We start from the raw sequence: 576716 nt of genomic DNA, 5'->3' as shown, positions 1-576716 counted from the left end.
AACTGGTCCCTCAAATCCATCCTTCACCCTCAAATGATTCATAAAGAACAAAAATCAGACCCTGTTATTCTGCTTCTGTGGGTCCTTTCACATACCCTCAGACTGAAGAGCAAACTCCTTCCCAAGGGATACAAAAGCCCTCTGTGCCCCCCCATCTAGTCTCCTATGTGGCTACTTCCTGCTTCAAACTTCTGTTCAAGAGGCATAAAAGTGCTGGCCACCACCCCATCCTCCAAGCCCATATACTTCATGTATTTCTTACCTCCATTTTTACTCATGCTGATTGGTTCTTTTGTCTGAACTGGCCACATATCTTTTAAGAATCAGTTTATCACCTCCTCCAGAAAGCCTTCTGGAAGACCTCCCTCTCCCAAACTGCAAGACCTCCCTCTCAAAACTCTGTGTACTACCTCCTTATTTTGCACTTATTATGCTATTTTTTTAATCATCAGAACAGCAACATAAAGTAGATGTTAAAGCACAGACTAACCAGACTGCCTGGGTTCAAATTCTGGCTCTGCCTCTTATTAGGTGTGTGAACTTGAGCAGGTTGCATCCAATCTGTGCCTCAGTTCTCTCATCTGAGAATGGAGACTGTAATCCTTCCTAGGGTTTAGTTACTGTAAGACAGTGTGTCACGGAGCAAGTGCTAAATAAGAATCAGCTACCACAATTATGTATATGTTGGTCTCCCCACTAGATTATGAGCAATTTGAAGGCCAATATTTTGGCTTCTTCGATTCTCTGCAACACAGTGTGTGTACTCAGTAAATGTTGCTGCATGAAAACTGGTAAGGCAAGGGGATATGGGGATATATGTATACATATAGCTGATTCACTTTGTTGTATAGCAGAAACTAACACAACATTGTAAAGCAATTATACTCCAATAAAGATATATATATATAAAAGAAAACTGGTGGGCTTCCCTGGTGGTGCAGTGGTTGAGAGTCTGCCTGCCGATGCAGGGGACACGGCTTCGTGCCCCGGTCTGGGAAGATCCCACATGCCGCGGGGTGGCTGGGCCCATGAGCCATGGCCGCTGAGCCTGCACGTCCGGAGCCTGTGCTCCGCAACGGGAGAGGCCACAACAGTGAGAGGCCCGCATACCGCAAAAAAAAAAAAAAGAAAAAAAGAAAAAAAAGAAAACTGGTGAGGCAGCTCTAAGATGATGGGAGGGACTACCCAGTTTCCTTCTTTCAGCAAGGCCACACATAATATTTTTTTTTTTTTTTTTTTTTTTTATTTTTATTTTTATTTTTTGTGATACGCGGGCCTCTCACTGTTGTGGCCTCTCCCATTGCGGAGCACAGGCTCCGGACGCGCAGGCTCAACGGCCATGGCTCACGGGCCCAGCCGCTCCGCGGCATGTGGGATCCTCCCGGACCGGGGCACGAACCCGCGTCCCGTGCATTGGCAGGCGGACTCTCAACCACTGCGCCACCAGGGAAGCCCCACACATAATATTTTTTAACTGTACTGTTTCCAATCGTGTAGCTCCAAGTGCTACATTTTTAATTCTAACCCAAATCCTGAAAATTTCACCCTTATCTAATTAAGTCACTGAAACCAATAAAAAGAGTATCATAAAAAGTATGTTCATGCTAAGAAGTTTAACTCCATTTTTAAGTCTTAAATCTATTTAACATTTAAGATTTCCCCTCATCCCAAAGCAACTAACAGTAAAAGCCTTCATGCTTTCATACATGCTATTCCCTTTGCTTAGAGCCTTTTCAACGTCCAGCTCACTCTCTTCAGGATGTTCTTTCTGATTCCAGGGTAAGGTAGATGCCCCTTCTGTGCTTCCAAAACAGCCTATACCTACAACTATAGGGTGACAAATAATGTATCATCCAAACTAGGATGCTATGTCTATCATCACACTCACGGCAGGGATTATGATATGGTTCCCCTGCTTTGCTGTAAGCTGCTTGAGATCACGGCACTGTCTTAGTCATCGCTGTATCCCCTGAGCCTCTAACAGTTGCCTGACATTTAGTTGATATTTGATCAGTTTTTGAATGAATAAGTGTTGAAGAAGGCAAGTTTTATTTTGCTTATCAATTTTTTGCATTATTTCAATTATGGCAACGTTTATACAGTAGCCAAAAATCTACAAGGTGATTTTCCATACATTATACAACTGATCCTTACAACAACCCCGAGGTAGGTATCTTTATTATCCTCATTTTGTGAATGAGGAAACAGGTTCAGTGGTTGGTACTCAAGCGCTCATCTTGTAAGATGGGACTCAAACTCTGACCCATTTGATTCAGAGCCCTAAGTTTCTGTTTTTGTAAACCAGAAAACACTCTTTCTGGCAATGACTATTAACTGAAGTGTCTCCTTGGACATTCTAGCCTCCCAGAGTCACCCCATTCTCATAAAGCCCCATATTGCAGGCAGAATGCCCTGCGCTCCCCATCTCCGCTTCCATCTTCTGCCTCCCGTGGCCCATCAGAGGAAGCCCTCCCCTAATACAAAAGAGTTAAAGTGAGGATGGAGCTCTTCAGTTATCTCTAAAAAGGATCGCATGCATCTCACACTGACAACAAACAGAAAATCTGGTTGGCAATTTAATTCTTTCTTTAATTTGCCAATTTTATTTTGCAAATGATTTGTTTCCAACACTCTCAAATAACAAATGCTGTGATTTAACTTCTATGTACTATTTTGGGGATTTGCTTTCAGAACATCAACTACTTCACAGCTTACTCTTCTTGAATATACCAGGCTAAGGAATAAGTGATTCTGTACTCTGACTAAGACTTCTTATACAGATAACTAACTATACATGACACAATATAAGTATACTTAGAAATCTATCTTAAATATGTACCATCTCCTTCTAGGCCACATCTGAAAACCACAGTCATTAATCCCCTTCTTTCCTCTAATTTCCTTTCCTTGATGTTTTGTATGCTATCTCTGGATATAGATCAAGAGGGACCCCTCATCCCGTAACAGCACAGGGATTATCTTGGCAGTGGCCTTAAGGGCAAGTATACCCACTCCTTCCCAACTATAGATTATGAAACTCTTTACAAATGTGAGGGTTTTGTTTTGTTTTGTTTTAATGAGTTTGGCAAGTATAAATCAACCCATCAAAGGCTTGACACCAACATAAACATTAAAAGTGTGAGAACTAGCCCACCAAGCTACAGTAAGTACTTTATAAGGACAAACCTACAATAGCAGCCCTGTTGTATTTAAGCTCTCACGTCTGTTACTTAATCAGTCCAATGCAAAACATTCCCTTTCCTCTACCTGGCCAATTCTCACCAACCTGAGCAGTGAATAGAGAACATGAGCCCATGAATCATCACGGCCATCCCTAGCCAGGGTGAGGCACACACAGCAGCACAGTGTGACCAAATGTGCTTTCTCTCAAACAAGGAATTGACTGTTAACAGAGATTACCTCTGGGGAGTGGGAGTCAGAAATGACTTTCATTTTTGTTTTTTATGTACTTCGGTATAGGCTGAATTTTTACAAAGAGCATGAATTTTATATAAAAGCATTTCCATTCTGAGAAAAAAAGAGGCACTAATCACTTTTAATTTGGTTCCCATAAGAATATAAGAATAATGTCAATATTTTATGGTAAGAGATACCAGCACAAGAAGAAAAAATCAGGAGAAAAAAATCCTATAGACACCAAAATGACCTCTCAAGCAAATATATCTCAATTTTTTTCAAATACATCTCAATTCTTTTTTGGAAGACAACAGATGGTGGCTTAAAAGTAAAAATCTATGGAAAATTTTCTGCATTTTTATCCCAAATGGTTTCCTCCCCTTTGGGCCAGAAGCTTAATAGCAAAGGCTTAGCACTTTTCCTGGATGGAAGAGAGGCCTGAAAGCAGGCACTTCTTTTCTCTTGCACATTAGAATGGCTGTCCTGCAAGGAACACAGAGATACCCTTAAAAAGCTCCATGGACTATACCTTTCCCAGAGCCTGGCAAAAGAGGAGAATGAGGAAACAGTACAAAAATTTAGCTGTGTTAAAGCGAAATCAAACACAAGGTCAAGAGCAAGTGGCTGAGACTGTGCTCTGCCCTGCTAAGGTCCTGGTTAAATACGGTTTCTCTTTTCTCTGACAATGATGCACCAGGGCTCCCCACTGCCTCCAATTTAGGCCGCGTTGGGAGAAGAATAGAAAGGCTTCAGGTAAGATTGCTCAACGTGGGTTATTTTTCTATACCATGAAAATTTGGTCGTAATGGGGAAATCTGCTTTTAAAATGAATGTAAGATGCTGATTGAAAGCTCTACTTGCAGACTGTCATCATTTTATCAATCTTTGGGAAAGCATTTTACCTCCACTATGCTTCATTTTTCTCTGTTTAAGATGAGGAAGCCCCATCTAGCTTCCAAATACGTTCAGTTATTATTGAGACTTTATTAGATATCCAGCAAGTGATTCAAAAGGAAAGTTCTGAGGTTCTGATGGCCAGGCATCATTCAAGCTTCATCGTTTTGTATTCCAAGTGTCCTCATCATATCCATTTGCAATGACAAAATTTCATAATTTCAAAGGAGCGGGTGGTGATTGCTTTGGAGTTGTCATGAGACTGATCAAGAGACTGATTCTAAGTCTCAGAAAGCCTGGGACCACTACTTGGGATCGAGTGTCAAAGGGAAAATTGTTCCTGGCATAGTTTTCCTGCCGTGATACTTACTGCATGGAAATATACTTAGGCCAATAAATAAACTGCGTGTACCTACCACGTTGAAGCTTGATTTAGGAATATTATTACACACAGACAAATTCCATACTGTCCCTAGAAAACATCAAGGACTTTCATCAACATCTCCCTGACGCTCCCAATTTGGAAAATGTCATGTCAACCTTTCAGATCACGCAGACGCGCTGCTTAGGTAGGAAGGGAGACTGGGAGGGTGGCTGAGCTCAGACCCAAACCTACATATTTTAGTGGTAACAACTCCTGATCTACATCCAACACATTTACCGAACACTAACAGAACTTCTAGCAAGCGCCCACCACTGGAAGCGAAAGCACGCTCTTCCCAAGAAACAGATCTTTCCACTGAAAATCCCCAAACCCGAGACCTACCACTTTTTACTGAACAAAAAGCTTGTGTGCCGGGAGGAGGGAGTGGGAAAAAGCGTGGCAAGAATTTGCACGGCTCTTACGCCTCCTCCCTCGGAGCGCGCCCAAGTCTGCGGCCTCGGGCTCCGGGACACTTCCCCTCCCACCCGCCAAGGAGCCGCGGCTGTAAGTTGAGAGAAGCGGGCTCTGGGCACGTCAATCAACCGGGTCCTCCCGCCTCCCGTCTACACCTCCCCTCCCCCCTCAAAAAAATAAAGGCAGAGAAAGAAAGGAAAAAGAAGGTAACTAATTTGGGAACTAGTCTCCGTGGGGGCTTCGCCTCCGACCCAGGGAGGCCACACGTCCCCGACCAGGCGCGCCGGCGGGCGGCGGGATCAAGCAGGCGGCCCAGCAGCCACCCGTGGCCGGGTCCTCGCCGCGCGCCCGCCGCGCTCCGGCTCCCCGCACTGGTCGGCGCCGCTCCGGCCCCGCACTCCGCCAAGCCCGCTACCCGCCGCCTTCCGGCCCGGGCCAAAGTTGCGCAAATAGCCCCACAACTGGCAAATACTCACCGGCCGCAGCAGGAACCGGGGCTGCGGAGATTTTAGGGAGTTTAAGGCAAATCGGCCACGGGAAAGGCGGGCGGAGGCAGAGGGGCCGAGAGCTGCAGTGGTGGCGGCGCGCGGCGCTCGGGCTGGGCTGCGCGGAGAGGCTCTGGCTCTGCCAGGGACTGTGCTGCAACAAAGGACTTCCGCTGCCGCACAGCCGCGCCTGCCGCACCGCACTGAGCCGGCCCCGCTTACGCGGCGACTCCGGGTCTGCCCACCAGTTCGCTGCGGCGTCCGCCAGCCTTCCCCTCCCTCTCGACCGCCCACCCACTCCGCCGCTGGCTGCTAGGGGCACCCGCGGTCTCCTGTTTGTTGCAACAAGTTTCTGCGTCGGGCTCCGAGGAGGCTGGCGCAACCCGCACCGCGGGGGCCAGCGCGGCGGCGGCCTGACCACCCCTCTCGCCCCTTTCCCAAGGGTAGGCTTGGGACCTCCTCCTCCTCCTGTTTGCACAGCTGGATGGGACTGGGCTCCTCCCGACTCCCCAAGGGCAGGATGCTGCTTTCCCACTCCGTCCAGATGTCAGACCCCGGCCCCAAAGGGCTTAGCAGCTAGGCCTTCCCTCACAGTACGTCCCTGGCGTTCTGGGGGCGCCGGCACCCTTGCCCTGACCTGTGCGCGGCCAGTCGATTCAGGATCGCCCATTCCCCGCGCCTCCCCCACCCTTGCTTTCCGTGGGCCTGTCCGCCTCTGGCCTTGAGTCACTTCCCCCGCCATGCCCCACCCCGCCCAGGCGGCCTCCCCTCCCAGGCCCCCGTGGCTCAGCTTCCCTGGCCCCGCGCCCTCACCCCTCTTCCCGCGAACACGCGGGAGCATCCTTCCCCGCCCCCATCTCCTAACTGAGGGGGTGCCTGTGCTTTTGCACACCCTGGGGAAAGTCCCCGGGTCACGCGGTTGTGTGTGGGGAGCCTGACGCTCAGGCTCGTCTCCACGCTTCCGCCTACAGAGTCGCGACTAGCGACCGTGGCAAAGCCACCCGGAGCGCGGGCCGACCCCCCGCCCGGCCACTTGAGCGGGCGGGCGGGCGCGCACCTACGCACGCACGCACGCATACACGCACACCGACCCTCTCCCCGCCCCTCTGGTGCGCCAGCTACGAGGCGCGCGATCACGTGGGCCCATCCCGGGACGGCTGGCGCGAGAAGCCGCGCGAGAGCGGGCCGCGGGGTGCGTGAGCCGGCGCCGCCGCGTGACGTACGCGGCGCGGGAGCCGCCCCTCCCGCACGGAGGAGTCAGGCGGCCGCCCGCCGCGGCGGCCTCTGGGTAAGTGATGAGGCCCGGCCCCTGTGGGCTGCCCCGGGCTCAGTCCCTCCCGTCGCGAGCCGCCTGGGGCGGTGGCCTGCAGCTGCGTTGGTCGCGGGACAGATGCAAGTAGCTGGGGAGGGGGGTGTTTTTGGTCCGTTTGAGATGTCAGTCAGGGCAGTGGAGGAAAATGGCAACCGCGAGTGAGAACTGGGCCGAGGAGGTCCAGAGCTGCCCTTCGCTGCCCGCACCAGGCGGCTGCCGGGGCCTGACGCAGGCCCGGAGAGGGCGCGGGGGCGCATTAAAGGCACGGAGTCCTTCCGGCTGCCAGTCCGGGTGCGAGTGGCGCGGGAAGCCCCGACGGGCCTGAGGCATTCCCCATGCAGCCGCACCCCCGACCCCTCTCGCCAATGGGCGGGTCTCCAGGTGTCACCTGCGGGGCGCTGCAGCCACTGTCCTCCCTTCCCCACCCCCGTTTGTGATTACCCCGTCTCTAGGGCAGGAAGTCCCCACCATCCCCATAATTAATTTTTCTTTTTTCAGATTATATTAATCTCTTTCTGAGCAAAGTTAGTTTTTCTTTTTAAAGCTTGCTCCATCTATCACTGCCTTCTCTAGCACTCATTATTTGAAGAAAGCAAGCAAGCTGTTGTCAAGCTGCTCTAAGCTGTACCTGGAAATTGACAGCAGCTATCATGTTTCATAAATTAACGCCCGTTTCCCCCCAATGGCATGCATTCTCTTGAGACTAAAGTCTTTTTGGCAAAGCTGTTGATTCTCAAAGGATGTTGTGAAGTGTGTAAAGTACACTTTGTAATCACAATTTTTTTTTTTTTTTTTTTTTTGTGGTACGCGGGCCTCTCACTGTTGTGGCCCCTCCCGTTGCGGAGCACAGGCTCCGGACGCGCAGGCTCAGCCGCCGTGGCTCACGGGCCCAGCCGCTCCGGGGCATGTGGGCTCCTCCCGGTCCGGGGCACGAACCCATGTCCCCTGCATCGGCAGTCGAACTCTCAACCACTGGGCCACCGGGGAAGCCCTGTAATCACAAATTTTAAAGCTGAAAGGGGCCTTATAGAAAATGCAGTTCATCCCTCTCATTTTACAGATGAGGACACTAGGCCGAAAGACGGTGTAGCTTGATCGAAGTCCCATACCTCTTCACTAACTGGACTCCAAGGCTCTAGATGCCTTGGTCGTTACGCTCCTCGCCACAGCTGGAGTGCGGTGCCAGTTTAACCCACGCACTGTAGAGACTGTCTGCCAGAGGTGATTATGTTTGACTTGATTCCGGTTATTGAGAAATCAGACTTGGCTAGTGTGATGCCTCTGGTATCCTAAGGAATGCGGTTGACTATTTCTAGGTGGAATAAGCTGCCTATTAATGTACTTTGGGATCAAAGCTTGTCGCCCCCCCCCCCCCCCCAAAATTCAGCCCTATTCTATGCAAGAGTAACCAAGGTTTACAGCATTGGTTGCTTCCTTAGGTAAAGGCATCAAAGACCTCTTTAGCAATATGCATGTGCTTTAATTAAGTGTAAATTATTAATCCATTATCAAACATCAGCTCCTTAATAGGGAACAAAACACCGATGGGATAGGAAGCAGAATAGATGAGTTCTGATGGCTGGGAGATTATCAGGAAGCAGTGGAGCATCACAGGGATGGTCAGCAAGAAAAGAGGAGGGGGCCTCACATGACTTGCTACACCTTTTTGCCCAGCCCTGTTCTGAATGTCTTGGAGATAGTAGAGGGATTCTGCTCAGGTGTGGTCACTGTTTATTGAGTACCTGCAGTGGCTAGCTGCTTTCATAGATGAATTTTGAATACTTAGCAAAAAGGAGGTAGTATTGTCTCCATCTTACAAGTGAGGAAAGAGTCTCAGAGATTACCTGGCTTCGATGATGCAGTCATTTGCAGTAGAGTTCAAGCCTAAATCACTTTATCTCCCAAGTCTGGTCAGTGCTCTTTTGCATTAGATCTTGCTACCACTTCTAGCCAGGGAGGGGATGAGAGAATCGCCTGTGGCTGATTTATTGGCGCCTGTGGTTGCCCAGAGAGGCTGAGCAGGACTTTCAGCTGCCCTCTGTGCCTTAGAAAGTGGAGCTGTGTGCTTCCACCCTATCTCCTGAGGGGAATGCGAAGGAGCCAGGCTGTCTAGCTGGGGAGGAGGGGCCCAAGTGCCTTGGCCATAAATTACCCTGGCCAGGGCTGTGCTGGGAAGTGTTGCATAATGCCCTCCTCACCACTGAACCAAAGTGATTTATTTACTATGGTCCATAGATGGTGCTTGACCATCTTGTTAAAGAAAAACTTCTCCATTTTAGTAATAACAGGGCCAGAAAAGCGTTGAGGGTTTTTTTTTCCCCTTGTCTTAAAAAGCAGCACAGGTGCTCTTATCTTGATAAATTATAAAGTATTTCTGCACCACTTCCTGTGCCCCCTTTCTGCTTATTTATTCCAAATTGCATGTGAACTTCAGTCTTTTGAGAGAAGAATGTTAAGAAAAATACTGTTCCAGTTTGTAGTTACCAGCACAGGCTATGGAGTCAGACGTAGCTTTTGATCCCCACTTTATACTGTTTGCTAGTTGTGTGTCCTAAGCCTAGGTTTTTTCCTCATCTGTAAAATGGAAATAAAAATAATACATATAGCCATGGTGAGGATTAAAAGAGATAATGTGCATAGAGCATTTAGCACAAGGCCTTGCACATACTATTTATTCTGTATAATAATAGCTATTGATAGCAACTAAACAGTATTTCCTCTAGGATAGAAAAGATATTGCTACTTGAACTTGCTTAGGGAAAGTGGAGGAAGAGGAAAGAAAGTAACAAACATCAGTTTCAGGATTATTGGTTGAATTTATTAACACTTCTACTTTCCCTTTGCTAGTAGGAATTTTTTTTTCTTTCTTTTTTTTTTTTTTTAACCTTACCTGGAGAAAAAGTGTTTATAGTGTTAAGTTAGTTATTTTTGAAAATTTTCGAATTCATTTCTTCCCTGGTTACAAATCAGTCATACAACGACTTTTTGTTCCCCCTGAAAAACCCTAGGCACTTTAAGCAAAGGGTTTCATTAGCCCATGTGGATAACGTGTTTGTGGAACATTCCATGGCAAAGGAAGTAGTGGTTCACCTATATTCAGAAGTTATAATCATTCTTGTTTATACCGTATTCTAGGTGTGTACTAGCATTGTTGTTTTCCAGCTTTCTCCTGTCCTGTGAGTAGCTTATTCTTCTTTCAGAAATGCAGAGTTTATTTTTTTTAGCAGACTAAGAAGAATCTTTTCCTTTCCTTTACGGGGTTCTGGTATTTTTAAAGTCCAGTAGCAATTTGCCCTCACTGGTGTTAGCATTCTTGTTTGCCTGGTGTTGCGGCTTTATCAGGCATCCCACATGTTGGTTAGATGGGGGTAGAGATGTAGTAGGCTGGCTGTGACTGCCAACAGGCAGGAGGCCCCAAACTAACGTTTCCCTGTTCCGTTAAAGGTTTCTAGAGCATGACTGCTTTTCCTGTGTCATCTACCATGTCTGCTTCTTACCCTCTTCTCTTATACTCTCAGTGATTTTCATAAGCAAATGCCTAGAATTACTGCAGGTTTTACCTCACACAATAATTTTCAGATTTGGAATTTCCATGTCATTTTCAGCTATTATGAAAATAGGTGTAATGGTGTATGAGAGAGTTAAATACACCTCTTTTTCCTAAGTACTTTTTAAAAAGTTTGAAAATGTTGTGTTCTTCGTCCGCCCACAATACCCATCCTGTTAGTTTGGGAATATTTTTGTTTCTTAATCTGGCTAATATTTTAGTTTAAAGTTAAAATTAGAATTACAGTAGTTGATTTTTGTTCATTTATTTTATTTATTTATTTTTTTTGCGGTACGCGGGCCTCTCACTGCTGTGGCCTCTCCCGTTGCGGAGCACAGGCTCCGGACGTGCCCGCTCAGCGGCCATGGCTCACGGGCCTAGCCGCTTTGCGGCGTGTGGGATCTTCTCGGACCGGGGCACGAACCCGCGTTCCCTGTATCGGCAGGCGGACTCTCAACCTCTGCGCCACCAGGGAAGCCCGATTTTTGTTCATTTAATGTAACTGGTATAATTCCCACATTTTGAGCACATCTTGTGAAACTGCGTTTTTTTCTCTGTAACTTTAGTTTGTGAAATAGTCTCTAGGGTTTCCTTTGTCCCTTGTTCTTTTAATGCAGTGGTTCTTCATTGAGGCATTATATTAGAATCACCTGAGGAGCTTAAAAAAAGGATCTGTGCCTTACCCTCAGCAGTTCTGTTTGGGTTCATCTGGAGTAAGACTCAGGCATCAGTACAACTCTACATGGAAGGTTTTACAATGCAGTCAGCAGTTAGAGCCACTATTCTGGGGTAAAATGATTTCTGCAAACATTCTCTTGGTTATAAAACGTTACACCACCACAATCATGTGAAAGTACATTAAAAAGTTAAAATCCTTGTATAAAGTCTTATTATGTAGCACTTTGGATATTTCTGCTTTTACCTTTGTATTTATAGCCATGAGTAAGTATCTCAAAAAAGCTGTGCACATTCCTGGGCCAACTTTCCTGTCTCCATGTCTTAACAATAATTAATAATAAAGTCACAGTGGTGAGAACCACAAAGAAAATATCTAAGACTTTGTTTTCCAGAGAAACAGATGTCTTACTCCTTTTGTTTCTTCTTAAAAGATTCTTATAGCCTGCAAGAATGAAAAGCTGTGTATTCTAGGACATCACTCTGGCTACCATAGATCTGAGAGTTCAGTCTAACTATTATAATAGATTTTTTAAAATAAATAAAAATCAAAGATGTTGGATATCAAGCTAACTTTGAATTCAGCTAACATAGATACTAGTATTAAGCTGTTCTAGCTTACTTAGTTTGAGCTAACCCAGAGTTATTGCAGTCTAGTAAGTAAACAAGGTTTTTGTAGTCTCTTAAATATCAGTGCCATTATTATAAATACCACTTTGATAACAGATAAAGCATTTTAAGATGTAGGACTGTTACATTTGGCTATAGTATTTGTAAATATAATGATAGGTTATTTTTTTGCAACTTCTCTTACATTTTGAATTTCCACCAAAAATTCTCACATGTGACTTCTAAGATGTTTCTGTATACATAGGAAACTTTGGCTATCCCACATACTAAAGAAAATAAAATGAGTGGTCAAAAAATGATGAGCAAAGGCTATATAAAAAGCCTAGCTAATAATCTGCAAAGTAAGTTACATTAGAAAAATGTTCTGAATAACTTTGTGATGTATTGGCTCTATTAACATGAGGTAAAATCTGGTTGTGCTGCCTTAACACATGAAAGGTCTATTATGCAAACAAATTTAGATGAACTTACATATATGTGTGTGTGTGTGTGTGTGTGTGTATGACTTCTTTTTTTTTTTTTTTAACAGATTTGAGTTTGTTTCATGTTATAAACTTGGAACATTTACCCCCTTATTTGATTCAATATATTTGCAAAGTCTTCCATCAGTATATATGTTGAAAGTTCTAGATGGGAATTTTGAAGAAAGGGCACTGGATTTGAAGTCAGACTTGAACTGAAGTTCTACCAGCACCATTTAACAGCTAGTTGTCTGACTTTGGGTACCTTTCCTGCCTTCTCTGAGCCTGTGGTTTCTTAAGCAGAAAATGGAAGTAATACAGTACCTGCTTCACTACCTCATAGGATCAAAAAAAGATAGTGTAGGGCAGAGGTTCTCAAAGTGTGGTCCAAGGACCCCTTGAAGGTTCCTGAAACCCTTTCAGTAGGTTTACAAGTATCTCTCTTTTGCCAAGGCCAAATTCTCTTAATACATTTGAACCAAAACAACATGTGGCAACAGATTGATTGCAGAAACAGAGAAAAGAACCCAGCTGTATTTTTTAAAGCCAGGTATTAAAGATGATTGCAAACTATAAAGCAATGCCACCCTTCTCACTTAAAAAAAATTATTTTTTAGAATAAATGTGTTACTTATATTAATATGTAATGGGTTTATTGTTATTTCAAATATATTAAAATTTAAAAAAATTCTCTTAATTCTGCATATGGTAAATATTGATTAATATAATCCACATAAACAGCAGTTCTTAACCGCCCTTAATACTTTTCTTAAGAGTGTAAATGGATCTTGAGACCAAAACTTTTGAGAACTGCTGATAAAGCGTGACAGCTGAGTTCCTATCAGGACAATTCTGCAAATAAAAATTATAAACTTGGAAAAAAATTTTAAAAACGACCAGATGGCATTCGAGAGTGACAAAAAGCAAGCAGAAACTGGAATGAGGTCTATGCTTGGAAGAATGGAACAGCTGTGAATAATTTTCCATTTTTATGGCTTTTAGCCTGAGAGAAGGCCCCAGTTGGGGACATGAGGGGATGGCTAAAACTGTGATAATAACCCGTAGTCTTACTTGCTTGAAGAAAAGAGGACAGAGTTCAGAGTGACCACACAGGTAGAAAGTAAGGAGGAAAATCCTAGAAAGGTTGTTGGGGGGAGAACCCAAATCCTGTATCTAAACTCAGCTTGGATCTCTTACCAGCCCCTAAACGTATACTTGTGTTGATCAGCCTCCAAACAGCACACCTAGCACTAAAAAAAACCACCTCCTAGAGAAATGGAAATAAAAACAAAAACAGATGGGACCTAATGAAACTTAAAAGCTTTTGCACAGCAAAGGAAACCATAAACAAGACCAAAAGACAACCCTCAGAATGGGAGAAAATATTTGCAAATGAAGCAACTGACAAAGGATTAATCTCCAAAATTTACAAGCAGCTCATGCAGCTCAATAACAAAAAAACAAACAACCCAATCCAAATATGGGCAGAAGACCTAAATAGACATTTCTCCAAAGAAGATATACAGAATGGCAATAAACACATGAAAGAATGCTCAACATGATTAATCATTAGAGAAATGCAAATCAAAACTACAATGAGATATCATCTCACACCGGGCAGAATGGCCATCATCAAAAAATCTAGAAACAATAAATGCTGGAGAGGATGTGGAGAAAAGGGAACACTCTTGCACTGCTGGTGGGAATGTAAATTGATACAGCCACTATGGAGAACAGTATGGATGTTCCTTAAAAAACTAAAAATAGAACTACCATATGACTCAGCAATCCCCCTACTGGGCATGTACTCTGAGAAAGCCATAATTCATAGAGTCATGTGCCAGAATGTTTATTGCAGCTCTATTTACAATAGCCAGGACATGGAAGCATCCTAAGTGTCCATCAACAGATTAATGGATAAAGAAGATGTGGCACATATGTACAATGGAATATTACTCAGCCATAAGAAGAAACGAAATTGAGTTATTTGTAGTGAGGTGGATGGACCTAGAGTCTGTCATACAGAGTGAAGAAAGAAAGAGAAAAACAAATACCATATGCTAACACATATATATGGAATCTAAGAAAAAGAAAAGAAAAAAAAGGTCATGAAGAACCTAGGGGTAAGACGAGAATAAAGACACAGACCTACTAGAGAATGGACTTGAGGATATGGGGAGGGGGAAGGGTAAGCTGTGACAAAGTGAGAGAGTAGTATGGACATATATACACTACCAAACGTAAAATAGATAGCTAGTGGGAAGCAGCTGCATAGCACAGGGAGATCAGCTCTGTGCTTTGTGACCACCTAGAGGGGTGGGATAGGGAGGGTGGGAGGGAGGGAGATGCAAGAGGAAAGAGATATGGGAACATATGTATATGTATAACTGATTCACTTTGTTATAAAGCAGAAACTAACACCATTGTAAAGCAATTATACTCCAATAAAGATGTTAAAAACAAAAAACAAAAATACTAAACCACAGGGAGGCAGAACTTGGAGTTTAAGTTCAGCCTAGTTAATTTGCAAAAAACAAAAACATCAGTATGCTTTAGAAGAATATTACAGTACCTAGAGTCTTTAGTAATCACAGTGTCTAAGATATTATCCACAATGACTAGACATATGAAGAAACAGGAAACTGTCACCCGAATTAGTGGAGATTGACCCCAAGATGACCCAGAGGTTGGATTTAGCTGAGAAGATTTAAAACAGCTACTATAACTATGCTCAAGGATGTAAAGCAAAATAAGGTTGTAATGTGTGAACAGACTGGAAATCTTAGCAGAGAAGTAGATACTAAGAATGACATGAAAATTTTAGTCCTGAAAATATATCTGAAATAAAGAATGGGTTAGATTAGGAATGACGGTGAACTTGAAGATAAGTAAATAGAAATGATCTCATCTGAAGCAGAAGGAGAAATAAATTATTGTGTGTGAAAGTTCTCTATAAACTTCAACACTCTATATTAGCATCAGGGATTAATAGGTTTCTTTCAAGGCCTAAACTCACCTCTTCCCTCTGCATATGGACTGACTTCATAGTTTGTAAAATCAGTGCCATCTAAGAGTACATTCATATTCTCTCTCCTTACCTCAACCATCTGCTTTCCACCATCAGAAAAAGAGATTGCTTTTTTCTCCATGGCTACCTGCTACACCTATACTTTTTTAATTAATTAATTAATTAATTTTTGTCTGTGTTGGGTCTTTGTTCCTGCGCGTGGGCTTTCTCTAGTTGCGGCGAGTGGGGGCTCCTCTTCGTTGCAGAGCGTGGGCTTCTCATTGTGGTGGCTTCTCTTGTTGCGGAGCACAGGCTCTAGGTGTGCAGGCTTCAGTAGTTGTGGCATGCGGGCTCAGTAGTTGTGGCTTGCGGGCTCTAGAGCTCAGGCTCAGTAGTTGTGACACACGGGCTTAGTTGCTTTGTGGCATGTGGGATCTTCCCGGACCAGGACTCAAACCTGTATCCCCTGCATCAGCAGGCGGATTCTTAACCACTGCGCCACCAGGCAAGTTCCTACCCTTACACTTTTGATTGCATTCTTTCCGGCTTCTAGAGATTATACCCCTCTTCAGCCTGAAAGTCTTTGATCTGCAGTTCCCTCAATGTCCTGTTCTGTCTGTACCTACCCTTTATGACCTCTGCTTTCTGACATTCCCCTGCAGTCAGATAGTTTGCTCTTGCTGCTTTCCCAGACTGTTGTCAGAGGTCACCAGAAACCTCTTGGTCAGCACACTTGGGGGTGTTTGTAATAGGCCTCATCCTGTGTTTCTCTGCAGCATTTTATACCATTGCCACCTCCTCCCACCAAGGTTCTTGCCTTTTCTTTATCTCTCTCAATGACAATATATTTTCTTATTTCTCTTCTTCTGTCTAGTTGTACTATTCTTGTCTTTCAAGGATTCATTCTTAGCTTTTTTCCCATCTTATTTCACTCAGTAGTCCCATCTAATCCTGGTGACTTGAGCCTTGTTATTGCAGAGGATCTTCTTTCCAGTGCTGCCTGTTGTCTCCACTGGTAACTAAACATTTCTACTCAGATGTCCTAGAGTGGACACATCAAACTCACTGTGTCCAAAATGAAACTTCTCTCTTACCAAGCCAGTTTCTGTGCCTCTCCTCTGGCGTTCTGCTATGCTACTTTTGTATCAACCTAGCACATGGCAGTTACTCTGCAAATAGGACCCAAAGCAATGAATGAATTCTTCCAGTTACCCAACCTGGAATTCTGAGCCTCACTTTTGACTTGCTCTTCTCTGTGGCTGACCACATCCAGTCCTCTGCCAAGTCATGTCAGTCTCCATCTGGTATATCTTCCTGTATTCCTTTCTTCATTCCCACTGCTGTTGTTTGGATATTGCAGAAGGCTACTTTGCTGGTCTTTATTTCTCCGTGCCTTTCCCTTGCTAATCTTTTGTGTATGTTGCTACTAGAGCAGTTTTGATTCCCAGGCCTAATGATGGTGATTTTACTCATTCTATTTTTTTTTTTTTTTTTGCGCGGTACGCGGGTCTTTCACTGTTGTGGCCTCTCCCGTTGCGGAGCACAGGCTCCGGACGCACAGGCTCAGCGGCCATGGCTCACGGGCCCAGCCACTCCACGGCATGTGGGATCTTCCCGGACTGGGGCACGAACCCGCATCCCCTGCATCGGCAGGTGGACTCTCAACCACTGCGCCACCAGGGAAGCCCTACTCATTCTATTTTTTTCTGCCTAGAATGCTATGTTCACCTTCTGCCTGTTCATCGAAATCCAGTTCAAATGGATTATTTTTCATTGGGTTTCCTGTCATTTATCTCCCCCTCATAGTGTGTTCTCCAACTGCTGTTATTGGCCCTTACCACTTTTACTTCATGTCATAGTTACTGTGTTTTATGTTTTGTCTCCCCTGTTAGCCTATAATCTTGATTGCAACATCATTGTAATTTTTTTCTGTCCCCATGCCTTGTACAAGGCATGCTTTCGAATATTTTCTCTTTGTTAAATTTCTCTTCACAAAATACTTGTTCGATAAATGAATTTAACTGTTACTCATAGAACATTAACCACAGATTTTTGTATATGTGGCTTTTTAGTGTGCTATTTTCATTTCCACATGGTTCAACAGTTCACTATACTAATGCACTATATGTATAAATATATATGTATATATGGAACTGTTGAGAACATTTATGATCTGAGGGGGGTTTTTTGGGACAGTTTGTAAGACTGGTTTAAGGCACTTCAATTTGAACCATTTTATTGAATCTAAGACATGTTTTCACATATTGAAATCTCCAATATGGAATTTTATTTTGGTTTTTTAATCTCCTTATAAATTGGTGGTACTTTAGAATCAGGAAAATGTGGTAAATACAATAAATATTGACTTTTGGTTAAATGGCCTTTTGGAACAATACCCACAACCTGAATTTTCGTTTATATTCTTAGAAAATAGACTCAGGTCTTTGTACGTTCTGTTATCTTATTTCTTATTTCATTGCTGCTTAAAAGCTTTTAAGATGAGATGGTATGGGAGAGTTTTGTTTTGTATTTTTACTCGGGGGGAGGAGTAAGGGAAACTACTATGTTTGAATTAGTAGGATTTTTAAAAGTAATGATGCCGAAAGCTCAGTTTCTCTGTACACTGGTGCAGAATTGAATCTTGGAGACAAGAGTTTTGTGTGAAGTAGAAAAGGATAGCTTTATTACTTTGCCAGGCAAAGGGGGACACAGTGGGCTCCTGCCTCTAAAAACTATGTGTCCCAACTTGGAGAGGATACTGAGAAGTTTTATAGTAATGGTTCCAAGAGGGCATGATCAGCTCATGGACATTCTTCTGATGGGTTGGTGGTGAGGTAAGTAGGAGTCAGCAACATCAACCTTCAGGTTCCAGCTGGTCTGGGGTCTGCATGCTTGTGGGCAGCATACCATCGTTAATCTTAACTTCTCCCACCTGGAGGGGGTTTCAGTATCTCCAAAACAGCTCAAAGATATTGTTGTGTGTATCCCTTGATGGGGAACCAAGACCTTGCACAAAGGCTGCACTATTGTTTCTATGACTGTTTATTTCTCTCTGGTCTAGCATCCCCTCGTTTCCCGAATTAACAACTGCTTTAATCTGCCTGTTGGAATTCACGGAAGGTCATGGAGGCTGAATGAAACCTATGTCCTGTAATCAAAGAAATGGGGGACACAGAAAGCCTTTGTGCCCAGGAGCCCCACAGGGCCCTGCTCAGTATCATAATGTATGAATGTAGAGTTGAAAGAAGCAAGTTGCAGGATTCCTAAAGTATAATATTATTTGTATACAATTTTAAAACATGCAAAACAATACCAAACGTTCTTAAGGAATCTGAACACATGCAGTAAGAATGTGATAATGTACAGGAGAGTCATAAACACCAAAATCAAGATGGTGGTCACCTTTGTAGGCAAGGTGGGTGCGGGGGTAGAGTGTGGGAGAGATGCCAGGGTGTCTCTACCCTGTTTATAATGTTTACTTTTTGTGCCCAGGGGTGGGTGCTTGTTACCTTGTTCTCTTTACCTACTGTCTGTCTGAAATATTTCAACATTTTCAAACAGTATAGTTCCCCCCACCCTTAACTCTCTGCTCCCTAGTTTCCCTCCCAGAAGCAAAATTGGTTTCTTTGAACCTTTCCAGACGTGTATATAAACAAAAATATATTTATGTGTAAATTCCCCCACCTTTAAAAATAAAATAACCACTACCACTTTTACATAAATAGTAGTCTTCTCTACACAGTTTTACATTTTGCTTTTTTTACTTACTATGTCTTGGAGATTATTCCATATTAGTACATTATATATGTAGTTTTAATAAAAATAGATTTAACTGGGCTTCCCTGGTGGCGCAGTGGTTGAGAGTCTGCCTGCCGATGCAGGGGACACGGGTTCGTGCCCCGGTCTGGGAAGATCCCACATGCCGCGGAGCGGCTGGGCCCGTGAGCCATGGCCGCTGAGCCTGCGTGTCCGGAGCCTGTGATCTGCAGCGGGAGAGGCCACAACAGTGAGAGGCCCGCGTACAGAAAAAAAAAAAAAAAAAAATAGATTTAACCTTTTATCAATAATAATTGCCTTTATCTTTACCAGTTATAATCTAGACTTTATCCACTAATAAGTATAAATGTTTGTTTTGCTGTGTTACATTTGCTTAAGCAGTAGGAAATCTGGGTTTCTCCCTGATTCTTTGCAGGCTTCCCAGGGTGCTTGTGTAGACTGTTCCCTAGGCTCCTTCAGTTGATGAGTCGTGTTTTTTTGTGGGAGGTAGAGAGGGAGGACCTTGGGGCTCTGGAGTCCAGTGCCTGGGTTTGAATCCCCTGCTTTGCAACATAGGAGCAGTGTGATCTTGGGTCAGTTAACTCTCTGTGCTGATTGTTTCTTCATCTGTAAGATGCATGGAGTATTTCCTTTCTCATAGAGTTGAACTGAAAATTAAATGAGTGAAAAATGCCTGACATACAGGAAACAGTATAAACCGTTGACTATTTTTATTATATTATCCACCACTCAGCATTTTGCTGCCCAAGCTCCTGCTAGTCTCCAGACAGCTAAACCCACACTCTCATCACTGACCTCCTTAAGACTTTGGTCTCTCTGGTTAGTAGGAAAACTTCATTTCTTTTTTTAGGACCTGCTTTTTTAGAGGAGGTTCTCCCAGCACCCCAGGGATGCCCTTTATACCACAGCTGCCTTCTCTCTGCACAGTTGAGGTGGAGAGGGTGGAGGAAGGAGAAGGTGGCACAGCCTCCCACCTCCCAGGGCCCTCATGAATGTTCTTGCTGCTCTGCTCACACTAGACTTCTCTGCCAGAATTCTTTTGCATGTTCTTCCTCATGCGTGATTTTTTCCCCTGAGACCAGTGGTCCCATCCTTCATTCTACTTCATCGGGAACCTCCATGCTTGTATGTGTCTGAGTCTAGTTAAGGTCGGGCTTAGGTTCTTTCCCATCGGGCTTCAGGCCCCATGTGAATCTGGGGATGTGGCTTGACATCTATTTTAAGGGCTCCTGTGACTGATAAGTTACCCAAACATTATATGATAGTTAGGAGGCCAGTGTCCCCTGAGCATAACAGAGGATCCCTAAGGAACAGTGACAGCTCTAGCCCAGGCTGGATACATTGTAAAGTTATTAACATTTATAGTCAACATTTGAATAGTGGTTTCCATTACAAGGTGCTTTTCACATAACTTATCTCATTTGGCCCTGAGGTAAGGATCAGTACCTCATTCCCATTTTTGCCAGTGAGGAAACTGAGGACTAGAAACTGTGGTTGCATAGATAAAAAGGGACAGATTTCCTTTCATGTCTTTGTCACCACACCAAGCCACCTTCTTACCAGATTTTAAAAAGGCCACATTTTATCATTTCAGCAGGGTTGAAATCAATTGTCATAATGGGGTATTTAATGTTAGCTAAGTTTGGGGTAAAATTAACAGTATTGAAAACTGTTGAATAATTTCATTTAAATTTAGGTCTCCTTGTATTCTGTAGGTTTGTGTGATCTATAGCCAACCTTGTAAAAAAATAAATCTATATTATCCTTTTTCTCAGGGCCACAATGGACACAGCTAGCCATAGCCTTGTCCTTCTGCAGCAGCTGAACATGCAGCGAGAATTTGGTTTTCTGTGTGATTGCACAGTTGCTATTGGAGATGTCTACTTCAAAGCCCACAGAGCAGTGCTTGCTGCTTTTTCTAACTATTTCAAGATGATATTTATTCACCAAACAAGGTAAGGATGTGCTTTTGTAAATCAGAAGAATTTTTGATACTGTGATAGAGCTAAGCCTTATTATAATCTCATTTTGGGGATTCTTTGTTACGGGATCACCTTAGGAAATAATAAAAATTTATAATTTTTTAACACATCTGTCATTAAACTCTGTGTAGGGTCCATGGTAGAAGATAAGAATGAAAACAATAATGGCTAAAATCTATTGAAGGCTTATACCATAAACAAGCACTAAGCATTTATCTAATGTAAATTCTGTTATCCATACTTTGTTAGAGAAAAAGAAACTGTAACTGAGTTGTTAAGTAACTTGTCCATCTAGGATTATACAGCTAATATATTAAACTCAAGTGCAAATCAGTGCTCTTAATCACTAAGTCATTAATTTCTCTTCCATAACACTTTCATAGCAAGGTTTCAGTGTCATAACTCTGCCCACTTCATATTCCGTATTACAGTTCAAATGTCGTTTGTTTCAAATATTTTTTCAAAAAAATTTTTTTTAATTTAGATTGCCCCAGCATGGGGTATTAAGGAGGGGGCTATAAAGTGGTATCCAGATTCTGAGCTCTTGGAAAAAAATAGCTTTAATGCCTCCTAGGTTAAAAGTGATGCAACACTGTATGATTTTTTAAAAGACCTTACATGGTGGGACTTCTCTGGCGGTCCAGTGGTCAAGACTCTGCGTAAAAAAAAAAAAAAAAAAAAAAAGACTCTTTGCTTCCAGTACAGGGGCCGTGGAGCAGCCCCCCCCCCCAAAAAAAAAGTTTATAGTCTAAGAGAGAGGTAATGCATGTAAAGAAAATAATTGCAGTGTAATTGATCTCTTTGCGCCTCAGTTTCCTTCTCTGTAAAACACTAGAATAATATACCCACCCCATGGTATTGAGAAGATTAAATGGATTAATAATATTAAAATGCTTAGAACAGAGCTTTGCACTGTTAGCTGCTGCTATTAATAGTTACTGTGATGTCTATAATAGAAGTGCTGCACAAGGTAGAGCGGAGTGTCAGCAGCCTTATTTTGAGAAGGTTGGAATAGGTTTTACAGAGGCTCTGAATGTTGTAGGATCAGGAGGAGTTTCAGATGTTGTAGAGGAACGCAAAAAGTTACAGTTGCAGGCAAAGGGGGAAAGTGCATGAAAACATATGCAGATATGAACCAGGCTAGCACATTCAGAAAATGGAGTAGATCAGAATGATTGGAATATATGACACAAAGGGGAGAGGAGGTTAGAGTCGGGGACAGGTCATGGGTAGTCTTTTCTGCCACGCAAAAGAGTTTCCTCTCCGACTTAAGTGTCAGTGTAGAAACTAGATTAGAAACACTACCTTCACATAAGCCTCATCTGAGACCGGTGAGTTGGTTCAGCTCTTAAAGCACCTGTTGTGTACCAGGCACCATGCTAAACTAAACGCAGGGGATACAGAGGTAGCAGGCCTACTTTGTGGTATCTCTGTTGAGCAACTAAAAATCCTCAGTTAAAAGAGCTCTGTGCTGATATAAAAAACCCCTGCCACAGACCATGGCAGTGAGGTAAGAGTCACAGGTAAGAGTGAAACCCAAGAGGGAATCCTAAAATGTCAGGACTAAAGAAATGGATTGCCGGCGTACTGACACTTGCTTTCTGATGTATTGACACAAACTTTTGCTTCAGGGAAGGTAAGTCCATCAACTGATTCCATTGTGCCTTGTCATCCAGCATTTCCCTCAGGTTGTTTTTATCCTAATTTTGCAGGGTGTTTCCTGATTTCTTGTTACACAGTTATTTCCATCTAGTTTCTGAATTCTAGATTCATATGTGAAAATTGGGCTTGAGATTAATTTAAACCTTTTCAAAGTTACACTTGTATTCATTTGCGATTTAAAGAGTAGATATATTAATACAGTTTGGAAGCCAAAATAAGGTTAGTGTGATTTAAAATTCTAAATAGTACCAATTCCAATAGACCCTTTTAAATTTTTAATTTTTTTTTATTATGGTACAATATATGTAAACATAAAATTTGCCATTTTAACCATTTCTGTTTGTACAGTTCAGGGGCATTAATCACATTCACAGTGTTGTGCAACCATCACCAGTATCTATTTCTAAAACTTTTTATCACCCCAGAAAGAAACTGTAACCATTAAATAGTAACTCCCCATTCTCTCCACCTGCAAGCTCCTGGTAACCTCTAATCTATTTTCTGTGTCTATGAATTTTCCTAATCTAGATGTTTCTTATAAGTGGCATCATATAAAATTTGTCCCGTTGTGTCTGGCTTATTTCACTCAGCATGTTTTCAGGGTTCATCCATTTTGTAACGTATATCAGAACTTCATTCCTTTTTATGGCTGAATAACATTCCATTGTATGTATATACTGCATTTTGTTTATCCATTCATCTGCTGATGGACACTTGGGTTGTTTCTAGCTTTTGGCTAATGTGAATAATGCTGTAATGAACATTGGTCTATAGGTATCTACTTGAGTTCCCGATTTCAGTTCTTTTGGTTACATACCCAATAGACTGTTAAGTTCCTTAAGAGCAGGGTACCTATTTTATTCATCATTTTTCTACCCCCTGGCATGCAGTTTAAGTGCATGTCACTTAGGAGTCACTAATTAAATGTTGAACTAATCAGAATATCTGTGTTTCTTAACTTTAGGCAGTAGATTGAATACATGAAGACTTGTTGCTGCACCATAAAACTGGTATACAATGAAAATTTAAGCTTTTGTTGCTGAGTTTCATCAAGGCAGATTGCTAAGTTAGAACTTCTTAGGAAGAAACTGCTTTAGCCTAAGACTGTGTACTGTTAACTAAAAGGCCAACCGGGTTGTTTCATTCTGTGTGGGTCTGTTTTTTTGTTTTTAACAGTGAATGCATAAAAATACAACCAACTGACATCCAACCTGACATATTCAGCTATTTGTTGCACATTATGTACACGGGGAAAGGGCCAAAGCAGATTGTGGATCATAGTCGTTTGGAGGAAGGGATTCGATTTCTTCACGCCGACTACCTTTCTCACATTGCGACTGAAATGAATCAAGTGTTCTCACCAGAGACTGTGCAGTCCTCAAATTTATATGGCATTCAGATCTCAACGACCCAAAAAACAGCTGTCAAACAAGGGCTGGAGGTCAAGGAAGCTCCTTCCAATAACAATGGAAATAGAGCTGCTGTCCAGGGTGACCACCCCCAGTTGCAGCTCTCTCTTGCTATTGGGCTGGATGATGGCACTGCAGACCAGCAGAGGGCCCATCCTGCTGCCCAGGCCTTGGAGGAGCACCAGAAGCCCCCCGTGTCCATCAAGCAGGAGAGATGTGACCCCGAATCTGTGATTTCCCAGAGCCATCCCTCACCCTCTTCAGAGGTGACAGGCCCTACTTCCACCGAAAGCGGTATCAAAATACACCTATGCCATTACTGTGGGGAACGTTTTGATTCCCGTAGTAATCTAAGACAACATCTCCATACCCACGTGTCTGGATCCCTCCCATTTGGTGTCCCTGCTTCCATTCTGGAAAGTAACGACCTTGGTGAAGTGCATCCACTTAATGAAAATAGCGAGGCTCTTGAATGCCGCAGGCTTAGCTCCTTCATTGTCAAGGATAATGAGCAGCAGCCTGACCACTCACACCGGAGTACCACAGAGCCTTTGCACATCAGTCAAGTGTCTTTGATCTCCAAAGACACGGAGCCAGTAGAATTAAACTGTAATTTTTCTTTTTCAAGGAAAAGAAAAATCAGCTGTACTATCTGTGGTCATAAATTTCTCCGAAAGAGCCAATTACTGGAGCACATGTATACACACAAAGGTAAATCTTACAGATATAACCGATGCCAAAGGTTTGGTAATACATTAGCCCAGAGATTTCAGCCATATTGTGACAGCTGGTCTGACGTCCCCTTGAAAAGTTCTCGCTTGTCGCAAGAACAGTTAGACTCATCTTGTGCCTTAGAGTCAGAACTCACACAAGAAAATGTGGATACTATCCTGGTTGAGTAGCAGTTTCTCCTTCAGGATTTTTGTATCAGTTCTGAAAAAGAAAACTCACATGCATTTTTTTTTTTTTTTTCTTTTTGCGGTACGCGGGCCTCTCACTGTTGTGGCCTCTCCCGTTGCGGAGCACAGGCTCCGGACGCGCAAGCTCAGCGGCCACGGCTCATGGGCCTAGCCGTTCCACGGCATGTGGGATCCTCCCAGACCGGGGCATGAACCCGTGTCCCCTGCATCGGCAGGCGCACTCTCAACCACTGCGCCACCAGGGAAGCCCTCACATGCATTTTTTAATTCATAAATTATTTTTCTCCTCAAGTTCTATTGACTTTTTCTTTACCATTTATCCATAGTTTTAAAGTTGTATGTATTAGACAGATCTTCTTATTGTAAGATATATTGATACATAGCTACTAAAATGTAACCTTCAATTAGGGCTGTGAACTTTTCATAAATTAAATCACAATTTAGAAATCAGAAATCAATAAAGAAGTATGGAAGTTTTTCCAGGTTGTAGAATCTGTAAAATCAAATTGAATATGAAATAAGTGAAATCTTTTTTGAAGAATATTCTAGACTATCACTTTTGGTTAATGTTCCACATGAATTAAGCCCTTATGAGGATTATTTTAAAATATTTTCTGCCATATAGGGAATTAATAGTTTTTAGTGCATAACTATATGTTATAATGTATAAAACATTTGTTTTAAGGCATAGCTATACCAAATCATGAGTAGTTTTAAATTACTTTTTACTTACTAGCTCTGCAACATCTTATGTGGCTTTATTTATTTTTTTTAACACTGAGCATACCTCATTTTCAATAAAAAATATTTAAGAGAGAGAAGGGGAGAAGAGTCAGAAACACACACAAAAACTTAAAGAAACAGTAAGATACATACACATAGATAAGCATAGAAGCCCCTGGTGTTAGAGACAGAAATTCAGATAGATCTGTGTTGACTGACACCCTAGTGTTGTTATCTGAATCTAGAGTGTTTTCTTAAAGACCTTAAGGGAGTTTGAGATTTTTATGACCAGAGGTTTACATGAGCTTATGAGGTAAATGATAAAATACAAATTATCTTTCTACCCACAGTATCAGAAGATTTTCTAGGCTACCTGGGTTGACATTAATTTTCTAATAATCACCTGAAAAGGTAATTTTTCGGTGGCACAATTTTAACTTTTTTCTGGTCCATAAAACCAGTAGAGTAGATACAGTCAGTGTCCTAGAACTATGTTTAAAATCCATGACAGCCTTCCCTCTGTGAATCAACTTAACTCCCTTTTATATTGGTGAAACTTACAAAGCTAAAATTCCAGGAAAATTAAAATTGGTGGACTGAATGATAGATTCTCCTGCTCTGTGTAGCTGGGAAATAGCTGGTTAAACTTCAGCACAGAGGATAGACGTAAATTGTTTCTGAGATGTTTAAATTTAAAATACTAGATGGTCAAGGATAACAAAAGAGAAAGGCTTCAGAACAGCCTTATCTTTTTTTGTATGCTGCCCTGCTAAATTCTAAACCTCACAGGTATTTTAGTAAATTTAATAAATTTGGTTTGTGAAGATTAGAATTAAACTACATACAGAAACTGTTTGATCTCCTTCCTGACTGCTCACTTCTGCGGTTATTTCCTGACATCAGAGTTCCTCAACAGTATCCGAGTTCAGTCAGGAGGTAGCTCAAAGAGAAATCCAGCTCATTCTAAGGGCACAAAGGTTTTCTCTGGGTTATCAGTGAGTTTAGGTGAATTATGAACTGATAAGTTTTTCTTAAGGAGTGAATGAAGAAAACCAGTGGACATTGTCTAAGGTGGTTGAGTTTCTGTCCTAGACATGGATGGGAAGCCTTGTGGGGCCCGGGTTGATATGTGTTAAGAGCAAAATCTAAGTAGCTGTTGATACAGAGTCAGTTGTATTGGGAGTAGTTAAAACAAATGTATTGCTCTTTAGTGTCAGAACTGCATCTAATCTTATACGTAAATCATTTAAGTAATTATTCAAACTCATACTGTCCTCAAAGACTTCATCTCATAGGATGAACACAAATATTAACATTGATTTCATGTATCTTAGGCTATTCTAGATATATTCCCTAGCCTTTTTCAAGTAAAGTTTTATTTTTCTCATTTAGATAAAAATTTTCCTGATTTTTCTCTTCTGTTTTCTTTCCTACTTGCTCAGTCATTAGTCGTTGACACAAAAAAGTGTGTATAGCTAAAGGGTGGAAGTAAGTGTGCATATGAATTGTGGTGTAGGGCAGCAGTTCAGGGCAGAGTCTGGATGTGGCAAAAGTTTGCTTTTGGCTGACTGTCCATGATAGACAACATTAACTTAAAGCAGAGATATATCTACTTTTGTTGGTTGTTAAGAAAAGAGTGCTTAACTGTATTTTTATTCTTATTCGTAAAGTTCCTTTTAATATTAGGAATTCAAAACAAATGTTCTTTCCTTCATCTTCACAGTATTCTGTCTGTATTAGAAAGTGGGAAAATGATTACTCCATTTTATAGGGAAAAATCCCAAAACCTGGGTTCCAGAGAGCCAGTGAATAGTGGTGTGGGGAATGACCCCAGTTTTATCGTTTTCATTCATTCAACAGGAATATTTTTAAAATAGCTATTTTATGACTAACACTGTGCCCTGAGTGTATTTTTTTAAGACATGATTCCTCACTAAGAAAAATCTGCTTTGTATAAAAAAAGTCCTTCCAGCAAAACCCTTTAGTTTTGACTACATCATTTGTAAAATGGAGCTATTATCTTAGCCATATAGTATGGTTTGCATGATGATTACCAAACTCTTAAAACTGGAAATGCTGTGTACACCTTAATGTATTGGGCAAGTACTAGACAGACATTTTCCCTTTGGATCAGCTTAGAATTTTCCCTTCTTTCTAGATCCCACATATAATTGTTCTCTGGAGGAAAACAGACTGTTTCAGTATTTGTCCTTATTAGCCTATTGTCAGAACTCAGTATCTGATAAGTGCAGTCTGCCTTATAAGAAAACCAAAATTTCTTGATTTATCTCCTGAGATTATTCTCTCTTTCTCTGGTTTTCTGACTTCCCATCTGTAAAGTGTCTGTAAGCAATCCCTACCTCACAGGGGTGTTGTGAGGATTTGTATTAAAACTGTGTTAGGCTCTATCAGTATTATTGGTAAAAACCAACCATATAAAGAAAACTACATTCTACATGTTTTCTGCAGCTAAACCTATTAACTTTAGTATTCGAACTCATAAATTCTAGAATGTCTTAAAAGCAGTCATGTACTACTTAATACTCAATAATTAATTGGCAGAATTCTTTTTTTTTTTTTTTTTTACAAATACTCTAGAAACAGCAGTGTTGCTAGAATTCCTATTCTACCTACCATAGTTTAACCATCAGTATTTCTCTTCAGCCTTTAACAAGGAGGATATTAATTCTTTGGTGTTATTGGGAATGAAACCTTGCCAAGTTCAACTTTATTTAAAGTTCCCCCAAACGTATTGTTTACATATAGGAAAAGGGACAAAAAAGCAATGGAGAGAATACCATTTTCATTTCTCTGATGTAGGTCATCTAAAAAGTAGATGGAGACCAGAAATGGAGCAGGGCAAATAACCGAGTAATTCATTATGTTTTGTCAAAATAGTAAGGCTTCACTTAAAACTGAAGGAAATACATATTAATCGTGGAAGAAGATAGTCTGGAAAATGTATAATTCCACTGATGTTTATTTGCACAGGCAAATTCTTGATGTTGTAACTGAGATCCTTGAGAAGTATCCATTTTTTTGTAGTAATTGAGGTAAAAATAGGCCATGTGGAGAATTTTTATAATGTAACTTGTATCTTTGTATGTTTTAAACTAAATGTAGCTCTGTGGTATTTTATTATAATTAATTTTTGAATTCCTAAGAATGAAATCTGTACATTTTTATTCTTTGCTGTACTTCTGTGTTTGTATGGTTGGACTTTTTTGAAAACTGGTAAGATTATACAATCCTATGCCTGGTCGTCTTAAATATAAGGAATTACAAACTGTGATTTTTGTCTTCAAGACCTGGAAGAATCCTTTGTGCTTCAGTGTATATCTGTGCCACACTTGATTAATTAGTAGATATTGCTCCAATGCAACTGATGTTCACTGTCATCAACTCTTCTATTTTGTGCCAAATAAAGTCATTTAATCAGATTAAATAAAATATCAACTTTAAATACTTTCAAAGAAACTTGGATTTCAAAAACCTGTAGCGAAAAAAGAAGGCAAAAAGGAATTCCCTGGCGGTACAGTGGTTAGGAGTCCACACTTTCACTGCCGAAGGCCTGGGTTTGATCCCTGGTCGGGGAGTTAAGATCCCACAAGCTGCACAGCACGGCCAAAAAAAAAAAAGAAAAAAAAGAAAAAACTTGTACAATGAAAAAGGGCCCCTGAAGAAATCTTCAAAGTACTAGTAATAGTAACACATAATACAGGAGACTGAAATCAATAATATATTGTATGGTTAAACTCTTCCACCTAATGTATTGTGAGTTTGCTTCAGAAACATTATTTCAGAAAGTTTCGTATTCTCCATTTGGAATGAAAACTGTGAATTTCATGTATTTTATCATGACAAATTAATGTGACTTGATCCTAAACAAAACCTTCTATTAGCTCAGCTTATAGAATGTGTTCTTATTTTACAGCAGTGTCTGCCAAATGTTGTCTTCCTAGTGTTGATGTAAGTAGTCTCTGTACCAGGTAACATTTTGGATGTGTGATGCAAAAATGCATCAGTGAGTCCAATTCTTACCAACCATAATCTGTGTTAATAGAATAGTGGTGTCCTAATCAAGTGCTTTCCAACTGCCATCTCTGGAAAGAAAGGTAGTATGTAGTCATTTCCCAGAAGTTTCTTGCTTTGCTCCTTCCTTTCTTCCCTATTTTCTCTCTATCTCCTCCAGTAGCGTAATCTGCAACAGTGGTTCTTAGCCAGGACATATTAGTCAGGTTCTCCAGAGAAACAGAACCACACTGTGTGTGTGTGTGTGTGTGTGTGTGTGTGAGAGAGAGAGAGAGAGAGAGAGAGAGAGAGAGAGAGAGAAAGATTGATTGATTGATTGATTATAAAGAATTGGCTCATGCAGATATGGAGGCCAAGTCCCAAGATCTACAGTTGGTAAGCTGGAAACCCAAGGAAGCTGATGGTGTAGTTCCAGTCCAAACTTTGCAGTTTGAGAATCACAAAGGCAGGAAAAGACCAATGTCCCAACTTAATAGGCAGAAGTTACCCTTACTCTCAGGAGGGTCAGCTTTTTCTATTCAGGCGTTCAACTGGTTGGACAAGGGCCACTCACATTAGAGAGGGTAGTCTTCTTTACTCAGTCTACTGATTCAAATGTTAATCTCATCCAGAAACACAGACACATCCAGAATAATGTTTGACCAAATATCTGGGTATCCCATGGCCCAGTCAAGTTAGACACATAAATTTAACTATCACACGGGGTGGTCCCCTTGCACCATGGTGAAATTTGGCAATGTGGAGGTGTTTTGGGTTATCACAACTGGGTGGGGGTAGGGGAAGGTTGCTGCTGGCCTCTAGTGGGTAGAGGGACCAGGGTTGCTCTAAACATCTCACTGTGTAGAGTATAGGCCCCACAACAAAGAGTTTTCCAGCCCAAAATGTCACTAGTGCCGAGATAGGCTACTCCTGGTCTAAAAGGGCGAAGTAAGTTTTGTGAGGATTGTCAAGAGCTAAAGGATACAAAACTTAAATTTAGCGATTTTTGTCCCAGTCACCTTTGAAGTTAATACAGTTCTTATGGAGTATGAGATGTGTTTGTTCAGAATTAAATTTCTATTTGTATTCACTTTTATGCCATCTTTTCAAAGGTACAAAATGTGATTATTAAAAATCATAGATGTATTAAGCAACAAGACAGTTTTAAGTCTGTTCACAGAACCTTTGAACTAAACAATTGTGTCTCTAATAAGGTCTCTCTGAAATTAAAATGTGATCAGTTTGTAATTTGTGTAAATATTTAATCTGGCCAAAAGGTGGCACCAGTGTACCTTTTAAAAGTCTATTTTACATTATGCTCAAATTTGGCATCACTGTTTGCTTAATTCACATTTATTTAATACTTAGCTATTCCTGGGTCTTGCTTCACTTTATAGAGTCATGACTAATGAGAATCTTCCTTGAATCCCATAATATATTAGGTACTCAAATATATTGACATTCCTCTTTGATCAAGATGCTTCAATTTACCTGTATAGCAGCAGATAACTTTTTAAAATATCACATTTAGTGTGCTTGTTATATCAAGCATTTCTGAGGATTCTTTTAAGTCTTTAACATTAAGGCTTCTGAATTTTAGTCTCAATCACATTTGTTCTTATAATCAGACAGCAAACTCAGTTTTTAGTGTTCTGCCTGGTCAAGAGATAAATCCAGGGACATTTGAGTAAATACTCCCTAGTTTCTTACCTCTTGCTTCTTTTCTTCATAGCCACAACCTGTGAGTTTGGCCTGTATATTATTTTCTGAAATTTACTTTCTCTTTCAACTGTGATTCAACAACTGGCTTTCTAAGCTGCTGTTCTTTATCCCTTTCTTCCCTCACTTCCTTCCACCAGTTTCATTCTCCGAGATGGTTGAGACATTCTCTAATAGAGTTCTTGTACCTTCCAATACTGAGTGAATACAGGCTTCCCTTTCCTCCCCATAATTTCTGCTTGCAATTTACTATTAATATTATCCTAGGACTTTGTACCTCATCACCAAATGCTTCTCTTAAATTTATTTTACAACTGATTAGCCAACTTGGGAGAATGAACCTGCTTCCTCCCAGATAAATTCTCTTCCAGTATTTATATAATGTTGAAACTTTCTTCATTGAAACAACTTGGTGATATTGTATCAAAATAATGGAAATAAAGGATCTTCCCTTAAGCTATTAGAAAACCTTGGTGTCCTTTTATGTCAGAAATCTGAAGGAATAGCAGTGCTCTGGGAGAGCTTCTCTGCACAACTGAACTGGTCCTTGCTCTCTTGGGAGCTGGGGGAGAGGCTTGTGCAGGAAGGAGGCCTGGGAAGGAGGCCTTCATCAGCTGCAGTTGTTACCCATTGTCTGATCTATGCTATTACTGAATTTCAGGAAGGTTCATGTTAGATTTTTGTGGACCAAACAGGCCTTTGAGGAATGAGATCTTGTGAATTTAGCTCTGCCACATTCTTCTGTAGTGGAAGCCATATGGTACTTAGTCCAAACCATATGTAGGAAAGTACCTAATTTAAAAAAAAAACTTTTTTTTGGTTTCTGGCATTTGTACTAAGTGCCTTGTAGGGAGGAAAATCTAAAAAACCTATGGTGGTTCTATAGGAAAAGGATACAACATTTGCAAAGATACGGGAAAAGGTTTTAAAATGCAGACCAAAGATTCCAGTGGAGTGAATCTCAAAGGATTTTTTTTACTGGACCAGTTCTCATTTCCCAACATTGCCCTTCTTTCACATATGTGCATAGTCTGTTCTGTGAGCTCGGTGGTACCTGTCCTCTCTATCACAACATTTTAAAGTGTGGGAGGAGAGGCATATAAATGGAAGGCTCCTTTTTAAAATTTTAAACATTTCCTGTTTCACTGTTAACATCACCAGTTTTGCAGATCTCTCAAACTGGTGGTTATGTTCAGACCCACCACGTAGAGCCATGCAAATTATGCACAATAAACGCTAGGGGGCGCCCCTCACCAAATGCGTGCTTCTGGAGTTGGGCTGTATGGTTTGAATAGCTGTGCAAGGCAGCCCCGCCTTTCCTTATCCTGGTTTAAATGTTGAGTCTAAGAAGCCCTTATTTTGAATTTCTGCAGCAAGTAGCAGTTTTCACTGATGCAGCCAGGAAATTATATTAAAATACACAGGTGGTATAAAGAACAATGAAATCAGAATAAGAAAAAATGAATACTCCCTATAGGTGACACAACTGTGTGTTTGTCAAAATGTGTAGGACTGTACACTACAAAGGGTGTATTTTACTGTATGTAAATTGTACCTTAATGAAAAAAAGGTTAAGACCACCCAGATAAATATAGAGTCTTGGAGCTTAATGAGCCATGATGATTATCATTCACTATTTCCTTCCATAGGTCAGAAAAAAACACCAGCCAGATATTGAGTATAGAGAAGAAAACCCATGAAACTAAAAAGGTAATTCTGAAATTCACTCTGAAATAAGCCAAATTACTGATAAGGCTGTTTGTGGCACATCTGGATAAAAGATCTGAAAGGTTGACTTTTTTTCACCTGAATTGAATAGTGAGTGACCAATTATTTTGGCATTCTGTGCATGTTAGCCTTCACAGAGTACAAGAAGAGTTCTAACTAGTTATTTTGATCAGGGGGATAGAAATACTCTAGTTAAGTTTTGGGTTTTTTAAAATAAATTAATTTTATTTATTTTTGGCAGCGTTGGGTCTTCGTTGCTGCACGGGGGCTTTCTCTAGTTGCAGCGAGGGCTACTCGTTGCAGTGCACGTGCTTCTCATTGCGGTGGCTTCTCTTGTGGAGCACCGGCTCTAGGTGTGCAGGCTTCAGTAGTTGTGGCACGAGGGCTTCAGTAGTTGTGGCACGAGGGCTCAGTAGTTGTGGCACGAGGGCTCAGTAGTTGTGGCTCGCGGGTTCTAGAGCGCAGGCTTAGCAGTTGTGGCACACGGGCTTAGTTGCTCTGTGGCATGTGGGATCTTCCCGGACCAGGGATCGCACCCATGTCCCCTGCATTGGCAAGCAGATTCTTAACCACTGCGCCACCAGGGAAGTCCTCTAGTTAAGTTTTTATACCACAAATGGCTATTCCACACGGAACCTCTGCATTGTAATTTATATATAAGGATATTTGATTGGTTTGAGCATGCATGCCTGTAGCTGCATTACTCTTACCTGTGACTGATCACAGATGTGGTCCAGAGACCCACTTGTAGCTATACTGACTGGACCTTCCTGTGATCTGAAGGTACAGATGTCAGAGTAGGGATTTGGGAATAAAAGGTTTGAGTACAAGTGTACAAATGACTGCATCTGCTTTTGTGTCACCCTGTGTTCCCTATCTCCCAGGAGTATGGAATTGGAAGGCCTGTTTTTTATGGCAACAAGTATAGCTGTGAAAAGTGTAGGAAAGGCTTAATCTCTGCCCCATAATTGCACTGTCATAAATATCAAGATAAGGCCAGAAGTCCTATTTGAGTCTAGCCACGAAAGAAATTGTGAGGAAAGTGCATCTCGTCTTGCTAACATGCAGAAACTGCTGGACACCACTACCGTTGCTATTACGATAGTTTGGAATTTACAGAGACAATTTTAAGTTTGGGAGTTTCCCAACCTAGGAGCCACCATCCTCCCCTCACGTAGGTTTTCCTTAACTGTTCGTGGTGTCTGTGCCCAGCTTTGCTGAGGATTTTCTGTGAATGTATAGTGTGCTCATGTACATATATACATATACTTGCTTTTTTCCCTAAGTTCAGGAACTTAGCCTCCAGTGAGCTCAAGCTTCAGGGAAAAAAATAAAGGTATGTACTTCTCCAAGGGATTGGGAACTCCAGAATTCAGGGTTAAGGGCAGAATTGCCTGTCAGGACAAGTGTTGCAAAAGGTTATGTACTTTTCTCTTAAATTAGAAAGATGTGATTTAATAAACTTTTTAAATTCTGCAGTGTGAAATATTAAATACCCTTTGTACAGTGTACCTTAACAAGACGTTTTATTTTGGAACAAACTTTAGTTTTAGGACTTTTAAGACGCTATCAAGTTTAAATTGGTCCCAAGATTTGGAAAGCACGTTCTTTCATAGTGCTATTTACTGTCATTAGGCTGCGCTTAAGAAAAGAACAGGGTTGCTGATGTTAAGGGAAGAAAATCAGTGTCTTAATAAACACAGAACTTTTGAAACACCCAGCTTTAGCAGGCACCATCTGCACAAGCATTTCCACATAAAGATCACTTAGTAATTTGGAAAACCATACAGATTATTAACAATTTATAGGTTAATACAGAAAAGACAACTAGTGACAATAGCAAGAGACGATGAAAACAAGTACACTTCTGTCAAGTTCATAGATGGCATCAAACTCAGAATTGCCCTTTAGATGGAATTATCTCAGTGAAATTGAATTCAAGTTCGAGATGTTTCTCTTTGCTGGAGATGGGCTCTTCTAGGCATGTCTCGTAAAGTCTGGCCAACACTCAGGAGCATAGAACTGCTGGTGGTGCTAACTCAGTAGTTTCAATCAGTGTGATCTTTATGGTTTTAGGAAATTAATGTACTATACCACGTTTCTCTTAAAAGATTTGGATAAATAAACATGAGCCAATATAACATTTATTTTGTATTAACAGTACATATATTAATTCAGGTTGAAACCTTTTTTCTACAGAGTACTATTTAATATTTGCATCTGATCCACAATAATATAGTACTAGTTTTAATGAGAAATACAAATTGGAACTTCTGCTTTCGTAATAGCTCATCCACTTAACATTTTTACAAAGAACTACTATAAATATGTAACATTATGCAGGCTTTTTTCTGCACCTGTTCACAAATCAGAAGGAATATACTTTTAAGCTATTTAGCAACCGAATGCTATCAAACTGCCCCTGTATTTATATGACCATCTCCCCATACCAGACAAAATGAATCTTTCTCTTTAGTCTCCATGCACTCACGATGCTGCATTACTGTGCTTCTTTGCCTTAACCCCTGTCCAAGTTTCAGTTGCTGCGGCTCCCTAGGTTGACCTCTTCGAGGGCAGGGAGCCTGTCCCCTTTATCAGTGTTTGGCATGTGTCATACCCAACACATGTTGAATAAATTGAATTTAATCTAAATTTAAGTAGTTTCTTTCTGTTAAATTTTTGTAACTAAGTAAGGATTACAAAAAAAAACTTTTCAAAAATGTGCCATAAAATGTACTATATATTGAAATTTTGAATTCTGTATAATGAGAAACTTCATGTTTGTGAAGCAATAAAACATCATAGGAATTTGAAACTAAGAAACGCTAGACCTTAAATGAGGATGTTTAAAAATGCAGAAAGGGCAGGCAGAAAAGTCCACCCCTAATGTACTGAGTATCAGGTGAAATTAGAAAGCAGACTTCACACATTTGAATAAAGTTGACATTAAAGGGGTATTTTCAAACAATGGGATTCTAAAGCCTAATAATTATGTTAATTCTGCTGTAAATCCCCCCAAATTAATTATTAACTATAAAAAATAAGGCAACTTGGAGTTAGAAACTTATGGATGGAGTTAACTCTGGATTTTTTGCAGAAGCCAGATTCGACTGGTGCCCTCTCATGATCCATTATTTCTAAAAGCCTTTAGCTGGAAGGCTATTCACACATATTGGTGAAATAACGTAATCTCTCAGAAATTAATCAGTTTTTAAGACTTCATTAAATAGTAGACCAATTAAGATCACAAACTTCGTGCTGTCAAATGGATTACCTTCAAAGAAAATTATGTTGACAGCTTTTCTGAAGAACTCCATTTATGCCAAATGCTTATTGTTCCTTGAGGTGGAGGAGGTGGCAGGGAACATGATTCCTCTTTGAATGTTCTTCTGTTTTCTGCTACCTTTACTTAAATATGACCAGGGACTATTTTTATATCCTATAAAGTACTTTGAGAAAATGTTAAGTGAATAGTGCTACACAAAATAGAGGAGGATTTTTGTATTCGCTTGTTGTAAAGCAAACTGAGTAATACTTGAATCTTAAAAGGGGGAAGATAATGTGCTGAAGAAGTTATCCGATAAACCAACCAGCCTTGTAAAATTATGAGTTCAAAGAGAAACTGAATCCCAGCCACTTAATAAATGTTCACTAAAAGCAGCATTTATACCACAGCAAATTTAAAGGAAAGTTAATGTGGTGTTATTAAATTGCCTTTTAAGTGATATTTTAATATTGTCAAATGGATGTGAATTGAATAAGAACCTATTTATATTCATTTGATGTCTTGCGTATAAGGCCAAATTGCTTAAAATAAATACCATTAAAATAAAAAAAATATTTTATGAGAAACTTCTAAGTCATCTGATTCCTAATTATTTCTATAACAACAAAACAATTTAGACCACCTTACAATTCATAGTAGTAGGATTTGGCCATTGTAGCAGATATAATCAGATTGAGACCAATTAATTTCTGGAATCCTTTTTCAAACTGGATCCTACTTATTTAATTCACCAGATATTCTTAATAGAAAAGACTAAGGAGAAACCACTTAAGAATGAATGCAAATAGAGTACACATTTCATCACAAAAACAATCAATTATAATACATTCTAACCAAATATGTACCACACCACAGTGGAAAAAAAATAGAAACCTAGGACTACTTAGATAAAATGTTACTTTCTTAGAAGAATTTCATTACACATATTTACCTCACATGTTTTTAAAACTCCCAAATAAATATACCTACACATTTCAGAATATTTTCAATAACTGGTAAATGCTATACTTTTTGCTCATTCATGAGAAATTACTAAAAATTTACAATGAAAGTATATGGCTTGAGCCATCCTTGCAGTAAATGAAGGCAGGATTCTTCGAAACACTGTTAAACGCACCAACTTTAACCAGTCTTTTTAAATTGCTCACTTTTAAATATGTAGTTGCTGGTAGCTGTCCAAGTCCATTAGCACCACATATAGTGAATTAAAAAGAGTTTTTAGGGAGGATGACTTAGCAGTCTTTTTTAAAAAAATGTTTAAAAATTATACAACGAAGTGAAATTGATTTCTTGGGTCATGTTTTGAAAGATTCACTTTTCATCTTGTGAAACAAGGATTTTGGTAGTTTCCCTCTTCCTCCCCCCCCCACCCGCCAAGGTTATAAGCATGAAGGTAGGAAAATCTGGGGGAATACAGGGAATACATTTACACTTCAGCAAATAATCTTGCTAATAATATCCATTATCTGGTTCAGTTCCAAAGTCAGATTAGGTTCTTCTGCCAGAGGTCTCAGTATGTACTTACAGGAAGAAACAAAGATTCTATGGGACAAATTAGCACATACTTTCTGTATGCAATCCATAAATAATGCAGGAAGTCACCAGATCATTTGAAATCATCTAATGTACATTCTTTTCTCCAAGAGTGTATAAATACCTTACAACTCAAGCAAAAGCTCTTCATCTACTTTCAGAGTGACACTGTCACTCAGTTTAGACAGTGGAGGACTGTACAATAGGAATCCTGACCTGTGAGGTAGGGAAGTGTGTTGCAGTATTAGGGCCATTTCACGCAAGGAAAGGTTGAAACAATTACTTATGTTTTCAAAAAATATGACAATCATTGAGATCGATGATTTAAATAACCGAATAAAATGCAAACAAGCCCTTATTGTTATATTAAGTTCATTTTTTTTCTTTTGTAAGGGACTAGCTGGACTAAAAGTACTGATGAAAAAGTTTATTTTCAATATCCGTGTAAAATTTTTACTGGTGTCTCTCAACACAGGCACAATGAAAGATGTATTTGGCTCATTCTTAGCCAAGCATGAATATTTTCACTAAATTATTATTCCTATGACTTTTACTGCCAGGTTTGCTTTGAGTCCACTCTCCCCTTTTTTTTTTTTTTTTTTTTTTTTTTTTTTTTTGCGGTATGTGGGCCTCTCACTGTTGTGGCCTCTCCCGCTGCGGAGCACAGGCTCCGGACACGCAGGCTCAACGGCCATGGCTCACGGGCCAAGCCGCTCCGCGGCACGCGGGATCCTCCCAGACCGGGGCACGAACCCGCGTCCCCTGCATCGGCAGGCGGACTCTCAACCACTGCGCCACCAGGGAAGCCCCCACTCTCCCCTTTGAGGAGAGATTGATGAATACAGTCTCCAGAGATTTAATCTTGCAAGATGAATCGTGTGTTATATGTGATAATTTATTACTTGGGAAGTTTGTCTTCTCCTGGATGGAAAATAATCCACTTTTTGTTGTTTTAATTTTTAAAAATTCCTTATTTTTTGGTTGAGTTGGGTCTTTGTTGCTGCATGTGGGGTTTCTCTAGTTGCGGCGAGCGAGGGCTACTCTTTGTTGCAGTGCACGGGCTTCTCATTGCAGTGGCTTCTCTTGTTGCGGAACACGGGCTCTAGCCACGCAGGCTTCAGTAGTTGTGGCACGCGGGCTCGGTACTTGTGGCTCATGGGCTCTAGAGCACAGGCTCAGTAGTTGTGGTACACTGGCTTAGTTGCTCTGTGGCACGGGGGATCTTACCTGGACCAGGACTCGAACCCATGTCCCCTGCATTGGCAGGCGGATTCTTAACCACTGCGCCACCAGGGAAGCCTTGTTGTTTTTGTTTTTGTTTTTGTTTTTAGCTTTTCAGCAGATGATCCCATGCGCAAGTGGATTTTTTTTTTTTTTTTTTTGCGGTACGCGGGCCTCTCACTGTTGTGGCCTCTCCCGTTGCAGAGCACAGGCTCCGGACGCGCAGGCTCAGCGGCCATGGCTCACTGGCCCAGCCGCTCCGCGGCATGTGGGATTTTCCCGGACCGGGGCACGAACCTGTGTCCCCTGCATTGGCAGGCGGACTCTCAACCACTGTGCCACCAGGGAAGCCCGCATGCGCAAGTGGATTTTTATACAGGTCTGCTTGGGGCAGAAGAAAGATGGAGATGGAAAGTGCACTCCCTGTTTCCACACCTTTGCACTTGCTAATTATTTGCCTGTTTGAAGTAATTTGTGAATGGCTTTTGTAAGGAACTTGAGCAAGACTAGAAAACCACTCATGTTTAATCAAACTATTATTTTTTTGGTTTGCAGTATTTTTCTTTTTTTTTTGGCGGTACGCAGGCCTCTCACTGTTGTGGCCTCTCCCGTTGTGGAGCACAGGCTCCGGACGCGCAGGCTCAGTGGCCATGGCTCACGGGCCCAGCCACTCCGCGGCATGTGGGATCTTCCCGGACCGGGGCACGAACCCGCGTCCCCTGCTTCGGCAGGCGGACCCTCAACCACTGTGCCACCAGGGAAGCCCTGCAGTATTTTTTTGAGGTAAGACTACTACCTAGGAGTATAACAGCTATAAGTCACACATTCACAAAAAATAGCTCACCTTATTCACCATTTTATACAACATAAAAGTGCACTGTAAAAAAAAAGTTGTTGAAAACAGAATGCGATGTTAACCTATACACAGTGTTGAACTTTTAAAAGGAAACCAGGCTTTGTGACATCAGAGGACATTAAAGAGCTTATGGCATACTGCAAGTGCTCAATAAATACACCTTGCTTCTCCCAGGCAGTCTAATCTCCACAAACCATTTTAGCAATTTCCTGGATATTACTTTTCATTGCAATCTGTACTGACTTCCTCCAATCCAGAAGTGGCTACATTTCAGTGATAAGGGAGGGTTTTATAACTTAATTCTTTAGCACTTCTGGGTTGGAATTGTACCTTTAAATTCTACAGATGTTAAATCTCTCATTTGTTACTGAATAAGAAATGCCACAAATATGTAAAATAATTTACCATTAAGCATTTTCTCCCTCCCATGATGTGGAAATTAAGTCACTGTAGAAGATTGCTTTTTGCATTATCATCAGAGGCCATTTCATTAACCAGCTGTTCTATAGATAACTGGATAGCATTCTTGACAAGAGAAGAAGCTGTTTCTATTAAGAGTGTTTCATATTGTTCTGAAGTTCTACTCTCAAAACCACTATCATTAGCAAAAACTCCCACTTGCTCATTTTCGATTGAAATTAAGAATTTCTTAGGGACATTTTTAGATTTCTTAACATCAAATTCACTGATTTCAGTGTCTGTGATAATAATAGCAATTGGCTCCATTCTTTTGCTTTCTTCTGGTTTGGGTTTTTCTGCAGTGATTTCATTTACTTGAAAATCTGATTGCTGGCTCAGTTCAGTATCTTTCGGCTTACTCTCCTGAGCGACAGTCTCTTTACTTTCACGGTCTCTCCAGTCTGGTCCACTTTCTAGGATACTGTGTCTGGCTTCTTCCAGAATTTGTTGACCTGGGACTGAAGGTGAGGGAGGAACATCAGAAACCACTGGGAGCTCGTGTTCTGTGTCTGAAGTTTCCAGTGGGCTTGCTTGCTGAGGTTGAATGCTTTGTTTTTCCTCAAGCGTTTCAATATCTTTTTCAAGGATTAGAGTTCCTGTTTGAATAGCAGAATGCCCTGTATCTAACTCAAGTTCTACTGAAATCACTTTCTCTCCAGGAGAAGTTATGCTGTTGTTCACATTTGATTCACAGACCTCATCACTCCCTTTCTGTGAGACATCTTCCCTTACGTCCTGCTTCGACTTGGTCTTTGCTGCCTGGTCATCTGATTGGGTGAGAGTTTTTGTATCCAAACTTCCAGTCTCTTGTTGGACTTTGATACTGCAGTCTGAGTCTTCTATAATTTTGGAATGATTACTTCTTTTCTCCCCTTTTGAGAATTTTATACAGGGAATCTTGAGTCTGGATTTTGCCTTTTTTTTAGAATTGTCATCCTCAGCACTGATTTCAGGTTGCACTTTGGCCTCAAAGGGCTTTTGCTGCTTTGAAGAATCTGACCTTTTGCTGCGCGTTACAAGGCGTTTGATGGAGGCCCAGGCCCCCCTGGGGGGCTCTGGCTGATCAGAAGCTCCTGCTTCTGGGGGACACTTCCTTGCTGCATCAGCAGCTTCAGAGCCAGCTTTGGGCTTCATTGCTTTGGCTGCTTTCTTTCTTCTCTTGAAGCAAAGCGTCGATGCTTTTTTCTCCTGCCTCTCATTCTGAGGACTAACTTCTGCTGATCTCTTCTCATCCTTGCTTTCTACTTGTATTTCAGGAACTGTGATCTCCATTTTTATATTACACTCTTTCTTTCTCTAGAAAACTATATCCTCTCTTCCTTAGCAGCCTTTTATGACAAAAAAGTAGGCAAAAATATCACACTAAGTAAAATTTCTTCCCGATGCAATCACTCCTTTCGTCTTACTCCATACAGTTGTTTTAGGTGGTTTTTCCAGTTATAAAAATGCCTTGTTTCTCTATTACTTGTAATTTCTCTCTTTAATTTCTTCATGAAAGCCCTTTTACTGGATAATTTTTGTTTTATTTAAGGGTCAACCTGATAAGAGAAAAGAGAGTGGTATTTTATTTCACCATCAGCCTACTGTTTTCTATAGAGACTATTTCAGTTGAATGCATATGGTTCTACTGGGCATGTTTCCCATATAGTAACTTACTAAAATGACTGGAGAATAAAAATTGGGGTTTACTTTTGCCCTATCCAAAAGATTTCAGTGTGAATTTATTTTGCTGTCTTTTGTTTGTTAAAACTTCATTTTGGATTACTCTGCAAATCTGATATTATTTTATCAGTTCTGGAGTTGTGCTGTCTTTACGAATTGCTTATGACTCTGAATTGCAAGTTAACAAAAACCACCACCACCACCATGAACAACAAAAAACAATGAAGGGCAGGGTGTAATTTTTATTAATGCAATAAAGAGCTCTGAAGTTGCAAAGGATCTTAGAGATTATTTGAGATTATTCAAGTCGAGCCAGATGAAGAAACTGAGCTTCAGAGTGGGCAGCTGGCCTGCTAAAAGCCACACAGTTAGATGAGGTCATAGCCAGAGTTAGAACTGAAGACTTTGACTCTCTAATGTTCTTTCCATTATACCATAAGGTTTCTGTTCTAAAAATGTATGTTCCATGAAGGAGGTGCTACTTTTCATACATGCTCTTGGGAAATTTTTAACATTACTGTCATTCTCCACTCTTAAATCTGTTTGTGTAATTTTGACTTTTTTTCTAAGTATCTGCAGTTCAGACATTTTCCATAACGAGCACATAGCTGAAGGTCAGAGTGAATGGTAATAATAGTTGACATTTATTGAGCAACTCCTGTCTATCAGGAAGTGCTAATAAGCACTTTTACCTACATCTCTAATCTTCCCACAACATTACAGAGTAGGTGGTGGTATCACCATCTACAGATGAAGAAACTGAGGCCTAGAGAGGTTAAGTAACTTGCTCTAGATTATACAGCTAATCGATAACAGAGCTCAGATTCAACCCAAGATTGCCTGTTTCTAAAGCCCGTCCTCTGGAACTGGGTTTTAAGAGTTTCATCAGAAAAATGAATTGTTTGGAGATGCTAATCTGCACTAGACTCGCTAGTCAAAAAATTTAAAAATTGCTTAAATGGTTGTGTTACCATAATGGAGCCCATCAACTGATAACTGAACCAAGACTAGACTGAGTTCTTGCTATTTTAAAATTTAAGCTTTTGCAATTCTTTATATTTTATTTTCTTGGTTCTGGAACTAATTTGAAAGCCAGAAATAAGTTGATGAGATATGCAATTGGCAAACTGATTAGTTACATGTAAATATAAAGGTATATTTTAAATCAATCCACAGAATGGTATGAGGGTACCAATGAATAGAGACGTGAGGTGATCACCTAACAAAAATCCTATGAATTTTAGTTGATGGATGTCCTAAAATAAGCAAAGGGACTCTATCTTTGTACTGTTTTTTATTTTTATTTTTGTAAATCCTTCACTGTTGAAGGTTTATTTGGGTAGCTCTTGATTCTGTGAACCACAGAAGGAATTGGAACTCTGAAACAGTTCATGATCTAAGTAAATATCCTCTTAGGTTGAGTGTTACATACTCCATGCCCCTGAGAGAAAGGCAAAGTCATCCTAGAACAATGATGGAACTAAAATACGAACATTTTACAGTGTCCCTCCTCATATGTTTCCATAAGCACAAGAACCACGGCTGATTATAGCTCCTTAAGTCTCGTCACCTCTTGTGGGTTCTCAGTGCCTGAGAGTTTTTATTAACCAGAGGCTGTATAGCTAATAGAAATATTGAAATCGGATCATGTTTAGGAATGTATCATTTGAAACTAACCTGGATTGCCCAAAGACAAACTGCTTGAGAAGCTCACTTAAATGTATATCATGATGCAGAAATAAATACCCAAACAAAACCTAACTGAAATGGGGAAAATGCAGCCTGTAGATACTAAAACTTTGCAGGACGTTAGACTGCAAATGATTCACCCTTAACCTGCACAAATAGTTTTATCGCCTGGGCAATCTTAAAGTCCCTGTTTTAATTTCCTGATAGAATCGCAAGTCTACTGCCACAAAAAATACCCCGTCCCCTTTCCCCGTGAGCAGAGAAGCACGGAGGCAAACAGCAGCCACTCCCTGGGGAAAGCAGTGAATCTCCCAGCGCCAGGTGTGGACCACGAAGCTTTCTCCTGGAGGAGGGCGTCTCTCCTTCGGCTTGAATCGCCTTATGGCAGGAGCTAGAGCGCAGCAGAAAGTACTCAAAAAGGAAAGTGCTGGGGCGGGCGTGGAAGACATAACCCAGCTTCAAGCTATCTGCACAACTATAATGGTCAGGAACCCGGCACTCTATTTCCCCCCAAAAGGGCAAAGAAGGAAAAAAGCTACCAGCAACACGAGCTGTAACGCGCAGAGGATAGGTGTGGGCAGAGCTTTTGAGGGTCGCGCTGGCTGGAGATTTCTGCAGACAAACGACCTTCCCGATTCTCACTCCGGCCACCTCGGGCGGCCCGGATTCCCGGTGTCCAGCGGGCACCTCCCGCCCACTTTGCCGCGCAGGCGGTCAGCGGACCGGGCACCGGTCCGCACCCTTTACCCGCAACCTACTCGCCCTCTTCACTTACTGCTGGCGCTGGGGTCCCTGGCCGACGCTGTCGCCGAGGTCGCGGGGGCGCTCGCTGGGCTGGGCGCACGGGTAGGCGGGAAGCCACGGTCGTACCCGGAGCAAGCAGCCCTCTGCAGAGACCGCAGCCCCGCGGCGCCCCCTCCCCCAGAGGGCGGGGACTGACAGCCGGCTGCACCAATGCGCGCGGAGGGTGCGGGCGCGGGACGGGGCCGGGCTAGGGGCGGTGGGCGCGGGGGAGGGGGGAGGGGGTGATCGGGAGGTCTTTCCGAGAGCAGTTCGCCCAGCCACGGGCGCTCCCAGACTGGCGCGAATCCCCGGCGCGCGACCACATCGGGGGCCACCGAGAGAGGGCTGGCAGATGGGGAGGGGACCAGGGTCATAAGCCTCCCATTTTCTCAGGCGCAAAGTAGCAAAATCCAATTTTAAATTATAGGCACTCCCATTATAAATCGCCCCACTGAATATTTAAGTCACAGCAGATATCACATTTTAAAAGTAGGATTGAAAACTGTGCAGAGTGAATCTCGTTTGGCGAGAAAATTACATGAACTGAGAGAGAAAAACCCCATTACACCCAAACCCACTCCTGGAAAAGTTTTGGTTATCAAAGGGTTCATTGCCAAATCCTCTTAGAGGCCCAAGACACAGACCCGTGTCTTCCTAAGTATCTAGAAGGCAGGTAGGGATGATGCAACCTGTGTGCCATCGAGGTCAGAACACAGGAACCGAGCCCCATCCATCTTTTATACCTTATATATATTTCCAAGAATAAGTAGCTTACAAGTTATCCATGTTTCCCTTTAGGATATTCCTAGGTGCCTGCTTAAGCTTGTTCCTCTCAAGTGGGGCGTGGAGAACAGGAGACAGCTTTCCTCACAATTCCAGTCCTGATCAGAGCAAAGGGCACAGGCAATATCTACCCTCCTGCCTGACTAGGTAGGCTGTGTATTTTCACACATTTTGAGTCTTAAAACAAGTTCCTAGCCTTAGTGAAAAGCACCATAAGCATTTATTTGTACACATAATCCATTGTGTACAATGCATTAACACTAATGAAAGGTGTTACAATGAGAGTGGGCTTAATATTACCTACAACGGCATTCCTGGGAGCTCCAGAGGTGAGGTCCTGTGGGATGCACAATTCCTGCCTTCTCTGGCCCCTCCCAGGCAGATGAAGAATCCATTAAGATGGAGGGAAGAACTACTGAGAAGTAGTTGTACTTAACTCTTTTCTTCAATAGGATCATGATCTTTGAGAGTAAACCTCAGTTACCCATTTTTGGATGTTTTTCCAGGAATATATTTTACCTCTGTAAGTACTTATTAAGCAAAGAACTATTAGGACACAACAGCAAAGCTGAACCTAAGCTGTCAAGATCTTAGAGACAAGAGCTGTAAAACAGGAAAATCCATAAGCATCTAATTTATAGTAGTTATAATTAATAATTCAATTTATCTTTGTTCATTCATTGAATACCAGTCTGTGAAGATGTTTTATATCCCCAGATGAGTTACTAACCCTGCTTACTGTCAGTTTTGAACTTTAAACAAGCCAAAAGAAATCCATGCCACTCATAACCAACTGAAATGGAATTACTTATTGAGATCCAAGTTTTCTCAAATCTAGGAGATCTGGGAGTTTGCAACAATTTCAGGCAAAAATGAGCTTATGTAGATGAAGACAGGGTAGAATAGCTGTCTTATTAGGAAGTAACTGGAAATGAAATCAGCGATAGGTTAAAAGCAATAAAGGCCATCTTAATGACTTGTAAGATCTTATCCCACTTGTTCTTCTTAAAAAAAAAACCCAACTACTGAAAGGGAACTGAAGAGTGGTTTGAGGTAAGAGGTGAATTGATTTTGTATTTGAAGGGCAGATTTCTGTAAGGTGTATTACATATAACTCATCTCCAACCTCCAACACACACACTCACAGAGTACAGAACTATAAATAAAATACTGCACTGTCGTTTTTCTTTAGAATATAACTAGAACCCGATGCCATATCTGAGTTTGAAAAAAATGTATCCAGTATCTCATACATGAAAGAAACCTGTCATCCTTGAACTCACTTAAGTGACAGTTAGTAAGTTATTACCCATATCATTGTCTGCTACTCAGTTAGTAGCTTTTCATTATATAATGAGAAACAGGCTCTAAATATATCTCCAATCTGATGAGAAATTATCCTACCTACAGCTTATCTTAACATCACCAGATACAGCGTGCCAATAAAATCACTTGCTTATTTATCTGATCTCTACTGATCATACTGTTTCTCCCATCCTGGTCCCTATCCACCCACAGGCTGGGCCTGTAGCTACCAAACCATGAAACAACGGTTAAGTGTCCATCAGAAGGACTGTTTAAATACTCCACAGCCACAAGAAACAAGATGAATCCCAAACTGCTGATGGAGCAAGACCTCCAAGGTATATTGCCAAGTGGAAAAAGCAAACTGTACCATTTGAATTTTTACTGAAGGCATATTTTACTTCTAGGAAAATTCTTGCATTAGTCCATTCACTCCAAGCAACACCTGGTAGAAACGATTTGGCTTATTTATTGTATTAGGGCTGTTTATAATTTTTGCCTTATAAACCTCCACTTACCCTCTCCCACCAACTGTGTTCACTACTTCTATCAATATTAAAGATTTAAACCCACACAGCAGGGACTTCCCTGGTGGTCCAGTGGTTAAGACTCCGGGTTTCCAATGCAGGGGGTGCAGTCGGGGAACTAAGATCCCACATGCTGTGGGGTGCGGCCAAAAATTTTTTTTAATTAAATAAATAAATAAACCCACATGGCTTTTGGTGATATGAGGAAGCCTAAATTCCTTAAGGTGATCTTTAAGTCACCACGTCTGACAATAGACTGCTTTCTTCCCCTGTTTACAAATTGAATTCCCAGCAAGTCCCATCTAGATGAGGTTTTATAGGACATTTTAAAAAACACTAGAAACAATGAACTCCATGCAGACAGACATCACTGAGTGTGTACAATGTGCCAGGCAGTATACAAAGCATGGTGGGGCTGGGGGTCCGTGCCCATGGCCCCTTTGCCATATGCCCTCCGAAGCACTGTCATCATTTCTTTAAACTGCAAAACCGACACTATTACAATCACACCTAGGGGATTAAAAATAATAAAACCAAGGACACCAGGAAAAACACTGCCCTGCCCATGCTAGCAGTCTTTTAGCACTGGCACCGGTGGGGATGCAACATCTTCTGGAAGGATCCAATGCAGGAAGAAAAAGGGGGAAAGGGAGGAAAGATGGGAGAGGAAGAACAGAGATAGAAGATAAAGAACAAGAAGAGAAGGGAAAACATGTGAGGGAAAAAACATCCTGTAGGGAGGGAGAGAGAACTCAGGCACAGGGTAGAAGCTCAATAAATATGTGCTGAACCAACAGAGCAGAAAGAGCTACCCTACAGTTAATGTTGTATGACCATCCTTCCTGAGGACTTATTAAAAATAAATGGTGCTGGGCTTCCCTGGTGGCACAGTGGTTAAGAATCTGTCTGCCAATGCATGGGACACAGGTTCGAGCCCTGGCCCGGGAAGATCCCACACGCTGCGGAGCAACTAAGCCCGTGTGTCACAACTACTAAGCCTGCGCTCTACAGCCTGAGAGCCACAACTACTGAAGCCCGCTTGCCTAGAGCCCGTGCTCTGCAACAAGAGAAGCCATCGCAGTGAGAAGCCCGTGCACCGCAACGAACAGCAGCCCCTGCTCTCCGCCACTAGAGAAAGCCCGCACGCAGCAACGGAGACCCAATGCAGCCAAAAATAAATATAAATAAAATAAATTTTTAAAAAATGGTGCTAAAGCTGTGACAGAAACGGGAATTCTAAGGAAATTCAGGACAAAAACCTGTGTAAGCAATACTTTCTCGGCATAAAAAAAAAAAAGAATACAGAAAAGTATATGACAAAAAGGCACGTCCTCCAGACTCTACTTCTCCCTCAGCCCTCTCAGGAGGCCTCCTGTCCTCCCAGAAACACACAAGCCATGCACCTTTCCCCCTTTAAACACAATGTATCACATAGTACACACTACAACTTGCTTCTTCAGTCCCAGGGGTCTCCCGGATCACACAGGACAAGAGAGCTAGGGCAGCAGTCTGTTAATGCTACAATTTATATTTGAACACCAAGATTGCAAAATTATTTACTTTTATTCTAGGGATTCAGTAAAGTAATGAGGCATGTGCATGAATGATTTGTGTTGACTTATACACGATGGTGGGAATTAATACTGAAGAAAGGCTTCTGGGGAAACTCCCACTACTTATTTTTCAGAAAATCTCTGGGGCCAGGACTGACTTCTCTCAACTTCCACACACTTCCTGATAGGAGGCCCGAATAAACACTGGCCAAACTTTCAAAGTTGCTTCTTGAAGATGGACAATCTGGAAGGAAAATGAAACATGAAATAGTTTTCTCTAAGCGCTGAAACATCTCCTCTTCCCTTCCACACAGCACCATCACCCTCTCTCACTGTCAAAGTTGTCAACATTTACCTCCCGTCCCACTGCCAGCTCTTCTGGGGTCTGTCCATAGACTTGAAGACAATGCACAGCATTTACATTATGGCTGTGTGAATACTGTTCAAGGGCAGACCAAGCATGAGCCAGGATGACATTTCTGTGTGCTCCCCCAGCATCTAGCACACGGTCTCTGCTGTGTAAGCAGAGGTGCTTCTATGAGCAACCACCCTTACAGTTGCCCAGATGATGGCCACGGTTTGCTTCCACCTGGACCTTTACATTCTTAAACAATGTTAGAGCTTTTCTTTTGCATAATTACCCTTTTGACACCCTTGTCTTTCTAGCTCTCTCTACTCTTTCTCAATTCCTCCCTCCTCCTGTTCCATGTGGGATTTGTAACTCTGGGTCACCTGCAGTTGTCAGGACTCCCCTTCTTTACAGTCCAGACCAGGCTTTGTTTTCCTGAAAACCGGGTCTCCCTTTTCTTTGTTTGGTCTTCGCTGTGCTGCAGTACACTGCTAAATCCCTTCCTAGGAAGAGGCGTCGGGGTGCCAAACTGTGCGTGTCTGAAAACCTCTGAATAGATTTGGTGGGTGTAAATACAGGTGGAAAGTCATCTTTCCCCGTAGACTTGGAGGGCATTCCTCCACTGTCTAGGAGCCTTTTACTGCTAAGAAGACAGGGGTTCAGGCTAATTCTCATTTTTTTTTTTCATAGGCAAGCCATTTCTTCTTCTTTGGAGAGGATTTTTAGGATTTTCCTCTTTGATGTTTCTGAAATTTCACTTGGATATGTCCAGGGGTGGCTCATTCATTGTGATGAGTCCTTGGGGGCCCTTCACTTAAGACCCAAGAACTCCTGGACTGGTCCTGCTTCCTTCTCTTTTCTACTTTCTGGGACATTTACTCACTCTTGTGTGCCAACTGTCTATTCAGAGTATACAGACCTTCAGCTGCTCCTGCCCTCCAATGTGCCATCAGCTCCAAGCCCGGAGCCTCCTGGGGCTCCACAGAGGAGGTCTAACCTACACTGGGGTCCCTCCTTAGTTCACTGGATGGCACCTTTCCACCCTACACTGACAAACTGTGATGAACCCTGCTCTTCTTCCAAAAATGTTGAAATATAAGTATTTCATTCATTGGTTACTGCCAACCCTCACTACTGCCCCCTCTCCTGTCACTGATGTCTGGAAAGAAAACTTTTGAAAGCACTGAATTTGCGCTTTCATAGCTTTAGCTGGAGTCCTATAATTCATAAACATGCCTCATAAGGAAAAAAGCAGAACTTTCACCAGAAACAACTTACCTGTTTAGAACAGCCCATTCACCTGCTCAGTTTCAGGGTCCAAATCAATATCATAGAAACAGGGCCGGGTAGGGAGTCCAGGCATGGTGCTCATCTAGGAGATGCAAAATAGCATTAAAAACAAACTTAATATGATGTTTTTTTTCACCTTCCCTTCAGCTAGAAAGCTCAAGGCACAAAGACAGAGTATTATTTTATAGTTAACCATAAAATGGCACGCTTCATGTTACATATTAAAAACCAAGTCACTGATCCTGTTATGATCTTAGAGAGAAACCCTCGAGTCCTCCAGCAAACCAAACACCAGGCTTCCTCATGGGCTCCCACACAGACTGGTGCAACAAGAGGCTGAGGAGGTGCCTCCACCTTCGTCCCACAATGGCAGGTGCTGGGGGTGCTGAGGAGTCAGTTATTCACCCCCTCGGTCCTCACATCACAAAATCAAAATGAGGTGCAGGGCTTGTCTGCTGTTTAATTTTGTTTTAATGAGTCTTGTGTAGATACCCATATTATTTTTGCTTCAGCAACACAACATTAGGAATCAGTATCCTTTAACTTGGGCCAAGACATTTCTGTACCTAATCTAGATGGTTTTACAATCACTGTTCTTACTGGTCCAATTTGGCCTTCTAAACCTGAACTTGCAATGCTCATGGATTTTATTTACACTTGCTTCTTTTTCTAAAGAGTTGGCTTTGACAAACATCTACTTAGATATAAATCTGTAAGACTTGTAAGTGGAAAACTCAGTACATTTTTAACCTGAAACAATGTCCTTTATAATGAATACATACATACAAGTTTCAAATCAGATCTAGACAGGAAAAGAGTTAAAGTGGAACTTCTACAACTTAACTATAAAAATGTCATAGAAAAGGATGAGTCACCTTACATAACACAAAACACTTATACTTTAAAAAACCTGGTTCTGACATCTGAGTGCCAATCAATACTTCCTAGAACGTACTACAGGTAGCTGACATCGGTCTCTGTTCTCACATTCTGTAAGAGATACGCGACTGCTGAGTGTGGGGACAAGGAGGAAAAAGGAAGGGACTGGTCCTCCGCCCTAGCCTAAGAGCCTGAAGATGATACTAAAGATGAAGGACAGGGCTTTCCTGGTGGCGCAGTGGTTGGGAATCTGCCTGTCAACGCAGGGGACACGGGTTCAAGCCCTGGTCTGGGAAGATCCCACATGCCGCGGAGCAACTAGGCCCGTGAGCCACAACTACTGAGCCTGCACATCTGGAGCCTGTGCTCTGCAACAAGAGAGGCCACGATAGTGAGAGGCCCGCGCACCGCGATGAAGAGTGGCACCCGCTTGCCGCAACCAGAGAAAGCCCTCGCACAGAAACGAAGACCCAACGCAGCCCCAAAAAAAAAAAAAAAAAGATGAAGGACAGGTGCCCACTGATGTAGACACGCACATGGGCAGAAAATTCTGAAGATAATCCCCAAAATAGCGATTAGTAGAATTATCAGTACTACTCTTTCCCAAAGAGGACTTTTTTCCCCTTAAACATTGGTCATGTTGATAATCAGAAAATTTTTTTAAATGAAAAGAGTATGTATACATACATATAGGAACTTAGATATAAAACTCCAAAAAGAAGCCACCACACCTTGAATTAGTACATAAAATGCTCAAGTCCTCTGAACCCTGTTCAGGCCCCAACAGCAATCAGAAACCCTGAAGAACAGTAACTGTTAAGGTGTCTAGATTATGTGCGGAAATGTCTTGGTCCAGATGGGCTTCTAAGGTGAGAGTCTGTTCTGGATGAGAAAGTCCCAGCCTGACACTTTCAGCTTTGCCTTCGTCTCTACAGCCACCCCTCTGCACCCACACATCAAAGTAGCAGCGACAATACTGCTCCTTCAGCTACCAGGTTCTGACAATTTCTCTGGAAACACACATTCTGCAATATTCAAGGTGCTGGGGAAATGGTTTAACGTTCCTACTGAAAGGGAATTTCTACAAACCCCAGGCACTGATGAACCTCGGAGCAGAGCGACGCACGCCTCGTGCCTCTGGAGGGAGGGGCTGAGGGGCACTGGTGCACACGCCCTGTCTGACCACCACTGTGACGCATGATGCTGCCCCACAGAGAGCTGACAAGAGCAGGGCTCACACCTTTAATAACCTGACCAAGGCCAAAAGCAGCTGGGGTGAAAGTGGATTCAGTTTTAATGTTCTGTACTTTCAACTATCATATCACCTCCTACTGCTTTCTTACTATACTGAAAGAAGCTCCAAAAGGAGGTCAATCGGTTTCTTTTACTTGTGTATTGGCTTAGTTTACTATTTCGATCCTGTATTGCAGTAAGAACAATCTGCAGATGTAGGATACTGGGCGGATCTGTGGGGGAACCTGGGCACAGGATCAATGCAGACTCTGGGACAAAGTTAGTCCAAACTGCAAGTATGTCCTTAAGCTTTCCTCTACCTCCCTATTAGTAATTTTCCTCCTTAAACATGCATGAAACCTGTAAGATAAGATTTGATAATCAAATCATCTCAAAGTGTAAATAAACCCCCTCACCTTTCATATCTACAGGGTTCACTCACATTTTAAGGGGGAAATTCTTTACTCAAAAATGATGCATTCCCTGAATTTCAGGCATAAGCTCCAGGCCTGTCAAGAAGAACTGGGAGGTGCAGAGCCTCAAAAGGGCTGTTGGGAGGACCGAGTCAGTCTGTGAAAGGTGCCCAAAAAAGTCAGTTGTGATTATATATAAGCACCACCACAGCCTATGAATCAGGCCCATCCTGGATTCAGTCAAGGTCATACTGCCACTGGGAAACAGAATTATTATTCAGTACAAGCAGTCATAGCATCATCCTTGAACTGAGACCAAGATGGTCCATAGCAAGACGATTCATCGTAACGGGCCCAACTCCAGCTTTCTCCTCAGCAATGAACTCTGCTAATTCGGCATTTGCGTGATGGCTTCAGTAATCAATTTAAGAAGCACGGGTGAACAAGCAACGCGCTCTGCTTGCAGCACTCACTCACCGTTCCCACCAGGGGGTACAGAAAGCCAGCCCCAACGCTGGCGCGGATGTCGCGAATGGGGAGGACAAAGCCCGTGGGCACGCCTTTTTGCTCTGGGTTGTGAGACAAGGACAAGTGTGTCTTGGCCATGCAGATGGGCAGATTCCCAAAGCCCTGGGGAAAGACAGGAACAGAAGTGGGACAAATGAAAGGCTGGCAACGCAACGAAGAACATCCGGGCACTGTGCTGATATGGCTTCTGCAATTTATTTGAAACATCCAACTCCCTTTACATACATCTCTACATCACTGCCCTCCTCCAGCTTAGTTATTCTTGATTTAAAAAAAAACAAAAAACTTTGTTGGGTGAAGGAGGTAAGCACTCACAACCATATCCCACAAGTGAATATTTCACTTTCATTTATATAACCAATTAAAAACGATAGCTTGGGGCTTCCCTGGTGGCGCAGTGGTTGGGAGTCCTCCTGCCGATGCAGGGGACACGGGTTCGCGCCCCGGTCCGGGAAGATCCCACATGCCGCGGAGCGGCTGGGCCCGTGAGCCATGGCCGCTGAGCCTGCGCGTCCGGAGCCTGTGCTCCGCAATGGGAGAGACCACAACAGTGAGAGGCCCATGTACCGCAAAACAAAACAAACAAACAAACAAAAAACGATAGCTTGGAGCAGACATGAAGGTACGACTAAAGGCTCTCAATAAAGACACCCCATATTTCCTCATGGCTTTCCCACACTCACATACCACCTCTGGGTAGATAAAGAACTTGGGACCGGACCACCTAATCCACGCTCAGTATTTAAGAGGGGAGAAGGCTGCCGCCCAGAGGAGGGAAGCAATGCCTGGTGGGCTGGAAGAATGCAGGTATTCTGACCCCAAGGCCTGCTGGATAAAGAGCTGAAAGAACCAACCAAACATCTACCTGCTTTGTATAGACTTCAGCTTTGTGCTGTGCTTCGGGGAGCAATTCAATGTCATCTGCCCCATAGATCTTCTGTGCAATGATCCTGATTTTATCCTCAACTGGGAGCTAACAGACAGGAAAGAGAGGGGAGACCATGACTAGACACCCATGAGGACACGAACCTTTACTTACAGCCATGTTCCAGGTCAGAGTCCCCAAAAGGGCCAGAGAAGTTTTTATACACATACACAAATAGGCAAATAGTTTGAGGTTTATTGGATTAGAACTTTTTTTTTTTTTACTACCAAGCCCCAGATTTTATACGTGGAAAATGTCTCACAGGTGTAAAATTACTGTGTGTGTGTGTGTGTATTTAAGACCTCACTATCATAAACAATACTGCTCACTACTCAAGAATAACTATTTCTTCATAAATAAAATATAATGCTCCAATAACGAAGATCAGTCTCCTGTCAAAGCAGACCTGGGATACTGTTTATGAACTAAGGCAACTGATATCCATTCACAGAACCCCTGGTGTGTACAGGAGAGGCAGATGCTATCTTTAACACAACATACCGATCGTTAATCGCTGTTACTTAGAAATAGTTATAAAAACAAGATCATCTACATATTTAAACAACCTAGTGACTTACACAATCAACATGCAATGGGTATGGTGGGAAAGGATATGCTTTCCATGGCACCTGTGCAAACAGTGCAGCAGAGGGAGGCCAGTGGTCCAACCAGTGACCTCTAGGTCTAACAAGGAAGCCCAGGGCTGCTTGCTCCAGGGCAAAGCTTTCGGATGTGGGGCTTGGCCTCTTAAATGCTGCTGCAGCCTAGCTCAAGGCACTAGGATTCAGAGTAAACAGCACAGGGAGAAACTACCCGAAGGAAATGGGAAGGACAGCTACTCACAGGTAACCTGGGTGAGCAAATCACTGAAATTAGGCAATATCAGACTCTATGGTCCCTAGCAACTAAGGCTAAGAGAATACTGAGTTTTGTTTTGTGAAAGAAATAATTATCTTAAATAATGAAAATAAACATTTTCTTTTGAACTAAACAGTGATCATTTATGAAGGGGCTTTGTATATGGATATAAATAAATATAATTGTCTATTCAATTACAGCTTTATAAAGATCCAATAGGAACTACTTTCATATGCCTCTTATAATTGGAGCTCTATAAATGCCAAGACATATTCAGGACTTCTGAAGCAAAAGTACTTTCGTTGAGGAGTGATTTAAGACCAACAGATGCTTAAGAGAAAAAGTGGCAGCCTCCTGTTTGTCAGAACAGAGAAAAGTTCCAAGTAGAAATGGGTTATAAAGTCCTCATTACCCCACTTCTTCAGGCCTCCTGCTTGCCTTCAAGGACTGGGTTTCCTAATTCAGGTACTGTGGATGGGGGCTTAGAAAGGGTGCCTGTAAATGCTTTGTGTTTGTTGCAAACTTGTGTTTAGGGCATTTCCTAAAAAGATGGTTGGTTGAACAGGTTTTCAAACCAGTCTATAAAACTAAAGCTCAACAGGAAAATGTCCATGTCAGTAGGAGAATGTTAATTAATTGTAACTAAGATATAAGAGTATTATACATGCAAGGGCCAAAGAAAACAAGAGATTGTTAAAATTCAAGAGTAATAGGGTTTCTTCCGTGTACCTTTTTATGGCTATTTTTGAAAGTTTATGATTATCTTCTAAAAACCAAGCCAAAAAGCAGCCTAGATAATACAAGCAGAACTAGCTTCAACATTCATTTCATGTTCCTAACAGTTTCCAATTATCGTGGGCATACTACTAATGTCTAATCACAACCTGAAATACACAGAGAACTGAAAACAAAATACAACGCTATAATAACAACACTTTTGTGAACTGTCTTTACTGCATCCCAGAATAAGCAGTGCTTCTGCCTGAGCCAGATGTACCGTAATTTACTCAGTGGTGGAAAGAATGCTGAAGCCTGCCAAGGTGCTTTGGTTTTGCACCTGAGTGCTTCTCTGAACTTGAGGCAGCGTCCGTACCAGGAAGTGCACTTCGGACCACACTGCTTTCCCCTATATTGGGGAAAATGTTTCTGAGTTTGATGTAGCCCCTTGCCAATTTGCCATGACTCTTGCTTCTATATGTAACCCTCTCTCCTGCCAGCAAAGGGACTGTACTGTGAGTCTTTTCAAAGTTAGGATGTGAGCCAACCTCCCGGGATGTTCTTGCCTGGACGCCCTCCTCTGCCCGTAAGCAGCAACGTGCGTTGGTAAGAAAGCTGTCTGGAGTTGAGAGTCCAGGCTGTGGTCGTGTAACTCACCTACAGGGGAATCAAACCCACAGGATGAAGCTGCTAAACATAGGCTCTAAGCAGAAGCAGCCACACAGAAACTGCATTGTGCTTTTTGTTTTTTTGCATACAGCAGGTAGCCCACCTTGAGGTCATAGAGGAGCTGGAAGCTGCTGGGTGCCTGAGCTGCCCTCTGGACGGCCTGAGCCAGCACCAGGGCACCCTTGCCTCCTTCTGCCCAGTGAGTGCACTTCACAGCATCAAAAGCCCCATGTTCTTTGGCGAGGCGGGTGATGAGGTCCAGCTCCGCCTCCGTATCTGTCCTGTAAAGGCAGTGCTTCATGTTAAAGCATTGACGATGGCTGGAGAGGACAGAATCTGTCACGTTTTTGCCATTAAAACCCATGTGAATTACCCACTGATAAACAGACACTAATCAAGTAATACTGCCTGGGTTTGAACCCTGGCTCCACAATTTACTAGCTGGGTGACTTTCAGCCAGTTACTTAAACTTTATGTGCCTTGGTGTCCACATGGGTAAAATGGGCATAATCACAGCACTTATTTCATTGGGATGTTATGAGGCTTAGACGGTAAATACATGCAAAGTACTTAAAACATTCTAGGCACATCATAAGGAATCGATAAATACTAGCTTTTCAAAAATGCTGCTTCCTATTTTGCTGTGGTTAGACCATCAGAACAAGACCAAAACCAGCATTACGATAACTAAACAACCCACACAAGTTCTCTTACAGGAACACTTCCAGCTCAATACGTTTAACAAATTGTCAAGACAATATCCTACCAGACCTGGTGAACTAATGGAACTGTGTAGGGCTATGACCGTCTCTTAGCACAAAAGGCCTTTAAAGACCAAAAAGAACGGTTAACTTCTGGCCTGTGTGTTACCCACTTCACCTGGTGGAGAAGGGCACCCAGAGGAGCCAAATCTGACTCTGGACCCTCAGCAAGTGAGGTGATGAGTCCCCTGTGACATACGCGGTGCCTGTCATATGGCAGGCTCTCATCAACAGCTCCCAAAGCACAGGCTTAATAACCAACAGCAGTAACTGAAGAGAACAAAGATAAAAGCTGGGCTGCACAATCAGCACCAGGAGATGTTTGCTGGCCGTTTTCCACAGTCCCCCTGGACTCTTACACTTTATACTTACTTGAAGGCGTTCACGGCCACTACCACTGGAACTCCAAACATCCTGGCATTTTCAATTTGTTTCTTCAAGTTATTGAAGCCTTTTTCAACCAGCTCCAGGTTCTGCAGAAACAACAGTGGAAGGTCTGTGAGGTCAGAGAGCAGAACTGAAAACAGTTGCAGGTTCTTCTTAAAAGAGAAACTGTCTCCTTGACCCAGAAGCCACTCACTGGCAGGACAAGCCAACAGAGACACGCTGGAGCCTGCAGCCCTAGAGTGAGCTGTGCTGCTGTCCTGGCTGCCCTGAAAGGGTGAGATTTGCTGGTGCATCTGCCCTCATCGTTCTGTATCTTAATAGCTTATTTGCTGTTTAAACAGAATCAGCTGCCTTTAAATAAATTATATTTACGACCCCTGTTTTATAGATTGTATGTATTTATATGGTACAGCAGTACAAACCGACTCTGTTCAGCATGGCACAGACCCTGCCATCAGAAGACAGGGCCTAGCACACATAGTGTGTGGCATTTGTCAGAAAACATGGAGTCATCAGTGATGCTTTCATCAGTGATGAACTCAACCACAAACCTTTTTTTTTTTTTTTTATTGGTATACAGTTGCTTTACAATGTTGTGTTAGAACCATAAACCTTCTTGTGTCAGAAATGAGATAAATACCATTTTTAAGAACCAAATACTATGAAATTTAAAGGAAAGTAATTAAGGAAACACATTTTAAAATATTTTAAAATATGCTTCCTGGAGCACTGCTTGCAGCATGGGAAAACTGCAAACAACACAAAGCTCCTTCAGTAGGGGACTGAGCCAGTGAATCATGATATACACACTCGATAAATATGTATCAGGTACATGTTATGAAAAGTGAGAAAATCTGTATTAGCATGGAACCTCTCGAAGATGTACTGAGATGGCAAAACTATGAAGAGATTAATTAATCCCATTGTTGGACAAATACAAAAATACATGTGCATATTCATGGAATTTTTTTAAATGTTGAGATATACGCACCAACTGTTAACAGGGGACTCAAATCATATATATATTATATTCTTGTATTATTTAATTTTTTTTTACAAAGGGTATATTAATATATAAGCTTAAAATAAAGTATTTTAAAAATGAAAATATCATAGTCTTATATAAAAATAAATACACTAGATCATGAGTAAAACCCAGCAGTAATAGCGCTTGGTTTGTGGATTCCATAAAACAGCAGAAAAAAGGTAAGATATAGAAAACAACTGAGATAATTATAAACATGATTTATGCTTTTTCCCCCTTTAATAACTGAAAACTGAGATTAGAATTTAGTTGACATTCTAAAGAGCACAGCTAATTCCTTACCTCTAGTCACATGAAAACCAATTAATACGTAAGATTGATTGAGAATAGTTTTAAATAAGTAGAATTTCTTAAATGAAGACACCAGCTGGGCCAGTGAGGGGCAGTTGCTCTAATTAGATGCAGGAAAGGCTGCTGGGTGGCAGGAGGGCCAGAACTGTGAATTCCCCTCCTACGCATGAATCAGACAAATGACCATAAAAGGCAAATCATAACTCAGAAGACAGGCAAACTGAAGGCACCAGCAATTCTTTGCTAGCTGCGTTTGAATTACTTCATTTGGGGGCTGAAAAGTGACCCTGTACTGCCTGACAATTTAAAAGCCTCCAAAAAAGGCAGAAAACTTGAATCAACAGTGATAGCAGCCGAACTTACCATCTCATTTGGGGGCCTAATCTCTCACATGATAACCCCAAACTGGTGCTAGAGATGTTTCTTTGATGGTTACCGATATAAATATGAAAAGGTTTGAGCTCACAATTCCTTGAGCTCCTTGTTAATGCCATAAACCAAATCAGTTTATGAAAACTGCCTAGAAAAATAACCAGGATGCTGACCCTATCTGGGCCCCTTAATATGGATTTAAGTCTGCAGAGGAAAAAGCATTTCAAAAAAGGCCCCTACTTGCTTCTGATATGAACGGCATTTGAGAATCAACGAGCTAATGCAGGGAAGAAAAGGAAGCTTCCATGAGATTAGTGCAGGGTTTCTCAATCTCAGCACTACTGACATTTTGGGCTGAATATTTCTTTATGGTGGAGAGTGTCCTATGCATTGTAGCATCCCTGGCCTCTACCCACTGAATGCCAGTAGCACTCCCCACCTCAGGTTGCAACAATCAAAAATGTCTCTAGGGATTCCCTGGTGGCGCAGTGGTTGAGAGTCCGCCTGCCGATGCAGGGGACGCGGGTTCGTGCCCCGATCCTGGAAGATCCCACATGCCGCGGAGCGGCTGGGCCCGCGAGCCATGGCCATGGAGCCTGTGTGTCCGGAGCCTGTGCTCCGTAACGGGAGAGGCCACGGCAGTGAGAGGCCCGCGTACAGCAAAAAAAAAAAAAAAAAAAAAATGTCTCTAGACATTGCGAAGTGTCCTGGGGTGAGGGTTGGGATGGGGGGAATTGCTCCTGGTTGAGAACCAACCACTGGTCTAGGGGAGCGGTTTTACTGACATCCTATGCGGGCAATTGCTTTATGAGAATTTTCTTCCCTGTTTCATTTAGTACAGTTCTTCAGCACACTGCAGGCCTGTTAGCACACCCTGCTCCCAAGAGCAACCCTGGGTCATAGCGACAGCCCAGTCATTTCTAAATGGGCCAGGTTGAGAAATGCTGATTCAGAATGTGGTGCTGGGCCTCCCTGGTGGCGCAGTGGTTGAGAGTCCGCCTGCCGATGCAGGGGATGCGGGTTCGTGCCCCGGTCTGGGAGGATCCCATGTGCCGCGGAGCGGCTGGGCCCGTGAGCCATGGCCGCTGGGCCTGCGCGTCCGGAGCCTGTGCTCCGCAGCGGGAGAGACCACAACAGTGAGAGGCCCGCGTACCGCAAAAAAAAAAAAAAAAAAAAAAAAAAAACAGAATGTGGTGCTTTGTAGGCCAAGTAATTAGAAGTGACTGAAGTTACCTCCTCTATGTAAGCCTTGGGCAGAGGAAGTCCAGCAGTAACCTGGAAGGAAAAGAAGCAAAGTCAGAGGCATTTTCTACTTACAATTAGAGTTCAGCTTCAAACAGTGCTTTGCCATGTGTTAAAGGCCAGAAGCTGCATGCTTGGGGGATACACAGCAGTAAAAGGTTGTTTTCTGCCCTAAGGATTTAGAGCTATGACCAATACTACGGCACAGAACAAAAATGACTGCTTTGAGCAGAGTGGGAGACCTTCGTGGCCTGAACTGAAGAGGTAAGAAGGGATGAATCTATGAAGGCAGGTGAGGGAAGGGATGTGTCCTTGGCAGGGGCAATAACCCCAGCGAGTGAAGCACACAGCAGTGGGGGTGGAGGTAAAGCTGAGTGTAGAGAACAAGGCAGCTGTGAGCCCTGCAAAAGCCACCCCGAGACATCTGCCGTGAAGTCAGACGCCCTGCGACGGGTCCGTGAGCTGGTCCATGGAGCCAGCCCACTCCCTTGCGGGGCTGAATGGGGCACGTGAGCAACAGGAACCAGAGGGAAACGACACACAAGGATTTTCTTCCTCTGTGAGTGCTCACTGTTCCAGAGGTACCTGGTGGGTCAGCCCTGATACATCCACAGGGAAGTGCAACAGGGGTGAAGGCGCCAGTTCCGGGGACCCCACTGGGCAATGGACAGTGATTAAGAAGCCTTCAGCTTGCTCTGCTCCCTTTCCTCAGAGACACCATGGTGCTCCAACTCCAAAGGGGCCTCGGAGAGGCGGGGCACGAGGCAGGGGCCTGAGCCCACGGTCCGGGCCGCACGTGGCTCCAGCAGGTAACAGGAGCAGCAGGCGAGGGTCCCGGCAGAGCTGTGCGCAAAGCTCTCCTCTCAGTGCTGCCAGCTTACGCGCCCCCAGAGTTTTCCAGACATGAGATCAGGAGAGGAGGTGCAAAGGCGTGAGGGTGAGTGAGGGGGGGCAAGAGAGAGAAATGTTGGTTATGATCAGGAAGGAAAAGGGAGTCCGTCCTGCACGCCCGGCACAGAGGGGCATCCTGGGTGAGGAGCGCCTCGGGGACCAGTACGACTGCAGAGGTGGGCTGGGGCTGTGACAGCAGTGGCTCTCCCCTTAGTGGGGACCTAATCCTTTCATGGGGTCCAAGAGTTCAAGACTATTTTCATAATTCTAAGACATTATGGCTCTTTGCACTCTCATTATTTCCTGAGTATACAATGGACTTTTCCAAAGATTATGTGACATGTGATATCACAACAGATCAAATGCCAAAGATGAGAATCCATCGGTCTTTGATTAAGCCAGATACTGAAGAGATCTGAAAAGCGTACAATGCCTAAATGTTGTTTTGGAAAATATAGTCACTTTTCACTTAAAAAAACGATATTTATGTTAATATTTATGTCAATATTTAATTTCTAATATAGTAAATATCACCTGAACAAAGCTCTTTTAGGCCCTTAATAATTTTTAAGAGTGTAAGGAAGTTCTGAGACCAACATGCTTGAGAACTGCTGTAACAGGAAAACCCCTGATCACTACACTAAGAAACAGTGATTTTCTTCTGTAGGTGAGGGAGGTCTTATTTATCAAGTTACTAGACCAGATCCCGGAGGACAGGAATTTAATACTTCAACTAATTTCTGAAAATGAGCACCATGTCTTCACATGCAGGTGCTGAAGAAAAAGTGTTAAAATAATAGAGCAGAAAGTACTATTTCTAAGCAGTATGAATTCAGGAAAACACAAAGTTCAGGTCGGAGCTGAAGATAAACCATGCTCACCTGTTTCTCCCCATCACCTGGAGGCAGTCTGGAGCTCCTTCTCCCCCGACTCCAAGCTGTTAGCGGTCCTGCCCAGCACCCACCTCCCAATAAGGGGCTGACCTCGATCTCAGCTAAATGGTTTGGTTGGCTGGCCGCCAGCATCACCATTAGAGGGAAAAGGAACAGTCTGAACATAAAGGAGTTTTTTGTAAATATAGCCAAGCACATGTCCTTGGAGGGGTTTTGATATTATCAGGTGTTTTGCTCCGAAAGGTAGGCCATGAAGACAACCTCGGCCCTCTTAAAATGCCAAGAGCTGGCACTGCCTAGGAGTGATAAGGCGGCCAGCACAAGAGCCGTCTGAACATCCCCTGCTTCTGGCAACCCATTAGTCATGAGGACAAGAGCAGCTTAATGAAGAAACTGGCACAAGTCATCCAGTTTCCCTTTAGCCTTCAGAACGTTTCTGAGAATCAGACTCTTCCAACTCCTGATCCTCACCGTGGGGCCACCTCCGTGCATTTTCAGAGCCCTGACAGTGGCAACAAGCACCACCACATGCGGGCGGAGACCAGAATACCGGCATTTGATGTTAAAGAACTTTTCCATTCCAATGTCTGCTCCGAATCCTGCTTCAGTCACTGTCACGAGAAAAGCAACTGTAAAAATGCCATCCCAACTCCCTTGATGTTAAAAGAAAGAACAGTCTATCACTGATTTTGCAAAAGCACTCGCCTACAAACCCTTCGGGACCAACAAGCTTGAGTGCAATCCGGTCTGCAATGATGGAGGAATTCCCGTGTGCGATGTTGGCAAATGGTCCTGCATGAACAAATACTGGAGTGCCCTGTGGAAATCAAGACATCATGAGCGAAGCTGCCCATCCTGCTTCAAAAGGGACCACTTGGTAAGGGGACCAAAATTAGCTGGAATCCAAAAGAAAAAGACTTCCCAAGGGAAAGTATGAAGCCGCCTCTTTCAGATTTCAGTAAAGTCCCAGTCACAACTATGAGAAAGAATGGGAAGAAAGAGATGACCAGGGAGAGAAGGTCTCTGACTCCCCAGGATCAATCTGCTTTACAACCAGTCCAGGAAGGCAGGAGTCACTCTGCTCACCTCTAATGTCTGCATGAGATTGGGCTTGATGGCGTCCTTCATGAGTACTGTCAATGCCCCGCTCACTCCCTGCAAAACAAAGGCATGAAGGGTTGTTTCCCACCAGCCAAAAACCTACCTTTTGAAGCCAAAATTCAACATTCTTAGGTCTTCCTTTTTTAGCCATCTTGGACCAATGAGTACTGTTACCTAAACTAGACCACCCATTCATTTGTCTATTTATTTTTCAGGATATACAATAAAGTTGCCAATTATCTTAAGGGAGAAGAGAGAATGAAAATGACATCCATATGTAAATTCTGGAAAAATACATAACCCTGGAAACAAGCATCTCAGTGAAGCTCTGTTGCTGATCGATGTGGAGAATCCATTTTAGACTCATTTACGGTATGGAAATGCTATTTCCTAAGAATACTGAATTATAGGTAACTTTGGTGTCTGGGCAGAATGGCTCTAAACCTGATTTAATATGTGTCTCCTGTACCTTAAACTGAAAATTTACCCAGGAGTTCAACACCAACTCTTATATATCAGGTCCCTCTTTCTAAGCCATCCAACCACAGATGAACAAACCGGTATCACTGTAAGATAAAGCTATGGATCCCACTTATATCAGTTTTAATGAGTTTCTAAGTTCCTGGCTTGGTGTAAAAATTTAAAACAATTTCTGTTCTTATACACATTAACTGTTGAAAACAGGAAATTAATATTTCCCCCCTTTTCCAGATTCATCTGACAGACCGCTAATCATAGGCCAACCATTTTGGTGTATGTGAACACAAACAGGCTTTTAAAAAAGTAATCTAGGGGACTTCCCTGATGGCGCAGTGGTTAGGAATCTGCCTGCCAATGCAGGGGATACGGGTTTGATTCCTGGTCCGGGAAGATCCCACGTCACAGAGCAACTAAGCCCGTGAGCCACAACTACTGAGCCTGCGCTCTAGAGCCTGTGCTCCGCAACAAGAGCAGCCACCGCAATGAGAAGCCCGCGCACTGCAATGAAGAGTAGCCCCCGCGCGCCCCAACTAGAGAAAGCCCACGCACAGCTACGAAGACCCAACGCAGCCAAAAAAAAAAAAAAAAAAGTAATCTATCAGATTATCTCATTTCAAACTCCATAATACCATGTAGATAGTTCAGAAATAATCCTGATGTGGAAAATGAGTATAGCAGGATCATTAGAAGAACTGGCTGAGCTGTTCCCAATGTGGTCATCAGCGTGGATATGGTGCCGAGCCTCATGATGAGCGGCCTCTGTGCAGGGAGGCCTGTCATGGGGAGAGTCCAGGGGGTGACTCAAAGCTCAGCTCTAAGGGCCTCACATGGACTCCTGATGCTCTCTGAAACCGAAGTCAGACACCCTCTCTTGGAAATACTCACAGGCTGAAGATATTGCTCAAACCACCCGTGGTCTATTATTGGAGCATACCATCTATCACTCACTATGAAGTACTTTTTATAAACTTCATAATTATCTAGTAAGTAGCAAGATCATATGAATTTATTAGTTAACTGCAGCATCTTAAGTACGCCAGAGTTTTTGTCAGTGGTAACTGCTGAGACATGCTGGGACAACAGAAACAGATGGATTGCCAAGTCTGGAGTGCCTGGGTACCCACCAGATCTTCTGCACTAATGGGCTCCCCTTTCCTGCTGGATGCCACCACCATTTTGCTCAGTCTCTCTCTCATGTCTTCTAGAGAACTGGTGAGAGCCAGGACTGCCATGATTTCACTGGCCACGGAGATATCAAACTGGGCCTGTTGGCAGGGAAAAGACGCATCAGGGAAAACTGTGTTAAACAGAAGCGTGGATTGCAAAAGTAATCCTTGTTTGCATCCCAGGCTTAAACAAATAGCTTAAAAGGACAGAATAAAAGAACAGTACAAAAAGAACTTAATGAAAATAACCTTCCAACAGCAAAAATTTGTAATAAATTATTCTAAGACCTTGAGTAGTCGATTTTTACAGATAAATGTTCTAGTAGGACCAACAATCCCTGTGAAGGCAGCTTGTAATCATATGATCATGGTTTCCCTAACATACAAGGGACTAACTCAGAAGCTCTTTCACCGAAGAGACATACTGCAAAATGGCCACAAAAAAGAAGCAATTTTAATCAATTCATGTACAAGGATATTCATTTGGGGCACTCCACCTCCAGGAAAAAATACTGGGGGAAAAATACACAGGTGACACATGGGATTTACTGCAAAACCTGTCAGGAGTGCTCAATACCACACACCTACTCGCTCTCATTTTACAAGGGAGAAGGCAGAATACCACCTGGCAGTATCAGCTGATCAGGAGGGGACGGAGGAGGATAGAAGCAGCAAGGATCTAGTGCTCATGAGCTAATTTACTTAGAAAGGAACAGGCAGTTACCGTCCGTGTGTGCCCCTTCTCCGTCGGAGCCTGTCCAATTGTGATCTTCCTCAGGAATCTGTCATTGGTATCCAGCACTACGGTAGAAAAGGAAGATACAGTAGAGAGGGAAAATACAGCAGATATAGTAGAGACGGAAAAGGACCATAAAGTCAAAGGAACCAGCAGAATTTTAAGCAACAAATCTAACTTAATGACTATAATATTTGATTTCAAAATTTACGGTAAAGCTAGAATATGGGTCCAAGTTTAGAAATGATGTTTGCATACCATTAATGTGCAGGAATTAGAGACAAGACTGTAGAGTGGCTTGGTTTATTCTTCCTAGAGAATTCAAACAATTAACTAGAAATCTGGAATCTGTTTCAAAGCATATTCCACACTCCACAAAAAAACAGAGCAGGCCAGTTTTTCAAAAGGCCGAGATTTATGTTGTCCTGTGGGATGACTCACTGATCTTACATAACCCTGAGACACACAAGGCCCATAAACACAGGGCAAAGGCAATGCCTTTTGAAGCAGGCTGGGTAACAGACCTGCTCTTTCCTTTAGCACACCTAGAAGAAGTAATTTCCATTCTGATGACAGAACATCTTTCCAATTGCATACCCTTAAAAACATGGCAAAGATTAACCTACTAACTAATCTTAATCCCACCTCCTAGGTCTAACTACGGTGAACATTTTAGTATATTCCCAATTTTGTTTTTTGTATGACATACCAAAAATAACAAAACACAAAATGAAAAACAGCAGCAAACCAGTTCACACTCTTTTAGGGTGGGTCAAAGAGGAGAGGCACTTTCAAGGTACTTGATAACATGCCAAATTATTTTCCTTAAAGACTGTAATAATTTAAACACTAAAAGCAGTGTCTTGTGCAGCACTTGGAGAAACACACACACCACCCCATTTGATAAGTGAAGGATGTAATGAGTTGTTGGAGTTTATCCTTATTTTTTTTTTTTTAAATGGTGTCTAGTTCCTTGCATCTAATTTCTGTGTATAAAACAGCCAGTCAGTGGGTATGATCCATGTTTTCCCTTGTCTGCTTCTACTTTCTTAGAAAGCATGAATTACATATAAAACAAAGGAAAAATGATTGCGATAATAAATTTTCAAAATGGATCTTTAGCTTATTCCTCATAAAATATTATACCATATGTCTAAAGCTATTGAAGCAAAGGAAGAGAAATATCAGTGTGGTTTTAGATATTAGGAGAGTTGCCTTAAAAATGCCATTAGCTAGCACAGTTACTGAGCCAATGACAGTCACAAAAACAGTCAATAAATTGCCTGTTAGCTGCATTCTGTGCATCTAGATGAAAATTTCTTCTCAGCAGTGACAGAGTTTAGATGCATACACTGTTGGTACAAAATAAAACTCTAAGCCATGCTAGTTGACACAGAGAAAAGCAACATCTGGCAGTGAAACCAGGCAACTCACTCACCAATCTGCTGGATGTTTAAACCTTGAAGGCTACCTACTTTGTTACAAGAGAGTTTAAGAAAATGAGGTAAAAGTGAGTAGGCAAGCTCCAGACATACAAGAAAAATCAAGTCACTTATGCCAGACAAGAGTTCTAAGAATAAAGGGCAACCTGATTTAAGAAGTGATTAAACATCTCTTCTCTACTTAATGACACCAAAACTTTCTGCATAAAATGAAAGTTGCAAAATGTTATTTTTGGTTTATGTATGAACTTCCTTAAAACCCTCCTCATGCCAATGAACACTGAAGAGCCAGAAAAATGTCCAGCTAACCGAACAAAAGGAGGTTTGATTACAGCTAATAAGGAGGGAGATTGATGGAGGTGGCCAGGAAAACGAGTGAGTCGCCATCTTAGTCAGGCCTTAACCATGAAAATACCAATATACAAGCTATGGACCTCCCATTTTACCAACTCTAAGGGAGGGCATGGGGCGTGCAGTATAACCAAACCAATGGGGTGTACACCCTGCTCTGGTACCTCTTTGCCAAGTTATAGTTTCTGGATCAATGTCCAATCTTGCAAATCTGTTTATCTCTTCATCTGTCAGTGTGGTAGGGTCAGTCTTTTCGATGCCTAGTCTCTGGAGAGGTAGGAAAATTAAAACAAAAATAAAACAAACCAAACAAAAGCAGATATTATTTTTAAAAAAAATTTTTTATCCCTATCTCCAGATAGGGGAAATATAAACCATATTAAATTCAGAAGGGAAAACTATGACCCCTTTGGCTAAATCTTTATTTCCCATTCACACATTACAAAGGTATTATTAACATGTTTGTCCCTATCACTGAGCACCAGAGGCATTTCCCTAAACCGAAGCCCTATGTAAACACAGTGACCAAAAAGTGTTGTACCTAACTCACCATATGCAAACATATTGAAAGGAAAAGCTTTTTCAATCAGTTGAGAAGCCCAAGTCAAATGCAAAATTAGAAGGGCAAAAACAAACATCAATCAATAAAAATCAATGTAAATCACTTTTAATGCCTTTTAAAAAACTAATACGCTAACCTTTTGAATATATTTAAAGGGATAAATAGTCCTTTCAATGCAGAAGAAAAGAACAGACATTGCTCTAGCACAGTACATGCTTTTTAAGTAGTACTATCCTTTCACTGCCTTCTTACTATTCCAAAAGGCACAAGAAGGGTTTGTTTCTTCCTCCTCACAGAACTTGGAAATTTATTTACTTACGTGTACCATGGTCAAATACTGAAATGGAAAATGCCTTTAAAATGTACTCTCTTTTTCTCTTAACTCATGGTAGATCCGAGTGGCCCCAGCAAACCCTACTCTTCCCATAGTTCCCTTCCTGTGTTACGAGGACTTTGTTTTAAAACCTCAGGTGTGTTTTCAGAGCTGGTGCTCACTGGCTTGTCAAATAGCGTCACAAGCCTGGAACGTGACATTGTTTACAGAAGTCAGCAAAACCCTCAGTCACTAAGCTGAGAATTTGCTGCTGAGAACCCTTCTTGACTGAGTACCTGGTGGGTAGACCGTGATAACACAGCACAAGAGAGGATGCCTGGGGACCAGGAAACAGAAGATCAACGTTCTAGTTCCAACCTGGTGAGGGGTGCTGTGGCCATGGACAAGTCCTTTGATCTCAAATCCTAGAGCTTTTTAAAGGATCATTTAAACGTTGAGTCCAGCCCCTCCCCACACCTGACAGAAAGTTCCATCAGCAAAGGTAAGATTAGAAGTTGCCTGCTCTTCTACAGTACTTGCTGCCTTGCAGAACACAATTCTTTTACATAACAAGGTAATAGCTGACTTACCTTATGCAAGGATTTTTTGTAGGGTGTGAGAACAAGAGAAGCTAAAAAATATCAAACTGTGTAAAAGTCACTTTTTCTCAAGTCCAGAGAAAAATGCATATATATAAATAGTGACAGACTGTAAAGCAAGTAGGGCAAAATGTAAATCATTACTGCATCTGGAGCTTGTGTACTATTCTTACAGCATTAAAATATAAAGTTGCAAAAAATTAAAAATAAGATGAGTGTAACTACTATTGATAACAAGGTAGCACATACCATTTATTGAACGCTTATATGTGTCAGGCAGTCTAAAGAATATTTACAGATATATAACATTTCTTTCATATGTAAAAGTAACACAAGAATATATTTTGAATTTTATTTTGAAAATTCCCTTGTGCTACCCCTTTATAGCCACACCTTTCCCCGACCCATAACTCCTGGCACCCACTGATCTATTTTCCATCACTATAGCTTTGTCTTTTGAGAACGTCATATAAATGGAAGCATACGGTATGCAACCATTTGCGGCTAGCTTCTTTCAAGCAACATAATGCCTTTGAGATTCATTCAAGTTGTTGTGTGTATCAACAGTTCATTCCTTTTTACTGTATGGATGTACCAGTTTGTTTATCCATTTATTACAGAAGCATATTTAGGTTGTTTGTAGACTTTGTTTCTATATGAATACAAGTTTGCATTTCTTTTGAGTAAATACCTAGGAGTAGAATTTCTGGGTCATATGGCACAGTGTATGTTTAATAACTATATATTTGTAATAGAAGTTCAAATAAAATACAGAAGTAACCACTCTTGCTTAAGGCCCTGATGCTGCAAAGAGCAGGTATTCAAACTCTAGAAGCTGCTATGCTGCCACGCTGGCATCCTGACTCCTATATCCATGCTATAAAGAAGTGTCTTTCTTCTTAGTTGAGAGCAGGTCATCAGTGCTCTATTGACTCTGGGACTAACCACTAAAAATTCAAAGATAAGTGAGAAACAACCTCTGCCACCCATTTTTATGTATATCATAACCTTATGACTATGGTTATGGACGAACTTGTCCAAAATAGGCTACTCTAAGGAGATTATAACCTCCTTATCGATCACCTAATTTCACACAATATCAAAAATGAACAACGGAAAAGCTTACCCGTAACCTCCGGATTTGGATATCAGAGAACTTTCTCACTCCATTTACTGAGGGTACCAAACGATTAAAGAGAGCCTTAGAGAAAAGGAGGAAGAGGGCTTTTAAGAGAGAGGAACGCCACTGTCTTGCTACCCGCATTATTGGTACCCAAGGGTCCAACATTAATTCGAGTGCTTCAAACCTTTTGAAAGTGCCTGTGGGGGTCTCAGCAGCCTACCTTGTCTGTCTGGGTCTGTTCGTGGAACATCCGGGCATCGATGGCCGCAGCCACAAGGTTATTAGCCGCAGTGATGGCATGGATGTCACCAGTGAGGTGGAGATTAAACTACAAAAGGGTAGAAGCCACATCAGTCTTCCAACTTCTCTGCATCTTTTCACATTCATTCTATTGCAACCAAACCAGTCCCTATGTTAAAGCCAATGGAAAACTGATGGCAGCACAGCTAGTGGACAACGCCAACACAGCTATCTCTTGAAAACAAACTGCTACCTGTCCTCAGAAGGAACACTGATTTTCCCTAAGAGACATGGCCAATAATCATAAACGCCACACTCCTGGGATCAACAGCAACACTGGATTAGTAAGAACACGCTCACGTCCTTTAAACAGTGAGCGAGAAGTACACTGGAGCGACCCAACTCCACGCCTATATGCTGCTCCCACTTCTGTGGTTATTACTTTTAATTCACTTCATGTTTGTTCTTCCCTATCTCATGCTTCGTTTAATCACTTGCTTATTATTTTCACTGCAAGCCAGGCTTTGAAGTCCTTGTCATGTCAAAAAAGTAAACTGTTTAAAAGTTGGCAAATTAAGATGTTTTTCTCTGAAGTACTGCTTCTGTTGAGCAAACAAGTAATTTGCCTACTAAGATCTCTAAAATAAACTTTAATCCCAGGAAGGAAAAACTATAAGAAAAGGTCTGATCCAACCAAATCCCAGACCACATTACCTCTTCCATAGGAATGACCTGTGAGTAGCCGCCGCCTGCAGCACCACCTGGAGGAGAGGTCAAGGTTGAAGACTCATGTTAAGCATGTTTCACCATGACTTGCAAATCAAATGAAAGCAAATCGGTTTTTGTAACTGCTCCGCATATTATTTACTTTTTACAACCATTTTGACAGATTTGATCAAGTGCTTTCTAATTTTCTTGACCAAACTAAACCGCTTGATCTTGTTCACCCTGAGTAGTCTCTCAACTGAGATCTGAATCTCACTGACAAAACCATAAACACATAACATACCTCTTCATTATCTTCAGAAACAGGTTCCCCTTGATTCCTAACATTTGTTTAAAAAAAAACCAGCCTACAGTTACATAAAGGCAAACCTGTTCAATTTCCTACCCTCATAAATGCTATTCTGGCATTTTAAAAAAGGAATATTTAAAATAAACACAGCAACACAAACACAGAGACTGCAATTCTTCCTAAATAGGACACATATGGTAGAAAACAGCTTAACTGCTAGATTTTTGCTGGCCCATTTGGATTACTAACCAAAATCCAGTTAAAAATGTCCAGGTTATCAGGTTAACAGTGAGATAAATGTCAATCTGAGGTAGAGGTTTTGTGTGGGTTTTTTTTGTGGGGCAGAGATCACGCAATGAAAACGGGGCAATTTGTGATAAGAGGAAAAGGAGCATACTGGGTTCAATAAGGGGGAAAAGGCTCATTGTGAAATAAAAGGGGGTTATTAAGCTCAAAAGCAGAACTGAGTTAACGCACTTATATCAAAACAATAGGCTGAAGAAGAACAAAGGCGTACCCCGTGTCAACATTTGTAGTAATTGTTAGAACAAGCAGGATATGATACCCTATCGCCAAGCAAATGATGAAGCTAACTCTGAGAACTTATTTTAATTAAATGAACATGTCTGCAGTACTGTTGGTATCAAAAACTGAAGGTGAAGTACAGTTATTGATGTTGTGTTTTCATCTAATCAGAAGAAACGCTGGGTTGATGGTATTATCTTAGAGCTTGAAGTAGACGTGGGGACTCACCTTGGTACTTGATAACACTGCCTTGAATTCAAGCTACCTCTGAATCCCAGTTGCTGCTATTTTAAGTGGTGATAATACTAACCATCTTAGAAGATAAAGTAATAGGCATAAACTGCTTAGCACAAAACCTGGCACGAAGCCTATACTCAATAAGCATATGCTTTTCTTATTCCCTGTGTGAAACATCTGTAGGGTTTGTCTTTGTCTCTAGAAAGTCAGCATGGTGATCAGCAGCTGTGATTACCTTTACTGTTACTATGAGGGTCGACTATCGGTCATATAAAAGCACCCCTGGCTACATATTACCCATCCCAGGGAATCCCTGTGCAGTGTCAGACAGTGACAGCAGGAGTTGGGGTGATCCAATGAAAGCCTTCACCAAAAGCACCATGATGCTTTTCTGGGAGGTGATGAAGCTGTTCCTAGTGTCTAAATGAGCTGAAGACCCCGCAAACATTCATGGGCCAAGTGGGCCAGGAGGAATGAAGGAGGTGCAGGCGCCCTCTGGCCACCCAGGTCTGGTCTCACTAATACCTTTTATTCCGAAGGTGGGGCCCTGAGAAGGCTGTCGCACACACGCGAAGACGTTCTGATGGAGATGGGCACTGAGGCCCTGCACCAGCCCAATCGTGGTTGTGCTTTTCCCCTCTCCCAGGGGTGTTGGAGTTATTCTTCAAGATGAAAGCAAAATAGGAAAATTACGTTTATGTAAATTAAATTCATGTGTATCACGAAGTCAGCTCTGATCCTAGAGAGTGACTCTTAATCTGAATAACCAGAAAGATGAAAGACATGAAAGGGATCTTTTCCAAGGGTCTTAGTTGTAACTTCCCCCCAGTTTTAAATTAAAAAAGACTTCTGCATTTTAGCTCTTCTGGCAGTTAGGGGCAAATATACTCTACTTTGTAAGAGACACTGCTATACTTTTAATTTCTCAATTTAGTGTCAAAAACTAGCTTTTAACTCAGCCAAACAAAAAAATAGATGAATGCTCAACAGATCTACAGAATTAATGATCTGGGGTTAAAAAAAGGCAATTCCATCTGAAGATCAGATTTTAAGATTCAAACTCTTCCACCTACTAGATGAATAACCTTGACAAATTTTCTCATCTCTATAGAGTTATCTACTCTTCCTCACAGGGTCGCTGTAAGGATCAAATTAGATAAAATACATATGAAAATGCTAAAACCTGGGCTTCCCTGGTGGCGCAGTGGTTGAGAGTCTGCCTGCCGACGCAGGGGACACGGGTTCGTGCCCCGGTCCGGGAAGATCCCACGTGCCGCAGAGCGGCTGGGCCTGTGAGCCATGGCCGCTGAGCCTGCGCGTCCAGAGCCTGTGCTCCACAACGGGAGAGGCCACAACAGTGAGAGGCCAGCGTACCGCAAAAAAAAAAAAAAAAAAAAAAAAGCTAAAACCAAATTAAAGGAACCTCCACGTATACATGGCTAAGCACAAATGCAACCCCTGGTAATAATAATCAGGATTAATATTAAGATTCAACTGGCAAATGGACAAAAACCATACCCGGTCACCACCACGTATTTCCCGTCGGGCTGGTGCTTCAGGCGTTCCAGTACTGACAGCAGGACTTTGGCCTTGGTTTCACCATACAATTCTACCTCTTCAGAGCTCAGACCAATTTCTCGAGCCAGCTTACCAATGGGTTTTGGCTTGCAAGACCGTGATATATCAATGTCACTTAGGAGAAATATAGAAAATACGTATCAACCTTTATTCATGGGACTCAATCAATGCCGTCCTAGTAATGACCCACCTCAACCACGTTCGGAGGGGGCATACACATAAACATGGTATCCATCAGCTAAAACCCCACCATCCACAGTGTGAAAACAGCAAAAGCTTCTTTTTACCTTGGCACGGGTGTCTTCAGGTTAAGTTTGTTATACTGAATGATCCACTTCCCTGGCTTAAATTTCTCCAGGAAATGCTTTGCACTCTCTACTGTGCTCTAAACAAAATGACACAAATGGAACTGAGAAGAGCTGATGATTTTAGCCTCCACCTCAGTTCCTAGTCCTGGTGACTCAAGTTCAATCACAAAATGAACAGCTTCAGGATCCGCCTGTTAACATGCTTCAATTTGAGGCCGGAGTCTACAGGCAGCAGGATGCCCTGGGCTGCGCGCCTCACCCCCACCAGCTGGTGTGTGTTACAAACGGCAAGAAGCCAAAACATACTGAGTGAAGCCAGGCTGCTCGCACTTTTTTCCCCTTAAGTTATCACATTCCAGAGTAAATCAGAATCATGCTACCCCTACTTCCCTCTATTAATACGACTGATTCTACTTCTCTCTACTTCCATTTCCTTTTTTTCTTCAGAAGATTCACATCCTTGCTTAGATTCTGAGTAGGTTCTATGACATTTCTACTTCGGGAGAAATGCAGTACCTGGAATTCTATCAGCTTCGTAGAACTATTACAGAAACGTCCATTCACACTTACCTGCATTAGCATCACCACTGTCATTGGCCCGACGCCACCAGGGACAGGAGTAATGAAGCTTGCCTTCTCCTTGGCCTCCTTGTATGCCACATCACCCACAATTTTCCTCCCACTTGGTTTTGTATCATCTGGTCAAAGAGGTAAAAAAATCAAAGCACAGTCTCAGAATCACAATCCTGGTGCTTATTTCTAAGTTAGGTGATCAATTACAACAGCTTGTTCCAAAAACTAAGTCGAGTTTAGGGTGTGTAGTCCCATCTGGTTCAAGTGCCTACTTTACTTAAAAGCTGTGGGATGCGATAAAAGCTCCCCATTTATGATAAAAACTCTCCAGAAAGTAGGCATAGAGGGAACTTACCTCAACATAATGAAGGCCAAATGTGACAAACCCACAACCAACACTGTTCTCAATGGTGAAAAACTGAAACCATTCCCACTAAGATCAGGAACAAGATAAGGTTGCCCACTCTCACCACTATTCTTCAACAGAGTTTTGGAAGTTTTAGCCACAGCAATCAGAGAAGAAAAAGAAATAACAGGAATCCAAATTGGAAAAGAAGAAGTAAAACTGTCACTGTTTGCAGATGACATGATATTATACACAGAGAATCCTAAAGATGGTACCAGAAAACTACTAGAGCTAATCAATGAATTTGGTAAAGTAGCAGGATACAAAATTAATGCACAGAAATCTCTTGCATTCCTATACACTAATGATGAAAAATCTGAAAGGGAAACTAAGGAAACACTCCCATTTACCACTGAAACAAAAAGAATAACATACCTAGGAATAAACCTACCTAAGGAGACAAAAGACCTGTATGCAGAAAACTATAAGACACTGATGAAAGAAATTAAAGATGATACAAACCAATGGAGAGATATACCATGTCCTTGGATTAGAAGAATCAACACTGTGAAAATGACTATACTACCCAGGGCAATCTACAGATTCAGTGCAATCCCTATCAAACTACCAATGGCATTTTTCACAGAACTAGAACAAAAAATTGCACAATTGTATGGAAACACAAAAGACCCCGAATAGCCAAAGCAATCTTGAGAAAGAAAAATGGAGCTGAAGGAATCAGTTTCCCTGACTTCCAACTATACTACAAAGATACAGTAATCAAGGCAGTATGGTACTAAAAACAACAACAACAAAAAACAGTATGGTACTGGCACAAAAACAGAAATATAGATTAATGGAACAGGATAGAAAGCCCAGAGATAAACCCACACACATATGGTCACCTTATTTTTGATAAAGGAGGCAAGAATATACAATGGAGAAAAGACAGTCTCTTCAATAAGTGGTGCTGGGAAAACTGGACAGGTACATGTAAAAAAAATGAAATTAGAACACTCCCTAACACCATACACAAAAATAGACTCAAAATGGATTAAAGACCTAAATGTAAGGCCAGACACTATAAAACTCTTAGAGGAAAACACAGGCAGAACGCTCTATCACATAAATCACAGCAAGATCATTTTTGACCCACCTCCTAGAGAAATGGAAATAAAAACAAAAATAAACAAATGGGACCTAATGAAACTTAAAAGCTTTTGCACAGCAAAGGAAACCATAAATGAGACGAAAAGACGACTCTCAGAATGGGAGAAAATATGTGCAAATGAAGCAACTGACAAGAGGATAATCTCCAAAATATACAAGCAGCTCATGCAGCTCAAAAAAAAAAAAAAACAAACCAACAACCCAATCCAAAAATGGGCAGAAGACCTAAATAGACATTTCTCTAAAAAAGATATAGATTGCCAACAAACACATGAAAGAATGCTCAACATCACTAATCATTAGAGAAATGCAAATCAAAACTACAATGAGGTATCACCTCACACCGGGCAGAATGGCCATTATAAAAAATCTACAAACAATAAATGTTGGAGATGGTGTGGAAAAAAGGGAACCCTCTTGCACTGTTGGTGGGAATGTAAATTGATACAGCCACTATGGAGAACAGTATGGAGGTTCCTTAAAAAACTAAAAACAGAACTACCATATGACCCAGCAATCCCACTACTGGGCATATACCCTGAGAAAACCATAATTCAAAAAGAGTCATGTACCACACTGTTCACTGCAGCACTATTTACAATAGCCAGGACATGGAAGCAACCTAAGGGTCCATTGATAGATGAATGGATAAAGAAGATGTGGCACATATATACAGTGGAATATTACTCAGTCATTAAAAAAACAAAATTGAGTTATTTGTAGTGAGGTGGATGGACCTAGAGTCAGTCACACAGAGTGAAGTAAGTTAGAAAGAGAAAAACAAATACTGAACACTAACACATATATATGGAATCTAAAAAAAAAAAAAATGGTTCTGATGAACCCAGGGGCAGGACAGGAATAAAGACACAGACAGAGAGAATGGACTTGAGGACACGGGGAAGGGGGAGGGTAAGCTGGGACGAAGTGAGAGAGTGGCATTGACATATATACACTACCAAACGTAAAACAGATAGCTAGTGGGAAGCAGCCGCATAGCACAGGGAGATCAGCTCAGTGCTTTGTGACCACCTAGAGGAGTGGGAGGGAGACGCAGGAGGGATGGGATATGGGGATATATGTATATGTATAGCTGATTCACTTCGTTGTACAGCAGAAACTAACACAACAATGCAAAGCAATTATACTCCAATAAAGATGTTTAAAAAAAAAAAAGCTGTGGGATGACAGGTGTTTGCTATCTCCTAGTGAGAAACTTACTTTACCTGCAAAATTCCACAAGATGCTTAAGTGGTTTTTCAGAACCAGGAGAATCCTTTTGTCTTCTGTCAGGTTGGCAAATAAAATACCAACTGTTTTTTATTCTTAAAGCCAACCACCAAGTATACAATGAGCACCTTTTAAAATGTTAATTTGCCAAGGCCTTCAAAGGAATTTTTTGGGTGCACAAAGCTCCAGCTATATCACAGCTGCCAGATACGGTTTCTACAGCAACTGTCAGCATTTTGTAAGCTCCAGGCATGAGCTGGAGGAACAATTCAACATCCAGTTCCAAAGACGAGCAGCTACTTAAATGTATGCAAAAAGGCAAAGAATATAATTACACTCCCGTTAAAAGGATACAAGAACAACTACAAATCTTAGCAGCAAAGAATAGCTATTCAAGAGAACAAAACCCCATGATGCATCACTGCTCACTCACTCCTACACTTGGCTTCAGTGTACTTCCAGGAGGGGCTGGGGACAGGGCTAGACCTTGTGGTTGGTTCTAAGGCAGGACCTGGTAAGATCTTAGCCATTTCACCTCTTTGATCAGATTGCCACAACTAAGAAAGGAAGCCTCAGGATTCAGCCCAAAAGCCAGAATTAAGCGACTTCGGCTCTAGGATCGGCTCTTTCACTAACCTCGAGTCTCCAGTCCCTGTGGGCTCCTTACTGATCAGAAGTCCAAAGGGGCAAAGAAGGATGAACACTACCTATTTCACAAGCTTGAGGAGAATCAAGTAAGAAATTGTGTGTATTTCTTGAGATTGAAAAAACACTCTCCGGGCTTCCCTGGTGGCACAGTTGTTAAGAATCTGCCTGCCAATGCAGGGGACACGGGTTCGAGCCCTGGTCCGGGAAGATCCCACATGCCGCGGAGAAACTAAGCCCGTGCGCCACAACTACTGAGCCTGAGCTCTAGAGCCCGCAAGCCACAGCTACTAAAGCCCACACACCTAGAGCCCGTGCCCCGCAACAAGAGAAGCCACTGCAATGGGAAGCCTGCGAACCGCAACGAAGAGTAGCCCCCGCTCGCCGCAACTAGAGAAAGCCTGCGCGCAGCAACAAAGACCCAACACAGCCAAAAATAAATAAATTAATTTAAAAGAAAAAACACTCTCCAAACATAAGGGTTTCTCTTCCTACCCTAGATACATTAGATATTTTCTATATGTACTCTCAGGAGCTGGTGAACACAACCCCTTGTGATGGTTTCAGGCTTCTAGATTATAAGGCAGCAAGCTACGGCAATGGCAGAACATTTCCTCTCATAATCACTAAGGTCGTTTCAAAATGCCAGGGAAATAAGGATCGAGGGTTGCCCTTGTATGGGTTTCAATTGTCTAACACTGAAGTTAGCTAAAAATACCCCCGTACCTCCTTCTATTTATGAATGTTAGTCACTTTCTCCGTGTGTTTCTGCATATATAGGAGACACGTCAATTACTGCACAACCTAACGCTGCACTGGGTGAGCTCAGCTCTGCTCCTTAATCAAACGCTATCAGGGCTGGCTTCAGTGCCCTCTGATGTACGTACAGGGTTCCACGGAAGGTGTGATGTGGTCAGTGGAAAAGTGACCCCGTCTCTAAGCACGTGGCTTCAGTAACCAACAAACATTTTGCTTATCTATCCCAGCCCTAGAATTTCTCTTTCATCTGGAACTATTAGTGCAAAACTACTTAAGATCCAGCTAAGGGACTTCCCTGGCGGTCCAATGTTAGGACTTTGCGCTTCCACTCCAGGGGGCATGGGTTTATAATCCCTGGTCGGGGAACTAAGATCCTGCAAGCTGCACGGTAGAGGGAAAAAAAAACCCAATCCAGCTGAGCCTTGAGTCCTTCACATGTAATTTGTGGGCCCCAATAACAGGGTCCAGTATAGGAGCCACTACGCCGGATAGGTTGAGACTGGATTGAGGGGGGTTAGGAATCTTTCCCCCCTTTTATAACCCTTCCAAATAAAACACTATTAATCCAGCCCTTTTCAAATTATCTTTAATAAACCACCAGGAAGAACACTTTTACATGTTTCTCTGGCCAATACTTTCTGCTCTGTACATGAATCTTAAAAAAATATTCCTCAAAAAAAAAAAAACACAACAAAACAAAAACCCGTAACAAAACAACAACAACAACAAAAAACTACGTACCTTAATTCATCCTTAATTTGGAAAATAACTTAAGATGTTATCCCTGAAAGGACCAAGCAAATGATTTAAGTAATCAAAATGTGAACCAAGAAGTGGCCCAGTTGTGGAAAGTGGTGTTTCAAGAATGAACATTTGAACCCTCCTACACTGTTGGTGGGAATGTAAATTGGTACAGTCACTATAGAGAACAGTATGGAGGCTCCTTAAAAAAACCAAAAATAGAGCTACCATATGATCCAGCAATCCCACTCCTGTGCATATATCCAGAGAAAACCATAATTCAAAAAGATACATGCACTCCAATGTTCACTGCAGCCCTGTTTACGACAGCCAGGACATGGAAGCAACCTAAATGCCCATCAACAGAGGAATGGATAAAGAAGATGTGGTACATATATACAATGAAATACTACACAGCCATAAAAAAGAACGAAATAATGCCATTTGCAGCAACATGGATGGACCCAGAGATTGTCATACTGAGTGAAGTAAGTCAGAGAAAGACAAATATCATGATATCACTTATATGTGGAATCTAAAAAAAAGGGTACAAATGAACTTACCTACAAAACAGAAATAGAGTTACAGATGTAGAAAACAAACTTTGGGTTACCAGGGGGTAAAAGGGGACGTGATAAATTGGGAGACTGGGATTGACACATTCACACTATTATATATAAAATAGATAACTAATAAGGACCTACTGTATAGCACAGGGAACTCTACTCAATACTCTGTAATGGCCTATATGGGAAAAGAACCTAAAAAAGAGTGGATATATATATATATATGTATACCTGATTCACTTTGCTGTGCACCTGAAACTAACATAACATTGTAAATCAACTGTACATCAATAACAATAAAAAAAAAAAAAGGAATGAACACTTGCAAAGAGCAGTCTTTAGGTCCTCCTGCTCACCCTCGGGTCTGTAACAGTGATCCTGCCTTCCTTGGCCAACAGTAACGATACTTATTCACCTATATCCCCAGGATCAGAAAAAGTACAGCTGACCAGGAGGAAAGATACTGCTCTGACCTTATTCATATTTTACCTTCTACATGAGGAATAAATGTGAATAGGAGGTTAAGTTTCATGTGTAAGTCAACATTTCATTTCATACGAGACTCAAGAGCCCTACCCAGGTTTTTCTTCTTCCCTCTCTCAAATCCAGCCTAAAACAAAAAAAGTCAAAAGCAGAAATATGATAGAGAAGATGCAAGGTTTTAAACAGAATGAGCTTGAATGTCACATTGCAAGTACTGAAAGTGAGGAGTTGTAGGAGATTTCTTTATCACCCATCAGATAATTATACTACAAGAAAATGAGTGATCAATTATGAGCTACTGTCTTAAAAACATGGTACGGAGAGTGGGAGGGAGGTTAAAAACGGTGAAGGCTTGACAGTGACTCATGTTCCTGGCAGCTTAGTGTCTATATTTCAAACTTGAGATGGGAGGGGAGGAAAAAGAATATTCTTGCTATAACTCTTTTTAACATTCCAACAGATATGGGTGCCAGCAGTCAGAAGGCACAAGCTGGACACGGCACCTATAGGCAGACTAGTGGAGGAGAGGCACAGGACACCAGGCATGAGAGACACACAGTGAGAGAAACACCAAGTTCTGCAGGAAGGGAGGGAGGGAGAGAAGGATTTTCAAAGAAGGAGAGATCATCTCTTGCTGAAGGCAAATCAGACAAGGTTTGGAAGGAAGAATGGACATTTTGGACAGAGAGGAGGTGGGGAGGAAGTCATTGAAAGGGAAGATCACGGTTGAGCTTTATTCAGTTGTGTAGCCCAAGGCCTGGAGTGGTGCCTGATGCACAGAAACAGTCACTTGATTAAACATTGTTCCTTTTTTGAACCCACGAGGTATGTATACAAGTATTCACTGAATTGTCCTTTCAGATTTTACGTTTGAAAACTTCATGAGCAAAGAACAGCCTGCCCCACTAAAGATGCAGGCAGAGGAGCAGCAAAGTACAAACAGGCATGTGCGGGAGAGCATGTGGTCCATTTTACAACAGTTTAAGACAGGTATTCACAAAGTGTGTGTGAGAAAGAAGGCCACAGAGGTGGCTGAAAGTAGTATGGGGCTAAGGAGTCTGGCAGGTAACATGGAAGAAAGAGGCTCACAGGTCCACATCAAGACCCGTAAACATGGCAAGAGCGCACAGATGGATCTGAGTGGGAATCAGCTGGCGGTAGGGAGACCAGGGAGAAATTTATAGCAGTGCATCCAACAGAGAGGGTGACCCTCAGTGGTGACACTGAGAACAGAGAAGAAAGGGAAAAAAACTCATAAGATTTAAAAACGGATCCATACATGGAACGATTGGGAGGGAAACTAAAAGGTTTCAGACTTGTGGGAAGGAAGAATGGTGATGATATCACTAACCAAACAGTGCAGTGAGGGGTAACTTAGGGACGAGGATGCAAGGACAGTTTTGGACATGACTATAATGTTGGCTTTATCCTTGGCCTAGAAACAGCCCAGGCCAAACATCTTTGCAAAGCCCTAACTAGAGGACTCTTGACACAATGTGTCCCTCTCCTGGAGTCTCACAGCACTTTGCAAAGATCACACTATATTTTAACCATCCTTTGTTAAAAGCCATCTCTACGTGATGATAAAGCAAGAAATCATCTTGCCTCCTCTCCCACCCTCTCCCTGGACAAGGTCATCTTGGACTGCACGGCACGGCACAGTGGCTAAAATCACAGGCTCTTCCTGCAAGGGGCAACTGTGCCGTCTACTAACTTCATGCCCCCATGGGTAGGCTGATCACTCTAAACCTTAGCACTTCAAGCCTAAAATGGGACAAGGGGTTCTTGCTTGGGCTTCATCTTCCTCTGCCCAGCCCGCCTCCAGAAACCACCTTCTTCCCCCAGCAACACTCACCTGGGACATAATTGATTCCACAGTCGATGACTATTGCCCCCGGTTTGATCCATTCCCCTTTCACCATTTCAGGCTGACCAGTTGCAACTACCAGGATGTCACCTTTACTTATCTAGGGAAAGACAGTTCTGACTTCAGAAACTAAACAGTGAAACATAAAAAAAATCTAGAAGTGGAAAGGACATCCCTAAGCTTTGTATGAAATTCTTCATTGTCGTCAGTTATTTTATGCAGGCCACACACTGTCTCTGACAGCTCTTCATATACTGTGCTCATTCCTACACACGCCAAAACCTCCCCTTTCACTAGATATTTTACTGAATGGGGAACCTGATGAGAACCTTTGAGACAGGGAGGAGTACAGGCTTGGAGCCACAGGCCTGGGACAACGTCCCTGAATTACATGACACCTGGAGACTGCCCCCTCTTCCCCCGAATGTGAGGACCACCACCTTCAGCAGAGCATTGCTTGGGGAGGATTAAAGAGGTGCTAGGCCTCTCTCCTGGTCTCTCCCCACACTTAACAGACTGCACTGTCAATTGGATGTGTCCATGTGAGAATTTCTGGGCTCAGGAATCTGATGCAGGGGTCAAGAACAAGCTGTGACTGAGGTCACAAGACCACTGTCCATAACCCGCTCTGGACACCTCCACCTCTGAGACCACCCACTGTCGCATATGTGGGATCTGGCTGCCATGGGTCAACCCCAGTTCCTATACTGCTAACCCCTATCTACCACGAGACGGACTGGCACAGAAAGAATACAGTCCAAACAAAAATCTGCATAGACTTGGACAAGTTTTAAATTTGAATTTATTTCTTCATCTTGTAAAGCAGACAAGAATCACAGAATTGTTAGAGGGGTTAAACGCGGTAATGAGGTAATAAAGTACATGGCAGCTTCTGGCACTTAAATATGAACCATCCCCATTAGGCAAGAACCCCCGCCACACGCGGGAACAGGCATGCAAACGCGCGTGCACGACCCCTTACCTCCTCGCCTAGGTGGGCAGTCTTGGAGTGGCAGGTGGTCACTGTGGCGTGGCTCCACAGAAGCAGGTCATGCATTGGGGCACCAACTATTTTACTGCGCCCGACCACCACAGCGTGCCTTCCAGCGATCTGCACCCCTGAAAGAAAAGCCAGCGTGCATCAGAGAACTGGGGGAAGCTGCCCTCCTTCGCATGCCACCTAAATGGGAGAACTCAGGACAAGTGCACAAAAGCAGGTTCTTAGCATCAAAAAGCAATCTTCCTAAAACCATCCCTTCTTTGGCTACCCAGGGTTTCAGCTACAAGTTGGGACTTGTACATCTGTCCTTCTTGCTGTGGGTTTTTGAGAGGAGCTTAAGCCAAGATCCATTCATTGAGTCATAGGAGAGTGGGGAGAAAACCTACACTCAAATCAGAAAGAAACCCTGACATACAGCTAAACAGCCATAGGGAAGAAGAGGACATATTACATTACATGGGAAAAACAGTTATAAGAAACAGGGTGAATGTAATGGGGTGGAGGGAAGGTAGATTAGTATCAGTAACTCTTTAGTTCCTCATCCAAATTTCTCTTTTGGCTTAGGGCCTGAGCCACAGGGTTATTTGCAGGGAAGTGATAAAGGGGAACTTAACTGTAGCAAAAAATTTTCTTTTTGTTTACTGAGCACCCATTCTTCTGGCATTATCCCAATGTCCTTTTCAGGACTGACATACTCTCCTCAGTAGAGATGGTGTGGGTGAACACCCAAGAGTGAACAAGTGACCATATTTCATCCCCTGGACAATGAGATCCATCCCATGACTCTTAGGCACAAGGATGCAACAGGCTGGAGCTGCTCGGGGCCACCAAGTAGAGCTCAGAACGAGCCACCACGCAAAGGGGAGCAGAAATAAGGTCCTGAGGACTCTACTGAGCCCTTCTACCCAGCCCCACTGAAGCAAACTCTTCCTTAAGGCAGTTTGTGTTTAAATCGTGCTTCTTGTGTAACATTAACTCTATCCAAAAAAGTTAAGTTTCTATAAAACGCTAACATCATGAACATCTAGAAGTAAAGCCTTCAAAGTGTGAAGTGTTTACAAGGTAACTTTCTATACTTTTTAGGGTACAGTAAAGGACCTGAAGCTGCATTAGGGCAAATGGTCGCTTCAATATCAACAAGTGGAGGTGGGGAGCCTACAGCTGCCACGGCTCATGGGATTTTTTTCTATCAAGTTGGAACACACTGTGTGCTAAACATGCCATAGAGTATAAATTTTGCTGTAGGACTGAACAATAATAGCTGTCCCAAGGCTTACAGATTGACCTTTCCTTGCCAGCCACAGAAAATTTTAACTTACGTTAGCTAACACTTTCCCCTTGAAATTTCTGATCCACTTCCTTTAAACAGGGCGCACTTCCTTGTGAAAAATAACCTCTGCTAAAAAGTATTCACGATGAAATTAAAATACCAAGAGGCTGACTAGGTAATTGGGTAATACGGCCAATTATCCAAGGAATCCATTTCCTAGATCTACAACGGTGACTCGGGGCCCATTCTGGGATTCAGACTTTTCACCATGCACCCTACGGACTATCTGAATCTTTATTATCATATAGGTTACTTTTTCACACAAAATAAATTGCTTTGTACTCAAATAACTCTGAGTTCAAATCTTGGCTCTGCTGCCTCTTGGACAAATTACTCAATCTCTCTGAGAATGTCTTCTCAGCTATTAAACAATACTTACCTACTTCATAGGGTTGTTGAGAAAATTGAGAATTTAGGTAAAGAAGCCCCTAGCACACAGGTCCTTGTGCCAATCAAGCCCACTTATTTAGGGCTCACAGTGTATCTCCCCTATACCTCTGAAGGTCAAGATCAGGCTCCATGAAATGGTCCTTTGTTTTTGTCTGGTTGTTTTTACCTGTCTTCTTGATGAGTTCCAAGCATCCTTTGGGTGTACAAGGGATGAAACAGTCATTTAGGTTACCTCTAGCAAGTTTTCCAGCACTGATGCTAGTCAATCTGAAACAAGGAAAGTGATAGGTGTCTTTACTCTTTAGAACCAAAATGATGTGTTCCTGAAGTAGAAATATATTATAGTCACAATCATGCAATGTGGTACAGAAAGCCAAGTCACACTTACCCGTCCACATCCTTTTCGGGTGCAATAGCATTGACCAACGCTTCAGTGTTAATGGGATTCTCTGAATCTAAAGGTAGCTGCACTATGAAACCATGCACATTGAGGTCTTCATTCAAAGATGTAATGCACTTTAACACCTAAAAATAATACCACATATAACTTATATACCACACAGAAATCAACAGGGTGGAGAAACACTTTCCAAGTCAGAAGTCCCATTTTCCTCCCGAGAGTTTAACTGCAGTCCATCTCAGAATGTACCTTGCCTTGGATCCTGAGAGCAACTCTACCTTAACATGGAATGTAACCTTCAGGTGTTTTGCAAGAAATCCAACAAACAAAAGAGCTAAGAACTTTAATAAACTATTACTGCAACAGTAAAATCCATGGTACCATCACCCAAATCAAGATTTCTGTGATGATAGAAATGTTCTGTAATTTGTACCTTACAAGTGGCTACTAAAATACTAGAAATGTGGCTTAGTTCAACTGAGGAACGGAATTTTAAACTTTATTTCATCTTAATTAAATGACCACATGGGGTTAGTGGCCATCCTGCTGGACAGTGCAGATGTAGAACATTTCCACGACCTCAGGAAGTCCCTTTTCCCTCCTGCCGCTTCCCAGTTAATCCCCCACAGTTCTGACTTTACTCACCCATGATCTGTTCTGCCTATTCTTGAACATCATAGAAATGAAATATACATTTCATTTTTCAAGTGCAGGTAACAACAGGCCAATGATCAGTTTTCAATGAACATCGCAGGTGATTTGCAAACAAATGATGCAGCAATCACATTGGGAGTACCAAACATTCATACCTAGCACTGCCCCATGTACTCTGTGGGTATTTTCAAAGATTTCCTGAAGGCTGAGTCTGTGAAGAAAGAATTACCTGGAGGTCTCTTGTATGCTGAATGCATCAGTCCCTAAAGTTCCACTGAACTAAAACCAGAGAGGAAAGCACTTCAGCTGCCCTCTTAATAGTTGATTCTTAACAGCTCACCTCAGATTCTGTGGCCGTTCGTGGTAACTTAATGTGCGTGGCTTTGATCCCGATCTGCAAGAATGAACATTTAAAACAGGTACATGGCAAAAGGACTCGAGACATGGGCCCATTTCTTCTACAGATGTGACTAAGACAAACCAGGAGGTGGCAGGCATCATTTCACCCTCATATATCCTGAAGAATGAGTCTCTCACTTTGACCCATCCATCGTTTACTTGTTAACTGTCACCACGGCACTTAAGCAGTTTTATGTCCACTATTCCTGCTCTTTAGAAGCAAGCGGATCACTGATTAGAAAACATTCCAGGGCAAACCAGAGGCTGAAGCTCTGTCAGCCATTTCTAACTTGCGAAATACAGAAACTGAAGTCTGCTGTGGGCGATAAAAGTTTTTGTCGGGGGAGCACAAAGGGGAAGGGGTGGCAGACAGGACCTGGGGAGGGGGAGGGGTAAGAGTGGAGGGGGGGCGTTGGCGCCGCTGTTCTGGGCTTCACCTCTTCAGCAGCCTTCAGCTTCACGTTTATATAAAGATTAGAATCATCTCTGTTGCCGACCTAGAATAATAAAGACATGCAAATCAGACGATTAGGGAAAGGCAAAGTGTATGGAAAAGCTTCTAAAATTTTAGTTTTGATAAAAGGAATATTTAATCGTGAGACTCCTGTTAGGGTGGACCTAATCCTAGCTCACACGGAACAGACGCCCACGCCAGGCAAACGGCAGTCTGCTGCCCTCAAGACAGAGGAGGAAGCACGCAGAAGCCAAGTCCCCTGCCCCACCATGCTAGGTTTCACTATGTTCCCTGTTTCTTTAATCACGGACATATTTAGTTTTCCACTGTAATCATTTATCTAAAATTTTCCTTTACAAATATTTTTCCATGTTTCGGTGGTTGACATTTGTCCTTTTCAAAGTTGAAACGTCCTCTCGGGGTGATATGCCACAATAAGTTTGGTTTCTCCCAAAACTGCAGAGGGAAAAACGGTACGTCCTTGACACCAAAGGTAACTGATGCATGGTCGCTTTAAACAGGACAACCGTGGAGAAAGAAGCTGGCCCTAGGAACAGAGTATCTCCAGGTCTGGTCACGCTGATGCTGTTACTGGAAGCTCCCCTCAGGCTCACAGAACACAGCCTTACTCTTAGCTGCAGGTGTCCTTTATAGAGAAGTCTCAGTTTTGCCAGTGCTAATTTGAATTTCAAGAGCCAGATGAATGCTGTGAGGGGAATTTGATTTTTCTATGGGTTATTTGCACCTAAGTGCATTAGGTGCTTCCTGTGGGGCTTCCCTAGAATTTTAGAGCCTCTCATGTTTTGTTTTCGTCATTTTATATATATGATCTTTGCCTCTATCATCCAACCTTCATTGATTCAGTTACCAGATTTAATACACTCTGGGATTTTTAGATCAAAGTAGGAAATAGAGTACTGTTTTTTCATTTTTATTAATATTGTAAACAAAGAATTTTGCCTGCCATTTCAGTTCTATAAGGATCAAGTCATTAGCCCCTGCAGTTGCTGACCTGCAAGTACACCCTGAAAGGAATTCAAGGTGAAGCATTCCATGTTTTGGAATATATGGGCCCCTTAGATAGTTCAAATGCATGTCTTAGGAAGAATTTCAATGACCCCAGATTCTTGCATCTTCCCACACATAGAAAAGCCCTAAAAGTATTAACCGAGGGGACTTCCCTGGTGGTGCAGTGGTTAAGAATCCACCTGCCAATGCAGGGGACATGGGTTTGGGCCCTGGTCTGGGAAGATCCCACATGTGGCAGAGCAGCTAAGCCCGTGAGCCACAACTACTGAGCCTGCGCTCTAGAGCCAGCGAGCCACAACTACTAAGCCCGTGTGCCACAACTACTGAAGCCCACGCACCTAGAGCCAGTGCTCCACAACAAGAGAAGCCACTGCAATGAGAAGCCCGTGCACCGCAACGAAGAGTTGCCCCTGCTCACCACAACTAGAGAAAGCCCGCGTGCAGCAGCGAAGACCCAATGCAGCCAAAATTTAAACAAATGAATAAATAAATTTATTTTTTTAAAAAAGTATTAACTGAGATAGCTGATCCTGTGACCAGCAGTAGCCTTTCACTGAGATCTTGACTGCCTGTATCCCCCAGCCCAAATTCACACACACACACATATCTATATACTGGCTCCTCCCCTACCTCTTTGGAACAGTTTCTCTGAGCAATTAGAGACTGTCACTGTCTCCTAGGCTATAGCACTCAGTAAGACATTGAATAAACTCAACTCACAGCTCTCACGTGGTACGTTTTTTAAGTTGACAATATTTATAACTACAATTAGTTATTTCGACTTAACTAGGAGATTAAATGGTTTTATCAGTCACTGCCGAGTTTTTTTCTTTTTTTATAAATTACAACTTCTCTGTTCTATACTTTATCTTCACTTCTCATGTAGCTAAATGCAACTGTTAAGTCACTTTTCCAGGAAAGGTGTGTGGGCATTTTCCTGAGTCTGTGTGCACCTGAAAATATTTCTCTGCTGTCTTTGCACTTGAAGGCACGTTTGGCTGAGTTTGGAGTCATGACATTTTCCTTCAGAGCTGCTGTCTTTGGCATCTAGTGTGACAGAAGTCTGAAGTCTTTTGTTGTTGTTCCTTTATAGGTAAATTTTCTGTCTGAATGTTTCTGAAGGAATTTTTCTGAAACTCCAAAACTACCACCAGTTTTTTTAACAGAAAGCTTAACAGTTATGAGCATATGTCAAAATCTTACTGTAATCCTAATGCAAAGAAAAAGACCTCTTAAGATCCAGTTCAAATATTCTCATATAGGCATTTCATAGGGGAAAATGGTTATATAATCATTGATAGACTGGATGCAAAAAGAATGTTTAGTTGAAGAACAGTAGATTCTTGACTGACAGGCAAGTGGGTGGATGGCCTACTGGTTTCCCAGAACAAATCTTAATCCCATTATAGTTTATTAAAAAAAAAATCACTTAAGCATTTTATCAGAAATACCAATTTCTTCCTTGAAGGAGGTGAATTACATCATCCAAAAAACGTCCTATTGAGACAGAAAAGGAAGTGGGCAGGGCACAACCATTCCAAGAATGACACAACCATTAAGAACAGGATACCACAAAGATCGGTTAGAACACATTAGGTCCAAGATGGAGCAAGAGTCTACTTCCAGTGGACCTTGAGCCTCATTATACACTCATTGTAATACATTAGCATATGCTAAATGACACACCCATGGGTGCCATGGCAGTTCTGAGGCTGACCATAAAAGGCCCAAAAGCAGCACGGTGGCCCAATTCCTGGAAGTCCCTGCCCCTCCTCCAAAATACCTGGACTAATCCTCCCACTTGTTAGCCTGTGAAATTACCCAGCCCATAAAAACTAGCCACCCCCACACCACGGAACCAATCTCTCCTTTTAAGATGGCCTACGCTGTCTATGGAATGTGTACTTCTCTAAATAAACTTGCTTTCACTTCACTATGACTCACCCTTGAATTCTTTCCTATGCAAAGCCAAGGACCCTCACCTGGCGGCCTGTCTGAGGGACTCACCCAAGACCTGGGATATGACCATCCTCTTGTGCCCCATTTTTCCTACAACACTATCTTGGAACAAGTTAGGGATTTTTTTTTTTTTTTTTTTTTAACACAGGAATCTACAAACTGTTTCTGTAAAGGGCCAGGCAGCATATATTTTAGGTTTTTCAGGCCACATACTCTGTCATACCTTCTTTTTTAACCATTTACAACCTGAGCAGTTTTGGACATGGGCCACAGTTTACCAATCCCTGTTTTACACCATAAAATATCTTGGGTATTGGTCTACTGATTAATTTTTCTTCTGCTCCAGGAGCTTTTGTAAACATTCAGGCCAATTGAGTTTATTTTTTTTTTTTTTTGTCCATGTCTTTTGTGAGGACTGAATAAGTTACTATATATAAAGCACTTTAGGGCTTCCCTGGTGGTGCAGTGGTTAAGAATCCGCCCGCCAATGCAGGGGACACGGGTTCAAGCCCTGGTCCAGGAAGATCCCACATGCTGTGGAGCAACTAAGGCCGTGTGCCACAACTACTGAGCCTGCGCTCTACAGACTGCAAGCCACAACTACTGAGCCTGCATGCCTAGAGCCTGTGCTCTGCAACAAGAGAAGCCACCGCAATTGTACACCACAAGGAAGAGTAGCCCCTGCTTGCTGCAACTAGAGAAAAGCCCATGCGCAGCAACGAAGACCCAACACAGCCAAAAATAAAATAAATAAATTTATAAAAAGCACTTTAAATAATACCTGGTAGGAAGCAAGTGTTATTATCTTATTAATAACTATTTTATGGAAGTACAGCCTCATTTGTATCTCTTTTTTAATTTTTATTTATTTTTTGACTGCGTTGGGTCTTCGTTGCTGTGCGCGGGCTTCCTCTAGTTGCAGCGTGCGGGGGCTACTCTTCGTTGTGGTGCGTGGGCTTCTCATTGTGGTGGCTTCTCTTGTTGCGGAGCATGGGCTCTAGGTGTGTGGCCTTCAATAGTTGTGGCTCGTGGGCTCCGGAGCACAGGCTCAGTAGTTGTGGCACACGGGCTTAGTTGCTCCGCGGCATGTAGGATCTTCCCAGACCAGGGCTCAAACCCATGTCCCCTGCATTGGCAGGCGGATTCTTAACCACTGCGCCACCAGGGAAGTCCATCATTTGTATCTCTTGTGATGAAAAGCCAAGTCTTAATTTCCGTTAAATATTTAACTATTTGTAAGTTATCAGTCTGCTGTTTTAAAAGAAATTCCAACTTGTAGGTATATATGCCTGGACCAGATCCTGAATATCCTTAATACATGCTAATGAATTAGAAAAACGAATGGGAAAAGCAAATTGATTTTGGAGACAGATAGAGCTGGGTTCATATCCAGACTCAGTAGCTTCATGTCTGTGGCTTTGGGCAAGCTACCCAAGATCTTTGACCACCAGTTACTGTTACTGAACACAAGTTAGGGTGCTCCAGGCACAGTGAGGCCAAACAAACTGAAACGTTCGGAGTTTGGAGCAAAGAAAGGTTTATTGCAGGGCCAAGCAAGGAGAATGGGTGGCTCGTACTCTAAAACCCCAAAGTCCCTGATGGTTTTGAGGGAAATGTTTTTATAGGCAAAATTTGGGTTGAGGGCTACAGGGTATGTGACTTTCTTTTGATTGGTTGATGGTGAGGTAACAGGGCGGTATTCCAGGAATCTTGTGCTCAGCCTGAAGTTGCCATCCTCCACCTGGGGGTCTCAGTTCTGCAGAACTCAAAGATATTGTTATGTATATTCCCTGAGGAGGAACTAGGACCTTGCCCCAAGGCTGTGCTACACCATTGTTTCTAGACTGTTCCTCCCATGTGTCTGCATCCCCTCCCTTCCCTGATTAGCAACTGTTTGAATCTGTCCTATGGAACTCAGGGAAGGTCAAGGAGGCTGAATGAAGCCTATTTCCAACAAACAAGATATGGGGGACACAGGAAGGATTTGTACCAGGGAGGGCCCCATAGGGTCCTGCTCGGTTTCATACAGCTCCCATCTTGTAGGGGTAGTATAAAAATCAGAACAACTAGTAATATATACAAATCATTTGAACTACAGGAGTCGCTCTACATAAGCAGTACTGTTGTTCCTTCTGTAAAGGATGGGGAGAGTGGGTGTAGCTGGATGGATTGTGATCAGATTTGCATTTTGACAAGGGCTACATTTGCAGTTAAAAGGACTGGAAGTATCCAGATCAGAAGGCTGTAAGCAGTTGACTAGTGGCCCAGAGGGTGGGAGCAGTAGAAATCAAAAGGAGGGAAGATATCCCAAGAGCTTATGAGAGGCATTACCAATAGTACCTTAGTCCCTAAGGGGATGCAGAGAGCAGGGAGATGCCCAAAAGAGACAGCTCAGGTTTCTAGTTTGAGCGTGTGGGAAAATGGTGGTGCACCAGGATGGAAAAAAAACAAGAGGTCTGAGGTGGCACAGATGTGATTACAACATAATCTGTGAGCCTTGCATCATAGAAAGATGTTGATTCTGGTGCTAAAGTACAAGATTAAAATATTCTACCACTGTTTTATTGCAAGGACATAAGAGACAAGCTGCAGAACAGTGTTTATGTAACAAAAACACTTTGCAATCAATAAATTTAAAATAGGAGTTTGGAAGTTAATTTTAAAAAAGCAGGAAAAAAAACCCCTCGATATTGCTACAAAAAGGTTTACAGAAACAGATATCTTGTCTACGACATTTACTCTTCCTACAACAAACAATTCACAAGAATAAGCCAAGAAATAACTGGTCCCACAAAAGTACCAAGTGGACACCCACAACATATACCTTCGATTCTTAGTAATTTGCAAAAATGGAAAATCCACCACAGCACAGGACATACCAGGCAGAATGACAGGCCTTCTGTGCTTTTCTTCTCAACTAAGGCCTCTCAGATAATGAATAGCAATGGGGGAAAATATTTAAGTACTATTCACTCTTAAATTCTTGATGAACATGGAACAGAAACTTAGCAAGGGATTAAATGATATACATGGAGACATACATACAGAGAGAAATGTGAAGTGAGGAAGCAGGTGTTTCTGAAGGGAATTTCAAATGCAAGCTATCAGTTTCCTGTCATCCCAATCAACCCTTCAAACATTCATTTGTACATCTGGCCACATGACACATATTTATTAAATACCTCCTGCCTATTTATCGAAGGCCTCTTACTGGATGAATCTGGAGCTCTTGAAAGAAACCTCAGATAGAAAGTATTCTCCCATGTAGCTATGGGACTGGGGAAGCTCACTTAGGGAAAAAATAAGGTAGAAAAGAAATCTGAGGGCTGAGCGTTGAGGTATTTGAGTGGTCTAGGTATCAGGAAGGTATCAGGAACAACAAGCAAAAAAGATTAGAGAAGGAGTGATGTCCTAGAAGCCAAGAGCCTAGAACCAGAAGAGATGCAGGTTTACAAGTTCCTGACCTACAGCTGATACCTGGGGTCAGATAAAACTGCATAAGGCAATGGTTCCCAAAGTGCAGTTCACACACTCTTGCGGGAACCCCAACACCCTTTCAGAAGGTTTGCGAGTGCCATAATACTATGATGTCATTTGCCTTTTTCACTGTATTGATATCTGTTTTGAGGCTGCACAAGTTAGGCTGTGTAAGACTGCTGATGACTTAGCACTAAATCAAGACAATGGCACCAACCTGTACTAGTCACACAGTCTCAGTAAAAAAAAAAAAAGACACCAATTTCACTTAGAAGTGCTCTTGATGAAGCAGTAAAAATTATTATTAAACGTTGACCCTTGAGTACATGTCTTTTTAATATTCTGCATAAAGAATGGGGAAGCAATCACAAAGCACTTCTGCCGCATACAGAAGTGGTTGTCACCAGGAAAAGCACTTGAGCTTTCTTGCCTTGCAAGCAGAACTAGCAGATTTTTAAATGGAAAACCATCTTTACTTAAACGAACAACTGACAAATAATGATTATTTGGGCTTGAATATTTGGCAAATATTTTCTCAAAATTGGATAAAGTGAGCCTGTTACTTCAAGGAAAATAAGTAATAGTATTAATTACCAATGACAAAATTTGAGCTTTCAAGCAAAAATTGGTATTTACGTACTCCTGTGAGCTTGACAACTTCTCAACAAAGACTTTTCTGATAAGTTTGTTGGTGATATTAATGATTATGATTTTTAAAATATTGCATAATGAAAGGTGTTAACATTTGGAAGACCTGCATAATTCAGTGAACCATTATTTTCCAAATGGGGAATGAAGGACATAACAAAACCAGACACAGGTAAATAGCCATTCAAACTGCAACATAAAACAAGATTTTGATTTAACAAAGTATGAAAGTTCACTGATGACAGTTTCAGAGTCCCCACTGCAACTACCTTTTAAAAACTTTACTTACTGAGTCCTTATAGTATTAAAGAAAAATATCCACAACTATCTGGGAAGACTACTAAAAGAACTCTTCCTTTTACAACCATACGTCTGTATAAGGTCAGATGTTCTCCATATATTTCAATCAAACCAGCATAGCAAGAGATTGAATATAGAAGTAGATGGGAATCCAGCTGTCTTCGATTAAGCCAGACAGTACAGGGTTTTGCAAATATGTAAAACAATGCCCCTCTTCTCACTCAATTTTGTTTCTAAAAGTTACTTTGTCATAAAAATGTTACTTATGCTAACACACAGTGAGCTTACTCTTGGCATTTTTAAATATACAAATGTCTTTAAAACTCGTAGTTTTAATTTCTAAATAGTATATATCAATGGATAAATCCATATAAACGAAAGTTTACGGGTGTAAAGGGTCCTAAGACCAAAGGTCAAGAGATACTGGATTAGGGAAAGGTACCCACAGAGAACAGCAGAGGGCCAGGACAGGCCAACACATAGAAGTTGAGCTGAAGAGGAGGAGACTGCAAAGAGAAACTGAAAAGGTCTGAGGTTTCACAGAAGCCAAAAAAAAAGAGGAAGAGCTTTGATATGCCTCTTGTCTTAAATGCTATCCAGAGATTGAGAAAGGAAGAAAGATATTAGTAGAAATACACTATCACAATACCTGTAAAATTGCCAGGCCTGGTGTGAAATCAGGTGCTTGCTCCTTCATCTGAATGACTTGGTTCTTCAGTCTCTCCCTTATTTGCCTAGAGAAACAGGAAAAAATTGGAGTTAACATTTAATGTTTCAAGCCACAAATAAGCCATGTGTATTACTGGATGTATTTCTCTTTTAAATTAAAAACACCTTAATTAACAGACATTATCTGATATAATATGTAGTACCTTGTACCACCCATCAATTTTCCAGGCCTCAAGTAGACATGGATCTTTTCTCTTATTGACACTGACTGGGCCATGGGGCATGGGCCAGTTTAAAACATACTAGTTGAATATATAAAATAGACAATCAACAAGGACCTAATGTATAATATAGGGAACTCTACTCAATATTCTGTAATAACCTAAATGGGAAAAGAATCTGAAGAATAGATACACGTATATGTATAACTGAATCACTCTGCTGTACACCTAAAACTGAAACATTGTAAATCAACTAACTCCAATATAAAATTAAAAATAATTAATAAAAATACTAGTTGATGGCATTCAAAATCATACAGTGAACAAATAAAAACTTGGACCAACACTTCTGGAAGGCTGCTAATCCTCATCTTTTTCAGCCTTTCCACTCTTTTTTTTTTTTTTTTTTTTGCGGTATGCGGGCCTCTCACTGTTGTGGCCTCTCCCGTTGCGGAGCACAGGCTCCGGACGCGCAGGCCCAGCGGCCATGGCTCACGGGCCCAGCCACTCTGCGGCATATGGGATCCTCCCAGACCGGGGCACGAACCCGTATCCCCTGCATCAGCAGGCGGACTCTCAACCACTGCGCCACCAGGGAGGCCCAGCCTTTCCACTCTTCAGGTGCTATAGGAAAAAAGTTTGCAGGAAAAAACTCAAGCTCACACCTTCTGCTCAACCTACCCTATCTAGTAAGATGATCACAGGGTATCCACATAGGCTGAATGATAAATCAATGAATCCCACTCTGAATTCAATATGAATTTACAAATTATATCCTAATTCACAAAAGAATTTCCTTACTCAAGGTTGAAAGTATAACCTCTTGTGAAACAAAGATACATCAATTTACTAACACACAACTCTCAACAATACAATAAGACATCAAATAAATTACATTACATCTATAAGTAAACATTCAAAGTAGTCCAACCTTGTCCAGTTACGATACAGTTATTAACTTGAACAGGATCTGTCTCTCCTGAAGAACCAGTTTTGTCATTTATCTTTTTTCATCTTAACCACACTTGACAAACAAATATACCCGGACATTAGCAAGCATCTCTTCCCTCATCCTAATTTGGTTACTCCCTTCCCCAGTTCTCCACACTTGACAAATATCTGGCATAAAAAGGCACAGGAGTCACAAAAATAGATTATGTGTATTAGCCTAGTAAATGGTAAGAATGTTGAACGATACAAGAAGTCATACCGAAGGCTTCAAAATCTTCTAAGCTAATAGCCTTGTTTTTTCAAATCAGTATTCTATAAATCGTATCATTCAAAAGAAGTATTAATGGACGGGTGGATTTCCTTTTACTGGGATTTGACCTGAACAGAGGCCACAATTCTGCTCTGACACAAGATAACAGGAGATACTATAGCTGCCAAGTTTTCCCTAGGCTGCCACTGAAACTCCCCAGCAGTTCCAGCCACAGCTGCTTCTCCTGCATGATGATCAGAAGTGCTGCCCGGGGAGCTGCAGAAGGTCTCTCCCAGGGGCCAAGTTTCCAGACTCCACTCTCTCCTCTCCCCTTCCTTCCCCCAACCACTGAATGAACACAAAGTGCTAAGCAAAGGTTTCCACTGCTTCTCCTTAACCCTCTCGACCCAAACAAAACCCACGGTTTGGGGTGGGGGTGGGGGTGGGGGTGGGGGTAAAGAGCCCGCCATTCCTGGCACAATGTGAGACAGTAAGGAGACAGAACAGTGAGAAGAAGTGAACACATCTGAGACTCTCAATAACCCTCTGAAGTATGCGAGGGAGAAAAAGCTTTCTTATTCCTGCTCACAGATGTGGACACAGGCTCTAAGCAGTCAGGTCCGGTGGCTTTCCCAGGGCCAATTTACAGAAAGAACAGCAAGTGCAAAGGCCCTGAGTGGGTAATTGAGGCCCAAGGGGAAGCCGTAATCAAATGAGGTATACAGTCATTTATTCGGAATGTGATGGGAAGCCATTAGAGGGTTTTCAACAGGGCTGACATGATTGGACTTACATTTTTTTTTTTTTGCATTCTTTTTTTTTTATTAGTTTCTGCTTTATGGACTTACATTTTTTAAAAAATAGATCTTTATTGGAGTATAATTGCTTCACAATACTGTGTTAGTTTCTGTTGCGCAACAAAGCGAATCAGCCATATGCATACACATGTCCCCATATCCCCTCCCTCTTGAGCCTCCCTCCCACCCTCCCTATCCCACCCCTCTAGGTCATCGCAAAGCACGAGCCGATCTCCCCGTGCTATGCTGCTGCTTCCCACCACCCATGTATTTCACATTTGGTACTGTATGTATGTCGATGCTACTCACTTCACCCCAGCTTCACCCTCCCACCCCATGTCCTCAAGTCCATTCTCTATGTCTACCTCTTTATTCCTGCCCTGCAACTAGGTTCATCAGCACCAAAAATATGGAACACTTCATGAATTTGCATGTCATCCTTGCACAGGTGCCATGCTAATCTTCTCTGTATTGTTCCAATTTTAGTATATGTGCTGCCAAAGTGAGCACCGGACTTAACATTTTTAAAGGAATATTCTGGCTGCTGAATTGGGAACAGACCCGAGAGGGAACGGTGAGAATCAGGGACAGCAGCAAGAAGTCAGTGCAATTGGAAAATCCAGGCCAGAGGTGATGGTGGCTTGGATTAAGGTATCAGTGGTAAGCTGGCAAGAAGCAGATGTATTCTAGATATACTAAACATGAAACACAGAGGAAATGCCAGGGCTACAGATGACTCTCAGGTTTTGGGGGTTGTGAAATGGAGCTGGGAAGACGGACAACTACAAATACTTTAAGAACAGAGCAGATTTCATACTGATACAGTGAATTTATTTACCAAATCTTATAAGGATTGTAGAATAAGTAAGCATTTGAGACCCAAGGAAGGAATCTAGGGACAAATGAAAATAATACTTATACCCAGCAGGTAGCAAGCTACAGGAACCCAGTACTACAAGGTGGTATAGGTGGAAAATGTTGTTTCAGCCCAGTAGGTTAAGAGCAAAGAATAAAATGTTCTGTATTTTCTATGCTATAATTTAAATGGGCCTAAGTACGCACTTTTTTTCCCTAAAAAAGATTATAGCTTGAGATCAGTTGTACTGACTCCCTTAAACTTTTTCTAAGAAGCAGGGCTGTTTTAAAAGTTGCATTAGCGGGGATATTCTTCCAACTACAAAGATTTGTTTAAAAGCTAACACTTGGGCCTCTGAGACATGACCAGAATAGCAATGAGACATTTTTAAGTGCACATAAACCACAATCAGCAAGAACTAGACAGCCCAGAACACTAAAGCAACCAGTGGAAAATTTTCTGCCCTGGTGAGGAAAAAAGAAAAAAAATCAAGACAATTGTAATTACGTCTCTGTTAAGTCCCTTAAAATTTTTTTCCTGCCTGGTTTTCTTGGTTGGCCACTAACCGAAGCACCTTAAAACGAAAAGTGGAATAACAAAAGCCAAGTGTCAGGTGTGTCTGAAGTTGAAGAAACTACAGAAGAAGAACATGGAGAGAAAAATTAATACTCCCCCCCTCGTCTATGTTTATTTTAGGGTCATACAGCTGTGATGAATTAAATGGTGGGAACCCCTTTAATTTTTATAGCTCATTTCCAGAAAGTATAAATGCTATAATGGAACAACTTTCAAATCACTGAAACCTCCTAAATAAACAGAAACTTCCTTGAATTGCAGGTGCCTCCCATTTCTATCCTCAGCCCCATGAGTTATACCATCCTGGTAAAGATTCTGGGGGCAAAGTGAGGCAGAAGTGGGCATGTGGGGAAACACCCGTGATCCCTGAATAGAACTACACATGCCAGTCACACCATCTTCCATCAACATTCTCTAAAATCTAAGGGAAGACATATCTCAATCTTGATGTAGGAGAAATCAGTACTAGAGTGCCAATGAAGGTAGCAGGACCAAGTAGCAGTAAAGTTTCTGGTCCACTGAAGTCTCTCTGGTCCTGATGGACAGATACTAGTAAAACAGTCATAGCTAATTAAACATGAACAGACACAGATGCAGTTTTAACTAAGTTACTACTGGTATCTAGTGGGTAGAGGCTAGGGATACAACTACATATCCTACAATGCACGGGACAAAGAACAACCAAGAATTATCCAGCCCAAATGTTAACAGTGCCCAAGGACGAGAAGCCCTGCTACTGGCCAATAAAATGCAATCTTTGGGGTTATCTTTTCTAAGGTGCAAAAATCACAGTGGAAATCATTTATAGCTCAACCTGTCAAAATTTGTTTGAATCTCTATGGATAAGAGTTACTTGCGTGACTATCAGTTTTCTCCAAGTAGACTTCTCCCACATATAGCTGTCAAAGAGCCTAGTCAGCAAAAGTCAAAGGTGTACATCCCTTCAGAATCGCATCACCCTTGAAGAGTCCTAGTCAGAGCCTAATATCTCTAAGTCACCCAGATCTCGTGCCTCAAGTCTTGTACAATTATTCCTGAAAAAGTCCATTATGAATTCCAACTCATTCTGTTTTACATAATGGCCTATTTTCAAATTTTGGACATTTTATGACTGAGAAAAAAAAGCATTGCTGAAATATAACGTAACAAGGACATTTCAACAGAAGGCACAGGTAGGAAAAGGAGGCGGTAAAGGGTATTTAGCTACATGGCTAAGAAATCTACATGATGGGAAAAAAGCTGCCCAGTCAACAAACACTGAAATGTAGCACGCGCTTAGAGGAATTTGCAAATGATCTTCAAAAGGTCCACAGAGGGGACTTCCTTGGTGGCACAGTGGTTAAGAATCCACCTGCCATTGTGGGGGACACGGGTTCGAGCCCTGATCCGGGAAGATCCCACATGCCGCGGAGCAACTAAGCCCGTGTGCCACAACTACTGAGCCTGTGCTTTAGAGCCTGCGTGCCACAACTGCTGAGGCGCGCACGCCTAGAGCGTGTGCTCCACAACAACAGAAGCCACTGCAATGAGAGGCCAGTGCACCGCAACGAAGAGTAGCCCCCGCTCAGTGCAACTAGAGAAAGCCCACGTACAGCAACGAAGACCCAATGCAGCCAATTAATTAATTAATTTAAAAAAAAAAAGGTCCACAGAATAGGCCTTTAGTAACTAATCAGAGAAAAATCAAGAACATTCATCTTCAATATGCAGGGTTATTCTAAACAAGGACATACATTTCTCACCCTCCCCCATCCCCACAAGGAGACTGTTGTTATAAGATTTTACAATGCAGTACAACACAAATGTCTGATTTCATTTGCTTTACTGTCATTTTGTTCATTTGCTGTTTTATGTTTCATTACAACTGTTACACTGCTAAAAAATTCTTCAAATTTTCTGAAAAACTTAACATGTAGTTCCTTGTAAAAACAATTGAGGCCATCTAGTGTTCCAAGAAAGGCATATATTTCAAATTCCTAGTTAGTTAAGTCAAATTAAAAGATTAATTACCTCCTTGTTGAAGAACATATTTGCAAATGATGCAACCAGCAAGGGCTTAATTTCCAAAATATACAAACAACTCACATAACTCAATAACAAAAAAACAAGCAACCCAATCAAAAAACCGCTCAGAAGACCTAAATAGACATTTCTCCAAAGAAGACATGCAGATGACCAACAGGCACATGAAAAGATGCTCAACATGACTAATTAGAGAAATGCAAATCAAAACTACAATGAGGAATCACCTCACACTAGTTAAAATGGCCATCATCAAAAAATCTACAAACAATAAGTGCTGGAGAGGGTGTGGAGAAAAGGGAACCCTCCTACATTGTTGGTGGGAATGTAAATTGGTGCAGCCACTATGGAAAACAGCATGGAGCTTCCTCAAAAAACTAAAAATAGAGTTGGCAAATGATCCAGCAATCCCACTCCTGGGCATATACCTGGACAAAACTATAATTCAAAAAGATACATGCACCCTTATGTTCATAGCAGCACTATTTACAATAGCAACACACCCAATAGCCTGGCTGGGTGGCCTCGTTAAGACCCAGCAGAAGGTCCCACTCTCAGGAACTCTCACTTGCTCTCCTGCACAGGCTCCCAGAGTGAAGCCAGCTTTGACAGTCAAGGTACCATGGACCTTCAGAAAGGCCCACACTTTGGAGCTCATTACAGGCAAATCTTTTTAAGCACAAAAAGGCCTTCAAGTACTTTATCTACAGGACAAAATGAAAAGCTTATCAACTTCACTGTGGTGAGCAAACTCTTTTTACAGAAAATAGTTCTTCTAGCCCTGTAGCTAAACATATAGTCATGGTTCCATTTTTATCTTTGAACAATAGGATACATTCTAATTTTAAGGCTCAAGATAATAAGCCAGCTGCCGCAGATAAAGCTTGGATAAACACAAACATCACTTGCTTATTCAACAGGTGCTCTCTAAGTACCAATTTATTAAAACTTAACTATGTGCCAGAGACTGCTCTAAATGCTTTACAAGCCATGACTCATTTAATTTTAACAACCTTATGAATTAGGTGGCCAACATATAGATGAGGAAGCTAAGGCACAAGTAGGTAAACTAAGTCACCCAGTGATTCTGGAGGAGGGAGCAGCACTGTGACTAGCTCTGGGGATACCACCCACAGGGAGCTGTGTTACAAACACACCAACCCGCTCTGCTCAACCCACACCTCAGAGCACCTTCTCTCAGTGGCCTCACAAGTGGCAAACCATCTGTCTCTTCAGTCTTTCTAAGACTTAAGAAAAATGCCACCGATGGAGGGAGCAGGCTCAACTATAGCAAACAAACAGAAGGAAAGGTCAAACAAATCATACAGCACTTAGTAGGCCCCACTCTGAAAAGCACACGTATGTAAGAACTGTGGTTTCTGGTCTAAAAGCCAAATCAGGGCGGTTCTTCTGACACTATTTTCCACCCCCCCTTTGTATAATCTCTTTAGGAGCTCCTCCCTTAAGCCAGGGTAGGCTCTCACCACCATCAGTGCTCTTTCTCTCAGCCCCTCTACTCACCTTCAGCTTTTCGGAGGCCATCACTGCTGACCCCAAAGCAGTCATTTAATAACTGGTGAGGTCAAAGGTCCATGGCACAGGCCGTGTTTTTGGTCAGGAACCCTCTTACATTGGCAGGCTCATGGCCCCGCCTCCTTCAAATCTTTGCCCAGAAGTTCCTTTCACAATGAGTATGAGCTTAATTCCCATATTTAAAATTATAACCCCCATGCCTCAGAAATCTGTCCCTCTTCCCTGCTCTGGTTTTCTCTTTGGCATTTCTCACTACCTGTTTTACCAATTTTACCATCTGTCTCTACGTATCAGGACAGAGACTCCACGAGGGTAGGGATGTGGGCTGTTTTGTTGACTGTTATAGTCTTGTGGCTTTGAAGAGTGCCTGGCATATAGGAGGCACACAGATATTTATTAAGTGAATAAATATCCAAAAACAGGTATTTGTCCCTAACCCTCAGATCTCCACCAATTTTCAAATCCAGGCTATAATCTTGGAACTCCCCTAAGGAAGAAATGGAAGTGTTCCTTCCAAAGGGACACAACTGGCAACTAGATCCAGGTTTCCCACAGGCAGAGAAGGAATCTGGAATGATGAATTTTGTCCAGTCCTGGCTACCAGAAAGATATAAAGGGAGAATAAATAAAAGTAGAGAAAAGTCAGGGATGGCCTTCTCAGCAGAATGGGAAGCATGGCAACAAGAGGAAGACTGCTATAAAGAAAAAAAAATTAGTTTATGAAATTCCTTTTAGCAAAAGTAGTAAGTGCCTGACAAAGTAAGAAGCACCATGTACTGGGTGAAGACCTTGGTTCTAATTGAGCCTCTGCCATTAACCAGCCGAGTAACCTTTGGCCAGATGACATCACTTTTCTTGCCTCAACTATTTCCTCAGCTTGCAGGATAGGATGGGCAGTGAACTAGATTTTGGAGAAATTCTGACTGTGGAATTCTTGACTTGCCCCATCCTTCCTCCCTCAAGGAAGAAATTTTACAATTCAAATACTACATCAGAGAAGAAACTGCCCAGGGAGCTTGAAGGCTTGCAAATTGGTCCCCAGAGAGGCCCAACAGTCGTGGTAAACAAGGAAGCTGACCTACAAATCTGGGGAATGAGGGACCCTTCCCTTTGACTCCAGGATCCCTGGCTGCAATGCAAGAAGTTCACTTACCTTTCCTCTCAAGAGTGTCCCTGGCCTAGTAAAAGAGGAAGGTAGGGACACCCTGCCCAGACCTTCTACCTGCAGTCCAACCTGCTCAAGCTCTAAGAACCACCTTCTTGTTCAGGATTCCCCCAGGGCCATGGCCAAGGGTCAGCTGCCTGCTGCGGCCTCAGCATGGGGAGCTGAGAGACTGCACTACTTCATGAACCAAGCAGGCTGTCCCCCGTTCCAGAGCTCCTCTTCTCTGAGGAATTGTGAGCTCTACCTGCTCCTGGAGTCAAGCTCTCCATGAAGGTCAAGGTGCCAAGCTGTGGCAGCATCTGAAAGAGCCATTTTATAAGCACATTAAAGAAAAATCTTCTGTAAGCACAACATCCTTAGTCTTAGTGCTTGTTTATGAATTGTGTTAGTAGGAACTGGTATCAATTAGTTCAACTGATTGCTCAACCATGGGGCACTGTAAAAGGTTAGCTATGTTACTTCTGAGCCAACAAGGGAAAGGAACAGTACCTGGAACAGTCATTTCCAGAGAATGCTTTCAGTATCTGCCACCAAATCACTGCCCTATTCCTCCTCATTGATGAAACTTGGACTTAAGCATTAAGGCTTTAGGGACTTCCCTGGTGGCACAGTGGTTGAGATTCCATGGCCCCAATGCAGGAGGCCTGGGTTCAATCCCTGGTCAGGGAACTAGATGCCGCATGCATGCCACAACTAAGTTCGCATGCCACAGCTGAGGAGCCCGTGTGCCGCAACTAAGACCCAGCGCAACCAAATAAATAAAAAAAAATATTTTAAAAAAAGAGTTAATACCAAACGTAAGGTAGATAGATAGTGGGAAGCAGCCGCAGAGCACAGGGAGATCAGCTCGGTGCTTTGTGACCGCCTGGAGGGGTGGGATGGGGAGGGTGGGAGGGAGGGAGATGCATGAGGGAAGGGATGTGGGAACAGATGTATATGTATGACTGATTCACTTTGTTATAAAGCAGAAACTAATTAAAAAAATTAAAAAAAAGAGTTAAGGCTTTAGATAAGTGGTTCTCAATCTTCAAGATGCATTAGAATCAAAGGATGAGCTTTTAAAAGATTTTTAAAATACTGAGTCCAGTGGCTTATTGCTAGCAATTCCAATTAAATCAATCTGTGTGGGTACCAAGCATTGAAGCTTCCTATGAATATAATTTAGTAAAACTACCTTGGAAAAGATTGGCAATTTCTACTTATATAAAACTGCTCATATATATGTCCTATTACTCCACAATTCTACTCTTAGGGATGTAACCAACAGAAAGGTATATATTATATGTTCCATGAAAAGACATATGAAAGAATGCTCATAGCACTATTCATAATCACCCAAAACTAGAAACCAGAATGTCCATGGATAAGCAAATAGTGGCATATTCACATAGAATACAAAACAGCTATGAGAGTAAATGAACTACAACTACCTGCAACATGAAATAATTTAAGAAACACAACATTGACTGAAAGAAGCCAGACACAGAAGACTTTATGCTGTATGATGTCATTTATATAAAGTTCAAAACCAGGCAATACTAATCTGCAGTGTTGGAAGTCAGGATAGTGATTACCTTTGTTGGGGATGGTGATGGGATGGGAGTGAGAGAGGGGCTTCTGGAATGCCAACAATGTCATTTCTTACTGGGTGCTACTCAAGTTCAGTAATGAAAAACTCACTGAGCTGTACACTGATGACAGGTGCACTTTTCTGTATGTATTCATATGTAAATAAAAAGAAATATCAAAAACAAAAAGCTCCCAAGGTGATTTTAATCTGTAGCTAATGTTGAGAACCATTGAAATAGATCTCAAGGCCAGACTTCCCTGGTGGTCCAGTGGCTAGGACTCCATGCTCCCAATGCAGGGGACCTGGGTTTGATCCCTTGTCAGGGAACTAGGTCCCACATGCTGCAACTAAAGATCCTGCGTGCCGCAATGAAGACCCCGCAGGCGGCAATGAAGATCCTGGCACAGCCAAATAAATAAATAAATATTAAAAAAAAAAAAAAAAGGAATGAATCTCAAGGCAACTATCACTGTCAAAGAGATAATGAATCAATCATCTCTGTATACATTAACTAATTTCTAATCGTTAACAGCTAACTTGTACTGAACACTTATTATGTACCAGAAACAATTCTAAATGCTCTTCAGTTAGGAACTCATTTAATTCTCCTCACAATTCAATGGCCTAGATATTATCTTTATTTTACATTTGAGAAAATTTTGGCACAGAGGTTAGCTAATTTGCTTAATGCCACAAAACTAGTAAGGAGTGAAAGAAGGTTTCTAGGTGTTTTGGATATAGACACAAATAAGACAATGCATGTATTTGCCCTTATGGAGCTTACAAGTATATTTAACTTGCTCTCCACTCAACCAAAACATATCCAGTAAGCACCTATTCTCAGTAGCCCGCCAAGAAGTAAACCTAAATTATCTCTTCACAACCAGTCTTTCTAAAAAGAGGATTTTTATCAAGAAAAGCCACTGATTAAGGGACTGGTTTTGAAATACAAGCAAACAAAAAACGAAGGTCAAGCACAAACAATGCAGTTTAGCAAACCACATGCAGAAAAGCACTCAGATGTACGTATTGTGATTTCTAATGTAAACGTTTGGGGCTCCTCCTCACCAATGTGAAAGGTTCACCACCATCTAATTTACATCTCACCTTCTTTATCCACCATCTCTATCTTCCAGGAAACTCAAGGTGGGTTTCACTGCCAATGACTATAATTCGCTCAAAAACCTCTGCTCACAAAATTAGGGCTTCATGGGGCAATTATTGTTGCCAGGTACAGTTGTTACTAAATAACTGGTAAGGTCCAAGGTCCCAAGAGCAACCTCCAGGTGGATCACACAAAATATATCCTTTCCCCTTCTACTTTCATCTTTCCCCACCAGTCACCTCCCAGACAAAAAACAGCCAGGTGTTACTCCCTGGGAATTAAGTCTGGCAATCATATACACTAGCGAAGCATTCGGATTTCCCATAGGGTAGAAATGGCAGAGGTCAAAAGGAATAGAAAATACTGTCAGGACTCAAGAGCCAAACTAGAAAGTAAATCTAGGATCAGGACACAGGAGATAGTTGTTAGAGGGGCATGAAATTGACGGAAAAAGAAAACGTTTAGTGGGTTCTACTTAGCAAATGATGACTCTGGTGCAGTGGGTAAAGCTACGGTCTGGAAGGAGACTCTCTGCCACTAATCAGCCTTGTAACCTTGTTACCTCACTAATCTCAGTCTCCTCACCTCCAAATTACAGGGCAAGGGAATTAACTGGATTTCTGAGTTCTGACTGGGATGCTGCAGGCAACCCAAACCACTCTCTCGTCTGGCAGCTGCACTTCTGGGAGCATAGTCGTCGGGGTGCGTAAGAGGACTTGTCCCAGAAGGATAGGAGCCAGCGGGCACAGCCACCCTTTCTTTGGTTGTAGGGAACCGGTCTTCAGGTGTGAAGGGCTCAGGACAATGTCCTCCCTCCCCACCCAGCTGGCCAGGCTCTTAGGCTACAAGTCTCCCTCCCGCAAAAAAAAAAGGGGTCCTTAGGGACCTGCACACGCTGCTCACAGCCCTCGCCAGCAGCCCAACAAGCCCTAACAACCATGACATGTCCTTACGCAGAGATGACCTTCCCGTTCAGGATTTCCGCCGGCGCCATGACCTCTATAAGTCCGCTGCCCACAATGGACACCGACAAAACCAAGGCTCGACTCTCTCCACTGCAGCGCGGGACTGCCCAGCACACGCGCTTGCCGACCCTGCTACTGCGCGTGCGCCCCCCTGGACATGGATGCGCGCGTGCGCGGTCCAGACGTACGTAGGCCCCTTAGACCGCGAAAAGCTCAGGAGTAGAGGGTCTGAAATGCCACGGGAAGATGAGGGAACTCTGTGGAATACTGGATGGAGGAAATGATTGGCTGGTGGAAGGACCCTTTCCAGAATGCGCCATCGTGTGGGCAGGGAAGCAGTTGAAGAGGGAATCACCCCCCTATTCCAGCCTTTCGGTGGCGGGGCAGTGGGCGGAGCCAAGGGGCGGTCTCGCGGGAGACCAGTTTGGCGGGCGCCGGAGGCCTGCGTGGGCTGAGGGGGCGGGGCTTCTGCTGGAGTGTTGTGGCCCGGCTTCCGCGTGGGGAGCTTAGGTGGGCCCCGGGCTGGCCGGCAGGGGCTAGACCTGCGGAGTGTGGGGCGGCGTCCGGCGTTCTCGCTCCCCGGCTCCGTCACACTGGTGTCGGGGCCCCCACCCCGAAACTGAATCGGACAGTCTGGGTGGCGCCTCTGTTTTTAAAATCTCCTCAGGTGAAGCTGATGCTCCGCCATGGTTGAAACCCAGCCCGCTGTTTCAGGCCGGTGGAGCTGGAGCGCCGCGTGGCTCCCTCAGGGTGTGTATAACCCCAGGTTGGCCAGTACGGGGAGGGTCGTCAGCTCTGCGAGTCTAGATTTTGCTAGATTCCCCCACGCAGATCTGGGGTTGGAGCAAGGACCCCGGCCTTACATAAACTGGATGCCTAGTGACTGACAGGGGCAGACACTCCTCCCTCTTGGAAGGCAGCCGGGGTGTTTGCAAGGACTGGGCCTGCAAGTTTCTGATTGGTTCCAGGACCGACACACAGATAATAAAATCCTCAAATGCTGAAGTCCGTTATAAACAATGGCGTAGTTTTTACATATAACCTAAGCACATACTCCCATGCATACTCCTGAGATTACTCTAGATCAGTAATCTCTAGATGACTGATGCAAGGTAAATGCTATATAAATAGGTGCTGGTATGCTGCAAATTCAAGTTTTGGTTTTTGGAATTTTCTGGAACTTTTTTTCTTTAAATAATTTTTGACCCAGGATTGGTTGAATCTGAGGATGTGGGACCCAAAAATACTGAGGGCCAACTGTGTAATAACTTTAAAATGTTAAGGACTTCTGAATACATACCGTCACATTATGTTATACCTGGACAACTGAAATTAAGACGAAAATTGAAACATGTTCCTGGAAAATTACAGGTAGTGAAACTTTTGTGATTGTAATACTAAATAGATATTGACTACAGCTTCTTGTTTGCTGAGGAAGATGACATAAACCCCGATTTACAGATGGAGAAATAGACTTTGAAGGATAACTTAGTCAAAGATACATAGCTGTGCCTAGAATTAGGACCAAAACTGGATGTTTCAAATATGTTGCCTTTGCACCTTAACGGCCTGGTTTTCAACTATAATATCTCTATGTGACCTGTACAGTTCATTCATTCATTCACTGAGCAGATAGTTATTGAGTAGCTACTGTGTCAACAACACAAGACACTGCTCTAGGTGCTAGAGATACCACGGTGAACCAATAAAGTTGCCCCCCCCACATCAGCTAATGATCAATTAAAGAAATATGTACTCATTTTAGATATTGAGACCTAGCATTTTTTTAAAATAGGCAAGCTAAGAGGATAGGGAATGGTGGTGGGAGGCAGGAGAGTGCTGTTTTAGAAGTGTGCTAAGAGAGGCTTCTCTGGGGAATCTGACTTGAGCAGAAACCTCAATAAAGAGAGGAAGGTAGGGTGTAAGAAAAAAAAAAAGCAAGGGATTGGTTTGAGCAACTGGTAGATGGAGTTGCCATTACAGAGATGAAATAAGTTTTTAGATGTTTTTAGATGCCTCTTAGACATCCAGATGTCTTAGTGATATTCATATAAACGAGAGATACGATAGTTAAATCCATGAGATTGGATGAGCGCCCAGGAAGAGAAAGAGTGTAGGTAGAGAGAGGACCTAGGACTGATGCCTATGACACTTCAATGTTTAGAATTCAAAGAGATGAGGAGGAGCCAGGAAGGAAGATTGAAGAGTCCAGCGTGTTATGAGAAAAAACTCCGAGAGCATGCAGCCTTAGATGACAAGTGAAGAAGAGTTTCACAGGAGTAAGAGGTAACTAATTCAGCCGAGTATATTGCAGATTGGTCAAATAAGGTAAAGACTGAGAACCGATCATTTCACAGAGAATAGAAAGATAAAATATTTTTATTCAAATCCTGTTAATGGCAGTTGCTTGAAAAAAGGTGTATCCTTTCTGCAGAAGTTCCATTTTTACAAATTTTTGAGGGTTATTTGATAATATCTATCAAAACTTTAATGTGTGCTTTCTTTGATCTTGTAATTCCACTTCTAGGAATTCATCCTAGAGTAATAATTACACGTATATACAAACATATGTATAAAATGTTCCTCACAGCATCAATTTACATAGTAAAAAACAATAAAATCTCCATCAGGATAGATGAAGTTGTTAAAGGAACAATGGATATATACTATAGATGCACTGTAAGACAACTTTCACAAATTGTTAAATGATGAAGGCAGGTTATCCAGTAAAATGTATAATATGATTTATGTTAATATATTCAAAGCAGGCCTTCTTTGATTACATGATAAAAAACTGCCCTCTCACTTACCTCCTCGTTACTATCACATTAGCCTATTTTATTCAGAGCACTGAACACTATCTAAAATGATTTTATTTATTCATATACTTGTTTACTATCTTTTTCTTTTTCCACCAGAATTTCAGCTTTATAAGAAAGTTCCCGTCTTGTTCATAGTTATGTTTCTGCTGCTTGGGGATGTAATTTTTAAAATCTAGTTTTAGAGGGAAAAAACAGATATTTCTTATTTTCCTGGTTTAGTTATTAAACTATTACTCTCATTCCTATTAATACTGATTTTATCCCTGTCTCATTTTTATCATATGTAAATGAAGATAAGGGGATAGTTGTTCTCAACCCTAAAGTCACACTAGAATTACCTGTGTAGATTTATTTATTTTTTTTTTGCGGTACGCGGGCCTCTCACTGTTGTGACCTCTCCCATTGTGGAGCACAGGCTCCGGACGCTCAGGCTCAGTGGCCGCGGCTCACGGGCCCAGCCGCTCTGCGGCATGTGGGATCCTCCCGGACCGGGGCATGAACCCGTGTCCCCTGCATCGGCAGGCAGACTTTCAACCACTGCGCCACCAGGGAAGCCCACCTGGGTAGGTTTTAAAAAATATTTGTGCTTAGTCTCTCCACTGCAGACCAATTAAGTCAGAACTTGGGGTAGTGTCAGAGTATCAGTATTTTTTTTTTTTTTTTTTGGCTGCGTTGGGTCTTCGTTGCTGCACGCAGGCTTTCTCTAGTTGCGGCAAGCGGGGGCTACTCTTCGTTGCAGTGAGTGCGCTTCTCATTGCGGTGGCTTCTCTCGTTGTGGAGCACGGGCTCTAGGCACGTGGGCTTCAGTAGTTGCAGTACCTGGGCTTAGTAGTTGTGGCTCACGGACTCTAGAGCACAGGCTCAGTAGTTGTGGCACACGGGCTTAGTTGCTCTGCGGCATGTGGAATCTTCCCGGACCAGGGATCGAATCCGTGTCCTCTGCATTGGCAGGCATATTCTCAACCACTGCGCCACCAGGGAAGCCCAGTATCAGTATTTTTTGAAGTTATCTTTGAGATTCTAATGGGTGGGCAGGGTTGAGAACCACTAGATTAGATAATATTTGAAGTGTAATTCTAGTGATTCTGGTATCAAGAATACATAATAGGGACATAATTTCTAAGAATTAGAATACCAGTTTTTCAGACAAATCATCTTTTACTTTAGGAATTGTAGATGGAATCATCATTTTCTCCTTTCAAAATACTTCTTTCTTGATAAGGTGTAGGTATTGAAGTACAAAAATTTGATCTATTCCAAGAATTTCACAAAAGAAAGCCCCAAAATATAAGTTTTACCTTTGCTAGAATGTTTACTTTCAGTGGGATCACTTTTCTAAGAGTTGTTAAGTTCGCTCATGCTTGATGAAGCCACTTTATGTTTTCACTTAATTAATTAGGGAAATAAAGACATACAGGCCTTACTTTATCACTTTAGGAGGTCTCTTTGCCCTTCCCTGGACCTCTGTGATGCGTTCACCTAGCAACAGCTCCTTTGATGTGCAAACATTCTTTTGGTAAATAGTGCAGGGCAGCCACTCATACTGGACAATTCAGTTTTCTTCTAGAATTGACCTTGGATTTGGAATTTTCTCTTGTGCCTGATATGGTAAAAAATTATGGTTTTTACTTTCCACTAAATGAAGCATAGCATACTGTATCTTTCTAATGTGAGTATTGATAAATCTTATGACTGTGTAAAAAATAAAGTTATGTACAAACCTAAATTCACAGAATAATTGTGTCACATTGCTGTATTTTATTTTTTACTTCAGACTCCTATTATATTTTTATTATATTTCTATAATGTAAGTTTGGGAGAACAGTACTATCACCTATATAAGTTAACTTTGTATATGTATATAAGGGTGGTTTATTGAAAGAACTTGTTGGGTTCTTTAGTTGTTCAATCTGTAGTATTTGTTCCTCGTATGGGATGATAGAGGTAAACCAGAAATAGATTCTGCTCTTAATGTACCTTTAATTTAGTAGGAGACATAAGATTTTTACATAATACAATATATTTTTTAAAAATAAATTTATTTATTTATTTATTTTTGGCTGCGTTGGTACTTCGTTGCTGGGCGTGGGCTTTCTCTAGTTGCAGTGAGCGGGGGTCTACTCTTCGCTGTGGTGTGCGGGCTTCTCATTGCAGTGGTCTCTCCTGTTGTGGAGCACAGGCTCTAGGCACACAGGCTCCAGCAGCTGTGGTGCGCGGGCTCAGTAGTTGTGGTACATGGGCTTAGTTGTTCCACAGTATGCAGGATCCTCCTGGACCAGGGCTTGAACCTGTGTCCCCTGCATTGGCAGGCGGACTCTCAACCACTGTGCCACCAGAGAAGTCCCCATGATACAATATTGAATGAGATAACAATCAAAGGAAAACTATAGATCGTATACTATAAGAGTCAGGAGGAGAGAGAGATTACCCTCACCTTGCATGAATCAAGGAAGGAGGTGGTACTTGAGATACTGCAGGATCAGTTCATGCTTCTGGGGATATATTTTGGCCCACATAGTAGCTTTTTTCTTAGAGGCAATATGAGTGAAACTAATAAGTTGTTTTTAATAGAGCATAAGATTCATAAAATGGTAAGGAAATAAAAATAAAAGCAGAGGATAGGATTCTTAAGAAGATCTTTGTCTCCAGTATGATTCTTGTTCCAGGACTGAGGAGCAGTTCATTCTCCCTTTTCAATTCACCAAAATTTTAGTTGTTCTTTTAAGTCTCTTCTCTGGTTCTTAGAAAAGGAATTGATATAGTAATGATTTTAAGTATCAAATAATTAAAATGAGGATGAGACTAAAGTTTCATTAAAGATAATTGTTCTTTAATAAGTGTCTTCAGTATCAATAAATCTAGAATAAATTAATAGAGGAATTTCAAAACCGATTTCAGGGTTAGTAAAGAAACCAGGGCTTCATACTTCTGTTCCATGTTCTTCAAATCACACCCACCTGATTTTTTTTTTCTCTTCTTATAAAAATTCCTCTCATTCTGGGGCTGTTCCATTTCCTGGGAGATACCACCAGCAAAGGAAACTCATACCCCACTTACTTCCAGCCCTTCCAGTGCACAGTTTCTAAATGCCACTTTTTTCCCACTAGAGTACATTCTCTGATCTTAAAAAAGAAATCTTAATCTTTTCACTTAATAAAATACATGGGTATTAATTTGGAAGATGTCTTTCTTCTATTTCTTTTATTTTCACTTTAGAAAAGAAAGATAATATTTGGAATTGAAATGGATAGGGAAAATGGATTTAAGGCAGTATTGAGTTCTTGGGAGATTGAATTTATAAAAATCATTCTTAATGTGAGGTTACATTTTTTGTTCCTCTGGGACAGAAAGAGCACTATAAGTTATCACATGCTATATTATTAACTCATTTTAGATGTTATCTTTTAGCTGAATCTTGAGAGATATAGTTAGCATTTCTGATTCAGAACTTGAAAATGAAGGAAAAGTGTCTAAAGATATGATTCACAAGTAGCATTTAAGTATGATACTATAAGTGCATATATGTATATCAGCAGGCTGTTTTCAACCAGTTATAATTTAAACAGTGTTTTGCTACTATCTTTAGAAACTAGATTTGTCATGTGTCCAAGCAACAGGTTCAGTGGGCACCTCCTTTTGAGATCTGGCTAAACTGTAATGATCTGAAGTGGAACCTTCCCGAAGACTTCGTTGACTCCGGGCAGACCTCAGCATCTCTTCCTGACTATTCTCTGCAAATTCTTCTTGGAAGCACTGTAGTTCACCATTACTAGATCTCTTTCATTCTTCTTTTATCAGCATGTCAAGCCCTCTCCAGTTTTTAAACCGCTCAAATCCAGGGAGGCTTGCTACTGCCCAAAGCAAAGGGCCCCACAAGGCTAAGCCATTGGACCTGAGACATCTATCAGCTTACACATCTCGGAAAAATAGCCCAGGGGTGAGCTGTACTCTGGCATTTATTTTTTTCCCCCATTTTCAGGAGGAAGAGGTAAATCTCTTGCACAAGTGAGAGCTAAAAGAAAAGAAAGTTCAGTTCTGTTTTCCCACTTGCCTGTGCTAGCACCCTTTGCTAATGAATGATGCAAGACATGAGGTCAAATGATTTCTCACTTCTTTTGATTCCTGGCTTGACTCTAGAACAAGAAGCAATGAAACATCTGAATCTAATAGAACCTCAAAGTGGATTTTACTTATTTTTGATTTTTTTGGTGGTTCTGATATTTCACCAAGGCCCACAATCCCAAAATAATATAAAAATACACTGTAAAGGGCCTCTGAGTTAATTTGATCCAACCCCATCATTTTGCAGATTAGCAAACTGAACACTGGAGAGGGGCCACAGTGATTTAGGGGCAGAACTGAGTAGTCTGACTCCCTTCACCTTTCTATTATCCCATATTACCCCTTTGGTATACAGCTTAATTAGGGCCACATCCTAATGAGACTCTGGAAATTAAATACCCTCTTGGATCAGATGAGATCTCTTTCGTTGATATTTTTAAGACCAGTGGACAGATCCATCTATTCTTTAGCTTGTAACTCCTAGGAGATGAAGTTTGAGCTGGGGGGTGAAGATGGAGGCTTAGCGGGGTGGTTTATTTCCATCCCCTATTGGCTTTAAATGAGAATGACAAGCCTAGTTTCTTTCTTAGGAAAGGAAATGTATTATGTTAAAATAAGTCAATAGATGAATGGATAAAGAAAATGTGATATACGTATTCTTTAAAAACAATATCATTCAGCCTTTGAAAAAGAAGGAAATCCTGCCCTCTTCAACAACATAGATGAACCTGGAGGACATTCTACTAATTGAAATAAGCCAGACAAAGAAAGACAAGTACTACGTGATCTCACTTATATGTAAAATATAAAACAGTCAAACTTAACAGAAGCAGAGAGTGGAATGGTGATTTCCAGAGCTAGAGGGAAAAGGGAAATGGGAAGATCTTGGTCAAAGGGTACAAAGTTTTAGTTATGCAAGATGAATAAGTTCTGGAGATCTCATATTCACCAGTGTGACTATAGTTAATAATACTATATTGTATACTTGAAACTTGCTAAGAGGGTAGATCTTAAATGTTCTCACCACAAAAAAAAGAAAAAATGGTAGCTGTGTGAGGCGATAGATATGTTAATTAGCTTGATTGTGAAGATTATTTCACAATGTATACATATATCAAAACGTTGTCACATACTTTAAATATATATATAATTTTAATTTTCAACTATACCTCTATAAAAATGGGGAAAAGAAGTAACTGATACAATGCAAAAGGACAGTATTCCACAACCTTTAACTTCTTTCAAGTACATAAATGCTCATGAATCCCTCTAGGACTTTAAAAACTTATTTTACCATTTTTCATGAAATATGATAACACCATAAAAATATATTTAAATATTAGTACATTATAAAATTATAAAGTTTATATTAATAAAGTAATTATCTTATTTTCAACATGTCCTCATTTAACTATGAACTTTAATTTAAATCAATTATAAGACAGAAAGCTTGAGTTTGCAACAGGTAAATTTAAAAATAATATCTTATGTTTTCTTTGGGACTAATATATATTAAAATCTAAATTGAATTATAACTATAATATAGTACCATAAAATTTTTCTTATCCTCTGATAATGTCCTTATAGTTTGTGATTTTAAAAGTCAGTTGGATTATGTTTGTAAATTTTAGTTTTTTTGTGTTTAATTTCAAGCATACAGAAAAGTGCAGAGACTAATACAACACCACGTACCTACCACACAGATTTAAATTTGACATTTCTCTCCAAATTTGCTTCACTTGTTCTTTTAAGAAATAAAACGTCACTGACAAAATTGAAGACCATTTTGTAACCTCCGATCCCATTCTTCACTCTTGGGATGGATGATATAAATAAATTTTACAGTAGGATCAGACATCAACCAGTAAGAATCTTTGCCACTCCTAGCACTGGGGCAGGCCCTGGGGCCTCTGCTGCTGAGCATTAGTCATCTTGGTTACTGGATTGTAAGGGAAGTGAATGGACCCAGGGTCTGGGGTGGTGAGAGATGAGGGTGTTAGGGCAGCTGCTATTACAAGTCTATGTGAAAGTACTACTGGACCATCCTGGACCATTTTTTTTCCTTTTCAGAGATAACTTCTGAACTAAGTGTATAGCCTTTAATGTCCATGTTTTTAGATATATGTGAATGCTTCTTATGTTGTTTTGGGGATTTTAAAAATTACATAAATGATATTCTACTAGACATAACTTTCTACCTTGCTATTTGCACTCAATCTTATGTTTTTGAGAGCAGTTCTTTTTTTTTTTTTTTTTTTGCCGTGCGCGGGCCTCTCACTGTTGTGGCCTCTCCCGTTGCGGAGCACAGGCTCCGGACGCGCAGGCTCAGCGGCCATGGCTCATGGGCCTAGCCGCTCCGCAACATGTGGGATCTTCCCGGACCGGGGCACGAACCCATGTCCCCTGCATCGGCAGGCGGACTCTCAACCACTGCGCCACCAAGGAAGCCCCCAAGTACTTTTTAAAAGCAATTTTCTACATGTACATAAAGCATTTGGTACCTATACATATTTTTCATCTATTTGTCAAAAGAGATATCTAAAAGGCTCTACCAGGTCTCATTTTGACTTGATTTTAGATACTATATACATTAAAAAGTATTCCATAGCTCATATTGGCATTTTCTGAATTTAATAAAAATTAGTGACAGTTTAACTGTGTCAAACTTATTTTAAAAAAAAAGTCTAGTGATTTCAGTAGAGTACCTTCAGCATGAGCCATCTTTCTCTTTTCCAATAACCTATTATTTAATCCTACAGGAACACAATTGTCTTGATGAGACAGTTTTTCTCTTCACTGCATACATTTAAATCTTTTGTTATAATTAACTTTATCTCTTTGTGGGACATACAAAAATAATTATCATGTGTTTCTGTCCAATAATGGAGAAACAGGTGCAAGAGAGCTATATTTAGGAAAAGCCAGGTATAGAAGGGATAAATATTAAAGTATTCAGTTGGTGATTGTGTTGTCTAGTTTAGGCAATATGATATTGAGCTCAAACTCTTGCATAGTGCTAGGTGGGCTGCTGTAGTAGTAAAAGTTAAACAGGGAATTCCCTGGTGGTCCAGTGATTAGGACTTGGCACTTCCACTGAAGGGGGCCCGGGTTTGATCCCTGGTTGGGGAACTAAGATCCCACAAGCCATGAGGCATGGCCAAGAAAAAATTAAAAAAAAAAAAAGTTAAACAACTTGTAAAAAAAATTACTGATAATATGTATAATAAGGCCTAGTGTCTTAAACTGAAGATAAATTTAATGTGTTTTGCCAGTATTTTTAATTTGATTTTCATGGAAACTTTTATTTGTGAGGGCAATATGACTGTTTTTTGCAGATAAGATGTTTTCTTCCCTTAGTGTAGTAAAAAGGCAAATAGTAGAAAGCTGGTAGATGCAGCCAGCTCTGGAGGGACAAATGGAGGCAATATAAATTTTGCAGCTAAAGAAAAATATATGAGAACCAGTTATTATTAATTTTAATTGAAATTTTTATTGAGGTAATTGTAGATTCATTTGCAGTTTTAAGAAATAATACAGAGAGATCCACTGTAAATTTTGCAAAACTATGGTATAATGTAACAGCCTAAATATTGACATTGATACAATACAATCCACCAGTATTATTCAGGTTCCCTCAGTTTTACTTGTACTCATTTTTGTGTTTGTATGTATCAAATTCTAAACAGTCAAACAAAATACTGAACATTTTTTTTTTTTTTTTGCGGTACGCGGGCCTCTCACTGCTGTGGCCTCTTCCGCCGCGGAGCACAGGCTCTGGACGCGCAGGCTCAGCAGCCATGGCTCACGGGCCCAGCCGCTCTGCGGCTTGCGGGATCCTCCCAGACCGGGGCACGAACCCGTGTCCCCTGCGTCGGCAGGCAGACCCTCAACCACTGCGCCACCAGGGAAGCCCTGAACAATTCGTTTTAACAGCACAAAGATCCTTCCCATTGCCATTTGATATCCACACCCACTTCCTTCCCATCCCCAACTCCTGGCAACCACTAATCTCTTCTCCATTTCTAAAATGTTGTCATTTCAAAAATGTTATATACTGAAAAAAAAAGTCATATACTCCAAAAGCTAAACATAGAGTTATCATATGACCCAACATTCCCACTCCTGCATAGATAGACAAGAGAATTAGAAATATATTCACATAAAAACTTGTAAGTGAATGTTCACTGTAGCATTTTTCATAAAGCCAAAAAGTGGACACAACCCAAATATCCATCAGCTGATGAGTAGATATGCAATACGTGGTATATCCATATAGTAGAATGTTATTTAGCCATAAAAAGGAATGAAGTCCTGATTCATGCTCCAGCATGGATGAACCTTGAAAACATTATGCTAAATGAAAAGAAGCCAGTCACAAGAGGCAACATATTGTACAATTCCATTTATATAAAATGTACAGAACAGGCAAATCCATAGAAACAAAGAACAGATTAGTGGTTGCCAGGAGCTAGGAGGAGGGGGGAATGGGGAGTGACTACTAACAGGTATGGGGTTTCTTTAGGGGATAATGAAAATGTTCTGGAATTAGATCATGGTGATGGTTGCACAACTGCAAATATACTAAAAACTGAATTAAACACTTTAAAGGGTGAATTTTATGGTATGTGGATTATATCTCAATTTAAAAAGTAAAAAATTGTTCAATATGGCTGTACAAGTCTATGAATATACTAAAAACCACTCAACTGTATACTTTAAATGGATGAATCCATGAAATATATCCTAATAAAGCTGTTTTTAAAATGTTATACAAAAGAATCATGCATATGTTACCGTTTGAGATTGGCTTTTTCATTCAGCATAATTTCCTGGAGATTTCTTCAAGCTCTTGTATCAATACTTTGGTCCTTTTTATTGCTGAGATTGTGGTATGTATATACCACAGTTTGTTTAACCATTCACTTGTTGACTTGTTGGTTTTTTAGCTATCACAGATAAAATTGCTATGAACATGCATGTACAGGATTTTGTGTGAACATAATTTTTCATTTCTCTGGGAAAAGTGCCCCAAAATGCAATAGCTGGGTCAGATGGTATTTGCATATTTAGTTTTAAAAGCAACTGCCAAGCTATTTTCTACAGTAGCTGGACCATTGTATCTTCCTACCAGCAACATATGAGTGATCTGGTTTCTCTGCATCCTCACCAGCATTTGGTGTTGTCATTATTTTGTATTTTAGATATTTTAATATATGTGTATTGGTATCAAATTGTGGCTTTAATTTGCATATCCTTAATGGCTGGTGATGTTGAACCTATTTTTTAAAACTATCTATCTATTTATTTATTTATTTAGGCTGGGCCGGGTCTTAGCTGTGACATGTGGGATCTTTTTTTTTAGTTGCATCATGAGGACTTCTTAGTTACGGCATGCATGTGGGATCTAGTTCCCCGACCAGGGATCGAAACCAGGCCCCCTGCATTGGGAGCACAGAGTCTTACCCACTGGACCACCAGGGAAGTCCCTGAACCTATTTTTATGTGCTTATTTGCCATCCACATATCCTTTCCGGTAAAGTTTCTGTTCAAGTCTTTTGCCCATTTTTTAATCAGATTGTTTTCTGAGAGTTTAGAGTCCTTTATATATTCTAGACATAAGTCCTTTGTTGACAATTTTTATCAACAAGCTGTATCTGAGTTTGGAGGTTACCTAAATTTAGCTAAGTTCTGAATATATTTCTGGTTCATTGTGTCCAAATCCAACATCAAACTATTCAAAAATTTGGATTCTTTAATATAAAAGATAACAGGCATACCTCTTTTATTGTGTTTCACTTTATCACACTTCGCTGATATTGTGTTTTTCACAAATTGAAGGTCTGTGGCAGCCCTGCTTTGAGAAAGTCTCTTGGCACTATTTTTCCAACAGCATCTGCTCACTTCATGCCTCTGTGTCACATTTTGGTAGCTTTCACAATATTTTAGACTTTTTCATTATTATATTTGTTGTGGTGATCAGTGATCTTTGATGTTACTAATGTAATTGTTTTGGGGACCACAAACTGTGCCCATATAAGATAGCGAGCTTAATTGATAAATGTTGTGAGTTCTGACTACTCCATCTACTGCCGTTCCCCATCTCTCTCCCTCTCCTCAGGCCTCTCTATTCCCTGAGACACAACAATATTAAAATTAGGCCAATTGCTAACTCGACAATGACCTCTAAGTGTTAAAGTGGAAGAATGAGTTGCACATCTCTTGCTTTAAATCCAAAGCTAGGAATGATTAAGCTTAGTGAGGAAGGCATATCAAAAGCTGAGATAGGCTGAAAGCTAGGCCTTTTGCCCCAAACTGTTAGCCAAGTTGTGAAAGCAAAGGAAAAGTTCTTGAAAGAAATTAAAAGTGCTACTCCAGTGAACACACAAGTGATAAGAAAGTGAAACAGCCTTATTGCTGATACGGAGAAAAGTTCTTGTGGTCTGGATAGAGATCAAACCAGCCACAGCATTCCCTTAAGCCAAAGCCTAATCCAGAGCAAAGCCCTAACTCTCTTCAATTCTAGGAAGGCTGAGAGAGGTGAGAAAGCTGCAGGAAAAAGTTTGAGGCTAGTAGAGGTTGGGTCATGAAGTTTGAGGAAAAAGCTGTTTCCATAACATAAAAGGTGAAGCAGCAAATGCTGATGTAGAAGCTGCAGCAAGTTATCCAGAAGAACTAGCTAAGATCAAGATGAAGGTGGCCACACTAACCAACAAATTTTCAATGCAGCCTCCTATTGGAAGAAGGTGCCATCTAGGACTTTCATAGCTAGAAAGAAGTCAATGCCTGGCTTCAGAGCTTCCAAGGACAGGCTGACTCTCTTGCTAGAGGCTAATGCAGCTGATGACTTTCAGCTGAAGCCAGTGGTCATTTACCATTCCCCAAGTCCTAGAGCCCTTGAGAATTATGCTAAATCTATTTTGCCTGTGCTCTGTAAACTGAACAACAAAGCCTGGATGGCAGCCCGTTTGTTTACAACATGGTTTACTGAGTCTTTTAAACTTGCTGTTGAGGCCTACTGCTCAGAAAAAAAGATTTCTTTCCAAATATTACTGCTCTTGGTCACCCAAGAGCTCTGATGGAGATATACAATGAGGTTAATGTTATTTTCATGCCTCCTAATACAACATCCATTCTGCAGCCCATGGATCAGGTAGTAATTTCAACATTTTTTCTAAGATTTTATTTATTTATTTATTTATTTATTTTGGCTGCTCCGGGTCTTAGTTGCAACACACGGGATCTTTTAGTTGCAGCATGTGGACTTCTTAGTTGCATCATGTGGACTCTTGCTTGCAGCATGCATGCGGGATCTAGTTCCCCGACAAGGGATAGAACCCGGGTCCCCCACATTGGGAGTGCAGAGTCTTACCTACTGGACCACCAGGGAAGTCCCTAATTTCGACTTTCAAGTCTTATTATTTATGAAATACATTTCATAAGGCTATTGTTGCCATAGTGATTCCTCTGATGCATCTGGGCAAAGGAAATAGAAAAACTTCTGGAAAGGATTCATCATTCTAGATGCCATTAAGAACATTTGTAATTCATGGAAAGAGTTCAAAATATCAACATTAACAGAAACTTGTAAGAAGTTGATTCTAACCCTCATGGATGGCTTTGAGGGGTTCAAGACTTCAGCGGAGGAAGTCCCTGCAGATGTGGTGGAAATAGCAAGAGAACTAGAATTAGAAGTGGAGCCTGAAGATGTGACTGAATTGCTGCTATCTCATGATAAAACTTGAACAGATGAGGAGTTGCTTCTTATGGATGAGCAAATAAAGTGGTTTCTTGAGATAGAATCTACTCCTGGTGAAGATGCTATGAAGATTGTTGAAAGGACAGCAAAGGATTTAGAATATTACATAAACTTAGTTGATAAAGCAGGGACAGGGTTTGAGAGGATTTACTCCAATTTTTAAAAAGATTTCTGTGGGTAAAACTCTTTCAAAAAGTATTACATGCTGAGAGAAATTGTTTGTGAAAGGAAGAGTCAACTGATGCGGCAAACTTCATTGTTGTCTTATTTTAGGAAATTGCCTCAGCCATCCTAACCTTCAGCAACCACCACCTGCTTAAGTCAGCAGTCATCAGCATGGAGGCAATTTCAATTGCCTCCGTCAGCAAAAAGATTATGACTCACTGAAGGCTCAGATGATGGTTAGCATTTTTTAGCAATGAAGTATTTTTAAATTATGGTACGTACATTGTTTTTTTTAGAGATAATGCTATTGCACATTTTATAGTATAGTGTAAACATAACTTTTATATGCACTGAGAAACCAAAAAATTCATGTGGTTCGCTTTATTGTGATATTTGCTTTATTGCAGTGGTCTGCAGTATCTCTGAAGTATGCCTGTAATGCAAAAGTGGTGGTTTTTGTTGTTGTTGTTGTTGTTTTTTGGGTTTTTTTGGTAATTCATAAAGTCATGACTTTTTAATCACAATAAAATATTGCTCGATGCCAGTTTTTTGTTATATAAGCTGTAATTTTTTGGACTTTCCTAAATATTCCACTACATGTGTCAGACTATTTTTTTAAAATTTTTATTGGAGTATAGTTGATTTACAACGTTGTGTTAGTTTCAGGTGTACAGCAAAGTGAATCAGTTATACATATATGGATATCCATTCTTTTTTAGATTCTTTTCCCACATAGGTCATTACGGAGTATTGAGTAGAGTTCCCTGCGCTATACAGCAGGGCCTTATTAGTTATCTATTTTATATATAGCAGTGTGTATATGTCAATCCCAATCTCCCAATTTATTCCTCTCCCCCTTACCCCCTGGTAATTGTAAATTTGTTTTCTACATCTGTAACTCGATTTCTGTTTTGTAGATAAGTTCATTTGTACCCTTTTTTAAGATTCCACATATATGTGTTATCATATGATATTTGTCTTTCTCATGAAGGAGTGTTTTTAAATCTTAGAGTTTGCAAATTACTGCTTATCTGGAGGAAGTAAAAACTAGAACTGTCAAGTCCTCTGGAGGACTAATTGACAAAGTTTGGTCATGAAAAGGAAAATTAAACTAGATCTAGAATCAATGTTGTGTGAGTCTGAGACTCATGCTACCTTAAGTACTTTTCAAGAAACCTGTTACCTAACATTATCTTAAAAATACCCTAACAATAAGATAACTAAAAATAAGATCTTAAAACATAGTTCTTATATCCTAGTACAGGGAAATGGGGCCACTGCATTACACAGCTCCAGGGGACATTCATTATTTACATTGTATCGCTGAACCACTGCAGTTCAGAGAACCCCCTGACTTACTGGTTAAAATAATGAAGATAATGCTGACACACTTGAGCAATTATTGTGATTACTGGAAATTGGGATCATTTGATAGGAATCAAATTTCAGCATAGCATTTGTTGAGGTTCTGCCATGTAAAAATTACTAAAATAAGGCACTTGGGAGGTGAGGATATAAAAATAAATTAACCATGATTCTCATCCACAAAAAAATTAGAAGGTGGGGAGATAGGCATATACAATGAAAGGAAATACCAGGTAAACTCTGAGCATAGGCTTCTTGGAGGTAGGAGCAGTTAAGGTGAAACTTGAAGGGCATAGAGGTTGAAGATAGGGGTGTAGGAGGACTCCTCTGGTGGTCCAGTGGTTGAGACTCTGTACTTCCACTTCAGGGGGCATAGGTTCAGTCCCCAGTTGGGGAACTAGGATCCCACATGCCGTGCGACATGGCCAAAAATAAAATAAAATAAATAACTGAAGATAGGGGTGTAGAACTGTAAAAGTAGGTTGGAGTCAATGAAGTAGCCAGAATAACATGCTATAATGAGTTTGAAGTTGATGGGGAATCATCACAGTGTTTTGTTGTGTTTTTTAAAATTAATTAATTATTTTATTTTATTTTTTAATTTTTGGCTGCACTGGGTCTTCGTTGTTGCACGCGGGCTTTTCTCTAGTTGTGGTGAGCAGGGGCCACTCTTTGTTGCGGTGTGTGGGCTTATTTCTGTGGCTTCTCTTGTTGTGGAGCACGGGCTCCAGGCGCGCAGGCTGCAGCAGTTGTGGCACGCGGGCTCAGTAGCTGTGGTGCCTGGGCCTAGTTGCTCTGCAGCATGTGGGATCCTCCAGGGCCAGGGATCGAACCCATGTCCCCTGCAGGCGGATTCTTAACCACTGCGCCACCAGCGAAGTCCCCAACACAGGGTTTTGAGGAGAAATGATATTATACAATCTGAAACAGCTAAGGGCAGAATTGATATTCTTTGCTTGTGTTCTTGGAACATTCTGTTCATACCACTGTTATTGCACCTGTTATGGTATATTCTAGTTGTTTCCAAATTGGTCTCCCTAGTGAGCTGGGAAATTTTTGAGAGTTCTTAATCTTCTCAGGATCCCCAGAGCCTAGCACATGCCTGGAACACAGAAGACACTAAAGCCTTGTTTGTTGAATAAAGAATGGCTCAGAGGGTTGCTAGATTGGAGGTGGGAAGACCAAGTACGGTGTCTTACAACAAACCGTGCATGAGATGGACAGTGAATCCCTGAAACAAGACAAAGACAATTGGGAAGAAAGGGATAGATATGAAAGACATGTTAGAAGTACAATGAACAGACTAAATGACTTGAGGGGGAGAGTTAAAAACAAAAGGGTGAGTAAAAATGACTCTGATCTAATTAACATGTTTTTAAATGAATGAATTTACATCTAAATGAATTTTTAACTTTTTTTTTTTTCCCACACTGCATTGTTTGCAGGATCTCAGTTCCCTGACCAGGGATTGAACCCGGGCCACAGCAGTGAAAGCTCAGAATCCTAACCACTCGGCCACCAGGGGGCTCCCACTTTCCATTTTTTAAACATTTGATCTTGCTATTAAGAGGTATTTTCTAAATAGACCTTTCATAGAATATTTAACCCATTATTCTAAGTAAATTAATTTATGATTAAATAAATAGGTCTTAAGACAGGATCTGATTTGTAATACATAGACTCAGAGGTGAAGCAAATCACATATTTTGATAATAAATAGAAACTGACAAATGAATGAAGATTAGAAGTGCTCAAGAAATGCCATAAAAGAATAATTCCTTTACACAAGGAGTAAAAGTTTCACTTGTGTGAAAAGTAAGAAGGGGGTAAAAAATCTGATCCTAGAATTTAGTACAAGGTAAAAAGATTTAAAACATTTCGTTATCAACCAGTGACGCTGAGTTCTCTTAACTAGTGACTTCACTCTTTTTCTCTAGGGAGAATTTGCTAAATTTATTTCACTAATGATTCTATTCTATTCTAAGAACTTTTAGTTTAATAATGCTATAATTTTTTAAGGACTCCTGTCCTCACTACTTTATACTGCAAAACCAATTTCTCTTTAGAATTTTGCCAGAATATCCTAAAAACCCAACTTTAGACTATAAGCCATTTCCATTTCCTCTATGGTAGGAAGGTTATATTTATTCTATGAGGATTGCTCAAGGATCAAAACTATAGAACATCTTTTAATATGCATATTTTGGGGGAAATGGAACAATGTTTTATAAAGAAGATTGGTCATGTGCTGGAAATGGCATTAAAAAGCAATCTAAATGATGAAGTCAGTGCAACCCTGGAGGCTATGGTGCTGACCATGAAGAGTTTATTGAATTCTGAAGATTCTTCTTCACGCTGAGAAACTTTATCTGGCTTCTAAATTGTAAAATTCATTAAAAAAAATTTACCTCTCTTATGGTCATTTAAAGGAAAACAAAACACAACATAGGATTTGTCACATCCAGGTTTGCATTGTTCTTTGATACTGGCACTAATGGAAAGAAAATCAGGGAGGGAGATAAAAAGGAGACAGATGGTTTCATGAAAGCCAAGGATCAGTCATGGAGTCACTGCAGAAAACAGAAACCACTTTGACTTTTCCAAAAAAAATTATTTAATACCGAGAATTACATGTATACAAAATGATTGGAAAGTCTTTGTGTGGGAGCTGGGGCCAGCGTTGGATGAATGTGTTCAAAGACACACTACTGTAGGTGAGATCCGAAGGTCCAGAAGTTGCTGCTACTGCCATTGAGCATTTCTTGCACAGCCACAGCTGCCTCTCAACTTCCACAAAACTGGTAAATAGGTAATGGAATGTTTTTTCTGTCCATTCTCCAAGGAGAATGTTTTTTCTCCTTGAACTTGCTTACCAGCAGAAATAGCAGTGGGAAGATGGTCTTTTCTCCTTTAATTTAAATTTAATGAGAATGCATCTCTCTTTGGTGCAGCTCAGTTTACCTAAAGCATGAGTCTCAAAGTGTAGTTCTCCAGATCAGCAACATTAACATCACCTGGAAGCTTGGTAAAAATACAAATTCTTGGGCTTCCCTGGTGGCGCAGTGGTTGAGAGTCTGCCTGCCGATTCAGGGGACACGGGTTTGTGCCCCGGTCCGGGAAGATCCCACATGCCGCAAAGTGGCTGGGCCCATGAGCCATGGCCACTGAGCCTGCGCGTCCAGAGCCTGTGCTCCGCAACGGGAGAGGCCACAACAGTGAGAGGCCCGTGTACTGCAAAACAAAAACAACAACAACAACAACAAAAACAAATTCTTAGTCTCAGGCCAAACTAGAAACTCTGGGGGTAGGTCTAGCAATCTGTTTTTAAAGAAGACTTCCAGGTCACTCTGAAGCATGCTAAAGTCTGAGAACCATTGGCCTAGAGAATCCCAGCCTCCAAAAACGAGTCTGGAAAATAACAGTTTTATTTCTAGTTCTATGGAACAAAGAAGACATCAGGAACGGGAATGGATACCAAGTGCCAATGACTGTACCCAGCAAAAGAGCATGGCCAATGGTGTCAAAAGCTTCAGCGACATGTGGAATATGATGACAACTGAAAAGAAGTGTTGAATCTGACACAAGAGAAGAGTTTCCATGGTGAGGCATAAAGGATGAGAGATGGAATGATATAAAAATTGATTTATAGTAGATAAAGAGCACAGAGGGTTCTTACCGTCAGTGTGGCTGGACAATGAAGAGGAGAAATGGGTTTTAGCCTGAGCTCAGATCTCTCACTTCATCTTCACAACCTTGTTTGAGCACCACCGTGCTCCATTTCAGATACTTTAGTTGCTTCTGCAGCTAATTAGCAAAGTTTGTGGAGTGCTTTTTGGATGACTTAATTTCAAGTTCCAAGGGAGCACAAACTGCAATTTAGTGTACAGCTGCAATTTAGCATACGCTTATAATTTAGTGTATAGTTATATTCTAATATGTGCCAGACACTATGCTAGGCCCTTGATATATGTTATTTTTATTTCTTACAACCAGAATGTAAGGCGGGTAAGAAAATTTAACTTATTTGTCTTGGCCACAGTCTGTCTTGTTCCTCCAGATTTTGAGGTCTTTCCACTCTTCCATATTTTCTTTCTCTATAAATTACTGGCTTCACAGGCGTGTGTTTTTTAAATAGCAGTATGATTAGAAAATACATAAAGGTATGTTTTGAGAACATATAAGGTTTATTTCATTGTTTGAACTCCACAGAATGTTTTAGGCACCGATGTATACACATACTGTATTAAAAATGTAGTTTTATTTTATTTTATTTTTGCAGTTAGGAAGTTTATGGTTTAATTCTTTCCTTCTAATGAGCATTTAAATCAAAATTGTTATTATGTTATTTTTAACTGTGCTTTTAATTTGCAGAGATTAGCTGGCAAATTTGCCCAAAGTACAGTATATTGCCTGTTTGCAGATCTGACTGAGAGCCGGGTTATTACTAATTACAAAGAAATAAAGAGTTTTCTGGCCAATTAGTAGGAATAAATCTGTAAAGGTTCAAAATTCAAGTGAAGATCAGGAATCTGGAACATAATAAGATTTCCATTAATATCCCTTATATATAACTAAATGTTACCAGTTAAACCTACTTGTGGATGCTTGCAGTGATCCTATATAAATACCAAATTCTCTCCATTCAAAAGCTTTTTTAGGGGCTTCCCTGGTGGCACAGTGGTTGAGAGCCCACCTGCCGATGCAGGGGACGTGGGTTCATGCCCCGGTCCAGGGGGATCCCACATGCCACGGAGCGGCTGGACCCGTGGCCCGTGACCACTGAGCCTGCGTGTCCGGAGCCTGTGCTCTGCAACGGGAGAGGCGACGGCAGTGGGAGGCCAGAGTTGGGATCAGAGTTGCCATCTGCTTCAGTCCTCTTGTCCGGAGAGGCCTGGTCATAGAATTCGTCCTGTGGCTGAACCAGAGGAAGAGGGTGTGAGATCATGGTTCCACTACCCACCGGCTCGTGGTCTCCTAGACCACTGTCACTGCAGCTTTCCTGGGAGCCATCAGGGAGATGAAAGGTAACCCGGCGCTGCGACCCTATGTTCTTCATGACATTTTTTTTTTCTTAAATTCCATATATATGTGTCAGCATACAGTATTTGTCTTTCTCTTTCTGACTTACTTCACTCTGTATGACAGACTCTAGGTCCATCCACCTCATTACAAATAGCTCAATTTCATTTCTTTTTATGGCTGAGTAATATTCCATTGTATATATGTGCCACATCTTCTTTACCCATTCATCCGATGATGGACACTTAGGTTGTTTCCATCTCCGGGCTATTGTAAATAGGGCTGCTATGAACTTTTTGGTACATGTCTCTTTTTGAATTATGGTTTTCTCAGGGTATATGCCCAGTAGTGGGATTGCTGGGTCATATGGTAGTTCTATTTTTAGTTTTTCAAGGAACCTCCATACCGTTCTCCATAGTGGCTGTACCAATTCACATTCCCACCAGCAGTGCAAGAGTGTTCCCTTTTCTCCACACCCTCTCCAGCATTTATTGTTTCTAGATTTTTTGATGATGGCCATTCTGACTGGTGTGAGGTGATATCTCATTGTAGTTTTGATTTGCATTTCTCTAATGAGTAAAGATGTTGAGCATCCTTTCATGTGTTTGTTGGCAGTCTGTATATCTTCTGTGGAGAAATGTCTATTTAGGTCTTCTGCCCATTTTTGGATTGGGTTGTTTGTTTTTTTGTTATTGAGCTGCATGAGCTGCTTATAAATTTTGGAGATTAATCCTTTGTCAGTTGCTTCATTTGCAAATATTTTCTCCCATTCTGAGGGTTGTCTTTTGGTCTTGTTTATGGTTTCCTTTGCTGTGCAAAAGCTTTGAAGTTTCATTAGGTCCCATTTGTTTATTTTTGTCTTTATTTCCATTTCTCTAGGAGGTGGGTCAAAAAGGATCTTGCTGTGATTTATGTCATAGAGTGTTCTGCCTATGTTTTCCTCTAAGAGTTTGATAGTGTCTGGCCTTACATTTAGTTCTTTAATCCATTTTGAGCTTATTTTTGTGTATGGTGTTAGGGAGTGATCTAATCTCATACTTTTACATGTCCCTGTCCAGTTTTCCCAGCACCACTTATTGAAGAGACTGTCCTTTCTCCACTGTACATTCCTGCCTCCTTTATCAAAGATAAGGTGACCATATGTCCGTGGGTTTATCTCTGGGCTTTCTATCCTGTTCCATTGATCTATCTTTCTGTTTTTGTGCCAGTACCATACTGTCTTGATTACTGTAGCTTTGTAGTATAGTCTGAAGTCAGGGACCCTGATTCCTTCAGCTCCATTTTTCGTTCTCAAGATTGCTTTGGCTATTCGGGGTCTTTTGTGTTTCCATACAAATTGTGAAATTTTTTGTTCTAGTTCTGTGAAAAATGCCAGTGGTAGTTTGATAGGGATTGCATTGAATCTGTAGATTGCTTTGGGTAGTAGAGTCATTTTCACAATGTTGATTCTTCCAATCCAAGAACATGGTACATCTCTCCATCTATTTGTATCATCTTTAATTTCTTTCATCAGTGTCTTATAATTTTCTGCATACAGGTCTTTTGGCTCCTTAGGTAGGTTTATTCCTAGATATTTTATTCTTTTTGTTGCAATGGTAAATGGGAGTGTTTCCTTGATTTCACTTTCAGATTTTTCATCATTAGTATATAGGAATGCCAGAGATTTCTGTGCATTAATTTTGTATCCTGCAACTTTACCAAATTCATTGATTAGCTCTAGTAGTTTTCTGGTAGCATCTTTAGGATTCTCTATGTATAGTATCATGTCATCTGCAAAGAGTGACAGCTTTACTTCTTCTTTTCCGATTTGGATTCCTTTTCTTCTCTGATTGCTGTGGCTAAAACTTCCAAAACTATGTTGAATAAGAGTGGTGAGAGTGGGCAACCTTGTCTTGTTCCTGATCTTAGTGGAAATGGTTTCAGTTTTTCACCATTGAGGACGATGCTGGCTGTGGGTTTGTCATATATGGCCTTTATTATGTTGAGGAAAGTTCCCTCTATGCCTACTTTCTGCAGGGTTTTTATCATAAATGGGTGTTGAATTTTGTCGAAAGCTTTCTCTGCATCTATTGAGATGATCATATGGTTTTTCTCCTTCAATTTGTTAATATGGTGTATCACATTGATTGATTTGCGTATATTGAAGAATCCTTGCATTCCTGAAATAAACCCCACTTGATCATGGTGTATGATCCTTTTAATGTGCTGTTGGATTCTGTTTGCTAGTATTTTGTTGAGGATTTTTGCATCTATGTTCATCAGTGATATTGGCCTGTAGTTTTCTTTCTTTGTGACATCCTTGTCTGGTTTTGGTATCAAGGTGATGGTGGCCTCGTAGAATGAGTTTGGGAGTGTTCCTCCCTCTGCTATATTTTGGAAGAGTTTGAGAAGGATAGGTGTTAGCTCTTCTCTAAATGCTTGATAGAATTCGCCTGTGAAGCCATCTGGTCCTGGGCTTTTGTTTGTTGGAAGATTTTTTATCACAGTTTCAATTTCAGTGCTTGTGATTGGTCTGTTCATATTTTCTATTTCTTCCTGATTCAGTCTTGGCAGGTCGTGCATTTCTAAGAATTTGTCCATTTCTTCCAGGTTGTCCATTTTATTGGCATAGAGTTGCTTATAGTAATCTCTCATGATCTTTTGTATTTCTGCAGTGTCAGTTGTTACTTCTCCTTTTTCATTTCTAATTCTATTGATTTGAGTCTTCTCCCTTTTTTTCTTGATGAGTCTGGCTAATGGTTTATCAATTTTGTTTATCTTCTCAAAGAACCAGCTTTTAGTTTTATTGATCTTTGCTATCGTTTCCTTCATTTCTTTTTCATTTATTTCTGATCTGATTTTTATGATTTCTTTCCTTCTGCTAACTTTGGGATGTTTTTGTTCTTCTTTCTCTAATTGCTTTAGGTGCAAGGTTAGGTTGTTTATTCGAGATGTTTCCTGTTTCTTAAGGTGGGATTGTATTGCTATAAACTTCCCTCTTAGAACTGCTTTTGCTGCATCCCATAGGTTTTGGGTCGTCATGTCTCCATTGTCATTTGTTTCTAGGTATTTTTTAATTTCCTCTTTGATTTGTTCAGTGATCATTTCATTATTAAGTAGTGTATTGTTTAGCCTCCATGTGTTTGTATTTTTTACAGCTCTTTTCCTGTAATTGATGTCTAGTCTCATAGCCTTGTGGTCGGAAAAGATACTTGATACATTTTCAATTTTCTTAAATTTACCAAGGCTTGATTTGTGACCCAAGATATGATCTATCCTGGAGAATGTTCCATGAGCACTTGAGAAAAATGTGTATTCTGTTGTTTTTGGATGGAATGTCCTATAAATATCAATTAAGTCCATCTTGTTTAATGTATCATTTAAAGCTTGTGTTTCCTTATTTATTTTCATTTTGGATGATCTGTCCATTGGTGAAAGTGGTGTGTTAAAGTCCCCTACTATGATTGTGTTACTGTCGATTTCTCCTTTTATGGCTGTTAGTATTTGCCTTATGTATTGAGGTGCTCCTATGTTTGGTGCATAAATATTTACAATTGTTGTATCTTCTTCTTGGATCGATCCCTTGATCATTATGTAGTGTCCTTCTTTGTCTCTTCTAGTAGCCTTTATTTTAAAGTCTATTTTGTCTGATATGAGAATTGCTACTCCAGCCTTCTTTTGGTTTCCATTTGCATGGAATATCTTTTTCCATCCCCTTACTTTCAGTCTGTATGTGTCTCTAGGTCTGAAGTGGGTCTCTTGTAGACAGCATATATATGGGTCTTGTTTTTGTATCCATTCAGCCAATCTGTGTCTTTTGGTCGGAGCATTTAGTCCATTTACATTTAAGGTAATTATCGATATGTATGTTCCTATTCCCATTTTCTTAATTGTTTTTGGTTCGTTATTGTAGGTCTTTTCCTTCTCTTGTGTTTCTTGCCTAGAGAAGTTCCTTTAGCATTTGTTGTAAAGCTGGTTTGGTGGTGCTGAACTCTCTCAGCTTTTGCTTGTCTGTAAAGGTTTTAATTTCTCCATCAAATCTGAATGAGATCCTTGCTGGGTAGAGTAATCTTGGTTGCAGGTTTTTCTCCTTCATCACTTTAATTATGTCCTGCCACTCCCTTCTGGCTTGTAGAGTTTCTGCTGAGAGATCAGCTGTTATCCTGATGGGGATTCCCTTGTGTGTTATTTGTTTTTTTTGCCTTGCTGCTTTTTTTTTTTTTTTTTTTTTTTTTTTTTTTTTGCGGTATGCGGGCCTCTCACTGTTGTGGCCTCTCCCGTTGCAGAGCACAGGCTCCGGACCCGCAGGCTCAGCGGCCATGGTTCACAGGCCCAGCCGCTCCGCGGCATGTGGGATCCTCCCGGACCGGGGCACGAACCCGTGTCCCCTGCATCGGCAGGCGGACTCTCAACCACTGCGCCACCAGGGAAGCCCCTGCCTTGCTGCTTTTAATATGATTTCTTTGTGTTTAATTTTTGTCAGTTTGATTAATATGTGTCTTGGCGTATTTCTCCTTGGATTTATTCTGTATGGGACTCTCTGTGCCTCCTGGACTTGATTAACTATTTCCTTTCCCATATTAGGGAAGTTTTCAACTATAATCTCTTCAAATATTTTCTCAGTCCCTTTCTTTTTCTCTTCTTCTTCTGGAACCCCTATAATTCGAATGTTGGTGCATTTAATGTTGTCCCAGAGGTCTCTGAGACTGTCCTCTGTTCTTTTCATTCTTTCTTCTTTATTTTGCTCTGCATCAGTTATTTCCACGATTTTATCTTCCACCTCACTTATCCGTTCTTCTGCCTCAGTTATTCTGCTATTGATCCCATCTAGAGTATTTTTTATTTCGTTTATTGTGTTTTTAATCGATGCTTGATTCATCTTTAGTTCTTCTAGGTCCTTGTTAACTGTTTCTTGCATTTTGTCTATTCTATTTCCAAGATTTTGGATCTGGGAAATAGAATCTTGGATCATCTTTACCATCATTATTCTGAATTCTTTTTCAGGTAGACTGCCTATTACCTCTTCATTTGTTAGGTCTGGTGGGTTTTTATCTTGCTCCTTCTCCTGCTGTGTGTTTTTCTGTCTTCTCATTTTCCTTATGTTACTGTGTTTGGGATCTCCTTTTTGCAGGCTGCAGGTTCGTAGTTCCTGTTGTTTTTGGTGTCTGTCCCCAGTGGCTAAGGTTGTTTTAGTGGGTTGTGTAGGCTTCCTGGTGGAGGGGACTAGTGCCTGTGTTCTGGTGGATGAGGCTGGATCTTGTCTTTCTGGTGGGCAGGTCCACGTCTGGTGGTGTGTTTTGGGGTGTCTGCGGACTTTTTATGATTTTAGGCCACCTCTCTGCTAATGGGTGGCGTTGTGTTCCTGTGTTGCTAGTTGTTTGGCATAGGGTGTCCAGCACTCTAGCTTGCTGGTCGTTGAGTGAAGCTGGGTGCTGGTGTTGAGATGGAGATCTCTGGAAGATTTTCGCCGTTCGATATTATGTGGAGCTGGGAGGTCTCTTGTGGACCAGTGTCCTGAAGTTGGCTCTCCCACCTCAGAGGCACAGCACTGACTCCTGGCTCCTCAATTTGGGATGATTTGTTGTCTATTCATGTATTCCACAGATGCAGGGTACATCAAGTTGATTGTGGAGCTTTAATCCGCTGCTTCTGAGGCTGCTGGGAGAGGTTTCCCTTTCTCTTCTTTGTTCTCACAGCTCCTGGGTCTCAGCTTTGGATTTGGCCCCGCCTCTGCATGTAGGTCGCCGCAGGGCGTCTGTTCTTCGCTCAGACAGGACAGGGTTAAAGGAGCAGCCTCTTCGGGGACTCTGGCTCACTCAGGCCGGGCGGGAGGGAGGGGCACGGAGTGCGGGGCGAGCCTGCAGCGGCAGAGGTCGGCGTGACGTTGCACCAGCCCGAGGCGCGCCGTTCGTTCTCCCAGGGAAGCCGCCCCTGGATCCCGGGACCCCGGCAGTGGCGGGCTGCACGGGCTCCCGGAAGGGCGGTGTGGACAGTGACCTGCGCTCACACACAGGCCTCTTGGCGGCGGCAGCAGCAGCCCCAGCGTCCCACGCCCGTCTCTGGGCTCCGCGCTTTCAGTCGCGACTCGCGCCCGTCTGTGGAGCCCCTTTAAGCAGCGCTCTTAATCCCCTCTCCTCGCGCACCAGGAAACCAAGAGGGAAGAAAAAGTCTCTTGCCTCTTCGGCAGCTCCAGAGTTTTCCCGGACTCCCTCCCGGCTAGCTGTGGCACATTAGCCCCCTTCAGGCTGAGTTCTCGCCGCCAGCCCCAGTCCTCTCCCTGCGCTCTGACCGAAGCCCGAGCCTCAGCTTCCAGCGCCGCCCGCCCCGGCGGGCGAGCAGACAAGCCTCTCGGGCTGGTGAGTGCCGCTCGGCACCGCTCCTCTGTGCGGGAATCTCTCCGCTTTGCCCTACCCAGGTATGTGGGGAGTTTCTTGCCTTTTGGGAGGTCTGGGGTCTTCTGCCAGCGTTCAGTAGGTGTTCTGTAGGAGTTGTTCCACGTGTAGCTGTATTTCTGGTGTATCCGTGGGGAGGAAGGTGATCTCCGTGTCTTACTCTTCCGCCATCTTACCCGGAAGTCGTCCAAAAATGTAGTTTTAAATGCTTGATCTTCGTACCTCCTTTGCTGCTGGGAATTATAGCATTTCTAATTAATGTAATTTTATTCAGTAACAGAGTATTCCTGAACTTTTTTCTTGTTATAAAGCATATGCTCTTTTACTAAGTCAAATGAAAGCATTTCCTCTAAAATCAGGAACAAGACAAGGGTGCCCACTCTTGCCACTATTATTCAACATAGTTTTGGAAGTCCTAGCCATGGCAATCAAAGAAAAAGAAATAAAAGGAATCCAAACTGGCAAAGAAGAAGTAAAACTGAAACTGTTCACAGATGACATGATACTATACATAGAAAATCCTAAAGATGCCACCAGAAAACTACTAGAGCTAAACAATGAATTTAGTAAAGTTGCAGGATACAGAATTAATACACAGAAATCTCTTGCATTCCTATACACTAACAAAGAAAGATCAGAAGGAGAAATTAAGGAAACAATCCCATTTACCATTGCAACAAAAGGAATAAAATACCTAGGAACAAGCCTGAAGAGGCAGAAGACCTGTACGCAGAAAACTATGAGACTCTGATGAAAGAAATCAAAGATGACACAAACAGATAGAGAGATATGTCATGTTCTTGGATTGGAAGAATCAATATTGTGAAAATGATTATAGTACCCAAAGCAATCTACAGATTCAGTGCAATCCCTATCAAATTACCAATGACATTTTTCACAACACTAGAACAAAAAATTTTACAATTTGTATGAAAACACAGAAGACCTCAAATAGCAAAAGCAATCTTGAGGAAAAAAAAAACGGAGCTGGAAGAATCAGGCTCCCTGACTTTATACTACAGGGCTACAGTAATCAAGACAGAATGGTACTGGCACAAAAACAGAAATATAGATCAATGGAACAAGATAGAAAGCCCAGAGATAAACCCACGCACCTATGGTCAACTAATCTATGACAAAGGAGGCCAAAATATACAATGGAGCAAAGACAGCCTCTTCAATAGTGGTGCTACATGTGGACATTAGTGGACTATTAGTCCAATAGTGGACAGCTACATGTAAAAGAATGAAATTAGAACATTCCCTAACACCATACACAAAAATAAACCCAAAATGGATTAAAGACCTAAATGTAAGGCCAGACACTATAAAACTCTTAGAGGAAAACATAGGCAGAACACTCTAGCCACCTCCTAGAGTAATTAGAATAAAAACAGAACTAAACAAATAGGACCTAATTAAACTTAAAAGCTTTTGCACAGCAAAGGAAACCATAAACAAGATGAAAAGACAACCCTCATCTTGGGAGAAAATGTTTGCAAATGAAGTAACTGACAAAAGATTAATCTCCAAAATATACAAACAGCTCATGCAGCTCAATATCAAAAAAACAAACAACCCAATCAAAAAATAGGCGGAAAGCCTAAATAGACATTTGTCCGAAGAAGATATACAGATGGCCAACAAACACATGAAAAAATGCTCAATATCACTAATTATTAGAGAAATGCAAATCAAAATCAAAATGCAAATCAAAACTACAATGAGATATCACCTCACACCGGTCAGAATGGCCATCATCAAAAAATCTACAAACAATAAATGCTGGGGATGGTGTGGAAAAAGGGGAATACTCTTGCACTGTTGGTGGGAATGTAAATTGATACAGCCACTGTGGAGAACAGTATGGAGGTTCCTTAAAAAAACTAAAAATAGAAGTACCATGTGAACAAGCAATCCCATTACTGGGCATATACCCAGAGAAAATCATAATTCAAAAAGACACATGAAGGCTTCCCTGGTGGCGCAGTGGTTAAGAATCCGCCTGCCAGTGCAAGGGACATGGGTTCGAGCCCTGGTCTGGGAAGATGCCACATGCCGCGGAGCAACTAAGCCTGTGCGCCACAACTACTGAGCCTGTGCTCTAGAGCCTGTGAGCCACAACTGCTGAGCCTGCATGCCACAACTACTGAAGCCTGCGCTCCTAGGGCCCGTGCTCTGCAACAAGAAAAGCCACTGCAACGAAAAGCCCACACCACAAAGAAGAGTAAGTAGCCTCCACTTGCCACAACTAGATAAAAAGCCTGCGTGCAGCAATGAAGACCCAACACAGCCAAAAATAAATAAATAAATTTATATTAAAAAAAAAAAACACATGCACCCCAATGTTCATTGCAGCACTATTTACAGTAGCCAGGACATGGAAACAATCTAAATGTCCATCAACAGAGGAATGGATAAAGAAGATGTTGTACATATATACAATGGAATATTATTCAGCCATAAAAAAGAACAAAATTGAGTCTTTTGTGGAGACGTGGATGGACCTAAATGCTGTCATACAGAGTGAAGTAAAGTCAGAAAGAGAAAAACAAATATTGTCTATTAACGCATATATGTGGGATCTGAAAAAATTGGTATAGATGATCTTATTTACAAAGCAGAAATAGAGACACAGATGGTAGAGAACAAATGTATGGGTACCAAGGGGGAAGGGGGGGTGGGATTAATTGGGAGATTGGGATTGACATATATACACTACTCATATTATGTATAAAATAGATAACTAATGAGGACCTACTGTACAGCACAGGGAACTCTCCTCAGTGCTCTGTGGTGAACTAAATGGGAAGGAAATCCAAAAAAGAGGGGATATATGTATACGTATAGCTGATTCACTTTGCTATACAGCAGAAATTAACACAACATTGTAAATCAACTATACTCCAATAAAATTTTTTTAAAATAACAATAAAAAGAAGAAATTTGGCTTTACTTTCTTACTAGTTCATCAGGTTTACACACAGCCTATTAAGAAATTTGAACAAATTAGATTAAATTAAAAGATAATTGACCCTTGAATGTCAGCAGTGCCTCAATTTTCTTCATCTAGTGAACTTTCTTCACTTATCAGATAGAAGAGCAGAGATTTTTTACATGCTACCAAGAGATAAATAACTTACAGCAGCTGCACCCCTTGCCTCTCCAATCCTTTTTGGACTCTTCCCCCAGTGGCAGCCATTGGTGGCTCTTTTATGTCATGTGATGTCTCATATCATTCTTGGTTCTCTTTATAGCTTTATGATCTCTTCTTTCCTTTAGTTGCCTTAAAATATATATATATAATCAATTTAAGCCTGGCTCTTTCTCTTGACTCTTCCCTCTACCCATTTCTCTGATCAGCACAAATAAGGCCAGGAACCAAGTGGTATAAACATAGGCTGCTCTTTAGAAGAGCGGCCTGTGACCACATTCCCTTTTACAACCCATCATAAAACAAAACATCCACGGCCAAAGCATCAAGTATTTTCTGCTAGAAATTATAAAATTCATTATTTGTCTAATTTACTTTTATAACAAGATTTAAACAAAGTTAATGTTAATGAGAATAAAATCACTTATTCCAAACCCTATGTGTCAATTTGACATGATTTTCAAAATGTATTTAACATTGGAATCTACTGTTAAGAGATTCAGAAGTCTTCATTTTATTGTATAATAATGTATAATTTAAATACTCATAATGATCCCACTACTGGACATATACCCTGAGAAAACCATAATTCAAAAAGAGTCATGTACCAAAATGTTCATTGCAGCTCTATTTACAATAGTCAGGACATGGAAGCAACCTAAGTGTCCATCAACAAATGAATGGATAAAGAAGATGTGGCACATATATACAATGGAATATTACTCAGCCATAAAACAAAATGAAATTGAGTTATTTGTAGTGAGGTGGATGGACCTAGAGTCTGTCATACAGAGTGAAGAAAGTCAGAAAGAGAAAAACAAATACCGTATGCTAACACATATATATGGAATCTAAAAAAAAAAAAAAAGGTCATGAAGAACCTAGGGGCAAGACGGGAATAAAGACGCAGACCTACTAGAGAATGGACTTGAGGCTACGGGGAAGGGGAAGGGTAAGCTGTGACAGAGTGAGAGAGTGGCATGGACATAATACACTACCAAACGTAAAATAGTTGGCTAGTGGGAAGAAGCCGCATAGCACAGGGAGATCAGCTCGGTGCTTTGTGACCACCTAGAGGGGTGGGATAGGGAGGGTGGGAGGGAGGCAGATGCAAGAGGGAGGGGATATGGGGACATATGTATATGTATAACTAATTCACTTTGTTATAAAGCAGAAACTAACACACACACACACACAAATACTCATAATGATTTAAAATCATGAAGTTTCTAAAACCAAATTTATAAATGATTTTTAAATAACACTTTCCCTTTCTCATTAGCTAAGAAATCTTCGAAACAAACTTTTCATAAAAGAAACTTCATTGCAAGAGATGAAGAATGAGGTAGAAAGTTACAAAGAAAATAATGTGCAACAGTCATTCCACATAATGTCCCTGAAAGATGATATCAAGGACCTAGAAGAACTTATTGCTTCTCTATCCAGAATTAAATCTTTGAAAAACACCAATATTCAGAGTCTTGAAAGAGGCAACTGGGATCTAACTAGAAGAATTATAGAACTAGAAAACCTTCTAAGGTAGGGAATTTTCTAGTTTGTTTTTAAAAATGTCATTTGTCATAAGCTTGCAAATAGTATATGAACCTCATATCCTGATTGATCACAGAATTTAAATCTAATGGAATTTTACATACAGACCCAAAATTATATTTTTAAAAAACATTTTTTACTGAGATATAATTTTCATTTCATTAAAATTCACCCTTTTGCAATATACAGTTCAGTAGTTTTTAGTATATTCACAAGGTTGTACAAGCATCACCACTCTCTAATTTCAGAATGTTTCCATCAACCCCTAAAGAAACCCCATGTCTGTTAGGAGTTACTCCTCATTCCACTCTCTACAGTCTCTGGCAATCTACTTTCTTTCTCTGTGGGCTTGCCTTTTCTGGACATTTCATATGAATGAAATGATACATACAATATACGGCCTCTGTGTCTGACTTCTTTCATTTAGCGCAATGATTTCAAGATTCATCACTGTTTAGCATGAATCAGTACTTCATTTTTTTTATTGCTGAAAAATATTCCATCATAAGGATACACCACATTTTATTTATCCATTCATCAGTTGATGAACATTGGGTTGTTTCCTTTGCAGGGGACTTTATGAATAAGCTGCTATGAACATTCTTATATGAGCTTTTATATGACTGTATGTTTTATTTCTCTTAGGTATATGCCTTAGGAGTAGAATTGGTCGTAAAGTAACTCTATGTTTAACTTCTTGAGGCTACTTCTGAGCAACTTCCAGGCTGGTTTCCAAAATCTTTTAATTTTGATGAAGTTTATCTTTTCTTTTTTTTTGTCATTTGTGTCTTTGGTGTTATATCAAAGAAACCATTGCCTAATCCAGTATCACAAAGATTTACACGTATGTTTTCTTTTAATAGTTATTGTTTTAGTACTTAAATTTTTGTCTTTGATCCATTTTGACCAATTAAAAAATTTTTATTTTATTGAAGTATAGTTGATTTACAATGTTGTGTTAATTTTTCTGGACAGCAAATTAAGTTATACGTATACATACATTCTTTTTAATATACTTTTCTATTATGGTTTATCACAGGATATTGAATATAGTTCCCTGTGCTATACAGTAGGGCCTTGTTTATCCATTCTATACATAATAGTTTGCATCTGCTAATCAAAAACTCCCAATCCATTCCTCCCCCACACTCCCTTCCCCTTGGCAACCACAAGTCTCTTCTCTATGTCTGTGAATCTGTTTCTGTTTTGTAGATAAGTTCATTTGTACCGTTTTTTTAGATTCTACATATAAGTGATATCATATGGTATTTGACTTTCTCTTTCTGACTTACTTAGTATGACAATCTCTAGGTCCATCCATGTTGCTACAAATGGCATTCTTTCATTCTTTTTTATAGTTTTGTCCAGATATATGCCCAGGAGTGGGATTGCTGGATCATATGGGCAACTCTATTTTTAGTTTTTTGAGGAACCTCCATACTGTTTTTCTTAGTGGCTGCACCAATTTACATTCTCACCAACAGTGTAGGAGGGTTCCCTTTTCTCTACACCCTCTCCAGCATTTGTTATTTGTAGACTTTTTTTTAAACTTTTTATTGGAGACAAATATACATGTAATAGTTTTTCATATCGTAAGTGTAAATCCTAATGAATTGTGGACTTTTTAATGATGGCCATTCTGAGCCGTGTGAGATGATACCTCATTGTAGTTTTGATTTGCATTTCTCTAATAATTAGTGATGTTGAGCATATTTTCACGTGCTTTTTGGCCATCTATATGTCTTTGGAGAGATGTCTATTTAGGTCTTCTGCCCATTTTTCGATTGGATTGTTTGTTTTTTTGTTGTTGAGCTCTGTGAGCTGTTTGTATATTTTGGAAATTAAGCCCTTGTTGGTCGCATCATTTACAAATATTTTTCTCCCATTCTGTAGGTTGTCTTTTCATTTTGTTTATGGTTTCCCTTGCTGTACGAAAGCTTGTAAGTTTGATCAGGTCCCATTTGTTTATTTTTGCTTTTATTTTTATTGCTGTGGGAGTCTGACCTAAGAAAACATTGGTACTATTTATGCATTTTGACTAATTTTTCTATAGGTGTGAGTTAGGAGTCCCAATTCATTCTTTTTTAAAAAAAATTTTATTGGAATATAGTTGATTTACAATGTTGTGTTAGTTTCTGCTGTACAGCAAAGTGAATCAGTTACACATATACACATATACACACTTTTTTAGATTCTTTTCCCATATAGGTCATTACAGAGTATTGAGTAGAGTTCCCTGTGTTATACAGTAAGTCCTTATTAGTTATCTATTTTATATATAGTAGTCAAATTCATTCTTTTTCACATGAAGATCCACTTGTTGCCCCAGCAGCACATGTTGAAAAGATTATTCTTTCTCCCATTGAGTTGTCTTGACAATTTTGCAAAAAAAATCAATTGACCATAACTGTATTCATTTAATTCTGGACTCTCAATTCTATTTCACTGGTCTATATGTCTATTCTCATAGCAGTACCACACTGTCCTAATTACTGTAGCTTTGTAGTAAGTTTTGAAATGTGAGTCCTCAAACTTTTTCTTTTTTTTTTTCAAGACTGTTTTGGCTACTCTGGGTCCCTTACTTTTCTATATGAATTTTAAGATTGGCTTGTTGGTTTCTGTAAAAAAGGGAGCTAGGATTCTAATAGGGATTGTGTTGAATCTGTAGATCAATTTGGGGAATACTGCCATATTAAGCCTTCAATCCATGAATATGGGGCATCTTTCCATTTATTTAGGTCTTTAATTTCTTTCAAAAATATTTTGCAGGTTTTAGTGAATGTCCTACATTTCTTTTGTTAAATTTATTTCTTTATTTCTAAGTATTTTATTCTTATTTATGCATTGGAAAGAGAACTGTTTCCTTAATTTTGTTTTTGGATTGTTCATTTTCAGAGAATAGAAATATAGTGGATTTTTCTATATCAATCTTGTGTCCTGCTAACCTTGCTGAACTTGTTTATTAGCTCCTATAGGTTTTTCTGTGTGTGTGTGTTTGTGTGTGTATTCTGTAAGCTTTTCTCTATACAAGACCATGTTATCGGCAAAGAGATTTACTTCTTCCTTTCTATTTATTTATTTATTGTATAGTTGAATTACAATGTTGTATTAGTTTCAGGTGTACAGCAAAGTGATATATAGATATAGATATAGATATAGGTATATATATATTCTTTTTCAGATTCTTTTCCCATATAGGTTATTACAAAATATTACTATAGTTCCCTGTACTATACAGTAGGTCCTTGTTGTTTATTTTATATACAGTAGTGTGCATCAGTTAATCCCAAACTCATAATTAATCCCCCCCCCTCCACCCTTTGGTAACCATAAGTTTGTTTTCTATGGCTGTGCGTTTTTTAAATAAGTTCATTTGTATCATTTTTTTAGATTCCACATATAAGTGATATCATATGGCATTTGTCTTTTTCTTTCCGACTTAGTTCACTTGGCATGATAATCTCTATGTCCATCCATGTTGCTGCAAATGGCATTATTTCATTCTTTTTTATGGCTGAGTAATATTCCACTGTATATATATACCACATCTTCTTTATCCATTCATCTGTTGATGGATGTTTAAGTTGTCCATGTCCTAGCTATTGTAAATAGTGCTGCTATGAACATTGGGGTGCATGTATCTCTTCCAATTAGAGTTTTCATCTTTTCCAGTTATATGCCCAGGAGTGGGATTGCTGGATCATTAGGTAACTTTATTTTCAGTTTTTTTTTGTTTGTTTGTTTTGTTTTTGCGGTACACAGGCCTCTCACTGTTGTGGCCTCTCCCGATGAGGAGCACAGGCTCCAGACGCGCAGGCTCAGGGGCCATGGCTCACGGGTCCAGCCGCTCTGTGGCATGTGGGATCTTCCCGGACCAGGGCACAAACCCGTGTCCCCTGCATCGGCAGGCGAACTCTCAACCACTGCGCCACCAGGAAAGCCCTATTTTCAGTTTTTTAAAGAGCCTCCATACTGTTCTCCATAGTGGCTGCACCAATTTACTTTCCCACAGTGTAGGAGGTTTCCTTTTTCTCCACACCCTCTCCAGCATTTATAATTTGTAGACTTTTTGATGATGGCCATTCTAACCTGTGAGAGGTGATACCTCTCTGTAGTTTTGGTTTGCATTTCTCTAATAATTAGAGACATTGAGCACCTTTTCATGTGCCTATTGACCATCTGTATGTCTTCTTTGGAGAAATGTCTATTTAGGTCTTCTGCCCATTTTTTTATTGGGTTTTTTGTTTTTTTGATATTGAGCTATATGAGCTGTTTGTATATTTTGGAAATTAAACCCTTGTCAGTCACATCATTTGCAAATACTTTTTCCCAGTCTGTAGGTTGTCTTTTTGTTTTGTTTGTGGTTTCCTTTGCTGTGCAAAAGATTTTAAGTTTAATTAGATACCATTTGCTTATTTTTGCTTTATTTCCATTACTGTAGGAGACCCATCCAAAAAATTATTGCTGTGATTTATGACAGCATTCTGCCTATCTTTTCCTGTAGGAATTTTATGGTATCTGGTGTTATATTTAGGTCTTCCATCCATTTTGAGTTTATTTTTATATATGGTATTAGAGGATGTTCTAATTTCATTCTTTTACCTGTAGCTGTCCAGTTTTCCCAGCACCACTTGTTGAAGAGACTGTCTTTTCTCCATTGTATATTCTTTCCTCCTTTGTAGTAGATTAATAGACCATAAGTGCATGGGTTTATTTCTGGGCTTGCTATCCTATTCCATTGGTCTACATGTCTGTTTTTGTGCCAGTACCATACTGTTTGGATTACTGTAGCTTTGTAGTATAGTCTGAAGTCAGGGCACATGATTCCTCCAGCTCTGTCCTTCTTTCTTAAGATCGTTTTGGCTATTCGGGGTCTTTTGTGTTTACATACAAATTTAAAAATTATTTGTTCTAGTTCTGTGAATAATGCCATTAGTAATTTGATAGAGATTGCATTGAATCTGTAGACTGCCTTGGTTAATACACTCATGTTAAATAATGTTAATTCTTTTGATCCAAGAACATGGGATATCTTTCCATCTGTTGTGTTATCTTCAATTTCTTTCATCGGTGTCTCATAATTTTTGGTAGGTTTATTTCTAGGCACTTTTTTCTTTTTTCTTTTTTTTTTTGGTATGCGGGCCTCTCACTGTTGTGGCCTCTCCCGTTGTGGAGCACAGGCTCCTGATGCACAGGCTCAGTGGCCATGGCTCACGGGCCCAGCTGCTCCGCGGCATGTGGGATCTTCTCGGACTGGGGCACGAACCCGTGTCCCCTGCATCGGCAGGTGGACTCTCAACCACTGAGCCACCAGGGGAGCCCACTTTTTTCTTTTTGATGTGGTGGTAATGGGATTGTTTCCTTAATTTCTCTTTCTGTTAGTTTATTTAGTGTATAGAAATGCAACAGGTTTCTTTAATTTTTATCTTACATCTTTACCAAATTCATTGATGAGCTCTAGTAGTTTTCTGGTGGTGTTTTTAGGATTTTGTATGTATAGTATCATGTCATCTGCAAACAGTGACAGTTTTATTTCTTCCTTTTGAATTTGGATTCCTTTTATTTCTTTATCTTCTCTGATTTCTGTGCCTAGGACTTCCAAGCCTATGTTGAATAAAAGTGGCAAGAGTGGGCATACTTATCTTGTTCCTGATCTTAGAAGGAATGCTTTCAGCTTTTCACCATTGAGTATGATGTTGTGTGTAGCTGTGGGTTTGTCATATACAGCCTTTATTATGTTGAGGTATTACTTCTTCCTTTCTAATCTGGATGCTTTTAAATTATTTTTCTTGTCTATTGCCTTGACTCAAACTTCCAGTGCAGTATTGAAAGAAAGTCGTGAGAAACAGACATCCTTCTTTTGTTCTTGATCTTAGGTGGTGGTGGTGGGGGGGTTCAGTCTTTTACCATTAAGTATGCTGTTAGCTATGGTTTTTTTGTAGATGTCCTTTATCAGGTTGAGGAAATTCCCTTCTACGTTTGTTGAGTGTTTTTATCATTAAAATATGTTGGATTTTGTCAAATGATTTTTCTGCATTTATTGGGATGATTGTGTGGTTTTGTCCTTTATACAATGTGTTATTCTTAGACCCGTGGTTACTTAATTGGTTTACAGACAGAGGAGATATTTGATCATGTGCCCTTGGTTGATAGGAGGAGAAACAAAGTCATTAATTTTCCCTCTTATAATATGAATAATATTTAAGTAAGTCATACAATATGAAAAGCTGTTGTATTCTGATGTGAAGCTGTTTCTATTCTACATTAGTTAGTATATATTGCCTCAATGAATAGGTTGAAGTTTCTTCTGGGTCTTGCATTTCCAAAATCAATTTAAAAAAATATATATATATAGGATCTTAAAACTAAGTGATAAAACAAACCTTTACTCAGGCTGAGAAATTATTAAAATTAAAGACTAGCAAGAGGGAGAGTAGGATTTCCTTTTTTTCTGGTTGTGCGGTGTATGAAAAAGAAGACTGACAAAGTTCAAATGAAGAACTGTTTAAAAGAAATTCATCATTCGAATAATTATCTTCTCAGTGATAAGCTACCACCTGAAGTTGGTCTATAGTTTAACTCCTAACAGCTGACCAAGCATTGCAGGCTCTTCAGCACAATTTTTAATATGGCTTTAGAGTGAGTCACTCTGGACTTTTTGTTTTCTCTTTGATGCCAACAAGGAAGATGGCTATGTGGCATACCATACACTTTTCTTTTCATATTTATGTTCATGTTGAAGAGGGAGAGAATTGGAAGCTGTTCCTATGGAGTGAACTCTGGAGGAAACTTGGGACAAAAGATTGTTCTTAGGCTGTATCCGGTCCTCAGCCTCTTTAGCTGTCCTCTCTTTGCATTTAGTGCAGTTGGGAATAAATTTTCAGACCCAGCACATTTTGCTTTTGTTCTATTGGTTACTGAAAGAGGTATGTTGAAATCTCCAATTATGATTGTGGATTTGTGTCTCTCACTTTTAGTTCAACTTTTGCTTTATGTATTTTGAAACTATTTGCATTCTAATATAGGATGTCTATATCTTTCTGTTGAATTGTAACTTTTATTATTATAAAATGTCCCTTTTATTTATTTGTTTATTTATTTATTTATTTATTTGTATCTATCCTGCTTAGGATTTGCAGAACTTACTGCATCTATCAATTGATGTCTTTCATCAGGTTTCAAAAATTCTTGGGAATTTTTTTTTTTTTTTAAATATTGTTTCTGGGGCTTCCCTGGTGGCGCAGTGGTTGAGAGTCCGCCTGCCGATGCAGGGGACACGGGTTCGTGCCCCGGTCCGGGAAGATCCCACATGCCGCGGAGCGGCTGGGCCCGTGAGCCATGGCCGCTGAGCCTGCGTGTCCGGAGCCTGTGCTCCACAACGGGAGAGGCCACAACAGTGAGAGGCCCACGTACCGCAAAAAAAAAAAAAAAAAAAATATTGTTTCTGTCCCATTCTGTGTCTACTCTCATTCTCAGACTACAGTTGCAGGTGTTAGACCTTTTGAGTGTGACCTACATGTTTCTAATATAATTTTTTTTAATTAAAATTTTCTCTTTAGATAATTCAGATAGTTTCTTTGATCTGACTCAAATTCACTAATTCTGTAGGATGCAAATCTTAGATAGAAGAGAACATAAAAAACATGGAAGATGGACTGAAACTTTGACCTAGCCTCAAGGTAGAAAATGTTACCAATACCCACCAATGGTTAATCAAAACAAGAACCAAATAATTAACTGTTTGTATATTTGATAATAAAACAAGTTTTTACATATTCTATTCTCTATTGCTGTATTATTATTTCTAATTCCTTTACCCCTCGTGCAACCCCATTCAGGGATTCAGTTGAAGAACCCATGCAAGTGTTATTAAAATGGGAGTACATTTGTCCCTCATCCTTTGTCCCTCTGTGTCTACAGGGGATCGTTCCAGGACCCCTGAGGGTACCAAAATCTGCAGATGCTAAATCCCTTATATAAAATAGTATAGTATTTGCATATAACCTATGAACATCTCCTGTGTACTTTAAATCATCTCTAGATTACTTCTAATACCTAATACTATGTAAATGCTATGTAAATGGTTGCTGGTGTGAGGCAAATTTAAGTTTTGCTTTTTGGAACCTTCTGAAAGGAATCTTTTTGAATATTTTCAATCCATGGTTGGTTGAATCCATGGATGTGGAACCCTCGAATACAGAGGCCCACTGTGCTTGTACACATGTGGAACCTCCTGATCATCACAATATTACCATAGTAGCAGACAGATATTCATACTCAAATTTCCTCTTGCAAAGGATGGTTTCAAAATTGACCTCCCCCAGGGGAACTACTACAGGACTTAACACTGGATTGTTGTTCTCTTCATTTCTCTACCATTTCTTGTCTCTCCCTAGAAATAGTTGGGTAACTGCACAGCTCTTTTCATAAGAAATACATTTTTACTTGATACACATGTTTAATATACTTTAAATGGAGGATATTTCTTTTTATTATTTTAATTGAAGTTTGAAAATTGGTTTCAAGATATCATTACCTGCCAGTATCTTTCACAGAGTACATCTGATTGAAAGAAAAAAAGCAGAGCCAAAAGTAGACCTTTTGGAGAAAAAGTTAGCAGGTGTTAACAGATTCACCCCTTATATGAGTATGAAAGAACAAGAAGACAGTTTCATGACGAAGGTGAGAACAAATTTTGATTGATTTTTGAAGAAACAGGATTTTTTATTACCTTGTGTTACTCCAGGCGATAATTGGCAAATGTTGAGTGGTTTATTGGTCCTCTTCTTATAGAGGATAAAAGGAAGCAGTACAGCATGGCTGACTGCAAGAGTTTCTGAGGTATGGAGAAAAAGTGCAAGGCAGATCTGAAGGTCTCTGTGATACTAAAGAAAAGGTTAGAGGGAATAGAGCTTTGAGAGAAATGGGAGGAGGTGGTGGTTAGAGAGTGAAATATTCAAGTTTTAAATTTCTTGTATGGGTTAGTTCCTGCTGCTGACAACATCTGGGTTTTTGGATTTGGGTGTAAGGATTGAATAGGGGTGTAGGTGAAAGTCATTGAAACTGAAGCACAGGAGTCACAAAACTAAATTGGTGGATCATCTACACTGGACATTGAAATCTAGAATTATGGCAGGAGTTGGGTTTAGAAGGAAGAGGTTATCCTGGTCCCTAGTAGATAGCAATTCACAGGATGAATGGAAGTTTTATGGAAGAATGTTGGAGGAGGATGGGAGATGGACTACTGTCAAGGAAGTGGTAAAAGTTTATTTTGAAATCCATGGACCCAAACTGTTTATTATATATTCTGAATGTAAAATAAGGCCCATCATGATCCCCTTAATGTGAGGAGTTCCACTTAAAAAAAATTCATCAAAGGGCTTCCCTGGTGGCACAGTGGTTGAGAATCCGCCTGCCGATGCAGGGGACACGGGTTCGTGCCCCGGTCCGGGAAGATTCCACATGCCGCGGAGCGGCTGGGCTCGTGAGCCATGGCCCCTGAGCCTGCGCGTCCGGAGCCTGTGCTCCACAATGGGAGAGGCCACAACAGTGAGAGGCCCGCGTACCGCAAAAAAAAAAAAAAAAAAAAAAAAAAAAAAAAAATTCAGCAACTACTTTCAGAGTTTAAAATAATTCCAATTTTTAATCACCTCTTTCAAGTAATTCACAGTAACACTTTCCATGATTTTGACTTCTCTGACTTATCTGTCACATCTCCGAAAAACTGCCCCACACCGGAGTCCATGTACCTCTGACCTTTTCTTCCACTGCTCTTTTATTCTACCTCTTTTTTCTGGGCTTTTAGTGAGACAAACCCATCATTACTTCAACAACTCTAGCTCCCCTTCTATTTCCCAGTTTCACATGACAAAAAGCCCAGAAACTAAACTTGTTTACTCAGTTTTCAGAATAGAAGGTGGCAAGAGGTGAAAAGAAGACTAGAATTTATAAAGGCAGAATATTCCTGGGAGAAGTGGGGAGAAGGAGAAGTACAAGCATTATCTTTTATTTTTTTCCTGTTTACAGTGGAAACAGGGTGCTTAAAAGGGAAAGGTTGGGGGAAAGAAATGTGAGTTATTTATGCTTTTACATTATCAAAGCTGTTACTATTAAATGATGTTCTATAATCATAATTAAGTCTTTATGAAAATATCCATTTCCCTGCCAACTTTTCACTTAATAGTCTTAGCATTCATTGACAATCCTTGCCTGAATCAGTTATTTTGTTAGGAGAAGTAAAATGCTGAGTTTTAAAATTCTATCATTATTCCTACATTTATTAGCTCAAAATATTCTGTAAACAGTTCCTCCATAAACTGGAGCAGTTCGGTTAGCTGCTTCTCTAAGCTAAATTTCCTATGTTCTCAAAGTAGTTTCTCTATAACATCATTTTTTTTTGCCCTCCCCACCTGCCCCCACATCATATTTTAATACCTCTTTATGTTCTAGTTTACTCTTTTGAGTGCGTTCTTGTCTCTCTTATGAATCTGTAACTCTTTATTTCTATTGAGAGCCTTTTCTCCTGAAGTTTTGTATTATGACTATACTTATATTTCAAAAGGAGGGAAGTAGATGTCTCAATATTAAATTCCATATGGGAAGTTTAACACGTGTGTCGGCATATTTAGGACAAGGATGAAGCTATCCTGGTCAAGAACTTTGAGAGAGACAACATTTTTCACTCTGAAGGACCAAAAGATGGACAGAAAACTTGGGATAAATGTCAACAAGATTTGATCCATAAGGAAAAACAATAACCTGAGTTAGACAGACCTCTGTATTCATTCAGCTGGGAAACTAAAACTGTGCCATCCCTCTATCAGAAATTCCTCAGTCACTTGTCTACTCTTCCCAGCAAGTGTTGAACCCATACCAGCCACAGAGGAAGGTGTGAAAGAGAGCATTCAGGAGACTGGTGCAAATGAGCAATCTTGGAAGTCCGTAAGTGTATTTACAGATGAGTTACTCTTTCAAATTTGTTTTAAGATGTGGGTTTTGATATTAGCCGATTTAATAAACTCTGTGGCTCTGAGTTTATTTTTATTACTACGTGATAAAAGGGAAGAGGATGTCCATTATCACAGTAGAGGTAGTACAGTGTGTTTGTTAAGAGCTGAGAGGCCTGGTATGAATCCCAGCTCTGCCATTAGCAACTGTGTCCTCTTGGGCAGGTTACTTATGCTCTCTGTGCCTCAGTTTCATTTGTAAATTTTGGCAGAAGTTGGGGTAGGGTTGGGGTAGGTTTAGTTCCTGTCCCACAGAATGGTTGTAAGGATTAAATGGATTAATACATGATAAATGCTTCAGTTCAGTAAGCTCAATGAATGCTAGCTTAAAAATAGTGGTGTGGTGAGGATAATGTTTCCATCATGATGAAACACTGGTCAGTTCAGTCAGTGCAGTAAAATAAATGATCAAGTCAGTCATTTGTTTGAATTTACTGGTCAAGTCTATCAAAAGATTGATCCAGCAAGTTTAAGTGGATATATCTCCTTGTTATGTCCAAATCATTTTAGTAAAATTTCATGACTCTTCACCCTAAAATTCAGATGAAAATAGGTATTGCTTAAATTCAATGTGTTAGTAAAACCTACTACACAGTAGTCTGATTATTGTACAGTTACAAATTTTTTTACGCTGTGCTCTCTTAAAATTCATTATACAGTTTTATTTCTCAGTACTCACTAAAATGTCTTATTTTTATATATTAAACCTTTCTTTTTTAAAAACTAGCTTATACATGTCAAATCTTCTTAAATGTCTTCCCCATTCATCTATTTTAGTAACTTAATGTTACTACAATGTCAGCATAAGTAGAACTTGCAAATAGTTTTGAAAAATACAAATCATGGACCATCAGGATGTTTTATCTATTTTTTTCTTCCTGCAGAGAGCTGAAGGCCTCCAGCAGGAAGTTCAGATGCTCACTAAGCAATTGGAGAAACAGTATTATCACTGTGAAGAAACTGCTGGAGAATCATCTGACACTGAGGAAAAGTATAAGGAACAAAAAAGACCCTTGAAACGTCTGGAAGGAAAAATTGCTATTAATGATCTTTTTCCAGGGAGATTAGACTTGGACACGAACAAAGTAAGAATTTCCTGACATATAAGACATTTCTTTGACAATGAAAATGATCATCTTTTATTATACTATCTAATGTTCAAAGCTGTTAATGCTCTTTGTAATTTTCTTAATATTAGGAAAGGGAGGAAAATTTGCTACAAACTTTTGAACATTCTGATTGTATCAAAAGCCTTTCCTTACTCCATATCTCCCATTTCTCTACTGTACATATTTGATATTTATTGTAAGCATTGTTAACATATTTCTTAATGTACTTTTTTTTTTTTTTTTTGTGATACGCGGGCCTCTCACTGTTGCGGCCTCTCCTGTTGCGGAGCACAGGCTCTGGACGCACAGGCTCAGCGGCCATGTCTCACGGGCCCACCGCTCCGTGGCATGTGGGATCTTCCCGGACCGGGGCACGAACCCGTGTCCCCTGCATTGGCAGGTGGACTCTCAACCACTGCGCCACCAGGGAAGCCCCAAGTATAATTTTTGTTTTTGTTTTTTAATTTATTTTTGGCTGCACTGGGTCTTCATAGCTGTGCGTGGGCTTTCTCTAGTTGCAGCGAGCAGGGACTACTCTTCATTGAGGTGATCGGGCTTCTCACTGCAGTGGCTTCTCTTGTTTTGGAGCATGGGCTCTAGGTGCTCGGGTTACAGTAGTTGCAGCATGTGGGCTCAGTAGTTGCAGCTCACAGGCTCTAGAGCATGGGCTCAGTAGTTGTGGCACACGGGCTTAGTTGCTCCGCAGCATGTGGGATCTTCCCAGACTAGGGCTCAAACCCATATCCCTTGCATTGGCAGGTAGATTCTTAACAACTGGACCACCAGGGAAGTCCTCCAAGTATAATTTTTGATTCATCCATTTGTCTGTGCTGTTCTATCATTTTTTGTTTTATAGATTACTGGAGCATATGCGCTTACGATGATTTTGCTATCCTATTCTTTTAAGCACTATAAAACATTCTCTTATTTGTCCTTTATAAAATATTGCCTTAAATTCTGTTTTCAGAAATTATGATTACTAATGCAATTTTTTGGGGGTTCATGGTTGCATGATATATCTTTTATTTGGTTTCTTTTACTTGGTCCTAATTTTTTAGACAACCACCACATTACACCATCGTGTTTGATTACTCTTAGTTGCATATTTCTTGAAGCCTCCTCCTGTATTTTTCTCCTAATTTGAGTATTTCCATAAGAGAGTTTTAAAAAATTGGATCTTTGTGTGGCAAACTTTCTGACACTACAGTGCCTGATAACACTTTTAGTATGCCCTCATATTTGAATGACAATTTGGCTGGGTATAAACTTCTAGGTTCAAAGCTCCTTCATTAAATTCTTTAAAATTATCTCCTTGCATCCTCTGTTACTGTTGAAAAGTCTAACAACAATGTGATTCTTATTCCTTTGTAGGTGATCTGTTCTTTCTCTCAGGAAACCTTAAAATTTTTCTCATTTGCTTTAATGTTCTTAAATTTCACTATAATGTCCTTAGGTATATTGTTTTACCTTATCTCTCTTTTTTGGCACTCCATGAATTTTTAAATCTAAGTCTTTCATCTGTCAATTTTACCATTATTTATTTAAACGTTTTCCTCTGTTTATTTTCTTTTGATTTATTTCTTTTGTTTTTTTTTGTTTTTACTTTTCTTCTTTTTCTACTCTTTCTCCTTCTGTGACTCTTAACAGAACATTGGCAATTCTAATTCTATCCTTCATTTCTTTGCATGATGGTTAATTTTATGTGTCAACTTGACCAAGCTATGGTGCCCTGATGCTTGATCAAACATCAGTCTAGATGTTGCATGTTAGATATGATTAACATAACAAGAAGGCTTTGAGTAAAGCAGATTACTCTCCATACTGTGAGTGAGCCTCATCCAAGCAGTTGAAGCCCTTAAGAGAAAAGACTGAGGTCCCCTGAGGAGGAGGAATTCTACCTCTAGATTGCCTTCAGACTTGAGCTGCAACATCAGCTCTTCCCTGGGCCTCCAACCTGCCAGCCTGCCCTGAAGATTTTGGGCTTGCCAGACCCCACAGTTGTGTTAGCCAAATCTTTCTCTCTTTATACAGACACACACGCACACACACACACACCCCCCCCCTATTGATACTGCCTTTCTTGCCACCTTCTCAGAGAGTTTCTCAGTCTGATTTTCCAACTCACTCAATTTGTTCTTAGCTTTATCTATCCTATTTATCTCATCTATTGTGTTGTTCATTTCAGCTATTATATTTGTCATGTCTAATATTTCTATTTGGTTGTTTTTACTTTATAATTTCTTGACCTTTCATTGTAAAGGTATCTTTTAGTAAAGGTAATGTTATAATTTTTACATTAAACTGAAAGTGATCAGGAAAAACATGGCCTTGCCCTAAGTTTCAGTTAATGGCAAATGAAATTAGCTCCACAGAATACATTTAAAGGAACAACAGAGGACAAAAATAAAGTAGGTTAATGATTACACTGTATGAGTTGAATGTTCAATATAAATTTTATACCTGTCAAAGTAGCAATTTGTAAATATTGTTTGTAGTTTACTCAGTTGGCTTTGTAATGATATGATTTTTGAAAATTGATAATTTTTGATAATTTGGTACATGTCCTCCTTCCCTTTAGCAGATCTTATTTTATGTACTGTAATAGGATTTTATAATGTTCTTTCATATAAGTCCTATAAAAGTCCTTCATGTAATTTTTTCTTGTAAAATTTACTCCTAGGTCTCTTATAGATTTCCTGCCCATTATGAGTGACATATTTTCCCTATTTCTATTTGAAATGATTATTACTAACATAGATAAAAGCCTTTGATGTGTTTATATCTTTAAAAATTATCTACCACCTTACTGAATTTACTTATTAAGTCTAATAGTTTTCTTTACTAGAGTTCTTGGATTTTCTGGACAAAGTTGAATATTATATTGTTTTCTAGGAAACAATGTATTTCTTTTAGGTTTTCAACTTGTTGCCACTGAGTTACAAAGTAGTATTTAGAATTATTTTCATCTTTTCTATATCTATGCATTCTGTATGTTTCTCCTTTCTAATATTTTACTTTTTCTCTTTCTTCCTTAACCAGGCTTGCCTGGGGCATCTATTTTATCTTTCCAGAGAACTAATGGTTCTTTTTCCTATACATTTTACCAGTTTCTTTATTTTTTTAAATTTATTATTATTATTTTTTGCATTACACGGGCCTCTCACTGATGTGGCCTCTCCCATTGTGGAGCACAGGCTCCGGACGCACAGGCCTAGCGGCCATGGCTCACGGGCCTATCCGCTCCGTGGCATGTGGGATCTTCCCGGATCGGGGCATGAACCCGTGTCCCCTGCATCGGCAGGCAGACTCTCAACCACTGTGCCACCAGGGAAGCCCTCAGTTTATTTTTTATGTATAAGTAATGAAAATATATGGTATCTTTATTAAATCTACACCCCTAATTTCTTTTTCTTTATGTAAATATGCTTTTTTTTGGTCCCTTGTTTTAAATCATAAAAACAGCAAAGGCTATAAATATTCCTCTGTGGCTTGTCCAATAAATTTTAATAAGAAGTGTCCTTTTACTATGTTTTATATGTTTATAATTTTACTATTGGTTTCCCTTTCTTCTTTGAGCTGAAGTTATTTAAGAGATTTTTTTTTACCTTTTACACTTATATGTATATATTATACATATGTACATTAAAAAAAATTAAATATACCAAGAGTCTTCTATTGAAAAGCAGCAGCCCACTTCTGTACCTCCACCTATCCTATTTCCCAGAGGGAACTACTTTTAACCCCTTTAGCTGTTGCTTCTGGTAGTAAATTCCATTTTTTTTTTATTAGTTTCTGCTTTATAACAAAGTGAATCAGTCATACATATATATCTGTTCCCACATCCCTTCCCTCATGCATCTCCCTCCCTCATGCATCTCCCTCCCTCCCACCCTCCCCATCCCACCCCTCCAGGCGGTCACAAAGCACCGAGCTGAAATAATTTGCTTATATTGCTATATCTTGAGTTATTTATTTTAGACATTATCTGTTGACTTCCTATTATAAGACAGATGAAGGTTTATCTTTTTCCCAACTCCCCCTTCCATCTTCCCAGTATTGTTATATCAATATTTTTAGCTAAATCCATAATCAGCATTTACTTCACTATGACACTAAATAGTGTTTACAAAATGCCAAGTATTATACTCTTGTGACCTTTCCTTTCTTGTACTGCATGTTATTTTTCCTAGAGTTAATACTTTTCTTGTGTTTTCATATGTATAATTTTCAACATTCACTTATTAATTTTTTCCCCCAATACTGCATCGGATGATCTTCTAATCTATAAAAATCTCCCATTCTTTCTCATCCAAGTCCTTAATTCTCTTGTGTTGGTCTGGACTGTTTGCTCTGTCGGCCTGGGCACAGCTATAATCCTGTGACTTTTCTTCTCCAATCTCCTGGTTAGGTTGCACTGTTTCATGAATCTCTTGTCTTCCTCTCTTTTGGTTTACTTTCTTATTTTGCTGGGGTATATCCTCTAATAGATTCCTAAGAAATGGTGTCTTGGAGAGAAAAAAATTTTTGAATCCTTGCGTAAATGACACTTTTTTTTTTTAAACTTCAGGCTCAATTGATAGTTGAATTTAGACTTTATTTTCACACAGAGATTTGAAGGCATTACTCCATTGTCTTCTAATTTCCAGTGTGTTATTGAGAAAAATGGTGCCATTCTCATTCGTGTTCCTTAATATGTTACTTGTTTTATTTCTTTTAATGGATTAAGACATTTGTAATAATATTTTAAATAACTTTTTTCTCTTAATAAAATTAATTTATGTATATTAGTTCTGTATATATCTCCTTCCTAATACTGTGTATTTTCACTTTCTCTTCCTTCTTTAACCAGTCTTGCCTGGAGTATCTGTTTTCTTTTTTGAAAGAACTAATGGTTCTTTTCAATATATTTTACTAATTTTTAGTTTGTATATAATGAAAATATGTGGTATCTTTATTAAATCTACACCTCTTCTCTCTCTCTCTCTCTCTCTCTTTTTCTGGTAGTAACTTTATAAAGTACAGAATAGTAGAAAGAATACAATTAAAACAACCAGTATTTCTACCACTTTGAGATAACCAGTGTTAACATATAGGTATATCTTCCTATGATTATTTTCCAAGAATATTTTAACATAATTGAGATAGCATATTTTTTCTTCATCCTGCTTCTGTCATTTAACTATATCATTAGTACTTTCTCTTAGTAAATATTTTTGAAAACTTTATTTATAATGAATGTATAATCAATCACATGTAATTTAACTATTTTTTGACATTTGCATTGTTTTTATTTCTTCATGTTATGAATAATGTTGTATAGAATATCTTTGTGCTTGAGTCTTTATCTAAATATTTTATTATTTCTTTATAATACATTCTTAGAAAAGTTGAACTAATCTCTACTATCACTTGGTGTTTATATCATTGTCTACTTAACTGTACCCTTGTTAGCCTTAAGCCATCACTTTTATTGTCATATTTTATTTTCTGGATTATTTTAATAATGCATATTTATGGTGAAAACTATTCTACTTATGTAAGAATTAAGTCTACAATTTGTCAGTCTAGAGTAGACCTGGTATGCTAGTGTAGAACACCATCTTAAGGCGTAACTTCTTTATTCTAATACTGTTGATTTCTGTAAAGGAAAACTCCCAGACTAAGATTTCCCAGATGGAGCATGACAAAACATTCAAGCAGCTAGAGAAAGACAACAAGCAAGAAACATTACTGATTATTCAGCAGAATTTGAAGGTTGTTACAACTCAAAGATTAGAGGAGAAAATTCATAAACTTCAGAAACAGCTCAGTGACTTGAAATTGTCAAATAAAAATATGAAAACTAAACTGACAAGAGTAAATGTCCTTAAAGTAAGTAAAAGAAATGAGGCTTTCAAAAATTCACTTAAGCTTTGGTCTGTTTCTATTTTTGCTGCATGTTTCTCATTGAACTTTAAAAATTAACATTAAAATTATTTTACATACATATAAAAGAATATATATATATAATATTAAAGCATATAGAATAATAAAATTAGATGCTGTAAATCTACCACTCATGTTAAGAAACAAGAGTATTATCAATCTCACTGAAGCCCCCAGGTATCCTCCTCGAAGGTAACTGGTATTCTAAATGTTAGGTATCTAGATCCCTTGCTTTTTGTTTGTCATACTTTTGTCTTTCTTATTGGGTTAATGGTTAAAAGTTTTAGTGATTTTGGGGGGGATGCTCTTTGGATCTTCTCTATATCAAGCTTCAGTTGTAGTCTTTCAAACATACATTTTATGCCTGAAACCAAATATACACTAGATACTTACTGATCAACTGTATTTTTTGCCAGTTGATTATCAAGAATATTTCTCTTATTGCAGCCAGTTATTTTCTCTATTTCTGTGTTTGATTAGCACAGACTGTAAGACTTTTGAGGATATGGAACATGTGTTAAACCTCTTTAAATCCCAAGTGCCTAGTTTATAAAAGTGCTCAGTTAACTGTTGGTTATTGATGAGCATCATGGTGGAGAAATGTCCTCTTAATTCATAAATTGTGGAATTTTCTTTCTTTTCCATTATCTAGCTCTTCCAAAAAAAAAGAAGGAAAGAAAAAAGAAAAAGAAGAAAAAAAAAAGCATGAGTTATTATGTATCATGCCTGTTATTTAGAGGAGTTTTAATCACAGTCATTTCCCTTTCCCCCAACCTTATACCCTCACAGGACAAAACAATTGAGAAGCTCAGGCAATCTTTGACAAAAGTTGAAGCAATGAAAGGGAAGGCAGTTATGGAAACAGACTTGAAAACTACAGTAGACTCTGCTGAGCAAAATGCAAGGTGGGACAAAGAGAGGGCCCATCAAATGTTAGAAACTGTCACTCCTGAGCTCTGCACAGAAAAGAGCACACTTGAAGAAGTACTGGGACAACAAGAAGAGATTTTTTTTTTCTTTTTTAATTACTATATTAAGATTATTTAAGTTGAAGTGATAAACATCCACCTCAATTTAGACTGTACCTTAGACAAAAGAGAATTGATTGGCTTGTGGAATCAAAGGCAGCTAAACAACCAGAGCTCTGAGAAGGCAGGGATGCACCTGGGCCACGGATTAGCACCTGGAATTTTCAAGGCCTTTCTCACGTTCTTCTTGGCAGCTCTCTGTCAACTTGTCTGTCTGACTGACAGCCACAGAGTTTTACAGTTAGATTTTCTGTGACAGGAGAGAGAATTCCAAGAATGGGTCTTACAAGCCCAGCTTAGGTCAAATGCCTATCCTTAGTGAATTCACAGTGGCAAGGGATGGGATATATGATTATCATAGCTTAGATTTGTGTACACATCCTCTGACTAACAAAAGACAAGGAGGGTAGGGATGAGAGAAAATGAAAGTTCAGAGGAAACCATTTTTTGGGGGCTGGATCACTTTCTTGGACAAGAGGGTAGTGCTTCTAAACTTGCTTAGATTCTCACTAGATTTATAAAGCAGATATTTTAAGAGAATTTTCTAAAGCCGAAATGATAATTTGGGGCTATTGTGGGATTACATGTCATACCTCCAAACATGTTTCTTAAGAAACATGAAACTTTAACGAATTTCCTTAAGAGATTCTTAAAACCAAAAGTCATGATATTACCATTTTCTTTTTTAACTTCTGCATATTCGTTTTCTTAATTGTTTTTATTCTTCTCTCAGTGTCCCTCCCTTATTATATTTTCATTCTGATCTCTTCTTTGGGCATTCTGTAGTTTACTCTTCATTTCTGAGATGTCTTGTTCTTGCTTGTGTTTAATCATCACATCTTTCTTATCCATTAGGCATCTAGATATTTTTTTTTCCATTTCTATTCCAAATTATTGCTTTTTTTTGGGCTGCGGCAGCATGCTGGATCTTAGTTCCCCGACCAGGGATCGAACCCTTGTCCCCTGCAGTGGAAGTGCAGAGTCTTAACCACTAGACAGCCAGGGAAGTCCCTCCAAATTATTGCCCTCCAAATTATTATCCCTCCAAATTTCTGATTCAAAAGGTGTTTTTTTCCCCATGTCTGCAAATCCTTGTTTAATTGATATTTAATTCATATCAGGTGTTATCAAGCATGTTGCCTCTGCTTCATGGTAGTTTTTCTGGGGGGAGTATTTTCACCACCTGAACAGTTTGGATGATACTGCTTTTCTGTTTTCTTCTCATAACAATTTAAAATGGATATTTGTCAGAGGAAAACATAGGCAGAACACTCTATGACATAAATCACAGCAAGATCCTTTTTGACCCACCTCCTAGAGAAATGGAAATAAAGACAAAAATAAACAAATGGGACCTAATGAAACTTCAAAGCTTTTGCACAGCAAAGGAAACCATAAACAAGACCAAAAGACAACCCTCAGAATGGGAGAAAATATTTGCAAATGAAGTAACTGACAAAGGATTAATCTCCAAAATTTATAAGCAGCTCATGCAGCTCAATAACAAAAAAACAAACAACCCAATCCAAAAATGGGCAGAAGACCTAAATAGATATTTCTCCACAGAAGATATACAGACTGCCAACAAACACATGAAAGGATGCTCAACATCTTTACTCATTAGAGAAATGCAAATCAAAACTACAATGAGATATCATCTCACACCAGTCAGAATGGCCATCATCAAAAAATCTAGAAACAATAAATGCTGGAGAGGGTGTGGAGAAAAGGGAACACTCTTGCACTGCTGGTGGGAATGTGAATTGGTACAGCCACTATGGAGAACAGTATGGAGGTTCCTTAAAAAACTAAAAATAGAACTACCATATGACCCAGCAATCCCACTACTGGGCATATACCCTGAGAAAACCATAATTCAAAAAGAGACATGTACCAAAATGTTCATAGCAGCCCTATTTACAATAGCCCGGAGATGGAAACAACCTAAGTGTCCATCATCGGATGAATGGGTAAAGAAGATGTGGCACATATATACAATGGAATATTACTCAGCCATAAAAAGAAATGAAATTGAGCTATTTGTAATGAGGTGGATGGACCTAGAGTCTGTCATACAGAGTGAAGTAAGTCAGAAAGAGAAAGACAAATACTGTATGCTGACACATATATATGGAATTTAAGAGAAAAAAATGTCATGAAGAACATAGGGGTAAGACAGGAATAAAGACACAGACCTACTAGAGAATGGACTTGAGGATATGGGGAGGGGGAAGGGTAAACTGTGACAAAGTGAAAGAGTGGCATGGACATATATACACTACCAAACGTAAGGTAGATAGCTAGTGGGAAGCAGCTGCATAGCACAGGGAGATCAGCTCGGTGCTTTTTGACCGCCTGGAGGGGTGGGATAGGGAGGGTGGGAGGGAGACGCAAAAGGGAGGGGATATGGGAACATATGTGTATGTATAACTGATTAAATTTGTTATAAAGCAAAAAATAAAAAAAAATGGATATTTGCCATTTATCTATTCACTTTAAAAATCCCTTTGATTGCCCTGCCCTCTCAATTTCAGGTGTTTCTACCTCAGGGTACTTAGCGGGCAGGGTATACTTACTAGGCTTCTTAACTCAGTACCACCCTCTTCTGTTGACACGGTGAGCGCAGTTGCTAAAGTTTACTTAGGAAGTAAAGCCTTTTATTTTGGGGTGGGGGTTTATGTGATAAGTTTTTGCAATACTCTCTTATTTATATAGGTGCCTTAATTTCCAGTGCTTGCTTTTTTTCTTTTCCCTTGTCACGAAGCCTCTAGGGAACACCTCACCCTTCCAAGTAGCTCCCTCTCTGCTCAGAATCCTTGCCCTCTAGATCGGCCATTGCTGTCTCACATGCTTCTAAGCCCCTTTCTTTTCCTTCCCCAGTTGCCAATATTCTGATTCATCAGGTCTCAGACTTGTTCTTCGTATTTCCCCCTTTATGAACTGTCCCTTTTCCGGGACACCAGAGGAAACTAACTGCATACTCCAGCGTGGGCTCTGGAGCTGCCTCTGTTGGTTTAGAATATTTATTTCCCCACTTATATGAAAACTGAAGTCTGTGGTATTCTTTACTTGCACTTTAGGCATGATTTATGGAGAGTTTTATCTACTCTCCTTGTTGATCACTATAGTTTTTAGAGAATGGGTGGAGAGATATGTATTTAGGGGACGGCTATTACCTACAGCAAATCAGAAGTCCAAAAAATAATTACCTCATGGATGAAAAACAAGCAGCAATAAAATTAGGTTTAGTCTATAAGATTGTAAAAATAAAAACAAATCTTAAAATGCAAAGGTAATTTTAGATTTCTTGTACTTTTTTTTGCTTAAAAATACATTTGAACATAGAATAATGTATACTTCATAAATAAATGTTTAATAAAACTAAATTTCTAATAACAATTTCATTGTACATAGTTAAGTAGGTGAGCAAAACTAATGACATGTCTGATTTTTGTGGTTCTTTGTAGCTTGTTGACTTTCGAGAAACTATTATGAAGATGTTGGGATTTAACATGAAAACAGCAGACAAGAAAATCGTCCATCACCTAAGGCTTATTATACAAGTATATGAAGCATCTGACAAATCAAAGATTGCTTCTGCGTGTGAGACTGGGTAGGATAACGAATAAAGAATTTCTGCCAACCAGAACTCAGCAGACATGGACACTTCCTCCAGCATCTTGAATATGGCTACGTTATGAATAAAACACATTTGAAAATTTTCACTTAAATCTCTTCTCTCCTTTGATATTTGGCAATTAACTTTTCTTTGTTGTAATCTTGCTTTGTACATTTATTTGTGGTCTAGTCTGGATTGTTAATTGTAATATATAGTATCTAATTATATTTATTAACTGTATTTTAAGCAGGATATTAATCAAAACTTGTTCTTAGTTGGAATATTTATATCTATAGTTAATGGCCTATTTCTAGAATGAGTGGTTTTTTGGGTATACCCCCTTATGAATCTAGGTAAAGTTATATTCTATAATTTGAATCTATCTTATCTATTTGATTAACTGAGAGTTTGAAAATCAGATATGAAATGTTGAAGGGTAGAAAAGTCATTAAGAATTCTTAAAAATGTGCAATAGACTATATTGTGTTTTTAATTTTCTTAGTATTTAATAGTGTCTGCCAGTTTTCCTAGATGTAGGCTGATATATGTTAATGGACTGTTTTTAAATATATAATCTCCAATTTTTTTCATTTAGAATAGGAAACTGCTCATCTTCCAAGGTAGTTTTAGATTTATCCAAGAAGTCCTCTGTAGGAACAGGTCAGAATCTAAACAGGCCAGAGTGGACACTCAGCGCCTGCTGTGGTCATTTGAAAAGGACTCCTGTGGGGCTTAGTTTTAGAGGGATCTTCAGGGTGGAAGGTGTGAAGTTACACTGGACCTTATAAAAGTAACACTTTGGAAGAAAATGGTTATCTTGAATACTCATTCAAGGAAAAGATGAGAACAACTTCTAAAATGACAGCCATCGGTCTCAAATGTGTGCCAAGGCACTCTGGAGCTCAGCATGCCATGGAGTATTTCAAATTTTAAAGGGAAACAGTGACATTTGACACTAGTCAGGAAAGTGCTTGAACTGTTAGCTCCTACTAGTTTATAGTTTGAACACTGGCTCACTCTTCATTCCTTTTGATGACATATATATATTTAACATCTTTATTGGAGTATAATTGCTTTACAATGTTGTGTTAGGTTCTGCTGTATAACAAAGTGAATATATCCCCATATCTCCTCCCTCTTGCGTCTCCCGCCCACCCTCCCTATCCCACCCCTCTAGGTGGTCACAAAGCACCGAGATGATCTCCCTGTGCTATGCAGCTGCTTCCCACTAGCTATCTATTTTACGTTTGGTAGTGTATATATGTCCATGCCACTCTCTCACTTCATCCCAGCTTACCCTTCCCCCTCCCCGTGTCCTCAAGTCCATTCTCTACATCTGCGTCTTTATTCCTGTCCTGCCTAGGTTCTTCATAACCTTTTTTTGTTTTTTTAGATTCCATATATATGTGTTAGCATATGGTACTTGTTTTTCTCTTTCTGACTTACTTCACTCTGTGTGACAGACTCTAAGTCCATCCACCTCACTACAAATAACTCAATTTCGTTTCTTTTTAGATGACATATTTTTAATGAAAACTGCCCAGGGCTTCTCAGGACTTTTGAATTTCTTGCCAAGGGGGGCCCAGCAGTTGGTGGTATCACTACCAAGTAAGTTGACTCCAGGATCCCTGGATGCAATGTACGAAGTTCACTTACCTTTCTTCTGAAGAATGTCCTTGAGGAAATGAAGGGACACCCTGTCCAGAGTCTCCACCTGCAGCCCAACCTCTAAGAAAACCACCTTCTTGTTCAGGATTCCCCCAGGGTCATGGCCCAAGGGTCAGCTGCCTGCTGTAGCCTCAGCACAAAGAGCTGGAAGGATTGCACAACTCAACCAGCCAGGCTAGCTGTTTCCCCACTTCTCCAACTCCTTCTTTCTGAGGAATTGCAAGTACTATCAGCTCTTGGGGTCAAGTTCTCCATGAAGGTGAACGTGCCAAGATGCGGCAGTGTCTCAAGGAGCCACTTCATAAGCATGTTAAAAAAAAAATCTTCTGCAAGTACAGAGTCCTTAGTCTTAATGCTCCTTTATGAATTGTATTAGTAGAAACTGATTGTTCAACGAGTTAACTGTAAAAGATTAGCTATGTTAACTCTGAGCAGACAAGGGAGAGGAACCCTTCCACTTCCTGGAACAAATCTTTTCTAGAACTGCTTTTATCTTGTGGCCAAGTCGCTGCCACTCTGTTCTTCAATGATGAGAAATGAATTTAGATTTAAGGATTTAGACAAATAGTTCTCAACCTTCAAGATGCAGTAGATACAAAAAGAGACGTGTACCAAAATGTTCATTGCAGCTGTATTCACAATAGCCCGGAGATGGAAACAACCTAAGTGCCCATCATCGGATGAATGGATAAAGAAGATGTGGCATATATATACAATGGAATATTACTCAGCCATAAAAAGAAACGAAACTGAGCTATTTGTAATGAGGTGGATAGACCTAGAGTCTGTCATACAGAGTGAAGTAAGTCAGAAAGAGAAAGACAAATACCGTATGCTAACACATATATATGGAATTTAAGGGAAAAAAATGTCATGAAGAACCTAGGGGTAAAACAGGAATAAAGACACAGACCTACTTGAGAATGGACTTGAGGATATGGGGAGGGGGAAGGGTAAGCTGTGACAAAGCGAAAGAGAGGCATGGACATATATACAGTACCAAACGTAAGGTAGATAGATAGTGGGAAGCAGCTGCATAGCACAGGGAGATCATCTCGGTGCTTTGTGACCGCCTGGAGGGGTGGGATAGGGAGGATGGGAGGGAGGGAGACGCAAGAGGGAGGGGATGTGGGAACAGATGTATGTGTATGACTGATTCACTTTGTTATAAAGCAGAAACTAATAAAAAAAATAAAATAAAAATAAATGTTCTAGTGATAAAAAAAAAAAAGATGCAGCAGAATCACCTAATTAAAAAAAACATTTTTTTTCTGGGCTTATCCAGAGATTCCAGTTCAGTGAGTGTGGTGTGAGGGTAAAGTATGGACATTTTTTTCAAAGCTCTCAAAGTGTATGAATTGATAAAATTACTTTGGAAAAGTTTGGCAGTGTTATCAGTTTCCTGCTGCTGTAACAAATTATCACAAACTTTGTGGCTGAAACAAATATTTATTATCCTACATTTCTGGAGGTCTCAGAGCTAAGTTCCTTCTGGGGAGGGGAGAATCCATTTCCTTGTCTTTTCCATCTTCTAGAAGATGCCCACTTTCTTGGCTCATCGCCTCCTTCTTCCATCTTCAAAGCCAGGGTCATGAAGTCCTCCCAGTCTTTTTCATACGACTATTTCTGTTTTTCTCCCCTCCTGCCTCCCTCCTCTTTTAAGGATCCTTGTGATTACATCAGGCCCACTTGGACAATCCAGAATAATCTCCCTATTTTAAGGTCAGCTGATTAGCAACCTTAATTCTCTTTTGCCATGTAGCCCAATATACTCACAGGTTCTGGAGATTAGGACAAGCACACTTTTAGGGAGCCATTATTCTAGAAACCTCCCACAGTTCACATCTAAAATTGAACACATGCATGCCTTATGAACCAGCAACTCCACTCCTACATATATAGGTAACAGAAATATGTATATATATTCTACAAAAAGACATTTACAAAATTATTCATGGCAGCATTGTTCATAATTGCCCCAAACTGGAAACTAGCCAAATGACCAAAAGTAAACATGACAACCAGCTCCACTAGTTTAAGCATTTAGATCTCCTTCAGGTGTGGGACAGGGAGAGGTAAACTGGAATGCTGAATTTTCTTAGGGGCCATATAAGAAACTGACCCTAGGTCCAAGACTGGGGAGACGACAATATGGAGGGCAGCAAGAGTTTGAGGAGAAATGGTAAATTTATGGAGCTCCATTTAGCATGTGTTCCACTCAGCACGGTGGAAAATAGCAATGGCATGCAAGAAAACTTTAGTTCTTGTTGAACACCTGTCTCTAACCAGCCATGTAACCCTTGATCAGGTCCTGGGCTGAACTCGAATTTTCTTAGAGGAAATAAGGTTTGGGTTTCTGAGTTCGACTCTAGATTCCAGGCATCCCCAACTATCCTGGCAGAAACATTTTCGGGTCAGATTAATGGAGCTTGCTACCACAGAAGTACAGGAGCCCGCAGGCAGCCACCAGGTACTTTCTTGCCCGGGGACCCTTTCCTCAGCTGCAAGGCCCCTGTGTGCAGGTCTGACAGGCTGGGAACAACCCCTCCTTCCCAGTCTACCAGACTCGGAACCTCCAACTACAGACGTCTCCTTCCGCGAAACAAAGGTTATTAGGGCCCCTTCCCTACTCTGAACCTTTGCCTGCGCTCCAACACACCCTAGTGCAGCTGCAGAGGCGAACTCCACCTTCCTGTGCAGCACTCCTACTCAAGCTTCCACTGCGGACTTAGCCAAACTGGCAGAGCCACTCCCTCCGCAGACGCGCGGAACCATCCATTCCTCTTCCTTACAGCCGTTCGCAAGTTTGCGCCTGCGCTCCGCTAACGCAACCCACTGAGGCGGGAACGCGGGTAACCCTTAGCTGTAGGGTGAGTGCCGTGTGACACTGCGGACGGAAGAGGGCGAAGGAGATTTGGAGGAACTGGTGGTGACTGGCTGACGGAAATGATTGGCTGGTGGAAAGAGCCGTTCCATATCTCGCCTTCGTGTGGGCGGGGAACCAGCTGAAGAGGGAATCGGCCCTTCGGTGGCGGGGCAGTGGGCGGAGCCGAGGGGCGGTCTGGCGGGAGACAGTTTTGGCGGGCGCGGGAAGCCAGCGCGCGTGGAGGGCGCAGGACCTGTGCTGGAGCGTTCTGGCCCGGCTCCCGCGTGGGGATCTTGGCGGGCGTCGGGCTGGCCGGCAGGGGGTAGAGCTGCAGAGTGTGGGGCGGCGTCCGGCGTTGTTGCTCCCCGGCTCCGTCAGACTGGTGTCAGGGCCCCTACCCCGAAACTGAATCGGAGCGACAGGGTGATAACCCCTGACAGTTTTGAAAGCCTTCTCAGGCGAATCTGATGCTCGGCCAAGGTTGAAGCCCAGCCCGCGTGGTTCCCTCAGCGTCCGGGGTAACCCCAGGTTGGCCAGTGCGGGGAGGGTCGTCAGCTTTGCGAGTCTAGGCTTTGTCCAATCCCCCACTCACATCTGGGGTTAGATGCCAAGTGACCAAAGAGGGCGGACACTCCTCGTAGATGTCCACTCTGGAGAAGTGAGATTGGGCGTTTGCTTGGGTAGCGGGACTGCAGGACTGGGGAGCAGTCCTCTGGTCCTGTAAGTTGAGTCCGTTGAGTGCTGTCTGTGCTCGAGGAATTTGGCTGGTTGTTAGACTCTCAGCTTACAAATAGTTATCCCGATGCAGTTCTCTAATTTATCTGTTACTCAAGTAGCACCAAATATCTGGGTTTCTTTTACAGACCATTTCTTGGGATGGTGAAGTCAATGGCAGAGCTCATATATTGAACTTTATTCATTTTCTGTTTTGGGGTTTTGGTAGATGGCTTTTACCTTATTCTTAAATTCTGATGATATCTTACGGGAGCCACATATATGGAATTAGAGAATCTCTAATTTTCTTATTAACAGTTTTCTTGAGATGTAATTTACATACCATGAAATTAACCTGTTTTGAGTGTACAATTCAATGATTTTTAACATATTTAAAGAGCTCTGCAACCATCACCATAATGGAATTAGGCGATTTTTTTCCCCTGGTAATTGCCTTTACAAGTCTCAAAAGATTGTCTAAGTGGACATTTTGGAAATACAACCTAAGAGCCTCTGAAAATCTACGCTCAAGTCGTGTTATACCTGAGCAGGTGAAATTAAGAGGAGAATTGAAGCAAATTTTCGTAGAAGTTGCAGGTAGTGAAACTTTTGTGTATTGTAATACCAAGTAGATAGTGACCATTCCAAGTGTCTTTGTTTTCTGAAGAATATGGCATAAACCCCATTTTACAGATGAAAAAAGACTTTGAAGTATAAGCTGCTTAAAGCTCCACATTTGTGCCTAGGCTAGGCCCCAACCTTGGATGCTTTATCTGCCTTTGCCACCTCATCGGCCTGGTTTCCAATTATATTATCTATGTATTACCTGTACAATTCATTCATTTATTGAGCAAATAATTATATAGAGTGGCCACTATGCCAACAACAACCAAAAACACTGCTCTAAGTGCTGGAGATACCATAGAGAACCAGCTAAGTTTCTACCTTCAGCTAATATTCTGATGAGGAGACAATGATCCATTGAAGAAATATATACTCTAATTTTACATATTGAGACATGCTTTTTTTGTTGTTGTTGTTTTGGCCGCATCACGCGTCTTGCAGGATCTTAGTTCCCGGACAAGGGACTGAACCTGGGCCCTCTGCAGTGGAAGCGTGAATCCCTAACCACCAGCCTGCCAGGGAATTCCCAAGACATGCTATTTAAAAAAAAATAGGTAAATTAAGAATGTAGGGAATGGTGATGGGAGGCAGGATCTGATTTGAGCAGAAATCTGAAAGAAGAGAGGAAGTTGGGCCATAAGAAAAAGAAAACAAAGATTTGGCTTAAGCAACTGGAAAGATGGAGTTGCCATTTACTGAGTTGAAATATATTAGGTGACACTGTGGAAGGACCAGGTTTTAGGGTTAAGATGATGAATTCAGCTTTAGATATATTTAGATGCCTCTTAGTCATCCAAGTGGAGATGTGGTATTTAAATCCATGAGATTGGATGTGATCTGACCAAGGGAGTGGGTGTAGGTAGAGAGAAGACTGAGAACTGATCCCTATGACTCTTCAATGTCTAGAATTCAAGGAGATGAGGAGGAACCAGGAAGGAAGATCGAAAAGATGAGTCCATTGCGTTAGGAGGAAAACAGGTGAGGATTCAGCCTTAGAAGACAAGTGAAGAAAGTGTTTTGTAGAAGAAAGGGTAATTAACTATGTCACATGTTACATATTTATCAAATAAAATGAAGACCAAGAATGACCCATTTGTAAGAGAGATAAGTAAAATCTTTTGATGTAAATGTTCACACTAGCAGTAACTACAGAAGCTCTTTCTTCCATTTTGAGGAGGTGTACATTTTTACAACCTTTTTGAAGGGCAGTTTGATATTATCTAAAATTTAAATATGTGTTTACTTTGACCAAATAATTTCACTTCTAGGAGTTCATCCTACAGAAATATTTATACATGTACACAAGGATATATGTATACAGGTGTTTATCACAGCATTATTTACAATTGTAAAAAAAAAGGATACACATTTCCTTCAAGATGGATGTAGTTTTAAAGGAAAGATTAAAATGTATAGATATGAAAGATAGCTGCTATAGACTGAATTTTTAATTTTTATTTTTATTGGAGTATAGTTGATTTACAATGTTGTGTTAGTTCCAGGTGTACAGCAAAGTGAATCAGCTATACACATACATACAACCACTCTTATTTAGATTCTTTTCCCATATAGGCCATTACAGAGTATTGAGTAGAGTTTCCTGTGCTATACAGTAGGTTCTTATTAGTTATCTATTTTATATATAGTAGTATGTATATTAGACTGAATTTTGTCTGCCCCAAGTTCATATATTGAAGCCCTAACTAACCCTCAATGTGATGTTATTTGAAGGTGAACCTTTGGGAGATAATTAGGTTTAGATGATGTCATGAGAGTGGGGCCCTATGTTGGGATTATTGTTCTTACAGGAAGAAGAAAAGAGATCTGAGTGAAGACACTGCAAGCAAAGAAGTGGGGGCTTACCAGGAACTGAGTTGACTGGTACCTTGATCTTGGACTTCCCAGTCTCCAGAACTGTGAGAAATAAATGTTTGTTGTTTAAGTCATCCAATCTATGGTATTTTGTTAGCAGCCCTCGCCTCGTTAGATGATAAAGTCAGATTTTCTAATAGAATGTATAGTATGATCTGTTATATTAATATATCCATAGGAGGCCTGTCTAATCACACTATCAAGAGTTACTTCCTCATTTCCCTTCCCTGATCACTGTTACATTATTCTTTTCTATCTGCAGCACTTATCACTATTTAAAAGTATTTTATTAATTTTTATACTTATTTACTGTCCTTCTTGTCATAGGAGGTAAGTTCTATAAGGTTTTTGCCTCTGTCACTTTTCTTTGTATCCCCAGTGCAGGAGTATATAATTTTTAAATATATTGTTTTACGTGAAAAACCCAAACAGACAGTATTCCTATAGTGGTTTTAAAATGAGACCACAAATTCTTTGATACTCTTTCCTTCAAAGCGTGGTGGCTAATTCCCCTCCTTTTGAGTGTGGGCTGGATTTAGTACCTAGCTTCTAATGAGTAGAATATGGCAGCAGTGGAGGCATGTCTGTAGGTCATAAAAGGCATCATGACTTCCTCCTTGCTCCCTCTCTTGGATCATTCATTCTGGTAAACCAGCTGCCCTATCCTGAGGACGTATCAAACAGTGCTTTGGAGAGGCCCTTGTGGCAAGAAACTGAGGCCTACTCCCAATAGCCAGGGAAGAACTGAAACATCCTGCCAACAGTCATGTGAATGAGCTACCTTAGAAGCATTTTTTTCCAGCCCCAGTCATACCTTCAGATGTTTGCATCTCCACGTGACAACTTGACAGCAATGTCACAGGAGACCCCCGAACCAGATCACTCAAGTAAGCCACTCTCAAAATCCTGTTAGATAATACATTTTTGTTATTTTAAGGCACTATGTTTTGGGGGTAGTATCGTTATCACCAATAAATAACTAATAATAATTTTTGATAAATATTATATTCTATTGTTTTAGTTAATACTTATTAGTTCTGTTCCTGAGAAAGTCAATTTCTCCCTGCCTTAGTTTTATCATATATAAAAGAAAATATAAATAGTTGGACAGTTCTTCTCTATCATCACATTAGAATTATCTGGGCAGCTTTTATAATATATATGCCTAGTCTCCATCCTAGATCAGTTAAGATCAATCAGAACTCATGGTAGGGCCCAGGCATACATATTTTTTAAACTTCTCTTTGAGATTCTAATATGTCATCTGGGTTGAGAACTTCTAGGTGATCTCTGAGCTTTCTCCTATTGATTCTGTTATGACTAATACATAATTGGGATATACTTTCACTGCTGTAAGAGCATTTCCCTGTAATTAGAGTCCCAATTTTTGAGATAACTAATCTTTGTTTTAGGAATAGACAATGGAATTATTATTTATGCTTCTTCCCTGAAGGGGTAAGTATGTATTGAAGAACAAAAATTTGGGCTATTTTAAGAATTTCACAGAAGAATTACCCAAAATTTGATTTTCACATTTTGGAATTTTTGCTTTTGGTGAAGCATTTTCTTTTTCTTTCTTTCTTTTTTTTTTTTTTTTTAACATCTTGTTGGAGTATAATTGCTTTACAATGTTGTGTTAGTTTCTGCTGTATAACAAAGTGAATCAGCTATACGTATACATATATCCCCATATCCCCTCCCTCTTGCGTCTCCCTCCCACCCTCCCTACCCCACCCCTCTAGGTGGTCACAAAGCACCAAGCTGATCTCCCTGTGCTATGCGGCTGCTTCCCACTAGCTATCTGTTTTACATTTGGTAGTGTATATATGTCCATGCCACTCTCTCACTTCATCCCAGCTTACCCTTCCCCCTCTCCGTGTCCTCAAGTCCATTCTCTACGTCTGCATGGTGAAGCATTTTCTTAATGCTTTTCTGGTGCTTGATGAAATCCCCTTTGTTTTTTTATTTTATTAATCAGAAAAGTAAAGAGTTACACTACTGTTTTTCCATTTTTACTTCAGGGTGCCAAATAATTTTCATTTTACTTTTATAAAGTTCGTTTGGGAGAAGAGTACTGTCATCATCTATAAGAATGACAAGCTGATTGTAAAATTCATATGCAAATGCAAAGGACCTAGAATAGCCAAACACCGTTGAAATTCTCTGAAAAAGAGTAGCAAAGTTGAAGGGTTAACACTATCTGATTTCAAGATTTATTTAAAAAAACATTTATTTAAAGGTACAATAATCAGTACAGTGTGATATTAGTATAAAGATAAATAAAAAGATAAATGGGATGAATAGAAAGTTCAGAGAGAACCACACATATATGGACATTTGTTGTTGTTGTGTTGTTGTTTTAAATAAAGATAGAGGGACAATTTAGTGATGAAAGGGGAGTCTTTTCAACAAATGATTCTGGAACAATTGGATCCATATGCCAAAAAGAAAAAAAAGAAAGAAAAAGAGAGAGAGCAAGCAAAAACTTTGATTCATGTCTTGTGCCATATACAAAAATGAACTGAAAATGAATCATAGACCCAAATATAAGAGCTAACATTTGGGGCATACAATTATATTTGAATCCAGGCATGGGTTCAGATATAATTGACATTCATGTTTGCAAGAGTGAATGGAGGAGAGCTTGTGTATTGGTTCCTGTTGCTGCTCTAACAGATTACCACAGGGACTTCCCTGGTGGTCCAGTGGGTAGGACTCCACGCTCCCAAAGCAGGGGCCCTGGGTTTGATTCCTGGTCAGGGAACTAGATCCCGCATGCATGCCGCAACTAAGAGTTTGCATACTGCAGCTAAGAGTCCACATGCCGCAACTAAGAAACCTGCATGCCGCAACTAAGACACCTACTTGCCACAAGTAAGAGTCCACATGCCACAACTAAGAGATCCCGCATGCGACAACGAAGCTCCCATGTGCCGCAACTAAGACCCAGCAAAGCCTAAATAAATAAATAAATTACCACAAACCCAGTGCTTAAAACAACACACATGTATTATCTTACAGTTGTGTAGGTTAGAAGTCCTACACAGGTCCACCAAACTAAAATCAAGGTAGTGGCAGAGGTGCATTCCTTCTGGAGGTTCTAGGGGATAATGTGTTTGCCTTTTCCAGCTTCTACATGATGCCATGGTATCTTCTTGTCCTTTCATATTCACATAGGGCCTGGTTTCTTTTTACTCTGACTTTTCTCTTTCTTTTCACTCTGGAATGGTCTCTTCACTCTGCCTTTTCTCTTTCAACCAAATGTACCCTGTGTCAGTAGACTAAAAGAATTCAAAGAATTTTCAAATGTCAATTAAAATAATAAAAAGAAACATATCCTTGTATATATATAATATTAAATATTCTGTTTCTCATCAAACTTTCCTCCATGTATCTATTTCCTACCATCATTACTTCTGTATTACTGGCATTCTGCTGCAAGGAAGAGCTTTCTCCTTTCTGAATTTAACTTTAGAAATTGTCTCTTGGGGGCTTCCCTGGTGGCACAGTGGTTGAGAGTCCGCCTGCCGATGCAGGGGACACGGGTTCGTGCCCCGGTCCGGGAAGATCCCACATGCCGCAGAGCGGCTAGGTCCGTGAGCCATGGCCGCTGAGCCTGTGCGTCCGGAGCCTGTGCTCCGCAACGGGAGAGGCCACAACAGTGAGAGGCCCGCGTAACCGCAAAAAAAAAAAAAAAAAAAAAAAAAATTGTCTCTTGACTTCCACCTATGGCGGAAGATTTAGATAACTGGCACTAGCTCTTCATTGCCTTTCTCTCATCTTCACAGTAGAATTATATATTTTTAGTTCCTCCATAGGTGATCTTTGTGATTTAAATAATATACGGACACTTTTTTTCTTGTTGTTTCAACTCTTTATGATACCTCTTGATCTTTAGTTTAGTAAAGTGAAGATTTTTGTTGTCCTTGCTCTTTCCTTTCATTCTCTCTCCCTGTTCTACTTCCTGACTTCTCTCACTTAAACTTTTACTTTTATACCATTGAGGTTGTTATTTACATGATGTCTTGTAACCATTATTAAGTCACTGTGAGATTATCTAGTTTCCCATCAATTTTTCACTTAATGGCTTTAGTGCTCATTGATGAGCCTTACCTGAATTAATTATTTCACTAGGAATGACAAAATATTGATATTTTAAAATATAGTATTTTTGCTATACAGTACATCCTTATTATCTATTTTATATAGTAGTAGTATATGAATATAGTAGTGTGTAGATAGTAGTGTGTATATGTATATAGTAGTGTGTATATGTAGTAGTGTGTATATGTCAATCCCAGTCTCCCAATTTATCCCTCACCCCCACCTTACCCCCTGGTAACCATAAGTTTGTAATGACCTATATGGGGAAAGAATCTAAAAAAAGAGTTGATATATGTGTATGTATAATTGACTCACTTTGCTGTGCAGCAGAAACTAACACAACACTGTAAATCAACTGTACTCCAATAAAAGTTTTTAAAAAATTGTAGTATTTGTTCTGCATTTATTAGCTGCCGGACTCTGTTATTCTAACCATCCTAATTGTTGTAAAGTACAGCTTCAGTGTTTCCACTCATGCTTTTAATACTTTCCCATTGACTCAGAAATTAAATTCCAATGCTTCTGTGTTATATCTAGGCCTTTTCTATATTTTCCACCCTTATTTATCTCCCTTACTCCTCTAGATACTATGATCCTGGAAAGAGTTCTTGTGTTCCTCAAAATTTCCCCCCTTCCCCTTGCTTCTCCATCTTTGTTCTTGCTTTTCCCTCTACCTAGATTACACTCACTCCTGTGGAAATTTTATCCAAAGTCTTTACAATGGCCTCAGACTGGCCTACAAGGTCTTACCACAGTAGAGTTCCTATCTCCTTGGACCTTATCCACCTCTGCTTTCTCTCTCTCTCATTCTAGTTGCACTGATCCTCAAACACACCATTCTCACTTCCACATCAAGCCTTCGCATTTACTCTTCCTACTTCCTATAGCTCTCCCTCCTGATATCTGCAGAGCTCACTCTGTCATCAGCTCTTTCATGTATTTGCTCAAATATCACCTTCTTGGTGAGGCCTTCCCTGACCACTCACTCTGCAATTGCAACACCTCCCTCACCTTCCTACACTGTCCCCCTTCCCTATTTTATCTTTCTCCATAGTACTTATCTCTGTCGAATATATATGATTTATTGGTTTAACTTATTTTCTCTTTCACCCTTACTCCCTGCTGGGTATAAGTTCTTTGAGGACAGAGATTTTTATCTATTTTGTTCACTGCTGAATACTTACAGTGTTTGAAATTTAGCAGAATTCAATAAGTATGTCTAAAATACTTAAACTTATGGAATGAATCAATGACCAAACCTGCAACGTGGTGAAATTTTTGGTTGTTGAATGAATGAATCCACTTCTCAAGAACCATCTCAAATACCATCTCTTTTTGGAAATTTATTTTTGTTCCTTGGGTCATCTCTATTCCAGATGATCTCTTTATTCTCCAGTTCACATAGAAAATATTTATACTTTGTTATGGCACTTATATTTTGTCTTATTATTGTACTTATTAATGTAGTGAGTAGATACTATCTAATTTATTTCTGTCCTCAGGAATATGTAGCACTACGTTATGTATACAGAGCACACCAAAAAAGTATATGTGAAATTAAAATACAAATATAATGATAAATTCTTTTGCTTTGTTCATTTTTATTCTTTGGACATTTCCTCTCATACCCTGTTCTTGCTTTAGAGAACTTTTATTCCCCTCTCACTTATTCACTTAATACAGACCTGAAAAACCCTTTTGCTTCCTTGGCACACTTTTGCTAAGCTACATGACATTCATCAAACTCTGGTTCAGAGCATTATGTCAGGATTTAGAAGTCTTAGTCAGGATGAGTATTCTAATCCTCAACTCTGTCATGAACTGTGATTGTGATCCTGAACTTGTATTTTTTTTTCATCTGTAGCACAGAAATACAAAATCTTAGAAGTGGATGCAATATTAAAGTTCATATACCAAGTTTTCAGTCAACATTCTTTACAGGTATTTATCTACTTCTATTTCAATATTTCCAGTGACAAGGACTTACTGCCCACCCCCTCCAAAAGCCATTACATTTTCAGACAGCCCTAATTTTAAGAAAATTCTTATTTTTTTAAGCTAAAACCTACTGTCTTCTAACTTTCATCTTTTTGATCTCCTTGAAAATTTTCCTTCTCTATGCTCAGTTACTGAATTCTAGAAATGATTTCCCAGTACCATCATTTCAACCCCTGTTAACCATTCTCATTTGATGACTCATAAGTCTTTCTTTCTATATGGGGTTTTCTGTCCTAAGGTTTCATACTATGACTGTATTTATATTTCAAAAGGAGGGAAATAGATGTCTTGATATTAAATTCTAAATGGGAGTTTAACATGTGTGTCAGTATATTTAGGATAAAGATGAAGCTATCCTGGCCAAGAACTTTGAAAGATAACAACATTTTTCACTTTGAAGGACCAAAAGATGGGCAGAAAATTTGGGATAAATGTCGACAAGATTTGATCCATAAGGAAAAACAGACACACCTCTGTGTTCATTCCAATGGAAAACTAAAACTGTGATCGCACTATCAGAAATTCCTTAGTCAGTTGTTTACTCTTCCCAGCAACAGTTTGTCCCCATACCAGCCATGGAGGAAGCTGTCAAAGAGAGGATTCAGGAAACTGGTGCAAATGAGCCATCTTGTAAGTCTGTAAGTATATTGACAGATAGATGAGTTACTCTTTCAAATTTGTTTCTTTTTAAAAATCTAGATTTTGATATTAGCCAATTTGGTAAACTCTGTGGTTCTGAATATTAATTTTGATTTTGTCACTATAAACATAACTGATAACTATCAGGAAGTGTTTTTTTCTTTTGCTGTAGAGAAAGGAAGATCTTCATAGGAAATTCAGATGCTCACTCAGCAAATAGAGCAGCTGCCCATCTTTATGAATAAAGTGTTTATGAATTATCCCAGGCTGAAAAAAGTATAGGGAACAATAAAGACCCTTGATATATCTGAATGGAAAAATTGCTTTCCATGAGTTTTTTTCAAGAAAGATTTGCCTTAGATTAAAAAAAGACTTTCCTGAATGATAGATGTAATTTGGGCAAAGAAAATGATCATATATTATTGTAATATTAATAACTTTAATTTTGTTTATTGTAGAAAACTGATAAAACTTTATATTTCATCTATGGTTGAAAAAGTGAAGAAAAACAGTTATAAATCCTTAAAGTGATGCTTCTCTCTTTACCAAAAAGCCTTCCCTTTTTCATATCTTGTGCTTTTTCATTGTGTACATATTTGGTATTTGTTGTGAGAGCATTTATATATAATTGTTAACGTACTTATAGGAAGACTCTAGGAAAAGGAACTCAAAAGAATGACTCTCTAATAGTGGAATTTCAGGCACTGTGGTACCTAGATATGGTGGGTATTGGGTGGGGGGTCTTTGATGATATCCCTTAATAATGACCATGTAGATCATTGTTTTTCTACTTTTTCTTTCCTTGCATCTGTAAAGACAAGGTCATTGCTCAAACAGGATAGGAAGTAGGATGTGCTATCATTTGTTTTTAGGAGATCGTGATACTGTTTCACTACCTCCTTAGAAAACCACATGCCTTACTCAAACCTATGTTTTACTGTTTTGACAATTGCTATGCAGTGTCATTTCATGTTCACTCACTAATTTGCTGTCTATATTATCTATTAGTACATAACAGATGACCCTAAAACTCAGCGGCTTAGAATAAGAAACATTTATGATCTCATGCAGTTTCTAAGGTTGGGAATTCAGGAGTAGCTTAGTTGGGCTGGATGGTTCTGGCTGAGGTTTTCTTGTGAGGTTGCAGTTAATAAGTTGGCTGGGGAGGCAATCATCTGGATGCCTGACTGGGCTGCCCCTAGACCTCTCCATAGGGCTGCTCACACCATGCCAGCTAGCTTTCTTTAGATCAAGCAACCATACTCATTTGTTTTGCTCCTCACTGGCTGATTTATTCATTCATTTGATATTTATTGAGTCACCAGTTTTTAAACATTTACAGCACTTTCCTTGTGAAAGACAAGGATGTCCACTTTTGCCACTTCTATTCAACATAGTACTGGAAGTTCTAGCCAGAGCAGTTAGGCAAGGAAAAGAAATTTTAAAAAGCATCCAAATTTGAAAGGAAGAAGTAAAATCATATTTGTTTACATATGGCATGATCTGTTTTGTAGAAAGCCCTAAAGGTTTCTCCCCCAAACCTGTTAGAACCAATGAATGAATTCACTAAAGTAGTAGGCTACAAAGTTAACATGAAAAAATTAGTTGCCTTCCTGTACACTAACTGTACAGTCTGAAAGGAAACAATTACATGAAATTATGAAAACAATTTACAATAGCATTAAAAAAATAAAGTACTGGGACTTCCCTGGTGGCACAGTGGTTAAGAATCCACCTGCCAATGCAAGGGACACGGGTTCAAGCCCTGGGCCAGGAAGATCCCACATGCTGCGCAGCAACTAAGCCCGTGCGCCACAACTACTGAGCCTGCGCTCTAGAGCTCACGAGCGACAGCTACTGAGCTCGCGAGCCACAACTACTAAAGCCCGCATGCCTAGGCCTGTGCTCTGCAACAAGAGAAGCCACCCCAATGAGAATCCCCTGCACCGCAATGAAGAGTAGCTCCTGCTCGCCGCAACTAGAGAGAGCCCGCATGCAGCAACAAAGACCCAACACAGCCAAAAATAAATAAATAAATAAATAAATAAATAAATAAATTTAAAAAATAAACATTAAAAAATACTTAGGAGTTAACCAAAGATTAACTTATAAAATTATAAGTTATATAATTAATTTATACAATGAAAACCACAAAACATTGCTGAAAGAAATTAGAGAAGACACGAATAAATGGAAATACAAACCAAGTTCATGGATTGGAAGACTTAATATTGTTAAGATATCAATACTTCCCAAAGTGACCCACAGATTAAATATAATCCCTATAAAAATCCAAATGCCATTTTTTGGCAGAAAGAGAAAAACTGTTCCTAAAATTCATATGGAATCTCAAGGGCCTCTGAATAGCTAGAACAATCTTGAAAAATAACAGAGCTGAAGGACTCACACTTGTTGATTTCAAAACTTACTGCAAAGCTACAGTAATCAGAACAGTGTGGTACTGACATAAAGACAGACATAGACCCATTAAACCAAATAGAGAACCCAGAAGTAAACCCTCAAATGTATGGTCAAATGATTTTTGACAAGAGTGACAAGACCATTCCATGGGAAAAGAACAATCTTCTCAAGAAATGGTGCTGGGAAAACTGGATATCTACATGTAAAAGAATGAAGTTAGACCCTTACCTAACACTGTGTACAAAAATTAACTAAAAATGGATCAAAGACCTAAATATATGACCTAAAACTATAAAATTCTTGGTGCAGAAGTTTGAATTAAACTCCTTAGTTCGTGTCTCATCATTTGAGCCTCAGAAGGTATATCTGTTGTTTCATTTGTTTACTCTTTTTTTGCTTTATTCCCTGCACCCATAATCAGTTGAATGTATTTAATGACTAACCTTTTATTTACGTTTTTTTTTAAAACAGCTCCATTCAGTTTTAATTTACATGTCATAATATTCACTCATTTGAAAATATATAATTCAATGATTTTTAGCAAATTTATCGAGCTGTGCAAACACCACCACAATCTAGTTTTAGAACATTTCCATCACCCTCAAAGGATCCCTTTTGCCCATATGCAGTCAGTGCCCCTCCTATTACTAGTGCCAGGCAATCACTATTCTGCTTTCTGTCTATAGATTTGCCTTTTCTGGACATTTTATAGAAATAAATGACTGCAATATGTAGACCTTTGCATTTAGTTTCTTTTATTCAGGGTTATGTTTCTGAAGTTCACCCATGTTGTAGCATTTATCAATATTTTGGGCTTTTAAAAATTACTTTATAGTAGCCCATTGTATGGATATACCACACTTTAAAAAATTGATAGGCTATTTTTTTGAGCAGTTTTAGGTTTACAGAAAAAATTAGAGTTCCCATATACTCCCACCCTACACACACCAGTTTATTCTATTAATAACATCTTGTTTTAGTGTGGTATATTTGTTACAATTGATGAGTCAATTTTGATACATTGTTACTAACTACAGTTCTTTTTTCGTTTGTTTGTTTTGTTTTTTGCAGTACACGGGCCTCTCACTGTTGTGCCCTCTCCCGTTGCGGAGCACAGGCTCCAGATGCACAGACTCAGGGGCCCTGGCTCATGGGCCCAGCCGCTCCGTGGCATGTGGGATATCCCCGGACCGGGGCACGAACCCATGTCCCCTGCATCGGCAGGCGGACTCTCAACCACTGCGCCACCAGGGAAGCCCCACATAGCTTTTATGGCAGTGTTTTCATAAAAAATGCATTGTCATACACCTAGAATTGGTATATATGTTTCACGGCACAGGTGTGAGACTTCTTGAAGCCCCCAACGTTAATCATCACTAATTGTATCATTGTGCAATGGTTAGTAGAGAATATAGAGGCTAGGAAAAAATGCAGGCTTTAAAATATAAGCAAAAGTGTTCTACTAGTTGGGAATGTCAAGAGGCCCAAATATGAATTTAAGTTAGAGTTTTATGAAGTAATATAAGTTCTCCTCTTAATGCCTTTTCATATAATTTTCTTTAGTATCCCTTAACACCCTCTAAGCCAGTAGTGCTCCATAATTATTTTAAAGTCAATGTCCTTTCTCTGTAATTTTAGCAGCCTCCAGTCTCCTAAGTACAGCTGCAAGTTGAAATGATTTTGGAGAACTGTGAGCAAAAATCTAATACTAAAAGAAAAAAAAAAGCTTCATTTTGTGGAGAAGGGTGAACTAGGTAATTGACAGAGAATGACCAGGAACATGGACGTAGGAGTAGGTCGAACAGATTGAATTAAGTATTTTGAATGCACTGTAAATGAGATTTTGAAATCAATATGCCATTTTTGTTGTATCTGATATGGACTTTTAAAGGACAGAGGCAGGATGGAAAGGTGTAATACTGCTTTGTTTAGCCCTGCTAACACAAAGGGAAGTGCTGTGTGTAAAAGTTCCCCAGAATCTCTTGAAAAAGGCAAGCTGTACTCATATGATTTTGCCTTTAGAACCAGATGTTTATAATTGTATATGAAATAATTATACATTATGTACTATTGCAATATACATGTTGCCAATTTTCATCTTGTAATATCTACTGTCTTTTTTTTTTTTTTTTCGTGGCACACGGGCCTCTCACTGTTGTGGCCTCTCCCATTTTGGAGTACAGGCTCCGGATGCGCAGGCCCAGCGGCCATGGCTCACGGGCCCAGCCGCTCCGCGGCATGCGGAATCCTCCTGGACCGGGGCACGAACCCGCGTCCCCTGCATCGGCAGGCAGACTCTCAACCACTGCGCCACCAGGGAAACCCTACTGTCTTTTTATTATTATTGTTTTGGGGTTTTCCTTAACAGCTCTTGGCTGGACACAAACTTACTGAGGTGACTCCATCCTTTATTATGCTGCATTCAAATGCAGGGATTCTAAGCAGCCCTGACTAGATCTCAAGGAACTGGTATTCCAAGTGTAGCAGATAGTTTTGGTTCCACACCCAATAGCCATTTCCTTTTTTTTTTTTTTTTTGCGGTATGTGGGCCTCGCGCTATTGTGGCCTCTCCCGTTGCGGAGCACAGGCTCTGGACGTGCAGGCTCAACGGCCATGGCTCATGGGCCCAGCCGCTCTGCGGCATGTGGGATCTTCCCGGACCGGGGCACGAACCTGTGTCCCCTGCATCGGCAGGCGGGCTCTCAACCACTGCGCCACCAGGGAAGCCCAGCCATTTCCTTTTTGTTTGCTTCTAGAGCCCCATATATGTTAGGGTTCCACCCTTTCTTTGCAGTCCTGTGCTCAGAGAAGGGATGAATCCTAGCAGGTATAAGCTAGTCAAAATGGCCCTTTCCCTTAGCCAGTGATTGGTTTAGAGGTGTGAGTATGAACCAGTTTGGTCAAGGAATCATGAGAAATATGCTAGAGAAACTCAACTTTTCCTTGCTCTCAAAAAAAGACAGAGGGAGGAGATAATCCTTTTTTCTACTGAATGTCATGCCTTAATGTGACCCTTGAGCTGCTGCTGCTGTCTAGAATTGTGGATGGGCTGACCTGAGGGCAAAGTGGGGTGCACCAAGGATGGCAGAGCAGAAGATGGAAAGAACAGACCCAATGACAATGTTGAGTCTCTGATTTAGAATGAAAGTTAGAGCTGCCCTACACCTAGGCTTGTTAAGTGATGTTACATGTCCCTCTGTTTAGTCATTCAGTCAAGATTCTCTATTACTTGAAACTGAAATGGTCCTGTGAAGATAATGTTATACCACCCTTGGCTTATGTAACATCTTCCACTTAGAAAACATACTTTTTAAAGCAGTAATGGATATCAGTCATGGGGTCTCTCCTTGTGTTCTTTAGGGAGTCTAGACATGCTAAATAATTCCACTTTTACACCACTGTGGGGAAAGAAAGAACTTGGCAATAATAGTTACTATTCACTGAATCCTGTACATTGAGCACTGTGCCAGATACTTTAAATTCTCACAAAATGCTTAGGTATTATTTCCACCATTTTTTTCCCCCCACAAATAAGGAAACTGAAGCTCAGGAAGTTTAAACCACTTGCCCAATGTAAAAAGCTAGTAAGAGGTAGTAAAGAACTGAGCAGAAGTCTCTTTTTAATAAAACTTGTACTCCTAATTTTGCTGATTCCATTTTATTGAGCATGATATACTGGTTATTAAGGATAAAAAGAGATAAAGTCAAAGTTGTTTTATAGCTTTAAAAAATCCTCAGGACTTTCACCCAAAAGAAAAAAGTTCATGCCAAAGAACTATAGAAAGCAGGCCTTTAAGGATGTGGTTGCAGTTGTTTCCAGATTACATGTGATGGTGCAGAGGAGAGGTAACTGTGATGGGAGAAGTCACACAGGTTGATGGTTAAAGAGCCTGAGCTCTGGGCCAGCCTGCTTGAGTGAGCATCATTAAGCTCTTTTACAGTGTATGGGCCATCAGGTTGGAGAACAAGGATAAATGACTATTGTATCTAGTGCTGCTAAGAACATTGTGGTGCGTGTATCTTTCTGAATTAGAGTTTTCTCCGGATATATGCCCAGCAGTGGGGATGCAGGATCATATGGTAACTCTATTTTTAGTTTTTTAAGGAACTTCCATATTGTTCTCCATAGTGGCTGCACCAATTTACATTCCCATCAACAGTGTAGGAAGGTTCCTTTTTGTCCACACCTTCTCCAGCATTTATTATTTGTAGACTTTTTGATGATGGCCATTCTAATCAGAGTGAGGTAATACCTCATCGTAGTTTTGATTTGCATTTCTCTAATAATTAGCAATGTTGAGCATCTTTTTAAAAAATTTTTATTTATTTATTTATTTATTTTGGGCTGTGTTGGGTGTTCATTGCTGAACGTGGGCTGCTTTCTCTAGTTGCAGCGAGTGGGGGCTACTCTTCGTGGTGGTGTGTGGGCTTCTCATTGTGGTGGCTTCTCTTGTTGCAGAGCACGGGCTCTAGGCACACGGGCTTCAGTAGTTGTGGCATGCGGGCTCAGTAGTTGTGGCTCATGGGCTTAGTTGCTCCGTGGCATGTGGAATCTTCCTGGACCAGGGCTTGAACCCATGTCCCCTGCATTGGCAGGCAGATTCTTAACCACTGCACCACCAGGGAAGTCCCTGTTGAGCATCTTTTCATGTGCCTGTTGGCCATCTGTATGTCTACTTGGGAAAAATGTCTATTTAGATCTTCTGCCCATTTTTTGATTGGGGTGTTTATTTATTTTGATATTGAGCTGTATGAGCTGTTTGTATATTTTGGAAATTAATCCCTTGTAGGTCACATCATTTGCAAACATTTTCTCCCATTCTGTAGATCTTTTCGTTTTGTTTATGGTTTCCTTTGCTGTGCAGAAGCTTTGAAGTTTAATTAGGTTCCATTTGTTTATTTTTGCTTTTATTTCCTTTGTTTTAGGAGACAGATCCAAAAAAATATTTCTGCAATTTATGTCAAAGAGTGTTCTGCCTATGCTTTCCTCTAGGGGTTTTATAGTATCCAGTCTTACATTTAGGTCTTTAATCCATTTTGAGTTTATTTTTGTATATGGTGTTAGAGGATGTTCTAATTTCATTCTTTTTCATGTAGCTGTCCAGTTTTCCCTGCACCGCTTATTGAAGAGACTGCCTTTTCTCCATTGTATATTCTTGCCTCCTTTGTCTTAGATTAATTGAACATAATTTTGTGGATTTATTTCTGGGCTTTCTATCCTGTTCCACTGATCTATATGTCTGTTTTTGTGTCAGTACCATACTGTCTTGATTACTGTAGCTTTGTGGTATAGTCTGAAGTCAGGGAGCATGATACTGTTACCAATTTCTAGCTCATATGCTCACCACATGACAGGCAAATAAATCGAGAGATGAGTTGTTGGGGCAAGGAATAGTGACTTTATTTGGAAAGCCCGCAAACTGAGAAGATGGTGGACTAGTGTCCCAAAGAACCATCTTTCTTGAGTTAGGATTCAGGCTTCTTTCTTTCTTTCTTTTTTTTTTTTTTTTTGCTGTACGTGGGCCTCTCACTGCCGTGGCCTCTCCCATTGCGGAGCACAGGCTCCGGACGCGCAGGCCTAGCGGCCACGGCTCACAAGCTCAACCACTCCGCGGCACGCGGAATCCTCCCGGACCGGGGCACAAACCCACGTCCCCTGCATCGGCAGGTGGACTCCCAACCACTGCGCCACCAGGGAAGCCCCAGGCTTCTTTTATACTAAAAGGGGAAGGGGTAAAGTCAAACATTTCCTGGTTCCGGTCAGACTTTGGAGGAGATGTGTTCATTTCTTCCTTCCTGTAGCCATTCACAGGTGGACCTGGTCAGGATGTTTTCTGTGAGCTAAACAAAGGTATTTTACCTTAACACTCACTACGTGGGAGTCAGGGTTCCCAGAGATGGACCATTTTGTATAATTTAAGCTTATAGGCAACATACCTTTAGTGATTAACTTGTAGCAAAAGCAATAGAATACAAATGTTAAAGTAAAAGAAACAGATCCAATATGGAGTCAGATTTGTTCTTCCCTATTACAATACCTCCAGCTTTGTTCTTTTTTCTTAACACATTATTGACCAGAGATGTACTAATGTCTTTTGTTACCTGAACGTTATTGACTGGAGACATTTCAGTATTCATTTACATAACAAATCGCCAGCCACAGGCATTAGTTTCTGCAAAAATCCCCTGGTCAATAATGAGTTAAGGTTACTTTGGCTGTTTGGAGTGTTCTATGGTTCTAAATAGGAATTTTAGGATTATTTGTTTAGTTCTATGAAAAATGACATGGGTATTTTAATAGGGATTACATTAAATCTGTAGATTGCTTCGGGTAGTACAGACTTTTTTTTTTTTTTTTTTTTTTTTTTTGTGGTACGTGGGCCTCTCACTGTTGTGGCCTCTCCTGTTGAGGAGCACAGCCTCCGGACGCGCAGGCCCAGTGGCCATGGCTCACAGGCCTAGCCGTTCCGCAGCATGTGGGATCTTCCCAGACTGGGGCACGAACCCGTATCCCCTGTATCGGCAGGCGGACTCTCAACCACTGCGCCACCAGGGAAGCCTGGTAGTACAGACATTTTAACAATACTAATTTTTCCAGTCCATGGACATGGGATATCTTTCCATTTCTTTGTATCATCTTCAACTTCCTTCATCAGTGTTTTATAGTTTTCAGAGTATAGGTCTTTCACCTCCTTGGTTAAGTTTATTTCTAGGTATTTTATTTTTTGATGTGATTTTAAATGGAATTGTTTTCTTGCTTTCTCTTTATCTCAGTTCATTATTAGTGTATAGAAAAGCAACAGATTTCTGTATATTAATCTCATACCTGCAACTTTACTGAATTAATTTATCAGTTATAATAGCTTTCTGATAGAAATTTTAGGGTTTTCCATATATAGTATCACATCATCTGCAAATAGTGACAGTTTTACTTCTTTTTTTCGAATTTAGATGCCTTTTATATATTTTTCTTGTCTGATTGCTGTGGCTAAGACTTATAATACTATGTTGAATAAAAGTGGTGAGAGTGGGCATCCTTGTCATGTTCCTGATTTTAGAAGAAAAGCGTTCAGCTTTTCATCATTGAGTATGATGTTAGCTGTGGGTTTGTCATCTGTGGTCTTTATTATGTTGAGATATGTTCCCTCTATACCAATTTGGGGTTTTTTTTGCATTTTTTTAAACATCTTTATTGGAGTATAATTGCTTTACAATGGTGTGTTAGTTTCTGCTGTATAACAAAGTGAATCAGCTATACATATACATATATCCCCATATCTCCTCCCTCTGTGTCTCCCTCCCACCCTCCCTATCCCACCCCTCTAGGTGGACACACAGCACCAAGCTGATCTCCCTGTGCTATGTGGCTGCTTCCCACTAGCTCTCTATTTTACATTTGGTAGTGTATATATGTCTATGCCACTCTCTCACTTCGTCCCAGCTTACCCTCCCCCCTCCCCGTGTCCTCAAGTCCATTCTCTACGTCTGTGTCTTTATTCCTGTCCTGGTTCTTCATAACCATTTTTTTTTTAATTCCATATATATGTGTTAGCATACGGTATTTGTTTTTCTCTTTCTGACTTCACTCTGTATGATGGTCTCTAGGTCCATCCACCTCACTACAAATAACTCAATTTTGTTTCTTTTTATGGCTGAGTAATATTCCATTGTATATATGTGCCACATCTTTATCCATTCATCTGTTGATGGACACTTAGGTTGCTTCCATGTCCTGGCTATTATAAATAGAGCTGCAATGAACATTGTGGTACATGACTGTTTTTTAATTATGGTTTTCTCAGGGTATATGCCCAGTAGTGGGATTGCTGGGTCATATGGTAGTTCTGTTTTTAGTTTTTTAAGGAACCTCCATACCGTTCTCCATAGTGGCTGTATCAATTTACATTCCCACCAACAGTGCAAGAGGGTTCCCTTTTCTCCACACCCTCTCCAGCATTTATTGTTTGTAGATTTGTTGATGATGGCCATTCTGACCAGTGTGAGGTGATATCTCATTGTAGTTTTGATTTGCATTTCTCTAATGATGAGTGATGTTGAGCATTCTTTCATGTGTTTGTTGGCATTCTGTATATCTTCTTTAGAGAAATGTCTATTTAGATCTTCTGCCCATTTTTGGACTGGGCTGTTTGTCTTTTTGATATTGAGCTGCGTGAGCTGCCTGTATATTTTGGAGATTAATCCTTTGTCAATTATCAATTAATTATCAATTATCAATTAATCCTTTGATAATTGCTTTGTTTGCAAATATTTTCTCCCATTCTAAGGGCTGTCTTTTCGTCTTGTTTATGGTTTCCTTTGCTGTGCAAAAGCTTTTAAGTTTCATTAGGTCCCATTTGGTTATTTTTGTTTTTATTTCCATTTCTCTAGGAGGTGGGTCAAAAAGGATCTTGCTGTGATTTATGTCATAGAGTGTTCTGCCTGTGTTTTCCTCTAAGTTTTATAGTGTCTGGCCTTACATTTAGGTGTTTAATCCATTTTTGAGTTTACTTTTGTGTATGGTGTTAGGGAGTGTTCTAATTTCTTTCTTTTACATGTAGCTGTCCAGTTTTCCCAGCACCACTTATTGAAGAGGCTGTCTTTTTTCCATTGTATATCTTGCCTCCTTTATCAAAAATAAGGTGACCATATGTGTGTGGGTTTATCTCTGGGCTTTCTATCCTGTTCCATTGATCTATATTTCTGTTTTTGGGCCAGTACCATACTGTCTTGATTACTGTAGCTTTGTAGTATAGTCTGAAGTCTGGGAAACTGATTTCTTCAGCCCCACTTTTCTTTCTCAAGACTGCTTTGGCTATTCGGGGTCTTTTGTGTTTCCATAAAAATTATGCAATTTTTTGTTCTAGTTCTGTGAAAAATGCCATTGGTAGTTTGATAGAGATTGCACTGAATCTGTAGATTCTTTTGGGTAGTACAGTCATTTTCACAATGTTGATTCTTCCAATCTGAGAACATGGTATATCTCTCCATCTGTTTGTAACATCTTTAATTTCTTTTATCAGTGTCTTATAGTTTTCTGCATACAGGTTTTTTGTCTCCTTAGGTAGGTTTATTCCTACATATGTTATTCTTTTTGTTTCAGTGGTAAATGGGAGTGTTTCCTTAATTTCTCTTTCACATTTATCATCATTGGTGTATAGGAATGCAAGAGATTTCTGTGCATTAATTTTATATCCTGCTACTTTACCAAATTCATTGATTCACTCTAGTAGTTTTCTGGTAGCATCTTTGGGATTCTATATGCTCTATACCAGTTTGGATAAGAGTTTTTTTTTTTTATCATGAATGGATGTTGAATTTTGTCAAATACTTTTTCTGTGTCTATCGAGATGATCATGTGATTTGATAATGTGGTCTATCACATTGATTAATTTGCAGGTATTGAACTATCCTTGCATCCCTGCAATAAATCCCACTTGATCATGGTGTATGATTCTTTCTATATGTTGTTGAATTCAGTTTGCTAATATTTTCTTGAGGATTTTTACATCTATATTCATCAGAGATATTGGGCTGTAATGTTCTTTTTTAGTCATATCTTTGGTTTTGGTATCAGGGTAGTGGTGGCCTCATTGAATGAATTTGAGAGTGTTTCCTTCTCTTCAATTTTTTTGGAATAGTTTGAGAAGGATAGGTATTAGCTCTTCTTTATATGTTTGGTAGAATTCCTCTGTGAAGCCATCTAGTCACAAACTTTTGTTTGCTGGCAGTTTTTTGATTACTAATTCATTTTTTAAAAAATTGAATTCTATAACTAATTTAATTCTATTATTAATTGAATTACTAATTCAAGTAATCCCTTGAATTATTGATTGGTCTGTTCAGATTGTCTATCTCTTTCTGATTCAGTTTGGAAGATTGTATATTTCCTGGAAATTATCTGTTTCTTCTAGGTTTTCCAAGTTTTTCATAGTATTCTAGTATTATTTTTTGTATCTCTGTGATATCAGTTATAATTTCTCTTCTTTCATTGCTTATTTTGTTTGAGTTCTCTCTCTTTTTTCTTAATGAGCCTGGCTAAAGGTGTATCAGTTTTGTATATCTTTTCAAAATACAGCTCTTAATTTCCTTTATCTTTTCTATCATTTTTTTGTCTCTATTTTATCTCCTCTTTGATTTATATTATTTTCTTCCCTCTGCTGACTTTGGACCTTGTTTGTTCTCCTTCTTCTCATTCCTTTAGATGATAGGTTAGGTTATTTATTTGAGATTTTTCTTGTTTCTTGAGGTAGGCCTGTATCGCTGTGAACTTTTCTCTTAAAACTGTTTTTATTGCATCCCGTAGATTTTGGAAAGCTGCGTTTTTATTTTCATTTGGCTTGAGGTTTTCTGACTTCCTCTTTGATTTCTCTGGACAGCTCCCAATCCACTGCCTCTGTGAGTGCCAGTAATGGCCACCCTCACCCCCTTCACATGCAGTACCAGGTCCAAGCCTGCTCTGGCTGCCACAGATGAGCACTCTCCATGGCACTGGCAGCCTTTAGCCTTCACCCTAATGGGGAAATGCACTGGAATAAGAGGTGTCAGGGTGGGCGCTCAACATGGGCTGGGACATGCACTGGGGTGGTCATGGGAAACTGGCCAGAGCCCTGGGCAGTCTCAACCTGCCTCCTCCGCCTTGTTACTGGGAGTAAGCAGGCATATGTCCATTTGTCACGAGCTGAATCTAGGTTTCTTACAGCCCTCCTGTTAGTCCCATTGTTTTTCAAACCAGCTAAGGGGACTGACTCCTCTTCCTGGTGCCCGATCCCAGGGCTACAGTGCCCAAAATGTGGTAAAATTGCTCATGCCCCAGGGAGAATCTTGAAGCCCATCTAATCCCCCTCCTCTTCTGTGTCCCCTCCTAGGGGCACAGGTCCCTCCCCGATCTATTCTCTTCCCTTCCTCCCTGACTCTGTGTGCATGTTTCTATACAGCCTTGGTTGTATAATAGTCTTTCTGCCAGTCTCCAGTTTGTTTTCAGTCCTCACTGTAGATGTACTCTTGATGTGTTTGTGGGGGGAGGTGAACTCAGCATCCTCCTGCTCTGCCATCTTGAGCTTCTCCCCAAATTAACTTTTAAATTTGTATATAGGTAGGTCTAGACATAACATGCATGCTTCTTTACTGCATCAGCCAGATAGACATTGAGTTATGATTTATTTTTATAAAATATTTCATATGATGTAATTAATTTTAAATTAAGTTAAAATAATTTTAATTTAAAATCTTGATATTTTTAAATTGCCTTGTATTTTGCCTGTTAATTTTCATAAGCAGTTTTTAAAAGTAATTTAGAAGAAAATAGCTCTTTTGAAAGCATTTAAAAACAATTTTAACTTTTCTATTTTAATATTTTAATTTACTTTTTTGGGTAAATATATATCCATATTTTGTTCCATTTGAAGTTACAATTTTAAAAATAATTATACTATATTTTTTATTTTTTAGATAAAACACAAATTATATAAAAATTCAATTATAGCAAAATAATTGGTGGATTTCTGAAACAAAGGCAAGAAATATAACTGCTATGGTCTAAATGTTTGTGTCCCCCCCTCTCAAATTCATGTTGAAACCTAATGCCCAAGGTGATGGTTTTAGGAATTGAGGCCCTTGGGAGGTGATTGATCTTGAGGGTAGAGCCCTCAAGAGTGTGATTAGCACCCTTATAAAAAAAGACCGCAGAGAGCTATCTCCCCTCTTCCACCTTGTGAGGACACAGTGAGAAGTCAGCAGTCTGCAGGCCAAAGGAGGGCTGTCACCAAAACCTGACCATGCTGCACCGTGATCTTGGATTTCCAGCCTCCAGGATGTGAGAATAAATTTCTGTTGTTTATAAGCTACCCAGTCTGTGGTGTTTTGTTATAGTAGCCCAAAAGGACTAAAATCACAACTTTTAGGAAGTAATTGTGAATTATGTATGTTTTCACGTTATTACTAATTCAAGTGTTTTTATTCATCCAATCATTGTTGCCCTGTCAACAGAACCTAAACATGCACGATAATAATTAAATTTAGTCATGTTTGATATTTTGCTAACCTTCAGTCCTAGCAAACCTTACCTTTACACATAATTTTCAGTTTTGTTATTTCAAAGGTATATTTGCAAAATATATTTATTCAATAAAATACATTTTATTTAACAATTTATTAGCTTATTTATGTTTAAAAATTTAAACTGTGGCATGTGAGCTTTCATTTGTATGCTTGTCTGAGGTCCTGAAGATGTTAGGGACAGCCTGAAGGAGGGACTTTTTCAGGTCTTGAAGCTGCTTCTGTGGTCGCTGTGGAAACACCTGATCTGAGCCAACCTTGGCTAGTCTCCTTCCTTTTCTCCCTCTTGTTTTTGTTGTTGAAAACTGGGCAAGGAGGAGAAAGAATCTCCTGGAGATCAGTCTGTATGCTTTCTCTTCCCAAGAAAGACTCACAGGGGGTGAGGAGCCTCTGGAGTGGCAAAAGAGGCACTTGGGAAGACCTTCCTGTATGCATCGAACTGGAAGGGAACCGGCTGACTTCCTAGTCCCCATCCAGTTCTCCTCAGTGCTGGAGGATGCATAAAATTCCACTCCTAGAACTTTATCTTCAATTTCAATTATTCTCTATCTTTTAGCATTTTGGTTCTTCCTGCGAACAAGTTTGATTTTGGAAAAGAAGCAGAGAGGATCTGTGTTTCCAGGGCAACAGGGAAAAAGAACCACAGAGTATAGTGGAGCTGAGATAGAGAATGAGGGGAGATGTGATGGAGATAGTGGAGTTGGAAGGAGGTGAGAGGAGGTGGATGGAGATGAAGGGAGCGGGGGTAGAGTTGGGAAAGGAGATGAGAAGGAGAAAGTCCAACTGCCCTTTCAGCTATTTCACCTAGGACTGAAAGGAAGGGGAGTATTTTGGAAGTCAGGTTTTGGCAGTGAGAGGGAGCTAGGCATTCTGTTGAACAGCTAAGAGGGGACCTTGTGTATGCTGATACTTGAAAACATGGACTTCTGAATCAGACAGATGGGCTCAAATCCATCTGACAGTTTTTAGCTATCTGACCTTGGGCAAGTTGATTAACCTACTTGGGTCTCAGTCTTCTCATCTGTAAAATTTAGCAGAATAATTAGGACCTATTTCATAGGATTATTGTGAGGACTAATGAGGTGTCATTTGAGAAGTATTTGCTAGTGTGCCTAGCACACTCTAAGTAAATTACAGTTATTGGATAATTTACTCTCTTCTCCAGACCAAGTCATCTGACTAAAGATTCCACAAATCATCTTTAACCTGGGCTCAACCAAGCCTATTTCTGTTGTTACCCCGAGGCATTCTGACCCTAGATAACAGGTCTTCAAAGCAGGAAAATTACCAAAAGGGGTCAGACTCTACCTTGCTCTAGTATAGACTTCCTTGAATCTTCCCCTCAACATTGCCACTAGAATGATCCTTTAAAATGTGAACCTACTTGTTACTTTCCTGCTAAAGTCTTTGAATGGCTTGTTGCCTCCAGAACAGAGTGAAAACTCTTTAGCTTGGCATAGAAGGTCCTCCTTGACCTGGCCTCTGATGACCTTTCCTCTGTTGTATGTGTATGTGAATTTCCTCCCAAGTAACTGAACACAGGACTTGCCTCATTCATTTCTGTCTTACTAATTTTCAATGTTTGTTTGGTTTTGATTAGGACATATCTTTACATGGTTCACAATTTTAAATATATGAAAGGAATACAGTGAAAACTCTTTCTTGACTTTATTTTCTAGATACAGTGTTACCTTTCTAGGAGGGAACCAAGTAATATTAATAGTTTTAAAAATATATTTTGGGAGATATTTCATGTGAGAGAGAGAGTGTGTGTGTGTGTGTATTCTTTCTTCTCCCTTTATAAACAAATGGTAGCATATTATTCATACCATCCTGTACTCTGAATTTTTCTCCTTAATATATCTTGGCAATCTTTCTATCTCAGTATATAGTGAGTATTCTCAATCTTTTTTTGCCACTGCATGGTGTTATTCATATCTTTATACCTTAACATCTGGCACATAGTTAAATAAATGATAAGTATTGAGTGAATGAAAACAAAAGGACACTTTTGTGCTGCTTTTAGACATTAGCTGAATAAGCTACTATATGTTGTTCCAACACATGTTCACATATCACACATGACATAGACAAATCATACAAAGTCTGATGTAACAACACATAGAAATCTGACTTGTCTTATTCTTTCCTATCCATTAGAGGGAGACATGAACCTGTTGTGTAAAACCAACAATTAGATTCTCTAACTAGAAAATCTGAACCAACGCTACAGCACGTGGTCCTTTGTAGAATTTGAGCCCTTAATAAAGCTATCCAGGACTGCAGGATCTGGGATGATAAAGGAAATTAATTGCAGGAGGAGAAAGCGGAAGACTAGGAGTGAGGACACAGTTGAACTCTGCTCAGTTACTAATAGCAAGACAAATTCATCACCTTTGCTTGGTGCTGTGCTAGTAAACCAGCTCTCAAAAAAAAATCCTGCTTGCTTGTCACTGTGCTGCAAATCTTTATAGCCTTTACAATACGGACTTCTGGGTATATGTTATACTGATTTTACTCTTTGCTTTTATCCTTTGGAGACTGGGAGACTCCCCATAAAGGTAAATGCTAACAAGAGTAGAACTTGGTAGCTGTAGATTAGTTACGTTTAAAACGCCTACTTGCAAGTCTTGCTTCTTTGGGATATCAAAATGTATTTTGTGATGTACTAAGGATACTGGTCCCGAGGTCTACCAAATATTATAGTGCATTTTAGCCTAATTCATTATCTGTATGAAGTTATAATAGAAGCTGTAGATGACTAGGAATTATGTCATCTGTTTTAAACCCAGATCTATTTCTGAGTATGTGGTTCATGCTGTTGTGAAAAATGTTTTACCTTTTACCTTTGTCAGTTTGTAACGAGAGGATTTCCTTTACCCTTTGTAGCTCAGAGAGCACCTGATGTATCATCTCAAACACAATAAACATGCTCCTGAAAAAAACAAAAAAATCCTGCTTGTTTATAGTGTTTACAGATTCCCTAGAGAAAAAGATAATACTCAAAGTAAGCCATGAGCCCAAAACCAGAGAACAGTCAAGAAGTGTTCATCAGTCAAGTACTGTGTTGTTCTGAAGGAAACAGACCTGAGCACCCCTAAGCGCCTTTCTGACCAAGGGACATAGTGTAACTACTCACCGGGCTGATTTCAAGCTGTGTTTGGCTTAACAACTGAATTGCAAATTCCTTGGGTAATTAACAATCAGCTCTCCTGAGTGTGACCAGGCTCCAGCATACTGCTGTGCCTTCTTGGGCTGTAGTTACCTTACCTGTAAAATAGGGACAATAAATCACCCATTATGCAGATTCCATTATACAGTGGACACTTTAGCACTTTGAACACTTTAAAGCAATATTCCCCAAACATCCGAATTATAAAATCACCCAGTGGCTTGTGGAAAATGCACATTTCCAGGATCTGTCCCAGAGCTCCTGGTTCAGAGCCTGCTGGGGAGGAGGGACCTGTGAATCTGTATTTTATTTTAATTTATTCTAATTTTTAATTGAGTTATAATTAACAAACAATATTGTATTAGTTTCAGGTATATAACATAGTGGTTTGATATTTATATACATTTATTTATATACATTTATATACATTATGAAATGATCACCACAATAAGTCTACTTACCATTTGTCACCATACAGAGTTGCCACAATGTTATTGACTAAATATTCATTATGTGTATATTACATCTGCATGACATTTATTTTATAGTGGGAACTTTGTACCTTTTAATCCCCTTCACCGATTTCATCTGTCCCCCAAAACCCCATCCTTATGGCAACCACCAGTTTGTTCTCTGTATCTATGAGTCTATTTCAGTTTTGTTTGTTCATTTATTTTATTTTTTAGATTCCACATGTAAGTGAGGTCATACTGTATTTGTTTTTCTCTAACTTACTTACTTCACTTAGTATGATATCCTCCAGGACAATCCATGTTGCTGTACATGGCAAGATTTCATTCTTTTTTATGGCTAATATTCTATTGTTTACCCACATCTTCTTTATCCACTCATCTATCAATGGACATTTCAGTTGCTTCCATATCTTTGCTATTGTTAATAGTGCTGCAATGAACATAGGGGTACATGTAACTTTTCGAATCAATGTTTTCATTTTCTTTGGATAAATACTCAAAAGTGGAATTGCTGAATCATTTGGTACTTCTATTTTTCGTTTTTTGAGGAACCTCTATACTGTTTTTCATAGTGGCTGCACCAGTTTGCCTTCCCACCAGCAGTACATGAGGGTTCCCTTTTCTCTACATCCTTGTCAACACTTGTTGCTTTTTGTCTTATTGATAATAGTCATTTTGACAGGTGTGAGGTGGTTTTTCATTGTGTTTTTTTTTTTTTTCCTTAGGCTGTGCCCCATGGCCTGTGGGATCTTAGTTCCCCGACCAGGGATTGAACCCATGCCCCTGTGGTGGAAGGGCAGAATCTTAACCACTGGACTGCCAGGGAAGTCCCTCTTATTGTGGTTTTAATTTACATTTCCCTGATGATTAGTGATGTTGAGCACCTTTTCATGTGGCTGTTGGCCATCTGTATGTCTTCTTTGGAAAAAATGTCTATTCAGGTGCTCTGCCCATTTTTTAAATGAGTTGTTTGTTTTTTTGATATTGAGTTGTATGAGATCTTTATATATTTTGGACATTGACCCCTTATTGGATATATCATTTGCAAATATCTTCTCCCATTCAGTAGGCTGCCTTGTTGTTTTGTTGGAAGTTTCCTTCACCGTGCAAAATCTTTTTAGTTTGATGCAGTCCCATATTTTTACTTTTGTTGCCCTTGCCTGAGAAGACATATCCAAAGAAAATATTGCTAAGATGGATGTCAAAGAGGTTACTGCCTACTTTTTCTTCTAGGAGTTTTATGGTTGCAGGTCTTCAATCCATTTTTAGTTTATTTTTGTATTTTGGTATAAGAAAGTGGTCCAGTTTCATTCTTTTGCATGTAGCTGTCTGGTTTTCCTGACACCATTTATTGAAGAGATTGTCTTTTCCCCATTGTATTTTCTTGCCTTTTTTTGTCATAGATTAATTGACCATATGAGTATTGGTTTATTTCTGGGCTCTCAATTCTGTTCCAGTACCATACAGTCTTGATTACTATAGCTTTGTAGTATAGTTTCAAGTCTGGGAGGGTGATATATCCACTTTATTCTTCTTTCTCAATATTGCTTTGGCAATCAGGGTCTTCTGTGGTTCCATACAAATTTTAGGATTATTTGTTCTAGTTTTTAAAAAAATGCCATGGATATTTTGATAGAGGTTGCACTGAATCAATAGATTGCTTTGGGTAGTATGGACATTTAAATGGTATTGATTCTTCTAATCCATGAGCACAGTATATCTTTCCATTTATTTGTGTTGTCTTCAATTTCTTTCCTCAATATCTTATAGTTTTCATTGTACAGGGCTTTCACCTTCTTGGTTAAATTTATTCTTAGGTATTTTATTATTTTTGATGCAGTTGTAAATGGAATTGTTTTCTTTACTTCTCTTTCTGATAGTTTGTTATTAGTGTATAGAAATGCAAGAGATTCCTGTGTATTAATTTTGTATCCTGCAATTTTACTGAATTCATTTATTAGTTTGAATTGTTTTTTTTTTTTGGTGGAATCTTTGGGGTTTTCTCTATATATTGCAGTATTATATCATCTACAAATATAAATAGTAACAGTTTTACTTCGTCTTTTCCAATTTGGATAAATTTTATTTGCTTTTCTTGCCTAAGTGCTGTGGCTAGGACTTCCAATACTATGTTGAATAAAAGTGGTGAGAATAGGCATCCTTGTCTTGTTCCTGATTTTAGAGGAAATGATTTCAATTTTTCACCATTGAGCATAATGTTAGCTGTGGGTTTGTCATACATGGCCTTTATTATGTTGAGGTATGTCCCCTCTATACCCACTTTGTTGAGAATTTTTATCATAAGTGGATGTTGAATTTTGTCCCATGCTTTTTCTACATCTATTGAGGTAATCATAAGATTTTTACCCTTCATTTTGTTAATGTGATGTATCATGTTGATTGATTATGGATTTTAAACCATCCTTACATCCCTGGAATGAATCCCACTTGATCATGTGTATGATTCTTTTAATGTATTATTGAATTCAGTTTGTTAATCTTTTTTTTTTTTTTTTGCGGTACACGGACCTCTCACTGTTGTGGCCTCTCCCGTTGCAGAGCACAGGCTCCGGATGCGCAGGCTCAGCAGCCATGGCTCACGGGCCCAGCTGCTCTGCAGCATGTGGGATCTTCCTGGACCAGGGCATGAACCCGTGTCCCCTGCATCGGCAGGTGGACTCTCAACCACTGTGCCACCAGGGAAGCCCTGTTAATCTTTTGTTGGTTTTTTTTTCATCTATGTTCATCAGTGATATTGGCCTGTAATTTTCATTTTTGTGTATGGTGTCTTTGTCTGGTTTTGGTATCAGGGTAATGTCAGCCTTGTAAAATGTGTTTGGAAGTGTTCTTTCTTCTTCAATTTTTTGGACTAATTTGAGAAAAATAGATATTAACTCTTCTTTAAATGCTTGGTAGAATTCACCTGTGAAGCCATCTGGACCCAGACTTTTGGGGGAATTTTTAAAATTACTGATTCCATTTCATTACTAGTAATTGGTCTATTCAGATTTTCTATTTCTTCATCATTCAGTCTTGGAAGATTATATGTTCTGATGCATTTAGCCATTTCTTATAGGTTTTCTAATTTGTTGGCATATAATTGTTCATAATATTCACTTATGATCATTTGTATTTCTGTGGTATTGGTTGTAATATTTCCTCTTTCATTTCCAATTTTATTTATTTGGGCCCTCTCTTTTTCTTGATGAGTCTGGCTAAAGGTTTGTCAATTTTGTGTATTTTTCAATTTTCAAAGAACCAACTCTTAGTTTCACTGATCTTCTATTGTTTTATTTTAGTCTCTATTTCATTTATTCCTACCCTGCTCTTTATGATTTCCTTCCTTCTACCAACTTTGGACTTTGTTTTTTCTTTTTCTAATTTCTTTAAATGTGAATTTAGATTGTTTATTTGAGATTTTTCCTGTTTATTGAGGTAGGCCCCTATCACTGTGAACTTCCTTCTCAGAACTGTTTTTTTTGCTGTGTCCCATAGATTTTTGGAAAGTTGTGTTTCCACTTTCATTTGTCTCCAGGTATTTTTTCATTTCCTCTTTGATTTCTTCAGTGGCCCACTGATTGTTTAATAGCATGTTGTTTAGTCTCCACATGTTTGTGTTTTTTCCAGTTTTCTTCTTATAATTGATTTATAATTTCATACTGTTATGGTCATAAAAGATGCTGGATATGATTTCAATCTTCTTAAAATTATTGAAATTTGTTTTGTGACCTAATATGTGATCTATCCATGCACATTTAAAAAGATTGTGTATTCTGCTGCTTTTGGGTGGAATGTTCTGTGTATATCTATTAAGTTCATCTGGTTTAATGTGTCATTTAAGGCCAGTGTTTTCTTTTCTTAACCATTTTTAAGAATTGAAGTCTAATTAATTTACAATGTTAGATTAGTTTGAGGTGTACAGCAGATTCAGTTATACATATACATATATATTCTTTTTCAGATTCTTTTCCATTATAGGTTATTATAAGATATTGAATATAGTTCCCTGTGCTATATAGTAGGACCTTATTGTTTATCTATTTTATATAGTGTGTATGTGTTAATACCAAACTCCTAACTTATCTCCCCCCACCCACTATCACCTTTGGTAACCATAAGTTTGTTTTGGAATTCTGTGAGTCTATTTCTGTTCTGTAAATAAGTTCATTTGTATCATTTTTTTAGATTCCACATATAAGTGATATCATATGATATTTGTCTTTTTGCTGACTTACTTCACTTAGTATGATAATCTCTAGGTCCAACCATGTTGCTGCAAATGGCATTATTTCATTCTTTTTATGGCTGAGTAATATTCCATTGTATATAGGTACCACATCTTCTTTATCCATTCCTCTGCCAATGGATATTTAGGTTGCTTCCAGTCTTAGCTATTGTAAATAGTGCTGCAATAAACATTAGGGTGCATGTATCTTTTCAAATTAGAGTTTTGTCCAGATACATGCCTACAAATGGGGTTTCAGGATCATATGATAACTCTACTTTTCGTTTTTTAAAGAAGCTCTATACTGTTTTCCATAGTGGCTGTACCAGCTTACATTCTCACCAGCAGTGGAAGAGGGTTCCTTTTTTCTCCACACCCTCTCCAGCATTTATTATTTTCCAACTTTTTAATGATGGCCATTCTGACTGATGCGAGGTAATACCTCATTGCAGTTTTGATTTGCATTTCTCTAATAATTAGCAATGATGAGCATCTTTTCATGTGCCTATTGCAATCTGTATTTCTTCTTTGGAGAAATGTCTGTGTAGATATTCTGCCCATTTTTTGTTTGGAGTGTTTATTTGTTTGATATTAAGCTGTATGAGCTGTTTGTATATTTTGGAAATTAATTCCCTGTTGGTAGCATTGTTTGCAAATACTTTCTCCCAGTTTGTAGATTGTCTTTTCATTTTGTTTATGGTTTCCTTTGCTATGCAAAAGTTTTAAAGTTTAATTAGGTCCCATTTGTTTATTTTTGTTTTTATTTCCATTCCTTTAGGAGATAGATCCAAAAAAAGATTGCTGTGATTTATGTCAAAGAGTGTTCTGCCTATGTTTTCCTCTAGGAGTTTTATGGTTTCCAGTCTTATATTTAGGTCTTTAATCCACTTTGAGTTTATTTTTGTATATGGTGTTAGAGAATGTTCTAATTTCATTCTTTTACATGTAGCTGTCCATTTTTCCCAGCACCACTTATTGAGGAGACTGTCTTTCCTCCATTGTATATTCTTTTATTTTTTTTTCAGAGCTGAGCTCATCTCCTCCCAGGGACATGCAAAATCTACACCTACATACACAGTAATTCCTCCTGAAGAAGACCTGAGGGCTGGTTAAACATTTGCACATAGAAGAACCTCACAGTAACCTGTAGAAAAGATGGAGAAACATTCTCCATGGGAACACCCCCCTCACATGGAAACCTGCAGTAAGGAGGGATATTGCTGAGGGGCCCAAGTGCAAGCTTGCCAACCCTGTGACCCAGCAAAAAAACAGCAATTTAAAGGGTACCTAGATGATACTGGAAGGAAATTCATTTACTAACCCTAGAGCTTCTGCTAAACAGGCAGGGAACTGCTGGAGCCCTCTCTGGGGTCAGAGGCACTGGCAAGTGCCACTGTTTAAGTTCCCCCAGGACCCCCTCATGCCTGTTCCAGCTCCAGATGTCCTACTAAGGCAGCCTTGGGTGCAGTGCACCCCAGGACAGCCCCAGGTCTGCACTCACTCCAGCTCCAGATGTCTCCCTAAGCTGGCCTCAGTGCAGTGCTCCCCAGGGAATTCCCTGGGTTGCATCCACTCTAGCTCCAGCTGGTCTGCTAAAGCCACCAGATACAAGCAGTCTATACAGGGACGCTCTTACACAAGGCCACTCCTTCAAGTTAATACAAAAGAACCAACTTCCATAACAGAAACACAGTCACAGATTGAGAAATCATACTTACGGCTACCAGAGGGGAAAGTCAGCGGGAGAGGCATCAACCTGGAGTTTGAAATTGGCATACCTACCCTTACGTACAGAAAATGATTAATGAATAAGGACCTGCTTTTAGCACCTAGAACTTGACTCAACACACTGTAATACACGAAGAAGAATATGTAAGCTTGCTAGCAATCCACACAAAAATACAGAAACATCTCTGCATAAGGGAAGCAAATAGGAGTTCACCAGAAAGGAAAACAACACTTAACTCATAGAAACAAAAAAGTCAAACAAAAGGAAGAGATAGAGGAATATGTTCCAAATGGAAGTACAAAATAAAACCCCAGCCAGGGGCGGGGTGGGGGGGGGTAGGAAGCCCTAATGAAGTGGAGATAAGTAGCTTACCTGTTAAGAGTTAGAAGAAATAGTCATAAAGATGCTCACCAAACTTGGGAGAAGAATGGGGAAACCCAGTAAAAACTTCGACAAAGACATAGAAAATATCTAGGAAAGAGCCAATCAGAGCTGAAGAATACAATAACTGAAATTTAAAATATGCTGGAGGGAATCAACAGCAGATTAGATAATTCAGAAGAACAGACAGGCAAAATGGAAGACAGAATAGTAGAAATCACTCAATCAGAAAGGCAAAAAGAAAAAAAATTAAATGACGAGAATTTAAAGGACCTCTGGAACAACATCAAGCATACTAAATTCACATTATAGGGGTCCCAGAAGAAGAGAAAGAGAAAGGGACAGAAATTTTATTTGAAGAAATAATGCCTGAAAACTTCCGTAACCTGGGGAAGGAAACAGATATTCAGGTCTAGGAATCACAGAGAGTCCCAAGCAGGAGTCCCAAACAAAATGGTGTGGATCTCCCAAAGAGATCCACACCAAGACATATTATAATTAAAATGGCAAAAGTTAAAGATAAAGAGAGAATCTTAAAAGAAGCAAGAGAAAAACAACCAATCACATACAAGGGAAACCCATAAGACTATTAGCTGCTTTTTCAACATAAACTTTACAGTCCAGAAAGAAGTGGCAGGATATATTTATGTGATTGGCTCAGAGTCTTCCTAGCTGATATCTCAGACCTCTGCTGGGGATCTGTATTTTAAACAAGTGACCCAGGTAACTCTTATGATCCAGGAATGTGGGGAAACACTGCTCTAAATTAGTCTTACAATTTGGTCACCTGTCAGTAGGTCTTTCTCTGACTTACTTTACAACTGGGTTTGCCTGAAGAGATGTATTCAGAGTTCTAGGACTAACTCCAGGCAGGGCATATAATTTCTCTACTACCCCTCCACCCTCTGATCCCAAACATATCAGAAAACTGGCTCCTTGCCCTTTCCTAGGCCAAGTCTTCCTTATATCTGTGAAGCCCTTTGTTCCAAGGACTGCTGTGTTGTTTTATTTTTTTTTTCTTAAATTAAAAAAAAAGTTATTTATTTATTTAGGTCTTAGTTGGGTCTCAGTTGTGGCACGCGGGATCTTTGTTGTGGCATGCGGGATCTTGTAGTTGTGGCACACGGGCTTCTTAGATGCGGCATGCGAACTCTTAGTTGCTGCATGCATGTGGGATCTAGTTCCCCGACCAGGAATCGAACCCAGGCCCTCTGCATTGGGAGCTTTACTAGCTTTACATACTTTACTAGCTATGCGATATTGGGCAAGTTACTTAAACTTTCTGAGCCTTAGTCTTCTCATTTGTTAAATGGAAACTTAAGTTGTACCTACCTTGTGAGATTGTTTTGAGGTTTAAATGAATTAGTGCAGATAGAGGGTTTACAAGCAGTTGTTGAATGAATGGAAGTCATAGACTCCTCCATCTCCTCCATCCTCCTCCTCATCATCTGTGAGTAGACACCTTCATATGCTTTTGTGTTTCAGGTAGGCACTTAAAGCATTATTGTTTTTTAGCGTTAATGGGGCATTTTCACAAAGATGTAAATGCATAACATCAAGAAGCACTCTCAGAAAAAGAGTGTTTTATGAAAGAATAAATGTAATGTCGAGTGTCAGAATAATTTTAAGGTGAAAAAACACTAAAGAAGCTGTCAGTAATGTTCTCCCTTGAATGGTATTTTAGACTGACATAGGGTGGGAAGGGTAGAGGGAAGGGATGGGGTCAGGCTGACATAAGCCTAGGGATACCAGCAGTAACATTATGAAGGACATTCCGAGACCCCAGTGCTTGGAATGCAGGAAATGAATCTGTCGAGGGGAGGCATGTATGGATCTACATGACGTGTCAGATGACCTGGGTTCCTGTAATTGTAAGCCTGGAGAATTCACTTAAGTTTCTTTATCTGCAAAATGGGGATAAAATCATTGTCACAGAGTTGGTGTGAAAATGAAGCATTACATGGCCATGTAAGTGATCTGTTAACTGTAAAAGTCAATGTTCACCTAGGGTGGCAGTTCTTAGTAAGCTGTGGCGGGTGGGTGGGAGCAAGCTGAGGGAGCCTGTGGCCTGGACATGGGCAGAACCATGAAGGAGAGATTAGTGAGCAAAACTGCCTGGACGGATAGGAAAAAAAATGTAGATCTGTACAAAGAAGGGAAAAATGCAGGAGTACTAGTACGTTAGACAACACTGGCGATACCTCGGAGGCTTTATGAACTATCTGGAGAAGTTTATTTCCTGGCTGTAATTCCCAGCAAAGGAGGGGATTGAATACTGCAGAAGACCATTTATTTCTCCAGTTAGGCTCATCAGTTCAAGTAGTAACATATGTGAAAGAAGCACCTCTCTGTACACAAAAGACAGGGTCTATATATATATATATATATATATATATATTTTTTTTTTTTTTTTTTTTTTTTTTTTTGCGGTTCACGGGCCTCTCACTGTTGTGGCCTCTCCCGTTGCGGAGCACAGGCTCCGGACGCACAGGCTCAGCGGCCATGGCTCACGGGCCCAACCGCTCCACGGCATGTGGGATCTTCGCGGACCGGGGAACGAACCCGTGTCCCCTGCGTCAGCCGGTGGACTCGCAACCACTGCACCACCAGGGAAGCCCAGGGTCTATATTTTTTATAAAAACTACTAATGCACTTTGTTATACAGCAGAAACTAACACACCATTGTAAAGCAATTATATTCCAATAAAGATGTTAATAAAAAAGCCACTAATTGCAATGTGCGTCACTGGAGTGTTAGTTGATGTGGGTCTAAAGGACAATGTGAGACATTTCTAGTAACTTTCCACGATATGAACAAAGAACTTGAAAATGTCAAATACATTTACAAGTAAAAAAAAATTAGTTTTTTTGAATTCTAAACTCTTTGGAATCAGACAGTCTTATTAGAATCTGTGGTCCCTTAAGCCATGTATGTCTATACCCTATCTCCTTTTTGACCTTATTTCTGGGAATATTACACTGTCTGACCTGTTATTAATATTATATTATTCTGTGCCAGAATAGGTAAGGAAGCTGCATTTCTAGAATTGCATTTGAGTCATTTGTGAAATTGCATATTACAATTTCCCACCATTTCTAACAGTTCTTTAACATTTTCTTTCTCAACAGGGTATTCAAATTCACATCAGTGACCTCTAGGGGCTAGTTGCTTCTCTAGCTCAAGAGAGAATTTCTTAAATCAGAGTTGGGGCTGAGGACAGGAACGTATATTCTTCACACCGTTCAGTTTCAGTGGATAGAAAATTAGAAACTCAAGGTATGTGAGAGATCTGTGCGGAATTTAAGTACTTTCAAGGATCAGTAGAAGGAAAAAAAGTTATTTTACCTGTATGTTTGCAAATGTCAAAGACCAAGACTGAAAAAAATAAGGATGACTTATAAGGAGTTGGCTGCACTTGCTGGCTGCCCAGGTGGTTCATTTCAACTGAGGGTCAGAATAACCTTGTCCTGTGGTCTGGGTGCCCAAGTATCAGGTTAGGTCTACCTTGCTGCTCATGTCCTTGGTCACCTTACTAGAGGCTCCAGTCAAACACATGTCAGTAAAGAATAAAGTTATGTAAATATGCACACAGGTGGTCAGACCTAGACAAGAACTTGGCAAAAATTCATTCAGCAATAACCAGGTTCTACAGGACAAATATGCCTCAGATTACATAACAAATAAGAAAAACATCACAGGATAACAGCAGAGAAAGCAAAGGATTAGCAGGTAGACAGATGACACTGAGTTGGAACTTTCACTCTGCCACATGCACATTCTCTGTGCCTCATTTTCCCAATCTATAAAGCAGAGATGGCCACAGGGTTGTTATGAGGATTAAATGAATAAAATGAACCAATCTGTGCAGGCCTGCCTATTGTGGTACTGGGGCCAGAAAGATTGCATAAATATTAGGTTCATTTTTATTTCTACAAAAGACATGATCCTGAAGAGCTCTACCCAAATTCAAATATCAAATTCTATTTTACGAACCCTGATTCATGAGTAGCTGAGATAACCTCTAATACATTGCATTAGTAATACCACCTTCCCAATTCATCAACATCAAATAAATGTGCTATTGCAGGTGCAATCAATCTTTCCCTTCTCTTTTATTAATTCCATAACTTTAGGGTTTTATCTCTCAGATCCTCTTAAAACAGCAATTTATACCCACATAATATGAAGAAGGATCCTGATCTTGTTATACTTTTGAGCGGGTAGGAGCATCCCAGGACCTAAATCCTCCCACTTGGCCTCAGCCTGAGAAGAGGAAGAGTGATAGTCCCAAGCCATCCTATACCATGACACTCTTCTAGTCATTTGTAAGACTCCTTCACTTATATACTTTTGCACATCAGCTTTTGCTTTCTTGTCTTCAACAGGATTTTATTTATTTAGCCTCTTGCTAGTTTCTTTGCTACAGAAAATCCTTCCCCTTTCCCTCTGATCTCTCCAAGTTGAAGCCTTCAGCAGATATTTGTTGAATGCCTGAGTTGTATTAGGTGGGTGCTATGGGCACCATGCTACCACGGGGGTACTAGAGACACAAGACGTGCACGGTGCAATCACAGTGCAGGCGGTGTTGACAGGCAGGCTGACCACTGTGTGGGGAGGCAGTGTACACGTTCTGCTGGGCTGTCACGGTCTTCACTTTACTTAGGCTCTTGGCTTCTCAAGACAGAAAAGGGGTGGGATAAAAAGATGAGGAAGGCACACCCCAATGGAGATGCTTTCCTTTCTCCTACAGCAAAATGTGCCTTTCTTATTCTGACTTCCTTTGATTTCCCAGGTGACATTTAGCTCATCTTGCAAGCTCATCTCATGAGTGTAATTATAAATGCTAGTAAATTAATATTACCCATCATATATAACATAACTGAATTTTAACAATCCAATGCTTTAACCCCGAAGGATGACTGAATGGTGACGACTTCAGTCCTTGTTGTAGGATATTTGGGGGAGAGGAAAGCCTTTCAATGTCATACCATGTGGGTGCTTCCTTAGGCAGGTCATGAGTGAGGTGGAAGTGAGGCTGGGACCCTGCTGAACAGAGGCACATTCTCAACACTAGATTTCAGGTGCTTTTAGGCCTAGCTAATGGTACTTAACTGTTTCAGGAATCCCTTCTTAGTTTTCGTCTTGGTTTGAGGGTGTTGGAATAGTCACCCTCTCCACTCTCTGCATTCAACCTGGCAAAATTTCCATCCCTAAGGTGCCATTATCTTTCTCGATCCACAGGGTGAGTCAGAAGGAAATGTACTCACTCCCATTCATTCTCTTTGCTTAATATTTCCTGCAATGAGGTTTCCTTGTGTAACAAACAGCTTCTGTGGGTGTTTGAGGGTCTTTAAAAAGAGAACATGCTGTTCCTGTGAGTGGAATGACTTCTGAAGGAAGCACTACAGCAAACAGGGAGCTCTAGTTCCAGGGTTGAGCAGAAGCTTTTCTCACAGGTGGCAGGAGGCTTTAAAGTGGGGCTTGTCTGCAGGAGATATAATGACCTGACATTCAAGCCATCTTCATTTCCAACTGATTGCAGCTGCGGTATGGAAGAAAACAGAGTCTTGGGCTCTGGCCTAGGTTCAAGTTCTTCTCAGTCACTGACTGGCCATTTTCTCAATCATAAAATGGGGTTAATTAATAGCAGAATTGACTCAGAGGCTTGTTGTGTATAAAATGAGATAATATGTAGAAAGTGGAGCATGGCTAAATGCCCAATAAGTGGTAGCTGTTTATGAAAGCATTGTTGCTACTGGGTTCTTTCCTCCCTATGCATGGCTTCAGGTAGCTGATATAAGCTCTGTGAGCCTCAGTTTCCTCATCTGAGAAGTGGGGTCAATGAGGATTAAATGAGATGCTGTGCAAGCACTTAGCACACTCTCTGGCATGATGCAGATACTTAATAGATGTCGGTTTTCTTAACCCTCACATCATCTTTGTCTGCTTGTTGGCTCATGACTGAAATTCCTTCATAATAATTTCCATTGCAGAGGTATTTTGTTGACAAGTACTACCAAATGGAACTGATTTTTAAAAACCATCCTTTAAAGTTTTCTCCTTAAGGTGGAAAGAAGGAAAAAGGATACGGGTATTGGGCACCTGGAGAAAAACCCAGGAAAGGGAACAGGGGAGCAGAGATTGGCAAAGATAATCATCTTGTCTTCTACCATCCTCCACAGGGTGGATCTTGTCAGCTCAACACCCTCCTGTCCAAACTTCTCAGCCTCAAGGATCAGGAAACCCTGCCCTACAACTTGTAAGAATCCAGGAGTCCAAGCTTTAATGAACCTTGGAGGTGGGGAGGATACAAATTTTTGATAACCATTGTTTATAAGGTAGGTGGCTCTCCACATTTGGAGACTGTCTCCGCTACCTGTGGACTTCACTCTTACAAACCCAGAGCACACTAGCGTCCCTCTAGGCTATTTTGGTTGAACCCCAACACTTAACGCTGTAAAAGTTTCCCTCCATATGCCCCTTTGGTCTTCCTGCGTCAGAGATCTGGAGTCACAACCGCATCAAGCACCGTAGTTTGATGATTAATTAGGCACAAATGTGGCACTAGGGTCTCACAATGCCCTGTGGGACAGCTGCTACGTTCTTTTCGGTTTTTGCCATCAAGATGCCAGTTGCTTCTTAGTGACTATCAAATAGTCTTATTAGTCCTCACTCTGGGCGCCACTGCTGGGTGGGGTGGGTGAGGAGAGCTTAGGGACCGTGCAGACCTGGGGAACAGGAGCTGCCACCAGGGGGCGCTCGCCGGCGGAGAGAGTTTGACGGAGGCGGAGCCAGGGAAGAGGGGCGCCTCCGCAGAGAAGCACGGAACCACCTCCCCTCCCTCGTCCTTCACCCACGCGCTTCCTTGCAGTAGGTGAGTTTGAGGAGGTTCCTCGGATCTTTGCTCTAGGGCGAAAGGCCTTCCCCGCCAGCCCTTGAAAGATGAGAACCCACACCCTCCACCTCCCGACCATGCCGCGCGGCTTTGCCTCTCCCTCGGCTCGAGGCTGCGCTTGCCGCTGGGGATTGGGCAAATAGTTTCACCTGTAGATGCTTAGTCAGACTTCTGTATTTAATGACGCCAAAGCACCCAGCTCCTCTCAGACTCACGTGGCTCAGGGTCTGGGGAGCCGACCCTCAAAGCGTGGCCCCCAGCCCGGCAGCATCAGTTTCAGCATCACCCCGGACCTGGTTAGGAATGCACATTCTCAGGCCCCGCCCCAGATCTCCCAAATCCAAGACCGGGGGAGGGGCGCCGTCTGTGTTTTGCTGCTCCTGCGGGTGACTGTGAGGCGCTCGACGGTGACAGCCCCTACCCTGGGGCTTCCTACGTCGCTCAGGTGAGTATGGATCGCGAGGCGGGTAGTCCGCCTCCTCCAGAGATCTCCCGGCCACTGGCTAGGTGGTCACGTGGGCTCTGGGCTTCTTTCCCCACTCCCCCTCCCGCCCCTCGCGTCTTTAAAAGGGAGAGGCTCCTCGTTACGTCGTTTGTGCTCTTTGCAGTGTCTCCGGCTACTGGACCTTCTGACACCCACTCCCTCGCCCCTGCTGCTAGGCCGCCGGGAGGGCGGAGGCTGCGACAGACGCCTCTGGAAACTTGCAGGGCAGAGAAGAGGCGGCGGGAGCTGGACCAGAGCGGGACCGTCCAGGGCTGCGACTGGCATCCGGTGCTGCGTTTGGGATCTGGGCTGCGCGAGGTGCGCTCACTCTCCGCAGCTGGTGCCGCAGCCGGGTGCGGGGAACAGAACTAGTCCGGGAAAAGCAAGTGCCGCGTTTCAGTGATTGCTAGGCGGGTGTGTACAAGTAGGGTAAGTGCCCCTTAAGTCAAGGTGCGATTTGTCTGATTTAATGTTTGAAATCCAGCGATGGGAAAACAGTAATATTGAGAACAATAAAAGACACCCCCCAACCCCCCAACAAATCCACCAGTCTGGAAAACTACTGGAAACAGAAATTTCATGTTTTGACTAAATATTTTCACTCAAGACGCTGGCAAGTTAACTAATTAGTTTGTGCCTGTAAGCTCCGGGTTGACTGTGCTAATAAACATGTTTTTTTAAAGGCAAAACTCCTCTGTATTTTCTACGGATTTCCCAACAGTGGACGAAACGGTGACAGTAGGAAAGTTGACCAGGGCACTTCATGCTTGAGTTTTGTGGGCCTGGGAAGATGTACATGTATCAGGCAGGTGACTAGTATTTTTAAATGTATTAACTGGCAAACCTTAATCATATCAGAAAGCGGAGTTACTTCTTTCCTGGGCGGATTGAGTAAGATTGAGATCATCTGGGCTGTTTTATTTGCTGAAGAGGAACCCCAGCCGCTGTTCTCTTAACCTGTTGTTTTCCCGTTCCTGCCTAATTAATACTGGATATAAAATTAAGTCAAGGGAATCTGTATATATATATATATATATATAGTGTGTGTGTGTGTGAAAAGCAAAACTTTGGATTCGGGTGAATTTCTATTTAGGAAAATAAGATTGACTCAATTTTACTAGCTTTTTAAAAAGCAACTTTGTGCTTTGGTGTGGTACACAACACTTTTGAGGAAAGATTTTGTTTTGTTAGATTTCTAGTATTTACATGGGCATTCCATTAGGAATTTTTATTTTTGTTCTAAGTTTCTAAACTCACAGTGGCTGTTTTTCTTTGTGTGTGGAGAAGGATGTTTGTTATTTAAAAAGTGAACGTGTGGAAAGAAAGATTTGTGCTGTGAGTATTGTGAAAAGTAAATGTACTCTGACTATGAAAAGAACCTTGCACACTTATTCTTTGGCTCTTTTTTTTTTCTGCAGAAAATCTATGTTTTTGCATACATTCTAGAAGAGGGGGAAAGGTTATGATCTGTTTATCAGCAGGTGTTAAAGCATAAACCTTAGGATTCCATTTTATGTTCAAGCATTTTTTTTCAGTTGAATTACTGAAACATTCTTATTTCAGAAGTTGCCAGTCTCCTGTAACATTTAAGTCCTATAAGTCTCTGAAGTCAATTAAAAACACATTTAGGACATCTTTCATAGTGGTTCTGAGGGATGTGAATGAATCTAATCATCATTTACATTTCTCAGTTTATTTATAATATGGAATAGGTAAGATTTAGTAGTCAATTCAACCCTTAAAAATATAATTAGCATTTAATAGATATTGATATGTCCATTTTAAAGAATATTACATGTAGTTTTCTATATATGTGTATCCAACAGGTAATGATTCAAAATACATCTTGTAATAATGTTAATTCATGTTTTGAATCATTTTATAATATCTATAAATAATAAAATAATTATATAGAATGCTGAAGGCTGAACTTGAACCATTTACTGGTGAGTTTTTTGATAATTATGTCTAGAGCCCTTGAGAAATGTATACTTGAATTTAGGCTTCATTCAGTGCCTAGCACACTGTTTTAGACATAATAACATTTTTGAAAAGTCAAGCTTATTGCAGTGTAATTTACATAGAGTAAAATCTAGCCTCTTTAGGTGTATCACTCTGTGAATTCTGAGAGTTGCACACAGCGGTATACTCAGTCACCTCCATGATCAAGACATGGAACAGTTCCATCACCCCCATAAGTCCCCTTTGTAGTCAGCCCTCTCCACTCAACCTCACCCCCTGGAAATCACTGTCTGTTTGTTGATTATATAGTTTTGCTCTTCAGTATATTCTTACTTAGAAATAATTGTCTTCCTTCCCTTTTCTCAAAAGAAAACCTCAGTTCCCTTCCTTTTTTGGGATGAGCCAGGTTCTGATATTTTTGTTTTAATCCTATACTCTTTGGGGTAAATTGAAGAAAAGACAAAACTATTTTGCATATGGGAAACCAGAGGCTTGGAATACGTGTTAGATTCATATTGGGCTAATAGATTTAATTTTTAGCAAATTTGGGTCCCATTGTGGTATAAGCCTTTGGTTATGGTGTGCATCATTAGTTATCCCAAACTGAAATACAAGGGCATTTAAAAAAATATTTGTTATTTATGTAATATGAGTAGAATATGTGGTTCCTTTATAATCTTGGCATTTAAGAGATACTTTTATTATATTTGAGATTAAGAAAGCTACCTGAGGGCTTCCCTGGTGGTGCAGTGGTTGGGGGTCCGCCTGCCGATGCAGGGGACATGGGTTCGTGCCCCGGTCCGGGAGGATCCCACAGGCCGCAGAGCGGCTGGGCCGGTGGGCCATGGCCGCTGAGCCTGCGCGTCCTGAGCCTGTGCTCCGCAACGGGAGAGGCCACAACAGTGAGAGGCCCGCGTACGGCAAAAAAAAAAAAAAAAAAAAAAAAAGAAAGCTACCTGAAATTACATATTATCAAATAGTGAGAAGCCTAGGAACGATTGAAAATGACAATTTGTAGACATTTAAAATGAAATATAGAGTGATTGTGGCTACTTAAGTTAAAATACTCTCTTTAATAGGAGCTAAAGTCTGTGCCCAATTTATTTGTAGATGTCAGTTTTTTTCATTCCTGTGCCCATGTTTTGAAATCTAGATTTTCCTGTAGGACATAGATGTAAAATCTTTTATAAACCAATATTTTTTTTTTTTTTTACTGTTTAATACATTATTCAATTCAGTAAACACTTAGGAGCCTGTTATTGCTAGGCACTCCTAATGAAGATATGTCAGATTGATGTCGTTTGCCTTTTTCCTTTGGGCTATGAAAAACAAGAGCCTGTCTTTTACATACATACACAACGTACCTTTCAGAGAACTACAGTGGCAGTAACTAGGATATGCAGAGTGGCAAGTTTATGAGGCACCAGCAAACTGGATAGCTGGCATTTCCAACTGGAACGGTTACAGCTCTTGATAATAATTAAGGGCTTTAGGAAGGGAATCTTTGTGCAGGTGTACTTGAGAGAGGACAGAAGAATGAGGGTCACCTGGAAAGACAAATTACTGGACTCATATATATTTCCTCAAAGCAGGACTGCAAAGTTTTGTTAGTGAATGTTTTGTGTTCACTGTCAAACCCCAGACTGGCTGGCAAGTTGAATGTATTCCGTTTAACTTCTGCATTGGTCATGTCCTTTTGAATCTCTTCACCCACAACTCTCCCTCACCCTGCCCCAAATGAATATTTGAATATGGTTCTGTTTCCTAAAAGTGGAGCATTGTCACTGACGTGGTGTTGGGAAGGAGCAGAGACTTGCTGATGAAAGAGAAGATTGATGGGCTTTCCCTCCACACTGCTGCCTCAGAGTGTGATAACCCTGAGGCTGAGGCTTTATCCTCTTCCCATATTCAAGCCCTCAAAATTCTGTTTCCTAACCAGCTCAGTAGGCTATTAGGGGAGTTAGTTTTCTCATTTTGGAAAATACATGTACATGTTCTTAAGAGTTGTATGTGAGTCAATTATTAACGATCAGTTCTGTGATGATTTTGGAGTGTTTTTTCTTTATTTCTAATTAATATTAAACTGATTGAGACTCTTAATATTTTTCTTAATATTTAAGGCTAGTGATTGTCAAATAGCCACTTATACACATCAAGGACGCTTGACACCTAAGACATATTTTTTATCTTTTCCATGAAATTCCTTCTATTGTCTGCTTTGTGAATGTGAATTTATGACTTCTGAGGGGCACACAGGTGTGGGGTGTTCGAACTGAATGCTTGGGGAAGTGTGATGGGCAGGCTTAAGAATACAGCATAAGAGAATGTGGCATTTTGTGTTCCACATAGGCTACTAGCAGCTCAGCTTTTTGGACAGTGGTGATGGATTGTTAAGAAGAAGTTAAGAGAGTAAAATTAGGAGGCAAAAATCTTCAGGGTGGCCATAAAGGTGTCTTAACCTAAATTGTCTGGAAATCCTGCCTAGCACTCTAAGCATATTCAGTGGCATGCCGATAGACTGACTTCATCCTCTTGCATGTGTAATGATACCTTGCAGAATGTACATGTACATCATTTCACTTCATCCTTAAACACTGTGAGAAAGGGGAACCCATATTAGGTCCCCGTTTCTCCTGAAGGAGATGTAGGAACTCAGGGAGTTTACCTGATTTGTCTAAGATCACCTGGCCTTCAGGCAGAGCTGGGCCTGGGACCTGGTGTCCTGCTCTGTCCACTGGGCAAGAATATACATAAAAACAGGCCTGGTGGTGACTGCCTTCTGATTTTTTAAAACTAGATTTGATAGGCACTTTGATAAAATCAGTCTATTCTTTCTAGAATGTCTTTCTGCCATTTCTAGGGCATGCCTTTTTCTTCAAGGAATCACTGTCAATATTTGGAATTTTAAAAACGTTTTCATTTTTTAGTTTAAGAGCTGTAACGTATTTCCCAGCCAGTACATTAGAACACTACGTATAATCCCATGTGTACAAAAAGCTTTCCCACTGGACATAGATGTGACCCAAGAGGGCTCCACACAGGTGTGTGTGCTGGGGGAGTGTGAGAGAGACATCTTTGGGCAGAAGACAAGGGCTGTTCATCATGAAGGATACAGGCCAACTATTTTAGGCTCTGATGAGTAATTAAAGAAAATTGGCATGCAAAGAAATGATTAATTCTTAGAATCAGGATGTCTGGGTACATGTTCTTTTGTTGGCCAGGTGAAATTCCATGCCTTCCATGCCCAACAATTAAATTGTTCAGAGACTCTTTTTCCCTGTTATACCAGAGATTGTGGTCATAGCGGCAACGCTTGGGTGTTCAAACGAATGTGTGGGAAAATCTGTAGTACAGTGCTGGAGAAATATATTCTTGGAATTCTTTCCTTCAATCAGTTTATATCACTGTTTTAGAGCAGAACTACTTAAATGACCACAGGTTGTTTATTCACTTTTCTAGACCTCCAGTGGAGAAGACTTTCCTTTTGCTACATATTCTCTTGTCTCCCAGGTCTACTGCAATGACTTAAGTTCATTACTCCTTGTTGTATCTTTGCTTAAGAAGGAAAAAGCCTTTGCATTGGCTACCAACTTATTAGTTACCCAAGACTCCACTGACAAATAGTTGTCATGTGAACCTGGATAATTTAAAAGATACCCAACCAAAAAACAGTATATCCTCTTAATCACTGTCCAGCAACCAGTTCTCTCACTTTAATTATCATGGTACTGGGGATGTGTGGAAATTCTAGAGAAGTTGGTATATATGTGTGAAATGCATATTTTTTAAGCAAAGTCACTGTGGTACCTGATTTATTGCCTGGATGAATCCTGGCATTTGCCATTTGGTGGTATATGTCTGACAGGTCATTTCAGCATTTCTGGGCCGAGAATGAACATTTCAGTTGTAGGTGAAAATGAGTGATGGGATTGATTCTCTGCTCCTGAGAGAGAGAGATGATCTTCATTTTAAATGGTGTTTTCCCTTTCCAACTGGATAATGGGGAGTGTTATTTCAAGTTCATGAATTTCCATGCTACTATTCATTACTTTGTGTCCGTAGAAGCTTTACGTTTTTAAGAGGCCTAATGAAAGGAAAAGATAGTGGTGGTTTTCTGATAGTTTGGTGTGTTGGCTTTTCTACTGATACTTAAGCCGAAACGCCAAATACATTTCTTTTGGGCAATGTAAAGTTGAGACAACATGAAATTCAGTAAAACCTTGATTGGTCAAAATGTTCAGAGAATGATTTTTTGTTTAAACAATTCAATTGATTTTTAAAAATTGATTATTAAGTTGAAGTCTCTTGTTCAAATTCTTATTCTAAAATCCACTGCTTTCCTGCTTCTTAATTTCCTGAATATAATTTAATCTTCATTTGATGATTGAGAGTGTAGAGTTTATCCTTATGTAAGTTTACCTTGAGCAGTGCTCTGTATAAGAACGTTGGGATACTCACCATGGTGATTACACTAACATTTGGTATGCTTTTTATTTATTAAATTGGATAAGCCATCTTGTTTTCCTTTTTTAAGTTCAAGAAATATAAAATTTAATACTGTAAATCAACTATACTTCAATTAAAAAAAGAAATATAAAATTTATTACCTCCAGGTTACATTATGCATAAATACAATTTGTTATGCATGTAACCTTAAGTATTTTGTTCTCAATTTTTACATACTCTTTAAGTTGTGCTGTTAAAGTACTTTAAATGTCTTTTGATTAAATATTTGGCTACATAAGATATGCTCAGATCATTTAGCAAAAATAATGCACTAAAATCCAATCACCAAGGTACAATATTGAAAGCATAAGCACAGTGAACAGGTGTATGTGTAGGTGGATTGAAATAGGAGAGGTGTTTTCAGGACAGATTGAGGGACAAAAGCCTTCTAATAATCCTGCCAGTTCTCGAGCTGACGTCTAAAGGTTACTGATGACCTAATTACCAACTCCTGTATTCAACCACTTGCTCTAACTTTGATCATTTCCATGGTTCTGTAAATGTTTTCAAGCATCTGTATTTAAACCCTTCCTTGATAGACAAAATGTGGTGTATACATACAAGAGAATATTATTTAGCCTTAAAAAGGAAAGAAATTCCAATACATGTGACAACATGGGTAAGCCTTGAGGACATTATGCTAGATGAAATAAGCCAGTCACAAAAGAACAGATACTGTATGATTCTACTTATATGAGGTACTCAATAGTCAAGTCTGTAGAGACAGAAGTAGAATGGTGGTTGCCAGGAGCTGGGGGAGGGAGGAATCGGGGAGCTGTTTTTAACAGGTGTAGAATCTTAGTTTTGCAAGATGAAAAGAGTTCTGGAGATTGGTTGCACTACAGTGAAAATGTATTTAACACTACTGAACTGTACATGGTTGATATGGTAAACTTTATTATGTGTATTTTACTACAACTTTTTAAAAAAGTTTGGAAATTGCTAGTTAGCATTATATGCTTTATCCTGCATATTTTCTATTAGGAATCAGGGATTGTATATATTGATTGGGAATAAGTAGTTGAAATATGGAATCCTGTCCTCATGATTAATAAATGCATATTTTTTTTGAAACTTCCTTGATCTTATATTCGTCTCCAGCTACCATTCTCTCTCCTGTCCCTTGTGGCCAACCAATGTTGATTGGAAGTGGTAGCACCTTTGTATTCATTCCTTGTTATTTTACCTGGTGTGCCTGCCTCATTTACTGGGCATAGTGGCTCCCTGAAGGCAGAGTGCATGTCTTGAAACTCCTTTAGATCCCCTGTCTCAGCTCAGTACCATGGCTACTGCAAGTGATCCATCTTTGATTCATACTCTATACTGGATGAAATCATATATTTTCAACACACTTCTCCATATTCTTTTCTTACAACAAATATTTATTGCATTGTAGTGGAAGGTGAATAAAATACAGTGTGTGCCTTCAGGAGCTTAAAATCTAATTGTACTTACTTCTTACTCTCCCACCCCACCTTTACCATTTCCAAAAAGAATTTGGTGTAGTTCTCTTCTAATAAGGAGGGTTACATTTCTATGTAAGTAACTATAGGGGTGCTAGAGTGAAAAAAGTGATAAGGCATGAAATGCCAACTGCTTCACAATGCACTTTGCATATTTCTTATGAACATGGCAGGTTTTCTGTAGGAAAATATCAGGAGATTAGAGTGGAATGATGAGTTGGAACAACATAGTGGAATGCCTTGAATGTTAAAAGAGCATGACTTATTAAGAGGCTGGTGGGAAGCAGGGGGCTGCTCAGAGCTGTTTTTTTTTTTTTTTTTTTTTTTTGCTGTATGCGGGCCTCTCACTGCTGTGGCCTCTCCCGCTGCGGAGCACAGGCTCCGGACGCGCAGGCTCAGCGGCCATGGCTCACGGGCCCAGCCGCTCCGTGGCATGTGGGATCTTCCCGGACCGGGGCATGAACCTGCGTCCCCTGCACCGGCAGGTGGACTCCCAACCACTGCGCCACCAGGGAAGCCCTCAGAGCTGGGTTTTTAAGAATGTTAATCTGGCTGCTCTGTGGCCCTGGAGGAAGAGCTAACTGGAGGCAAGGAGCAGTAAGGAGACTATTTAAGGTGCACAGATAAGAAGTAACAAGAGCTTGCTCCAAGGTTGGCGAAAGACATAACCATGGGGAAAGGCACCATGGAGAGAAAAACCCAATGTGCCTTGGTGATGAAAGGTAGCTGGATGAAGGAGAGAAGTCAGAGATAACTGTAATAGGCTTCATCATTAACACAAATAGGAAATGAGTGGTTTGGGGGAGGAAAATGATGAATTTTGCCTTGGATATTATATTAATTATCTAGTGCTCTGTAACAAATTGTCATAGAATTTAGCAGCTTAAAACAACAAACATTATCTCACACAGTTTCTGAGAGGAATCCAGAAGCAGCTTAGCTTAGATGTTGGCCAGGGCTACAGTCATCTGAAAACTCAACTGGGGCTGGAGGATCTGCTTCCAAAATCTCTCTTTCACTGTAGTTCCTTGCTGGCTGCTGGCAGGAGGCCACCGTAGGGCTACTTGAGTGTCCTCACAATATGGCAGCTGGCTTTCCCCAGAGTGAGTGATCCAAGAGAGCAAGCCAGGAAGAGGCTGCAATGCCTTTTATAACCTAGTCATGGAAGTATATGCCATCCCTCTGCCATAATTTATTCATTAGAAGGGAGTCACTATATCTAGCCCATATTCAAGGGGGAGGTTAGGCACCACCTTTTGAAGGGAGGAGTATTGAAGAATTTATGGACATTTTAAAAAACCGTCATAGATATATTGTGTTTTGAGGACAAATGGAATGAGCATTCAAAGGAAAATGTCAGGAGAAAGGAATTGGGAGCTTTAGAGAGCCAAGTTGCTTACACATGGAAGTAGGTGACAGCTGGAGCAGAAAATATTGAAGATGGAGAACTTCTCCAGGCTAGATTCTTAATGATCTCTATCAACCAGTCTCATTATTAATGGTCATTGTTCCCTTCCCCAAATTATATTATTCCATATATTTTAACTTTTTAAAAAAAGGTTTCCATTTTTAATTTCTTATTTTGTTTGTTTTCTTTCAAAGCTTCTTATCAGGAAAAATTTCAAAGCTGCAGAAAAGTTGAAAGAATAATGTCCATATGTTTACCATCTAGATTCAGTAATTGCTGACAATTTGACTTATTTGCTCTACCTATGTATCTATGTATGTATCTACCTATCTGTCTATCCATCTGAATATTTTTCTGAACTATTTATTAAGTGTCATTCTTTGGTAAAGAAGGGTTTTCCCTCTACATTGGGATAAACTACAGGTTCTCTTAAAAAGGCAGAGTACAGGTTTAATTCTTTTCCCCTAATTACTAATTTCCAGAGTGAGGAACTGATACAGTGGTAGCAGATGATTCTTTTTCTTTTCCTCTTTTTTTTTTGGAACATCACTATGGACTCATAGTCCAAAGGGTAAAAAGCATATGTAATTTTGCTATTTATTGCCAAATACCCATGGAAGTTGTGCCATTTTGCACTCTCACCAGCAATGTAGGAGCAAGTTCATGTTTTTTCCATAACCTTTCCAAGAGAGTCTGTTGTCAAACATTTGAATTTTTGGCAAACATAAGTGAGAAATGGTATCTTGGTGCAGTTTAATTTGTATCTCTTAATTGAACAAGGTTCAAATACTTTTATGTGTTTTAAGAGCCATTTGCCTTCCTTTTCCTGTTTGTGTTTTTTGCCTATTTTTCTAATGAATATTTGGGGTTCTTTTTCCATCTTAATTTAAGAGTTCTCGCTATATACCAGAGAAATTAGCCCTTTGTTTCTAATATAAGTTGGGAGTATTTTTTTTCCAATTTGTCATTACTCTTTTGACTTATGGTGTTTTTATGATATGCAGATATTTACTTTCATGAGTTTATGTACTTTTATGTACATTTTAAAATTGCATCTGGATTTTGAGTCATAGTTAAGAAGACTGTCCCCACACCCATGTTATAATGGGACTTATCTACATTTGCTTCTAGTACCTGTGCAGCCCCTGTTCCTCCCCCATTCCTGTCTTACCCCTTCTCCTCTCCTTTTCCCTCTCCTTCCTCTTTCCAGTTCTCTCAACATTCAGGTCTTTAACATTTGGAGTTTATTCTGGCATACAATCTTTTTACAGTGATAATTCTGTTGTCCAATGTTTTCCTAGTGATTTGAGATACCACCTTTACCCTATGACAAATTTCCGAAAACTTTTGACTTTTTTAAATATTTATTTATTATTATTTTTGGCTCTGTCAGGTCTTAGTTGCGGCATGCGGGATCTTTCATTGTGGTGTACAGGCTTCTCTCTAGTTGTGGCGAGTGGGCTCCAGAGCGCACGGTCTCAGTCGTTGTGGCACATGGGCTTAGTTGCCCCGCAGCATGTGGGATCTTACTTCCCCGACTAGGGATTGAACCTGCATTCCCTGCATTGGAAGGCAGATTCTTTTTTTTTTTTTTTTTTTTTTTTTTTTTTTGGGTACGTGGGCCTCTCACTGTTGTGGCCTCTCCCGTTGCGGAGCACAGGCTCCGGACGCACAGGCTCAGCAGCCATGGCTCACGGGCCCAACTGCTCCGCGGCATGTGGGATCTTCCCGGACCAGGGCACAAACCCGTGTCCCCTGCATCGGCAGGTGGACTCTCAACCACTGCGCCACCAGGGAAGCCCTGGAAGGCAGATTCTTAACCACTGGACCACCAGGGGAATCCCTTGAGTTTTTGAATTTGCTGTTTTGGGATTTTCTGTTCTATTGCATAGCAGTCTGGGTCCAATCAGGAGATAGAAACTACACAGTAGGTTCAACAGGGGAAGTCTAATGTAAGAATTACCAACTATGATGAGAGATTAAGTGTAACATATAAGAAACTCTACATGGAGCTGAGGTAGACTACCCAAAGATGGACAAACTTGGGGGATTCAGACCTCCTTGGAAAAAAATGGTTTGGCCACTAATTAGCAGAAATGTTAACAGGTGTAGCTGGACAAAAGTGGTCTGGAGTTGCAGGTGGGGAGTGGGCGATCAGCAGCTGGTGGTGTGGGCGTGCCCTGGGAGTCCAGGTGCCTGTGGGGGCAGAAGACCTTCAGAGTGGGCATGTGCTGGTGATGAAACTTGCACAAGGAACAGCTTCTGTATAACTCCTCAGGCCATAGTCTGAACAGGTGATTGCAGAAAGGTTCTCGCCGTGCCAGGGCTACAAGTTTGCAGTGGGACCTCATTCTGGACTTATGGCTGGCACAGGCTCCACTGGATGTTCTCACACCCACACTGCCAGCCTCTGCCCCTGCCAGAAATCACTGTGGCTTCTTCCTCCTGCAGTGTCCCTGCAGCGCCTCAACTGCGAAAGCTTAGCACTGGGCTCAGTTTAAATGCTTAAGGAATTCCATTGCTATAGAACATATACTGAAGAGTGTATTAGGTGAAAGGCAATAAATTGATCATTGATACAGGTACATTGGCCTGTCTATTCCTTTTTTATTATTGGCTATTCATAGTGTGTTTGAAGATCTGTTATTGCGAGTCCTGCTCATTGATCTGCTCTTTCAGGGTTTTCCTGGTTATTTTTCTGTAAGAATTTAAAAATGAACTTATCTTGTTCAAAAAAAAAAAAAGAAAGAAAGAAAAAGAAAACTGGTTGGCATGGCATTTTGATTTAATCCTGTTTTTTAATTTAATTTTTATTTTTAATTTTTATTTATTTATTTTTTGCCGTGCCATGTGGCTTGTGGGATCTCAGTTCCTAGGGATTGAACCCAGGCCACAGCAGTTAATGTCCAGAATTCTAACCACTGGGCCACCATGGAACTCCCTGTGTTTTTTAAGTTTTAAAAGCACTTTATATTAAATTCTCATGGTAAAAAAATTATCATGGTTAACAAGAAAAGCATTATGGAAGTGAATGAAGTAGAAAATGAGTTCCATGCCTTACCTTCCTACCCCTCTGAGGTTAATATTTTTGTGTATATTTTTCAGGATGTATTTCTAGGCCCGTGTGTGTGTGTGTGTGTGTGTGTGTGTGTGTGTGTTTAATAAAAATATGTCAACCTTTTAAATAGTATGCTTGTATCTGTAACTTAGAAATGTCTTTTTTTTTCTTCACAGCCATACCTGTCTATGATTCTTTGAGAACATTATAATGTCCCTTTGTGCCTCTTCTCACAAGGAGTTTTCCTAGCTGTTACCTATTCAAGACATGGATATCAAAAACTCACCATCTAGCCTTAACTCTCCTGGCTCCTACAACTGCAGTCAATCCATCCTACCCCTGGAGCCAGGCCCCATATATATACCTTCCTCCTATGTAGAGAGCCACCATGAATATTCAGCCATGACATTCTATAGCCCTGCTGTGATGAATTACAGTATTCCCAATAACTCGGAATGTGGGCCTGGTCGACATACCACAAGCCCAAATGTATTGTGGCCAACTCCTGGGCACCTCTCTCCTTTAGCCATCCATTGCCAGTCGTCACTGCTGTATGCAGAACCTCAAAAGAGTCCTTGGTGTGAAACGAGAGCATTAGAACACACCTTACCTGGGAACAGGTAAATCTAGTCTTCATTCTGAATTGTACTTCATGGCCATTATTCAGATTGCTTTACGATTTAGTGAAAAGAAAGATATATGTTATACAAGGTCTTCATTATTACATAGATCAAATAGAGCACCTAAAACACCTGATATTCTGAATTCTAGAATTCTGAATTCTAGAATATCTAATCTGATATTCTAGTTCTTACTAAAAAGTTGAGCTTACAGATCTGTGTTTTGGGGGAGAATTCACTATCATGACTACTGTCTTTAGAAAATAAAGAATTTAACTTAAATCACTTTCTTCTTGATGAAGTGATTTGGGTTTGAAAAAGAAATTTTTACTTTCTTTTTTTTTTTTTTTTTTTTTTTGTGGTACGCGGGCCTCTCACTGTTGTGGCCTCTCCCGTTGCGGAGCACAGGCTCCGGATGCACAGGCTCAGCAGCCATGGCTCACGGGCCCAGCCACTCCGTGGCATATGGGATCCTCCCAGACCGGGGCACGAACCCGTATCCCCTGCATCAGCAGGCGGACTCTCAACCACTGCGCCACCAGGGAGGCCCTACTTTACTTTCAAGTTAGATCCTTCTTATCTTGCAGTGAAATCACAATTTAGTGTTCATGACAAATTGTGTCCAAGATAAAAGTAACTGTCAGTATTACAACTTAATGAAATACTAGACAGGTGAAGCCTGAAAAGACAGACAAACATTGGTACAAGCTTTTAAACAATGAACTAAAATAATAACATTTTATAAAGATTGATGGGAAACTATTTAAATGTGGACTTTAGTTGAACTTTCTTAAACTCTAAGTGCAAAGTAATATAATGGGTTATTTCCATTCAATTTGTAATTTTTTTTTTTTTTGGCTTCTCTGCGTGGCTTGTGGGATCTTAGTTCCCTGACCAGGGATCAAACCCAGATCTTTTTAATGATAATTATGGCTACGGAGAGCAGAGGTAGTATAGGGAGAAGCATGAAGGGGAGATAAATTTCCAAAATAACCAAAGTACTAAGTTACAGCATATTTGATATTGAAATGTGTTACTTTCAGATATCGTAAAACCTTGAGAAAGCCGTATTACACAGTAATTTTATTTTTCTCCTTTAAAAAAATACTTCTTGTTTGTTGGTAAAAGAGAATATGAAAATTGTAGATAACTTTTTAAAAGTAATGTTTTCTCATTCAGTGTTTAAAGGAAGAAATATTTTGTTTCTGAGCACAAGTTCTAATCAGAGTTCTGCTAATATTTGGGTAAATTAAACCATAGTATAATTACCTTAATTTATAAATAATCATACTTCTACTATTTCCTTTCCAAAAGAAACATGCCGTAGCAAAATTAGGAACTAACCGGGTGTTTCTGGTGCCTGTTGGTGCTCCCTTGTGGGCTGTCCCTTCCTCTGTGGAAGCCCTGGCCCTCCCTCTACCCAGCATTGAACACCTTCCTCCAAAGCCTTCTCAAAGGACAGGTACATGTTCACGCTCTCCCCTTCTCTTCTCTCTTCTTCCTCTCTCCCCTTTTCTTCTCCCCACCATTTCCACCCAGACTGGATCTGGTCACTTATTTTATTTTATTTTTTTCTGGTCACTTATTACACTCAAAGTTGTACACCCTGATGGCTACAGCTGGCCATCCATGGTACTGGTGCTCATCAGCACTGCATGGATGGGCGTAAACTTGCTTAACCACTGTTAAGCATCAGTCATCCCAACAGGGTGACTCTTCATAGATCTGATATCAGTAACAAAGGTTTTGCTTGATCAGATTTCTTGGAATATATTTATCATGAACCCTTGAGGGCAAAGAGATAAATTAGGCAATGTTCATGCTGTTCGTTTTCCTAGAAAGGCCCTGTTTTACCTTTAATGCTCTTTTACAATGAATGTTTTCTTTGCCCCTAGAGAGACATTGAAAAGGAAGGCTAGTGGAAGCAGTTGTGCCAGCCCTGTTACTAGTCCGAGTTCAAAGAGGGATGCCCACTTCTGTGCGGTCTGCAGCGATTATGCATCGGGATATCACTATGGAGTCTGGTCGTGTGAAGGATGTAAGGCCTTTTTTAAAAGAAGCATTCAAGGTACAAGAGTATTGTTAGCTGCTTCTTTAGTTTTCCACTTTTGCTTTTAAACAGGTTTTCAGATGACCTGGCAGAAATTTCACCTTTGGCCTGCTTTGTACACAGAGTACTTGATGAGCAATTCAGAGGATCATGTGTGTTTGCGGGTGGGGTGGATTGTTTCAAGTGTAGAGTACTTTATCTTTCACTGCAGATCTCTACCCCAGAACCCAAATGGGTCTCACCCCATCATCACCCATCACCGTCTTCTTGGGAGAAGACATCTACCTACAACCCTTGTAAAGATAAAGCTTGCAAAAAAATGTGTGCTCATTAGGAACTGCAAAGATTGTTTCTTCCCTTGTCTTATGTTTAATATCTGGCATAAGTAACAGTCATGATGGTGGGCTGGCTCCCAAGGAAGAGAGAATAAACATGTTTTACAGAAATGATCAGAAGTCAGTAGTTCAACTCCAGTGGTCTTTGAGAATTTATCTAGAATTTATCTATCTTGCCCTGAACTAGTGGAACCTCCTTCACAATCCCGTTTCCTGGTCTGGGTTTAGACTATTTCCCTACCCTTCTCCAAATTTCTGCTGGGCTGGGTTTTTGTTTGTTTGTTTGTTTGTTTTAGTGGCCTTTTTAATCAATTTCAAACTGTGCACACCTGGTTTCAAGGCCAGTCAGCCCCTTACCACACATGTCCTTGCTGACCCTAATTTGCTGAAGGCACTTTCCTGCTTACTCGTGTTCTTGGCTGTCTCTCTGCCCCTTAACCCCTCCCTCACCAGCCCTACTCCCAGACAATGTCCTATGTTCCCATCTCAGAGCTCCCTTCCCTTTTCTGCCAAGGCCTCAGTGCCCTGTTCTTATCCGGTTAAGGAAAGCAACCTTAAAGCAATTCATAGTGTGCAAGTGGCAAATGGTAATTTACTGAGTTAATTCACCCAATGATAACTCTAGATTAAGAGAGCATTTTCCCTCGAGCAGAGAAGCTGATGTAATCCAGAGGGAGGTGAGGGGTAGAATGTTGGTAGATAAGGAATCACCTTCCTCTGAGTCCCCTGAAATTCACCCTTCCTAGATGACCACCTGTTTATCCTGGACCCTCCACTTAGTAGCTCTGTGGCTTTACTTCCCAGCCTGTTTGCTCATCTGTGAAATGGAGATACAGAGTTGTTCTAAAAAGGAAATGAGGTTGCTTATGTGAAAATATTTGGTCAGTTATAAACAACCTGCAAATTCAAGTTATTCTAGTTTTTCTTTTAACTCTGCTGTTTTCAGTTCAGGTATCAACGTCTTTTCTCTCCCTTGTATTTCTCTTCTAATCCTAATCTCATTTAAACCCTCCTCCTCCAAAATCTTCATAGTCAGGTGGATGAGGGCCCTCTGCCATTTCCAAACTTTTCTTACCAAAAGGAAAAACAGCACAGATAAAGGAAGCTGATGTCATCAAATATTATCAAAACATAAATCACGGTTGCTTATTTTTGCTTTTACATACACATAGCTTTTCATTCTATGTTTAATATATTCAGTCCTTAAAATTTTTTGTTTATGATCATTGTACTAGTAGATTATAAGGCCAGGTCCAGTTTCCTGCGATATCTGATAAAAACAATTCAGATTTCCTGAAATTCAGAACGAAACTCTTGATATGATGACAATTCTCTATCTTGTTGAGGTTCTAGAATTTTATCTCCTAAGGAAATTTTGACCCCAAACAACTAACTACATCCTTAAAAAAGAGAATTCTTATTTGCTGTTTGGGATAAATCTCTGCATGGAATATCTTTCATGATACTTCATGAACCCTGAGACTGTAGCTGAAAACAATAAAAAGTAAGTTTCCTATGCTTTCCCCATGTCATTCTTTCCTACTGCATCAGCAGAGGAGCTGCTGAGAAAGGGAAAAGGAGTGTCATATCCTAAAAGTGCAAATGGGAAAGAGTTAGTGCTCTTACAATTGCTTCATGCCTAAATGATGATTTCTTTGGACTCTTCATATTTTTGGTGCCCTCTGGTATAAATGCATTGCAATAACTGAAAGTGGCTACCCAATTTTTTGGTATGTTGAATGAAATAAGAATCAAATATATTTTCATAAATTGTCAATTTTATCCACATTGTTTTATTGAATAAATCCATTTTCATTGGTTTTTTTGAATATAGGAGCTTAATTTTATGTTTGAGATATAATTTATATACAGTAAAATTCCCCTATTTTATTTTTATAGTTTTATGAATTTTGAAAATACATGTAGTCATGTAACCACCACCATAATTAAGATATGGAGCATTACTATAACCGCAAAATATTCCTTCATGCCCATTGTAGCCAATTTCACCTCAACCTCCCAGGCTCTGGTGACTCTTGATCTATTTTCTGTCCCTATAGTTTTGCCTTTTCTAGAATGTCATATAATTGAATCATAAAGTATGTAACCACTTATGTATTGTTTCTTTCACTTATCATGATGCTTTTAAGATTTATCTGTGTTGTTGGATGCATTAGTAGTTCATTCCTTTTTGTTACTAATATTCCAGTAGGTGTGCCCCATTTTGTTTATTTGTTCCTTTGAGTTGTTTCTAGTTTTGTGCTATTTTAAGTAAAACTGCTATGAACATTTATGCATATCTCTCAGTGTAGACATCTTTTTGTTTCTTTTGGGTAAATATCTATGAGTAAAATGGCTGGTTGTATGATAAGCTAATGTATGTTTAGTTTTATAAGAAACTAACAAACTGTTTTCCAAAGTGGTCGAACAATTTTGTATTTTCAACAGCAATGTATGAGAGTTCCAGTTGCTCCATGTTCTTATCAAAACTTGATATTGTCAGTCTTTTAAAGTTTAGCCATTCCATTTATATTGGTATGTAGTTCTATCTCACTGTGGTTTTATTTTGCATTTTCTGATTACTGACGATTTTGAGTACCTTTTCTTGTGTTCATCAATTTTTTTCTATGTGTATGATATATATTAAGTTCTATATATACTAGTGTTTAGTCTGACTGTTCTGTTGATCTATCTCTTCATTCTTGTATAAGTACCACATTATTTTAAGTATTATAGTTTTATAATGAATTTTAATACACGCCAGTATAAATTCCTCCTATTTTAAAAATGTCCTGGCTATTTTCTCATGTTTATTTGTCCACAGGAACATTATAATAATTTTATTAAGTGGCCTCCCATCCTTAATGTTAAGAAAAGTGGATATTTTATTAAACCTAAGAATTATTTTGAAAGGAAGCTCTGTAATAGTCTTCACATAAAGAAACATGTTGACTCCATTTATTTAGGTCTTTTACACCTCTTATAAAATTTTGGGGTTTTTTTGATATGTATTTGGCCCATTTCTTCATGTTATTTCCATAAAATTCATCCTTCTGGCTATTTTATATCCACATATAATAGTAATGATACTACTATACTCTACTATGCACTTTCATTTTGGTATTTATAATAACCTTTTATCATTGTCATTTGAAAGTTAAAATCCATTTGACTGCTGCTCATGAATCGTCAACTCTTTGTTTCTTAAGACATTATAGGCTAAGCTTTAAATGGGAAGCTGTAGCAGCCCATAGGTTGTGTAAAAGATTCTTACCTTCAAGGCATATATTCCATTACTTGAGATTTATTTGGTCTTGAACTCAAGAACGATATCCTGAGGGAAGAAACCACAAGGTAGATGCTTGCTATTGAAGTATAAGAGTGCCAGAGAGGGTATGGGTAATAATTGCTCTGTTTTTTTCTTTTTTTTTAAGAGCTACATTATTTTATTTTTTTAATGTATTTGTTTATTGGCTGCATTGGGTCTTTGTTGCTGTGTGCGGGCTTTCTCTAGTTGCGAGGAGTGGGGGCTGCTCTTTGTTGTGGTGCATGGGCTTCTCATTGCTGTGGCTTCTCTCTGTTGCGGATCACAGGGCTCTAGGCACACGGGCTTCAGCAGTTGTGGCATGTGGGCTCAGTAGTTGTGGTGCACGGGCTTAGTTGCTCCACGGCATGTGAGATCTTCCTGGACCAGGGCTCGAACCTGTGTTCTCTGCATTGGCAGGCAGATTCTTAACTGCTGTGCCACTAGGGAAGTCCCTAATTGCTCTGTTTTTAAAATAAGAAAACCGGAAGGCTGAGCTGATATTAAACTCAGGTCTTCTGATTTCAAATCCAGTGCTGTCTCTTCCCTCCATGCAGTTGGATATGAATGATAATACATATTCAGACAGTCTCAATAATTTTGCAGAGAACAAAGATAACCTTTTATGTTTTGTATTATAAAACGCATATTTTCCTATAAAGTTTTATATCTTTATTTTTTTTGCTTTATAACAAATTTAATCAGTTATACATATACATATGTTCCCATATCCCCTCCCTTTTGCGTCTCCCTCCCACCCTCCCTATCCCACCCCTCCAGGCGGTCACAAAGCACCGAGCTGATCTCCCTGTGCTATGCGGCTGCTTCCCACTAGCTATCTACCTTACGTTTGGTAGTGTATATATGTCCATGCCGCTCTTTCACTTTGTCACAGCTTACCCTTCCCCCTCCCCATATCCTCAAGTCCATTCTCTAGTAGGTCTGTGTCTTTATTCCTGTCTTACCCCTATGTTCTTCATGACATTTTTTTCTTAAATTCCATATATATGTGTCAGCATACAGTATTTGTCTCTCTTTCTGACTTACTTCACTCTGTATGACAGACTCTAGGTCCATCCACCTCATTACAAATAGCTCAATTTCATTTCTTTTTATGGCTGAGTAATATTCCATTGTATATATGTGCCACATCTTCTTTACCCATTCATCCGATGATGGACACTTAGGTTGTTTCCATCTCCGGGCTATTGTAAATAGGGCTGCTATGAATATTTTGGTACGTGACTCTTTTTGAATTATGGTTTTCTCAGGATATATGCCCAGTAGTGGGATTGCTGGGTCATATGGTAGTTCTATTTGTAGTTTTTTAAGGAACCTCCATACCGTTCTCCATAGTGGCTGTACCAATTCACATTCCCACCAGCAGTGCAAGAGTGTTCCCTTTTCTCCACACCCTCTCCAGCATTTATTGTTTCTAGATTTTTTGATGATGGCCATTCTGACTGGTGTGAGATGATATCTCATTGTAGTTTTGATTTGCATTTCTCTAATGAGTAAAGATGTTGAGCATCCTTTCATGTGTTTGTTGGCAGTCTGTATATCTTCTGTGGAGAAATGTCTATTTAGGTCTTCTGCCCATTTTTGGATTGGGTTGCTAGTTTTTTTGTTATTGAGCTGCATGAGCTGCTTATAAATTTTGGAGATTAATCCTTTGTCAGTTGCTTCATTTGCAAATATTTTCTCCCATTCTGAGGGTTGTCTTTTGGTCTTGTTTATGGTTTCCCTTGCTGTGCAAAAGCTTTGAAGTTTCATTAGGTCCCATTTGTTTATTTTTGTCTTTATTTCCATTTCTCTAGGAGGTGGGTCAAAAAGGATCTTGCTGTGATTTACGTCATAGAGTGTTCTGCCTATGTTTTCCTCTAAGAGTTTGATAGTGTCTGGCCTTACATTTAGGTCTTTAATCCATTTTGAGCTTATTTTTGTGTATGGTGTTAGGGAGTGATCTAATCTCATACTTTTACATGTCCCTGTCCAGTTTTCCCAGCACCACTTATTGAAGAGACTGTCCTTTCTCCACTGTACATTCCTGCCTCCTTTATCAAAGATAAGGTGACCATATGTCTGTGGGTTTATCTCTGGGCTTTCTATCCTGTTCCATTGATCTTTCTGTTTTTGTGCCAGTACCATACTGTCTTGATTACTGTAGCTTTGTAGTATAGTCTGAAGTCAGGGAGCCTGATTCCTCCAGCTCCATTTTTCGTTCTCAAGATTGCTTTGGCTATTCGGGGTCTTTTGTGTTTCCATACGAATTGTGAAATTTTTTGTTCTAGTTCTGTGAAAAATGCCAGTGGTAGTTTGATAGGGATTGCATTGAATCTGTAGATTGCTTTGGGTAGTAGAGTCATTTTCACAATGTTGATTCTTCCAATCCAAGAACATGGTACATCTCTCCATCTATTTGTATCATCTTTAATTTCTTTCATCAGTGTCTTATAATTTTCTTCATACAGGTCTTTTGTCTCCTTAGGTAGGTTTATTCCTAGATATTTTATTCTTTTTGTTGCAATGGTAAATGGGAGTGTTTCCTTGATTTCACTTTCAGATTTTTCATCATCAGTATATAGGAATGCACGAGATTTCTGTGCATTAATTTTGTATCCTGCAACTTTACCAAATTCATTGATTAGCTCTAGTAGTTTTCTGGTAGCATCTTTAGGATTCTCTAGGTATAGTATCATGTCATCTGCAAAGAGTGACAGCTTTACTTCTTCTTTTCCGATTTGGATTCCTTTTATTTCCTTTTCTTCTCTGATTGCTGTGGCTAAAACTTCCAAAACTATGTTGAATAAGAGTGGTGAGAGTGGGCAACCTTGTCTTGTTCCTGATCTTAGTGGAAATGGTTTCAGTTTTTCACCATTGAGGACGATGCTGGCTGTGGGTTTGTCATATATGGCCTTTATTATGTTGAGGAAAGTTCCCTCTATGCCTACTTTCTGCAGGGTTTTTATCATAAATGGGTGTTGAATTTTGTCGAAAGCTTTCTCTGCATCTATTGAGATGATCATATGGTTTTTCTCCTTCAATTTGTTAATATGGTGTATCACATTGATTGATTTGCGTATATTGAAGAATCCTTGCATTCCTGGAATAAACCCCACTTGATCATGGTGTATGATCCTTTTAATGTGCTGTTGGATTCTGTTTGCTAGTATTTTCTTGAGGATTTTTGCATCTATGTTCATCAGTGATATTGGCCTGTAGTTTTCTTTCTTTGTGACATCCTTGTCTGGTTTTGGTATCAAGGTGATGGTGGCCTCGTAGAATGAGTTTGGGAGTGTTCCTCCCTCTGCTATCTTTTGGAAGAGTTTGAGAAGGATAGGTGTTAGCTCTTCTCTAAATGCTTGATAGAATTCGCCTGTGAAGCCATCTGGTCCTGGGCTTTTGTTTGTTGGAAGATTTTTTATCACAGTTTCAATTTCAGTGCTTGTGATTGGTCTGTTCATATTTTCTATTTCTTCCTGATTCAGTCTTGGCAGGTTGTGCATTTCTAAGAATTTGTCCATTTCTTCCAGGTTGTCCATTTTATTGGCATAGAGTTGCTTATAGTAATCTCTCATGATCTTTTGTATTTCTGCAGTGTCAGTTGTTACTTCTCCTTTTTCATTTCTAATTCTATTGATTTGAGTCTTCTCCGTTTTTTTCTTGATGAGTCTGGTTAATGGTTTATCAATTTGGTTTATCTTCTCAAAGAACCAGCTTTTAGTTTTATTGATCTTTGCTATCGTTTCCTTCATTTCTTTTTCATTTATTTCTGATCTGATTTTTATGATTTCTTTCCTTCTGCTAACTTTGGGATGTTTTTGTTCTTCTTTAATTGCTTTAGGTGCAAGGTTAGGTTGTTTATTTGAGATGTTTCCTGTTTCTTAAGGTAGGATTGTATTGCTATAAACTTCCCTCTTGGAACTGCTTTTGCTGCATCCCATAGGTTTTGGGTCATCGTGTCTCCATTGTCATTTGTTTCTAGGTATTTTTTAATTTCCTCTTTGATTTCTTCAGTGGTCACTTCGTTATTAAGTAGTGTATTGTTTAGCCTCCATGTGTTTGTATTTTTTACAGCTCTTTTCCTGTAATTGATATCTAGTCTCATAGCATTGTGGTCGGAAAAGATACTTGATACAATTTCAATTTTCTTAAATTTACCAAGGCTTGATTTGTGACCCAAGATATGATCTATCCTGGAGAATGTTCCATGAGCACTTGAGAAAAATGTGTATTCTGTTGTTTTTGGATGGAATGTCCTATAAATATCAATTAAGTCCATCTTGTTTAATGTATCATTTAAAGCTTCTGTTTCCTTATTTATTTTGCATGATCTGTCCATTGGTGAAAGTGGTGTGTTAAAGTCCCCTACTATGATTGTGTTACTGTCGATTTCTCCTTTTATGGCTGTTAGTATTTGCCTTATGTATTGAGGTGCTCCTATGTTGGGTGCATAAATATTTACAATTGTTATATCTTCTTCTTGGATCGACCCCTTGATCATTATGTAGTGTCCTTCTTTGTCTCTTCTAGTAGTCTTTATTTTAAAGTCTATTTTGTCTGATATGAGAATTGCTACTCCAGCTTTCTTTTGGTTTCCATTTGCATGGAATATCTTTTTCCATCCCCTTACTTTCAGTCTGTATGTGTCTCTAGGTCTGAAGTGGGTCTCTTCTAGACAGCATATATATGGGTCTTGTTTTTCTATCCATTCAGCCAATCTGTGTCTTTTGGTGGGAGCATTTAGTCCATTTACATTTAAGGTAATTATCGATACGTATGTTCCTATTCCCATTTTCTTAATTGTTTTGGGTTTGTTATTGTAGGTCTTTTCCTTCTCTTGTGTTTCTTGCCTAGAGAAGTTTCTTTAGCATTTGTCGTAAAGGTGGTTTGGTGGTGCTGAACTCTCTCAGCTTTTGCTTGTCTGTAAATGTTTTAATTTCTCCATCAAATCTGAATGAGATCCTTGCTGGGTAGAGTAATCTTGGTTGCAGGTTTTTCTCCTTCATCACTTTAATTATGTCCTGCCACTCCCTTCTGGCTTGTGGAGTTTCTGCTGAGAGATCAGCTGTTATCCTGATGGGGATTCCCTTGTGTGTTATTTGTTGTTTTTGCCTTGCTGCTTTTAATATGATTTCTTTGTGTTTAATTTTTGACAGTTTGATTAATATGTGTCTTGGCGTATTTCTCCTTGGATTTATTCTGTATGGGACTCTCTGTGCCTCCTGGACTTGATTAACTATTTCCTTTCCCATATTAGGGAAGTTTTCAACTATAATCTCTTTAAATATTTTCTCAGTCCCTTTCTTTTTCTCTTCTTCTTCTGGAACCCCTATAATTCGAATGTTGGTGCGTTTAATGTTGTCCCAGAGGTCTCTGAGACTGTCCTCTGTTCTTTTCATTATTTTTTCTTTATTTTGCTCTGCATCAGTTATTTCCACTATTTTATCTTCCACCTCACTTATCCATTCTTCTGCCTGTTATTCTGCTATTGATCCCATCTAGAGTATTTTTCATTTCATTTATTGTGTTTTTAATCGATGCTTGACTTATCTTTAGTTCTTCTAGGTCCTTGTTAACTGTTTCTTGCATTTTGTCTATTCTATTTCCAAGATTTTGGATCTTGGAAATAGAATCTTGGATTATCTTTACTATCATTATTCTGAATTCTTTTTCAGGTAGACTGCCTATTACCTCTTCATTTGTTAGGTCTGGTAGGTTTTCATCTTGCTCCTTCTCCTGCTGTGTGTTTTTCTGTCTTCTCATTTTGCTTATGTTACTGTGTTTGGGGTCTCTTTTTTGCAGGCTGCAGGTTCGTAGTTCCCGTTGTTTTTGGTGTCTGTCCCCAGTGGCTAAGGTTGGTTTAGTGGGTTGTGTAGGCTTCCTGGTGGAGGGGACTAGTGCCTGTGTTCTGGTGGATGAGGCTGTATCTTGTCTTTCTGGTGGGCAGGTCCACATCTGGTGGTGTGTTTTGGGGTGTCTGCGGACTTTTTATGATTTTAGGCAGCCTCTCTGCTAATGGGCGGCGTTGTGTTCCTGTCTTGCTAGTTGTTTGGCATAAGGTGTCCTAGTTGTTTGGCATAGGGTGTCCAGCATTGTAGCTTGCTGGTCGTTGAGTGAAGCTGGGTGCTGGTGTTGAGATGGAGATCTCTGGAAGATTTTCGCCCTTTGATATTATGTGGAGCTGGGAGGTCTCTTGTGGACCAGTGTCCTGAAGTTGGCTCTCCCACCTCAGAGGCACAGCACTGACTCCTGGCTCCTTAATTTGGGAGGATTTGTTGTCTATTCATGTATTCCACAGATGCAGGGTACATCAAGTTGATTGTGGAGCTTTAATCCGCTGCTTCTGAGGCTGCTGGGAGAGATTTCCCTTTCTCTTCTTTGTTCTCACAGCTCCCGGGTCTCAGCTTTGGATTTGGCCCCGCCTCTGCATGTAGGTCGCTGGAGGGCGTCTGTTCTTCACTCAGACAGGACAGGGTTAAAGGAGCAGCCGCTTCGGGGACTCTGGCTCACTCAGGCCGGGGGGGAGGGAGGGGCACGGAGTGCGGGGCGAGCCTGCAGCGGCAGAGGCCGGCGTGACGTTGCACCAGCCCGAGGCGTGCCGTGCGTTCTCCCAGGGAAGCCGTCCCTGGATCCCGGGACCCCGGCAGTGACAGGCTGCACGGGCTCCCGGAAGGGCGGCGTGGACAGTGACCTGCGCTCGCACACAGGCCTCTTGGCGGCGGCAGCAGCAGCCCCAGTGTCCCACGCCCGTCTCTGGGCTCCGCGCTTTCAGCCGCAGCTCGCGCCCGTCTGTGGGGCTCCTTTAAGCAGCGCTCTTAATCCCCTCTCCTCGAGCACCAGGAAACCAAGAGGGAAGAAAAAGTCTCTTGCCTCTTCAGCAGCTCCAGAGTTTTCCCGGACTCCTTCCTGCCTAGCTGTGGCGCATTAGCCCCCTTCAGGCTGAGTTCTCGTCGCCAGCCCCAGTCCTCTCCCTGCGCTCTGACTGAAGCCCGAGCCTCAGCTTCCAGCGCCGCCCGCCCCGGTGGGCGAGCAGACAAGCCTCTCGGGCTGGTGAGTGCCGGTCGGCACCGATCCTCTGTGCGGGAATCTCTCCGCTTTGCCCTACCCAGGTATGTGGGGAGTTTCTTGCCTTTTGGGAGGTCTGGGGTCTTCTGCCAGCGTTCAGTAGGTGTTCTGTAGGAGTTGTTCCACATGTAGCTGTATTTCTGGTGTATCTGTGGGGACAAGGTGATCTCCGCGTCTTACTCTTCCGCCATCTTCCCCGGAAGTCTCCGCCATCTTCCCCGGAAGTCCAATATCTTAACTAAAAGAATTAGCTGCATATTTTGCCTTTAATTTTGCTTTGAATTTTTTTCTTAGTTCTGTTAGTGTGGAGTAGCAGACTGTTGCATGGAACAAGAAGGCCATTTTAATACATGGGGCGTTTGGTGCAGTTCAAAGAGGACTTCTTTCTTTTTGCCAGAAATGAAGTGAATTACCATGACCTTCTTGCATAAGACATTTTCCAGGCTATTTTATTGAGTGTGTTCATATTATTGTGCTTTCTGATCCTTTTTTAAAAGTAAAATGATATTTTACAGTAAACTCTTAGAGAAAAATAAAAGCCAACCTCTACTTGTCCCTTAAATGCTTATTGTTATGAACCTGCTTATAAAACCAATAAGGATGACATCATGTATAGTTCTTAGAGGTTTTAGAAGATACTTAAAAGATTGCTTCTGCTACGGAAAGTACTGTGGGATTACATTTATCTTCTAAGTATAAAGCATTATATTCTAAAGTACAATAGAAAGTTTCTGATTAGAAATATATTTTGGCTTTTAAAATTTATTTTTGAATATTATAAGTGAGGATAAAAGCAATAACAAGATAATTATCTGTTCCTTTAAATTTTTTTTATAGCACACCTTATATTACCACCTATTCTTGAGTGTGTATGGAAACTGTAAATATGATGACAGAGTCGCTCCCTTGGTTAGGTTACATTTTATGGCAAATGGTGTTGGGATAGTCTCTTGTGATTAGTCTTGTGATTATGCTGTGATTATATAAGACTCCATCATAGCAGACTGGGGAGAGACTGGAAGTCAGAGAGATGTGCTCCTCCTGGCCTGGAAGGAAGCAGACATCATGTTGTGAACTGCTTCTGGGCAAGGAACTGCAGGTGCCTCTAGGATCTGAGAGCAGTGTCCAGCCTATAACTAGCAAGAAAATGGGAATCTCGCTCCTACAACTGCAAGGAATTGATTCTGTCAACAACTTAGATGAGCTTGAAAGAGGACCCTGAGCTTCAGATGAGACCACAGCCCAGTCAATACGTTGGTTGCAGCCTTGTTGGGACCCTGAGTAGAGTAAGCTGCGTCTGTACTCTTTATTTGCAGAAACTATGAGATAATAAATTGGTTTGATTTTAAGCTTTTAAGTTTGTAGAAATTTATTATGTGGCATGGAAAACTAAAACAATAACTTTAAGGAGATTATTGAACTGAGCTTAAGTACAAATTTTCATTTGTAAAATGGGGATTATAACTCTTTATAAGGGAAGTTATAGGACTAAATGAAATGCTGATGAAAACTACCCAGAAATCAGTAGGACATCAGGAATGTTGGTGTGTCAGGCTAGGAAGACATTGCTTCCTGTATATGGCCAGGATGGAGGGTCACTTGAGAGAGTGGTTTTTGCATCTCTAGGGCACCTTTGCTGGTACCCAGGCTGATGCAGAGTGTGATGGTAGAGCCACAAACAACTGAATTTCAATTTGTGTTTTGTTGAACAGATGTTACTGGAATCTATCTAAAAGGGGAGAGGATTATAAAATTTAATTATGGTTCAATCATGGAACCATAGCTTTTTGAAGTGTTCTTTAAAATCTGGTGAGTTGGAAAAAGGAAAGTTAATTTCACAGCTTAAAACATTAACATTTGAAATATAGATAAATTTTAATTTATCTGTATTTGCATATTTATTTGTATGTGTCTATATTTGTGTGAATTAGTTTATTGTTTGAGTAGCTAACAGAGCATTTTTAAAATGAGTCTTCAACTTACAGAAAATGTGCATATACAATATAAAGAACCTTTTTTCCTGAAATCATGAGTTGCCAACATTATGCCCCATCACCTCCGAACACTTAACATGTATTCCGGGAGAGCCACAAGGGTCAAATTGGGAAATTAGCATTGATACATTATTACCATCTAATGTTTAGACTTGATCCAGTTTTCCCAGTTGTCCTAACAGTGCCCTCTACAGCAAAAGGATCCAGTTTAGAATGACACTCTGCATTTAGTTGTTAGGTCTTTAGCCTTTCTCTCTCTGTCCCGAACAGTTCCTCAGTTGTTCCTTGGTTTTCATGATCTTGACAGTTTGGAACCTTATAGGCCAGTTATTTTGCAGAATGCTCCTCACTGTGGGTTTGTGTGATGGTTCCTCATCATTAGATTCAGCTTACACGTTATTGGCCTATTGGAATATCACAGAAATGATGCTATGTTCTTCTGACTGGCTCCTTTCATGTAGTGCCTGATTTCAATTTGTCCCAATACTAGTGATGTACACTTTGAATATTTGGTTAAGGTGATGTCTGTGAGGCTAGTGATGTCCCCACTCCCATGCTGTCTCGGGGGATAGAGTTAGGGAATATATTTATTCCGGTATATATAATTATTTATTTGGGTGTCCAAATTATCCCAGATTTGGCCAGTAGTGTTCCCTTAAACTGGCTTCTGTATCTTTTTTGACATGTGCCCCTAACTCTTTAGACACTTCTTTACTTCCTGGCACAACAAGATGTTTCAGGCTTATCTTGTACTTTCCCTGCCCCAGTGGGATAAGCTGGAATAAGCTGTTTCTCCAAGGTTCCCAGTTTCCTATGAATGGAGAATGATATTCATAAACCCAGATCTGGGTGTTAGTTTACTCATTGCTGTTGGGATATCTCTGCTTCCAGTCTGTCTCAGAGGATAGAGTATTTATTCTAGTATATATATTATATATATATATATATATATAATATATACACACACACACCCATATATAAAAGATATATAATGTATAAAATATATAAAATTTCATATTTATATTCAGTTTAGAAAAGAAGTATAGAGCAACCTCCTGTGTGACTAGTGCTCAGGCCATGAAATAGGATATCTCTAGAAACCCGCTGGGTGGTCCTTTCAGTTACAGCATCTTCTCCCCCTACAGAGGTAAGACAGTTCTAACTTCTGCCTTCCTTGCCATGTTTTTACTGCCTACGCATGTAACCCTAAACAATATAGTTTTTTCTATTTTTGAACTTTATATAAATGGAATCCTCTCCTTTATGTTCTTTTGTGACTTCTTTTATGACTTGCTCGTTTAATTTATCATTGAGATTCATCCATTTTCCACATTGAAATTATGGGCCATTATAGGTTTTATCGTAAGAAGTTCAGGCCCTATTGAAAGACTCCATTAAGAGATAAAGGCACCATAATACCCTGTTCACTTCCACTTTTTATATATTTTAATTTCTGTTCCTTAAATCTCTCAGGTCTCTGTATTTATCTTCATCCCCCCTACCATTACCAATCCAGGCAGGCCGCCTCCTTTCTGGTTTGCACAGCAACAGTGGGTTCTTGCTTGGTCTTCTGGCCTTCATCAGTTTTGCTGCCTCTAATCTATTTTCCATACAGCATGTGAAGTAATGCTTTTGGTGTTTTTATTTTTTGTTTTTCTTCGGCTGCGTTGGATCTTCATTGCTGCACATGGGCTTTCTTTAGTTGTGGCCAGCAGGGGCTGCTCTTCGTTGCAGTGCGCGGGCTTCCCATTCCGGCTGCTTCTCTTGTTGCGAAGCATGGGCTCTAGGCTCATGGGCTTCAGTAGTTGCGGCACGTGGGCTCAGTAGTTGTGGTGTGTGGGCTTAGTTGCTCTGCAGCATGTGGGATCTTCCCAGACTAGGGATCGAACCTGGCATTGGCAGGCAGATTCTTAACCACTGCTCCACCAGGGAAGTCCCAGTGCTGCTTTTTGAAATGGAAATTTTCTTGTTTCTTCTTTACATAATAGAAGTACCATTGTCTTAGTCAGATATTGCTATACAACTCTATTTAGGCTGTAGGTTACTACAGTGAGCATTATTTTTTTAGTTATGGGTCTATGAGTTGTTTAGGGTGGCTCTACTTCATAAGGCTTGGCTCTGGGCTTTGGGTTGAGTTCTGGTCTGCACCACACGTCTCCACATTCTCCTTGGACCAGTGGCTACCCTAGGCATTTTCTTCTCATGGGCACTCAAGAGGCCAAGCCAAACTTTTGGAGTATCACATCTACTTCCATACTATTGGCAAGTCCCACGGCCAAGCCCGACGTGAGTTGGTGAGGAGGTGTACTCTGCCTGCTGTAATACACTGTAACGTCACAGGCCGAGGGAGGGAGTGAAGAATTAAAAACAATAATTTAACCCACCACGACCATTATCAAGTGGCAGTTCTTTCTGTCCTTGTTTTGTTTGATGATTTCTATATTCTCTTATTGACCAGTTTAGTTCTCTTATGTAGCTATGAATTCCTATTAAAATGTCATGTTAAATACCACAGAGGAATGTATGTAAAAGAGTACAAGCAGTTGAATTTGGTGACCTGATACAAGTGTTACTCTCAAGGAGTCCTGTGACTTGGAGCAAATCAATTTCAGGTGACTGTCTCACTTTCCATGTCTAGAGGAGACTATTTCTAAATGTATCTCTTGAGAATTCTAAGAACATGCAGAGAATAACCTATTCAAAAAGGGTTGGATATTGAAATATTCTTAGGTTTCCTTTACTCACAAACAAGGCACTGATGAGGCTGAACTTGGTTTTTATACCTGTACCTGTGGTTAAGAAGATGTCTCCTATCTCTCAGCTGGGTAGCGTTAGTTGTGTTGTTGACCAGGAAGAGATTTAGCCAAAATATTATAACAATAAACTTCCTTTTTTTGTTGTTTTTTTGTTTTTTTGCTCTGCTGTAGGACATAATGATTATATTTGTCCAGCTACAAATCAGTGTACAATAGACAAGAACCGGCGTAAAAGCTGCCAGGCCTGCCGACTTCGGAAGTGCTATGAAGTCGGGATGGTGAAGTGTGGTGAGTGTTCCCTTCCCCTTCTGTGATATGTGGGACATGCTGAGAGCCATGTCAAACTGGGGATAGTTTGAGGACCTGGAGACATGTAGCCTGGATGAGAGGAGATTTAGAACATGGTAATTATCTTCAGGTGTGTGTATGCTGTCCCATTGCAGGGGTGTTGACTTATTCTCTAAAGCTGCAGAGGACAGAGCTGGGGTGAACAGGAGCAAGTTGTAAGAGGCAGATTTTGGCCCAATGTAGGGAAGAACTTTCTACAGTTCAAGTGGTCTGACCACAGAATAGGCTGCTGCATGAATTAGAGATCTCTAGCCACTGAGGTGCTCAAATGGGCTGGATGACCATCCACCTGAGGCCTTGAAAAGTCTAAGGATGAAGTTCAGGTAAATGTTCACGGTTAAAGCTCTGACAAGAAAGTTGACTATCTTGTGGGCTACTTGGGATGACTTGTGCCTATCCCTCCATTAACTGTCTAGAAGTGGAAAAAATATGCATAGGAGTCAGAAACATGATAGACCTGTGGAAAGCACATCGAGTATGGATTTTGTTCTAAGACAGTATGTGTGCATATATATGTGAACACACACATATACATACATGAAAAAACAAAGAGAAATGAGAACATTAGTATAACAACTGACGATGATGCTTACACTACACTCTCTCCACCTGGCTAACTTGATTCACTTGTTGTACATACTTGCTTGTTTATATACAGTCATATCAGCTCTGCCTGTGTTTTTCTTATTCTTCTGCCAGCCAGTATTTTAGCAGTGGTTTGTTGTTATTTCTCTTTGTAACTATTTGAAAAAAAAAAAACAACCCTCTCTCTTTTCTCCCTGACAGTCTCTTAGTAGCTCTGCCCCTTGAACATTCTCTGTTCCCTCCCCTAGTTCAGAATTAGAGCAGAAGTTCTCTTAATTTAATCACAGTTCTCTGGCTTCCTAAAATCACTTGTGTTCTCTATTTCCTCTGTAAAATATCCTGCCTATGCCCATGACCTCCCAGTGGGTATTGGTTACTTTCATAAACGCCACTTCAGTTATATCCTTATCAGTAACCAATGGGCTTTTTCCCAACCTGTTTCTACTCATTGTAATTGTTAAATCATATAATTTAATTAAAGTTTATGCAAACATATGAAATATGAGTAGGAAAAGATAGTTGTTCCTGTGAAAGCTTTGAATAAAACTGTAAAGGACTAATAGCTATTGGGTTAGGTATGGGTGAGATTGGGGCAAAACCATTATACACCTATAAAGAGTTTACATTCAGATTGCTTTAGGAGTGCCTAAGTTCTTGCTCTGTTTTAAAGAAGCGGAAACTGAAAATCCAGAGACAGGGTAACTTGTGATTAAATTGGCAGAGGTGCTTAAAGAGAAATCCTTGGCCCTCTGACCAAAGACTTCAAATAAATATATCATGTTTTAAGTAAAACAATATTTTAAATTGTATACTTAAAAAAAAAAAGATTTCCAATTTAGCCTTAGGTTAGAAACGCTTTTAATGTACTAGAGTCTGTTAGTGGCTGTGGTTCTCCTGGTTTGGGACCAGGGCAGTAGCACATACACTCCAGCTGTAGGGGACAGTGTATGCGGTGAGAAGAACAGGAGGACTGGACCACCGCCCCCCCCCCCACATAGATGGAATCTCATTTTTTTGTCTCATTACTTCTTGCTAACGGTGACTATGCTTAAACGACCTAACCTATCTGGCCCTCGGTTTCCTTATCTCTGAAACAGAGGTATCTGCTTCATTGAGTTTTGTGAGGAATAAAGACCTAACACAGTGCCTGGCGTTAAATTTTGCTTTTCCTTCCTTTCTCCCTTGTTGAAAGGCTCATATAAGTTAGGAGTTTCGATACAATACAGTTTCAGAAAGCAGAGTTCAGAGATGTTCCTGAATTTTTCCTGGAAAAGGTCATTGAATTTGACCAAAAAGTCACTGTATAGGGCTAAGAAAAAATATGTCATTATCTTAGATTACAGAAGTAATGAGATGGATTGATGTGCAAACAGATGGATATTTTGGCCCTTTACTGACCATGGGAAAAGAGGATTAGGAGTGAATTTTCTTAACTGTGCCTCCCTCCTTTCCCAGCCCTCTTCTTGTCTGCCCTCCTGAGAAAACCCTTGATCTAGATTCTTCCTTCTATCCAATCTTAGAGGATTAGGGATTCTCCCTGCATTCTGGATCCTCCTGCATAATTCCACTTCCCCGTTTTATTCAGAAATCCTGTCCCTTTTGTCATCACCTTTTTCTTCTGCATTTCCAATCCTTTCTGCTGAGGTATTAATATGGTTGTTTAAATGGTAGGAGGGTACCCTCCCAGACTAGCTTCAGGGACAAGGCTTCATTATAAGAATACACTGAAATGCAAATAGGCAGGAAACCGATCTGAATAACTGTATACCTGATCTAGATCCCTGTGTTGGGACAATAGCTCGGCATCCTTCGGATGCCATCTCTTTATTCACCTGCTGTATAGACACTTGAAAGTGATTTGATAGGGAGGTGATATAAAATTGTTGTTAAAAGCACCAGCTCTGGATTCAGACCACTGATTGGTTTTAGATACTGCTTCTGCTATTTTCTAGCTTTTCTACCTTGGGCAAGTTACTTGAGCTCTCTTGTGCCTGGATCCTCCCCTGTATGTTGGAGATAGTAATAGCACCTTTTCTCTAGGGTGGTTGTCAGGATGGGATAATCTATATACAATAATACACAGTGTCTGGCATACAGAAGCTTCCAGTAGATATTAGCTCTCACGATCATCATTTACCATTGTTGTTGTTCTCATCATCTTTTCGCTGGGGCACTTTCTAATATGGAGCACTCCTATTTGGTACTTTCTCATTAAGCTCACTCAGAGGCACACTGAGTGACTGCTTGGATTACGGTGTCAAAGCCATAACACTAGGAATGTCCTTGGTAGAAAAATGTGAGTTCTTTGTCAATGACTTTATTTTTTGACCTTCTCAATTTCATTTTATTCCAGTGTATAGAATACAACTTGATTTACCAGTTAAAACTAGGAACTCTATCAATAGATTCTAGGGGCTTTATTTTATTGATCCTAACTTAGAATAGGGTCTAGTACATAGAACTTTGTTGGGGAAATTTGGTCAAATAAATTTGAATGTGTGGAATCAAAACCTTTTACTTTGTATGGAAATCTATTTTGTAAACTCCTTATCCTCATATACTCCACAAAAGAGAAATGTGTGATCAGAAAGATACTTTCTTAACCATACATTTTGTCCCATTTTACCCTGGAGGTATAATCGACCTTTAATAATATAATAATAATATTATATATAGTGTAAATAATAATAGCACTTTATCTGATTACTAATAAAATGAATTATATTTTAGGCTTTTAATTCTTTTCATGAAAATTTTGATTCAGTTATCCCTAGATGAATAGAGCCCTTTCTTCTACTGCAGTTAGCCAAGGATAAGGGAAATTCAGATAAATTTTCTTGGAAGCAAATAATTTAAATTTGCTCATACCTCCTAACTAATATTTCTTTGTATAAATGTGGACAATTGAATTTCATGAACAAACACAATGGTGGGAGTATAGAAACTAGGCATTCTAATTTTAACTTTTAGTTTTTTTTAGGGAAGATTCATATAAATGTTGTGCCCATGCTAACAACATCTTGACTTACGTCTTTTTTTTTTTTTTTTTTTTTTTTGCGGTACACGGGCCTCTCACTGTTGTGACCTCTCCCATTGTGGAGCACAGGCTCTGGACACACAGGCTGAGCAGCCATGGCTCACAGGCCCAGCTGCTCCGCGGCATGTGGGATCCTCCTGGACCGGGGCACGAACCCATGTCCCCTGCATTGGCAGGCGGACTCTCAACCTCTGCGCCACCAGGGAAGCCCGACTTATGTCTTTTTAAATTCCATCTTACATTTTTGTCTTTAACCAATGAATATTTAGAAATATTTTTGTGCTCATAGGACTTTGGAAGTTATATTTTTGTTACTGATTTCTATTTTTATTGTGGTCAGATAATATGTTCTATATGATATCAGTTTTGGTTAAAGTTTTATTAATGGCTTGTTATGTGATAATTTTTGCAAATTCCATGAGTTTTTATAGCTCAGGCTTCTTAATTGTGCAGTTCAAATGTTCTATATTCTTTTTCCCCATCTATTTTGTTAGTTGCTGAGAGAGATACATCAAAACATCCCATTATATTGATAATAGTGTATTTGTCAATTTCTCTTTTTCTTTCAATCACTTTTTGGTGTTTTGTTTGTAGGCTGTGTTTTCTTGTTGTTGCTTAGATATATATGAGCTTAGAATTATTTACCTTCCTTTTATAATCTACTTATGAGACCTTAATAATGATTTTTGCCTTAAAGTTTATTTTGTCTGATATTGATAGTAACTCCAATTTATTTGGTTAATTTTTGCCTGTTGTATCTTCTTTACTTTCAGTTTTTCTGCACGTTAGATGTATTCCTTATAATCAGTCTATGTCTAGATTAAAAAATATGTCTGATCTCAGAGTTGCTCTTAATTGATTAATTTAGTCTGTTTATGTTTATTGTGATCGTTAGTATTTGGGTTCATTTCTATCATCTTATTTTGTTCTTTAAAAAAAATTAATCACATATTTTCTACTTTTTTTCCTTTTTGGAGTTGATCATATTTTCCTGGTTTCTTTTTTCTCTTCTGCCAGTTTTGAAATAATACATTCTGTTTTAATTCTTTTAGTGACACTATTTCTATTTTTAGCATGCATTCCTGATGAATTTTAGAATCAAGCCACTCTCTCTAATAGATATCTCTTTTCCTAAATAAAAATTTTTCGAATGTTCTAGTCAAAATTATTCCTCTCTCATCTTATATGTTATTGTCTGGTATTTTGGTTCTACCTTGTTTCTGTACCTCGAAAAATTATTATTATTTTATTCAGTGTTTTTCAGATTTACTCACATATTTACCAGCTTATTTTCTTACCACTGCTTCTTGACTTTCTTTGCTTCCTTCAGGTTCATTTTTCTCCATCCCAAAGAACATAGTATTTATTTCAAAGGGGCTGTGAGTGATATATGTTCCCAATCTTTTTAAACTGAAAATGCCTTTAATTTATCCTCACTCTTGAATGATAGGTTAGCTGGGAATATAATTCTGAATTGAAAGCTTCTTTCTTTTTTTCTTTTAAATTTATTTATTTTAAGTAATTTATTTTTGGCTAGTTGGGTCTTTGTTGCTGCGCGCGGGCTTTCTCTAATTGTGGCGAGCGGGGGCTACTCTTCGTTGCGGTGCCTGGGCTTCTCATTGTGGTGGCTTCTCTTGTTGTGGAGCATGGGCTCTAGGCACATGGGCTTCAGTAGTTGTGGCTCACGGGCTCAGTAGTTGTGGCTCACAGGCTCAGTAGTTGTGGCTCACAGGCATCAGTAGTTGTGGCTCATGGGCTCTAGAGCGCAGGCCCAGTAGTTGTGGCACATGGGCTTAGTTGCTCTTCAGCACGTGGGATCTTCCCAGACTAGGGCTTGAACCTGTGTCCCCTGCATTGGTAGGTGGATTCTTAACCACTGAGCCACCAGGAAAGTCCGAAAGCTTCTTTCTTAAAGACATTATCCCACTGTGTTCTGCTGTATAAACTTACATAACTGAAACGTTTTGGTACCAGCACAGGAATAGAAAAATAGATCTATGAAAAAGAGTAGAAAATCTGGAAGAAGATACTTTTATACACAATTATTTATTAAATGACAAGGCATTTTATAAAAATCAATGGGAAAAGCTTATTTAATAAATGGTACGTGGAAAGTTGTACATCCATTTGGAAAAGCATAAAATGAAATATCAGTATGACATAATAGAAACATACATAAAATTTCAAATAGGTTTGAACCACAAAAGTGTTTAAAAAAGATATAGGAGAATATTTGTGTAATCTTTATGTGAAACAAAAAGACAGATGTGACTATGTACTAAATCTTCTTATGACAGAAGACACCATGAGCAGAGTTAAAAGATATATTAACAACTAAGACAAATATTGAATACAACAAAAGTTATCATTCCTATATAAAGAGCCTTTGTAGGTAATTAAGGAGATAAAGAGCAAAAGAAGCAAATAGGCAATACACAAGTAAGAGAAAATGAAGGGCAAACATTTTAGTCAACCTTGCTAGTAATTGAAAAGATACAAAGTAAAATGAGATTGTTTAGTCACTTGCCAGATTAGCAAAGATTAAAAATGATTTTTAATGTCCAACGGTGTTATAAGAAAATAGGTAGCCCTTAAAGTATTATTTAGATTATAAATTTTAAAATAGTTTTGAAGGGCAATCTATCAATACGTATCAAAATTTTAAATTTTAATTTAAACGAGCAACTTGGTTCAGCAGCTTGACTTCTTTCTCTTTATTATAAGGGAGTAATTGGATACAGGTACAAAGATGCATTTTCATTGTAATGTGTAATATAGTAGCAAAGAAATTGGAACCAACCTAGAGTTCCATCAACAGGGGACACTTTAAACAAGTGTTGCTATCCTCAGAACAGAATGCTATACAGATTTTTTAATTGTTATAAAATGATACATTTTTAATAAAAAAAGAAAAGGGAGGTTATACAATTATATATATATACACACATATATAAAGTTGTGTACAAAATATGGAAAAGTATAAAAGCATTAAAAGAAAACTGACTTTGGGGCTTCCCTGGTGGCGCAGTGGTTGAGAGTCCGCCTGCCGATGCAGGGGACACGGATTCGTGCCCCAGTCTGGGAGGATCCCACGTGCCGCGGAGCGGCTGGGCCCGTGAGCCATGGCCGCTGAGCCTGCGCGTCCGGAGCCTGTGCTCCGCAACGGGGGAGGCCACAACAGTCAGAGGCCCGCGTACCGCAAAAAAAAAAAAAAAAAAAAGAAAACTGACTTTAAGCCAAAATTTGTGCTCGTCTATATTTTCCAGATTTTTTCAATTACTTTATTGTTTGAAATAAACTTATTTGTGTTAAGTATGTAAAAAGAATACACAGACACACACACACACATGCAAAAGAATTTAAGGATGTATTATTAAAAGTGCATTATTTATATTCAGTTCCTAACTTTTCCTTATCTTCTTCCTGAAGAAGATTCCTAATTTCATGGTTTGGAAACTGAGGTATACCAGCACTCTTTAAAAGAGAAATGGATTTAGATTTAGAAATAGAATAGATGACCTTGAAATGGAAACCTAAAGATCATTTGGGCTATTGTCCCTAAAAAGTCATTACTGATTTTGCCAGTACAGTCAGTCACAAATATACTAATCTTTAATATGTGCCCCACAAGCTCCAGAAATAAAAGTCAGGCTCCTGTTCTAAGGCACATTCTGTGAATAGACTCAGGTCTTCCAGTGATATCACTGCTTCATTTTTACCCTGGCGACTGGGGGAACTTGACTGCTGGGTTGGAGAAGAGACGGGAAAGCAGTGTGTTATCATCTGCTCTCTGCTTTAGGCTCCCGGAGAGAAAGGTGTGGGTACCGCGTAGTTCGAAGGCAGAGAAATTCTGATGAGCAGCTGCACTGCCTGAGCAAAGCCAAGAAAAATGGTGGGCACGTGACCCGTGTGAAGGAGCTGCTACTGAGTGCCCTGAGCCCAGAGCAGCTGGTGCTCACACTCCTCGATGCCGAGCCGCCCCACGTGCTCATGAGCCGCCCCAGCACGCCCTTCACCGAGGCCTCCATGATGATGTCCCTGACCAAGCTGGCTGACAAGGAACTGGTACACATGATCGGCTGGGCCAAGAAAATTCCGGGTAGGGCTTTCTGGGTCTTAGCTTTAAATTTATTTGTGGAAAGGGCCGCCTCTAACATTTATGGGGCAAGAATACAAAATGGAGGTCCACATTGTGTCTTGGGTATTTAGCAGTTTGAGAGCTTGATTTATAACCTTTAAATGAAATATGTTCTTTCTTCCTATTTTGACATGTGTGCCTTCAACACGTCCTGGAAGGCCAGGTTCCAGTTTAGAATTCTTGAATTCTTCTGAGTTCTGTATCAGACAAGGCAGTGCAGAAAGAGTTGTATATGGTGGACCCCTTCTCTTCCTGACTCTCTGCCTTCTTCTCCCACTCCTGGATCCATCCCACACCACCTTGCACACACCCCATTCTACCTGTCCACATCTCCTACAGACACTAGCCTGTTGGCCACATCTCATGCCTAGATCTGGTCTGGGATGATGGACCCAGGGAGGAGACCCACCCAGGCTCTGGAAGTGGATATGAGGCCATTTAGGCAGGAAATTCTAGGGTCCTGGGACCCGGAACATGGTCTAAAAGGAAGGGATCTGGGCTCCACCTTAACCCATCTCTTGGCTGTGGACTTCTCACTTTGGGAGGAGGGGTGGGGCTCAGTATGACCAGTATGAAAGTGAAACGTTTCTCAGATGCTAAATGGGAATTGTAAAATTTTGTTCCAATAGAGAAAGAATCAGTAGTATGTACATATATGTGGATAAATAGAGTAAATCAGCTGTAGAAGTAACATGAATCATCAATAAACCTGGAATGCTTTTTAACTTGATAGAGTTAAAAATGGGTTTGGTTATTCATAAATTGTCATTTAGAACATTCATTTTCTATCCTATAATGTGTCCACTTTCCAAGACCAGTTTGTAACAAATACTGCATTGTCACCATCTAATTATTATTTGAGTTGGTGTTTCTGTGAAAGAATGAATCAAGGATTCTAACATAGAATGACAGCAACCCACCATTCCCCTGAAAGGGCTTCACCACGTACGTCTATACATTTGTCTAAGAAATGAGGTCTCTCTCCAAGTTCTAAGCCACTAGGGACAATTTCTGTGGCCTGGAGGTCAGCAACTGCATTAAGCACATTTTAAAGATTGAGAAGGGGGCATGAAGCTGGGTGAAGAGCAGCTGGGTGTAAGAGCCTCAGGTAATAGTATCCATAGGGGGTCATTTGTTTGCTTCTGAGCTTTCTGAGAATTTCCGGGTTTCCCACTATGGTTTTGATAGTCTAGCATCTTCACCTTTGCCAGAATGCTGTTTTTTTTCTCAGCTCTTTCCCATAGGAGACAATACTGACGCAATTTCCTCTAGCTTTTGCTCTACGTGTATTCCAAGCCTAGTTTTCAAGATCCCACGTGGAGAGTAGTGGCGAAATTAATTACTCCTGAGAGCTGTGCAGCTTCTTTGTGCCAAAACAAAACCAGACTCTTAAGCTGCATTAGTCCCTCTTCAAGCCTGGTATTTTGGAAAATTTTCAGAAAGCTTAGGCATAGTCTGAAGCTGTGGGATGTTCCCCCCCTTTCTCAGCTAATATAGTCATTGTCTAAACCAAAAAAAAATTGGAATATCACCTAGCCTTGGTTTTGTTGAATATCTACAAGTATGAAAAGCTTGATCTCCTTTGGGTAGGCTTATTGTCTATAACTGTGGGTGAGATTGAAACGTGTACACATATCAGGAACCGGAATTGAGTGTAGGATGTGGCTTTGGAAAGGATTTATCCATCTTTCCATTCATTACTCTATTAAATTCTCCTTTGTGCAGATTTGTGTTATAATTGTTCAAAGATTTGAGCCATGTGTGTTCTCTGTGCCATGGTTTCCTCATCTGTGAAATGAGGATGATGAGAGATCCTAGCTGTAGGAAATTCTCAGAGATAGGCCTTGTTGCCCCCATTTTTCCTGTAAGAAAACAAAGACTTAATAAGAGATTAAGTAACTAGCTGAGATGAGGCCGAGCAGGGTTCTAAGCAGAATGCATTGCACTCCAAAGCCATTTGTTTATATTTACTATATTTATATTATACTGCCTCCTCCTCTTACGGTGGCTTATGGAGGAAACACCGGCGATCTCTGCTTCTGAAGTGCTCACCTCCCTTAGGGACCTGTTTCGGTTGTTACCTATCCTCTTCAGCGTAGAGTAGCTTAGAGACAGCACACCTACTCAGAAGAATGATTCTAACGCTAAATGGGAAATGTTAAGCAATGGAAGAAACTCTTTCAGCTGGAGCTCTGACTTTCTGCAGGGGTTGGCCCTGCTCTCTCTGCAAGCCTCCCATCCGCCACCCCCGCTATCCCATCCCCCCACTCCTCCTAGCCCCAGTCATGGGCTGGGCCAGATTGGCAGCCCCTCTGACTGGCAGCTGAGCTCTGTCTTTCTCAGTAGTGCAGAGGGATTATTAGGATATAACCAACAAAGGTCAGGGCCAGCTTCCTGTTCTTCCCTAGCATCTGTCTGGGGAGCTGTATAAGCCCAGGTGACAGTCCTTTAGAAATTCTGAATGAAGTACATTTCTCTCTAGAAGGGGTTTGAGACTAGAAAATAGTGAGTACTCACTTTGAGTTCAAGATTTTCTCACTTGTCAGCATTTAGCAATGTCTTTAAAATATTGACTTTTCTCCCCTGTATGATTTGTGTTTTCGTAGCTTTTCAAAACTTGCTCTTCTGTTTTTATGGAACGGGGGAGCTGAGGAGGAGGGTGGGGTGTGCTCACGGCCTCTTGCTTTCCCCAGGCTTCGTGGAGCTCAGCCTGTACGACCAAGTGCGGCTCTTGGAGAGCTGCTGGTTGGAGGTGCTCATGGTGGGGCTGATGTGGCGCTCCATCAACCACCCCGGCAAGCTCATCTTTGCTCCAGACCTCGTTCTGGACAGGTGAGAAAAAAATACTTCGTGTTTCTTCTCCGACTGGTTTGAGTGAGGCGCTGAGTGAAGTGGGAACAAAGTCCTGGGTTCTGCAATTAAAACCTTACTCCTGAGAGGGCAGGTAAGAGGAGGATGATATCATGAGTTCCTTCACTGGGTCAGGAACCCAAGAAGAAGAGCATGGGCACAATGATTAAGTGTCCTGTGACTCATTCTTACCTATTCTTTCAGTGTGGCCGCATTCACTGGCCAGATCACAACAGGGGCCTGTGTCCTGCAGGGTATGTGGCCACTAAGTGTACACGTCAACTTAGATTTTTCTGCACTAAAAAACTCCATTTTCAGGTTATCATTTTAAGCTGTCCTGCTGTTTTTTCCACTGGTAGGGACCCTGTACATCTCCAGCTATTTGGACAGGTGATGAAATTCTTACAAATCTACCAAGTTTATTTTAACATGCTTTAACTCACTCTAACTACATGTACTATATAGCATTTTTGGCAATAGCCGTGGAATGAATGGCTATTAAAACCAGATGAAAGTTAACGGAAACTGGGGAACGATAGTGTTAATGTGATAACTTGGTTGCATTTGGTTTTCTTTTAAAGATGGTGCAGAAAAGGAACCAATTTTTAATTGACTTAGGTGAACTGTTCGTGGAGGGAAAGCTGGGATGTACAACACTCAGGCTTTTTAGGAGAAAAGTAGAATGCTTTCTTGGGGTAAATTTGAACAGTTTGAAACTCTCCGTGGAAATTGATGTCCACATTCCTTATATTGAAAAAAGTGCTAGTGTTGAATATTCAGTCACATTTGACTCTGCACAAAGAAGGATGCCTAGTGTTATGAATGGAAAGGATCTGCCCCTTGGCATTGCCTCTTTAGATCATCAGAAGATCCCCATGCACACCTTACTCAGGTGAAAAGTAATAGCCCAGGGAATTAGCACCCATTCTGTCTGTTCTCTTGGATGACAGCATTGACAAAGAACACTGTTCTAAGTAACAGAGGTGAGTTGGTGCAGAACAGGGCCGTTGGGAAGAGCTGGAGCGTGGGCTGTGGCTCCAGTAGGACCAAGCCCAGAGGGAGGTTCTGGAAGCCCAGACCCTTCAGTAGCAATCAAAATAGCTAACTTATTGGCTTCCAGGCACCATCTTAAGCACTGATATGTGTTAAGTCATTTCATCTTCACAACAGCCCTTTATGGGTAAGCACCATTATTGTCCCTGTCCTTCAGATATGGAAACAGGAGGTAGGTAATTTACCTGCAGTTAGCAAGTGATGGAGCTGGGCACAGGGGCTGGCTGTGAAGTTCACACTCTTACCTACAACAGTACATGCCTCCCAGTGGGATAGAGAACTGGAAGAGGAAAGAGGAGGAGGCCAAAAGGCAAAGTAACTTTCTACTTTATTCTTTTATCTTAGAACAAGTCTGTTTTACTCTCTGTGCACCTCAGAAGCCTGCTCCTCCTCCTCTCATCTCAGGGTACCATGTTGCAAGGCAGGCTGCAGGGCCAAGCACCCAGCCAAGCCATCAGTCTCATTCATTCATTCATTCATTCACTCATTATATTCCACTTGGCATTTAAATAAAGGCACACACACACACAAATATACACATAAAATTCCCTAGAAGTTAGTGCTAGGAAGAAGTTCTATTCTTTGGTGAACCAATAAATTTGCAGACTTTGGGACTGGGTTATTTTATTTTTTGTCTTGATCTCTAAATTGATGCCACATTTAGTGTTTTTTTTCAATGACTATTTCATTCCTGGTTTTTAGTACAACTAACTTACCTCTTTGTGTGGGTTCTTTAACTCCCGTGTGTATATAAATTACTGTATATTGACACCAATCCCAGATAAATTTTAGGCTTACCTGTTGGTTAAGTAATAGAAGAAAAAAAAAAGTAATTTTTCTTATATGTTATTTTAATAGACTCACATTACTTTATAAATTTTTGGATGTCTTATTTTTTACAACGTAGAAATTGAGTATATTTGAGGATAAAAGAGGAGTTCTTGGGAATTGTAAATGCATTCACGTTGAACAGGCATGTTTTTGGAGTGCCTACTAGTGGTTATTTTTTGTTGCAGTCCCTACTTGATTTGAGCACTCTGTAAAGTATAGAATTTCAAGTCCGAGACTCTTAGTGCATCTGTTATACAGATAAATACATTTTAATGTAATGGGTATGTTTCTGGAGGAGTTGCTTATTCAAAAAATGTTCAAAATGTGACTTATTCCAAAAGTCAGGGATCATGCACCATAAAAGTGTTCTACTGTGAATCTTTTTTGCAATGTGAATAAATAATTTTCACACTACATGAAAATAATTGTCTTTTGGTAGATTGTCCTGTCAGAGTTCCTTTAAGTGGTGGTATGACCATGTAAGCAGTGAATACAATTAAATTAGCCTATTTATTTGTGGAGACTGAGACTATAATTTGTTTCCCTTTATTCTTGTTGAGGCTTCTGCAGCGAGAAAACTTGAACCTACTGAGGATGAGAGGAAAATCCGGGTATCTCAGCTTATTTCTAACAAGGTAGTTCTTTTAGTAATCACTAGAATCCCAATTCATGTGAAGATCTACCACAGAATCTGAACTTCTACTTGCTCAAAAAATCATATATGCTAAGACATTATGTGTCCTTAGCATCAATAGGAAACTGTCAAATGTTATTAAAAAGTCAGAGGAAGTGGATGTTTATGGAGTTCTGTGGACTCACAAGTGTAAATGTACTGAGTTTGCATTCACCTCAGGTATTTGTATATTGAATTTTCTTCAAGAGACTGGCAGAATTTTCACTTTTGAATTTGTATTTCCCTTTTGTACTCAGATCATTTCACCTGAGTTCAATATTTAAGTCCTTCCCATGTGCTAAGCTCTCCCAACCCTATTGCCACCCACACAAAGATAGACAAACTGTGGTCCATTAGCCACATGTGTGCTGCCAGCAGATATATATATTGTCAGTACAAAACAGTGAACCCCAAAGGGAAGCCCACTCTTTCAACACATTGTCCTTGGTATCAAACAGAATATTTTTCTTTTATAAAGGGAGTGATTATCAAATATAAGGTAGTCCACATGGAACTACTACTTTTATTTTTATTTAGCTCTGGTTTATGGGGAAATGGAGTGTAAAAGTAAATTTCCATGAGTAGTTTGGTTTGATTGATATATTGTTTCAGTATTTTAACATCCAACTCATATACCCACTAGGTTAAATTCAGATCTTTTAAACCTGTCTTAAGTTCTTACTCGTAATTCAGTGTCAATCATAGTTACTTACAGAATAAATGAAATAGGTCTCATTGATTGTAAAGTCCTTCCTCACTCTGTTCTATATAACTCATTGTAAAGTAGAACTCTATTAAGGTGTCCTTTATAAGATATTGTACCTTATTGCCCCTATATTTCTCATTTACTTTCTAGAAATGTATTTGTTTTCTACAGCCTGTGAAGTGAATAAAAATATTCTAACCTTGCCACCCCTTGAATGAGATGGTTGGCTCTCACACCTGCTGGAGAAAGCAATCAGACCTAGCTCTTTACAGCTGGTTGAGAAATTCACTTTTTCCATGCGGTACATATGTTCTGATTACTTTGAGCTACAGCATTTATCAAGGCCTAAGATACCCTAAAATATAAACTCTACCTCCATTAAAAAAAAAAAATTTAGTTATTTATTTTGGCTGCACCGGGTCTTAGTTGTGGCATGCGGACTCTTAGTTGTGGCATGCGGGATCTAGTTCCCCTGACCAGGGATGGAATCCGGGCCCCCTGACTTACCCACTGGACCACCAGGGAAGTCCCTCTACCTCCATTTTTGAAATATGAATTTACATTTTAAATGGTATGTATTTCGATGAGGAAATGGTGCTAACTTCAGTATTTAGAGATGTGTTTTTAGGCACAGGTGGCAGCTTCTGCAAAATAGGATTGATTTCAAATGAGTCCCCTTGTCATACTACTTGGGGAGGTGTGTGTGTGTGCGTGCCTGTGTGTGTGTGTGTGTGCGTGCGTGCATGCATGTGTGTGCATGCACACATGTGCCCGTGACCCCACCTCTGAGTCTCACAAAAGAGTAAAGAGCCAAACTATTAAATTGTCAATGCAGGACTTGTTGGATTTTTTGTTTTTGCCCCCAGAGATATTTTAAAACTAGCTTTTCTCAGTATCAGATGTCCTTAAACCCACCAATTACAGTTTCCAATAATTAATTGTCCTAGGCTGAGTGATTTGATGATTGGCTTGAGGGGCATTCAAGTGAATAAGTGAATAAGTGTTTCTTGTGCCTCTGCTGTGTTCACGGCTTGCATGTCCTTACTGGACACTAGCAGCAGGCTGCCTGGAAAAGCCCAGAGCAGGGGAGGTGGGTGGATGGCATATGGAGGGCTGGGGCTTTCCTATAGATTTTGGCACCCTTTGCCCAGGGCTCTGATTCTCCAAGGTGGCCTTTCCCTTAGGAGTGACTTCTAGGGGGCACTGACATTTTATCACTTAACCTGTGCGCTTTCAGAAAGTCTAAACTGGTTTCCAAAGTTACCGCGCTTGTTTGCCAGTGAGCGCAGTTTGCATACTTGTAGCTTTGTGTAGTGAGCTTGTGGGAGTGTGAACGCTGTGGACTGCAGGATCCTGGTAAGCGGGCATCCAAGCATAGCACCAAATAGGAAAGGCTTTAGCAGGTTTGGTAGTACCCACTGGTGTCAGTTCATTTGAACTCTACAGAGGCCCTTTCTCCAGCTACTACCATCACTGGAAATGTCCTGGCTTGGGGTTGGGAGAAGGAGGAGGGACCAGCCAGTTCTTTGAAGATCTCAGGTCCCCTTCAGGGGCTGCTACAGAGACTGAAAATGAAACTTGCAGAAACTCATGGCCACCATAGCTGCCCTTTGCTGTGTACTGCAGGCTTTTAGAAGCAAATGAATGTTTCGTGGCGAAATCATCTAACTGCTTGCTTGTCAAGGACTTCCAGTAGCTCTATGACTGATGATAATGGAAGTTGTTTTGGGAGCAGTGAGGTGGAATAATGTGTGTCTGGCTGGAGTGAATTGAAGCTGGTATTTTCTAGGTACAGTTCAAGTAATTTACTTCAAAAGTATGCTTAAACATTCATTTCCGTAAGGAGTGCTCAAAAGAATCTCGATTACATGGTCCAAAGTTTGTCTAAAATTTTGCTTAAAAATAATCTTTGGCACATCAAAATTACCATGTCTCCATTTCTACCTTCCTTTCCTGATTCTAATCCATCTTCTGTAATTGTGATTTCTTTGTATGTCATATTAGCTTTTCTTCAAAGTGCATTTAAATGTCTCTTAGTTGCCCCACCAGTTTCTAGTTGACCACCAGGATGTGAGAGTTAAGCCCTAGATATAAAGTAATATTTCTTCTTGGGATATTTGCTTCTGTAATGTTCAGTCTTTCCTCATTAATACTTCAGAGTTTTTTGATGAGAACATGGACTGTATCATTTTAGTAATATGTGTCATATTGAGGTCTGGTTGGCTGACATAGTTTAGATCAAAAATAATGAACAGAAATGGTATTCCTTTAAGAAAACATTTGGTGAATAGGTAGGAGGAAAATGTACTTCCAGTGCACACTGTTGCCTAAAGAGTATATATTCAGATGTTTGCTTTATGGACTTTTAGGAAATGCCCTGTCTTCCTTATATAAAAATAATTCTAGTAATTTCACATTTCTGGGTGTGGTCTCATCACTATCTTGTTATAGTTAAAGGGTGTACAAGATGAAACTTGAGATTAAAAAGAAAATACTCCTTATTGCTTTTGATGGTTACCGGAAGCTGTATGTTCCTTACATTTCTAAATGGACTTTTGTAGGGATGAAGGGAAATGTGTAGAAGGAATTCTGGAAATCTTTGACATGCTCCTGGCAACGACTTCAAGGTTTCGTGAGTTAAAACTCCAACACAAAGAATATCTCTGTGTCAAGGCCATGATCCTCCTCAACTCCAGTAAGTAACCACACAGCTGGGCCATGTTTTATGGGGGAGAGATGCTGTTTCTAGAGCTGGCATGGTGTTGAGGAATACTGAATTTCTTTCTTTTTTTTTTTTCTGAATTTCTTATTTTATTTAAAAAGGGGAAAATGGCTTTCTTTCGGACTTTTCTGTTTCATTTTATAGGGATTTAAACTGTAGTTAACTTTTGGTAATTTGAATATAAATTATTTGTTGGGTGAATTACTGGTAGTAATTTTAAAAGTAGCTGAAACCACTCTACTGGAAAAGGAAAAAGCGAACTTCAAAATGTTTACCTGTCATCCTTTCTTCTTTTTTTGACATTTTAATTTATTTCATTGTGATGTAATTGACATATAACACTGTATTAGTTTCAGGTGTACAACATAAGTGATTTGAATTTTTTTATAAATTTATTTTTATTTATTTATTTTTGGCTGCGTTGGGTCTTCGTTGCTGCATGCGGGCTTTCTCTAGTTGCAGCAAGCGAGGGCTACTCTTCGTTGTGGTGCGCGGCTTCTCATTGTGGTGGCTTCCCTTGCTGCGGAGCATGGGCTCTAGGCACGCAGGCTTCAGTAGTTGTGGCACACGGGCTCCAGTAGTTGTGACTCGCGGGTTCTAGAGCTCAGGCTCAGTCGTTGTGGTGCACGGGCTTAGTTGCTCCGTGTCATGTGGGATCTTTGCAGACCAGGGCTCGAACCTGTGTCCCCTGCGTTGGCAGGTGGACTCTTAACCACTGCGCCACCAGGGAAGTCCCAGATGATTTGAATTTTGTGTATATTGAGAAATGATCACAAAAAGTCAACACCCATCACCATACATAGTTAACAAAACTTTTTTCTTGTGATGAGAACTTTTAAGATCTGCTTTCTTAGCAACTTTCAAATATGCAATACAGCATTATTAACTGTTGTCACCATGCTGTACATTATATCCCCGTGACTCATGTATTTTATAACTGGACTTTCAGCCCCTTTTCGGTGTTTATACGGACCTTTTACATGGTTAATATGCATTTATATTTACTATTTTGGGTTCTGCTTTTACAAGTTCATTTATTCATTCATTTCATTCATTCATTCACTAAAGATGTTGAGGATGTATATATTCCTGCCCTCCCATGGCTCATAGGGAGAGAGAGAAAACAAATTCGTTAAAAAGAATGATCTCAGTGCTATCACAAAGTGTGTACAGAGCACTGAGTGCTCTGGGAAGACAGGAGGAGAAGTGCTGAAGTGGTTGCAGAAGGGAACATGTTTGGGTGTTGAATGAGTTGATGGGCAGGTGGGAGGGGTAGGCAGGGAAGAATGAAAGGACGGGGGTAAGCCAGGAGCTGCAAGGCATGCAGTGGAAGAGCAGGGGGAGGTGGACAAGGTTGTAAAATGCAGTGTTGAAGATTACTGAGTGTAACTCCCGTTGAGAATTGTTGCCTGGGGCATTGAGCAGCCCTAGAAGAGGGTCAGGCAGGGAAGTATCATGGACAGATAGGCATTCTTTTTTTTTTTTTTTTTTTCTGCGGTACACGGGCCTCTGACTGTTGTGGCCTCTCCCGTTGCGGAGCACAGGCTCCGGACGCGCAGGCTCAGCGGCCATGGCTCAAGGGCCCAGCCGCTCCGCGGCATGTGGGATCTTCCCAGACCGGAGCACGAACCCGCATTCCCTGCATCAGCAGGCGGACTCTCAACCACTGCGCCACCACGGAAGCCCCAGATAGGCATTCTTGAAAGGTCACTCTGGCTTCCGTGTGGAGGACTGACTGGAGAGGGGAGAGACTGAGGCAAGGGGCCTAACAGGAGTTATTAGGAACCATGAGAGCCAGAACTAAGTTGGTGTGGAGGGGCCTGGGAGGAAGGGACCTGACTTGAGGGAAATATATGGGTTAGAGGTGGGAAATGAGGAAAGCATCTAAGATGTGTGTATGTTGTAGCTTTGCTGTTTTTTCTTATTATATAAATAATACCTGGTTATTATAAACATTCAAACAAAAAAACATACAAGGAAGAAAATAAAAATCACTAGGAATCCCCCCTCTCTGCCCTAGATAACCACCATATCTTTGGTGACTGTTCTTTAACAGCTCTTGATAGAGAGATAGAGATAGATATGTACACATATGCTCATATATAAAATTTTACATAAGCAGCATAGCATCTTATATTAAAAGTTAATGGAAACTTTGAAGCAGGCTTGCTTTGATCCCATTTTTTCTTGATCCTTCCACCCAGACACCAAGTAGCTAATCTTAACAACCAGAGGGTAACCTTTATACCTTCTTCCATCCTCTAATAATCATTTAAAATAATACCTCACCTCCAGTATATACACAGATAGACCTTTTTTCCCCCATTTAAAAAACTTGGGACACTACATACAAATACTTCTTTGCATCTTGCTTTTTTCCTTTTCAGAATGCTGTGAAATCCCTTCAGGACAGTGAGGAGAGATCTAACTCAGTCTTTGAAGCAAGGGCATTGTCTACATCGTTCAGCCTTTTCTCTATTGATGGGCCTTTGTTTAATATACATTTTCTATTTTTTTTTACCATTATAAACATTGCTACAATTAATAGAGACGTATTATTTTGCACACATTTCTAAGTTTCTGTGTAGTTTTTATCCTGTTCAGTTTGCTGTCTACCTGGTGGTGTTCAATCCAGCTGCTGTACCAGGTATTGATTGCTTTGCTTAGCTGTTTACTCTTGTTGGGCCTTTAGGTTATTGTTTTTTTTTTTCTTTCTTTCTCAAATAATATGTATGTCCAGGTTTTAATTCTCAAGCGATGACTTACAGACTTCATTTGGGCAATGTATGGGGCTTTATTACCTAGATTTTATCCAATTTTAGAGCTTAGTGTTTGAAACAGCAGAAATCTGTGAGATGGTATTATGCTACTTTATTCTAAATCAGACCAAGCAGCAGTTCCTGAAGCCAAAACTCAGTGCAGAACCTGTGGCCACATGGGTCACAGGCTGTCTCCTGATGTGGGGTCACAGGCTGTCCTGATGTGGGAGCAGCTGACCTCTCCCCCTCCAGCCTATATTCATTTCCTCTCTAATAGGTACTCTTGGACATTGGCACTAGTTTTGACGAAAGGGAAACACATAGAGCAGTGCTTCTCAAACTATCTATGGTGAAGCACCAGGTTTCTTTTTCTTTTATAATTTCCAAATTGTTATAGATAGTTACTTTATTTTTATTTTTATTAGAGTATAGTTGATTTACAGTGTTGTGTTAGTTTCTGCTGTACAGCAAAGTGAATCAGTTATACATATATCCACTCTTTATTTATTTATTTATTTATTTTTGCGGTACACGGGCCTCTCACCGTTGTGGCCTCTCCCGTTGCAGAGCACAGGCTCCGGACACGCAGGCCTAGCAGCCATGGCTCACGGGCTCAGCCGCTCCGCAGCATGTGGGATCCTCCCGGACCGGGGCATGAACCCGTGTCCCCCGCATCGGCAGGCGGACTCTCAACCACTGCGCCACCAGAGAAGCCCCTCTTTTTTATTTTTTTAACACTTAAATATTTATTATTTGTCTGCACCAGGTCTTAGTTGCGGCATGGGGGATCTTCGTTGCTGCGTGTGGGATCTTTGTTGCGGCGTGCGGGATCTATTTCCCTGACCAGGGATCGAACCTGGGCCCCCTGCATTGGGAGCATGGAGTCTTAACCACTGGACTATCAGGGCAATCCCTATTCGCTCTTTTTTTAGATTCTTGTCCCATATAGGTCATTACAGAGTATTGAGTAGAGTTCCCTGTGCTATACAGTAGGTCCTTATTAGTTATCTGTTTTATATATAGTAGTGTGTATATGTCAATCCCGATCTCTTAATTTATCCCTCCTCCCCTCCTCCCTGGTAACCATAAGTTTGTTTTCTACATCTGTAACTCTACTTCTGTTTTGTAAATAAGTTCATTTGTATCATTTTTTTAGATTCCTCATGTAAACGATATCATATGATGTTTGTCTTTCTCCATCTGACTTACTTCACTTAGTATGATAATCTCTGGGTCCATCCATGTTGCTGCAAATGGCATTATTTCACTCTTTTTTATGACTGAGTAATATTCCATTGTATATATATACCACATCTTTATCCATTCATCTGTAGATGGACAATTAGGTTGCTTCCATGTCTTGGCTTTTGTAAATAGAGCTGCTATGAACATTGGGGTGCATGTATCTTTTCAAATTATGGTTTTCTCCAGATATATGCCCAGGAGTGGGACTGCTGGATCATATGGTAGTTCTATTTTTAGTTTTTTAAGGAACCTCCATACTGTTCTCCATAATGTTGTACCAATTTACATTCCCACCAACAGTGTAGGAGGGTTTCCTTTTCTCCACACCCTCTCCAATATTTATTGTTTGTAGACTTTTTGATGATGGCCATTCTGACTGGTGTGAGGTGATACCTCATTGTAGTTTTGATTTGCATTTCTCTAATAATTAGTGATGTTGAGCACCTTTTCATGTGCTTTTTGGCCATCTGTATGTCTTCTTTGGAGAAATATCTATTTAGATCTTCTGCCCATTTTTGGATTGGGTTGTTGGTTTTTTTGACATAGAGCTGCATGAGCTGTTTGTATATTTTGGAGATTAATCCCTAGTCAGTTGCTTGCAAATATTTTCTCCCATTCTGAGGGTTGTCTTTTTGTTTTGTTTATGGTTTCCTTTGCTGTGTGGAAGCTTTTAAGTTTAATTAGGTCCATATGTTTATTTTTTGTTTTTATTTTCATTACTCTAGGGGGTGGATCAAAAAAGATATTGCTGTGATTTATGTCAAAGAGTGTTCTGCTTATGTTTTCCTCTAAGAGTTTCATAGTGTTGGCCTTACATTTAGATCTTTGATCCATTTCGAGTTTATTTTTGTGTATGGTGTTAGGGAGTATTCTAATTTCATTTTTTTACATGTAGCTGTCCAGTTTTCCCTGCACCACTTATTGAAGAGGCTGTCTTTTCTCCATTGTATATTCTTGCCTCCTTTGTCATAGATTAGTTGACCACAGGTGTGTGAATTTATTTCTGGGCTTTCTGTCCTGTTCCATAGATCTATATTTCTGTTTTTGTACTAGTACCATACTGTTTTGATTACTGTAGCTTTGTAGTATAGTCTGAAGTCAGGGAGTCTGATTTCCTCCAGCTTCAATTTTCTTTCTCAGGATTGCTTTGACTATTTGGGGTCTTTTGTGTATCCGTTTAAATTTTAGAATTTTGTTCTAGTTCTGTGAAAAATGCCATTGGTAATTTGATAAGGATTGCATTGAATCTATAGATTGCCTTGGGTAGTATAGTCATTTTGACAATATTGATTCCTCTAATACAAGAACATGGTATATCCTTCCATATAGATAGTTACTTTTGTAAAATAAAAAAGTACTAGAAAAAGAAAAGTGCAAAATACAAGCCCTAGTATTTTGTTGTTACATTCAACTGATCTAAACTTACTCTATCAATTACTGTAAAAGTTTCTGAATGCTTACCCTCAATTTCTTCTTCTCTCTTTGTGAACTGGTAACAGATGATACTTTGAGTAACCCTGGTATAGAGCATGGAGAGCTGTCCGGGAAATAGCTGGATCAGGAGGTGGGGGTGGGGGGAGGAAGTTAGGTCTTGAAGGAGAAGAGAGGGAGAATGAAGAAGGAATTTGAAGGTCATGTGAGACTCGGAGACCCTGAAGACAACCTTTGGGTACTTCCTGGTTGGATCTCAATCTGGCCTTACTTGCCTGGCAGGACATTTACCCCACACCCAGTACACTCCCTACCCCAGTTCTAGAAAGCAGACCTTTGTGAGTAGAAATGGTAAGTTGTTGGACAAATGAAAATTGTAGGGAAAGCCAAGAAGACTCCTAAATGCTTTGGAGCTTCTGGCACCTTCTTGACATTGATTGTTACCATTCACCTTCTATAAAATAATATGAGGGCCCAGCTTACATCAGTGATTAAGTTGATGTGCATATAGGAAATGTCCAGGTGGGACATTTGAAGCTGATTGTGGAAGAAAATCAACGTTTTCTGACCTTCTCTTTGAATCTACCTGCAGACGTTACCTCAGATTTTTGCTGTCATTTGTCTTTGTTAAAGGAAAGATTTCCCTGGAAAGTTCATTCCCACCTTGGTACAGGAGGATCATCAAATGCCAGATTATGGGGCTTCTCTTACTTGCAGAAATAATTTAGAACTCTTTTCTGTGTAGCAAAGTGCTCCTTGGAAAGCAGTTTGCTTCTTGTTACACCACTTTGCAGTGTAAAGCCTTATGTTTGGCACGGCTCCTCACAGTCATTTTAGCCTCTGGACGTCATATTGTGTTGTTGGGAAACTAGAAACATCTGTGCAAATGGGAAAGCCTAAGGCTATGGCATTCCTCCTGCAGCATCTGACAGAACTGCCATGTAGAGAGAATTACAGAGGGTGAGGTAGGCATGTGATGTAATTACCACTTGGGACAGTAAGTGAGTAGGATTTGTTTACAGTAAATCCAAATTTAAGAAATCTTTTCTTAAGAAATTTTTTTGGCTTGGTAGTCATAATGGCATTCAAAATGAATTTATTCTGTTCAGCATTGCTGTTAGGAAAATGGGGTTCTGTTTCTGTTGGAAAATTTCCACTGCCAGGAGAGGTGAGTCTTTTCCATGCTAGATTTTAAGCATCTCAAGTTACAGGCTTTTTTCTTTTTGATTATTTATAGCATTAACTTGAAAACAAACACAGGGACAGAATCCACTTAGCCACCTTGAATTTAAACAACCCTACAGAATATGTAAAACAGACATTGGACATTGGACAATGACTCCCAAGAGAATAGACACAAGGTGATCCCTTTGACCAGTTTACTGCCTGGAGCTAGTTTCCAGGTTGCAATACAGGGAGAAGTAACACAGGTAGACACCAGTGGTCTCCCTGAAATGAGGGAGCAGAGTTGTGAATTTGGGGAGGCTAGGATTTTCAGGGGAGAGAACTGGAGAGGAATGAGCCGGACAGAGAGGCTTTAGAGACCCGCAGAGGATCCCCTTCAGGTGTTCAGCTGAGCATTAATTTCATGCTTATGATACTAACTGAGGACAGGGAAAGAACCACCAGAAAGGAGCAGGCAGAACAACACTTGGAAGTTCACACAGGGCCAGGAATAGTTCATGTTCTCACCAGCCACAGGGGAAAAACCTTCTACTCTACTGGATGTTGGTTGTAGTACTCAGAAAGGTATTGCCTCAGTAGTGAGGTAACATAAGCCCTAGACTAAAGGCTGCCCTGGTCCTACCAAATGAGACTTAAAAAGCAAGTCTGGGGGCTTCCCTGGTGGCGCAGTGGTTGGGAGTCTGCCTGCCGATGCAGGGAGCACGGGTTCGTGCCCTGGTCCGGGGGGATCCTGCATGCCGCAGAGCGGCTGGGCCTGTGGGCCATGGCCACTGGGCCTGCGCGTCTGGAGCTGTGCTCTGCAATGGGAGAGGCCGCAGCGGTGAGAGGCCCGCGTACCGCAAAAAAAAAAAAACAGAAAAAAAGCAAGTCTGAAGGATCAAACTATTGCCAAGTAACTTAACTGCATCTTAACTGCATAAAGCTCAAGACTATCTAAAGGAATGGAAGAATATCCAGCACTTAACAGGGTAAACCAATCACATGTTAGCAAGCATGGAAAGAAGCAGAAAATATGACCTATTATGAGAAAAATGACAATAATTGGAGAAGACACCAGGTGATGTAGATGATAGAATTAGTAGACAAGGGCATTAAAGCAATTACTGTAACTGTATTCCATATGTCCAAGGAGTAGAGGAAAGCATGAACAGGTTAAGGAGAGACATGGAAAATATGAAACACACACAAATTAAATTTCTAAATGTGAAATTAAAAAAAATGAACAGAGTATTAAGCTGGAGTGGCTACATTAATATCAGAAAAAGTAAATTTTAGAGCAAAGAATATTTCTAGGAATAAAGAAGGTAATTTCACAATGATAAATGAGTCAATTTGTCAAGAAGACATAACAATCCTAAACATTTATGCACCAAATAAGAGAACCTCAAATCTTATGAAGTAAAATCTGATAAAACTGCAGGGAGAAATGGACAAACCCCTTATTATAGTGGGATATTTTAATACCCCCCTCTCAATAATTGATAGAATAAGTAGACAGAAAATCAGTAAATATAGAGAAGACTTGAATAACACTGCCAGCCAACTTTACCTAATTGGCATTTTAAAAACCCTCAACCCCAAAACAGCAGAAGACACATTCTTTTCAAGTATTCATTGAATATTTACCAGGATAGACCATATCCTGGACCATGAAACAAGTCTGAATACATTTAAAAGAATTTAATTCATACAAAGTATTTTCTTTGACACAATGGAACTAAATTAGAAACCAATATTAGAAAGATCTTGGAGAATTTCCAAACATTTGGAAACCAAATAACATATATCTAAATAATCCATGGATCACAGAAAAATAATCAAAATTAAAATTAGAAAGCATTCTGAACTAACTGAAAATGAAAGTAGAACACAGCAAAATGTTGGGGTTGCAGCTAAAGCAGTAGCTTGAGTGAGGGCTTCCCTGGTGGTGCAGTGGTTGGGAATCCGCCTGCCAGTGCAGGGGACTCAGGTTCAAGCCCTGGGCCGGGAGGATCCCACATACTGCGGAGCAGCTAAGCCCGTGCACCACAACTACTGAGCCTGCGCTCTAGAGCCGGCGAGCCACAACTACTGTAGCCCGTGTGCCTAGAGCCTGTGCTCTGCGACAAGAGAGGCCACTGCAATGAGAAGCCCGTGCACCACAACAAAGAGTGGCCCCAGCTCGCCACAACTAGAGAAAGCCCATGCACAGCAACGAAGACCCAACACAGCCAAAGATAAATAAATAAATTAATTAAAAAAAATAGTTTGAGGGAAATTTATAGCATTCAAGGCCCATATTCCAATAAAAGGAATAGCTCAAGATTTTTCTTGAGGTAGGCTTGTATTGCTACAAACTTCCCTCTTAGAGCTGCTTTTGCTGCATCCCATAGATTTCAGATCATGTGTTTCCATTTTCATTTGTCTCCAGGTATATATTTATTTTCTCTTTGATTTCTTCAGTGACCCATTGATTTTTTTCGTAGTATGCTATGTGTTTGTGTTTTTCGCAGTTTTTCACACTGTTGTAGTCAGAAAAGATGCTTGATGTGATTTTAACCTTCTTAAATTTATTAAGACTTGTTTTGTAGCTTAGCATGTGATCTATACTGGAGAATGCTCCATGTGCACTTTAAAAGTGTATTCTGGTGTACATGTACACCAATGTTCACTGCAGCATTATTTACAATAGCCAAGATATGGAAGCAACCTAAGTGTCTGTCAATAGATGAGTGGATAAAGAAGATGTGGGGTGTGTGTGTGTGTGTGTGTGTGTGTGTGTGTGTATGCACACATACAATGGAATATTACTAAGCTCTTAAAAAAGTGAAATCCTGCCATTTACAACAACATGGAAGGATCTAAAGGGTATTATGCGAAGTGAAGTAAGTCAGAGAAAGGCATATACTGTATGATCTCACTTATTTGTGGAATTAAAAAAACAAAACAGACAAAACAAAAATAGACTAATGAATACAGAGAACAAACTACAGAGAACAAACAGGTGGTTGCTGGAGGGGAGAGAGAGTGCATGAAGTAACTGAAGGGAATTAAGAGATACAAACTCCAGTTATAAAATAAGCCATGGAGATGTAATATATAACATTAGGAATATGGTCAAAAATATTGTAATACCTTTGTGTGGAGACAGATGGTTACTCGACTTATTGTGGTGATCATTTCATAATGTATGCAAATGTCAAATCACTATGTAGTACACCCAAAACTGATTTAGAATTGTATGTCAACTACATTTCAATTAAAAAAGCCAGGTCTGAAATTAAGGACCTCAGCTTTCAACCTTAAAGAAACTTGGGAAAAGAAGAGAAAATGAAACCCCAAATAATCAGAAGAAAAGAAATAATAAAGGATAGAGTGGAAAACAATGGAACAGAAAAAAAGAAAATAGTAGATGAAAAGCAAGAAAGTCAAAAACTGATTATTTGAGATCAATGAAATTGATGAGCCTCTGGCCAGACTGATCAGAATAAAGGAAAGAAGATACAGATTACCAGTATCAGTAGTGGGACAGGTGACGTTATTTTTCTGCAGATATTAAAAAGAATAATAAGGTAATATTATAAACAACTTTATGCCAGTTTGCTTGAATATTAGATGAAATGGACAAATTCTTTGAAAGACACAAATTACTGAAACTCAATCAAAAAGAAACTTAAAAATTCTGAACAGCTATATATCTATCAAAGACATTGAATTTGTAGTTAAAAACTTTCCCACAAAGAAAACTTCAGGCCCACATGGCTTTTCTGCAAGAATTCTACCAAACATTTAAGGAATAAGTAATGCCAAGCTTATACGTATTATTGCAGAAAACTGAGGAGCTGGCAATACTTTCCAACTCATTACTCTGATAGGAAACCCAGACCAACATATTGGAAGAAAAGAAGACAGCAGACCAGTATCTCTCATGCATACAGATGCAAAAATTCTCAAATTTTTTAGAAATAGAATCCAATAATATATTGTGAACAAGTGTGATTTTCCCAGGAATACAAGGTTCTTTAACTTTTGAAAATCAATCAACAGGGACTTCCTTGGTGGGCCAGTGGTAAAGAATCCGCCTTCCAATACAGCAGACGCGGGTTCAATCCCTGGTCGGCGAACTAAGATCCCACATGCCACAGGGCAACTAAGCCCAAGCGCTACAACTACTGGGCTTGCACACCTCAACTAGCCCGTGTGCCACAAACTACAGAGCCCCTGTGCTCTGGAGCCTGTGCGCCACAACTAGAGAGAAGCCTGTGTGCCACAACGAAAGATCCCACGTGCTGCAACTAAGACCTGATGCAGTCAATAAATAAATAAATAAATAAGAAAAATAAAACCATGTCATATTCATTAAAAAAAAGAAAATCAACATAATTTACCATATTAAAAGAATAATAATGAAAAACCATATGATTATTCCAATATGTGCAGAAAAAGCATTTGACAAAATCTAATGCCCATTCCTTCTAAAAACTCTCAACAAACTAGTAACGGAAGGAAACTTCCTTTACCTAATCAGGGGCATTAATGAATAATCTACAGCTAATGGTGTACTTGCTTGTTATCAGGAGTAAGGCAAGTATGTCCGCTCTCATGAATTTTATTCAATGTTTTACTGGAAGTTTTAGTGTCATAAGTCAAGAAAAGAGAATAAAAGACATTCATCCAGATTATAAAGGTAGAAGTAAAACTCTTTATTTGAAAAATGTGATAATCTGTGCAGAAAACTCAAAGAGTCTACAAAAAAATGAGTTTACCCAGATTGTGGGATATAACGGAAATATATAAAAAATAATTTTATTTCTATATGGTAGGAATGAACAATTGGTAATTGAAAAAAAAAATCAATACTATTTACAATAGCATCAAAAATTGTGAAACCTTGGGTTACATTTGACAAAACATGTGAGACTACACACTGAAAACTGCAAAACATTGCTGACAGAAATAAGAAATCCTAAATAAATGGAGAGAGATGTTAATGGGTTAGAAGATTCAGTATGTTAAGAAGTCAATCTTCCCCACAGATAGTCTGTAAATTCAACTTGATCCTAATAAAAATCTTAGCAGTAATGAACTAGATACAATGCTTTTGGTCCAGAATAGGGATATACACTCTTACAGTTAATGAGGGGTCTGATCCTTACCAGGCTTAGAAGAGCATGTTCCTCTCTGTTGGGGAGAGATGGGGTGAGGGCAGCACCATCCAAACTTCCCTCTCAGCAAATCCTCTTCCACGGTGCATAGGTAAGATGTGAGGGTGCCTGGCATTACTGTATTATATATACTCAGTCTTTTTTTTTTTTTTTTTTTTTTTTTTTTTTTTATTAGTTTCTGCTTTATAACAAAGTGAATCAGTCATACATATACATCCGTTCCCACATCCCCTCCCTCATGCATATACTCAGTCTTTGATATGGCTCCTGAAACTCAGACACAACAGAAAATCTTGCATTTAACACAACCTATTACAATATTTGTTAAAGTGTTTTAGAAACTCCAGGGTGTTATGTGAGTGTTATACTTAATGTAGCAGCGTATCCAAATTAAGAGTCCTGGGACCAGCCATCTTGTCACCCAGAAACCTGGAGACTAGGGAAGTCCTCCCTTGGATAGAATTAGAGGCTACTGAATCTAGGAAACGGAGTGGAATCAATCTGCAAATAATTAGTCTTTTAAAATATTTAAAATTAGGAATAAGATCTATGTATCTAAACAATTTTAGGGCTTTGCAAACTTTTGTGACTTTTCATTACAAAGTTTTCATATGGATGAAACTTTTCATTAAATGAAAGAAATAATTAGAACCAGGTAATCCTATTTTACTTGAAGAAAATTATTAAGAGATCAACTCAAGCCCTGGTTCACTCTGAGTTTTGGGGAAGGGTTCCCATGATGTGGGTGGGCGGAGAAGGCCAAGATACAAAAGGACACACAGAAGGATGCTGAAGAGGCCAGATGGGTGCTTTTCTGTTGATGGACAACATGGGGGCCAAGCATTGTACGCATCAGCCTCCTGGGTCCATGTCACCAACACCTCTCCAACATCAGTCTGTTATGGTGCTGGGTTAGGAGGTGGTGATAAAGGGGATGGTCATAACTAGAGGTTCTTTCCTCAAAGCAAACAGGCAAACAAAACCCCACATACACCTCCCAAAAGCCAGACCATTTTTCCTTTGGTTAGTATTCTGGAATTTTTATTAAACACTTTATCTCTTCTGATTTATTTGCTTTCAGTTGTGGCGAGCTTATATCTTCATCCTTTGAACCCTTAGGACGTGGCAGATGTTGGGGGGTTGCCCATCTCTCCCCATGTGCTGCTCAGAAAGTCATCAGGTGGGCTGGTGAAAGGAGCACGCAGCTGTTCCCAGGCGATAAAGAGGAAAGGAAATTGTGTCCTTGATTTTATTTTACTTTCTTTGGTATGTGTGTGGTGGTGTGCCAAGATCTTGACTTTTTTACTGTGTTTCTTTAGTTTTAGGCAAAGTCATTTAATTTGGTTCTAAAATGAAATCTGATGTTCTTAGCTCTTGGGAGCTGGAAGGAGTTAATCCTTACCGTTTCCTGTGTGTCTGGGCAGTGAGCATCCTGGGGGCTTTGTGTCTTGTCTCTTGACCCTCCTGGGGCCTGCCCCTTAGCAATTACCCTGTACCTACGTGTCTGATGAGCAAGAGGGTACATGAATGCGCAAAGTGCAGGCACAGCACTGCTGACTGAAAAGAGAGGCAGGCAGCAGAATGGGTATCCTACAGCCCAGTTCCTTCCCAGGATGATTTTATATAGGTTAATCTTTTTGTACGTAAAATCTTTCCCCATATGTAAAATTGATACTGCACATGCCTTTACAGAACCACAGTGACCCCTATCCCCAAACCCCTCATCAGTGATGGACCCTGAGCCCTGTATGGAGCTGTGCTGACCCCACAGCCTGTAGAAGATCCAGGGCTCACCCTTGGCAGTGACTGCTCGTTTATGAAGAAGGTGACCCAATAGCCAACACAGGTTATCTGAGGGGAGCCTTGGTCAGACATAAGGAGGTACTGAGGAGCTTTTATGTTACTGCAATTTTGGTTCTGAATATTCACTTTATTACTTTTAAAAATTACAGCTTTATTGTGATATTCATATGCCACTCAATTCACCCATTTAAAGTGTACAATTCAGTGGTTTTTAGTATATCCGTAGACTTCTGCAGCCATCATCAAAACCAACTTTAGAACATTTTTCACCACCCTAAAAGAAATCCTGTACTCCCCGATCTAGCTGTCACTCTCCAATCTCCGTCCCACCTATAGTCCTGGGCAACCACTAATCTACTTTCTGTCTGTATAGATTTGCCCATTTCGGACAGTTCATATAAATGGAATCATAAAAATGTAGACCTTTGTGGCTGGCTTCTTTCACTTAGCATGATGTTTCTTCCAAGTTGTAGCATGTGTCAGTACTTTTTTCCTTTTTTTTTTGGCATTCTGCTTTTTATTTTTATTTTTTTATTTTTTATTTTTATTGGGGTATAGTTGTTTTACAATGTTGTGTTAGTGTCTGCTGTAGAGCGAAGTGGAGTTCCCTGTGCTACATAGCAGGTTCTCATTAGTTATCCATTTTATACATATTAGTGTATATATGTCAATCCCAATCTCCCAGTTCATCCCACCCCCCCACCCCTTTCCCTCCTTGGTGTCCATACGTTTGTTCTCTACATCTGTGTCTCTATTTCTGTCTTGCTTCATTCCTTTTTATGGCTCAGTAATCTTCCATTGTATGGATATACATTTTGTTTATCCATTCATCCGCTGGTGGACATTTAGGTTGTTTCCACTTTTGGGCTATTATGCGTAATATTGCTGTGAACATTTGTATACTAGCCAAATATTTTTATATTTTCACTTTTTGTCACCTTAGACTGACATATGTACAGGTGCATAATTTTGACTCCTTTTAGAATCCAAAAACGTAAGATTTCTTTATGGCAGTAGAAATACATGGAGCACATTTCATGTAGCAGAATAGACTAAAGGGTAGTTAAAGAAAGTACTTGTTAATGCAGCCAGGGTCAATCTTAAGGGAAAATAAGCTTAAAATAATTTTCTCTAAGCTTTCATTTGATTAATAATTTTCTGTGTATGTACCTAAAATATGCATCAACATGCATTTTTATCATTTCAATTATAATGGTGTGATTGGCTAAAAATTTGAACCTATGTAAATTCAGTCTAATTCTTCCATTTATGAGTGCTTACTCCATGTCAGTCATTGTAATAGGTGGTGGGTATATAATGGCAAACAAATAGACAGGGTCTGTGCCTACACAGTACTTATGTCCAGTCTCACTGAGGGTCAGAGCGTGTGTATGAGGACATCCAGCGTGTAGGACAACGTGCTGCCCTCTGCTGGGGAAGCACAGGGCACCTTTGGAGCTTCAGAGGAGAGCCCAAACCAGAGGGAAGTCAGGGAAGCTTCCACAAGGAAGTTCATAACCAGGCTGGAATCTAAAGGAGGAATGGATGTAGATAAGCAAGAGGAGGGGATGTGGAGAAGAGGAGGAGATGGGGTAGAGGAGGGGAGGGAGGGAAGAGCATTCCCAGCAGAAAGCTCAGTATGCTCAGGGCATCACCTGTTAAAGGAATTGAAAGTAGTGTTCAAGGTGAGGTGTGCGGGGAACTGAGGATGCAAAGAGCAGAGGCCTGGTACATTGACAACCACACCAAGTGGTTTGGACTCTACCCCAAGAGCTGGGAATTCACTGAAGGGCGCCACATGATCTGCATTTTTCATTTTGGACACTCAAGGGCATGTTGAGTGGAAGGTGGGGGCAATGAGAGGGCAGGTCATTTGCCATGGGGGTCAGTGGGAGGCTTGACCCCAGCATGCCAGGGAGCCTGGAAGAGTCACTGTGAGGAACAGGTGAGCAGATGGGTTAGAGCAGCAGCTTCTGGGCCAAAGATGAATATTTGCAATCTGCATCATCAGACATCATGGAGGGACACGCCCCTAGGAATGTGGCAAAGCACTGCACTGGCATGGTTGTGGTTCATTGTGTCCCTTGCCTTAACTGAACTGAGTTGAACTGAGTTGCATTAATTGAACTGGAAATGCCAATAAAGGTAGAGAACAAAAACTGCCCAAACCAATTCTGTGGATGATAGAGCGCCAGCCATCCTTTGTTCTCATTACAGTCAAAAGTTGGCAGCTCCCCCGTTGACTTCACGTATTTGCTATTTATTCTTTGAAATCGAAAGCCTGGAAGAGAAGCTAATTAATTCCTGCCGCCAGGAGTCAAGGAGTCAGGGTTGGTGGGCGAGGGGGTAGTAGGGCAAGATTTACCCGAGCGGTTGTTTTGCAGCCTTTGGGAGGCCACGTACCTCAGTCCCGAGAGTCACAGGGGAAGTAAACACCGGGCCAGGCAGGAAGGGGGAAGCGACCTACCTCGTGGGGAGGTAGACATGTGCCTGTAGGCCTTGCTCAGTGAGGAGCTGAGGCTGGAGGAGCTGCGTGACTGGTCAGGGGTCAGAGAGCGAGACATGGAGGAGATAGAGTAGGTCTGTCTGACTCCAAATCGGTGGTCTTCCTGCTCCAGCAAGGCATCACCTGAAGTGAGATGCTGAGGGCCTGGACAGAGGTGGCAGTGGCCCTGCCGTGGCCGTCTGCACGTGGCACACAGGGGTTGGGGGAGGCGGCATAGCGGTGGTGATTAGTTTATGTTTATTAAACTCCCCGTAGATGAGGGGCCCTCTTAGGGACTAGGAGTTGAGTTAATCTCACTTTCTGACCATCTCCATGCGGGTATTTGTTGCTGCAGCTGAGATACACCATGTCATGGTTTGAGGCAACTAGATACATTTCCTGCTTGGCAAGGCCACACTTTTGGGCCAGGGGGCCCTCTGAGAGGCCGTTGAGTCTGCCTGCGTTCATCCGGCATTCAGCTGGAAGGCTTTCCCTTCCAGCTCAGTGACAGGGCTGGCTCTTGGGGGACAAGGACACCATGCACAGGTGAAGCCATGCTTTTAAGGTTTCACCAGACATGCAGATGTCAGAGCAACCCAGATCGCTTTGGCCTCCCTCCTGGAGAACCTATGCATGCCTAATGGCTGAGCACACGACTTCCGTTTTCTCCTCTCAGGGCAGTGACTCACGGTTTTTTTATGCTTTGTCCAGGTGTGTACCCTTCAGCTGAAGCACCCCAGGATGCTGACAGCAGCCGGAAACTGGCTCATCTACTGAACTCTGTGACGGATGCTCTGGTCTGGGTGATCGCCAAGAGCGGCATCCCCTCCCAGCAGCAGTCCGTCCGCCTGGCTAACCTGCTGATGCTCCTTTCTCACGTCAGGCACGCCAGGTACAGTCCCTGTGGGGGCCGCTCCACGGGGTGCGTGGTGGGAAGGGGGCTGTGCACATGCCCAGAGGAGGGTGAAGAGCTTTGGAAAAAGGGTTTTGCAACTTTGAGATGGATAAGGCAGAATTGCCACCTTTAAGGGAAAAGAACCCCTGAAAGGGGAATGGGGTGCATCATCAGTGCACACACCTGTAACCAAAGACTGGCCACAGTGAGCACTGAATGTGGCATGGTCCTCATAGGAGCTTTTTATGGCGTCCTGTGTGGCTCATCTGTTTTTCAGTTGCTGGGGCTTTTAGCTTGTTTATGGAGCTCTGAAAGGGGCAGTTAGTTCCTCTCCCAGAGTGAACTGCCACCTCTTTCTGCACTAGCCAGGGCTGGGGTCCTGAGGTCTTTTCCTGAAGAGGTGAAACCCAGCTCCTCTAGATCAGCTCTGAGGCTGGTGATTTGGGGAGGTACACAAAGGCTTCCCCGAGAGCTGTTCTTTTCTTACGAGAGCATCAGGATGTTAAGAGCGAGACCTAAGAGAACTAGCGAGCCCAGTAGGTTTGGGAAGGCAGGGCGTGGCTAGAGTGTATTCAGGAAATGGACGTTGTGTGCGCTCCTGGAGGGGGATGGTGTGTGATGATGGTTTCATGCTGGTACCATGCGGCTCAGTGCTTGCTGTCACCCGGGAGGAGGGTAGCCCTGCCATGGGGCTGGACGAGGGGACATGAGGATGGAAGGTAGGTGCTCCCTCAAGGAGGAGGGAAGCCTAGGGGTGGTGAGAAAGGACAACAGACCCCTCGAGAATTTTACCAAGGGGGAGGAAATGGAAATGACCTCTGCCTCTGTTTCCTCTTTAATGATTACTCAGCACGTGACCATTTGCAGAGCAGAAGCAGTCCATCCTCATTAATCACAGATTCCCTGTTTATGAATTTGCCTGCTTGCTAAAATTTATTTGTAACCCCCACATCAATACTCATGGCACTTTTGAGGTCATTCGAGGCCACGTGCAGCGTGGCAAAAAATGTGAGTTACCCACACTTACGTCACCAGCAGGGGTCACACGAAGTGCTGCTCTGCCTTCTTGTTTCTGCTCTCATACTGCAAACAAGGGTCCATTACGTGGTCTATTTAGTGCCTTGTTTTGCCGTTTTTGTGCTTTGTTGGGGATTTCACTGTCTAAAAATGACCCCAAGCGTAGTGCTGAAGTGATCTCTAGTGTTCCTAAGTGCAAGAAATCTGTGATGTCCCTACAGAAAAAATATACATGTTAGATACACTTTGTTCAGGCATGAATTTTAGTGCTATAGGCCGAGTTAAATGTTAGTGAATGGACTCTATGTGTTAAATAAAGTGTCTTTATAACAATAACTCAGAAGAAACAAGGTTATGTATTAATGGGCTAATGAAAATGTTGGGACCAGGACCTCTCAGAACCTAACCCTGTATTTCTCCCAGTAGCAATGGTTCAGTGTTTATGAAGACTGTGTAGACATAACTATGGTGAACAGCGAGACCCCATCGCACTATGTGCCGGTGCTATCAGGCCATTGTGGGTGGGTGGTGGGACACCAAGGTCCATAGGACATTGTACTCGTCCTTACGTGTAGATCATTGGAGGAGAGAGATGCAAGAACCATAGCTAGCAAAGGGCTGGAAGAAGCGCAGGGGTGGGGGTGGAGGACCGGCTCTGTTGGGGAGGATGTCAGACTTCCCTTGGCTGCTTCAGGAAGGAATCTCAGCACCTTTTTGTCCCCTTAGTAACAAGGGCATGGAACACCTGCTCAACATGAAGTGCAAAAATGTGGTCCCCGTCTACGACCTGCTGCTGGAGATGCTGAATGCCCACACACTTCGCGGCAGCAAGTCCTCGGTCACAGGGTCCGAGTGCAGCCTGGTGGAGGAAAGTGAGAGCAAAGAGGGCTCCCAGAACCCCCAGGCTCAGTGATGCCAAGCCCTGAGGTGTGGTCAGGCTGCAGAGGAGGTCAGAGGCTGAAGCGTGAACTCCAGCACAAATCGTGAGCCCCATCAGGAGGGGGCGGGCTTCATCGGCTTTCTGCTGTGTGATCCCTCATATGGCCCCTCAATACCATCCTTCCCCGACCTCCCTACTTCCCAGGAGTCAGGGTGAGAAAGCCAGTGCTCCTTGTCACCAGGGGGCACGTTTGAGTGCAGAGTTTACGTCTTGCTTGGCCTCATGGGATCTCGTCGTGGTCCCTCTCACTTCCCATCTCCCTCCCACCCTTTGGAAAACATCTTCTTACAGCCTTTGGAATGACTGGTGGAAATCTGACTTGGAAGCGTTGTCAAGTAGAAAGGGGAGAGAATGTGGCACATGCACAGGAAGGGGACTAAGCCTTATTGTGCCACGTAACCTGCCTGCAGAATTAGCCCTTTGTGTGCTGCCTTCTGGACCACTTGATCGTAGGATTGAAAACCACGACGGCAGTCAACTAACTGGTTCCATGCACCTACCTCACAGGCCTGTGAGGACAGATGTCACGTATTGCTGTGACTCTATCCAAGGCCAGAGGGAATGTGACCTGGGGAACCAGTGGTCAAGCTGAGATGTGAGCCACGTTCATCCCCCAAGACCTTGCTGCCGCCTTCATGCAGGTCTACCCCTCTTGGTTTGCATTCAGAAAGCCTACAAATTACTTGGTGTGTGTCTGTGTGTGTGTGTGTGTGTGTGTGTGTGTGATCACCTTCATGGAGGAGTGTGGAGATTTAAATACCCCTACCCCTGGAATTGCCCTTTGTTAAAACTCTCTTGTCCCAAGGGGCCCAGTGTGTGTGCTAGAGAAAGGACCAGTGTTTGCAGGAATGGGGTTTCTCCTGTGGGTGTGGGTCACAGCCACAGTGCTCCCCTGGGGCAGCCACAACTGCCACATCAGCCACCCAGGGGAGACAGGGACACTTCAGGCTGTGTGTGTGAGGCATGGTGTTGCATGTAAGGATGAACAGCTACACACACGTCAGTGTGTCAGGTTCAGGGCCAAACTGTATAGACGGGGTGAGCGTACCACTTGAAAAAGATTGTGAACTCTATTTAAGAAAGAAATATTTAGGGTAAGTATTTATAGCAAGAAAATGCTTTTATACCCTAGGGCTCTTCTAGAATATTTTCTTATCAGAACATTTATATGGTGGGCTGGGTGAAATAAAAAGTTAGTAAAATATTAGTTCTTATTCCAAGTGGAACATAAATAGGACATGGTGACAAAGCTCCTTTGAAATTACAATTTTAACTCAATTTTTAAAAACTGAAATTTTCATACAAATTTTCAGGAACATAGTGAATGCATAAAACGAGTTACATCTATACTTTGGAAGAGAGTAGTTAAATAATCGTGTGATTTTTGCAATGTTTTTAAAAATAACCTTGTGATAGGAGATTAAACACACTTTCTTTTTGAGAATAGTAAATACAGAAATGTGCTATAGCCACAGTAAACCAAAGTCATTAGGAAGATTACATTCAATAACATAAGGTTGGTTTCTGCCAGTGTGATCTTGAATAATTCTTAATTTTGATATCAATGCAGTTTTACTAAAAAAGCTGAGCAAAGCTGTATCAGAAACCCTTGGCCATGTACCTAGAGAACACACCGTTGTTTGTATTCTGGGGTGATTTGAAATTATTCTTAGTGACTCGTTGCAGCCTCAGCAAGATTGAGTACAGCAAATATATTTGATTTTGTAGGAACGAGGGAACCAGTATTTTTCAGCAGGTCACTTTTCTTTCTTTCCAGCCAGTTTAGGAGCCCCCATGACAAACAAGGGGATGGAAGCTAGAGAGTGGGAAGCGGGAGGCAAAGGAAGGCAGCCGTGAACAGTTGTTTGCCAATGAAATTCTCTTAATTGTATTTCTAAAAGAGACTACCAGGTTGAAGAAGCAAAAATAAAAAACAAAACAAAACAGAATGAGGTCTAAGCCGCAACCCCATTACTATGTAGTGAAGTTTTGCAGGTTGGATTTTGATGCCAAGGTAGGCAACCGATTTGTCTCAGGTGTCCTAGCACCTGTCTGTGCCGCACCCTGTGTGTCATCTGCACGGTGCACGCTCTTATGAAAACTCCTCCAGTGCCCACTGCCCATTTTCCACAGACACTCCTGCATGCTTCTTGGGGCTGCTTGTTTCACTGCATTTGGATTTAGCCCATGAGGAGCATGTAACACTTTTGGTCATTTCTTCTTGGCTGTGGTCTCACCTAGGTGTGCTGAGGAAACTGGTCAGTCAGTCCAACCTGAGAGGCCGCCCTGGTGCAAGGCTGTCTCTTAGACTGGGGTCTGGGCCAAGTAGGCAGCTGAGATAATAAGGTCTATAGTTTAAAGGTGTTCTTTGTTTTGAGTATTCTAGGGCCCTTTCCCCCTTTCAGAGGAAGTGTGTGAATCTGTTCCCAGCTGCTCCAAACGTGTCCTCTAAGGATGACAAAGTGCAAAGTCAGGCTGCTGTTTTTCTGGGTTTTGAGTAGACCCTCCATGTCCATTTTAAAGATTAGCCATTTCTCTTTAATAGTGCTTTCTTAAAAAACAAAACATAGTGCTTTCTTTTAAACGTCTTCTTTTGGGGGAGGGTATCTACCCACCCAGATGGTCCATGGGCAACTTAAATTTCTCCCATAGCTAAGCACAGTGTTTTCAAGTTCAGTTTTTAAAAGGAATTAACTAGAGAGGATAGGACCTGACAACTGTAAACAAGAATTAAATTGAGTATTGGAAAAAAAATAACCCACCCAACTACATTTTATGTATCGTGGAAAAAGGATGCTCAGCTTTGCCTTAGACTCGCATGGTGAGATTCCTTTCCTACATTTTGGTTTGTAAGTGATCATTTAATAGGACAAACTTAGTTGTGGTAGATGAGTGAGATTTGAGCTAAATTCCAAAAACATGAGTGTCTAATATGGGAATCATATAGACAAATTTTAATGATAATTAACATGGAATATTCTTAATACAGAAACCACTAGTGCAGTGTTCACACAGGTTCCTGGGAGAGCTGGCAGCTGCTGAAAAGGACCCACATGGGCCACCCCAGGAGAGCCGCACAGTGAGTTGTCCACATTCCAACTGCATCTCCCTACGTCCCCACCACATCCTCTCCTTGTGGCCTCAGGCCTGTCACATGCTCAGTGTCCACCAGGACTAACTACAAAGGATTCAACCCTAAAATAATTTTTGAAGAGATTTATCTTCAAAAATTGTGGTGGGAGCAGCAGATTAAGTTGTCAGCTCAAGAACATTTCTGGAGGGTCTTAACTATTAAAAACAAAACAATGCAAAATCAACAAAAGCTCTTCGGTGAGACAGTCTTTATCTGGATTACTTCCTCTGCTAACTCAGCTGGAAGACCAATTATTTTCAGCTTCACTTAAAAAATATCAGTTCCCAATTCTTGGCAGAGCTACGTTATATATTCATATCTATAAGCTATGTTGAAGCACTTCTAGAATGTTCTAGCATGTGAAAACCGAGTTTGGTTATTATTTAAATCTGCTAAGAAACTTGCATATATTGACACCTTTTCAAATTCAAAGGTGAACCTTCAGTTTCTAGTCTATTTTGAAATGAAACATTTTAATTTAAGAGTTGACACATTTCTTTAAACTGCTAAAACATCTTAAAAAGACATAATAAAGGTTATATGAAGGAAATGATAAAAATACATTGTTTAGTACCCAAAAATAGTATTTGTGGAACATTGTGTGCCAGGCACAGTGCTCAGTGCCTCATACATTCATATTTAATCCTCATACTAACTGCTGTTATCCCAGTTTTCTGGCTCTGGAACCTAGAGTCTAAGCAAACTTGCTCAAGGTCACACAAGGGAGTAAGTGACAGAGCTGAAAGTAATCATGCGGTTTAAAAAAACTAAAGAATACTTTTAGACTGCAGAATCCATTCGTCAAATGCAATCTGATATGCGTGGCTACTCTGGTTTAAATGGCTCCGTTTCCAGAACACCCTGTAGAAGAGAGTTCAGTCCCATCTTTTGTACACGTGTAAATTAAAGCCCGGAGGGGTAAATGGACCTGCTGAAGGTCATAAAACTACTTAACGGCAAAGCTGGGACCAGAATTCAGGTCTTCTGCCTGCCTGGCCAGCACTGCTCCTGCTACAGACTTGCTTCCGTAGGAGTCTGCTGCTTGAGCTGAGTCTCGGTGCTTAGAGGAGAGACGGTTACATTATGGTTGCATTCTACTCTACCCTCTGCCTCCTCAGCTTAGATGGGGTCTGCGTGAACCTTTACAGAATAGCAGCCATGACAGGTGGGAAAAAACAAGATGAATTATATCATTCCTACCCTCCCATCCTGGGCTCAAAGCTCGTGGGTGGCACTGCCGTCACCTCCTCCTATCATCATTTTCCCCAGATGTGTTGCTGTGAAGTAGATTCGCTGGAAACTTACCTGTGTAAAATTCTCACACCTTTTAGGCACTGATGCTTCCCCGTGGAGTCTAGTCTACTGCAGTGCAAAACACATGCATTTATTCCTTACAGCTCTCCAAGTTGCTGGAACTTTGGCTCAAAGTGGTAGCTCAAAGATGTGCATTCTCTGCAGTGTTATTCTTATAACCCTTTTTGTTGCGTTGGAGTCAAGGATCCTTTTTCTTTTCTTTTTCTTTTTTTGAATGCCGAGGGTCCTGTTCACTTGTGGGGCCAGTCAGTGTTATGTGGTGGTGGGCTTCCTTTAAGGGAAGGACAAAGCTCTGACGATATGCTAGCCCAGAACAGTTCCTGTAACTCTACAATCTGTGCTGCTGTGTTTCTCTTTCTGTGCTGGGTGTCTAAGTGCCATGACTGTAGGTCCTGTAACGTTGTTATTCAGTGGTCCTGTGTACCTCAGAGCCCACTGGCTGGCTATAACTTGTCATGTTTTTCAGATGAATGCTCTGTACCATTAAGCAGGCTTTTAAATTTGGGCCTTTGGACAAATGAACGTCTGCTGTTGTGTGAAAGCAGATTTTGAAACCTGCTTTCCATTCCTCCAGGTACTACTTTTTCTTTGCTGTGTGCCTTTAATGTCTATGGAACTGTTGCAGAAAGAAGTTTTATGTGACATAAGCTAAATAAAGTGTTTTTTCATAATTTTGGTTTTAAAAATGTATTTGTTGGGAGTATAAGAACTTTCAGTAATTAGGCTAAGTAGTCAGTGTTCCCATTCTATTCTGAATTCTATTCTGTTTTAGGTTTGCAGAGCCCTTTAAGAATTTGATGAAAAGCACAGACTCTTCCTGGACAAAGGTACATAAACAAAATGCTTACATACAATTTCAAGAGTTAAGAATCTCTGACTTAAACTGCTGAAGACTTTTTAAACAGCAGCAATTTAATCTTTAGCTGAGTAATCTCACACCTGTGATTTATGACCAAAGGCATTGTATGCTCAAGTAAAATGCAGCTCACAAATATGAAAATCCTGATATGCAATGCATCAGTTTGGGGGGTAATTTTCTGTAATTACCTCATTTGAGTCAATTAGTATTATACCCCACGAGAGATGGAGAGAAAAGTAATTCCTTCATACTGACGCTAACTTAATGCCAAGAGTCGTTTGAAAATTTCTCTTGCACGTGGGGAATGGAAGATGTAAAATCTCTTGAAGGTGTAAAACACAGATTATTTCATAACAAGAGCTGGGGAACACACTGAGCTGTGGGTGAAGGAAGGCTTCCCTGGGGTAGAAGCCTGGAGTACAGACTCAAGACTCAAAGGCCTCTATCCTGAGAGTTGGTGTGCATCATTAGACTTGAAAATGCAAATGACACTCTCCTTTCTCTGCAACTTGGACTTGCCCCAGAGTCCCTCCTTACAGGCAGAAAAGGTCTCTAGAGTAGTCACCTCCTTTGGGCTGGAAAGAAGGGAAGGAGGTAGAGATATTCTGCCTTTTGTCTCTGGAGAACCTGGAGCAAGGACCTTCTAACCAACTCAATGGCTCAAAGAAAAAGTTTGGGTAATATTTTCACTTAAATTTCCCTCTACGGTTATTGTAATCCATGAAAAGAGATGGATTATTTCAGAGTTAAAAGAGACTTTGAGGTTGCATGGTAAAGCAGTACCTTTGTGTCCGTATCACTTCCAACAATTTGGTAAAGACAGTTCTCTTCAGCTGGTCCCTTCACATAAAGCTACTGGTGAATTGCACACTTTCTGGGGTGTCTGACCCACTGAAGGGCCACCAGTGCTGAAATCTGGCCTTCATCTACTGACAAGCTTCCTTGGCTTCCCCAAGGTTTGCACTTTGCAGAGAAGGAGAGAGGGACCGAGATTGCTTCGAGTCCATGGTGTCTCCCGAGTGTCAAGAGATGCAGGTTAAGAGCAGGTAACTGAGGAACTGGGTCAGTAACAACTTCTTTTTTTTTTTCATATTCTTTTCCATTATGGTTTTTTTTCTGGCTTTATCTTTAATTTAATTTTATTTTAAAATTTATTTTATTTATTTATTTTTGGCTGTGTTGGGTCTTCATTGCTGCGCGTGGGCTTTCTCTAGTTGCAGTGAGCGGGGGCTACTCTTCGTTGCGGTGCGCGGGCTTCTCATTTTGGTGGCTTGTCTTATTGCAGAGCACAGGCTCTAGGTGCGTGGGCTTCAGTAGTTGTGGCACGTGGGCTCAGTAGTTGTGGCTCATGGGCTCTAGAGTGCAGGCTCAGTAGGTGTGGCACACGGGCTTAGTTGCTCCATGGCATGTGGGATCTTCCTGGACCAGGGCTCGAACCCATGTCCCTTGCATTGGCAGGCAGATTCTTAACCACTGCGCCACCAGGGAAGCCCCTCCATTATGGTTTATCACAGGATATTGAATATAGTTCCCTGTGCTATACAGTAGGACCTTGTTGTTTATCCATTCTCTGTATAAAAACTTACATGTGTGAACCCCAGCCTCCCACTCCACCCCTCCCCCACCCCTCTCCCTTGGCAACCACATCTGTTCTCTATGTCCGTGATTCTGTTTCTGTTTCATAGATAGGTTCATTTGTGTCATATTTTTTTTTTTTGAGTCAATGGTTCTTTCTTTCTTTACTTTTATTTTTATTTTTTGCTTTATAACAAATTTAATCAGTTATACATATACATATGTTCCCATATCCCCTCCCTTTTGCGTCTCCCTCCCACCCTCCCTATCCCACCCCTCCAGGCGGTCACAAAGCACCGAGCTGATCTCCCTGTGCTATGCGGCTGCTTCCCACTAGCTATCTACCTTACGTTTGGTAGTGTATATATGTCCATGCCGCTCTTTCACTTTGTCACAGCTTACCCTTCCCCCTCCCCATATCCTCAAGTCCATTCTCTAGTAGGTCTGTGTCTTTATTCCTGTCTTACCCCTATGTTCTTCATGACATTTTTTTTTTCTTAAATTCCATATATATGTGTCAGCCTACAGTATTTGTCTTTCTCTTTCTGACTTACTTCACTCTGTTTGACAGGCTCTAGGTCCATCCACCTCATTACAAATAGCTCAATTTCATTTCTTTTTATGGCTGAGTAATATTCCATTGTATATATGTGCCACATCTTCTTTACCCATTCATCCGATGATGGACACTTAGGTTGTTTCCATCTCTGGGCTATTGTAAATAGGCTGCTATGAACATTTTGGTACATGTCTCTTTTTGAATTATGGTTTTCCCAGGATATATGCCCAGTAGTGGGATTGCTGGGTCATATGGTAATTCTATTTTTAGTTTTTTAAGGAACCTCCATACTGTTCTCCATAGTGGCTGTATCAATTTACATTCCCACCAACAGTGCAAGAGTGTTCCCTTTTCTCCACACCCTCTCCAGCATTTATTGTTTGTAGATTTTTTGATGATGGCCATTCTGACTGGTGTGAGATGATATCTCATTGTAGTTTTGATTTGCATTTCTCTAATGATTAATAATGTTGAGCATTCTTTCATGTGTTTGTTGGCAGTCTGTATATCTTCTTTGGAGAAATGTCTATTTAGGTCTTCTGCCCATTTTTTGATTGGGTTGTTTGTTTTTTGTTGTTGAGCTGTATGAGCTGTTGTATATTTTGGAAATTAAGCTCCTGTCGGTCTCATCGTTTGCAAATATTTTCCCGCATTCTGTAGGTTGTCCTTTCGTTTTGTTTATGGTTTTCTTTGCTGTGTAAAAGCCTGTAAGTTTTACTAGGTCCCATTTGTTTTTATTTCTATTGCCTTGGGAGACTGACGTAAGAAAACACTGGTAAGATTTATGTCAGAGACTGTTTTGCCTATGATCGCTTCTAGGAGTTTTACGGTGTCCTGTCTTATGTTTAAGTCTTTAAGCCATTTTGAGTTTATTTTTGTGCATGGTGAGAAGGTATGTTCTAACTTCATTGATTTACATGTGGCTGTCTAGCTTTCCCAGCACCACTTGCTGAAGAGGAGACTGTCTTTTTCCCATTACATATTCTTGCCTCCTTTGTTGAAGATTAATTGACTGTAGGTGTGTGGGTTTATTTCTGGGCTCTCAATTCTGTTCCATTTGGATCAGTAACTTCTAATCACACTCTTTGTTTGGGCGGGAAATAGACAGTGGTGCTGGAAATGGAAAGCAGACGGCTTTGCCTGTAACGTTTGTTAAACACTATGTGTTAGTTCACTCTGGAGGGAGCTGGGAATACAAAAATCTGGGTGAAATGATCCTTTCACGTCCACCTTCCACACTGTGCTGCCCTCATCGCCCCCTACAGCATTGGAGGCTCACTGCACGGGGTAATCACCTCCTATACAGGTGTGGGTTTCTAGATCTCATAAGTTATTCTGTACAAAGATAAATAAGTAGAATATAAAGCTTAGCTCAAAATCTGTAAAACCCGTAAATCTCCTCAAATATTTAAAAAATAATTTTTGCTCTATGGAAGATTACATATAATGTTTAACTGCTTTGTAATATAATCTAGTACGACAAAAGTATGGCTTTTTTGTTTTCTTTTAATGAGAAACATCTGAGTTGTACATACCACAAACAGCTTCAAGTCTCTGGACCAACCCCCCCCACCCGCCCGTGGCCAAACAGTTAAACAAAACCTGAAGCACCACTTTAAATGTGAAAAGTCTTATAAAATTAACTTACAAAAATGTCCCTATCAAGTCTGTAGTTTGTTTGGCATTTACTGTACATTAGTCAAAAAGCTCAAGCTAAAATCTGATTTTTTTAAAAAAATCAAAGTTTACATTATTCATACAGATTCTGCATTGTTAAAAAATATGCACAAATAACCACATCCATGCAATATAATTTCTTTAAAAATTTAAAGCAATATAAAAGAGCAGACCTAAGTACTGAGCAGAACATTTTGGTTTTATAACCTGTAGCTCCAAGATTGCTGCTGATTGAAGTAAAATTAACTCTAAATATTTTAAATATGATTGTTTCAATCAATCAGCCAAGGGCGCGTGTGAGTTTCTGAACCATTTCTGAGGCGGAATCTGCTTGCTTGTTTCTGTAATATGTATTATGTGATGAACACTGCTGTTCACTGACCATATTCACTACATTTTAATAATGTGGTTTGACAAATCCAAATTCACAAAGTGCTTGGCTCTTCAGGAAACTGCAGTTTCCAGAGATCCTGAAACCAATCAACTAAGCTTTGCCAAACTGCCCGGGGTGATGGCCGCCTAGGGTCCCTGCCCTGGGGGAAGGTCATTTGAAAGCCGCCCTGGGTCCTGAGAGAGCTCTCTCTGGTCATGCCCAGAGGGAGGTGTCCGCAGCAGGTGGTCCCTGGACCAATGCTCAGAGTCACCCACAGATTGGTCTGGGGCTGTGAGTCGGGCACTGCGCAAAGAGGCTGGTGGGTGTGGTGCTGCGGCCGGGCAGCCTCTAGGTGGGGGGTGGCCCATTGGTGTACCTCAGCATGGGGTAAAAGGACCTGGCAAAGTTGTTGGCCTGAGTGCAGCTGTAGTCCTCTTCGGAGGAGGGGAGCAGGCAGGCCAGGAGCAGCAGCAGCAGCAGGAGCAGCTGAAGGGGCAGCGCCGCCCTGATCACCCGCGAGAGGAAGGAGCGCTGGGGCCGTGAGCTTTCGGGTCCGGTGGGGCTGGGCACCCTGGCAACAGAGGAGGTCGAGAGCTGATCGGGAGGTTCCGGAGGCAAACCCCACTCCCGTGACCTGACCCCCCTGCTTGCGTAAAAACAAACATCAGGACCTGAGATTAAAATGGGGCCCACGGCTGGGATTCAGCTTTGGAAGGGAAGCCCAGCCCCTTCCAAATGGAAGAAAACAAGAAAAACAATTTTTCCAAAGACCTTAACAGTGGCATTAGCAAGCCTGTTGAGGGGAGAGGAGTGTGGGACAGGGAACCCATTGCTGGTGTTGTAATGCTGTTACCTGCTGGCTGTCTTGTTCTTGTCTTTTGTGGTTATCTCTGCTCTGAGCTGCTAGACAAAAATAATCCAATTAGTAAACTGAAGATAGTTTAGTCCTCTCAATGATAAAACGTTCCTCCTTCTTAAATTATACAATTTTCTTAGGTTGTCTTCCTGCCAAGCTTTTGAGCCTAGAGTAATACATTTGAGATTACACTCTCTGAAGTAAGAAATAATTCAGTTAAACTAGGGAGAGTTTCACGTTCCAGCCTGTTGACCTGTTGCCACGGAGAGATCAGGAAGCCCCTTCAGCAATGCCAGGAGGGTTCCCAGCTTCCACAGCCAGCACAGTCCCACCAGGGAAGAGTACTGAGCACAAGAAAGCCTTTCCATTAGGTATTTAAAAGTTTGTTTGTTTTTTTTTAATCTTTGGAGTAAGCCGCTCTACTGACCAGCAGGTTGAAGCAGAAGTCTGTGCTATCATGAAATACTGGATGGGGCCTTGGAGGCCCAAGTCCCTGTCATCTCAATAACTTTCAAGAATAACCAGTGTTGTTCGCCTGGCAGAAGGGGGCTCTCACCTTGGCTTGGGGAGTTGGCACAGGTGTTGCTAGAGGCTCTCCGGGGTCTGCTTCATCCAAGCTGGGCACAGGTGAGTCTGGGTTCTGAAATCCACACCCCAAGAGTTCGGTTCGGGGAAACAGAAGGCTCTGAATAGTCTCAAGAGCACAAAAACATGGTTCCTGCAGGTTCTTCATTGCACCGCTCATCCCTTCCCCACTGTGATCCTTCTAAAAGGAGGGGCTCTTCTGGTGCGCTCACTCCCCCCTCTAAGAGGGCCTTTCTCAGACGACAGGGGATGGAAACGAGGTGAGGCCAGCCACTTGCATTAAAAACCCAGGGCACACGTTAGGAGGGGGACAGAAACAGCTGGACAGTGAGCTCGCGGTGGGTGATGTAATCACGTGGCCACATAGTCTGGGCTGCACGGGAGGAAAGATATATACTCTGGGATGGAGGGGAGGGGGGCTGCCCTACGTCTGGTGAGTCCATTTGTTCTGAGCTGGATCACATTTTAAGAGAAGAAGATAGACAAAAGAGTGGTCAGAGGAGAGTGACCAGGACAGGGAGAGGACCAGAAACCATCATGTGAGAACAGTGAAGGCAGAAATGACGGAGGGACCTGGCTTGTTTTCCATAGATGGGTACTGTTGCTGCCTCCCTCTTACAAATGACAAAGCGGCTTTGAAGAGCTTTGGTAACTTGTTAGGGCCACACAGCACAAAGGGGCACGACGCCTCTCTGACCGCTGCCACGTGCTTGTGGCCTCCCTCCCCAGGCAGGGCTGCCACACTGCTTTCCCATTTGCATACATTTTTATATTTAGAAGCTACAAGGGGACTCACCTGGCTTCGCTGCAAGGACACTAAGTCTTGGGACACTTGCTCAAGCAACTGTTTGAGTTTCTTTTCAATAACATGGACTTTCTCTTCAGCCTCAATGTAGTCTTCTCTGTGCCCCTTGATAAGCAGGCTGCTGGAAATCTCTTGTAAGGAGTTTACTTGAGGTTGACGCTCCACTAGCTCCTTTTCCAGTTGCTAAAAATAAAAACGTGTCAAACAGTTGCTTACCGAAAGGGAAGCTAGTGTGGCCGGAAGAAGCTTTCTCCGTGCCAGGGAAGTTCCAGGATGAGTGGTGGCTGGTACCCAACTCAGAACCACCTTCTTCTACCTGCCTGCCTGTCCTCAAGCCTGGCGTCACTTAGATAGCAAGTTGGTTACACTCTACCCCTATTTTTAATTTTATTTTATTCCTTCTCATTCTAAAGACAATAGTGATGCTGGAGAAGTTAGAGGAAAGGAGTGAGGGGGGTGGTGTGGGAAGAGTAGGCCCTCATCCCCGATGGCAGGAAGTGGACAAATTGACAAAGCGCAGCTTACGCGTACCATTGAGAAATATAAGGAATCAAGTGAATCTGCTTGTGCGGTCTTGCTCAATGTCTAACGTGGTAGCCGCTGGACAACAGGTGGCTACTGAACGTGATTAAAAGCTCAGTTTTAGTCACAGCAGCCACATGTCAAGTGCTTGTGTGCTACCACGGCTAGGAGCTGTTACACTGGACAGTTCAGCTATGGAACATTTCCATCACTGCAGAAAGCTCTATTAGAGCTGCTCTGGACACGGGGGCTTTATGAAGATTTTGGAACAAAAAAATATTTTTTAAGCAATGACCAGTGTTTTGATTAAAATGTTTAAAACTAAACCACATACAAATATATGGATAAAAATGTCACCTTGAGTGCAAGTGAGAATATATGGGGGGTCTCACCTTGGCTTGCTGGTGAAATAAATATATGAAAACACAACTACCCTCCCAGAAGAAAGACTGTGTATGTGGCTATGGAAAACTCATACAGCTCATCATGACTGTCAGGTGACTGAACACCATGTTTCCTCCCAAATGAGCTGTATTCACAAGGGAAAAATACTTCAAAGGGCCTTCAGTTTCTCAGGATCCTGCCAAACGCCTCCGTCACCAGTTCCTGAGAGTCTTGAAGACTCCCTGCTCTGGGCCACGACTTTTCGTCCCTGCAGTCACCCTGCTTCGGAACAGCACAGGGATGCTCCGTAGACACCACCAAGAACACGAGGGCAGAACACCATGTGGGCGTTGTTTCCAGAAACGCCAGGCAAGGCCACCTAAGCACTGACCTCCTGAAGAGGCCAGTGGTGGCGCAGGGCCCCTAGACTTACCAGGAGCTCCTCCCGACATGCCAGGAGGGGCCGGGGGTCTGCCTCTGGGTCAGTGACACGAGCCTCCTGCCTCCGGCTCTCGGCGCTCGCTAACCACAGCAGCAGGTTTTGACTCAGCTGGTGAAAGTCCTTAAAAACAGCAGACGTCAGAGCATGTCCCTTTCTTAGACTGTGAAGGCAGGTGTGCTGGGAAGCAGCGTGCCATTGCTAATCCATCATTGTCATTTGCTCTGCTGGTCCTTATCCAGTGAATACAAGGGCCAGATTTAAACTAAATGCCAGGGCCCCCAAATGAGGGAAAGCAGGGCAGGAGAGCGCTCGGCCCTGTCCCAGGAGGCACGCTGAATTCTGCCACATTAAAAGTGCTGGCAGAAAGGTGGGGCTTCAGAACACCCCGCCTGCTATTACTAGGAAGAGCACACAAATTATTTAACACATCTGCTGGATTCACTGGTCAAGGGAGACACCCCAACAGGACAGACTATGGCCCAAAGACAGTGCTGCATGTGGTTGCTGGTGGGCTTCTGTTTCCTAGGATGGGGTCAGAGCTCACCTGTTGGGCATTTACTGTGTGGCCAGTGCTGGGTCAAGGTTATATGCGTCTAGTCCTAAAAAGAACCCTGTGAGGTAGGCCCTGGAATTATACCCATTTTCCAGATGAGAAAACTGAGGTCTAGAAGGTGCAGTGTTTTCCCCACAGTCACACGGCTACTAAAACTACAGAGCTGGGTTAAACTGCTCCTTGTTCTAGGGCCAGGTCTCTTAACACTCTGCTATCCAGTGTTCCTGGCAAAAGGACAGACACAGGGCAGTGTTGGTGTGACACTTCCAACCTAGTGAACGCTTGCTGGAACCCTTACAGTACGGTGGGTCTGGGCAACACAGTGGGAAATGCAGGGCACGTGTCGGGTCTCTGAGGCAGCAGGTGGGCCACTTTGGAAACAAATGATAAAGCACATGCTTCCTAACGCAAACCATATTTGGCTGCGCGAAAGCATCCTGAAGATGATAAACATCTCTCTTCTCCCACCCACGTGGGCCTGGCTGTGCTCGGGACTGGGCCTTGGGCACCGGCTGGGTGCTGAGTCGCCGTACCTGGCACTGCATGAGCGACAGCCGTAAGCCTTCTCTCCAGCTCTCCACCGCACCCTGGGCTGCGTCCCAGCGCAGCCGCAGCTGGCCGACTCTATCCTGGAGCTCTTCGGAGTCGGTGCTCTCAGTTTGCAGAAATTCCTTGCTGCTCATGTTGACAGAAACCACTAAGGCCTTGTAGGTGTCAAAGGCTTTTAGTATCTCCTACCACAGAGGGAAAAGACTGGGTCAGGCACTCTGTAAACAGTGATGTGGGGTTCAGTGGGGAACGGACCTTCCAAACACTTCTCTAAGCCGTGGCCTGGCATACAAGAGCAACGTCGCCTGTCACTGGCTGGGAAGCCTCAGGTAAGGGAGCTGCCTTACAAGGTCACGACTTGGCTGGCCAGATGACTGGGCTGAGAGACGGGGCCCGTCTCCCGGTGGACCAGCTACACCGCAGGCATGAATAGACCCTGCTGGCCTCTGTCTGGCTTAATAACATTTCTGGATCAGATTAAAAGTCTTCTACATAAAGCACACATAGTTATCCTGCATTCGCCCCAGAGTATCACATAAGTGTTATTCCTTAGGATGAATGGTAACCCCTGATGTATCAGTGCACAAAGTAAAACAATAGTACAAATGTGAAGACTGCCTGGATACCCCAAAACTCCTATCCTGGGTCTTCTTGGGAGCCCAGGCTCATGTTCGGAGCACCCCAAAGTGCAGGGCTCAAACTGCCCCATCCCTGCTCCCTGGCTGTGTGGGTGACAGCTCCTAACTGCGTAGCAGAGTAACCGGTCAGGCCGCAGAATCGGTCAGTAGGTGCGCTGTCCTCCTCCTCCCCCTCAGCACGCCACCCCCCGTCTTGCCTGCATACAGTTTGGAAGGGTGTTTTTAGGCTGCCTGTCCATGGCCACGGTGGGGGTCCCACAAGAGTCTAGGGGTCCCTCAGCAGTCAGATGGGAGCCACACCTCCCCAGCACTGCTCTGGGCTTTGGGATCATCTGGAGACGCTCCTCTGAATGAAAATACAAATCTTCACCTGGGTCCTTGCCAGTTACAGAAATGAAGTGCGAGAGGCTACTAACCACACAGCGTGTGCGAGCTGCCCCCGACGCGGCAGGCAGAGGATCTGATGTGCACATGCGTTCTGAAGTCCTCTCCCCCTCCACGCCCTCACTCACCTTCAGCCTCTTCACTCGGAGTTCCATTTCCTGCATACCGGAGGGAGGCTTTGCCAGCTTTAATGTTTCCAGCTCTGCTTCAGTTTTTTCCAGCCACGTGGTGATGTCGCTGATATCAGAGTTCAGCTGCTGCAAGTTTTGTTTTATTCTGAGTTTACTGTGAAGTTCTTGCGCTTGGATCAACTCCCATCTATCAAAGGCACCTGGAATAAAAAGCCGCCAATAAAAAGAAGCAATAATGCAAACAGATTTCTCTGCTTCCAACTAATTCAGCGTCACAGTGATAAAACCTGCAGGGGATGCTCCTTGCAGAAGCCTTGGGGTTTGGGGGTTATCACGTCCCTCAACTGTGGAACAGCATGTTTCCCTCGCTCTGGTTCAAGGCCTGTGCTGCTGCACTCCCACACAGGCCGGGACGAAGTAGGGAGCTGCTAGGAGGCCCAACATGTTGCCAAGATGCACTGTGGTCCCAGGTGCAGCACTCCAGTTCATGCTGTATTTAAGGCACTCTCAGGATTCCCTGGTGGCGCAGTGGTTGAGAGTCCGCCTGCCGATGCTAGGGGATGCGGGTTCGTGCCCCGGTCTGGGAAGATCCCACATGCCGTGGAGCGGCTGGGCCCGTGAGCCATGGCCGCTGAGCCTGTGCATCCGGAGCCTGTGCTCCGCAACGGGAGAGGCCACAACAGTGAGAGGCCCGCGTACCGCAAAAAAAAAAAAAAAAAAAAAGGGCACTCTCCTCCCTGTCCATGAATGATCAGGTCGATGCTGTGAACTTGACTTTAGGCTCAGTTGAGTCATGACTTTCCTGGTCTCTCGAGGAGACACCCGACACAACTCTTTGGTCATCATCTTCGTGTCCGATCTTCACATACGAGCGAAGTCATGCAGGTAAAAACAGACCCTTTATCATGAGGCTCATTTTGTCAATATTTAGAGAATAAATAACAAACAGGAATTTGTTCATAAATACAAGCCAGCTGATTCTAAAATAACATTGGCTGCTATAGGCCAAGTTCAGCAGTTTTGGTGAATTATGTAGTTGGTCAATTCCTAATCAATGTTCTGTTGAGCAGTGTCTTAAAGTAAATGTCCAACTAACCCAAAACACAGTCTCTACCTCATAACAATGGCCCAATTTAACTGTACCTGACTGCTGCCCGGTGAGAGCAGCCAGGCCCTCGTCTTCCTGCTGTGGGCCGCCAGTCAGGACTCTTGGATCTTCTTTGCCACCTTCAGTCCCTGGAGACAACAGCAGCTTTACCTAGAATGAGACAATTTTTATGTTACCGTCTATACATTTTAAAGGCGTCTGAAGAATGTCTTGGTTCGTATTAACAGGTAAGAAATGAAGATATAGGAGCCCTTTCCTTCGAAGGGTAACTTGCTGGTAATACAGAGGCACTTTAGTGTATGGGTAGCATTTATAAGCAGCAGAGCTGATGGCAGAAATAAAGCTTCAGCAAAGGCGCAGGGGGAGGGGTAAGCAGGTAAGATGTCAATATTGGGAATAAAATGGCCTGATTTAATTTGAGGCTTCCTAACACTCCTCAATCCAACCATGCAAAAAGACTTCAAAACAATCGTTGAGCTTACCAGACTGTATTGTTAGCGCTTTTACATTTGCACAGTATTTTACAAAATTTTAGTTAACCCTCCCAGTCACTCCGTAGAGCTGGTTGGCATTATTATCACCAGGAATCAGAAACAGAGCACAAACCTGCCTCCTAGGGTCATTCGTTACCAAGCGTTTATCTTTCACTGTACATATTGACTCTTGTGTTATCACAGAGCTGACTGGTCTGTCATCTCAGGACTTTCCAAAAATAAATATCTTTTTTTTTAGAAAACTCATGGTTTTTGGATTGTGTCCATATGGCCTATTTGTGTGGAATGAAAAGAAAAAAACCCAAAAACCTTCAGATTGGGGGTAGCAGACACACACACACAAAGGGCTGAGCTTTTGAAGTGGCCAGATAAGGAACACAAGCATAGTAACCGGAAGAGGCCAAACCACATGGTCCTGGATGCAAAGCAAAGGTGAGGTGCTGGGGGCTCTCCCTCCAGGACTGTCAGGTCTTATTCGGCACCACAGAGGGACAGATTAAAAATGATAACTGCTTGCTAAGCAAGAGGAAGAGTTTCCAAGTTGGGCACAGGCAGCCCATTATCAAATGATTGGGGTCTGACCGTGTTTAGGCAGAACCTTCTCCAACTATCTAGCAACATTCACTCCTCCACACAGAGGGCACTCTGACAACCAATCTAGTGATGCTCACACCACTTCTGGTTTCTCTAAGAGATGACACTAAAAATGTGTGAGACGTCTTAATTTCAACTTGCTCGTCACTAATTCTCTGTACTGAGAATGATCCGGGGCCAACGTTAAATCCTCCGCAGGCTGGTCCGCAACAGCTGCGTAGCCAGAGCATGGCAAGGGCTCGTGTTGCCTGAGGAAAGAGCAACTAAGAGGGAACAGTCACTGGTTTAACAACAACGACAAACCATATACAGTAGTGGTAACAACAATAACAATAGTGGCGACCACTTCGAGGGCCTCCTTTATACCTTCATACACATTAATCCTAACAACAATTATGTAAGGTAGGTTTATCCTCAGGTGAGGAAGGCTTACAGAGGCAAGGTAAAGTGTTTATGGTCCTAGAGCCATTTACTGGTAGGGCAGGGAATCAAACCCAGGTCCACCACTGCACACTGTCAAACCTTTCTGAATAGGAAGTCACAATTTTCTGAATAGGATGTGTAGTCAAGGTAAACATATCAAAGGTTTGGGAGTGCAGGAGCGGCTCAGGAAGGCCTGCACTTTGTTTCTCCGCTGTTTGCACGATGACTGACTCAACAGTAATAATCCCTGTCATGGCACATCAACACTCAAAGACGGTGTTTGGCCAGACAGCTATCTCTAAGTCTAGTCAGTTATGCCAGAGTTCTCATGAAGTATGTCACCATGGGAAAACCAACCCAAAATATGCCTGGGGAGTGAGCACAAACAGCATACACCCAAAGCTCTCTCCCTTTAAATATTTTAACTATTACTCATGCACTTGGGTTGTGCTCTCAGTGGGGTCAAGACTTACGTAGGCTGGTTTATAAGGGGTGCTGGAATCGGAGGGGATGGGCTGGACATTCCTGTCACCTCCCATTTGTTTGTAGCGGCGCTTGCGGCAGGGAGGGCTGTCAGGAACATGCCATGAGTGGCCTTCAGAAATGGATTTACCTGAAACAAAAAAAATAGCAAGTGACAGTCCATTCTCTCCAACCAAAGCATTCGTTTTTAGTTACACAAAAAAGGTCATGGGTAACATGGCATCAGGTTATAGTATAACATGAGTTCTGCAGCTTTCCTTGCAAAGCATGCATGTTTGCAAAATGTCAGTATGTCCCAGAAGGGAATGAAATGAGACTCATGCAACTGAGCGACACTGGGCCTTCACTAGATGGGTTCACAATGGAGCACAACAAACACATGATCTGCTGTGGGATGAGTGGCCTTTTGGAGCCGGGGGCTCTAGCGGTGGGGGGCGCTGGCGGCAAGGCCAGGTTTGGGGGCCAAGAGGACTGAAGGCCTCTTAGGAGTGAGGGAAGAGTAAACATCAGGATGGACTAGGGGACCAAAGGGCCGCTCGTGGCTCTCCCCAACCACTGCAGGTGGGGATGGGGCAGGGAATGAAGATCAGAGCTGCAAGTCAAGGAAAGGGAGGTGTGTTCTCCTGCGGCAAAGGCAACAGTACCCTCACCCCCCCACCTCCCCACCCTCTTCCCAGGAAATCACCGTAAGCAGGGTAGTAGTTCTAAACCAAGCCACCATGAAGAAAGCTTGGCCCATGCCACAGGGCTTGAGTGAGATGGAGAGAAAAATAAAAATTTTAAAAGGCACCTGAAAAATTCCCTTCTGCACAGGCCTGAAGGGGAGGAGAGGGATGGCGTGGAGACTGCTCTGGTCTGGGAGGGTTTTGTATGGAGCACGAAGCTATGTGTGAGTACGGCAGTGCAAATACACCATGACACAAGGACCAAGGCGCATGGTGTCCACAGAAGGCAGAGGTCAGACATGACACGGGAGCGAGGTTTAGGATGCAGTGTGCACCACAGGACGCTGCCATGTTGAGACGCATGCACGGGCAGGGGCCTACCAGAAGACGCTTTCAAAGTTTTTGTGGTCATTTTAAGATATGCCTCAGGATTTTCAGGGATTTCTACATCTGAAAAAGAACAATGTCATTTTCCTCACTGCAGGCGTCTGTAGATGAATGCCCAAGTATTAAGTTAAAACAGTAGAAACATTGTCACCTGGGAGGAGAAAAGTCACTACCCTTTATCTGTTTTATTAAAAAGCTTTAAAGAACCAGAAGGAATTTTTCAGTTAACTCCTGACCGTCCGAAACAGCGGCGTGGGAGGGGAACGAACTGCGTAGAAAGGACAGAGATACTCAATCTACTGATATTCTGAAAAACTCAATTGAAAAGGCCACTGATGAGCCTCCCGTCTATCGAGAGCCATCAGCAAACAGCCTTCATGTCCCAACGTGGACTTTGTTTATTTTTCCCTTTCATTCCACCAGGAATAGGAATGAGCTAGCCCTCAGGTAGGTCAAAGGTGGGCAGGACAGACACAGGAAGCCACAGGAAGTCTGGGTCAGCCACAGCCTGGACTCTGACCACTGAGAGCTGGCCGTGTTGCTCAGGTGCTAAGGACTTAGCCGTGTGGGTCCATACCTGACAGCGCACTGTAGTACGGGCCCTCCTCGTCTTCTTCGTGAGAGGAGGAGCCCCCCACGTCACCTGTGTGATCCCACTCCAGCGGGATGGAATCCACGCTGACGGGGGTCTCACAGCCGGAGCGCTCGGGCCCTGGTGCCGGGGGCACCAGGTGACAAAGGGACTGAGGGGACGAGGGCTCCTCGCTCTCTCTCCTTTTACGCCAAGAGTCGTCCTGGATCTCTCTGGGGTCTTCCACATCCGTTTCATTCTCAGAGGCTTCCTTTTCATCTTCCAAGCCCTAGAACGGGGGTATCCAGTTTTCAGAATTAACCACTGGGAACTGGCGGCTTCTGAGTAAGTATTGGCTCTATATTAGTAAGTGTGGAAAGAGCACTTTTCAACTCAGCTTTTTAAAGCAGACTCACAGATACAGAGAACAAACTAGGGGTTACTAGTGGGGAGAGGGAACTGGGGAGGGGGCAGTATAGAGGTGGGGGACTAAGGTACAAACTATTCGGTATAGAACAAGCTACAACGATATATGGTACAACACAGGGAATACAGCCAATATCTTATAATAACTATAAATGGAGTATAATCTTTAAAAATTGTGGATCACTATACTGTACGCCTGCGACTTATATAATATCGTACAGCAACTATCTATACTTCAGCAAAACAAAAACATAGTTTTTTTTTTGTTTTTTGTTTTTAACCATAGAATAAATCATTGTTAACCACGCACAGTAACTTTCCCAATTCTTTAAAAGTGGAGTCAAACATCCACTTCGGGTGGCCCAGCAGCCCCGCGTGCGGGGAAGTCCCTTACCGACGCGTGGGAGGTGAGCCTCCGGTGGAATCGGGAGACCCTGCCAAACACTTCCTGGCAATAGCGGTGCAGCTCCTCCAACTCATCCTCAATCAGCACGGCGTCCAGGGGCTCACTCTTCTGAATGAGTTGTTCCCCAAAAACGATGAGCTGATCGATCTTATTGGTATTTAATGTAATTTCCTGCTGGAAACCCTATTTAGAATATGAGAAAGAAAGGATTTCAAACTCAAGCTTCATCAGTTTTCAACTAAGTGACTCCAAAGATTTAAGAATTTAAAATGATCATACGTATGTATTTTTTTCTTCCCCCTTCTGGGCACTGACTTTTCCAGTTACAATGATTCTAAAGGTCTGACATGGATGAACCTTTACTGTTACTGGGTGTGAGGGACAGACCTTGTCTTATTGACGCTTGGTAGAATCAGAAAATTTCCCATAGTAAGTCTCCACTGGGCATTTCTGCTGACACAGTAATAATGCTCACTGGTGCCGTTATACCATGGAAGGCAAATTTCCATTTCTCAACCTCTTGTATTATTTAGCCAAGGAGGGAATTATAGTGCAATTAAAGTGTAGTACAGACATTTGTGACAGTGGGAGAGAAGATACCTGTTCCTGGTCCCACTCTTTTCTTTTTTCTTTTTTTAAATGAAAGGTCTTTTATTTTTTTTAATTTATTTCTAAAATATTTATTTATTCATTTGGTGGCGCCGGGTCGTACTTGGCAGCATGTGAACTCTTACTTGCGGGCATATGGGAACTAGTTTCCCGACCAGGGATCGAACCCGGGCCCCCTGCATTGGGAGTGTGGAGTCTTACCCACTGGACCACCAGGGAAGTGCCCTGACCCCACTCTTGAGAGAGAGTTTCCTCCTGCTACAGCCCACAGGTTGCACTCGACTCAAGTGCTGGAGAAACAGCATCTTGTGAAGTTCTGTCTGGAACCGCAAGAGCGTTCTCCCCTTGGATGATTACATACGACAGAGAATAAAGGGCCTCGTTCCAATACCCCTTGACTGTAAGGAACAGTATCCTTGCCTGTGATAACCTGGCAGTTCACAGGTGGATGCAGTCTGGCTGCTCTGACACTTCTGGAACCTGCTCTCAGGGTATCAGGTGAAGTCTGTACCTGGACAGCTCTCCCCTGCCTAGGTGCACTCTTTGGGGAGGCGCTAAGGAAGCAGGCCTTACGTTCAGCTGGCGCATCTTGTCGTCGGCATCGCTCTCCGAGAAGTGCTCCACGTTGGTCAGCTGCAGGTCCATCTCCGTGAGCCACACCAGAATGCTCTCCCTGGTCCCCTCGAATTCTTCCCTTTGGTTGGTGAAATGCTGCGAAAGGGTGAAAAAATCACGTTTGTGTTGATGGCATAACGGGAGTTCAGGCAGACAGCAAGGTCACTCTCAGAAGAGGGGAAAGGGAGCCCAGGGTACCCCTGGAGGCCCACATGGCCAGGAGCCTGGGGTCTGGTCCTGGCTGTGGGATACCAACAAGCCCCCTAAACTTCCCTGAGTCTCAGCATCTGCTGGTAAACGAGGTGTGGGAACGTTGACCGTGATCTCTAAGGTTCTTGCAGCATTTGAAATTCTAGAATTCTCTAGTCTAAGTCAGTGATTTTCCCAGTCTGTCCTCTGAGGAACACGCCCCTCTCAAAGTCCAGGCCAGGCACTTGCCTGTTTTCAACTGTTAGCCTCCTGTGGGAGCTTTTGCTTGACAGAAGGATTTAGTAGCTTCAGGATGGAAAAGTATTGGTCTCGGGGTTGAGCCTGGACTAGTGCCCCATTTGCCTTCACTGATATAATTCCGAATGTATTTCTTCAAACAAAGAAAACCCAGATTTATCACCTCCAATTAACGAGGCCTCTTGGGTTACCACCTCATAGATGGGCAGCTGATTCTCAAACAAACATAGTGCCCAATGAAGGTTTAGGCTGGTCACAGTCAAATCAAGTCAGCAGGAGATAAAGAAATTAATGCAAGGGGGTTGTGGAAAAGCTAGCCCATTTCTTCCTGAGAGGGTTAAACAAAAACCCCAGATTTTCCTCTTAGAATGGCTTCAAGAGTGTTCTGCCTTAAGAACAGAAGCAAGGATTAAAATTACTTCCTGTAGCCACAACCCACACCGGTCCTGTCAGTTTACACCTGGACTCACAAAGGTTGACACATGATGTCTTCTGAATCACAGAAATCTAAGGTGATGGTTCACACCCCAGAATCAAACCCATCATTTGAGGTTAGACAGCTGCTCTGAAGTTGGGAGAACTGTCACTGTCCCCAACCCCCAATACAGAGAGGGGGGCTCTGTCTGTTCCCTCACAGTGCAAGAACCAACGGGACACACAAAAGCGGGCAGATGGGCAAAGGGGGCCTGGTCCCAGACTAAGAGGTACCTTCGCCAGACCCGGTGACGGCAGCACCCCAGACTCTGGGCAGTGCGTGGGCTGACGTGACACCCTCAGGGGTGACAGGAGTCAAAAAAAAGCAATGTGTTGGTAACACGATCCCTTGAATAAGCTCTGCCTGAGAAACCTATTCCGAGGCAAATAACTTCACTTTAAAAAAAAAAAAAAAAAAAAAAAAGGAACGCTTTTTGGCAGCTTTGGGCTTAAACAAAAGGGAAGGCTGTATTGGAAGAATGTCAAGACAGCTTAGGCCTCAAATGAAATCTTCTACCTGCTGCTTTGTTACAAGCCTGACATCACATATCAGACCCCCTCCACCTCCCCAATATCTACAAATGACCCGGTGACGTAGAGGAGGTTACTCGGAGTCTCCGCAGGATGGCTGTGACCCGCTTCTGGAGGTTGTCCCAGCGCTGGTTGCCCTCGTGCACCATCTGCTTCAGTTTGCTGGCCGTGTCGGTGCGGTTCTCGCGGGCCAGCCGCCGGTACTGCTTGTTGATGAGCTCCAGCTGCGTGAGCCTCTCGTGGATCTGCCGCTGGAAGGCCTATGGCATGGGGGGGCCCTGTCAGTGCCATAGCTGCAGGGCGCCGGGACACCCCTTCCAGGCCCCAGACCACCTGCCTCAAGCGTCCATCCCCCAGTGGAATGGCCACAGAGGGCTGGCTTCATCCGTTCTTCTGACACTACTGAAGAACAGACTTTCAAGCTCACGGCCTGCGGTTGGCATGAATTGGTAATGCCCCACAAAGCCGCTGGAGCAGCTGAGGGCGGGCTGGGGACTGGGCGGCCGCGGCCAGAGGTGGGGAATCCTGCCACTTATGGGAAGTCATTTAAGCCAGCCCTGAGCCCGCCGGATCCTTGGTTATCAGGACCACTGGGCTGGGGAGGGCCTTTACCTCAAACCTCTTCAGCTCTTCTTTGGCAACGGTGTACAGCACCTCGGAGGAATTCGGGCAGGCCGCCGTTCTCTCGGCGGACCTGAGCCAGTCCTCGAAGCGGGAGTAATCATCTAAAAACTTCTGCCAAAGCCGCCATGTCTCCTCAATTCTAACAGGAGGAAAGCAACTCAGTACAAGCTGTCCACGTCAAGTCGAGCTTTTACATGGCTTTTTCTCCCCTGACTGGTCCCAGTCCCAGCCCCCCTTGCACTGGCACTAAATATTTAGGGGGAGAGACCCTGCTACCCCTTCCAGGAAATACCCGGAGACATCACTTTGTGGTCAGGACACCCCCCTTCTGGGAGCGCCAGGCCCCTCAGAGCTTCTGCTTCGCAGAGGTCACCCAACAGGAGACAGGCGTCCCCCACTACTTAGAGCTGGGACACATCAGCACGGTGGCCACCCGCCATTACCCCCCAAGACACAGGAGGGCTGGGGAGAGACGTGACCCTGCCCGTACTCTCCTTGAATGATCCCCTTAATAAGGACAGGCCACACCTACTGAGCCTTCCCCGCCCGTACTTGGCACGCCCCTCAGTGAAGCCAAGAGAACAGTCACTGTTACGTAGGTCAGTCAGGGGCAGCTCGGCCCTTACTTCATCCGCCGCTCCATGGACATGGCGCAAATGTTCCTCCAGCGCCTGTCCAGGCTCCTGGTGGTCTGCTGGACGGAGTCGCACTCAGTCTCATTGGCACAGGCATCGGAGTCGTGCAGGAGGACGTCGCAGATGTTGAACACAGACTCCACCCCTGCACTGTGCTGTTCTATGTCTCGCTGCAGGTCCTACAACGATGGGAGAGTAGGAAGCACCTTGAGGTGCTGGTGGCGGTAGCAGGAAGGTTCCCCCCGACCCTCTTCCAGCCCGGGGGGCACAGTCCTGCGTGCATTTCTACCTGGGACTCGGCAACACAGGCTGAGTCTCTCTCACCTTTGGTCAACCCCTGTGCGACAGTATCTGACACAAGGCCTTACTGCGGGCAACAATGGGATTGATCTGTTGAACTATGTGAGGGGGTAGGAGGGTGGGGATTCCCTCCCCTGAGAGCCCACCCCCCCCAGACTCTGGGGAGGCATGAGATCTACTCCGTACCACCTGATCCCAAGGGCCTCCAATTTAGACTTGGCTTTGGGGAGGTCTTCCTTGGAAAACTGACTTATCTTCAACAGGACCTAAAACTTCAGCAACAGAAACTCTTAACCTTTTATGGGTCACAGAATTCTTAAATCTCCTAAGACCTCTGTACTATCTTCATACACCTCCACCCCCCAAACTGTGCTCGCAGCTGCACCGTGTCCACAGCCTCCCCAGGAGCCTATCCTGGCTCCATGGGCCCAAGGGGTAGAGACGTTGCCCCCCAGCTGATGGAGTCCGGTCACGGCTGTAGCTCGGGGAGGGGGCGGGGTCTCTGGAGCCTTGTCCCATGATGGGGAGAGTGCTACTGATTCAGAAAAACGAAGGGTCACCAAGAAAAACATGCACGGTCATAGGAAAAAGTGGAAAACTTGTTTAAGTATAAACATGGCATTTTCAGTTATCACCCAGGGAGTGTTTCTTCTACACACAAGGGCAGGGCTGAGGGGAGGGCGAGGGAAGGTGCTTGTTTCTTTTGTCATTCTGGATGAGCCAGACCTCTCCTGATACCCAAATTCTGTGATGAGTGACATGAGACTACACCACTCACCTTAGTAGCCAAATTACATTGGGAAATAGACAAAGTTAAATAAGCCGCTACTAATTATACAAGTTCCCTGGATTCAGCATAGTTCATTTTACAGGAGGGATTATTTTATAAACAGTGGCTGCCACTGTCTACAGAAAAGCAGCATGAAGTTCATTCCAGGTCACCTCAATATTTAACAATTCTGGAGATTACGACTGGATTACTAGACAGGACTAATGTTTTCTTACTTTTCTTCTGATAAATGCACATTTGGATAATTCTGTGTCCAGGTGGAAATGAAAGAATAAAATGCTAACACTCCAATCAAGTTTTAAATCAAGCAGTTCTCAACACAGATCCTAACTGATGAAAAATGAGCACCTCAAAGTTATATTCAGAAGAAAATGTGCTTTTCAGTTTGTCAGCCTGTGTGTCCTATGTAGAGAGATGTGCAGGTGATTTTTTTTTAAGCTTTGCAGTCTAGGACAAATGTCTGAAATGCTGCAGTGGGGGCAGTCATCTTGGGGTCAGGGGACTAGCTTTATAATTAATAGGTTTAAATAGAATTCCAGGTTTAAGAATTCTTACCCGTTCACAGAATTGCCACAGGCTTTCCTAAAATTTAAAGGTATTGATAAACAACCTTTTTAACTTTATTTTGCCAAAATAATAAATAAGGAATCCTAACACTGGTGCTAAATAAGTAATATTGACAATTATCATTGAAAAATGGTGCCTGCCCCCGACCTCACCTGGTAGGGTTGGGTAGGACCTGGTTGAAAAGCACTGAGAAAGTCTAGTCTATGGATAAACACGAATGCCATGTATTTTAATAGCCTCTTTGCAGTTACTCTACATTTTTTACTCAGCTTTTATTGAATGAAACAGCTAAAGAAAACTGATGAATATAAAGGGTAAAGGATGGCAAGAAATGAGCTCTCTGATAATTTACAAAAGACCATGAACACCTTGGCTAAAAAAGGAGTCCAGAGTTTTTCAAAATTTCCAAAACAAACTTCTAATACACCACAAAATGGCCTACTGATGGTGTAGTATGAACTAGTTAGTTGTCTTGTAAAATATAAAGTAGTGGACCATATTTTAAAACACAAACCACTGAAGTACTGGACAAGTGACATTTTGCAAACTGAAATGATCCCACCACTAGTACCCACTGAGGCCCAAGTTTGCACAATGACTGGATTTCAAAAGTGTTCAAATGCAGAGACGAATCCGACTTAAGAAACAACGTAAAACAATGTGAAAGACTTTTGCCAACGGTTCTGGAAACATGAGTGCCTGTTTACTTTGTTTTTCTGCTCCTGAGTAGGTGACACAGAGCACTGAAGCTGGGAAAGGGCTGAGGGAAGTTGAGGATCAGTGAGAGGACAAGGGGAGAAACAGGAAACCAGAGCTGAGAATGCAGCCAGGAAGAATGAGAATACAAAAGGAACTAGAAAAAAATGAGATACAGAGGGGAAAAAAGGAAAACCAGGCTGAGAAGGCAGAAACCCATGTCGTGTGTTGTGGGAACCCAGGTGGTGGCTCCAGAGTGTCTCCGTAGGAGGGGCTGGGTGTGTCAAGCAAGTCCAGCAGGGTGGTCCTGGGCAGTGGATGGGGCTTTGGCATGAAGCTGACTTGGCCACTGGGGAGGGGACTACTGGTAACTATAGGGTGTGGGGGTAACGAACCCCCCAAGCCACCATCAGGCACCCCTGGGATGCCTGGGAACCAGGCAACCAAAGAAAACTGGAGAGAGATGCTGAAGACTCAATGAAAGCGGTCCATGGTTTAAACGTGTCACAAGGTGGCCACCACTTCCTTTGCATTTTGAAGATGATCTATTCTACAGGAATAACAATACAACGCTTATTACCTAAGGAGTTTCACATAAAGAAGAGAAGCAAAAAAGACTTTTATAAGGTCTGACCCCTTCTGCACCAGGCCCCCAAGGACGTTATAATGAGGGTCCAGGGACATCATGGCACTTTATCACTTTTGGGGCCTGAGGGCTTTTGCAGAAGGCACTACTAGATGATCCCAAGAGTTTGGGTCTTATTTCTGGAAGCAATCAAGCAATTTATTATATTTAAATCAGTGACAGAAACACAGGCAAGGTTTTTTTAAAATGGCCCATAAATAATTATTTTGTGTGACACATTTTCTGTTTTTGGTGGAGCATTTAAGGTCTAGGTTTAGTTATAATTTTGTTTTTTTAATAAAAATACTACAGGTTTCCTCAGGACATCTGTGGTAGGCAGAATATTGGCATCCCCAGAACCATGTCCTTATCCCCAGAACCTGTGACTATACGAGGTTACATGGCAAAGGAGAATTAAGCGTGCCAATCAGCTGACCTTAAGATAGGTAGATTATCCTGGATTATGTGGGTGGGCCTAATGGAATCCCAAGGGTCCTTAAAAGTACAAGAAGAGTCAATCAGAGGGAGAAAGGCTCAGAGAGATGCACCATTGCTGGCTTTGAAGATGGCGGAAGGGGGCCATGGGCCAGGAAACGCAGGCAGCCTCTAGGACTTCAAGGCAAAGAAATGGATTCTCCCCTAGAGCCTCCAGAAAGGAAAGCAGCCCTGCTGACACCTTGACCTCAGCCCTGTGTCAGATTTCTGACCTCCAGAACTATAAGATGATAAATTTGTGTTCAGCTGCTAAATCTGTGCTAATCTGTGACAGTGGCAATAGAAAATTAATACATCCAACTTCTTCACAGCAAAGTGGTCCTGAATACTAACTCCATAATGTTTTTTTTTAATAAGAATTCCATGATGGTGATTCTAAATTCTATAAATTGGAAACCTTCAAATCAACCAGACTGAAATTATATACCATTTCAGCACAGGAACACACATGGCCAAAAGAATGGCAGCTGCTCCAAATTGTACACTCTTGGGAATAAATTCCCTGCAATTTAATGATGTTTTGTCACACATCAGATTTATAAAATGTTAACACACGTTATTAGCCCCTGCCAAATTTAGCCACGGGCTAAAGGAAAAAATGTTGTCAGCTTTTGTTCTATTTACCTAAAAAGACTCACCAGTCAGGGTAAATGGTTATTTGCAAGGCCTGTCTATGAAGAGACTATTCAAGAAATTCAACCTAATGGATCAATCTTGTAAATAAAGCTGATGATGTCCAGTAGCCCTTTACTGATAATGGCATTAAAATCTCTGCAGTGTCCATTAACATGGTAGTTATATCAATATTCATTTCTCCACAAAGCAAAGACAGAATATAGATGAGCTCAGTGAAAAAGACATACTTAAATTTCTGAGGCTAAGTGGAAAAACCAGTATTTTTACTTTGCAGCATTGCTAAATCATACTAGTTTGAAAATCAGAGAACAGGCATTATTCAAACAGTAATTGTAATAGGATTAAATAAAGATCTCAGTCCAGAGTATTATCAAATACTTAGCTCTATTTCATGGTAGCATGAGATGTTGCTTATTATCATGAGAAGGACTGACCTGACCTCAAGAGAATTTATCATCAAGGAGTGGCCTTCTGGCCTTGATAATCTGATGAAAAAGTTTCAGCCCCCCAATTCTGTCTCCAAGCAGCTGGGATGTATGAGTGAATCGCCCCAGTGTGTTGACAGACAACAAACACCAAGGCTTTGAAGGGAACATGAAGAAAACAGATACAAGGCTGTGAACTTGGTAGCGACCATATTGCTCATATGGTTAAAACAGAATCTGCTCACAGGGTTGAGAAAAACAAGTGAAGGAAAGCTACTAAAAGAATAATATAAGCTTAGCTATTTTAAAAATAAAGAGGGGGCTTCCCTGGTGGCGCAGTGGTTGAGAGTCCGCCTGCCGATGCAGGGGACACGGGTTCGTGCCCCGGTCCGGGAGGATCCCACATGCCGCGGAGCGGCTGGGCCCGTGAGCCATGGCCGCTGGGCCTGCGCGTCCGGAGCCTGTGCCCCACAACGGGAGAGGCCGCAACAGTGAGAGGCCCGCGTACAGCAAAAAAAAAAAAAAAAAAAAAAAAAAAAAATATATATATATATATATATATATATATATATATATATATATATATATATATATATATATATATATATACATGGAGAAGCTCAGGCACTGCATAAGAGAATGAGCATGTAAACGTGAGCTCATGGAAGGTAGGAGAGTGGATTTGACAAGTCAGTGAGACCAAAAAGCACCCGCCAGGTTAGCGGCAGGATTCGGTGGTGTTCAAATTGTGGAATTTCCAGGGTTGGCTAAGAGGGGATATAACTGATGACAGAAATGCACAGAACACTGCAGGAGACGCTTCCTAAGCTATTGGTCCAAACATGCTCCTTCTTCCCCACCCCCCCCGAGCGCCCCCCTTTTCTAGAAGCTCTATCAGACCCATCAAGTGTTGTCCCATGAAAACCTTCTTTGGTTGGAAAAATTATTTTTCTTTCAATTCATTGCCAAAACTATAGTAACAAAAACAGAGATTAAAAAAACCTTATTTACCACTAAGATTAAGGTCTGCATCTTAAACATTATTCAAAGTATTTCACAAAGAGCTACATGAATGGTGGTGGTGGGGTGGGCACTCAAGAGATGGATGCCTCACACCGCCAAGAGCACAGACAGGCGGTCAGCTTTCTCTGGAAAAAACATACCAGTATTATGAAATGTGAACCCACTAAAATGCACAGCCAGTGCAGGGATGGTTTGCATTAGCAGACCCTGTGAACACCTAGGCTCTGACAAAAGCCCATTCTCACTTCCCCACCTGCTGTTCAGCGAGCCTCTTCTGAATCTCTTGATCATCACAGACATCATAAACCACAGGCTTAGAAAGCTCAGACTCGATCCGAGCCAACCAGGTGCGAAGGTTGCTCATGTTTTTGTCTAACTGCTGAATAAAAGCGAAGGTCTCCTTCAGCTTCTTCACCCTAAACATATTTGCAGCAAAAAAGAGGTGGAAAACAAAAGCACAATGTTTAGTGGTGAGAAGAAGGCACCCATAAGCGTGTTGGAGGTTAAAAAGTAATCATCACCGGTTACTGATTTTATAGCAGGGACTAATGCTCACGTCACCAGATAAGAGTTTTTATACAGTATGGGACAATTTACAGAATTACTGTTCTGGCTGATTTTCAAATGGACTAAGAGATAATCTACCCATGCAAGTATGAAGTCCTATCATTCTCAGGGTGGGATCCCCTGAGACCCAGAACATCTTTCTGGGGCTCCAGAGGTGATAGGAGATGCCATTTCTTTCTTTCCAGGTTAAGATCACCACATGTGACCTGTCCAGTTTCTGTCTTGGGTATCACCAAGACCACAGCATCCAGGGACCTTTCCTGATGGGTAAAGACGTTACACACGTGGCTCATTGGTGGTACCTGGCCTGCGATGCTTCTCATGGGACCCTCTTCTTAAGCAAGTACAGAGCCTGTGCCAAACCCCACCACATCCAGCCTGAGGGGCTGGGGGTGCCGTACACATGGAACCAGCCCACACTAGGGCAGCTGTCTCAGCCAAAAAGGGAGGGGTGGACACATCATCTACAAGCACAGTTCCAGCTCCATCTACCTGACCAATCTGCCTGGCTCAGCATGGAGTGGATCTGAACTGAGACACATGGCGTCAGTATCCACGAGAGCTCCCGGGCATGACAAAGTGCTGTCACGGGGAAATGATGCAGAGGCTGATGAAAAATGATCTCCATAGAGATCCTGAAAGAAAATGTGAAAATCCTCAAGCAGAGGGAGTGAAGGCTTGCTCTGGTGATCTGTGGGCTTTTTAGTTAATCCCAGAGACTTGCAGTAATGGCTACAATGGAAAATTCCCGCTTACCGATACTCATGTTACAAAGTGCTATCAGAACTGCATCCCACGGTACTGGAAAGAGAAACTGGGGCACTGACCCGTAACTCACAGGAAGTGCCCACCTTCCCTGACAGCAGCATCTCTTCCTTGACTGCCTGGGAACAGCTTCCTGCTGCCCCCCTCACCCTCCTCCCAGCTTCTGGTTCTGTAGCCGAAGTGTACAGCAAGTCTGATTCTCGCTCAAACTCTTCCGCAGTCCTCGCCGACCCCGACATAGCAGTTTAACGCCCTGACCTTTCTAGTTCCTCAAGCGGTCAGTGGCCGCTCTGCCTCCAGCCCTGCACTCTGCAAAGTGGCTCCCCTCCCTTCTCCTGCAGCTTCTACCACTGTTCCCTCCAAGATCAGCTGAGGGCCCTTCGCCCACGTGCTCCTGCAGCCCTGTGTCTGCACCCCTCGTTGACTGTGCCCATCTGGACAGAGCCCACACCAGCCAGGCTGCATGGGGCTCCCTCTGCGTGCACAGTACCCCCAAGACTGCCTGGTGGCTCAGAGGCCTTGACAAGCATTTACTGAATGAATAAATGTGTGTAATAATCCACTCCATGTAATTATTTAACAAAACCACAGGGCTGTGAGTGTTTATTACTTAAGTAAACCAGAGAGATTTGAGAAGATGGCGGAAGAGTAAGACGCGGAGATCACCTTACTCCCCACAGATACATCAGAAATACATCTACATGTGGAACTGCTCCTATAGAAAACCCACTGAACGCTGGCAGAAGACCTCAAACCTCCCAAAAGCCATGTGGAGGACAGGCTCTTGGTGCTCCAGCCAGGCATCAGGGCTGTGCCACTGAGGTGGGAGAGCCAAGTTCACGACACTGGTCCACAGGAGACCTCCCAGCTCCACGTAATATCAAACAGCGAAAATCTCCAGGAGACCTCCATCTCAACACCAACACCCAGCTGCACACAACGACCAGCAAGCTATAGTGCTGGATACCCTATGCCAAACAACTAGCAAGACAGGAACACAGCCCCATCCATTAGCAGAGAGGCTGCCTAAAATCATAATAAGGCCACAGACACCCAAAAAAATGCCACCAGATGTGGACCTGCCCAGCAGAAAGACAAGATCCAGCCTCATCCACCAGAACACAGGCACTAGTCCCCTCCACCAGGAAAGCTACATAACCCACTGAACCAACCTAAGCCACTGGGGACAGACACCAAAAACAACGGGAACTATGAACCTGCAGCCTGAGAAAAGGAGACCCCAAACAGTGAGATAAGCAAAATGAAAAGACAGAAAAACAAACAGCAGATGAAGGGGCAAGGTAAAAACCCACCAGACCTAACAAATGAAGAGGAAATAGGCAGTCTACCTGAAAAAGAATTCAGAATAATGATAGTAAAGATGATCCAAAATCTTGGAAACAGAATAGAGAAAATGCAAGAAACATTTAACAAGGACCTAGAAGAACAAAAGAGGAAACAAACAATGATGAACAACACAACAAATGAAATTAAAAATACTCTAGAAGGGATCAATAGCAGAATAACTGAGGCAGAAGAACGGATAAGTGACCTGGAAGATAAAATAGTGGAAATAACTACTGCAGAGCAGAATAAAGAAAAAAGAATGAAAAGAACTGAGGACAGTCTCAGAGACCTCTGGGACAACATTAAACGCACCAACATTCGAATCATAGGGGTCCGAGAAGAAGAAGAGAAAAAGAAAGGGACTGAGAAAATATTTGAAGAGATTATAGTTGAAAACTTCCCTAATATGGGAAAGGAAATAGTTAATCAAGTCCAGGAAGCACAGAGAGTCCCATACAGGATAAAGCCAAGGAGAAACATGCCAAGACACATATTAATCAAACTATAAAAAATTAAATACAAAGAAAACATATTAAAAGCAGCAAGGGAAAAACAACAAATAACACACAAGGGAATCCCCATCAGGATAACAGCTGATCTCTCAGCAGAAACTCTGCAAGCCAGAAGGGAGTGGCAGGACATATTTAAAGTGATGAAGGAGAAAAACCTACAACCAAGATTACTCTACCCAGGAAGGATCTCATTCAGATTTGATGGAGAAATTAAAACCTTTACAGACAAGCAAAAGCTGAGGGAGTTCAGAACCACCAAACCAGCTTTAGAACAAATACTAACAGAACTTCTCTAGGCAAGAAACACAAGAGAAGGAAAAGACCTACAATAACAAACCCAGAACAATTAAGAAAATGGGAATAGGAACATACATATTGATAATTACCTTAAATGTAAATGGATTAAATGCTCCAACCAAAAGACACAGAGTGGCTGAATGGATACAAAAACAAGACCCGTATATATGCTGTCTACAAGAGACCCACTTTAGACCTAGGGACACATACAGACTGAAAGTGAGGGGATGGAAAAAGATATTCCATGAAAATGGAAACCAGAAGAAAGCTGGAATAGCATTTCTCATATCAGAGAAAATAGACTTTAAAATAAAGACTATTACAAGAGACAAAGAAGGACACTACATAATGATCAAGGGATCGATCCAAGAAGAAGATATAACAATTGTAAATATTTCTGCACCCAACATAGGAGCACCTCAATACATAAGGCAAATACTAACAGCCATAAAAGGGGAAATCGACAGTAACACAATCATACTAGGAGACTTTAACACCCCACTTTCACCAATGGACAGATCATGCAAAATGAAAATAAATAAGGAAACACAAGCTTTAAATGATACATTAAACAAGATGGACTTAATTGATATTTATAGGACATTCCATCCCCAAACAACAGAATACACATTTTTCTCAAGTGCTCATGGAACATTCTCCAGGATAGATCATATCTTGGGCCACAAATCTAGCCTTGGTAAATTTAAGAAAACTGAAATCATATCAAGTATCTTTGCCGACCACAAGGCTATGAGACTAGATATCAATTACAGGAAAAGATCTGTAAAAAATACAAACACATGGAGGCTAAACAATACACTACTTAATAACGAAGTGATCACTGAACAAATCAAAGAGGAAATCAAAAAATACGTAGAAACAAATGACAATGGAGACACGACGACCCAAAACCTATGGGATGCAGCAAAAGCAGTTCTAAGAGGGAAGTTTATAGCAATACAATCCTACCTTAAGAAACAGGAAACATCTCAAATAAACAACCTAACCTTGCACTTAAAGCAATTAGAGAAAGAAGAACAAAAAAACCCCAAAGTTAGCAGCAGGAAAGAAATCATAAAGATCAGATCAGAAATAAATGAAAAAGAAATGAAGGAAACGATAGCAAAGATCAATAAAACTAAAAGCTGGTTCTTTGAGAAGATAAACAAAATTGATAAACCATTAGCCAGACTCATCAAGAAAAAAAGGGAGAAGACTCAAATCAATAGAATTAGAAATGAAAAAGGAGAAGTAACAACTGACACTGCAGAAATACAAAGGATCATGACAGATTACTACAACCAATTCTATGCTAATAAAATGGACAAGCTGGAAGAAATGAACAAATTCTTAGAAATGCACAACCTGCTGAGACTGAACCAGGAAGAAATAGAAAATATGAATAGACCAATCACAAGCACTGAAATTGAAACTGTGATTAAAAATCTTCCAACAAACAAAAGCCCAGGACCACATGGCTTCACAGGCAAATTCTATCTAACATTTACAGAAGAGCTAACATCTAGCCTTCTCAAACTCTTCCAAAATACAGCAGAGGGAGGAACACTCCCAAACTCATTCTATGAGGCCACCATCACCCTGATACCAAAACCAGACAAAGATGTCACAAAGAAAGTAAACTACACACCAATATCATCGATGAACACAGAGGCAAAAATCCTCAACAAAATAGTAGCAAACAGAATCCAACAGCACATTAAAAGGATCATACACCATGATCAAGTGGGGTTTATTCCAGGGATGCAAGGATTCTTCAATATATGCAAATAAATCAATGTGATACACCGTATTAACCAACTGAAGGAGGAAAACCATATGATCTTCTCAATAGATGCAGAGAAAGCTTTCGACTAAATTCAACACCCATTTATGATAAAAATCCTGCAGAAAGTAGACAGAGGGAACTTACCTCAACATAATAAAGGCCATATATGACAAACCCACAGCCAACATGATCCTCAATGGTGAAAAACTGAAACCATTTCCACTAAGATCAGGAATAAGACAAGGTTGCCCACTCTCACCACTCTTATTCAACATAGTTTTGGAAGTTTTAGCCACAGCAATCAGAGAAGAAAAAGAAATAAAAGGAATCCAAATTGGAAAAGAAGAAGTAAAGCTGTCACTCTTTGCAGATGACATGATACTATACATAGAGAATCCTAAAGATGCTACCAGACAACTACTAGAGCTAATCAATGAATTTGGTAAAGTAGCAGGATACAAAATTAATGCACAGAAATCTCTGGCATCCTTATACACTAATGATGAAAAATCTGAAAGTGAAATTAAGAAAACACTCCCATTTACCACTGCAACAAAAAGAATAAAATATCTAGGAATAAACCTACCTAAGGAGACAAAAGACCTGTATGAAGAAAATTATAAGACACTGATGAAAGAAATTAAAGATGATACAAATAGATGGAGAGATATACCATGTTCTTGGATTGGAAGAATCAACATTGTGAAAATGACTCTACTACCCAAAGCAATCTACAGATTCAATGCAATCCCTATCAACCTACCACTGGCATTTTTCACAGAACTAGAACAAAAAATTTCACAATTTGTATGGAAACACAAAAGACCCCGAATAGCCAAAGCAATCTTGAGAACGAAATATGGAGCTGGAGGAATCAGGCTCCCTGACTTCAGACTATACTAAAAAGCTACAGTAATCAAGACAGTACGTACTGGCACAAAAACAGAAATATAGATCAATGGAACAGGATAGAAAGCTCAGAGATAAACCCACGCACATATGGTCATCTTATCTTTGATAAAGGAGGCAAGAATATACAGTGGAGAAAAGACAGCCTCTTCGATAAGTGGCGTCAGGAAAATTGGACAGGTACATGTAAAAGTATGAAATTAGAACACTCCCTAACACCATACACAAAAATACCCTCAAAATGGATTAAAGAACTAAATGTAAGGCCAGACACTATCAAACTCTTAGAGGAAAACATAGGCAGAACACTCTATGACATAAATCACAGCAAGATCCTTTGTGACCCACCTCTTAGATAAATGGAAATAAAAACAAAAATAAACAAATGGGACCTAATGAAACTTAAAAGCTTTTGCACAGCAAAGGAAACCATAAACAAGACCAAAAGACAACCCTCAGAATGGGAGAAAATATTTGCAAATGAAGCAACTGACAAAGGATTAATCTCCAAAATTTACAAGCAGCTCATTCAGCTCAATAACAGAAAACCAAACAACCCAACCCTAAAATGGGCAGAAGACCTAAACAGACATTTCTCCAAAGAAGATATATAGATTGCCAACAAACACATGAAAGAATGCTCAACATCATTAATCATTAGAGAAATGCAAATCAAAACTACAATGAGATATCATCTCACACCAGTCAGAATGGCCATCATCAAAATAACTAGAAACAATAAATGCTGGAGAGGGTGTGGAGAAAAGGGAAACTTCTTGCACAATTGGTGGGAATGTAAATTGATACAGCCACTATGGAGACAGTATGGAGCTTCCTTAAAAAACTACAAATAGAACTACCATACGACCCAGCAATCCCACTACTGGGCATATACCTTGAGAAAACCATAATTCAAAAAGAGTCATGTACCAAAATGTTCACTGCAGCTCTATTTACAATAGCCAGGACATGGAAGCAACCTAAGTGTCCATCACCAGGTGAATGGATAAAGAAGATGTGGCATACATATACAATGGAATACTACTCAGCCATAAAAAGAAACGAAATTGAGTTATTTGTAGTGAGGTGGATGGACCTAGAGTCTGTCATACAGAGTGAAGTAACTCAGAAAGAGAAAAACAAATACCGTATGCTAACGCATATATATGGAATCTAAGAGAAAAAAAAAAAGGTCATGAAGAACCTAGGGGTAAGACGGGAATAAAGACACAGACCTACTAGAGCATGGACTTGAGGATATGGGGAGGGGGAAGGGTAAGCTGGGACAAAGTGAGAGAGTGGCATGGACATATATACACTACCAAACGTAAAATAAATAGCTAGTGGGAAGCAGCCACATAGCACAGGGAGATCAGCTCGGTGCTTTGTGACCACCTAGAGGGGTGGGATAGGGAGGGTGGGAGGGAGGGAGACACAAGAGGGAAGAGATATGGGAACATATGTATATGTATAACTGATTCACTTTGTTATAAAGCAGAAACTAATACACCACTGTAAAGCAATTATACTCCAATAAAGATGTTAAAAAAAAAAAAGTAAACCAGAGAGTTGTGTGTAGCTTTTATTTTTACTATTATCTTTTTGCACCCTACTATCAACCCAATCAACCTTGGGGAATGACTTCTAGCTCCAGCTCTATTTCCAATTAACTTTATAATTTAGAGAAAATCCTTCTACCTCAGCCCCTCATCTCTAGCAGGCCTCTCAGGTCCCTCCAGCCTCAGGGAGGCGGTAGCATCTGGGCGACATTCAGGCCAGAGCTCTGGAGGTGAGCAGACCCAGATCTAATCCCCACTGTACCATCTCTAAGCTGTGTACCCGGCAAGGTACCTAATGGTCCTGATTCCCAGTTTCCTTGTTAATCTTCAAATTATCCACCTTGTAGGGGGTTCTGAGACAGAAACAAGAGGATGCATGTAAAGCCTTTGGCATAAAGTAAGCACTCACTATAATACTAGTTCTTATTACTGCTGACTGGGATCACACACTGCTATAATAATGCCTCATTTACACGGTATTGGCTCTCACATAGTCCTTTTATAAATATTTTATCCTCAATAGTGCCGTGAGGTAGGCAAGCTTGGAAGGAGGCCGTGGAGCCTGGTGATGAAGAGCACACTCTTTGTGGTCAGGGTCTGGGTATGAATCCTGGCTCTATTTAATCTCATCTGTCAAACGGCATCAACAGTGGTACCTTCCTTCACTGGGTGGCGGAGGGCAGAATGAGATATACATGCGTGAAAGGCACTTGGCACAGCGTCTGACAGAGATAAATGCCCAGAGATTGTGGTTGTAATGATTTTAAGATGGTCTATTTTCCAAATTACATTCTTACTGCAAATATCACAAGGAGTTTCCTTCAAAGCCACAAGATGATTTATTAAAAAGGAAGTAACAGAATCCAGGGCCAGGCCGGGATGCAGCTGTAACCTAGATACTTCCTTTGTTCCCCTGGTTTTCAAGTTATACCCTCCTCACCCCAATGTCTTGTCAGCCTGACTGCCCAGGGAACAGAAGGAACACTCCAGACAATGCCAGAGCAGCTGGGAACCCCAGGCCCCATGGGACAAAGTCTTGCATGCAGTTTGCAAGGGGCTACCCTCCTGGGAGGCTCTGGCTGGAGAAGCTCCGCCCTGAGAGCTTCCTGTAGGTGGGGAGAGGCGCTCAGGCCAGCAGCCTCTGCACAGCCCTCCTGCTTCCTGCTTCCCCATCCTTCCTCCTCTCTCCTCCCAGAATGGCAGCCCCCACTGCTTCATCGAGCACCCGACCCTAGTCCATCATAAGGCTCTCAGCCTCTTTATTTTGAAAGAAGAGGGCCAGAATGCAACTTTTTAAATGAAGAGAGCTAACAAGTAATAAAATAACCTGGGTGCAAAAATACTGAGATGCAGTGATCCTGAATCCTGTTAATCCCGAGGGGTGAGGTGTGCAGTAAGCAGAGGGGGGAGTATGGAGAAGGTGGATGAATAATTAGCTTGGCTTCCCCGGAACTATGGTACTCCAGGCCAGTGGCGTCCCAAATGTGGGGCTCAAGCCCATTGGTGGCCAAACAAATGGGGTGTGGGAAGAAAATATTAGACTTTCTACTGTTATCCCATTCTTTTAACATTTCTACATTGGGTATGCTTTAAAATTCACAAAACTTTATTACTAAAATGGAACATCTACAGAACATGCCGACATCTTTACGTGCCAGGCCTATTGTGCTTTATATATAAGTCAGCAACTCATTTAATCCTTACGACGATGCTGTGAGATCAGTCTAATAACATCCCCATTTGACAGATGAGGTAACTGAGGCAATGAGATTAAATAATTTACCATAGTAACATGGCCAGTCAATGGCAGAGGAAGGATTCCAACCTGGGCAGTCTGGCTGGAGCTACTGTTCTTTTTTTTTTTTTTTTTTTAAACAGCTTTATTGGAGTATAATTGCTTTACGATGGTGTGTTAGTTTCTGCTTTATAACAAAGTGAATCAGTTATACATATACATGTTTCCATATCTCTTCCCTCTTACGTCTCCTGGAGCTACTGTTCTTAAGCACTTTTCTTGTGGTATCCTATATAAACCTGCACATGATAATGGACACATATGGGGGGGTGGGTACAGGACGGTTTCCAGCGCTGTCAGGGAATATGATCAGGAGTCTAGACTCACGGCTCTAGGACACACTGGCGGGTAGAAGCCCATCCTACAAGTGTGGCATTTTGGGTGCCCATTTTGCCCCTCCATGATTTCCTTTCAATAAACATTTAACCACTCACTTTGTCTTGGGTCCTGTGCAGATCCTGAGGATTTGAAGATAACTTATTCCCAGAGGTCATGATCTAATTTAGATCTAATTTAGACATTATAATATTATAGGAGGTACTCAATAAATACCTTCTGAATGAACAAGTGACATTCACACATCCCCTCAAATTTGTCTTTTTCATAAAAGAGGTGGTCATGTTACATTTTAAAGGAAAGAGGTGACGATCAGAGCACCTCCGAGCCATCTTGCCACAATCTGCTGCCACACTATGGGCCACACATGCTCCTAGACATTGGTTCCATACTGGATAAGTGAAGTACTTAAAAACAAGCATACGCATCACACACACGCTTAGGGCAAAAAAAAAAAGAGGAAGGAAGGGTGGGAGGGAAAGAAAAGAAGCTACAAAACATTCATCCAGTCAGGACTTAACCTGCTTCTATGTCCCAACCTCTGACTGAAGGCGAAATATCCCCAAATGCACAGTGGCATAAATAAATGTTCCTCCTCAGATAATCATGTTACGACTTACTCTGGGAACCATCAGATGTACTGCTGAGTCTATATTGATTGTGCAGACACTAATCTAATTACCTAATCAACACCTTTCCCAGGTCAGGAAGTACACGTCATTTGCTAACCCAGGCAACCGACCTCCTAGTTAGGCCTTGTTATTAATATTGCTCTTGGAAAATTTTAAATCTCGAGTTAATATTGGGAACAAGGAAATCCATTCAGAAACCAGACTGTTGTCACAGGGGAGCAAGCACAATTCTGCATTACATCAACCACCCAGGCAGCTTAAGTAGCTCACCATCTCTGTACTGGCCCATGCTTCACCCAGGTGTGCTTGACTAATACTAATCACACATATATTTCAACAAATCATATTTCTCCAGAAAAAATAAGCATGATTCCCTGAGCTGAATTCCAGTTCTGAGGACTGGAAAAACAAGATATTTAGCCGCAAAGAGGAAGTTTTTCACCTGTATGGACTATTGAAAGACCCAAATAAAACGAAAACATTTTTATATGATACCAAACAAAATAAGGAGTTTGACAAAGAGTATACAAATTAGCAGTTCTTTTGTGGGGCTTGCGGGTAGAAATGCAGAAAATAATCAAGGTGAATAAAGTTTTTCCTTTATCTTCATCTAGCGATGGATGGGAATTTAATACTTATGAACCCTCTTCCCTCTCCAAAACAAAAATCAAGCCAGGTTAATATCACTTCATGATTCAGGCCTAAGTCTTACTGTGTGTGAGGGAGGCTTTAAATATCAAATTCATGTATACGGAAGAGTTTACATTTCATTCCTATTCTCTCCATGCTAAAGGGACTACAGTTAAATTATTAAGGCCCTGGACCAGCGTAAGTTAAAAAAAATTCCCATGCCCATGTGGACAGCGTAACTTAAAAAGGAAAGCTGAGATGGTTGAGTATCTGCATTTGTATTGAAACAAACAGATACTCAGACCTGTGGGCAGCTGTCAGTTGCTAAAAACACTGTGCAAATTCTGCACAATTGCATCTTTGTAAATGACTAAACATCTTTGTAGTAAGATAATCAATTACTCCACGATCTTGAAGCCCTGATTTGAGGGCACGGACATTACAATACATTTGAGCTAATCGCCTCTTTGAAGCATTTATGTCGCCAGAGGACTTCCATTTTCCACACAGCATAATCACTTCTCTCCCCTGCTTGTCAAAGGCTGGCTGCAGACACCACACGCATGCTGACACTGGGAAAGAACCCATCCCCCGATGGCCGAGCACACACACTCCGCAGCCACCATCTCATCGGTAATTTCTATTGTAACCAACATGAGAGCGCGAGAAAACGAGACCCACAGGGACAGCAGCCGCCGCTCCCAGATGTAGGACTGATCACCAAAATGGCACTTACTGTTGATGAGAAACAAATCATTCCTTAGGTTGAGCGAAACCTCCAAGTCCCCGGTTGCACCTCCACCTCCCAGGGACGAGGCGGCCCCTCCCCCGCCCGGCGGCCTCTCCATTCACTGGTTCAGCATCTTGCACAGGCCGCCCTCCCGCAGGCTCCCGCGGGCACAGCTCACTCGCTGCTACGGAGCAGTGCGGGTAGGCAGGGAAGAGACCTGCTTCTCCGCTAACTGCAATTTTTAATCTCAGTTTTCTTCCTTCCAATAAACAAATATCTCTAGCCCTTGCCTCTCTTACACACACACAGTCTTTGTTCTGACGCTACAGGATTGCAAGGCTGGGGGAAGAAAGTCCCAGTGTTATCTTGGCTATGGGTTATTTATGAAGTGCTATAAACGCAGGGAAGAAACACTTAAGATTTGGGGCACAGAAACGAGGATTTCTGCTCTCATCAAATTAAATGTCTCTGTTTCAGGTTTAAAAGCAATGGTGAAATCTGAAGCCCCGAGTCCAACAGGAATGGCTTCCTCCTAAAAAAGAAATTTCCCCAGGAGGTTTTCTGCCCTGCCTTTTCAGTCCTGTGCATCCTGGCTTGGGAGGGGCAGGGAGTTTATTTAGTCCATTTCTTTGCTTTTTTACAATAATAATAATAATAGTAACACTACTATCTTGTAGTACAATGGAGTTCAACACTTTGCAGAGGAAGAAATTTTGCAGTTTTCCTTGCTAGTCCCTCCTAGGTTTTACCATAATTTGAGTAACTGAAAATTCATCCACGTCCCTATCCGTGCTTCTCTACATGACCCTGAGGGGCTCTGCTTAGTGAAGCACCCTTGGTTTGTGTCCAAGCCCCTTTCAGGCTCAGTCTCAGCCTTATTTGGAGACTCAGTGATATCAGTAATTTCTCATGGGTCCCCAAAGCCCAACATTTAGCCATTATTACATCCCCACCTTGAAACACACCAAGCACATTCTAGACCAGTGAAATTAGGAATAAAGATTTGGAAATAGTTCTCCCCAAAGGCAGCATCTAACTTGTGTCCACATGCTTGGCCGTCCCTGGTGCTACCCCAAGGCTCAGTATGCTGGACCTGCCTGATGCTGGACACCAGGCTCCTGACTGCTCATTGATCCTGCTGTGATGGCTGCTGTCTCCTTGGAGAAGCTCCCCGACCCTCAGGAAGGCATTTCTGCAGGGCCCGGGAGCAAGAGCCACCTGCTCCAGAGGTGGAACGATGGGATTTGTGATGGGAAGGAAAAAGGAAAGTGGGGAGGCTGACCTCATATCTGGCTCTCCCTGTGCGACAAATCGCTAAGTGCTTCTAGTCCCACTGAATCAGGCAACCTGCTAAGACCAGAGCAAGTCAACTTTATGACTAGCGGCATTGTTTGGTCTTCCAAAGTAACCTTGAGAAAATACAGATAAAAGGAAAGCAATGAAAAACGTATCAGCTTAAAAAGGCACACATCTCTCTGCCCATTCTTCAAGGGATGGAAAAACAATCTTAACACACAGTTGCCATGGTAATAACTGCTGAGCTTAAATGACAACATTTTAATTGCTACTATTATAAAGCAGGTGGGCTTTTCACGTTGGTAGATAAAATGTGAAAATTATGCTTAGTTAAAAAGCTTTTTCATGGACTTGATCTTTCTGATAGCAAGAGAGCTATCTAGTCTAAACAGGAAGGGACCATAAGGTAGTACATCTGAGTGTGTCCCTCCTTCATAGCACTGGCTTAAGGATGCCAAGTCTATTAAATGATGCTACCACCAAAGAGAAATTAGGAGAAAGGTAACAACATTCATGACATTTTCTACGAAGAAAAAAAAGAGTTCCCGTGTTCCTTTTTCCATAATGAACATTTAGTAAATACAGATAAAAAGAAAATTAAAATCACCGATGATGCCAACACCAACAGATATGTCTTTCCACTCAGTTGTCTCATCTCTTTTAGGCACTGAAAGCTTTGACCAGATCATCCTCACAAGCTGCTAGAAAGAGTCGTTAAAAAGAGCTCCCCAACCCCATGTCTCTGAAGAGGCTCCACCAAGATGAACAACCAGACAGTCACTCACTGAGGATACAGGGCCCCTGCTCCATGGGACAAGGTGAAGGCTTTAATGAATGAAATGGGGAGGGGGTTCTGGGAAACAAAAGGAGATGAATCTTTAAGGAGTTCAACTCCTGGGATTTTGAAATCAAAGGTACATATAAGTGAGGTTATGTGTCGAGCTGAGGCTTTCTTTGGCATCAGTCCTGTTGATGGCCAGGGACCCTCTTTTCAGAGCTTTAGTCTGTGCTGGCTGAAGCAGGTCAACTTTGCATCCTTTGGTCCATCACCCAACATCCTGTGCCTAAGCTGTTCTTATTAATAGGTAACCTAGCTGCCTCCAAAACACGGATCACACATATCAGTCGTTCTGAAAAACGACTTCTGTACTTTAGTCATCTCTCCTGCATTCAGGTTTTGCTGTGTCACTTTTCAAAGATATTATCTAAGAAAACATGGGCAAGAGAGGAGGCAACAGTTACAATTAAAAAAAAAGGTAACTCTCCCAAAAAAGAGGGGATATATGTATATGAACAGCTGATTCATTTTGCTGTACAGGAGAAACTAATACAACATTGTAAAGCAACTATACTCCCAATAAAAATTAATTAAAAAAGAAAGTTAATATAGGAAACGGCCTTTAAAAAAAGTTAACTCTTCATTTAATCTGTCAAGAAACATAGTAGGATATAATTAGTATTTGTCATCAAATCAGATTGGGTTCTATAATAATCACACCATTCACCAAAAAATATGTAGTGCTTCAAATGGCCTTTCTGTGGAAGAAATTAATAGCATGTTTTATAAAAGTTCAGATGTCACAAATGCAAGAAGCTGCCCAAGGGCCCATGAGGAATGCTAAAAGCTCCTGCGGCAATTCTGATGGAGAGCCAGTTCTGTGCATTTTAGTGCCCACATCAGGGCCTCATGTGACCTTATGTGAGGAAATCAGCATTAAGACTGACTTAGGCACCCCAGTCCCCTTGATGATCTGGTTATTTCAGGAGATGTGTCCTTTAGATTCTTTAAGGATTTTTACAGAAGCTGAAAAACACTTTACAAGCAGAGGAAAAACAGTGGTTTGGGTCTAAGCACCCTCCCTCTCCTCCCCTATCACACAGCCATACTGCACTGCACCAGAGGCTGGCATGCGTGTGTATAGACAGACCCATCGTTGTCCTGGTACTTTTTCATCCAGAATCTTGTCCATAGTTTATCAACAAGATGACAGGCTTACAGAGCTTGCAAGACTTGGGTTATCGTAAGTGGCAAGTCCACTGTGTCGCCTCATACTGCTGCTTGTCCTAGCACTACTGGCAACACCTGGGCACTTGTTAGAAATGCACATTCTTGGCCCTACCCAGTCCTATGGAATCAGAAGCTCTGGAGGTGGGGTCCAGCCATCCATGTTCTCGGGAGCCCTCCAGGGATTCTGATGAATGTTTAAGTTTGAGAACCACTGCTCTAGAGTAAACAGTAAAGTCTATATCGAGTACTAGATTTTAGAAAAATTCTGATAAACCACATTTTCCCAAAAAAATCAATTAATTAATTTTTGGCTGCGTTGGGTCTTTGTTGCTGTGCGTGGGCTTTCTCTAGCTGTGGCAAGCAGGGGCTACTCTTCATTGCGGTGCACGGGCTTCTCATTGCAGTGGCTTCTCTTGTTGTGGAGCATAGGCTCTAGGTGCGCGGGCTTTACTAGTTGCAGCACATGGGCTCAGTAGTTGTGGCTCGCATGCTCTAGAGCGCAGGCTCAGCAGTTGTGGCTCACAGGCATCTGTAGTTGTGGCTCGCGGGCTCTAGAGCGCAGGCTCAGTAGTTGTGGTGCATGGGCTTAGTTGCTCCGCGGCATGTGGGATCTTCCCAGACCAGGGCTTGAACCTGTGTCCCCTGCATTAGCAGGCGGATTCTTAACCACTGCGCCACCAGGGAAGACCTAAACCACCTTTAAAAGTCTCAAAGGAGCCAAGTACTCTTCTGATGCATGGTGCAGGGGGACAGAAAGACCTTGGCTTCGTGCCACCATGTGCAGAATTGCTTCTGCCCTTGGCTCGGTTATTTACCCTCTCTGAGCTCGGCATCCTTCTCTGTAAAATGGATAATACTGACCTTGCAGGGTTGCTGCAAGGATGAAATGAAATAATATATATGAGCCTGGCCCTTAAAAAAATAAACACTGGGTTCTTCCCCTATCCACCAAATAACGGAGCCTACTATCTGAAATGATCAGTAAATTTAATGTGCATTTAAGTAACCTTGTCCTCCATGTCTTATCAATTCTTTTGAAATTTACCTCTGTTTTGCTGAGAATGAACCCAAAACAACAGGTCTTTTTTCATTTTTTTTTTCTAGTGAATTAAACCTGATTTATTGAGGTCTTGAACTTCTGAACACCATCCCCAACTTTTTGTTTGTTTGTTTGTTTTTGCGGTACGCGGGCGTCTCACTGTTGTGGCCTCTCCCATTGCGGAGCACAGGCTCCGGATGGGCAGGCTTAGCAGCCCTGGCTCACGGGCCCAGTCGCTCCGTGGCATGTGGGATCCTCCGGGACCGGGGCACGAACTCGTGTCCCCTGCATCAGCAGGCAGACTCTCAACCACTGCGCCACCAGGGAAGCCCCATCCCCAACTTTTAAGTTAAAGGCTTGTAGTTAAAATCTTGAAGTCATGAAGCTGGATACCTGCTTCATAACTTCAAGATTGGTCTCCCTCCCAATCTTCCCTCTTGTTAACAACAGGTGCTGTGCCCTGACACAGGAATGAAGTAGCAGAACACTGTGAGCAGGACAGGAACGGTTAAATGTGTCCAGAATTATTTGGGCAAATGAGGCCGTTAGTATACCCTGCAGGGCTGCAGGCTCTGATCAGCATGGTTCAAATTCTGCAGCCTGTGCTCTCCTGATTTTCTGATGGCCATGCAATGAGTGTCAGCAATCAGACAAGGAGTTGATTCTATGTGAGGCCAATTTACGGCAGGTTCAAGCTTGCTGCCTCAACCCACAGATTCACCTAAAGCGTAAAGTCAACTAAGAGTTTCCTAGACTGTCAGCCATCTGTCTCACCCTGGCCTTTGCTTTAAGGTGAAACAAGTTATTCCTTCCCTAGTCCTTCAGTTTCGAAGGGATTAGGTTTTCAAAATGTTCTAGTCATTTCAATGTAACAAGACACAGGGGCCTGGGTTAGCAGGGAGGTAACACAACTGTTTGAGTAGAAATCCTGGTTGCCTCATGTGCTGACTGTGTAATCATGGGCAAGTTACTTAACTTCAGTGCCTCAGTTTCCTCATCTGTAAAATGGGATAATGATATCTACCTTTCAGAATTATAGTGAAGATTAAGTGAAATCATACATAAAAAGCACATTGTTAAGAATACAGCCGGCAGCCAATATATTTGCTATTATTTCAACTCCTTATTTTGCCAATTGCTCTTTCCAAAGAGACCACTGAAATTTCACCTGCTGTTTTTTTGTCTTTCCCACCAAGGAACTGGCTGAAGACAGGCAGTTAGAGAGGAGGGAGGAAAGCAAGCAGCCTATTAAACTCTGAAGTGATAGAACCAAAGCACAAATGAGTAAGAATGAATCATCACTCTAGTCCTCAGGAAGCAGAATCTAGATCCTACTTGTGAATGATCTGAGAACAGGTATGATGTCCTCATACTCTTGATTAGTGCCAGGTGCCCAAGGAGACTTTGGAGATAAAGACAATGACAACAAAGACATACCAGACATAATTTACCCAACAGAAATGATGACAATCTTATGTCCTGAAACATTCATTCATTTCAACAAATATCTGAAGCACTGTTCTAAGCGCTGGAAATAAGATAGTCAAAGACATTGTTCTCATGGAAGAAAGACCTCTCATGATTAGATCTAAGCGAGGGAATCCTCTTCCACTCAAAAAACATGTTACTTAGTCTTAAAGTCTTCTTAGGGAAAGACAATGATAATAACCACTCAATAAATACTGGCTCCCACATGCTGGTCCCAGGCCAAATGCGAGACATGTGTCATTCATCCCCACAGCGGCCTCTGATGTAATCAGTGCTGTGAGACACATTTTGCAGATTTAGAAACTGAGGCTTAGAAAGGTTAAATCACTACAAGTTTCCATGGTGAGTGGAAGTCAGGTAAAGTCAGGACTGGCTCAAAATCTGTGCTCTTAATCCTTGCTTGGGTTACCATCATGGATTTCCATAGATTTTTTTTCCCCCAACTGGGAGTAGATAGAAGTTGAACTCAGCCCAGCTTGTGCTGCCAGCCAAATCACCCTAATATTTATCCTCGACAGACCCTCCCTTCTAAAAAAACCATGAAAGACTCAAACTTTATTTAGGAGGACAAGTCTTCAGTTAAGATTTAAGCTCTTCTAAGACTTAGCCTCAACCTACCTTTCTAAAAGCTTCATCTCCTGCACTTGAGCCAATGGAGCTTCTTATAATTTCCTGGACAGTTTCTATTCTGCACTACCCTGTACCTTTTTGCTCACAGCATATGTTTCTCCCCCTTCTGCCACCAGTAGCGCTGGGATCCCAACCCCTTATTCAGGACCATCTCGGGGACACTGCTCTTCTATCAGGCAGGCCCCTCCCAATCCCCAGCCCCACTCCAGGAAGATGAGGTTGGAGCTCTCAGACCACTTGGCTTTACACCTGCCCGCATGTCTGCTTCCATTAATGTAACTGACTCATCTTACTTGCCGGGCTGTAATTCTCATAGCACTTAGCCTGGTGCATCTGCTGACTGAACTAGGTTCATTTATGGTTTACAGTAAACAATGAGGTAAAGGAAATGCCAAATTATTAAGAGTATTTTATTTTCAGTACTCCCTGATTCTTCGTTTACCTTGCAGGATTCTCCTGTATAGTCCACGTTATATATGTGTTCAAAATTTCCAAGCACTCTGTTATGTAAAAGACTCGCTCGGCCAGTGGAAACAAAGCTGTATGAACGGCCCCAAAGCCAAGAGACTGCTCTCTGTGTGCCAGGTTACAACTGAAAAATACTTTGGTCGGGGTCTGTCTTTGGACAGAGAATTTGAAGACGGAAGACATTTAAAAGTTTGAGTGGCACTGTCATCGTTATTTTGTGAGGGGAGATAAAATGATCAGCCTTGTTTCTGACAAGCACTGGATAGCCTTGATTTATAGGCACAGCTGTGCCTCCTTAGTCCACATCTTAGGACCAGATGCCCACTGGGGACCTGGCACACCCGGCAAACCTGCAGAGAAGCCTTGCCTTGGCTGAGTGTGCCCAGCCCCCGTGGTGGTGGTGATGGGGGTGTGTGTGGGGCAGTCGGGGACCTCCAGAAGCAGCACCTAGAAATCAGGCCTATGCCCTGGCCTACCTGCACTTGTCACACACAAGGAGGAGCAGGCAGGCAGGATTTCATCTGGGGGACACGCAAGTCCTAAGGCAGTGTGAGAACTGCTAAATAATACCTCCATAAGGAACAACTCTCACTGAAACCTAGTCTAAGTCATGTGAACTTTTAAGCTAAAGAAAAACAAATTAAAGTGAGGTATACTAAAATATAATCTTCCTATAATGTTGAAATAAGAATTTCCATTTTTACCAAGCTTTGCCTTTATCTGTAAGTTTATAAAATTTCTGGGTTACCTTAGAGGAAGATGGGGCTCAGTTTCTAGATCTGTGAAGTAACCACTGTACCTAGGGAGTAGGAATCCATTTTTAGGCCACTTCTTACCTTGATCCAATGACATCAAAAAGATGTTGCCAACGGTCATTAATTTTGTTGAGCTTGTCATCGATCTCAGCTGCTCTTGTCTTGTTGCTGGCCTTGATCAACCGGTCGCCCATTTGTTTTAACTGTAACTTGTTTTCACTAAACGAATTTATTTCTTCCATGCAGTCCTGGCATAGGGCACCAAAACACAAAGCCGGAATCACTACCGAAAACTTACTTCTTTGTCAGCTACAAACACACAGTTGTGCCTCTTGAAGTTTCTTAAAAAATAAAAACACTTCTCACACCTGAGAGCGGCTAAAAAGTCAAACAACGCCCATTCAGCGCATGTGTGATATATAAGGTGGTAGTTACTTTCTTAATTCAAAAGCCCTGGTTTCCCTCACAGAGTTCTTCTAACCTAAGCTACTTGGGAGCGGAGGACTACTGAGTCTAACTAAATTAGCCTAATATATCAGCAAGAGTTTTCCTGAGGGCTAACTGAGCGGCATTTGGGGTGACCGTGGCCGGAAGGCTCTTTCTTCCTTTCCCTGTGGGAATCAGCGACCTTTTCACAATTATGAGCCCCACTGCTGTTGGTCTTTCTCCTTTGGCCAGGGGAGCTCCTTAACAACACAACTAGAGAAACCGTAACTCACCTGGGATGTGAACTGAAGCTTAAGGGGACACGAGCCCCTTGTCTGGCCAGACTTCCTAACCAAGAGAAAGCAACCCCCCTCGGTACACACCACCATGCCCACCTTTCCCATCTCATTGGAAACGGGCCTACGACATCATACAGCTCTGAGCCTAGGAGTGAGGAAGGCAGAGGATACCGTGGTGGTCATAACCGTTCCCGTCTAGGGACTCCTGCTTACCTTCTGAAGCTTTTCAATCATTTCTTCAATACTAATATCTGCTGTCTGGAGAACTTTGTTTTCCATCTGCACCAGCCATGCACACAACTCTTTATTTTTTTCATTGAACACAATCCATGAATTGAGTCTGTCTTCTATCTCCTGTTTGCGTATAGCCACCTGGAAATGAAAATGCATTTGGCAGCTGAGTATAGGCAGGAAGGAAGGAAGGAGTTTCTCTTCCCTTCTCCCCATCAAAAGGACTATGAATTTCATTCATTTTAATCAGAGGTCCTATAGACTTACATTATTATGTTTTTGCCTTTTAAAGACCTAGGGTTTAATTTCAACAGAAGTTCCTTACACCTTTGATAAATGCCATAAAAAGCAACAACAATGACAGTAACAACAGAAGACTATACCTGAAGTGTAACTGACCAAAAGGTTTCAGTATTATCCAATATATATCTATTATTACTGAGGTATATTAAAAGTTAGAAACATGAAGGTTAGATGAGTGCATTTTAAGCATCACCCAAATTTCTTCTTTCCTTATTCTTTCAGTATACATTTATTTATTGCTTGCTACATGCTAACTTATAACTTTATGGCCCCAATCCTTTCTTTTTTAAAAATGATCAAGTCCTTATTCTTACTTAAGGTCAACGTCCTGCCTATTTAATTTAAAAACTACCATCTTGATCACAAATCTAACATTTGTAATGCAAATGGTCATGAAAATTAAAGTCATTTAAATGTCTTACTGGTAATTTCAAAAACAAAGCAAAATAAAGTAAAAAAACAATACGCATCACTCATTTAACCCACCTTCCCAATATGCACTATGGCTTTGGATGGAAACCATGGAAATGGAATCAAATACTGGTCTGCAGTGAGCAGGCTGATCCCCAAATACCCAATGCTCCGTTACGCATAAGCTAACATCAGCAAAGGCGCTTCCTCCTTACAGGGTTCAACTTTATTACTTAAATAAATATAAATTTAAAGAATGCAAATCAGCCTCTCCAAATGTACAAAGGTATTCCCAGGTCTTAGAAATCTTTAGAATTTTAGAGATAAAAGGGGTAGCTAAGAGTTCTTTCGGTTAACTTTTAACATCCCACTTTATAAATGGGGAAACCAAGGTTGAACTCCTGGAGATTTTTTTGCTATGTACAAAAAACAAAACAAAAACAACCCTCTGCTCTTTTCAGAGTGAGGCAAAAATATCTAATGCTTGTACATCCACCCACCAAATGTGTTAAGAAGGCTCAAAGAACTATTCCTAAAACACCAAGTTTTGTGTTTCTGTTTTTCAGAGCATCTATTTATTTCAGCTTTTTAAAAGCCTGGCATTTTGCACAGCATCATTCTGATTAGCTTCATAATGGTAACAATTAGGAACATCTGGGCTCCAGTCTGCTTTTTCCTTAACTTTTAGAATACCTTTAACATATTCTAAATATTTTCTTTTATATAAAATTTGAATAAGAATTCTAAAAGGACGTTTAAAATTATGTGTATATGGTGAATATTAAATACTAAAACGAAGGAAAACATTTTTATTTTATTAAAATGCATTCAAAACTGTGAATTTCAACTTTTAAGTATATCTCTTCTTAATTCACAAAAATGAGTTTAAGGACTTTACTTTTCTTAGAATTAAATTGTTCCTAAAACAAAGATCTATTTGAACCCTTAATTCCATCTTGATCCTGTCACCTTAACCACAATCCAGTTCTTAATACGTAGAAGTGATCTGCTGAGATACTAAGTGTAGCAGCTGATCATTCCTCTCAGAGAGTTTTCAAAGCCGGCTACTTGAAGTAAACACTGGATTGCATGCGAATGCAGAGTTCTCAGATATAATGACCCCAAGCCTGGCACTATGTACATCTCCCACTGTTTGTTGGGCCCAGAACAGATACTGCAGAGATACTGCTCTTAAGGCCAGCCGAGACCTCTTTGCTGAAGTCCTGATTCTAAGACAACGACCGGTGCTTGTCATCCATACAAGACAGAGGGCAGAGTGCACGCAGCTGCTCAAGACAGCAATCCTCCCCTCCCCCACCACTTAAGGTGATTTTTAAAAAAGCTCATTAAAAGTGTGCAAAGTTCCAGCATTGAGCGCTGGAGAAACAAAGGGTCAAATCTGTTAAACAATGTTGCTGCCTTCTAAAGGAGCAGCGGCCGGCCTGGGCTCCAACTGAAAAGGGCCTCCCGGTTCAATGAAATTAAGCTTCTTTCTACTTTGTCGGGCCTTCGGAGACATTTCAATAAACTTCAGAACAGCCGTGCCCTGCGGTGAACTGACTTACTCTTAAGCAGAGGTCCTCCCATTGTCTGTGCAAATGCTCTATTTGCTCTTTCAAAACCATCACGTCCTCCACAAGAATGTGCTGGGTTAGGTCGGTCTTCATAGCGTGAAGTTCTTTCAAGTTCTGAGTCCAGTTAGCCAAAGACTTCTCTAGTTCCTGCATTTAAACACAAGAAAGAAAGAAAGAAAAAAACTCTTCAACTCAAGCTGCTGTTGTTTCCAAACCTGTAGGCTAATACTTTGATTGGACTCTGGGGGAGGGGAGGCCAGGAAAGGGGGCGGGACCTTCTGAATGAGAAACAGCCCAGGGCCAGCGTCTGCAGCTGTGGTTGGCCAATTCCTCACCACCTATTTTCTCAAAAGAAAACTCTTTTCTACCTTTATTTTCACTTCCTCAGGTATTTCAGACTTTTATGTACTTAGTTCTATGTTAAACTCAAGTAGGTCTTTACCTTTATTTTGAGGAAAGTATTTTCGGAGTCTAGCAACAATCTCTCTCTCACATACACACTCACTTTTAATCCTGAAACTGTGTTACAGAACGTTGTATAAAATGTGATTTCCCATTTTTTAAAATACCTTAAGAAATGCATTGTTGCTATGTGGCAATCATATAACAGCTTCTGTTCAAAGGGAATTCTTTTGGTTAACTCTCAAAAAGAATGAATGTAAGTGAAGAAAAAAAATTGTTCCCTAATAATTGCCAGAGATGGATTAGCAGAAAATTTCCTCTGGCCCTGGAAACACTTATTTTTTAAAAAATTAAGTATTGGTCAAATTAAAACGTTTTTGAATTCCAGGACTTAATCAAGATAATCACTTTCACAAGAGAGAAGGTAAAATGAAACAGCCCAAACACTCAAGAGATCTCCAGATTTTTATTGTGCTTCCAATTCTTTCTATTTTGGCACATTTTAAGGGTCTCTATTCATACCTGTCTATTGAAATCTGAAAGAAGAGAGTATTTCATTTACATCAGAAATCAGTCTGATTTCTGATTAATCAGTTAACTCCCATTGCTCTTCAGAGTTCTAAACGCTACATTGGCATGATTTCATAACTTGCCAACAAGGATTTACATTTAATAAGATGTAAATTCGGAGGATTCTTTTTAAAGGTTGCATGGAGATTCAGAAATAGCACCTTTATCAGAGGAGAAAGCATCACTTTAAATTTTTGTTTCCTACTTTTAGCTTCATGATTCTAGTAAAGAGGACGAGAGCAGATTCTGCAGTGGAACACTTTTACCAGCTTCATAACATAAAGGGGGCAAGTCACACACAGAGGCTGACCGCTCACTGACTCTACAGACCAGAAGGCCGCTGAACTTCATACAGTGTTTCCTGCTCAGAAGTGTGGGCTCAGATGCCTGCACAGAGGGAGGCGTCTGTAAGTTATCCACCGCTGGGTTTAAATCCATTTTGGTTTGGATACGCGGTTTCCTCCCATAGTTGAAAGGATAATTAACAGGTGTAGAACTTTTGAATATGGATGTTTTATGATTCTTAATAAATACTGCCAAATTGTGTCCTCAAAGGAATGACTATATTTTTCCACATCCTGTTTGGTGTCGAGTTTTATGTATTTGGGGGGCAAGTTTATATGTGTAATGACTCCTAGTTATTGTTTAAATTTGTTGTTCTTTAGTTACTAGCCTGAAATGCTACCCAGTCCTTCACCCTGATGCTTCCCCAGATATATTTAGTTAATTCCTACCGACACTTTCAGATCTCAGACCAGGTAATTCCTCAGAGGGGTCTTCTCTGAGTCATCGGATGAGATTGGGACCCTTGTTTTGTGCTCTCACAGCCCCCTGTCCTTTTCCCCTCTAACACTCACCATGCTTACAGTTATTCACACACATATATATGTACGCATACAGTGGGACTCTGGTTAATGTCTGTCTCTCCAGTAGCCTAGACTATCAGCTCCACACTGGCTGGGGCCATGACAACATTGCTCACCAATGCATTGCCCACCAAGCACCTACTGTAAGGCCAACTGGCCCGAGGCAGGGGAACACAATCAGATTCACAGGTTGCATCAGACCGAAACTCTCCGGACCACCCAGTTCCAGGAACTGACCTGGGGACTTTCCACCCGGCCCAGCCTTCCCGCCTTTCGAGGGGCGGGACTAACGGTCCCAAGACTGATGCAACCGGCACCAGATATCGCCACGGATACCCGAAGAGACCACCAAATAAGGCAAATAAGGAATACCCTGCGCCCTCCCAGATTCACCACACCCCTTTCCCTTCTTCCCCTATAAAATCTTGCCCAACCCTCGCCCGGGCGTGACTTCTCTGGCCCCTTTCTCTCGGACCAGTGAACCTCGCCCGGGAGCGCCCTCTAATAAAGCTCACTTGAAGCTTTCCTCTGTTTCGCGATGCCGTTTGTTAAGATCCGACCTTACACCTACCAAGAGGCCTGGTGTATATTAAGTCCTCAAATATTAAAATGTATGATTGAAAGGAAAGAATTTGGCAGTATGTATCAAGTGCTTTAATATGTTCATAAATATTAAGTGAAAAAGCAAGGAATGAAACAATATATAGACTGAGGTCTACTGTGGAAGTCTGTTAAGGCTGGCGTTCACTTATTTCTATAAACATTTCAAAAACTGTGCTTCTGTTTTTAAATTAAAATACTCCAGATTTGCTACCAAACTAATTGCAAAAGAGAACACGTCAGTCAGATAAGTTTCCCTTTCTTTTTTTTTTTTTTTTTTTTTTGTGGTACGCGGGCCTCTCACTGCTATGGCCTCTCCCATTGCTGAGCACAGTCTCCGGACGCGCAGGCTCAGCGGCCATGGCTCACGGGCCCAGCCGCTCTGCGGCATGTGGGATCTTCCCGGACTGGGGCACAAACCCGTGTCCCCTGCATCGGCAGGCGGACTCTCAACCACTGCGCCACCAGGGAAGCCCAAGTTTCCCTTTCTTAATTTAACTAGATAATTTTTCTACATTGCAAAAGTACCTGTAAAATTCCAATTGTCTATATGACACGTGATTTAAAACTTGACTACATAAAGTGGTGTGTTGCACAGGTTTTGACTGGACTCTAACACAGCACAACAGCATTTAAGTCTGCCTGTGGACTCAATTACTATTGGGATTGTCAAGTTCCATTTCTCTACACTACCATTTGGGTAAAAAGAGGATCAAAAAATGAATGTGTATATAAATAAATATTGGCCTGCATATGCATAGAATACCTTTGGAAGAATACACAACAAATTGGTAACACGGCTTCTGTGGAGAGAAACTGATGGGAGAAAATTTTTTCACGTGTACCTTTTGAATTTTGAACCATGTGACCATATTACTTATTCAAAAATTATTTTATGAAGAGGTATAAACCTCCTGTTATAAAATAAATAAGCCATGGGGATGTAACATATAGCATAAGGAATATGGTCAGTAATATTGTAATAACTTTCTATGGGGACAGACGGTTACTAGACTTATCGTGGTGATCATTTCATAATGTATATACAAATGTCAAATCACTGTGTAGTACACCTGAAACTAGCATAATAGTGTATATCAACTATATTTCAGTAAACAATTATTTAAGAAAATAAAACTGTTCTAGGGACTCAATCATTTGACAAGTTTTATGAACATAGATGCCCACTATAGCGATAGCAATTTTCATAATACTGAAAGTTAGTATATAAAACATATAAAGAAATCATACACGCATTTCTTTATAAACATATAAAGAAATCATATATGTTCAGACACATATAAACATGTAAAGCAGTTTTTCCATACATCAACTTGGCTGTGATGGGAAATGTAATTTCCTAAGGAGGAAAGTAAAGGTCAGACTGGTCGAATGGTTAGGTATCTCCCCAAGTGACTCAGGGATGATAAACACTGTTCTAGACAGGCTTCAGGTTACTTGGGATCTTTCTGGAGTATGGTCACAGGTTGAATGAACTCAATGCTCTTGGCCTCTCTCCCCAGTTCTTTCCACTGAGAAATAGAATGCTGAGGCTATGGAAGCTGAAAAGATCCCAGTGGAAACCGAGATGTGTCCTACTTGGGAAAAATTATGCCTCCTCATGGGTTTATGGTTCACATTCTACACAGGTTTCTGGACTTGATGGAAGGAAACTCTATGTGTCAACTCAGAGAGGGACTCCAAATCCTCTCATCTGTTACTGAAGTCTAGATCTAAAGTAGAGATGATAAAAACTTTGAAAATCAGGGACAGACAGGAACCTTCTTAACCTAATAAAGGCATCTACTAACACATCACCACCAAAAATCACACTTCATGGTGAAATGATAGAATCATTCTCTTTAAAATCAGGACTGACACATAGGGGCCAGTTACCGCTTCTAACAACACTGCTCTGGAGGTACTGACCAGTGTAGACAGAACAGAACAAAAGTGTAAGAATTAAAAGGAAGAGACAAAAAAAGTCATTATTCATCAATGGTGATTGTGTTCACAGACCCCCAAAAGAATAGACAGACAATGTATCGAAATTAACAAGAGTTTAGCAAGATGGTTGAATATAATATCAATGCACAAAAATTAGTTACATTTCTAGACATCAGTAATAAACAGAAAGTATAATTAGAAAAAGGCAGTATTTTCAATAGCTTCAAAAGTAACACACCAAGAAATAAATCTAACAAAAGATGTACAATACTACATAAAATTATAAAACACTAAACATGAATAAAAGGAGAAATATGCCATATTCAGAAACAGGAGTACTCAATGTCAAAAAGATGTTAATTTCCTCCAAATTATTCTATAAATTCAACACAATTCCATTAAAACTCTTATCAGGATTTCTTATAGACAAACTGCTTCTAAAACTGTGGGAGATCAAAGAACCAAGGATATCCACACTCGAGTGGGAGAATGAGGGATGGGTACCTCACACCTGAAATGAAGATCTGTTCTAATAAAACACAGTATGCAGGATAATTTGGTATAAAAGCTGAGATAAGCAGATCAATGGAATAGAGCAGAGAACCAAGAATCAAACCATGCATAGTCGGAAACCTGATATTGGACACTGGACTAATCAGTAAACAGGCATCTGGATAATGGTCATCCATATGAATAAAACAAAAATCGGCTCTTTACTTCAAAACATATGCAAAAATCAGTTCTTCACTGAATAAAGGTGTAAATGTAAAAAGCAAAATTTGAAAATTTTCAGAAGGAAACGTAGGAGTATATCTTTATGACTTACTTATAGAGTAATGGTGCTGCTTATATAAAGTTTAAAAACAAAAGTAGTACTTCTACATTCCACTGAGATCTACATACACATGTAGTAAAATGATAAAGCAATGCATAAGAATGACAGGACACCAAATTCAGGGATGTGGATACCTCTGGGGAGGGGAAGTACATTAGAGATCATACAGGGCATTTCAACTGTATTTGTAATGTTTTATTTTTCTTCTGGCTGATGATTTCATGGTAGTTGTCATATTATTTGTTGTTAGAATTTTTTTGCACATTAGAAATGTTTACAATGAAGAAAAAAGGTTCAGGATGGAGGACACTAATTTCCAGCACAGCCTGAAGTATGAGACTACTCAATTCTTCCTAATTTTTTTCAATTTGACCCCTGAAGTCACTGAAGGAAGAAAAAAAAATTTTTTTAAACCTTATTCCATTAGGCTATTGATGTCTTTCCAACATCAAACCTGCAGAAAGGGAAGAGATGTAGGGAGTTCCTGACCTCGGAATTTAACTGGTCCACATTCCTATCAGTAAGTTTGCCTTGTCTTCTGCAAAGTCCTAACATACCCAGGAATTTTTGCTAGTGTGGTATCCATTAGGCAGAATATAGTTTGGAAGGTATTACAAAAACTGTTATATTTGAGCAAAACCCCCAACCTACTGTCTTCTAAAAAATGAATTCTTCAGTCATACTTTACTCTCATTTCAAAGACAAGACCATTTGATAAGGGAGCAGCTTTCAATGGAATCTCAGAGGCCACATCTTAAATTACAGAGGAGAAACAGAAAGAGGACCTGAAGGAGAAAACCCCCAAAATCTTAAGAAGTTCTGCAAATCTTCCTCATCTTCACACATGGATCTCAAAAAGCATTGATTCTAATTGCTTTAGTGACCAAGAAGGTGTGTTAGAGAGAAGATAGGCAAAATATTTTCCAACTGGACACGAAGACTTAGTTTCACACAGACATCGAAAGGCAAACAAACATGTCAATGTCTCAGAAAACAGCTGAGTGAATATCTTGAACACTACTCCAGATTTCAATACCTTAATCAGCTCTTTTTCTCGATGGAGCTCCTCATGAAGTTCTGGAAGAGGATCTTTACTTTGTGCCTTTAAAACTTGCAGCTTGTTTCTCAACTCCTTGATTTTCTTTTCACACTGGTCCCAGGTCTATTTGAAAACAGTATTAAAACTGGTAAGTACTTTGTTGTTTAAGAATGAATTGTAGGAAGAGGATAATTAATTTAATCCATGTGATTGTTCTATTAAGTGTGTTTTTGTAAATCACGCAGAAAGCCAGTTCCTTGTCTTGAGCAGACTGTGGTCTAAAAGAGCATATGGGACAGCAGGATGGTTCGACGCCTCTCTGCAGCTTTACATGTGGCTCATCTCAGCCACTGGTTGAGCCACTTCTTCTTCCCTCCCCACATCTCTGACCTAGCTAACTTATTTCTATTTTAGTTTTGGAAAAGTTCACATTTAAAAGGCTACTAGAAGGAATAATTTTTAGCATTTCCAGTCTTGGGTATTTGCTCTAATAGCACTGAAAAGCAAAAGCACTCAACCACTTTTCTTGTCTTCTTTTTTAATGTCATCCCTCTGCTCTCTCCCTTCCCCCTTCTAGAAATAGCTTGGCTTTAGTGACCCTTTCACAGCCAAGTTTCACTCTCTATTTCTTACCACTGCTCTGACTGCCGCCTCCTGCTTGAAGTAATTTATAGTTTACAAAGCTTATCAACTTCATTATCTCACTGTAATTATAATAAGCTTAGGAGACAGACGCAAGTGTTACTATCACATTTAAAATAGGAAAACTGAGGCTCAGAGAAAACCGACTGGTCCAAGGACATGCAGTTAGAAGTAGTTTAATCAAGAGTCGACCTAAGGCTACAGTTTCCCTGTGGATGCCTTTCTTTCATATCAGCAGCTCTTTTCCTTAAACCTTATATTACTGAGCAAATAGTTGCCTGTTATTTTCAAGTACAGAGGGTTTAATCCATTAGGATAAATTTCTATTCCTGATATTACTAAAATTCCTCCTCCTGAAGTTACTAAAAATAGACAAACAGACTCAAACACTACTCTATTCCTCAGTACTACTGACACAAATATTCTTGGGTTGGTCCAATTGTACGCTAACACCTCACTTAAGGAGAGGTCACTTATCTCACAACATAAACTCTCTGGAACATAACCAAGGAGAAAGTGAAGGGAGAAACAAAACAAAACTATGAGTCCTTATCTCTTCCACCAAACCTTTACTTGCATTTATCACCTTGCTTTGCAAACACGGCAGGTGCTCAACAAATGTTTGCAAGTTAATGAATTTCACAGCGTATACGCCAAATAAAATTCAGATACTTTATTCACAGGAGAGATGTTCAGGCCCTAACTCAGCACATATTTATTCTGTATTCAGAAAAACATCTCTGACAAGCTTGGTTATCTGGTTTTGGTACCCACACAACAGATTAAAGAGTGGGCTATAAGGAGTAAGTATGCTCAGAGAAATAAAAAGTAAAAATAGGGCTTCCCTGGTGGCGCAGTGGTTGAGAGTCCGCCTGCCAATGCAGGGGACACGGGTTCGTGCCCCGGTCCGGGAAGATCCCACATGTTGTGGAGCGGCTGGGCCCGTGAGCCATGGCCACTGAGCCTGCGTGTCTGGAGCCTGTGCTCCGCAACGGGAGAGGCCGCAACAGTGAGAGGCCCGCGTTATGCAAAAAAAAAAAAAAAAAAAAAAGTAAAAATAGACAGCTTAAAATTAAATAGAAAGAAAGACAAACAATAAAAACCACATAAGAACTCAAAAAGCACAGCAGTGCAGGGGCTAGGTTCAAAGCAGCTCAGAGTCCTTGAGAGCAACTTGGGATATTTTAGCATAATAAAATATTAATGATTTTCCTAATAATCACTCAAAAGAAAGCATTTTGCTTCTTAAAGGTATAATCATAAATTATTTGGGAAATTCAGTTATATGGAAAAGTGTATTCTTTGAAGACAGCAGAAAGATGAAGTATCACTGTGTTTATTTTCATATACCATACCCAAAGACAGACCATATGTGGAATGTTAGCTTTGGGTGTTGAACTTCCATTGAACATGAATTAGTTTCCTGTTTCATAAAGGTAAATATAAAATAGTACCTCAAGTATTTAGATATTAACATTGAGCTTTTCCAGTATTATATTATTATTTTACATTAAGTAACTACCATGATTTGTGGATTAGTAGGACTCAACGTCCCTTGGAAAACCCATAATATTGTGATTTCCTAAAATCTTTCCCATCTTCATACAGCAAACAAAAATTCTATGTACTACATTTGAATATCATGAACAGAAAAGTAAATGGTGAGTTTACCTCTGCAGTGCTCTGGAACCGTTTAATCATCTCTCCTAGTTGGAGTTTTGTGTCCTTCCAGTTGTCCTGAAGTAGACTGATTCTCTTGTCAATTGACTCTTTAGTTTCCAGGTGAGTTGTGTTCAGTAACTTGCCCCCAGCTTCCAAGGTTAGTGCATAGGTTGTCTGCCACCTCTGGAAATGAATTTCTTTATTCTTCAAAAAAAAAAAAAAAAAGTAATTTGCTTAAGCCTCTGATGTGATCAAAATGTGACTCTCTGCATGCATTTGTGTGTATTTCCTTCAGTTTCTCTTAAATGTTAAACTAGATATAAATTAGACAAATCTGGTTGGAACACACACACACATACATACACACTCATTCACATCAAAGGCTAATACTTTTATTGAGTAGACAGCATACTACCAAATGATGTGTTCTTAAAATAATTTCCAAGGGTTGGTAAGAGATAAGATTTTAGTATAATGATTAGAAGTATAGAGAAATTAAAAATACACTTCACAGAATAAAAGACTACAATATAAATGAATCCAAGAGTATTAAGAAAATGACTGGAGTATTAGATCCAATATTAAGAGCAAATACCCATTACCATTATAGTATAAAGAGTCAGGCTGCTCCTAACCCACAAGGTTAGAATGTGCACATTATGCTAAACAAATTTAAAAGGAGAGAACAAATAAAAAAGGTAAAAATACAAAAATAGACACTTAAGAACATAAATATACACATCAGTGTTTATACTAAAGCAATAGCTTTAAAAAATTCCATTTGGATATCACATAGGCTTTTCTTTAAAAGGGGTTGAAACTAGGAATTTATAATACAAAAATGAAGTAAAAACTTTATATTTCCAAAAGCATTTGGTTTCAGGAGAAAAAATTAAATAGCTTTTATTTCTGTTGCATATATGATTTCCTTTATTTTCAAATTTCTCAAGGGAGACATAATATGGGCATTTTCCAAAATGGAAGCTGATATTAAAAAAAAATCAACAGAGCATTGATTTATAAAGATATTTCAGAGAATACTCAGGATAACCCAAATGCAAAGGAGAAACACACACAAGAAAAACTGCAATTCAAGGAACACACTGCCCCTCCACACTTGTCCTTCTAATATGCAGTACTGCTCAACACAGCCACTGTGATAGATGTCTGTTAGCCATTTCAAACTGAACTCATCAAAAGACCTGGTTCTTGTCTAGTCTCCCCTGATTTGGTGAACAGCACATTATTCACCAAGATGCTCAACCCCAAACCTAGAGTCATCTGGATTTAGATTTTTATTTACCTGCCACATCCAAACCATAAGCAAGTCTTGTAAACCCCACCTACAAACATAGTCTTTTTATCTTCACTGTGATCACCCTTGTCTTATCCATCCTAAAAACTACCCAAGACCATTGAAATAGCCTAACGAGCTATGGCAGACTGTATTTCTCACAAAATGGCCACAATATTACCAGCCCCACATGCTCTTCTAGAACCTTCCCTCTCCCCCCTCCTCTTGAACCCATGTGGGCATGCATGATGGCCTTGATTAATAGAGGATGGTAGAAGTGGCTGACGTCTAAGGCTAGGTCTAAAAAGGCAATACAGCTTCTCTCTGGATCTATCTTTCTTGGGACATGCATCTTTGAAGCCATGAGCTGCCATGTAAGGAGTCTGGCTACCGAAAGCCTCCAAGTGGAGAGCCCACAGGGAACAAAGCCCAAGGAGCCCCAGCTGCTCCAGTTTCTGGCTGTCTGAGCCTTTCCAGCTCAAGTACTAGACATGAAAGTGAGGGAGCCTTCAGATGAGTCCAGCCTCAGCCGTCATCTGACCGGAACTGCCTGAGAGCCCCCTGCAAGAGCCACCTAAAAGCCCTGACAACATCCAGAACTGTGAGAGAGAATAAGAAACGTTTGTTGTGATGCAGCAATAAAGAAGTAGTACACTGGCATTCCTGCTTCTTCTCTGACCCCCACCGACCCCCAAACCATCTTCCTCAGAGCAGCCAGAGGACATTTAAAAAATACAAATCGTATCGAGCTGCTTCCTCTTCCAACTTCAACGGCTTCCTGTTATCCAGACTGACATCCAGCTACCTCACCTCCCTCCAAAATGCTCCTTCCTGACTGCCTATCGAGTCCATTTTCCATCACTGGCTACACTCGTCACACGAGCCTTCTTTCTTCCTCTGCTTTGCTAAACTTGTTCCCATCTTGGGGACTCGGGAAAACTCTTCCCTCTGTCTGAAGGCTCTCCCACCAGATCTTTGCGCAGCTGGCTTTTCTTGTCGTTCAGGTTACAGTTTAAATGTTGCCTCCCCAGAGATGACCCAATCTAAAGCAGTCACCCAACCTCTCCATCACCGGCCCTGTTTTAAGGACCTACATATGCCATGTTGCAATCTGATATTTCCTTTATTTTTTGATTTGTCTGATTTCCCCCACCAATCAGGCAAATTAGTATTTTCTTGTTTGTTTGTTGGTTTGTCTGATTGCCCCCACGGGAGCAGAGGTCTTCTCTTGGTCCACGCTGTATACCTAGCACTTAGAACAGTGACCAGCAAAGACCAGATGTTCAGTTAATATCTGAAGCCTAGATAAATGAATGAGGCAAGCAAAGGATTTCAGAAGGGTGATGTTTTGTTTAGCTGTCCCTCTACAGTGAAGTGTGGTTCGACAGCTCAATGCAACATGCCCTGGGAACTGCCAACTAATTATTCAAAGTCCTGTGCTCATCAAGCAACTTTCTGATTGGAAACGTTGTTGCCTAAATGAATTCACCCTTCAAGAGTAAGCAGGAGTCCCACTGTAAGTTACTACTTTGTGGTGGTCATTTCTACATTAGTCACTGCTTTAAAAGTCTGTCACCCCAAACTTCCCCACTCTACCTACCCATCTCCAGTCCGTCTCTACTCCCACAGCCCAAGAGAGCTTCACTATTTCTGGATGAATGGATAAGATTGGGTTTCTGACCCCACAAGGCTAAGGATAAGGCTGAGTAGGGTCCCCATGACCAGCTGGCCTCCCCATCGCAGAAAGCACACTTGAACGTCACAGAAAACACAAAACCTGAGGTGAACGAACATCTTCCAAATAAAGAGCACCCTGTAGTTCCCACACTGCTGCTGTGCATGTCCTACCTTCAGCTCATGGATCAGGCTTCTTGTTTGGTGGAGGCTGTAGCAGTCCTGGCTCTTCACTGCAGACAGCAGGTGGCTGGTGGAGGTGAGGAGACGGAGCAAGTCCCCCTCGGAGGTGGTGAAGTACTGCCACTGCCTCACCAGCTCATCGATGTCACTCTTCCTCTGCCGAACGCCCTGGGCAGCACTCTGCCACCGCTCCTTCAGCCTCGTGAACTTCCAAACAAATTCCGGTCTTGGGAAAAATAGATGGTTAGAGAATGCTGACATCAACATGTAGAAAAAATAACTATCAACGTGTAATAGGAACTTAGATTTGCCATTTATGTGCACAATTTACAGGGGAAAAAACTTCTTTAAATCTGAGCACCATTCAATGTAAACATGATGGGGAACTTGGGGCTGGGGCAGGGGCAGTGTGTGGGCTGGTGAAAGGTGTTTATTACAAGAGAATTGCACATGGCCTAGTATTTTGCTGGCATGCATGACAACTGCCTTAAACAAACTTAGGCTGTTTTAACACAGATTATGCCAAGTGCTTTATGGAAAACTAAACACGGGATCAATGGGAAACAGATGAACAGATGGGTCCCTTGTAATTTTATCAATTACTTGAGGGTTGTATGCTACATAATTTCAGCAATAAAGAACATGCTTTCTGCAACTACTCAACTATTTCTTTCCCAGATAGACAACGTCCTTCACATGATAAATAAGGCCTTTTATTTATTATGGAAAAGTCACACTTTGTTGTACTGATCAGATCAAAACTAGTTAATCATCCTGAAATTGGCTTGGATTTTATTACTTCAGAGCTAGGAGAAATGGGTTTTATATTTCTTAGTTATGTTGAAAGAAGATTCAGAGGTATATGGGTGATCATGGGGAGGAAAATAATGCCTATGGAGACATTTGGAGAGGTCATTTAAGGCCAGGCCCCCTCGGGCTCTGTCGGCAATTTCCGCAGCTATGCAAGCAGGTACATTTACTGTCACCAGGCTGCCTAAGGGGCTCTGCTCAGCCTGACTGGAACTCCCCGGAGACCCCAACCTCATGTACACATCATAGAAAGAAGTCTCTTCTTTCACAACTGTGACATAGCTACCTACTGGGAACAGCAGCACTTTGAAATTTATTTTTATTTATTTATTTATTTTTGCGGTACGCGGGCCTCTCACTGTTGTGGCCTCTCCCGTTGCGGAGCACAGGCTCCGGACGCGCAGGCTCAGCGGCCATGGCTCACAGGGCCAGCTGCTCCGCGGCATGTGGGATCTTCCCAGACCGGGGCACGAACCCATGTCCCCTGCATCGGCAGGCGGACTCTCAACCACTGCGCCACCAGGGAAGCCCTGAAATTTATTTTTTGAATAGCAAAACATCATGAGGCTGAAGGCAGAGAGGAAAACACACTATAGAAAAATCCTTTGGGGTAAAAACTTAGTTAATGGTACTAGTTGGATGGGTGCTTGCAAAGCATCTGGTCTGCTAAGCCCACCCATCTACCATAGGGAAAAGGGCCCTTGATGTTTTTACGGCCATGAAGCAAGACTCCATCCTAATATAAAGAGAGATGACCGGCCCCATGGTGGTCTACCAATGACATGGCCGCAGGCACTGATGTGGTCAAGATTCACATGGTGGAAGGCCCGCCAGGCTGCATTGCCTTCCACATGCCCACAACCATTACGAGTCCCAAAGAGCTTACCTCTTCTCTATTTCTGCTGTGTCCAGGAGTTGTAAGCACTGGGTGACATAAGAGTCAGCAATTGTCTGGTTTATAGAAACTTCAGCTTCTAACATCTGTATATGAATTAAAATATGGGAATTGTTTTTGTGAATTTCCTAATAAAATCTAAGCTCACAGAGGATATGTGAGGTGATTAATTTTCAAAAGATTTGAGGCTAACTGCAAAAAATGCTTAACCATCACAACAGCACCTATGAATATAATTAGAAGCAAATAGGTCTAATAATAACTACATCTAAGGCCCATTATTGGGTTTTTTCTATTTGTTAGGCACGGAGTAAAACATGCATTGTCTCACTTATTCCTCAACCTTACGACTTAAGTAAATACTATCAGACTCATTTGAAGAGGAGGAAACTAAGATGTTCGGTAACTTATCAAAGTCACCCAGCTTTGCCTGGACAGATTTCATTTTCAGTGGATGATCTTAATGTAACAATGCAGACTTAAATCAGTTACACTAAAAAGTTACAATGCACTAATCATGCACATTTTGGAAATTCAGGATCTGCCTATAACCACCAGGAGTACTCTCAAATATACGTCAGCATCAGCATGGGGAAACTCCTCTGTGAGATTATTAATGCTACAATTATAATTATACCAGGCGCTTCAATACTTTACAAAACTATTCAGTGAAAATGCAAAGATGGCTTGAAGTATTTTAACATGCTCTTGGTAAAGTGGTATCGTGTTCACATTTATGCAAAAGCAACGTTGTGCTAGAAGCTTCCACCTACTGTAGAAAATCTAGGAGTTCTGTCATTAATAATATAGAGCAGCAAAACAAAATTTTGAAATTTATGAAATGTGTGAGAATTTTACAAATGATCAACTAAATCAAATGAATTTGCTCAAATTTTACAAATGATCAACCAAAATCAAATGAATTTGCTCAAAGACATATATTCTGTGTTTAGGGATTGAGGGTTGATAGGTACTCTCTGTATTTTACTTTATTTAATCTCTCTTCCCCTGAGTCCTGCCCCAGGGTGAGGGGTCCAAGGTGTCAGAGAGCACAGGTTTATTTACCTCATACGTTTTCTGCTGTTCCAGGAGAGCAGGGAGGCTGTCAGCAATGTTCACCTTGAGCATCTCTTCTATCTTCTCCAAAAGCTGGACCCACTTTTCACAGCAATAAAGAAACTTTTGATTCAATCCGATCCCCTGAAGTTCACTACGAAGGTTTAAAAACAAACAAAACAGAGCCATATAACAATGACATTACTGGGCTCAACTGTTAATTGTGCCTTAATTGAAACAGAATGGGAGAGCTGGGCTGTTCTGACCTGCAGCGTTCCAGTGCTGTCGCCGTGGCCCGAACCCATTGCCGGTTCACATTCTGTAATGTCTTGACAGCTACGTCACTAAGTGGGAGCTTGAGGCTTACTTCATTCAAATGCTCAATATCAGGTGACTGGGCTGTCAGTGCCAGCACATGATTCTGTGAAATAGAAATCAAATTCCAGATTTTTGGATGCCAATAAGATATCTGGATTATGAAAAGGCTTCAGAAATCCTACAGACCTTCCTTATCTCAAAGAAGAGGGAAAACTGGGGCCTAAATAGGTAAACGACTTGCCCACAGTCAAATAGCTAGTTAGTGTCAGGATCGGACCTGAACTCAGATCTCTCAACCCTGTGCCTTTTCTAGAACAAGCTGCACACATGGCCAGAACTGAAACAGCCCAGGAAATAGAAAGTGATCTCAGATTTTTGTCTTTGAAGAAGATGGAAGTGAGCTTTCTTTCTTTTTTTTTTTTTTTGCTGTACACGGGCCTCTCACTGTTGTGGCTTCTCCCGTTGCGGAGCACAGGCTCCGGACATGCAGGCTCAGCAGCCATGGCTCACGGGCCCAGCCACTCCGCGGCATGCAGGACCCTCCCGGACCGGGGCACGAACCCGTGTCCCCTGCATCGGCAGGCAGACTCTCAACCACTGCGCCACCAGGGAAGCCCGAGCTTTCTTTTTTAAAGGACCCATTCTGGACCTTCAAGTCCCACTTAGTCTGCCAACAACTTGACCTTCAACAGAACATGCAGTTTATTTACAAAGTAAATGAAAATTCAATCCTTAAAACAACCCTAGCAAAGCATGGTAGTTATACATCAATATTATGGTGAAATCATAGGAAAGCAAACTCACCAAAATTTTATCTTTAAGACAATATTCCAGGGACAGCCTCTAGGACAACAATATATTAAGCAAACATCCTTCACCATATCCACGCTCTCACTACAGAACTCTACCACAATAGTCTAGGTCAGGGTAAACAAACTTTTACTGTCAAGGGCGAGATCATAAATATTTTAGCCTTTTATGACCCATATGATCTCTGTTGCAAATATTCAACTCTGCCTTTGTAGCATGAAAACTCCCATAGACAGTACATAAATGGTGGAAGGGCATGGCTGTGCCAGTAACACTTTATTTACAAAACCAGGTGAGGGGCTGCATTTAGACCATGTGCCATAGTTTGCTGACTCTTAATCTAGGTTATGAATATTGGTCCTTAGGAGTTTGCAAGATCCAGAATTCTTTAATTCTTCCATTCATCTATGTTAACTATACTAAACTTACTAAGGTAATAAAGAAGGAAAAAATATACCATTAATTTAATAGGGCATTTTACTTTTTGATCTTCAACTAACCAGAAAAATTCAATTCATCTCAATAGCCAACTGCTGGATTATTTTAGTTCACTGAAGCTAACTAGTAAAGACTTCAAGATTTAAAAGTCTACTAAAATTACTGAGGCATATTATTAAAATAGATCTTATGACCCAGCAATTCCACTTCTGGGTATACATCCAAAAACAACCAAAAACACTAATTTGAAAAGATATATGCAACCCAATGTTCGTAGCAGCATTATTTACAATTGTCAAGATATGGAAGCAACATAAGTGTCCATCGACAGATGAATGGATAAAGAAGATGTGGTACATATATACAATAGACTATAACTCAGCCATAAAAAAGAACAAAGTTTTGCCATTTGCAGCAATATGGATGGATTTGGAGGGCATCATGCTAAGTGAAACAAGTCAGACAGAGAAAGATAAATACTGTGTGATATCACTTACACGTGGAATCTAAAAAATACAACAAACTAGTGAATATAACGAAAAAGAAGAAGACTCACAGATGAAGAGAAAAAACTAGTTGTTACCAGTCGGGGGGGCAATACAGGAGTGGGGGAGTAGGAGGTACAAACTATTGGGTATAAGATAGGCTCAAGGATGTATTGTATAACATGGGGAATATAGCCAACATTTTGTAATAACTGTAAATGGAAAGTAACCTTTAAAAAGGTATAAAAATTAAAAAATTAAAAAAGAGAAATAATCGACAAATAAATTGTATATATTTAAAGTGTATGGGACTTCCCTGGTGGTCCAGTGGTTAACACTCCGTGCTCCCAATGCAGGGGCCCTGGGTTCGAGCACTCGTCAGGGAACTAGATCCCACATGCCACAACTAAGAGCCCACATGCTGCAACTAAAGATCCTGCGTGCCACAACTGAGACCTGCCACAGCCAAATGAATAAAATAAATAAATATTAAAAAAATAAAAAAGCAAAAAGCAAAAAAAAAAAAAGTGTAAAAAAAAAGATCCCTATGTTGTCACACTTTTCTAGATCTTAGGGAAAACAGGTCAAGAATGAATGGCATATCAATAACTATGCTCAAGAGTTAAGATGCACATAGATGACATTAATTCACTTATTTTTTATTCTATGGTGAACCTGAGCCCTTAGGAATGACAAATATTGGCAATACCAGGAATAAGTCAGGATTTCCTTCTTTTTCTTGCTGGTAGAGTTTATCCAAATTCTCTTCTTCATGCGTAATGAGACCTTTTAAAGAGCCCAACTGGTCCTCAAAATCCTTGAACTGTGATAGAACAAACTAGAACAAGAGAAGTTTTCATTAGAAACAATTTTCATGTGCATCTATAACAGAATCAAGCGCAGCCTTGTGATAAAAGTCCAAGCTGTTTTCAGCCCTAAGCAGTTCATTATCTTGAATCCAGAACACTCCTGATACTCACTTTATGCCTTTGGCAAAGTATGAAGCCTTCACAGGGATGAAAAGATCAGTTGCTTGACAGGGGCACCTAGAGGAATCCCGCTAGCTAAATATTTTTTCCCCACTGTGTGATATTGGAGCCCCATGGCCTTCTATTCAGCTTTTTGATAGTTCATGCATTAAGGTTTTCAAAAAGTGAATTAAATACATAACAAATGGCCGTGCTTTAAGCAGCTACTCTATGACTCAATTACCCCACTTGGAAATTCAAATAACTATGAGATCTGAACAGTGCATGAAATATATCACTTTAACATGTTGAATAAAGAAGAAATGTATGCTTAAGATCTGCCCACTGCCCATGTGACTGAAGAATCACATGACTGAAGAATCATGTCAAATGGTAGATATGTTCAGGGCATCTTTATTCTGTGGTTTCCCTAAGGTGCAGCCCACAAAGCACTAATAACTATCACTTCTCAAGATATAAGGAATTGAAGGGAGTGTGCAAATGTCCAAGACTTCAACTTGAATAGAAAAATAAGATGAACCTTAAATTCATTTGTTTTCATAAGCAGCATCTTTTCCAAGTAGGAAGCCCTCTGGAGGGAGTGCATTTGACCAGAGAGGAGCACGTGGGTGTTGGGCTCTGCAGGCTGTGGGAGTCGATCCAGGAGAGTGGAATCTTGGAGAAAGGCTTCTTTTGTCTTCTGCACATCATGATGCAGCTCCTGGAGAAGAAAAAAGTGATCGCAAAACATTTCCTCCTCCTTTCCCAACAAAAATCCCCAACTCATGCCACTCCATCAACATCTAGGAGAACTTCTGCCCTGAAATAGTGGGTGTGGCTTTTTGTTACTGTTTATTTTAAAGAGATAAAAAAGCTAAGCCTTCTTTATATGATATCGCTGGTGCTGTTCTGAAATTTGTCAGTTCAGAGCTAACAGTAACCATGGATAAACAGAGTTGGGGCTTCTAGTGTACAGAAACTGGAGATGACTTGGGTACAGTCTTATGTTTTATATTTCTAATCAGTGAACACTTTAAGGATCTGCTTCAATGCATTTTAAGAATCAGTCCAACCCCATCCTCTGCCTGACACTTCGTGACATAAGTGGATTCATTTGCAGAGAGCGTAGAATTTCATTGACCAAGACGATTTTAGGGCTACTCCAGAAATATTGCAACTGTGTGAAATTTGTTTTTGTTGTTTTTTAAATGCCAACAGATTAGATAGAAGTTGATCAGAAATATGGTTCATATCTGTTGGATTCTTGTCTCTAATTTAATTGGTTAATACTTCTTTATTTGACCTATAGTATTAAAAGATACAAAATGTATCCGGTCACCTAGTTTAAAACTAGAAAGTATTTGCTTTCTAGGCATTCATTAACATAATAGAATAAAACCACAGAGGAAAGTATACAACTCTTAAATAATAGTCTAAAAATCATTATATCCACAGAAAAGCCTTATTAACATGGATTACTCATTTAGATTAGATAATTATTTAGATTATTTAGATAATTATTCATGATTATTTCTAAATCAAGAGATTCAACATCTACTATTCTTAGATGACCACATTCAGCGGATATATTTCTGCTTTTATTGGAGACTTTGTATGAAGCTTTGGCTTTAGAGATTTACCTGCTATAGTGAAAGGGGAGATTTGGAAGGAGGTGGTGTCAGGTGCCCCTGACCCAGCTACCTGCTGTGTGGCCCTCAACTCTGAGCCACCACCTGGCTCTCCCAACCCCACACGTCCCTGTCTTGCCTGTGTCCTACATGGTCTGCTCACATACCTGTCCTGACCCACTCCTCCCTCCCTGTGGTCTGTCTAGTCCCTGGGTCATGGTCCTGTCTGTCAGGCTGTCTTGGCCTTGGTTTTCCCAATGGGCTTAACACCTACCTTTATGTCCTGCAGGGCTGGGGGCAGGATCTCTGCCAGGTTGTTTCCAGATGTGTTGATGTTTGCGAGCTGTTGGTACTTTGCTTCCTGTTGCTCCAGTCTTGCTGCAGCTTCAGCGTGAGCACTGTTATATGCCTTCCAGAGCTGTAGTGGGCTCTGGGCCCTCTGCAACTGGTCTGCAATGTCTTGGTTTACCTGCGTCCACCTGTCAGGGCAACATGAACAACAGGAACCCCATCCATCCTTTCCTTTGCAGCAAAAGCACAGTGCCCACACTCTACCCATAAGTTAAGAGCAGATAGATTAAGAAGACACGTTAATGTTTTTTCAAAATTAATGCCATCATTAATATATAAATAGAATTCCAAATTAGGATACTTCATTGACTTTATAATTCTCAACAAAACCTGCAAAATTTGTGACTGGCAGGAAATATCTATTGTATGATGAATGTCTCTTAGGCAAAGGTGAAGAAAGTACTGAACTGTTTGCCTGATGAAACTTTCTCCACATGGGAGGGCCTCCTATCTTATAGAGGGGGTCTTTAAGTAGGCCTTATTTAAATTGTGTTTATGTCAAATTTATTTTCTAATTACAAAAGCAACATGTTCCTTATATAAAAGTAGAAATAAAAAACAATGTATTTTCCTACTTCTCAGCAAAGGGTATTTATTTTCTATTATGTTCTAAATTTGCTAATGTTTTAACATTTTGTAGAAATACAGTATGTTGTAGGACTAATTTCTTTGTGGATTGAGAGAAAAAAATGGCAGATATTACCTGGTACTTGATAATATTTTATTTGTTCTTTAGAGAAAAGTTAATTCCTGTGTATTCTCTTTCTACTTAGGCCAATTTGCATCAGAAAGTTACTCACTTGGTAAAACTGATCTTAGTCACATGAGAAGAGAAATTGTGCACCCCTCAAAGGATGCTAGCACACAATATATGAGGGAAGGCAGCAGCAGAGTACCCAGGCCCCAGATTTACATAGCTGGTCTCCATGGTGGGGCCAGGCTAAAAATCAACTCTGGAGTCCAGGCGAACTTAACTAGAGCTGTTGATGAAACCTAGTTAGAGACCTCGTTTTTAGAGTAGATACCACCAAGTTATGAATAACTGTAAATATTAAAAGTATTTTTGCATCCATGAAAATTAGCTAATTTTGTGGTGCTGGCACATTCATTGGTGGTATGATTTGTTTTTTGGATTCTCATTTATATGCACTGTTAAACTGCTACAAAAACTAAAAATTGTAATAATAAGAAAAATAAGAAGTTATTTTCTGTAATACATTTTTCATTCTATTAAAATTGAAAAGTAGAAAAAAGTACAAATTTAAAAATTTTGTTTTTATTCCATACTATGGACTGTAATATCTTGCCTTTCTTTCCCATTTAACTTAAAAAATTTTTCCCATGTTATTAATAAAAAATAAGTAAGCCTAAGTTTAAATGGTTGTACATAAAGGTCTATAAATGGTCTTTTTTTAATTACCAAATTCCAGCTTAGTATGGATATTGGAATAATTTTCAATTTTTGCTTCCAAAAAGAATGCTCAGATACAACTTTGTTCAAAGGCTTTTTTCTGTATTTCAAGATATTGGTCTTAAATTAGACTTCTTAGAGAATTATTGGGTCAAAGAATATAAATATGTAAATATTTTTAAGGTTATGGGTATATGTTCAAATTGCTTTCTGAAAGCATTATAATATTTACATTCTCACCCAAAACACATGAGAATGCTTGTTTCACAATATCCTCAACCTCGCTAAGTGGGCGAAAAAGGTGACAAATGGCATAATTGCTTTACTTCTTTGTATTTCACAAATCTTCTCAGAACCACCTGCTTTTAAACAAGATTTTCCCCAATTATAAATACAACATATGCTCACAACCCCCCACAAAACATGTGTGTTTAAATTATCCATACCTATATTGAGATTGCCTACCCATCTACCTACCTACCTACCTGTCTATAAAGAGAAAGTAAAAAAAACACCTGACATCTCATTAATCTAGAGATAACTACTGTTGGCATTTTGGTGCTATTTTCTTCAGTCTTTTTCAATATGCCTTCTGACATATTCTTGTGCCAACAACTGAATGTGTATGTGCACTGGTGACAACTGAATCCCTTTAATAGCAACCTGAACCACCATATGTTTTGAGGGAGGCCCCCATTACTGTGTGTGAAATTAGATACGTGTCTGTGCTTATCTTTACCCTCCCTCCTCCCCCTCTTCCACTAAGGACTGGATCAAGGGCTGAGGACACCACTGCAGGGTACATAAATGTGGTGTCCCTTGTTCAACATATATTCAAAGTTGGTTTATAGGAGAGGCTGAATCTGCATGAAGGAAGGGTGGAGAAGGCCACTGAGGGTACCTTAATCTCTTCACCACTGTCTGGAACAAATCAGCTTTGGGCCAACTTTCATATCCCATCCAGCTATATAAAAGCCTCACAATCAACTAGGCCCACACTCCTTAGAAGGAGTTTTCTATCGTAAGTAGTTCATCAAAGAATTCCTCCCAACCTCACAAATATCTCCTGAGACGTATTCTAACATCCCCTTACTTCCACCTTATAATGTTTCCAGTGAGACAGACTGCCCATCTGGCCACCCCTTAGCCTGTTTCTGCCTGTTGATTTTGGTGCCCTTGAGGACCGCATTGGGCATTTAGCCTATGCCCGCTGAACGTGGCTACATTGGGGCTGTACGTAGGACATTTATAGATTGATTATACCAAACACTTGTACAAGGCAAGTAATAGCCTTCACAATGTCAAATCTTACGTGAACGAGATCCTTCAAAGCAGTAGAGACCAGAATAGTATGAAACCAGTTATCTCAGATGATTAAGAAGGCTTTACCCAGCCTACGTCCCTTCATTTGTCGCACGTCATTAAGATAAAAATATCTGCTCTACCATTCAAATTGCATCTTAAAGTGTACCTTGTGTGAGTATTTTGGCATTTCTCTTGAATTATTTCAGCAACTGAGGGGCAGTAATCTTTGAGTTTTCCAATAACCTCCTGGAGTTTCTTCCAACTCCCTTCACTGCTCTCAGCTTCGTCTTGAAGAGTCTAGGAGGACAGAGCAGGAATGTCAGTTGCGTAACAGCCTGGCCTCGTCCAAAGAAGGCAGCAGCTGGTCAACACTTGCCTCTGTACCACAATAATGTTAACACTCAAACTTTAATAGGACAGGGAACAATTATCAGAAATGTGAAGAAGAAAACTGAGAAGGCATTCTTTCATGGGGCTAGCACTTGAAATAGCACACTTAAAAAAAAAAAAAACACCCCAAACCCAAACCTTTAAATTGTGAAATAATATGGACATGAAAGATGAAGAAAAATTCACAGTATACTTGTACCAAGTTTCACTCATTTGGTTCATGTCATTCATTTTGAAATTTCAAGTTATGCTTTTGATGCTGCTGTTTAAAATACTGTTTCGTGTTTCTCTGTGGAGAACATAACAGTAATTGTGTTCATTTCTGTGCTTTCTTCCATTGGAGATTTTCTGCCAATGATGTATTGTGCCAAGATCGGGTTAATATACCTGAAGGTTCTGCACCTGGCATCTTAAGGCCTCTAATGATAAAACCACAGGTTTGCTGTGTTCCATGCAGTACCAGAATCGGATCGTCATCATATTCACTTCATCATAGAGTTTATCATAAATCTTCCACTCCTGTAAAACAGACTGCATGGAGGTCTTGAGCTCATTGACCTACACAAAAAGTAGAAACATATTTAGGAAATCATCGGCAAGAGGCTCTCTCATCTTTTTTGTTTCCCCCTCCTAAGGACTCTACCACTGTATCCAATTTAGGCATTTTTATTTGAGAGTGGAGCTTCAGTGATTCAGTGAAGGTGAGAAGGGTGGGTCAATGAACAAGAAATATCAAAGAAGGCTAAGTTTTAGAGTAGCTGAATGGAAAAGAGCCCCGAGACCAGAAAGATCAGCTCAGAGAGAGTTCAGCCTACAGAGGGACAGTCCAGGGAAAAAAAACACTGAGTGAGGAATCAGAATCTCAGAATATACAGTTCAGTGACACCCTATTAGCTTTCTGACCTTGGGCAAGTTATTTAATCCTTGAGTCTATTTCTTCATCCACAAAACAGATATAATAAATGAAAACATAAAGAAAATAGTGTCTGTGAAAATGCTCTGAAAACTGTAAAGCATTATAAATGTAAAGTGTTAACCTGTGTTACCTGGCACTTAAGTCTGGTTGCTCCTGGAGTGCAAGCAAAGCTTGGAGAGCATCATGCTTGGCCAAAATGAAGGGCAAGTGCAAAGTAGGAGGAAATGCAATGGTGGCCATGTTTTATTCTTTAATGTGTTTTGATAATTATGAAAGGTTGAAAATTGAAGCATTTAAATGATCTCTGACACAATCGAGAAGATACAAGTATATAAATCTTTATACATTATGTAAAGAACACTTATATTTCAACAATAAAAAGACAGCCAAACTCAAAAATGGACAAAGGATTGAATAACCATCTCTCTAAAGAATATATACAAACAGCCAATAAGCATATGAAAAGACACTCAGGGCTTCCCTGGTGGCGCAGTGGTTGAGAGTCCGCCTGCCGATGCAGGGGACACGGGTTCGTGCCCCGGTCCGGGAAGATCCCACATGCCGCGGAGCGGCTGGGCCCGTGAGCCATGGCTGCTGGGCCTGCGCGTCCGGAGTCTGTGCTCCGCAACGGGAGAGGCCACAACAATGAGAGGCCCACGTACCACCAAAAAAAAAAAAAAAAAAAAAGACACTCAACATCCACAGTCATTAGAGAAATAGAAATCAAAACCGTGAGATACCACTTCACATCCACTAGGACGGCTATAATCAAAGTTGGATAATAACTAGTACTGGCGAGACTATGGAAAAATTGGAACGCTCATACACTGCTGATGGAAATTCAAAGTGGTGCAGCTTCTGTAGAAAAGTTTGGCAGTCTCTCAAGAAGTTAAATACTGTATAGAGTTACCATATGACCCACTAATTCTACTCTTAGGTATATGCCCAAGAGAACTGAAAGCATATGTTCACAAAAAAAACCTATACACAGGGCTTCCCTGGTGGCACAGTGGTTGAGAGTCCGCCTGCCAATGCAGGGGATACGGGTTCGTGCCCTGATCCGGGAGGATCCCACATGCCGTGGAGCGGCTGGGCCTGTGAGCCATGGCCGCTGAGCCTGCGCGTCCAGAGCCTGTGCCCTGCAACGGGAGAGGCCACAACAGTGAGAGGCCCGCGTACTGCAAAAAAAACCAAAACAAACAAACAAAAAAACCTATACACAAACATTCTTAGCAGTGTAGGAGGGTTTTAATGTCTCCATATCCTTGTCAACACTTGTTACTGTCTGTCTTTTTATTGCAGCTATCCTCCTGCAGCCTGTGAGCATCTTGAGGGTAAGAACCATTTATTTTCTTATCATTGCACCCTTGGCAGTGAGCACAGTGCCTCACAAAAGATACGTTAACAAATGACTCACACAGATATGTTAAGCTCACCCCTACTTTTCTGCCTGAGTCCTGGGGGAAGAATGAGGCTGAGGGTCACCTATGGATTTCAATTACATGGGTTATTCCCAATTCTCTCTTGGAACAAATGGTTGAATGTAGATTTTAGTAGATGACAAATAATCCACAATAAAGACTCTCTGGGAAACATGGACACACCTATAATAGGTTAGTATTTACAATTTCTCCCTCCATTTGTGGGGAAATGTCAAAGTTGCAGTGTCTGAGGATGCCTGTCCTTTGTCTTTTGGTGTTCTTCCTCCCAGAAGGGGTAAATGCAGACTTTGACAAGCCTTTCATACAATTACCAGACGTCTTCCACAGTCTTCTATGCTTTCTCCTCACCACATGCTGTTTCTCCCCACCTCTGGAGTTTTCCCTATGCTGACCATGCTTCTAGCTTAATAGAGGCTACATGCGATAGGATCACGCCCTCCCTGAGGCATCTCCCTGGGTGTGGGGAATCTGAGCTGCTTCTTCATAACTGCTCCTGTATATCTGGCCAAGAAACAACACCAGATGCTCTGTTGGGTTTGGGGTTGGGGGTGGAGACATTTTTGTGTGTGTGAGTACATTAGACAAAACAAAGATAACCAGGTGGATTTCTAGCTTGCCAAGGATGTGGGAATTTGGTGGCTTTGCCTCTGATTATCCAGTGAAGGAAAAAAGTAAGAGAGATCTGAAATGTTTTTCTGTACTTCACTTCAGTAGTTTTCACAGCAACTTTTCAGTTTTTGGTATGGAGTGAGTGTCCATTATTAAACAAGAAATAAGACAAAAGAAGGATACGTGGAGAGAAATAGTACACTGTAAATGAATTCTAGTACCTGGTTGATAACACTGTTTTTCTTTTGAAATAACTCATCAATTCTGGATGCTGTATCTTCCAGCAATGGCATTGTCCCACTCTCTGAAGTCAGGTAACTTTGTCTCAATTCATCCAATGCTTTGGACTTAATTGCAAGTTGATTTTCTATATCCTGGAAGGGCAAAAGGAAAAGGTTTTCATATGCACAATATTACAAAACAATTAATAAGGGGTAAGAGGTAGGAGTCTTCACTTTTCAAGTAATAATGCCGATAGAGTATATAATTTAATAACATTACACAGAAGACATTTTAATCATATCACACTCTCAATTCAATTTTTACAGTGAAATTTTGTAATATGAATTTACAATATTACAAAATGAGGTTTTACAATACTTTCCATTATTACATGGCTCTAGATTTTAGAAGAGTCTAGGTAGCAAGTCCGTATCATCATGGTATAGTAGAAAGAGTCTAGGAGATATAGTCTCCATTCCACGTCTGCCCTGTACTGGCTGTTGGACCAAGCGTTAAGTCATCAAACTGCCAAGTCTGCATTTTCCCATCTGGAAAATAGTGATGACATCCCAGGCCTGAATAACTTAGCACTCAGGTGAAAGCAGGGTGGCCAGCTGGGGGTGCTACAGCACTGACCTTCCAGTCAGGAGGTGGCTGTAAACACTCTAAAATGGAAATGGCTAGTGGGTAGTTAGAAACAGGATACGACCATCTGAAAAGATCTCTTATGGAGGTGTTGCTGCCCATATACTATATCCAGTATCATTCTGTAACCTTCTAAGTAGAACAGGGGTCTGAGCCGACTTTCCAGCCCCAACAGTGAGGAGCGCCACGCCTTCCTGTAGGCGGTGCAGAACCCACGTAACCTGTGCCGTCTACAGCTCTGGGACAGTGGAACTGCTCTCAACAGGAGTGACACAATCAGGGTGGTGGGGAGGGAGGAGTAAACCCATGGGTGAGGGCACCTCAAAGACCAAGTGACCTGGCAAATGATGACTGAACGAAAAAAGGGCACAGCCAACATGCTCTGGCCCAAATGGGATTTAGACAGTGGTTCTGAGGGAAAAGTAGTCCTTTGAGAACACATGACACAGTAGGTAAAATAAAACCATTTTCCTCTGAAGAAACAGAAAGAAATACTAAAAATCATGGAGATTTCAGAGTAATTTTGTAAATACTGGAGAAATTAATAAAAACACAAAAACTGGAAAACATCTAAATCAAAATTCCTGTGGAACTTTTTTTTTTTTTTTTTTTTTCTGGCCGCACAGTGCGGCTTGTGAGATCTTGGTTCCCCAACCAGGGACTGAACCCAGGCCACAGCAGTGAAAGCACCGAATCCTAACCACTGGACTGCCAGGGAACTCCCAATATTTTTTTCTTAGGAGTAGCATTCAAATCTCTTAAGAGCTACAATAACCATAAAAATACTTCTGTTTATCATTTAAAAACAGCATTTTGCAATTCTGTAAAACACATGGACACATCTATTTTATAGAAGAAAGTAAGTACCTGGGGTCTTTGAGGAGAACCCTCAGAAACTATAGCAGCTTGGCCTGCTCCCTGGGGCAGGCATGGTAACTAAAAGCCTGACCAAGCCACACTGGACAGGTGCTGTGTGTCTTCTCACCTGACAATCCAGGAGTGTCTTCTGCACCGAGATCACACTTTCAGGTTTTTGTAAAGTGTTCAGTCTCTCCTCTTGTGCCTCCATCCAGTTGTTCAGAATCTGTATTTTGTTTTCATTCTCAGTGATACTTTCCAAAAGTTGTTCTAATTGTTGTATCTACCAGTTATGAATAAGAAAATAAAATTTTCTGTTTTTAAACCACATGTTTAAAATGTAAATGTCGTGATATGTTATTTTTAATAGGATAATTTTGTTTCTTCTCAGATTTCTAACGTATTGCACAAGATTTCCCAACAACTTTTGGAATAAAGATTCATAAGTCAGGAAATATGAATTATTTTCTCCTTTTTAAAAAAAATCTAACATTTGAAATGAAAGCTAACCTGATAAGAAAGCTGGCTGTTCTGGAGTTCCACAATATCTGTACAAAACAAAATCATGTTGCTAACACTCAATATTTTTTCATTGTATCATCTATTGATATATGTAAAGCTTAAGAAAATTTTTTTCCCCTAGACTCTTCATTAGACTCACTTAAAAACTGTCAATATAAAGAATATCACAAATAATGCATCAATTTAATAAAGTAATATTTTTTAAATGTCTGTGATTCTTCTCATTTCTAATGCTGACAATGTTTATTAGGTTACAATCATAGTATATATAATGTTTTATACTTCTTTTCATATGCCATAGGCACTTTCTATGTCATGACTTGTATTAACTTAAAAGGCTGCCCAGTATTTCATCAAATGGACACCATATAATTTGATTAATTATTTCTCTCGAGTTGGAAATTCAGGCAGTCTACATTTTTCACCAGAATAAATAATGTTGAATTGAACACTTGGTGCACATATCTTTTCCTTTTTGAAGAACTATCTACTTAAGATAAATGTAAAAGAAGTGGACTGCTGGGTTAAGAGATAAGATGATTATTATGGTTCTTGAAATTTTCTGAATGCTTTCCAAAAGGGTATGTAAGCCATTATCTGCAGTGTATGAATGTGAAAGCCTTGGGCTTTTATCTTTATCTTAAGTTTTTCTAATTTAGTAAGTGTATAATGTTATTAATGTTTATTCCAAATATCTGGCAATTAAAGTGGTAACCTTTCCATATTTATTTGCCAATTATAATTTTCTCTTTTGTGAATTATCTGCTCATGTTCTTTGTCCATGCATGTACTCAAATCTTAATTGTATGGATCTATTTGTATGCATTCTCCACACAATAAAGAAATCAACCAATTTTCACTATTGTATATAAATATTAAATATTTTCCCAAGAATAAGTTTCCTTAATCTTTTCGGTCATGGAATGAAAATCTACCAGGAAGCCATATACATTTTTCTTCCTTTTAATAATCTTTCTAAAGCTGAAATAGCTTCGCTGCTTTTTAACATCTACTTTCACAGAAAATGTCAAAAGTTGTGACCATTTAGTAGCCTCATGTAATACTCGACATCTTCTTAAATAACATTTCTCCTCTTCACTTGCCTAAGTCAATTTCCCACTAAGAAATTGCAAAGAAATATAAAAACTATTTCCAACTCTTATATGCACCAATGGAGGACAGGATTTAAAAGGGGCTAGAATTGAGATGATTATTAGGTTTTAACTGTAAGTTAACCAGACAAATGTCTTTTTGTTTTTTTTAATTAATATTTTTGGCCACTCCATGCAGCATGCAGGATATTAGTTCCCCGACCAGGGATCGAACACATGCCCCCTGCAGTGGAGTGTGGAGTCTTAACCACTGGACCAACGGGGAGGTCCCACAAATGTCTTAAAATTTTTCAGAAAGTGGTATTTTGCAAAGGCTAAATCACACATCAAGCTGTGACCATGAGCTCACCTTTCCATTCAGTGTTCCGTGGACCCGGTGCCACTGGCGGTTCATCTCTCCGAGATGCTCTGCAAACTCTGTTCTCTCATAGCGCTTACTTTCTACATCACAGGTGCTTAACTGAAGTAATGACTGGTTAACAAAGTCAACTATCCATTGTTTATAGTCCATTTCCATTCTAAACTCCTAAAATGAACAAAGAAAACAAAATTAAACCACCAAAGCCTGAATTGAAGTAGATGAACTGGACCTCTCCTTTGGTGCACTGTAGGGGGCGCCAGGCTCCCACCCAGTAATCAAAAGGCGCCTGTCTGGAGTTATGTTCTACCCTCCCCCAACCCCACCATACATCTGCTTTATTTGAGTGGAGAGACTTTTGGGGAATTACACGTTCCTGGGAACAGAGAGACTCACCGCTTTCAAACAGACTGAAACGTCAAAGATGGTACCATGTACGGTAGCTGCATCATAGGAACCAAAATCAAGACCCAGAGACTGACAAAGGGTTCCTTTGAGAGTCTTCCTGAGAGCTCCACTGGAATTCAGAGCCATCCTGTGGGCTCATGGGAATGACAGGATGGGAGGTCTGAAGTTAAGACTCTCCCAGAAAACCCAGGACGCCTTTAAGGAGCTCTGCCAGTTTAGGCAGCTTCTCTGTTCCTCTGCGGACCGTCTAGGCCTCCCCGTTTGGATGACTTTAAGTTCTAGAGCAATCCTAAACCCCCCCAGAGCCAAGCATGTTTCTGTTAAGGCTGATACTTGTTGGGTTTATTCTGGCAAGTTCTAGCACCTCCACAGGAGACATCCAGGGGTAAAACTATGTGCTAGGTTACTAGGGCCTGTGAGAAAAATACACATAGACCCTCTACAGATTGTACTACTCACTGAAGTTAGGATGGGATAGGATATAAATAGGAAATTCTTGCTAATACCATGCTTTGTGATTAAGCCATTCATCTTCTGCCTACCAGAGGCTAGATCCATTAGCCTATGAGGTCTTGGAAAGCAAGGATCAGAGTCTTCATTCATCTTTGTGTTCCTAGTGGCAAACACCTTGCCCGGCACACAATAAGTGTTGGGACGTGGCTTGTTAAATGTTAGTTAAATCTACCTGAAATCAAATATTGTGGAGAAGGCCACATTCCTATCTATTTGTAGAAGGATATCAACTTTTCCTTACGCATTCTCTTATTCAAAGAACATTTACTTAACACCTATTGGATGCCAGGTGTTGGGCTAGGTGTGCTGTTTCAGGGAGGTAAAGGAGGAGCCCCTGCTCTCAAGAGGCTAAGTCAAGGTGGGGAGATAGGCAAGTAAGAAAATAATTATAATACCGGGTGACAGGAACTATTGATAGCACCATGGAGACACCTAATCCTGGAAAGTAAACTGATCTGGCTGGGAGAGTCAGGGTAGATTTCCAAATGAGAAGCTACTTGAACTAACTCTTGAAGGATGACTAAGAAGATTCCTACAGCTAAAAGCGGGACACTGGAATTCCAGGCCAAAGGTACAGCACGTACAAAAGCAAAAGCATGAGCAGGAGAGCGCCAGGAGCGGTGGAGGGACCGCAAAGGATTTGGTTCAGGCAGAGTCCAGGGTTTATGTGGGGAAATGAAGAGCCAGAGCCAGTTAAAAGCTTGGATTCTGTCCTGTGGTGATGGGAGCTACCAAAGGAATCTGGGCAGAATAAGAGCAAGTATACTAACTCCTCTCTCTAGAATCATCCACCATCCCATTCCCCACCCTTAGAATTCGTTTTTCTAAATAATATCCTCCATGTCTCTTTGTTCAGTATTTCCCTTCCAACTCACTTGCCTTCTTTATTTAATGAAAAGGCTTCTGGCTTTTTTGTGTAATTACCTTGTACTTGTGAAGAAGATTTTTAACTTGAGATGCAGAACTCAGTGAATGCTCAGAGTCTTCATCTGCAGTTTGATGTTCCACATTGTTCATCCAGTTAATCATTTCTGTTATTGCTTTACGAGATGGCAATTTCTCCATCTGAAGCTGCAAAATCAAAATGATTTCTATTTAATTACCTGCAGTTAACAAAATGAATCAGGGCATCACTTAAGATAATATCTGGTTTGATAAAAGGTCTTGCCACATAATTATGCAGGTTACTCACAAAAACAAACCCAGCATTCAAGCTCAGAATAAGTGACCCCAAAACAATGACAATGACCTTCACATAAACTAACACAGTGGTGCAGATAAACTGGGAAATAAAGTAATTAAGCCTGATTTCTCTCTTAAAAAAGATCCCACTGGAGGAGAGTCCAGTAATTAAGACCTATATTCAGTGGTGCCAGAGAAAAGATAGGCAGTGTCAATGAAAATTACTGAGTCAGAGAAATGATTTTAAAGGAGCTGTGAGCTAACAAGTGAATGCTAATTCAAACGCTGGGTCTTTAAATACTTACCTGGTGAAGTTTTTCTTGGATGTCAGGAAGTTGAGTTATGAGCATTGTCCACTTTTGTTCAAACTGTGCTAAAGAAGCTCTCAGTGTCGCTGTATCAGCTTCTTTCAGGTGAAGAAGTTGGTTCCCAGTACTTAGAACTGCAGTTTTCAAGGAGGACTTTTCATCAAGTTCCTTTGAAAACTCCTAAAAGGAAACAGTTTTACAGTTTAGAAACTTTTAAAATTTAAATGTGGCATGGAGGGACTTCCCTGGTGGTGCAGTGGTTAAGAATCCACCTGCCAATGCAGGGGACATGGGTTCGAACCCTGGCCTGGGAAGATCCCACATGCCGCGGAGCAACTAAGCCCATGCACCGCAACTAGTGAGCCTGCACTCTAGAGCCTGCGAGCCACAACTACTGAGCCTCTGTGCCACAACTACTGAAGCCCGCGCGCCTAGAGCCCGTGCTCCTCAACAAGAGAAGACACCGCAATGAGGAGCCCGCGCACCGCAATGAAGAGTAGCCCCCACTCGCCACTAGAGAAAGCCCACGCCCAGCATTGAAGACCCAACACAGCCAAATAAATAAATAAACAAACAAATAAATAAATATAAATAAATAAGGCATGGAGTAACTAAGAGTCAGAATAACTGGTTAGAGCCCAAAACTAAATAAATGAATTCAATTCAAACAGTAAATATTTATATGTGTATGTATGTATGTGTACATGTGTATATGTGCTTACATGTGAGCGCATACACACACACACACACACACACACACATTTTTCCTGCTAAGTGTCAGGCACTGTTCCAGGCATTTGATATACGGTGGGGAACAAAAGAGATGGAGTTCCTGCCCCTTGAGTGGCTTATAATCTAATGGATTAATATTTTTAAAAATAGACAAATCATCATTTCAACTATAAAAAGAAAATATGGAACACAGCACAAAGTTCATTTTTTTAAAAAGTTCATATTAAATGAACTAAACACAACAAATTTTTTTTTTTTTTTTTTGCGGTATGCGGGCCTCTCCCTGTTGTGGCCTCTCCCGTTGCGGAGCATAGGCTCTGGCCGCGCAAGCTCAGCGCAAGCTCATGGCTCACGGGCCCAGCCGCTCCGCGGCATGTGGGATCCTCCCGGACCGGGGCACAAACCCACGTCCCCTGCATCGGCAGGCGGGCTCTCAACCACTGCGCCACCAGGGAAGCCCCACAACAAATTTTTAACTAGAATATCTGAAATCGTTCCTGGTACTTACAGGTTTTTTCCAAGTATATTTTAAAAATATTTACATTTTAATATCAAAGTGAGTAATCATAGCTACAAAATATGAAAAATGGAGAAAAGACTAAGGGAAAAGATGAAAAGGTCTCAAAGTATAATTTATATCACAAAATTAATACATTCTTTTCTTCAGAAAAAACCCTTAAAACAATAGAACAATAACATTTTAGTAGAAACATCAATTCTGTATATAACAATTTAAAACCATGTATTTATTAGCTTACATTTATGAATTAATAATCCTGTGAGGTTTTAGGGGGCAGGTAGGGGAGTTATTTTCTGCACTTGTAAAACATGCCCCATGTTAGGGCAAGTTTTAAATATATATATATATTTTGTAGTGTCAATTTAAAATATACTTTATTATTATAAGCATATAAATCAATAGTATAAACAAATAGTTCTAAGTTTGAAGAATGCAGCTGCTATTAGCCCAAGTTTTACCCCTTATCTACAAATGATTATGGAAACTATCAAACCAACTCTCCTAATTTTCCCCCGATATTTTTTTCTAACCAACAATTACCTGAGCCTATTGTATTACAACTTACAAAAAAATTGTTTATGTTGCTTCTGATTGTGTCCAAGTCCTGAGACACATTGAGGGACTGCTCTTTCCAGTAGTTCAGAGTTTGCTGAGAAGATTCCAACCACTTGGTTAACTGATCTGAATCTCTGTTATAACTAATAGGAGCAAAGTGGGAGAGAAAGGAAATTAGAAATGATTGCATCCCCTGTATATTTTCTTCTGTTTCACCATTTGTTTTCTTGTGTTGACCAATCCTATTATTCAGAAAAATCATGATTTTTTTAAAGAATTATACCCTGTTTAATCCCAGGTCCCAAATCTGATGCTCCTGTCATTTTCTATGACTCTATAATGACTAATGAAGAACAAAGAGGCATTTTAAAGTCTAAAATAGCCTTTTAAAAGTTTATTACAGCTATACAAAAGTAAACCCATAGGTAAGGACAGAAATTATTTTTATTCATCAAACGTCCTCTATAGATTTGTGTACAGTAAAAATATAACCAGCATTGGTATAAGTTGTATAATAGCAAATTGCTATTGGCTGGATGCCAATATATTTATCTGATGGAATGAAAATATCCAAGCAAAATGCTGTCCCTCTTGTAACTTCTAAACTTCTCTAGGCTAAGACAGCCTCCCTAAGAGGTGGGAAAGAAAATGAGGCTAAATGTTCTATGTTTTCTACCTTCTTCAAGGGTTTCAAGAATGAAGTAAGAGAAAGACAAATACCATGTGATATCACTTATATGTGGAATCTAAAATATGATAAAAATGAACTTATTTACAATACAGAAACAGACTCACAGACATAGAAAACAAACTTGTGGCCACCAAAGGGGAAAGGGATGGGGAGGGATAAATTAGGAGTTTGGGATTAACAAATACATACTACTATATATAAAACAGATAAACAACAAGGTCCTACTATAAAGCATACAGAACTATATTCAGTATCCTATAATAAACCACAATGGAAAAGAATATGAAAAAGAATATATGTATTATATATACAACTGAACATATATTACTGAACATGTATTATGTATCACTTTGCTATATACACCAGAAACTAACACAACATTGTAAATCAAGTATACTTCAATACAAAATGAAAAAAAAATTTTTTAAAGATTTGATTAGTTAAAGCAAAAAAATTCTTTGAAGAACTCCAAAGACTTTTCCAAACTATTCCATTAGCTAAAATTATTTTTAAGATTTAAAAAAATTTTGGAAGAGTGTAGGAAAGAGCAACATCATGGCATAAAGGTAACATGTGTATAATTTTATAACATAATTCCTAGTTTCCACAGGACTGATTACACATTATCCTGAGTCTTGCAAACTAGCATCAGAGACTCTAGTTCCCATTTAGCCTGGAAGAGGGACTCAACTGCTTTAGACTGTCAAAAACCATACAACAGGGGGACGGCATGTAAAATCTGGTTGACTGCAGAATCCCTCTGAGGTCTTTTTCTGAAGCCAATCAATCCCTAAGAAACCACACCTGAGCAGATGCTTGAGAAGCGTTTGTAGTCTGTGTAGTTCATGATCAATTTTTTTGTTTAGGGACAACCACTGCTCTTCCAGTTTTGCAATCTGGCCCTCTAGTTCAGGACAGCTCACGGAGACCACCAGCTGTTTGCCTTCATTCACAGTCTGGTAAAGCCGGGCATGCTTCTCATCGATGTTTCTTTTTATTTGCTAATAAAAATAAAGTCATAGAGTGAATTATTTAAAAATTAAATCAGCCAGTCAATTCACAAATACTTCATGAAAAACCTACAGTAGAGGCTACTGAAGAAACAGTAACACTTTCCAAACCCTCAAGACTCTTGCAGTCTGGCTGAACAAACATGATTAATGGATTATTAATTATCTTTCACAATGAGAGTGTCCAATGCATTTCTACTGCACAGATTATACATGCAATATAAAATGAAAATTCACAGATTTAGATCTGATCGTTACTTCTTTCACCTAGAAACTAAAAAGGTGATGGTCTACAGGGTGCAGAGCTTGCAGAGAGGTTTTGTGTGACTTAAAGCTTATTCTGAAAATCAAGAAATTTTACATAGAAATCAAGATTTCCTGTGACTCGGGGAAAACAGGAAGCTCTAGCAAGCTCCTTTGGAAGAGGCTGTTCTCCTGGGTTCTCCTCCACCAATGTCCCCACCAGCCCTCCAACTGTCCACCCAGTCAGTGACCCTTATTTCCGTTCTCCTGCCTGGGCACCTGGAAGCATTTTACATTGCGGCCTAGGTATGAAAGGGATAAATAAGAAAACATTTCTTTATCATCTTTTAGACCCAAACAGTAGGGGGAAAAGCTCCTTTTGAGTCTTCTGGATATAAGGATTCAGGAGGGAGAAAAGAAGAGGATTTTAGAAGAATAAATGAAAACAACACATTGCTAATTCAACTTCATGAAAAAATAAAAATCTTCAGAACTGTGAATGCGATGACCCCCTGAAGAGAACTCTGTCTAAAGGCAATTATCTTCTGCAGTTGGGTTCAGCTAATGACACATATCCTGACAGTTACTTAAATTTAATCTTAAAAAATAAATTATGATCAAAACAGAACATTTGCTATTTTCCAATTAACTTAAGCTTTTTTAAAAATTAATAAAAAAGTCTACCTCCAATGCCCTTTCCACCACTCCTAGCTGCAACTCCTTCTGCCTGCCTGAGTCCACAGGCTAGAATAAAATGTCCAACATTAGTTTAAAAAAAAAAGGTTCTAATTTTCTAAGCCTTCAGTGTGAGACACTTCATCTTAAGAGCATCTCTGAGAAGTTTTTTTTTTTTTTCAAAATATCTTTTGTTACAGTTACATGGAAATGCTATTGTTTCATGGGTTGCCCTCATATCTGAGAAGTTTTAATTTTCCCATTTTATACACGGGAGTCAGAATGCACTGGTCACTCGGTCAGTGAGGTGTCAACCGGCATTGGAACACAGCTTGTTCAACACCAGAGGCCATGCAACGGACTGACCCGACATTCCCGGCCCACAGACGTCCCCTGATCAAGATACACACAAACCTCTCCATGACGCAGAAGACGATAATGACCTAAGGAACGCTATCAGTGAGATGGGCTTTACTAGATATCTGTCTTCTTTTAGTCTGGCAAATGTATTTAAAAGTCTTAGAACAATTATTTTGATTTTTAAAATATTTCTAACTTAACAGAATCACAGGTTATAGTTTAAGGTATACAGCTACTCTTGGGGAAATACTCAGGCTTCCATCAGGTTGGCTAATATGAACTGTTTCTTAATATAAGAAGGTTTAAAACCGATCTGTTTTCAGCTGCATTCTTTCAGCTGTTCAGATGGTACTTTCTGCACCCCTAGGCTAACAAAGAATTAAAGAGCAGCTTCCCGCCCCCAAAAGATTCAGCTTTATCTCTGAGTTCAACTCAATATGACAAGATGGCAAAGACATCAATGGCAGCTTTCAAGACACCTAGAGAGAATAACTACAGCATTCCAGCCTCTGAAAAATGTTCCTTACAGGAGCTTAAGTGCCTCCAAGGAATGGTGGGACCCTGCCAAGTATTCCATGCCTTCTTCTTCCATCCGGTCTGGTCCGGCAACAAACCTGCCTTTGAAGTTTTAAAGTTGATATTTGATAGCAACCTCTAGCTGCACAACTCAGATTCCGACCACATACATTCTAAAGTTAAAACTAAGTATTTTCAGTCTCTGCAGAAAATATTTAAAACTTGTTTTTATCTTGTTGGTCATGTTCTCAATACCACTTGAAAACCATTTTAAGGTTTTATCTTTTCTATGGCATTGAAATTTGAGACACAGAGACTTTGATAATAACAATATCAAACATTACACAAGAAAAAATTTCAAGTTTGAAGTCTCTTTATAACGCTGGTGGCAGGTAACAGATTATTGTTTGTCTCATAGGCTATGTCCAGTCAGGGCTTCACTGTTGTCATAAAACTAAAAATATGTTCAGAGGCCCGTGGTTTACAAAGTTCTTCCCATACTTTAGCTCATGTCCACACCCACTGACATCCACCTCCAGAGACTGGTAGCACCAGCTTGATTACCTACATGCTACAGATAAAGACACTGTGGCTTAGAGACAGAAAGTTGACGAAGTGATAAGTGAGAGCCAGGACTCAAACCAAGGTCCCGACCCCACGTCAGACACGTGGCTATGTCAAGAAGCCCCCAAGTAAATCTGCAGTTACCCCAAATATGTCTCACTGTGAGTTGTGTGAGGAATGATATTTCATTTCAATCCAAATCGTTCACCTTCAAAGTCAAGTAATTTAGTCAAAACACAATAAAAACACAAAGTGCTACAGACAATGACTTTGGCGGCTTAAGTGGAAGCAAAATACCTGGTAAAATGAAATCCTTTCCATTAATCTTTCCTCCGTCTCTTCCACCAAACTCACAGAGGGCAACGTAGATACAAGAATTTCCAGGTCCTTTTCAAGAGATGCATAGTTTTCATCAAACTCTTCCCATTTCTAAAGAATTAAGAACACATGATCAGCAGGGGGCTTTTTCTAGATTAGTTCCAGATAATGACAAAATTAATCCTAAAAACAAAAATGAGCTCTGAGACCGTACAAAATTAAAGCACAGATTCCAGGGGTTTCTGAGATATAACCCACCCTAGTAAGAGCTCAGTGTCTGGTGGGAAACAACTCCACTTCCACTGCTTTGTGGAGAAGGTTTTTAAAAACCCAGTTGATATTAGGGTTTTATGCTTGTCTCGTCGAATCGAGTAGGGAATAATAGGATTAAGTTAAAGTGATACTCTCAGCATGCACATCTGTGGAGACCTCAGAGCCTTTCTCTTACTTGGAAAGGAAGGGGCTAACTTGTAAAGTCTTTTTCAACAGAAGCTTCTGTTAGGCTTCTCCCAATGCTCCCTGCTCCAATCCCCAGTCCCACGAACATTACCCAACAAACACAACCCAAACCGTTACCCTACCGTGCTGCTTGAAGAAGCTGTTTGAGAAGTTATGGGCTTACGCTTCATCAGGGGAGTAACTACTGCCTTAGCCTGAGTCTGCCTTGTCCTAGCTCTCTCCATTTCCATAGCAGCCCACCCCTAGGGTCTCAGCACTCTACAGAGCTGACTTAGGGACATGAAATCTTACCTGCTGGAAAATTAACCACCTTAGTAATTCTCATAGCTAGTGAAACAGCAGGTGACATGGCTGTTAGGGGCACTCACTGGGTTCATGGAGTCGTTTTTTTTGGGTTTTTTTTTAACTTATTTATTATTTATTTGGCTGTGCCACAGAGCATGTGGGATCTTAGTTCCCTGACCAGGGAGTAAACCTGTGCCCCCTGCAGTGAAAGCGTGGAGTCTTAACCACTGGACTGCCAGGGAAGTCCCTCATGGAGTCTTTTTTATAAATATGATGAACTATTACTATAAATATCAACTTGACACACTAACTAGAAAATTACTTTTATTAGCATAAAATAATACCATAGTTTATTATCACATTAAAAGGTTGAATACTGGAACTTTCCTGGTGGCGTAGTGGTTAGGAATCCGCCTGCCGGTGCAGGGGACACGGGTTTGATCCCTGGTCTGGGAAGATCCCACATGTCGCGGAGCAACTAAGCTTGTGCGCCACAACTACTGAGCCTGCGCTCTAGAGCCCGCGAGCCACAACTACTGAGCCCACGTGCCACAACTACTGAAGCCTGTGAGCCTAGAGCCCGTGCTCCACAAGAGAAGTCACTGCGACGAGAAGCCCACGCATTGCAATGAAGAGTAGCCCCCGCTCGCCACAACTAGAGAAAGCCCGCGTGCTGCAACGAAGACTCAATGCAACCAAAAAGAAAATAAATTAAAAAAAAAAAGTTGAATATTTCTTTGTTTTTTGTTTATTTCCTGTATGTGCTAACATCCACCGTGTTTAAGAAGTTAAAGGGGAAATAAACCTTAAAATTGAGAAAGAGCTTTATGTAAGCTTAATTTTTTTCTTTGAATTGGGACAGGACTGTTATGAATCCACTTCAGCAACAGAACATCTGGGCTTGTCCTCTTCGGGATGCACAATTTCTGAACCACTGACTATTTCATCAAATGATCTCATTCAAGATCTCAAAGTGCTTTCCATTTTGTTTATTTGTACACAAAGCTAGAAGGTAGAAAGATGCTGTGCCATCCCTAACCAACATATAAGAAATCTCAGCTAATATTTCATTCCGGGAGTAGCAGTCAGAGCTGGAACAGGATTCCACATTCCTCACTGCTGGTGCCCACTTAACTACTGCTTAATAACAACCAGATACTTGTTTTCAAACCTAGAGGTGATGGTTGAAAATCCAGAATTCCCGGCTTAAGTACAAAATTTATGAAAGCCACATACCTGCAATAAACTTTGCAGCTTTATTCCACACTGGTGTGACTTTTCTTCTAGTAATTTAACTTCCTTTTCTTGTTCTGCCCAAAATGTCTCTTTCTTTTGCAATAAAGAAGGAAGCATTTTGTTGGAGTATGTTTGGATCAACAGCATGTCAGCAACAAGCTTCCGGAAAAAAAGCTGTGAAATGAGGAAGAGTTTAATATTTACTTATTTTTACATTGTGAAAAATCTTAAAATTCAAGTTACTTCAACATGTGAGAGTGTCATTTACTTTTTAATACAAAATCCCAGGACAGCCATGTAGAGTCAAACACACGAGAAAACAAAATAAAAATTGTCTATGTGTCCATAGTCTTTGAGTACGAATGGAATTTTAACAAATCACAAAGAAAAATTACCCTAGGTAATATTTCCCACAAAACAGTCCATATTAAAGGGCAAACATGGGGCTTCCCTGGTGGCGCAGTGGTTGGGAGTCCGCCTGCCGATGCAGGGGACACGGGTTCGTGCCCCGGTGCAGGAAGATCCCACATGCCGCGGAGCGGCTGGGCCCGTGAGCCATGGCTGCTGAGCCTGCGCGTCCGGAGCCTGTGCTCCGCAATGGGAGAGGCCACAACAGTGAGAGGCCCGCGTACCGCAAAAAAAAAAAATAATAATAATAAAGGGCAAACATGATTAATTAGTCAATTTAAATTTCCAGTGAGATCTTCCTATATCAGTTATTCCAAGTTTTAAGAAACTTTACAAAAAGTGGTAAAGCCACTGAGGTGGCTAATTAGTTTCAAGATGATAAATTGGATGGATAGTTGTGTGAGCCCAAGAAACTCACATATTCAAGAGCCAGGGGCTCCTAAACTCTGGTTCTAACTTCTACACAATAAAATAGTTAACTAAAGGGAATTCGCTGATGGGGTCTATTGGGATTGTGGTTGGTAAAAGCTCCCAGAATAGCACTTTAAGACCTTTAAAGAGGAAGGCTTTCCTTCACATGGCTCTCTATTGATAGTCAGCTGCCCCCTCTAGTTGTTTGGGGGGGACTTATTAGGAGAATCCCTTCTCTTGTTCCTTGAAAAGGATACATACAAGGGTTTATAAAAGCATCTAGCATAAGGTCTGACACATTGTATATATCAGTTAATATATTTTCTCCTCTTTCCCGCCATCCTTTATACAATATTTACCTCTGAATTTTTCTTAGACTAAGGTCTACTTAATCAAAAGCCTAGACTTCAGCTTATTGAAGGCAGGAACTCTGTCTTATACATTCTTATTATCAGCACTTAATTACTGCATATCTCTTGTTGATGATCATGAGGGTTTATTTAATGAAATGAATGGAAAACAAAAGGATTTATTGTAGCATTACGCTAGACATACATTTACGTAATTTAAATATTTCTTTTGATTTCAGTTCTCAGTAAAGCCTCTCCTAACCCCCGAATTCAATTCCCTCTATTAAATGTTCTTAAAGTGTGTATGCCAAGTTTAATTTTAAATTTGTTTGAATGACTCCTTGACAAGTAATGTCTTCTCAATCAACTGAAAGCTCCATAAATATTAGGAACTATGTCTGTTTTCACTCACAATCATATTCTTACGAGCTTAGCAGTGTTCCTGGTACACAGTGAGCACTGTAATAGATGTTTGTTAAAAGAATGAAGGAATGATGTAAATTTCACCAAGGAAGAAAACGGATGCTCTTAGTTCACACTTAGAAAAACTTAAAGTCTATGAAAAGGTGATCTGACCCACGTGTCTTACCTTGTGATTTTGTATTTGAGCCTGTAAGGCAACTTTACTTTTGGTTTGTTGTAAGTGGTCATGAGCAAGATTTTCCTTTCCGATATTCACCAGTTCTACCATGCCTTGCAACAAAGCATCTTGCTGGCTCTCAGTGATGAAAGGGCTGCTGAGTTTTGTGTACCTGGCTCTCAGGATTCCCCACATTCTGTCGAGTACATCCTGAAAAGAAAGAGCAGGTGTGCACAGACTTTTCCATCCAACCATGAAAATAACCCAAATGAAGAACATATCTAAATTCCCCTGGTAGAAGAAAAAAGTCTTACTCTTTACAATCACAGTAATTCACGGAGAGTAAATTATAAGAGTAATACTCTTTATAATTCATAGTTATGTTTTCTGCTCAGACATACCTCTAATTTGTAAACCTCCTGGAGTAGAACAGAAGGTAAATGAAGCCTCTCCCCTTCGTCTCTTAGTTTTTCCACTCGGCTCTCAGAGTTCTGCAGCTCCACTGTATAGGCAGCTGCTTTCTAGAGCGAGAGACAATACAAAAAAGTAAAACCCTTTAATAAGGAGTCTACATATTCATTTAAAAAGAATTAAACAGTATAGAAAAGAATTAAGGGAAAAGTGAAAGTCCCACTTCTCTATCCTCTCCATTTTCCCCAAAGATCCACAGTTGACAGTTTGTTCCTAATGTGTTCAAAGCATGTACTGAGTAGAGGTAGAGTGCACATCCTGAAACACAATAGATTGCACACATCATTGTGTTCTGCAATTTGCATTCCTCACTTACAAGCTCCTCAGCATCTCTTCACATCAGTACAAACGTTATCTGGAGACTTTTAAATGGACATATAGTATACCATTGTAAGGCTGCTCACTGCTTTAGCAACAGTCTGCTCTTAACGGACTTTTGGGCTATTTAGAGTCTTTAATTCAAGCAGTGCAGCTAGATTCATCCTTGAATATTCATAAACATATTTATCTTTATGCACTTGCCTTTTTCTTTAGGATAAGTGCAAGTCCAGTACCCAGAGAAGTGCCTGAACATAGTAGGTCCTCAATTAATACTTGCTGGATAAATGGAGTGAAAGAGCTGCTGTATGGAAGAGCATTTAGGCTTAAAGTTTTGATATGTAGACAAATGATCCCTAGATGTTAGACTAATTGCCACTCCTACAAAGAGAGTGAGGGGGAACTTCCCTGGTGGCACAGTGGATAAGACTCTGAGCTCCCAATGTAGGGGACCCAGGTTCGATCCCTGGTCAGGGAACTAGATCCCACATGCATGCCACAACTAAGAGTTCGCATGCCAACTAAGGAGGAGCCCTGGAGCTGCAACTAAGGAGCCCACCTGCCACAACTAAGACCCGGTGCAACCAAATTAATTAATTAATTAATTAATTAATTTTTAAAAAAAGAGGGTGAGGGTTTCATTTCTCAATACCCTTCCCAACACTAAACAAACTTATATTTCGGGAAGTGATTCAGAAACACAGCTTATACACAAGACTCTCTGGTTCAAGGTTAAGTCAGTTTGAATTATTTTGACTTGATTACCTGAAGCTGTTCATCAATACTCTGGCCACTAATTTCGTTCAGAGATTGTTGTAAAGATGTTTTATTCTTAATAAGTTGATCATATAATCGTTTTATTTCATTCTGTATAAAAAGATAAATGCAGGAAACAGTGAGAATCTCACTTAGGCCTTCAATACCTTTTTAAAAATTCAGTTGTCCTTCAGTTTCTGTGCTATAAGAAATTTCAAACATATGCCAAAATAGGAGGAATCCCTGCATTACCAACATCCATCCAGCTTTAACAATTACTGACTTGGGGCTGGTCGTCTCTCTTCTGCACCCTCCCCTGAGCTTTCTTGACTGTACCTAACCTTCCTTCCCTCAGATTATTTGGAAGCAAATCCCAGATACCATATTATTTCACTAGTATATGTTTCAGTATGTATTTCCTAAAAGATAAAGATTCCTCCCTTTAAAAATACTACAAATCAATAATAATTCCTTAGTATTATTAACTGTGTAGGCAGGGTTCACGTTTCTCTAATTGCCTATACTTTTTCCTTTTGGCTTGTTGGAACCGGGATCTAAATGAGGTCCAATAGGCTGCAATGGATTAACAAGTCCCTTGTAATCTGCAGGCTCCCTGCCCATCTCTCTCTTTTGTTGTTTTTTTGGAGTTTTTGGTGTTGGGGTGGCGGGCTGGTCGTGGAAAAAAGCACACATACACACATTCTATGCAGCTTGCCACTGCCTGGGCCTGGCTGACTGCATTCCCTTGGTGCCGCTCAACATGTTCCTCCCTTGTGTCTATTTGACTTGGATTCTAGAGGCTTGATCAGATTCAGGTTTGATTTTATGGGCAAGACTCCTTCCTAAGTGATGTTCTGTTTCATTTTTCTCTCATTAGATAGTTTTCAGTAGCTTCCTAACTAGTCCACCTGCTTGAAGTCTCTGCTCTAATCCCCATTAGACAACTGCCACATGGATCTGCCGGAAATGTACACAGACTGTCATTCCTTTGCTCAAGAACTGTAATGGCGGGCTTCCCTGGCGGCACAGTGGTTGAGAGTCCGCCCGCCGATGCAGGGGACGCGGGTTCGTGCCCCGGACCAGGAAGATCCCACATGCCGCGGAGCGGCTGGGCCCGTGAGCCATGGCCGCTGAGCCTGCATGTCCGGAGCCTGTGCTCCACAACGGGAGAGGCCACAACAGTGAGAGGCCCGCGTACCGCAAAACAAAACAAAACAAAACAACTGTAATGGCTCCCCTTACCTAGAAATCCTGCCAGGTGACGCTCTTTAAGTGGCTGAATGTAACGCAGGAAAGAAACATTACTTTAGCTCAACCTAACAAATTCATACCCGAGAGTTTGGAAAGGATGTCACTTTCAAATGGTCTCCCACCATGAGCAGCTGAACTAACTTAAAGACCTTCATAGAAAGAGGGTCATCGCTTTCCTTAGCAATTCCCACTCATGAATGCTGCCAGGAATAGGAATGAATGGAAATTAGAGGTCCATGCTATGACCTAAAACAGTGTCAGAGCAGCCAAGCACCCAGACCCATACCTGATAACTGCGGTTATAGTCGAGGCCAGCTTTCAGGGACTTGCTCCTAGAGGCAGTTGCAGCCTGGATGTGCTCCAGGTAGACTTGGAGGTTATCAAAACAGTCAAGGAACAGGCTGGCATTCTTGCCAGGCCAAGTCATGGCTTTTGAAATATCATTCTTCTTGTCACTCATAGCTAAGCAAAGTTTTTTCAACTCAAGAGCCAGAGTCTGCAAAGTGGAGAGGAAGAAAGACACTGTGAACAAGGTCTGACCTTGAGAGGTTTCAGCTCTAGTTAACTAGTGGGCTGCCTGTGGTAATGGCCAACACATGGGCTTGATGGATGCTCCCTACCTCGTAGTGCACCTGCTGGGCACTGACATCCCCTCTCAAGAGCCAAGGGGTCTGCAGCATCTCCTCCACACTGCCCAGGCACTGACTGAGGGTCAGAAAGAGTTCAAGTAATTTCTTATCCAAATTCGCATATGTTTCTTCTGAAACGTTTTCCTAAATCAAGAGGAGAAAAGGAAAAATAAAAATCACTAAGATTCCCCGCCTTCCTAAGCCTACATTTTCCCTGGTTTCTATTATAGTTTACAATTTATGTTATGCTTTTTTTTTATAGTTAGTCATTTCAAATGCTTTGTGAACTAGGTAGCAGAATAAATAAATTAAGATGTTAACTCTGAGAGAAACAAGTTTAAGAAACTCAGTGTTAGGTAGTGAGTTGACTACTGAATGGAATTAAAAGGTAAATCAAAAGATGAAGGACTTCTTTAGTGGGGCCATCCAGGTGGAAGTGCGGTCCCAGATAAATCACACTATCCCTCTTCCCACTGTTCTCTGCCTCCCATATTTTAACATAGGAGAAAGTGGGTTAATGAAATCAAGTATGGCCTGGAGAAGGAAAAGAAGTCAAGAGACTTGAAGGGTTCATTAGAAAAAGGTACAACATCTTAAAGGTAGGCATGGTACAGCCTGGTGACTATAAGTAAATTAGGAGCCTGCCGAAGCTACTGATTACCCCAATTTGGGCTGTTTCCTGCTCTGTTCTTTGATGAGTACCTAAGCTATCCCGCACACCGCCTCAGTGTTAAGCCTACTCAAGGTTGGAAACCTTGCAGTTACTCCCTCCCTCCCTTCTCACCCTTGCAATCCCAGAGCCCCACTGCAGACAGTACTAATCAATCAAGATCCTTGTTCCTGCCAATCCTGGACCCAGGTTTAGAAGCCTATGCACATGGTATTCTACGCAACCACTACCAAATTTACCAGAGTCAGTAAGAGAGATAAATCCTATTTTCAATTCTAGGACTCATTCCATTATGTGTCCTATTATTTGTTCAGTAAAGAAAATTACGACCAATTTACAATATCACATTTCCCCTCATTTTTGTTATTGCAATGAGGAAAATATATAACATGCAGCTGCTACCTGTGTCTGAAGATTATTTGCTTCTTGACGGAGGTCTTCAAGTTGGGTGGTATAAGTTTTCAGTTCTTCAGCTGTTGGGTATCTAAAGTTATATATACTCACACTGGGTAGAACACTCATATTTGTGGCAACCTATTTGAAAAAGGGAAACCCTATTACAAACAGTTTGAGATCCTGTGAATGTTAACATAAAACATCAAAAATGCCTTAACATGCTATCTTCCAAGTTTACCTTCTTGGAAAGTGTTTTTTGTCTATCTTGTCATTTATAAGAAAAAAATAATTAAATTAAAATTTAAATATTTTGGATGGCTTTGAAAAGTCATGACAGGCTTTACACAGACACTTGAGGGCCCATTTAGATAACAAAACGAGGGGAAACAAAGTATAATTTGAAAAATAGAATAAAACCACTAATCTTTCAATTTGTAGGGATGCTATCTATCTGTGTTCCAAGGTTAGCTGTTTCTTTTCCCATTTATTGGTAGACTCTTGGCATACAGCCAACTCTTACAATAGAATACAGTCACCTCCAGGGACAGATTTGCATCTTGATTTGTTATTAAAAAGCTAAATAAGTACTGAAAATGAGCTGTGACTTCAGAAGGGAGAATGATTCAGAGTTAATATCTTTCCCAAATTGGAAAACTAACATATATAAAGGAACAGGATGGGATGGTAGATGACTCTGCTGGGGTGGAAGGGTGGAGAACAAGGGATGTTGTTCTATTGCTGGAAAAAGAATGATATATTACATGTTATAGTGTATATGACAAGGAGAAACCAAGACTAAAATCCTACCAATGAATTTGATTCAACTTTAATTGGTCAAATAAGGTTCTTGGTAGAGTAGAAGAGAACGGAAAAGTTCCCACCAGACTGGGGAATTGGGAAACCATTGAAAACCTTTGCCCCGGCAGTTTGAGTGCAAAGTTAAAGGCAGAAGCTTGACTGCTGGGAGCCACGGTGCTATTCTGCTCATGGGCTCCCTGTTTAGAGAGACATCCATCAGTAGCTGGCACAGTATGAATAAACCCTTGTAATGGCAATAATCAGGTGTGATAAGGTGTGCTGGTGAGAATACCTACAGACAGGTACCATTGGCAAAGGGGCCAGCACACTGCAGATGCCAAATAATATATATATATATATATATATATATATATATATATTTTTTTTTTTTAATGCTTGGCTTTTATTTATTTATTTATTTATTTATTTATGGCTGTGTTGGGTCTTCATTTCTGTGTGAGGGCTTTCTCTAGTTGTGGCAAGCGGGGGCCACTCTTCATCACGGTGCGTGGACCTCTCACTATCGCGGCCTCTCTTGTTGCGGAGCACAGGCTCCAGACGCGCAGGCTCAGTAGTTGTGGCTCACGGGCCTAGTTGCTCTGCGGCATGTGGGATCTTCCCAGGCCAGGGCTCGAACCCATGTCCCCTGTATTAGCAGGCAGATTCTCAACGACTGTGCCACCAGGGAAGCCCCCAAATAATATTTTGATGAATGAATGACACTCATATAGCAACGTATCATTTTCAAAGTTTTTTTTACATATATTATTCATTCCTTTATTCATTCAACATATAGTAACCAAGATTTTTTGATGTTCCAGTTACTACTGTGCCAGGCACTCAAATGTGAATCAGGCAGACATGGTCTTTCTTCTCATGCCATCTAATGGGGAGTTCAGACAAATACGCAGGTGTATAGTATAGTAAGAGCTATGATCAGGGAAGCCCAGCGTGCTATAGAAGCACAAAAGGGAAGCACTTAATGCAGATTTCCAGGAAGATGAAAAGAGGACAGCTAAGTAAGAAAATCCACCTGGCATCTTTGCCTTCTGAAAATAAATAAACTGCTTTTTGAAAATAATGCAGAACATACATGTGTGTTTAATGAATGCTCGTTGGATTTTCAAAGGTAAACACACTTATTTACACTGTGTGCACATACACACTGACCTGGGGCTGCACAAGCTGAGGTAGAGGGAGCTGAATTTTTGATGAAAGTTCATGATGTAAATATTGCCATTTATCTCCACTTTGGCCCTGGGTTGACAAGATCAAGTCTGGAGCATCATTTTCAGGGCTAGATGCCTTACTGCTTTTAAGGGAAAACAAATGGTGAAAAGAATAATCAACATACAAAAATTTTATTACATTCAGACAATGTTTTATAAGTGATATTAAAAGAAACACTGTTAACTCTCCCAACCACAATACTACCGAATGTCCGATTCTTTAAAAATATTTTACCTCACAGATGATGTCTGAGTTGTATCTTTATCATGTTGGCAATACTGAGGCCATATTTTGTTAGCATTAAATTCTATGAATTTGATTAAATCTTTCTGTTCCATTGGTTTTAACTCCAGAACCTATAATTGAATAAGATTCAAATAGTCCAATCAATCAAGGTTTTCAGTTAGTACCCAAGGGTTTCTTCTGTTGAGATCAGCTGATTTGGAATCACTTCCTAAATCATTATTTACTATTACTCTTTTTGGCTTGCTTGTTCTCGTTAACTTTTATTTTTCAAAAACTTATTTAAAATATTCACACAATGACCAAGTATTGTTACATATATGCTACGCACATGGAAAATACCAAAAATATACTAACACATTTTGAAACAATAGGGAAAGAAGTGTTGCAGTTACAAAGGTAAGTTCACCCTGAAGATATTTGCTTAGTCTGATATAAGACGCAAGTTAATAAGGCAGCCAAGTTCCAGTATCCCCAACTGTAGCAGATGAAAGCAAAGCAGCTACTGCAGTAAACGCTCAAAACTCAGAGCTGCTGCACACACAGGAACACTCACACATCACACTTTCTATTCAGTCACGTAAGAAAACACTCTAATGGCCTTTCAGTATTTAGTTCAATGGGAAATTCCATAAAGAAAGCTTTATTCTTATCTTTATAACTGTTTGGGGCTGAAATTACCTGTTGCTGCTGGAAATCTTTTTGTCTGCTGAACTGTGGCCTTTCAGTTACAACAGATTCAAATTCAGAAAGGTTATCTGGTTGGAGAACTTTCTGATGCTCAGAAGATTTCTTTAGCATGGTAGAATGCTGCAAAACATTTTATGATGGCAGACTATTTATTTAAAATGGTGACCTATTTCCGTTCTAATAATGTGACTACACAATGGAAAAGTTTTATGTGAAGTGAATGACTGTATTTTGTTAATTACAAGAATTATACACTATGATTTAATGTACTTATTTCATAACAACTTCAAAAACCACTATGTTTGATTAAGTGGTCGTTTTATCATTCCTCAACTCATCCAATGAGTTACTAAAAGCTAGGAAATCTATTGCACTTTTTTACTGAGGACAAAGTGAAATGGATATAAAAAACAGACATGGTATTAAGCTTATGAACTCAAATTTCCCCTATGTCTAAAACATAGTTGTTTTAAAAGAGAGAGAACGTATTAGGATAAAAGGGGATCCATACAGCCTGTGTATTTGGAGCCAATCTTATTTCTGTGAATGTAAGTCCTCTTAAGTAGAAACCACCAACTCATAAGTATGGATGCAAATCTTACATAGTAAGATCCTACTCACAAGATGAACATTTGCATTTATATACACAGAATGCTTTTAAAAGTCACAGCACACTTTAGCTGTATGATACATTCATCAGTATATGTGAATATTTATAAATGAATAACAAAAAGTACCCTGGAAACAGGTTTTTGTGTTTCTGATTGTCAAATTTTAATCTTATCTATAAAGGCTTCATTTTTCCAGTCAATCAGTCACACAATTCCTTTAAAATATATCCTTCTTTTATGAAGAAGGCTTACAGAGAGCTCATTATCAGCAAGAACAATCAACCTAGTCAAACCAACTCTAACCAAACCAACACCATCACTAAAGACAACCTAGATGGGAAAACTACACAGCGAAATGAAACCAATGACAAAAGCCAGTGTAACCAAGCCTTACAGTTTTAAGAGGCATAATTCTTCCTTACTTACTGTAATTCCTCTGTAGTTGTTTCCTTACCTCCACCCAGAGCTCTTTGCTGATGGGTCTACCATATGCATGTATCTACATACATGTATATACACAGTCATATTTTACCTGGTTCTCGCTGTATTTCTCCTGCAGCATCATCTGGACTTTTTCCAAATTGCACTTCACGGTTTTTAGTTTCAAGGAAAGTGCTTCAGCCTCCTGTTGAGTGGTTCCACTGTCTCCCAGGCCCTGATCTTTGCAATTCTCTAACAGAGAGGCAACCTTGTGCTCAATCTCTGTTAGCATAGCCTAGGAAATAAAATCATTTAATTAATCATAGGTTTGGTCCTGAGCAAGTGTTACAGTCCAGAATAAGTTAGATTCACTCTCTCTACCTAAGTGTATATATAAAGTCCTAGAAACACAAGTTGAAAGGGACCCTGGGGAAAGAAAAACAACTTCCACATAATTCCTGTGCTTATCCATAAGGGTACAACCAAATCAACTCCAAATCGGTTGTAAATAAATAAATTGCTTGTAAAATAATCTAAAACAAGTGATTCTATATTCACCTTAGAAAACAGAGCTTAATATATCCATTATAGCATAGTGGTTAAGACCACAGACACAGGAACTAGACTGCCTGGGTTCAGATCCCAGCCCTGCCACTTCGTAGCTGGGAAAATTTGGGCACCTTATACTGTATGGTTGTGCCTCTAGTCATCTGTAAAATGGGGATAATAACAGAACTTACCTCCTGAGGTCACTTTGAGAAGCTAGAGTTAAATCCACATACTTTGGCCAGGGCTTGATACGTAGTCTGTGCCAACTATTATTTTTTTTTCCCACCTTCCTAACCTTTTTCTGTTGCAATCCAAGTGCTGAGTAGTAATAAAAAAATAATTCTTTGAAAATTCTTTCCTTTGCTCTTTTCCTTCGCTTCCTCAAGCCAAATAAGCTTCCCAAATATCAGAAGACGACTACAGAAGACATAATTTGGAACCTAAAACACTTAGTCATTGATACAACTGGCCAACTTACACCCGGATCTAAAAATAAATCAGGAGGATGAAGTAAGTTTCCCAGTAAGTCACCATCATTGTTTTCCTCCTAACAGATCAAGTTTGCCCTCTCCTGGGGCTCAGGAGCCCCAAAAGTCATGTCAACTGGCTGGGCACACGAGTGTAGCAGCAGCATTCAGCCTTACATGCTGGCACTGTGAATGCTTGGGCTAAAATGGTGTGTGACTATGAACAAGTTCAGTTCTTTGAGAGAAACTTAAGGAAAAACTCTATTCTTAAAACAAATTTTCACATAACATACTTATAACTTCTCCATTCAAGCAAAGTGCTTGTATCCTCTATATAGAGACTCTTCTAAGCTTAAACAATATGTACTTATAGATTTTAAAGTGGCTATAAACAAAGTATACTATAATTCTGCACTTTTTCTCCATTTAGCTATTTTATGTATACATTTTCATGTGTCTACATACATATACTTAATGATTCCTATTTTAATAGCCACAAGTCAATACTCTATAATTCTCTTAATCTCCCTATTGTTAAGCCTTTAAACTGCTTCCAGTGCTTCACTTCTGTAATCAATGCAGCCATAAATATTCTTCTCCTTTTGGGTTATTTTCAGAGGGTAAATTTAAAGTAATGGGATTATTAGGTCAAAGAAGATGGACATCTTATCTGCTGACAGCTGACTTCCCTAAACATTGAACCAATCAGACAGACATTAGTGGATCTATTTCTCCAGAGTTTTCCAGGATGATATAATTTTTGTCAAGGTAATGGAGGAACAAAACAACAGCTGTTTTGATTCACAAGTCTTTAATAATCAAGGCTAAACATTCTTCTCAAATATTAAATTACCGAATATAATTTTTTCTTGACTGATCTGTTTGCTCCTGTCCTTTGGACATTTTTCCTCTGGCAACTCAGTGTTTTTACAGACCACTGTAAGGCTTTTTATAAGTTTCAAAGTTAAACTGTATGTGTCATGGTGTTATATAAATGAGCCAAAGTTGGCCCCTGTATATTGACCCATATATTGTTCATTTCTTCACAGCAGAAATATCAGCTCACATTTAGCTAGTGCCAGACTCAAAACTGGACCCCCATATCTGTTAGCCATAGTTAAGACAAACTTTGGTGCTCTAAAGACCCCAGCCTCTGCTATCCTTCAGAGCTCTCTGGCATCACCTAGACACAAGCCCCTCTGGACTGTCCATCTCCTGGGACTTCCACTGTCTCTCCCCTTCCGGCTGTTGGTCCCACCCTCACTCCTTGCCAAAGCCTCTGGAAGGTCCCCTGCCATGAGTGACTTTCCAGTCCCTCCAGGTCCCACCAAAACGCTGCCCAAATAAAGCTCATTGCGAGCTACTGCCACCTTGCGGTCCTGTTTTTTCCTTGAGCAGCCCTCACATCCTTGAACTCACTACAAGTGGCCCAAGGACCAGATTTTGGTAATGACCAAGGAATTGGCTCTGGGGGTCTACCCAGTCAGCAGGACAATCAATTGGCAGATGGCTTCTGAATGGCCTTAAGTGGCTAGGTCTCAACATCTGGAATACTGCAGGTTCAGGTTAGAGTAGCACTGCTCTGTGCTGAATTACACTGTCTTCTCCAGACTCTCAAGCGCCTCATCAGCTAGGTCATGTAGCAGTGCCAGTATTTGAGTGAATCCGCCCTCGGAGCTGACTTTTGGGGTGAGAAGTGCTGAGCTGCCCAAGGAAGGAAGCCCAGCTTGCTTACCTGGGTCCCACTGGACAGGCACCGGATGTTGTAAGACTGTGGGTCTGAATGGAAAAAGGGGAGGAGTGCCGGCCTCGGGCCAAGGTGGGTCTTCCCCAACCCCATAATGGGATATAGTGGGTGGAGCTCCCTGTGGGCTGGCCAGTGACTTGGGGTATTCTGAGAGGAAGTCCTTGTCCCTGGGACCACTGCAAGCGAGCCAATCTGGCCAAGGCAGGTCTTAAGTGCCTTTGGGGGAGGCGCCTCGGCTGGGCTGGGCTGGGCTGTCGTGTGTGACGCTCAATTATGCTCCTGCAGTGTTGTCCGTCTTGCCCCTCCCTGGAGGGATACAGAGATCCCAACCTTTGGGCTGTGCCAGCAAATGTTACTCAAAATGACTCCCAGGCAAGGAAGTTTACATTCCTGCCCCTCCCCAACAAGAGCAGGAGCATTTGTAATAACACGGCAGCAAAGCCCTTTTATATTGCATCTGCAATCCTGCAAATCAGGATATTCATTTTCATTTCTGATGAATGAAAATTCAAAGAATTTAATATTATGCATAAAATTAGTATTTATTGAGCACTTTATATATACTTCATACACCAGACACTGATTTAGATAATTTATCTCATTTAATCCTGACAAAGTCTTAGGAGATAACCTACTCTATGAGGAAAACGAGGTGAGAAGTTAACTCCTACCAGTTCACAGTTAATGACTGGATCTGAACTCTAGATTCTGAGATCTTACCCACTACTGTCTCCCCAAATATTCTGCTTACATAAATCATTTCAAAGAACTATCCTGAGAACAAAAAGTTGAGGCCAAGATAAACATAGGGGTCAGAGTAACAGGAAGAATCACACTGTTGCTTTAAAAGAAACTCACCCAGTCTTAGAAGGTGATTGGTGAAGAGGCAGACCACGAGCTCAGACCCATTAGGCTTACCTGGCACCCTACCAGCTGCTGTTCCACCACCTGCTGCATGTCTGCATCTAATGTTTCCGGCTCGAATGCCACGTTGGCTTGCTGCAGCCACAGCTCCAGCTCAGCCACCTGGTTCTTGCAGACATGGAGGACTTCCGCAGGCTTGGGCCTTGCTTTCTCCGCTGTGGCCTCAAAAGCTCCTTGCTCATCAGAAAAGCCCGGAGCTGCAACCTTGATAGGAGGTGTGGTACCCTATGATAAGTCCAAAGGCAATCCAGCGGTGAAAAGTTAGGAGTCCAAAACATTCAGATTTGGACTTGCAAAGACCTGTGAACTTATAGCATTTCCCCAGTTAAAAGAAAAATAAGGGCAGAAGAAGTAAGAAAGAAAAGAAAAAGCCACCTCCACAGGCATAGCAATGATCACGTGACCTGGCGCCCCAGGTTTCCAAGCAGCTGATCTGCATGTACACAGGTACAGAGTTCCTGGGCACAGAGGACGCAAACAGGCTTGCAGTTCATTAAACGGTGGGTCCCAGGAGACAGGTGAGTGTGAGCAAGAGGGTGTGCATGTGGGTGTGTGTCTGAAACATTTCAGCGAATTGGCTGGTGTTTAAATTTGCATGATGCATGATTAAGCAATGCTTGCATTGCTGTGCGCTCTGTTCAAACACGAAAAAAGATCTTTACACACTGGCAGGGATACAAGGAAATATAGCTCACACTTTTAACTTAACATCTTCTCAAGTAGTTTAGATTATAAAATATTTTAGCTTCCCCCCCACCCCTGCTAGTACTTATCTGAACTTCTCCCTATTAAAAATAACTTGAGTCAAGTGATAAGCTTCACTGGCGTAATTTGGAAACTTTGCTCCTATTCTTCAGAGAGTGTCTCTAAAACTACTTTTCACCTTCTAAATACTCAAATATTACTGAGTTAAGGACTAGATGCTTATAGTATAGTATAAAGAAAGTATGATGTGTGATGTGTTCTTTTTAATATTGAAACACCTAGGTTGCTTATCGATCTGATAGAAAAATTTCTCCCAGGTACCAAGTGAAAGTATTCTAGTAATTATATAATAGATACTTTCAATTTGGAGGCAAAAGATGAATTGATACAGAGATATATTTGCTTCCCACATCTTCTTCCAGAATAGTGAAAGAGTACTGTCGACCCCTCTAGAGGAATTTCTTTAGGAATAAGGATTTGTGTTTTGCTCTACAAAATTAGTGATCTCCGTAAATATTTTATTCATCCTGAGTATGATGAAATGACAATGTTTTCTATATAAGGCTTTGCTAACTCCATCTCAGCATCTAATAAGGCACTATTTTGGCTAACTGAGAAATGGGAGCTGCTCACAAATGTGAGCAATATGCAACTCAAATGCATATCTCCTAATATTTGTGGAATTTTGTTTAAACATAGAACTTTCGGTACAACAGAAGCAGACGAAATTGGTACGTGGTAACAAAAATATGCAGGGTATGAAAATACCACTCATTTTCACACACAATGATACGGCTTATGAAAGCTGGTTTGGCAGAAGGGTCCTCTGAGTTGTACTCGTTCCCCTTGACCATCTATTAACTTCACATATGTTTGCCTTTTCTGCCAAAACGCTATTTCTCCCCTGCCTTTATCAGTGTTTTCTTCAAGAATCACCTTCCTAAGGAAGTCTTCCCATTGCCTTGCTTTCTCTGAAGTTCATATACAGATCTATATTTAGATTCACCTGTTTCAATTTTCTTTTTTAATTCTGATTTTTAAAAAAGCAACAGATATGTGATTTTACTGACAGACACCAATTTCTAGTTATGTGATTTTACTTCCAGACACCAATTTCTAGTTATCTGATTGTTTTCTAGCTTTCAGATATTTCTATCTTAGTGGCAAAGAATTTGGGATCCTCTTTTTTGTCACCTGAGATAACAACCTGTTGATACAGATTAATTAATTAATTAATCTGCAATAACAGATTTACCATCTGCCTTATTTACTCAAAAACATTCAAGCACCTATATCTGCCACACAGATGTAGAAAATGACAATATTTAATTTCTTAGCTTTCTCACTAACTCACTGAATTAATGAGGAAAAACGGAAGCTGGATAACTAATCTCGGCTTTATTTGCTAGTTATTTGAACCTGAAAAGAATCCAAAGGTGACAGAAGAAAAAAAGATTATTTGTAACTGTAGAACTTCAATAGCTGAAGGTGGCCTGGGGAATGTGCCAGGAATCGGTTCACTCACCTCTTTTTATAGTTACAGAAATCCAAGTACATTTAATGTTTAATCAGTTCACACCCCTCCCATCCCACCACATTGCTTCTGAGAAGCTCAGGCCCAAATATAAATTAGTTGCCCAAGGTCACACAGCTCTGAGATCTTTTAATTCTGAGTCCACAATTTTTTTCCATAATAGCACCCCTGCTGAATATCTTCTCCATATGATAACCCCAAATTCTAAAAGTAGAAGTTATTTAAATGAAAGTTTTATGACTGTACATTTTGGAGGGCTAAAAAAATATGACCACAGGTATTTCTTGTTAGAGAATTATGTCATCTCTAAAGCATTAATGTAAACTGATAATACCCAAACTTTTATTGGGCTCTAGAGCTAGGCCACTGTGCTAAGACCATCTCATATTTCACACCCCAAACCCATTATTCCCAGTGCACAGATGAGAAAACTGAGACTTAGAGAAGCTAGTCAAACTGCCTATGGTCACACAACTAGTAAGTAGAACCAGAATCCAATCCCTGATTTCATTATGCCTGGGGGTCTACAAGTCCACATTAAAAAAAATTTTTTATTTATTTATTATTTATTTATATTGATTTTTGGCTGCATTGGGTCTTAGTTGCGGCATGCAGGATATTCGTTGAGGCATGTGGGATCTTTCGTCGAGGCACAGGCTTTTCTCTACTTGTGGTGTGCGGCTTTTCTTTCTCTAGTTGCGGCGCGCAGGCCCCAGGGCTCATGGGCTCTGTAGTTTGCCGCATGGGGGCTCTCTAGTTGAGGCGCATGAGCTCAGTAGTTGTGGAGCACGGGCGTAGTTGCCTCACGGCATGTGGGATCCAAGTTCCCTGACCAGGGATAGAACCCGCATCCCCTGCATTGTAAGGTGGATTCTTTACCACTGGACCACCAGGGAAGTCCCAAGTCTTGACATAATTCTCTCAACCCTCTGGCATCCAAGTTAGCCTCTCAGTTAGTGAATGTCATACTGCTTGATTTCTATATAACGCATCGCTGATCTAAGTAAGATCCATTTAAAAGGCAAATGAATTTTCTGGCTGTAGCTATATTTCATGCCAAAATACCAACCATCAAAAATATTTTACTGTCAATTCTACAAACAGGTGCACAAACCCCACCCCGCCCCACCCCCCATTTTATAAAATGCAAATCTGCCTGGCTAAAGTGCCTTACCTAAATGCATTTGCATAAATACTAAATATGCCACTGGGATGGTGTGGCGGCAGTTTATTTTGTGAGGCCAAATCTGCCTTGGTTTCACATCTTTCAATACTAAATATTCAATTTAGGAAGGCAGAGTGGAATATTCTGAGTCTGACTCTTACTCCTCCATTTACCAACTGTACTTTTATTCCCTGAATTTTGATTTCCTCATTTGTAAACATATGGCAGATATTAACCTACCTTATTTAATCTGAGGATTAGACAGCAAATACAAATGCCTTTTATGTAATAGGCAGTTAATCAATATTAGCTCTCCTCCACTTTCATCGCCCCCATAAGTTATATCTACAGAAGAAAGAAGGAGCTGCTAATGGAAAGGCTAGTTCACCCTCACAAGCGATGAGTGAGTAAAAAATCTTTAATTGCTCTGTACCACGCTTACTCTCTACGTAAACACCTGATGTCAAACCTTCCCGTGCTCCGGCTTGGCTGCGCACATGAAGATGTTAAAGTTCAAAGACCTCTTGCTTTGCAATACAAAATATTGCAAAACACAGAGAGCTTGTCATCTCTGCGGGCTAGTCCAGGTATCTGGGCAGTTGTCTTGTCACCAACAGGGACTTACCTCTTGTGTTTGGTTGGGGCTCAGGGAAAATTCTGGGCCTTGCTCAGTGTTTAGTGAGTCTTGTGCAAAAATCGGTGCCATGGAACTATCACACATGCTTATTTTCCAAGCTGCCTCCTGTAAAGAAAAGAATCAGAGGTCCAGAAAAGTTCCTGCCCTGCTGCCATGCAAGTCCCTCTTCCTGGACCTGCTCATGTTACAAATCACCTGCTTTAAAAATGTCTAGAGAAGTCAGGTGCACTGAGAAAAAAAAGTTTGTTTATTAGGCAAAAAAAAAAAAATCAACTTCCTCAGGTTTGTCTTTATTTTGAAGACTCAAATTCTCTAAAGCTCTGTAGTTAATGAGGGACACATAAGGAATCTAGAGAATTACGTATTTAAATGGATAATTAAGAGAATTAAAATTAAATAAGATTATATGATAAAGCCCACATTTCTAATAATGGGGGAAAGATGAATTTTTAAAATTGGGAACAACTACCTATCCATGAAAAACATAGCTAAATCCTCGCCTCACTACTAACAATGAATTTTAATTGTATCTAATACTTAAATGTAAAAGTTATACCATAAAAATTCTTGAAGAAAATATGAGTGAATCTATTTCTAATCTAGGAGTGGGGAGGGACTTCTAAAGCATGACAATAAAGGAAAAAAATATTAGTATTAACAACATAAATAAAATAACATGCACCACAAAAGACACTGTAATCTAAGTTAAAAGAGAAATAACAGACTGGGATAACATCTTGCAAACTGTTAATATCCTTAATATGTTTATTACTGTTATAAATCAATAGGGAAAACATCCCAGTCTGTTTGAAGAAAAACTCAAATGGCGTGAACAAGTGATTCATAAAAGAAGAATATGAAAGCCAATGAACATCTAAAGAGATACTCAAAATTCTTAGAATATATGCAATTTAAGCCACTGGCTATGTTTGGCTAAGAAATGTCCAATATCAGCCTAGGGTCAGGAAAGAGGCATTTCCATGCATTCCTGGTAGAAATAAAATTGATGTATTCTTTCTAGAGGGCAGTTTGACAATGTGTGTCACATTTTTTTTTTTTTTTTTTTTTGTGGTACACGGGCCTCTCACTGCTGTGGCCTCTCCCGTTGTGGAGCACAGGCTCCGGACGCGCAGGCCCAGCGGCCATGGCTCACGGGCCAGCCGCTCCGCGGCATGTGGGATCCTCCCAGACGGGGGCACGAACCCATGTCCCCTGCATCGGCAGGCGGACTCTCAACCACTGCGCCACCAGGGAAGCCCGTGTGTCACATTTTAAATGGATGTACACTTTGATCCTAGTAAGTGTAACCCACTTACTAGGTCAGTCAAAGTTAAACAATGGGAAAATGAAATGTACACAAATATTTAACATAATGCAGTGGGAAAAGTGGATGATGTAATTGACCAATCTTGATTGCTCTACTTACAAGCTGTGTGATCTTGGACAAGTTAACCTGGACTTTATGAGCCTCATTTACTTCAAAGTGAGAATATAACCCAGCTCACTCATTCCTGTGATTATTAAACAAGATGACATATACAAAGCACCTCATAGTTCCTAAGAAAATGTTACTTTCCTGCTCCGCATACTGAAAACAATAACTGCTATTAGAAAGTTATGAACCAAAAACCAAAGGTAAAGCTTAGATAAAATTGGAAAGATAGGTTGGGATCATGATAAGTCTGGAAGTCAGGCTAAGAAGATTGCATTTTATTCAGCAGATAGTCAGAATCCAGGAAAGACTGGAGCTTAGCATGAACTGTTTTAGGAAAAGCCATCAGTTAATATTGTATAAGACATATAAATGACTAGAGGCTATAAATCCACTTAGAAGACTAGTCTAAAAGTCTAGGGAAGAAGTTAACAATTGCCTGGAATAGGATGATGACAAAAATAATGGGAGGTGAAGAAGGATGTAAAGACTGAATGAACATCACTTGACCAGTGGATATGAAAGGTAAGACAAATGAGGTACCTGAGACGACTCTGAAGTTTGTCTCAGACTCTGAGAAAACAGTGGTGCCACTAACAGACACTGAGGAATTAGGAGGAAGAGCAAGCATTGAAGGAAAGTTGGTAAATGGATCTGAGATGAAGAAAATACATTCAAAAAGAGAAATCTATCTGGAGAGTAGAAATGAGGAACAGATTTATAGGAAAAGTCAAGACTAGAGATTTGATGTGGGAATCCCTGTCATACAGGTGACTACCAAACCTATGAGAGGGGAAGAAATTGCCATGAGAGATAACAGAGAAGAAAGAAGAGGACAAAACATTGGGGGAAATGCCTACCATCACAGAGATGGGTCAAGAGAAGGAGATGGAAGAGGGGCTGCAGGTAGATGAGACAAGAAAGTACAGAATTAAAAAAGCCAAAGAAACACTGCATTTCAAGAAGGAAGAGGTGGTTAGTGCTGAAGAGATCAAGAAGGATTAGGACTAATAAAAGGGTACTTAATTGATATGCAGAAGTCAACAGCAATTTAAGTATAGCAAGGGACAAAATCTTGATTACAAAAGGGGCCAAGAAAGAGGAGCACCAAAGTAAAGACATTTAGCCATAAATGAAAGAGGAAGCACCATGTAATTGATCTGGAAAGCAGGATCAAGAAATTCAATTGAATTCTATCAAACATTTAGAGAAGAGCTATAACTGTCCTTCTCAAACTCTACCAAAATATAGCAGAGGCAGGAACACTCCCAAACTCATTCTACAAGGCCACCATCACCCTGATACCAAAACCAGACAAAGATGTTCACAAAGAAAGAAAACTACAGGCCAATATCACTGATGAACATAGATGCAAAAATCCTCAACAAAATACTAGCAAACAGAATCCAACAGCACATTAAAAGGATCATACAACATGATCAAGGGGGGTTTATCCCAGGAATGCAAGCATTCTTCAATATATGCAAATCAATCAATGTGATACACCGTATTAACCAACTGAAGAATAAAAACCACATGATCATCTCAATAGATGCAGAAAAAGCTTTCGACAAAATTCAACAACCATTTATGATAAAAACCCTGCAGAAAGTAGGCATAGAGGGAGGGAACTTACCTCAACAAAATAAAGGCCATATATGACAAACCCACAGCCAACATCATCCTCAATGGTGAAAAACTGAAACCATTTCCACTAAGAACAGGAACAAGACAAGGTTTCCCACTCTCACCACTATTATTCAATGCTGTTTTGGAAGTTTTAGCCACAGCAACCAGAGAAGAAAAAGAAATAAAAGGAATCCAAATTGGAAAAGAAGAAGTAAAGCTGTCACTCTTTGCAGATGACATGATACTATACATAGAGAATCCTAAAGATGCTACCAGACAACTACTAGAGCTAATCAATGAATTTGGTAAAGTAGCAGGATACAAAATTAATGCACAGAAATCTCTTGCATTCCTATACGCTAATGATGAAAAATCTGAAAGAGAAATTAAGGAAACACTCCCACCTACCACTGTAACAGAAAGATTAAAATACCTAGGAATAAACCTACCTAAGGAGACAAAAGACCTGTATGCAGAAAACTATAAGACACTGATGAAAGAAATTAAAGATGATACAAGTAGATGGAGAGATATACCAGGTTCTTGGACTGGAAGAATCAACATTGTGAAAATGACTCTACTACCCAAAGCAATCTACAGATTCAATGCAATCCCTATCAAACTACCACTGGCATTTTTCACAGAACTAGAACAAAAAATTTCACAATTTGTATGGAAACACAGAAGACCCCAAATAGCCAAAGCAATCTTGAGAAAGAAAAATGAAGCAGGAGAAATCAGGCTCCCTGACTTCAGACTATACTACAAAGCTACAGTAATCAAGACAGTATGGTACTGGCACAGAAACAGAAATATAGATCAATGGAACAGGATAGAAAGCCCAGAGATAAACCCACGTACCTATGGTCACCTTACCTTTGATAAAGGAGGCAAGAATATACAGTGGAGAAAAGACAGCCTCTTCAATAAGTGGTGCTGGGAAAACTGAACAGCTACATGTGAAAGAATGAAATTAGAACACTTCCTAACACCATACATAAAAATAAACTCAAAATGGATTAAAGACCTAAATGTAAGGCTAGACACTCTAAAGCTCTTAGAGGAAAACATAGGAAGAACACTATGACATAAATCACAGCAAGATCCTTTTTGACCCACCTCCTAGAGAAATGGAAATAAAAACAAAAATAAACAAATGGGACCTAATGAAACTTAAAAGCTTTCACACAGCAAAGGAAACCATAAACAAGACCAAAAGACAACCCTCAGAATGGGAGAAAATATTTGCAAATGAAGCAACTGACAAAGGATTAATCTCCAAAATTTACAAGCAGCTCATGCAGCTCAATATCAAAAAAACAAACAACCCAATCCGAAAATGGGCAGAAGACCTAAATAGACATTTCTCCAAGGAAGATATACAGATTGACAACAAACACGTGAAAGAATGCTCAACATCATTAATCATTAGAGAAATGCAAATCAAAACTATAATGAGGTATCACCTCACACCAGTCAGAATGGCCATCATTAAAAAATCTACAAACAATAAATGCTGGAGAGGGTGTGGAGAAAAGGGAACCCTCTTGCACTGTTGGTGGGAATGTAAATTGATACAGCCACTATGGAGAACAGTATGGAGGTTCTTTAAAAAACTAAATATAGAACTACCATACGACTCAGCAATCCCACTACTGGGCATATACCCTGAGAAAACCATAATTCAAAAAGAGTCATGTACCACAATGTTCACTGAAGCTCTATTTACAATAGCCCGGAGATGGAAACAACCTAAGTGTCCATCGACAAATGAATGGATAAAGAAGATGTGGCACATATATACAATGGAATATTACTCAGCCATAAAAAGAAACAAAATTGAGTTATTTGTAGTGAGGTGGATGGACCTATAGTCTGTCATACAGAGTGAAGTAATTCAGAAAGAGAAAAACAAATACCATATGCTAACACATATATATGGAATCTAAGAAAAAAAAAAAGGTCATGAAGAACCTAGGGGCAGGATGCGAATAAAGATGCAGACTTACTAGAGAATGGACTTGAGGACACGGGGAGGGGGAAGGGTAAGCTGGGACAAAGTGAGAGAGTGGCATGGACATATATACACTACCAAATGTAAAATCTAGAGCTAGTGGGAAGCAGCTGCATAGCACAGGAAATCAGCTTGGTGCTTTGTGACCACCTAGAGAGGTGGGATAGGGAGGGTGGGAGGGAGGGAGACGCAAGAGGGAAGAGATATGGGGATATATATATATGTATAGCTGATGCACTTTGTTATAAAGCAGAAACTAACACACCATTGTAAAGCAGTTATACTCCAATAAAGATGTAAAAAAAAGAAATTCAATGCATTAAAGTAGCATATTGAGCTCAGTACAGGACGTCAAAATGTAGAAGATAAAGTTCTTGCTTTTCATGAAACTGTGTCAGGTCTATGCATAAAACAGTGATAGGTCATAACGGAGGTTCAAAATGCTATGGGAAAACAAAGGGAAAGAGGCAGGCAGTTTCTTGGAGGAGGCGGAAGTTGAGATGGGCCTTTGTGGATGGGTAGGAAGGAAGTCCACAGGCAGATATGGAGAGAAGGCACCCCAGGGAGGCAAAGTAGTTTCTGAAGAGATGGTCTGGGCTCTGGGTCCCTCAGCTTGTTTGGAGGGGTAGGGCCATGGGGGAGGGAATTTGTTAGGGAAGGGGAAACTGAATACTTCTGAGGTAGAGAGGAAAGGAAGCTACCAAGACAAAGAGACTGGAGATGCAGGTACAAGTGTAGCCCTGTGCCAAAGACGAATGAAAGGACTGGCCTGGGAGCTGGGGGAAGGGTCAGCCCTGGTCAGGAGGCAGGTGCGGGAGGTGTGTGGATCATAATGATGAAGAGATCTTTCAGGAGGAAGGGAAAAACATCATCTTCACATCAGCATGTAATAATGATTTTCTAAAGTGAGGGCATTTGCCCTCTATTTTGAGAGACTGGAGAAGGTTTAGAAGGTCATAAGGAGCAAAAAGACTTATTAATTTACCTTCCATACTACTTTATTCAAAAAGAAAATGATGGGGAGACCTCTCACCCCAACTGCTCCCCAAAGAGTGGCATGCTAAATGCTTTAACCACAATGGTAAACCTTTCAGTTATCTGTTTTGTCAGTTTGGATTTTCACATGTGGAGTGCTTCTCAGCAAAATACTCTCCTATTATCACTAAGTGCACAAAAGAAATGCAAGTAATAGGTAAGTACTCAGTTGTCTTTGCTTTGTGCAGAGGTAACACTGAGAAGCTTAAAAAAATTTCAACCCATGTAGGTTCCCTCCTGAAGCATTCTTTCAATGAGAAATTCTTTGCTTTGGCTTACTATCCCTGCTCATCCCCTACCCCCAACAAATGTGATATGTCCAGTATTACCTGAACCATTGTTCCAGAGGACGAGGATGCCCTGTCTTCCTCCACATCCTTGTCATGCTTCCAGAGTAAAGATGGGGACCCGGAAGATGGCTCTGCTTTCTTATCTCCACTCTGACACAGCAATCAATTGATTAGCAAAGGGAGGTGATTTCCTACCATCATAACAGCATCCTCCTCATCTCTTTTATATGACTCAGTTTACCAGAGAGTATTATTGCAGCCCTTAATTCCACCCATCCCCCTATTTGTCATCGATTTCTTTGGCTAACTGCATCACAGGAGTCCAAATGTGGTTGCTCTTCCTAAAGCCTAAAAAAATATTCTTGTAAGCTGGGATTCAGCTCATGTCACACAAAGGGGATCTTTAAAACAGTGCTTTAGGAATTTGATCTGCTTTGGTAAATGTAACCTCAAACACTATCTTTAAAATAACAGCCTGATGAACATGTATTTTTTGATCGTTGTCAAAGACAAACAATGAATACTATAAACATATCAGTTCAGAGGCAAATACAGGTCTCAAATTAGAATTGCACTGAAGTGCACTCTTTTTTTTGGTCCTGGTACCTCCTCCACTCTCACAATTCTCTCTGCTGTGAAGGGGCATAATCAGATCATAAAGTTGTCTGATGGTCAGAGTGTATAATAAGCCTCACTTCTCCTTGTCCGACCACTCAGCCCCACGTGTCCTAGTGATACACGTGAAGGACAACAGGCTGTTCTGTGTGACCGTGGAGCTACTGAACAATCTATAAAACGAGCAGGGAGAATGTCTGGTGGTTACGTGTGAGACATTAAAAATTGTAAATTGTTGCAATTTTCTTCCCTTTTGCACAAGACCCACTATCACTTTAATTCTTAAAGTATGAAATGGAAATTGATATCAGGAAAGACAACTGGTAAAGGTCTCATCCAACCAGTTCTGATGGAGTAATAAGGATTCATAGTAGGGTTAGTTGCTAATACCATTCTTTGTGTCCTTGGCAATGCTGTTTCAGACTAAAAAAAGTAATTCAAATGTGGAAAGATAAAGTTCTATAAAGCACACTAGGAGTGCCAATCAAACAGCAGAGAAGTACTCAAAACTCCAGAGAAAGTACTCAGAAGTCAGGATACGACAAAGAACTTCATCTTCTCCCTTCTGCCAACAAGTGTGTCTGAATTACATTTATTCCACTCTGGCCTGAAGTAGGTTTAGATGCACTTAAACATTAATAACATAAGACAACTACTTCAATCACCCTTACAAACTACCAGCATTGAATTTAAAAATCCTTACGTTTCCATTCATTTTAAGATCTTCTCATTGACCTTTTAGAGATTACTGTTCTAACAAACTTGAACGAGAAAATCATTTTCCTTACTTCGCTCTTCAGGGAGGTTTCTTCTGCTTCTTCCTCAACTGCTGGCAGGAAGAACATGGAGCCCGTTCTGTTCAACTGAAAGGCACAGCACAAAGACCTGCAGCCGGGTTGCCGTTCAATGTCACCAGGATCCTGGCCTGGCCGCATTTTTATGTAGCTAATTTTTTACTTACTTTATCCAAGATGCCCACCCACACAAGAAGCCTCGGGGTCTAGCAACTCTCAGCTCATCCAGCTGAATATCATGACTCACTCAAATCTTAGATCTCTTTCATTTGCACTGCCTTCTGTGGTCCCTCATCAAACAATTCAAGAATGTGATTCATTGATGTGGATTCAGAGTGGGCTTAGAGAGGGGCTGGGCCCGTTTTTGAGTTTGCAATGGGCTGTTTAGTAGGAAGATACTTCAAAGGGTAGATGCCACCCACCTACCCATGGAATTTCACAAGCACCTCCTTAAGTAACTTGTGCATAAGAATTCTGGGTTGAGTCCAGAACAGAAACACCCTAAGGATTAATATTCACTAGTGAATAATCTCAGGCAGAGTATTTCCACTTTTAAAAATTCTTTTACTATAGGCCGTATACAGAGATGCCACAGGCCTTCCAGGTGAAAAATACTACCAATTTAAAGCTCTGGTGGAATGTGGGACCAGCGTTAACTAATGTCATACCCACCTTCCATTCAGAAGCATCCCTCTCAGCCCCTCCATCCTTGTCCGATGCTTTGGCTGACAGCATTTCCTTTTCTAATTCTTGCTGGTTTTGCTGAAAATGCTGGTGAAGTTTTAGTACGGCAGCCTTCAAGTCCACCAACAGGTCTTCTTTTTTCTGGTTCAAGCTCAGAATCTGCTTTTCCGTACCTTCGATTTCTCCCTGTGCAGAAAGAGTGTTTGCATACCTTTGGGACGTCTGATACCTTTGCCACAGGAGCCTACTTCAATCGGTACAAGGGATGAAGATTTTTCTATGCTGTGTGGTTGGCAGAGCCAGGAGCCAGTCCCTGCTACAGTAGAGCTCCTCTCCATCCGGACTGTGTTTCTAAATGACCTGGGGCGGTTTTCTAAGCTCCCTTATAGGATGCCTTAGCCTCACCTGACACCTTATCAATCAATCTCTAGGGGTCAAGCGGTGGCTCAGAAATTTGTAACCATCTCCACAGGTGACTGTGGTGTGCAGCCAGGGTTGCCCCACTCCAGTGGCCACAGGACTGACTGACCAGAATCTGCAGGGTCAGGGGCCATGAACCTGCACTTTAACAAGTTTCCAGAAGATTTGTACGCAGACTAATGCTTGGGAACTGCTGAGAGAAAACAAGGCTAGAAATCTCACACTTTTATTAACATTTTTGAAGGCTTCTTTAGTATTACTAAATACATTTACTTTTTTCTCACAGCCAAAGCATCCTAACAAATGGGAATAAATAAGCCAACAAGGGTACTGTGAAGTGTAACTTGTTATGGGAATGATGAACAGATGATTCCAAGTTTAAAAGATTACTTTAGGGCTTCCCTGGTGGTGCAGTGGTTGAGAGTCCACCTGCCGATGCAGGGGACATGGGTTCGTGCCCCGGTCTGGGAAGATCCCACATGCCGCGGAGCGGCTAGGCCCGTGAGCCATGGCCGCTGAGCCTGCGCGTCCGGGGCCTGTGCTCCGCAACGGGAGAGGCCACAACAGCGAGAGGCCCGTGTACCGCAAAAAAAAAAAAAAAAAAAGATTACTTTAAAATTTTGTATGATTGACAATGTGGGAATAAAATTTCTTATACATGGTAGAAGTACAGATGCCCACTGTCTGTCTAAAAGGATTATAGAATTATAGAATCCTAGATTTGGAGGAAATATCAGGTGTCATCTTGTCTGACATCTTCCTCTTTAGCACCCTAAAAGGCATCATTCAAAGCCTGAGCTTTACAGCAAGTGCTGTATCAGAAGACAACCTGCTCCTTTTTAGCAAACCTTTCACATATTGGAATTTTGTCCCTAATGTATTCCTTAACTCCCCCAGTCCATTCATACATTCCTTTCTTCCTTATTTCTTTTTTTAAAAATTTATTTATTATTTATTTGGTTGCACAGGGTTCTTAGTTTAAGTGGCAGGCTGGCTCCTTAGTTGCGGCTCGCTGGCTCCTTAGTTGCGGCTCGCTGGCTCCTTAGTTGCGGCTCGTCAGCTCCTTAGTTGTGGCATGAGAACTCTTAGTTGCAGCACACATGTGGGATCCAGTTCCCCAACCAGGGCTCGAACCGGGGCCCCCTGCACTGGGAGCTCGGAGTCTCAACTGCTGTGCCACCAGGGAAGTCCCATTTCTTCCTTATTTCTTTTTTTCCATCCATCCATCCTACAGATATTCATAGAATCATTAATTTTTTTTAGAGACAAAGAAACTCAACATGTCTCCACCTATAAGTGAGAGTTCTGAAGTCCAGAGAAAGAAGGTGATTTTTCCAGGGCTGCAGCTAGTGACAGAGCCTAGACCTGGACTTCTGACACCCAGCCCCCATGGCTCTTATGCTACTGCACACATTCCGACACCAATACCCCTATTCTGTCTGAAATTAAACTTCTTGTGATTGCTTTGGGAAATGATAATTTAATTAAATCTGAGTTGGCTGTGGTGTGTCCCTTTTCAATAAACACTAAACTTCAGAGGAACAGTGCCTCCCAACAGACGTAATACTACAGCCATTAGAATAACACTTACAGAAACAGACTAGTCTGCAGAGCCACTAGCATTATGGTGACAGAGAAGGGCACAGAGCAGCCATTCTCAAAGTGGCATCTGCAGACCCTAGGGGGTCCACACTCCATGAGGTCAAGATCATTTTCATAATAATTCTAAAATGTTACTGGCCTTTCTCACTGTGTTGACATTTTTCTCTGTGTGATGTCGCAAAAGCAATGGTGGGTAAAGCTACTGACACAGTATGAATCAAGGCAGCGATATCAACTATATTAGTAGTTACTAGATGCTTCACTATCATGAATTTAACTGGAAAAAAAAGCCAGCTTCACTTAAAAATATCCTTGATAAAGAACATGTATTTTTAATATTCTGTATGACAAAGTGGGGAGCCTGCATAAAGCACTTCTGTTATATACCAAAGTTTAATGGTTGAGGAATAGCACTCATGTGATTAAGTTTCAAGCTAACCTATCCATATTTTTCTCATAGAATACTATTTTTACTTGAAAAAAAAGATGGTTGTTAAACTATACATACATACATACATATATATGTAATATATATATAAAGATTTTTCTGAAGAGGTAGATGTTAATATTAATAAATGTGAATTTTTTAATATCGGCTACTGGAATGTGTCATCATTTGGAGGATCTACATGACTAGTCAAATAGTATTTTCCAAATGATCAAACATGATGTTATAAAATCATGCATGGTTGGAGATCCATTCTAAGTACAAGACAGACCAATGGATTTTAATGTAAGAGTATGAAAAGTTCACTGACATGGCTTCAAATTCCATTTAACAATGAACCTCTGAGTAATTCGACTTGTTGGAGATTAGTGTAGTTTCAAAGAATGTCCACAATTATTCAAAAGGGTTATTAAAATATTTCTCTCTTTTCCATGTACATGTCTTTGAGAGGTTAGATTGTCTTTATATACTTCAAAGAAAACGACATACCTCAATAGATTGAATGCAGAAGATGAGAATCTAGCTGTCTCCTAGTAAGCCAGACTAATGAGATTTGCAAAATTGTAAAACACTGTCACTCTTCTCACTACATTTTACATTTCTGAGTTTTAATATAAACACAAGCTCTTTGGGGTCCTTTAATTTTTTTTTAAATTTTATTTTGTGGACCTCAGAAACACAGAATTAGATTAATCATACTCCCTGCTTCACAACTTGTTTTCATCATTGTCCATGCATGGTATGCTCTTTTTTTTAATAAATTTTTTAAAAATAATTAATTAATTTATTTATTTTTGGTAGTGTTGGGTCTTCGTTGCTGCATGTGGACTTTCTCTAGTTGTGGCGAGTGGGGACTACTCTTCAATGCGTGTGCAGGCTTCTCACTGCGGTGGCTTCTCTTGTTGCAGAGCATGGGCTCTAGGCACACAGGCTTCAGTAGTTGTGGCAGTGGGCTCAGTAGTTGTGGCTTGCTGGCTCTAGAGCGCAGGCTCAATAGTTGTGGTGCACAGGCTTAGTTGCTCCGCGGCACGTGGGATCTTCCCGGACCAGCAATCAAACCTGTGTCCCCTGCATTGGCAGGCAGATTCTTAACCACTGCACCACCAGAGAAGTCCCTGGGGTTCTTAAATTTTTTAATGTAAAGGGAAATTTGACACTTTTACAATACTGAATCTTTAATACCCTGAGTCTGCCTTATTGAGTCCACCACTTAATAACTGTGTGTCATCTTGGACCCCTCTGTACTTCACTTCAGACATTAAGAAATTTGCTCTACATCTCACAGCTGGAAAGTGGTGTAACGTGGCTTTGAACACATCAAAGAAGATGCTTTTGCCTACATCAACTTGATGGTAATAGAGAGTTAACATGCAAACCACTGTCACTGGGTCCACAGGACATTGTTAATTAGGGCATATGGAGAGACTGCTTAGTATACGGAACTCTTTATTACAACAGAATTCAGTCTTTACTTCTAAAGCCCAGCCTGCCTGACCCCTATGCCAGAAAGCTAGCTGGAAAGCCAGGTTGTCCAAATACCATGTGTTATATCAGTTTCTTTGCTACCAGCCAGAATGCACTAAGTTGAGGCTAAAGACACTTGAAGAGACTTCCATTATGATAATTATATAACCTATTTTATGTAATAGGAATGAAAAGTAAATACACACATAAAATACCTTCAGTTGAAAGAGAGAAGTAGGAAATACACTGTACCATCAAAAACGGCTTGTAGACACCAACAGCTTAGAAAGTGAATAAACTGCTGGAAAAATGAATGTAAGAAATATACCTGTACTTGTGGCAGGTTGGCAGCTCGGTCTGGTGACATATGTTCATGGGAGAATTCAGCTGAATAATTATTTAAGATCTGTTTCAATTTTTCTATTTCTTCATCGCATTCATTTGTCTGTTTTATGACTATCTATAAAATAACCCCCCCCAAAAGAAGATCAATGGGCTACTTCCAATGTCTATCTCCATGACAAACTCCAATCAATTATATAAATACACAACCATACAGATTCCAATAGGAAATGGTAACCTCAATTCAGAGAACAACATTTGCAAAGCTGGCACCTGACCTTCTTGCTCCACTTAGATGCTAGAGCACCTTGGGTTCAAGTCTAATTAGACATACGTTTGTTCTTAAGTATTCCCAGTCTAACGGGCTTATTCTGGGAAGCATTTTATAGCATGTTAACATAAAGTTGTTAAGTTTATGGAATTACTGATATGTCACACACACCATTTTAATACATATTCCTTGCAGGGCTTTCAATACACAGAAAGGTGACAATCCTGATTCAGAATGGAAAGGGCATGTGATTTGAGAAATGATGGGTTTTCCTGGTCCAGACACATCCTCACCTGGTACCCTTTGGGATCTGTGATATACATTTCATGGTAAGAGGTTGAGGTTTGAGAGCAGTCTGAGTTTGCAGAACAAGGCAAAACCAGAACAGTACCTGGAATCTAGTGTTAAGGGAATAGTACAGCTTGAACCTACTACCTGTGTGCTAAATGATATGATCAAAGTGTGATGAAAGATAAAGAAATGGACTTCAAAAGAAAATCTAGATATTTCCTTGTATGCTTCACAATGAAACAAAATGCGTTTTGAAACTACAAAGTTTCTGGCCAACACAGAATTCTTCCTTGTATTTTCTTTAATATTTAACTATAATTTTAGCTGCAGGCTGGAAATCAATAACTATGTTTGCTGCACACACCTGTTCCCCAGCCCTCAGTAATGAGCTACATCCCATTACTCCCCCCAAAAGTAATTTGTCTTATTTTCAACAATGAGAGCACTTACAATTATCTAACGTAGAAATGAAAAGAAATGTACCATATTTTAATGATTTTCATTACCACTGGCTTACTTAGCTTTGAAATACCTGAGATGACATCTGATTTCCACTAACACAATAAGATGGAAAATTTTAGCAGCACAGTTTGATGTCTAACTTGGCACAAAACCTAATTTCCTCTTCTACTGCCCCCCCTTTCATCTTGTGAAGGAGTCACTTTAAAGCATAGTTAGGACTGTTATTTTCTTTTTCTGACCAGGAGACCAATAAAGCACAAAAAGATTAAAAGTAACAGATCAAATTTTCTTTGGTTTTTTTTTCTTCTCTTTATATTATTTAAAAAAATAGTACATTGAGTACCAGATCTTTTTTCTCCCTGTGGATGTTAGGAAATGATGTCAGCTGATCAGTAGCCAGGCCAGAGAGACTACATGAGCTAAGACTCAAACCAGAGATTACAATATCCTCAAATCTTAGGAGAACAGAGTGACCACCAAATGTGAATGAAATTTAAGAGGGAGAAAGAGATAGCAGTTTTCTTCTTATAACCAGGGGATGGATGGGAAGGAGGAAAAATAACCTTTCCTCTTACCCTGACACACCTAATCAAGAAAAGTAGGCAGGAGGGGGTGTCTACCAAGTGGGCTGAAAAGTCTGTGGCTCTTTCAGCAACTTTCTTTCCCTGTAGGAGTGGCTGTTGATATAGGAATACCAACCAAAGTAAAATGTAATTTCTATCTAATGATAATTCCTGACTTGAGACAGGAGATCAATCAATCAAAAGAATTTTAAAAAGCCCTCAGGGAGAGGCTAGAAGATGTCATCAGTTAGAAGGAAGAGACCTCGATACGAAGAATAATACAGGAGTCTAGAAACTCAAATTCTTTTCTTATCTGTACACAAATTAATCTTAACATACGTTAACTCTGGTCTTTCAGAAAGTCATCTGACCTTTGGACACTAGTCTCCTAATGTGTAAAAATAAAAATGGCAAAGTGCCTACCCTACCTGTATCGTGTTGGTAACAAATTGAAATGATTAATAGGAAAGCAACTGAGAGGTATAAAGAGATTATTGTGGGTCTGTCAGTCTCATGAGACTGCATATGCACTGTTCAGGTTGAATCTCTTCCCACAGCATTTTACCCATGTAGATCTTCAATAATTAAAGAATGGAATGAAATAGAACAAAACTAGACTTTACTGTCTTCAACCAGAACAAGAATAAGAGCTGAGAAAAATCACTTTAACCTCATTTGAGCAACAAGATACTGTCTTATATCAAATGCCACCTCCTGGATAATACTGGAAGAGACCAAAAAGAATCAACACAGGCAGCATCTTATTGTCATGGGAATTTGACCCACCCAACCCTTAAAACAACACCAGGTTGTGCTGAATATTTTCATCCAATAAGTTGGCTGTCATCACAAAAACCACTCACCTTTAATAACTCATTTTGTTCCTGAGTCACATTTTCCAACAGTTTTATATCTTGTAAAAGCTGATTTGTCCGCTGAAACACAGGCAGAGGCTTCATTCCTGTCTGGGGTAACCTCAGTTCCACTTGGTAAGACACGATTTCAGCAATGGTTTTCTTCATGGGATGTATATTTTCCAGTATGACCTTAGATAAACATGGTACACAAGTGAAAAAAAAAGGCCACTCCTAAATCTATTCAAAATTAAACTTTAGTCCTTATAGTTTTGAGTTTTAAAACAGTGTCTTAGCTCAGGTTGAAAAGAACTAATATATTACTTGTGATCTGGCATTTAAATAAGGTCTCAGGAAAGAATGCCTGGGGCAAGAGTACCCTCCCAGTATTACATGATGCATTTGGACAACCCTTTCTTTCTTTCTCTCCTTCCCGCCTCTCTCTGTAGAACTGTTATGTGCTTCGTGTGTTGTCACCAGGCAGTAAGCTGTGGAAGGGTAGGTACTGCCTCTTATTAACTTTCACAGCAACTGCACCCAGCACAGGGCTTCCCACATAATAGACCCTCAAAAAATGCTTATTGAATTGAAGGGAACTGTCCTGCCAAATTTCGTAAGTCCCAAAACTACACTTCTATTTTGTTTTAATGACATCTGATCCATAGAAGTCTGGATTTACATAATGAATAAATTAGGAGAGAGTAGTCACTTTACTAAGTACTTCATATGTATTATTTCATTTAATCTTCACAACCACCCTAGGAGGTAGATATCATAATTTCCGTTTCACAGGTAAGGAAATTGGGTTCACAGAAGTTAGAAGATCCAGGTGAGGGCACACTGTAAGAGGCAGGGTCAGGATTAGAACCCAGGGCTGCCTGATCCCAAAGCCCATGCTCTTAACTGGTAGGCTGAGGGGGAAGCAACATCTGTATGCTGTTTAGTATGTCCCAGCTCCTGTGCTAGGGGCTCCATATACATTATAATTGTCCAACATAATCACCACAATACCAATGTACAGATATGAAAGCAAATCCAAGAAATGTTAACCAATCACTCAAAGGCACACAGCCAGCAAGCAGGGCAGTTGGGGCTGGAACCCAGTTCTTCTGACTTAGAGGCTTAAGTGCTTGGACTATTAAAACCTGGGTTTGACGTGAAGGAAAAACTACCAAACCTTGAAGTTTTAGGAAGAAATTAAATGAAAAAATAACCTATAGGAAAATTATAGATACATAGATAGCACTAGAAATATGATTTAAAATATGATATTTATAGTCAATCATATCTATTTCCCAACTTTACTTTGCTCTTACTTTAGCAAGATTAAACACCTTTTATCACATCATATTATTACACATTTTAAAATAGGCATAGTAAGTATTAAGAGAAAATATTTTTAATAATGATCCATGCTTACCTCCCCATGCTTAAGGTGCTCTTCAGGTGAAAAATCAAATATTTCTTTTGATAGCAGGATAGCTTTGATTTTTGAAACTCTTTTCTCCATTGATTTTACTTCCGTTTCAATGGCAACCACATCCTAGAATTTCAGAAACAAAAAAACACACTCATGCAGTATATGTTATATGTTAATAATCTTTCTAAAACACAATTTACTGCCATTTATTCTATTCTCATATTTAACCAAAATATGTTTGCCACTTATATCTCTTCAAATCTAACCAAGTGCTACACAGATAATGTGGACTGTTTTCAATAAAAATGTTGTTCTGTTAGTAATAGTATACCACAATATAAAGCATTGCTTACACTTACTGCGTTAAAAGGTCCTCATGGGGCCAATTTTCAATTATTTATGCTATGAGAACAAAAGTAGTATGCATCTGAACAATTTTAAGTAAATTCTCAAATATCTACAAACTCTTTAGATTTATCTTTGGAATGTCTTTAAACACTTTAAACACTTGAATACAAGTGGGTCAACGCTGAAAAAATTCCCACTACTTTAAGTAAAACGATAAAGTCACCCTTGGGAAACAAACACACAAGGAGCTGGAAAATTGACAGATTTTGTTGCCAATTCCCTAACAAACTTTTGCTGTGTGGAGAGTCACTAAATTACCTTATAACCTACTCAGATTAATATGAACAACAGATCATTTATCCAGTGGCTATTCTCCCATCAGTCAACTTCTAGAAAGTGGCCAAGAAACTTAAAGTGAAAATGCTGCAATTTGTGCTCTCAAACCTACATATGTATGAATATGTGCTATAAAACCTACATATTGAAGTCCACTCACACTGTAAGAGGGCCTTCTGACCTTTAGAGCTTTACGGAGATAAACTGAAGCAAAAATAATGCAGGGAATAGGAAAAACTACATAGAAATCATCAAAGAATTTCAAATTATCACAACTTGGAGCCATTCAACGTAGGACAAACATAACTTCATATAAGCAAATGAAGCAGTAATTATAGTAATTTATCTTCATATTATGAAACATTCGATTATATTGAAATTATTTTCTACACCATACGTTTAAGAAAGTATATAAATGTATACAATGTATTTTATGGTAATTTCCATGAAAAGTTGTAGAAGCATTTAACAATTTTGGAATAAGCTTCAATAACCAAGAATATTTAACAAGTATGATTCTCTGAAGTTACATAAGTGCGGTGCAGGGAATGTAACTGAGAAATAAAAGGTAAATTATTAAGACTAACTGCATCTGCCTTTGCTGTGTGACTCCATCCTTAAATAAATGCCTCACATGTTTCAAGCCAAAATAAATAAAATTATTTAAAAATCCAGTGGCTGGGGCTTCCCTGGTGGTGCAGTGGTTGAGTCTGCCTGCCGATGCAGGGGACACGGGTTCGTGCCCCGGTCTGGGAAGATCCCACATGCCGCGGAGCAGCGGGCCCATGAGCCATGGCCGCTGGGCCTGCACGTCTGGAGCCTGTGCTCCGCAACGGGAGAGGCCACAGCAGTGAGAGGCCCGCGTACCGCAAAAAAAAAAAAAAAAATCCAGTGGCTGGTATACAGAAGCCCCTCAATAAATATTTGCTATTGGTGACTGAAGACTTGGGAAGTTATCTGTTTTAATTCCCTCTTTGCTAATCTGTGCTTTAAATTCAATAATATTGTACTTCCCTGGTGGCACAGTGGTTAAGAATCCGCCTGCCAATGCAGGGGACACAGGTTCAAGCCCTGGTCCGGGATGATCCCACATGCCGCAGAGCAACTAAGCCCAGGAGCCACAACTACTGAGCCCGCATACCACAACTACTGAAGCCTGCATGCCTAGAGCCCGTGCTCCGCAACAAGTGGAGCCACCACAATGAGAAGCCCACACATTGCAATGAGGAGTAGCCCCCCTACGCTGCAACTAGAGAAAGCCCGTGTGTAGCAAAGAAGACCAAATGCAGCCAAAAATAAATAAATAAATAAATTTATTAATAAAAAATAAAATCAATAATATCTCCTCTCTGACAAAGAGAAAACACTGAGCTTATCTGATCAGGATTCCTCCCTTTAAATAGACCACTTCTGGACTGAGAATGGGGATATGATTTTTTGTTGTAGTTGCACTGTAGGGTACAAAGTAAAATGTAATTCAAGAAATAACATAAATGAAAAATGTACCAGATCACTGTGTCTTCATAGAACTGATTAGTAGTATAACTCTAATTTACTAAATGAAATATAAATTTAAAATAAGAAGTCACGGACATATATACAGTACCAAACGTAAGGTAGATAGATAGTGGGAAGCAGCTGCATAGCACAGGGAGATCAGCTCGGTGCTTTGTGACCGCCTGGAGGGGTGGGATGGGGAGGGTGGGAGGGAGGGAGACGCAGGAGGGAAGGGATGTGGGAACAGATGTATATGTATGACTGATTCACTTTGTTATAAAGCAGAAACTAATAAAAAAAAAAAGAAGTCACATCATTATAGTGCCAACTTACATCAGCCATTCGTTGAATCTGTGGAAGGCTTTCTATGATTTTTTGTCGTAAAGCTACTATTTGATGACTTAACTCTTGTATAGGCTGTACTAAAGTATCTGTTTCAAAAATTATTGACAAGCCTTCTAGATCCATGAAAATTGAATGCAAAAGACTGTGCTTCTGTTCTGAATCTTCCAAAGCCATCTAGATAATGGGAAACATGAAAAAAGAGAAACATCAAGATACCGGAACAAGTTGATTGAAATTATTTCAGAGAAAATTCTATAAATATGTATGGTGACGGACGGTAACTAGACTTAATGTGGGTGATCATTTTCCAATACATACAAATATTGAATCATTCTGTTGTACACCTGAAACTAATACATGTTGTATGTGAATTATACCTTAATTTAAAAAATTAAATCAGAGAAAATCTGAATTTGTCTCAACATTTCAAACTCCTGTTCATTCCCAATTTCATAATAAAACATTGAACATTCTCTCTTGTCAATGGCAGTATATGACTATAGAATGTCTACCCCATTTTCGTGGGCTTGCAGCAGCTATTTTATACCACGTAGCCCTGCTCCTCCAGCCATCGTTAACAGAATCAGAAACACCTGACCTATAAGTTCATCCCTCTATAATTTGGAATTAGGGTCAAGAAAGCCATTCATATATATATCGCTGATTCACTTTGTTATAAAGCAGAAACTAATACACTATTGTAAAACAATTATACTCCAATAAAGATGTTTAAAAAAAAGCCATTCAATTGGCTGGACTTGTAATTTTGGGAAATGGGTTTGGCAGAAATAGATAAGTGAAGTGGGGATGGGAAACAAAGGGGCAGTCCCGGTGCCAGTGTCCTCCTTGGCCTTACCATCTGGAACCACTGACTTCCATGAAACACCCCTATAGCTTGAGTTGACTTGAATAAATTGATACCAAAAGAGCTCTATCTGATAAAACCAAATATAAGTGGAAAACATCCATTTTTAGAATTCCTTAGACATTCTTCCTTAGAATTTTTCTTTTTTTCCTTTAATGATTATAATTATTAACTTTCAAACTTAAGATTTCAAAATATCTCAGCCACCTATAGGAAATATTCAACCTGCTAATGTAGTCTTCAGGTAATCCCGTAAAAAATAACTGATATGAAAAAGAACATTTACTTATGCAACCAGACTTCTAGTCACGAGTCCCCAAAATTAATCAGGTCATTCAGAATTTCATATTGACCGTATTCCAAATCCTAGCAGGAGAAAACTTGAAAGGAAAACAAAACTTAAAACCAATCCTTTTTCCAATAATACTATTTACAATAGCATCAAAAAAACATAAAATACTCAGGAATAAATTTAACAATTTACATTAAAGAGAAATTAAAGAGGACCAAAATAAATAGAGAGATACATCCTGTTCCTGGATGGGAACAGCCAATATGGTTTAGAGGTAAATTCTTGCCAAACTGATCTGGATTTAATGCCCTCCCAAAATTCAAACAGACCTCTGCATAGATATCGACAAGATGATTCTAAAACTTATATGGAAATGCAAAAGATCCAGATTAGCCAAAACAAATTTGAAAAAGAACAAAGGACTAAGTTGTAGAATTTATACTACCTGATTTCAAGATTTACTATAAAGCTGTAGCAGTTAAGACTGTGTCATATTGGTAAAAGAACAGACACATAGATCAATAGAACAGAAGAGACAGTCCAGAAACAGAGCCACATATATGAGAGGTCAATTGATTTTAACAAAGCACCAAAGTAATTCAATAGTGAGTCTTTTCAAAACATGGATAATCCCATAGAAAAAAAATGAACCTTGATTCTTGCTTCATACCATATACAAAAATTAACTTTATTTTTTTAACATCTTTATTGGAGTATAATTGCTTTACAATGGTGCATTAGTTTCTGCTTTATAACAAAGTGAATCAGCTATACATATACATATATCCCCATATCTCCTCCCTCTTGCATCTCCCTACCCCACCCCTCTAGGTGGTCACAAAGCACTGAGCTGATCTCCCTGTACTATGCGGCTGTTTCCCACTAGCTATCTGTTTTACATTTGGTAGTATATGTAAGTCAATGGATTACAGGCCTACAAGTAAGAGTTAAAACTATAAAATTTCTAGAAGATAAGAGGAAATCCTTGTGACCCTGGGTTAGATAAAGATTTCTTAGATACAACACAAAAGAATAATCTATAAAAGAAAAATATTGGGTGGGAGGCAGGGAGACACAAGAGGGAAGGGATGTGGGAACAGGTGTATATGTATGACTGATTCACTTTGTTATAAAGCAGAAACTAATAAAAAAATAAAAAATAAAAAAATAAAAAGAAAAATATTGATAAATTAGACCTCTTCAAATTAATAACATTTGCTCTTTGAAAGACAATATTAAGAGAATGAAAAGACAAGCCACAAACTAGGAGAAAATATTTGTAAATCACATATGTGACAAGGATTTTAGAATATTATATAAATAATTCTTACAATTCAATAATAAAAAGACAAATAACCCAATTAAAAAATAGGCAAAAAACCCCCAAGAAACTGAACCGACATTTCACAAATGAAGTGTACAAGTGATAAATAAGCATATGAATAAATGCTCAAATAAAAAAATCATTAGACATTAGAGAAATGCCATTTAAACCACAGTGAGATACTACTACTTGTCACTAGAGTAGCTAAAATTTAAAAGACAGATACTATCAAGTGCTGACAAGAATATGGAGTCATTAGAACTCCAGTGGGAATGAAAAATGGTAAAGCAATTTTGGAAAATAATTTAGCAGTTTCTTAGTTAAATACCATAAGAGCCAGCAATCTATTCCTAGGTATTCATCAAATGAAATGACCTGAAAACCTATGTCCACACAAAGATTTGTATATGAATGCTCACAGCAGCTTTGCTCATAATAGCTGTTGCAGCTCCTAAAATGGCCCCCAATAATCCCCACCTCCTGGTACTCATGTCCTTATAATCAGTTCTCTTGAATGCAGGCTGAGCTTATTGATTTACTTCTAATAAGATATGGCAGAAATGATGAGATGTCACTTCCAAGATTAGATTATAAAAGACCGTTTCTGTCTTGGGGGCTCTTTCACTCTTTTTTAGATTGTTCATGGTGAAGGGAGCCAGCTGCCATGCCATAAGGCAGTCTTGTGGAGAGGCCCTCACATCTGTGAATGGAAGTGGATCTTCTGAAGCCTGCCAACAGCCACGTGAATGAGACTGGAAGTGCATCCTGTCTCTTCCTTCACCCAAACTAAGCCTTCAGATGAGATCACAGCCTTGGCTGACACCTTGACTGCATTCTCATGAGAGACCTTGAGCCAGAACCACTCAGGTAAGCCATGCCTGGATTCCATAATTCTTGTTTTAAGCTGTTAACTTCAGCAGTGATGTGTCACAACGCAATAGATACAGAATACATAGCCCCCAACTTGAAATAACCCAAATGTCTATTAACTGGTGAAGGAATAAACATATTGCATATTTCCACAAATGGAATACTATTTAGCAGTCAAAAGAATAAACTACCTATAAATGTAACAACCTGAATGAATCTCGAAAACATTAAGCTAAGTAAAAGAAGTCAGGCCCAAAAGACTGTATGATTCTATTCATTGGATAATGTAGAGAAGACAAAACTATAGGAATAGAAACCAATGAGTGATTACATAGGGCTGAACATAGGTAAAAGGATACTGACTGCAAAGGAGCATAAAGAAACTTTTTGGGGTGATGGAAATGGTCTTTATGTATTGATGGTGGTAGTGGTTACACAACTGGATACCTTTATCAAAACTTACTTAGCTGTACACTTAGGTGTTTTTTACTATCTGTAAATTATACTTTAATGAAGCTTATTTAAAGAACAAGTTGTTTTCCTATTTTCTACAATGACAATTTCTGTTTCAGTGAGTCTTCATTACAACAGCAGACTTCATGGAATCATCTTTAGGTTATGAAAACCTAATTTAACAAATGCAATCGAGGTGGAAGGTTATAGTGCAATTAAAACAGACTTTTAAACCTTAGTTGAGAGTTTTGATACTTCTTTAAGTCATTTTAAAAATCAATACCAGGTAATGTTAGAAAAATGGTAAAGGGTGCCCTAAAGTAGGACAACTATTTTCAAAATAGGAACAAAGTGGGGTATTCACATGGGACTAGTTACTTATGACTTATTTCCTATTGGAAGATTTATTAGAATACATTCTGTGGACATCAGCCTGAATATCCCCTTGTCCCTACTTCCTCCAGCTAATAACCTAAGTTCTACTCAGTTCCATGTAAACAAAGGTCAGCAAAGAAGGGTGTCCTGAACAGTTTGAGAGATACTTTTACACTTTTACATTTGTGTCAGAAGAAGGCAGTAAAACTTCAGCTGTTTTTGCATATGTTCATTCTTGTACAGTTTTAAAAAAAACTCCTAATAAGCATTTGAGGAAAAAAAAAGCATCATTCTTCTCTTCTGTCTGCAAACTTCTTGAAAATGATGAAAGATACAGGTGATTTAAAATAAAAAGATGACACGCTTTGGGGATGTGGAAAGTCAACCCAAGAGGTGGGGGCAGAAATCACAGGCAAGGGGAAGAAAAGAAACAAGTAGGTGAAGATGCAGTATCTTTACAACTGTTACCACAGGAAAAAATTGTGCCAAGAAGTCTCACAGGGGAGGTATGAAGTCAGTTGTTACTTAGGGACACATTGTGCTACTTTAAAGATATTAAAAAAAAGAGTTGGATCAGTTTTGAGGTCTGATTACTCTAAAAATTGTTATAGGGGATTTCCCTGGTGGTGCAGTGGTTAAGAATCTGCCTGCCAATGCAGGGGACGTGGGTTCGATCCCTGGTCCGGGAAGATCTCACATGCCGCGGAGCAACTAAGCCCATGTGCCACAACTACTGAGCCCACGTGCCACAACTACTGAAGCCTGTGCACTCTAGGGCCTGCGTGCTGCAACTAATGAAGCCTGAGCGCCTAGAGCCTGTGCTCCACAACAAGAGAAGCCACCGCAATGAGAAGCCCGCGCACCGCAACCAAGAGTAGCTCCAGCTTGCTGCAACTGGAGAAAGCCCACAAGCAGCAACAAAGACCCAACGCAGCCCCCAAAATAAATAAATAAGCAAATGAATAAATAAATAAGAATTGTTATACAATAAACCTTTTCCTAAGAGATTCTTTCTCATGGCTGAATAATATGAGAGAAGGGAAATATGCCTTCACAATAAAATTTAAGGCAACATTTGGCATCCGGAAGATCTCTTGTAGTCATGGCCCTGAGTAGGAAAAGGCTTTCATTTGTTCTGCCTTTGTACGTTAGCGTGGTGACACAGGGCACCTGTGGAGCAACAGGAAGGACAGGAAATTTGGAATCATGGCATGCTAGAACTGGAAGGAACGACAGATAACTAATTACCACAAACGTGGCAGCTTAAAATAAAACAAACTTATTATCTCATAGTTTCCATGGCTCAGGAGTCCAGGCATGGCTTAGGTGGGTCCTCAGCTCAGGACGTCACAAGGCTGCAATCAAGGTGCCATCTGGAGCGTGGATTTTTCTTCCAAGTTCATTCTGGTTGTTGGTAGAATTTAGTTGTAGGACTGAGATCCCAGTTTGCTTGCTGGCTGTTGACTGTGGGTCTCTCAGCTTTTGGAGGCCACCCTAGGGTCTTGGCTCCATGGCCCTCTCATAGTATGGCAGCTTATTTATTCAATCCAGCAGGAGAATCTCACTCTAGTCTGCTACCAAGGAGTCTTATAATGATACATCCATGATCAGTCATGTATTCATGGGAGTGACTATCCCATATCCTCAGCTATACGATGTAACCTAATCAATGGAGTGACTATCTCATCACTTACTCGTATTCCTGCCCAGACTCAAGGGAAGGGGATTATATAGGTCGTGTACACCTGGGAACAGGACTATTGGGAACCATCTTGGAATTCTACAACCAAAACCATCACCACCACTCAGTGCAACATTCTTACTTCAGAGATCGGGGAAACTGTGGCCCATGGAGGACACAGTAAATTATCCTAAAAGTCATGAATTAGTTATCAGGACAGAAAGAACTAGATCCCTATCTAGAGCCTGCCACTCTTCCAAGCTTCCTTCTGCCATTGGGCATGCTTGAAGATAAGGTCATTTTTTTCAGGAAAGAAGGGGGAAAAGAGCATCGTGACAATCAGCTAAGCCACTAATCATTACGTAGATTCTATGACACCCAGGAAACACTGAAAGAACACTCACCTGAAGGGTGCTAGCGTGGTGACTCAGCACCTTTGAAGAGTCATAGTCTGCAGGATCAGCCAGCAAACGACTGGTATTGTCTATCCAAGCCTCAGTACTCTTCAAAAGATCGTGATACTCCTCCAGCTTAATTGTGGCCTGTGAAAGACAGGCAGTACCAAACTCAGTCTGATGTTTCCTCTTTGAGTTGAATGATCCTTAAATGAAGAACTGGTTGCTGTCGGTCAGTGGTGTCAGGCCTCGCAGGGCTCCACACCCCACAGCTGGGCCACTTGCCCACCCCCTCCAGGTTTTGATCCTTCAACCTGTAAAACAAATCCTGACCACAGGTGGGAAGGATTTAAGGAGTTCTACCCCAACGCTATGGGCCTCAGCGAGGGTTCCAAGTTAGCTTTGCAACCAGTCTGGTTCCCGTTTTATGTTCCCCTTTGAAAACTGGACTTACATTTTGTCCTCCTGTACCGGGCCTTGTCCTATATGTACCAGTCCCTCTGAGAGTAGGTTCCTGCCTTGCTGCTGCTAGATCACATGCATAACTCACCCACCGTGACCCCTACTTGGAAGGGAGGGCAGGGGTGTTTTGTTCCCAAATGAGGTTCTTTCTCTGGCTCCCTCCTGGGACCCTTGAGGTTGCCTGCCTGAAATTCCCTTACCTGTTGAGAAGCCCAGTTCTTACCCGGACTCCTACTGTGGTCTGACTTTTGGATTCTTGCTTCTGCCTGTGCCAGCAGTCCCCTCGATGCCCGCTCGAACCTATGGTGTAGCTCTAGCTTCAGGTCCTAAAACTGGCAATTCAAGGGAAACTGGCTGCCTCCGAATATGTATTTTTGTTTTGTTTTAAACCCATCTCACTGCTACCACAGGCTCCGTGTAGCTATCGCGTGTTACAGCCATACCTTGTTTAACTGTGAGGTTCTATATTCTGCCCTCTGTGATACTTGCTGATACTGCTGGAAAGGAATCATCAAGTTATCCATCCATTCTTGAGCTTTTCCTGGGTCCTGTTCAACAATGTCCTGAACTTCAGAATCCAGCTCATTTAGCTTGGAGTGCCAGAGATCCAGCTCATCCCACATTGTCTGGGGAAGAAAAGCGTTAAGTCCATTTGAGTGAAGATGTGTTGATTTCTAAGTTTTTACACAGTATCTGTACTTATAAATGCTACCAAAACGACATGACAGAGACAACATCCCAGGCAAAGTTTTTCACTTATGCCCAGAAACCACTTGTGACCTGAATTGAAAAACACTTTTTCTGAGGTCTCTTAACTCTTACTGTATTCATTTCAGTACAAATTAGCTGTAAGGGGGCAGAAAGTCCTGGACATTTCCAGAGATGAATGACACCAAACAAGGTCAACGTAACCCTAATCTTTCAAGAGTGATGAGGTAACATTACGTTGAAAAGGGCTTGGGTAAATACCTAACCTATTTAGACCAGTATATATATCTACTTAATCTAGAAGACAATTCTTATTAAATGCAAAAATAAAACCGATAAAAAGAAAATATCTGCTCTGACTCAGACTAATGCACTGGCAGAAAATTCTAGCCACATGTATTAGTAGCAACTGCTTTTAGCTCGAGAAACCAATAGGCTGGATTGAAACCTGCACTTGTCTGGGCAGAGGAAATCTCAAAGGCAACATTCAATTATTACTTAATATCTGTGTAAGAACATAATTTCTAGAGATGGGAAAATCTGACTAGTTAAAGTGTTTATTGAGAGCCCAAGATTTTGTCCAATGGCGAGCCATAGTCTGACCTATTTTTATTTTTCAATTTAATTTAATCTTTTTAATCCTTTGACATCATATTTGTTTGGTTTAGAAGGGGCTGCAAAGTCAAAGGCAGGTATGATTGTGAGCAAATCTTGTTCACCTTATTTTAAGAGAGTACACAGTCTAATGTCTTCTCTATGAAAGAAGGACACATACAATAGGTACAATTATTTCTTTTAATATTTAGAATTATTTGTTTATTTTTACCAAAAGAAACACAGTCGAGTTAAATTAGAAACCAAAGGAGAGATTTAACTGCAGGGAGGAAGGGAACAGAGGGAAAGGGGGTGATAAGTGAGACTTCTCTGAGGATAACTTCTTTAAAACTTGAGGTATAACTGACATATAACATTTTATTAGTTTCAGGTGTACAACACAATTGTTCTTTTTTTAAAAAAATTAATTAATTTATTTATTTTTGGCTGTGTTGGGTCTTCATTGCTACGTGCAGGCTCTCTCTAGTTGCGGTGAGTGGGGGCCACTATTCCTTGCGGTGCATGGGCTTCTCATTGCGGTGGCTTCCCCTGTTGCAGAGCATGGGCTCCAGGCACGCAGGTTTCAGTAGTTGTGGCCTGTGTGCTCAGTAGTTGAGCTCGCGGGCTCTAGAGCGCAGGCTCAGTAGTTGTGGCTAATGGGTTTAGTTGCTCCGCGGCATAGGGGATCTTCCCAGACCAGGGCTCGAACCCATGGCCCCTGCATTGGCAGGCGGATTCTTAACCACTGCACCACCAGGGAAGTCCCACAATTGTTCAATATTTGGTTCTACCATAAAATGATCACCACAATAAGTCTAGTTAAAAATCCTTCACCCTATATAGTTACAAAATTTTTTTCCCTGTAATGAGAACTTTTAAGATCTATTCTCTTAGCCCTATTTTTAAAAGTCTCCATTCATATTAGAATATTTCCTTAAAATATAAAGTAGAATAAGAATGTTTTCCACATGCAGGAGTTTACTTGGAAGTTAAGAGGTAGAATATTATGTTTATGTACAGTTCTACCTAAGACATTTTACAAGTGAAATAAATTTAGAATTTCTACTTTCCTCTGTTTCCCCCTGGCAGTCTAAAGAAAAGCTGTTAATACCATTCATATCTTACTGAAATGTTTTTATATATCAGTCTTCCCAAGACAAGATCCTTACTTTCCTTCCCTAGTGAAAAGGCTGGTTCCCAATCATAGGCTCTCAGGAGTTTGGGCATATTCCCACCATGGAAAAACTGAGAACAATTCTTAAATGTAAGTTTCTCCACCAAGCCTCTGCAGGTGACACACTCAGTGAGGAGCGCCCCTCACTGAATCAGGGTTAGGATCCCTGTGATGACTGATGACAGGGAACATACTAAATGCTGAAGGAAGTTAAGGGAGGATGTTACCTTTTGAATTTCTTGAGCTTTCTCAATATTTTTGCTTTTCTGCTGCAACATCTTTTCCACATTCCGAAGCCCGTTGTTAATTTCGTCTATTTTTCTACTCATTGAATATGATGGTGAGCTTTTCAAGACTTCGTTGCTGATCTGTTTCAAAGGGAGAAAGACACAATGGAGATGTTTGCCGCACTCTATTCAGAGGTTCAAATGATAAAAGGGGTAGTCACAGTGTTTTGAGATTTTACTTGTACAAATCTTTTAAGGGCTAGGGGGAACATTCCAAACCATACTGACTAATGCGTTAATGAGAGGGTAGATTAGTAGACCAGGAAAAGGCAGCTATGCTGACCTGACCGTTCAAATCCAACCGGAAAAAAAAAAAGAAAAGAAAACTGACCAACAGAAATCTGTTCAATGTAATCCACAGTATGTACTACAGATATGTGATGTGTCGGGCAAAACTACTGAGGGGACTGTCTGAAACACACCCCAAGGGAGCAAATGATATTAAAGAATTCCTGGGAGAAAAATTATTTATTACCCAGTTTCTATGTTTTATGAGAGAATCCTCTGCACAGATTTGTTTTCAATAAAAATAAACATTCTCAATTTGACGTAAAAGATGTAATTCCCATCTTAATATTCATTTGGGTGAAATAACCTTCTAAAACTGGCTATTTCTTGCAGCAGAAAATCTTAGTTTTTCTCTGTGTGAATGTTTCTAGTGTATGTTTTCCCAGCAATTAGAAATCTAGCTGCTAAACAGTGTAATTTTTTTTATCAGAATGATTTTCCGAAGAAAATAACTTGTGCTAGGAAAGACAATAAAGGAATGTTGAATGTATCATTTTTCAAATGCCTGATTAGTTCATGTTCTTATATATATATATTTTCGGTACGCGGGCCTCTCAGTGCTGTGGCCTCTCCCGTTGCGGAGCACAGGCTCCGGACGCGCAGGCTCAGCGGCCACGGCTCACGGGCCCAGCCGCTCCGCGGCATGTGGGATCCTCCCGGACCAGGGCACAAACCCGTGTCCCCCTGCACCGGCAGGCGGACTCTCAACCACTGCACCACCAGGGAAGCCCCATGTTCTTATTGTTTTAAGCTATGTTGATAAGGTTTTCTCCAAGCAGCCACTGAATAACCAAAAAATACTTAATGCTTTTGTATTATCCTTTTAATTTTTTTAAAACCACTATATCCGTACAACCATTGAGACTAAACCTTCCAATGCAGATACTTTACAGATACAGAAATTGAAACACAGGCTAAAGTCATACATCATGTATGACTTGCTTAAAGTCATACATCAAGGTAGTGGGTGAACTCACCCCAAAAAGCCCGAGCCACCAGACGCCAAGGCCCCCAGGCTCTTTTCACAGCATCAGGTTGTTGATACTTTTATATAATGTTTTTATTCCACAGGCCATACCACAGTCAAGATTTTTTAGAAAAAAACTAATCCTGTATTAGTTTTTTTTTTTTTAATTACTGTATTAGCTTTTTATTGCTACATAACAAATTACCACAAAATGAAGCTTTCTGATATTTTGGGCAGTTACTCTTCTGGCAGAAATGCCTATCATTTTTGTATATTAGGAGAGATCATGATTTAGGTAAAGTATGAAGCCAACATACTGAATTGCACAGAATGGTATTGTGTCTGTTGCCTGGATCCTACAGTCACATCATGCAATTAAAATAAGTTTTTATTGGTTACAAATATACACAGATATCAAAGTTACTGTTGAAATTTTCAACCCTAAATTTAAAAGGTAGATTTTGATTATTAACTCACTTTGTTAGGGATTTTCACATGAAGTAGTCAGGAGAACCAATTGAGTTTCTCTCAAAACATTTATTATTCTCTTAAAATAAAATCAATAGTGCATGATTCTTGAGGAAGTTCCTCATAATAGATTATCTTGTATGTCAAATGAACAAGATTTGTTATAATATATATTAGGAGTTTACATGTTTTTTACATGGGTTAGATTTTCCAAAGAAATCTGTCACAAGTTTGAACCTGATTTTTTGTGTGCAATTAATATCTGTTTTATTTACTAAATTATAGGTATTTTAGGCTTCAAAAAGCAATACAAAAATCCTTCTGTATTCTTCTGGACCAAACAGAATTTTGTTCTTTGTTGTTGGATTTGGGCAGCCTTTAAATAACGCAATAAAATTGTCTTGCTAAACTCCTATGTCTCCAAGTACTATGAACCATTTCCCGTTCTTTCTTCCAACCTGGACTTTCAGGTATAAAGATTTGCCTGGGTATGCTTTGTGAGAATTATGTTACCATCATCATTAGAAAGACACTGTGTGTTAAGTGCTATTCCTAGTAAGTTATGAAATGTGTGTTCTTATTGTTCTTGGTTGCAATTTCAAAATGTTAAAAGCAAAGTATTATTCATGACCAAAATTTTAAAGTGATTTTCCGGAGAAAAAAAAAGCCAGGTAAAAGCCAATATGTAACTCTATTTTTAAATGCAAGAGAAGAAAAACTAAGCATCTTGACAGCTAAAAATTAATAGACTAATTCTGTTACCTGTGTCACTTACTTAGAGCAACTCCGTCTCAGTATCAATACACAAAATTATCACTCAACTAAACTGTATAAAAACAGACATAGCTGAAATCAAGGCAAATGAAAATGTGATCTTAAATGATATGTTCTTCTTTATATTCATTCACCTCCATAAATAATAACACGAATACAAACATTATTATTACCTTCTCATCTACGTCTTCTAAAGCTTTTCTGCATTCTTCCACCTGGGATTCAATCTCTGCAGGGACTATGGTGTACATTTCAGAATACTTGATTCGCAGTTTTTCCATAATATTCTCAAAAGTTAGCTTCCCTTTCTTAAGAATGCTTTGAAGCTCCTAAAAAATCAAGAGAGTTTCAAATGCTCACAGGACAGAGAAAAAGTTTAACTCTAAAAATGAAAGCAGCTTTCCAGCACATCTTTATGATTTAAATGAGCAAACTTTGCATGACAAAACCTCACTATTGATACAAGCTGATTAAGCATGAGAGATACTCAGTTTGGTCAGATGATGCTTTCTAATTTGTAAGAATTAAACTTGATATCTCTCCATAGTGTCAAACCATTGTCCTGAAAAGACATTACAACATCTCCTGCTTCTAAAGTACCTCTAGGATTTAGTTATATCTCAGTAGCAGTCTCGATCTAAAAAGCTGCAAGCAGCAAAAAGTTTCAAAGAAGTTTTATTTTATTATTAACTTGTTGCCATTTCTGCTTCTTCCTACATTATCATCACAATGATTCAAGGCCACTAAAAGCCCTGTGCTTGAAGCAGAAGTGTCTGCTTTCATGTAATTAGACAGCCCAGCACAGCTCAACTTCTTTCAAAAGGGAGGGTTCCAGTTCCTTGCAAAGAATGTGGGTTTTTAGGAGATAAAAGAAACCTGAACAAATAGTCTATTGGTCGTGGCCTAGAAACAGAATCTGATCTACGTACTCCTGCACTAATTATAAAGGAGAAACTCATTTGTTTGGGAAAGTTTCCCAAAGATCAAGTGGAAAAATACTTCTTGACTTTACTGTGGCTTTTTGGGTTTTCTTTTGTTTTTACAGTAGCTGTTCAGTAGCATTATCTGTGTTAATGGATTGAGTCACCACACTGAAGAATGATTACAATTTTGAATGACTCCGTGATGTGTCACTGCTTTCCTTTTCTTAGCCCTCAGCAGAGAACAAGTCTAGAGGAAAAGTTAAAGAATAGTGCCATTCAGAGAAAGGTAGGGTTTGAGGTACAGAGTGCTCCTCGTTTATCTAGACCTAGCCCGGAGTACAGGTCTTCATTCAGAGCTACACATAGATGGCTTCCCCATGAAGGCTGCCTCTGTGAGGGAGAGTAAGTTCCCTTTTGCAACATTGATACCAAAAGCTCTGGTGAATAACAGCATGCAACTTTTGAACAAACTGCCAAATGTCATTTTTTGCCTGTTACCACCTAGTGGAATGAGAAGAGATTGTTCGGAAAATGACCCTTAGCCTATGCACAGATAGTGTGATACAATAAATACATTTAGCCTTCATCCCGGTTCCTGGCACAGCTTCTAAAACCCTTGGAATTTCCTGCATAGGGGTGAAAGGAGTGTCTTTTGTTATTTACAACAAGTCTTTTCCAACCATACCTGAGTTTATGGTAATGAGAAGATTCTTGGTGGTGGGGCTGGGGGGTGACAGCTTCAGGATGGGGCTGGTACCAGAGGAACCAACTGTGTGATTAGAGAGGGCTAGAACTTTCAACCGCACTTCCAGACCTCCAGAGGGGAGAAGGGCTGGAGGTTGAGTTAATCACCAACTGTCAATGACTTAATCAATCATACCTATTAATGGAACCTCCATAAAAACCTTTAAACAAGGTTTGGAGAGCTCTGGATTGATGGACACGTCAAGGTGCTGGGAGAGTGGCGCACCCAGAGAGAGCATGGAAGCTCCACATCCTTCCCCCATACATGTCTTCCACTTGGCTGTTTCTGAGTTGTATCCTTTATAATAAACCAGTAATAGTAAGTAAAGTGCCTTCCTAGTTTTCTGAGCCATTCTAGCAAATTTATAAACCTGAGGATGGGGTCGTGGGAGCTGCTGTTTTATAGCCTGTCGGTCAGAAGTACGGGTGGTGTTTCTATTTAAAAAGAAAAAAGTGAAGTTCTTTACTTGGAATCCAAATACTTAAAAAAATAGATTTCATGTCTTAAGGAAAGTATGAGGGAAAAGCAGTTTGGCTATTTTTAACCAAAGAATTTTCTTCTATGGAGGCATATGATTTTGTCTCTCTGTAATCAAGATTATTCTAGTTTATATTTACATATCAAAGTAAAATCTGTTATTTGTATTGTGTCATTTTCTATGCAATAGCTTTTTCAAGTTAACTCTTTTCTGTTTGAACATCTTTTTAAAGTTATGGAAGACAATATTTACATGATTTTTTTGAATAAAGCATTTCTCAAAATGTTAAAAAAAAAAAAAAAGAAGTACGGGTGGCATCTGAAGCAGGGGCAGACTTGTGGGACTGAGCCCTTAACCTGGGGGTCAATACTAACTCTTTATAGTTAGTGGCAGAATTGAATTGGTGTCCCAGTTGGTGTCTGGAGAGTTGGGGAATAGGTTGGTGTGGGGGGAAAAAAGGCTCACACATTTGGTGGCAAGTGCTGTGAGTAAAAACAGTTCTATCCCTCTCAGAGACTAGATATTATATCCTATAAAGTGAGCAGTCCTACATACTACTCAAGAGTGGTCTGAGACCCCTGTACACCAAACACACTTGAAATGTGGTTGGAAAAGGGCTGCTGGCCTACCTCCTGACCTAGTCCCAACTCTGCTCTCTGTACTCCAGCCATATTGATCTCCTGTGGCTCTGCCCACACCATGCCACAGGGCCTTTGCCCACATTTTCTTCTTCTTCTAGATTCCCTCTACACTAGCCACAGGGTTACCTCTGCTCCAAGAACTTTGGACTCAAGATTTCAGACCTGTATCAGCCACATTCACTAGTTCATTCCTCACTTACCTCAAGCTGTTCTGCCTTTTCTGGGTGGTCTTGTAATTCCATATTTTGGAAAAAGGTTGTAGTCTGCTGAAATGAATTCTTCAAAGTAATTATTTCTTTTGTAAAGGCGTGTCTTTCTTGGATTTCATTCTGCATCAATTCCTTATTTTTTTGAGCCTTCTGGAAAAGTCTAAAATATAGCATCAGAATAAAATTGTTCCTCTATCCCACTTTTCTGTGTAATAGTTTTATTTCAACAATTAATATAATGTCTGCATAGCTCACAAAAGGTTTTTTTTCCTGAGAGAAAAGTACCAGTTTTCAATGGTTTATATACTATATATACAAACATACATCAAATTCTATCACTCCATCAAAAAAGAGGGGATATATGTATACGTATAACTGATTCACTTTGCTGTACAGCAGAAACTAACACAACATTGTAAAGCAACTATACCCCAATAAAAATTAATTTAAAAAAAGAGAAAAAAAAACTCTCTAAAACTTTCATCCCAAAATATCTTCTTTTCACACTTTACATTCCAATTGCCATATTTTTTTTCCTTGTAATCCTTGAGTTCAATTGAACGTGACTCAGAGGTGTGAATGAAGTCATGCATGGGCCCTTGGAGTCATAGATGATGGAATTAGCCTTTCTATCCAAGCTGACCCCATTTACTGTGGATGCAGCCATTATATTATTGGAGGAGTTTAAGTGGGCAAAATCTTTCCTGAGAGCTATCTGGTAAGTATTTCTAGCTATAAAGATATTAGTGATATATCCTTTGACCTGATGATCATACTTCTTGGCATCTTTCTCAATGAAGTAATCACAGATGCACAATGAGATTCTAGCATAAGAATATTCACTCCAGTGCTTTATAAAAGTAAAATAAATTACATATAGTTTAAAGGTTCTATATTAGGGACTTGGTTAAGTACATTATAGCATATCCACATGGTGAAATATTATACAGTTACATTTTAAAGAACATTTAATAGCATAGGAAAATAAATATAATCTGCTTATAAGTGGTTCAGCAGAATATAAAACAGTATAGTATTATGATCACAATTTTTTTAAAAGTACAGCCATAATAAGAAAGGTGAGTGATTGGTAGTGACTGTTGATGAGTGGTAAAATTAAATGTGGTTTTTATATTAATCTTTATAATTATCCACATTCTCTAAACTTCCTATAATGAATATGTATTACTAAGTTAGAAAAACAGCAAACATTAAAAAAAATTTGAAACACCAGGATGGAAAATGTGTGCTTGTTTTAATTATCGTTAATATTAATCTTTTCCAAAATAGATAACTACTGAGAACCTACGGTATAGCACAGGGAACTCTACTTAATGCTCTGCGGTGACCTAAATGGGAAGGAAATCAAAAAAGAGGGGATATATGTATATGTATAGCTGATTCACTTTGCTGTACAGTAGAAACTAACACAACACTGTAAAGCAACTATACTCCAATAAAAAATTAATTTCCATCATTTTTATACCTATCAGTGTTGATGCAACTTGATTCTGTCATATCATTTGTCATTGTTCTATAATATTTTTATATTCTAGAAATTAAATATTTTCTCAATTTTCCCTGAGTTGTCAAGCATATTTCCTTAATAGTTTTTCATAAATCTTACTTGTTGCAACGTTCTTGCATAGACATAATCTCTTGAGATGCAGAAACAGTTCCCACAGCCCTTAAGCCTTCAGGAGTGTTCTGGATATTTTTTATGCGCTGCAGAAGTAGGGCCAGTAACAGCTGCTGCCTCTCCACATTCTCTTCATATTGGCATAAACAATCCAGCAGCTCCGAGAATTCCTCGGTGGTGGCTGCCTCTTTTGTTTTGGAAATTTCAGGGAGTTCTTCTTGAAGATTATCTAAAATAATTGCTTCTCGTTCAATCTAATTCAATAAGCAAAAAAAGGGGGGGGAGCTAAAATAAGTAAAATATACTCTTACCACTTCAGGACTCAGCAATCGTAATTTTTACATACTGGCTCTTCAAAGGATTCCCAAAGCCACATCCCAGTTCAAGGTAATATTTGTATTCGTCCAGCTGGGAGTATTATCTCTCCACTATCCCAATCCCATAGTTCCCAGCTATTGATCATGTATATGTGTGATTAAAAAGAAGTATTGCTGGGCTTCCCTGGTGGCGCAGTGGTTGAGAATCCGCCTGCCAATGCTAGGGGACACGGGTTCGTGCCCCGGTCCAGGAAGATCCCACATGCTGCGGAGCGGCTAGGCCCGTGAGCCATACGCCACAGCAGTGAGAGGCCCGCGTACCGCAAAAAAAAAAAAAAGAAGTATTGCTGTTATGAGCTGAAGGAAATGCTACTGAATATTTTCATAATTTCTTTCTCCTTCCAATTTCAGTTGCTTTATTAAAGCAATTATTTCTCCTGACTGAGATACCCCTTAATTAGAATGAGCTCCACCAAACTGCATCCATGAAGTAGAAGAGGTTGGGCATTTCTTCTACAGGCCTCTTTTCTTTCACATCCAATGCTCAAAAAAGTAAGCACTCAATACGCTGTCACTCACCTACACCAATGGGAAAGCAGCCCAAATTACTGGACTGCTCATGTCTTTCTCAACCACAGCTAAATGCAGAACTCAGAAATACATAACCTATCAATAATAAATCAAATATCTAGAAAGTGGAGTTCTACTAGCCCTGAAACTCAGAACAAAGACAGAAAATCAGGTCCCTCTTATTCCCTCTTCAAATCCTCTGGCCCTCTCCTCAGCAGCACTGTACATTTACCACATTCTCTCCCAGCACTGCCAACATTCCTGCTCTACGTTCAGACAGAGTCAGGCATCCTGCAATCTTGACATTACTGAATATGACAGAGGTCAACTACATTTATGATATCATGCTAACTGAAATGTTAAATGAGGACCTGGATGCCCAGTAAGACATGCCAAAGAGTGAGATATAAAGCCTATGAGAATTCAGGAACCCCAGCATCAATTAAGTTCCCAGGGGGCCAGTAGTCTGGGGCATGCCAGGGGACTTCTATAAGGTAAAGATCAAGTTGTTCAGTCTTGCACCTCTGTTGCCAAGAAAGAGGTGCAGCACTGGATGGGCCTTTTGGGATTTTGGCAGCCACGTATGCTATACTGGTGACTATTGCTCAGATCCATTCATCAGAATGCCGCCAGTGCTGAGGAGGCAGTGCTGCAGGACCAAGCTATGGCATAAGCTGCCCTGTCACTTGGGCCATAGGTTCCAGCTGGGTCCCCAATCACTAGAATCCATGGGTACATGTGTACCCAATCTACATGTGTAGATTGGCCCCTCTCCAAGAGACCCAGTTATGGGGCCTCCCTGGTGGCGCAGTGGTTGAGAGTCCGCCTGCCGATGCAGGGGATACGGGTTCGTGCCCCGGTCTGGGAGGATCCCATATGCCGCGGAGCGGCTGGGCCCGTGAGCCATGGCTGCTGAGCCTGCGCATCCGGAGCCTGTGCTCCGCAACGGGAGAGGCCACAACAGTGAGAGGCCCGCATACCACAAAAAAAAAAAAAAAAAAAAAAAAAAAAAAAAAAAAGAGACCCAGTTATGGAATTTGTGCTTTCCATCCCCTCAAACCTAAATTCAGTTGAACTGAAGTCCTAGGTCTCAAGCAGGCAGCTACACTGCCACCCGGGAATGGGATACAGGTTCCACTGGGTCATTTAGCAGTCCCCTCACTCCCCCACCAAAGAACAAGCATGCAAAGAAAGGAATTGCTATGTTGACAGAGGTAATTGTCCACCTAGGGTTTCCAATACACACTGGGGTTGAACGAACTATGTCCGTAATCCAGGACTTAATGGAGCATCTCTGGGTCCTTCCATGGCCAGCGATAACCATAAATGGGCAACTGCAGCAACCAGGATCCAATAACAGTAAAGCGACTAAAGGCTCTAACCTTTCCTGTGTCAGTTCTCCTATCTCCCATTCCTGTTCCCTTGGATCACTTTCCAAAATAAACCACCTGCTTACAAGCCCCTGTCTCAGGTTCTGCTCTCTGCTGTAAAGCTGGTAAGTCATTAGGAGGAGAACACAAGAGGGAAGAATAATTTTTTTTAGGACAATAATTTTATCCAAAAGCCAGGCAATTCTTCAAATTGTGAATGGATAAACTAACTGCTGTGCATGAGTCTGACAGACTATTACTCAGGAATAAAAAGAAATGAACTACTGATACAAGCAGCAGCATGAATGAATCTCACATGCATTATGCTTAGGAATAAAGGTCAAACTCAAAAGGCCACAAACTATCCGAGTCTGTTTATATGACACTCTGAAGATGGCAAAACAGATTAATAATTGCCACAGGCTGGAGGTAATGGAAGGGGCTGACTACAAAGGGGCATATGGAACTTTCTTGGGTGGTGGAAATGTTCTAAGTCTTGATTTCATTGGTGGTCATGTGACTGTATGTACTTGTCAAAACGCAGCAAACTTTATACCAAAAAGACTGATGGCAGCCCCCAAATAAGTAAATAGTTGCCACAAAGATTATGCATTCACTCTTCAGCCCCTGGATGATTTTCCTTGGACAGGTTATAGAACTTTTAGGTTCACAGTCAGTTATAAAGTTGAGTCTAGAAAGGGAGAAGGAACCACAGTTGTTCCAAGAGTAAACACAGAAGGAGACAGAAAAACCTGTAAGCAGCCAAAACAGAAACTAAAACAGGAAAGACTTTGGGATCTTTGGTACAAGGGGAAGAAGACAGCCTTACCCCTCCCATATCTTTGAAGACATGCCTTTATTCTAGCACATTGTGATCAGTGAGGCATAAAATGATGATCCTGAATAACCAGAAATGAATAATTAAACTAAGCAGATTCTGCTTAAGAAAAGAGGGAGGTAAGATTTTAGGGGGAAAAAAACGGTAAATCAAAATTTAAATTAATTTTTGAATTTGTAAATTTTTTTTTTTTTTTTTGTGGTACGCGGGCCTCTCACTGTTGTGGCCTCTCCCGTTGCAGGGCACAGGCTCAGGACGCGCAGGCCCAGCGGCCATGGCTCACAGGCCCAGCCGCTCTGCGGCATGTGGGATCTTCCCGGACCAGGGCACAAACCCACGTCCCCTGCATTGGCAGGCGGACTCTCAACCACTGCGCCACCAGGGAAGCCCTGAATTTGTAAATTTAAACAAGCATTTAAGTTTTCAAAATCTACTTACACAAAACCTTTCTTCATAAAGATACTGGATTGTTTTATTAGTACAGACGTTTTTAAAAACAGAAATTCATTTTGTCACATGTAAAATCATGTTGGCATCAACCATGCCAACAGAATCTTGCATGTACAGGTATTTAGATGATATAATTTTTATTGAATGGATAAAAGCTATTTTAAAATCTTACATCAATTTGGCATGTGTAAAAATCATTTAAGTTGACAGTTTAGTGGTTAAAAACAGAGTGTACATTTGAATCTTCTATCACTTATGAAGTTAAGCAAGTTAATCTCACTGTGTCTCATTTTCTTCATCTATAAAATGAGAATGGTAATCTCATCCTCATAGGATTCTTGCTAGGATAAATGTAAATACATGTAAAGTGCTTAGAACTATGCCTGACACGTGCTCAATTAAGTGCCCATAAAGTGTTAGCAGTTGTTGTTATTATTTTTATTACGTGAGAACATATTTTGTTGGTGTTATTCTTTGAAAAACACATTTTGTTAGCAGATATTGTCAATGCTTGTATGGATAACTACAAAAATAGCTACTATTAAATAACTACTAAAATATGATTGCCAGTGGGTAGAGGGCAAGAGAAAGATAATGTAATAAAATAAAAAGAACAATAAGCTTAGGATTAGCCTAAACCTGGATGTGAATAAGAGCTGTTCCTCAACAAATACTAAGTGCCCACTAAGTGCAAAGCCCTGTTCAGATTCTAAAATTACAGCGTGAGCAAAATAGATGTGGCCCCAGCCCATAGCCCCAGTTTAATCACTAGCTTGGAGGCTTGTACCAACTTAAGTCTCTCAGTGCCTCAGCTTCTCCATTTAGAAAATGGTGATAATAGGTAACTCCTGAGGGCCATGCCAAGATTCAGTGGCATCATGTGTGAACTGCCTTCTTTTTTTTGGCCGTGCCTCACGGCTTAGTTCCCTGACCAGGGATGGAACCCGTGTCCCCTGCAGTGGGAGTGTGAAGTCTTAACCACTGGACCACCAGGGAATTCCCTGAACTGCCTTCTTAGCACAGCACACAGGAACACACTGCACAGAAGGACCTCAGTAAACCGTGCCATTGTGGATGGGAAAGAGCTGGAGGCTAGCGGCCTTGCTAAAAGGACAATTTACAAAGTTCCTTGGAGTTTTAACATTCAAGAGACTATTTACTAACCAAACCCCAACAGCACCATCAAAATGATATTCATTTTCAAGAATAACAAGTTTTAAGCAGGAAAATATGAGAGTGTTAAACGTTTAAATCCTAAGGCAATGTGACCTACTGCTGATCAAGTATTGATTATATTTGTCTTAAGTAAATTCAGCAGAAATTTTAACAGGAATAAGAGAGAAGGGTTTTCATTTAATGTTCTGATTTGTACCTCATTTACACCTGGTCTTTTGGAAAGATTAAAGAATACCCTAAGATATTTTTATACTATTTTAAATTTTCTTTCTAAATGTATGGGATGCCTAAGGCCTCAACCATGGTTAAATTAACATCTGTGATCGATACATATTATGGAGGTTTTCTTTGAGACAGTCTTCAGAAAGAACATCATACATATTTTTAGGTCAATACTTATTAACAATAGTAGTTAATTTCCACAGTTAACCACTGTACTTAATTTCAAAATTAATTGGTTATTATGAATATTACCTTATTCTAACCTAGTGTGGTGGAGAGACATTTTTAAGAGGGCTTAGCTTATCTGCATGATAAAGATTTTAAAGCTCCTATGAGCAAGTAGCCACTTATTTCTAAGAATTATTTGACACCAAAAAAATGCCACTGTCATGAAAGAATCTGAATCATTCTTGAATAATTCCTTGGAGATTATTTTGCTAGGACCTGATCTCTATAAACATTTACATGTTCCATACATGTGATGTAAACAAATGGTACAGGTTGAGGACTTGTTTTATATTTTAAAAAAATGAAAATAATAAAACAATTTAAATGACATGTGTTAGTAAACTGTATGGTTTGACTGTTGCAAATAAAGCACTTACTTCTTCATGGATAAATTTCCACTCCTGCTTCAGTTCTTCACACCACAACTCCCATTCTTTAACAGCTTCCATCAAACTCAGCCATCTCTCCCATAGAGCAGATGTGCTTCTGAGTAAACAGAGGCTGTCACTATCTGTGCACATGGGTCTCAGGTGTCTGAGGACCTGTCGTACTTTCATGAGCTCTTCTTTGGCTGACGTAAGATTTGACACCAAGGCCTTAAGAAAGAAAAGAAAAGGAATAGGAGGGATAGAAGTTTTCTGAAGTCAGAACTATTCTGAAACTTGTAACTATTTTAATCTTGAACAATTAATGTTTTAAAAATCATCCATAAGTATTATATAATCCATTTTTTAGTCCTTTTGGAAGTCAATTTGAGACAGATGAGAAGCATCTATGTATTATTATATTGCACATGAATTTGGAACTGTGGGGACAAATAATGACATATAAACCAATTTTTCTAAGTAAAAATGTGTTTTCCAAGGTAAATATCCTAGAAGTTCATTTTCCTATTTTAATGTAAGTCTCGTATTTTACTAGATAGCTAATTTGTACAATGCTTACTATAATCAACCACCAACACATTATTTATATTTTTTGGTTTTGTGTTTGTTTGTTTTGTGGTAGATGATAAGCACAGAAGATTTAGAATGTCCTCATCCAAATGCTAATAACATAATACCATACACTGTGACAGATGAATATATGCAAAAACTAAAACTGCTCAGTAATAGAGTATAAGAAGTAACCAGAATTTAGCATTTCTGAAAGTTGCATTAAATGCTCTGTCATTGATCCAGCGATGTCCAACAAAACAACATGCAAGGTAACGCTTTAGAAAGAATGATTAATAAGGACAGGATGCTACTGGGGAGAAGACTGTCCTGTGAACCCAAATGATTAAATTTCTCAGAACCAATGCCTCATTTTCCCCATGGCTTTTGGTTTAGGAATTTTGTTGAGTGTACAACTCAGGTTGAAGATTTCTGTGGGTCATAACAGAGCCACATCCCCTGATGCCACCACCTGCTCTTTCTGCCAATTTTTTGTACACAGTCTTACTGAGATTTGCAAGTTCTATTACCTTGCTCTGTTCCAAGCGCTCTAAAGCTTCTTTGTATGACATTGGCAATGGGGACATGGACTGCCCAAGAACTGTCTCCATCTGGCTGAGGTTAGTGCAAATTTTCTCTTTTATTTTTCTATAGCCTTTGTAATCTTCAAGACACCTAGTGAGACACAGTTAGAAAAAAAAAAAGCGATGTTAAATTTTATTTAGTACAATAAATTCTGAACTTCCAAGAATGCATTCTGAACACTTAGTAAAAAATAGAATGTAATTCTCTTTTTGCTACTCAGTGTATTTCAACAAATATTTATTGACTACCTGCTCCTCACAGGACCTGCATGAGACTTTTAATGCAAACTTTAACAGGCAGATAAAACTGTTCCTAAAACACCTAAACTGGAAAACTGGATTCTTGAACACTGCTAATAAGGTGTAAATTGGTACAGTTCTTGTAGAAAACCACTTAGTCTTAAAAATGCTCATATCTTTTGATCCAACTCTGCAATTAATCTTAAGGAATCAATCCTAACGTAAGAAATTTATCCTATACCTTATAAAACCTTTTACACAGTAAAATCTTTTTACTTATTAGACTGTTAATTAAAATGGCAAAAATCAGAACACACTTTATGCTAACAAAAGATATGGTTAAGTAAGTTACAACAATCCGTTTTATAAAATATTATATAATAATTACAATTGCTTTTATATGAAGTTTTGTTACAATAAGGAAAAGAGTTCATTTTATAAAGTAAAGCAAAAGCAGCCTATTTTTATATAGTTCAATTTTGTGTTATATTAAAAAAATCACTATGAATAAAATTATGTATACAAAATAGATACAACCTAAATCCCCCACTGAAAACAATAAAAAATTCGGTATCAAAGATATATTTTTTAAAATTCTTAAAACACAATAATAAACTGGCAAGGAATTAAGGAATATTCAGAGGCCCCAAACTATGTAAAAGTGGAAATACAGAGAAATAAGCTAAGCTCCAAGGCCAGTTTTTCACTTTGAGGACATTTGTCGAGTTTCAATTTTGTTGACCTTCACCTGGAATGCTGGGGACAGAGGATAAAGCCCGGAGCACACCCAGGATGGATGTTTATTAGGACATCCCCTCGGTAAAGATAATTTGTAACACATATAACACAAAGACCAGCCTCCAAAGTGTAGAATAAATCCCTACAAATCAATAAGAAAAAGCTAGACAACCCAATAAAAATTGTCTTGAACAGGCATTTTTCAGAAGATGAAATGTGAAAGATGAAGAAATATTCACAAAAGAAGTTCAAATTCATTAACAGTAATAAAGATGCAAATTAAAACCACAAAGAAGTATCACTTAACCATCAGACTGGCAAAAATTAAATCTCACAACATTAAGTGTTGGTGAGGATATGGGACAACTGGAACATTAATATGTTGCTGGTTTGAGTAGAAATGGGTAAAATCATTTGGAATTAAAAATTTAAGATGTGCATACGTTTTGACCCAGCAATCACAATCCTAGTTATACACCCAGAGGAAGCTCTTGCATTTGCAAATGTTCCTAGAAGCACTGTTTGTGAATGCAAAAACTAGAAACAACCCAAATGTTTACCAACAGCTGGGTGAGTGAATATTTTACTACAGACAAAAACATGAATAAACTTCAGGATCATAATGGTAAGTTTGAAAAAATGAAGTCACAGAAGAATACATATACATGAAAACAGGACACAAACACGTAGTAAAAATATCTTTAAAAGCAAGGGCATGGTAAATGAAAAACGGGATAACGGTTACTTCTGAGAGGAGAAGGAAGGAGTACCCAAGAGAATTCAAAAATCATGATGTTTATCTTTGAACCTTTGGGTACGGAGGTATTTGTTTTATCATCATTCTTTTTTTTTTTTTTTTTTTTTTTGCGGTACGCGGGCCTCTCACTGTTGTGAACTCTCCCGTTGCGGAGCACAGGCTCCGGACGCACAGGCTCAGCTGCCATGGCTCACGGGCCCAGCCGTTCCGCGGCATGTGGGATCTTCCCGGACCGGGGCACGAACCCATGTCCCCTGCATCGGCAGGCAGACTCTCAACCACTGCGCCACCAGGGAAGCCCTATCATCATTCTTTATACCATACTCAGACTTCTATAAACATTCTGTTTTAAGTACTCAATATTAATTAAGAAAAAATGAAATAAATGCAGTAGAATATTTGCCATGGTTTTCCTTAGTGATTTTTTCTTACTTTTCCATATTTTCCAAATTATTTCTAATGTGTACATGTTCATTATAAACAAATCTATATTTTGTTCTTAAAGCATTACCTTTAGAAAGAAGTACCTACCTTTCTACTTCAGCTTCCTTTACTTTGGCTGCCTCCCTCATGGCTGAGTTCCTAGAAACTAATTCCTGTAAAGTACACTCAAGTTGTCGTTTAGCTTCTGGGCTGGATATAGTCCCCAAATTCTCAGTGAGGTCCTGGATGTCTGCTATTGTGGACTTCAGTTCCTCTTGCTTGCAGCGAGGCATCTCTATTGATTCTTCTGGATTATCAAGGTCTACTCTATGGGATGCAATGATGGCTTCAAGGGCAGTGATGAGCCCCATGGCCCTGGAGACTGCTTCATTATAGCGTGCCGTATTTCCATAAGCATCATTCAAGACATTCTGGTGAATGGAAGATTAAATGTCGTGATGAAAACTGTCACACTTTTGTCATTCTTGAATTTTTGTGATACATTCATAATATGTCTCTGTGTCATAAAGAGTGAGCATCTCACACTTATAGTTTAATAATATTACACTAATGGTTAAAAATGAATGTTTTTCTTTGCATAAAGGAAATGGTTTCCAGATTTGCTAAGAAATCTAATCTAAATTTAAAAATACATCTCATGAATCATGTCTAATGATATATGTTCCTGCTCTAGAACTCTTGTATTAGACTATGAATTACATAAAACAATTGAATATATTTAATGTATATAACCTTAAGCAATATCTGTGGGAAAAAAACTGAAAAGACCCCCCCCACCAAACCTCTTGTATTTTTAAATTAATGGCTCTACCACTAACTTTAGTTTTGAGCACATCACTTAATGTCTCCAGACCTCAAGTCTTCTCACTGAAATAACAAATAGTTGAAATAAATAACTTTAGAGGTCCCTTCCAGTCCAGCTCTAAACATATCATTTTGGGGATTTATGTACATTATTTCTGGAAACTGTATTAAAATCAAGCAGAGAATTTGTTAAGTACCAATTTAAAGAATGTATTAGGGTTCATACGACTTTATATTTCTATAGCATTTATACCTTAGCAAAATAGTTCATATACATTATCTAACAATTCTTTGAATTAAAGAAGGGAGTTAACGTCCCCATTCTAGAAATTCAGTGTGACAATTCTGAAAACACAGTGAAGGGCATTATATTAAGAACAGTGTGTTTAAATGATGCCTAAGATATCTACCCTATTATTACAGGAAAGGAGGGAGTTTGTTGTAGTCGCTCTGCAACAGAGATCAGCAAACTTTTCCTGTAAATGGTCAGAACGAATATTTTAGGTTTTGCAGGCCATACGGACCATCACAACTACTCAGCCCTGCTGTTGTAGCAGGAAAGCAGCCATACACAAGCCAGTAAGGAATGGGCATAGCTGTGCTCCAATATAACTTTATGAACAAAATCAGGTGCCGTGGGCAAATTTGGCCCATGGGCCTTAATTTGATGACCTCTGCTCTAAAATAACACAGATCTCAACATGAATCCTGGTTCTGTTACTATTTCAAGACCTTGAGAAAACTGTTGATGTTTCTGAGCTTCAAATTCCTTATTTTAAAACGGGGCTAATAATAGCACCCATCTCACAGAGTTGCTATGAGGATTAAAGATAAAGTGTTCAGCACACTTCCTAGACACTGTAAGTTCTAAATAAATGTGGAGTTATTATCTTGTGGTTTTTTTTTTTTTTTTTTTTTTTTTTTTTTTTTTTTTTTTTTGGCAGTACGCGGGCCTCTCACTGCTGTGGCCTCTCCCGTTGCGGAGCACAGGCTCCAGACGCGCAGGCTCAGCAGCCATGGCTCACGGGCCCAGCCGCTCCGCGGCATGTGGGATCTTCCCGGACTGGGGCACAAACCCGTGTCCCCTGAATCGGCAGGCGGACTCTCAACCACTGCGCCACCAGGGAAGCCCTATCTTGTGTTCTTTATACCATATTTCTTCCACTACACTCTATTATTTCTGAAAAGCAAACAAACAAAAATCACAAACTTTTTGGTTCTGAGCTCAACAGAAGCTACGAGGGATATAGAAATAAAGGTATCAGGGCTTCCCTGGCGGCGCAGTGGTTGAGAGTTTGCCTGCCGATGCAGGGGACACGGGTTCGTGCCCCGGTCCGGGAAGATCCCACATGCCGTGGAGCGGCTGGGCCCGTGAACCATGGCCGCTGAGCCTGCGCGTCCGGAGCCTGTGCTCCACAACGGGAGAGGCCACAACAGTGAGAGGCCCGCATAAGGCAAATAAATAAATAAATAAATAAGAAATAAAGGTATCAAACTCATCTTTTTCCAAACTGTAAGGAACTGTATTTAGATTGTAGAATAAGTTGGGATTATAAACTGGACCTTTGAAGTTCTTTAAAATGGCTATTCTCCTGTGCAGAATATTTCTATAGAACGTGTAACTTCTTGAGAAATGTGGATATTAACTAGAGTAAAACATAAAATCATGAAATTACAACAAATACATTAACCACCTAATTAAAAAACTTACTGTGCGCGAATCAATGCTTGCATTAAGCTGCATGTGAAGGTCTTCAATGTCATGTAATTTTGTCTCCACATCACTAGCTTCAGAATTTTCTTCTCTTTGCTTCTCAAGAACAGTCACAGCTTTAATGCTATCCATTTCTGCCTGAACTTGTTCTTGAAACATTTCACAATTAACTTTTTCATTTTGAATATGTTCAATTTGCAAATTTATAAGTAAAGGCTGTTGTAACTGAGATTTTATCTGATTTAAAACATGTAAGGAATTTCCTAGTTTGTCCTGAAAATTCTTTTCATCCATTTCTTTCGGTTGGGATTCCAGGACTATATTTTGGAGAACCTTGTGTAACTTATCATTTTCTTCTGTATACAGCTTTATTTGTAGCATTTCTTTCTCTTTGAAAGAGTCATCAAAGTCCTTATTTTCACTTAATTTCTTGATTATTTCATGATACAAGCACATGACTTTCCTGATTCTCTGACTCAAAATTTGAGCATGGAGCAGACTGCTTTCTGGTGGGGTGTTAGGCGTTGTTAGCAGTGCTTCAGCCCTTTCCTTAACTTGCAGATGCATAGCCCTCAGTTTACCGAGTGATGCCTGATATTTGCCATATTCTGCCACAAATGTATCTAACTGCTTAATTTTTTCTTCAAGTTCCTTTTCTTTTTCAAGTATTTGGGTTTGTACTTGGTCAAGTTGGGACCAATCCCAATTTAGTCCTATACAGTCAAACACTTCTCTGAGTTTCAATACTTGTAGGATACTAGATCGAATACCAGTGATTTGGTCTTTAAGATGACACAACTCCTCTTTAACATCTGGATTTATTTCTGCATTTAGTAGCAGTTCATTGTGCTGTATATGGTCAAACTCCTTCTGAAGCACAGATGTTTTTTCATGAAATTCTCTATAAAAATTTATCTTGTGTTCTACTTCATTACATTTATTTTGAATGAATCTTTGTGTTCTGTTGGCTCTAGTCTTAAGATTTTTCAATTGATCATCTAGAAATAATCTTTCAAATACACTTAGATCTTTACAGATGTTTGTTTGTTCCTGAAGATGTGTTGCTATTACACTCTCAATTTCCTGCAATTCCTTCAGAGAAATGGTCAAAGTGACATACTGATGTTCTAGTTCAGCTTCTGTGGAGGTTGTTTGCATCTTGGGGATCATCAGTGTTTCATTTCCTTGAAGTGAAAGTTGAACCTTCCCTATTATCCCAACAAATTTGCTTCTTTCTTCCAATTTAAATTCTAATTGCTGTGATCTTTGAGTTGATTTTAAAACTAGCATTTGGTATTGATTCTGTAAGTCCTGTAGGAGGTTATTTAAATCACTGCTCTCATATGCTGTAAGGTTAGGAATATTACCTTTAACCTCTTCAACCAATGACTCCACAACCTGCTGCTTATCTAGAATGCCATCGTGCACCACCTTGCATTTTCTGATCTGTGAAAGAATATTGTCTGGGAGAAGGGAAATGGTAGGGACGAGTTCACCTAACAGGTTTTTGACCCATAAGATAGCCTCTTTCATCTTGTACCTGGTTTCACACTTCTTGATCTGATTTTCCACCTCTATGTTTAATGGTTCCAATGCTTCCAATTGCATCTGCAAATTATTTATTGCATCTTCTAAAATTTTCTTTTCTTTTTCTCCCCAAATCCTCTTCATCTGAAGTTCAGCTCGCCCCTTGAACACAGAAAATCTATGCTTGATAGTCTGGAGTTCAGTGGCCAAGGCAACCATGCTTTGATTCCCTTCTTCTTCTGGAGAGTCCAGCCTTAACTGCAGACATTGCTGCTGCTGCTGCAGAGAAATTTCGAGGTCTTGGATCTTACTCATGAGAAGCGTAAACTCATCATGTCCCACCACTTGCTGAGAATACTTCTTCTGGACCAGTTGTTCCATTTGCTCCCAACCATGTTCAAGTTGCTTCATCTGGCTTTCCAACAGCTTCTTATCCATGTCAGTCAGACAGTTTGATAAATTTTCCCATTCGATTTTCAACTTGCTTAAAGAATCTTTCTCTTTTTCTATTGACGCCAGTAATCTTTTAATTTTGTCCATATGGGTTGCACTGTCCAGTGGTCCCCTAGCAAAAGAAGAAAAATTGAGCTGATTAATATATACTATACATCAACAGGAGGTTAGCTGTCATTAAAAGAAATTAATTCTGCTTTGAATTCACAGAAGAGAAGATTAGGTTGTCTGTAAGAATACTCTGTCCTTAAAATAAAAATCAGAATCTTGCTTACTGTAGCTCTCAATTAATGTGTGACAATGTAGAAAGCTTGTCTATAAAATGAGTATCATAAAAATGCAGAAGCACAGGAAGGGACTGAAAAGTGAAGGGAAGAATGTATGTAAAAGTACTCTGTCACCTGTAAAGTACTTGTACAAAGTTAGGCTAGGACTAAGCGAAATTACAACATCCAACCCCTTTGTTATCATCTTACCAACAATAAATGATAAAGATATTGACTAAGAAGGTATAATCATCGGGCTAATCTTTTAAATATAAAATTGCTTCCTCAAAGGATGTCACTGAAATTGAACCCCATTTAGGCAAAAGTATAAAATAAAACTTTTTAATAATGAGAAAATGTTTACAAGTTATGACTATATCTACAATCTTCAGCCATCATTTTCAACGCCAAAAGGAGTACACACATGTAAAAAGAAACCATTATAATACATATATATTCCTTATGTTCCAAACTATTTAAACCAAGCATGTTAATATTAAACAATTGTACTGATAATGTTTCTGCCCCCCTCCCATAGTTTAGAATAATCTCTTGGCAAAAAAATGCTAAATTCCATAGAACTTAAACTTATTTCGCAGATATTTATAGTGTGAGTTAATAGTTTAATAAATTAATTTGTAAAATTAATATAATTTAATTGTAAAATTAATATGAATATTTTTTGCATGAAACCAACAGAATTTTCTTCAATGGTTTCCATATGAAATTAATTTCCACACTGTAGTATTAAAATCATAATATTCTTTAATAGTATAAACTCTTAACACCCTGGGCCTGTCCAAGGCAGTGGAGCCTATGGTTGAACACAAAGAATGCACATCCTAAATTCTTATACTTACACTTTTAGACTTTCCTTTTCTCTCAACAAGGCTTTCATCGAGGATTCAACTGCCACGATGTGTTCCTGAAAATCTTTAAGGAGACAGTATTGGCTTTCTTTCTTTTTCTTCAAAGTAATAAGTGCCTGAAGCAGATTGTCCAAGTGCTGCACTGAATACCTTTCACTGTGGGGAAACAAGGCACTTGTTTCTGCTTTCTTAAGGTATTCAATTTGTTCTAGTGGTTCAATGGCTGCTTTCTTTGCTTCCAACTGGGTACATAATTCCTAAAAACAAGTCAAGGAAATCAATAAATATACACTCACTCATTCACTCATTAATTAACTCATTTATTTTTTTTCCCTTTGCTCTTTCCTTTCAGTAACACATTCTATCCCAAGAAGATGTTTTAAATATTTCATTTGCACACAGAGAAACTAAGGTCCTGACATTTAAAAGATTTTTTTTACTAGAGTCATGTTAAAATGTAGACTAACACTCACCATTGGTCTAATGTTTAATAGCAAATTGGTCACCCTATTATGTTAAAAGATTCTACAATGTCTAAAGAAGATTTATCTTCTTTTATTACTTACATGCACCCCCTCCCTTTCCTGTTTTAGATACATGTTTACTGTTACGTAAACTTAGCTAAAATTGTAAGGGTCATTTAAAAAAAAATACATGTTTACATACATTTAAAAAAAATACATGTTTACTGTTACGTAAACTTAGCTAAAATTGTAAGGGTCATTTTAAAAAACATGGTCATGTATTGGATTTTTAGATGCCTTTCCATAGCTATGTAAACACAGCTGTAAAAACAAAGAAGGAGTATCCCATAATGCTGATAATCAGGAAAAATAAAAGGAATTTGTCAGAATCAGAAAAATACATAGGACTAAGAAAAGGAATGATGGCAAGTAAGAATCTCCCAATTTTCTTACTGAATAAGCAAGATTTTAGGAACTCTGTGAAAGAGAAGACTAATGTTCATTAAACTCTTACACTTCTTAAATGGAAAGATTTATACAACTTACTGATTAGTACATAATTATACAGTTACCAAACTGATCATCAGGCAAAGGTTAAATAAGACTTTTCATTCTGTGGAAGCAATTTTTTGGTAATTAAAATATATTGTATTGTACTGGATAAATGATGCAATCATGTTGTCAGTATTTTTCTTGTTTCCATACCTCTATCTCTTTTAATTGTTCATTTCTTAACATAACATCTAATTCTAAAGGTTGATTTTGCAGCTCATTGACTTTCTGCTCATCTTCAGTGGTTTTCATGCTTTCTTGAACATCAAGAGAAAGTTGTTTTGACAAAACCATTTCCACAGCTGAATTCTGAAAACATAAAAAGATTAATTGCTGAACAGTTTACCTTCCAAATAATTTTTTATTTTCGAGTTTCTTCTATTTACTCGGATTAAAGACTTTTCACAAGTATATCTGGCCACTACCAGAGGATTTTTCCATGCAACATTTAATGCTAATATTGGTATCCCAAGAAAAATGAAACTTTTTTGACAAGACAGCATAGGATCTGGCATTGCTCAGTTATATACTGAGGAATATCTACAGTCTTAAAGAAAGAAAACGGATATGGAAAAAGCAAAAGTTCCAAAGTTTATACTTAGTATTCACCATAATGCAGAGGGTTGGGCAAATAAATAGGCATTCAATGGTACCCACTGGTAGTTTAAAATAGTAAGTGGATAGATGAAGGAAACACAAAATACCAAAATTTCATGATATTAAAAATGTTATGCCTAGGGACTTCCTGGCAGTGGTTAAGATTTTGCCTTCCAATGCAGGAGGTAGGGGTTCAATCCCTGGTCGGGGAACTAAGATCCCACATGCCTCGCCCAAAAAAACAAAACACAGAAAAAAAAAAAACAGAAAACCAGAAGCAATATTGTAACAAATTCAATAAAGACTTAAAAAAAAAAAAAAAAGGTACACATCAAAAAAATCTTTACAAAAAAAAAAAGGAATTTCCTTCTTAAAAAAAAAATGTTATGCCTTAGATTACGTAAAGGCAATAATTCCAATTCTGGGTATGGCAGAACAGGTTATAGATGGGGTAATCTGATCTTTTCTGAAAGCTCTAGGAAATTGAGGTTCTCAATAGGATATATAGAGACACCATTTCAACTCATTTATTCATTCTTTCAGCAAATATTTTTTGAGCACTTACATACAACAGGAACTTTATCAGTAATTTTAAAAGATTTCCCATTATTTTGCTAAGGTATTAGTTTTTATTTTCAGGTTACTTTATAAGCAAAATACCATTTAATTTTGCCATATACTTTCATGTCAGTAAAAATCTTTGAGGTATCAAGTCTGTGAATAAAATGTGTCCACATCTCCAAATAAGGTAGAAATTGCTGTTTTAGTAGTAGATAGTAGATACATTACTAGATAGTAATGTAAGATGTTAACAATTGGGGAAACTGGATAAGGGATATATGAGAACTATCTGTACTATCTTTGCAAGCTTTCTGTCAATGTGAAACTATTCTAAAATTAGAGTTTATTTAAATAAAACAGATACTGTCTGGAGCTTCACCAATACTAACTGGTAAGAAAATTCAGCTGACCAGTGTTACTGGTTTTGAAGTATTTACTTGGCACTTAGCAAAAGTCACTTCGTCTACAAGGCTGCAAATAATTGAAATGATTTTGCAAATTTCCTCCATTTCCAATTTATTTGTGCAAACTATGGTTAAAATCTCCATGGAAGGCAGCATCTCGGGTTGTGGGGGGGAAGATCCAGGAAGGCTGTGAGAGGAAAGGACAGAGGTGCTACACCACTGATTTCATTGGCCCATGGGTGCTCTATGCCATGAACTGCAATTCTATGAGGTGGACGCCTGCCTCCTTTTAATCTGATGGCTACTGTTGCTTACAGCACCCAACAAATCCACCTGTAGGGCAAGAGTTCCTGAGCTAGGCATAGATAGTAAACCCAGGAAAACTTTACTTCTTATCAATAATTTATTATGAATTCAGAGCCCTGGTCTCTCTTACCTGATGGACTGGTCACTTAAGGACTAGCCACATTTATAACCTGCCATTTGTAATGTGCCTTCCGTGGTCAGGGAGAGCATCCTAAAAAACCTGAAATCATCCCATAACACCATTTGTTTAACAAATCCAAAAGCCATGTTTCCACTTTGGCAGAAAATGCAACAGAATCCCTCAAACGAACATTTTAAATTTAAAAGGTAACATTCCTTTGCTCATGTCCGAGAGGTTAGAACACAGGCTCGTGCCCTGATTGGCTCCTGGAAAGATTCTTTCATATTTCATAACCAGTGATCATTTGCTCATCACCCTTAGCTGTATGTTATTTTTATTTTGCAGGCTCATTTGAAACATCTTATTTTAAGTTATAATAGAATTCAAATATATTTAAAACAACAGAGTATAACAGATAATCATTACCCATGACACAGATATAACTGATATAATTTTCTATATTAAAAATATAATTTAAAGCCCAGTCCTCAACCCTTTCTCATCTCTTCCTCCCTAGAACTAACCACTATTCTAAAATCCACACATACTTGTCTTTATACTTTGACTACATGTGTTAATATACATACAGTATTGTTTTATATTTTTTTAATTCTTATAAAATTGGAATCATACATGTATCATTTTACAACTTAGTTTCTTCACTCAGCGGTATGTTTTGAGGTTTATCATCGTGTCAGATATAAATCCCATTCAGTCATTTTACGTTTGTATGCTGTTCTGCTATCTGAATGAACACGACTTTTTTGTCTGTCAGGCTACTATGGACATTATCATTGCTTCCAACTTCTCCTATTATAGATATTACTGTGATAAACACCCTTGTTTTAGGCCTTCTTGCACATATGTGTGAGTTTCTTTGGGACGTTTTCCTAGAACTGAAATTATTCCTTTAGATTCTCGATAGACAGTTATTGATTTGTTCCTACCAGCATGGTAAAAGAATTTGTATTTTCCCTAATCCTCTCTGGTATTTGGTACTAACAGACAATAATTTCTGCCAGTACATTGGGTGTGAAGTTGACATCATTATTGTTTTATGCTCCCTGGTCATATGAGTCTTACCTCCTGTGGATTACTTTTGCATAATCATTGACTATTTTTTATTGGGTTGGTTATCATTTCTGGTGCTCTTTTATATACTGGATACTAGTCTTCTAACCGTTTTATGTACTGCAATTATCTCTCAGTAGATTGTCTTTAAACTTTATATATGGTATCTTTTGTTGAATATGACTTTAATGTTTTAATGCAGTCAAATTTATCAATCTTTTCCTGTTTGGGCTTCTGCTTTTAGGGCTTTTTTTTTTTTTTTTGCGGTACGCGGGCCTCTCACTGTTGTGGCCTCTCCCGTTGCAGAGCACAGGCTCCGGACGCGCAGGCTCAGCGGCCATGGCTCACGGGCCTAGTCGCTCCGCGGCATGTGGGATCCTCCCGGACCGGGGCACAAACCCGCGCCCCCTGCATCGGCAGGTGAACTCTCAACCACTGCGCCACCAGGGAAGCCCTGCTTTTAGGGCCTTTTTAAGAAAAAAATCTTCTATACCCTGAGATCTCAAAAATATAATGTATTTCCGTAATAATTTACATAATAATTTATTTTTATTTAGCCTGTTCAAGGTTCTCTGTACTTCTTGAAATTGAGAATTCATATTATTCTTCAATTCTGGAAAATTCTCAGCCTTTCTTTTCCTCCATTCTCTCTATTCTCTCCTTCTAGAACTCCTACCAGAATTATGTTTGACCATCTCATTATAGCCACTGGGTCCTCAAAATCTCTGTCCTCTTTTCCATCTCTTTATAGCTCTGTGTTGGATTGTGGGTAATTTTCTAACATATTTTAGCGAACTAATTCTCTCTTCAAGCTGTTATCAAGTGTGCTACTTGGCCAGAGCAATCTTAATCTCAATGACTTAAAAAACATTATTGAAGTTCCATATGGTTCTTTTTCAAATCTAACCTTTTTTCTCAAAGTATTTTATTATCTCATTATGATTTCAAATCCATCTATCACTAACCATTTAAAATGTATTATTGTATAATATCTTTCAAACTGCTGCACTGTCTCACTACCCTAGTGTATTAATTCCTCTCAATTTTAGTGATGAGGACTCTTCTGGTGGAATGTTCCTTTGTGTTATTGATTGATTGACTGATTCATACTAACTCAGGGTTATCAGACTTTGTTTTTTTTTAAACTACATTGTGGGAATCCCTATGGCCTGATTGGTAGAACTGACCGCGCCCCCTTCAGCAGATTTGTGTTTGCTTTTTCCAGGTACTGCAAGGAGATAAATAGACAGAGGCTGATTTACATGTTAATTTCTTAACTTGAATTGCTCCACAATGCAAGTAGTATAGATTTGGACTCTAAACCTGTTTGAGATATAGGGTGGTTCTGAATTCTCAGGGGAGACCTTCTTTTCCCACCCGCAGTCAGAATAAGTAGGTCCCAGTCCTTTCTCTGGGTTAGAGATTTTCTTGTTGGCCTTTCTCCCTTTCTCTTCAAGGGCCCTGTCAATTCTGGAGTATCCACTCCAATGCATGGACTCTCATGAGCCCTTATGAACTCTAAGCCCCGGGACATCTGATTCTTTCCTTTCTCCACTTCTCCTGGAATTTCTCTTTAAAAAAAAAAAAAAAATCTACGATCAGTATAAACTTAAGACAAAGTATAACTTAACAAGCATACATATTGAACCTCTGAGCATAAATGGAATTTTCAAAGTTAATAATAAATTTAAAGTAGAAAATGATGATTCTATCAAAAGCCTGGTTCTGTTATATTGCTATATATTTACTTTTTAAAAAACTGTTGCTTTTTTTCAACTATGTATCTTTTCTTTGAGTTTGGCCTGTTTGGAAAAGAACAGAAGGTGAGAAAGAATATCATCAATTCTCCTAAAGGGTAGGACTGTGATACTGTCATTTTTATGTCCCTTAATTCACAAAGTAAACATTTTACTTTAACATTTAAAACACTGAGCTTTAAGTAACTGAGCATTGTCTCTGGCTTGCGCAAACCTAGCAGCACAGTCAAGAGGTAAAGACCATGACAGCTTCACTATCCTTTTTCCCATACAGGGGCAATGGCCCCGTGGCTATAATAATTCTGTGACATTGAGAAGCTACATCTATCACTTATAACCTGCCAACATTGGGACAGTGTCATACATACTCTAGAGGATATATTTCTTTCTTCTCTAAAGCATTCCAACATGAAGTAGTAAAAAACAATTCTAAGCATAAGCAAACATCCATCATTTTTAGAGACAAAACCGAATGGCAGATCAGGTTAATCTCAGAGGCTGCCTCTTTCTCTTAGCATATTGTCTAAAATGTTATGCACTTGAGACTCAGCCAGCCCTGCCTACCTCCCAGGCCTCACCTCTGTCCTTCTCCCCTCCTCCTCCCCCTATGCAGTGGCCTTATTCCAGTTTCTGACTCCGCATGCTTTTTCCCCCCACAAGAGGAAACTCTACTTTCTCTGCCAAGAGTGCTCCTGACACCCAGCTCTGAGCTCTGTTATCTCCAATCCACGCTGCTGGTCTCAGGTAAAGTGTTGTTTCTTTAGAGAAGCTCTCTGAACTTCAGAGAACTACAGTTCAAGCCAGCCTCCTTTATTATAGATTATCATGGAAACATGTTCCTTCCTTTAGTTGCTGTAATTAGCCTCTCATCAGTTAATTAGTGGATTAATGTATGTCTCCTCCTCTAGACCAGAAGCTCTATGAGAATAGAGACCACGTCTATTTTCACTCACCGATGAACCCTAACTGCCCGTTCAAGAAATTTTTACTGACTGGATGTATAGATGAATTCACATTAGAAAAAATAAATAAATAAGAGAATTTCATTTAGTCTTCGATTGCCAAGATTAACAATTTGTGGTTTATAAAGTAGAGTTGGAAAGAAATTGAGGACCCATCAATCTAGCAGCTGTGGACCAGAGATCTGTTAGGAATGACAGGAACAGGGCTTGGTTGGGCTTAATGAGAGTAGAGAAGGTTTGAAACACGCATGAGAACTGGAGTCAAACAGCATACTGGCATATTAAACCTCAATGAACAACCCACATAACACACTCAATAAAACTGTGAGGTAGACCACCAAGCATCAGGCTGGGCAGAGGCACCTGGCTCTAGTCCCAGCTCTGCTAGAATGAGAACTTGGCTGATTAACATCTTCTGACATTAATTCCCTAACCTGAAACACAGGGTTAGGATAGAAATTTTCTAAGGTTTCTCAGCCTAAGATTTCAGGACTTTGGAGCACGTTCTCAAATGCATGCTGCTTGTAGATGTTAATACCATGTATACCATGTAAGTCACTTGTCCTGTAAAGAAATAAATCTTGGATTGAGAAAAATACCTCTAGAGTAAGAAACAAGATTTGCATCCTGGACAGAAGAGCAAAGTAATACACTTGGAAGACAGAGTTGACACATGGCCCAACTAAATGTTCCATTACAAAATTTTTTTTACTGACTTACTAGGATAACCAACACCAGAGATAAACATCATTTACTCCAGGCCTGAAAACTCTTTCCTCCTTTTCATTCTAGTACTGACTCCCCTGAGTTTCTGGTCGCTCACTCACAGCTGGACGCCCTGCATGTTTTGTATCTGTGATCATCCACCTTCCAGGATTTCTCTATGGGTGCCTTCTTAAATATTGAAATTATAAATGCTCAGAAAATGTTGAAAAGAACAAAAAATGATTCAGACATACTAAATTATACCTAATGACAAGGAAATTAAAGAGGTAATTATAGACAAACTTTTTTTTTTTTAAGAGCAATTATGTCATGTAGGTTGACATTTGGGAAGGAGTGGGCAAAAAAGATCATTCAATACAGGTTAAGCCGTAATGTTGCTTTATGAATTTTTAGAAAAATAATAAATGAAGAATGTATCAGTTTCCCTGTGTTTCCTTTTTATCATTTCCTTTTATGGACACCTCGAATCTTAAGAGATTAGTCAGTCCTCATTTTTTATCATATCCTAATTTGTTACTTCACTTAACCTATATAAGAAGGGGGAAATGGAAGGCAGTTTTGCCTTTTCATATTCAAAAATTTTAGAAATTCATCTCTGTAAAATTATCCAGTATGATCTTGGATCATAAGCACCCACACCCTTCAGACTGAATTTTGTAACTTCTTTTGTCTCTAAGTCTGCGTTAATATTCTTGATATTAAAGAAAAATTCAGCCAAAGGTCCGGATCTAAAATATCTCCTAAATTTCATCTAAACTGAAATTCTTGGCAATGGATTCAAACATATACATGCTAAAATGGCAATTTTTGAAAAGTGCAATCACACTTTCAGCAACTCTAAGACCAAATGCAATTTATTAAAGAAATAATAAAATTAAATAAAACTTCCTAAAATTTTTTCTGGAGATGACTTTACATAATCTGATAAAAGCCCTTCTAGGCTCCAAAAAGGCACAGAAATGAGCATTAATTAGATATTTAATTAGTATTAGATTTTAAACTGTCACAATTATATTCTCACTTCTAGCTGAATGACTAGCACAAAAGAGGTCTCAATAAATGTTTTTAATGAATTAAATGGCTATTTTCACTGTCACAATAGTTTTTGATTAATCATTTATAACTCTGTAAATTGTGCTTTTACGTGCTCTATGTATTCATTATATAGAGACTCTTGCTTAAGTAATTTACACTTGCGTCTTATATTTGTCACTTTGTATTATATTTATCTCTGCTTATTTTGATCTCTTATACCAGTTGTAGTCCAACTTTCAAACTGCTCTTGTATAGAGAACAAACTTGTAGTTACCAGTGGGGAGAAGTTAGGGGGAAGGAATAGGGGATTAACAAACTATTAGGTATAAAATAAGCTACAAGGATATATTGTACAACACGGGGAATATAGCCAATATTTTATAATATCTATAAATGGAGTATAACCTTTAAAAATTGTGAATCGCTATATTGTACATCTGCAATTTATATAATATGGTACAGCAACTATACTTCAATTAAAAAAAACTTTAAAAATTTTAATAAAATGAAAATTTAAAAAAATACTTTTAACTGCTCTTGATCTTGGTCTAACGTTACATAGAATAAAGTAAATACAGTCAGTACTTAGCGTAGAGAAAATAAGAACAGATTCAAGAAAAAAGATTCATGTTACAAAAGAGGGGAAAAAAAGGTAAAATGTTGTTAGAAATTAAAACTAGATTCCTCTAGGTCAGACCTGCAAAAATTATTTGAAGACTTAAGTCCCTCCATCTGCTCTAAAAAAAATCATTCTAATGAAGTATCATAAATTATCAATAACTCGTCATTCAAGATTAAGTGAAATCTTAATAAATAAAAAAATCTTATTGGGTTATGATCTTTATATAGTTTTCAATATACTCTATTGAATTTGGAGGGTTCACAGCCAAAATTGGTCTGAGAAGCTAATCTTAAAGTTATTAAGCAAATCCCTTTAGCAATGTCATGAAGTAGGATAGAAAGCACTCAGGTATTTTTCCTTTTTTACTTATTTACTGCTCTTTATATACCATTAAGAAAGTTTCTTCTACACGTACAGCTTCAAGAGTTTCACCACAGGGCCCTAATCCTTTAAGACATATTTCCTTAGCTCTATCTAACACTGCTTGTGGGATTTAGAAGTCTCTTCCTATGGCCAGAGAGGTGTTCCGTTGGCATTTAACCTTGTTTTACACATTTCTAGAAAACTCTATCTGGTTCCTCTAATCCTCCATGATTTCTGCTCTAGGAAGACAACAGAAGTGCAGGCTCTCTTCATTCCTGTGTATCATGTATTCCATAAAAAGCCGATGAGGACCCACACCTGAATGGTCTACCTTTGCTACTGTCCCACTGGACCCTGGATTGTGAGAGGTTGACTAACAAATGTAGCTTACTGGGTGGCTCTTTGTGCCTTTTCCATTTCAATCTCTAACCTATGAGAAAGCACTTTAAGAGCTACAGGAAAATGTACCCATTTGGATGTTTAGAATGAAAACAAAACAACATTCTTTCTTCTTCTCCACAGGGACAATCAGGAGGCTGAATGTTGATATTCTCACACCACATGATCTGACAACATTTAAAAATACATTTGCAGTACAGGGTTAACATAAGAAGAAAGGCCCCTATCCTTTCAAATGGTCTCTGATTTCATTATGAAATCAACCGAAAAAAAAAAAGACCCTAAAAAATAGGGCTGTTGGATTTTTTTCCTAAGAAATGTGGGTAGAGCACATTTTCTATTGCCTTTTCCAATTTGCCTTTGAGCTCCTGATCCAGGAAACTGTATCTGATTACATATCAGAGAGAATAATAAACCTAAATTGATGACTGACATTTTTAGCAGATGAACAGTAATATTTCACTGCTGAAATCCTGGACAGTTTTCTAAGGGCTCTTTTGACAAGTGGGCATCATAAATAGCCAGCAGATTGAGGGGTTTAATTATGAAATCAGAAGGCTTGATTCACGACCCTCTTTTCAGAGTCCAAAAACACCTCTTCATTCGCAGACACGATGTCTTAGAGATGTAATCACAAGCACTTACCTTATTTATTTCCCAGTCTTCCTCCAACTTTTCCACTGCAGCTGAGTTCTCAGTGGACTCCTGTACATCAGAAGTGACCTGCTCCTCTCTGCCTGGCAGAGGAAACTTTTCTCTCTTTTCTGTTGAGCATTTTGATTTGAGAATGCTGTTGAGACAATTTTCCATCTCCTGCTTAGCAGATTCAAGTCTGTTTTCCAAATCTTTTTGTTTACACTTAAGTGATTTTATATCATCTTTAATAATCTTCTGTCCCACTGAAGATGTATTTTGCTTGATGGATTTTGCTAAAGCTAAAATCTTCTCTAATGTGTCATCTTGTAAATGGAGACTATTCTCTAGTTCCTGTGAGTGGAGAAAAGATTGTCACAAAAGTATCACTGTTCAATTGTCACAAGAGTTAATTGACTTTTGTAAATCATAGCGTGTTCTGCTTCACTAGTGGAAAGTATATAAAACTTATCAACCCATATCACAAAGAAGGAACTTTGGGCAAAATTTAAACCAATGTAGCAGCCCAGATCAAATTCTCTAACAGATTTTATAAGATGCTAGAAATGTGTAAGAAGTAACAAAGAAAATTTTCACAACCAGTTCCTGGAACATAGGGAATGGTCAACACATATTTGTTGAGTACATATTTTGTTCAAGATACTACATAATATACAAGTAATACTAAAATCAAACACAATCAAAACACTAAATAATAAGTGCCTACTTCGTGCAAGGCCCTAAAAAGAATAAAAGAATCATTTAGAGTGTGCCTGCATGAATCTAGTGCTAATATTTAAAATTCAGAGCAAAGTTTAAATCAATCTATCAAATGCAATATCTTAAATATATTAGAAACAATCAATATTTACTAAATGCATGAATGGATGAGGCTAATTTGAGACCTCTACATGCAAAAGGAATTTGATAAACTATAGCAGCTACTGATGTTACTACTGAAATAGAATAAGCCTTAAAGTTACTAGGTGAACTATATAGTATTTATTAGTCACTGTTCTAATGGACTATACAATAAATATTCATTCATTCGTCTAACAAACAGCAAGTATTATGATAGGTTTTGAAATTACATAGAGTAAAACACAGTCCCTTCACAATCCTATAGTCTAGTGAGAAAGACAAAGAAATAAACAGATAATTGTAACAGAATATGGAAAGATGTATGCTAACAAATATGTACAGGTCATCGAAACATTTTAGCTGGAAGAAGGGAGTTCCAGATTGCATTTTGGATAGACCCGAGGTGGCCATGGGATAGCTGCACTGGAGAGGGTGATACTGCAGGCAGGGAGCCCATTCAGATGTCTAATGCAGGGATCTGTGAGATGAGGATCTGCTCTAATGCAGCAGTAATGGGGGTAACAGTGGAGGGACAAATTGTTGAGATAATCCAGAGATGAAAGAGACAGCACTTGATGTCTGTCTAGATTGGGGAGTCTGGGAAAGGATATCCAGGTTTCTGACCCGGCAGCCTAGAGAGATAGTGTAGATACCCACAGAGTCAGAGAAGAAGAAGCAGGCTCATTGGTAGGGAGCTGGGGTATGGAGAAAGGGAAGGAGATGATGAGTTATTTTCTGGACATGCTGAACCACAAATAACTATGAGGCACCCAAGGAGAGATGTCTAGTGGGGTCAGAAGACCCATGTTGTAGACCTACTCTGTCATTTAACCTGGGTGTCCTTGTAAGTTCCTCGCCTCTCTGGAACTCAGCTCATCATGTATAAAATGAGGAGTCTTGGGACTTCCCTGGTGGTGCAGTGGTTAAGATTTCACACTCCCAATGCAGGGGGCTGGAGTTCGATCCCTGGTCAGGGAACTAGATCCCACATGCATGCCACAACTAAGAGTTTGCATGCCACAACTAAGGAGCCGGTGAGCCGCAACTAAGGAGCCCGTGAGCCGCAACTAAGGAGCCCGTGAGCCACAACTAAGGAGCCCACCTGCCGCAACTAAGACCCAGTGCAATCAAATAAATAAATATTTTTAAAAAGATGTGTTTTAAAAAAAAATGAGGAGTCTGAACTTGATGGTTTCTGAGATTCCTTCTAGCTATAGCAGAAGGCTATATTTTAATTTTTCAAAAGGAGCCTGAGCTCCTCAGAGTGAGGCTCGTGTCTTGCACTTTTCTCAGTATCCAAGGCACCCAAACAGTGCCTTGGACATGATGAGCCCTCAACATTTGTCAAATTATCACTGTTAAAAGGGAGGTAGCCTTGTCACAATGTCAAGCTGTTCTGGAGGGGAAATCTTGCTTGATTCCCAGGTTCCTAAAAAGAAGAGATAAGAAATTCCCAAGCTCATGCCAGCAGGGCTGCCCTGAGACTCACCCCATGCAATCTCCAGTCAAATAACTGTGAAAGAAGCAGCTAAGAAAATGCTTTACTCTGTTTTCTTCTAGAGGACGCCAATTGGGTCTGTTTATGTTGGCCGTGCAAACAGTGAGCATCCAAGGAATGTGTTTTGAGAATGTGGGTAAAGAGCTGCAATCCTTACTGTATAAGGAGAGGGGTTGAAGTGAGGCTGAGAATTTTAAAAGCCCTACATCTGCAGAGACCTCTAAGGTAGTCCATGAGTATGAAAATTAATAAGGTGAAAATTATACAACTCCCATCCACCCATGATGAAGAATGCAAAATTGAATCATTTCCCCCTAGGTCTTATTGCATTCGTTATATCCTTTGAATACCCAGTATCTCCTGGAATCACTGTGCTGTCTCTAAAACAAAGATCTCCAGGAGCTATAGACTGCTCATGGGTGGAATTGTCTCTGAGGGTCCAGAGCACAGAGTACTGTTCAACTCAAATTATAAATGGATTTGCTCACTAAAGAAGAACATTTCCACTTTTTATGACTGGTCAGGACTTTATCCAATAGTCATCTGAATAGCATTTTCAGCATTTGAATTTTTTCTTTTTTTATTTCTTTTCTTTCACCATTTGAATTTTTGATCAAAGACCCTGATTTGTCAAGTTGTAATTAATACTGATTTTTTTAAATGTCTATCATGTCTGGACATTGTTTAATACCTGCAGTTTCTGCAGTTTTTCCTCAACTGCTATTTGATCCACAGGCTTATCAGAAAAACCGACAAATTCCTTGGAGATATAGTCCAATGCAGTATTTAGGTCTGTGATGCAAACCTGGTATGAGTCGTGTTCTTGAACATGGCCTTCCAATTTTTGCACAGAATCCTAAAAATAAAACATTGACAATGCATGCATTAGGCCCCTGAATTATCCCACTCAGAAAATAATTAAATGGTTCATAAACACTTGTTTTATGAGGTTTCATCTTGAAAAAGGAATATGGCCATAAATCATCCAGAGTTCTTTTTTTTTTTTTTTTTTTTTTTTTTTGTGGTATGTGGGCCTCTCACTGTTGTGGCCTCTCCCGTTGCGGAGCACAGGCTCCGGACGCACAGGCCCAGCGGCCATGGCTCACGGGCCCAGCCGCTCCGCGGCATGTGGGATCTTCCCAGACCGGGGCACGAACCCGTTTCCCCTGCATCGGCAGGCGGACTCTCAACCACTGCGCCACCAGGGAAGCCCCCATCCAGAGTTCTTAAGTAAAGTTTTTAGCATTGAGATATTTGTTTCCCCCATGTTTCTATGCCTTCATTCCACTCCCGAAAACAATTTGTCAAGAGGTTTACAAAATGAAATGACTACAAATTATATCATCAAATCACAAACACCCATAACAAAGCAGTTCCCTTAATTATCTTTCTTACTACAAGCAAGTACCCACTCTTGGAAATGAGACTATGTGAAATCAACCTAACCTCAGATTCCTTTCCTAAGACTCAAACTCCAAAATTGTGTGTTAGGAAAAAGTAATCCTAACTCAAGAGCAAAACCACCTTCAGTTTCTCTCCCTGGAATAAGAAAATAAGGTGACTGCACCTGATCAGAAAAGAACAGCAATTATTAAACTAAATAACTTACAGCCAAGTGGGTATAAGCAAGATTATACCCACACAACTCCTGCTATCTGTATAAGCAAGATTTCTTATCCAGGTAATCCTTATATTGAATCTGGCTTTCAGTATGCAAAGAATTATAAACAATTCTCTTAAGAGAATAATATGCCTCATGACAAGATGACATTTTACCTCTTAATTCTTTTATTGCAGATCATGTGGAAAGACTCAAGGGAGAACCCTGATAAGGTTTATACAGAATAATGGATATAACTATTATAATAGATGATAGATGGATGGATATGTGAATGGATGGACGGATGAATGCAAGCATAGATGAATGGATGGATAGATGGATGCTGCATGGACAACTTTGACACTGTTACCTACACAAAGATGCCTAAACATATCTTAATCCTTCCAACCCCTTATGAGGGGAACTTTGATGAGAGGAAACAACACTATTATCAAATAATACACACTGGATTTCTCTAGCAAAACTGACCAAATTGATTGCTCCATCTTGAGTAGTTAGTATTTGTATCTAAAATTGATAAATTTTTAAAACTTTTGATTTGCCAAAAGAACAAAACAATGGTCCTATATACAAATATTACATAATTATGCATAATTAAGACAATCATTTAAAATTTTATTTTGACCATTTCACCTGTAGTTGCTGAAGAAGACTTTCATGTAGATGCTTTATTTCCAGCCACGGCTCTTCACTAAAGTTGGGATTTTTAGTGCATTCTAAGAGGTAATTTCCTTGAGATTTTAACTCCTCTAGTAAGGATGTCAAATCTTGTGCTTTCTGGAGGAATTTCTTATAAATTTTTAATTGAGCTTTCTTCTCCTGCAAACCATGTTGCAGAGCAAAGCCCACTTCTTGTTTCTTTTTTAGTTCTGTGAGCATTAATCTCAGATCCTCTTTACTTTGCAAATACTTCTCTCCTTCCAGTAGAAGCTTTTCTTGATGGCTAAATTTAACAAAGTATTTTACAAATGAAATCATACATCAAAATCTTATAATACAACATGCATTATTATAAAAAGCATTAAAATAACACTACTGTACATTACTCCCAGGAACTTCTTTGGCATTCTAACATTCTAAATAGCACTAAGTTTAGCTCAGAAATCAAGATTAAAATGAGTTGTAGTATTACTTTTAAAAAGTATTGTTTTTTTGTCACATAATTTGATCTGAGAACAAATATTTAATAATTTAGATTTCAAACTATTCCAGTTTTTATTGTTTAAATATAACTATAATATTCCATGTTTTTCTTTTTCATATAAGTAAAATAAATAAGCATTCAGTATACTGGTCAACTAACTAGTTTATGTTTTCTATAGCTTAAATTTGTTTTGATCTGTTTTTCTTAGAAAAATATAAAATTTACATTTCCACCAAATATTAAATGTATCATTTAAGACATGATATGAATTAAGAATTTTCACCAGAATTATGCCCATTACATTCAGACAACATTTATCAATGTTTACACATTTAAGAATCTCTTAGCATATATATTTAAAAGCATAAATTATCCTGCAGTAATACCAGGAAGATACTGAGGTTGTCTGGGGAAAGGGGGTTTTGGTACAGAAGGGGCGTGTTGAAGGTGGAATGAGGTAGACAATGTTAATTTGTTACCAAGGGCCCCACAGGTTGATGCACCAGCCAAAGTAAACACTGCCACCAAGTTATGACAGCATGTTTCATATCTGATGCAGAGGACTATTCTTCTTCGCTTCTGCCTCAACATTGTGATTGCCCCTGATATTACTTACTTTCTCTCCAACAGATATATTATATCCACATCCAGAAGGCAGACAAAACATACTTGTTATGGCTTCATTGTGCAATGAAAAACCATGAAAGTGGTGAAGGCATGCCCTTTACCTTAGATATGTGTTGGCTAAGTGGAGTGTGTTGTCCCACTGGTTTTTGATATCAGTAAGGGTCTTTGGAACCATCGGAGCCTTGCTGCTCTCAGCCTGACTCACGACGGTCTGTATTTTAGCGTCCCCTTCAGGCTTTAGTAAAATGATTTCCTAAATCAAATAAAAAAGATCTTAAAATCTCATTCATACCACTCAGGGATATTTCATATGATATGTTTTTATTTATAAACATTATTCAGAGATTCTAACTGCAGAGTAGATTTCAAAATTACCCTTTCATTTTTATATATTCCCCAAATACAAAGACATCCTTCACGTTGTATAGAACTGGTTCTCTTTAAGCATTTGTCACATTGATCTGATTGCATTCCTACTCTTCTCTTGATTCTCAATTGCCCTCAAAGAAATTATATGCCAAAAAATCCCTGGCAAATCCTCCTTCCAATCTGTACCATTATTTATAAATAAAGAGTTAGGGTAACAACCTGAACAAGACACTTCTATACACCCAAGATTGGGTTTATGGCTTCCCACAGGAAAATGCAGAGTCCCTCAAACCAACTGCTGTTTCTCCACCACAACGTAACTAATTCTCATTCCCTGTAATTTTATTTTCCTCCAAACAATCAAGTTCCTCCCTTCTTGGAAACACTACTCCAGATTCACCTTCCCGGGAAAACCTTTCAGATATAACCCCAAATGATCCTGATTACTTCAGTATGCCAAACTAACCCTTACGGCTTGACTGCATCATCCTCTGCACTCGGTATCTGATAAATTAAGAACCACACAACCCACTCAGTATCTAATATCCTTTAGGAACTACACACATCCACTCTGAAGACGAGTTCTTCTCCAGCCCTCACCTTGACATTGCCAATGCCTCTGATGTACTGACATACATTCTTTTAACATCCTAGCAAATTTCCACCTGCTGCAGCTCTAATTTATAGTTTTAATTTCATTTCTCCTGCACTCAGTGAAGATGGACAATAACTGAACATTGCTCCCACAAAGAGAGGATATACTTTCTCCCTTCTATATGCATTAAAATAATTTTAGATCCATCATAGCCCTTCTCTTTTGCAAGCTCAGTCATCTGAATTCCTTCAACCAATCTGCAGTGATCCTATTTTCCATTAAAAAACAAACCTTTGCCGTTTTCCTCTAAATCTTTTCAAAATTAGAGTTCACTCTGACCTCTGAAATTTACTTTCCACAGTTATACCTTTATTTTTTGGATTCTTTCCTCAAGTGGCATTTTGCCTTCAGATGAATTCAAAACCATCAGGGACTCTTTAATCCCTGTTATCCAACGAATTACATCATGTGCAAGATCATTAAAGCTCTGGTCCTTGGCAGGAGGTAACTTATCCTCTTCATCAATTTCACATAATTGTCCCAATAAGGTCTGGTGTCTATTGATCAAATGTGTTGATTCCGTTACTATTTCTTCTTCCTCAGTAATCCCATATTCCTTCACAGAGTTGTTCAACTGGGCCATAGATTCGAATTGTTCCCTGTAAATTCCAAATATCACTGAAAGTTTATAGGAGCCACGACACCACTTGAGAAACCATATTCCCCAGAAATACATTTCATGCAAGATCAGCTATACCTCTTTCTAGCTAGAGCTTGGCAAAATAGCTCAGTTTCCTCTCTTGTTCCTTCCATTTCTTTCCATTTCTCTTCTTGATTAGTCAACCACTTACTCAGGTTTCTGTGGTCATCCTGGAGTCTAAAACAATATCACACACATTGGAATATAAAATCAGCGAAAACTGTTTATCTGAAGAGAAGGTTGGCACAAATCTTGTGAGCCAACCAGGTTTTTTACTAAATTTTTTTGGTTTCTTTCTTGGTTTCTTTAGAGAAAATTTAATTTGTAACATTAAAATCTGAATAATAATAACATGTATTATAGTGGAATTCTAATGAGCCGTACATATACATCATAAAGAACATGAAACAAACAAACAAACAGAAAATATTTTTGGACTCTCCCCTGAACCTTGGCCATAATTTGAGGAACTCTCCAAACTTCTATATTCCTAGAGCCAAACTTGGGTTTGAAACTACATATTTTATTTTTGAAATTTGTGTGTACGTGTATCCCACTGCTAGCTGTACTGAGGCAGAGTACGTATGAAGATATCATTAGCAAACATGCTATTAGACATCATCTTTATTTCCTACCTCAGTAGCTGCTGCAAGCACTCATCAAGCTCCTTTGCTCGTGCCTGGCATATGGACTCCATTTTTTCTAATTCAATTTCTTGACTTACGATCCAACTGTTAAGCTTCTTAACAGGTGCTTTGGGAAGATGCTTTTTCACATGATTCAGTACAGTTCCCACCTGCTGTATTTCACTGCCTCTTCCTTCAAGAGTCAAGAAATCCTTAAGAAAGACAGAAAGTCAATTATATCCTATGGGCAAGTCTCAGTATGGTCCCTGCCACCCCAGTGACACTTTCCCAAGATGGTACATAGACATGCCATCTTCATAACATCCTATATAAAAGAAGTTGCTATGGAGAGGTGGCTAAGTGCAATAGCAAATGATCAAAAGACAATTTATATTGGTTCTAGAATGTGTGTGTACATTTGCATTTGCATCTGACTTTCTGGGAATCACATCAAGCAAAATGATGCCACCATGTGGGTCAGTGGGAGTTAGACCGGGAAAGCCACATTTTCCTATCCTGGCTCTGCTCAGCTTCTCCTAAATACTTGCTCCTTTCTGGCAATCAGTATGTAAAACTAAACAGCGTATTCTCTATTTAACTTTGTCCAAATCAGAATTTTATTTCAATGTTTGTGTTTCAAGGTTTGAGCATCAATTGTTGAGATCCATGCAATGGGCAAAGTTTTAAAAAAAAAGTTGGAACTATAATTTAAAAGCAGAGAAGAAAGGTGATTTTGTCAATAAAGAATAGTAGCATCAAAGCAAGGAATTAAACCGGGAACATTTAATGCCACTGATAAGTCTGAGAGTATAAGTTATCACCAAAGCCTAAAGTACTTGATAATCTACCATAAAGTGATCAAGAGTTAAAGGTGCCATACGCATTTGAAATGCCCACATTATTGCCTCTTATTTCAGGCTATCTTCCTCCCCACTTCCATCAGTTCAACTACAATTTTTAAAAGAAATATGGCTGGGAAAAAAACTTTTTAAAAAGTCAAGCAATCTCTTATAGAAAGTAAAGGGGTTTCAAAGTCCAAATTAGGTAAAGTCTTTTTTTTAAATCAAATATGATTTTAACACAACTGAATTCACCAGCAAACATTAAGTTAAACAGCATCTTAGAATAGCTGTGAAAACAGAACCTTTTAAAGTCACTTACACCTCTACCCAGTAAACACCCAACTTTTTGGGTTGGCCAAAAAGTTAGTTCGGGTTTTCCATAGATGTTACGGAAAATGCCGAACGAACTTTTTGGCCAATCCCGTATTTGGGGAAAGGCCAGGTTTTTTTGGAAATACTATCTCTATGTAGGGAAATTACTAAGTCAAAATAATTACTGTTCTATCTACTTATATATAGTTCTACCTCCAGCATTTTAATTTTGATAAATTTTGATTGAAATTTAAACGCGTCTTCTTACAGAAAGTTTTTGTAGTTTTTGTTCCATGCTCTTTTTTGTTTCTGATGGTTCAAAACACTCCTTAAGGTCCACTTTAACGTTGCCAAACCAGTCATTAAAGTTCTTGCACTGATCTGCAGGAAAAAAACAAAAGAAGCTATATTCATTCAAGGAAGACGTCACAAACCTTGTTAAAGTAAAATATTTTGAAACTTGCTACCCATGCCATGGGTATGAGTCACTGTAAAGTGAAAATAAACTAAAATCTAATTTTGAGGGTTAATGGAGCCGACGTGATAACTGTGGCATATTTTCTACACCAAACCTCCTTTCCAAGCATACAGGACACCCAGAGACACCTGCAGGGGCAGCCTGCTCACAGGCATGTCCCCAGACTCGGACAACAGGGAGCAGGTCAAACACGAGGACCTTTGTGACTCTCCTTCACAAGAAAAAGATCAGGTGCTTGAACAAAAGAGATGTTATTTACTATAGGCGTAGATCAATGAGTGTTTGCTCCTAAAAGATTTATCTGAATATTATTTCCTTAAATAGAGTGTGTGCAGCCATCTCTAAGTGAAGCTTAGATTAATTAGCCTTTGTGCTTACAGTACTTATTCATACCTCAAGATTCCCAGAGGCACAGTAAGAGAAACATTGCACTCACCATTCAGTAACTTAGAGAAGTGATCTTGCAAAACACTTTTTTTGGTATTAAATAAATCACTGACACTTTCATATTGCTTTTTTAATTCAGAGAGTTCAGGAGTCAGACAACCTATTTGATTCTCAAGTAATATCATACTGTGTTTCTGCTGTAGAATTTGCTGTTGAATCTCCTAAATATATAAACAAACAGACAACACTGAAGTCTTAAAAATGGGCTCAATCTACACAAAACATATTAGGTATCCATTGTTTCTATAGAAATCTAGATGATTTTTTATTGGGTAGACCTGCTTTCTCTTAGCTAGTAAATGTATAATGCAATGCAATTTAATATCAAATAATGACTGTCCACAAAGCAATTCAAAGGTGAAACAGTTAAATATACACAAATTGTTTTTCTGAGTTTTTCCCCCAGACTTTCATTTTTTTATACTAACTATTTTTATAATAATTATTAACCTCAAGAGGACAAGACCATCAGAAACAAGTGTGAAAATAAATCTGAACCACAGAAGAGAAGTAGCTGGGAAGTACCTCTAGTTTAGTAAAGATCTCCAAGCTGTCAGAAGGAGACAGGGCATTTAAGAGGGACTCAGTCATTCCAATCTGGGTCTTAGCCTGGTCGAGATCCTCCCTTAACTCAGCTGTGCTGCCACCGAGTGCACTGCAGTTGGATTCTCCCGTTAAACGCATTTTCACTTGTTCTATCTTGTTCAAAATAGAGGACTCCATGACCTGAAATCATGAAACATATGACGTACTGTAATGGACTTGATTTAACTAGATTATAAGACAACTGCACTGCTGGAGAATGAGTTGAAACTTCGTTTCATTTCAACGTGAAATAACTTCTCTCTTTCTGATTCTTCCTTGTTCTACATCACTGATACAATTCAAACATTGCCTTTAAAGAAAAACAGTAAAGTGAAAAAAACTGAAATTGACATTCTTATTTTTTTCTAAGAGACTAAGTGGATCTTCCCCTTAAAACAAGTTTTATTTAGCATACCAGTTGAGGTGCTATCTCATGGTGCTTATTGGAAAACATATAGAAAAAAAATTAAATAGCCAGCATTTATTAAGTGTTTATTACGTACACAACATCATGGTAAGCACTTTATATACAAAATACAGGCTTAAGAAGGATAAGTAACTTGACCAAGATCACAAAGTTGGCTGACAGCAGAGCCAGGCCCTCTCCCAGAAAGTCTGACTCCAGAGCTTATATTCAGGCACTTTGCACTTTGATTTAAATAAAAGTCTAACAAATCTCTTCACACAATAGAAAATCACACTTGGGGCAATCTCCCTGTTACTCCATCTAGCAACTAATAAGCTTGGAATCTCTTGAGCCATATTCTCCTTCCTATGCCCAAGACACTTATGAGGAAACCCTTGTTACTTTACATGGAAGCAAGGTAACATCTCCCCCTCTGCACAAGAGGCCTGTGAAATAAATGAAATGAGAATAAGACAATGCAAAAAATTATTCATTCTAAAATGGGACAAATATAATAAACTATGCTGGCTTTTAAAAATTTGGTTGGACATGACTAAAGATGAATCAAGTAATGATCCTAATTTTATTTTAGGTTTAAGTTTTAGAATTATGGTTTATGAGCATTACTTTAGAGGATATAGAGAATCTTTAATTGCAACTTTAAAATAAAAATTTTCTTACCTGTAATTCAAGAGGTATTTCACTGCTTTGAAGCAGGAACTGTATCTTAGCCACTCTTTTAGAAAATTCTGAAGGTTTTTGTTCATGGACTTGTAACTCTTCCTAAAACACACAGTGTTAATGGAAAATATCTTTTTATTTTATACCTTATTTTCTGGTACCCCTGATTGCTATTGAAAATATATAGAAACTAAAAGAGCCTTTGAATTTCCCCTAATCACTTGATTTTTGATACAGTCCTGGGAGTTGCAAAACTAAGTGTCTTCATGGATCAGGCATATGTTATAACTGAGTGAAACCCTCTAGCAATAAAACGAGAGGGGCCAGGCTTGCACCGCAGCAGAATGCAGTGCCTGCCTAAAGGCATAACATCTCATAGCTCTGTACATATAAACATACACATAAACATATAAAGCCAACACACACACACACACACACACACACACACACACACACACACACACACACACCCCATGTTGGCAGAATTTGGCCCACACGGTAGCCGTTATAATCCTTAACTTCAAATTTTTAAATAACCTGTATCTCAAGACAAATTTAAGGGATACTTAGTGATAATTCATTTCACTTAGAAAATCAAAATCTTACTTCACAACTGTCATAATATACCCAGGAAACTCACAAATCTCCACACATTTTGAAAGTCTTTTTCCAAAAGTATAAAAATGGATATGTGAATTTAAAAGTGAATAAAGTGACCAAAATTAGAGAAAAAAAAATGAGACTTGAGACATTAGACGTGACATACTGCAAAGCCATCATGCACACATACATACATTTTAATATTACACTGAACCACATATAACTGCCAGACTTAACTGTTTTTTGACATACAAAGATTGTAATTTTATATGGTCCAAACTAATAATATGCAAAGAAACAGCAATAGAAAGAATTCTTTTTAGAGTTAAAAGAGATAACTTTAAAAATATTTTAACTTTAAAAATATTTTCTATTATTTTTTTCTTTTCCATTATGGTTTATTACAGGATACAGAATATAGTTCCCTATGCTATATAATACGACCTTGTTGTTTATCCATTCTATATATAACAATTTATATCTGCTAGTCCCAAATTCCCAATCCATCCCTCCCCCGCCCCCTCTCCCTCTTGGCAACCACAAGTCTGTTCTCTATGTTTGTGAGTCTGTTTCTGTTTTGTAGATAAGTTCATTTGTGTCATATTTTAGATTCCACATATCAGTGATATCACATGGTATTTGTCTTTCTCTTTCTGACTTACTTCACTTAGTATGATTATCTCTAGGTCCATCCATGTAGCTGCAAATGGTATTATTTCATTACAAGAGATAAGTTTAATTCTTTCTAAATGGCAAAACCTGAGATCACTGTTTTAAAAAACTAGCCTCTTTTGAAGCTCTATAAAGATTTTGATATTCAGCCTTGTGTTTTTTCCTAATCTTTTTACTTTACTTGAAGTATAGTTGATTTACAGTGTTGTGTTCGTTTCAGGTATACAGCACAGATTAATAATACCTGCTAACATCTTCCTGGATACCACAAAGAAAACGATGGAATTCAGGTCTCACTCAAGGAATAATGAAAGAAATAAAAGATTTCTTTGTGATTACTCTACCCCTCTTCAAGAAAGCAGACTTGATATTAAAATGTCAACTGTCTACAAAAAGAACAAATATTTTATTTCTGCTTAATTAACCTTCAGCTTTTCTCTTTCCTCTTCGGTCAGTGGATGTAATTCCATTTTTTGAAGGATCTTTTCAGTCCACTCATCAATCCCATTTTTTAAGTTAAAAAGCTTGTCCCATAAAGCTAGAGCTCGACCAAGATTTTCATAGTAGTCTTCTGTCTTCTCATTTATCTACCAAAATTAAAAAATAAAAGTAACACATTTAGTGGTGAAAAGCATAAGAACCATTGTTTCAGTCAAACACAACTTTAAAATAAAATTTTAGATTATCTTTACTCGCTAAATAATTTGCTTTATTCATCAACAAAAAATTCGCTTTAACATACCGTGTAGTTCTTTCTTCTACAAAAAAAGAAAAGACTTAGCCGGTTTGCTGCAGTTTATATTCAATTGAAAGCAATAGTTTTCCTCTTTTCTAAACCACAATAATAAAAGATGCTTTTAAAAACCCAGAGCAGGGACTTCCCTGGTGGTGCAGTGATTAAGAATCTGCCTGCCAATGCAGGGGACACAGGTTCGATCCCTGGTCCAGGAAGATCCCACATAAAGAGAAGCAACTAAGCCCTTGCGCCACAACTACTGAGTCTGCGCTCTAGAGCCTGCAAGCCACAACTACTGAGCCCACTGCCACAACTACTGAAGCCTGCATGCCCTAGAACCCGCATGCTGCAACTACTGAGCCCACGTGCTACAAATGAAGCCTGCGTGCCTAGAGCCCATGCTCCACAACAAGAGAAGCCACTGCTATGAGAAGCCCACACACTGCAATGAAGAGTAGCCCCCGCTCGCCGCAACTAGAGAAAGCCCGTGCACAGCAACAAAAACCAACACAGACAAAAAAAAAAAAATTTTTTTTAATTTAAATATCAAAAACCCAGATCAAAATATAGCACATATTCTTAATTTATAATTCATAAAAATATCATTACTACTCAACCAAAAATTATTTTAAAAATATTAAATAAATATAATGTTGAACATCAACTGGCTGCATGGATGGATAATATATTAACTAGTTTATTTCAAATAAGTTGAGTATGCACTTGTATACCTAAAAGAGTGTAGACTCATTTGTTAATACAATAGTACCTAACTCTGGGCGTAAAGCTAAATCCCAAGTCATAAACTTTATATTATTTGAACATTTTTTATAATGAGCACTTTTGAATTTTGTAATTGATGAAAACTTTAAAGATACAAAAGAAAAGATCAATTTGTTATTAAATAGAATTTCTAGTCAATTAAATTATCACTTACATCAAGCCACCTATCCAGAATAATGTTAGCCTCTTTCTCAAAAGGAGGCTCTTCAAAGTTTCTCATTTTATTTAGATGAAATTGTAGATTTTTGCAGATCTGGTTAATCTTGTCTACAACTTCTAAATGTTCATTAAATTCTTCTTTAACAACTTCAATCTGTAAAAATGATATGAAACATGTTTTGATATATTGATACAGACAAATATAAGACTTACTGTCCCACTTTCTCAATGAAAAGTTTTTAGAATCCTAACCCTCTGGTTTATTAATAATCCTACACCCAAATTCCTTGTCCCACTCTGCATGATGAAATATTTATAATGATCTAAAACCATCTTTCTAGTGCATGTGAAATAATATTCTACCAAAAAAAAGCACCTCTATTCAATCGTATAAAAAAATGACAGTTCCTAGACTCCTCAAATAGGAATCATCTTTGTCATTCTGTAGAACCTAAGTGCTCATCTGAATAAAACAGACAGAACTCTAAAACATCTTTAATGTGACTTCTAGTTTAATCTTTCATGATTGTAACTTCCATGTCATTTCTAACATGGAAGGTGTAACACTATTTTACCAAAAGGCCAATGATCTTAAACTATAAAATAAAATTTGTGTCGAGTAATGCAATCTTAATGTTTCCACTCAATTTACTAATCTTATACAAGCATTTTTAATGATTGTATAAAATTTGAAAATAGTGATTTCTCATAAATAAAAAACTAAAAATTATATACCCACAAGGGACTTCCATTTCTGGGAATATGCAGTAGACATAATTTTCCCATTAAGCACAACTAAAAACCCTGGACATCATATACAAAACAGACTTAAGAAGACTGAAAAGTGAGGAGTTCAAGGAGGGAGAATGGCTGGGGGCACCAGCTCCTGAAGACAGCCTGGTGGTGAGCTCCCTGAATTTTCTTTTTCCCTTGGATATCCCAGACTGTGTGCTGGAGAAGTCAGAAGCTGGCAAGATCCACAGACACAGACCAGGAAAAGCCTGCTCTCTTCAGCCCAAGAACCAGGGATAGGACAACCTAGCAAGACAGAAAACTTTTAGGAAATAATCACTCACTGGAGCAAAATACCATAGGAAACACTGTGGCCCAACGCCCACCTGTGCCAGCAAAGGTCAAGTGTAGAGTCTAGACAGCCACCATCTCCAGGCTGTAACAGGAGCCCCACTCTCCCCCAACCAGGGAAAAGAAGGCTGAGTAGACCTGGGACTTTCATTCCTGCTGGGCAGTAACAAGTGCACACACTCTCTCTCTCTCACACACACACACACACACACACACACACACACATCCATGATGTCAGGGGAGGCTACCTAGGGAGCTGTAAGGAGGAGCCAGGGAGGTGTCAGTAGAGACCTTGTGGGGAAGCAGAATGCCCACCCCCAACCAGCAGTAACAAGGAACCCTCTGTCTCAGGTGTCTTTATTTGCAGACAACACGATTATCTATGTGAGACAGCCCAAGGAATCTACAAAAACACCCTAGAACTGATATGTGGGTTCAGAAAGGTCACAGGATACAAGATAAACATAAAAATCGATTTCACTTCTCCATATTAACAATGAATACATGGACACAAATTTTTAATATTATACCATTCACAGTTACTCAAAAAATCGAATACTTAAGTGTAAATCTAACAAAACGTGCACAGGAACTATACGCTGAACACTATAAAATACTGATTAAAGAAATCAAAGAAGATCTAAATAAATGCAGAGACATACTAAGTTCATGGATCAGAAGACAACATAGTACAAATGTCAATTCTCCCAAAATTGATGTACAGGTTTAATGCAATTATTATCAAACCCAGCAATACTTTTTAAGATATAGACAGGATCATTCTAAAATTTATATGGAATAATAAAGGAACTATAATAGCTAAACTATTTGAAAAAAGAAAAATAAAGTGGGAAGGATCAGTCTACTTGATTTTAAAACATCATATAGGTACAGTAATAAAGATTACATCAACTGGCAGAGGGACAGACACACAGATCAATAGATCAAAGTGAACCCAGACAAATACACACAACTGAGTTCTGACAAAGATGAAAAAGCAGTTCAAAGGAGGAATGGGAGCCTTTTCAACTTATGGTGCTGGAGCAACTGGACATCTATAGACAGAAACGTAAACCTTGATCCAAGTCTCACACCTTACACAAAAACTACTTATAAATGGATGATGGACTTAAATGTAAACCATAACACTATAAAACTTTGAGGAAAAAAATTGGAGAAAATCTACAGGATCTTGTACTAGGCAAAGAGTTCTTAGACTTTGATCCATGAAAGGAAAAATTGATAAACTGGATTTTACCAAAATTTAAATCTTTTGCTCTGCAAAAGACCCATTAAGGAGATGAAAAACAAGCTACAGTTTGGGAGAAAATATTTGCAAACCACATATCTGACAAATGACTACTGTGTAGAATATATTAAAAACTCTCAAAACTCGACAGTAAAAAAAACCAAACAATCTACTTAGAAAATGAGCAAAAGATATAAGAGATATTTCAGCAAAGATGACATACAGATGGCAGATAAGCACAAGACAAGATGATCAATACCATTAGCAATTAGGAAAATGCCAATGAAAACCACAAAGTGATACCACTATATATCTATCAGAATGACTAAAATAAAAAGTAGAGGCAATATCTAATGCTGGCAAGGATGTACAGAAACTGGATCACTCATACATTACTGGTGAGAATGTAAAATGGTACAGCAACTCTGGAAAACAGTTTGAAAGTTTCTTTAAAAATGAAATACATAATTAACATACAACCCACCAACTGTACTCCAGAGCAATGAACCCTGAGAAATAAAAACTTATGTTCACATATGTATATGTATAACTGATTCACTTTGTTGTAAAGCAGAAACTAACACACCACTGTAAAGCAATTATACTCCAATAAAAATGTAAAAAAAACAAAACAAAAAAAACTGATGTTCACAAAAAAGCCTATACAAATGTTTATAGCAACTTTATGCATAATAGCCAAAAACTAGAAACTACCCAGGTGTTCTTCAGAGGTGACAGTGAAACAAGCTGTGGTACATCCATACCATGGAATCCTACTCAGCAAGAAAAGGGAACAAACTATTGATGCATGCAAGAATCTGAATGAATCTCCAGAGAATTATGCTGAGTTAAAAATAACCAATCCCAAAAGGTTACATACTGTATGATTTCATTTATATAAGATGTTTGAAATGACAAAATTATAGAAATGGAGAGCATATTAGTGGTTGTGAGGGGATGGAAGCAAGAGGGAAGTGGTAGGGCTATCCGAGGAGAGAACTAGGGATAGTCTGGTGATGGAAATGTTCCTCCTCTTGACTGTATGATTGTCTGTAACCTGACTGCAATATTGTACTACAGTTTTACAAGATATTTCCATTGGGGAAACTTAGTAAAGGGTACATAGGATCTCTCTGTATTATATCTTATAACTGCATATGCATCTACAATTATCTCAAATTTAAAAGTTTAATTTAAAAAATTAAAATTACTTAAATGTTTTAAGTGGAAAAAAAAAAAATAACTGGGGCAGTTTCTGTCTCCTGACTGGAAGCTGACTGATACACTGGCAGAGCTGAGATGCAGACTCAGGTGTTTTTTTTCTCCCAGTTCAGGACATTTTGCATAGGGCATAATAAATGCTTGTTCAATTAAATGAAAAATATATATATGTGTGTGTGTGTAACCTAATTTTTATTACATTCAAAGAACTTTGTTGTTACATTGACACAAGCTACCAGTGGGTGAAGAGAAAAGAAAGAGCAGGAGAGGATACTTTTAGCATTGACAGGAACTGCAGGCTTTGTCCTACAATGAATGGAAGGGGTAAAATAAAGGAAACTAGATCCCCCCCTGACATTTCCCAAACTTTAGTAGTCCCCTGACATTCTAGCCTTCTAGTCTTACTTTTGCACTTCTGCCTTTGATTAAAGAGGGTGGAAATTTGGCACCATATCCTAGATAAACATCCAGGTTTCTATGGTTTTGAAGGACAAAAGTTCTCAGTGGTATCATACTTCAGCCACTGGTGCAAAGCATCATGACAATACATACGCCAGAAACTGATTGTTTCTGAAGACAGTACCTAAGTCATCACAAAATTAACTGAGAGTTATGTTAACAATTGGTACTAAAATTTGCTTTTTTCAGACAGTTAAAAAAAGCATATGAGAAAATAATTAAACACAAGTGTACTTCTGTATCTTCCATGCAAAATGATATATTATTTCAGCAAATATACAAAGATACCACACTAGATACAAGATTCTCAACATAATAATAAAAGCCTGGGCATTTATACATTTCTTAAAGGTAATTACAGTTGTTTTGTTAATTTTTAAAATATTTTTGTGAGTAAACCTTTACATTTCAGAAAGGGGTACAGACAAAGCAAAGTTAGCCATTTTTTACTTCTATAATATACATGTTTCAAATATGTCTTCAGGGAAGGCAATATTATGATGATTGGAACATGACTCTGTAGTCAGATAAATCTGAGCTTAAATAATGATTCTGTCACTTATTAGCCATATAATCTTGGGAAAGTTATTTAACCTCTATCCTTACTTTGTTTCTTTGTTTACAGAGAAAGTTGCTAATCTGTCCAGCCAAGCCAGGGGTGATGATGCCATCCCAGTGGACCTGGAAGGCAGAACATCAAGCCAGAGAGGATTATTCTCAAGCCTTAAGGTTTAATGTTGTTTGCCTTGTTAGGTTTCGGACTTCCTTGGGACCCAATACTTCTTTCTTCTTTCCTATTTCTCTCTTTTGGAGTGGATATGTCTATCCTATACCTGTCCCACCACTGTATTTTGAAAGCATATAATTTGTTTGGTTTCATGGGTTCACAGCTGTAGAGTGTAAAAAAATGAATAAACAGAAACCTAAATTAAACAGAGTTGGGAGACCAGATAGGGTGGCAGAGCCCAATAGGAAGAAGAAAGGCTCCTTTATTGGCAAGGCCTCAGCCAATGAAAAGCCGTGGACTCTGTCTACTACAGCCCATCCAACGTCCTTTTCCCCTCTATAAAAGCATTCTTCTCTCCTTGCTGTGCAGGGACTTGCACATGGCTCCCATGGGTGCAGACCCTGAAATGCAATTCTCTGTTGATCCCAAATAAATCCCTCTTTGCTGGTGAAATATCTGTCAGTCTATTTGTTTTAGATAAACAAGAGGAATTTCCCTCAGGATGAAGTGCACCTTGAGTTTCACTCATATCTAATTTAGATGATATTTAGGTGAGACTTTGGACTAAGCTGGAGCGAGTTAAGACTTTTAGGGCTGATGGGACATGTTTTGAGGGGTCAAAGGCAGAATGTTATAAACTGTGAGAACTGTCTTCAGAACTGTATGAAATAAATTTATGTTGTTTATAAGTCCCCCAGTCTATGGTATTCTTTTATAGCAGCCCAAATGGAAAAAGACAACAGCCATAGAGGAACTAATCATAGCAGAGGGGTCAAGACCTGGATCTAGATTCTCATCAGGGACTCACCCAGGAGAGGGGTCAAGTGTCTAAAGGTGACAGAAGTTTTATTAGTCAAATAAATAACTTGTCCAGAAAGTGCAGTTTACCATTAATGGGTTGATTAAGTCCTAGGCACTCTGCAGGCACTTTACAGATGTTACCTCACCTAATCAGGAAAGGAACAGCTCTGCTGGTAAAAGGATCCCACTTAGTGGGACAAAGGCAGGACTCCAGGAGTGAGGAGGATTGGCACAAACCAAGAACAGCTGCACGTCAAGAGGGATTCACTATCTGGTCAGTTTGAAAGGCAGCGACCCAGGATCTGTGAGTATCTAAGGCAGAGACCTGGATCCTGAAACAAGAGTACAAGCTGGGAAACTGGTATCAGGGGCACAGTAGAAAAGTAGCGATGTGAACTGGGCCACAAGGCTGGGGGGATTTTGTAAAGCTGATCGTGTTGGATACTCTGAGAACCAAAGCTCCTTAATCCATTTGGATGAGGACATGATCCTCCTAGATCCCAAGACTGCCAAACCCAGAAGCTGTCTCTGCTGGATGGAACCAGACAGGTGGCATCTAAGAGATTCCGACTGCCAGCCTGCTCCTAGCATGGTGGTCTCCCTCGATTAAATCTGATGGGAAACCAGTTAAACAGTCACATATTGTACAACTGGTGTCCAAGCAGAGCTCTTTCTGATTGGTCAGTTCCAAGAAACTGCGTCTGAGACAAGAGGCCGCAGGCAGGGGCTACTCCTCATCTGCGGCACTGATGTGACTCTGAGTGTCACTTCAGCCTCAGGGATAAGAGTTCTAGACAAAGACTAAATTGTCTGTAAGAATCTGGTCTATAGGCATACCTCGGGGACATTGCAGGTTCGGGTCCAGACCATGGCAGTAACGGGAGCATTGCAATAAAGCAAGTCACATGAATTTTTTGGTTTCCCAGATATATATAAAAGTTATGTTTACATTATACTGTAGTCCATTAAGTGTGCAATAGCATTATGTCTTTAAAAATGTACATACCTTAATTTAAAAATACTTATTTGCTAAAAACACTAATCATCATCTGAGCCTTTAAGCAAGTCATAATCTTTTTGGTGGTGGAGGGTTTGAAATACTGCAAGAATTCCCCAAATGTGACATAGAGATGCAAAATGAGAAAATGCTATTGGAAAAATGGTACCGATAGACTTGCTCTACAAAGGGTTGCCACAAACCTTTCAATTTGTAAAAGACACAATAAAGCAAAGTGTGATAAAGTGAGGTAGGTCTGTATATAAGCCTCACTGATGTTGCTCTCAGCCATTGGGAACTTTAATAAAATTGCTTTCTAGCAACCAGGTGTATCAAGTAGCTGATATTTCACAAATGCCTCTGATATTTTGACAGCACTTCAGCATAGAGTACTCATAAAACCAAGAGGAAAAGCAACTTTCTGGTTACAGGAATACAGTGTAGTGTATCCTTTTCTAACTATTCCATTCTTCTGCCACTCTGGTTGATAACCACATAAAATCATAGAAAATAATGACATCTAGTGTCCAGAAGTGTTATTCTTCTTAAACTATGAAGTTGTGATTGGCGAGGCTATGAACATAGACGGAGCAACTTGGAGATAAGCTCACACATCTTTACGAAGAAATAAAGGGGAAGAAATAAAAACATAATTTTGCCTTTATCTACTAACAACAGACGGGATTTTCCTAGTAGCTTCTTTCTCTCAAGGTTGCAGTGAAGTCTCAGGGGTTTTTTTTATGTGGAAAGTCAGTGCACAAACTGTTCCAACCTTTCAGAGGTAGCAGCAGGGGCAACCCCAGACTCCAAAAGAACCACACCATCAGTATCAAAACCCAAACAGATGCAACCCAGCATTAACCTGGGGACCAATCTTTTTCAAGCCCTGGGGATAAATTCAATAAATTCTTAGACACCTGGTAAAACAAAGTCACTAGTAACTTCTTCTAAACCAGGTTTCGAAAGTGACCCCATTGATAATATCCTCTCTATTGCTGGGCTTGCAAGCGGGGCCGCTATGTAAAGTTTCCCTTGGCATTTGGACTCACCTCTGCTATCCTTTTCTTCAAGTTCTCCTTTCCCATGTAGGAAGCCTGGAGGGAGATGATATTCTCTTCTTTTTGAATCAAAGTTGTCAGGACACTTTTAAAATTCTGATATTGTTTTAAGAGCTCCAAAACTCTTTCACATTGGTCAAGGCTATGAAAAAAAGTAAAACAGCTAAATTTCTGAAAATAACAAAACCATTCTTTCTCCTTGTAAGTATCCTACAATAATGACTAATAAGTTATAGAAGGATTTTTCCTCTAGACATGGTTTATAATATTGTTTTACAATTTGGGCTTCCCTGGTGGCGCAGTGGTTGAGAGTCTGCCTGCCGATGCAGGGGACACGGGTTCGTGCCCCGGTCCAGGAAGATCCCACATGCCGCGGAGCGGCTGGGCCCGTGAGCCATGGCCACTGAGTCTGCGCGTCTGGAGCCTGTGCTCCGCAACGGGAGAGGCCACAACAGTGAGAGGCCCGTGTACCGCAAAAAAAAATATATATATATATTGTTTTACAATTTAACCTAAGAATGATGGCATATATATTTATTTGACAAACAGATGGCATAAATAATCACTGGGTGACTATTTTCACCAGGTCAATATTAAAGAGTCACCAGATATAACCTCTGGAAAGAAACACAGGATCCGTAACCATAAGGAATCAGCACTTCAATTTCATCATTAACTAAATGATAACTTGGAAAACAATGCCTCCCCAGCATTATTCTTAGAGATTGCTTCAGTGTTTATTCAATATGATTCAATTATGTCTATTTCAACTCATTCTAGATTTAGCCCTTTAAAAAAAGTTTAGTACAGATGATGTGGCAGCTAAGACACCTGGTTTCTAGTTATGGTTGGGCACTAATTAGTCATGTGACCTTAGATAAGTTACTTGAGGCTCTTTGGACCTCAGTTCTTTCCTCTGTAAAATCGAAGGGTAGGGCTTCCCTGGTGGCGCAGTGGTTGAGAGTTCACCTGCCGATGCAGGGGACATGGGTTCGTGCCCCGGTCCGGGAAGATCCCACATGCCGCGGAGCGGCTGGGCCTGTGAGCCATGGCCGCTGAGCCTGCGCGACCGGAGCCTGTGCTCCGCAACGGGAGAGGCCACAACAGTGAGAGGCCCGTGTATCGCAAAAAAAAAAAAATAATAAATTAATTAATTAAAAAAAAAATCGAAGGGTAGACTAGATCAAATCCACAGACAGACTTCATCTTGACTACTGTATACTCAGGTTGCAGTAGGAAGCAGTAACTCCACAGATGGAGTTCTGTGGTTAAAGGACCACTGACAGTAAAGTTAAGCGAAACCACCAAGGAGCTGAGACACCCAGAGACTAACCCTTCCAAAAATAGGTACAGCACCCGGGCTCAAGGGGAAAGAGGGAAAGTGCCCTAAGCCAAAGAGGGGTCATTAGGAGCTGCTGGAACCACTTGCTGAAAAGGGAGGGGGTTAAGACCACCCCGACTTCTGTCTCTTCTTGGTTTCTAATCTCATACTAGTACCTCCCACTTCCTAACCCAACTGGAACCCTTGGCTTGGGTGGTACAGCCTGTAGGAGTCAGCCCTCTCAACTACTCCTACCCCCAGGCAGAGAGTAAAGGGAGAAGGCAGGGGTGGAGATTCTTCAGCCGAATCGCCAACCAGGACTGATAGGTAAGGGCTGCCACAGAATTAAGAAAACTTTTGAGCCTTGTCCAGGCTCTGTAGGAAAGATGGCAGTAACTGACTGGCAACATCTGCCATTTAAGTGGAGTGTGGTAGGATAATGCCCCCAACTCCCAAAGATGTCCATGTCCTAATCCCTGGATCCTGTGAATATGTTACCTTACATAGCAAAAGGGGCTTTACAGATGTGACTAAATTAAGGATCTTAAAATAGAGACATTATCCTGGATTACCTGAATGGGTGCAAGATAATCACAAGGGCCCTTATAAGAGGGAGGCACGAGGGTCAGAGTCTGAAGGAGATGTGATAACAAAAGCAGAGGTGGGACAGAAAGACAGAGAGAGATTGAGATTTGAAGATGCTGCACTGCTGGCCTTAAAGATGGAAGAAGGGGACACAAGCCCAGGAATGGAGTAGGTGGCCTCTAGAGGATGGAAAAGGCAAGGAAACGGATTCTCTCCCAGAGAGTCCAGAAAGGAATGCAGTTTCATTTTAGGATTTCCAACCTCCAGACTGTAAGATAAGTTTGTGCCGATTTTAAGCCACAACATTTGTGGTCATTTATTACGGGAGCAATAGAAAGCTAATATAGGTGGGGCAATAATAATTATAAATACACTATGTATTTGTCCTCCCTCTTAGACAACCTCTTAAAGTCATTTGTCCGTAATCTAGGATCCCAGGTCTTGCCCCAGACGTTGGCCCAGTGAGCTTCGAGCGTGAAACTCTTCAGTTGGCCTCTCCTTGAGGCCCATTGGAATGTGTTTTCAACATACAAATTTCAAAAAGTTAATTGTGCCACAGACAATTTTTCAGATTTGGGAGGAATTTTTTTCCTTACCATTCAGTGACCGAAGCTTTTGTATTCTCCCACAAGAGTGCTGTGTCTTGGCACTGTTGACTCAGAGCTTTCTCTCTGCCGTCTTTGAATTGTGGAAGTGAATTCACCATTTCTTGCAAGTGTTTCTTCTCTTCTTCACATTCATCTAGATCCTTATCTAGTCTGAGTAACGATTTTTTCCTTGATTATGAGAGAGAAAAATTTAATGGCCAATTAGGCGATTTGATTCAACACAAATATGGGTAATTTGTGGGAGCACACTAACTTTAATTTGTCCTCATGAGGTTTATGCCTAAATCACACATTCCTATGACAGAGGTCAGGAGGCTCTGCATTTCCAGAATACTAGCTGGTGTTTTAAATAGAACAGACATACAAAACCACGAGCGGTAACGTTTCTCAGTGATGAACACACTTGTAAAGGGTGTGTATATGCATATGAGAGAAAAGAGAGGAAGAGTATGTGTGTACACGTGTGGGGAAGACAGTTTGATATGGAGAGAAGACGAGACGGCTGATAGAACACTGCAAGCTCCTCAGGCAGGGCAGAAGGGGCAAGAAGAAAGGGAAATACAAGGAAATCTTGCGTTTCTACCCTGTGTACAAAAAGGTCCTCCATACCGAAGAAGAGTCATTTGAACTAAGGGTTTTAACCTGCAAATTAATCCTGGTGGGATTAACTCTGTTCACCTAGGTCTAAATTGCTTTCATCAGAACTCTTCCAATTCTCTCTCTCTTTTTTTTTTTTTGCAGTACGCAGGACTCTCACTGTTGTGGCCTCTCCTGTTGCAGAGCACAGGCTCCGGACATGCAGGCTCAGCAGCCATGGCTCACGGGCCCAGCCGCTCTGCGGCATGTGGGATCTTCCCGGACCGGGGCACGAACCCGCGTCCCCTGCATCGGCAAGCGGACTCTCAACCACTGCGCCACCAGGGAAGCCCCTCCAGTTCTCTCGAGTCCACTCCCATAAGGCTCTCACTCCCTCCACTCCTCCAAGACTGCTCGTCAAGATCCCCAGTAACCTCCACATTGCTAATCCATGTCCCAATCTGCATCTTCACCTTCCTTCAATAGTCGGCAGCATGTGACAAAGGTGATCACTTCTCCTCATTGAAAAGCCTTCTCACTTGACCCCCAGAACGCTCCTGATTTTCTTCCTATGATACTGGCCACTCAGTATCTTTGACTGGTTCCCTGTCATCTCCCTGACCTCTTAACATGGAGTGCCCCAGAGTACACAGCATGGCAATCTTATCCATCTCATGGCTTTAAACAGCATTCTAAAATGTTGATGACTCTCAGATGTATACCTCGCCCAGACCTCTCTCCTGACATCTGATGCCACCTGTTTTTGTTTTTTTTTTTTTGTGGTACATGGCCTCTCACTGTTGTGGCCTCTCCCATTGCGGAGCACAGGCTCCGGACGCGCAGGCCCAGCGGCCACGGCTCACAGGCCCAGCCGCTCCGCGGCACGCGGGATCCTCCCGGACCGGGGCACGAACCCGCGCCCCCTGCATCGGCAGGCAGACTCCCAACCACTGCGCCACCAGGGAAGCCCATCCACCTGTTTTTAACAGTCTTATTGATAGTGCTACTTGAACATTCAATAAATATTTTGAACCTATTGTGTCTAAAACTGAGCACACCTGATCTTTCATTCAATGCCTGATAAACTTGTCTTCATCAGCCCAGTTAACGGTAACTCCAGTCTTTCTTTTACACCCCGTGTCCAATGTGTCAACAAACCCTGTGGACTCTACTTTCAAAATACATACAGAATCTTAATATTTTTTGCCACCTCACCGCTGTTCGTGCCACCATCATTCCTCACCTGGATTATTGCTACAGGTCAAACTAGACTTCCTGAGTCTTCCCTTGACTCTTAGAGTCTATTCTCAATACACCAGCCTGTTACAATGAAATCCAAATCATTTCCCTCTGCTCAGAAGACTCCAGTGACTTCCCATGTCACTCAACAAAGAAACCAAAGTCAACACATGGCCCACAGGTTCCTACAGGAGCTAAGCTCCATCCTGCCCGTGACCCCTGTGACCCCCTCCCTGCTAACCTGCTCACCTCCTCACCTCTCCTCAAACATGCCAGGCCCAGTCCGACACCTGCCCTTTGTACCTATAGCCCCTCAGCCTGGGACTCTTCCTCCAAGTTGTCACTTGGATTGTTGCTCATCCCATCTGGCTCACACATCACCTTCTCTGTAAAACTGTGCCTGCTGACCCTGTGTGAATTGTAACCACCTCCTTCTCTACTTACTCTTTCTCCATGGTCTTTATCACCATCAAACCTACTGCATATCTTCCTTGTCCCACTAGATAATAAGCTCTACCAAGGGCAAGAATTTTTGTCTGTTTTGTTAACTGCTGTATCCCCAGGACCTAAAACAGTGCCTGGCTTATTCTATTAGTAACTCAATTAAATATCAAAGCAATTTACTATCTATCAAAGTATAGTTTTCATTTATAAATTAATAAGTTAATTTACTACTAATTATTTATAAATCTATAATAAATGCATTAACAATCAAATTAATAACTAAACCAGTTCCACACCTCAGAAAGAACTGGAGCGCTGTTGAAATGGAAGTCTCATTGAGACGGAGGGCTCAGGGAAATTTCAGAGGGAAGAGCTTAATCAGCTAAACAGCCTCAAGAGAGCATTGAGCCTGAGGGATTAGAAGTGGGCAGAAGAAGAGACGAGAAGTGGGTGAGATTTAGAAGGGGGATGGGGGTTCACAAAAGTGACTCTTTTGTTAACTCTTGCTAACATTTTCATTTTCAGGACCTGGAGGCTGACGCTGAATGCCAGAATGACAATAGCAGCACTCCTAGAGATGGCTGTGAACCTCAGGTAACCCCAGTTCTGCTGAGTCGTCAGAATCAACACTAACCTAAGTCTACCTCTTAAACTCAGCCCTCATCTAATCCTGCCGGGAGGAGGGGAGAGGACAAATAATGAAGGAAGAAGTAGGGACGAGGCGTGGTATGTGCATCTTCCACCACTTGTTCTCTATTATCAAATGTGTAGAGTTTCCCAGGTTTTCCCCCATCAGGAGAACTCCATAATAAATAAACAGCATAAATAAATAAAATAAATTTAAATAAAATAAATAAATTTATTTTATTTATTATTTATTTATTTAATTTATTATTTATAAAAATAAATAAATAAATAAAATAAATAAATAAATAAAATAAACAGCAGCAAAGAGACTTTGAAGCAACTCATGGACTTCACACATATCTTATTGTACTCTTCCTCTGTCCATAAGAATGAAAACTTTAGAGGAAAATATTATATAACACTTTGTAAAGGCACAATCTCAACAAAAAGAAAGCTTGTTTGAAAAAGCCTACAAAAAAGAATGCTGAACCCTGAATAGAGGGGGATGGAACAGAAGTAGAAAGACACAGGAAGCATTTGTTTCACCTAACAAATATTTGGGAAAAGGAAAAAACAGAAAATCGTCATCGTGCGTGGAAATGGACGAAAATGATACCTACCGTTGTTTTACAGCTGGAACGGTTGGATCTTTCAGGCCTATTTTGCTGATTTGATTGTGTACATCTTGAATATTTTTCAGGAGTTCATTATTTTTGAAAATACAAGTCTCTAATAATTCATCTTCTTCCATGAGTTCCTCCTGTCTGCCAGAGCCATGAGTCTCAGATAAGCTTCTGGACAAAGCATTCAGAAGTTTTTCACAGGAGGTGTTTTCACCCCTTTCAGCATCTTTAATGCTTATACCGAGTACCTTCAAACGTTCGTCCAAATGTCTGGCCTTGTCTTTCATCTGATGAATTCTTTCCTCTTTATTTTCCACTGTCAAAGTATTTCCTGGTACCACCTGTGAACCTGAGGCTGAAAGGTCTATAAGAAGCTCACCAGAGAGTTCAGCTGCTCTCAGAGAAGCCAAAAAATCTTCCAGAGCTTTGAGGGCATCTTTACTCCTCTGGACTCTGTGGTTCATTTCTTCGAGTTGTGTTCTGTGTTTCAGGATAATATTCTGTGCTGCATGCAGGTCAAGTGGGTGTAATTCCTTTAATGCAAAGTTGCCTGACTGTTCCAAATGATTACATATTTCCATCTGTCTTACTATGGAATCTTGGATATTCTACAATAAAGGTAAGAAACGCTGAAAGACTGAGGCAGAAAAAATAAAAACTGCACAGCAGAAACTAACCTCAAATTATGTCACTAGATTTGATCTAGAAAACTGCTTCTCAGTCTAACCAAGGCTGACAGTTTTGACAGAAGGAACACTTTAATTACAAATAATCAGATGGCCCAGCTGTTTCATTATCTGATACCCTTCCTGATATTTCAATCCCAAGAAGAAGAGAGGTATATAAATCTATTGATTCAATGAAAATAATTACAGGTTGAACTATTAAGACATCTGTTTATAATTTGAAAAATAAAAAAATATTTTTAAGATGAGATTTGGAATAAGTAAACTACAGAATATGACAATTTAAGCATCTTAGTACAGAGAGAAAATTAGGATTTCAGTCATTGCAGAAGGCATTCATAAGCAAGCCTTCATTTTTAATTCAAAGAAAATACGTCATTATTTACTCCATGGTACCTACTGATACTTTCAAATTGGCAAGGAATTAAAGAGTTGAGAAATAAATAACAAGTCTAAATTATTGAAGATTTTTCTGCCATGGCTTATATTTGAAATAAATACTATGGATGTATAATAAAAAAAATGCATAAACATGTATAAATCTCTAAAGAACTGTTTATTCTATAAATACACCGTGAGAATTTATATTTACCCTCAGGTTTCGATAAATGTCATCAGCATCAGTGAGATTAAATTCTTGAATGGCCATTTCACAGAGGAGCAGGTCTGAGTCACAGAGAAGGAGCAACTCCTTCTCCACAGGTAACACAATATGCAGCGCAGTCTCCAAAGACTCCATTCTGGGTGAAAAATAAATCAGACATGAGGGGAAAGCACAGCAGAAAGATATTTTATAAAACATTTAATATTAATGCCATTATTTAACCAAGAACAGAAAATAATTATTCAATAAAAATACATACAATGATATGTATAGATCATCACATTAAAACCCAAACCCAGTGATCCACAATGGCAAAGAATGAGTTGTTTGCTATATCCAAGTACTCTCGATAATTTAACTGATACTGCGCTAAATGGAAAACTGTTGTAAAGCATACTAAGCCTTTCTCTCTCTTTTGAAATACAAAATACTAAATGTAATTGAAACTTGCCTTGATGACAAAGAAATTCATTATGCATACTAATTATCTTATTAGTGGAAATATACTAGGATTCAAAGTCTAGGCCAATAATAAGTTGAAATGTGTGACCCTGGATAAATAACATATAGACTCTGAGCCTCAGTTTCCTCCTATGTAAAATGGGGAGATGTGCTGGGGGGTACACATCCTATGTAAAGGGATAACAATAGCACTCTCATTCTAAAAATGAGGAAATCAAGGCCCAGAGAAGTTACGTGACGTGGCTAAATTCAGGCTCAAGGGGAGACAGTGGGAAGAGCACGGCCTTTGGAACTCAACAGACTTTAAGTTCCACTTAAGTCTCTGGCCTGTAGTGTGGCTTGGTTATGTGATTTAACCTCCCCCAGCAGCAGTTTCCTCATCAGCTTCTCTTATGGTTGTTGTGACAACTAAATAAAATAACATACTTAGTATAATATTAGCCTCTCTTAAAATTTAGTAAATTTAGTAAACTCATGGTTAATAGATCCCAGAATTATACCTGGTATTAAGAGTCATCTGAAGCTCTCTTTCTTTCTCCTTTAATTTATCTCTTGCCTTAACTAGAAAAGGCTTCCTAATGTCACTTTCCAGCTCTTCTAACTTCAATGAAGTGACTTCAAACTCTTTCCAGCAAGCTTCAGTTTCATTTTTTAAGATCTGGATGAAACATGTAAATTAATTTTTCAATGAATGGGTTAATAGGCACAATTATTCTGTTCTTACAAAATGAGACATTTACAATTGTGGGCACAAACACAAAGTTTCACATGAAAATACATTTGAAAAGATATTTTACATGTAAACTGTCCTTCAGAGAGCAATGCTATTAACTGTGCTCTCGGAGAATCCACTGAATGAAATCAAGGGAATCAGCAACATGGCTTTCAAAGGAATCCAAATGCCCTTCCCTGAAGTTAGATACACAGAATACAATTCAGAAAGATACACAGAGATATAAGAACATATTCTATTAGATATTCTATTTTCTCTAGTCTTTTTTTTCTCCTTAAACTAAAATTGCAATGAACCAAAATCATTTACATCAAATGAGAAGTGAGTAAAATTAATTTATGATTTATAGTTAAACATCTAAAATTCTATACTATTCCAACTCCTTATCTTGGTTCTTTTTTTTAAAAAAAGGCACTGCTATAGAATCTGAGTGCTCATCAGTATAATTTGTTCTTCACTTCCCCCAAGGACTTGTATAGTTTTTCTAACCAACTTATTATTCAGTCACAGGAGTAAGGTCTCAAGACAGCTTCTTAATTGTGATGAAAACATGCTACATCCACTACTTGAACAACAGAGATTTTAACACGTGAATTTTGCTTATTCAGATAGAAAATAGAGAAGAGCCATTTGGTAGAGTGTGACTCAGGAACTGGCATCATGAAAGGAAGATAACTAGAAAATATGAGAGGGCATTGTAGGAAGCACCCATGACCTTTTCTCCACCTGATGGGCTTTCTGTAAGGGTTCACTCTAATGCACATCCAAGTATATGAGGGTGTTGTACTTCAATGCACAGATTATCTTCAAAATAAGGAAGATACTTATTTGTAGAACTTAACGATTGGTGTGCCCATCACTAGATTGTTTTTCTGCAGCTCCTGAGTCAAATGCAGGACACCCTCTGACAGCTCTCCACAAGATCATCCATCACATACAGAGAAAACTCCCTCCACGACCTCCCCCTTTCTTATTACTCAACATCAGACAGATAATGTGACGATTTGGTTAAGATGACAGATGACTGAAACAAAAATTCAGAGTCACTGGTTTTTCACATATTGTTAATTTTGGAGCAAACCAGAAGCTGTGCTGACTGAAATCGCCTTCAAACACATTGTTTCAACCAATTCATCTGAAGTCTTCATCCCCATCCCAAACACAATCTAAACTTCTGCAAGCCACAATATATAGAATATCAAATTAGAGCATGAGCAATAAATTAGCACCCCGAACAAACTCCTTCCTGGGTTTGGATGTCTTCCTGAAATCTGGTGACGGAGAGTTCTTCAGAAACATCTAGCATATGAGACCGCAACAAAAATGGTGAAGTCTATACTTAAGGCGGTATTATTTTCTAATAAAAGATAAAACTCCTCTAGTAATATTTTCAGTATTTACCTGTAGATCTGTCAGTTTATCCTGTAGACAAACACTACTCCTTTCCTTGTCACTAGAGAAATCAGAAATAATCGTGACAATGTTGTTTTGCAGGTGTAGTTCAAGATTGTCTCTGTGTGTATCATACCTGGAAAAAAATTAAATGCAGTGTTACTTAATTTTAAAAATAAGACTAGGGCTTCCCTGGTGGCGCAGTGGTTGGGGGTCCGCCTGCCGGTGCAGGGGACACGGGTTCATGCCCCGGTCCAGGGGGATCCCGCGTGCCGCGGAGCGGCGGGGCCCGTGGGCCATGGCTACTGGGCCTGCGTGTCTGGAGCCTGTGCTCCGCAGCGGGAGGGGCCGCGGCGGTGAGAGGCCCGCGTACCGAAAAAAAAAAAAAAAAAGACTAAAAAAAATTTTTATTTATTAATTTTTTTTTTTTTTTTTTGCGGTACACGGGCCTCTCACTGTTGTGGCCTCTCCCGTTGGGGAGCACAGGCTCCAGACGCGCAGGCTCAGCAGCCATGGTTCACAGGCCCAGCCGCTCCGCGGCATGTGGGATCTTCCTGGACCGGGGCACGAACCTGTGTCCCCTGCATCGGCAGGCGGACTCTCAACCACTGCGCCACCAGGGAAGCCCCTCAAATTTTTTTTTTAATTACTGTCAATTGTTCATGAGGAAATCCCAGAGAATTTCTGCTTAAGTTACTGGATCACATGCAAAAATTATGACTAAAGGAAAATAAAAACTTACTTATTGAAGTATAACATTTGCACTGATGAAAGATTTTTGCTGGATTTTCTAGTTGTTTAAAAGAGTTTACCTCTCCTTAACATACACACAATACTATACATAAAATAGATAACCAGCAAGGACCTACTGTATAGCACAGAGACCTATACTCAATATTTTGTAATAATCTATAAGGGAATAGAATCTGAAAAAGGATATATACATACAAACATACATCATATATATACATATATATGTGTGTGTGTACGTATAACTGAATCACTTCGCTATACACCTGAAACTAACACAACATTGTAAATCAACTGTATGTCAATAAAAATAATTTTTTTAAAAAAGAGTTTACCTCTCTAGTAAACTATTTATAGATGCACTGTGATCCTTTTCATATTTCTCCATAACGCTTTCCTCCTGTTGAGGCTTTAACTTGGATTCCAGGCTAACATCCTTAATCGATTCCATTGCCTAAGCAAATATGCAAAATAGTAAACATATTATATTCAATATACTTAATTGTCTGGAAAAGACAAACATTTTGTGATAAAAAGGGATATCACTGATTCTTTATACCCCAAACCAGGAGATAATACAATTTATTTAAAGTTTCTCAGCTCAGGGAAAGGTCTTTCCATAGGACAGAGATTTATTAGACTGATTCTCACCTTCTAATTGGTATGTCAGCAGGATAAAGGAGTTCTCCCAGCCCCTAAGTGCTGTTTCTGCCTGTGACCACATAGCCATGGTCCAAGGCAGACAGAAGCCTAGCATGCAGGAACAGACCTCTGAAAAAAAATACACCTTGTTCCTTCCCTACCCCTTCTGACAGGCAGTCTGGGCTGTGAAATACAGCAAATCCCCACACTCTTAGAATTTAACAATTTAGAAAATCCAATTCCCAAGGAAATTAAAAGACATTATAATGAGAAAAAGACAAATGACAAATGAACTAGTTCATCTCAATGACACTGAAGCATCTGTGCAGTTGAAGCTCAGCCTCTTGTGCTCTCAATAGTAACACGCAGACAGCGTGTATTCATAATGGTTCAAAATGGTGTCTTTTGGAAAGAACTGTTGGTATCCTCAGAGGAAGATTAAGTTATGCTTGCCATAGCTTTGGTCTGTTGTATTCTAATTCTCTGAAAAGCAATCTTCCTTATATTACTTGAGTGGGAATTCTCAGCTGATGGAAACAATCAGATAATTAAATGCAACACTCAATGAGAAGTGGATTATTGTACACCTGGCTTTTTTCATTGGGTTTACTTCTAAAATACATTATCCAAATTTAACACCTTTTCAGCTGATGGCTGACTGTCTGATTTTGCAGATGGCACCTCGCTGAGGGCATTCCTTCCTCCATTCTCAGATGTGTCTGCAGGACCCCTAGGAAGGAATCAAAATTGCGTATTAAAATACAGGGAGAAAAACAAAGCCTAAAAGAGAATGAATAATACTCAGTGTCATTTGATTTCGAGAGAGGGTTTATCTCATTTCTCCCTTACATGCAGCTATTCTCACGAGGCACTAACTTGTTTTTCGACGTGCCTCCCACAGTGGGTTGCAGTGTCATATGAATCTCGGAAGCACATTTCCGAAGCCTTTCTATCTTCTGTTCGTAATCTTTGAGCACTCTCCTCACTTCTTGTTGACTCTTCTGTGAAGTCAGCTCTTCACACAGCTCCCGCAGGACATCCATGTGGTGATCAAGCTGGTACAGGTTGCCTTCCTCCGAAAAGCAGGCCTGATTGAGGAAATAAAGCAGGAAATGTGTTTCAAATGAGCTTACATGATTAGTCCATGAGGATTAGAAACTAACAGATGTGTGTGACTTTAACAACACTTTCAACTGATACAGCCACGATGGAGAACAGTATGGAGGTTCCTTAAAAAACTAAAAGTAGAACTACCATACGACCCAGCAATCCCACTACTGGGCATATACCCTGAGAAAACCATAATTCAAAAAGAGTCATGTACCACAATGTTCACTGAAGCTCTATTTACAATAGCCCGGAGATGGAAACAACCTAAGTGTCCATCGACAAATGAATGGATAAAGAAGATGTGGCACATATATACAATGGAATATTACTCAGCCATAAAAAGAAACAAAATTGAGTTATTTGTAGTGAGGTGGATGGACCTATAGTCTGTCATACAGAGTGAAGTAATTCAGAAAGAGAAAAACAAATACCATATGCTAACACATATATATGGAAACAACAACAACAAAAAAAGGTTCTGAAAAACCTAGGGGCAGGACAAGAATAAAGATGCAGACATACAGAATGGACTTGAGGACACACGGAGGGGGAAGGGTAAGCTGGGATGAAGTGAGAGAGTGGCATGGACATATATACACTACCAAATGTAAAATAGATAGCTAGTGGGAAGCAGCCACATAGCACAGGGAGATCAGTTCAGTGCTTTGTGACCACCTAGAGGGGTGGGATAGGGAGGGGGGGAGGGAGATGCAAGAGGGAGGAGATATGGGGATATATGTATATGTATAGCTGATTCACTTTGTTATAAAGCAGAAACTAACATACCATTGTAAAGCAATTATACTCCAATAAAGATGTTTTTTAAAAAAAGGAAAAAAACCAAAACAAAAAACAAAAAAAACCCCAACACTTTCTTTTATAAGCCCGTCCACTGTGTGCCTGGTGTAGGAATGGGCACTGGAAATGAAGACGAGCAGTCAGCCCTAAAGGGATTCGCCGCAGCCCAGTGATGTAGTGAAGGAAACCAGAACACGTCAACCTAGCGTATGCCTCTTTGATGTGAAAATTATTTTTTTAAGTTGAAGTATGGTTGATTTACAATGTGTTAGTTTCTGCTGTATAGCCAAGTGATTCAGTTAAACATATGTATACATTCTTTTTCATATTCTTTTCCATTATGGTTTAGGACGTGAAAATAATTTTGAACTGAAGGCAATTAAGAAGCAGTAAACACAGAGGGAATTCCCTGGCAGTCCAGTGGTTAGGACTTGGCACTTTCACTGCTGGGGCCCAGGTTCAATCCCTGGTCCTGGAACTAAGATCCCGCAAGCCACGCAGCATGGCCAAAAAAAAAAAAAACGAAACAGAAAAGGTTTCCCCTTTTCTGCCTAAAGGCAAGAAATAAAGTTTCTTTTACTGAAGACAGAGTTCTATCAGCCCAGAGATGGGACCAAAAGAATCTGCAAACAAACCCTGTACCCTAACCCTTATCTTCCTAGTTTCTTCTTCACCTTTTTACTATCCCTAGCCCAAACTCCTTTGTCTTGTCAATTCTTCACAAATGTATTGTTTCTTTGTCTAAAAGGTATAAAAGATTCCTGCTCTGGTCACTTCTTTGGGTCATCATGCTCTTGTGAAGGCTCCCATATGCATATAAAAATTCAATAAAATGTGTATGCTTTTCTCCTGTTAATCTGTCTTTGTCAGTTCAATTTCCAGACCCAGCCAGGGATCTTAAAGGGTAGAGGAAAATTTGTTCCTCCCCAGCAGTAGTCACATAAGTAATGAGCATACCACATGACAAGTGCTATGACAGGGCCACTACCTGCCTTAAGGAGTCAGAGAAAGCCTCCTTCACATGGAGGAGCCATCTGACCTAGAGGTGGAAAGAACACGTACGAGTCCTTCCAAGTAAAAGGGGAGAGAGGTCATGCCTAGCAGAAGGAGCCAAGAGAAGAAAAGCTCCAGAAGTTCTGAAAGGACATGGCTGGAGGGGTGATGAAGGCGTGTCCTGGGGCCACACGTGAGGGGCCTTGTGTGGCCTTCTGAGGAGTATGGAGATGTCCCGGGAGTAATGGTGAACCAGTGACATAAGATTTGTTCAAAGGGATTGTTCAAAGGGTTCAAAGGGATCACTCTGGTGATGGGGCTGGAAGACAGTGCAACCACCATCATATGGAGAAAATGACCCCAGGTTAAGGGAAGTGGCAACACTGGTGGAAAGGAAGGAAAAGAAGCAGCTCTTCTGAAGATGGGAGCTGGCAACGGACTACACTAAGGCTGAGTGAGAAGCAAAGGGGAAGGGGGGAGGGAGTTCTGAGATGGCAATGCCTTTCATAACCAGGATACATAAGAGGAAGAAAAGTTCAAGAGGAGATATTATTGGTTGGTTTTGGACATGCTGAAGTGGAGGTCTCTGGGAAACAATGGTGATATCTACTTCTTGGTTAGAAACACAATCTGGAGGTCAGGGGAAAGGACTAGGCTGGAGATAATGATAGGTACTATCATTGTAGAGAGGGCAGTTAAAACGCCCAAGTGCATACAAGTACCTGGAGCAAGCATGAAATTAGCCAAAAACTGAGACCCCAAAACTAAGACATCAGGGTAACACAATAAAAAAGGAAAATTAGTGAAAGGCACTAAAATGAAGGCCTCCCCCCAAAATAATAAAATAAGAAAAAGCAAGAGAGATTTGTATCGAGAGACCCACAGTAGAAAGTTTAAAAGAAATGAAAAGAGGGGTCAGGACTGTCAAATATGCAGAAGAAATCAAACAGGATGAGGACCAAAAAGAGACCATTAGATTTGCCCCGGCTGGTTTATATCCTGATTTGGTATCTTTCACAAAAGCCGTGTTTCTGAGGACATCGTGTCCTTACAAAAGTAACTACGGGAACTTCAATAGCGGGTGACACATCTTGTAACCAGAGTCTCAGGACAGGGGCCACTGAGATATATAAAGATGAAATATTAACTCAATTGTGAATTTTTCTCACTTCCCAAAAACAGGAAGCGCGGGCTCTAGTTAGAGCTTGGACTGCAGAAGGGATGATCCCCAGGGGACAAAAGGGCTAAAGTAATTTTCAGAGCAGATTTAACCCTAGCCAAGGGCATACTAAACCATTTAAGATAAGCCCCACAATGATAACAAAATGTGAATGGGAACAGGTTTTTACCTCATGTTCCTTGATGAGACCCTTGGTCCTTCCTCTGCGAATTAGTTTCTTTTCTTTATTTATTTGTTTTTCGAGTTTTGCAATATTGTCACTAAGTTTTTCTTTTTCAATGTCTATTGCTAGTTGCTGAATATACAAAGACATTTCATGATGAAGCGACTGCCAAGAAAAGAAAAAAAAAAAAAAAACCAAAGGCACACATTAACCATAATAGGATATACTGAAAAGATTTCCATTAGAAACACAAAAATATTTGTTGTAACAAAGGATAGAAATAGAGCTTATGTGAAATTCTGATTCATCCATGTATCTTTGGGGAGGATGTTTTAAAATATACCAGAAACATATTTTTTTCTTTCTAATAACTAAAAATGTGTTTTAGCTGTGAAAGACACTGTTAGAATTAAAAGACAAGCTGCAGACTGGGAGAAAATATTATAAAACACGTATCTGAGCCTATGGAGAAATATCAAGTAACTACAATGTGTATCCTGAATGGGATTCCAGAACAGATGTGAAAGGACATTAGGGGAAAACTGTGGAAATATGAATAAAGTATAAACTTCAGTTAATAATCTATCCATATTAGTCCTTTAATTGTGACAAAGGTACCATATTAATATAAGATGTTAATAACAGGGGAAACTGTTCATGGGTATATTGGAACTCTCTGTATTACCTTTGTAATAATTTTGTAAATCTAAAATTGTTCTAAAAGTTTATTTTAAAATGTGTATTAGGGCTTCTCTGGTGGTGCAGTGGTTGGGAATCCGCCTGCCAATGCAGGGGACAAGGGCTCAAGCCCTGGTCCGGGAGGATCCCACGTGCCGCGGAGCAACTAAGCCTGTGGCCACAACTACTGAGCTCATGTGCCGCAACTACTGAAGCCCACGCGCCTGGAGCCCGTGCTCCGCAACAAGAGAAGCCACGACAATGAGAAGCCCGTGCACCACAATGAAGACCCAACACGGCCAAAAATAAAAAAAACAAACAAATAAATAATTTTTTTAAAAATGTGTTTTAAGAAGGCCTTTAACAGTAGATATTCAATTATATTACCTTATTCTCTCTCTCTCTCCATATATTCACACACACACATGCACACACTTAATACTAAGTACCATTAACTAAACACAATCTCTGTGGTAGGTGCTTTATATAAATCCTTGCAACAATCCTGCCAAGTAGGTGGAATTATTCCCATCTTATCACTGAAGCTCCCAGTAGTTAAGCAACTTGCCCACGGTCATAGCTGCTGGATCCAGGTCTGTCAGCCACCAAAGCCTATGCCTATTTTCTATGAAACTCTATATGTTTACATGTGTCAATAAGTTGTCTTAGTCAGGATCCAACCAGGAAACCAGAAAATATTAAATATTTAACTCAGAGGGAATTAAATGCAGGGAATCGATTATAAGAGATGAAAGCCAAAGAGGGGACGGTAAGGTAATCCAGAGATTAGCATTGGCAGAAAGCTGCTACCACCCTAGGCTGGAGGCTTCAGCGGAGCCCAGGCAGAACGGTCACCCATCAGAAGCTGGATCCATGGAACCTGCAGCCAGAAGAAGACACAGCTGCCAGAGGCACTGTGCAAGAGAGAAAGGGAAAGAAAGCCATTGGACTCTCCCTTTTCCACCTGCGATTCACCCTTTAATCTCCAAACACTGTTGTCATTGGATGAACACAGACAGAAGCCAGCTGATGCCGGGCCTGAGAACCACAGCCTACAGTGATCAGCCCTCCATGATACGGGGCAGACAAGGAACCACCAAAGATGACAAACAAGTCCAGGGTCAGATCTATAAGCATAAGCTCCAGACACATATGCATGTTCTTACCTCCCACTTGGCACAGATATCTCTACTCTTTTCTTCCAAAGACAGCTTTACATCCTCAGTTACATTATTTTTCAATTCTTCAACAGCTTTCAAATACTTGGCCAGACTTTTAGTATTATAAATTATTAGTGCTTCCTAAAAATAAAACCACAAACAAGAACATGAAAGCCTTATTCTACTGCCACGTCCTCAAAGGTAATTTAACAGGTAGAATTTTAGAGTCTTTAACATGTAGAACCAGGAAAGGACTCCATGAAGACTATTTGAAGATTTAGAGGAGACTTCTCTTGGTAGATTGTGGCTGATCTCCCTTTTGTATCCCTTGAATTCTTTTGAAAAGAATTGCAAAATATTCATTATTCAAATGTAGTTACATATTTGAGGCCAGGATAAAGACTTCCTTAAGATATTCAGCATGGTTTTTGGCACCCCTTTGATAAATATTTAAAAGGCTTACTGAAAGGCTTATTATGAGCCACTGGCAAAGTATCCTCTAAAATTCTTAAGCATTGAGCAGACGGCCACAATTCATAAGTAATACAATATTAAGAGTATACCAGCTTGTATTAGAGATCAGTGTTGCAATAAGACACAATTTATAGTAGGGTTAAGATAGCAAATATTTAATATTGTGCATAAGCATTTTATACTGCAAGGAGGCAACGTCCCCTTACCATGGACTTCAAAGTTTTGCCCAGGGCCAACCATAATCGCAGTCCCATCCCAGGGAAGGAGCAGCAGGAGATGGGGATGGGATCTGCTTTCCCAGGAATGTGTTCGTCCCTTACTCCACGCTTACCTACTCTTATAGAATATTACCTGGCAATACTCTATAAGGACAGAAACCTGGCTTAGGTAACTCTCAAATGACAGAACAAAAATAGTCTGGGGTCTGTGAAAGGGCAGAAAAATCTATAAGAGACAAGAAGATGAAAGTAATTCTGGGGGAGAAGGCAATTAAGCAGGGTGGGAAGTCATTCATATACTTATTACATATTTATTATGGGTCTCCTGCAGAAAAGGTACAACCTGAGCCCCCAGGAATCTCCTCCAAGGCCTCTGTGAAGATTGCTAGATTTACGGCCAGGGAAGACATGTTAGCCCTGTGTGCAGGAAGGGGGCTCCTACCACCCATGTGTCCCAGAAGTCCCAGAGGGTCTCAGGGCAATACCTGGCAGGGCAGGGATTCTGCTTCTGCTGTGAAAATGGATCTACTTTGCTAAATGCCAGAGACAAAAGGGTGGAAATCCCTGGCCTCAGATTCCAAAAGGAAGATGGTCAGGGAGAGGAAAATGGTGCAAAAACTGACACTAACTCCTCTCTCTGGTAGAGGAGGGGCCTGCGGCCTCTGCTTTTTCTTTTTCTTCCCTCTTTCCGCAGCTGACCATATCTGTCCTTTTGAAATTCAGCCTAGTGATTACTTAAAAGAACAACTGACTCTTAAGTTTAGTTCAGCACTCTCAGCATATGGGAGTAAAAGAGAGGAAAAAAGACAGTGGGAATTGGTCAAAGCTGGTGGCTGGCAAGGTGCAAGCAGCATAAGATGGCTGTGGGAAAAGCAAAGCTGAAATACCTGATATTAGGGTCCAATACGGTTAACAGTCCAGAAAGCCAGAAGAGGGTTGAGCCCAGACAAGAGAAGGAGACCACAAGGAGAATGGAGAGGCTCCTGTAGGAGCTCCTTTTTCTGAAAAAATTGTGCGCAGTAGCGCTGGCAGTATTGATTTACTTCATCTTTTTTTTAAAAATTGAAGTATAGTTAATTTACAATGCTGTGTTAGTTTCAAGTGTACAGCAAAGTAATATACATACATATATATTCTTTTTCAGATTCTTTTCCATTATAGGTTATTACAAGATATTGAGTAGAATTCCCTGTGCTGTACAATAGGACCTTGTTGATTATCTATTCTTATATATACTTAATGTGTATACGTTAATCCCAAATTCCTATTTATCTCCCCACCCATACCCCACCACTATCCCCTTTGGTAACCATAGTTTGTTTTCTATGTCTGTTAGTCTATTACTGTTCTGGACTTACTTCATCTTTATCTCCCCCAAAATGCTTAGCTCATTTTAAATGTTCAATAAACTTGTTAAATGCTGAATAAATGAATGAAGGAAAGACCACATATTTCTCTACCTGTCCAACCTCCAAGGGTAGAGACCTTGTTTTACTCTTATTTCATATCCCCAAGTACCTCCAGTGTTAGTTAATAGTGAGTCTGCTTTGGACACATCTTTTTCTTTTTAAGTATAATTGATTTACAATATTATATTAATTTCAGGTGTACAACATGATGATTTGATGCTTTTATGGATTACGCTCCATTTAAAGTTATAAAATAATAGCTATATTTTCTGTGCTGTACAATATATCCTTGGAGCTTATTTATTTTATACACAGTAGTTTGTACCTCTTGATTTCGATACATTTTAAGCTGCCTATCAGACCATGAAAAGTCAATCTAAAGCTGTCTCCATACAAAACACTATTGGATCTTTAACTGCTGATAAGCATATGTTCATAAGTAGCTTTTACCAAAGCACTTTAATAATAAAGGCTTTATTTTACATTTGAGGAATTTTAACCACTCAAAGTTTCTTCACATACCTTATTTTCATTTATCGGCAGCTGGATAGGACTAGAATTATTATGTCCATTTTATTTGATTAAAAAAGCCAGAGAAATTAGATTCTTGCTCAGTGTCATAGAAGTCAGCCGTGCTTTTTACACTATACCACTGAGTTCATTCATACAGTAAAATGTGAATTAAAAAAAATCTTCATTTGAATTTTTATTTTTAAGAGTTTCTGGGGAACAATGTATAAAACTTGGAAATTTTTAAATGTTATAATAACTTTGTTATAATTACAGTGATGGAAACATCTTGATTTCAAATGAGGTAGATTTATATCTACTAATGATAAATGTCCTACATTTGATGGTTGAAAGAGCCGCACCTTGTATTTTGAAACTAGTCCTCTCTGGCTCTCTCTTTGGCCAAGTAATTGTTCAGCCCTTGTAATGTATGATTCAAGTTCCTTCTGTGAGTCTTCCACCTTCAGCCTGACATCCAGGTCTGGGGAAACATCAGTTGAATTCTTCAACACTGTTACTAATTTTACCATATTGATCTGTGATGACAAAAAAATTCTCAACTTAACACTTAGCCCAACTTCTTAGAAAACTCATAAGTTAATAAATATTTTCTTTGAGTAGCAACTCATATTTTCCCACTAGACATAAGAACATCCTATTTATTATATTGATATTTTCCAACATGCTCTAAATAATAAAAGAAATAAAATATAAGGCAAAATTAATATTTTACAAAACATTTCCAAACTACAAGGCAATCCCCCCCTCTTCCCTGCCCTCTCACTGACCACTCAGTTTTAAAGACTAAATTCACTAAATAGGGAATATTAAAGAGAGACCTGGACTTTCTCTTTAGCTTCTTGAATCTTTGCCTGAAGCCCAGCTGTGATCACATGCTGAAGAGACTCCTGGCTTGAAACATTTTGCACATCCATTTGTAAAGTGTCTTCAGTTCTAGACACAAGCTCTTCATACATAGAGCCTTTGGCAATAAGATGCTATTAAAACAAATTAAAGTGAGATCACAATAAATATTCTGATTATGTTAAACATTAACCCTAACAATCTCATCAGGAAATCATAAAAAGTTAACTATTAATCCAAAATGATGCAAATTTATAGTCTAAAAAATGTTATTTTAAACATTCATTTTGAAATTTTATATTAATATAATCAGATTCTGAGCAACAGTCTTTTATAGATTTTTTTAATATACTAAGCACTTCAATAAAATAAAGACTAGAAGAAATACAATGCCAATAGAGAGAAAATAAGTTGAGAGAGTAGTAATAAACCTTAAAAAGAAATTGTTGTAAGCCTAATCAGTCAGAAGGGAGTTCAATAAATGTTATTGGAGGAACTGGCTATTGGAAAACATCTTTTTAGAACCATGTTTTATACAACATACCAAAAATAAATTTCAGATGAATTAGAAAATTATATATGAAATATGAAGCTAGAAAAGAAGAAATTATCCATGAAAATGGATCTGCTCCCTGCGTGCGGAGGGCCTTTTTAGGCATAAGAGACAGAAATGACTAAATAAATACAAATTTCCTATGTGAAATAAAATAAACAACTTAAAAGTCAACAACTTGGTAAAAATATTTGCCACACAAATGAAAATGGGTCCTGATTCAGAGAGCTTATAAATTCAGTAAGAAAAATACTAAGATCAAAAGATAATTCAGAAAATACAAAAACAGATATAATTCACAGCAACAAATGGCTAATGAATACATGAAAGACAGTTCAATCTTACATGTAATCAAATAAGTACAAATGAAAATAATGAGTTACCACTTTTCAGTTATCAAATTAACAAAAAAAATTTTTAATTACAACTCAGAGGTGGCATGGGTATGATAAAATAGAAATTATATTGTGTGATATCAACTATGTAAATGTTGACCTTATTTATCTTAGAGCAGTGGAACTATGGTGATTTTTATTCTCCTCTTTATACTTTTATACATTATTTAAATGTTCTAAAGTTAGCACGTTCATTTGTAACTTCAAATTTTTCTATTTTGAATCATAAAAGTAACAAAAGCTCCTGTAAAAAACTCAAAGAATGGAGAGGTATACAGTACATAAAGAAAAAGCTCCTCTTCTTCCCCATCCCTCCCTTAACTGTCATTTAATCAATCATTCACATATTCATTTAAAAAATATTTACTTTATATCTACTAGGTACCAGGAAATGTACTAAGAGCTGGGCATAATGCAGGATCAAGATACACAGAGTTAGCTATTTGTATATGCTTATAGATATTTTTCTATAGATATAAATGCATAAAGTTTAAAAAAGCAACTGTTTTTAAAAATACTAAAAGGATTACATCACCCATACTATTCAGCAACTTGCGTTTCTTACTTTACAATATATCTTGATCCAAAAAAGATCTACTTAATTTCTTCTTAATGGAAGTATATTCCAGCTTGTTTGTGTTTTCACTGTTTATAACAGGGATCATTGCTATAGCTTTGAAATATTTTTTAAATATTGAATTTCTCATTTCTTACTCATTTATTTCACTAAAATAAATCCCAGATACAGCAAATAAATAAATACAAAAATAAAATTAGAAAAGCACTGGCAGATGGCACAGGTAAGTTTATATAATATTTTCAAAGCGATAAAAAGTATTACTCTTATAAACAATGAAAACACAAAATTCTACACATACACCTTTCAGAAACGTAGATTTAAAAGAATTACACAAATGTTCCTTTATCCCAGGAACTTTCCATCTGGTTGTAACTTATGACATGCTCTATAAATTTTATAGCTGAGCTGGAACTCAGTAAAACCTCAACTGTAACTTCTTTCCAGGGAGAACTGAGCGATATTAAAATACACTGTTGCCTCATTGCTTTTCAATGAGTCCACTGCCTGAGAATAAAGACAGAACAGAGTTTTAACAACACTCATCCCCTCCCTGCATCAGGTAAGGAAGGGAAAGCTTAATACGGGGGTGATCTTTCAAAGCATACATTGTACAATCTCTTACATTCGCACTGCACTGAGCTATAGGAGACTGAACTCACTTACTCATCTCATTGCCCTCTGATACAAGAGAATATTTTAATCTCCATCCTGTAGCTGGGAAAATTAGTTCAAGAATTTAAAATCCTAAGCTATTATTAGTCTTCAAATCTATCCTCTCTCTTCAAGCAAAATCACAGCAAATGATCCAGGGTTGAGATTCCACGCCATTTTTTAAAAACCCCAACAAAGAAAATTCTAACAGTAGTCTTATTACTGTTTCCTTTAAAACTTTTTATCTTAATACATAAGCCTACAACCATAAAAGCTGTCTTTTAAATACTTTTTCCACTCATACCTGCAAAGATTCTTCCACTGAGGTATCTACATCACCTTGCTGTTTCAGAAGATCCAAAACAGATGTGGTTTCCGCCTCCCAGATTTCCATGTGTCCAATCAGTTTTTCAACCTCTTCAGCCACTTTCAGTGTCCCTGTAAATTCTTCATTTTCTTTTTCATGTTCTTCCCCAGCCTACAATATTCAAAATTATCACTATGAAAATGGTACCATTTACATTATAATTTTCAATTTAAAAAAGTTATATCCCTATAGTAAATTAATTGAACAATGAAAATCTCAAAAACAATGGCTGTTTTTTAAACTCAATGTTTTAATATTATCTTTATAAAGTTTAGTTAAAATGCATACTAAACTATCATGCCAAAACAAATAAAAAAATAAAAACAAATGCTAAGTCAACATATTTTAATGATTTAAGATCTACTTTTTGGACAATGATAACAGTACTTAATGATAGCATATATAGCTTTATTATTTTTTTTATTAATTTTTATTGGAGTATAGTTACTTTACAATGTTGTGTTAGTTTCTGCTGTACAGCAAAATGAATCAGTTATACATATGCATATATCCCCTCTTTTTTGGATTTCCTTCCCATTTAGGTCACCACAGTGCATTAAGTGTAGAGTTCCTTGTGCTATACAGTATGTTCTCATTAGTTATCTAAGCATATATCACTTTAAAAATTAAAAGATTTGTTCACAAAAATTTTCTTAAGGATGATATCATCCCTATCAGTTACTATTATCTCCATTTTACAGATAAGATTAGAGCTTAGAAAATTAGGGTATTGACTCTATAAACACATTTCTAAAACTTGTATACAATTTAATTAAATACAGCTATTAGCAATAGTAGTTGTGAAACACCATAATCAAATTTCAACAAAATTAAGGCTTTTCCCATTAATAATCTCTCAATATGCTACAGGTTGATATGCTACAGCTTTACATGACAGACACGTTCTTAAAGTTGTTTTTTTTTTTTTTTTTTTTGCGGTACGCGGGCCTCTCACCGCTGTGGCCTCTCCCGCTGCGGAGCACAGGCTCCGGACGCGCAGGTCAGCGGCCATGGCTCACGGGCCCAGCCGCTCCGCGGCATGTGGGATCTTCCCGGACCGGGGCACGAACCCGTGTCCCCTGCATCGGCAGGCGGACTCCCAACCACTGCGCCACCAGGGAAGCCCTTAAAGTTGTTTTTAATCAGATCATATTTTAAATGTTTGAGAAAAATATTCTATATTCTTCTATTCTAAAAGCATATTGCACAAATTCAGATTTTTCAAGATCTTCTATGATTATGTCTTTTCACGGTAGGAAAACATGGGCACCCCATCATGGCAACTGGCCAAAGCCAGTTAAAAATTACTTCCTTAGAACTATATAAGTTACTATTCTGAAGGAGGCACACTTCCAAAATCATAGGTGTTACACCTTACATGTGTATGATTTTTTTGTTGTCGTTTCTTTTCCATATTCTTATCTATAATCTAAAGTCATCCTCTGAATTACCCAACAAAGCAAGAAATAAAGATTTTATTTCCCTCCATTTTACAGAAAGGAAGCAAGACACAGGCCAGGGGCTAGCCTAAAGCTGGACAATTTCTGAATACTAGTCAGAAGCAATCTGAAAAAAAATCAACTCCATTTCCACAGCTCAGAAGTCATGACTGCTTCTGCATGTCTGCAAACTCCCCAGTGAGTGAGACACCCAGGGCTTTAACACTGAAGACCACTGCGTGAGGGAACCACTTAGGCGTTTTATTGGAAAATGACCATACTTTAAATGTTATCTAATGATCCCATTTACCACAGTTTCAACAATATGGTTTTTTCAAAAGAAAAACAGCAAAATTAAATTATTTCTATTTACAAATGAAATACATAAAGCATGACTATTTACCATAATATTCTGACTGTGATTTTCAGGAAGTTCTATTGACATATCTGTTGAAAAATCAGCAGTTAGGTTCTCTTCTTTAGATAGTTGAATATTTCCAGAATTGTCAAGAAAGGGCTCATCTTGCTTTTTTGTAAGGGGCAGGTTCATTTCCTATAAAAAATTAATGTCATGAAATATAATGTTTATATTTTTATGCTAAGATATATGATTAAAAACAATAAATGCACATAATATATTCAATATATTTTTTGGATTTATCAGTTAGTAACAACATTATAAAATTTCCCATACAACACCTCGGTCTCAAATTGTTACGAATAAGAAATAGAATAATTTAATAATTCAAGTTCAAAAAATTATTTATTAAAGGTATGCTTCTATGAAGCACTATACTAAAGATAAATAAAGCTTAGTGTATGTTCTCAAGGACCTTGAAATCTAGTAGGCAAAAATGCTTAACGTTATTCTTTAATGGTAAATGAATTTCAACTAGAAATCCGTATGCTGTATATCCACACAAAAACCTGTACATGAATGGTTATATCAGCATTATTCATAATAGTCAAAAAAGTGGAAAGAAGCCAAATGTTCATCAACTGATCAATGAATAAATAAAATGTGGCATATCCATACAATGGATTATTATTTGCCAATAAAAAGGAATGAAGTACTGATACATTACAAAATGAATGAACTTTGAAAACATTACACTAAGTGAAAAAAGCCAGAAACAAAAGACTACGTATTATATGACTCCATTTATGTGAAATATCCAGAATAGGGAAATCTTTAGAACTGGGGACATTGGGAGAAAATGAAGAGTGATTGGTAATGGGTACAAGTTTCTTTATGAGGTGATGAAAATGTTCTAAAATTGATCATGGTGATGGCTGCACAACTCTAAATATTTCAACTGAAAACCACTGAGTTATGCAGATTAAATGAGTGAATTGTATGTATGGAAATTATACCTCAATGAAGCTGTTACCAAAAAAAAACTTACAAGTTGAGTTTTTGTAATAAACTTTCTCCATCTTTTATTCAGCCTCCTCAGTTCTTTAGAAATAGACGATCCAACTTCATCATTGCTGACTTGAATTAAGAAATGTCCCACTTCATTTAAAGTAGTATGTTCTAGATTCCACTGGGACAGTGTCTCAAAGGGAACCTACAAAACATATAAGCAATGTAATATTTTAATGACATACTATTTGTCTTTTCATTATTTATAATAGATCTTCACCAAGGTTGACTGTAAAGCAAAAGTGAGTGTGAGGGGGCTTCCCTGGTGGCGCAGTGGTTAAGAAACTGCCTTCCAGATGGGTCCCTGCCAGGGGACATGGGTTCGAGTCCTGGTCCGGGAAGATCCCACATGCTGAGAAGCAACTAAGCCCGTGCGCCACAACTACTGAGCCCGCGCATCACAACTACTGAAGCCTGCACGCCTAGAGCCCGTGCTCTGCAATGAGAAGCCACCACAGTGAGAAGCCGGTACACCACAACGAAGAGTAGCCCCTGCTTGCCGCAACTAGAGAAAGCCCACGTGCAGCAACGAAGACCCTATGCAGCTAAAAATAAAATAAAATAAATAAGTTTAAAAAAAAAAGTGAGAGTGAGGTTTTTGCAGAGACTTTGACTCTCCCTGTTGGTTGAGCGCTTCATCCCTGATCACTAACTGGCAGGCACTGGCTACCTGCTATCACTCTTGGTCCCGGACTTTCAGGAAGCATCTGATCTTCTATCTTTCTAAGTGGCTGATGAACTTATAGCAAAGGTTCTCAAACTTTTTCAGTTCATGGCCCCCTTAATGTCTCAGTAAGTTTTTCATGGGTTCCCTAGGCTAGAAGAATTATCTAACATTTCTCATTGTTAAGTAGTCAGGTCCAAACAACTTAGTAGTAATTTGTGTGGTGTCCAGCAGACAGATGTTGCTTTGTCTCCTTCAAATTTTAAATTACTTTGAGAGTTCTTTTTGGCAACTCAGGTCACCTCAGCACAGAGTTTGGAAATTCTAAGGCTTAAAGTGCTATTTCCTCAGAGACATGTGAATTTCAATAAAAGAACTTTAAAGACAGAAGAGCTATTGAAAGCCAAAGATGTGAAATTCTGGTATCAACAGAGGTGACAGGAAGAAATAATGATTCACTCAAATATTCTTCTTATACTCATATACTTATCAGAAACTTTACTTTCATATGAATGGCCTGTTTTCTGTTAAGTAACTTTAGCTTCTATTTGGGAAATGTTTAATCTGAGAGGCTGTCTACATTTATTTACAACAGAGGAAAACAAATGAAAGAAAGAAAAACTACCTCAGAGAATAATCATAAAACAGGTTATTACATAAATAGCAAATAAAAACAATAGTGAATTACTCCAAAATTTCTTCTATACTTCTCCACGTAAGTAAGCTATTTTGTTTTTCCTCCTCCAGAAAGTCAGAAAGGTTTTAGAACTGAAAGGTATGCACCCAAATGGAAAAACAAAAACTTTCTAAAACATTCATTTATTTTAAATGTATCTATAAGCTATCTACTACTCCACATCTTTTATTTCCCTTCCAAGGAACTTAGCAATATATCTTCCAAAAGCCATACTGTGTATGTAAATTATACCCCAATAAAGCTGTGTGTGTGTGTGTGTTTGTGTGTGTGCGTGCGCACGTATGTGTAAAACCTACAACAAAGAGAAAAATTCCTTTTAGCAATTATATGAGAAAGAAACTAAACTCTTTCCAAAACTTTGGAGGATTTTTCTGACAGTCATGCTTACTTGTTCCTGGCCTCTCATTTCTTGATTGAAAACGAGAGTCTCCAAACAAAATGAAAAAAAGTAAAATTGAGCAGGTACCATTAGACTGAAAATACCTCTTTCTTCTGTTCCTTCTTTGTTTCCTCAAAACAAGCCTTTAGTAAACGAAGCTTTTCCACATAAATTGTCCAACATGCCAGAACTTTTCGTAGAGTGGACTTCACATTACATATATTTTTTCTATACATGCAAAAATGATATTCCACCATTGTATATTGTTTACTAATATTTGGATATTCTCCAGCTATAAGGTTAACAAAACAAGAAAGTAATTTTAGAAAACAGTTTTTCATGAATAGAATAATACTGCTAAGAAAAATACTTGCATACTAATTGACAGTGGTGAAATAAATATGTACACTAACAATATTAAAAGTGGATGCAAGAATTTTCTAAAGAAAACACATATATAAAACCAATTTCTAAAACATTAAGGTACATAAAGAAAGCAAAACAAATGAAATGCTATTTTTAAGTGATGGTCATTCCATCAAAAAGTAATTGTATAGCTTTACCCAAATTCTTATGAATTTCTTCACATTTTTGAAAAGAGGTTTCAAGTTGAGCTAAGAACTCTTTTTCTTCAATAAATTTCTGGGGAAAAAAATGAAAATAAAACATATTGACAGTTTTTATTTTTAAAAGTGTGTCAAGAAATCCAGATAGAGACATATACACATTGATGAAGCACTTAGGCACCAAAATTTCTTTACAGTTTTAATACTACATATTTGGGTAGGAAAAGAAGAAGAGTAAGTAGTTCATGAAGAGAGATAGTTAAGGTCTAAGAGACATAAGCAATATATAGGTATGAGACCTGACAGTTTATCTTAATGCAGTGACATAGTTCTAAAATGGCTTTCCTCTCATGAGAAAAGGCAAGTATTTATTTCAATTTCAACAACTCCTACCACACATATTTATTAATATTGCATAATTTATATCAGTTTCTCTTATCTCATATGCCTTTATTAATATTGAATAATTTTTATTAGGTATGTTGAGTATGTTATAAATAGATACAATCCATCACACAAAAACTCTTGAGAAATACTATTAACCAAGTTATTATGTGCCTTAAGCTAGTAAAATCTATGGAAAAATAGACAGTTAATTAAAAACTCATTGTACACTTATGTGCCAATGGTATGATTATTTAAATGGAAAAATGAAAAATCAAGGTAGGAAAAAGAAATTAAAATATTCAAAATCTAGTCTAATATAGAATGATGATTCCTGTTTAGGAATGTACAGTATTTAAATAATAAATTGTAAATAAATCTTTCTTCATCATGTTTTTCCAATTTTACACTGAAGTTTACAATCTTGGGTTTTTCTTTTTGCCCCTCATTCCAAAAACAGAGAAACAGGGAATTCCCTGGTGGTCCAGTGGTTAGGACTCAGTGCTTTCACTGCTGTGGCTCCAGCTTCAATCCCTGTTCGAGGAACTAAGATCCTGTAAGCCACGCAGTGCGGCCAAAAAAAAAAAAAAAGAAAGACAGAGTAACAGAAAGAAGGATAATAAGGCCTAACTGTAGAAATGACATGGCCAGTCTGCTTTAGTGTTAATTTAACAAATAAACACACACATTTAAATCATTTGCAACATTTTTTCCCTATAAATTGCAAGAGCTAAACCCCCTCCCCCAGAAAGCCTCAAGACAAAACACACTGTTTTTCCCACTCTTAAAACTTGAAAGGCTAAGATTAAAATGTTCAAGGAAAAATTTAATTTTGACTAAAACCATAAATCTGAGTGGGGAAAAATATTAAACAAGATGTCCAGTAAGTGAAAGTAGGAATTTTTTTAAAGGAAATAACATTGAACATTGAAACTTTCTCTATTAAGTAACTTAGTCCAGTTAACTCAATCTCCTCTGTTGTGCTAAATAATGTTTTCTCTTTCTTACTCTTCCCAATGTCTGTTATTTGACTACTGGTAATTCTTTTCTCTAGGCAATGTTTAAGCTAGTGAAAGCTACCAAGAAAACTCATCTCAAAACCTGAAAAGGTAAGGGAAATTGTGCTAAGGAAAAATGCAAACCCAGCACCATGGAGAACAGTTGTCTGAGACATGAAATAAAGCAGCTTACATGCCAGTCTTCCAGCAATAATTCCACAGATTCTTTGCTCCCGTATCTGATGTTCCAAACAACCAATTTTGATTTCACTTCATCTAGCAAACCAAGAACTGAGCACTTATAGTAATGAAATTCTAGAAGTGCAATGAATTTTTCCCCCGAAATGTTGTTGATTCTGGAAGATAGTGCAGGTTTTAGAATTTAATTTAATATTGTTGGCCAAATGTGAGAAATCTGTTTGGCATTTTTAAAAATATTGGGGCTTTAACTTTTTCTTTTAAACACATGGAACTCAAATGAATCCTCACATATTTTTTTAAACAAAGTAAAACAAACATTGTGACTAGATATAAAACAGCTATTTCTAAGATAAAAATATCTAACAGAACATTTTCTGAAGAAACTATTCCCCTATTGAGAAATTCTATAATAAAATGTTAATCTCTAAAATATTTTACTAAATTTGAAAACTTCCATATAACTTAATGCAACTGTAATTTCAACATTTACACATTAACAGCTTTCATTATTAAGGCTAATACCCTCTTAATATCATTCAAATAAGCTGCTTATGAATAATGAGAAAAGAGAAGATGATGTGGACAACCACAAATTAAATAATCTTCATATCTGTAGTTTTTCTGAGTTTATAAAGTGCTTTCATACACCTCCTCACATTTCACCTAGTATCCTTGTGAGACATGAACAGAGTGATTACCATACAGAAACATACAGAAAGACATAGTTACTTGGCCACAACCAAGATAAAGAGCTCAGTTTCTGACTATACGTCCAGAACTTTTTCCACCACCATATCCTAACAGGCAATAAAAGAGGAAGTATGTTAGCATGATATAATGTTACTATTACATAAAACATGAAGGAACTGTTATCAAGACTTAAAGACCTATTGTCAGAAATTATCGAAAAATTTGTATTTTCTGGTCCCTATAGCACCATGTTAGTGCTCAAACACAAAGGTGTCAGCAGCTGTGAAAGGATAGTGGTACAAACCGTCTTTTCATTTCCTCCAGTTTGTTAGGTGGTACCAATGGCAAATGTTTTTCATCTCTATTTTCAAATGTCAGGAGAGTATTCAAATGACAGTCAAATTTATCCATCAGACTCTGAAAAGAAATGTAGCATGATATAACCAGATTTATTGCCAAACACTGTAACTGAAGGCTTGTTAATCTCATTTGCTCTGTGCATGCATTGCATCTTTTCTCAAAACAAAAATCAAAAAGCCCTTTCATTTTTAACTAAAATGTTGTAAATAAATATTTTCATCATAAATGTTTTAAATTGGACCATTTTACAGAGAGGCAGACTGCAGTTTCTTTGGTAATAGCTTTATCAAAATCTTTTGTTTTCAGATGTATTTTCCATTCCTTTGTGGGCTCAAATGCTATAAATCTCACCTATCAAATTCTTTCATATCATTTTAGTGAGAACCCAATCTTCTATGTTTTAAAACAACCTCCCCTCTCCTTTTCTGCCAGACTTTACAGAGTCCAGACTTTACTGGACTCTTCTTATTGTTTCCACCTTAAACTAGCAGAATGCTCATCAAGAAACTGAAGGTATCTTTTGGGACCCAAAAATCTCCAGGGGAATCACCTAAACCATCCTCAAATACCCACTATACTTCCTTCCCTCCTTTCTAGGAACATCTTCCTCAAGAACAGTTCCTAACAAAGCACAGATTTTTCCATGTTTCTTTTTTCTTTTCCAACCTGGAATAAAGTCATTTTCTCTTGCATTAGAGCCATGGCTTCATAGTAATCCTGGGAGGCTGGCAAATCTTCATCTATAAGCTCCTCCACCCCCTGGAGCCAAGTTTCTATTTGATAGAGGGGTGAGGGCAAGTCATGATTCAACTCTGTTTTCCACACATTAATCTGAAAAAAAAAAAGGAGAGATGTTCTTCAGTAGACACTTCTATAGTTTATTTCTTCACATACGGCATGCTTAAATTTTTAAAGAATTCTTTTAAAACCACTCTTTAAAAATAGTATTTTAATTCTCTGATCCGTTTGTTAGACAAGGAAATCTTGATCGATAGGTAAATTTCGTAGTTCTAAGTATCAGTTGGCTAGTTGCTGATCGAGAACATAATTTGTTCAAAAGTAGAAGAGAGCACAAGAATAAAAACAAATGTTTTGATAAATCCATAATCAGTCATGAGAGGGAAATTAGAAATAGTTAAAGCACCCCTCGAAGCAGGGGTAGACTACTGCACTAAATGACCATCACTTGAAATGTTGTATGCCCTTGTGTTCTCTGACATTACAACTATACATCACAAGCAGATTTATAGATTACTTTCCTCAGGCGCCCTAATCATATATTTACATTAGATATCTCTACCATATCTCCTGAATATCTGTGCTTCATCAAAGACCCCGCCCCTCAATCCAGCCAACCTCCTCCTTCCTCAGCCTTCCCACCACTCCCTAAATATATGAGTCACATAAATACCAGCTACTTATTGCCCCAAACCCTGATTACTCTCCCAGGTCTTCGCCCTTGCTGCCCCTTCTACCTGGATTTCCCCCGTGCTAAACACCATCAAAACTCACTCACAGAGTCCCATACAGGAGAAACACACCGAGACACATAGTAATCAAAATGGCAAATATTAAAGACAAAGAAAAACTTTGGAAGCAGCAAGGGAAAAACAACAAATAACATACAAGGGAACTCCCATAAGGTTAACAGCTGATTTCTCAGCAGGAACTCTAAAAGCCAGAAGGGAGTGGCATCATATACTTAAAGTGATGAAAGGGAAGAAACTACAACCAAGATTACTCTACCCAGCAAGGATCTCATTCAGATTTGAGGGAGAAATCAAAAGCTTCACAGACAAGCAAAAGCGAAGAGAATTCAGCACCACCAAACCAGCTCTACAGCAAATGCTAAAGGAACTTCTCTAAGTGGGAAACACGAGACAATAAAAGGACCTACAAAAACCAAGCCAAAACAATTTAAAAAATGGTAATAGGAACATACATATCGATAATTACCTTAAACGTGAATGGATTAAATGCTCCAACCAAAAGACACAGGCTTGCTGAATGAATACCAAAAAAAGACCCATATATATGCTGTCTACAAGAGACCCATTTCAGACCTAGGGACAGATACAGACTGAAAGTGAGGGGATGGAAAAAGATATTCCATGCAAATGGAAATCAAAAGAAAGCTGGAGGAGCAATACTCATATCAGATAAAATAGACTTTAAAATAAAGAATGTCACAAGAGACAAGGAAGGACACTACATAATGATCAAGGGATCAATCCAAGAAGATATAACAATTATAAATATATATGCACCCAACATAGGAGCACCTCAATACATAAGGCAACTGCCAACAGCTATAAAAGAGGAAATCGACAGTAACACAATAATAGTGGGGGACGTTAACACCTCACTTACACCAATGGACAGATCACCCAAAATGAAAATAAATAAGGAAACAGAAGGTTTAAATGACACAATAGGCCAGATAGATATAATTGATATTTATAGGACATTCCACCCAGAAACAGCAGATTACACTTTCTTCTCAAGTGCGCAAGGAACATTCTCCAGGATAGATCACATCTTGGGTCACAAATCAAGCCTCAGTAAATTTAAGAAAATTGAAATCATATCAAGCACATTTTCTGACCACAATGCTATGAGATTAGAAATTAATTACAGGGAAAAAAACGTAAAAAACACAAACACATGGAGGCTAAACAATACGTTACTAAATAACGAAGAGATCACTGAAGAAATCAAAGAGGAAATCAAAAAATACATAGAGACAAATGACAACAAAAACAGGACAATCCAGGGCTTCCCTGGTGGCGCAGTGGTTGAGAGTCCACCTGCTGATTCAGGGGACACGGGTTCGTGTCCAGGTCCAGGAAGATGCCACATACCACGGAGCGGCTGGGCCCGTGAGCCATGGCTGCTGAGCCTGCGCGCCTGGAGCCTGTGCTCCACAATGGGAGAGGCCAAAAAACAGAGAGGCCCGGGTACTGCAAAAAAACAAAACAAAACAAAACAAAAAAAACAAAACAGGACAATCCAAAACCTATGGGATGCAGCAAAAGCAGTTCTAAGAGGGAAGTTTATAGCTATACAAGCCTACTTCAAGAAACAAGAAAATCTCAAATATACAATCTAACCTTACACCTAAAGGAATTACAGAAGGAAGAACAAACAAAACCCAAAGTTAGCAGAAGGAAAGAAATCATAAAGATCAGAGCAGAAATAAATGAAATAGAAACAAAGAAAACAATTGCAAGGATCAATAAAACTAAAAGCTGGTTCTCTGAGAAGATAAACAAAATTGATAAACCATTAGCCAGACTCATCAAGAAAAAGAGGGAGAGGACTCAAATCAATAAAATTAGAAATGAAAAAGGAGAAGTTACAACAGACACCACAGAAATACAAAGCATCCTAAGAGAATACTACAAGCAACTCTATGCCAGTAAAATGAACAACCTGGAAGAAATGGACAAATTCCTAGAAAGGTATAAGCTTTCAAGACCGAACCAGGAAGAAAAAGAAAATATGAACACACCAATCACAAGTAGTGAAATTGAAACTGTGATTAAAAATCTTCCAACAAACAAAAGTCCAGGACCAGATGGCTTCACAGGTGAATTCTATCAAACATTTAGAGAAGAGCTAACACCCATCCTTCTCAAACTCTTCCAGAAAATTGTAGAGGAAGGAACACTCCCAAACTCATTCTATGAGGCCACCATCACCCTGATACCAAAACCAGACAAAGATACTACAAAAAAAGAAAATTACAGACCAATATCACTGATGACTATAGATGCAAAAATCCTCAACAAAAAACTAGCAAACAGAATCCAACAACACGTAAAAAGGATCATTAACCAGTGGGATTTATCCCAGGGATGCAAGGATTCTTCAATATATGCAAATTATGCAAATCAATCAATGTGATAAACCATATTAACAAACTGAAGAATAAAAACCATATGATCATCTCAATAAATGCAGAGAAAGCTTTTTTTTTTTTTTTTTTTTGTGGTACGCGGGCCTCTCACTGTTGTGGCCTCTCCCGTTGCAGAGCACAGGCTCCGGACGCGCAGGCTCAGCGGCCATGGCTCACGGGCCCAGCCGCTCCGCGGCATGTGGGATCTTCCTGGACCGGGGCACGAACCCGCATCCCCTGCATTGGCAGGTGGACTCTCAACTACTGCGTGACCAGAGAAGCCCCAGAAAAAGCTTTTGACAAAATTCAACACCCATTTATGATAAAAACTCTCCAGAAAGTGGGCATAGAGGGAACCTACCGCAACATAATAAAGGCCATATTCAACAAACCCATAGCAAACATCATTTTCAATGGTGAAAAACTGAAAGCATTTCCTCTAAGATCAGGAACAAGACAAGGATGTCCACTCTTACCACTATTATTCAACATAGTATTGGAAGTCATAGCCACGGCAATCAGAGAAGAAAAAGAAATAAAAGGAATCCAAATTGGAAAAGAAGTAAAACTGTCAGTGTTTGCAGATGACATGATACTATACATACAGAATCCTAAAGATACCACCAGAAAACTACTAGAGCTAATCAATGAATTTGGTTAAAGTAGCAGGATACAAAATTAGTGCACAGAAATCTCTTGCATTCCTATATACTAATGATGAAAAATCTGAAAGAGAAATTAAGGAAACACGCCCATTTACCATTGCAACAAAAAGAATAAAATACCTAGCAATAAACCTACCTAGGGAGACAAAAGACCTGTATGTAGAAAACTATAAGGCACTGATGAAAGAAATTAAAGATGATACCAAAAGATGGAGAGATATACCATGTTCTTGGAAGAATCAATATTGTGAAAATGATTATACTACCCAAAGCAATCTACAGATTCAATGCGATCCCTATCAAATTACCAATGGCATTTTTTACAGAACTAGAACAAAAAATCTTAAAATTTGTATGGAGACACAAAAGACCCCAAATAACCAAAGCAGTCCTAAGGGAAAAAAGCAGAGGTGGAGGAATCAGACTCCCTAACTTCAGACTATACTACAAAGCTACAGTAATCAAGACAATATGGTACTGGCACAAAAACAGAAACATAGATCAATGGAACAAGATAGAAAGCCCAGAGATAAACCCACGCACCTACGGTCAACTAATAATCTATGACACAGGAGGCAAGGATATACAATGGAGAAAAGACAGTCTCTTCAATAAGTGGTACTGGGAAAACTGGACAGCTACATGTAAAAGAATGAAATTAGAACACTCCTTGACACCATACACAAAAATAAACTCAAAATGGATTAGAGACCTAAATGTAAGACTGGACACTATAAAACTCTTAGAGGAAAACATAGGAAGAACACTCTTTGACATAAATTACAGCAAGATCTTCTTTGATCTATCTCCTAGAGTAATGGAAATAAAAACAAAAATAAACAAATGGTGGGCTTCCCTGGTGGTGCAGTGGTTGAGAGTCCGCCTGCCAATTTAGGGCACACGGGTTCGTGCCCCAGTCCGGGAAGATCCCACATGCCGCAGAGTGGCTGGGCCCACGAGCCATGGCCGCTGAGCCTGCGCATCCGGAGCCTGTGCTCCGCAACAGGAGAGGCCACAACAGTGAGAGGCCCACGTACCGCAAAAAAAAATAAAATAAAATAAACAAATGGGACCTTATGAAACTTAAAAGCTTTTGCACAGCAAAGGAAACCATAAACAAGATGAAAAGACAACTCTCAGAATGGGAGGAGATATATGCAAACGAATCAACGGACAAAGGATTAATCTCCAAAATATATAAACAGCTCATGCAGCTCAATATTAAAAATACAAACAACCCAATCCAAAAATGCACAGAAGACCCAAACAGACATTTCTCCAAAGAAGACATACAGATGGCCAAGAAGCACATGCAAAGCTGCTCAACATCACTAATTATTAGAGAAATGTAAATCAAAACTACAATGAGGTATCACCTCACACCAGTTAGAATGGGCATTATCAGAAAATCTACAAAACAACGAATGCTGGAGAGGGTGTGGAGAAAAGGGTACCCTCTTGCACTGTTGGTGGGAATGTAAATTGATACAGCCACTATGGAGAACAGTATGGAGGTTCCTTAAAAAACTAAAAATAGAATTACCAGATGACCCAGCAATCCCATTACTGGGCATATACCATAATTTAAAAAGACACATGCACCCCAATGTTCATTGCAGCACTATTTACAATAGCCAGGTCATGGAAGCAACCTAAATGTCCATCGACAGATGAAGCAATAAAGAAGATGTGGTACATATATACAATGGAATATTACTCAGCCGTAAAAAGGAACAAAATTGGGTCATTTGTAGAGACGTGGATGGACCTAGAGACTGTCACACAGAGTGAAGTAAGTCAGAAGGAGAAAAACAAATATCATATATTAACACATATATGTGGAACCTAGAAAAATGGTACAGATGAACCGGTGTGCAGGGCAGAAATTGAGACACAGATGTAGAGAACAAACATATGGACACCAAGGGGGGAACGCAGCAGGGGGAGGGGGGCGGTGGTGTGATGAATTGGGAGATTGGGATTGACATGTATACACTGATGTGTATACAATGGATGACTAAGAAGAACCTGCTGTATAAAAAAATAAATTCAAAAATTCAAAAAAAAAACCTCACACACTCTCATTCACTCATTGAGCAAACATTTATGAATTGTGCTAAGAGTTGGGTATAAAGACACAGAAGGCTTCTGGAGTAGAGGAAGGACATGTGGTGGGGGGAGTGGTCACACACCACAGAGGGCTGTGCAGCGGTTAGATGCCAGTTAGGTGTACATGAGGGGCAACATGGAGGCACCTTATTTAAATATATGTGTTCAAAACTGAAAGTAAGGAGCAGAATAAAATACAATATCAATTCACACAACCTAAAAATACACAGACACAGAAATACAATACTGCATTTTGCAAGAACATATAAAACAAAAAGATACACATTAAGCACATCACAATGGCAGCCTAAGGAGAAAGAGGGATGGAAGGAGGGTATGGGGATAAAAGGAAGTAAACATAGAATTTAATAAAGGAATAAAAATAGGGGTAGGGCCTTGCCCAGATCCATGTGTCATGAAGGCAAGAGTAAGTTTACCACAACCCTCCACATCTAAGGGTCAATCAGATAAATAACAGCCACAGCTCCTGCCTGAACCACCTAGCGGGGGAAGCAGACAAGGACACGATTACAGTAAAGTGTGGTCAGCAATATAAGAGAGCCAGTGGGGAGGACCCCACCCTGATGATGAAAGTACGAGTTTTAAGTCTGTATTCTCTCTTACCATTCTAGTTCTACTAGAGGAGTTGTCACTATTCTTAGAGTTAAATCACTTTTAGAGGAAAGAATAGGCAAAATTATGTTATTTTTTAAGTGTAGGGTTCTTTGATTCATTATTAATTCATTGAAAAACATTTATTGGGTGCCCACTATATGCAGAGCAAAGTATCAAAAAAAAAAAAAAAAAACCCATTAAACGAACAACCCAAGTACAAAGATGCTAAATGAGGACAAAGCTAGCCTCCTTCAAGGCAGTCAAACGGGACTATTCATAAACCAGAAACGTTAAGTGTTACAGTTTTTGCATTTTGTTTTGCTTTTTTTAGCATTATTGAGGCATAACTGACAAATAAAATTGTAAGATATTTAAAGTGTACATCATGGTGATTTGATATACATTTACTTCATAAAAGGAGTCTCACCATCTAGTTAATGAACACATCCATCATTTCACATATTTATCTTTTTGGGGGGGCAAGTACATTTAAGTTTTTACTCTCTAGAAAATTTCAATGATATAATATGGTGTTATCACTATAGTCATCATGTTTTACATGATATCCTCAGACCTTATTCATCTTAGAGCTGAAAGTTTGCTCCCGTTAACCAACTTCCTCCTATTTTCCACACCCTCAGTCCCGAACAACCGCTTTTCTACTCTGTTTCTACGAGTTTAACTTTGTTTTAAGATTCCACAAATAAGTGACACCATGTAGTATTTTGTTTTGCTTTAATTGCCTTGCAAGTTTATTTTCTCAAAAGGCGTAAGACAAAAGACAGCTCTACAATCCTAAATCATTAACTACATACCATTAAGCCTCCAGTCGGAAAAGAATGAAAAAATGTTTTCACTACTATGAATTTTAATATGAACAAGTTAGCATGTGCTTTTATTATATATATCTGAATTATCTGTGAGTTTCCCAAAAAATAAACAAACAAACAAAAAACCCAGAAAACTGGCAAATGACTGAGCAAAAGAGAAGCTAAGAACGATACCTCTAACTCAGTTATTCTTCTCACAAATGAAAGAAAGCTGTATATGTTTTGCATGAAACCAAATGTGGGCTTTCTGACTGCGGGCTGTACTCTCTGCAGCAGTAGGAAGAGGAAAGATAGAAGGCGGTATTTATCTTTCATTCCTCTCTTTCCACTCTTTTTTTTTTGCGGTACGCGGGCCTCTCACCGCTGTGGCCTCTCCCGTTGCGGAGCGCAGGCTCCGGACGCGCAGGCTCAGCGGCCATGGCTCACGGGCCCAGCCGCTCCGCGGCATGCGCGATCCTCCCGGACCAGGGCACGAACCTGCGTCCCCTGCATCGGCAGGAGGACTCTCAACCACTGCGCCACCAGAGAAGCCCTCTTTCCAGTCTTAATGTAGAAAACTAGTTCTACACTTTCTTTCTCAGTGTTGGAAATTACCTTTGAATTTGGATGAAAATTTATATAAGATCTTGTCAGGTCAAAATAACGTAATGTGGCTATTTCCTATCGCAGGCTTAAAATGAAATCATTTATTAAGATGCTATGAGATATCTGTGTCCTCAACCAATTGAACCAGAATCTGTCTGGATGGTATTGACTGTTATACACCTGATGACTTTAAAATCAATAAGTTTCATTTTGCAACACCAAGAAAATGAGCAGAACTCCACCTACGGAACAGATTTTCAAACTACTATCAATTTGTAGCACTTCATCTTGCAAAATAGTTCTTTTAATGGTTTTTCTCATTATTTTGGGTGATTTTTCCAAATCACAGGCAGCAAAATTAGACTGGGTCTTTTTGGCCTGGAACAGCCTGAACTATACAGACAGTATTTTCTTCCTCTCCTTCTGTTTTGTTGAGGATTCGTAACAGAGACTTCCTGCCCTTCACAGGGATCAGTTCTGTCAAACTGTGGTCGGAACAGAAGCTGAAATTGCAATGAGCGCTGCCACTTGATGGGGAAATTTCTGAAGCTGCACTAGTTCTTCAAAATTAGGGACTGAGGGGCTTCCCTGGTGGTGCAGTGGTTGAGAGTCCGCCTGCCGATGCAGGGGACACGGGCTCGTGCCCCGGTCTGGGAAGATCCCACATGCCGCGGAGCGGCTGGGCCCGTGAGCCATGGCCGCTGAGCCTGCGCGTCTGGAGCCTGTGCTCCGCAACGGGAGAGGCCACAACAGTGAGAGGCCCGCGTACCGCAAAAAAAAAAAAAAAAAAAAAATAGGGACTGAAAGGGTGGCTCTTTTAAGCCACTGTGCTAGTGTTTAACACACTATACAAATGGTATGATAAATATATTCTGAAAACAGGGTGTCGCTCTTGATGGCCAAGAGGCTTGAGCAAGAATTGGCAAACTTTTCCAGGGCCAAAGAGTATTTTTGACTTACAAACTATACAATCTCTGTTGTAACTCTGTAAATTCACTAAAAGTCATTTAATTAGCCATTTAAAATGAGCAAGTTCTATGATATGTAAATTATACCTCAACAAAGATGTTTAAAAAGAATGAAAGCAAAATAAAAACATTTAGACATCAAAGAAAACTAAGAGAATTTGCCATCCACAGATCTGCATTATAAGATAAGTTAAAGGAAGTTTTTCAAGCTGAATGGAAATGAGTTCAGATGGAAACTCAAATCTCTAGGGAGGAACGAAGAAAAATGGTAATGATAAATAGCTATACAGATATGAAAGACTAACTTTTTTCCTTAATTTCTTTAACATACATGACTGTTTTGAGCAAGAATGTATAACATGGTCTTGGGGACTTTAAAACATATGTTTGTGTCCTATATATATTTATATATAAAGCAACTAAGCATAAAAAATGAGAGATTTGATTGCAAGACTTCCACGTATTATAAGAAGTTGTACAATAACTTAGAAGTTGTAGAACTTTAAGTAGACTATAAAAATTTTATAATGTACATTGTAATCACAGTAAAAATTTGAAAGAGGTAGAGCCAAAAAGCCAATAGATAAATTAACATGGAATTCTAAAAATATTAACATAATCTAAAACAAGGCAGGAAAAGAAAGAATAGAGATACAAAAAACAGAGGGAATAAACAGAAAAAAAGCATAAGATGGTAAATCCACATCGGACCATAACAATAATTACATTTAATATTAACTGTCTAAACCCTCGAGTGAAAAGGCAAAGATCGTCAGAGTGGATAATAAAGCAAGATCCAACCATATGCTATCTACACTTTAATATAAAGACTCAAATAGGTTGAAAGTAAATGAAGGAAAAAGATGTGCCACACAGCACAGGAAGAATGCAATTATCATACTGATATAAGATCAAGTAGACATGAAGAAAAATAGTCTTCCCAGAGATAAACAGGAATATTTCATAATGGTAAAAGTGTTGATTCACGAAGACATAACAATCATAAATGTACACACCTAATAACAAAGTCTTAAAATACATGATACAAAATTTGACTAAATTAAAGGAAGGATTCTACAGATTTTAATAGGTCTCTCCCAGAAATTGATAGAATACCTAGACAAAATGTCAGTCAAGACATAGATAATCTGAATGCTACCAACCACCTTGTCTTAATTGATATTTATAGAATACTATATCCAATAACTACAGAATACATGTTCCTTTCAAGTACAAATAGTATATATATACCATATTATCCTGGGCCATAACACAAGACTCAATAAATTTAAAACGACTGAAATCATACAGATATATTCAGACACACATACACACATTCATCATTACACATTCTCTCTGGGTTTGTCCCTACCCACTTCAAGCATCTATTGATAGTGATACATGATACTGGTCCAAAGCAGAGAGGAGGTTGCATGTCAATCAGAATATGGATAATCTACTATGGCAAACCAAGAATTGATGGCAAATATATAAACTTTGTATAAGCCCACAATTTCTCTAAACAGAATGTTATACATTCCTATTTCAATATCAACCACTACCCAAATGAGATCATGGAGAAAATATAACGCTCTCCCAACTTTCTGATGAAGCATCTACTCTGTCTTTTACAGAATTCCTCATGGAAGTCTAAAGTTCTCATCCAACAAACAAAGCTGCCCCGTGAAAATGTTCTAATCAACACAATACAGTAACCTGGCAGTTGAGACCATCCCAGGCTTCTCTCAGCTTTAACTGATCTTCATTCAGTTCATCTAGATTCCTTGTTATCGACAGGATATCCAGAAAGCGTTTTTTTCCTTCATTGAATGACTTCAAAAAGGACAGCAGGCTCTACAATTAGAAGGGTATTTTAAAGACTGAAACGTTTAAACCAGTTTATAAAATGTAATTTGCTATTTGCAGGTCAATAGTTGTAGGTTATATTTAAACTTTTACTTAGATAAACGTAAAATTCCCTGAATTCAGGATCCTCTCACCAATCCAGTTTCTTTCTCCAGTGCACCCTCATGATCTGGGTGCCCCCATAGTGACACAGGTCACAGCTTGCGTCTCATGTCACTATGGTTGGATTTCTACTGGAATAGGGCAGCAAGGCCACCCAGCTCTAGAGGACAAATCATAATGCCCCATGGAAAATGTGAGTTTGTCCTCCCCAAATATGTGTTCACAACAAAATAAGAATGAGTAGAAGTGAGAATTATATGACAGCAGTCATCATGTATAAATGGTTTTTGAAGTTTCCATGATTAACTAAGCTTGAGCCATTCTTCCCAAGTCATTTTATACAAACTTTAGAATATACTTTGTCTTTGCCCTCAAAAATTTAATAAATAGAGCTTTTCTTGGTTTGTATTTGTGTGAAATATTGGTGTTTGAGTCATCAATTCCATAACTGTTATTTAAGATTACCCATAATTATTGGCCGCATTTCTAATTAAATTTTGTGAACAAACTAAGGGATAAGTAATTTGATTCTTTCTGAGAATTAAAATAACTCCATAAAGCATTTCATTTAAGAAACCTGAATCTGTGGTACATTAGTAAATAAAAGACAAGTGAGAGCAAGGCACTTCCTGTGGACGCTGAGCACCTTGTCAATGAAAAAAATTTCAGGCCAGAGCTAAGAGGCAAAAAGCACAAGAAGCCTATGTAGTTCAGAAAAAAGGAAGATGAGAATGTCTTCCTTCCCTGATGGCTCCAAACCTAAAAGAATGGTGTGGTGAGCAAGTCACACAATCCACCGAATGTTAGTGCAGGAAAGACTGGATTCATCCGACTCCCTCTCTTAACTGATGTGGGGGATGAAGGTCTAGAAGTGCTAAGTGCTGTGTAGGCCCAGGAGTGTATCTCCTCCTTATTCAGGATGGAGACCAGGTGAGGGGCACAGTGTTGCACAGACTGGGTTCTAAGAAAGAAGACTATGGAGCCCTCACTTTGGCTCCTGACAGTATCTTTCAAAATGGTGTGGGGAATAACTGCTTACCCTGGAGAAGCATCAGGACTAAAGAGAGCTACGGCTTTGAATCTAGACTTCATTCCAATCCCACCTCTACCTTTCAGTAGCTATATAACTTTAGATAAATCACTTAGTCTTGTTTGTCTTCATCTGTAAAACTGGAATAACCATGCCATACTCAGCAAGATGTTGTAACCTGGAAAACGCTTGTCAGCAGGTGCCTGATATATAGCAAATGTTCAATACGTGGTGACAGTAACAGTTGTCATTACAGGACATTTCAGTTGAAGCCCTGAACTGTAATTCTGGGATGGCTCCATTTCTGATTTCCTAATCTTTTTCCCTTCAATATTCATTCTGAAAAGCATGTTCTGCTCTAGACCTGGGATTGGAAAACGTGTACTATAAGATAAGTAAGATAGCAAACATCTTGGGCTTTGTGGGCCATATGGTCTCTGCTGTAACTATTCAACAATGTGGTGAGAATGCAGCCACAAACAATACCTTAATGGGCCTGGCTCACATATAATATATATTATAATATATAATATATAATACATAAGATAATGTATCCAATAACAATGTATTTACAAAAACAGGTGCTGGGGCCCAGAGATCAGTTTGCCAGTCCCCACTCTAAAACCTTATTACTCAAAGTTCTCTAAGGACCACCAGCATCAGCACCATCTGGGAGCTTGTGGGAAGTGCAGAATCTCAGGCCCCATCCCAGAACTACTGAGTTAGAATCTGCATTTTAACAAGATTCCCCAGGTGATTCCTATGCACATTAAAATTTGAGAAGCTCGGTCCTTCGAACTCAACACTAAAACTTAGAGTTAATTTAGTATTTAAACAATTAACTCTGAAAGTTTTTTTCTAAAAACATCCTACTCTTCCCCAAGAGTAAACTACAAATAAATTACTGTTTAAAGTCATACTTACTTCATACTTCTTACAGTAGGTCTCATTTTCTGAATCCGTTAGCATTTTCTGTAGCTTTTTCTCTTGCAGAGTTAACCAGACCATAGCATCTTTCACCTTTCCCTGTAATTCACACACACACATTTAAAACTCTAGCCTAAATATACTTCGTGATTTTTTTAAACAATAAAATTAACAACTTCAAACATCAGTGAAATAGTGTAATCGCTACACACCAATGACTCATTGTGCCAAAGAGGAATTTTGCCTGTTCATGTAACACCTAAAACTTTAAAATGGATTGAAACTACCATCTGAATATAACGTGCTAAAGAAACAGGGCAAGCAAGCCCCTATTTTTTTGGCTTATCCACTTTCATTATTCTTCCATTTTAGAGAACATTATTCTGAATTATTTATTTATAGTAGGCATTTCAGAATACTGCTTTCCAATAAATCTAAACATGGGTTAACAGATGTTTACATCTACTAAATATACTGACATCAAAAATATCTTGAACAATTTAAAGATCCTAAAAATAACACTACTAAAAGCTTTGGTTAAGCTATCCTATGAAATTGGGCAACAATTATTTCTTCTTTAGATTCTTGTTTAGGCGGTAAGCTTGCACACATTTGGAGGCAAATTTTACAGGCGGAGGATAAAGCAAAAGAAATTGCATCTTATTTCCATTCTCCTTTAACCTTCCTTTACTTTTTTCCTTCTATTAAGTAACAGTGCTTTCTATATATTTTTGCAACTGATTTCATGGACAGTTGAATTTTTAGTTTTATTTTTTGATAAGAAAATTAATTAGAACACAGGAGCTCCTCAGCAGGTCAGAAATAAGTGAAGTGTATTATAAGCCCGTGTCTCAGCTTGAGTCTCTCTTCCAGAGTCAGCAACAATCTGGCTTGGTGCCTCAAACATAACAGTTGGAAAAACATAGGCCTAAATTTTATGTCAAAGCAAATGTGATAATATGACTACATGTTTACATGTCTGAGGAAGTAGTTTAAATTTTAAAATAATATTCAAAAACATTTTACTAAACTCACAGCACTCATTCATCTTTATAGATGCAGAAAAAATGTTTATTTTCAGCTCAGTGATTTTTAAGAAATTTCCACCCACAATATTCTGTGCAACTGACTGAAAGTCAAAGGAAAAAAATTGAATAAACAAATGGCAGTCTGATGGTAATTCAACAGTATCTCAACAAACAAGGATTAAGAGTGGAACACAATGCTTCTGTTTATATGGATTATATGATTCCATTTATACTAAGCTAAAGAACAGGTAAAATGGAAATATGCTAAAATTAGATTGTAATGATGGTTGCACAACTATGTAAACATACTAAAAACCATTGATCGTAAATTTTAAATGACTTAATTTACAGTATATGAATTGTATCTCAATAAAGCTGATAAAAATTACAATAGACAAAAATCTGATATCTCTAGACTTTTTTAAAAGCCTGCTAAACTTAATTTGTCCTATATAGTACGTATCTAAATGTTGTTTTAGATAATTCAACAAAGTTTAATAAACTACCACTTCTAACTTTAAAAAACCAAGCAAAACTAATCTATAGTGAAAGAAATTGGAATATTGGTTGCTTCAGGTGGAGGAGTACAGACAGAAGAGAGGCACAATGGAACAATCTGGGCAATAGAAATGTTTTACATCATGATTAAAGTATGGTTATATGGGGTATGCATTTGCCAAAACTCATTGAACTGTACATTTAAGTTCTGTGTGCAAATTATGCCTTGATGCTAAAAATTAAACTATTAGTAGGGTACAAAAAAAAAATGAGCTTGATTTGTACTTATAAAGACATACCTGGGCTTTATCTCCAGTCCCAGGTGCAGCCTTTGAATACTGCAGAAACTGTGCCACATAGGTCATGATTGACTTTTCATCAGGATTAACAACATCCACATCTGCAAGATATGCCACACTATCAGTCAGCTATAGGTGTGATTTACTATAATTAATACTCAAGAACAGTATTGAAATGAACTTGAAATGAACCAAAGTAGTCAACCAGCCAAGCAATCTCTGCTCACTCACCCTTGCACCAAGGTTATGCAGTGGTTAAGAGCTTAGATCCAGAGTGAGATGGAGCTGGGTTGAATCCTGGCAGGAGTATTGCACAGACTCAGTTTCCTAATAATAAAATGTCACTGTACATGTTGTATGTATGAGGGCATGAGTAGTCAGGGAAGGTGGATAGGAGAAAGGTAAGCCTTCCTCTTTCTGGTGACACAGTGCAGAAAGTCCTCCAGGAATGCAGAAACATAGAGCAACTGGAATCCACTCCTGACACATTCGTCTCAGCATTTGTGCAGTAAAGCATTTCCAAAAGTATATGTTGTCTACAAGATTTGTTCAAGACATCCACAAGATTTTATTCATTCATTTGTGGAGCAAATACATTTACTGAGAGCCTTCTATGGACCAATCTTTGTTTTGCATTAAAAGAGCCCATGGTGAAATAAATTTGGAAAATGCTGATTTAAACAAAGTTAAAAATATTATAAATTCATTAAGTACAGAACATCTCCAGGCATATAATAAATTAAGTAGATCACAAAATCACAAAGAAGAGATTACAATATGTTACAGACAAAATGAACACATAATTTGGGGATGTCTTTTGCTATGCCACCAAAACAACCAATGATGATATTGACAAGGAAATCTGTGTTTATTTATTAATTCTGTTAAATGCAATTCAACACGTATTTATAGAGAGCCAACAAATGCAGGTCACAAGCAGGATATGTAAGACTCAGTCCTTGCCCTTATGGGCTTATGTTTCATCCCTTCATTCAGCAAGTAGATGCTAGACCCTTGAGTAGATGCTAGATGCCTTAAGACATTATCTGCCCCTTGAGGAGCTTGCAGTTAGGAGAAAAACAAATAAACAAATACAACACACTATGCATGCTTTAGCAAGCATGTTTACTGGGCCCAGTGAGTGCTCTAAGTCAGTTGAGGGAGGAATTGAATCTAATCTATAACCAAGTGATAAAACCCAAGGCAGTAAGCACATTAAACATATCAATAAAGAGGTGGGAGTAGGGATTCCATAAAGAAAGGATCCCTAAGAGTTAAGTTATTCTATCTTTTATTGAAAAAAGTATAAATATCAAGAGATACATAAAATAATGATACTGGCTTAGCTGGATACCTCTCTTTTAAATTTTCTCATTGTATATGAGGCTATGCATAATGATTAAATGTGTTAACAAAATTGTGTCAAAAGATAATTCCCTTATTCAAGTATGACTGTGGTATTTGGTTTGCATAAATAATCATGATGGGGACTTCCCTGGTGGTCCAGTGGTTAAGAATATGCCTTCCAATGCACGGGATGCAGGTTCAATCCCCAATCGGTGAACTAAGATCCCACATGCCTCGGAGCAACTGAGCCCGTGCGCCCCACAACTACTGAGCCTGCATGCTCTAGAGCCTGCTTACCGCAACTAGAGAGAAGCCCGCACACTGCGATAAAAGATCCTGCATGCCACAATGAAGATCCCGCGTGCCGCAACTAAGACCTGATGCTGCCCAATTAATTAATTAATTAATTTAAAAAATTAAAACTAAGAAAAAAGGTCCCCCCTCTTTAAAAAAAAATCATCACGTATTTCATGTTTTTGAGCTATTATTTAAGCTATGTAAAATGAATTATGGGCAATCATTTACAAAGTGGAAATTTGTTTTCATTAAATTGTCTGTTCCACTAATTGCCTAGTTATTTTCACATACTAAAATAGAGAAAATAGTTTACACTAATAATAAAGACTTGGTGAATCACAATGAAAGAAGTGTTAAAAGAAAACACAGAAATAGGGAATAGAGCACAGCATGGGGGGAAATGAAGAAATTTTGAAAAGATAATGAAAAGACAAAAAGGTTCTTTCCTTTTTGGGCAAAAAAAAAAGGGGGGGTGGAAAGGAGGGAGAAAAAACAAAGAGATGGGGGAAAGTTAAACAAGCAGAATTATTAACAAGCAACATGAAGCCAAACTAATGACAAACCTGATATACAGAAACATGAAATCATTAGGCTAACTGTGAACTTGGGAATATCACATAATTAACTCTTATAAAAACAACTGAGGTCCAAAAAGGCTAGAAACCAGTAGCAACAAGCACACCTAGCACCCAGATCTTGGTTTCTAATACCATTCTTCAGTAAAAGGAACCAGGGCTCCTTGGAGGAATGGTTGATCCAAGACTACAGTAGGAAGTATACAAGATGAGCCTGGAGCATCTTGTAGTGCCAAAACAAACAAGCCAACCCCACACTGAGGATATGGCAAAGGAGCACAGGAGCTGACTGAAAGAGCTCTCAATAGCCAAAACTCAGGTATAAAAATTTTTTTTAATTTGAGCAATAAAATAAACAAAGTAGCATTGGATTACAACCCAAAGTATAAAAAAAATCCATGAATCTACACTGATACAAATAAATAGTTGGATAAGTAAATAAATGGAGGAGAAGAGACAAATCTCCTGTGCAGAATTCCAAACAATTTATGTAGCTAACCTGCCCTCAAGGAGAGTGAGCATAACTCTCCTAAGTGTGGGCTGTGCATAGTGACTTCCCTGCAAAGAGTACAGTACGGAAAGGGGGGAAACAGAGAGTAACTTCACAGTGGGGAAACCTGACAAACACTATCTCAGCCAGGTGATCAACGTCAACAACAACAGTGATGTCAAGTTGGCATTAAGAGAAAAAGCATAACACAAATTCCAGCATCTACAAAATACCTGACCAGTAATCCTCAAAACTGTCAAGTCATCAAAAATTTTTAAAAATGGTCTGAGAAATTGTCACAGTCAAGAGGAGCCCAAGGAGACATGATGACTAGATGTAACATATCCTGGATGGGATCCTGAAGAGAAAAAGGGCATTAGGGGAAAACAAAGAAAATGTGAATGGAGTATTGTCTTTATTATATCAATACTGGTTCATTAATTGTAACAAATATACTGTATTAATGTAAGATGCTAACAATAGGGAAAATTGGGTGTGGGGTATATGGGAACCTACTGTACTGTCTTCCCAATTTTCCTATAAATCTAAAACTGTCCTAAAAAATAAAGTAAATCTAAAAATAAAAAATTTTTGTCATTATTTTTAACAATAAGTGCTGCAACATGGATGAACTTTGAACATTCTGCTAATTTAAAGAAGCCAGGGACTTCGCTGGTGGCGCAGTGGTTAAGAATCCACCTGCCATTGCAGGGGGCATGGGATCGAACCCTGGTCTGGGAAGATCCCACATGCTGCGGAACAACTAAGCCCGTGCGCCACAACTACTGAGCCCGTGTGCCACAACTACTGAAGCCCGCATGCCTAGATCCTGTGCTCTGGAACAAAGAGAAGCAACCGCAGTGGGAAGCCTGCGCACCACAACGCAGAGCAGCCCCCGCTCATGCAACTAGAGAAAGCCCGCGTGCAGCAACAAAGACCCAACGCAGCCAAAGGTAAATAAATAAATTTATAAAATAAATTTAAAAAAAAATAAGCCAGTATTGTATGATTCCGTTCATGTTAAATCTCCAGAATTGGCAAATCTATAGAGACAGAAAGTAGATTAGTGGTTGCCTAGGGCTGTGTGGGGGGATGGGGGATGGGGGAAATGGGGAGGGACTGCTAATGGGCTCGGGGTTTATTCTGGGGGGTGATGAAATTGTTCTAAATTTGATTATGATGATGGTTGCAAAATTTTGTGAATATACTAAAAACCATTCAATTGTACAGTTAAATGGGTAAACTGTATGGTATGTGAATTATATTTCAATACAGCATTTAAAACCAGAAAGGTTAAGTGACAAAGCCACAGTCACTCAGTCAGTGGTGTGCTCACAGCAGCTTGAGAGCTGATTGTTTAACAATTGGCTTATGAAACTGCTGAAAATTTTAGTCAGCATTAAAATTTAAATTCTATAAATGCACAATTACATACATTATATAAAAACAAAGGTAATAAATAATTAAAACTCATCACTTCCCAAGCATTTCACTGCATTTTACTACTATCCATACCTCTAAGGTTATGTCTATTGTATCTGTATGATAGAAATTATAATGGTGTGCTACTGTGCATCTTTTCCCAATGTATTCAGTGACTTCACATTGGTGGCAAGATTTATACCACAGAAAATCAGCAGATGAGGGCTTGATTTGCTGTTTTGTTGAGTGCCAAGAAAAGGATGGAGATATTGTTAACAATGCAGGTTAATCTTAAAAGCATGTCCTGTCTATAGCTGTCAAATTGTGAATGGAACAAACATCGAATTCGTCCAGTATTCTCCCAGCAAAGAAGTCATTCACATCACTGAAGAACAAGTGCAGCTCTGACATACCTCTTTGCTGTTACACTTATTCATTAATGCAAAGGAAGTTATCCACCAACACGCATGTCAGAACTGCACTGGTTCAGCAACTGTACCTTAAGTTGGCTACAGATTGATACAAGAGTTTGGCAAAAATCAACAAAAGCATTTGGGGGCTATATGGAAGTTATAACAAAGTGCATCATATATTTTATTATTATTTGTAAACTGTGTGCTACACATCATTTATGTTTGTAAAATTTATAATAGACATGTATATGTACACACACACACTGTTTCAGAGAGCCTAACATTAAACATTGACCTACACACCCCTGTTGTAGAGCTGAGACTAGAATTTGTACCTCTTGACCTGTTAGTTCATTATAACTTTCACTAATCCTACATGCCTTTTTTATGACCTTACTGGGTTTTTGTGGGTTTTTTTAACAAGCTTTGGGTAAATTATGAAACAACACAATCCAAAGTAAAGTTCTTTTCCAGAAGAACTGAATTATTTAAATCTTAATTTTAGTAAGTTAAAGTATAACCAGGTAATTATCTCTTTGAATATAGCCAGTATTTAGGATTTCGCTAATGTTGTTAACAATCCAACAAAACAACTATTATTATTTTGGCTGCTTCGTGCGGCATGCGGCGTGCAGCAGGCGGGATCTTAGTTCGCTGACAAGGGATCAAACCTGCACCCACTGGAAGTGCACAGTCTTAACCACTGGGCCACCAGGGAAGTCCCTAACAATCCAACAAAACTGATTTAGCACAATCAATGGCAAAGCTGAGCCAGCCATAGAGAGAGAAAAAACAGAAAAAGCAGTTTCTGTCCTCATAGAGGCTCAGCTTTAACTAGGGGGAGGGAATAGGAAAGGGGACATAGATAACCCACTCAAAGAAATATCTTACTTGAGATATTTTAGAAAAGAATAATAGAATCAAGGAGGACGAAATATAGAACACAATAAAAGAAAATTAAGACAAAGACTCAAAATTATTCCCCAAAACAGCATCGTTTGGTTTCAGCTGTGACATCCTCCCTGCAATTACTGAGGTTAACTAACTGGCAGGAATTCTTAATTTCATGAAACTTAATAAAGAGTTTAAAGTTAAACCCTTCAGGACTAAAATATAATGCTGTTATGTTTGCTCACATGTGGGTACTGTTTTCAAATCCACTTCACACTGGACATTGTTTTACAAAGAAAGAAGCTTCTTTACCTTCTGGTTCCAGCATTTTGGGGATTTTTAATTCTCGTTCTGCAATTCTGAAGGCCTCTTTCAGATTGTCTCTGTTGGATCTATGCTTCACACTCTTCATGTCGATCAGGTCTGGTCGCAAGGCGTGAATGACAGCCAAAAAAGCCATCCCATTTCTCCAGCTTGTCTTAAAATCTGTCACACTGACAGACTCAAACCTATGACAAAAGAATAAAAACACGATAAACACTATCTAAAAGACTGTATCAGAGCACCTCCACTCTATTCATCAGGAATTAAAACTAATTTCTGCCAATCACATAAATCAAATCGATCCTTCTAGGAATATATTTTATTTGAACCATGGGGTCAAATTAAAGTAAAATGCCAAGTGTGATGAGGCTCGCGACGCTCCAGAGCACTGCTTCTCAAAGCGTGGCCCCAGCAGCAGCAGCGTCACGTGGCTGTACGTGCTCGAAATGCAAATTCTCAGGCCCAACCCCAGGTCCACTGAATCACACTCTGGAAATGCGCCTGAAATCTGTCTTACAAGCCCTTCACGTGACAATTCTCACTCGAGTTTAATGCTCTTCATTCAGCAATCCGTGGCTCAAGACTAAGCTGGGCCTCTACTAATTGTTAAATTCCTTTCACTAGAGGGACTAATTTTATTTCTCACTGGAAACAATTAAATGATACATTGTGCCAAGTCACTGGCCAATAGCTCATTGAATAGATAGACCTTGTCACTACTCTGCTTAGAACCGGTCATCAGGAATGAATGCATAAACAAAATGTGGTGTGTTCATACAATAAAATATCATTCAGCCCTAAAAAGTAAGGAAATTCTGAGATATGCTACAACATGGATGAAACTATTTTATTATTATGCTGAATGAAATAAGCCAGTCACAAATGGGCAAATGTTATATGATTACACTCTCTTAAGGTACCAAACAGAGTGAAATTCACTGATAAAGAAAGTAGACCTCTGGTGGCCAGGGGAAGGCTGAGGGGGGGGAGGAATAGGGAGGGGAGGTGTTAGATACAGAGTTTCAGTTTCGCAAGATGAAAAAAGTTCTGCAGACAGATAGCAGGGATGGTTACACAACCGTGAATGTACTTAATGTCACTGAACTGTACTCTTAAAAACTGTTAAAGTGGTAAATTTTGTTATGTATATTTTATCACAATAAAAAAGTTATTTAGGGCTTCCCTGGTGGCGCAGTGGTTGAGAGTCCGCCTGCTGATGCAGGGCACACGGGTTCGTGCCCCGGACCGGGAAGATCCCACATGCCGCGGAGCGGCTGGGCCCGTGAGCCATGGCTGCTGAGCCTGCGCGTCCGGAGCCTGTGCTCCGCAACGGGAGAGGCCACAACAGTGAGAAGCCCGCGTACCGCAAAAAAAAAAAGTTATTTAAAGAAAACCCATCATAGCTTGTCATTATATTTAGAATAACATCTCACAGTCTGGCCCACAAGGCCAGACAAGCTTTGTTTCCTGTTTACCTCTCCCACCTTTACATCTCCCCTCTCTTACAATGTTGCAGTATGTGGCTAGACCACACTGACTCCATTTTGTCAGCTCCATCTTAGGCCCACAGTCCTACCCACCTGTTCTCTCTGCATGACCAAGCTTTAGCCTGCTCACAAGGAATGTGCCCAAGCCAGATAAGTTCCCCATCTGATATGAAAACTGCAAGAACGCCTTTTGCTGACACAGATGGTTAATGGTCTTGAGACCCCAGGGAGAGGAAAAACCCCCGGTTCCTGTTGGTGCAGACATACTTCTCCTTTCATAGTCAGATTCTGTTTTAGCTTTGGCCCCTTTAAATCTCCCTGTATCCCTTTTGAGGGCATGGAGTGAATGCAGCTCTGAATGCCTCTGGATCCTTGTCTGCCTGATCCTGCCTATAAGTTACCCACAATAAATTTCATAACTGCACTTTATGGAGTTGCCTGTTTCATTCTTCAGCCTTAAAGTTCCTTCTCAGTTCAGAGGACATTATTCAATATCTCCACCTTCCAACATGCAGTAACATTGGCTTCATTTCTGCTTCTCCACAGCCTTTTTAATCCTTCTGCCTGGACACTCTTTCTCCGAGAGATTCATACACCTAAAGCCTTCTCCTTCAGGTCTCAGCTCAAAGGTCTCCTCCTCAGAAAGACGTACACACTACTATATGTTAAATAGGTAACCAACAAGGACCTACTGTATAGCACAGGGAACCATATACTCAATATCTTGTAATAACCTATAATGGAAGAGAATGTAAAAAAAGAATATACATATTTATATATATATGTATAACTGAATTACTTTGCTGTACATCTGAAACTAACACAACATTGTAAATCAACTATATTTCAATAAAAATTTTTAAAAAAAGAAAGGCACTCCATGACCACCTACGATAAGGGCACCCTCTTCCTATCCTTGACATTCTCAACCATATCATAAGTCCTTCCTAACTTTACGGCCAACTATAATTATCATATTTATTCATGTGCCTTTCCCACTAAGGTGCAAGCCCCTTGAGAAAAGGGGCCCTTTCTTTCTTGCCCATCATGTTAGACTCACCCACCCTGCAAACAGTGCCTGACATAAAAAGGTGCTTAACATATATATCTCAAACCACTCAATTTGTGTTCAACAAGAGATCACTGAAGATTTTGTAAAAGCATATAGTTGCCTACAAAGTGTGGGAAATATTCAAAAACAACTATAGTTTCCTTTAATATCCCATAAAAACACAAGGAAATTCAATGGACTAATTTAAGTATACATCAAAAGTATACATGATAAAAGCTACTCAAGAAATAATCTGCTTCAGATGACCTGGGCTTTCCTGGATCCCTTAGGAAAAAAGCCTAAACTATGATTATGACAAACTACATAGTAGGCAGTGATTTTCGTGTCATTTACCAAACACTTATATGGCACCCGTTGTGTCCAGAAACTGTTGCAAATGTTTTTTTAAAAAAAAAAACACAATTCTTGTAATGCACATAATAACCCTATGAAGTAAGTGTTAGTATTGTCCACGTTTTATGATTAAGGAAACTTGAACACAACGAGATTAAGTGTCTAAGGCTACCAGTTAGAAAGTGCTGGGAGCCAGAACTCAAAACCTGGTATTCCAGCTTCAGCGTGCACGTGTAAGTACTCAACTAAATTGATGGCTACGGGGGTGGCGGTGGGGCTGAGAGCGGGGCCGGACCCGCCAGAGCGCTAAGGGGGCCAGAGTCGGCTCAGGGCCGACCAGCAGGCACCGCGCTCCATACAGCACCAGGCTGGGAACTCAGCTCTGCCCTGAGGGGCCAAAACAAGTGCCACACAGAACGTGCTGCTGCCGGGCCTTGGAGAGGGCAGGGCTGGCTCCAGAGTGACTGGCAGGGTCTAGGCTCACGCAGACATCACAAATGGGGACCCAATTCATCTCCTTCAGAAATGAAAAAAAAACCCACATATTTCTTACAACATAGCCTTACATCTGAGCCCTAGAGAATTACAGAATATTCAAACAAAAGTCACCCAGTAATACCACCAATAACAGCCAAAACTAGAATAAACTCCTGATGAAATACTTAAGAATGACCTACTACATCTTAATACGTTTAGCATAAGCTCTATAGTTGAAAAATAAGGACAGACATGAGGAAAAGGTAAACCTTGGTAAAATATGTGGACTTTGAAAGGGTTTGAAGCATATTTAAGCAAGTGAAACAAATCTGAATATGGTGTAATAATGCTTTTCACACATGCTATATTTTGGTTTTTAAAAATTTAGGAAACGGAAGTAAAATTATCTCCAGGAAATTCAAGAAAAAGTTCATTTAATATACTTAAAACCTGTAAGATATGCATGTATATTTGTGTCCCCTCACAGAATACAGAGGATGAATGACAACTACAGAAAGGTAAGGCAGAAATTAACATCTTAGCCTTTCATTAGGAAGCAGTTACTCAGAAGCCCAACATTTGAGAGGGCTTAGCAACATTTTTATGCCTCTGTTTATCTGGACAATGCTATGATGTGACAAAGAATGCCTTTTGAACTCTATAGGTCTTTTTGTGGTGGATCTCCTGCATCTTAATTCCTTAGTTTCCTAAACTCCATCCAAGCAGTTGGCTAAATTGAAAAAGTAAATGTATCCCAAGAGCAGAAAACATTTTCCTATGTAAAAAAGAAATTATAGTGGGAGGATTGGGAGACTGGGATTGACACATATACATTATTGACACTATGTATAAAATAGACAACTGATGGGAACACACTGTATAGCACAGGGAACTCTACCTAGTGCACTGTGGTAACCTAAATGGGAGGGAAGTCCAAAAGGGAGGGCATAACTACATGTGTATGGCTGATTCATTTTGCTGTGCATTGGAGGCTAACACAACACTGTAAAGCAACCATACTCCAATAACAATTAATAATAAAAAAAAACTAAAAAAAAAAGAAATTATAAGCATTAACTTCCCTTTATCATCTCCTTTTTTTAAAACACCTACTCTCTTGTTTCTTTGTTTCCTAATTGAGCTACAAGTTTCTAAACAATGGGGACCATGGTCTTTCATGCAGCCCTATAGAGTTCCAAGGGATAATTTTATGAGTTGGCTACTCATTCACTCATTTTTCATTCATCCACTCAACACATTTATGGAGCACCTACCAAGAACACATATTAGGCTAAAATTAAGGGAATACACAGTCAACTAAGATAGAGTCCCGACTTTTAAAGAGCTTCTAGTATGGCAAAACTTTTTGAATCTAAATCCACCTTCCAGATGCATAGGGGAATTGTGCCTAAAGAAAAAGATATTTAAAGACTACTTTATTTGCACACAGTAATGGCCACCTATACATGGGAGTGGGAGTGAGGTAAGTTACCCAGATGATACCACCTTCTGGTCTTCAAAACCAAGTGTGGCTGAGCTCACAGAGGTCCACATATGGAAGATTCAGTGTGAGAGGAAGGGGGAGAGTGAGCATTTTCTTTTCATGAGAGGGAAGTGTTCAGGTGGGTGTTACTCCTATTTGGCCTGATTTTCAGACCTGGAGGTCGGTAAGGTTGTGTTGGTGGGTACAGCTGCCCTGTGTGTCTCCTCTGGTGGAGCAAACTACTTACATGGCACATTGCTCCTGAGCCCACTGGAGAAGAGCCTTCTTTGCAGACATCTGCCATCTTTCTTGGACTTTGGAGCATTTCTTAGCTGGAGGACTTGAGGTAGGAGATGAGTCGACCACACTCACACTGTCCAGGGAAGGTTGATTGTAATTGCAAGAAAGAGTCCGGGCAAGCTCCTCAATCTAAGGAAGACATAATAATTGTTAAAGTGTATGGAATCATAGGTTAGCAGCATTGAGGCAAAACCTTCAGCCAGAACAAGACCTAAAAATTATCATATAACAGTGACAGTTTACTCATGGTAAAATGAGCACTGGACAAACCTTTGAATAACAGCATTTGCCATCTGGGGCTACACATTGGCTTTTGGGACTTGCTCTCACCCAAGCATATGGCGTTCCACATCAAGGGCAGGCATCTATTCACCCCCCGCAGCATGCTTATAGAGCACTTCACTGGTGCTCCACCTCTGTCCATCAAAACTGAACTGAGCCAAACTGAACTGCTAGTCGAGAATCTCTCTGGAGAGACTGGGTCAATTAAAATGCATCCTTGATTATAAATCATTAAGAAACAAATATACATACAGGAAAAAATAGTCAAACATGAAGAGGTAAATCCCAAGCAAGAGAAAACTGCCCTTAAGTATATGAAAAATAACTTCATTAGTCATTTCAGAAATCTAAATTTATACAGCTAGAGAACAGTTTTTTCATACATAACACAGGCAAAAATTTTTTAAAGGTAACAGTCAGTGATGGTGTGAATACCAGAAACTGGAAACACGTAAATTGGTTCAGATTTTTTTGGAGGGCTATATGATAATACCTACAGAAAACGTTAAAAGCTAAATCCAGGGCTTCCCTGGTGGCGCAGTGGTTGAGAGTCCGCCTGCCGATGCAGGGGACACGGGTTCGTGACCCAGTCTGGGAAGATCCCACATGCCGCGGAGCGGCTAGGCCCATGAGCCATGGCCGCTGAGCCTGCACGTCCGGAGCCTGTGCTCCGCAACGGGAGAGGCCACAACAGTGAGAGGCCCGCGTACCACAAAAAAAAACAAAAACAAAAACAAAACAAAACAAAACAAAAAGATAAATCCAGAAACATAATAGAAGTATTATTGAAAGATGTACACTTCTTTCAATGATTGACAGACTCACCAGATAACCAATAATAGTAGGTGTGACCAATACAATGAACAAATTTGATCTGGTTGGCATACCCCATTGCACCTAAAATGGCAGAATCAACATTCTTTCCCAGTGCATATAGAATATTTACCAAAATTGACCATGCTGAGCCATAAAGCAAGCCACAGCAATTTTGAAGGACTGAAATAATTCAGATTATATTTTCCAACCACACTGAAATTAAGCTAGAAATCAGTACTAGTGAAGATATAACAAACCTCTAAATATTTGGAAATTAAGCCATAGATTGTGATAGAACCCATGGGTCAAATGAGAAATCATAATGAAAATTTGAAAATATTTTGAACAGAACAAATATGAAAATGTTATATTCATGGGTTAAAAGATGCCAGCTTTTTCCAAATGATTCTATACATTCAATCAATCCTCATTAAAATTCCAGCAGGTTGCGTGTGTGTAAATTAACAAGTTACTTATAAATTTTTTTTTTTTTTTGCGGTACGCGGGCCTCTCACTGCTGTGGCCTCTCCCGTTGCGGAGCACAGGCTCCGGACGCGCAGGCCCAGCGGACATGGCTCACGGGCCCACCCGCTCCATGGCACCTGGGATCTTCCCAGACCGGGGCACGAACCCATGTCCCCTGCATCGGCAGGCGGACTCTCAACCACTGCGCCACCAGGGAAGCCGTACTTATAAAATTTGTATGACTATCAAATCAACATGTTATCTACCTTAAGCTTACACAATGGTATATGTCAGTTACATCTCAAATATATATATATATATATATGGAAATACAAAGAGTAAAGAAGCCAAGATAATCTTGAAGAACGAGTTGGACAACCACACTCTCAGATATCAAGACTGACTGTACAGCTACAGAAATTAATGTAGTTTAGTATTGGTACAAGGATAAATAATGGGACAGAATAGACAATCTGAAAATGGAGCCATACCTATATGACTACTTGATTTATAAAGGTGATACTACAGTGCAGTAGGAAAATGATAGTCTCTTCAATAATTAGTGTTGGGTCAACTGGATAGCCGTATGGAAAACAAAATCTTAACTGCCTTAACATCACATACTCAAACAAATCAGTTCATTCTTGAAAGATTGTAGAGCTAAAAGTAAACTGTGAAATGATTAAGCTTTTAGAAATGTGCTGTCCAATATGACAGCCGCTAGCCACATGTGGCTATTTAAATTTAAATTAAATTTAAAATTTAGTTCCTCAGTCATACTAGTCACATGTCAAGTGTTCAATAGCCACAAGTGGCTAGTGGCTACTGTTCTGTCCAGTGCAGGTACAGAACACTTCCATCATTGCAGAAAGTCCTACTGGACAGAACTATTCTAGAAAATAACATAAGAGAATATCTCCATGGTACTGGCAAAGGGAAAGAATTCTTTAAAGGACATAAAAAGTACTAGCCACCAAAAAAAAAAAGAAGCTGATAAATGTGAACTACATTAAAATTATGAATGTCTGTTCACTAAAGATTTGAGACAGCAAGCCACAGAGTCAGAGAAGATATTTGCAATTTATATATACCCAGCAAAGGACTTGTATCCAGAATACATTTTAAAACTTCTATAAATCATTACACACAACAGCATAGCTAAAATAAAAGTTTTTAATGCCAAGTATTAGCAAGGATTGGAGCAAGCAACACTCAAACTCTGGTAACAGTGTAAATCAGAACAAGTTTGAAAAACTGTTTGGCAGTATCTACTAAAGCTGAAGATCACATGCCTTGCAGCCCAGCAGTTCCAGTCCTAGATAAATATGCAACAGAAATAAGGGCTTGTACCACCAAAGGGCATATACAAGAATGTTTTTAGCAGTTTTATTTGTAATAGCTTAAAATTGGCAGCAAAAGAAATGTCCGTCAACAGTAGAATGGTAAATAAGTTCTGGTATATTCATGCAATGGTATATTCATATACAGCAATAAAAAGGAAAGACCCACTGATAACTGCCTCGAGGATGAATCTCACAGACATGATGTTAAGTGAAATAAGTCAGGTAGAAAAGACTATTATATAGTGTATGTAAAATAATTCCATTATAATTCTGTTTATATGGAGTTTAAAATGCTAAACTAACCAATGAAAAAGATCAAAGTAGCGGTTATCTTTAGGGAAGGAGGGCAGTGACTGGGAGAAAGACCTGGGGGCTCTGGGATGCTGGCAATATTCTATCATCTTATCTTCAGTTAAATGAGGGTTACGTGGATGTGTTTAATTTACAAAAATTCATCAAGCTCTACATTTAAGATTTGTGCAGTTTTCTCTGTGTCGTATACTTTTAACAAAAGTTTATTTACAATATTAAAACAAAACTTTAAATTGATTCTTTTTTTAAATTTATTTATTTTATTTATTTTTGGCTGTGTTGGGTCTTCGTTGCTGCGTGCGGGCTTTCTCTAGTTGCGGCGAGTGGGGGCTACTCTTCATTTAGGCGTGCAGGCTTCTCATTGCAGTGGCTTCTCTTGTTGTGGAACACAGGCTCTAGGCACGTGGGCTTCAGTAGTTGTCACATGCGGGTTCAGTAGTTGTGGCTCGCAGGCTCTAGAGCGCAGGCTCAGTAGTTGTGGTGAATGGGCTTAGTTGCTCCACGGCATGTGGGATCTTCCAGGACCAGGCCTCGAACCCGTGTCCCCTGCGCTGGCAGGTGGATTCTTAACCACTGCACCACCAGGGAAGCCCAAAACAAAACTTTAAAAAGCTACAATTTTGCAAACCTTATGGCCCAAGAATGCCGTTTCTAGGAATTTGGCCCATGGATATAATTAAGATTATATGCAAAAGTTTTATCTTAAGGGTAGTCTTTTTGGAATTGCTTACAGTCATAAAAAACTGTGAGCATTCTGACTGTCCCTTAATGAAACAACAGTGCTTTACAACAGAACATCATACTTCCATTAAAATACATATAAATTCAGAAAGATTTTAATTAGAATTGCTTGAAAACAGTAATGGATAGCATGACCCCATTTTGTTTAAGACATACATGCATGAATATATATATTAATTCCCACTGTATATGTCATGAAGACTGTACAGCAAATTAATTGAAGTGGTTATCTGTGAGTGGCAGAATTAGAGATGACTTTATTTTCTTTTTGTTATCTATATTGAAATCTCAAATTATATTTCAAATGTCCTAAAAAGTATGGAAAAATATTAAAAATGCCTATGAATTATCAAATTTTAACATTTTACCACATTTGGTTCATAACTTTTTAAAGAAATAAAACACAAATACACTTTGAGCCTTCTGTCTTTCCCCCTTCGATTCCATTTCCTTCCTTTCCCAAAGGAAGACAACCAAAATCCTAAATTTAGTTTTCATCATCCTCACATATATTATGCTACTATCACTACAAATATAGGTATCCAGGAATGATATAAAGTCTCATTTTGTATGTTTGAAATTTTATATAAATTAGTTATGTTATTTTCTAGTTTTCCTAAAATAAGCATTTGTTTCCCATATAATTTTTAAAGTTATTTTTAAAGTAATTATGGAGACATTTTTGTGGTACGCGGGCCTCTCACTGTTGTGGCCTATCCCGTTGTGGAGCACAGGCTCTGGACGCTCAGGCTCAGCGGCCATGGCTCACGGGCCCAGCCGCTCCGTGGCATGTGGGATCTTCCCGGACCGGGGCATGAACCCGTGTCCCCTGCATCAGCAGGCGGATTCTCAACCACTGTGCCACCAGGGAAGCCCCTGAACATGTAACTTTTTAAGTAGCTACAGAAAACATGCACTAATTCAAAATCCCAGGCCTGAAAGAATGTATTTATCAGTCGTAAGTGTCATAAAACCAGGACTATAACCTACTTATTCTCTGTTATTTTCTTTCTTTCTTTCTTTTTTTTTTTTTTTTTTGGCTGCATTGGGTCTTCATTGCTGCGTGTGGGCTTTCTCTAGTTGCAGTGAGCAAGGGCTACTCTTTGTTGCAGTGCACGGGCTTCTCTTTTCCGTGGCTTCTCTTGTTGCAGAGCATGGGCTCTAGGTGTGTGGGCTTCAGTAGTTTCAGCACACAGGCTCAGTAGTTGCGGCACATGGGGCCCAGAGTGCGAAGGCTTCATTAATTGCAGCATGTGGGGCTCAGCAGTTACAGCGCACAGGCTCTAGAGCACAGGCTCAGTAGTTGTGGTGCACGGGCTTAGTTGCTCCATGGCATGTGGGATCTTCCAGACCAGGGATTGAACCTGTGTCCCCTACATTGGCAGGTGGATACTTAACCACTGTGCCACCAGGGAAGTGCCCCCTGTTATTTTCTTACTGTCCTAGCACAAAAGTTAGCACAAAGTAGGTGCCCAAAAATATTTGTGGAATGAAATGAAAGCTATGAGTCAGTCTTGGGACAGAACTAGATGTTGCAGGATTATTAGATTAGACAAGGGACCTCAAAAATAGGGAGATTTAACCAAGTTTAATGGGTTAATTTTCAAGAATTTACTCCAGAAGCTTCCTATTCTCTCTTCTGACAGAGTAAATAAACAATAATAAGCAAAAATTTACCATGGCAAGTTCTATTCAGACTGGTGCTGATACCATGGATATTTCAGGATATCATGATAATTCAGCATTCAATTTTCAATTGAAGAATAACATAAGTGGCAAAGGGTCTGCTATATATTTTCCACCTGACAAGACTTCCAGAGGGTCCTATTTCTGGAAGAAGCTCTAGCATCAAGTCACACTTATTGCATTACACTTATTTCATACTGTGGTAATTAGAACAGGAATACTTTTCATATCATCAAACTACTTACATGAAAGTGTAGTATAATTGTCCAAATTAGGCCAAGAATAATGGATGGGTTTCCATCTATAATATCTGTAACGTGAATATTTATTAGCTTGATCTGGAAAAAAAAAGGAATGCATGTTAAAAGGAGAAAATATTTCACAGCATTTATCTCCCCAATGAATTTTCATGTGAATTTCATACTCACTGATTGCTTTTTTAGGAATCTCAGGGCATGTTCTATATTGATTCTACACTGGAATGTATTAGATCCTTTATCTCGAGGCTATGAAATTCAAGCAAAATATATTACTCAGAAATGTGATTTTTTTTTTAATCCACAAAATTTCTTAATGTTGTTTTAAAAGCTTACCAACTGTTGTCCCGAGAGTACTTCCAGCAGGTCCAGGAGGACATGCCCCTTTTTAATGTCTGCGAATAGGTCCGATACAACTGAGGGAGGGGTGTGCTACAAAAGGTCACAAGAAAAGTAATCATTGAAACTTTGGTCCAAAAACACAATAACTTTTAAGAATCTCATAAATGTGCTTTTGCATCTTTGCAAAAGCTAAGATTCAGTAGTGATTTTCTTCTTAATTAACAGAATGTAGAAAACACACAAAGTTCCACATCAAAACATGATAAGGAAAGTAGTGAACTTATCTCACAGCAAATTTCCAGTAACACAACACTCATTCAGCTTTCATTGAGAGCTTAAAACTTGTGCAGTGAAGTGGCATTCAAGATGCTCAGAATCAGCCAATAGTGACCCATTTGGGGAGATTACATTTCTGGAGTAACCTGTTTATGAATTTCCTCTTTTTAGAATGACGAGCATTGTGCTGGGATGGGTAGCCTGGGTGAAGAGGCTCATTCATTTTGTATCTAGGTTATTCCAGGCACCTGGATCACGGAAGGCCAGGATAGCACAGAGATTAAGATCAAGGCCTCTGGGTCCAGACTGCCTGGGTTTGCATCCCAGCACTATCACTTGTAAGCTGTGGGACCTTGGAGAAGTCACACAACATCTCTGTACCTTAGTTTCCTTGTTCTTTAAACACAAACAATACTATCTGTCTCATAGGATGTTGTGAAGTCACTGAAACATAACGAGTGGTCAGTACATTTGAAGTACTTACAACAGTGTCTAACGTAACACTCAACATATATGACTTCTTGTTACAATTTCATTTGATAAAAGAGATGTTACTGCTTTAAATATTTTCTAGCACTGCCTCCCATGTCCTTAACAAAAATGCCCCCTTTTCGTGTTGGGAAAGAATAACAGATACATCAAAACAAGATCAAGGTGACATTCAGCACATTTTTTCAACCTTTTACATGTCACCAGTGCCATTTTGGGGACCAAAACTGAGGGAACAGGAGGAATCACTTAAATATATATTTATAGCTTGATTTGCTCTCTTTTTCCTCACCTTTGCCAACTGTGAGTTTATCCAGCATGTGAAGGTTTTCTTCTGAGTGTCTTCCTGTTCAGCTATTTAAAAAGGACAATAGCAGTTAGAAAACGAGAAGCCTCAGAAACCATTTGAACAAATCAACGTTTCAAAGGTCTGTCACTCTGGGTACGTGTGTGTATCTCACAATCTTATAAACATTCTAGGTCTTAGTTTAAATTTCAGGTGTTTGTCCAAGAAGTGTTTTGGAAATATAGCACGTTGAAATGAGATATTTTTGAAAGCCACCGTTTAACTGCAAGAGACAACGGTTTTTAATATTTTACCGACAAAAGAATTAGCCCCTACATGACCTTGACAGTGCTGTACAAGGACCTGTGAAGAAAAAAAAAGAGTTTCTAATCCAAATGGACTTGCAGTCTAAGCCAACACCACACAGTACTTCAGATAACCCCAGAACATCTGAATACATTTTAAAGGGCTCACAAAGTTGCGGCAGTTTAGTCTTGACATTTATCATGAAGAATATATTGTCACTGAATTAACTGTAAATCAGCTGCAATTAGAGTCAGAGAGACCTGAGTTCAAATCCTGCCTCTGTTAACTGAGTAGCTGTGTGACGTGGGGCAGGTTCCTCGTGGAATAAGGTGAGAAGCACTCACCGCTAGAGTCTGTTAGTGGTTCACTCCGAGTGAACAGACCCTGGCACCAAGGAAACACAGGAGAAGTGCCAGCTCTCACTCTTACTAACCAGGCAGCAGTCCAGGGAAAGATCAGAACACTCGGTGTGGATCCTCCCTTCCTCCCCAGGGCAGGAAAGAGCTCCATCCCGACACCATTCTTCCCCTCACCTCCACTCGCTCGGCTCCAGCAGGCACTCTCAACCCTGAGGCCAGGGGTTACCCTGCACATGGGACTGTCTTTCCATTTCCCCAGATCTCCTCATCCTACTGCACAGGGGTGAGAGCAATCCAGACACCCACTCTTCCCTGGGCCTAATGCTCACAGCCTTGTCCCCACCACCTACCGCGGGCTCACCAGATCTCATCTCACTGTGCCTTTGTCCCTGCTTACATCCCATCAACACACACATACACACACACAGTTCACACACTCTCAGGTCCCCCTCCATTCTCGCTCTAATTTCCAAAAGACTCTGCACGTCCCCCAATTTTTCTCATCTCCCACCTCTCCTTAACTCCTGAAACCCTTCACTGATGCTGAAATCCATAACAGACCATCAGCAAAATCCCCTTATGTGCCCACTACCCTCTTCACCTTTCTGCTCTAGTTGAACCTCCACCCTAACCCAGAACTCTGCTTTCCCCACAGCCCTCCCAAGTGACAGCACTGCTTTCTCTTACAGATCTTGGACCACTAGTTCCTTGCTCTTTGCTGCTACTTCCAGATCATTTCCACTCTCTTTGTCCCTGAAATGCTCCAGCTTTAACGCTCATGGCATCAGACAGTCCCCACAATTACAGTCATCTACTTACCTCTGTCATTCCTCATCATTTCTCAAAGGTTTTAGTTCCTTCCCCACTGTTGCTCTTTCCGGTGTGACCCCTAATTCTTCGTAATTTCAATACACATACTGGTGAAACGTCCAACCTTCTGGCCTCTCTGTTTCTTGAATTCTTCTCCAATAAATGTGTCTTCTGCCCTGCCTCAACCACTCACTGTCATGGTTATACCCTGACCTTGTCATGACTAATAACTACAACTCATGATCTTGAGTTCATGCATCCCCATCTCTGAACATCATTCCTTATCTTTTCCGTTCATTCTCACTAGTGTCTCAACTCCAACAATCCCTGGAGTCCATCAGCAACTCCAAGCCATCAATTCTGCCAGTTTTACACTGTCCCTCGCCCCCTTGGTCTCCTTCCTTTCATCCTTATCCATCGTAAATTCCACGATCAATTATTACAAACACTCCCTGGCACCTCTCACTCTGCTGTGCGCTCTTCATCACCACTCTCTGCTCACCCATACCTGCACACATGCTGCTGAATGTGGCTGGAAGGAAATCCGTAACTGCTGACCAGTCTCATCGTGACCGCCAGGTAGGCCCCCAATGCTGCCTGGAAGTCATAATACACTGCCCTCTCCCACTCCTCTAGACAGCAATTTCACACCCTCTCCTTCTTTCTCAAACTCCCAACGCCTCCCCTCCCATCCTGACTCTCAGCTGAGACCTTGCTTCCCCAGGACACTTAGGGATCATCTACTTCCTTGTCTAGTAACCTATCAAAAGGCTCTGCCTCCAGCCTGTTAGCATGGGTGAGCCAGCCTCGCTCAGACCTAAAGCCAATCCCTTCCTTCACTCATTCACCAGGTCTCATCCCTTTGGAGCTACTCCAGGACCTTTTACTCCTTTCTCTCCTGTATTATCCTCTCCCCCACCCAAGACTATTCCCATTAGTACTGATCCATGCTATTAATTCGCTCATCTAAAACTAAAAAAACAAAAAACAACCCTCTCTTGACCCCATCAGGTACAGGTCCATTGTGGCAAAACTCCTCAAATAGATTTGTCTATGTTCCTGGTCTCCAGGTCCCCTCCTCCTTCTCTCTTAACTTAACCCACACCAATCATGCCCTTACCATTCCGCTGAAACTACTCTTTCATCAAGGTCACCATGAATCGAGTTCATCAACGACCCCCCAGCCCCCACTAAAACCAATGATCGATTCTCAGTCTTCATCTTTCGGGAGCAATCAGCAGCACTCAGTACAGATGATCACTCCCTCCTTCTGCTTGCAGGCCCCATACTCTCTGTCTTCCTCCTCCATCACATGTTGGCTTCTCTCTTTCTCACACTTCATGTCCAATGCCTCGGGAAATCCTCTTACATCCACCTTCAAAATATATTCAGGGGGCTTCCCTGGTGGCGCAGTGGTTGTGAGTCTGCCTGCCAATGCAGGGGACATGGGTTCATGCCCTGGTCTGGGAAGATCCCACATGCCGCGGAGCGGCTGGGCCTGTGAGCCATGGCCGCTGAGCCTGAGCGTCCGGAGCCTGTGCTCCGCAACGGGAGAGGTCACAGCAATGAGAGGACCGCGTACCGCAAAAAAAAAAAAAAAAAAAAAAAAAAAATTATATATATATATATATATATATATATATTCAGGATATGACCACTTCTCACCACCTTCACTACAACCACTGGTCCAAGGCACCTCCACCTCTCCCTATATTACTGCAATAGATTCCCAACAGGTCTCCTTCCTTCCAGGCTTGCCCTCTGAATATTATTCTCAACACAGCAGACAGAGTGATGGCACTCATCTGTAATATCTATTCTGACCATCCTATTTTAAACTGAAACAACCCCACTTCTGTTTCCTCTTGTCCTGCTTGATTTTTTTTCTACAGTACTTACCACCTTTAACATTCTAGGTAAGCTATATATGTAGTATGGTTATCATCTAATGCCTTACTCTCCTCCCAACAGAATGTAAGCACCACGTAAGCAAGATGTTTCATCTGTGATATATTCCAGGGGCCTAGAAGAGTCAGGCCCAGAACAGGCTCTAAGCAAATATTTGCTTAAAAAGTAGGAATAACAGTAATTTTATTAATTATTATTAGTTATATTTTATTTGCTGTAGTGAGAAGGTCAAATCTACCTTTATGCGTTTACATTCCTTCTTTTAAATGATGTCCGTTCTACCTTCTAATACATTGTTTTCCTTTCACTCTACCCATTCTCCCTTATGAATCTCTAACACAGTTGAACTGAAATTGTTGGCATGACATCTAGTCTGAGTTCTCAAAAATGTTTTAATCTGATGAGAGTTCAGGTTGAGAAAATGAAAAGAATCTGAGTAAATGGAATTTTAGGGTGTTTGCAATTTTGACTGAGTAGAAATTAAAGATGCACTTAACCTCATCGGATTTTCTCCTTAACTTTTTAAATTCATTACATTTTTTCTGTATTACCGGCTGAAATTAGTTATAGCTCAGTGATTTACACATTAAAGGGTGCTCAATAATTGTTAGCTGAACTGAACTGAGTTCTGACAAGCCAACCAGATAGTTTAGGCTTTTGAGAGTTATTTCTGTTTTTATAAATTTCATTTAAAGCAATTATAAAGAACTAGGGACTTCCCTGGTGGTGCAATGGTTAAGGATCTGCCTGCCAATGCAGGGGACACGGGTTCAATCCCTGGTCCGGGAAGATTTCACACGCCGTGGAGCAACTAAGCCCATGTGCCACAACCTCTGAGCCTGCGCTCTAGAGCCCGTGAGCCACAACTATTGTGCCCACGTGCCACAACTACTGAAGCCCGCATGCCTAGAGCCCGTGCCCCGCAACAAGAGAAGCCACCGCAATGAGAAGCTCGTGCACCGCAATGAAGAGTAGCCCCCGCTCACCACAGCTAGAGAAAGCTCTTGCGCTGCAATGAAGACCCAAGGCAGCCAAAAAATAAATAAATAAATAAATATTTTTAAAAAAGAATTATAATGAACCATAATTTTGTCCTATAATTCAAAATGTTACTGTTTTCATTGTTTGTTTCCCTAGAATCAGCAGATGATAAGACAATAAATTTTAAACATATACTGACGCTTACCAAAAAATGTGTTGAGAGCTAACTTTGTTCCTCAATAGAGAAAACTAGAGAACAAGTTTTTATGTTTCAGGATCAAGTTACATGCACACAAAGTACATTAATCAAGGCCATGTGTATAAGCAGGAAGGGACTATTTCATTATTACAAAAAAGCAGAAATTCAAAACAAAAAACAAAACAAACAACAATGAAAACAAACAAAGAGGGCTGTCTTCTTTATCCTTAAGGAGCCAAGAGAGATTTTTTTTTCTTTCTAGGTGTAAAGTATGGAGAAGAAACTAACCAGGAATACCACCAGGTCCAGGACAGGGAGTCTACACTAACGTTAGGGGAATTATTGTGGGAGAAAGGAATAACCATAGAGGGGGTGAAATGCTGGCACAAAAAGGAATGTAAAGGAGCACTGTGTGCCCAAGGAGTTTGAGTATTGCACATCCACCTGGAAACCTCAGTCATTCTGAATTATTTCCAAGAAAGATGAGGGATCACATGATCATTTCCCTGTGATGCTGGACAAAAGGGGTCTTGGTACTGAGCAAACTGAGGACTGTGAACTTTCCTAGGCTGAGAAAACAGGCAGCATATGAGGGCTCTATATGGACTGCTCAACTTGGAGCACCTAGTTTCACATAGGTTGGACTGACCTCTGATAGGGACATATATTTAAAATAACCAAAAATTTCCAGTGAAAAACCTTAAGTTATCCCTGTCCTAATTTGATTAAAATCTAATAGAAACAAGGGGAAAAACAATAAGAGGAGCAGGCAGAACAAATCCCAACCCGAACTCTCCAGTTAGCAAATGAAACCCTCAGGAAAAGGTTTTTAAACTTCATGGCTTTTAACTAACACACTGTCCACCTCTTCATCCTGGAAATCAGAACCCTTCAAATGCAACAAGGACCCTTGCTAACAGCAAACAAAGATGTCCGAGGTGCAATTAAACACCTTTATGACTACTCAATTAAATGGTTTCGTCTGTGCCATGTCACTTATCCCTTGACACACTTTTCTCACATTTTCATACTGCCTTATCCCTGAAAAGTGGTATTAATTCAACAGGAACCAGAGCCAAATAGCTCGCCCTATGTCAGGATAAGTAACCTTTTGTTCTTTTCAAAGGCTGACCCGTTGGGGAAAAAATAATTGAGAGCCACATGCTTTAAAGCAACTTAATTTGAGTGGGTGAGATTTTTTTTTAATGTTGGGTTTTATTTTTTAATTTCCAGAGTAACTTCCTAATAAAATAATAAAACTCTTCTCAAAATGGCATAAAGAGAATAGGTCCTTTTATTTATTTAATTTTATTTTTTATTTTTTAACTTAATTTTTATTTTATATTGGAATATAGCTGATTTACAATGTTGTGTTAGTCTCAGGTGTATAGCAAAATGACTCAGTTATACATACACAAATATCTGTTGTTTTTCAGGTTCTTTTCCCATATAGGCAATTACAGGGTATTGAGTAGAGTTCCCCTGTGCTATACAATAGGTCCTTGTTGATTATCTGTTTTATATATAGTACTGTGTACCTGTTAATCCCAACCTCCTAATTTATCCCTCTCTCCCCACCTTTCCCCTTTGGTAATCATAAGTTTGTTTTCTAAGTCTGTGAGTCTGTTTCTGTTTTGTAAATAAGTTCATTTGTACCATTTCTTAGATTCCACATTTAAGTGATATTATATGAAATTTGTCTTTCTCTGTCTGACTTCCTTCACTTTGTATGATAATCTCCAGGTCCATCCATTTTGCTGCAAATAGCATTATTTCACTCTTTTTTTATGGCTGAGTAATGAGAAAAAGACCATTTAATCAGCAGACATCAGGGACAGAAAAAGAAAAAAACAGACAGAAAATAATAAAATCTATCATAATGATGAGTTTCTTAAAATGCCAAGGAATAGAGAATGAGAAATTCTCTATTCTGATTTTTAAGGCAAATAAGAAATATATAAAATGCAGGAAAATGTAGTCAGTGAATTTTATTCAGGCCCGCCCATATGGGTTTCCTTGATTATCATTCTTGGAAAATATCTGGCTGAGTTTCAGAAAGGCATAGAAGGAAAAGATTTTCTCTAGGTGTCATTACCATAAAAATACATTTAATCCCTGACTTTGTTCTTATTCAATCTGCCTTTTGTGAGCTGGCAACTCATATCCTTAGCTGGAAGAGAACTTAAATGAAAACAAATTGAGTTAAGCGCAATTAAAGAGGGTAGATTTTAAGTTCCTTATAAATCTCATTATTAAACTACCAAGGCCACTGGGTCTCAGCAAGGTCCAGTCTCCACAAAAGTTCATCTAAAATGTTGACTCCAGCAGTCCTCCCTGGTAGTAAGAGTTCAAAGGCAGTTACCCAGGCATGAGAATCTCTAATTGACATTTTCACTTAAACACAGAGCAACACGTTATTACAATGTGGCTTCTCCAAGAATGTTCTCTACTGCATGAGGTCACCAAGGAGGCTTTGCAACCTTCTCTATCCAGGAATTTCCCTTCTTCCCTTTCTATTGCTGGGTTATTGATAACAGGTTTATTGCACATGGCACCAGATTTATTACTTGGATCTTTCACTCTCCTCATTAAAATCTTTTGATCACCCCCTAATTCCTTAATGAATAAATTATAGATTCTTAGCCTAACATTCTAGGTCATTCAGAATTTGACTCCAATCAACTTTTTCCTGACTCATCCCCCATGACTTCCCCACTTACATCCTACTTCTCTAGCCAAACTAGAATATATGCAGTTCCCCAGTTAAGTTGCTCTCTTTTCTGCATCAACATGCTATGTACCCTCTGGACTGGCTAATCCTCCTGCATCCCTCTGCATTCACAGAAACCCCAGAACCCAGCACAATGCACATGGGGGGCATTTGATCAACATTTGTTAAAATAAGACATATCCTGTTCAAATGTCCCCTTTGTGAAATAGAAATAATCTCTTCTGGCTCTGGCCTACCACAATACTTTGTTGGGTCTTTTTTTTTTTTTAATCATTATTACTATTAGGAAGTAATATATAATCCTCATAAAACATGTTTTATAAACAGTAACAGAATTCAAAGTTAACCTTAACTTTCCCCACACACCCATTTTCCTTCCCCAGAGACAACATTAATTAACAATTTCCTGTGCATCCTTCTAGATTAGACAGGCAAAGAACATAAATTCTAAAGAGCAAGGATTTGTTTTGGTCAGTCACTGGGTTCCTCGCTCCTAGAATAATACCTCACAAGTAGAAGGCACTCAGTCAATACTTGTCGAATGAAAGAATGAATGTATGTATATGTAAATTAAATTACTACACATGATATGGTTTCATTTTTTAAGTTGATAATTCAAAAAGCAGCAATTTAGGTACACTATTTAAAGTTTAAAAGCATCTGTTAAGCCATAAGAAATTTTTAAAAAGGAGATCATAAACCTTCCACATTACCAGAAAGGAAGAAAATTATCATTTACCCAGTAAAAAGAACAAAGTAGATACATATGTGCCGATGCAGGTATATTCTAAAGTGAAAAAGAGCAAATTATAAAACAGCATGTTTATCATCATTCTACCTGTATTTTTATGAAAGGATAGCTACATGAATAACCAACAGTTTTGTTTCTATCTTATGGTAATTACAACTTGCTGCTCATGTACTGCAGTCATGTACCTCTATGTGGTTTCTCTCCTACTCATTGTTATCAACCTTAATATTAAACCCTTATGCTTTTGTGTTTTTGCTTCCCCTTAGACCAGTGCCATGTAGAGAAGAGGTACTCAATACATTTTGCTGATTGAAAGACTTAGTAAATATTAAAAGATTGAGGTTCAAACTGACTTATTGCATGGAGAAGAATTTATTGGCAACAGTTACTAGGCCTATGTCTTATCCTAATCCTTGTTTTAAAAACCCCTGGGCACAGATGTAGAGAACAAATGTATGGACACCAAGCGGGGAAAGCTGTGGGTGGGATGAATTGGGAGATTGGGATTGAAATATATACACGAATATGTATAAAATAGATAAGTAATAAGAAGCTGCTGTATAAGAAAAATAAATAAAATACAAAACCAAAAAACAAAACAAAAACCCCTGGGTAATTTCTTTCTTCTACTAAGAAAATGTCTTGAACAAAAAGGGCATGCACTGGGCTTCGCTGGTGGCTCAGTGGTTGAGAGTCCGCCTGCCGATGCAGCGGACATCGGTTCGTGCTCTGGTCCGGGAAGATCCCACATGCCGCGGAGCGGCTGGGCCCGTGAGCCATGGCCGCTGAGCCTGTGCGTCAGGAGCCTGTGCTCTGCAACGGGAGAGGCCACATCAGTGAGAGGCCCGCGTACCGGAAAAAAAAAAAAAAAAAAGGGGGCATGCACTAATGAGACCCTGCTGCTCTCCCCTGAAACAATGCTGCCAACTCTCTGTTAGACAAGGTAAGAATAACTAAATTCAGACAATAATGCAACACATTTTAGCCATGTGTTCCAACAGCCATCCCAAAGAATCTTACCCAAGCTGTTATCCAATAGAAAAGGAACTAAAAATAATAAGGCCACCTCTTCTATTGTTTCCCATGGCGGCGATAACAAACAAATAAATGAATGAAAACACACAGGCATGCACAATGAAAACAAGAAAAGCCTAAAATATCTGAAGAATAAACAGGAAAAGGCCTGTTACTGAACTACAAAAGGGGAGACTATTAACCAACAGAGAAAGCAGGGGGACAATTTACAACACATTTTCTTGTGACCAACCATAAGCCAAACGAATAAGCAAGTAAGAAAGAAAAATAAATAGTACCAGGACTGAGATCTCACTTATTGAACCAGAAAAGTGAGTTTAGAAGCTAAGTCCTAGCTAACACATCTCGTAAACTCAATGTGCAACCACGTCTCTACTTCAAAATTCTTTTCATTCACATATTTCCTCCCAGGAGAATCTGTGTTGTCACTATGGAAAAAACAGCACTTGCCTGTCAAACTCAGCATTCCAGGACTGAAATGACACTCTACCTCCCTACTTCTCCCCAAACCTGTGCTCATCTGTGTTTTCATCTTATGGACTTGACACCACCATCCTTTATCAGCCCCAAGTACAGCCTACCGCCAAATCCTGCAAATTCGCCTCCACATGGCTCTGGTATGCGCTTCCTTCTCTACATCTGATGGCCCTCTTGCCTGATCTACCGTCAGGTCTGGCCTGGACCATGTCCATGGCCAACCAGGTCTGCTCTGCTCCCTTCAATCTGTTCTCCACTTCAGCCAGTAGATCTGACCACAGTACCCTTTCCACCCTTGATGGTTTCTCTCTGCTCTGAGGATCAAAAGCAAAACAGCCTGTGAGGCTTGCATGGTCCACCCCAGAGCATCTCTCCAGCCTCGGCACTTACAGCTCTCCTCCATGCCCAGGGCTCCAGCCACTCCATCTTCCTTCAGGGCCTTTACAAGCTATGTTCCCTCCTGCCACAGCTGTTTGCACCACCCTGCCTACTTGACTTCTAATTACCCTTAGGGCTCAGCTCAATTGTTGCATCCCGAAGGAAACCTAAGTCAATCTGTCTTCCTCCACTACTTAGCACCTGCCTCAACTTATAATCACTGACAAGGTTAAGAGCATGGGCTCTAGAGCCAGACTACCTGAGTTTGATCCCGTATCTGCCACCTACTTGCTATGTGCCTCAGTCTTCTCATCTGTAAGATGGGGATAACAGTACCTACCTCACAGAGTTGCTAAGAGGATTAAGTACTTGTACTGATGTAGAATCAGAGATCAACAACAGATAATCCCAAAGGCCAAATGTAGCCCACCACCTATTTTTGTAAATACAGTTTTCTTGGAACACAGACACACTCATTTGTTCACATACTGTCTGTAGCTATGTTCATACTAAAATGGCAAGTTGAGTAGTTGCAACAGAGACCATATGGACCTCAAAGCTAAAATATTTACTACCTGGTCCTCTACAAAAAAATGTTTATCAATCCCTGGCAAGATTACGCTTGATCTACACAAATGAATATTAGCTACAACATGGATGAATGTTGAAATCATTATGCTAACTGAAAGAAGCCATCACAAAATACCACATATTATATGATTCCACATGTACAAAATGTCCAGAATAGGACAATCTATAGACACAGAAAGTAGATCAGTGGTGGCCTTGGCCTGATGCAGGGAGGAGTAGAAGGTTTTGGAATAAAATGGGAATAAAGGGCATGGGGTTTCTTGGGGGGTGGGGGGGCAGGCAGTGATAAAAATGTTCTAAAATTAAATGCAATGGTTGCACAATTCTGTGAGTATACTAAAAATGATTGAATGGTACACTTTAAATGGGCGAGTTGCATGGTATGTGAATCACATCTTGAATTATATCTCGATAAAGCCGTTCCTAAAAAAATATTAGCTAACATCTGTGAGCTAACTTGATTACTATCTGCCTCCTCACTAGCCTATGGGCTCTAGGAGAGCAGAGGCCAGGTCTGATTTAGCGCCTCACTTTGCCTGCAGCTTGTACACAGTGCGTTTCACGTTGTGCGACTTCAGAAAGCATTTGTTGAATGAATGGTTATTTGGCTGGGGCAGGAGCGAGAGGGGCTTTGTTGCTACTTTTCCCCAGTGAACCCGCAGATTTAAGTACTTAGTTTGTTGGGGAAATCTATGACACACAGCAAAGAATTTCTGCTTAGGGCCTTGGCACGTAGGATCCAGCAAGGTCCTGTAGCCACATGAGGCAACCACACCCTTATGCAAACACCTGAGACTTTCACACTGAGGCTTTTGTTTCCAGTCCCATGGAACATAGTTCCTGGCTCTCTGCGTAAGCAAATCTTGTATTTCTAGCACATGAAAATGAGCCCACAATACAGATAAAATGCCTAGGATCTGGGGTGCTATTTTTTTCTCTTCTTTCTTACCCTCTTCTGACTCACCTGAGTTGCTCAATAAACATCTGTGGCATGAATAAATCAAAGAAATGACTACATTTCTTTTAGCACATATTTCTTACTCCTTACTGCCTTTTACCAACCACATTAACACTGTGAGTATTTTTCTTGTGAAAATCAAGGTGTGAGCCTAAACACCTTCCACTGGGGCAGCAGTCCAAGCACCTCTGACTTCTGAGTGCAAAAGAGCCAGACTGCACTAAGGAGATACGTGCCGTGATTACAAATCTAGGATTCCTACACTTTTGAACGCCAGCGAGTCATGGTTTAAGTGCACAGTTCTGTGCCCCAATTCCCAGAGATCCTGACTGAGGGGGTTCACATAGCTCACGCTCAGAAACTCTAGGTAAAGTAATTAGACTGGTTTACATGTGTGACTTATTCTTGAGACAACACAAGGGAACAGGAAGGGCCTGGCAAAAATAGTAATGAAATAATAAACTGAGATATTAACATAATGTAATGCAATGTAGATCTATTCTAACTTATGGGTATCCTAAGACAGGCTTGGAGGGGCTCAGAAGGCTTGCTGAAACAAGCCATGTCCAGGAATAAGTAGGACTCAAGGGTAAGGAACAATGACACTGTTTCATTAAAGCTTCTAGTCAAGTGGTCAGGCAGGCATTTTGTAAATGAGAAAACTATAGCTCCCAGAAGATGAAGGATTTTTAGTCACTCATTCAATAAGCGTTTATTGAAGGTCTACTGTGCCCTGGATACTGTGCTCTATATGTCACATCTGGTGAGAGAGAAATTCAAATCCAGACGTGTCTGATACCAAAATCCATGTTCTTTTCATTATAATTAAAAATCAGCTGAAGTGCCAGATCCGTGGCCCCTCCAGCTACCACCCTATCTCTGTCCTCCCCTTCAAACGCAAACTTCTTGAAAGAACTGTCTACCCTGGCTGTCTTCACTTCCTCACCTACCACTCACTTCTCAACCTACAAAAAGCTGGCTTCCACCCCAGCCCCTCCACTTAATTCTCAGCAGGGCCACTTATAATATACTCATTGCTAAACCTCATGGATACTTCTCAGTACTTTTTGGATAACTTGAAACTTCTGATGCTGTTTACTACCCTCTCCTTCTTGAAATATTCTCTTTCTTAGGATTCCACGGTACCACACTCACCTTGTTGTCTTTCTACTTCTCTGGACACCCAGGCCCTATTATGGGCTGGTTTTCCTTTTTCTATCTCTGGAATGTTCTGCCTAGGCCCTTCTTCTCTTTCTCTAGATACCTGCATCTACTCCCAGGGAACCAATCACCATTTATATACTAATCACTTCCAAATCTTTACCTTCAGCCCAGGTGTCTGTTTCTCCTGAGCTGTGCATATGTTTATTCCACTATCTTCTGGGTATCTCCACCTACTTATTCCAGGGACACTTCAAACTCAGCATTTCCAGAACTGAGTTACCATCTCAATCAACTCCCTCTCCTACCAAAGTTGTTCTCCTGCATTTTTTTTCAGTGAATGGTTGCATCATCCACTCATTTGCCCAAGAATAAACCTGAGTCATCTTTGATACTTCCCTCTCCCTCCCTTTCCCATACCCAGTCAATCAAAAAGTCCTGATAATTACCTCAATAAAGCTGAAAATAAATTTTTTTCATATGATATAGCTTATATGTGGAATCTTAAAAAGAAAGGGTACAAATGAACTTATTTACAAAACAGAGGTAGAGTCACGGATGTAGAAAACAAACATGGTTAGCAGGGGATGGGGAAGGGAATAAATTGGGAGACTGGGATTGACATATACACACTACTATATATAAAATAATCAACAAGGACCTACTGTATAGCACAGGGAACTCTACTCAATACTCTGTAATGGCCTACATGGGAAAAGAATCTAAAAAAAAGAGTGGATATATGTATACGTATAACTGATTCACTTTGCTGTACACCTGAAACTAACACAACATTGTAAATCAACTATACTCCAATAAAAATTTAAAAATAAAATAAAAATTAAAAAATTTTAAAGCCCTGAAAATTGTATCTATTAGATATCTCTGGATACCCATTTCTCTCCATCCATACTGGCACCTCCTAGATGAGGACACCATTATCTCTCAGCTGGTCTTCCTGTCTCCACACGCAGTCCCATAAGACCACACCCCACAGTGCCCCCTGGGTGATTTCTAAATCACTAGTTCTGAATATGCTTCTACTCAGAATCCTTCAGTTGCTTCCCCTTGGTCTTAAGAAAATCTACAAACCCCTATACATTTACATGACTTCATCTTTTCACACTCTCCTTCAAACTGTAATCCTCAGTCTTGCTAAACATCCGTTTCCTGGAATGTGCCACATTCAGCCTCATCTTCTGGCTTTTATATGCCATCACCACAGCCTGGAGCACTCTTTCCACCTTCAATGCCTGCTCATCAATTAACACATTTTAGGTCTAAGCTTAGAAATCACTTCCTCTGGGAAGCTTTCCCTCACTCCCAAGTCTGGGTGAGGTATTCCTACTCTGTACCTCTATAGCACCATGTCAGCCCTCTTTGCAGCACACATCATACTCTACTGTTGATATAATTGTCTGTATCCCTGTAATCAGAACATACGTTTCAGGACAGCACATGCCATGTGCCATCCCCTGTGTTCAGCACAGTGTCATACGCCATAGGTATTTTAAAACACTTGTTGAATAATGAATGAACAAATAAATGAATGGGGCTCTAGCAATAAATGAACCTAACTTAGGAAAAGCATAACAGTTAATGGAGCAGTATCTCTTACTTTAAAAAATCCTACCTTTCCCTTCAACAAGTACCTGACATCAACAAAATTTCTTGAAATGTTAAGTCACTGTCTCTACTCCCTCACCTCCCATTATCTCCTCAACCCCCTCCAGTCAGGCCTCCATCTCTACTATCTGAGTGTGGCGAATGTATTAGAGCCACCAACTGACACTATGAACCCAATCCAATGGCCATTTCTCTACTTAACACAGTTGACCATACCCCCTTCTTGAAATATCTTCATCTAGGGGTTTCCAGGCCATCACACTTGCCTGGTCTTCCTTCTTTGGCCTTGGCCACTCCTTCTCAGTGTCCTTTGCTTGCTCCTCCTCTTCTGTTTGACCTCTGAACACTGCAAGACCTAAAAGGTCTGCTCTAGCTACATATTCCATAGGTGATCTCATCCAGTCCGTGGCTTTAAATGTAAGTATACCAGCCATATGCTGATGGCTGCCAAACTCTGAATCCTGACATCCAACTGTCTACTTGACATCTCCATCTGGATATCAAATAAGCATTTCATATCTATCATGGCAAAAATACAAGGTTGATTCCCCCAAAACTAGTTTATCTGCCAATCTTTATCGCAATAAATTCCATAACCAACTGCTCAATTGCTCAAGGCAAAAATTTAGAAATTATCCCTAATTTCTCTTATTAATCACCCAATCATCCCAATGTTCACAAACGTCCTTTGAAAAAATACCGTGGTTCTTCATCCCATTGCTACCACCCTGGGTCCAAAATACTATGATATCTCACCAGGGCTACAACAAAAGCATCCTAACTGGCTTTCCTGCTTCCCCTCCTGCTCCCAGATAATCCCCTCTCCACCCAGAAGCCAGAGTGGAAAATGTAAATCAGATCATGTTACTCCCTTGATTAAAACTTTCCAAAGGTTTCCCATCCACACACCTTAGCTTAAAGCTGATGAATCCCTACCTAACCCAGCTCTGCCTTGCCTTGCTCTCCCATCATGCTGCCCCTCATCCACCACAATCCAGCCACACCAGGCTCCCTTTGCTCCATGAATTCACCATGTTTGTTTCTCGTGTTGAGTTCTTCCTTGAGCCACTGTCTCATACTGGAATGCTCCTCCCTAGCTCTTTGCACAGCAGCTCCTTTGTGTTATTCAATTGCTCCTTAAGTGTCTCCTCTTCCCTCTCTGACACCTGATCTAAAGAAGATGCCCAAGCATAAATCCATTTTTGCATAAATCTGTTTTTGATATTTGCTATTTTTCTTAATGATTTATTCTTTGTCTCTGTAACTGAAATGCAAGCCTCGTGGGGCACATGAAGCTTACTGGAGTTGTTCACCTCGATAACTTCTCAACCCAAAATGGTGCTTGATTAAAAAAAAAAATAGTGCTTGATACAAGGTGGGGTTTCAGGGAACACATGCTGCATGAATATATCAATGAACAGATTTACCTGTATTCATAAAAACCATAATTACCTGATAAAGTGGTTAAGTGTGAATTCACCTGTACTTTTGAAACATTTTGTTTTGAAGACATCAAACCACCCTGGAAGTTCTGCCAAGTAAACACTCAGACTGAGGCAGACAGACACATACAGCAGAACTAGTTCGCACTCTGAATATCCTTCTTAACTGAAGATGAGGCCAACAACGCCCACGTTCTGGAAAGATCCTACATGTTACTCAAATTTGAGAAGGGCCGTTGGTGTTCTGTATTTGAGCCAGGTGCCCTTGATCTTGTAACATTTCGCTGCCCGTGTAATTGGTAGTCCCCTTTGTAGTAAAGGCTAAAAAGACCAAGGCGTGACCCGTGGGTGCTGCTCCACCCGAGAGGCAGACAGCAAGTGTGTGTGGCTGCTCTTCTCCCATTTTCTTCCAGTGCTCATTCAACACATGTTGCCTCATAGACCATCAATGACCAGGAGAGATTATTCACCCAGAATCTCATATCTCTCCTGCAAAGATACACACATTGATAATGTCAAACATTCCATTTCTCTAATAAACCATTCATAGCTTTTTTATCTATCATTTTTAAATGACTCTAAAAATACCTGGTGGTTATTAGTAAACTTCAGCTCTCATACATATTGAGAACAACAAATACAGTTACCTTTTACCAAATTTCCCTGCTGAACGTTTTAGAAAAATGGAGCCATTTGGAGAAATTAAAATCACCAATGCTGAAACCAGATGAGGGAAGTAATCTCTTGAAGAGGCACATTTAGAATGACCTCTGATTTTTAGAGTATAAAGTCACACACTAAACCCACCAGATGGTTATAAATTAATCTCATATTTACTTCAAATTTTCCCATTTCCAAGGGGAAATTATTTTGAGTTTTATTTTTCCTAAATATTACTTCAAGCTCTGAATAATTACACCGCTTCCCAACACACATGCATACACAACAAACGCTCAGAAAAATCTTGTATCTCCCACGGGGCTAATTAAAAAGGATTCTGATTTCTATAAGGAATGAATGAGATCTTTGTTAACCTACTTTAACAGGACTCTAAATGACCCTGGATTTATCTTGCCCTACTTTTCAAAATGTAACTGACCCAGAATAAAGTAAGCTTATCCCCAAACTCCTGGCAAAAACAGAACCAAAGTTCCCAGAAGACGAAACCGTATATACAACCTAAAAAGAAAAAAAAGAAAAAGAAAAAAACTTTCCCTGAAAAACATTGTTCACTGCAAACACCACTGCTTCCAGAGCTATTTTGTTTTTCATTTAATTGGGATATTTTTAAGATTATGAAGCTTTACAATATGAAGGCAAATAATCCTCCAAAAAAACACAGCAGAAGACAGTATCAGCTATTATGATATCAGGAACTTTCTGGAAGCTTTTTTGTTGGGACAGTACAGCACTGATAGCTGGTGAAGGACTACAACTTGATTATTTTCTCCGGGTGTAATAATCACCTAATTGGCAAAAAAACAAAAACAAAGAAACCCAGAGATGATTTGCTTTTATTCATAATAACAAAGCAGTCTGCCTTTGTTAAAGAAGCAAAACTACTGTCTGCATATTTCTTATTCTTCATTCATCATTTCCATCAAAATCCCACATTGGGGACCTAGGTGCAAAAGGGCAGAAATCCTACCCAGAAGCATTTTATTAAATCCACTCCTCTTTCTCAGTCTTCACAGTTTCATTCACTCACTGCCACAAGGTAGAACAGAATTTCTCTCAGAAACATGATACTAAAACACTAATGAGCCCCTAAGCACCATATACATACCTCACTGCCTCATGTCTAAAGAAATCTTTGTTTCCATCCTGTCTGATTTTCCTGAACACTGAACAATTTTTCTAATTCAGGATACTTTATATATATTTTTTTCTTTTTTTAAATTTAAATTTAATTTTTACTTTATATTGGAGTATAGTTAATTCACAATATTGTGTTAGTTTTAGGTGTACAGCAAAGTGATTCAGTTATACATACACATATATCCATCTTTTTCAGCTTCTCTTCTCGTATAGGTTATTACAGAATATTGAGCTCCCTGTACTTTACGGTAGGTTCCTGTTGATTATCTATTTTATATATACTAGTGTGTCTATGTTAATCCCAAACTCCTAATATATATCTTTATAGTGGAATGGCCACTCAGTTTTTCATTACACAGTTTTTTATTGAAAGCCTAAAACACGTCAGAAATTTCATTGGCAATAAAGATACAAGATTTCCTATGCAGGGCACCTAACATACTTAGAGGAGCCCAGATGGCTTATTAGAGCAAGAGATGTCCAAAGACAAAAGGAAACTCCAGGATAAGGAACAATTACACAGGGTTCAGCAAGAAAACAAACTCCCCGGAAGTTCTTATTTGTCTTACTTGTTGATGTCACTTTCACGTGATGTCAACAGGCAAAAGCACAGCTGCACTACATGCCTCTTGAAGGTGTTCAATCTATTCATCTTTGCATCCTTAACACCCTACCTATGGTTGCCATCGAATATTTACTGGACAAGTGAATAAAATTCAACATTACATCACATAATTATTCTTGTAATCTAACCCAACGAACACAAATATTTTCTAATATTATTAAAAGGAATACATAAATTGAAAGCCTCCCTTCAGATGGATACTCAGTAAATCATGAATAAATTTAAATGGAGTAATAACCTAACTACAGAGACTTACATTTCACTGCTCAGCCCTACCAAGCAATATCTACCCAGAAGGCATAAAGGGCTTTTTAACCTTTTAAAGTATGTCATCTAGAAGATAACAGCACTAAATAAAACATATGAGCATTGTTTGAAACAACACAGTAACTTGGCTGGACATGGTTTTATACAGGTTCGTTGCAGATGGTTAACCATTCACCAGCATTTTGGCAGGACTGCATAAAAGTTAACTCCACGTGTGGTGGCAAAGGTAACAGAATACACACTCCTTCCTAGTCCTTTGTCTAATTGATGATAACATTCTGTATTCAGATGCTGTTGCTCTAATGAGCTACCACTGGCTTACCTCGTTTTTGAAAACAAAATAATGTGCTCCTGGTACATAAAATTATTGTGTCCTTTTATGGCCAAAAAAAATATTAAATTTATGTGTTAAAAAGAAACAACTTAAATCGGGACTTCCCTGGCCGTCCAGTGGTTAAGACTTCACCTTCCAAGGCAGGGTGTGCAGGTTCAATCCCTGGTCGGGGAGCTAAGATCCCACATGCCTCACAGCCAAAGAACCAAAACATAAAACAGAAGCAATATTCTAACAAATTCAATACAGACTTTAAAAGTGGTGCACATCAAAAAAAAAAAAAAAAAAAGAAAAGAAAAAACTTAAATCTGAAATGTATAAAGTGTCCAAAATAGTTCAAAATTGCGTAGCTACCACTTAAAATATCACAAGATGAGTCAGCCTAGTCAGTCAATTTCACTCATTGTTTTTTTTTTTGTTTTTTTTTTGCGGTACACGGGCCTCTCACTGTTGTGGCCTCTCCCGCTGCGGAGCACAGGCTCCGGACGCACAGGCTCAGCGGCTATGGCTCAGGGGCCCAGCTGCTCCGCGGCATGTGGGATCTTCCCGGACCGGGGCACGAACCTGTGTCCCCTGCATCGGCAGGCGGACTCTCAACCACTGCGCCACCAGGGAAGCCCCACTCATTGTTTTTAATTGAACTATAGTTGATTTAAAATATCATGTCAATTCCAGGTATCAATTTCACTCATTATTAATTTGACTTTCAAATGGGCCCTCTACCTGTGTCGTGCTATTAAGCTTTCCATGACATAGGAAGTTCTCAAGAGTTTCTTTGAAAACGGGATTTTTTATCTACAACAATTTATTTTAAGCATATTGATATAAAATAGTATTTAATGGTCTTATTATTTGATGCTATTAAAATACTTGGTGAAAAGACACTAAATAAAAGGGAAGTTAATACTTTGGACATTATAGTTGCTACCACTATTATCTCAAGCAGCTCAGCTTCTAACTTTGGAGCTTCTCCACCTTATTTTCCATAGTCAATAACTGCAGAGTTCTATTGAGTCTTCCACCTTAAAGGTTTCTTAACTGTCCCATACTTTCCTACTCACTGCTATAACTCGAATCCACGCTAACATTACCCAATACCCAGATATTTGCAAAGCTTTCTAATCAGTTTCTCCAATTTCACTTTCTCACCCCTTTCAAGTCTTCCTATACCTCAAACCCAGTCTAATCTCCTAAGGCACAACTCTGACCATGGACCCTGTCCTCTCATTCCCAAGACCCAATAGCTCCTGCTGCCTAAAAGCAAAATCCCCAAACTTCTTGGGCTTGAATTCAACTCCCTCAAGGATCTTCATCTCAGAAATACTACTGAAGGGATTCCTCCTTTGGTCTCAAATTAAATGGAATGGCAAAGAAAGTCCCTTCCAACTTGAAAACTCTGTGGTATTATCCAGCTTTACCCTTTACTGCTTCCATAATCGTATCTGCCCAATACATCAAAGAAGTATTCCCTGAACATACCGTTCCCACCTGAAGAGCTTAGCAGAGATGTTATTTCAGACAAAATATGTAGTTACTATTCTCTTAGGATAAAAGGGAAGGAAGCACCTATTATTTTGCCAGGTAAGAAATCCAATGGAAAGATGTAAAGAAATTCTATAATGGAAACCTCAGTAAAGCAAATAATTTTTAAAAGCAACCATTTATTTATCATTTTAATAGCTTAAACTTTCATATCTATAATTTACTTAAAATGTGGATCATCCATGGTAGTACAAAATGCACTAAACTAAAATAAATTCCAGTTTTTACATTAATCTGCTCAAATTGTTCAAATTCACAAATGTCATTTCTTTTTCCTCCCTAAAATCCAACCATTTCAATATTACTATCCTCACTAGACTAAGAGATCACAAATATCTCTCTACAAAAAGTGCCTTTAAAAATCCCTTCATATGGCCTTCCCTGGTGACGCAGTGGTTGACAGTCCGCCTGCCGATGCAGGGGACACAGGTTCGTGCCCCGGTCCGGGAAGATCCCACATGCCGCAGAGCGGCTAGGCCCGTGAGCCATGACTGCTGAGCCTGTGCGTCTGGAGCCTGTGCTCCGCAGCGGGAGAGGCCACAACAGTGAGAGGCCCGCGTTCCGCAAAGAAAAAAATAAAACAAAAAATCCCTTCATAAAGACATTTCCTCAAAGATCACACAAATGATGAACAATAAATGATGTTTATTGTCCTGCTCTATGAATTTCAGCAAAGCACGGCCTGATTCCTTAGGTCTGATGCCTTGTTGGCCTTGCACACATAATATACCTGTTTTCATAGCATATCAACAATGATTCACCATATTTCAATGCAGACGTTTTAATCTTTTCTTAAGCGTATTATTCTCAGTCAAGGTATGGCCATAATTGCCTCACCTTATATAAGTTTTTGGCTAAAATAAAATAGGCATTATTAGTTAAATAGGCCTCTTTCTTCCTTTTAAAAAAGGTTCTGAAATGAGGAGAAAAAACCTTTCTTATGAGCGGTCATCCTGAGCCTTTCATATGACATAAAATCTCTTTACTCATATTACTCCAAGGATCACTAAGCACATGTGAATTCTGTGAAATACAAGTCTGCTTATATGGTGTACAAAGCCAAATGCTTTTAAGACTATTGCCAACAGCCTGCAGTTCAGTAGTTGCTAAGGTTCATAATATTGTCTATCAATGTTTTTGTCTACATAGCTAATAACCGTGCAATGAAACCAAAGTTACCTTCAGAAATACATACAAGTTCCTTCTTTCTTTCCTTCTTCCTCCCTCCCTCCTTTCTTTCTCTCTTTCTTTCAGCAACTCAGGCCGAAAGAATCATTACAAATCTGCTGATAACAATACAGAACTTAACTTTGGGAAATCCATTCATTTCATGGTTAAGCCTTCATTCTACAGTCATGGGAACTCCTCAGTTGAGAGTACTTGGCTAATGTGAGCAGCCCTTGACCAGTGTAAAGCTGACTATAGTATAGTATTGGTTTTCCACCTCTCCCCCTATAGAGCAATGCATCCAGCAGCATATTCCTCTAAAGAGACCATGAAGGAAAATCATTCACACCGGCAGCACATGTATATCACATTTCCATTGCCAAGCAGCCCATACTCATCTCCTACTGTAGAGCAGATTGTATAACCTAGTATAATTCAAAACATGCTATAAGAAAATACTCATTTATCAGTAATTTGCCAATTATCTTGAGCTACTTGTGAACCTGAGATTAATGTTACTTGAAAATGCCCATCCATATTCAGGATGTGAAAGATTGCTATAAAAATTAAAAATATAAAAGTTTGCGTGGATTAACTAGGATAAGGCTAAGATTTATGTGTACTTTCCAGAGAAGTTGTTTGGGAAATTCCCTCTTTCAAATTGTTCTTTGAACTATGTCGGAGTGGCTGTGGTGCAGTGGAAAGAAAACTATCCTCCAGGTCAAAACTGAGCTCTGCTGCTCACGAACTGTGTGACTCTGGGGGAGTAATTCCATCTTTGTGAGCCACAGCTTCCTTCTCTGTATCTTGAAGATAAAAATATCTACCTTACAGTGTGGTTGTAAGGATCAAATGAGGTAATGTACGTAAGGGTGCTGTGTAAGCTAGAGCATGCTACATAAAACTCTACAGTGGGGAAGAAAACATTTTTAAATATAACACCTATAATATTATTATAAGTGCTAAAATAGGTACTATGGGAGAACAGAGGAGAGAGTGTGAATCTCAGCCAAAGAAAGAGTGGGGCTCATGGAGAGGGCCGAGTCTGGCTAAGTTTGGGATGAATAGGGATAGAGGAGTACTAGATGAGCTGGACTCTTCCAGTGGAAAGAGGAGACAGGAGAGCTGCAGGGGGAACCACCTGAACAAAAGCACACAAGCAGGGGAGCATGGCCCCTCAAGGAGCCATGGGGCTGGAGCACAGGGTGCTTGTGGGAGATGAGGGCAGAGAGAAAGGTGAGCAGCAGATAGGAAGTGCCTGTGAGCCACACCAAGAAGTCTAGACTTTATCCCATATGTGATGGGAAGCCATTGAACAGAAATGTCAAAACTGAAAACCAGACATCTGGTTTACCATTTTTTCCTATCCACCATGCAATTTCTACTCTAGCTGTGTGCTCCTGGACAAGAAATCCTTTGGGACAAAGACTTTAACTGTAATATCTACAAAGAAATTACGATGCATTTATTGAGCTCCTACTCTGTGTCAGGCAGGCATGGTGCTAAGCCCTTTGCATGCATTATGGTTCATCTTCAAAGCACAGGTGCAATATAGGCATTATCACCCACATTCTAAATATGAGGAAACTGAGACAAAAAAGATAAAGTCTCTTATCCAAGTTCAAAGAACTGGTAAGTGGCAGAGCCAGCATGAGAAATTAGATTTACCTGGAAGTTTGCACTTTTTGACTGCTTTCAGCCAACTCCACCACCACCACTGCCTCTGGTAACCACAAATCTGATCTTTTTCTGTGAGTTTCTATGTTGGGTTGGTTGTTTGTTTTTGAAGTATTATTGACCTACAACACTATATTAGTTCCTGTTACATAACACAGTGTTCAAATATTTCTATACATTTCAAAAGGATCACCAGAATAAGTCTAGTTACAGTCTGTTACAAGATAAATAAGTACTAGGGGTGTAATGTACGCATGATAAATATAATCAACACTGTTCTATTTTATATATGAAAGTTGTCAAGAGTAAATCCTAAGAGTTCTCATCATATGGAAAAATTTTTTTTCTATTTCTTTAATTTTGTATCTATTTGAGATGATGGATGTTCACTGCACTTATTGTGATAACCAGTTCATGACGTATGTAAGTCAAGTCATTATGCTGTACACCTTAAACTTATACAGTGCTGTATGCCAATAATATCTCAATAAAACTGGAAGGAAAAATTAAATAAATGCATATATAAATACTTATCAGGATAAATTGATTCAGGAAAAAAGGGAGGGAGGAAGAGAGAAAGAGAGAAAGGAAGGGAAGGAAAGGAAAGGGAAGGAGGAAGGAAGGAAGAAAGAAAGAAAAAAGAAAGAAAGAAAGGAAGGAAGGGGGCTTCCCTGGTGGCGCAGTGGTTGAGAATCTGCCTGCTAATGCAGGGGACACAGGTTCGAGCCCTGGTCTGGGAAGATCCCACATGCCGCGGAGCAACTAAGCCAGTGAGCCACAGCTACTGAGCCTGCGCGTCTGGAGCCTGTGCTCCGCAACAAGAGAGGCCGCGACAGTGAGAGGCCCGCGCACCGCGATGAAGAGTTGCCCCCGCTCCCCGCAACTAGAGAAAGTCCTCACACAGAAACGAAGACACAGCACAGCCAAAACTAAAATAAATAAATTTATTAAAAAAAAAAAAAAAAAAAAGAAAGGAAGGAAGGAAGGAAGAAAGAAAGAAATTAGATTTACCGACCATTTATTGATGCACTATCTTCCTGATACACTTTAGGGCACATTAATTACTACTCATATGCAACCAAAACTTGAGAGAAAAATAAGAACATTGGGTTTTTTCCGAAAAATGAAAATTTGATTCAAACAACTTATGACGAGTATATGACACCATAAAAATGCACTTACTGAGAATTTTTAAAATTCTTACCTCAAGTATTATCCCTCAAAATATGTTTCTTGAGTCTATAAAAATTACATGATATTTATTTTTAAAAGCCATTGACCCCAAAGTCAAGAAGCTAATCATTCAAAACCATGTTTAATTAAAAAGAGATATCAGAGGGCTACCCTGGTGGCGCAGTGGTTGAGAGTCCACCTGCCGATGCAGGGGACACGGGTTCGTGCCCCGGTCCGGGAAGATCCCACATGCCACAGAGCCGCTAGGCCCATGAGCCACGGCCGCTGGGCCTGCGCATCCAGAGCCTATGCTCCGCAACGGGAGAGGCCACAACAGTGAGAGGCCCACATACCACAAAAAAAAAAAAAAAAAGAGAGATATCAAAAAGAAAGTCTTTTGGGGATCTTTATCATACATGACACAAATAAATATAATGCACAGCATGGTGACTATAGTTAATAATGTTGTGCTGCATATTTGAAAGTTGCTAAAGGAGTAGATCTTAAAAAGTCCTCATCAAAAGAAAAAGAAATTCTGTAACTATGTATGGTGACAGATGTTAATTAGACTTATTGTGGCGATCATTTCACAACCTACACAAATACTGAACTGTTATACTGTACACCTGAAACTAATATAATGTTGTATGTCTATTATACTTCAATTCTTCTAATAATAAATTAAAAATAAAAAAATTAGTGACTCAAAAGCTATGGCCTCTAAATAACATTCTAAGAATGTTACATAATACTGTCAATAATCTTTCAACTACTTTTAAATACACAGTGACATAAATATTTTCAAAGACTTGCCATACCCTTATTTATTCTACACTAGCTGACTTTACTCAGCTCCAAGATATGCAACAGAGATGTAAAGTCTAGTGGCTAAAGAATTTTCAAAGTACATAACAAATGTTGACAAGAAACATTAAAAAATATGGACAGTACTTATTTGCATAAAGGCACACATAATTCATGGGACTGAAAGTTCACTCACTTTTAATATTACTACTATTCCTTTTTATTAGGGCAAAATAAGGATGTACATTCAAAAAGATGTAAAATAAGTGCAAACAATGCCAAGCAAACTATGGTTAACTATTTAATTTTCATTGCAAATAAACCACATGCACTCAGATTGAGAAACCGAGATACCAAGTTCCTTCCAGGTATTCCTTACTTTCCTAAGTAGCTGAGATAGCAATAAAGATATTGAAGTATACTGAAAGATTCTACAATTGGAAAAATACAGATACATGTATATATTTTACCATAAGAGAGACAGAAAGCAATACAATTTGTGAATAGATGAGAGGTTCTCACAGTTACCACACCTAATCTTAATACCTTGCAATGAAAAATGGAGATCATCGATGCCCAAGGAAACCTGTTCGTCTTCGGTGGGAAGCACAGGACTAGATGCCATCCTTTGACTCAATGGAGATTATATCATGTCCATCTCAGTTAAAGAAGTGAACTAAAAATAGAAGGGATAAATGCTCATTAGTATCTCTGCAGCTCTGCATTTCCAGTAAACATGCATTGCCAGAAAACAACAGCAACCAGAAACTGCCCTCCAAAAGAATCACAGCTTTCTAGAAAGTGTTGCTTAGTTCAAATGGAACAAAGTGACTACGCCTTCTTTTTTGAATCATAATCAGAATTTTGCCCTAGGACCTATTCAGTCCCTTTAGAGTTGCAGGCAGAACTCCACAAGAGCTAGCACTGCAGATTCTATACTAGCGGTGAAAAGGAAAGCTACGCAATTATATTTTATAATTTGCCCAGAGGATGTAAAGCTGACACGAACTGATATTTTAGGTTTTGTGTGTATTATATTATTAGCCTCAACATGCAAGGATTTTCTTTAAAGCTTTTCATTTAACTTAGTTCCTTTTCTGCTCCATGATTGTTGCCATTTACTGGAAACAATAAGAACTGGGTCTGCATAGTCTGCAAAGTGAAACTAAAAAAACTATATCAAAAAGAATGTTTTCATGGGTTATCTATGACATTGAATTATTTTCCTACGCCCTTATTTTTCCACCTACACGTTTCTTTCTCTACCCCTACTTTGACTCTTAAGGAATCCTTCTAGTAAGAGTAATTCTTACTGAGCAACTCTTTAAAAGTACTGCTTCGTGTATGTGTATGCCACTATTAGCATTCTGGGGGCTGAGAATAAATCATTGTCTTCTCCCATACAGATGATGACTTCCTTAGCAAAATAAACTTAACCAAGTACATAAAAACATAAAATGTATCAGGGGATGGATAGAGGAATGGATAAGTGTACAGACACGTGATCAACAAAGTATAGCAAAACGATAATGGCAGAATCTGTGTGTTGAATATGTGTGTTCACTGTTAAATCCTTTAACTTTGCTGTGTATTAGAAATTCTTCATAATAAAATGTTGGGGGTGGGGAGAGACTAAAAAATAAATAAACCTGAGGCCAAGAGCTAGATACAATCAGTCATATCCAACAGACCACTTAAAAAAAATGCAAAGAACAAAAATCATTAAACATCTAATGCTAGAGCCAGACTTCGAAAATCTTTCAATCCTGTCTTCCCACTCTGTTTATCATCCAAAACTTCTTTATCATCTCTCCCATGGATCACTGTTGTTAAAGATTTTACCTACCAAATAAACTATGTTTATTAATTAATATGTTTATCAATGAATAATTAGTTTTATCCTCTGAAGTAAGATGAATCAGAGCCTGCCTGAGGTAACATTGTTCCTATACAGAGTTGATGCAATTCTAATCAAAATAAAAAGCTTCTTGTTCGTTCAATGAGCCTGTGCAGCCTTCTGATTGATAAAGGTACAAATGTCCTCAGTTGTTGGTGGACTAAAGACCTCCACTACCCATTCCCATGCTGAGAGCTCCTGAACCCAAAGTGAAGGCAACGCACTTCTTCATGATGACAGGGAGAAAAACTGAATTCCAGAATTAATTTCCTAATTGCACCCACTATTCCATGCCAGGGCTATTAAATAAAAGGATAATAACGATAGTAGCAAACACTTATATAGCACTTACTATATATAGGTACTGTTCTAAGCATGAGTTAGGTATCGTAATTATCCCATATTTGAAAAGACAAAACTGAGACGCACAAATGTCATATACCGTTGTCTAAGGACACATAGCTAATAAATGATGGAGCTAAGATTTGAACCCAGGTGGTTTGGGTTTCAAGAGTCCATGCTCTTAGCCAATACAGGTTGGTACCTCACAGAGCCAGCTAGAGCTAGCTAAAACTTAGCCAGATTTTATTAATTCCTTCTTTTACTCATTTATTCAGCAAGCATTTATATATGCTATATGCTGCTCTCAAGGAATTCAATCTTCTGAGAATGACAGATAAACACATATTGAGTGAAATCTTCTAAGAAACGTATGTAGAAGGCGTTATGGAAGCACAGGAGAAGGCATGTCCTATCGCTTGAATCTGGAGATAGATGTGATTAGAGGAGTGTACTTAACATAAAACAGCATCTCCCTCCAAAGAGTCCTGTAAGCATTATGCGGGTGATACCTTGAATTTAATAAGAATGTCTCTGAGGGCCACTCATTGCCATTCAATATTAAATAAATATAAGTTATCAAATGTAGGGGAAAGAACTTAAAATAAAAACAGAATAATATGCAAAAATTTGATAACCAGAAAATCAAGAAACGTTCCTGGACTAGACTGGCATGTGGAATCCACTATATTCTATATTAAAGTCGTAGAAAAAAAAATTAGTATTTGTAAAAAAAAAAAAAAAAGTCTAGACCTTAAAATAACTTATGTGTCTCAGAGGTTTCTGTTTTTAACAGTGAAAATTTATTAACAAACAAGTCAGTAAAATATAATATTGTTTTATTTACTTAAGAATTTCCTAGAGCTTCTAAAAAATGTAAATCAAAAGTAAAACCAAAAAAAAAAAAAGTAAAACCAGGGAATTCCCTGGTGGTCTAGCAGTTAAGACTCCGGGCTTTCACTGCCAAGGGCCCAGGTTTGATCCGTGGTCTGGGAACTAAGATCCTGCAAGCTGTGCAGTGCAGCCAAAAAACTAAAAAAAAAAAAGTAAAACCAAGCTATGAAGACTGAATCAACTGCAAGTGTTGGATTATTGATCCCAATACTGTCTTAGTACAATTATTTATCAAAACATGCTACAGAGGTCAGGAGGATCTGACTGAAGACAACGTATGATGACATTTCCAACATAATTGTTTTTGGTGAGAAACAGTTGACATCTCCAGAGAGGAATTTACTTGCTAAATAGGGCTCATGAAAAACTGGAACACAGTAGAGAAGACAAGCTTTGAGAGACTTCTCAGGATCTTAACTGAGAAGCTAGAAAGAATATGAGCAAGGAAGGCAGAAAGAGGAATGAGGCTTGGCCAGGGGCTCAATGAGTCAGTCACAAGGGTCTATCAACCAAATCCTGAGGGCCATCCTATCATTTGCCTTCTGACTCCCCTGTGGGGAGCATGAGGGCTGCCTGCCCAAGTGGAATCACAGCACAGACAAGCCCCTCTTCCCAGGCGGTCCGCATCACCTCACTTTGCCTTTTCAAATAAAAGTTATGTACAATTATGTAACATCAGGGTTCAGAATGAAAATAATAGATCATCTTCAGACACATACAAAAGATTAGGTAAAGAATTAATGCAGTGGCATTAAAGATTCGAAGAGCAAGTAGAATCATGTGGAACTGTGTTTTTAAAATCCATGTAAATTAATACACATGCTTTTATAAATGGCATAAGCTATTTTGATAAAGATGAACCACAACTGTGGTTTGCTAATGCAATACATCTTAATATGTGTCTGGTTTCTCTAAAACCTCAAAACACTAGAGTATTTCCCTTTTAAAAGAAATCTTGGCATATACTTTGGATTATTATGATTAGAATTTTTACAATTCAAAAGTGAAATTTGAATAGAGATCATTTCTAATGAGTGGAATTATTAGTGATTTTTATTTTTTCCTTTTGCTTATCTTCATTTTTAAAGTTTCAAATGATGAATGCCTATTTCTGCTGCAATAAGAAAAACATTTTTGCTTTTATTTTGGTGAAATGACAACAAATGGGGAATAAGGTATTATTTAGTTCAGGGTCAGTTCTCCAATCCATATGCTATGGAAACTGTATATCTATAGCTGTATAATGAGAAAAATACTCTCTTGACACAAATAAAATACTAGAAAACTTCTCTGGGTTTGCCAGAAATTTTTAGAAAGTACTCCTAAAAGCCTTTTCGGTAGCTAAAGAGGTCTCACTTTCTCATTAGTAGATAGTTTGTTAATGAGCCCTGCTGTTCTAACAGCACTGAAAAAAGCACTGTCAATGGGGAGAAAGGGACTTCTATGTCACCTTCAAAATTTGATCGGAAGGTGTATGTACCATAGCAGGACATGTTAAACACATTTAGGTAGTTCTTTAACAGAGTGGTTTAAATATTACCATTTTCCCTGGCGTAAATTCCCTGTTCTTTCTTCTGTTCTTCAGCTGTACCAGGTTATTTACAGTCGAGCTAGGAATTCTAAAGGATCTCCCTTCTGTCTGTTAAGTTATAGAGCTTGTCATCGCAACTGACAAGTTGTTAACTCTGATCTGCCTCCAAGCTCACAGAAGAAAGCTGGTGACACACTTGCCATAATAAGCTTCTCCATCTTTTTCCCATTAACTTTTCCTGACTGTTATTACTTATGTTTCATCATCACTTGACCAGAAGCAATTGGTGTAAATTCCCAGATCCATTGATTTTTAAGATCCACTCTTCTATCTCCTTTTAGGCAATTTATTTTTCTAATAATCACCACAAAATGCCACAACAATCAATCCTAACTATTCACCACACTTTTGGAACACAAACACATAGCAATTCTCTGGATATGATATTGCTACACTTGCTACCTCACAACAAAGCAGTGTCACTCCCCAGCCAATCCCAACTGTACTGCTAAACCACCCACTTCAACCATGATAACAGCATTTTAAGTAAATGTAACCACTTCCCTAAAAGAGCTTTCTGTTGGCCTTGACCAAGTCCCAAATTCTCTGAACTGCAGTGTCCACAGCTATAGAAAGGGATACATATCTTACACGGATTTCAGTGAAGCACATGAAACTGAAAACTACAGTAGCAACTAACATTTATTGCTGTGCTTACTATAGTAGATGTACTACAGTATATAAATTGTATTTACTATAATCTGTGAAATGAATTCATCAGGATTATCCCATTTCTTAATCAGCAGTAAAAATTAAAAGCTAATCACAATATTAAAACGTAGAGTATAAAAACTTAAGGATAAAAACTTCCAAAGCCACAAAACTGGATGTGTTAATAAATCAGCACAAATCTAGAAAGCATGCACTCAGGAAGTAATTACTTTTAATTTTCATCAGCTCATTTTAACCTAGAAATTCTGCCCTTGCACCCACACTCCAATTTTTAAAGCTCATAATACCCCCAGCAAAAGTTCCCTGCCTTCATTACTACCACGTCACCAGTCTCCCAAAAAACCTAGAGAGATCTTTAAGTTACTAGTACTGGCAATGGTTTGGGGGCTTTTCCCCATATATATCTCTTCAGTCCTTCTGTCCGTGACCCAATTACTTTGTCCCTAAATTGCTACCAAAGATTCCTGGCTTTCCTATTAACTCTAGCTTCTCCACCCCTATCTTTAAAGAATCCCAGAGAGGTCTGGGATTGGTGGCAAGAGATACTACAGAAGTTGAGGATGAGACAGAGGTCTGAGTGTGCTGAAGATCAGGACCGATAGCAAGACTTTAGACAAGTATACACCTCAACAGGGGGACCCCTAGCCCTCACCAACCCCACCTTCTCCACAAGCACTGGAGCCAGACGCATGCCCCGATCCCTTGCTCCACCCACAGGTGGGATTTCAGAGGATGCTTTTCTGGAGAAAGTAAAGCCCCTAGAAAAGACCTCTAGAGATTGATATTTGGGATTCCTCAATAGAAAAGTCAGTTCCATGCCAAATCACCCAGCTGTGAAATTCCACTGATTGGCTTTTTCGTTCCTCACTCTTGAATATGATTGGACAGCCAAAGATGACGAGACATTAAGGAGAGCCTCCAAGAATGAAAGGAAGAGATCAAAACAAACACAAAAGAGGAACCCCGAGGAACCAGCAAACATAGGAAAGGAAAGAAAAATAAAAAAAGAAACTGATAATTGAAATTTTTTAGAAACAACACCATAAGGTGAACTCTATTTTAAAGCTTATAAAAGAATTCACCATATCAGTTACAAACAGAATCAACATTTCTTCCATTTTACACCTTCACATGACAATGCACTATATAACAAGAGATATATTTTAAAGTTTTGTTCTGCATGCTGCTAACACATTTCACTAGCTTTTTCTTTAACCATTGGATTTTTAACAATATCAAAGCAAAAAGTCATATTCTATTGGACACAATTAATTTTGGAAAGCCCTTGTAAAATCAGACTTAGTCTTGTTTATAAATATCCACACCCACCATATGCTGAAATGGAAAGCAAAATGAAAGACAACTACCTTGGCAGGAACGAATGCTTAAAGATTTTAATCGTAGCCCTCAGAACAAGCAAGCACTACCATTTGCTCTATTTCCTCCAAAAGACAAAAGTCAATTCCATCCTCAGTGATACAATGGTAATACTACACAGAAACTCAGTATGAATTCACAATTCCACAGGAATCTGAAAATTACCAAGGCAATTTTCCTTTTGAGGATTACAAAGTCTACAGAGTTAGTAATAGTGAAATGGGCAGCCATAGCAGAGTTTTGAGCAGAGGAGAGATATAATTTGACTTATGTTTCAAAATTATCATTTGGACTGATGTGTGGGAACAACACATGGGACAAGGAATGAAGCAGGGAGACTAGTTAAAAGGTTATCACAGAATGGTTGGACAGAGGGATAGACAGATGGGTAATACACGAGAAAGCAAGCATGGTAAAATGTTAAGGGTGGAATCTAGGTGTTGAGAATACAGCTATTTGTGTAAAATTCTTTCAACCTTGTTGTATATTTTACAATTTTCATAATAAAATGCCGGGAGGAAAAGGTTATTACAGTAATCCAGGTGATGATCGCTGGGACCAGGGCTGCAGAAGTAGAAGGAGTAAGTGGTCAGTGGTCAGATTCTGAATATATGTTGGAGATGGTACCAACAAGGCTTCCTGACTGATTCGATGTCATATGTCATAGGAGAAAGAGAAGAATAAAAAATAACTCCTAAATTTTTGACGTAAACAACAGGAAGGATGGAGAAGCCATGAATTGAGCCAGAGAAGGCTGCAGGTGGAGCACGTTTGAGGGCAAAGCAGGAGTCCAGGTTTGACATTTCAGATGTACATCAGACATCAGTTCTGAAGCCAGGTAACTTGTGCATACTCCACTTTTTTTTTCAAAGTAAATGCTTCATGTCCCGTGGGAAACTAAGCCAACAGGATCAAGTCAGAACCAGGAGGATGGAGTTTGGCAAGGCAATAAGATAGGAACAGGGCACTATGAAAAAATATTTAAGTGCTGTATTTTAAAAGATCAAAAAAAGAGTTAGAAAATAAAATAAGGACATCTCCCATAAACAAAAGGGAGAAAAACAGAAAAGAAATATAAAACTTAAAGCCCAATCCAGTGGATCTAACATCCAAATGAGAAAGCAGAGGGAGAAAATTATCACAGAATTAATACAGTGGCTGGAGAAGACGGTGGAAGAGTAAGACGTGGAGATCACCTTCCTCCCCCACAGATACATCAGAAATACATCTACACGTGGAACAACTCCTACAGAACACCTACTGAACACTGGCAGAAGACCTCAGACCTCCCAAAAGGCAAGAAACTCCCCACGTACCTGGGTAGGGCAAAAGAAAAAAGAATAAACAGAGATGAAAGGATAAGGACGGGACCTGCACCAGTGGGAGGGAGCTGTGAAGGAGGAAACGTTTCCTTCCACACACTAGAAGCCGCTTCGCGGGCGGAGACTGCGGGTGGCGGAAGCGGGTAGCTTCGGGGCCGCGGAGGAGAGCGCAGCAATGGGTGCGGAGGGCAAAGCAGAGAGATTCCCGCACAGAGGACCGGTGCTGACCGGCACTCACCAGTCCGACAGGCTTGTCTGTTCACCCGCCGGGCATAGGCGGGGGCTGGGAGCTAAGACTCGGGCTTCGGAGCCTAGATCCCAGGGAGAGGACTGGGGTTGGCGGCGTGAACACAGCCTGAAGGGGTTAGTGCACCACACCTACCCAGGAGGGAGTCCGGGAAAAAGTCTGGAGCTGCCGAAGAGGCAAGAGACTTTTTCTTGCCTCTTTGTTTCCTGCTGCGCGAGGAGAGAGGATTAAGAGCGCTGCTTAAAGGGGCTCCAGAGACGGGCGCAGCCGCGGCTATCAGCGCGGACCCCAGAGACGGGTGTGAGACGCTAAGGCTGCTGCTGCCACCACCAAGAAGCCTGTGTGCGACCACAGGTCACTCACCACACCTCCCCTCCAGCGAGCCTGTGCAGCCCGCCACTGCCAGGGTCCCGTGATCCAGGGACAACTTCCCCGGGAGAACGCACGGCGCACTTCAGGCTGGTGCAACGTCATGCCAGCCTCTGCAGCCGCAGGCTCACCCCGCATCCCTACCCCTCCCTCCCCCCGGCCTGAGTGAGCCAGAGCCCCCGAATCAGCTGCTCCTTTAACCCCGTCCTGTCTGAGAGAAGAACAGATGCCCTCAGGTGACCTACACGCAGAGGCGGGGCCAAATCCCGGAAGCTGTGCGAACAAAGAAGAGAAAGGGAAGTTTCTCCCAGCAGCCTTAGGAGCAGCAGATTAAATCCCCACAATCAACTTGATGTACCCTGCATCTGTGGTATACCTGAATAGACAACGAATCATCCCAAATTGAGGAGGTAGACTCTGGGAGCAAGATATATTATTTTTTTCCCTTTTCCTCTTTTTGTGAGTGTGTATGTATCTGCTTCTGTGTGAGATTTTGGCTGTATAGCTTTGCTTTCACCATTTGTCCTAGGGTTCTGACCGTCCGGTTTTTTGTTTTGTTTTACTTAAAAAAATTTTTTTCTTAATACTTTTTTAATTTTAATAACTATTTTATTTTATCTTACTTTATTTTATCCCCTTTCTCTTTATTACTTTCTTTCTTTCTCTCTCTCTTTCTTTCTTTTCTTTCTTTCTTTCTATTTTTCCTCCCTTTTATTCTGAGGCATGTGGAGGACAGGCTCTTGGTGCTGCAGCCAGGCGTCAGGGCTGTGCCACTGAGGTGGGAGAGCCAACTTCAGGACACTGGTCCACAAGAGACCTCCCAGCTCCACGTAATATCAAACGGGGAAAATCTCCCAGAGATCTCCATCTCAACACCAAGACCCAGCTTCATTCAACGACCAGCAAGCTACAGTGCTGCACACCCTATGCCAAACAACTAGCAAGACAGGAACACAACCCCACCCATTAGCAGAGAGGCTGCCTAAAATCATAAGGCCACAGACACCCCAAAACACACCACCAGATGTGGACCTGCCCACCAGAAAGACAATATCCAGCCTCATCCACCAGAACACAGGCCCTAGTCCCCTCCACCAGGAAACCTACACAACCCACAGAACCAACCTTAGCCACTGGGGACAGACACCAAAAACAACGGGAACTATGAACCTGCAGCCTGAGAAAAGGAGACCCCAAACACAGTAAGATAAGCAAGATGAAAAGGCAGAAAAACACACAGATGAAGGAGCAGATGAAGGAGCAAGGTAAAAACCCACCAGACCTAACCAATGAAGAGGAAATAGGCAGTCTACCAGAAAAAGAATTCAGAATAATGATAGTAAAGGTGATCCAAAATCTTGGAAATAGAATAGGCAAAATGCAAGAAACATTTAACAAGGACCTAGAAGAACTAACGAGGAAACAAGCAACGATGAACAACACAATAAATGAAATTAAAAATATTCTAGAAGGGATCAATAGCAGAATAACTGAGGCAGAAGAACAGATAAGTGACCTGGAAAATAGTGGAAATAACTACTGCAGAGCAGAATAAAGAGAAAAGAATGAAAAGAATTGAGGACAGTCTCAGAGACCTCTGGGAAAACATTAAACACATCAACATTCGAATTATAGGGTTCACAGAAGAAGAAGAGAAAAAGAAAGGGACTGAGAAAATACTTGAAGAGATTATAGTTGAAAACTTCCCTAATGTGGGAAAGGAAATAGTTAATCAAGTCCAGGAAGCACAGAGAGTCCCAAACAGGATAAATCCAAGGAGAAACACACCAAGACACATATTAATCAAACTATCAAAAATTAAATACAAAGAAAACATATTAAAAGCAGCAAGGAAAAAACGACAAATAATACACAAGGGAATCCCCATCAGGTTAACAGCTGATCTTTCAGCAGAAACTCTGCAAGCCAGAAGGAAATGGCAGGACATATTTTAAGTGATGAAGGAGAAAAACCTGCAACCAAGATTACTCTACCCAGCAAGGATGTCATTCAGATTTGATGGAGAAATTAAAACCTTTACAGACAAGCAAAAGCTGAGAGAGTTCAGCACCACCAAACCAGCTTTACAACAAATGCTAAACGAACTTCTCAAGGCAAGAAACACGAGAGAAGGAAAAGACCTACAATAACAAACCCAAAACAATAAAGAAAATGGGAATAGGAACATACATATCGATAAATACCTTAAATGTAAATGGTTAAATGCTCCCACCAAAAGACAGACTGGCTGAATGGATACAAAAACAAGACCTGTATATATGCTGTTTACCAGAAACCCACTTCAGACCTAGGGACACATACAGACTGAAAGTGAGGGGATGGAAAAAGATATACCATGAAAATGGAAACCAAAAGAAAGCTGGAGTAGCAATTCTCATATCAGACAAAATAGACTTTAAAATAAAGACTATTATAAGAGACAAAGAAGGACACTACATAATGATCAAGGGATCGATCCAAGAAGAACATATAACAATTGTAAATATTTATGCACCCAACACAGGAGCACCTCAATACATAAGGCAAATACTAACAGCCATAAAAGGGGAAATCAACAGTAACACATTCATAGTAGGGGACTTTAACACCCCACTTTCACCAATGGACAGATCAATCAAAATGAAAATAAATAAGGAAACACAAGCTTTAAATGATACATTAAACAAGATGGACTTAATTGATATTTATAGGACATTCCATTCAAAAACAACAGAATACACATTTTTCTCAAGTGCTCATGGAACATTCTCCAGGATTGATCATATCTTGGGTCACAAATCTAGCCTTGGTAAATTTAAGAAAATTGAAATCGTATCAAGTATCTTTTCCGACCACAACGCTATGAGACTAGATATCAATTACAGGAAAAGATCTGTAAAAAATACAAACACATGGAGGCTAAACAATACACTACTTAATAACGAAGTGATTACTGAAGAAATCAAAGAGGAAATCAAAAAATACCTAGAAACAAATGACAATGGAGACATGACAACCCAAAACCTATGGGATGCAGCAAAAGCTGTTCTAAGAGAGAAGTTTATAGGAATAAAATCCTACCTTAAGAAACAGGAAACATCTCAAATAAACAAACTAATCTTGCACCTAAAGCAATTAGAGAAAGAAGAACAAAAAAACCCCAAAGTTAGCAGAAGGAAAGAAATCATAAAGATCAGATCAGAAATAAATGAAAAAGAAATGAAGGAAATGATAGCAAAGATCAATAAAACTAAAAGCTGGTTCTTTGAGAAGATAAACAAAACTGATAAACCATTAGCCAGACTCATCAAGAAGAAAAGGGAGAAGACTCAAATCAATAGAATTAGAAATGAAAAAGGAGAAGTAACAACTGACACTGCAGAAATACAAAGGATCATGAGAGATTACTACTCTATGCCAACTCTATGCCAATAAAATCGACAAGCTGGAAGAAATGGACACAGTCTTAGAAATGCACAACCTGCCGAGACTGAACCAGGAAGAAATAGAAAATATGAACAGACCAATCACAAGCACTGAAATTGGAACTGTGATTAAAAATCTTTCAACAAACAAAAGCCCAGGACCATATGGCTTCACAGGCGAATTCTATCAAACATTTAGAGAAGAGCTAACACCTATCCTCAAACTCTTCCAAAATAGAGCAGAGGGAGGAACACTCCCAAACTCATTCTTTGAGGCCACCATCACCCTGATACCAAAACCAGACAAAGATGTCACAAAGAAAGAAAACAGGCCAATATCACTGATGAACACAGATGCAAAAATCCTCAACAAATACTAGCAAACAGAATCCAACAGCACATTAAAAGGATCATACAACATGATCAAGTGGGGTTTATTCCAGGAATGCAAGGATTCTTCAATATACGCAAATCAATCAACATGATAACAAACTGAAGAAGAAAAGCCATATGATCATGTCAATAGATGCAGAGAAAGCTTTTGACAAAATTCAACACCCATTTATGATAAAAACCCTCCAGAAAGTAGGCATAGAGGGAACTTTCCTCAACATAATAAAGGCCATATATGACAATCCCACAGCCAACATCATCCTCAGTGGTGAAAAACTGAAAGCATTTCCACTAAGATCAGGACCAAGACAAGGTTGCCCACTCTCACCACTCTTATTCAACATAGTTTTGGAAGTTCTAGCCACAGCAATCAGAGAAGAAAAAGAAATAAAAGGAACCCAAATTGGAAAAGAAGTAAAGCTGTCACTGTTTGCAGATGACATGATACTATACATAGAGAATCCTAAAGATGCTACCAGAAAAGTACTAGAGCTAATCAATAAATTTGGTAAAGTAGCAAGATAAAAAATTAATGCATAGAAGTCTCTGGCATTCTTATATACTAACGATGAAAAATCTGAAAGTGAAATTAAGAAAACACTCCCATTTACCACTGCAACAAAAAGAATAAAATATCTAGGAATAAACCTACCTAAGGAGACAAAAGACCTGTATGCAGAAAATTATAAGACACTGATGAAAGAAATTAAAGATGATACAAATAGATGGAGAGATATACCATGTTCTTGGATTGGAAGAATCAACATTGTGAAAATGACTCTACTACCCAAAGCAATCTACAGATTCAATGCAATCCCCATCAAACTACCACTGGTATTTTTCACCAAACTAGAACAAAAAATTTCACAATTTCTATGGAAACACAAAAGACCCCGAATAGCCAAAGCCATCTTGAGAACGAAAAATGGAGCTGTAGGAATCAGGCTCCCTGGCTTCAGACTATACTACAAAGCTACAGTAATCAAGACAGTATGGTACTGGCACAAAAACAGAAATATAGATCAATGGAACAGGATAGAAAGCCCAGAGATAAACCCACGCACATATGGTCACCTTATCTTTGATAAAGGAGGCAAGAATATACAGTGGAGAAAAGACAGCCTCTTCAATAAGTGGTGCTGGGAAAACTGGACAGCTACATGTAAAAGAATGAAATTAGAACACTCCCTAACACCATACACAAAAATAAACTCAAAATGGATTAAGGACCTAAATGTAAGGCCAGAAACTATCAAACTCTTAGAGGAAAACATAGGCAGAACACTCTATGACATAAATCACAGCAAGATCCTTTTTTACCCACCTCCTACAGAAATGGAAATAAAAACAAAAATAAACAAATGGGACCTAATGAAACTTAAAAGCTTTTGCATAGCAAAGGAAACCATAAACAAGACCAAAAGACAACCCTCAGAATGGGAGAAAATATTTGCAAATGAAGCAACTGACAAAGAATTAATCTCCAAAATTTACAAGCAGCTCATGGAGCTCAATAATAAAAAAACAAACAACCCAATCCAAAAATGGGCAGAAGACCTAAATAGACATTTTCCCAAAGATATACAGATTGCCAACTAACACATGAAAGAATGCTCAACATCATTAATCATTAGAGAAATGCAAGTCAAAACTACAATGAGATATTATCTCACACCAGTCAGAATGGCCATCATCAAAAAATCTAGAAACAATAAATGCTGGAGAGGGTGTGGAGAAAAGGGAACACTCTTGCACTGCTGGTGGGAAAGTAAATTGATACAGCCACTATGGAGAACAGTATGGAGGTTCCTTAAAAAACTACAAATAGAATACCATACAACCCAGCAATCCCACTACTGGGCATATACCCTGAGAAAACCATAATTCAAAAAGAGTCATGCACCAAATGTTCATTGCAGCTCTATTTACAATAGCCAGGAGATGGAAGCAACCAAAGTGTCCATCATCGGATGAATGGATAAAGAAGATGTGGCACATATATACAATGGAATATTAATCAGCCATAAAAAGAAATGAAATTGAATTATTTGTAGTGAGGTGGATGGATGTAGAGTCCGTCATACAGAGTGAAGTAAGTCAGAAAGAAAAACAAATACCATATGCTAACAGATATATATGGAATCTAAGGGGAAAAAAATGGTCATGAAGAACCTAGGGGTAAGATGGGAATAAAGACACAGACCTACTAGAGAATGGACTTGAGGATATGGGGAGGGTGAAGGGTAAGCTGTGACAAAGTGAGAGAGTGGCATGGACATATATACACTACCAAACGTAAAATAGCTAATGGGAAGCAGCCGCATAGCACTGGGAGATCAGCTCTGTGCTTTTTGACCACCTAGAGTGGTGGGATAGGGAGGGTGGGAGGGAGGGAGATGCAAGAGGGAAGAGATATGGGAACATATGTATATGTATAACTGATTCACTTTTTTATAAAGCAGAAACTAACACATCATTGTAAAGCAATTATACTCCAATAAAGTTGTTAAAAAAAGAATTAATAAAAGAAGATTTTCTAGAGCTGAAGGATGAACATAAGAGCACAATGAGTGCCCAATACCCTCGGCAAAACACATGGTTACAAAATTTCAGAATAGCAAGAATAAAGAAACTCCCAGAGGACAAAAACCAAACCACACACCAAGGAACAAGAATTAGAATAGCATCAGACTTCTGTATTAGCCATACTGTACAACAGAAGACAGTGAGGAATATCTTTAAAGTTCTAGGAAAACAACATAAGAGCTAAAACTATAAAACTCTTAGAAAAAAACATAGGACAAAAGCTTCATGACATTGGATTTGGCAATGATTTCTTGGATATAACTCCAAAAGCACAAGCAACAAAAGAAAAAATAAATTGAACTACAATAAAATTTAAAATTTCTGTTCATCAAAGGACACATTCAACAGAGCGAAAGGCAACCCATGGAGTGGGAGAAAATATTTACAAATAATGTATCTGATAAGAAGTTAATATCCATAATACATAAAGAACTCCCACAATTCAACAACAACAAAATAAACAACCCAGTTAAAAATGGGCACAGGACTTGAGCTCAATACTATTAATCATAATGGAAATGCAAATCGAAACTACAGTGAGATACTACCTCAAACCCATTAAGATGGTTACTATCAAAAAAAAACAGAAAATAATGTAGAGAAATTGGAAAACTTTCACACCATTGGTGGGAATGTAAAAATGGTACAGCTGCTATGGAAAACACTATGGCAGTTCTTTAAAAATTAAAAATAGAATTACCATATGATGATCCAGCAATTCCACTTCTGGGTACATACACAAAACAATTGAAAGCAGAGTCTCAAAGAGATTATTATATACCCATATTCATAGTAGCATTATTCACAATAGCCAAAAGGTGGAAGCAACCCGAGTGTTCATCCATGGATGAATGGATAAACAAAATGTGGCATGTATATACAACAGAATATTATTCAGCTTTAAGAAAGAAGGAAATTCTGACACATATTACAACATGGCTGCAACTTGAGGACACCATGCTTAGTGAAATAAGCCAGTCACAAAAAGACAAATACTGATGATTCCACTTACATGAGGTACCTACAGTATTCATATTCATAGATACATAAATAGAAAGGTGGTTGCCAGGGGTGAGGGAGGGTATGTGGGACATTAATTGTTTTAATTAACTTTGAATTAAATTAACCCATTGTTTAATGAGTAGAGTTCAATTTTGCAAGATGAAAAGAGTTCTGGAGATGGATGGTGGTAATGGTTGTTACACAACAATGTGAATGTACTTAATACCACCAAACTTTACACTTAAAAATAGTTAAATTGGTAAATTTTATGTTATGTGTATTACTATAATTTTTTTTAAATGAGATAGAAAATTATTTTCAACCTATAGTCTATATCCACCTAAAGTATTAATCAAGTGTTCGGGTTGAAAATAGCCATTTCTTGACATGCAAGTCTCCAAAAAATTTATGTCCTATGCTCCCACTCTTAGAAAGCTACTGGAAAAGTTACTCCAAAAAAATAAGACAGTAAAACAAGAAAGAGGATGGGAAGTATTCCAACAAAACTGAAAACTAAACTAAACATGAGAAAAATGGGGACTAGACATTGAACACAGGAAAACGAAAGGAGAAGTTGCCAGGATGACCGCCATGCAGCAGGTCGGAGCAGGAAAAAGTAGGGCTCTCGGAGAGAGGGCCAGGGTGGGAGCTGCGGGGAGGATGAAAGAGAAAGAGGGGATGTGAAGACAGGAAGAGGTGAGCAGATAGAATGAAGGAGCACACAGACTGGTGTCTGAGGGAAACTGAAGAACCATCACAGTGAGCGTACTTTGGATGTTAAGCTAGAAGAACTGGAGGCTGATGTCAGAGGGTATTTGAATTAGTGATTTTGAAGATGGTGTAGCTCCTGGCAAGACAAAGTTCCAATTTGGGTGTCTGAGAAACTTAAAAAAAAAAAAAAAAAAACTCCTACCTCCATTCATTCCACAAAGAATTTGTGATTTGCACATGTTCACCATTCTTCTAAGTGGAAATGCTGAGAAGTTAGGGAGAGAAGGATCGAGGGAGCTCTCACCAGATGACCTCATTTTTCTCAGGAAAATAAGAAGTCAGATCATCTCTTAGGTGTGAGGAAGCTAGGGAAGGGTAGGGTCCTTGAGAAATGAAAGGTTCTTGGAACAGGTCCTAGTAGAGAACCTGAGCAAACCAAGCAGAAACATATACAAGGAGTTGGAAGGCATTGAAGGTACACAAAGACTGGATCAGCACTGGCTGCAACTGGACCCAAACAGCATTTTGGGTGCAAGGATCTCCCAGGATGACCCAGGATGTGACTGATGCTCAGGTAGGAGTAGCAACAGCTGGTGACTTAATAAATTTCTGCCAACTAAAAAATGTTCTAAAATTGCTCATGGACACAAGGACTTATGTTCAAGAATGTT

The 576716-nt window shown here is 40.0% G+C and overlaps 5 protein-coding genes across 6 annotated transcripts; 2 read left to right on the top strand and 3 right to left on the bottom strand.

The window, feature by feature from the left end:
* Window positions 1-6892: 6892 nt before the first annotated feature.
* On the top strand, window positions 6893-24998 carry ZBTB25 (zinc finger and BTB domain containing 25; the record flags this gene model as incomplete). The annotated part of the gene is made up of 3 exons (XM_079701232.1): window positions 6893-6922; window positions 20819-20998; window positions 23864-24998. The coding sequence occupies exons 2-3, from the start codon at window positions 20826-20828 to the stop codon at window positions 24996-24998; spliced, it is 1308 nt and encodes a 435-aa protein (XP_079557358.1). The 5' UTR covers window positions 6893-6922; window positions 20819-20825.
* Window positions 24999-40537: 15539 nt separating this feature from the next.
* Window positions 40538-41836, bottom strand: AKAP5 (A-kinase anchoring protein 5; the record flags this gene model as incomplete). The annotated part of the gene is made up of 1 exon (XM_079701233.1): window positions 40538-41836. Exon 1 carries the CDS (start codon window positions 41822-41824, stop codon window positions 40538-40540), a length of 1287 nt encoding a protein of 428 aa, XP_079557359.1. The 5' UTR covers window positions 41825-41836.
* Window positions 41837-48883: 7047 nt separating this feature from the next.
* MTHFD1 (methylenetetrahydrofolate dehydrogenase, cyclohydrolase and formyltetrahydrofolate synthetase 1) lies at window positions 48884-107529 on the bottom strand (the record flags this gene model as incomplete). Of its 2 annotated transcripts, XM_079701231.1 has the most annotated exons (28): window positions 48963-49098; window positions 50482-50575; window positions 53496-53648; window positions 54412-54519; window positions 56819-56996; window positions 57849-57949; window positions 60805-60846; window positions 63069-63208; window positions 63303-63414; window positions 63684-63752; window positions 65303-65443; window positions 66069-66145; window positions 68038-68140; window positions 70474-70548; window positions 70691-70798; window positions 71425-71471; window positions 73013-73149; window positions 74006-74179; window positions 74353-74450; window positions 74944-75071; window positions 82742-82853; window positions 83736-83872; window positions 85640-85740; window positions 85862-85998; window positions 86868-86921; window positions 87364-87423; window positions 95443-95527; window positions 107462-107529. In XM_079701231.1, 27 exons carry the CDS (start codon window positions 107500-107502, stop codon window positions 50486-50488), a joined length of 2808 nt encoding a protein of 935 aa, XP_079557357.1. In that variant the 3' UTR covers window positions 48963-49098; window positions 50482-50485. The 2 variants fall into 2 exon arrangements, with proteins under 2 accessions (XP_079557356.1, XP_079557357.1); XM_079701230.1 differs by lacking the exon at window positions 50482-50575 and having other exon boundaries at window positions 48884-49098; window positions 107462-107502.
* Window positions 107530-221352: 113823 nt separating this feature from the next.
* On the top strand, window positions 221353-275089 carry ESR2 (estrogen receptor 2; the record flags this gene model as incomplete). Its single annotated transcript, XM_079699533.1, is given in 10 exon segments — window positions 221353-221388; window positions 221392-221762; window positions 223658-223830; window positions 239441-239557; window positions 247039-247338; window positions 250071-250209; window positions 251086-251139; window positions 256052-256185; window positions 272976-273156; window positions 274903-275089. Coding segments are annotated over 10 exon segments (1692 nt in total).
* A 9865-nt stretch (window positions 275090-284954) lies between these two features.
* SYNE2 (spectrin repeat containing nuclear envelope protein 2) lies at window positions 284955-559851 on the bottom strand (the record flags this gene model as incomplete). The annotated part of the gene is made up of 115 exons (XM_079701370.1): window positions 559767-559851; window positions 534107-534168; window positions 533044-533139; window positions 532879-532956; window positions 532696-532788; window positions 526753-526934; window positions 521642-521838; window positions 515895-515995; window positions 514067-514168; window positions 511861-511998; window positions 501141-501305; window positions 500419-500531; window positions 499417-499579; window positions 497839-497917; window positions 497380-497567; window positions 495516-495680; window positions 494513-494662; window positions 492608-492781; window positions 490100-490258; window positions 489623-489796; window positions 486656-486790; window positions 484818-484976; window positions 481444-481655; window positions 481207-481297; window positions 480261-480379; window positions 479185-479311; window positions 477551-477708; window positions 476577-476724; window positions 475296-475906; window positions 471778-471957; window positions 469267-469417; window positions 461676-461834; window positions 460428-460589; window positions 458731-458832; window positions 457584-457784; window positions 457048-457219; window positions 456402-456514; window positions 454989-455191; window positions 454411-454530; window positions 454021-454312; window positions 452791-452942; window positions 451552-451861; window positions 449989-450153; window positions 446951-447292; window positions 437535-437690; window positions 436357-436622; window positions 433248-435342; window positions 430820-431142; window positions 428500-428644; window positions 427412-427630; window positions 421852-422117; window positions 420216-420384; window positions 417402-417557; window positions 414672-414812; window positions 412412-412594; window positions 411516-411653; window positions 405240-405425; window positions 402726-402848; window positions 401315-401497; window positions 398851-398982; window positions 394577-394774; window positions 393899-393973; window positions 392535-392645; window positions 386084-386200; window positions 382049-382279; window positions 378480-378662; window positions 377328-377456; window positions 376638-376759; window positions 376344-376485; window positions 374382-374513; window positions 373301-373453; window positions 372967-373176; window positions 371439-371540; window positions 370286-370405; window positions 369894-370094; window positions 368136-368309; window positions 366135-366266; window positions 363274-363470; window positions 361789-361921; window positions 359969-360151; window positions 359406-359552; window positions 357552-357728; window positions 355696-355851; window positions 354065-354217; window positions 351264-351434; window positions 350653-350783; window positions 347694-347898; window positions 346333-346512; window positions 345533-345661; window positions 343039-343193; window positions 342782-342926; window positions 341708-341802; window positions 340003-340237; window positions 336870-337064; window positions 334554-334679; window positions 328289-328444; window positions 325992-326150; window positions 325135-325301; window positions 305758-305920; window positions 299939-300126; window positions 299301-299451; window positions 298766-298948; window positions 297195-297332; window positions 296001-296195; window positions 295187-295469; window positions 294604-294672; window positions 293548-293687; window positions 291599-291713; window positions 290453-290655; window positions 289287-289487; window positions 288192-288320; window positions 286844-287035; window positions 286019-286102; window positions 285460-285509; window positions 284955-285177 (listed from the first exon to the last, which is right to left on the bottom strand). The coding sequence occupies exons 1-115, from the start codon at window positions 559843-559845 to the stop codon at window positions 284955-284957; spliced, it is 20757 nt and encodes a 6918-aa protein (XP_079557496.1). The 5' UTR covers window positions 559846-559851.
* Between the last annotated feature and the right edge of the window lie 16865 nt (window positions 559852-576716).

The sequence above is a fragment of the Hyperoodon ampullatus genome, assembly GCF_949752795.1.
Source record: "Hyperoodon ampullatus genome assembly, chromosome: 3".
In the NCBI taxonomy this organism is placed as follows: Eukaryota; Metazoa; Chordata; class Mammalia; order Artiodactyla; family Ziphiidae; genus Hyperoodon; species Hyperoodon ampullatus.
This window is presented reverse-complemented; position numbering and strand designations above follow the sequence as displayed.